Raw genomic sequence first — 538,221 nt, 5'->3', positions numbered from 1 at the left:
GAAGAAAATGAGTATATTCATTTTTGTTCTTGGTAAGGGGTGTAAATGAAAGAATTACTTTGACAACCAATGAAATAATTATCTGTGGATAGAAATATTATGGCACCATATATGAGAAAATTTAATTCAAAGACCAGGTACATGCTTTTATGTGTGTGTGTGTCATTATGTGTCTATTGCTGCACATGTCTGTTTGGAGTTATTGTCATGGTGACATTGTAATATCACTAACTTGTAGAAAGGTAGAGCTGAACAATACCACCTATGACTGGAGGCTGCCTGATTGTAGAACTAAGGTTTCTCTCTCTCTTTGTGTCTGTGTTTGTGCGACTTGGAGACTTGAGCCAAAGTGGAAGGAGTTATCAAGTGTTCCCAATGGTATGAATATTTGAACACTTTCTGGGGTTCCTTGTAAACTAAAACCTGCTAGTTGTGGCAGTGCTGGTGTACACAAAGCATCAATCTTGATGTCTTGTAACTCTCTGGCTGTGAACCTGACAGTTGCTAGGAGCTCCCCTCAGTTTTATTTGGGAGAAACAGTCACAGGTCACGTGTAAACACAACAAAAACAGCACATCCCCACTCTGGGTGTTTTGAGAACATCTGAATCTCCAGATAACTTTGTTTACACCTTCTCATTATGGCGATAACCTCTGGCTCCTTGTGTCATGGGATACAAATTAACATGTCAAGTGTAAACAAAAGACCCTGATGCAAACTATAGGGGAAAAAAAAGAGTTCACAGTACACAGGCTGCCATGAGAAAATGCAGTGCTTGCCATGAAGGATGAGGAGAGTCAAGTAGGTAAAGAAAAGGAAGGGAAAACTAAATAAATCAAAGAAAGTAAGGAAGAAGCAGAGGGAAAGAAATGGTGAGGAAAGGAGGGAGAATCAGGAGTATCCTAGCATGAGTACGGGTGTGCAGACAATGGGTGACACAGGCATTGTGTCTCAACATCCTGGAAAAAAGAAAGTGGGTGGGGGTGTCCAGTTACAAGGCATAAACATACTGTAGTTACCTATGGCCAGGCCCTTTACTGGAGCCAAATTTCCCCAGCATCCATCACACCTACTGATATCGTCGAGCAAGTTTCATTCTGGCACCATATTTCACAACATTATACTATCGAGCCTCTAACGAGTTCAGCTTATCGTCCAATTTCACTGATTGGCTCCAGTGAAGAGGTCATTTTTAGTTTTTTCAGTGGATTAGTGTCAGTGGATTAACTGAACCAATCTCAATGAAGGGCGTGAGGAAGAACTGATAATGATGAATCTGATTTTTCTTTTTAACTTTATCCGTAACACCTCAAGAGTTTTCACTAATTTCATAAATTTGCACGTACAATTTGGTGGAATTGTTTTCTCTTATTGTACACATCTGCTACACTGTGTGTCATTCTAGCTTTAATTGTGTCTTTTCCAACAAAATATGTGGACATGGTATAGGCCTGAGGATCGACATCTACAGGTTAGCCGGTCTCTCCAGGAGGGAACACTATGCCCCTGGACATTCATTCCTGAACTGCCAACAGAGAACTGGTTTGGTGGCTTTGCTCTATTGTGTGAATTCACTTTATGTCGTACAGTCTATTGTGTCAGGAATGGCCTGCCCATAAGCTTTTGCTTTGCTTCTTTTCCATTTCAGAGTGACCACTGTGCTTGATTAAAATGCAGAACTGATATATGTGCAGCACGAATACATATTACAAACTACAGTAGCTGTGCACGCACTTTCAGAAAACTGAGGACGAAATAGCACAGCTGTGTTTTCAGATGTCTTTATTTTCCGAATATTGCAGCGATGTGAGGTTATCATGTATCAATGAAGCATTCATTTGGTGAATGGTGATAAAGGCCTCATAGGAGCACACGTCATTCTTATCCAGGAAATATATGGAATCACTGAAAATGTTTAAAAAAAATGTGAAATGAAATTACATGAACTGGGAACAATATAAAAGCACTTTCAGGAGGAAAGTCAAAGTACTAGCTTGTGTAATTTATGGCCACAAAAGAACACAGTTATAAATAATCAACAAAAAGGTTTGGTAATTGACATTGTAACCAGCCAAGCATTTACCAGTTTGTATAAATATATAATTCCATATAAATAAATTTAACTTAGATACCAGGTTCAGACTGTAATCAGCAACCCCTTGACCCAAAGCACATAATAATAATGAAAAAATGATCTTGAACACATAACTAAATGCAGTGCTCATCACCACTACCAGATACACAACTCATTCTCTCTCTGGTTCAGTCTCTATAGATCAACTATAGGCAAGGAAGACTGTTTTTTTTTTGTCCACCAGGCAGGCTTTTTCTTTTCATACTGGCCAATTTGACTGAATATTGGATCCGACAGTAAACTGTTCTTCTTTGAGTTGAAAGGCTGTTGAATGACTGAACTACGTTATTAACAAAGCCAAGCCTAAAACACAAAGGTTTGCTGTACAAATATTTGCTCATGCTCAGTGCGGAACACACCTTTCCGACGTACCAACAGTTAAAAACAAGATAAAAAGAGGGTTTGGTACACATCCATGCTATTATTTTGTCACAGTACACATTTTGACCAGTAAAGTGGCAATGGGAGGCCTGGTGCAAACATTCTACAGTTGTTAAACAAATCCCTGATAGTTACACTTTTAGTCTCATTGCATAGCAAAGCTGTTCCTCTCGGGTTTCTCTCTCTTTGAAGCTCATCTGCACAATGAAACATGCAATGTAGCCTGCCAGCTGGCATGACACTGAATAAAGGCAACTAGAATCTAGAATCAGAATCACTATCACTAAAGGTGATAGTGATTCTGATACAAAACCATAGAGCATTCAGTAAGTTTAAGTGCAATGGAAAAAGGGAAAAGGGAAATGTTGGGGTGAGTGAGGGTGAGCTGAAATCAGCGTTACCATGGCGACATAGATGCAGTAGATGGACAGACATAGCAGTTGTTTATCATCTTTTGTGACTCAGTTGCCTCATTCACCACTTTCTGCAAAATAGATGCTCAATATTTGACTCTGTAGTGAGCAGCCAATAGAAGGTAAGACGGTTGTTATTCTCAATTCCAAGAGTTGATGAATTCACTAATTGTTGTCAAGTTGTCAGCGTTGAGTAAATGCCACTGTTAGCTACTGTTTGTCTCATTGTTCATGTGGTTTCCACTCAGAAATCAGACAATGTAAATGGCAAAAGTAAAGTTCACTGCAGTGATTTCAGTACCAAAAAGTCATATCCATCCATGTAGCACTTAATCATTCAGCGAGGATCCATCAAAAGAGCCTTCTTAGTTGTATTATGGGAAGTTTAGAATCTTACTTATGCTTAAAATCAGCCTTGACACTCCAATTGTGACCGCTCAGCTTTTAGTCTGTATCTAACAAATCCCCTCAATGTTATGGAGGTGAAAAGCTGAATTGCTGAAAATGGTGCTTTAAAAGTCTTGAAGAGGAGAAAAGAGTCTAGTAGCATTCTGTAGTGAGACAAGCATGCAAATCTACTACTAATGTATGATCCTTTCATGCAAAACCAAGAAGTGGTATGCACTCACACAGGACACACGGTGGGGGGAAAAAACCCAAAAACAAATCTGACAAGCAAAACATTTCACAAGACGTTTCACAGCAAGGGTGTGAAAGTATTGTACAGCCGTGCGTAATACCATGGGGTAAGGCCAGAGGGTTTGGGATGTAAAGAAGAAGGTAAGGCTCTGCTTTCCATTTCTACTAAGGGTGTCATGTGTTCAGTCTCATCTGGCTGAGCTGGCTGACTGTGGTGGTTTAGGTCACACACGACGAAAAGACAAACTCAAGGCTAACAAGCTGATATATAAGAAATTATTTGGAAACTCATGCTGATCCACCAAGCTGCTGCCCTTTTTCTCCATATTCTCTCCTTTTAGTTCATGAGTGCCATGGTACTCTCAGGCTGACCACCAAGGATCCCGGAGAAGAACTCCAGTGCAAGGCGCACATGGATGGGCACAAAGACATATGAGGTGTAGATCACCATGGCGATGGCCGAGAAAAGGATGGAGTTAAAAATGGACTTTTCCCAAGGCTCCAGGACATAGATGCCAGTGATGAGCAGGTACTGGTAGTACAACCAGGCCAGGTACTCCCTGAAGTTTTTGAAGTTCATCCTGTTGGCTGGACGGAGACGGAGAAATGTGAGATTCAAGAAAGAGATGAAGGGCGATTATATATGTATATACACAGAGGACTGGAAGGCTGTGAGTCCATGGATATTAAATGGGTTTTAAAAAAGAGTTAGAGAATACAAAATCCTATCAGCATTGGCACACAAATGCAAATATATACAGGTATCTGTTTGCAAATGTATCATCTATGAATTAATTGGTGATAAATTTTACAAAAAAAAATACAGAGTAAGTACAAAACAGTATTTGGGGAAATCTGCATGGCTATCTGCATAATCACAGTAATAATTTGCCTCTCTAGTGCAAATTATAATGAATCGCTGTTATTATAACATTATTCATATTTAATAATTTTATTAAAGTAATATTAATCACGATTGCTAAACCACCTCAGACACACAAAACATGCTCTGTCCTGTAGTAACAATTATCTTTGGGTAAATGTTGCAACCACAATGGCAAATAATCTCCAGGTAAAAAAATCCTTGTGGTTGCCTGTTTATTAATAAGGAAGTGGAAATGGGAGCACAGCTCAACCACCTCTGAGGGCACAGCATCATCCTGAGGGGGCAATCAGGCAAGCCTCATGTGTTCCCAGGGTCTTATAGGATTTAGTTGCACAGAAAGACCAAAGCCAAGGGTCCCATGTGGACATTAAACCGTCCTCACTTATTCCCACACATGACACACATGTTCACACATGGGACAAAGGACTTTAAGCTGTGTAATGAGCAGCAGGTTTCCACCCCTGCAGAGCATAAATCACAGACCACAAGGTGCACGTCAACATATACATACGTACAAAACACTCATTTGTATTAAAAGGTCTGAACTCATTTGTTCCTAAATTATTACTTTGTAGTTTGTCAAGTATATGATAAAAAAAAAAAAAAGAAGAAGCTGGAGCTGATTTGAATTAAGGTTTTTGGTAGCCGCAGGCATTAACAGAACCTGCTGCACCGGTGGGGGCGGGGCCAACAGGTGCGCTACCTGCCACAATGCAGGTGGGCTCACCTGGCTTTCTAGAATATACTTTAATTTGATAGAAGAGCTGAAGTAACAAGGTTCGGTGCGCAGGAGATAATTTGGCAGGATGCACTGAGGTCACAACCACCGAAGCACATTCAGGTATTTTACTGATCTTAATAACAGGAAATGTCTTGACCAACACTAACAAGAAGACGTTTAACCACAAAAACTGGAAAAGGAAAAAAAAAACAACTGTTAAATGAAAAGTTATTGGGCAACTTCCAACCCAGATGGTAAAAGCACGCCATAATAAATGAGGTGCACATCGCAATGATACACTTCTCCCCTATATGTCTGTCCACTGTGATTTGTCTTTGACTGCTCCTGGACGCTGACTGTGGGCTGTGTGGTGTCTAAGGGAATCCCTCCGTACTCACCTCAGCAGCCGCCGTCGGATCGCCGGTTTGTGTGTGCTGATGGAGGCGGTTGGATCAGGATGATCCCGGTCCCGCCGCCGCTGCTTTGTGTAGACCAAAGAAAGCTGCCTCTCCAGTTTGCCCCTGGCCTATATGTGCACGGCCGGTCATACGGAGCGGGACTCACACCACACCCACCACTCACTGCCACGCGCGCGCGCGCGCACACACACACTCACCTGGATCCCAGATCAGATCATGCAGGTGAAGCGAAGCAGCCGATGGCTCTTAGGCCGGCGTGTGTAAACGAAGCCACAAGGAGCCGGACCACGCATCGGAGGGCCAGGAGGGGTTGGATGTTTTGTTTTTTTGCTGCAGTCCCCTGAACTCCGTCGCTTGGTGCAGCATCTTTAAACTTTCCTCCTGCGCATCCGTCGCTCCATCCTGCGGCCCGGCCTGCGCCGCAGTCCCGGCTCTGACGTCGGCAGCGCGGTTGTGCTGCACCGGAGCCAGCAGGTATAACCCGGCGGTGAGCTGCTCCACTTTACCGGCTCACTTCGTGACGCATAAAGCAATAAGGTCCAGAAAGTAAAGCATATATATCAGATATATTATTATCTTCATATTTTGTCATCGAGCTACTTTATCATAATCAATTTTCTTCCGCATCCATCCAGACCTCATGGACAAGTCGCACAGAATTTTAGAAGCTTTAGCACATTCATTAAAGGGAAAGCATCAGAATTCAGACCGGGAACGAAATGGGCTACTATTTTATCTTGCTCATCTACTAGAGGTTTCTGTGGTTAATTTAGCAATTAAAACACTTTTTTGGAAAGGTACCAAGCCCTCAATCTCCACAAAGGGTTGAACTGATTTGGTCACATCTCTTCCAATGGCTCACTCAGTTTGGCTGAGCAGCTGGAGGCCATTGTGTTCACAAGAACCTTAAATGCACACGATTTCCATTTTTAAGTCTTCCCCAAGAAATTTGCCCTCAAATAATGGTGTTTTCTCTGATACCAGAAAGATGGGATTTCAGCATAAAGTTGCAACTTGTGATAAACAGAAGGGATGGAAATATTACTCTGAATGTACTGTATGACCGAAACGTACATACAAATGTAGAACAGTTTGATTTCCAAACGACAAGGCCCATTATTCTCATCTGGATACAAAAACATATACTTACTATACTAAAAAGTACTAACTTGATGCCCTTTTGATTTAAACAGACTGAGAAAAACATTTTTCCTATCCTGAAGGACAATCCAGAGAATAAACTCACAACCTAACCACCCAAGGAAAGGAAATTTAAGTACAAACTGAGAAGGTGCCTCTTTGTTTTGGAGCAATCAGACATACAGTTAGGAAACCTTATCTCCTCTTCCAAGGGTTTGCTGACATGCTCAATTCTAACACTTCGCATTGTGCATTATTGATGTATAAACAGAGGCAGTGCCGCTTTGGTTCACCGGTTATGCTTGGATAAACTCTGCAATTTTGCCAGCATCACAAAGGTAAGCGCTTGTTCAAAATAGGAAGAAGTAGTTTAGACACTGCAGTCTTTACATGAACTGCCCCAACCTGCTTCACTGCTGGTACTTTGGAAATTAATTCCAAACCAGAGGAACAGCGTCATCATCCCTTACACAACATAACATTTGTCTTTGGATACCTCAAATACCTCAAAAGTGAGTTATCAGTTTCCGTGCATGCAAACATGGTGAGAAAAATGAAATCAGCAGGGTGATGGGGGGGGGACCCCCTACTCTGCATTTTTGTTTCCCCCACCACACCCACGCCCACTAAAACACCTCATTCACTTTCCCAAGTAGATCTGATTACTGTTCACAACCAAGACACAGTCTTCCTCCTCCCCCTCACAATCAAATATGACCTATGTTACAAAGACCAATCAACTCTTATACATACATTAATATACTGTCTCAGAAAACATAAAGCTTCATATGATGAAGTCTGGACAGTAATGAAACAAACCTTCTGGCAAACAAAAATCAAACTATCTCAAAGTTAGTTATGGTTTGGATTAGTGTTGGAGTGAAGGCTGTGCGTAAGCTTATGTTATAGTTTCACACAGCAAAAGAAAAAAATATATAATAAATATAAAGCTATTAACTGTTCAAGTCATTTTAAACTGCTCCTGCTGGGATTTTTTAGGCTCATCGTCACCCCTGTGTTTTGGCAGACAGCTAGCACTGGTGGGTGTGTTTTGGAATATTTCCTATGGTAGTCAGATCACAGTATAAACAGACTTGGCTCACTTAAAATGTGGCTTTTTGTGGGCCTTAATTCCGTTTTTCTCAGAGGCCCAATGCTACCTCTAGTGGATTAGAACAGTAAAGAATTTAACAACAAATGTCTAATCCTCAAGCAGAAAGTATCCATAAGAGTAAATATTTATTTTAATATAGTGGATAAGGATTCCACTTTACTTCAAAAACTCTCTGTGACAAAGGTGAATAGAATATATGTTAATGTTGCAGGCCCAGTCAATGACCAGTTCAGTTTCATGACAGCACAGTCAGAAGAATAAATTCATTTCCAAATTAAAACATCATGTTTCAATGGTTTTATCAGTCTTAAAAATTACAGTTCAAACTTGGCGATGTATAATTTCATCACTGTATCGTGAGAAGACCTGTGTTTTCAAGGGTGAGATGTCAGTGCCACATAGGCAAGACGGCAACTGGTTAGTCTGTCATCATGTCAGCACCTTCTCCCCCGGTGGCATCTGAAAGGCTGAGTTCCTCCAGCATCTCCATCAAGGAGATACGTGGTGCACCATCATCATCAGTGTCACTCTCCACTGGGATCTTTGATGCGTCTGAAATACAAAAATTACTTTCTCATTCACTATACAACACATCAGCTATAACTAACTGCTTTGATTTCTATCAGGAACCTAAGCAGGCATTCACAGTAAACTAACCATAGTATGACACAGGAAATACAAATAAAACAGAAAGGCTGAAATCTCTTGAGATACTGATGTAGAATAAAAATTCTGCAGTGTCCAGCTGTTCACCTCTGTAGATGTTGACATTCTTCCTAAGAGACTCATCCTCTTCCAGGTCCTCCAGGAAGTCCTGGTATTGTCTGAGGACAGAGAAGCAGATTAAAAACCAAGCCCATTTGGCCAAGCATTATAAAAACACACACAGACCCCAAAAACCTACAGGATACATGGCATTCTTGGCACTCACATCAAACTATTCACCAATGAACTAAAAACAATGGCAGGTCTTTAGTCACCATTTCAGCTAAGTGTTTTCACATCTTGCCATCTTGCGGTTTTAATTCAGTCACTAGTGAATTGCATGAGTTGGACTTCTTACCTCTCATCATCTGTGTCCATACCATCACGGTCTTTGGACATCTCTTGCAGTTTCCAGTTCCTGCGCTTCACTCTTCTGGTGCGGTCATAGCTCTTCTTGATCAGCACCTATGAAAATTGACATTTTGCAAACTAAAACCACCATCTTCTTCATCATTTTCTGATGTGATTCAATGTGTGAATGAAGTATTTCATGCTGCCACTAGAGGTCAGTGTTAATCCAGTCAGCAACAAGCACTGGCAGTATTATATGAAGCCCAGGTCTGTGCACTGAAGATGTGAAGCAGTGCAGTTGAGTCTTACCACATCAGGAACATGATGAGGGTTCATCTTATTCAGGTACTCGTCATTGACGTTAGAATTGGCAAAGTCAAACCTGGACAGTTAAAAAAGGTAAAAGTGCCATAAAGTGTCAACATCGAAACTGTGCAGTCAATGAACAAACATCTTGTCAATGCTTCCCACTAACCCCAAAACCAGGTCTCCAATGTTCAGCAGGTGACCCAGGAATGTACGACAGTGATACTGCTGACTGGTATCCATCTCTGAAGTTTTCTGAACCCACACCTCAGCCAGTGTGTGCTGTAACCCACAACCAAACACACAGAGGAGGGAATATAAATTAAGTTTCAAGCCATTGGAAGAACATTATTCTTGTTCTCTTCCTCCAATTAGTTCCGACAGTTGCATCAATAATAATGGAAAACTGAGACAGATGAAAGAGAGAATGCCAACTCTGTTCCAACAAAGCATATTGCCTCCCTGTCACTGAAACAAACGCTGCTGTAGAATCCAGCGTACAGGTTCGGGGATAATTTAATGGTTCGCTATTGATTTTGCTTCCTAGAGAAGAACAATGTTCCTGCATAATGCAATCTGTTCTGCAACAACACACACATAGACGTTCACCTTATTGGACCTCAAGCCTGCTCCGGCACCGAGCTTCTGATCCCTGATGATGTCAATGTCCATGACAATGAACTCCTCCAGTTGCCGTGGGTTACAGAGGCTGTTGAAAGGATTACGCCAGTATGTGTTTCCATCCACCTCAGCAACTAAGAGGATGCAACGTAATCATGTATTTATTACTGCCCTTCAGGTGATGCATTTAGGCAGTCAGTCAAGAAGTGGGAGCACTAATTAAAAAGTGCCTCCTAAGTTTTCCTTGACAGTTAAAGCACTTGAAAAGTTAGGTAAGGAACCCTTTGATCCCTTGAAATGTGATACTAAGGTAAGTAAAAATCTGATTTTGCCGACTAATGTTTTTTCTTCTATTCAAATTCCAAACAATTCAGACAGGAATGATAGTTTTCCATCCACTGCAAATAAAGTGAATAAGATCCAACACGTTTTTTTAATACTTGAGTTACTTGCCTACTACGGCCTAAATCTGCTGAACAGAGCTCTACCTGCAGGCTGTTTCTGCTATTCTGTCTGCTCAAAAAAGCCTTCTATAACAAAAATAGCCTACTCTTTGAAGAGTAATTAAAAACGTGTGCGCTGTTTCCCAAATGTCAGAAATCTGTCGAGAAGTGCCTCAGCCTCTCATATCATGAGTGATTACACCGGATAGAGAGGAAACACATCATCACTAATTGTCACCACATTTGCATAGATTATAAAGCCCCCTGAATATGCTGACTTGGCTATGTCAGCAGGCATAATGCAAACTGGAAATGTTCTTTAATTTTTGTTGTGTCTCGCTTTATGCCGTGACTGGGAACAGAGGGGAGCTGTTAAACAACTATGAAAAACATGTGGTACACAGACAGAGGTCAATTTAGTGCAGCATTGAAGGGTTTCATTGAAGCAATGACGCTCAGTTACTCACAATGAGCACTTTTTTTTATAGGAACATTGTATTAATGCTGGACAGAGACTCATTTTCCTCTCAGACCAGCCCCAGTCCTTCATGGAATGGTTTCAGTAGGATGCTGGAAGATTTAGCTTGAGATCCTTCTCCATGCTCACGCTCTATTTGGGCCGATATTCTATCCTTTATATCATATAGTGCAATACATGCAATGCAATATATCTGTGCTGGACTATATCAACATATAACATTTTGGATATTGCCCAAGCAAAAAAAAAAAAAAAAAAAAAGAACACGACATAATATAGGTGAATTTCTCCTCCGCCCAGAATACTGTATGGAAAAAAACTAAAGTGCTACAAGTGCTGAAAACTAGATGAGACATGCATCCACTATTGCCATGAAAATCTGCCTGATGAAAACATCTGGCTAAGTAATTATCTTCTTTGAGAATCACATTTATGTAGGAGGAGAACCTATCCTGATTTTAGATGATCTCCCTTTTAGTGTCTTTACTAACTACGATATCCTGGAGTTTGTTTTATTTATTTTACCCTGATCCACTTCAGGTTGAGAAATTTGAGTTGATTTGATTTCAAATTTGCTTTGTGAAGGATCATTTGTCATAGATTTTTGAAATATGCATTTTAAATCAGAGTAATCATCAGCAACAATCAAACAGTGTGTACCAACTTCACAAGACCATAGTTATATTCAATTACAATTGGTTCAGCTGCCACTGAAGTTGTGAGAACTCAGCAGACAGTTGTCCTACTCACTTTGCAGGGTGTTTGGATCAATGAGGTGGATGGTGCTGGTGACACGGATGCATACACACACCTGACCCATATTCCCCAGGCTTTGAGCCAGACGTGGGGAAAGACACACAACGTTGTCCTGGAAAGAAGACAGCAGGGTGAAATGGAGGTCATAAGGACAGTAAGACTTTTGTCTATGCATTCAAATGTATGTATTTTCAGTTCTTTGTTTTCATACTTTGTCCTGTATGATCCCTGTCTTTCATGTACAGCTGTTTAAATCACAGAACTAAAGCCACACATCAAATTAGACTAAGCTTAGGTTTAATCATCAGTACATCAAGTTTCTTAAATGATTCATTTCACTTGCTGTTATCAAAAATAAACATTACAAGAAAGATTCTTGGCAAGCCTCACAATCCCATCTGCAAATCAATAGAAAATTTGACAGCTTTCTGACAACTATTTCACAAAACTAAGAATGTGGACAGTATGGGTGTGTATTGGCTTCAACAGTCAATCAACAGTTGATTTTTTTTTTTTTTGAGAGCAAAAAAAAAAAGCAAAGCTCTATGACAGAGTATTAGGAAGACAGATAGTTGCATACCTTGCAGACAGGTACAATCTCCACAGAGAAGGTACTCTTGTAGTTGTACGTGTTTGAATGGATGTCATGAGAGATGAGGCGCTGGGATGTCTTTGACCTTTAAAATGAAAACAAGATTCAGTCATCATTGTCCTCACAGGCGCCATTTAGAGATGCAGCAAAGTCCCTGTCCCAGTTAGACAAATCCTAAGAAAAAGGCTTGAATGCAACAGGATTATTGCTCGCATGAAAAAGACTTGGATATATTGCAGTTTAACTGAGCTGCTGGAGGCCATGTCGATTATAAAGCCACAAACACATTAATTACAAAAACTTTTAATCATCCAGAAATAGCATTTACAGCTTTTTCTTTACTGATGAAAACATGTGGAAAACAAATACTTTCACACATTCTTTGTTGATGTTTATTAGGAGATCAATCATTGAAAGCATATTTTCATAGCAACCATTTTTCCTCCACTATTTGCACAACATAAAACACAGGAGCTGACTCTAGATGGTCAAGATCAGTTTTACTACTGTAGGGGTTGTGTTCAGAATTTAAACATATGGAAATTAAAAAGGCAATACGAGTTAAGACTAGGCATCACAGGCACAGAGTGGAGCATCACCCACCTGCAGGGCACAGTGCATTGGAGGAAATCCACCATCTTCTGGGCATGTTGCTTGGAGCCATAGTAGAAATCAATCCCCTCTAAGAAAGGGGAGCAATAACATGAAACCCTCCACTATTCAATTCATCAAAGGAACACTTCACGGGTCATCACTGTTGCGGAATTCATATGCATCAGCACAACACACACAAGGGAGCAGACAATAACCAGAGAAAATATGGCAGCCACATGTTGTAACCTTTGTAAAGCTTATAAGTCCTGCCAAGAAGTGGACATGATTTAAAATATACTGTCAGGCTAAAACCCCAGAGCTGAGCTGTCATTCAGTGTAAAGCATGTGTGTCTGCGTGTGCACACAGTATGGGCTTTAGCATCTCTAAACAGGGTGCATTACAGCAATCTTGGATGGAATGCCTGCTCTGATTACAGGACACTGATTAGACGCACAATGCTTGCCCCTCTGAGGCCCATGTGGGGACAGCTGTATGAAGTGATTGGCGCCTGCGATATGCATGCATGGGCTGCTGTATGGTAGGGGAGGCAGTAATTAACACTCGACACATTATTATGTTCTGCTTAGTTCTAATCCACATTAGTGACGTTGGTGACAAAAGACAAGTTTCCTATTTTTCAGTGTAATTTCAGTTGGATTCACTGAGGAAAATATATGAATTCATATACTAACACACAAGAGAAAAAAAATAAAATAAAAAAATAAATGATAAATATATTAAATATGATGCCTTTGACCTACCATGGATTTCTTTGATGTTGAGGGCATTCTGGTGAAGCTTGTGCTTGAGGATGAGCTGTTCCAGATAGTAGAATGTCTTTTTATGAGCAGTCTGTAAAAAAAAAAAAAAGAAAAAACAAACAAACAAAAAACAACTCATTATTATCATATATAGATTCTTGCTGATCGCTCCAGCCCAAAGCCTCAATTATTTAAACTTTTACTAGTGCAATAACTGCAGAGTTTCTGCCATGACCAGTTTCCTTCTTTGACCTTTCAAAAATGCCCCGGGTAAAATCCTCTTTACCTGCAGCTATCACCATGCTCTGTTTTGTTTTTTGGCACAAATTGAAACTGGTAAAACTACATCCCTGGGACAGAGGGCTGCTGAGAAACAAGTAAGAACATGTAAACACTGGTGATCTTTCTACGCTGTTAAGTCAAACATGCAATTCAGCTGTTTCACAGTAAAGGTCTGTTAGTGAAGAGATATTACTTTGGCACTTAATGTGGCAGTGTTCAGTAATATGATCAGCATGATATCTTGGCTTAATTTAGAAAGGTCGCAACAGAGGATAGATGGTCTAAATCTAGACTTGGGCTGATTTCAGGTGTTTTAGGAGAGTTAAAATAATCAAGACAAACACCTTAGTATGAGCAAAGTATAGGCTCACATTTGGACTCAGATTTGAGGGTGCAGGAGTAAAAATATACTTGGCAAATTTTTTTTGTCATACAGGTTTTATATTTTTGTAGCCCTTTGCTAATTCTATTTACTTGCATGTACAATTTTGGCCCATTCTATGGACCATTCCCCCACCTGATAACTAAATATTCTGATTTTCTGAAAGTACTCACATTGAGAAGCAGAAATGGCATCAGTGAAACAAAAGAAGAAATAAACAAAAAGTTCAAATCAAACTCACCTTCTGTCTCACTTGCACCACAGCCTTCCAGAAGTCCTTGGCTTCCACACGATGGCAATCATCACACATCTGGGACTGGACGACAAACTCCACCACAAACACCTGTTGGAGAATGGCGCCATTCATCACCTGGAGAGGGAAAGGCAGCAAGCAGTTATACCATATGCTTTAACTGAATGCTGAACAGTCATATCTTTTGAGTGGAGAGTGTTTGCTTTTCATGTTTCTATCTCTGAGCCATTTCAAAAATACCTGACCACTATTATCTGAAGACTTTATTATAGAGACCTTCCAACAGCATTAACAAAGGATTTGTTTCCAGAAAGCACAGAGCTCAGATTCTCATGAAAGGTCAAGGAGATGAGATGACAGCCTCTGGCAACATTTCACCTTGCTTAAACACACATTCAACAACAGCCATCTCCGCTTTCAGTTTGTTCATACAAGTCTGGTGCATTTTTGATTCACAATGTCACAAACCTTACCGTGGATGGATGTACCCATTACACCGTGACATTAATATTTTCACATTTAAAAAAAGTTTTAATTCAAAAACACACTCCTTAGTACCAATTGCCCCTTGGAAAATATTCCACATGACCTTTAGTTAAAAAACATGTCTATCTCAGGTCACTTATCTGTTTAATTGTCATTTTCCCACACTTATCCCTTCCACTCTTCCTTTCTTACCTCTTTCTGTATAGTCAGTTTCATCTTAATCCTCTTGGAGTGTGGTTCTGTCCACAGGAAACCAGCATCAATAAGACGCACCTGCAAGAAAAGGAAAAATGTAAAATCCATAAAGCAGCATGACCTGTGATTAAATATTTAACTGTACTGTGATGGCCATGGGGCACAAAAGGGCTGAATGATGTAAAAGGAAAAAAATAATGAGGGGATTATATATAGCTGATATTGAAAAGGTGATAGGAGTCAAGATTTCAGTTGGAATAGTAATTTTTTCAAAGAAATACTGAAATAAAGGCATCAATAATAATAATAGTGGGTTTTTTGTAAAACAAGCATAATGTACAGATTATAATTCCTAGGATGGAGAATCCCTGTGGCACCACTATACTTCATTTATATTATGATGTGAAACAGTTTGTCTTTGCCAAAATAAATTACAGGCCCTGCAATGTGGATATTGCTCTTCATCTTATATTTTTTAGCTTTGGTGGAAATCCCAGCTATAACGACAACAAAGTATTATCACAATCTAATCCATGACAAAACCCCTGCAAAGAATACTGTACATAAAAAAATTATTTTCATTTTTTGTGTAAATATTGCTATAGGTGTTGACTCAACTTAAATTGTAAATAATGTCTAAATAAGAAAATTAATCCTTTGTATCGCAAGATACTCATTAATTTGTCACTGAAACTTTTTTTAAAGAAAACAATGTAAGAAGAATTACATAAATGAGTATACCTAATAAAAAAACTGTTTTGTATCAACATATGAATACCAAAGATTAGGAAAGAATGGCAAAACCTGGAATTTATACCCTCAATGATCATGAACACGTTTGGTTTGTCTACTCACTTTGTTCATAGAGCTCTTGAGTTTCTTAAGGCATAGTGCCAGCAGCTCCCTGGACTCCAGGGCACACTGCACCCAGGTGCCTGGAGGCTGTAAGTATCTGTATCAAAGCATAAGATGTAATTTCAAGCCTGAAAATCCTATTCTTCAGGACCATAGTTTCAGGAAACAATGATGCCATACATGTACATCTCACTTTAAAAAAATGCAGGAAACAAACCTTTCACACTGCTTGCAGAAGTGCACTGTGACTTGTTTGGGGATTCCTTCTGAGATGTCTACCTGAGTACGCAGGCAGGCAACACACATGTTCGCTGGGTTAGGAGGAATAGGTACGCCACAGGTACAGCACAGGCTGGAGACGAGCAAAGCAACATTAGTGAGACTTAGTGAAATTAATAAATTATCTGGCATTCCATACCACTGATTGAACAAAAGGTTTGCGCTCATTATTTTAGACAGTTCCAATAAAGACAACAGGCACAGCAAATTACTGCACATTAACTTACAAGAGATCATGGAAATGCCAAGAATATTTATACCTTTATTTTGTAAATATTATATCAATATTGACCTGTTGATGAGTTAAATTCAACCAATATTGAATGGTTTAGGAAATTAAAGAATTCAGACCTAGAATGCAAACAGCAATTGCCCCCCCCTCCTAAAAATAAAAGCAAAAAACAAAACAGAACAACCAAACTCATGTAACCTTTTCTCTCCCAGGAACTGTTATCAGTGCACCTTAATTAACTCTGGTTTCCTTTGTGCTAGCTTACTGTCTTACAATGCTAATATAAAGATGGCTTAAAACAGTTTCACATGAGTGAAATTCGTACTCTATTTGTGAAAACGCATTAATTTTCTTTCCTTAAACTGGGAGTCTGGAAAAGCTGTTCAAAACATAGATAAACTGACTTCTGTAAACTCAATAAAATATATAGTATTCAGGTTTACAAATTGAACTGAACTTAACTTTAGCTTTGGCAGCAACTACAAATGTGTGTTCCCTCTCGATAAACGCTTATGCGGCAGCACTTTCACAGAATACTGCAGGTTTCACGACATGAAAATATGTTTTTCACTTACATATTCCCCTGGCTGCTCGTGGCAGGAGCTTGCATATACTCCATTCTTCTAAAGTCGCCGTGTCAGTGCTTGTCGGTGGATTTTTGTGCAACTCTGTGGACCAAAAAAAGGCAGATTTAACTGGCTGAGCCAGCAGATTTGACAGGAGCAAATCTGGTTAGCCACTGTTAGCCTTCACAGACACGCTGGTTACTGCTAAGTGTTTATCAAACGGGAGATAAATAATATCACTTGCGTATACGTGCCCACTTGATAAGATAGAGGCACATGCATAAAAATTACATGATGAAATTGTGTTGCCTGGTGCTTCCAATGCTGTAGCAACAGTTAGCATTGGGGGCTAAATTACTACTACTGGTGAGTAATTCTTCAAGAAACAAGCACGCAGCATCAAACAAAACTTCTTATATCGTTTCGATGGGTAAAAGAGAGTCTGACAAAACTTACAGAAGCAATTTTTGTCCCACACTGTGAAATGTGGATCCCCCACGTTTTTCCCGACCAAGGAACGATACGAGGCACGGCGATGACGTCAACCGGACCCCAAGCCCCCGAGGCTTTCTTTGTGTGCCTGAATAAAAATATATATTTTTATCACATTTTAATAATAATAATAATAATAATAATAATAATAATAATAATAATAAAACAAAGACGATATTTATAATAAATGAAAAGAAAGTGCATCATAGTATACAAAAGACGGGGGTCTAAGATTATGTAGTCCAGGCTAAGGCAGCCAAGTCAATTAGGAAAATTTAAGGAAAATGGTTTTAGAGAATTTGGTCTCACAGGTATCAGGCCAGAACTTGGACAGTTAATATTAGGCAGAATTGCATATACCAGGAGACTTGTTTTTTGTTAAACACAAGATGTAGACCCTTACATCAAATGTTAACATTATATTGAAACAGTCTTGAATTTATTTGAATTAAATACATTAGATCAAGACTGTGTCTCTGTTACATCAAGAGGTCTGTAGTGTCAATACCAATTAATATTTAAGAACATTATTGTCAATGCATATTAATTTTTTATACATTTATTGTATTTATTGCTTTGGTATGAAATTCAAAGTCCACTTTTACTTGGTTTTGAAACTTTTTGAGACCTTTGATTTAACATTTGTTGTAATTCAATTCGTGTTATTTGTGAGCACCTGCTTTTTAGCACTTCTTTGGATGCATTCAGGTGCCACTGGAGCATCTCCAGTGAAACAGCATCCATTTGATAACTTCACTGAACTGTGGACTTGTGAACTGTGTGTGAAGTAGTTATGTTCTCGTTTTAAAACGAAATAGAGAGACGATTCAGAAACGATAATTCACACAACACTGGATGCACGAATCTCTGTAAACAGTACGGTGGCCGAGAAGTGCAAACCAACGTTACAACTCAGATTTTGTAATGTTGGTTTGCACCTCTCGGCCACCGTAAAACAGGACTCAGTTGTGCAACAGGTGACACTTGTGGTGTTGGCATGTTGAAGCTCTCTGACTCGATGTTTCTACTGTGTGTGAGCTTTTTGTTTGTTTGCTTGTTTTTAAAGCGAAACTCTTGCTAATTTGGGACTACCCTAATCATTAAATTAATAACTCAGTAGCAGCAGGCTACTCAAGCATGTGGTCTGACCAGAAAACGCTGGAAATAACCCGTCTATATTTGTTTGACTGAAGTCTAGTGTAAAGAGGACAAAAAAAAAAAAAAACCTTGAGGAGGTGTCTACGAAAGGCTAAAACGTTGCAAAGCAGATGCATTTTATACCGAACCCGTGGTAAAGTGAACGTAGCATCGCACTACATCGCACATCACGTACATTTCACTGATTCCTAATTTTGCTTTTATTATATCACTACATTGTGTGATCATGCTTTTCTTTTCCTTTACATTGCTGTACTTAGATGGGAGCAGCCGTCGGTGTGATGTGAGTCTGTGGTTTGTAGGACATGACGGACTGCACCTGAAGGCAGCACCACTGTGCGGAGTGGCAGCGGCGGAGAGTCGCAGTCAGTGTGGCAGCTGGGAATGTGAGGGCTCCGGCTCACACCGCTATTTTAGGGACTGTGAACGGTAACGGGGCCGCCCGGGAAGAGGCTCCGTTCATAGCCCAACGCGTTAGCTGGCTTCATTTGGCAACAAACGGGCTTCCTGTGTTTTCCGTCTGGGGCTGTCGGTGTTTTCGGACCGCATCATATGGTCAGCGGGCAGCGGCCGTCGGCGGCTCACTGCGGGGCTGCGTGAGAGAGGAACCGGCCGGAGCCCCGTTTGTTTGTTCAACAGCCCCTCACTTCCTGCATTTGAGTCCGGTTAAAGAAACAAAACACACTGAAGTATCAACGTTTTTTTTTTTCAGTCAACATATCCCGAATGTGAAAGGTTTGGTTAAATGTGCCCGTTTCTTCGCCGCCGAGCCGCTCACGTCAACGACGATGGACTGAAATCTGCGGCGGGGGCGACCGACACACAACCTGCCGCGATCTCCTGCATGTAAATAAATAAATGATAGAGGATACAATGACCCTGCTGTCGCTCTTAGGTCGGATAATGCGTTATTTTTTGCTCAGACCGGAGACCTTGTTCCTGCTGTGTATCAGCCTGGCTCTGTGGAGTTACTTCTTCCACACGGACGAAGTGAAGACCATCGTCAAGTCCAGCCGGGATGCGGTCAAGATGGTGAAGGGGAAAGTGGTGGAGATGATGCAGAACGAGCGCTTCGGCGGGCTGGACGTCCTGGACGCGGAGTTCTCCAAGACCTGGGAGTTCAAGAGCCACAACGTGGCCGTGTACTCCATCCAAGGCCGGCGAGACCACATGGAGGACAGGTTCCAGGTGCTCACCGACATGGTCAACAAGAGTCACCCGTCTATATTTGGGATTTTTGATGGCCACGGAGGAGAGGTGAGCAATAACATTGTGTGTGGAGGGTAAGGGGAGGTTACGGGCGATGTGTCCCCTGTGTGTCTTCCCCACAGACAGTCCGATTTACTCTTTGGATGTGAAATACATACAGAGGATTGAAGGTATCTAGGGGCCCAGAAAGTATGGCATTGGCATTTGGTCCAGGGGAAAGTGGGGGAGATTTTGCCAATACCTTTTCATTTCTAGTTTGGTTTTGTTTGCAAAACTACCCTCAAATTGTCACTACAGCCATGAGTCCAAAAAAGTGGAACAAGCCGGAACAGCAGTTGACAGCTGATATTTACTTAGTCTTGATCAAATCCCTTGTTTCCTTTTTTTGAGGGGGGGTTAAATTAGTAGTTAAATGTCAAATGTCACTTATTCCATAGAATGATTGATGTGATTTTTGAGTTATGAATATTGCAGGGCCACAAGCATCCCCCATTGATTATTCCACCTGCTAATTGAACATTGTGTTGTTGGGTTGTTGTTGTTTTTTTTTTCTCACCTGGTGTACAACCTGAACCCAATGTTGTTGAATAGAAATATAATTAAACACAAAGTCATGCATGAATGTGAGACATGTCACAGCAAAAATTAACAGAGATGTACTTAAACAGTAGGCTGAAGCAGCAGTTGGACCCACTTTAAGGTCCTTATCTTTTCATTTGATATTTTGCTTGAGTAGCCTGTATTACCTGACAAATCAGTAAAATTTCCACAAACCACATCAGGAAGAGTAAGGCCATGTAGGCAACTAAAAATCCACACTTGAGTATTTATTACTGAGAATTAATAGATGAGTGGAGAAATGGTCCACATAGCCGTCCTCTGCATTGGAGCTTTGCACACATAGTCACCCACACTTATGGTTTACTTCCAAATGGCAAGGGAACTGGATCTATTTACAACTTAATGCCATGCCAAAAAATATCCATCTCTCATGTTCTTTGGACAAAACAACATTTTTTAGGATGCAGACAGCATTGGTCTCATGGTCTAACAGGATTATAGCTGGAAGGAAACGGATGAATTTAAATCTGTGTGATTCAGAGGCATACACGCTGCCAGATGAGTACAATAATATGGAGTGGAGCATTTTTGAAGTGGGTCATTGATCACTGATCTACTGGTCACTTTCCACTCAAGCTGACTCATTGACAGCTTAGAAATCTCCTTTCTGTCAGCTTCCCTGGTGCAAACGCTGTGTTCACACAACACAAAGTGTGAACGCAGCGTTGAGCTGCGTGCAAACAAGGAAACTGCTTGACAAAGAAAGTCATGATGAGATTCTTTATAAAAAGTTGTCAGTTAAAGGGACAAAGAGCATTGAGATGATGCCACTGCTAGATGTGAGCATGAAAACAATGATTTACCATGAAGTCATGGCATGCTTAAACACTGGCATTGTGTCTTTGGACCGTGAGCTCGACTCATAGGATATAATTGATCTGACAGAGCAACATAGAAAGAAAGGCATTCAAACTGTAAGTGACAGGGTATCCCATTTTCTTCCTTCTCTTCTTGTACCTTAGCTATTGCACACTTTTTGATCAGGCAGTTGTGCTTTCGGTAGAGCTGCATGTTGTTTTTAGTCTGACAGTGACTGTCTTCACCATGAGTTAGATGGCTGTCGTCCAATAGCGGCTGAACGATAACATGCTAAAAATAGAGAGCCAAAGGCATAGAGGATAGCTGTTCTTTTAGGGGAAATTAAATTTTAGGCTGTGGTACTGACTGCTGTAGCTTTTTACCAAAAGTGGTCATTGGATTGTTTTCCCAAGCAGCCTTTTCCCCTATTCTTTTTTTTTTCTCTCAGTGGAGTCCCTTTTTAGAGACCAGTGCCCTAACCTGTTACCACACCTAAAGACTTTACGTCAAAAAGACTTGGATAAAATAAATAGTGCATAGGAGATATCTCTTTATAAATGTGATGGGAGAAGGGCAAAATGAGTGGGAGAGCAGCAATGGTTGGAGTAAGAAGAAGAGAAGGTTCAGATTTTCTCATGTAGGCGAGAGGCTGTTTTATCACTGCATGACCATAGGCAAGAGTTTGGTCTGTTTTTATGCCTACACCCTCTTTTGAAGTTTGTGAAATGGTTGCCAGACAGCAGCCTCCAGAGACAATGTTCTCTGTTTAGTGAATTTAGATTTTATTTAATTATTTATGTAGCCAGAGGGCATTGAATAAAGCAGAGGGAGCTGTACGGCTCAGGGCAACACCAAGAATACAACCGCCTCAGCTGGCTAGTTAGAAATCTGTCACTCACGTCCATGTTATACACTCACACACAAAACCCCATGTCAGAATTAAGTCAACAACTATCTAGCCTTTGAGAGTTTGCACTAGCATCAACAGTTGTCGTTTACAAACGTTGTAATGGACAGAAATTTCAAATACTGATGTATGAGTGTGTTAGCTAATTAGAGCAGTCATTCATTAAACCCACAAGGGAACAAGTAGTAGATCCACATGCAATTAGAGCTTCAATGGAATATTCTTCTGATTATCAATAAATCCGCCGATCATTTTCTCAGTTATTCCATCAAATGTTTTTTTCCTGCTTTCAAAAAACCAACTTGGTTACAGCCAATTTCCAAACTGGAGGCTTCAAAATGGCCGCTCTGAAAAGAAAAAAAGAAAAAAAGGGTGATATCATAGTGGGTTGACCCTTGTTCAGTACATGTTTATGTTTATGGAGCTAAGAGGTGATTAGCATAGCCTCAGCCATGTATGGTGTAGAGAGAGGTACATGGTGCAACTATTTCTTCATTAAATAAAATTAAATAAAATCCATACAAAAACAATGTCTGTTTTTGTATGGATTAAACAGACATGTATTTATTTATATATATATATATATATATATATATATATATATATGCACACACACACACACACACATATATGTAATTAGCAGTGTCTGGGTATTATGCTAACATAGGCAAACAGGAGGTTAGAAGGTTGAGAAAGAAAGTTAAATCCCCGACCCTATCACTGTTTTACTGCCTCACTGGAACCAATAACTTTACTGGCGATAAATCATTAGTCAGTGCCAGATAGCATCTGGGAGTCTCTTCTTGTTTCTCTATCTCTCAGCACCAGACACCCATCAATGCAAATTCAAATTTCAGAGTGTTTAAAATCAGTGTTTAATGTGAACATATCCATCAGCAGCCCCAGTCATATCAAATGTTGCCTCAGTGAGGGAATTTATCTGTTAAATGGAGATTGATTTTTAGCTGACGCATTGGCATAACCTGCATGAAAGTGATAACTTTGGGCTCTCCGTCCATATTACAGCAACATGAGCCATTTTTTTCCTTAGTGACATGTAGAAACTCTGTTGTACCCAACTCCCCCCGCCTCACTGATGGGCTTTGGCCTCAGGTGTTGAACAATTACTGTAACTTTATAGGACAGAAAAGAGATTTACTGTGGGCCTATTCAACTCGAGTGCAGAGGCTGCTTTTCTCTCTGTTATCGCTCTTTTTGGTTTTTGTTCAGGTTGTCTTTTCTTCCCTCCTTCATGTCGTTTTGAGCAGTGGTGATTGTGACTGGTTAGTGATTGATTAACTGTCACAAAAGTAATGGGAGATTGCAGAGTAAAAGAGAAAAAAAGTGACCATCTACAGAAGGAGCATCTCTGTCTATATTTAGCTCCACATTTTTTCTTATGTGACCTTTTCTTCATATTGAGGCTGAATCAACTTTCCATTTTCACCATCATTATACATTTCTTGAATTGCAAAGTAGACAGGGCTTTAGAGTGATTGAAGAAGCTCTTCCTCTTTTCAAAATGAAAGACGTTTTATCGTCAGAAAGGTCAGTGTTTGAAACTGAAGTATTTTAATACGTTCATGTGCATGTTTTGAATTACTACAGAAGGGGTTGTTGGGTTATGTAGTTTCGATACAAAGCAGTCTGAATTCCTCCTGAGCTCCCTCTCAGTAGAGCGATGAAAGAAAGAGCTGGCATGTGACTAATTGCACTGTTGGCATTACAGGATTAGAGAGAGAGCAAATGAAGAGGGAGGGGTGTGGGAAGACCAAGGACAGCAATATCTGCCTGACTCTATGAATATTTATATGTGTGAGAGAAAAGATGACTCTTATTTTGGACATTGAGGGTCCACACAAAGTTGAGGGGCAGTATTGTTTTATCTGCTTGAAAGATAACTTCATTGTGAGATTGCAATGCCAAAGGACTGCTGAGACCAGACACCTACGTCGCATCTTCAAACACTGCCATCAGCATCTTTGTGTAACAGATTTAACAGGCACTCATGATATTTGCCATTTACTCAGTAAATTAAATTGTGAAACCCTTAAAGTTTTAACAATCAATCATTTATTATTGACAATAAATAGTGTGATTGTGACTTTTTCTCTGCTCTGTGGGACAGTGAACATGATTTTGAACATAGCAGAGTATTCAGCAGTAAAAGAGCAACATTTTCCCGTTACTGTGGAGCGACACAGATCTAAAAGAGGAGCTCATAATGGACCTACATTCAGCCAGTGGGCAAAAACAAGAGTCTAGAGAAAAGCTAATACTGCCCCTTAACTGCTGGAATTGTGTTTACCAACAGGTTTGCCTTATCAATATTTGAAATAACTGTCTCTGCCAAATTCAATCTGCATAATGGTACATCGGGGAGCCTGTATATTCTCCATCAGGCTCAGACTGAGGCGACAACAGCAGACGTGTCCTAGAATAGGACACTTTTAAACTGGAAACTGCTGGTGCTAGGAGGAATTCCTCCTAGCACCAGCAGTTTACTCTGCACTTTGACTATACTAGGCAAAAACACTGACTCTGAGTAAAATTATTTTAGAAAAATCTGTAAAAATGCTCATTACCACAGATTCACTCCTTTACCTACTTCGGTCACCTTGGTATGAGCTGGCGGCCAGCATTTCAGCCTTTCTTTGATGTTACGTGAAGCAAGAAGTGGAAAACACACCAGAGGTCATGTTCTGCTGGAAAACACTTGTGCAGTAGAGAGGAGACCAGAGAGCTTGAGGGTTCTGCCAAAACGTCTTCTGACCTTTTGGTAATTTATCCCCAGTTGGGGGGGGGGGCGGGTTTATTTCTCTTGTAGTGAGGGGGCTGTCAGGGAAAGACTGAGGAGTGAAGTCACAGAGTGAAACACAGCAAATAAATGGATGAATGAGGGCTGTTGCCCGTCAAGAAACCTAAATGTTTAGCCCTAGAGTAAACATTTGTAATCTCTTCTTCTCCACTGTCATCCTGCCTTCCATAAAATAAATGTGAGTCTCATTCAGAAATCTCTTGACTGTAATGTTATTTTTTTGCCTCTATAGGTCTTATATTTAAATATTCTGCTTGCGGTCAAAGATAACAATATTCAGTTGGTTAATAAGAACATGCACCTTACTAGTTGGATAGGTGTGCGTGTATGTTTTTGAGATGGGCTTGTATGTGTGTTTGCCAACAGCATGTAGCACTAGATAAGAGTACCTTCTTCAGCCTCAGTGTCAGTGAGCTGTCCTTCCCTGTTGGCAGTAGCTGCTCAATAATTTAACACCCTCTCTGTTAAACACTTTCTGCTAAAACCCCCTGACTAAATATATACCCACCTTCGATCAGAAGGAAGCCACAAGGTTATTGTTCACGCGTACACACACACACTGGTGTCACATCACAACACATCACACCACTTCTCATCACATCGCATCACATATCTCTGTGAATGTGGATTTTTGTGAGGGGAGCTCCTGACTTAAAAGCTCCTCTCTCAGCAGGGCTGGTAACGGAGCAGTTTTGTTTGCATACAACCCCCCACCCCCCCCACCCCCGTCACCCGCCATTACTTAGCTTTCTCCCATTTCCCCCTCCTCTCCCTGTTTGTGTCCTGCCCTCTCTGTGGTGGTTGGCACTTTATAAATGGACGACAAAAGCTCAATCTCCAAAGCCATGTCAAATTTCTGCCCCCACCCCACTTCAAGCAACCCATCCGACATAGATGCAAAGTGGTGCAATGTACTAAGCCCTGTGTTGTCTATTTTTAATGCCAAGCATGATTTCGTATGTTGGAAACTTAGGTTTAAAATCCAATTGGAGATCTTGAAAAGCTGCAAGTGTGGTTCTGAATGCATAATGTTCACCTACAGCAGTGATATATTTGTCCATACAAAGCAACACTATAAGATTGTCAGTCTTTTTTTTTTTCCCCTGTATATTTTTTAGCACGTAGCTGATTATTCATTCTTTCAAATTCTGCTTACCCATTTCCAGGTCCCAGGGGGTGCTAGAGCAAATCCCAGCTCACATTGGGTGAGAGTGGGGTACACTCTGGGCAGGTCACCAGTCCATCACAGGGCCAACACACAGAGACAGACAGAGACAAACAACCACTCACTCACACTCAGATCTACGGACAATTTAGAGTCACCAATCAACCCAAACATGATATCTGTGGGCAGTGGGAGGAAACCCATGCAGGCTTGGAGAGAACATTCAAACTCTGCACAGGAACGCCCCAGGCCTGGGAATAGAACCCATGATCTTCTTTTTGTGGGGCAACAGCGCCAACCAGTTATCTACTGCACAACCCTGTAGCCCAGTCTAAATCTAATCCCGTGGTTGGACATGACTGGGTTTGTCTTTATAATTTACACTGTGTTTTGAAAGGAGGACAGACTTCACAAAAACTGCATTATATAAGATGCTGATAGGAAAGAATGCTTGTACAGTAACTTCTACGATTCTGAATCCAACTAGCAGTATACATCTATTTACAAGTGCCACGATTGCTTTGGCTGTATGTGATTGAGAAAATAGATGAGTCAGTTGCAGTTTGCCTGATCGCTGTCTTGGCAGTGGAGAGCAGCAGGAGAAGAATGTTGGCTTGGAGAAGGTGGCAAGTCGCAGCTGCTCAGAGTTAGCAACATTGGTGTGATTGTGTGTGCAAATAGACTACACTTTGATTTTTCAAGCACTCACAGTTGTGGCTCTTCCTCTCTCCACACTGGCCAGATGGGCCTGTGGGTAGGGCAGGTGCATCCTAATAAATGGAAACAAGCCTCCTGGTTGTATTTGTATGCCACTGCCTTTTATCAGTTTATATGCCTGGAAGTTAGATGTACCCACTGAGATCGTTTTGAAATTTCTAAATCCTCTCATAAAATATATTTCATGGTTTACTTTTCAGTTGGAGAAGGAGCTTTCTATTCAAACATTCTTGAATGTTTGCTTCTGCCCACATTTGTGAATATGTTTATAGTTAAAATGCTAGAGCTGGTCTGCTGCACACGTGTGCTGCACAGTCTTCCAGACATCAATCCATCCACACAGAAAGAATGCAGCCAATGAGTGTTATATATCTGGACATGGTTTTTATTCACTGAAAGAGCTATGAGCTACATGTCTTGAAATACACTCTGTGGTGAACAGATCCTGAGCTAGGTTGTCTTTAATTTACATTGCAATGAAAGCTCACAGGATAAGAAAAAGGAATGGGCTCCATGCTATGTCATTAATTTGTGCTTGTGATTAAAATTGGGAGGAAGAGGCATCTCATGTGCACGTTAACATGTGTTTGATATGGACATTCTCAGGAAGTGTGATTGTTTGCATTCCAGGCTCTTGATGGATCTGTGCCATCTATTGGAGATTATGGCTATTTGAGATTTATGATCATAATTTTTTTATATATATAATTTTCATAAGAGTTTTGTTTTCCCATGTTGTTAACCCTTTTTTATTGGGAGTAGTTAGTTTAGGGGTTGTTTGGTTGAGGTTTTTGGTGAACCATCAGTGAATGAAAGGAAAAAGCTAAGATACGAAGAATCAGATTTAGAGTTATTTGCAGGCAGACCAAAGATGAGAACAATGTTTTACAGCAACCACAATAAATAAATGTAATCTTTCAACAGGATTTCAAGTTGACTCCAATCTGTATTTGTCTGACCTTTTTATTACTGTCAAAAATATCAACAGCGGCTAAAGGCCACAAGCACCAAGCAGTGTAAACGCTTCAATAATCTCAAGCACAGATAGAATATCTACTGGCAGCCAGAGTTTAATGATTGAGACCCCCACAGGTACTGCTGGCCCTACTCGGGAAAGAAATGAGTTGTTCACCTGGTCACCTGGTCAGACCCAAGCGTCATATGCTGTCATATGCATTCTTCTGCTTGCGTCAATTGTTTTAGTTATCACGTTAAAAATTATACCATGTAATTAAAAATGAAATTCACATGTAAGTAATACAGATGCAATACCATATAAATGGTGAGTGCTTATGAATATAAATGACACCGTTTAAAATCTTCTTTTTTTTTACACTCCAAAGTAATAGTGAACAATTTGGCCATTTCCTAAAAAAACAAAAACAAAAAAGTCCTCATTTTAAGCAGGTTTTCTCGTAATATATATAGCCTATTATTATGTGGTCTGAAATAATTTTACATACATATTTCATTGGCATATATATATATATACACTTGATACAGACTTGGTCTGCTCGATCTATATTTTTCTCATATTGCTGCAACAGGTTATTGCAATATAGGGTGTCATGGTGGCTTCCTTAAAACCGTAGTCCTAAACACAGTAGCCTGGCTTTGAGTCCAACCTTTGACCCTTTGCTGTATATCATCCCCCACTCACTCTCTCTCTCTCTCTCTGACTTTACCTTTGGAGCAAATGACTCAAAAAACAAATAACTTAAGATTTTTGCAGGCATATAAGTGCAACTGTAGACATCCACAGACATTGATGCTCTACGAAGACAACAGAAACCTATCTCAAATCCAGCATGTGTTTGGTAAATGAGTCTTGGTTTAAGGAGCTTTGCAGCCTGTGTCTGTGTCTGTGCTGAGGGTTATGTGCTGGTGATGGCTCAGGGTGGATAGGAAGTTGAGAGGCAGATAAGCAGGGATGTTAATTGATTACTGTGCTGCAGTGGAAGCTTACAGTGATATGAGCTAATGCTAACAGCTCAAGGCTCTTAGAGTCCTTGCTCACTTCCTGAGAGCATCTCTATGCCAAAGCTAAAAGGAGTAGGAAAGGCAGAAGGGCAGATTAGATTTACACTAATCCCACTGGGGAGATTGGGACTTTGTTTTCTCCATGGATTCAGTATCTTTTTTTCCATTCTCCTTATCCCCTCCAATGAAGTCTTCTTTCACTTCCTGTTGGACTTGTCATTATATATTTAGATTCACCTTCTTTGTAGTAGGTGTGTTTAGACATCCAGCACCAGCAAGTGCTGGTCATCCAGAGAAGCCTGCATGCAAGCCCCTGTTCCTGAGTTGATTTGCTGGTCTTATCCAGCATCAGAACTGGCAGCCATAATTAGAGCTGTGCAGTGAAGTAGAGATGCTTTATTGAGGGTGAGAGAGGAGGAAAGTGGTGGCATGGGAGGACAGAGCCCTCAGTCGGGGCAGGACAGAGGGGGAGAGATGCTGAGGGTGTAATAGAGGAATTGACAAGACAGTGGAGGAATAAAAACAAGAATGGAAGAGGGATCTATAAGTTGCTGGTAGGATGACAGGAAAAAATGTGCTTTTTTTCTATGAAGATTGGGCTAAAAACACGGATGCTGAGAAGTGATGCCTTGCCCATGGCCTCAAATTTTCCCAGGCCTGCAGCATAAATCTGGCCTTGAGGACACTAGAGTGAAGATTGTGTGGATTCAGAGGCAAATAGAGCCTGTGTGGAGCAAACAGTTGACAGAAAGAGCCTGAACATACTGTACTGTAACTGTTATTCAACCTTTGAATTACATTCTTCCTGAAATGCCAGTGGAGCTTTTTGGTCTTTTGATCATAAGTCTATCAGAGTGAGGTCCATGACACCATGGGGTAGTTCCTCCCCCAAGAAAGCATGACATACTTTTCCACCTCTTTTCTTCAGTTTTTCAGCTTCTCTTTCACACTTGCTCTCTGTCTCCCCTGACCTTTACCCACAGTAACTGTCTCTGTTTTTTCTCCTCTTCTCCTACCTCCTCATCCACTCCCTCCCTTCCATCCTGCCTACTCACATCTTCTCTCATTTTGCTCATTCTGATCCTTTTGTTCTCAGAAATTAAAATCTGCCATTCACCCTGAGCATGTGAGGTCAGTGCTGGTGTGTGTGTAAGTGAAAGAAAGATTATCTTGATTATTCCTTTGAATCACTGCTGATTAAACCTGCTGCTGAAAATACATTATGGTAAAATGTGATACTAATATATTACTGTCGGTGTATACTCTGCTCATTCGTATCAGCTGTCACTAATTAATGTTAATTCTGACAGACTTAAATTTAACTTGACCAAGATTGGTTCTTCAGCCACTGTTAACAGATGCTCGGTTACACTTCTCTCAAATCAGAAATGAAATTTTTCCTTAGTTTGTGCAGAAAAAGAGGTCTTCCAGATTGTTTGTATACCATGAATGTAAATTTAATCTGGTAAATGTCTTCTCTCATCCATTTACCAAGGAAAAACATAAAAACCCTGTTTGTGTTTGTACGAGTCCTTTATGCCAATGGGGTAAAACCATCTTGGAGCAAACACAGTTATAAGGAGTCTTTTCTGCTTTTCTTCATATTTTCTCTGACCTTTCACTCTGTTACCTCATATATACAGCTCTCTTTGTTTCGGTGTATCCATTTTTCAATTCTCCTTTGCTTCTTCTGTCTCTCTCCTGTTCCTCCTTCCTCCAACCCCTCATCCCTCACTGCAGAGTCACCTTATCACTCTGCAGTCTGTCTGACTTATTTATCACTGCTCTGAAATATTAAAGAGTCTGCTGCCTCTAGTCCTGAGGGAAGTCCACGACAACACCTTCATTCACACAAACACATACACACACACACACAACCTAAATCAAAAGTCTTTTGAAGATGGCAGACCCTCTGAAGCACTACACTGTGCACAAACCACCTGTTGTCTTGTCGGTTTAGAGTCCTCCTCCTTTCTGAGAGACTGACAGACTGAACACAGACCCTCATCAAATTCTGCTCTTTTCACAATTTCAGCTCCCATGCCCTGTCAGAAAGGCCATGGGCACATATGAACATTTCACTGCCAGTCTGTTGGTACACATGCTAAATCCATGACCCCAGTTATCAGCTGAATGAGAACAATGTCTTGATTCATATAAGCTGTTATCAAAACTTCATGTAATGGCTTTGTGGAAGTCTTAATTGAAACGGAAAAGGTCCAGCTTCTGTCAGTCAGTATGTCATTCTGAAAGAGGTCAACGTGTTCACTAGCTGAAGTGTTTGATAGATACTCAAACAGTGGATCTTCTGCAACCCTTCCCTCCAGCATCGCTTTAAAGCCGGATTTGGTTCAGCTGATGGGGGGGGGGGGACCCACTACATCTTATACTCACATCTCTCACATTTTTGAGATTCTGTGCATTGAGCCTGTAAAGCGCCTCCCAAGTCAACTGAACCTGGCTCAAGGCTTCAAAATTTTCAATGCCTTGGAAATCCTCAAATGGTACTACAGTTGCTAAATCCACATTTTTCTGCAGTTAATATGACACAATGCATAGACAGCCTGATGGGCATTGCCCACACACCCACACAAACATATATAGAGAGAAGCACACAGGTTCATGCTAGCTTCCTCTCTTACTAGGCAGTCCTTTGGGGGACAGTGGTGTCTAAGGCTGGAAATACTGAGCAGGCCAAAGTGGAGTGGGTCTGCTCCATGATGGTACTGCACCTGCTGTGGAAACTGGGCTGCTTTGGAGACCCATGGCCTGAAGCCTGCTGGCTTTGCCACTTGCCTGCAGCCCTCTCTCACCAGGCGGACACAACAAATGTACAAGCTGTCAAGAGCTAGCAACCAAACAGTGAACAAAAATGTTTAAAAATATTTTAATCTAAAATTATTCCCTACATGGGTCAGCTTGTTCAGCATATATGCGTTGATTAAATTTATTAGCTGGACAATATGAATGCTGAGTTGTTGGAAAATTTTCACTATCATATTGAACATAGCCAGCTTGAAAGGCCAAAGTGTTGTTTTGAGCTGGAATGGGCACCATTTTGGATTATTTTGGAAAGTGGGAACTGGATTTGGTTGTTGGCTCCAAATCCTGCCCTCATTATTTTGTATGGAACTTGGCTGTGTCATAGTTTTGAGCCATCATGGAATGGCATGTGTCATCATCACCACCTAATCATCTGTCATTATACCGTTTACCACTATCTGAATCTGAGGGAAGTTGAAGCCATAAAGGAAAAAGAACATCAGAGGTGTAAATTGATGATTAGTTGGTTGTGTTGCTTCCAAAGACCACCTGATTCAGGTTCAGTTCAAAGAATAACACAACAGGACACAGTGATGCAGGATCAGATATTTGTTTCTGAGAGATATTTGTTACTCTCAACCAGTATCCTCTGTGCCAGAGTCTGTGAATAGATGGCTCAGTCTCCCACAAGCCTGTCACACAGACTGATGTGGTGCAGGATCTACCGCTGTCTCTGTCCTTGTATCTGGCATGACTCACATATTGAAAGTAGCTACTTTGCTTTAGTATTCTTTTGCTCGTTTTTCTCAGCCCTATTCCTCTGTATCATTCATATATTCATCAGGTTCTTCCATATGGTTTTTCTCCTTGACATGCACACAACAAGGCAATGCACTGATCAGGGTGGGCTTTTTTCTTTCTGATGAACAGCCTGTTATTTGACCCCTCTTTTTGTGTTGCCAATGAGTGGTCAGCAGGAGAGTGGGCAGATTTGGTGTTGCACAATCTTGTGATGAACTGTATGTGTGTGTCATGCACACATCCATGTGGGCTTTGTTGAAGCAATTCTATTTTTGTGTCAATCTTTGGCTTTGTTTTTTTTATTTCCTATGTCTAATCAGGCTGCCAGAGGAAGCACTTTGTAATTAACAGAATAAATGTAACATCTGTCTCCTGAGTGAGACTGTGACAGTGAGAGTGAGTGGGTGAGGTAAAGAGAGCGAGGAGGATATAGATGCACCAGAATAGTATAAATAGGCGGAGGGGCTCTGAAAGACGGTATAGTTGGGAGCTGGTACAGGAGGATAATGTAAAGGTGTGAGAAGGAAGGCGCCATTCCGCTGACACCAGTGGCTGCTGTGTTATTAAAATTAAAAGTCATACGTTTATTCACACATGCATCTCCTGCAAAGTAAATCAGCAGGTGTCAAGGTGTCGCTCTGTTACTTATTTATGCGTGCCCCAATTACAGGCCCCACGCCTGCTGCTGCTCAACATGCTGTATGTGTGTATGGAAATTAGGCGCATGTGAAATATGGGATGCTTATTTTGTGCCATATGTCCACTGTTGGCTCATATTTTATTGTGCAGTGTTGTTTAATTGAAAGACTTTTTGTACCAAGGGAGCCAGCTGTATGGAGATGAGAGCGATCATGAATGGATGGACGCAGTAAGGGATGAATGGAGTCCAGGAAGCTGTTGACTCAGGATGGCGGAAGCAGCTCTTGGCAATTGTGTGACTGTGCTGCAGTGTCTTGTGGTGACAAGAGTCTTTCAGAATGAAAACTACTGTGCACATCAAGTGTCCTAACTGAAAGAATAAACTCATGAAACAAATAGCTGATATAAAGAAAATGATATGGCAACTATGGTGATAAGCAGATAATTATTTTTACAAGAGAAATAGCTATCAAGATGTAATGAGTCAATGTTTTTTTTTTGGAGGGGGGGTATCATATTTGATATTGAACTGGTTGTACTGGGCAAATTAAAAATTTAACTGAAAATGGACATATTGTTTATTAAAAATAATTCAATAGTGTAGCAGAGGTAAAATGTAATATAGGTCAAATGAATTAAGCATTGCCATGGGAAAAATTTCTCATGATTTTGGTTTACTCTAAGAATATGGGTCATTTTTTATATAAGATATATAATTTTCTTGTATTCCATTTGAAGTAGAATTTCACAAAGTAATGACAGTCAAGTTGTTTTTGAAAATGTGGTCACCTTGTGTGACTTTTTGTAAAATGATCGATAGGCGTGAGTGTTTACATTCATTCTCAAGAAACTTGTTATGCAGCTCGATTTGCAGTTCAGAAAAGGTGAGGATAGTCCTCAAAAACATTAATAAAGCAACGTTCCATCTTGTCCTGAAGATATAATCAGATATAATGAAAAAGAAAGAGTGTGTGTGTGTGTGTGTGTGTGTGCGTGCGTGCGCGTGCGTGTGTGAGATAGCCTGTGTGTGTTTTCTTCAGTGTGTAAACAGCCCCTCATTCCTGTATCACTGTTTCCCTCTGGCCCTCAGTGAAGGCATCATACTGTGATAAAGCACTTGGACAACAGGGATGGTAATATGAAAACAGAATACTTGGTTTACTTTGCTCTTAAACTACAGATTTGGAAATTCTCTTATTACACATTTGCTCCTTTCATCTGTAAATCTTTATTTTCTCTGTCTTCTGTTGATCTAACCAGGAGGGCAAGCTTTGTGTTTCATCTCTGTTCATTTCTCTTTCATTTTTGTGTCATGCTTACATCCTGCAACATTTTTGTCTGATAAGAGTAGAGATCGTATCCACCTGAGGAGTTTTAAGTTCACTTTCGACTTTATGAAGGCCACATACATAATCACCCCCTTCAACCAAAGCTGGAAAGACTAAAATTTAAAAGAACAAGGACAAGGTTTCACTGAGAGTGATTGATATAGCACCGCTATGTTGATGGGCATTGTGCTTGCAGTAAAGTGGAGAGCAATGAAAGAGTATATTTCAGATCAGAGTGGCTGTATGAGCGTATGGCCGTAACATATGTGTGTGTATGTGAGAAGGAGACGAAGCACAAGAGCAATGAGCCGTGAAGATGTAGTGGAGAGAGCTGGTAAGCGGAGATGACAGATGAACAATGACTGAGTTTTTGAATTATCTTCCCACCACCAGCGCCTAAATAGCTTCCTACGCACAAAAAAGGGCGAGGAAGATTCATACTCTCACTTGAATGAAGTTGACAACATCAGCATCCAACTGAAAGTTCAATAATAGTGAGGTTTTGTGGCAGAAGGTATTTTCCAACTGGATATTTTAAATTATTTACCATTTTTGTGAAGACTTTTTTTTTTTTTTTTTTAGGTGTGACTGAGACTGAAAAGAGGCCAATAGTGTATTCCATATTCAGCATTAGTGTGTGTTTATGCACATTTACAAGTTTCATTGCCTCCAGTGAAGCAACTGCAACCCTTTCAGACAGTTGTGATTAATCTACCAAGAAATCCACTATATCAATTAATCGAAAAAGGAAATGATTGATAAGTTGCTTCAATCACAACAGGAAAGAGACACACTTGTTAGACATTTTTTGTGTGTGGCGAGGCTGTGACAGACACACGCTGACATGGCTCGTTAGCTTATGATGAAAGATCCTGCAGTGGCAGCTCTCAGCAGTACAGTGTTCACATAATACATGTGCATGTGGATAACATCATTTAGCAATGCATCACCATAATGTGAAGTGTTTTTGTGCATGTGTGTGTTTGTGCAGTCATATATACAAGAAGGGAGAGCTTACCACCCTGACTAGTGTATGAATATTCATATAATTGATATATCAGTGCCTGCCAGAGAATGCAGGCTCCAGATTGCAGGAATACAAATAAGAACACTTTCCAAGTGTTTATGTATGTGTGTTTGGGATCTGTGTGGGGGCGCAGGAGAAGATTATGGGCCCTGGAGTGCATCAACAACTGGGAGGGTGTAAGATTGAGATAGGTGTTTGTGTGTGTGCGTGTGTGGCATAGCTGACATTTACTTAGCTCTTCTCCTCTAGGCTTTTTGTGCCCCACATTCAAAAGAGGGAGAGGAACTTTTTTTTTTACCTCAGTCTGCTGTCTTCACAACTCAATTGTATTACATCCTGCTGTTTGTTCCAAGCCCATGGATAAAATAAGCTCAGTGGGTGATGCTGCCTTTTTAATCAACCAGCTGCTGAAACAATCATGTGAACGAAAGGAAAAATTCACATTCTTAAAAAAGGACACATATACACAAGAAATGTGGTCAGCTATAATTGTTCAGTCCTCTCTTTCTTACAGACTGTGCAGTCCTGGTTAATTTTAAAAAATTAATATTAGTCCACTTCAGGCTAATATCAATCACTTTGTAAACCTTTGAAGCGTGTTGTATATAAAATTGTAAAAATAGGATTTTCTAGAAAATACACTCAGGGTTGCAGTGACACTAGTATCTGCAAATGTTGGTAAGTGTACAAAATAAGTAAAGTAAACATTAAATCAGTGAGTCTCATTATCAGGCATCCAGATATTGGCTCAAAGGTCCCATATTATACAAAGTGAGATTTCTATCTTTTTCGGTCACCATGCCAGCAGTACCAGTGGCCGGAGACATGTTCAGGTTGCCCAAATGGACATTGGCCTGCTTACCTGCCCAACCTTCATGTGATCTCTCAGTAGCAACTAGAGGGAATTTTTCCATATTCAGGATCAAGGTTCTCATGGACTCAGGTCAAAGGTGTAGGTCAGGGTGAATTCGTTGAGGAAATTACATAACATATGGTACATACAAGATTTCAAAGTTCAAGTTCAGTGTGACCTCACAAAAGCTGTTTGTGACCATAACTGAAGAAATCATATACTTCAGGTAGTCTTTGACCTTTTTGTAACAATCTGTAAACATTAAAATATGTAGCATAATGAACAACAGAAAACAAAGCCAATGAGGTGATAAAAGAGAGAGGCTGGCATTTAACTTTGAATGTAAAGAATATCAGAGCTGATGAGGGCAGGAAATTAAACTCCACCAGGTTTTTATTTTATATTAAAGCAAAGGTGAGTTGAAGACAAAAAATGTCAGCAGTGTCATCCACACGCAGAGAGGCGCTGTGCAGGGCTGTGTATATAAATAGCGCTGAGGTAGGTGGGGTCTGAAGGACAATGCAATTCTAATAGATGCCAAAGGACAGCCCTGTAGAGATACTAAACATGTATATTTTATTAGCTTCTCTTCTCTACTCTTTCCTTCTTTTCTTTCCTCCTCTGTTCTGCGTTCACATTTTGTTTTATCCTGATTCAAATGAATATTTACAACCCTCAGGAGTCTATATGAACCTTTGTTATCTCCAAATGTATTTCAGAAACATGCATTTAGTAGTGCTCTGTCTTTGTCCTCAACACAAGGACATCTGTGAGCTGATGGATATCTAAGAAATGCTTAGCCAAGCCCACTGGGCCCTGAAAACAAAGAGTCATCATATTATCCTTACATCTGTTCAAATGTGCAATAATTTAGTCTGGTTCCTGATATAAATCATCAAATGCAACTGCATTTTTTCACCAGGCCTTGGCAATAATCCGATTTAATCAATTTACTATCTATCCATCAATGTGAGTCCATATCTTTATTACCTCTGAAGGAGGACTTTTATACAGAAATTCTCAGGAGGTATTGAAATGTTTTTTTTTTTTTTTGGTTTTTTTTTGTCACACGACAGGCCAAGATCTCAAAGTTTGAATAATCCAGAGAAATGCAGTAAAATAAATACTCTGACTACCGTTAAAGGATAATCTGGTGATTCTTTTCTCAATATCAAACTATTTTGATTGACATATGTAAAAATTATGAAAACCCCCATAACTTATATATCATCATCCACTTATAATTTGTTTTCAGTCAAAACAATATCAGTGTCATATCTACTTGTGGCGAAGACAGCATTAATAAACTGTTTCATACATTCACCACCAAAGTTCAAAATAAGTTCAGACAACACATTTATTCACATTTAACTGGAATCATAAACTTTCTTGAACTTTCCTGTTTGCTGTGACAGCCATTTGCTTTGCACAACCACCATTCAGCCAACCTTGGCGCCTCCACAGTAAATAAAGTGGATCCAGTGAAAAAATATATTGCCTTTGAACATGATCCAGCCAGTGAATGTTTCCACAAACCACATTTGTTCTTGCAGTTGTATATAGAAAGAAACAGGATTTGGCTTTTTTTTTTTTTTTTTTAAAGCTCAGAAAATGCCATGAACGATTACAACAACAAAGGTTGTCAATTAATTAACAATTTTTTTCTGCTCTACACTCATGAATAAACATATCTGACATGAAATAATCAGAACTATGCAGTTGTATTAATAAATCACATGGCTCTATCCTTTTTCATGAACAAACTTTAAGAGACAAAGGCTCATCTGTACACTGGAACTGTTAAGCCCTCAACCTTGTCATGCTGTTCCATTTATTTCCAGTCCACTCCTCCTAACCTTTCCAGAGAGACTGTAGTTTTCAAAGGGACGTTTTGCAAGTGGGGATTCGTTGGAAGGAATCTATTCTCTTTAATATTCTATCAGTGTTTTAGATTTATTCCGAATTATCATTTGTCTTCATGCAGCAGTAGTAAGGACACAGGATTATGGGCTGTTGTTGGTAGATGTCAGTAATAATAGATTTACTGGAGGCGGAAGACGAGAGAGTATTCAGTGCAGTGCTGTTGGTGCTGAGATCACAACACAAAAACACCACCTTCTCACAGTAATGGCATGTTCCAGCCTATATACCCCTAATCATAGCTGAAGTGTTACTTTGCAGGAATCCTCTTTGATTCATTCCAGATAAAGAGAGAGAAAGCTACCAAGTTAGAGTCCCACTTGGAAAATAATTTCTGTTGTGGTCCTCTCGATGTGCTTGGACATGCTCTTGCTGGTTATATTCATGTGTTGTCAATTTGATTCCCACAAGATGGAAGTGGTGAAAGTACTCTTGTCTTGTTTTAAAAAATAAATAAATAAATAAATATTCTGTTTGAGGCAATCATTTGAGTCTATGCACGATGCTTGAAATGTTCAATAAGCACAGCTTGTGTGTGTGTGTTTTTTTTTTTTTTAAACACTATTTCTAAGACTATGTCTAAGATCCCATACGTAGAGGGTCTTAGAGCTTTGTGGAGACTGAAATGCTGGAGCCCACAAGTTTAAAAGGTTGAGTGTTGAGTTTTGGGTTAAGGCTCAGGGTAGGTCTTAGGCATTTATTTGTATTATCAGTAAGTATTGGAGCTAAGGAATGAGGGTTAGGGTTAACATATTATGCTAACGATGGGTCTTCATGAATATAGTAGAACAAGGATGTGTGTGTTTCTTGTCATGTTTTTTGATCAGTCACACCTCCAAGACATTTGGAAACAGACCTGAGTTGGAAGTGATTCTCCGTTCGTGTTCCTCCTTTCCCCAGCCTTATTCCTCTCATTCCACTCGTTTCTCACTTTAGGGTACATCTAAAATAGTTTTATCACTTTTTTCAACCACCCCCTTATTTAAATATTTTTACCTTCATCATCTTCTTTTCCTTCGCTGTTGTGTTTATGGCCTCTGCTGATTTATGCCAGATGGAGTTATTTTAATTGCTAGCCCTCTGCCCCATGAGGCTGGCATGTGACATATGGAGCACCTCGGCCAAATGTAATAACAGTTTCTGTATTTGTCTGTAAGACACACATACACACATGCAACAATGTGCACATAAAGAGGCCTCGCTTCTTCAATTCTGCTGCTTAGCACTCAAATATATGTCAATTATTATCCAAGAAATTGCAGGATTGATGTGCTAATCACTTCATTTCATGGGGACCACATGGAAACTGGGGTAGCTTGTCATGTGTGTGCTGTGTAGTCAGTCTTTTATATTTATATATAATATATAATATATATTTTCAAAGGGGCAGCAAGGTGGAGATTTGAATGATATTTACTGCCAAGCTGGTGTAGTGTGAGCATCAGTGCAACTGTGCCTTTCCATGTAGCATTTTTTTGTTGTAGAAATAGCAGCAGTTCCCTTGCTGTTATAAAGTAAAGTGTTCTTAAAAACCAGACACTGATACACTGGTCCAGTGAGATTATTGATCACGTCTGTGTATTTGAGTACATTTCACTTGATAAGTAACAGGGAAATAGAAATGAACAAATATATCACCTCAAAGCACTGCTGCTATTGTCTGCACCACATTTCATGACATGAGCTTTCAGACGTCATCGAAGCCAGACAGACTAGAGACAGGGTCTAGTTTGTGGCTCTTTTAAGTGTTTTAAATGTTGATGAGTGCTTATTTACTTGTGAGACATATTACTTAAAATGTAATGGTGCCATTAAATTGTTTTGCATCACAGAGATGGTGGTCTGATGTTAACCTTACCATAATGGTTTAAAATTAGTTACACAAACACAGAAACACGTTACACCTGTCAGTACCAGTGATAACCAGTGATTACCCTTTAAAAACTCAACAAAACACACATTATATACATCATGAATGAATTAACTACAGGACTGTGGAATTACAATCCAAAATGACATGCAACAAGGCTCTTCAGGTACAGTCAAACCTGTTTGCTTTTAAATTATTATTTTGGTTACATGTTTGTAAAGCAATTCAATAAAAGACAGAGATGGAGAGTAAATAATTACTGGTAACAATTACTCTCCCATGTCTTTACTGGCTGCAGGTTATTTGCTAAATTTGCAGTCTAGTTAAGCATTGAGCTATAACAATGCCATGGGCGCTTGGTAAAGTTGAATGTAGCTAATAGGATCATAATGTTTAGTGTTATACTCATGCTGCCCAAGACCCATAACAGCTAATTTAATATAACTCACATTTCAAAACAAAACTTGAAAACTTAGTCTTTTCAGTTGATGCATTAGTGAAACAAAAACTCAACTATTGAATTACAGCTAAAGAGTTCAAGCTGTTGGAAGGACAGCCCAACATTTAGTCAAATACATGTGTAGTAGTGATACATTAATAAAAGAAATAATAAAATAATCTTATAAAAAACATTTAAAATGTTAATGATATATTATCATGTTCTGATTGTGGGATTTTGTTTTATTTTATTTTATTTTATTTTATTTTTTTTGTTCTTTTTTCCCTGAACCCTCAAATATGCATATTAGTATATGTCAAATATCTGATATTGGTCAGGTGTAATCCAAGCAGCTCAAATCTTTGTCTACTTCATCAGCTACATGAATCATGGCCTGGAATCGCAGAGCCTTAAAAATGATGCTGAGCATCCTTCTATAAACTAAACGTCACTCTATTAATTAGTCGATGCCCAGACCATAGACGCTGATGGCATGCCTTTATAATGAAGGGAGCTATGGATCAACTCGACAGCCTCATTCTAATAGACTGTTAACGTTTAATATGAGTTTTCACCTCCTTTAATGGGCCTGGCTGTCACAGGAAGGGCACACAGTGAGCTCCTACTTCCAGTTGTGTGTGAGTAGAGATGCAGACTCATGGCTGCAAGTCTGCCCACTGCCTGAATGCGCATCTCCTCTATAATAGTTCCTTTCACTTTATTAGTAAAGAGTCACGAGATCCATCTCTGTTTGTATGAGTGTGTACCTATCTATGTGTTAGTGTTCACTGTGGTGGATTTGGAGTCACCAGACGGTCACCTTTCCTGTAAATATACTTTATAGGCAACTGAATAAGCCAACAATCTGCGGTCTGTTGTCCTCAGGGGCAGGCAAGTTTGAAAGGGCTTGGAATGAGATGTCAGCTGAGGTGGGATAGATGTTCAGCCAGTTGGAGGCTTTGGCAGTCGTAACCACGGTTACCAGATGTTCTTATCAAACCAGTCTTACAACTCTCATTTTTTCACAGTCGGAGATAGTAAGGAATTTGGGCTAACTCTGTTTTGCCGAGAGGCAGTATTTCACGTCAAGCTCTCTCTCTCTCATAAAGCTGAAGGCACCAAAGCATTTCCTGCCACTTTTCAGGGACTTCTATTCAACTTTCCAGCCTTGATCCACTTTTATAGCTCTGCCTTTCACTCCGGAAATCCTCATTCACTTTACAGAAGTCATTTCTGTCCTTTTTACACTTTCAGCCATGCAGCACAGTTTTGGGCACCACATATACCCTCTGAGACATGACTGCTGTGTGAATAGGAATGCCACTCCAAGTGGTTAATTTCTGAACATTTCTTGAGCTGATGTGTTTTTCTGCATGTGGTCATGTGAGTTTGAGTTTGGTTGGCAGCTGAAGGAAAATTGAAGTTTACAGTAACCTCGCCTCACCCGTCCATCCCTTAGCCCATCTGTGCTCACAGTGTTTGTTGTAGTTTTGGATGAGATTTGAAGGCTGGGGGAGTGAAATAGTTTTGGGAATCTTGTGTAAGGCCAGTTTGTTTGTGTGGCCTTGAAAACTCCCACTTGTGCCCAAACACTTCCAGTCTGGCTACAGGCTGGTACTGCACAGAAGGCAAGTTATTAAGTCACAATAATTAGCCTTTTCTAAAAGCAAAAGATGTGGATCATCAAATCCCAATTTAAAACCAGCTAACATAAATGGCATGGCCCCACCACTGTCATTTCTACTATCCCAACTACACTACAACTACTTTTTTTTTTTAAATAATATCCATCATAAGGTCCATTGATTATCTAGAGCTAACCCTAATTGAGCTTGTCCATTTCTTTGAATGTGAACTGACATGAGTATGCTCAGTACTTCATTTCTGTTTACATGAAAGATGAACTCCACAACAGCTGCTAAACATTGGACATTGGTCACAGACATTGGTATAAAATTGTCTTGCTTTTAGTCTCAACATTTCAGAGCATGTTCTTTGTTGTGTTTATGTCCTTATCCCCAGTGTTGTTTGTCTGCATTCACATTCTTCTAAAGTATAAGTGAGAAGGACTTTCTTGTGATGTAATGACAGTGTCATGCCGAACACAATTGCACCCTGCCACCCACAACCTCTAACTGGCACAGCCTTGACACATACGAAGTTCAGGTGTGAGATAATGAAATCAAGACTCAGTGCTGATGCTGTCCTCGGCCTTGTGGACAGATTGAACTGCAAAGTCACCCGAGTGAAACTGCACCTCTACAGTGAACAAATGTTTATATGGGACATCCACTCCTTCCCCTGTTTAAATGTGAATGTCATGTGTTTACTTGTTACAGACAATGGTGTCTGTACTGTGGGTGGCATTAAGTGTGTAGCATTTCCCAGTGAATGGATATGATAATGGGACTGGAAAATCCTTGCTGATGGATTTAGTGATTGTCGTTAAAGACTTGGAATTGGAAATGAAAACAACAAATGGAAATATTTTTGAAATGCTCTTCATTTAGATTTAGTATCCACTGTCTTCTCTGCATTTCATTGCTTTGATGGTTTTCTGTTACTTCTCTCAGGCTCTGTCTTTAAACTTGAGTCTCTTAGTCCCCCCCCCTCTCTTTTTAATGATGTGCTCGAGTGATGCTAATGAATGGTACTTGCACTCCTCAGTCTCTCCCCTCCATTCCCTTTTCTCTCCATCTGTCTGCTTGATCTGTCAGAAAGACTGCAGAAAGAGATTTTTCTACTTCGGTTATGAAGCTCCCTGAGGGTGATTCTAAAGGAAAACTCAGATGACTTTCCTCATTTCTGTCGGCCTAGCGATGTGATGGATGGAAATGTTTAAAAGGCCTGTCTGTTTCTGCTGGACTGTGCTTCTGATTGGCTCACAGTTAGCAGTCAAGAGGCAATGTTTGTGTAATGAAGGGAGATGAAAGTGTGCAGGTGGTCCTTTTGAGATTGGAAGGTGTGCGTTTGTATGGCTGAGTTTAAGTTCTTATTTTATGTGCAACAGAAGCCTTAATGTTGATATATCAAGGTTCACAGACGAGTTACTCTTATTTGCATGGTTGCACTTGAAATGAAGTGTGCGCACAATATAATTAGTGAAGTCCACTGATGCACTGAATGCAGCCAACTTGAATGTGTTGATTGTTAAATCAATTTATTTATCCAGGTATATCCTGTAACATCCTATATAGTTGGTATATTCGTACATAACTAAAAATCAAAGAATCATTTTATCTCCACAAATTAAAATTTTTTTTAAACCTCAAAGTTTTGAATTATACTTAATAAACTAGTATGTAATTTTCATTGTCACATTTTTCACAATTTCCTTCCATTTTTATAATCTAAACAGTTAACTGGCTACTCTAAAAATGTGTAGATAAGTCAATAGTAAAATTATTATTTGCAGGAAATCAAGTCATATTAATTATGACTTAAAGCTTCAGCTGTTAATAGTTGAAATATAATAAAATAATTGTATGAACAATAGCTCAAGGCAGGAAACAAAATTACTGCTAACAAACATGGCGAACAATCAATCATCTTCGAATGGTTTCTGAAGTCTTTGTTAATGACTAGCATCTTAAAAATAATTTTTTGTGTTGGCAAGAAAACTCGATAGTGTTTAAACTAAAACTCCTCTCATTATGCTGTTTTTTCCACTCATCTTTTTCTTACTTTGGCCATACAAACATTAACATTTTCACTTTGCATTTTCAGTTTTAGCACATTTTCTATGCTAACCACTAAACTCATCCTCCATTTTTTCCTCCCCTGTTTAACTATCCTTGATCCTTGTTATCTTGTCTTTATTTTGCCTATCCCACAGTCTCTATACTTGTCCATCCCTGCTAACCCTCCCTCATCTGTCTTTCCCTTCTTACATCGTCTAAGCCAGCGCAGATGTAGCCAGGTGTTTGATTGGGTGCATCTGGTTGCCAAGCAAGTTAGATGGTTGGGTAAAGCTTAGCCTCCACTACATACATGTGCAGTCAAATAATGAAAGGAATGTGGCAAAAAAAAAAGTTCATGCTTTGTTAAGGACTGACAGCCAGCCAGTTAAATTGCTTGGTAATTGGTACAGCTGACAAAAGACTTCCTGCACTATTTATGTCCTTTGAACTGAGTTTATGACTCCTGGTCTGTGCATAGTAACTGCCTGATGAAGGTATGCCATTGTGTTTGCCTTCAGACAAGAACAAGCAGAGTAAGAAAAGGAGTATAAAAGATCCATGGTAGTTTTGGATGAAAATCACAAAGGGAGCAAGAGAGAAGAGAACGTGGAAAATGGACAGAGAGAGACCAGCTCCAACACATCTACAAAGCAAAAGATTAAGGGTGTTTGGGTGTCATTGGAGAAGAAATGGGAAGAGTGACAAAGCTTGCAGAGGAAAGCTTTAACAACACTGATGAGACATAACAAGCGAGGGGTGGACGAGTTGTTTTTTGTGTATGTGGAGGAAAAGCAGGGGTGACAGGGTTATCTGAGTCCTTGAAAGCAGTTTCCATCAGCAGAATGAGATAGTGATGGCAAGAGAATGAAGACTGGCACTCATGGAGTTCAGACATGAGTCTTATGATCTCAAGTCATTATTTCCAACACTAGAAATGTGTAACCTTAACTGCTGAATCTTTGAATTGCTTATTTTGGTTGTTCATTTGCTTATTATACAATAATAATTACTATAGATGTTTGACTTTGTGCAAGTGAAAGTTATGTATGAAATAGGAGCGATGTAATTCCGGGATGCTGCAGCTCAGTTGTGTGTCAGCAGAACATTATCTGACGTTTATATTTGGAACTTTTAGAACTTGGCGACCTTGAACTGGCTTGTTTTGCCTGTTTGGCAGTAAGCCAGCAGAAGGAGCCATTATTTGCCCTGAAACAGCAGTAGTGCATGTTGCTGTTATCCTATGTATCGAGGTGGTGGGTGCAGTTTCTCCGGCTCAGCTGTATCCAACAGCGAGGCGAGAGTGAACTTGTGTGCATTTGATTGCTGATGCATTTTCTTTTCCTTTACCTGTGTTTATCTGTGATTTATCTGCTTCAGCAAGACAAAGCAGGCAGGTTGCAGCCTCCGCAGGACTCTGTGGAGACCATTTGCCTTTCTAAATTAGCACTTCAGAAGTCAAAATAATTACATTTTGTGAAATAATCTCATTCCCTTTCTTCCTGCTATTTCAAGAATCTGGCCCAGACAAGAAATAGTCCCTGAACTGAGCTATCCATGAAACCACATATTCTAATTTTTACATCCTGAGTGGTGTATAGATTAAACCAACAAAATATAACAATTTTACATAGCAACATTTAAAGGTTCATGCTTTTGTTGTTGTTGTTATTGTTGTCGGTTGTTTATTATTTGTTTTTGTTTTTTTGCCTTCAAATAGAGCCAGGCTAGATCTTCTTACCTCTCCTCATTTCACCACAAGAATGCACTATAAATTTCCCTATTTGCATATTCATATGAATATAAAACGTAAGATGTTATTGATATGAGAAATGAAAGGAATGGAAGGAATATGGTATCTGGTCAATGTAAAATATATATGGATGTGCCTTTTACTAGCATTTTTGACCATACACGTTATTTTAACTGCATCTAATTTATCCTCTGTGTCCCTTTGCTCTTCATTATCAGGCTGCTGCTGACTTTGCCAAAGCCCACCTGCCTGAAGCTCTCCGCCAGCAACTATTGACTTATGAACGAGAAAGAGAGCGAGGCCGAGAAAAAGACAAGGAAAAAGACGAAAAGAAGGAGAGGGGTGGCCTCTCTTATCCTTCCATCCTGGAGCAGCAGATCCTAATGTTGGACAGAGAAATGCTGGATAAGTTGTCTGCCACTTACAATGAAGCAGGTACCCACACACACACACACACACACACACACACACACACACACACACCACTACCACTATCACCATGTAGACATACCATAACACATGAAATGAAATGATACGGCAATGCCCTGCTATTGTTTTGTCTGTGTAGATGCGACAATGGTTCAATAATTAGTAATAATTTACATATAGGACAAACAGTACATCAAATTAAATGTTTCAATACAAAACCCCATTGCAGTTGGATTTTGCCCGCTGATGTTACTCAGTATTGGAAGTACAATAAGAAACAATTGCTTGTGTGCAGCAGTACTTTGAACTGTTGCCTGAATGCAGCATGTAAACTATTATTTTCTCCTCCACTGTTTCATTTGACTGTTGTTGAATAGTGACTGTCAGAAGCCCCAGGCCTTGCTTATTCAGCTGTTTAAATACATGCTGATCTTCTTGAGGTTTGTAGTAATTATCTCTTGAGGGAAGGAGGGACGGAGGGAGGTGTGACACGAGAGAAAGGGATAGATTGAAAGAGTTACGAAAAGGGTCAGAGGGGAAGATGTGTGGATGGAGGACATTTTGCTGGTTAGAGCTATACAGTAGAGAGGATCAGGAGCCCTGTACGACAAGCAAAATGAAAGGTGAGCGATAAATTAGAAGTGCTGAGACAAAGGATAAGTAGAGACAGGAAAGAGACAAATGGGGAGTGGTATATTGAAAGGGTGAGGAGAATAAGAGCATGGATACAAAGAATGATGAAATAGACTGGTCTGCAAGAACCCCAGAAAAGGGTGACAAAGAGCAAAGAAACAAAGCTTGGAAAAGAAGAAGGAGAACAAAAAGTCCCACAGCTGAAACATGCAGTACAGACACATGCAAACTGCATTAACAAACGTGTTGGACTTACCTCTAACCCTTAACCCTTCCATCACAGCATCATCCTATTAATTTAACAGTATAGGGACAAAATGCAGGAGCATAGTGAATTCAAAGCTGCTAAGACAATATGTTAACAATGGACGTTATGGATGGCAGAAATATTATTGGCATATTGAACATGAACAGGTTACAGTTGAAATATAGATTATAAGATGATTGATGAGATGCTGCAACCTCAAGCATTCAATGTTCCTGCAAACAGTCCAATTTCCTTCCTGTACGTCTGATTACACAAACTAAGAGTAAAGGCAAGGGAAATGCAGACACGATGAAAAGGTTTGAGTCTATGTAATAACTGATGACAGCGACATTACTCAATTCATTTCTGAAAGGGGAACGCTTGTTTCTTGCCCTGGTAGCTTTTCTTGAAGCAATCGCTTCACTCAGAGGACACTCTTATTACAGTATAGATGGATAAAGGAGAAATGTTGGCCAAAACTACACAAAATAAGTCAATTGGAATCATCCTTAACAAATTAAAACGGGGGGGGGGGACACAACTGCTTCATATGATTCATGTGTGATTCATATGTAAGTTGTTGAGGTAGTCACTGGTATGAAATGGTATGGCCATTGAGGGGTTCCTCGTAAGAATGATTGTCAAAAAGGACAATTCAGCTCCCAAGAGCTGGAGCACACAGTCAGCAGGCAACAGCTGTTAATTACCTCTCAGAAAAGGTTGTTGTGCTGCAGCTGCATCACCTTTCATTGTACTGCTCTTGACCTCCTTTATCCTTATCCTTATCCTCCTCGCCCCTACTGGCTCCCCAGGTAGGCATCATCTTTCTGATCTCTGTTGCTCTCAAAACAGCCCAGAAGTAAATCTTCCCCCTGACCCCTCTACCTACTTCTCTTCTAGGCCATGAGAACTGTTGCATCCAGGGTCCAAAGATTCTTACCACTCCCTATCTGTTCAGAGCTTTTCTTATCCCTCTGTATTTCAGTCATCCTTTTTGGACAGCACAGCAAAAAGGACTTTTGAGCTTATAGATAAACTGACAGTCAAGCGCCATTACAGCTGAAACGCTTCAGTGTCGCCTAGTCCTCAGCATTAGACGGGCTCGGATTGAATTTGCTTTCTTGTCAGCATCTCGGTGGTGGTGGTGGTGTGGAGTCTCTGCTGATCAGGTGATTGGTGTGCATTCTTATCCCTTTATCTGATTTACAATTGCATCATTTAGGCTGCACAGTTCCCTGCTTTCTGTTGTAATCTGGGCCTAAATGAAGATGGCAGGGAAGGAAGAGAGAGGGGAAAATTGGAAAGATACACTCTCAATTTAGCCTGCAGTCCCCAGGAAAAGAGCAAATCAGATTTAACCCCCACCCCCTGGCCCTCCGTTTGTTCCTGCCTTCATTGTTTATCAGCAAACAAAAGCACTCCAAAGACAGATAAGGCAGATGGGACTTTGATTGAATGCTTGGAGTCACAAGTCCATTATGGAAACTGTTTTTAATGTGAAGTGGTATTCCTCTGCTAGTAACCTTTATGTTACTGTGCGATATGTTTTTCAGCACAAAAGAGAGAAAGATGTACCTATATACCAAACATGCAGGGTTTTTTTTTTTTTTTTTTTTTTTTAAAGTAGGAATTCAACACACTGTATAGTATATTTATTTGTTTAATAACTTATTAGCATTATTGCTTCCAGACTATTATAATTGTAAGCAAGAACATTTTTCAATAATACATTACATCACTAAGGGAACTATAAACCTCTTCCCTGCTTAAAAATGCTCATTAGGATTTTTCTTCAACAGCTGAAGACAAATATGTCTTCTTGAAACTCATCTATTATATTTCTTTTCTTTATTGTTTGACTCTCTGAAGTGGAGCTCCACTTTAAGGACTGCTCAATTTGGTTTTGCTTTTCTAAGCTTTCCATATGAACGTTTTAGCTTAAAGTGGATGTGAATCTTTGTGGTCACTTTAATTGCTATGAATCATTAGATTTTTGTGTTCTGACTCTAGTAATGTTGAGCTTTGTTTACATTGCTTTGTTTCTCTTTGAGTTAAAAGCAATATACATTTCCTTTCCCTCTTACCAAATCTTTGCTCACTGCAAGTATTTCTGCAGCAGTTTCTGCTGTGTCCTCCATTAGATCGTTTTGTTCAGTGACCCAAGAACAGCAACATGCAGCAATTAATACTGCTGTATGTAAGACATACGGAGGATACTGTGTTTTTAAAAGCCCTGGTTTGTCAGTCAAAGGTCAGTACAATTCCTAAGAAATTTTGATTGATTTTTGATGATAATAATATAGTAATGATTAGATCTGAATAGAACCCTTTAATTCGCCTATGGAAATGCATCCTGAGCGGCAGTGTGGTACAGCGGTTAGCAGGGTTCCTCACACTAAATAGGTTCTTGATTCAAACCCTGGCTTTGGGCCTTTCTGTTCCACAAAGATGTGATAAAGTGTTGTGCAGGTGAATGTCAGCCCAGTGTCAGCTGGGTTTGGGCCCATAAAGTACCACATACAGTACCTTGTATGTGGTAAGGTATAGTCTTTGGAGTACATATATTTAATTACTTTCCACCACTGATAATACAATTACTGAGCCCTCTTTGAACAGAGATTCTGTACCATTCAATTACCCAAAAAAGTAGGACTGACATTATATGGGAATACAATATATTGATAATGAAATGCCAAGCTAGTTTTGGTAATGTAATGCCAAGCTACTAGCTAGTTAGCATTATTTAATTAGAAACATAAGTTCAAGTCGGAAATGTACTCACATTAGCATTAGTTCATCTGCAGGTACCTGACACAATCAAATCCAAAAGCACTGAAGGTAACACAATGCTGATTGTGCATTAGACAAAAAGCAAATATGTTATATAATATGTAAATTTAAAGATGCCTATGTGTTTAAGGTGATAAGCTTTTGATTTTTCTGCACTCACTTTTCACAGTAAAGGAACTGAGAGGGTGATTATCTTAAAAGGGAGTAATGAAGGTTTTTCATATATTTTCAATTCAATAAGTGCAGTGATAGTTGGGATAGGGAGACTTACTGGGCTGACATGTTAGTCTCACTGGAAAGTTAAGGCAATAATTAGCATGAGCAGAAGCAGCAATCAGGCCATGGGGCCATTTTAATAGGGAACACTGAACGTGTGCTTGGCATGACTGGGCTAATTGGGGAAGGGTGTGCTAGCATGGCACCTCAGTCCATTATCTCTATCACCATGGGAGCTGGATAAGGATAATTAGCTGGACCGCATGACACAGTACAGGGGCAGCTATAGGCACACGCAGCAGGATTAGGGATGCATATAATGATGAAACTAATAGAAATGGTTGGGGTTTTTTTTTCATACTGTGTGAAATATTTTAAGTAATTTAGTTGGTTCTCTTTCACTTTTTTTATCTTGTGCCCCCCCCACTGCCCTGCTGCGAAGTAACCTCTTTTCTCTTTCCTTCCTCATACCCCCATATTTTCATCAACACCAACAGGGTAATGGCACATAGGAAAATGATAACATCCTGAACTTTACTCATTTTTTTCTCCTCTACTGTTCCCCTCTTTCTCCAGTTTTGCTCGGCTTTTCTCTGTGTGAGCAGATGGCCAAACAGCAGATCTGCTCATTCTCTATAAGTCTTTGGATCTCACACAATAGGCCTTAGACTCTGAGGCCTTACCCTGTTTTGCCTGGCTGGAAGGCTAAACAAAGAAAGGAAGGAGGAGAAGAAATTAAAGCAGTTTGGTACAAGGAATGGCGCAAGGAAAAGAAGTTGCTTCAAAGAGTTTTAGCAAAACATGTGGATTAGTAGTTATTAGTATTAGTTTTTAGTAGTGTGCCTTTAATATCTCTTTCCTTACATTACTTCTGATAGTTTCTATGACTTGGGGTTTAAATATATAGCAATACATAATAATGGGTTTATCAATTTGATCTTAAAATTGACTATTTTACAGCAATATTATTTATATTTTTTTTCCAAAGTAGCACAAAAGATCTGTCGATTTGACCTCAATCTGTCATTTGTTCTGCACCTTTTGTTCAATCTGAAACACTTTTTGATGTTAGCGTGCTAACAGGCTGAACTAAGCTATAGCACAACCTCACAGATGTCCAAACAGGCTGTAGTCATTTACTCTTGCCTTGTTGCACAGTTAATACATAAATGTAATATTGAGATGTTTGTGTGATTATTTTATTCATAAATAGCTTTTAAGTTGGTTTTCCAGGAAATTTGCAATACTACAATCAATAGGATAACCCCTCCTGTTCCCTTTGGCCCCCTCTCCTCCCCTGTTTCAGGAACCACATGTCTGGTGGCCCTGCTCTCTGACAAGGAACTGACAGTTGCCAACGTTGGAGACTCACGCGGAGTTCTTTGTGATAAAGATGGCAATGCCATTCCTCTATCACGTGACCACAAACCTTACCAACTCAAAGAACGCAAGAGGATCAAGAAAGCAGGTGAGAAATTTTCTCAGCTGTTTCTGAGCAGCAGAGCACAATTTCTGTTAAAATCAAAACTAAGTTGTTGCCATAACTGATTTAAAAAAAAAAAAAAAAAAGTCTTCTTATGATCAAAGCACCATTATCCTTTCTTTTCTTGTGTCTCTGTGCTCAGGCTGACATCAAAACCTAGAGCCTGATAACACAATCTGTTTCCAGAACAGCATGTTATCAAATGCAGTCAGGCGGTGCACAGTATTTAAGGTGTATCTGTAGGCATTATTCTCCATCCAACCTCCCTACATACTCTGTGCTGAGGAGAGTTTGATGGTGAGTTGCCAGATTAGTCAGCATGCCCTCTCTAAGGGTAGCTCTCCATCTCCATCTAATGTTCTGATTTGGTACTGGGGATAAAAAACAAAACAAAATTTGGTTTTACATTATCCTGGTGCCTGCTTATTCATGTAATATGTTTGCAAATATGATACCGCTGACTTCTCTTCCTCTCTGTTACTGTAGAGTAATTGAGAATAGAAATGTTATACCTACACCACAGGTTCCCTAGAACTGATGATCTAATTCGATTTTGGAGCAACACGCTGAATATATTTGCATATTAACAAGGATTAACAAGATTTTCTTGATAGTTTTGTGATAGTATCAAGTATTGTCTGTGCATTGCCGTGATATAGAAAAGCTGGAAAACATTTTTTAACTATGCATAAGAATGTTTAAATTCACATAATCTCTTTGCACTAAATTTATAAACAATCTTGGTCTAAGACTCAAATACATTGACCTTAATATCAGAGTAAAAAGAGTGTCACAAACACTTAAATTTTCTCCATCATTAATTCATCTTTCCAAAAATCTCTTACATGGAACTAACGAAATAATAAGAATTACACAATAGATAATAACAAAATAATATTAAACAATTTCCGGCACTTTATTTAATATTTCCTGAATAGAATTTTTTAGTATTTTTGACAAATTGTCCTAATTTGAATTTTCCCATGATTTTCTTCTTTTTGATTTTTAAATCCCTTGTTTATGGTGTAATTTTCCTGGGTATGATGCCAGCCCTTTGTTGGGTTGCCCCTGCCTGTGGGTCTAGTACACATAGTGTTGTTCACATTGTGAGTTTGATACCTGAGGATGTTTTGTCATTTCTATTTCAGATTATACATTTCATCTCCCAACATTTATATTGCCGTAGCCAGCTAATGAGGTGGTCGTTACCCAAGTAACTGTTGAGAGGACACAAGGGTTATGTCCTCTGCATTTGCTGGGAACTTGCCGTTTTTTAATTACTTAAGTGCATTTTTTAATAGAACATCACCCGTAATGGGATTTTCTGGAAGGTTGACACCAATATTTTATAGCCCACAGTGGCCTGAACTCTCAACCTCAGTATTTTTAAACCTTGGCTTTGGCCTTGTTCAGTAGGACTGAGAGAGGCACTCTGGCCTAGTAAGGAAATCTTCATCTCATCCAGTCATTTCCATACAATTCCCTGCTTGCAAATATGTTTGAGCTGTAGATAGAGGACACACAGCTGTGCATGCAGGATGCGACATGAATAGAAAGTCATCCAACATAAACAGTTTTTCCAAAGAGCATTTCCAGTGAGTACTGGGTGGGTGAAAACATGTCAGTGGCACTGATCCATGTTATTACTTGCATCTTGATGTAATGCCTCAGACTGGAGAGAAATGGGAGACACGTTGCCTGCTGGTTCAGAGGATAAAAAAAACAACCCAAAAAACATTGTCTTTGTGTTATAGTAGCAGTAACACAGAAAGCATCTGTTTCTTCCCTCTATTTTTTATAATACTTCCACCTTCCTTGTCTTCCATTGTCTTTTTTTGTTGTTGTTTTATTAACTTCCTTGGGTTCTCATTTCCTAACCATTTTTTCCTCTGGCCTCCATCCCAGGCGGTTTCATCAGTTTCAATGGCTCGTGGCGTGTGCAGGGCATCTTGGCTATGTCTCGTTCTCTGGGTGATTATCCTCTGAAGAATCTCAACGTGGTCATCCCTGATCCCGATATCATGTCCTTCGACCTGAATAAGCTAGATCCAGAATTCATGATCCTGGCATCTGATGGCCTGTGGGACACCTTCAGCAATGAGGAGGCAGTTCGCTTCATCAGGGAACGACTGGACGAACCTCACTTTGGTGCCAAGAGCATTGTTCTGCAGTCCTTTTATCGTGGTTGTCCTGATAACATCACAGTCATGGTTGTCAAGTTTAAAGGAAAACCCAGCAAGCAATAGATCATCTACAACATGCAGTATGCATATAGTGTTTGAATATCAGTAGGAATAGGCTTAAGATGAGAGATGCTTGCAATTTTTTTTTTCTGAGCAAGAACCATTTCTATCAATGATATTTACAAAAGCATCAAACAGTGCCCCCTCCTTTAATTTTTCTGTTGTAAAAGAGACACTCTTCTTTCATTTAGGCCGTATCATTTAGACACCATAATGTGAGCTGAGTTGCTGGTATGAAAATAAACAGGTTTAGCTTTGTTCAGCTATGGGGTATGCCCATGAGTCTGCACGCTTGTGTGAGTGTGTGTGTGAGTGTGTGTGCGTGTGTGTGTGTGTGTGTGTGTGTGTGTGTGTGTGTGTGTTTGTCTTAGAGGAAAAACAGTGCAGATGTCTGTCCCTGTGTGATAAACCAAGTTATTGTGTAGACAATAATGGCAGATCAAAAGACCACACCTGACAGCATCATGTTCCACTTCCATATTATTTCACACATGTTGGCTTTCTCTCAATGTCTGTGTGACCACTAATCTTACTTTCCTAACTCTTGTTTTCATATTTTGTAATTCTACTGACATGTACCAAGTGACTTCACTGAATATTTTGTCCTTTAATATTTTTTTCTTTTCCTCAGTCAAACACGAAATTGGTGCAAATCATGAATTTATTCCCTTTATACATGAACAGCTAAGATGATAAATGCCTATGCCTGTTCAATTATCACCATTCATGTTGTACAGCAATAGACTTGGTGCCATTGTTATAACACACTTGCTGAACGTGCGTATTTTTGAAATGACAATGAATGAAGTGTGAATGAAGGCTGAAGTGAGTTTCCCTGTTTTCTAAGTTTAGTTTCTTGAATGTCATCGTCCGCTTAAAATATTGCTGTTAGTTTCTGTGCTGGTTAAGTTTCATGTCTGTTTTGATTATTGATAACTTTTTAAGACTTTAAAGCTGAGACTAGTTTTGGTCTGTTTCTCTACAGCCCCAATTTATCAGGATCCATGAAACTGGTAAGGTAGTAAGAGTTTGATAATATTCTTGCTTGTTAAAGCTTAATGAAGAGTCAATTTAAGTTTGTATAATCTTAAAGTTCCAGATTACATGGTGATATTGTTTGAATGTCACATTATGTTATTGTTCAAATGTGTGAGAAAGTAATGACACGGCTACAAATATAATTTATGTAAGAACTATTTGGAGTTAAAACTTGATTTTAAAAAATGATTTTATCCATGAATTTACAGCAATATGTTAGTCCTGATAAATTACATATTGACATGCTGGTCTGTTATCTGACTTTTCTGCTCTATCATGTACCACAATCCATGAGATATAAATATATGGAGAAGTTAGTGTTTAACTGTCTTGTATTAATTTCACGCTCATCAAGAGAAAGCTCTTTCGCCCTGATCGGTTACTATTTGATCTCAGTTTCTCTGAACTGCAACACAAAAATGTAACAAGCCTTTGAATGAAATGCGTTATTGTTGCCTTATTTTTTTAACAGTCCATTTCTTGTTATGAAGTCTGCTGCCAAAACTACTTCTTGGTTTGTAATGTAACGCAGTCAATCATACCTTGCACACTGCACGACCACAGTGTCACACCTTGTTAGTTCACTTGTAGAATAGCATTGTTAAAAGAATGTCTCTGAGAGACATGAAATTGTTAGATGAATGTACATATTGTCCTTATGTTAGTATCACCCCTCCACTGTTTAGACAGCAGTGAAGAAAGCGATGCGTCTGCTCTTGGATTGTTTAACTTCAGAGATGTATACCAGATAAAACTGTCTGTGCTATTTCATTTCACATTCTTCCTTAATGACATATGTTACAGAATGTTTTTGTGCCATTTGTACTTGTTTTTGTTGGTTTTAATAAATAAGAAGATTATTAAAAAATGTAAATCTAAAAGATAACATTAAAATTATGAATGATCATATCATTTTCTGTGTGTGTGAGTAAGTGTGTGTGTGTGTGTGTGTGTGTGCACGTTTTTTTTTTTATCCGTAAATAGTAATTTAAACAGACAAAAAAAAAAAAAAGAATAAAAGTGCCACACATTTACCACAAACAAAAAAACAACCAGACGTCCATGCATTACCTTGGTGATTTAACATTGTCATCTATGTGCTATATGTATTTTCACTTTGGCTGAATCCAAATCAAAACAAAAGCGTTCTTTCTGAGAGCTCGTCCTATCCGGGTTTGTCTGACTTGTACGAAGAGGAAAAATTCAGCGAAGTCCTCTTGACCTGACAAGCTCGATTTTAGTCAAACGCTGCCACCTGCTGGGTGACTGGAAGTGCTATGTGTACTACTGGAGGACTGGGCAACGAACTCAGTTTATTTTCGCTGCTGATAGCTACGTGATTCGTTGCCAGTCTGTGTTTAGCTATATCTTACTGGTTAATGCAATTGTTCTAGCCAAGTCCAAATCTCATGTCACAGCTAGAACAGCTTGCGATGCATTGAGATATTTTAACCAACAGACAAGCCACCAGTCCAGTCAAGCAGCCCAATGTAAGTTTAGGACTGTATACAGAATGAACTGGTGTAAAGAAATGAAGAAAGAGAAATAAAATATGATACCCAGGTGTATAATATAAAACAAATGTTACATTTCCACTGTATTGATTACTACAATTTAGTATTTTACGGGACACAGAAACTCACAGAGATCCAGCCCACTTAATACAAATCAAAATATGGGACCTCCAGTCAGAAACAGTCCTCCAAACATGGACTTCCTGGCTGCTGGTGCGTATGATGATCTGGGGCAGGTGTGATGTGACTAAGGGCCCGTGGTAACCAGAGAACTGCATATCCCCCCACTTAGTTGCACCGTCACTTCAGATATAAATAGTTTTACTGAAAGTTACGCAGGGGGGACTCAAGGAATCACACCATGACAAAGGGGAGGGACCACTGGGCCTCCGTATAAAGTATACTAATACTCTAGGCACCCTCCAGAGGAAAACAGACAGGCTAAGCCCGCAGCCTAGTTCACACAACAAAGACAAGGAAGAGGAAATTCTTTTTGAATTTGTGATTTGAAGACATGGGGATATTTGGATCCAAGTGTCAGAAACAAGCACAGGTCCTGATGCTAGGTCTGGATGGATCAGGGAAGACAACTCTCCTTTACAAACTAATCTACAATGAGAGCGTCGTGACCGTGCCAACTGTGGGCTTCAATGTGGAGACCATGGAGACAGACAGGAGCAGCCCGAGCCTGACGGTGTGGGACGTGGGAGGCCAGAAGAAAATGAGGGCCCACTGGAAGCATCACTTTTCTGATACAGCTGGACTGATATTTGTGGTGGACAGCTGGGATAAGACACGGCTGCAAGAGGCAAGCAAGGAACTTCATCGGGTAATCAAATCAAAGAATATCTAAATATTTTTAGGAATAACACTTGCTTGCTGTTGACACTTTGACTGAAGCATTAATATCTATGTGAAGATTTCACAACTTCTGACGTCTAATCTTTGCATATAAAATTATATATCATTATTGTACATTTGTATTGTTTATAAATGCAACATACAGGAAGGGTAAAAATAAAATCCCCACCTGATTAAATGTGTTGCAAACACATTAACTACATACAATAGATGGATGGTCTAATTACATTTTGCCCTGTAGTAATAAAATTTTTCTTCACTTTGTTTTATTTACCTACCAGGTCCTGAGATATGAGAACCTCAGAGGAGTTCCTCTTGTGGTCCTTGCCAACAAGCAAGACCTTCAAGGAGCAATTAGTCCAGAAGCACTTTGCCAGAAACTGGACTTGAAGAGAGTGTGTGAGGGCAGAGCCTGGTTCATCCAACCCTGTTCAGCCACCACCAGCATGGGACTTGAAGAAGGTTTCAGGAGGATAGTCTATCTAATGAAGACCCCACTGAAACAGACCCAAGAGGACATTAAAATTAAAATGAGGTCAAAGGGCATCAGTATCACAGCTCTAAAACAGGCCTTACTCTGCAGCAGATGATGACTGATGAAAATCTTTTTTGAAGTTTCACTCACGTGTTGGAGCCTTTCATCGCTGCCTCTGTAAGATGCTGCCAAATGGCCCCACTGTGGAATCTGCAAGATCAAATGAGAGGAGGCGGTAATAAGAAGGATGACATTAACATGGTGATTACTCTCAATCTCTAGAAGATAAAACTTTAACTGGATCATGGTGAAGAGAAAATGTCTTTGAAGATAACCCACAGGGATTACACACAATACAACTTCATTGATTGATTCTGACCATTGTCCAGTGACCAGTGTCCATGCTCAATCTTTACAAACATTTTCTTCTGAATCAGACATATGATCCTGAGGAGAGGAATAGTGTACATGTGAAGTACAGTGTACAAATAGGGCATGTAAACTAAATAAGATCAAATGATATGTGTTTATTTCTATGCTGAGTTTGTTTTAGTATTGTTTTTTTCTTTTTTGCACTAAAATAAGGTTGCTCAAAAAAAAAAACTAAGAGCCAAGTAGTAAAGATTCTTTTAGACTTTGGGTGATAAAATTAATAGTACAATAGTTGTGGTATTTCATAAAAAAAATCCATCATACATAAATTGGGCCAACGTACAAAATAAGGCCCTGTTTTCAAGTCTCTCTTAAAAAAATGCACATGAAGAGTTAGTGATTCAAGTGTAATATATATTGTTCTGGGCGAACAATATATATATTATATATTGTCTGATAAAGGGGGTGTCATTCAAAAATTCTTCGGATTAATCTTTTCAGCACAATATAATCTCTTTGTTACTTGAACATTGTAAAATAATAAAGTCCTCCATATCCCCATCCTTATACTACTGATGATGAAATTACTAAAAATCTACAGTGAAGCAATTCAAAACAATTTTAAGAGATTAGTGTAATATACAGGTACATGTATAATAGTAACAGTAGCATGAAATAGAAATGCTTAAGTAAAGTGAGTGATGTCAATTTTGTGACTACAGTGAGTGCAGGACTTGCCTTATTTTTATTAGTGTATAAAGCAACTTTTATCTGCGCGTTTTTTTTTTGTTTTTTTTTTTTTTACACAAATAAACTGCACCAAGAAAAGAGTTACTGGATGAACTGTTAATCATGATGAAGCCCTTTTCCTCTCTTCCCCACAGACTTCTCCAGGTAGCTGGCTGATTGAAATATTATATGTGTGAACAACTCTTTGGACCGATATTTATTTCTAATCTTACTGAACCAACGCAACAATAGAAAGCAAACCGGAAGTCTTTTTGTCCACGTTAATGAACAAACCCAGAGAGGTCGAATTTACTCCAGGACTGCAAGACTGTGGCAGCTTCAGCTTGGTGTCCCCGATACACTGACATCTCGGGTCGGGCGCCCAAAATATTAAGAACACCTCTCATTACAGTGCTGCGAGTCCGAGCGGCAGATGACAAATCCAGAGCGAAGTTAAAGCCGCTCGATGGAGACGATCGTTGGCGCGCCCTGCGGATGGATGTGAGACCAATGAGAGCGCAGGGGATTTCCCCACCCTTCCTCCACGCCACAGCGAGGCTGCCCTCCACCACCGGCATTCCCAGTATGCACCGCGGGCAGAGCAGTGAAAAATACTCCGCTAGCGAAAGGCTCAGAAAGGGGAACTAGAAAAAAAAGGGGGTAGCTCAGCAGCTGAACACACCAGTTAAACTCTATTTACCGCAACCACAACTGCTAACATGGCTGACAGCGAGAAACTGGACAACCAGCGGCTGAAGAATTTCAAGAATAAGGGCCGTGATTTGGAGGTAAATGTTTTTTCCCCCACTCACGGTGGCGGCGATGATGTCCTCTTTTCGCCGCCGCCGCCGCTCTCTCCTCGGCCAGCTTCGCCTCCTGGCTTCCCTGTGACGTCGTTACTAATTTCTACCGTCGGGAACTTTGAGCCCGGAGCCTCGGCCGGGCCTTCGCCGGCCGCACGGTTTAACTGAACGGCCTTTCGCGGGGCGGACTCCCCGGCGGGTTTCATCGATGTTCACCGCCTCGAAGGACCGCGCTGGCTGTAAGACATGTCAGAAAAGCTGGCCGGACTTCCTCGCCTCCGCTGGATGTGCGTTGCTAGCCAGCTGCTAGCCGGGCCCGCGGGGAACATGCTAACTTGACTGAAGCGTTTCATCCACCGGGTCGATGTAGCTGGGCGTGTTAGCTCTGCAAAAATATTTGATATATACTCAACAATACATAAAGCAACGTTTTGGACTCTCTTGTGGGGATATTTGCTTGATTGATCCACGGTATCATGGCGCTATTTTGATACTGCAGTTAGCTAAACTGCGTGCTAGCATGCTAACGGTAAGCTCAGAGGTGCTTGTGGCTGCAGCACCACCCCTCCCCCGTCTTATCACCAAAAACAATGGCGGAATCCAGTCAGTCTCTTTGCAGGGCAGTTACCTGGGTCTTTTCCATCGTGGCGTAATTTAATTTTTTTCCCAATAATTTTTGCTTTAGCAGCGGTTACACGTGCTCAGAAATCAAGGTTATCGCAACCAGATAGTTAACGCGATCACATGACTGGCCGATCAACAATACGCGCCGGATCCATAAGTTAGCAGTAAATTCAGAGTTGTGCTTAATTAACATCAGCAGACTGGGTTGTTGTTGTTTTCATGCAGGCTCACTCAAGATGCATATGAGCAGGATATACTCACACATCCCGTTTGACAAGTAGCTTGTATGAACACACGCAAGCGGTGCAGAAAATATTTGATATGCGCTCATAACAGTATCGTGCTCTCCGTCAATTATAAAATACTGTCGACTTTCAATCGACAGTCAATTGAATATTTCCACTAACATTTCCACCTAAATAATCTAGTTTAATATAACGCACCTGCAACAAATGCTTCCATTACAAAGGGCACGATGCCCAGTCACCGTAGAGTTGGTTCAACTAGATGGTCAAAGGATGGAGTTAGAGCCTTTTGTACTGAGTTGTGTATATTACAATTTGTCCAGTTCATGTGTCCGGTGCGGAATATATTAGACATATTAGAAAACATATTAGAAAAACTCTAACTCTAATAACTCTAACCACTAGACAGTAGGAACTAAGCTCGGTATCTATAGAAACTACAAACTAGAACCAATACCACTTTGTAACCTTTATCTAGATGAGTATAATTAAACATTTCCAACTGAGTGTATTACATTAACATTTTTTGAAAGTGAGATTTTAAAATTGGTATCTATACAAAAGATTTGTAGTCTTCCTTGAGCACATATGGTTTTGCAGTATCATGAGTCACTGTTGACTTAATACACCAGGTATTATCTAACTGCTGATAAGCAGTGGCCACAAAAACTGGGTTTTGATATTAAGACTGTACCCAGCTTAAATGTTGAAGCTGATGTTAACCCTCTTGGGCAATGGTGGGGTGAGGGTAAAGTTCGACTATGCTTATATGTCTTCTCTCCCTCAGACTATGAGAAGACAGAGGACTGAAGTAGTTGTGGAACTCAGAAAGGTAATCACAACTGTGTTACATGCTTGTATGCACTTGATGTATGTCAAAGAAAGTACTGAAAGATCCTGACCCTTTATTCTGAATTTCTGCATGAAATTATGTTTTCTGTTCCCTGCACCACAGAACAAAAGAGATGAACACCTTCTGAAGAGGAGAAACGTGCCCCATGAAGACTTCTGTGAGGACTCTGATGTTGACGGAGATTTCAGATCAGTACGGTTGTTTCTCTTTAATAACACGTCTGTTGCCACCAGTTATTTGGTGTTTAGGCCCCGTTTTCCAAGGACAGAGTAGGGTACAGCTCCTCCAAGGTACTGCTCGAGTTGTAAGATTGGCATCTTGGGTTTGCTCTCACTGTCCAACCATGGGGTTTTTCATATTAGGTTCATCTCACTGGTTAAACACTTGAGATTTAGCTTGTGCTGAAGTTTTCTCCATGTGATGCTGCCTCTGTAGTGTCCAATGCTCAGTACCAGTTAGGTGGGTATGAGTGTGAACGAACATGCAGTTTGTCTTCCTGTGTATTGGTTTGGGACAATGCAGCAAGTAAATTTTGCTGTTCTGTTTCCATTTAGATTTGTAACCACTGTTTATTATTAATGCTTGACAAGGTGTCTCTCTTAGAATATTGTCTTGTCTGCTTGGGTATTGCCCTTCAAAGCAAGTGTGGTTCTGGTGACATGTCTGATATATACAGACATGATACTCACACAGTTTGAGTCACACATTCATCAGGAAAAAGAAGTGGGGTGGGTTGCATTTTTGGATAGTTGCGGTGTATTTGTTTTGCGGGGGTCCTGGATATTTCAGTTGTGCTCCTGGGTACATCAGAGGCTTGAAGCTCAAAAGTAATTATTGTCATCTTTTAACCTAGGTAGTGTTGTCACATATCATTGCTTCATGTTTTAGAGCAATAATGCCACAAACGCGATCAGTCAATAATCACATCATCTTTTAAGAACTGAGTTTGGTGGCATTGTTGGATTGAAATGGCCTCTCAGCTGTTCAGAAATTCAATCACAGTAACTGCTTTGTGGTGGTGAGAGGGTTTCCTTGAAATGGGCTGCTTAGCAATATATCAACAATGACATGTTGCTCTGAGTCACTGCAAGACATTTGAGGGGCTTTTGTGGGAAAGTGTGCAGGGCAATCTAGTTTAAATACTTTACAAAACCAATTGGTACTGTGAGACTGTTTTCAGCCAGCCTAAAATAACACATTGATTGTGTTGCCTTGAGGACGTTAGTGTTTTCATTGTTTTGCCCACTTTGCGGTTAGCGCTTTCAAAATGAATAATTTGGGCCTCTGAGCTTGTTAGATTATAAATGCCCTTTCTGATACATCAGGTATTTTCTACATCTGCACTCTCTCGTTTTAATTTGTTCATTTTCTGTTTTGAATTTTGGTCACTACTGTTTCTAATTTCCCAAGTTTACGGTTATCTCTCTAATCTTCCCTCCGCAAACATGGAGTGTAAATAGACAACATAAATCTGCTTCAAGTATACACGTAATTGCAATCAAGGTTATGTTTATATGGTTCCCCCCCCGGTGTAGCCGTGCCACATCACACAGTACAGTAGCTGTGGCCAACTTTGTTTAATGGGGCTGAAAACAGCCAATTGTTGATTAGAAATTATACTCAGTGTTTCTAAGCGAGAGAGCCTACACTGGGCTCTGAACTCTTTTTTTGAGGACACCAGGTGAGGTTGCAAGTTGTACATTTATTATGTCGAATGACATCATGCACCTCCAGCCCGCTGGCTGTATAAATACACCACCACATTGGTTCAAATGAGAATGCAAGTCCCTAATTTGTCCTGATGGCTTTTCTCAATCCTCAGCCACCCCTAATGTTTCTATTCCTGTTTCATCCACCTCACGTACAAGAAAAGAACACATTTAGGAAATTTTTTTTTAATGTAAATCCAAAAGTGAACAGATGTCTGTTCGATCTCCTTTTATTCTTGCCAAAGTTCAAAGGGTTAAAATGATTTTTATTTAGCGGGTACATTGTTGACTTTTTGGTCACATGGCTAATTTAAAATGTAGAAGTTACTGATCTTGTACCTCTTCACATTGCATAATGTATATATTACAAATGTGCGGCAAAGAAAGATTATAGACTAATAGCGTTTCTTTTGCTTCTTTTCAGCAAAACACCTCCCTTGAAGCAATAGTACAAGTGAGTTGATTTTTATTATGTAGTGATTATTATGCATAACCATTAACTCGTACTACACCAAGTGTGTTATGACTATTTTAATGCCATACAAATATGAAGCTGGATAATATTTGTGTGCTTGTTTACATGTTATACGTATGACGTTTGCTTATGTGCTGTTGTAGAATGCCACCAGTGATAACCAGGGTGTCCAGCTGAGTGCTGTTCAGGCAGCTAGGTGGGTCCTTGCTCCCTCACACTTATCTGCTCTACTGATGTTGGTCTCTGCATAACCTTTCACTCATTGATCTCTTATCTTGTCAAATTGTTGAAAAAAGGAGAGCAGCTTCAAAAACTGAGTGTAACATTTGAGGTGGAGAGAATTTTAAAGAGTTCAATGATTTATTTATTTATCTCTACTTATTTATGACAAAACAAAAGCAACCTATTACTTTAAAAACAGGTATATACATTTGAATTTGTTTATATGTAATAATAAAATAAATGTTTAAATATTGTTACATATCAATATCAAGAAAGTTAAACTTGCCACTCAAACATAACTCAGTATGAGTAAACTCTTGTAGCTGTATTGTATGAAAGTTTTGTCTCATGGCAGACAGTCATAGTTTGAATGTATCAAGATTGACATTTGGTTCGCACGTGTATTTGTTCACCTGTGATTATGCACCAATACTCTCAGCAGAGGTTCCTTGAATAAAATGTATGGTTCTTTTGCAAAATACAGCGTCAGTGTTGCAAATCAAGAGGCTGAGAGCTTTGCCAGCCTTGTTGGACAGCAGGGATTTATAGAAGGTCAGACCCTTGTGATTAATTGACCCTGCACCTCAGCTTTTCAGCCCTAAAGAGGTTGGGTTAGGTGCTGCTTGAGGTAGTGGTGAATCATGTTAAAGGACTTTTATGTTTACCCTACGGTTTCATCTTGACACACTGTAAAGATGCCATTAGGCTGTGCCCGTAGGTGCTGGGTCATAAGTAGAGTGATTTGAGTATAGAAAGACTTCCCATTCTTTAGCTGGTTTTGTGTAGTTGCCTCTTGATTGTGATGTGTCTGGTAAGCTGTGTGAGTTCATGAGTAATGGTCTTGTCTTTCCTCTTGTTTTTGTAGGAAGTTGTTATCCAGTGACCGTAACCCTCCCATAGATGACCTGATAAAGTCGGGGATCCTTCCTATACTGGTCCACTGCCTGGACAGAGATGACAAGTAAGCAAGCTGTTTGTCCACATGGAACAGTGACTTATCCTGTATCATGTGCAATAATTTTAGTTCAAGTTAGCCCCTTCCTCTAATCATGTTGAGTTGTTATAACCTTCAAAGTTATGTAAATGCGACATTTGGCTTTAGCTCAGCCTGCATTGAATGGAGTTGCACTTATGTAAATGTGTCCTAGTTTCACTTTTTAGGAATGGTATAACATAAAAAACACACACACACTTTTACCATATCATCTGTCATCTCTCCTGTCCCATATTGCTACAGCCCATCTCTCCAGTTTGAGGCAGCCTGGGCTTTAACTAACATAGCATCTGGAACCTCAGAGCAGACCCAGGCTGTGGTCCAATCCAGTAAGTACCATTGTATCAGAACACAGCTTTTTATTGTTTTTATTCCCTGATTTTATTTGTCAGTTTTTTATGTATCTCTCCTATCGCTGCAATGTGTCCTGTAAAATTTAAATGCTCTGAGATTTTATGTTGGTGTGTGCAGTTTAGTTGGGAAATAGTAACAATCAGTATATTGTTGTTGTATCATTGTCTCGCAGCTTGTTATAAATTGTCAAATTCGCAACCATAAATTGTACTTTGATGACTTACTAAAATAGTTGAAACGACAAGCAATTGAAAAACAACTGTTTACCCCCAGTCTTCTTATATTTAGCATGCCATGGCATTTTGCTTCACAGATGCCACCATGAAGGATTCAAATGTTTTTCTAGGGTATATTTTCAAATTGCAGAAGTTGTATAGGTTTTTATATGAAATTGAGATAGTTGATTATTTTACCTCTATCTTGTGTTTCTCACAAAAATTGTCTTTCAGATAATGCGATTCACACTAACAGCCTGTGAGATCATGAAGTATCTCTTTAAATGGTCAGCACTTATCTGTTTCCTTGTGTAGGTGCTGTGCCACTGTTCCTGAGACTGCTTCACTCTCCTCACCAGAACGTGTGTGAACAGGCCGTCTGGGCCCTCGGCAACATTATTGGTGCGTTGTGGTTGTTGAACAAGGGTTTTTTTTTTTTTTTTTTTTTTTTTTTTTTTTTTTTTGGACAAATACAATCAAACCCACAATGACATGTTCCTTCTGTGCTTGTATGTGGTCTCTCCAGGTGATGGCCCTCAGTGCAGAGACTATGTGATCAGCATGGGTGTGGTGAAACCCCTGCTCTCTTTCATCAGTCCCTCCATCCCTATCACCTTCCTTCGCAATGTCACCTGGGTCATGGTCAACCTGTGCCGCCATAAGGACCCTCCACCACCCATGGAGACAATCCAGGAGGTGATTACATTACGCTTATGGAGAAAATGAATCATCAATGTCTGAAGTTTATGGGTGTTATTAAATTGGAGAGTGTGTTAGTGTTACTGGGCTGGAAGACGGTGAAGAATCACATAACTTGTTAACTACAGTTAAAACCTTATATTTTTCCTTCAGTGAGAGTCAAATCACTTGAACTGCTTCAGTTAGTTGAGATTAATTTGTTATTGAGTTCCAAGTGACTTTGCATCAAAGAAACTGCTCTGTCAGTTACATGTAAACTTAAATATTGCTTATTAATTTTATTATTGGAAACTTAATTCAAACTCAATTTGTTGAACTGTATATATTTGTTTGTAGACACACATTTTGCATCCCAAATGTTATTTAAACGTCTTCTCTGTTTTAGAAAAACCTTGAAGTGAATCTATCTACTGCTATTGTAACCAGTATTGATGGGTAAATGTTCTTGAATCTAAAGGCGATTACAGAAACTGCCCTAAGAAATATTTTTTCGGGGGCTGTGGCGAAAGCCTCATGCCTCTCCTGAAATCCAAGAGAAAGGTGTGTATGAAATGAAAGGAAAGAAGGAGGATTCAAGCTTCACTAATGGTCTGCATTGGAAAAATTAGGGTACATTTATTGCATTGCTTTATGGTATTATAGAATCTGTCACTGCAGCCATCATAGCTATGAGCAAACCTTTATAGACTCATGCACTCCACTTGGGTTTTTTTTTTTTTTTTTTTAAACTGTTATTTTCTCTGTGCCAAATGACTTCATAATTCTTTTCTCAGATACTGCCAGCTCTCTGTGTGCTGATCCACCATACTGATGTCAGTGTAAGTATATAAAATTCAAGCTGCCCGTGGTGCCTTGGCCATGTGCTGTATTTCTAGACAAAAGTGTCTGCTACATCATCACTGTCTAATAAAGGCTGTGAAGCAGCAGAATGTATTTATTTTTGTTTGTCTTCTTTAGATCTTGGTAGACACAGTGTGGGCCCTTTCCTACCTGACAGACGCTGGGAATGAACAGATTCAGATGGTAATTGACTCTGGCATTGTCCCTCACCTGGTTCCTCTGCTCAGTCACCAAGAGGTCAAAGTTCAGGTATGAAGAGAATATTGTTGGTTATTTAAGTACTTCAGATTTGAGAACTATATATTCTCTATAAATCTTTACATTACAGAATAATTGACCAGCAACATGTAGTAATTTTAACTTGTACATTAACCATTTGTTGTAAAAATTAATCAAATTGCAACCACTGCCATCACACTGGCAATATGATTTATACTTATTTTTTTTATTCAGTTTTTGTGTATTGTGCAGCTCATATATTCATGTTGTATGACAACATTCTTCTTCTTAAAGCATCGAGCATTTATAGATCAAATGATATTCAAATCTGTTTTTTTTTTTTTTTTTTTTGAGTATATTGACAGTCCTGTATGAATGAATAAGTTTTATTATCTAAACATTTTCACACTTCCACTCCACATTCAGACTGCAGCCCTTAGGGCTGTTGGGAATATAGTGACTGGCACAGACGAACAGACCCAGGTTGTGCTCAACTGTGATGCCCTCAGTCATTTCCCTGCCCTGCTCACTCACCCAAAGGAGAAAATCAACAAGGTAATTCACTCTGTAGTTCCTCCCGTCGAACACACACTCACTCATCCTTGATTTTAAATTGTCACACCAGTTGTCTGGAAGTGATGAAATCAGAGACTCGGTGCAAGTGTGAATGTTGTGTGAGCGATAATAGATGGGACAGTTAGCTAAGTAGGACTTAATGATATGGAGAGTTGTGAAGATGAAGACAATGAAGAGGATCTCAGCAGTTTTACTAGTTGTACTTATTGAAACCATTGGGGGGTGGGGGTTGGGGTACCGGTGTGCATGTGATTTGAATGTGTCATATTGTGGGTTGGTGGCCAAAGGGTGCTAAGACCATGTGTCCCTGCTGATATTGGAGTGCATCTGAGTCTGGTCACACAAAACGAGGCCCCTTTTCTGACCTGGACAATGATTAGAGCCTCAAAATTGCCCTGCCACAACCCACAGCACTCTGTCTCGACCAGAGGTCAAACTCCCTGAGCAAACCTCTGGATTCTGATCCAAAATGGACACAAAAGCCATGTGTGACAAATGTTTTCAACCTTTTATCAAGAGGAACGGGCAGTTATTTCATTCTGTATGATAATGTAACATTTTAAATCTGGAGTTTTGGTTAAAATAAAATTTGTGTACAGTTTAAATAATGTTTTGATTAACAAAACAAGAAAAACTGCTCCTCATCTTGACAGAAAAACATCTTGTATTTTCTCTCCTGTAGGAGGCAGTGTGGTTCCTGTCCAACATCACAGCAGGCAATCAGCAGCAGGTGCAGGCTGTCATTGATGCCAAACTAGTCCCCATGATCATTCATCTGCTTGATAAGGTTTGTGTCCAACCCCACTTTCTGCATTGTGATGTTGTGTTTACGTGTTTAAATGGACAATGCCGACTCTTTATAGAGGGAAGCAAACATAAAATTGCTTACTTAAATGCTCTTATTTTTAGGGTGACTTTGGGACTCAGAAGGAAGCTGCCTGGGCCATCAGCAACCTGACAATAAGTGGAAGGAAAGATCAGGTAGAGCCTTTTTTTTTTTTTTAATAGAATAATCTCTCTTTTTTCTATCTTGTGTGCACTTTAACCCCTATTTTTTACACACCTGTTGTTGTTGTTGTTGTTGTAAAGCGGTGGCGGGGTTTCTCATTCGTGAACAAGTGACAGACTTTTATACTGGGACATCAAACTACATTTGTATCATAACCTTTAGTTTGATTTAAAATAATTGCTGTGTTGAGGTTGATGTTCTTAATTTCCAAGCAACCATTGGCCACAAACAGCCCTATTTATTATTGACTGAAGTTGTTGAATCCAAACAAGAAAGTGACATCAACCAAAACTACATATTTGAGGTTTTGCTTGTCTATGTATGTATGTATGTATGTAACGTTATTGATACACAGTATTAATTGCCATATTTACTGTCCTGTAGGTGGCCCACCTCATTGAAAAGCAGGTGATCCCCCCATTCTGCAACCTGCTGACTGTGAAGGATGCTCAAGTCGTACAGGTTGTCCTCGATGGCCTTAGCAATATCCTTAAGATGGCCGATGATGAAGCTGAAACTATTGCTAACCTTATTGAAGAATGCGGAGGTGAGATCCACTTTGTATCAAGATTTTGTTTTTACCCATGAAAATCCTCTTTTAAAGTGTTTTATGTGATTGTTGATCAAATGCACTACAAATTGGTCTTTGTCCCATAGGTTTGGAAAAGGTGGAGCAACTGCAGAATCATGAAAATGAAGATATCTACAAATTGGCTTACGAAATTATTGATCAGTTCTTCTCATCCGATGATGTAAGTTATCACTTTCAATAGTATCACTAAGCACAATCAATACAGCTTTTCATATTGTGGCTCCCCAGAGAAGTTTTCTGCCACTAACTGGTATTTTTACCTGCTTAATTCAAAAGTTGCCAACGTGAGGCTCTGGGATCTTGCTGCTCTTTGAACTTCAAACGGTGTTTCATCCGATGTCATTGAACCTGTTTAATTGTTCATGCTGTGTTGTATTGTCTGTCATTCAGATTGATGAGGACACCAGCCTAGTCCCAGAGGCCATCCAGGGCGGAACTTACGGCTTTAACTCAGCCAACGTGCCAGCTGAGGGATTCCAGTTCTAGACGGCATCTGTGGTATTCTGGAGTTTTGTTCACGATGCAGCACTCTGTTCAACATAAAAAAATTAGGAGAGAAAGAGCGAGAGAGAGCGAGAGTGTGAGAAATTTGATCCATTGTGCTTGGCTCGTGGGATCCATGGCTGCATCTTATCTGAGAGAAAAATGTGTGGATTTCATTTGGCATTCCAGGGGAACCAGCCCAAATGAAGTTTGAGATGGCGAGTGGGTGCGAGTGAGAATGAGTGGCTACATGTTGCAAACAAGCAAAACATCTACATCGAATGCGTTGAGAGACATGCTGACATAACTTCTGTGTTATTGGAGCTGTCGTCTTCAGAAAACTACTTCAAACGACAACACAAAACTCGATGTCTGCCTGGGGAGATCCAAGGACATCCAAAAAATAAGAAATCAAGAGATCTTGAAATATTACGAGAAATATACAACAAAATGCAGAAACAAATAACTATAATTATGAACTGAGATGAACCACAAACCAACACAATTCTGCGGTCCTCCGACTAGAGAGGGCGCCACCCTCAATGTGCCCCTCCCCCAATCGGCCACGCTATCAGACATGTGTGTGAATGGACCCATTGTGTATGAATGTCTGGACTCAGTGCTGAGGAGCCAGGTTCATCTCCTCCAACAAGACGCCCTGATGGGGCACCATCCTCTCCCCCTGGTGGGTGGGGCCAGGAGTCCAGCTGCGCATGTCGCATGTGCGAGAGAATGGACGGATGAGTTGTGTGTGCTTGGCTGCGTGCGTGACTGGGAGTATGCAAGGCTGGGTGAAAACGCATGCAGAGATGGGAAAAAGATACAAATGCAACATCTGAAGAGAAACAAAATTGAGAAACGCAACAATGAGGTTATCAAAGGTTTCAGGAAAGAAATTCTGCCTTTGAAAGAGGCTGATCCTCTAGATCCCTAAAAGGAAGAACTTTGGATATGGAAAAAAAAATCATTGTCATCATAAGGAGTTTTTTTTTTGTTTGTTTGTTGTTTTTTTTTTTTTTTTTTTTTTTTGGGTTCTGAATTATTAAGTTAGTATTAATTGACACTGGACAATGCTATTGGCAGGTGTGGAGCAGCAGTGCATTGTATTAAGATGCATTTGGTGGCTTTTGGGCTTTTCTTTTTGCCTCCAGTGTGTTTCTTTTTATATTTTTTTTTATTTTAAGCTTTTAGTTTATTGCTTCTATAAAAGTGATTGACGATGATCATATTCCACCCTCAGATCCCTAACCTACACACCAGACATGGGCTTGATGCTGTGAAATTCTTACACCATCACTATAATCAACCAAATGACCTGTTCCCCTTGTGACACTTAATTATTTGTGCTTCAACTTACAGCAAAATCACTGCTTTGCAGTATTGTTGCCATAGCTTTGACTTATCACTAGGGGAGAAGAGAACAATGGCCATTTCACGTAGGATTGTGAATCATAACCTTTGCATGTACTAAACTATAGCACAGTTATTTTTAGGGTATTTTAGTTTCCTTAGGCTGTGGATACAGTGTAATTTTCATTTTAAGTAAAACTGTGCTTAAATGTTACATGTTTTCCCTTTCCCTCCCCCTCACTAGTGTCCAATTTGCTGAATAATCTGTATGGTTTTGCACATGTACTGCAAAGTGAGGCCTGAAGTCTTTCTGAGGGTGACTTGGTCGGTTTCATAGGTTTTGACTGGCCAACAACCTTTACAATATGCATCACTCAACCACAATCTTTGTTGTATTTCTAGGGTAATCCAATGATACTTTTTAGTGATACTTGAGAAAATAATGACTTTATTTCAGGAGCAGCAGTAATGAATCTGCTAATGTATCTCAGCTAGACTAAGAGGAGATTTAACCTCCCTTTTCTCAAGGTGGGAGGGGAACTGGGGAGTTGTCCTAAGTGGGTTCTCCTGAATAATAAATAAACCCATGAACAAGTTTGCTGTACCTTTAGTACCCTCAAATCTTTAGCCCCACACTCCTCTTTCCTCTTATACCAGCTTAGGTGTACAAGCTTACCCTTTTCCATTTTTTGTGTTAACTTCAAACACTGTAGTAAATGATTCACATTGTGCTCATAAACCTTCTGTTGAACATAGGGTTGTTTTTTTTTTTTGTTTGTTTTTTGTTTTTTGTTTTTTTTTTTTTTTTTGTTTTGTTTTTTGGCAGCATTCCTTGTTAGCAAACATGTGGTTTCAAATCTAAAACTTCAAACGGAAGAGAAAGAAGTGGATTGCCCAAAAACCTTTTTGGGGAGATAGGCTACAGGATAGGTTGTGTTCGAGAAAATAAATAGTGAAACCAAACTCGAGAGACTGAGTGTGTGTGTGGTCTGTTGTGAAGAAGTGCTGTGGAGATGCTTAAGCGTTGTTGTTCTGTTTGTTTGTCTCCTTGAAAAATGTGTAAACATCCAAACACTTCGGCTTCTGTAGGCGGAGCTTTTCATTCAAACCGAGAGAAGCGGAACCTGATTGGCCAGGCGTGCCGTTAACTCGCATGCGCACTACGTGTCCTAAAAAATGATGCATTCGCTGCAGCTGTCAGAAATGGCGAAGGGCGGGGAAAGGTACGTGATGTATGTGAGCGCACTTCTCTTTAAGAGGCGAAGAGAATAGTAGCTTCACTTAAACCATCATTGGGGAAAAATGAATTAAGTTCACGTTTCCTCTTTTTCTACACAACTCGAGTGTGCTCCAAAATGATACGCCCTCCTCCCGCTCCAATAAGGGGTAGGAATTCACTGAGCGCTCTTGAAGGTACCACAAGAAGGAACAGGAAGTGAAAGCTCTGTTTTGGAGAGACGCTTTGCTCCGAGCAGACGGTGAGTTTTCTCCACGCTTTCTCGCCTACATCCTTTTTTTTCTGGTACAGTTTTGCCAGCAACACTGAAAACGGACAATGATCAAAGACTCGGTAACGCTGAACAGGTTTCCGAGAAGCTGTGTGGGGGTGCGTTGTTTTAAATAAAAGAAAGCCATTCATAATTTTGCTGGTTAAAGTGAAGCAAAGCTTATTTTATATGAAGTCCTCAAAGAGAGTTTATCTGGAAGAAACAATGAAGTTAAAAAAAAGATAAACATAATAAAAATGTTATATTGGGTGAGGTTAATATTGGAGGAGACCTGTCTGTCGAAATATCTGACGAAGTAGGAAAACCATTACACATGTGGATGGATGTGAATAAACGTGGGCTGGTTGATGGAGATCAGCTCACCTGTTACCTGTTTAAATCGGGGCGCCAGTTCGGGTCCGTCCACAGCTGCTCAGCCTGTATCCGACAGCTGGGTGTGTGTCCGGGGAGGCCTCCTATTGTCACTGCCTGTAACAAGAGTAGACAAAACACACACAAACCCCACAACAGATCCGGTAACAGGAGATGCTCTGTGTTTTTAGCTCTTTAGTTGTTTTTCAGTTCAAGGTCTGCAGACTGATCAGACTTACTGTCATGTAATCTTGTTTTTCCGATCCAATACAAACTGTGTGTCTGTGTGCATGTTGTTTTCAGTAGTTTTTTGGGGGGGAGGGCTCACATAGATGTGCTAATTAAATTCATTCTGCACTGAGGTCTACATCAGCAGGGGGAAAAAAACACTTCAGTTTAATGTGCACCTGTACATCACTATAACAGACACATGCGAGAACAAAAATGGGACACTATAAACTTTGATGCAGGAATAATATTAAATATTAATAATAATAATACTAGTGCACTGACAGTTGCTGGAGATTAGTTGTAAAAATGCCCCACACGAGTGACTGATGTGATTCATCTTCTGCATTTTGTCTCGAGAATGTCAGAAAACAGTGAGATACTTTAGTTTAAATCCAATAAAAAGTCCAAACAAAGATTTGTTACTTGGAAGCAGGTTTTTTTTTTTTTTTTTTTTTAAGATATATATTCTTCAGTTTATTGAACGTTTCTGTTTTGATGACAAATATGACGCAGCTTCTCACCCACCCTACTGTCCCACCAGATCTCCCTAAACCCCCAGTACTGAACTTGGCCCCTTGTGTCCGCTATGGAAAACCTTGAGGAGGACCTGACGTGCTCTGTGTGCTACTCTTTGTTCTCTGACCCGCGGGTCCTGCCGTGCTCACACACCTTCTGTAAGGCCTGCCTGGACAACTTGCTTCAGGTGTCTACCAACTATTCCATCTGGCGGCCGCTCCGCATGCCACTGAAATGCCCCAACTGTCGCAACGTAATGGAGCTGCCCCCAACGGGCATAGGTGCTCTGCCCACCAACGTATCTCTGCGGGCCATCATCGAGAAAGTAGGAGAGAATCATTTTGCTCGGCTGAAACCTTTGCCCTCTGACTACCTGACAGTCTCAAATCGTCTTGCTGGCTGTTGCTGTGTTGCCTCAGGTTGTGCTCATCTGTCTCGTATGTCTCTTCACTCATGTGCTTTCCCAGTACCAGAGGGACAATGAGCCACGACCCCCCTCCTGTCCGGAGCACAGCAGGCAGCCTCTGAACATGTACTGCATCCAGGATCGGCAGCTGATCTGTGGCCTGTGTCTGACTGTTGGGCAGCATCAGGGCCATCCCATAGATGACCTGCAGGCAGCTTTTATCAGAGAGAAACAGACCCCGTCCCGACTGCTGGCCAGACTGTCTGATCAGAGATGGGCTCAGGTGGGATGTCCTCTCTATGGAGGGTTTCTGTCATTGTTTAACTGAATGTATTGGCATAAAAGCATTTTCCTCGAAAAAAAAAAAAAAAAAAAATCCTGCTTTTATACCGACTGTCCTCTTGCTTTGTGTGTCTGTCAGGTGTGTGAGCTCGGGGAGCAGCTGGAGCAGGAAAAGGCCCGCTGTGAGAGTCTGGTGAGGCAGGACCGACAGGAAGTCAATCAGTTTTTTCAGAGCCTGGAGGCGATACTGGCCAGGAAGCGACAGGCCTATCTGGAGGTGCTGGACAGAGCCGGTGCAGATGTGTCCCGGGCCTACGACCCGCTCATCCACAGAGTGAAGGAGCTGCAGGTCTGTTTCACACCCCATCTACAGGATTCAAAGCAAACAAGGTTTTGATAATATCGATTGACTATAAATTATTTAGCAACTGTGAGATTTATTTATTTTTTTTTTAATCCCCCAGTCAACATCCATTTTTTTAATAAATAGAATAAAGCAGGTCCTCTTGGCTGCCTTCATGCGCTACATTTCATCACTTGGGTTTTTCTGGTGGTTTACCTGCTCCGTCTTTGGCTCCGCATGTCATTTCCACTGCTAGTTAGACTCTTTGTTTATGTTTCGGGTCAGTTGCAGAGTGGAGCCGGTCTGTGAAAAGTATTTTGAGTTCATAGCTGTGAAGTGTCCTCATTATGATTGGACCTATAAACCAATCAGACTGCTTGATTTGAGCTACCCATATTATAAAAGCGTGTCATGTATCATAAAAAGTGTACAGCCAACTTTCAAATTTTTATTCTTTAAATATTTCATTATATAACATGACCAGCATTTAAAGAGCAAACCATATAGTTGCAGAATTATCTGACTGATGAATGGACTAATAAGTGGATCCCTGCTTCTCTGCAGGAGGAGCAGCTGGACCTGGTGTCGTTGGGTTCCTCAGTAGAGGAGGAGGACTCGCCGCTGGTTTTCCTGGAGAAGGTGCATTTGTTGAGAGAGCGGGTGGAGGAGTTCCTGAAAAGCCCGTTGCCCTCTGTGATCAACCTGTCGGTCAGCCCGCGGGCTGCAGAGTTCCTCCAGCAGCGCTGGCCGGCCGTTACCATCAGGAGCCTGGAGGAAGCGCCTGTTCCTAAGGTGAGCTGCTGCACCCGATGCGGTGGAGTGGAGGCAGGTTCTGAGGGTGAGGCTGGAGGAGGCCAGTCCCACAACTGTGTGCAGGACTTTTGGTGTGAGACGTTTTCTGTGATGCTGCTGGGGCTGCTGCTGCTGCTGGGGGTGCTGTGGGTGAACCCAGTGGGAGGAGCCTCACTCGGCTTCTCTGTGCTCTCTCAGTTGAGTCAGTTTGTCCACAGCCTGAGCAGTGAACTCCTCACCTCTGTCAGGGACACGGCGGGGACGGCGTACACACTGATGGATGGCTTTGTGGAGAGATGGAGCATCCAGCTCTCCTCAGTGGGACAAAAGGCTTTCCAGCAGCTGACTGCCCTGTTTCAAACTCTGACTTCCCTCTGAGAGACGTTTAACACTTCGACGTTGCTGCAATAAAGGAAAATCCACTGCAAATCTCTTCCCTAAAAGCTGCCACTTCACAGCCAAAACCGTGGACATCTGATTTTGCGATCAGCTTCAGTGAGTCAGATGAAAACGGTCGGGATTAGAGCAAATGGACACACGACACCGCAGGCCTCATTTATTTTAGTCAACTCAGCACTTCTTGAATTGTTACAGTAAACACGTTTTAATGTTGATCATTCACGAAAACCAAACCGAGCAGAAATAACCTCACCACAAAATGACCTTTTATAAAAGTACATCAATTATTGATGTGATCATGTGACGACGGATCCTTCTCTCTGGTCTCACTTCAGACCTTTTTATATACTGCACTGTGTGACTTTTCAGTGATGGTCATACCGCTGAAGTAATGAGCATTTTTCAAACACTAACAGAAACATTAGATGACTGTTTAGACAAAGTGCCTACAAACTGAAGTCAACTTTTCCCATCATGCAGTGGGACAGAAGCTTTCCTGTTCAGAGCTTAGAACTGCAGCAGCTAATTGTGTATGTTTCCAGTGACAGAAGGTGGATGTGAAATTTAGAGCCTCCACAGATCATGTTGCAGTGATGCTCTGAGCAGCTTCACTGTTTCTAGATGCCTTTATTTTAAAACAATGTACCAATAAATTTGTTCAAATGTTCCAGAGAGTTGAGCTCAGCTCAGACATTTGAAATTCAACAGTGTGCTGAAAAACATGTTAGTTTTTATTGAAATGTCAGCAGTTGAGGGGGATAACCTTGAATCAATGGTTAATGTGTCAAAAGCTTGTAAATGCCATCAAACGGATTAGGATGTGAATCCATATGTACAAACTTCAGTCCGATGATGTGGGAACATAATGTGTTGTCAGAGCACTGAGGAACAAGGTAAGATGATGGAGGAGCAGCAGTCTCCAGACTTGAAGCTCAGGGTGCTGGTTTGGAATAAACTCAACAAAATTTGGTTTCCATTGCAAAAAGAACCACTAATGTGTTCAGCTGCTGCATAAGTAAAAAGAAACCCATTAAATTTAGTTCAGGAGACGATTCCATTCTTCCCTGACTGCCAAATGTGTATTTTTAGAATCAGTGAATTATATAGATTTAACCATTAGAGGTGCTTTGGACCAGCAGGGGTATATTTTTTATAAGGGCATAATGTTTTCTGGAAGTGAGTAGTTAAGAGTGCATTAAGGACAAACTCTTACCAGAAAAGATTTATTGGGTTAGATAGTAAAAATAGCAGCATTTCCTTGTAAAAGACAAGATAAAAAATATTTACATGTGTGAAAACAGAAAATAAAAAGCAAAGACAATGATTATTCAGGTTCAGGAGGTGACAGCACAGTGATCTTTGAACACGATGGTTTTGGGGTTGATTCCCACACTCTTGGTGGTATTGTGAGTTTTGTAGATGCCAATGAGTCGATCAGCGATCTCAAACATGTTGTTCCTCAGAGAGATGATGATGAACTGAGCATTCTTAGTTTGCTCCTGAACACAGATGAGGGAAGGAGGAGGGAGAGAGGGAAAAAAAAGAAAAAGAGTTGGTGATTATTATTTAGTGAAAAGCTGCAGCAGAACTGCTGTCACCTTATCTAAAGAATCCAGGGAACATTTATCAAAAGCGTCTAAACATTGGACAAGTTCTTAAAATTAACTGGGAAATATCATTTAGTGGAATCGTATTGCAGAAACAGGCTGTTCATGACACACATTCATCACCTTGGTACAAAAATAGAGCTTCAAAACTTGTCATGTAACACAATCCATACTCACATAAATGTAACATGCAACAATGGAGACATTTTTGAAATCAAGCGCAGCATCGATCTCATCCATGAAGTAGAGAGGTGTGGGTTTATAGTGATGCAGAGCAAACACCAGAGCCAAAGAGCTGAGGGTCTTTTCTCCTCCTGACAGGTTGAAGATCTTTTTCCAGCTCTTCTTTGGAGGACGAACACTAGAAAAGTGAGAAAAACAAATGTGTCATGTCCAGAATGAAAACTAATCAGCAGGAATCAGCAGACTGCCAGTGATTTTGTCTACCTGAACATGATGCCCTCAGAGAAAGGGTCCAAACTGTCCACCAGCTCCAGCTCTGCATCACCACCCAGCGTGAGCATCTGGTAGTTTTCTTTCAACTTGTTCGTGATCATGTTGAATCCAGTCATGAACTCATTCAGCCGCTGTTTGCGCAAGTCTTCATAACCGCGCTTGAATTTGTCCCTCTCTGTTGTGATCTCGTCCAGCTGAGCCACACGTTGCAGGTACTGCTCTTCCTGGAAACACAGTGACACATGAACTGACGGCTCGTGTTGCCTTTTTCAGATCTGTTTTAATTTAGGAGGCTTTCCATCACAAGTGGACACATTGCTGTTTATTTGCTTTATTTGAAACAATAGATAATTATTAGAGAATTACTAGATCTCTAAATCAGAAAATGTAAATATTCCTACATACCTTCTTCTTGTACTCAGCAATAGCTCCAAGGTTGGGTTTCATCTGAGCACACTGCGTCTCTAATGTGATCATTTTATTGATTATGATGTTGGGGTCAGAGATTTCTTCAAGTTCAGCAGGAGTGAGAACAGGAAGTTCCTCTGCTGGCTTATCTTCAACGGTATGAAGGGACAGTTTTCTGGCCTAAAGAACATAAATAGCAATAACACAGCATTCAAAAATATAATTCATATTCTTACACACACTGATTGTGATAAAAACATCTGTAACTTGCAATAGTTCAGCTCAGAAAAACAAAAGCATGGATTTAAAATCTTAAGTATTCTACAATAAGGAGCAATAATTATGCAGAAAAGTTAACAAAAGGTAAACACAGAGCATTGACAAATTAAAGAACTAGAACTAAAATAAAATACCTTAATTCGTGTTATCATACAGACACCACCCACCTCTTTCTGCCAGTGTTTGATCTTGTTGTTGTGTTCAGTGATGCTGGTCTCAATCTGCTCAATGCGGAGTCGGACACTCAGTGATTCCTCCTGCAGTGCATGTTCCTGCTGCTGCAGGACCTTGATCTCCTTCAGCACCGCCTGGTACTGCTCCTGCACCTCAGGAAGGGCCGCCTAGGGGACAAGCAAAAATAGGAGTACTCCACTTGAGATTCATTTAGATCTGATGATTCTACACAGCTACAGCATGAGGGGGGGAATTCACATACACACTTCTAACATACTGTTCAACTGATGTTCTTTAACTTTTAGGAAGTTGCTCAACTCAGGAATGGTCCAGAATGATTGATTATCCCAATATGAACAGAAATCCTACAGAGTTTGACTATTTAAATATTTATGACAGAGCGTGACAGGATAGTACAGTGACAACTTTGAAATACTTTAGTAAAACTGAAATGGGTTATTTGGGGGTGAATGAAAGTGTTTATATTTCCTCAGTCTAGTAATGTTTTTCATTCTTTTAAAAGATATACAGTTCTAATTCATCTACACCACAGACGTATGGAAAACTGAGGTGAAAATATTTTGTTGAAGCAGAAACCTAACACTTTTGGATATATTGGTATAAAATGTCTGAGAATTACTCTGTAAAAATTTATAAAAACAGAAAACCAATGATTTTAAACATAATGTGGGCCAACCTCAGCCTCCTGACAGGCATTCATGACACCTCCAGCTTCATCTTCCAGTTTCTTCAGTTGTTCTGTGAGCTCAGCCATCGACTTCTCATTCTCCTCCAGCTCACGCTGCACTCGATTAACACTCTCCTCACACTTCTTCAGGTTACTGCAGAAGGGACACAGACAGCAAAGGACCTGGATATTAGCTTCTGTCAGAGTGGTGTTACTTTCAGTTTTACATTACAAACAAAACTGCTTGAGTGAAAAAATGTCCAGTTCAGTGATGGGCTCATCTTCTGTTCTTTATTAACACGTGCTGTATTTCACCATAGCTAAGTCAGACCCCAGATGTTCTGACGTATTTTTATGTTTCTGCATGAGAATGTGACATGGCTCGTAAATACTACACATTAAACAAAGTCAACACTAATGTCTAGACTGCTGCCATGAGTCTGCCGAGTCACCCAACAAACTGAAACACACACTAGTGGAAACACTTGAAGGCCCTGGGATTTCATTTAATGGAGCAAAAGTTAAATTGTAAGTTTTAGTGATAAAAATAAAGTAAGGTGCAATATCCCATTGGGAAAATGTATTTAATATTCTGGTACTGATAACTAATAATATGCTATCTTAAAACAGCTTCAGGTAAGGTCATGAATAAATAGCTTGAATATGTCATCCATCTGGAGGGCTCCTCACTAAAGCTGAGGGGATTTCAAAACAATGTTTGTTTCAGATTTTTGGTTAGGAAAATCTTTTCTGGGTCCAGAGTAGAAGAAGGATTTAAACTGTAAATTTTTTTTAATTTACTTTATTTTTATCTGTTTATTTTATTTTTACAAACTGGCAACAGTAGGATTTCTGCGTCACTGAAAATTACTGTTTGAGCTCTCCAAGCTTAGCTTTCTCTTTTAGTTTTAGACAAGACAGTTATGGACAGAGCACAAATGTTCTTGTGAAAGAGCACACCTTTCAGTTTCTCAGTTCATATGCCTCACTGTTCTTAATCAGATGGACAGCTCATCAAGCCAAACAGACCACACCACATCACGCCACCGGTGTTGTTTTGCTATTGCAGACATCCGGTCTAACCTGCCCACACAGTAAATCTTTTTGTTCCAGCTAAAGATACTAGTGACTAAATACCCTTTTTTGTTACATGTGCCAAAACAATGTCAAACATTTTGCAGCTCCTGTGATTTGGATATTGCACTTGGATATAATATGATTTTAATTATACTGCAATTCATTTTGCAGCCCTTATAATTTCCTCACCGGTCAGCTGTCTTTATGGCTACTTGTGCCTTAGTGATGGTGGAGGAGCAGTTGTCTAGCTCTTTGTTGACCTCGTCAAGCTTATCCTGTTGAGCCTTTAGCTTGTGGCTATTGATGTCTACAATCAGGTTGTGGAGCCTTTTCACTTCATTTTCCACCTTCCCAGCCTTACTGGACGCAGATTCAAAGTCTGAGAGAATAACGAAGGATATGAAAAAACATGAATAAAAGAAGAGCGAATAAAACTACTCCTGTGATATATTCTGTCTGTTTGCTATATATATTTTTATTAAACAGCTTTTTGTTAACTGTCAAGTTAACACAATAAACTTTTAAAATATATATATATTTTTATTTTGACAGAAGTTGAAAATTATATTTGAAATGATTATTTCTCTGTACAGTTCACAGAGGGATCCCACCTCTCTTGAAGACCTCCAGGCTCTTCTCCATCTGCTTCTGTTTGGCCTTATCTGGGGCAGCTGCCAACACATTAGCCTCAAGTTCCTTGATCTGAAGCTTTAAGTGAGCTTCCTGATCAGCTAGACTCTGAAAGAAAAAAATAGAAATGTGGATGTGTCAAGACCAAAAGGTTTTCAAACACTAACATTTTGTGGCTGACTATGATTTGTAAAGGTTGATCACTGAAGAGTAAGACAAACAAACAAACAAAAAAAATCGATTTAATAAGTGTATTTGATATACATTCATGCTGTTGGCATATTTCTCCATGGTGTTTTTCATGTCTCGAAGCTGTGGCCGCAGGCGCTGGATGTTCTCCTCTAGCTGCAGCTTTTTCTCTTGGCAGCCCTGGAGTGTCGATATTTTCTCGTTCAACTTGCTCTCCATGCGGTCAAGCTGCAGAAAATGTGTGAAAATCATCATGTCTCTATGCGAAGAACCTGCTGTCGTGATCATCTGACAGCAGGCCTCATAGTAATGGGTTAGGGTTAACCCTAACCCTGAAATCTCACAACCACTTCTGGTTAAAAGGGTCAAAGTAAACTTTAAATACTTATGATTACTTAAAGATGGTCTCAGGGTTAAGATCCATATTTCTAATTTATAAAATGTTCATAGATTGACAGTAGACTGATACAGTAAAATTTAAACACAGAAGAGTGTGCCACTTCTGCTTAATATATGTATGTATATGAACTAATATATTAAATTTGATCTGCTTTTAAAATTCTCATGCTGGTAGGTAGAGTAGCTATTTGTTTTGCTGTTGTATGAAAATATTGAATATGAGCATGTCTTGGCAAATTATGTTGATATGCCATTTGGCTAAAATATAAATATGTATTAATTTATATAATTTATTATGAATTTTATATCTTAGATCTATGTATATAGTGACAAAAATAGAAACATTGAATTTAAATCTAATACATTTCTAGCAAAGGGTTTCTGTATTTTCAATTAAAGTTAAGTGATTTTACCAAAACGTTTTGTTAACATTAGCCCCTCTTTTTGTATTTTGTACTCACCTCCTCTTGGGAGACCTCTGTGCCAATAGAGGAGCCCATCCTGCCCTTTAAAATTCTCCCACCTCCAGTCATGGTTCCTATGAAATACACAGTAGACGGCAGATTAAAAATGTGACTTGTGAAAATAGAATCCATCTATATATATATACTATCATCACTGGGACAGCCCTAAGTATATAGGGTACCAGAGAAAAAAACGAAACAAAAAACAAACACCAGAGTTACGACAGAAATAGAAGGCCACCCACCAGCCATCTCAATTATCTGTCCCTTCAGGGTGACCACTCTCCAACGCTTGTCTTTCTGGAAGGCCATTCTTGTGGCCTGTTCCATGTCCTGGGCCACCAGTGTGTCCCTGAGTGCAAAGTAGAAAGCTGGTCGCACACTCTCATCCTTCACTCGAACCATGTCAAAGAGACGAGGGCTGTTCTCTGGCGTACGAATTGGAGCCATGTTCTTTTCCCACACTTTCATCTGAAAAGTATATTTCTTATAAATGTACTTAAGAGACTAGCTCAGTCAAGCTTTAAGACACACACACAAACAATTGAATGGATTAAAAATTTTTTTTTTTTTTTTACCTTGTCAAGACCAATGAAAGTGGCAACCCCAATATTCTGTTCTTTGAGGAATGTGACACATTTCTGAGCTGTGTCAATGGTATCCACCACAATATTATCCAGGGCACCACAACTCGAGGAAATAGCCACATCATATTTCTCATCTATGGCTCCAAGGTCTCCCTACAAGCACAAAGGCAAATTAATAATACATCCTATATATACACCTGTGTTCTTTATTAAAAGAGATTAATACTTAAAATTAAATAAAAACAAATATGTAATCTTGTTTTGATAATAATCTAGCAACAACAAAAGATACAGTGGCTCATGAATAATTACTGAGTACTGCTGTATATGAATATATCCTTTTACCAATCTTCCAAAGATGCCAGGAATTCCTCCACTCTTCTTCTGCTGCATGAGAGCATCCAGAACCTTTCCTCGACTGCGGTTGGAGGACAAAGAGCTCTTTGCTTCATCCACCTTTTGCCTCATTTCCCTCACCACTTGTTTAGTCTCATTATCAATTTTCATCAGCTGCTCCAGGTCTCCCTCATCCTGCAGAGAAGGAAAAGTTCACACAAATGATGCCACCCACTGGGCAGATACACTAAACAGCTATGTTACAGAACATAAATGCAGAAACACTTTACCTTCTTTAACTCCTTTTCTTTTAGAGGTATTTTGACTTCCAAATCTTTGATGGCAGTCTTGCGCTCTCGCAATGTGTCAGATGTTGTCTGACATGTTTGCTTTGCCGTGTTGAGGTGTGTCAAAGCTGTGTTGTGGCGGCTAAGGTAGATGTCTAGCTCTGACTGAGCCAAGTCCATACGTGAACGAGTCTCATTTACGGCCTTACTGAGCTCCATAAGCTCTTTCTCTCTGGTCTGTAGAACACAAAAGGAGAGTTAGAATTCTATTAGAATTAGTTTAGAATGAGTTAGAATTCAATTAAACAAAGCCAAGACACACCTCTTTGTCCTGCTGAAGGCCGCTGGTCTCTTCTTTCAGACTCTCCATCACCTCTTTAAGTTTTTCCTCTTCCTTTACCTTCTGCTTCTCCAGCTCCTCTTTGCGTGCTGTTGCCTCAGAGATAGCCTTCTCACTGCTGGCTGGTACACTGCGCACTTCCTCTAGCTGAAGGGAGAGTTAGACAGGAGATGGTTAAAAAAAAAAAAAAAAAGGCAGACAATGTGTGTCTGAATGGATTCTAAGCAACAGTGGGTACACCTAAGTTCCAGACACATTTCTTTAATTCACACTGCTGCCAACCCCAGAACAATAGAAGTTTGTGTAGATTGAATGATGGGATAATAGACGTCAGTGACTGGGGGGGGGGTTGACAGTTACAAGCAATAGTTGACTCTGACCAAAACCATTCAGAACACTGCCATTGTAGATGGAGCAATTGGTGTAAGAGTCAAGTAGGAGATGAGAAGATATACCTACAGTTATGAGGAAACTTATACATCTAAGGTTATGTAAAATCGTTTTTAGTCAGTTGTCGAGTTTGTGATTGTTGGTGTGCACACCAAAGGTCAACTTGTGTTTTACTTTATAGCCCCCTAGTGGCTAGTTTAGGGCAGATACACTTTCCTGTCATGCAATTTGCTTTACAATTTTATGTATTTATACTTTATACTGTCAATTGAATTTTTAGGAAAAAATAATAATAATAAAAAAATAAATAAAATTAATAAAATTAGTTTTGCTTTACCTGAGGTATGAAAAATATAAGAAACTAAAGCTCAAAGCATTACAGTATTATTTTTTTAATAACACTGGGTATCATGTCCATCAAGCCAGTCCCAATGTGCATGGTTTTTATTAATGCCATTTCAATGATTTGGTCTTTGCTATTATACAGTAAGATTTTTTTTCTTTTCAGAAACAATAAGTACCAGAAGTGAAGCCTTTTTTCTGAAAACATTAACTTTTTAAAAATGTTTTAAATTAAATGCATAATTTGTTTCGTAAATAAAAGGAACAATATTCATAGGAATGGGCAAAGATTTTTTGTTTCTTTATTGAGAAAATATCTCAATGTTGAATCAGTGTTTATTATTGCACATAACTATTACATATACATAAATATTCCAGTTTATGGGGGACAAGAACAAGACTAAACTTTTGTGTGTGTGTATATATATATTTCATATGTAACCCTTCTACACACACTTAACCTCTTATGTGATGGCTGATTACAACAGAAAAAGTCAACCTAAAAACATATACAGCACCAATGCAAGTTACACTGTAGTTGCAGCCATTTGTTTATCACAATGTAGGTTTTTGTAAGGTGTCCAGGCTTCAAAACAAGTGCCTTGTGTTAAACTATATTTTTAGTGCCCAAGTTTCTTTCTCGGACTTGTGACAAAATAAACACAGTAGCACTGGAGTGTCATACCAATGGTGATAGCTTGTCTTGACTTGGTGCGAGCTTGTATTTGTTAACAGATGCATACTATAAATTATGACAAAGGGCTGGAGATATGCTCTCCTGACAAAATGTGTATGCCTTCAACATTTGGAAATGCCCACTGTGACACAAGTGAAGATGTTGCACTGTGCAATATTGGACCAGAATTGAAAGGCCAACACACCTTTTCTTTGTCCTTTTCCAGCTGCTTCTGTAATTTTTTGTTCTTGCTCTTGGAGTGTTTAATCTTCTCACGCACTTCAACATCCTGCAGGTCCAGCTGGGTGAACTTCTCCTTCTGGGTCTCAATATACTTGTTGATCTTATTTTGTTCCCTAGTGGAGGAACAGCATTTTTATAAAATATATTCAAGTCTATCACATAAAAATCAAATGAAATAGGTGATTAGGAATTGGAAAACAATACAATTTAATCCACACATATAAAAGACTAACATGGCCAGCTTCTATAACACAGCAAGCCCTACATAATGTAACTCAGACGATTTTCAAGTAATACATTATTATAATTTTTTTTTTTATTTTCATTTAAAAATAATCCAGCTAAATAATATACAAGCCAAATATTAGTGACATTATGACAACTGGATGTTCATATGTTTTTTTTTTTTTGGGTGCATGGAAACAGCAATTTTCTGTACTTTTTTTTTTATACAAATGACTACCATTCCCCCAAACTGAACTGAGATTTTGTTTAACCATAAAATTACTGAATTAGGAAAATTAGTAGCCTTCTAAGCATTTTGTGTTGGTAAATCGCAAGGGAAAGAACAAAAATGCATTACTTCTCCACATTTTTGAGCTCTTCATTCATTTTCTCCATCTCCTGTGATATCTTTGCATTTTTCTCAGTGAGTTCCTTTGTGTCTTCCAAGATCTTCTGCTTTTCCTGCTCTTTATCCATGGCACGCTTTTGTAGATCATGACTAATGTTAAAGAAAGAAAAATAAATAAATAAAACAAAGGTGAGTGATAATTTTATATATTAAAATTATTTCCATATAAAAGAAATGGCCATGGGTCAGATGAAAGGCATGTGCTCCCCGTGAGCTCAATTTAAAATAAACAAATATATATATATATATACACACACACTTCTTAGTATTTTTCTTTTGTATGCTACTGTTCTTTCTACAGCGAAAGTTAACACATAGTTTATATTTGTATGCACAGGAAAGAGAGTCTACTAGTGTACTCACACATAATATTGGCAAAGCTGACTCTTGTGTTTGAAGATGTCATTCTCCAGGGTGAGGAACTCCACCGCTTTGTTTCTTTCTCCTTCCAATGCATTCTTCTCCTTTTCCACTAGCTTCACTCGGTTTAGCTGCAACAGTAAACAAAGTACAACACTAAATATTAGGAGACTAAAGTTTAATGAAACTTGCAGTAATAATTTATGTGCATTACTTGCATCCTAAAAAAATAAATGAAAATAAAAATTGATTTTATTTTGTTAAAAGCTATGATAGAATTCTTTTTTTTTCTTTTTTTTCTTTTTTTTTTATAAATTCTATTTTTGTATCTTACTTACATTCAACCTTCTACATACCAAGGTATGACGTAAGGTGAGGTATAGAAGTACATTTGCTTACACTATGGATGTACTATTAAAATTACTGGCTCGTGTCAAGGTTAGTCAGCCCACATACCAGTTTATTTTGCATGCCACTCTATTAAACAACTGTATGAAATTATTTAATCTCAGATTATGTGCCTCAAAAGTATTCACATGCTCAGATTAAAGGACATTTTTTCAAACTCTAAACTTTGTTGTACAGATGCAAAACATCAGCATACAGGATGAAAAGTTATTTAGGTTTAGGCTATGTGAGCAAATCCTGTATGAGTGTATGTCACCTTCTCTCCCCTCTGCTCATTGAGTAGTTCAATACGACGAGCCAGGGTTTGGATGGGCTCCTTAAGGCGGCAGGAGCCAATAATGTCCTCAAGGTACTCCAGCATGCCCTCATCATGCTCTGTCTGACCTTTAGGCTTCATCATGGCAATCTGTTCCACCTCGCCCTATATATAGTCCAGAGCACCACATTGACAGACAGGGAGGCAATCATTTACAGAAAACATAGACCCCCCCCCCCCCATAAAAAAACTATAAATCATAAAATGTGCAGTAATACAAAAATGCCCACAACAGTTATTAAGATAAGTGACCAATTGAATTAATAACTTTAAACACACACCTTCGCAGACAGTTACATTGTACCAAAATTAATTCCCATAGGCTCCCCTTGAGAACACAGATTTTCAACTCAGAGAAAAAAGATGACAAAATAATGAATTTCAACTAAAATACTGGGCAACTACACTTTCAAAAAAATGTACATGATTTAATCTGAGGAATGAGTGAACGGTGTAATCACATAAGTTTCAGAGCACTTGAAAATTATTAATGCTTCAACACATGATCACCTCACCACCCTGAACAACCAACAGAACTTGTTGAAGTTATATTTGCTAAATAAAAAGTAGTTTAAAATAAAGTATTTGTTAACAGGCCATTGGCTTCTTGTGCCTATGCCTAGGTTGTATTACCCAATACTTTCCATGTATACTAATTTATGCCAATTTGGGGACATGACTATCTGAACTTGTGTTTATTTTTAATCGATTGAGCTAGAATGTCTTAGAATAACAATCATCTTACAACAAGTTTCTAACTAAAGTAAAATAAAATCAAGACATGCAAAATTGTCTCAAAATCTTTCATTAATGTGTGTGGATTACAAAATAGCCTCCATATTACTTTTATGTATGAAAGAGAGGAGAAGCCAGTAGAGGAAGAGGGGGAGGGGAACCCACGTCATCCACTGCTCTGACCAGTGCACAAAATAGACAGCTTCCCCTTAGCCAGAGGCCTGGAAAAGTGACCTTGGAGAAGAAACTAAAACCTCTTCCCATAGTCATGCAGCCATGTCATAAACAGGGAGCTGAAAATCTTACTTTTAAGGAGAGTGAGGATGGACATGCACACACGCATACAGAAAAAGTCAAGCAGGGCACATGTAATCAACCAGCTAACCACAAATCCACAGAAAGGAGTCCTGTGAGTTTACCTGAAACTATTGCATACTGCACATATAATTTAATTAAATCAAAAAATTCCGACAAAGATTTAATCAGCTATTTTGTCCTGCTCTGATGGTCATCTTTTTATCAGCCCTAGGTGAATCAGTCATAATGGATAGGTAACACATGTAATCAGGAGTAGGTATGCAATTTTTGAAAACTGGTTCAAACTCAGTGCAACAGAATGCTAAAAAAAGAATAAACTTATTTAGCAAGAGAGATAAAAAGAAAGATACAGAAATGCATTACAGTCACAAAGGCGGGAAGAGGGGGAGAGAGAGAGAGAAGGAGAGGAGAAAAAAAATAATAGTAATAAAAAATTTAAATTAAATAAACCAATATTAAAGCTATGGTAATGGAGGGTGTCAGATCCAGTCGCACTGAAGCAGCACTGCTAATATTGGGGTTGGGGTTTATTCTCACACGCCAATATTTACGTGCTGCTAAAGCGTGGCAGGTACATGGGAAGGGAGGGGAAGGGATCCAACCTGTCTTTACTGGTAGCTCAACCCCAACAAAGATCCTCTCACCAAAAAATAAATAAATAAATAAAATAAAAAATCTGAGTTAATGTCCATCTTTAAATATTCATATCCATGTACAAGTAAAACTGCCTTTTTTCCTTAAAATTCTAGAGCAGCAAATTATGGTTCGCACTTTTTTCACATTGTTTCAAACCATGATGCGCTGCTATAGCAGTCTAAGGGCTGGCAGAAGGCAAATCCTCTCACTTCCAATTCCAGTGCAACAGGTTATTCCCATAGAGAAGCATGGCTTTAATGTAGCCATGAAACATTTGACTAAGGGAAAACTGGGAAATGGGCAGAGGGTGAAGAGCAGGAAATCTCTGACAGAATGGGATGGTCACAGCAGGGATAAAAAAGGGGAGTTAGAAGAAGAAGAGGAGGAAATTACATACAAAAATTACAATTACCTGTAAGATCAGAAATCTGTTGTGGTCTAAGTCAATACCATGGCTTCGAAGTAAAGCCCCCACTTCTCTAAATGTGGCTTTCTTGCCATTGATATGGTAGGCTGAGGAATTGTCTTTGTTGGCAGTCCTGGAAACATAGAACTTGCTGTTGGGAATAACTTCGTAGTCATCTCCTTCCTGGCTCAAAGGGGGGAGGGGTAGAAGACACATAGAAGCTTAGAGCAGAGCAGTTCAGGAGAAACTCAAATAGCTGTGCACATAAAATAATAATACTCATAAACTTGACTAATCGCAGAGAAAGACACCCCACATTTAAACAATTAAGGAAAGGGCTTGTTTAATCAACACACTACTCAGGTGGTAAGCATAATATGAAAACAACCCATATCAATATTTGCGTTTTTTCTATACATTGCATTTACAAAATTTAAACAGCATGTTAGATTAGTTAATGACATTACGACTACAATACAAAAAGGCAGGCCATTTGCCAAAAGATGTGCTTATTTGAAGCATAAAAAAAATAAAAAATAAAAAAAATAAAAAAAAAATAAAAAATAGTTTAAGTTGCTTACACCATTTCTTAAAATACATTTATAAGTTTTAGAAATGACAGATTGTAAAGCCAATAGACTTAAAGGAATTATGCCAATAGTATAACAACTAGATTTCAATTTTTTGCAAACTGGTGCATTAACCAGAAGATAAGTGGAGGCAGTCAACAGTGAAAACCTTAGCACACCCTTTGTGGCCAATCAAATATAGATACACATTTAACTCAAATTCTTTAAATCTGAGTCAGTTCTCAAAATGTTTTATCTATTTCAATTTGTCCCTTTTTGTATATACTCATTTGACTTTTCACATTGCAATCAAATGGAGAGCATAGTTACTCAATGACACATTTATAAATAATAAAAAAATAAAGGGACCAATTCTATCACATTATGAATATATTATGGCATGTATTGGTCTTAGTAGTCACTTTCATGACTGATTTGAATCAAATTTTTGTCACTGAGGTAATAATTGAGGATCAATATTATCTCATGGCCGCAGAGGGGAAAAAAAAAATATTTAAAATTCTAGAAAGATATCTGCACACAAAAAACTATTCTAGTGACCTCTTTCGATTAGGACAGTGTATTGATTAATTTAGGAGAGGCCAGAGCAAATGTAGTGTGTATCTGTGTGACATAAATACATAAATAAATAAATACAAATAAATATATTTATACCTTATCAATAATCTTTTGAAAATGCACCTCCACAGTGCAGCTTTGCACATCTTTGTGTTTATCAGAGCTGTGAATCAGCACTGAGAGCTTTTTCGATCTGATCTTTTGAGCTCTGTATCCAAACACAAAGAGCATTGAATCTATCACATTGGACTTCCCACTTCCATTTGGACCAATGATGCAGGAAAAGCGCTAAGAAAGACAAACAAAAGAGAAAATTAAAAAAAAAATGTATGTCAATTATATAAAACTATATTCTCATCACATTAGAAACTATATATTCACATTTCAGCATAGCAGCCATGCAGTAGTGAATGGATTCTGAGGGAGTGTAGTTAAGCTTTAATACACCTATGTGTGCAGAGCAATTAAGGAAGTAGAAAAAGGAAAAAGACAAAGTTTTAAAGAAAGTCACAATTTAAAGGAATATCAGTGTACCATTAGATCACTACTCCTTGTAAGATACACTCACTAAATCAAAATGGAGGAGTGTGATTTTTTCCCCCACTTTTTTTGTTGGATAAATGTATTAGCATGCAACCATTAATCATTTTTTTGCTCTTTGTATGTGCACCATCACTCAAGGTAACATGTTTACAATTGCATCAAATGGCATTTGAGACAAGAAAAACTGATAAAAACTCTAGAAATGACGGCCCATCTGTGAGCTCCACATGTTCAACTATTTTTAAGCAGGATTTACATTTATATCCAACTTAGGTCGTACCTTGTGGAAAGGCCCCAGAATCTGCTCGCCTGCGTACGATTTAAAGTTGCGATTTACTAAATGCGTTATCATCAGGCGAGGAGCGCCCGGTTCATTGGTCATTGCTGGGGGCGGGGGTGGAGGGATGCTACCGAGAATCTCCTCCAAACTTCGATTATCAACCGCCTCGGCAGCTTCCCCATGAGACGGATCTGTGGTACACAAAAGTACAACTTTTATTCCTTGCTGCGAGTCGTCTCAGGTGGGGGACACTGGTGCATGGGGGAGGGGTAATGAGCAAAAAACAAACAAACAAAACACAGACGGCAAGTTGAAAGAGCAGTAACACAACGACTCCCGACAAAGTTGACAGGCGTTATTTTCTTTGTTCTGAAAACACGAGCCAACCCAAAAGCAGAAAGCGACCATGGCCGCTTATGACGGAAACCACATTATTATCCAAACGCTATCCAAGAGAAGCGTTGATACATGAGTGGATGCGCCACATTCATTTCGTCGATAGTAAATAACTTAAGTGTGAATTTCGATGATCAACGCCGTATTTTCAGTCATGGTTAACTGTACTCAAAACACTGAGATGAGAAACTCTTGCTTTGTGTTAACATATAACGTAAAACCGATTATGCTGCCATCACACCAAGCCACAACGACCTGTCCAACATCTATTGTGCTCACATAAGCATAAACAAGCTATGGGCTCGATGGTTGTGAATTAAATTCTAGCAGGCAGACATCCAAGTGAAGCATTTCAACGTATTCTAACAGAATACAAACACCACTTAATGCCAGTGTGTATCTTAAGCTTCGCTTTCAAATCGTTTAATATCAAGTTGTAAGAATGAAGTCAGAAATTCTTTTAATCTACTCCATAAAACACTTCACTTTCCGAAATAAATTACCTCGGTTGCTGAAAATATCCGCTGAAGACGTGTACTCGACGATATCAAAATCATCTCAAAAAAATCATCTCACATTTATTGGAGACTGGCACTTTAGAAAAAAATAGAAGCCATTATAAGTACGTGTTGAGATTTAAGTACGAGAGAAAAAAGAGAAAAGCTTCACAACTGTGCCAATTGGCCAGCACCAATGGAGCAATACACGAAACGCCATTGAGTGAACACAACTTATTTAGATTCACAGACACCAAAACACCCTTTGTTACTTGCCAGTTGTCGGCGGTGCCTCCTCTTGGCCATTAGAGTTGGTTTCTTGAGGGGGTACATCCAACTCGTCTTCGGAGTCATCCCGAGGCTGCGACCCCTTCCCTCTTGGCTTGGCGGAGGCAGTTGAGCTCTTTGCAGTTTTAGATGGCATGATTTGAAATCTGAGGGGGGTCACTGGTAAAAAGTAATATCCATGAGTGGTTTTTGTGCCTGTCAATCTCCCAACTCCACTTTTACTCGGTCACACGCAACTACCCTGTTGTCAGGCTTTAATCATTACCACAGTCAGATCTCACTGCCGCCCATCTACCGGTTACTCAGTTTATTTTTTATAAGGTAAAGAGGTTGTTACAACACTAAGGTGACAGTATGGATTACGGTGAATATATCTGTCATCTAAGTATAGTGAGCTATTAAAAAGGTTATCGATCTGAAAACGGAAGATGCTGTGGCTGCAAATCTGATGATTGTAGAGGATTAGATGCCAATCTAATACTAAACCTACATAACTTTGATATTAATGTCCTCGTTTTTGCAAATGTATCACTTAAGTCACATCTTCTATCTAAAGCAAGCATTTATTTACGCGACTGAAAGTTGAAGGGTTAATAACCCTCTCGGTGATGGGAAATCATGAATTTCTACCCAACATCAACTAAAAAACAAACTTGGTCAATATGCAAATATCAAATCTCTCTGTACATCTCTTAGCCTAGCTTAACGTTATGTTAGATGGCCATTACGGAATCTACGCAGCTGAGCAGTATCTCTGGTCGGTGCTAAAGACACAACATCCTAAACAGATCGAGGTCTCCAACTGACACAACTAGTAACTTTCATCCCCTCAACTTATGTTGGGGGCGGAGGTGTAGACGAGGCAACCTAACTCGCTAGCTAATTGGAAAGCACATTCAAATTACGAACTGTAACGCTGGACTAATAGAAACGTTGTAAAGACGAATATGATCGTCCCTTCTTTGAACGCAGTTTAAAAAAAAACAAACAAACAAACACGAAGCCTCAGCTTTGCCACGTTACTACGTATTTTTGGATTTTTTTTTACTTTGCTAATGTTACCGTCAAGTTAGCTGCTGTGGCTAAGAGTCTGATGTTAACTATACGAGCGATGCTAAAGCTAACATAATGGCTAACTTGACTAGCAAGGTTATCTGCGTTGTGGATCTATAACGCTAACGCATCACTGTAACGTTACCTGCACCCAAAGTTAGATTTATCAGAATTAAAGTGGACACACCACCCAGCATTTTTTCATATGGCAGTAATTAAAGCTACAGTAGTTGACGTTAACTGCAGACAACTATTGCAAAATCAAACTTCTAGCAACCATCGCCAGCATTAACGTTAGCTTACACGATCCAAAAAGCTGCATGTCAGTCAAGAGTGCGTCTGTCTACGAAAAGACAAATGAATATAAAATACTCCAAAAAGTGATATCCGTTACATTCAGCAGTATTGTTAACGTTTTACAGTACTTTTACCCTTTGTGACGACGCGTGTTAAAACTGAAGTTAACGTGTTGTTAATACTGGGTCTGGTTTGAAACTAACGTGATGCGACTCAGCAAATAGACGGAACCCAGCCATTAATCTCAGCTAAATTGTTTCTATATACCTTCCACAATGTGCGCACGGTCTGTCAAGAGTCTTCCTTTCTGAGCGAAATCACAATTTCGGAAAAAAAAAGGTGTTCGTAAATCCAAAATGTGGCCGAAATAATCCTCAAAATTTAGCCCCGTGTCATTCCGAGCTGCTCTCCCACTTGAAAACTCTAACTTGTAAATGGCGCCTAAACTGTGCTGTCGAACCAAATTCGTTACAAACTGACGCAAGGCACCATGGAACGTTCAAAGGGCAGGGGAAAAAAACCACGAAATTCAAAAAAGGGGACGAAGCCAACTCCGCCTCGCTGCAAACACACGGCATCCACATGACAAAAATAACCAAAGGAAAAACGTTTCAACCCAAATACTTCTCCTTTACAATGTTATGCATTAATTTGGATTTTTTTTTTTTTTTTTTTTTTTTTTGCAGATTCAAAGCCTAATGTTGTTTCTACGTGTTCAAACGGTTGCCTGGTGACAGTAGAACGAAGTCCCGCCCCGATTAATTGTTTACATTACAGGGAATATTGTTTGATAGACTCACCGGTAATGCTAATATATCGTGAATTTAACGAGTCACAATAAATATATTAACGGAACAGATGTTATTTGTAAATGTGAATAAATCATAATTTGAAATAGACGTTAAAGAAGCGAGACGTACAACTCTCGCGATAATTCGAATTTCAAGATGCCTATGGCCTAGATTAAATGGCTACCAGGTTAGCGTCAACAACTGTGGCGATCATCATCGGTTGTTAAACAGCGGTGGAAAGACTTGCTCTGTTCTCTAATGACTACCTAAGCGTCTTATGCTGGAGTAAACGGTACGCATATATTACTGCTAGACCCACAGAAAGTCGGTACTGGCAGAACAATGTTTGTCTTTACCCGAAAGCAAAGTTAACGTTAGCAGTCAATACTGAGGGATAATTGAGGATTCACGTTAGCAACAGCGGCGGGTACCGTGGCAACTGCAGACGCTCGTGTTCGTCTTCTCCGTTACAGCAACTGGAGCATGCCAACGACAGCCTCCGTTAAGCTTCGTGGTACGATTTGGTCACTTTATAATGCTATACTGCATGTTTATGTGTGTTTGTTTGATATTAGTGTGACACAAGGAGCTTCACTGTCACTAAATTGTTATGTCTCGCTTGTTTAGGCATCGACAAAGCAAAGATCCAATATGAGACTGAAAACATCGCTGCTGAAGGAACCCAAACATATCCTTCCTATGGTGCCGTTGGTAGCCTAGCGTTGTATTTGTGTTTCTGTCATATATGTGTTACCCTGTAACTGCATAGATCTCGTTCAAAGTCCGTCATTACTGAAATATCACCTGCACCACATCTATAGAATCAGTTAGGTCGTGACATTTCATGTGATCTATTAAAAAAACATGTCCTGATGACTCACTTTGATCACTTTCTTTAACAGCATGTTACATAAGGAACTTGTCAGTTGTGTAGGCTGGATCACAGCAGATGAGCTGTACTCATGCAGTGAGGACCACCAGATACTCAAGTGGAACCTGCTGACCAGTGAGACCAGTCTGATTGTCAAATTGACAGAGGACATTTATCCAATTGATCTACACTGGTTCCCCAAAACTGTTGGTGGCAAGAAGCAGACCCAGGCTGACATCTTTGTCCTTACCAGCACTGATGGCAAGTTTCATAAATCCTGTCTCTGGTGTTATCCATAGAATCAGCAGTTAACAGCAGTTAACTGTTCATTCAGTGAGTAGCCACGTGACTAAGACATTTTTCAATCATATTTATCCAGGGGAATCTAATTTGTTCAACAAAATTATGTTTGTGTGGTATAATACTTGTAATGATAATTGACAGAAAAACTCAAATAGGTAACCACAACCATTGATAGTAGTAAACTTTACTACACTATCGTGTGCCAGCGATTTTTTTTTTTTTCCTTCAGTGTGGTTTTTCTATTGAGTTGGATTTCAGACTTTTTTTTTTTTTTTTTTTTTTTTTTTTATTTTATTTTTTTTTAGCAAACATAAGGAAACAACAAAAGACTTGCTCTCAATAGTTGGGGGACGTTATCCCCACAAGTTTTGTTCTTGTGCAGTAAAAATAATAACACCATGAGTATAATTTTCCTCTCTCACTCAAGGAAAGTATTTTATTATCACAGTAAAGAGTCAATTTCTACTCAAGGTTTGGGTACACCTTCAATGACTAAATATTGATTTTTGTATATCGCCTTTGTAGTACTTAACTCTGCAACACAGTCTGTGTGTGCGACATGCATTTATAGGGCCTTGCATGTCTCTTCTTCAGCTTATATTAGATATAAACACATAGAATATGGATGTAATGTTATGGCAGGCAATGTGTGGTCACCACACTAATGGCAGTGTAGGGTTACATAAACATACCCACAAACTGAAGCAGCAGTTTTCTCTGGCAAACCAGAATATAGTGAAAACTCTGTTAAGATTCACTTTATAACTTTCTTCTGCTTTTAACCTTGTAACACTATCAGTATTTCTGTAGTTATTGGTTGAAATTAGAACTTGTTTTTATTGATAAGAAACATAACAAGACAGCAGATGAACACACAGGTTGTCATTGTTTGGGAGGATTTCATATTAACTTTGCATTTGTCCATTCGATTTATCTGAATTCTTTTCCCTTGCCAACATAATTAATACTTTTTTTTTGTGTATCCCATATACAGTTTGAATTGTGAGAAGGATTTTTGGTGTAATTATTTTTATAGCACCAAATGTTCTGCTCTTAAACAAAATACAAAAAAATAAGTATGTGTCACTATTTTGGGATGTGGAGTATTTTTACATCTCTGAGGCACATGTTTGCATAGCTTAGATGCATTATTTGCCACTCGTGAGGGGATATTATATGGAATGGAAGTTGACGTAACCCAAAGAGAACCAAATTAGGCATGAAGAATATCGCAGGGCACTCTGGAATAGTAGTCTGTCTCTCTCATTCTCTCTTACCCTGTTCAATTACAATGTAGTGCCATAGTAATTTCACACATATATATCATCAGGAATGTCTGAAAAGAAAATTATATAAATCAAGCAAAACAACAAAGAGTTAATGTATTAATATTATTACCAGAGATATACAAAACACCTGCTGGAAAAAGCACACAGACAAATCAGAAAACAAAAGCATTGTACTCCCACTGTACAGCACAGACGATGTCTCTTGAATAAGATTTTTTTTTTTGTTGTTGTTGTTTTTTTTTTTTTTATTTTTTTATTTTTTTTTGGAAACAGTCCTTCAATACAGCTATACATGCCAGCTATGCACTCTACCTGCTGGACCACTAGCATTCACTTTTGTTGGGATCTCCAAATTTAGAAGTGGGAGAGAGCAGCAGCGCCAGTGTGCTGATTTGCAGTTTTAGGCCACCAGAAATTACATAGAACATTCAGAATTTTTTAATACACACCACCACAAAGTATACGTTAGGCTAGTGTTTTCAATAACTGTCTCCATGCCTGATCACACTTCATGTCTAGCAAATACAAAATAATTCAACTAATTCAACCAGCAAAAACCCTTTGCTTTCACTTATCCACTTTGGGCTATAAACTTAGGTTTGTTGCTAATTGTGTGTTAGGGGATGGATAGTTATGCGTTTATTTATAGTTCTGGATTATATCGTTTTCCAAGCTCAGCCAACACTTTCTATTCATTGGTACTTTGGATTAGTCATAGAAACTTATTTGGCTCAATTGTATCATACAACAGTCCTATACTCTGACTTGTTCTCTGTATAAGATGTGAGTTGCAGCAGACACTAGCATTACAGTGTTACAGAGTCTAAACACTCAAAACAACCCAAGCCCAGAATGAGGAATGTCAATGCATTAAGTTTCTCTTTTACTCTGTACAGGAAAGTTTCATCTGGTTTCCAAGATAGGGCGAATTGAGAAGAGTGTGGAAGCACACAAAGGAGCAGTTTTGGCTGGAAGATGGAACTATGATGGGACTGCTCTTATCACAGGTAAATATTTTGTTTTAATTGTTACTTAAACACTTAGTTGATGAGCCTGTTATCAAATGCTCAAATACTGTTTGTGTTTATCCTGTTATTGCTTAGCTGGAGAAGATGGGCAGATCAAGATCTGGTCAAAAAGTGGCATGTTGCGCTCTACACTAGCCAGTCAAGGTAAGGTTAAAGTTCTTTGCTTTTCTTCACTTCATTTGAGTTACATATATCTATTAATAATTGTTTGTTTGGTAGGTTCTCACTCATCCAGGTAATAGATTTCGAAGGCAACTAGGCAACTTCTTTTTTTTAGCTTTTGGAAGATGGTTCAGCTGAAGTAGCCTTTCGGATGAGTGTCCAAATGTCTTCCAGAACCTAAAAAAGAAGTCCAGTTGCCTTCGACTCAAGCACTGAGGTTTGTAAGTAAGCACTCAACTAAAACTTTGAGGTTTGATTACTGAACAAGCTTAGAACATGTATTTGTTATGCATGCAGCAGCTACACTGTGTCTGCTTTTTGGCAGTAACAGCTACTGATGCCTACTTTTTTTTGGAATACTTGATCAAGCAAATGGTAAAAGCAGATAAAAAAAAATCATTAATCATGAATCATTATTGCCCTGAAAAATAGTAATAAGAAAGGCTTGGTATTAGTAGATGTGATGATGGAGGTGAAGGTTGAGCAAATACATTCAGTTTGTCCGTTTACAAAATCAAACTTTTGTGACTGTAAGAAGTAGAGATATGATCAAATGTAATTTTTATTTGTGTGAATCACAACTAAAAATTATTTTAATGCCATGACACACAACCTTGCCTCTTCATCTGACTTGTGTTTGACACTTGACTTAAAATAACCATCCCTGTAGATAGGTCTTGCATGTACACTCTTAGACAAGCTCCTCACAGAACAAATAACTGCTTACATATTGTTTGATTTTAAATAAACGTTTTGAGTTTTGCTTTCATTATAAAAATGTGAGTGTATACAAACAGTTTTTCCATTCATGAGGATATACCTCAAGTCTGCACTGGCACCCACAGAATGATCTGCAAGATTTGTTATTTGTGTTGAAGCTGCCTTTCTTCTCAAGCCAGATCATTTAAAATGACAATGGAGGAGGAAATATTTTTTCTCACCTTGGCTGTGTGATTGTGCGAACATGTGTTTGGTGTGTATGTGTTAGGTCTATTCGAATGTAATTGTGCTTAGTGCAACGAAAAGCAGAATTGCTCTTCCAGTTCTGTGTTTTTTTAGAGTAATAAAGTTTCAAAGCTTTATAGGAGTGGAGTTTTATTAAAAGCCATAAAAGAGACCCCTAATGATACATTTCTCTATCCAGCAATCTTATTACATATGGCTTACTTATTAATTGATTCATTATGCAGTTTGACTTATTAAATGTTTCTTCTCAGTTGTGGGACAGAAAAACAGATGGAGGGGGGTTGGATGAAGGTTGGCTTCTGGGGAAATGGATGGCACACTCCAGCTGCATGACGAGTGCTGTGGAAAATCTGGCAGGGGAACAGTAATTCAGTTCTAGTAGTATGTAGAACAATTTTTCCTTAGCTGGCTGTTTAGAGAATGAGCTGCTGGGTGATGGGCTGGTCAGCAAGACTTATGGATTTGTATACCACCTGGCTTTAGTAGCATTGCCTCCGCCACACACCATCCTCCACATGGCCCTAAGATCAATGCTGGTGTTGCTTCTCCACAGACCCTTCATACCTTGGAGTGGGTTGCTTTTATAGGGTTCTTTGACCCATATTTGAAAATGAGAGGGCTCAAGGAACAGGTTGGAAGTGAGTGAGGGAGGAGAGGAAGTCGTCTCAACCCCTCTCATCTTTTGTCTCAGATTAGGGTCTTGTGACCAGTTGGCATTTAGGAGAACATGCGCCACATGCGCCAATAGTAAGGATGACTGCCCCCCTATACTTAGAGAGAAAGAATTGGCACAGCACTCTTAGTTCGTCAAAGAAAGAGGCAGAAATTAACATTCAAACAAAATCGCAATACCAAGAAAGTCCTATCAATTGCTCTTGACATGTGATTAATACGTGGAGTTTTTGTCTGCCTGTGTTTCTTCATGCATTCAAGGGTCTCCAGTGTATTCTGTGGCCTGGGGTCCAGATTCAGACAGAATCTTGTACACATCTGGAAGACAGCTAGTCATCAAGCCTTTGCAACCAAGTGGAAAAGTCATACAGGTACACTAACTCTATGTACTCTTGCAAGAGTTTAACCTTTCTTTTTTTTCATCTCCATCTCCCCATCCCTTCCCTCCACTCTGGGAAACACAATGCCAAGTAAAGCAAGAGGAAGTAATGCTGGTATATATGTATATCATCACAGTATCCTTAAATTTTACCTGAATTTATTTTATTTTTTTTACATTTTTATGTAACTAATTAGTAATTTCCATATCTCATGGGTCACCTAGTAGCATCACAAACAACAAAATTTTTTTAGCATGTTTTTTCTTGTGAATTGCCCCTTTGTGTACGATTCACGAAGGGCAAACCCAAACCCTAACCCTAATCACCCATCTTTGAAGCGCATTCCCTTTTTTAAAAAAATTATTGCGCACTATATATAAACAAATATTTATGTGAGTTTCAGGCCATGTAACACATGTAATAGTCAACAAGCAGGAAGACGGATGAATATAACACGAATATAACGAATTTGCAGAAACAAATACAGAATTTTTAAGTTGAGCTTTAAATGGCCACATGTGTTCTGCATGTGGCATTTCACATTTAATTTATTTAATTTTTTTATTTTTTTATTTATTTACTATTGTTGAGTCCCGGGGTCACATGACCAGTAGTATATGAAAGGAGGTGAAATACTCCTTTCATATACTACTGGTCATGTCATGTGACTTGGTTAGATCTAAAATATACAATATATACAAGATAAACCATGGCTTAAACTCAGAATAAAAGTTCCATTAATGACCTCAAATTGAAGTCCCATCTTTTACAATATACTGTATGCTATACAAAAGTTGTAGTTCAACTGTGAAGTTGACTTTTATTGGCATGTATTTTACTTATTATTTCACCTTTGCATTACATTATAAAGGCTAAATTAGGGTGCTGTATTCTAGATGTTTCTAAATGCTTCGGTTTAAAGGACGGGTGCAGCACTAAGGACCTTGCACACTAGTCATTTTTCCTGTTTAGGTATTGATTTGTTTATTACACTTCTTGAAACTGAATAGCAACTGGGGCCTTAGATAAACACTGGAGGTTTTAATGTGCACTTTCTCAACCCCTCTCTGTCTATCTGCTGAAACCATGTACATATGTGTAGGCACAACCACAGACTCAAACGCACACAAACACACATGCCTCCAACTTCATCCACTCTTGTCAAAGAGCACCTGGAGAACAACACAGTGATGTGTGTAAAACCTGTGTTAGTCTGAAAGGTTCTATGTGCATCAGGCAGCTATGGTTAAACATGGGCTGGCTAGCATGGGAATATGATATGAAAGGGGTGTGACAAACAACTGTGAGTGAAGAGTCAAAATCCGCCTTGACCTCTGGAATCCCTTTTACCACCCACAACACACGTGCATGTGCCTTGTGTGTTTCCCTTTGGCCCGTAGAGTGAAAAAGTAGTGGAAAACAGCAAGATCAGGTTGGGGGCTCTTTCTGATAATAAGTGAACTCTCTTTGAGGCTGAAATAAAACAATTCATAGACTCACAACTGTGTACAAGACCAAGAAAAAATGACATTTGGGCTCATTAAACATGGAGGGATTTGAGATCTCCTCAACTCCTATGGATAGCATCACTGTGTTGTGTTGATATAAAGTTTGCTCATCCTCTCACTTTGTCTTTGTCTAGTGGAAGGGTCATGATGGGATTGTTCTGAAAGTGGACTGGAATTCAGTCAATGACCTCTTACTGTCAGGTGGAGAAGACTGCAAATATAAGGTGAGCTGTATTAGAGGATACCTTTAGACATCTTTGGGTCTGTTGTTTTTGATATCTTTCAAAACATGTACCCCTTCAACAGGTTTGGGACAGCTTTGGTCGTCTGCTTTACTCCTCATCAATTCATGACTACCCGGTGACCTCTTTATCCTGGGCTCCAGATGGAGAGGTGTTTGCTGTGGGCTCTTTCAACACCCTGCGGCTCTGTGACAAGACTGGAGTAAGAAAAAACTATTTTACTCTGCATCAGTTGTTAAAGCCTATTTTTCTTTCTTAATTGAATGTGCGTAGTCTATTCCTATGATGGGATGTCAGCAAAGAGCAGCAGGTAAAACTCAAATGCTCATATTTGAGAAGTTGCTGTTATGTTCAGTTCGTGAGATTTTAAATATCTTCCACAACTTGATTGATTAATTTGCTTTGCTGGTTCGTTTACATTGTAATTTTGCTTTAGTACTAACAAAGTCATGTGCCAAATTAATTGATGATTTGATAATGAAATTGCCAATGTTACTTTTTGGTTACAGAGTCAGTTCACCAATACAACTATATTCTGTATTGCTCCTGAATTAAAAATGCTATTAGTTTTCTTCAGTCTAATACCTCTTTCACATATGGCCAAGTTAGGTAGCAATCACAGTATAGTCGTAGTAGTAGTAGTAGTAGTAGTAATCACAGTATGCCACAGTGTGAGAAGGTGTCTATTTATAAAAAGCTTGCATCATGTAATTTTGGTGGTACATGTCTCTCTTGTTGAAGTTTTGGTTTCCAGTTGATAAAATGATGCCAATACAGGGTTACTGAATTTTTAAGGTCATTTGTAAAGTCACATACTATAATATAATATAATATAATATAATACATATAACTACATAATATGATAGCGTAGTGGCGTTAACCTATGTTATAACCTATGTTATAAAACATAGGTTATAAATCTCCATATGTGTACACTATGGCCTGTCATGAGTTACTGCTTAATTCTAGATTACACAAATGGTAAAAAAATTAATGATATACATTTTGAACCTAAACAAATCCCAAATATAAGGCTAGATATAGTACGAGTGTATTTTTGACCCAAACTTCATTTTTGGTGTGTTTTATTTGTTTATTTTCTCATACAAATATAACACTTCTGCTTTGTGGTCAATTAAGTCCTTTCCTACACCACCTGTGGCACATGCTACTACACTATGGTTTTTATGATGTAGCTCACTGTTATCTCTCATATGCTTTCTATACGTTGTTCATCTCCATAAACCACGTTAAGCAGAAAGCCATGAGTTCTTATTACCTGGTGCTGATTGTGACTGGAATTGTAATGAGAATGATGAATGGTAATTGTTGTTTTATTATTGGTGAAAGTTTGGCCTGGAACAATAATTCTACTTCCCCACTCTGCCCTTATGTGACATTTAAGGCTTCATTAGAGTTTACGTGGAGATGTCAGTGTATCGCTGGATCGGACCTGTTGTAATGAAAACAAACAGCCGGGGCTGTTTTTTTTTTTTTTTTCTGTGCTGATCACCAGGCATTTCATGCTCCATTTTGATTTAATTAGGATCAAGTGGCTTTTTTTCTGGAGCACTAAGACAAGCGAGCTGGAAAAAGGTCTGAGCCAACACATATGTCTTCTCCAGAGGGCAAGGTGCGTGTTTGTATGTATTTTGCAGAGGATACATTAATGTATTCTGTAATCATTTAATCGTTACCATTACTTTCAGTTTTCTGAACAAGGGATTTCAGTAGTTTTTGGGAAATTTGCCAGAATATAGACTGCAAGCTGATGAAATCATCCAAAGACAGAAGATGAAGACAGCTTGTATCAATTAGCTCTGTGTCAAAAAAAAAAAAAGTGCTATTAAAACTGTGACAGAATTTAATACAACTTGTTCTTTTACTTTTTGTAATGACCTGATTCACCTTACGCCCACCCATCCTGGGTTTGTTGACGTGGTAAGTTTGTTCCATTGTTTTGTCATTGCACCACTTATTTTGGTGTGGTTAAGTCAGTGTGATGATGATGATAATTATGATGATTATGGTTCTGCCCTGCTTTAACTGGAGGAAGGGTATGCTTGCCTTCTCCTCCCTAAGCCCCTCAGAAACAGTGTGTACTGTAGCATGGCGTGGGAGGCTTGCTCAAGAAGGGGGGGGGTAAAAAAAAAAAACAACTGAAATCTCCCTCATAGGTCACTCCATCTCAATTTTGTTTTCTATGTGTAAAATCAGACATACATTCCGCATACATTAGGATGGAAAAAGTTTGCAAATATATTTGCACAGATGTGACTGTACTATAATCTTATGTGTGTGTGTGAGTTAACAGATAGACAGAAGCCATTAACCAATTACAATTACCTGTGTTGTTGTGGTTTGTTTGTGGTGCAGTAAGGGTTAAGCAGTGCAAAGAGTCTTTTCAGTTACTAGCGTGACTAATGGCAAGGAGTTTCATTCTGTATCTGCTACAATGAAACCTTGCACTTTAACATATTGCTGCTGGCTCAGCAGGATTAGTCCCGCGCATTTAACCCCTTCACCTCCCGTCCAGCTCAGCTCCCCTCTCGCCCCAAACTTTCAACTCTCGTACTTTTCCTTTTTCTCCTTCACATTTTCTCCCCCCATGCACCACGGGGAAGATGTAGAGTGTTACCCCCCCCTCTCATTATCGCCTTAGAAGGGAGGGGGATTGAACACTCACACATAGAGACACACAAAGTTTACATCGAGGCGAAAGCACTGGGAAAGACTAGTCTTGGAGTTTCACTGAGTCCTCCATGGACTTCATTTGTTTGTTCTTTCTTTTTCTGTAAAGCCTTAACTTATTATTAAAAACCATATTGCATAGATAATACATATTTCATTATTTTGGTGGTGACTTTGTTGAATTTGGAGTTCCTGTACATGAACTACTTTTTTTTAAAGGAGCTTTAACAGGACCAGAGACACAAAGAGGTTCACTGTCCCTTTTACAAGATTTGGGAGAGACAAAAAGTCAGTGTCTGTCTGTGTGCCTGCCATAGTATATGCATGTGCCCACATGCCTGTGTGTGTGCGTGTGTGCAACCATTGCCGTGCAAATGTGCCTGCGAGACAGCAGTCTATTTACGAGGCGCTGCAGCTGGTGTCTAGCGTCTGGACCCTGTCACGATCCCTGACACTGTCACTGGCTAACAAGTAGGACTCATTGTGCCAGGCAAGCACCCTCTCGCGTCCCCCCCCCACCACCCCCACAAACCCTCTTCCCTCATCCCTCCCCCTTCTTTTCCTTGCACTTGTTTTTTCTCTCTTCCCTGCACACCCATGCTCTCATATATGAGTAGCTGCTTGCTTTTGCTTCTCTAATTCCTGTATAGTAATATATTTTTTTCTTTTTTTAGGACTTTGATGGGGAAATCATGGTATTTGTATGGCTTAATTTCTGTTGATTTATAGTGTTAAACAAATATTACCGTCCACTATTCTGCTCAAATTCATATCAGCAAAATCTTGAAAATGGGAGGGATTGAACATAGCTTCAAGGCCAGATTTCATAATTATTTTACCACTCTTCCACCACGCTTGATTTGATGCTCATTTCAAACTTTGCAGGCATTCAGACTGAAAACTAAACATTAAATTATTGCAGGCCTGCCAGTGTCTTGCTGGACAATGCCACTTTGCATTGTGACAGAGGTTGAGCTGGATTCGGCTTTTTCTGCTTGATGGGCCTAAATTTGTGACACTGGCCTTGTTTAAATGAATGAGCTGCCTGCATTTTTTTCACCCTGGGTTAGTGTTAATCTAAACGTGACCTCAGAACTGGGCCTCATTGAACTCAGTGATTACAGCTCGCCTCCCTATCTTGGTCTTTAAATTAGTTCTTGCTGATGATGTGGCTGAGCTTAAACCTTCTGCCATCCAGATTCCAGGAACACTCCGATTGATAAGTCAATGTACATCTCAATTCCCCTCTTTTCTCTGCTGCTTCTCTTTCTACTCACCCCATTTTTATGCTATACCCAACCACAGGCAATTTAGTTAGGATCATCAGATGGTTTTGATGGTGGCCTCAGGCTGAGCCTTATTTCTTGCTGACATCCCTGCAGTTTTCCTTCCACAATATGAAAACAGCTGTTACACTCAAAGGTCTGGGAGATGACTAGTCATTAATTATCTATCAAATTTATTGTTCATAATGGCTGCATTGTTTCCAAGAGTAGGGTTATAATAAAAGTGTAAAACCACTGGTATCTACTTGTGGACACTGTCTGTTATTTCATAAAGTGGCCAACAGGCTTTCAGTCATCACAAATTAAATAAAGATTTATTATCTCTAGCTGTGATTTTCTGCCAGCAACAATGTCTTTGAAAAAAACAAATGTCCAGCCACCTGATTACTTTGTGCCACCATGTAGGTCATTTCCCTCATAATTGGCCCTTTGTGCTTGGCATGCAACCATAATATTCTTTTTTTTTTTCCAAAGGGATTCTCCCATTTTGAGGATTAGTGTGTTACCCTCTTTATCTTTCCTTTTTTTGCTGCTATTGCCTTGCTCCTCCCTCCCTGTGTCAGTGTTGGACTACCTTGTGCTTCTCACTGCAGTGCTGTCCCTCTTGGCTCTCCCTCTCTCTAGTCTTCCCCGAGGCCCTCTTTACCTCTTTTTTTTTTTTTTTTTTCCCTCTGGGTGAGTCCAGAGGGTGCCCTCAGGGTCTATGAGCTTTCCTCATCATCAACACTCTGGGAACAAGTCCATGTCCAACTGGAGTCACCACCTCTCCTGTTGCTCTCTGTTTCTTTCTCCTCCCTTTTTAAACGTGCAGGCTCACACTCTATAGGATCTTTGTCTGCCATCCTTATAGCTGCCAACCATTATTCTCTCTGACAGTCTATTGCTTTTGACTGGCTTTTAAACTGCCTGTCTTCTTGTGTTCTCTTTAATACTTTTCCCAGTTGTAGACTCTCATCCTCTAGGACGTACCAACATCTCCCTAATTGCCAGATGACAGGCTCCCTCATCTTCCTCAATCAGTTTTTCCCCCTTTATTATTGTAGAGCATATACCTGAGCCTGTCTTGGCAGTTTGCTGCCAACTGCTGTCAGGCCAACATCTGGAAATTGCAGCTGCTGGAAGAGAATAAAACAACCCCAGAGTTCTGGTCCTGATCGTGAAACACTATTAGTGGAGCATGAAAAGGCAAACGAAACCAATGTAGATTTATTAGACTGTGAGTCTTTATCAGTTCTCATCACATGAGAATAGGGTGTTAAGTACAGTGTAGTTCAGATGAAGAAAAATGTCACTGCGAATGAAAAGAAAGGCAGCAGATGGAGACACACACAGGTATATATGTATATACTGTATATTATCCACAAATTTGATGGGGTTGAAATACATAGGACTTAAAGGTATAAGGCAGGTATAAGCATATTTGCACATCAGAAAAGATGGTGACTGTAAAAAAGAAAAAAAAAGGTAAGTTAAATTTTGAGAGTGAGTCTGTGTGTGTGTGTGAGAGAGAGAGAGAGCAAAAGCAAGAATGAGGGAGCATTGTCAAACAAAGAGAGTCCTGAGTCAGCAGCAAAGCAGTTTTCTCCCCAGGCAACTGGGCAGGGCTACTCTCTCTCTCTTTTCCCACTTGCTTTACCCCTCCCTCCCTCATTACGAATCTGTGCTTTTGCGTGCTATTTCTTGCTCTCTGCACTCTTCCCTTCTGTTCTCTCGCTGTAGTAAGGGTGATTCCTCTGAACATTAAGAACTGGTAGAAAGACCACAAGTTTTGGGAAGGCCAGTTAGGCTCTGTCTCACCCTTCAGAGCTCTCATCTTCCTCTGTTTTCTGTCTTTCTTTTATGGGAATAGTTTTACTGATTCCTTTTAACACATTTTGATGTGCTTGCCAGGCCTGCCCAGTTTAGAGTGTGTGAACAGCATAAGACTGTAATTTGCAGTACTTACATGTAGACTTAATCTATCATCCCAAGGAGCTCATTAGTTCCCCTACCAAAATGTGAGAATAATGGTTTCTCCTTTGTATTCTAGGCCCTTTGTGTGGAACAGGCTTTGGTTTTCTGTGTTGCTGAACTTATTCTGGCACACTCTGTGGAACAGTGTATACTCAGGTCCTTCTTGCAGATGATTGACCACAGTTTTCTTGTGTGAGCCGGAGCCTGTGTACGTAAAATGGGTTATAGTAAAAGGCACTTGTTGACATGGTATTACTTTTACACCTTTTTTGAGTTCAGCTTGCCTTGTTGGAAACCAAAAAGGAGGAGAGCATGAAAAAGAGCTGAGAAAAGAGAGCAGTTGAAGGGGTTGGGAGCGGGGTAATGTGGAACTGTCCAATATATCCTGTAAAGTTGGCCTAGACAGTGAGGCTTAGAGTATTGGTCTCCATAAAAGATGGTGGTTTCTCTTTTCCTTAAGTCTCTAGGTCTCTCACTCTCCCTCTCACTCTCTCTTTTCCCCCATCCCTCCCTCCCCATGGCGGGAGTAAGCGTATGACAGTAAGACAGTGCCCTGCCAGCCCCTCTGGCAGAGTCATCATTCTTAGCAGCACTAAATCACTACCTCCACTAGCTCGACAAACATGTCACACTAACAGAGAGAGAAAAGAGGAAAGAGGGATAAAATGGTATAAAGAGTGAGTGTGATACGGGATGATGAAGGCAAAGAGTAAATATAGGGCTTTGGTTGTGCATGCAATTATGCAAAAGCGGAGCATTTGGGTTATCACTTGAAGCTTTACTGCCAACTCAGAGTTCATTAAGGGTTGTTACTGATGACAACGGCTAGGCTGAGGGCAAATCCAGAAAAAGATGATTTGAAAGGGTTCAATTTTGACTGCAGTACAGGGTTCTCCCCCTTTCTATTGGCTTAAACACAGATTAGAATACTGCTACGCATTGACATTGCCAAATTTGTTGACGGGCTCCTTCATTTATTATGCTACATGGTATACATATGTGACTTTACAGAGAAGTAATGGTCTTGTCATCACACATGCAGGCAAAATGTGTGTTTGTAATACGGAGTGGATATATGTGTTCATTTTGAGCTATAAAACCCCAGTTTTGGAGCATGTGTGATTTTCAAACTGTAGAAGACTAGCCAAGGTTAAGTAAATGAAATTAACACTGCCTGATATCAACAGGTATTACATCACTTATTGAGGAATATTTTAGTGTTATCACATCAGTGTTGTAAAAACCAACAATTTTATGCATCCAGGGATCCCATAGAAAGTTGTTTCAGGTTTTTGATAAAAATTTTCAGAACCTCCAAGTATTTAGATAAACTAAGTGATCTGGAGTATTTGAGACCTGATATTAGTGGTATAGTAGTTCTTTTGGAGGGTAAAGGGTCTGATGTGTAGTGCAGTTTGAAAACAGAGTCAACTACCCAAATTACCTGTGTGTGTGTGTGTGTGTGTGTGTGTGTGTGTGTGTGTGTGTGTGTGTGTGTGTGTGTGTGTGTGTGTGTGTGTGTGTGTGTGTGTGTGTGTGTGTGTGTGTGTGTGTGCTTGCAAGCACATGTGTGCATAGTTGGTGCTAATAGAATTCTGCTGTCCAGCTCACAGCTGTGTCCCACTGATGAGTCCCAGGAGGCCCCAGCATGTGTCTATGGTTACTATGTTGAGGCTCCAGCATGAAACCATGTGTAGATCATTACTCTCTCTCTCTCTCTCTCCCTCTCGCTATCTTTTAGTTTGTCTTGCTCCCTCTTGCTCCCCTCTCCCCACCATTTCCCCTTGTGCTGCCAATTCTCTGACTTGTGCCACTCCACACTCATCCCAGGCTCAGCCTCTGTATCTCTTTAGCTGAGCCAAGTGGGTATTTCAATACCAGAGATTTGCAGCCCTCCTTTTACTGGCCTATATTTAGAAATGGGCTTATACAATACTTATTGTGTGTTATTGCAAAGTCAGGGAATGCAAATGGTTTATAGTGCATCAGGCAAGGAAAACTCTGTAAGTGCTAGCACATTCTCTTAGTGTATATTGGGTACTTTAACTGTTGGAAATTTACAGTGCTGTGTTACAAAGAGATAATGCTAAAATTAAGTAAGATTCCATTTCTGTTCTTCTGGTCTTCTATTTTAATCTTTCTTATTTTGTGCTCCACATTCGTTTTATTTTTACACTCTCACACTTGCACATTTGATTGCAGTTCATTTGCAAGACTAGTTTGAAGAAGAAACTGAATTAGGAAAAAGAAAGCAACTGGCCTAGATAGACAACCTCTGAAGAAATTAAGCACAGTACATTGACATGCACTTTACTTTGCAGCACTGCAATCATTTAGATGTGTGATTGGTTGTGTCTGTTAAAACAATCCAATGCTGGTAGTATTTGTTGTAATTTATGCAATCACAACACATTTAATCCCTCAAAGGACTGTTTTTTTAAACTTTTTAAAATTCTAAATGCAGTGCATCAGAGTTTAAAGTTACATGTTTTATCACTTTACATTTCTTCTATGGAAGGTGAAGAACATCCCAGCACAAACAGTAAAATAGTTTAATTATAAATACTTTAATTATTTAATATCAATCCCCTTCTGTTCAACCGTTATTCCCATCATCTTATTTAACTTGTTGACTTCACTAAGACACTCAATGCACTTGATGTAGTACTGAGGACATGAAACTGTGTGCTGCCATTGTGTGTGTCTAAGTGTACATTAATAGGTGAATAAGAGCACAGTCTTGTTACATAAACACAATGATTACTTTCATAGAAATATAGAATTAACTGTCTTTCTATTGTGACACTTATTAAAGTGTGCACATGACATGAACACTTTCACTGGTAGTTCAGGAGTTTACATTAAGAGCATTACCTCTACAAAAGATGAACCACACAGTTCATAACAAAAGCCAATTATCAGCCAGAGTAGTTCCCTCATATCGTTTAGATTAGTCCTGGACATCAGCCCAGCATGACCCACCTTATTTTTATAGTCAACCCCATCCCCCAATGGAGGGGGGGGGGGGTCCAATGCAAACTGACATTTACAAGGCCTCCTAATCTGCTGAGAGATTGATGAACCCTCATCCAAAACCTCCTCCTCTGTCTCCTCTTAGAACAAATGGCTTTACTTTTAGCTTGACTCTCAAACTATTTTTCATCTTTTAAAATTAGTTTAGGAATGGGATATGTTTTGGAAGAGTAGATTTACGTCAGTATTTTGGTACATGAACACCCTATGTCTGTTTATGGCTACATACTGACCTGTATATGTCTAGTGTCCATTGCACTCAGACACGTGTGTTATGTTTATTATATGCAGGGAGTTAAACTCTGTACCTGCACTGCCAGGTCCTGTCCTGCACACAGACACACAGGCAAACTGAAGCCAGCTGGCTTTGCAAGTGAGTCTGCCATCTGTTCTGATTTATGTAAGACTGTTAACCCTGACTAGGTTGGCTCCCACTAGCTCCCACTATCAAAGTAACAAACAGAGAAAGTAAACCTCCTCATACTAGTGTACAACCTAAACACACTAATTTAGATTCAAACACTGAGAGGCCTTTTGAAGCAGTATAGGTTATGTAATGATGAGATAAAAACGAACTTTCACCACTCAGAGAAAAATAATTTAATACAAGCCAAATCTTTCTCTCCGTGTAAGTTATGGATTGATGGTCAAAGTAGGGCTGAGTGATATTGCAAAAAATATGAATTCACTGCTTTGTTTGACAAATTTGAAATTATCACATGAAATCCTTTCCAAACTTTACCAGATACATGCCGTTGAATTGTCAGTGACACTTTTGGCCAGAAGTACAAATGCTGTTGGTCACACTGTTGTCATGTTATTAGAAGTAGATGCAAACTATTTTATTTTTACATTTGAGTTTCAGATGGCAGAATTCTATTGTAGTGTTGATTTCTTTATACCATATTGTCATGTAAAAAAATGTGTTTCTTACAACAAGTTAGTTAGCATTTAGAAGGAGTGGTATTTGAGCTACAGCTGGCTGTCAAGTTTTAGTGCACTAAAAAGACTACTACATGAATAATACTAGTGATATAGTGCTGTACTCTATATTTGGGACTATTTACTACATATGTCTATTGTAATGTCTTTATCCCAAGGCCCCAGCAGGGTTGCTCTGACAGCAGCAGCATAACATGCAGCTTTATAGAAGGGTCATGGACTCAGGTTGACCCATCCATCCATCCATCCATCCATCCATCCATCCATACATCCATCCATACATCTTCTACTGCTTTTCTGTTTGTGTGTTACGCCCTTGCCTCGTTCCAGGCGGGGGCGGGGTACACCCTGGACAGGTCTCCAGTCCATCACGGGGCCAACACACAAAGACAAGCAGAGATGAACAACCACTCACACTTACACTCAGACCTACGGACAGTTAAGAGTCACCAGTTAACCTAAACATGCATGTCTTTGGATCGTGGGAGGAAACTGGAGTACCCAGAGGAAACTAACGCAGGCATGGGGAGAACATGCAAACTCCGCACAGAAAGGCCCCAGGCCAGGCAGTGACAGCGCTAACCACTACACCGCCATGCTGCCTCGGGTTGACCCATCAATGCTAATGGCATTTACATGTTTTTGCTATATGCTTCCTTCAGTGTGACAGGAGTGTCAGGGATGAAGGACTTTGAAAAGAACAGAAAGTCTGCAAATCTTATGCCCCCCTTCTGATTAGTATGTTGTTGACTTGCTGGGGTGTGGGGAGTAGGGGGCGCAGAGAGTGGTCAGGGCAGACATATTTAATGCTCGTGAAGTAATGGGGCTGAATCAGCAGATAGCTCCACTGGGAGCCATTAGTCCAGACATGTGTCATTAACCCTTTCCCTGGCCCGAGCTCCAACCCCCACTCCCTTCAGTCTTGGTGTGTAAGACCAGAGCACTGTTTCAGGTGGTGCAGATAGAGGGAGGGGGGAGGGGAAAGCCAATGGCATGGACACACATTTTGATTTTCTCGTTTGACTTCATATCTAATATTTCCCCTGTTCCCCACTCTGTCAGTGGGATTCTCTCTGCTTTATGTGTGCTTTTTCAGTCAGTTGTTCTTTTCACCAGGCAAGTCTTCCGTATAACTTTCTCCAAATCAAGATAAGGGTGTTTTGATAGAGTTCAAGTTGTGTGCGAGTAAATATTTACTTTGTAGACTTTACAGGTGTATGTAAAAGACGGTACAAATGGGCTGTGCTTTCCATCATGTAAGCTACAGTGGGGAAAAAAACACTACCAAAATGTCAAGACTCATATCACCCCTGCAGCATAATCCACATCTATGCTGTCCTGCAACATGTTCAGTGTGTTCCAAACACTGCAAAAGTTGTCACTGTTACAATGCACGATAACCAATATAACTCAATCTCAACATAGACACTGTCCTTTGGAAACAACAAAGCACTTTGTAAACCTACAGGGAATTAGTATACCAAATAAATGGGTAGCGTATGACTTCAATTGTGGGAGGATGTTTTTGTTGTGTTTTTTTTTTTTTGTTTTTTTTTTTTTTTTTTATAAAATTATCAAGGAACAACTAGAGAGTTGTTTAGTAACAAATGTGGGTAGCAATTTTGGAGCTTCTCGAAGTCAGAACCTCTTTTCCTTTAAGCTATTTTATTTTTTTATTTTTTTTACCTTTTTGCATGCCTCCCCATGTTGGCTCTGGCTGCAGGGCAGCAATAGAGAGAAGGGCAGGCCCATAACACCTGCCAGTCTTAATGGTAAACATATGTTGGGAAATGCAGAGAGAGGAGTGAGGAGGAGGAAAAGAAGAGAGGGCATGCACACTCCTTAAAGAGGCTCTAAAGAGGTTGTGTATTCATAGATAGAGAGAGACAGAGCAAGAGAGATTTTGTGTGTGTGTGTGTGTGTGTGTGTGTGTGTGTGTGTGTGTGTGTGTGTGTGTGTGTGTGTGTGTGTGTGTGTGTGTGTGTGTGTGTGTGTGTGTGTGTGTGTGTGTGTGTGTGTGTGTGTGTGTGTTCAGGTTAGGACAGATTAGGACAGTGATGTAAGTGTATCATCTCTTCCTCATTAAACATAAACAGATCAATATAGTAACCATTCATCCATGATAAATGGTGGTCACATGATTGTTTTGTGTGGGATAGGGTCACTTTAGTTAGCCTGTTGGGTAGTCAGTCATTTTAATTATGTAGGTTTGTCACCTACATGCTACTAACATGCAACACACAAAGTCTGTGTGTTTGAGTCACACTGACATACACATGTTGGGCTGTCAGCACATACAGGATTCATGTATGGTTGCTTGGCTTGGTGCTTTGACTGGCTTTGGTCTCCTGCCATGCTTTTGACATGTGTGGATATGTAGATTTCTGTCTGCAACACAGTGTCTACTAGATTTGTATGCACATTTCTAGTTGCTATATGTATGTGGTCTATATTTATAAACTCAATCTACACTTAAGAAGTGACTACACGTCATGTCGGCCACCTTCTCTCTGAAATATTAAGCTGCTCCCTCATATTGAAAGACAAAGTTGAGTAATCAGACACTGGGCTTTAGCAAGGTGATGGCCCAAAGCCACCTTCAGCTCACCATTTTCCCCTCCTCCTTCCAGCATTGATTAGTAGAGCTACTTTTGGCTGCGACAAAACCAATCATCAAATCTTTTGCCACTGTTTGATTTATCTTCCCTTACTGCTGTTTCCTCCACCCAATCTCTGCCGTCGTCTTTACAGCCCAACATCGCCCCTACAGCCTCTTCCTCAGCTGTTTAAGGTGCTTGCTGGCTTCAGAGGAACGTGACAATTGGACTTCTCACTCTCATTGTGATTTTTAATAATTTGTTAGGCAGTATCACTTCCATAAATTAATTATTTGTAACACCACCAAATTAGTGGCCTTGATGAACTTTTTTTGCTGTAGCAGATAACTACGAAGAAGATATAGTTGTTGTTGTTCCATTATTTTGACAGTTCAACCTTAGCGTGCACATGCCCTACGTCAGCTGTTTTTAAATTCTCCTATCCTCGATTTTCATTCATGAACTTCCTGTTTCTGTTTTGATGTTTGAAAATCTATTTACCTGTAAGGGCACAGTGAAAGATGCATATATCTTGTATCTGAATGCTGCTGATGAAGAAGTTTTCATATCCTTGGTTTCTACTCTGCTGCCCCAGTCTGTTCATGTCAATAGATCAATAGGAGACACCTTGTGTCCCATAGTCAGACACTGGCTGACAAGTCTGAAAAGCTAGATTTTTCACCTCTTACACACGTACATACTCACCTTCAGAACAGACACTGGGAATGTAGTCAGATTTATTTCTCCATTTATGCAGAACTATACTATGCTATAGTATGCTTATTGTTACTTTAGCAACTACTACTATCTTAATGTGTTTTGGTTTATGTCGGTCCATTCGCACACTTGATTACATTTGCAATTTATTCATCTCATATTTGTTTTCTGTCATATTGACAAACTTACATAGACATATATCTATGTTCAAAAGAACTGCACAAAGACAATCCCCCTTTCGCGCACGCACACACATTCTCACTTGCTGGCTGGGTCTAGAAGGAGTCAAATGCCTCAATGTGTTAAAAGCATTAGGTAAGCATGGATCCAGCAGTGTTCCTCAGGCCAATATCATATGTCCTGCTTCATTACAGTCTGGTGTATACATCCAGCTGCATCGCTGACCCTCCATCTATCCATCCTTCTCTCTTCCATCCCTCCCTTTCCTTTTCCCCCGGGGTGCTTTAACATGGAGCGGGCCATCTCAAGATGTTAGCTGAGGAGTAGATGAGATCTCTGATTGTTAATGCTGGCCTGAGTTCCTTGGCTACGGAGCATATGCAAGCACATCCTCACTCAGTTTTGGAAAAGCGAAAGTAAGCGTCAAATAAAGAATATATTTCTATTAATAAATCACTTTTGCTGTTGAAGGATTCTTGAGAAATAAAGTTTGGAGCTTCTGAAATCAAGGGGGAAACAGAGGGAAAATAAGTTAACTCGCAATTAATTTGATACTAACAACCTATCCTTTGTCCACATGGCTGTACAGGTCTTGTTTTCTCCCACAACTATTTTTGGTCCTGATATGAATTGAACTACGGGGAGGGTGCTGAAAAACCAAAACCAGCTGAGCAGTGTGTGCATAAGGCTGACAGAAAGGCCAGGAGAGAGAGAGAGCGAGATCAAAGCTGTGGGCCTATAACCTGTAGCCTGCCGACTGTTACCTCTAGCCCTGTCCAAGGCAATGGAGAGGAAATAACGCCACACCTCACATCCTGCAGCTGCATGTGTATGAGGCAGTGAACACACTGAAGTCTTTTCTCCAAGCTTCACTGCAGCACTTGGCCTCTTGCACCACACTTGTCTCTCCATCTCAGGCAAGCAGGTAGTGCTAGGCTAACATTCGCAATTTTCTACCTTCATAAGCAACTTAGAGTGTGAACGGATGTATTTGTTTAGAAGATAACAGCAGAGAAACCCTTAGGCCAGCACATATCAGTTACAGCCACTTACACCCAAGGCAAAAGGGAGCCCGAGGGGAGGATGAGTACGTTTGAATTTTATGATGGATGGGGTTGTTGTGTGAGAAAGTTGGGTCTTGTCATAACAAACAGATGCAAGGTGTTCAGTGTCCACTGAAAATAATATTTGCATGAGACAGAAATTAGATTTTGTAAGTTCACTTACAACTGCCTGACCTTATGAGAGATTGTGCTAGCAATGAACTAACTGGAAAACATTCATACGCTGGCAGATCCAGACTGTCTCAACTGATTCATACTGGATCAAAGCACAAAAAGTGCTCTTTTTTTTAGTTGTTATACTCCACTGATGACTTCAGGGACAGGAGTGTGGAAAGATGATAGCAGTAAAGGGAAAAGAGCAAAAAATGGGGGAGGTAGGGGAGGGGTGTATATGGAAGATATACTCCTACTGTCTTTAATGCAGTTTAATATCTGTGTAGTTCTTAGTTGTGTCTTTCATCATTGCTGGCTTATTGGAGTGTGGCTCATGCAGCACAGTGGACCAGGGAAAAGACATTCTTTCTATCACATTGTGATCATCTCTCTTTGCCTCTGTATCTTTCTCCCCCTCTTTCTCAAACCTAAACCTCCCTTAAAGCTTTTCATTTAAAAAGGAAGGGAGGGATATTGTTAATCAGCTTCTGGCTTCAGCTTGGGGTTCATGTGTAAAACCTCCCTTTTTCCTCCCTGTACCCCTGCTCCCTGTGTATGTAATAGATGAGGATAGCAGAGTGTATGTTTATGAGCACGAGTGCTGGACTTGGCAGGGCTGAGCACTCCTTCAGTGTCTCACAGTTCTCACAGGTCATCACAGCTCAGTGACTGACTGACTATGTCTTTCTAGCACAGTTTAGATTACGTGCATGCACACATATATATACACACTCAATCATACGCTCTCACTCCTTCCTCTCACTAAACCTTTCATTGTTTTTAGGTCTTAAGCTTGCCCTCAGGTAATTGTTGAAGGTTGTAGATAAAAGATCTGCCATTAGAATCAGAATAAGATTGTTGTCATTTTACCGTGAACAATGAAATAATGTTTGGCTTTTTGTTCCAAATAAATGCAAGTAATTTTAATATTAATTGAAAAAAATTTAGTAATAATAACAAGTCACAGTAAAAAAACAGAAGCATAACTTCTATTATAAAAATAACCATACCATTAATCATATTGTTCTCTCCCTCCCTTGTCGCCTCCCTCCAGTGGTCCTATGCATTGGAGAAACCTAACACAGGCAGTATGTTCACCTTGGCCTGGTCTGCAGACGGAACCCAGCTGGCTGGGGCCTGTGGCAATGGGCATGTCATCTTTGCCCATGTGGTGGAGCAGCACTGGGAATGGAAGAACTTTGTTATCACCCTTACCAAGAGGAGAACCATGCAGGTAGAAAAAAAGAAAGACACACACACTCATAGGTGTCTGACTGCTTTCAGCCCTAATTCTGCAATTCAATTTAGTCTTGTCTCATTTGGTGTCCCAATTCAATGTTTACATTTTATTTTACCAAATAAAATAAGCAATAAAAAGCTGATTGAAGCTGTAGTGGGAAATAGTGAAACAACATTTTACTCTCATAAGAGCAGATACAAAGTTAAATGCATAAACAAAGTGGTAATCCTGGAAGCCCATCTTAATTACACATTCTAAAAGGGTCTCTGTGAGATTTTCAGACAATGTCAGGTAAAGTAATAGATTTTCCCCAGACAAACCTGACCATGAGCCAAACTTTCATAAATCAACATTACAAGGAAATTGATAGTGCAATGCTAAAAGCAGACTGTAAAGAGATGAGTGAGTATGCTATGTAGAGAAGCAAATGCTTTCCAGGCCTTGGCTTGTTGTATAGTAGGACCCTCCCAATGTGCCAGTATGCAGCCCTACAATGACAATGACCAGCCTGTTTAGCTGCCTTGCTTGCTTCACCATCCTCTACTGTTTACACTCATGCAAACCACAAAGTAGTATTTAAATGCGGTTAACACACCCTAATGTACATACACACATTTTCAGGATACACACACACACACATTTACAGAAGCAAGGTCATGCACATGCATGTGTATGGACACTCCTGCATTCATTTGCCGTAAAGATCATTACCAAGTGCAGTTTGTGTAAACCAAACAAAGTTGGGTCATCAACTATTTATTTTCAGCCTTCCAGGCACTTTTCTGTCTCACTCCTCCCCCTCTCCTTCTCGCAGTCTGTTTTAAAAGTGCACATCTGCCAGTGGTTTGTGAATCAGCCAGCTAAATTTACCACCTTGCGGTTAAATGTTTTTTATTCCTGGTTGTGTTGCATGTAAATTTGGCATGCTGGACGGAGCAGAGGAGAAAGATTTGTAAAGCTGTAAAAATAACCCCACCTTTCACCTGGACCTGGAAAAGGCCCTTTCATTCATTTACAAAGAGAGCTGGAAGGAAGTATTTATCTATGCAGGTGAAAAAATGTGTATGAATCACTGCTTGCAAACACTTCAACCAGTAAAAATGTCTTTTTCTAACCACAGTTGCCCTACGTATACTTGGACCTACTGTAGACTATTTCCTGTGTATATTAAGAATTAATACACTCCCATCTGTAAATGACTATGTTCAAGCCTCTGTTTGTGTAGCCAGTGTCTCTCCTTAAGTTCAGTAAGCTTTGTAATTTCTCAGGTTTGTCCTCATCCCAATCATATTTTTTCTTTCATGTCAGTCTCCTTTTTTCATCTTAGTTTTCTCTCTATTTTTCCGAGGTGAGGAATGTGTTGAATGATGCAGTGGACGTATTGGAGTTTAGAGATCGAGTCATCAAAGCCTCACTGGCATACGGTCACCTGGTGGTTGCTACTTCACTTCAGTGCTATGTCTACAAGTCAGTAACCCACTCCTTCTTGTTTCCTCTGGCTCCTCTCATGCCCCATTCACACAGGACCGAAATGTCTTATATAATGTTCTTAACAACATCTTCATGTCATCTTTTGCATTTACTGAGAAAATCCTATTGATGGCGTTTGCAACCAAGTGAAATATAGTAAGAGTATATTGCTGGGGAGTTAGAAAAGCTTGAGTCTTTGTTGCCTAAAACAGAAAAACGTAATAGTCCTAGTAAAAGAAAAAGGGCAACAAACACATCTTGTTTTAATGTTAATGATTTCTAAGCTATTACTATCAAATTACTTACATGTTTGTTTTGAATTTGATTGGTAAAATCAAATGTGAATTCTACTTTTACACATTGTTGACAAGCCAAAAACACAGACATCTACAATGTGCCTGTTTTTCTTTTGTTTTGTTTTGTTTTTTTTACTGTTTAGAAAATTTTCTGTGTCACACTCTTTTGTTCTATCTGCAGATATCCAGCTCTGTGCTACTCCAAATGTAGAACTTTGTTTTTTTGAAGTGCATGTTTTTAACAATGTGTTTGTGGCAGCTCAAGGAACTGGAATACCCCCCTCATCTTTGAGTTGAAGGAAGGAACAGTTAGCCTCATCCTGCAGGCAGAGAAGTGAGTGAGTTTTTTGTACCACGAGCAGTGAAACAAGTGAGGATCAGCGATTAGCTTCTCTGCCTCATTTTTCTGCAGTGACCACTCATCAAGTAGCCAGCTAAATGTGCACACGCACACACACACACACACACACACAGGCACAGTGCTGTAGCTTAACCTGTCCTGTCATCCAATAAGACTGAAAGTAAATTCACTTGGGAAAATTAGATTAATATGGAGAAGCTCATGTGCAATACTTGAGTGCAGTGTTGCTGACACTCAGCATAGAGCTAAATAGATTACTGGCCATTCTGTTGGGTTCATTGAGTCTTGCTGATTAAGTTAATGCAGTGTTTATGTACTATATGTGTTTAACTTATCTGCTCGAGCCACTTTATTTAATGTCATCACCTCATTCTTTTATATTTTAACATTTCATCTATTTCATCTCCTTCCTTGCTCCCTCTCCTCCCACCTGCCTCCCCCAGACACTTTTTACTTGTGGATGGAGCTGGGTTGACTACATTCTCCTATGAGGGTCGAATGATATCATCCCCAAAGTTTCCTGGTATGAGAGCCGATATCCTAAATGCCCAAAGTGTCTCACTTAGTAATGACACCATTGCCATTCAAGACAAGAGCGATGAAAAAGGTGAGGGAAGTACTGTTACTATAAAAATGATATAAAAAGGGTGCTTTTGTGCTTTTGTTAAACTCAATTTTTTTTCCTCACCAGTAATCCTTCTCTTTGATGCCCTGACTGGGAAAGCCCTTGGTGATGGGAAGCCTTTGACCCACAAAGTGAGCTGCATGTCATTATTTTTGGTATTATTTATGTAATATTTAATGTTTTGCATTTAATCACAAATTCCTATTTTAAAGTGCCAGGGCTTAGGTCTTAATTGATACCAATCTCCATTGCCATTTTATATATGTATATATATATATATATATTTTCTCTCAGGTATGGTACTCTAATGCTTCAGTTAATGAGACACTATCTGCACTTACTGAGTGTACTCCTTATTTCCCAAATCCGCATGAATCAGTCACTGAAGATGCCAAATTCTTTTCCTGCAACCTTAAAGTTTCAACTAAGTGGGCAGTGGCTATTTTCCCCCTTGATGATTCAACATGTTTCATTTAAATTGACCTGGTATAGGGAGACAGTCTTTTCAGAGCATGTCTGTGCTAAAAATATACTAAAACATATTCAGAATGCCGATAGACAATAGAGACACAGAAGAGAAAGGGGGAAGGCCTTTGAGGTCAAACTAAGAGGGATAGAGGGGAAAAAAAAGAAAGAACTACAGAAGAACGAAAAGGAGTAGAGGTAGGAGTAGTTTGTCACCACTGCTTTGTATGCCAGTTATCCATAGCTCCAAGACACTGCAACTAGGCCAGCTGACTCTGGCCAAACACAAACAGGCACATGAACACAGACATGCACACACACGACATTCACCCACACATTTACATATACACACCCAATTGGCAAAAAGGCTGTTGGGTCTAAAAACTGCTAAAAAAAACCACTCTCCCCCTTGCTTTCTTTTCCTGATCTTTTGTCCTCCTTCCATCATTCACTCACTGTGCTTCTGTGTCTCCCTGTACTATGTATTTGTATGTAGCTGGAGGTGGTGGAGATAGCTCTGGACCATTTTGGCCCAGCCACTGAAAGGAAGATTGCCCTGATAGACAAGAACCGTGACCTGTATTTGACTTCTGTTCGTCATCTTGGGCGAGAGCCCAAAATCTGCAAAATTGGTGAGAGACTGAGGAAGGAACTCACTTTTCAAGAAATGTAGTAGCTCATTGTTTTTTTTTACAGAGCTACAACTAACATTGGATGAAGGAATGAAGGAAATTGTTTTTTGTTTGTTTGCTTGTTTGTGTGTGTGTGTACATGCACGTGCATATTCTTTGCAATAGGAAGCATGGTTCACAGTATGGCATGGAATGATGCTGCCAACATCCTGTGCGGAATCCAGGACAACCAGTTCACAGTGTGGTACTACCCAAGTGCTGTCTTCACTGACAAGGAGCTCCTTCCAAAAACAATGTACATAAAGGATGGCAGGTAGATATTCAGTACTTACATACTGTGTTTTAGCAGAAATGCAAGACTGTTCACAAGAACCTTTAAGTTTCATGTGAGTGTAAAACAGTCATGAAAGAGCGGTAGTAGGAAAAGATGTAGAACGATAGAAGCAGCTTTTTCAGACCTTCCAGCTCATTCCCTAAGGTGCGACACATAACTGCTCTAGGCACTGCTTTTAGCCAGTAGCTGTCAGACAGTGTAGTGTTTCCTGCCCAATAGTTGTCAGCTTTATCCAACGCTGGAGATGCTTGGACTGCCTGCAAGTAAATACAAACCTGAACTACTTTTGCAAGACTCTACTCAACTAATCAGAGAATTTGGTTTCACAAATTTGCGCTCACAATGTACTTTCAATATGACATTTTTTCTTCACTGTGTTTTTAGCTCACTGTTGTTACCTTTTTCACTTTTAATGCAAAGTAATATTACATTTGCTCTCATTAGCACCAAGATTGGGAACTATGTTTGAACAATCTAATGTTATATTGCAATGTATTTGGTTTTTCTGTTGTTTTGATTGTAACAAATTTGCACTCCTGTAGCCAGTTTCCTTCATGACAGTCTTAAGAATTTGTTGTCATGTAAGGGTCAAACGGGGAGATCTGATACCATGTGACTAGACCTAAAAAAATGTGCAAAGGTACACTATAACAAATGTGTCTTAAGTTTTTAGGATATCTGTGATGAAGGGAAGGTTGGACCAAATACAGTATAAATGACAAACCCAGCACTGTCAGTATGTTATTTCATAAATTCTGCCAAATTGTATATGTGGTGAGATCCCAAAAATTGCTCTTTGTATTGCAAATTCTGGCACAGGCATACACACATATATGCTAACTGGCATAAACTGCAAGGTCAACAAGCTTACTGGTTTGTTCCTCATTAGCACAATCCATCATCCTGTGTTTGTTATCATGTTAAATAAAGTTACTATAAATTAATTAACTTAACTTATATACTACAACCTTATATACTACAAATGTATTTTCGAATTGTCTTCTTTTCCTACTACTTGCTACTACTATCACTACTTGCAAATACACAAATGAATTAGAGTTTTCCTTATTAGATTGTCTGTGAAGACGTAATTACATGAATCTGTCTTACTCTGTTGTGTACTTATCTGTCCTCTTTAAAGTGAGTTTAGCCGTTCACCCCACATTCTGAGCTACGTTGGCACGAAAGTGACATTACGCCAAGGAGACGGTTCACTGGTCTTCAGCAGTGTACCTCCCTACCCAGCCCTTCTTCATGAATACAGTGCTTCTGCACGCTGGGAGGATGCATTGCACCTATGCCGCTTTGCCAAGGCAAGTTTTGAGAATATCATTATTGAGCCACCATTACTACACCTTTGCAGACCCATTTGATGTGTTTCTTTAGAGTTTAGATCATGAAAAAAAAATCACATTACATTTGGAATCAAACCCGTGGCCTTCTTGCATAACAGACAGTCTGAAATGGTAGTGGTGGACAGGTTTATGGGACCAGACCAGCAGGCTTTGATTAGCCCCCAATTAGCCTGGTGACACCATTTACCGGATTTAGCCCCCCTAGACATCACTCATAAATACACACACCACGATATGCATGTGTGAACTCTCCGCATGTATATGCGTGTGCACACACACACTGAATGTAGAGTGAGACTCTCTCTTTGCTTGGGCAATGATGCAATAACCACAACTCAGAAAAAAATGGACGCAAGAGGTGGGTGGGACAAGAGTGATGGAGAGAGAGGCACTGGTTTTCCAGAGCTTTTCCCTCGATCCCTCCCACCCCCTACTTCTGGTAAAGGATCAGTGGCAGTGTGGCTTTTCCCAGAATCACATTTGATGTTGTCAGTAAACCCTCAGCTGATTTGAGCCAGTACATATAGCCTGGAGTCAAACACATACAGGAATTTATAACAAGAGATTCTATTAATCCAACTATGAAAGGAAGAATATGGGGTAAAGCTTTTATATCAAGTTTGAAGTGTTATTTATTGTTTCTAGATGTGGTTTCCAATTAGAGCTGTTGGTGATGGACATTTACTAAAGGGGGAATTATAGACTGGTGACTCTCATTTAATGCGTGCTTAAATGTTGGCCAATTGGCCAGTTAAATGAATGCAGCTGTGTAGAGTAAAGTGATGACACCCTTGTTTACGTTCATAGATACTGTGGACTGCCAATGTCAATGTTTATGTGTCATGCATGTTTTCTAAATGGCCTGGAGCATGACCATAATGAAGCCTCCCAGGATAGGAACAGGATGTAATTTGGGACTACAAAGACACCATCATATCCTGTCCCTACAGTCATTCACACACGTGTACATACAAACACAAACAACCACATACACTTCATACTACTTTGGTAGTCTGAGCTTTGATTTGCTATCAAATTTGCTTTGCTCTACTTTTAATCACCCACACCTAGAACTGTTTTGCATTAGAATTAAATTAAACAGAAAAGTTAGATTATATTCAAAGTTGCTCACTGACAAATTCCTTTTCACTTTTTTCTGTGATCGTGTCACTGACCCAGCTGTAATGATGTGTTAAGGGAATGATGCTGAATAATATAAAGTAAATGGTATATACTTGTGTAGATGCACTATATGGTAAACGCATGTAAAGAAAGGAAGAAAAACAAAATAAATATTTTTGGATTTATTGTGTCATGGGGTATTTACTCTTTGTGGTTCCAATCTTTACAGGACCAGTCTCTGTGGGCCTGTCTTGCTGGTATGGCAATGGCAAACAGGGAGCTGACCACAGCAGAGGTGGCCTATGCTGCCATAGGAGAGGTGAGAAAATTCATTAGTGAATACGCTGTTTTTTAACCTTGAATTCTCCCTATGGTTTCAATACACAACTGAATGCACTGAGACAAATTACAATTGATCTCATCCACAATCACTTTCTTCATCTCTGCCATTCCTCTCTGTCTCTTTTTAGTTACCAAGGGTACAGTACATAAACTTTATAAAAGAGCAGCCATCTAAGGAGTCATCTCTGGCTCACATGCTAATGTTCAGTGGCCACAGTCAAGAGGCCGAAGCCACTCTGTTACAAGCAGGTCTCATCTACCAGGCTATACAAATCAATATTGACCTTTTCAACTGGGAGAGGTAAGATACAGCTGGAAGAGGAGGGGCAGCATGAGTCATTTAGTTTGATATATTAGATTTGAGCAACAGTTAGGTTCAGGCTTTTTTGTCCATTCAAGATGGATGTGTATCTACATCTTGTTATCTTGTGTCCAGGGCACTGGAGCTGGCAGTCAAACACAAGACCCACGTGGACACTGTGCTGGCATACAAGGAGAAGTTCCTACAGAAATTTGGCAGGAAAGAGACCAATAAGAGATTCCTGCAGTATGCTGAAGGGGTATGTAGGGACAAACCTTCTACTGCACTGCACTGCATTGCATTAATTGACTTGGACTGCTGTCTTTTTTTTTTTTTTTTTTTTTTTTTTTAAGTGAATGGTGTCCTTTTTAAAGCTGTGGATCTTTTTATGCACTGCTTATACTTTCTTAGCACCTCCACAAGAAAACTGTTCAAATCTTCAAATACAAGGCACACTTTTTCCATTGTTCACTACAATCCCTCTTCAACTGACTAATTTGGCTGCTTTACATTGTGAATCTCGTGCTGATAAACTATAGTGGCTTGTTAAAACTTATTTAATCCCATCTTTATGTGTCACGGCCAGGTTGAGGTGGACTGGGAGAAAATTCAGGCGAAGATTGAGATGGAGTTGTCTAAAGAAAGAGAGAGAGCAGCTAATGCCTCTGTAAGGAGCAGCGTGGCCCCTCGACGTTAATGCTCAAGAGACCTTTCTCCAAAACATCAGCTTTTGCAGAAATCAATACCCATGTGTTTTTGACTTTTGGTGAATATTAGTTCAATTGAAATAAACACAAAAGGGGACAGTTGAGCGATGTGAAGATCAGTAGGCCTTAAGAACATGACACTTGACTTTCACTCAGTGTGCAATCTTGTTGCAAATTAGTGCTATATAAGATCACTCATGTATGACTTTCTGTCACTCTGGAAGGATGATTAGACTTTTCATAAGAATATGCATCAGCAATATTATTGGCTCCCTGTCTTATCAGTTTCTCAGGGTTTTCAGTGTGTCACCTTGAGAGTAGAGTTTTATCTTTTTCATATCTGTCAAATTTAACTCGGTCTGTTCAATCTTGCCTGAATGTACTGTTTTCCATTGATGTTTTGTTTTTATATGGATAGATATTTTTACAGTTTATACATTCAGAATTTTTCCCACTGTAAAGAGTTTAACGTGTCAGGCAATAAACAAATGGAAATACAATACATACATTATACACAAAAAAAAAAATTCTCTTTTTCTTTTTTCAATGTTTCATATCCCTTTCAATATCTTGACACTTCTTTGCACATCAACCCAAAAGGTATTTCCATGTATATATACATTTTACAGTCAGTGAGTTATTCTTATGTTTCCCTTTCTGCTGAGGTGTGAAACCAACTGCTTGCCATGCAGCTCCACCCCATGGTTGGCGGAAGGCCAGTGCATCAGCAGACCATTATAGCCTATCCATCTCCTGTAGTGGCCCAGGAGGGATGTCTCACGGTTTTCCAAAAACAGCTGCTAGACCGTATCACGATGATGTGGACAGATATGGTAGAAAGTGATCGGCGTAATCCCTGAAATCGTGAGTGGCCGCAGATGGTGAAGCATCAGAGAAAACGGTAGATGTAGGAAAATCTGTCAATGGGTTCACTGTCTCTCACTGTTGCTCTTTTTCCAGAACTCCCTGCATTTTTAGCCACTTTCAGCACAAGTCTTTCTCTGACTCACTGTTCATCTCTTCTTTTACTCATTCCACCCACTGCCATCTGAGCCTCTTCATTGCGTGATAAACTATACTCATCCAGACCAAACACCAATCATCTATGAAAAGATTTATCAGTGAGGAGTCAGGTTTCACATGCATTACTGCTGAGAACAACCACACACATTGAATATGAGAATTGAAATGAATTTATCTTGTACTCATGCTCCCTCTTAAATGGATGCTAACCCAATCTTTGTGATGTGACTAGATTTTCTTTTTTATTAGTCGTGAAAAAAATATTTGACATTATGACTGTTAAACCTTCATCCATTGGTGTATTCTTTTCCCCACATCTGCTTTCCCCTGCAACACGGTATATGTGTGCATTTGCCATATCTACATATTGGTGTTCTCCTCTCTGCCAGGGGACGTCCCAGCTTAATATTGTCTGATTAAAGTTTCATGCTAGGTAGCAGACTGCAGACTGGTTTTGCCCTCTCCTACTGAACTCCCTGTTGCAGCTAAGATAATGGGAGCTGGGTCACAATGAACTACAAGGGCCGTGAGTGTGACACACAACATTCACACTTCTAATGGTTTGAGTAGCTTTCATACATGGCTCCATGCATTTAGAGGTCACGTACACCATCTCTTCTACCCATCAGTGGGTTTTAAGCATGGATTTAATGCTGATAAGTGCAAACTTCACCCTCCCAGCCACAAATATCCCCCTAGAAAGGAAAGCCATCAGTGCTGACTGTTTGCTCTGCCATTATGGATAGACGGTATTGGATAAAACAAGTCACCACAGTCACATTCAGACTTTTAGTGTCAGGAGCATTAGAGCTTGAGGTCTGTAATTGTAAAGTCTAATTTTGCAGTTACGGATGTTTTGGCAAGAACTTCTTCCATAATTTAATGGCTAAGCATTCAAACAAAATTGAACTTTTGTTTATTGTGGCGAATAAGAATGCTTTGATATACTTCCTGCTATTATATCATCATAATGAATATGTTTTGGGCTATCTGATGGCTGCTAAGCACCCTGAAGCATCTTTAATAAAAGTATGTATTGTGAATACAAAAAGAGTGGTAAAATTTGATTTCTAAGATAAATTAATCAAACATCAATTCAGTTTCCCTAATGAACTGTGTGATAGTAAATTAAATCATTGGGTTTTTTAACTGCTGCTTAGACAAAAAAAGTGCCTGCTTTTTTCCCCACTCTATAGCCTTTCGGTAGCCAAAGGATTAGGCATTGAATCGTGATTATAATTAGCATGTTGCTCAATAATGAAATTAACTGTCTTGCAGCACAGAAGGAGGTTCTGGTGCCAGCATCTCTAGCTGGAGAGAGGATTTGCAAAGTGTAACTGTTTGTCACTCACCCTGTTACCTTGTCAGTAAAGGGATATCTAATGACCACTGAGACTTTACAATATTGTAATGACATATTTTAATGGACAGTTCATTGTAAATATACTTTATATGCTTTAATCCAAGTGAACCGGCCTGATGTAACGACGTGTGTGCAGTCTCTGCTCTGTTTTCAGTTTATAGCAGCAAAAAAGATTCCCCTTCCCTCATTATTTGAAGATGCAAATTATGACAATCTCTGTCTCATCCTCGTTTCCTGATAGATGTCCCTCTTCCTTTGCTTGGTCTGAGCTGGTCTGTGTTAGTTCAGCTTGGGGCAGCAGTTGTGATCTCGTCTGACATGCTATCATCAAAATACAATTTTTTTCCTTGGCAGTTTGCACCATATCAATATGCCAGCTGTAATCTCTGTCATTGTTTTTCCTGAATTCAGAACCTGGGAGACACTCATACATGGAGCTTCAGGCAGCAGGGCTCCGGGTATCACAGCATTTTCTCTCTTTTCTTCTTCTTTTTAATTGCAGGCATTTGCTGTAGCCCCATCTTTTGCGGTAGACACATCAGACATGGCTCTCTGATAAAATGCTCATCTGTCAGCTCCCGCTGTGTGTATGTGCATGAGAATATTGCTTTCATGCTGATAAGACATAAATTAACTGGCTCTAAAGTTGGCTGATAAAAATCTGTGCCCCAGCCCGCATTTCAGGTTTCTGGGAGGAAGGAAAAAAAAGTCTAAATATTCTTTCTTTTGGATGCAAATTCAATAAAGGATAAATAAAAGAACAGGAGGTCCCTCAGGTCCAGCAGAATAGTTGGGATTATTGGGAAGAAAGGACGAAAATTTGACAGGAGAAAAACTGTTTCACGGTGCCAATAAAAATTGAGGTGCTGAAGTAAAACTTAATGCGATTGTACCGGAGCCAAATGAGCTATTCCCCAACACAAAGAGCGTCCATTTCAGCCGCCTTCGTTTACTTTATAATCTCCTTCACTTCACCCAAGCGCGTATTTGCATACAAAAGGCGAGTAATCCTCCATAAGCTTACAAAACACGTTACATTTTCTCAGCCTCCTCCTTTTATTCGTAACATTCAGGATTATAATTGCACTTGAGATTGCTCCTCTGCAAGATAATTACCCTGGCGGCATTAAAATAAGAATACTATATTGTCTCTGGAGCTTTGCCTGTTTTGTTTGGGGCTTTTTTTCCCCGTCAGACAGAGTTTCGAGATGTCCTTGGGCTGTGCTGCGGCCCTGACACCTCCAGGACATCCCGCCTCTGGTCTGCAGCCCTCGGTCCTGCCGCCCTGGCTCTGCCCTGACCGCCCCTCTCTATGTCCGACAGCAGGTTATCATCGGATCGGTCTCTGTGCATCTCCTGCATGCTCTCCTCGTAAGTGGGCAGATATTTGACCTCGTCGTAGGCCGGCAGGTTGGGGGAGGTGAAGTCCCCCAGGCTGTACTCGGGGTACCGGTCCAGCAGGGAGTCCTGGGACGCCGACGCGTGGCCGTGGAAGAGGGAGGGCTCCTCGCTGCGGTCGTGGTGCGGGTGCCGGCGGGGCCGCGGGCAAATGATCCGCTGGATGAAGTAGCCCATCGCGAAGAGCAGCAGGAGGATGAGGATGCCCGACAGCTTCCGCGTAAACCAGCCGACGTTGTCGAAGAAGATGTGGATGGGGAGCTTGCAGCAGCGCACCGCGGAGCTGGTGCTGCCGTTGCCGGTGACGATGGGCGGGCAGCACTGTTGGCCGTCGCCGCACTGGACCTCCCCGCAGCTCCGGAGGGCTTGACAGGCGGAGACCAGACACGCAGACAGGAGGGTTCCGGTGGTGCCGCCGCCTGGCAGACCCGGCATCATGTCTGGGTGTCCCGGGGTCGGACTGTGATTTGCGTTGCCGTTTTTGTGAGATCGAAGTCCGTCAGGTGTTACAGGTCTGCCTCCCCCCTCCAGCTGTGCTCGGATCGGACTCTGGCAGCCTCTGCGGCGCGGAGCGGGACAGCAGGTGCCCCCCAGCTGAGGACGACCTGCCTCCTGTAGATGGGCGATAGGAGTGGAGCAGCATCAGTATCCGGAGGGGGCAATGATGACAATCATGAATAATCTTACATCATTATTAGGTGGATCATTTTAGTTAGTTTCCCCAGCACAACACATTTATGGTCCCCATTTGTTGTCATTGGCCCGTCCATCCTGTCCTACACTGTCCGGGCCAGGACGCCAAATATTTCATATCAGCAACCTTTTAGACAACGTTTCTGCATCCAACCAAACCCCTTATAGGATTTGTTTGATCTTGAATTGATTCAATCACAGCTAAGGGCAGGGGTGGCAGTCACTGATGTGAAAATGACCAGAGAAATACTCAGGCTATATGTAAGCCACCTGCAGGGGAAGTGGCATTACTTTAGCTGTAACAACAAAAGTGCAAAGCTGTTTATTTTTCTGTTGTAATCAGTTGAGTTTGAGCTGATTAACTCAGTGACTAGTTTGTCTGCTAATTGGTGGCTAAATCTGTAACACTGCCTCATCTTTTCATGGCTATCAATAATGTCAAATGTTAATCTGTCAGGAATTCTACAGCTGAAAAATGCATTGACGCGAAAGGTAAAAATGGCAGAAAATGAACATACCCAAGTTCAAATATGTCAAAGTTATATTCAAGCACAGTACAATTAATTTCAATTTGCTGCTGGGAATCTGTAACCTCCCTCCCTCAAACTCCCTTAAAAGATTTCTGAAAGTCCTCAGACCCCACTTCATGATCCACTGTCCACAAATAGCTAAGCCCTTCCCTAAACTTACACACTCAGTGGATCCTGCAGTGAATACCCCTAATATAAGGCACCAATAGATCTACCCCCTCATAAAAAATGAATATTTCTTGAAGCATTGGTTGTAATGGGTCCCATTAGATGAGTGTCTGGATTCCCATTAGTCCAGCTACATCCTAGAGAACCAGCACTGAAGAACATAACCATAAAATTAAATCTCCAGTTTAAATGATAGTGTCCTCGCCCACCATGTTAATTTACTCTTAAGATGTTGTGTTGGAAGACGTCCAAGAATGACAGGCAGCTCACTAAGCTGCTCCACAAGTACCGAATACTAACTGTTTTAATTAAACCGATCTTTATCATCTCGTGCAAAGCATTAACCAGTGACTGCATAAATCCTTTTCTGTGGTACCTGTGCTTGACAAAGGTCATCTCTCAAAGTCGTACATCCTTGGATCTGAAATGATTATGAGCTATTTTCCTCTCTGAATATTATTTATGAATTTAGACTGAAATGGATGTTAGTGATGAGATACAACATTTTAACGGTCTTTGTCAAGTCTTCATGGTGTAAGTCATGTTGTGAATACTTTTAAATTGCAGGGACAACCCCTCCCCCCAATCATGTTACTCTTTGTCGCTAATAGCCAGTCTGTATTCCTTTCTTTCCTAAAGAAGCCCTAATGCACAATACACCGAATCTAATTACTGGGACATTATGATGTGAAATTCAGTAGAAGGGTAGGGTCACGCAGCCTGATTTATGTAGCATCATATTTCTTTTCTGTTATCTGCCTCAATTAGGGAAACTTGATCGCAGGGCACCCTCCTAACGAAATAAACAAATACACAATCAATAGCCTGTGGACCTTGTTTGTAACAGTTCAGTTCAGAAGCCTTTTTTCACTCCATTGTTTTGAGGGCTTTTCCAGTACTTCTGCTTTTCGGCAGCTTAGCTGGCTTTTATTGACACATATAAGCAACAACTGCTATTTCTGAGCACAGCTTTTAATCTTATGTGTGTAGTGCCTGGAAGGCCAAAAAATACTCCAATCTAGACTTGCGGTGTAGACGAAACGTTGGGACCATTTTGGCCTTTTAAATACCTTCATGTTTGTAATTATGAAGATAAGATATTAATTTACATTGAAGGGAAAAAATTTAAGTTCATAATATTCTATCATTTCTACTTCACCAATCACAAGGATTAATTGAGAATGAATTGAAAAATAATCCATTCATTGGTCTCTTCTGTTTATTTTAGTATTTCTCTTTGTCAAGTCTGTTTCTAACCCACTGCCTCCTGCCTTTTCCCTGCTTTCCCTGAACTACACCACAAAGTGCTGTTCTTTTGTGGATAAGATTGAGTCTATAAATTCTCTCTCTCTTTACCTCTCTTGCCCTCTCTTTCGTGTTCTCTGTCCATCTAGGAGCAGCTTTCAGAAAACACATCAAGCTAATTGGAGACCTACTACATATTGAAGGAAACAATTCAGGACAAGTGCCCCCCCGCCTCCCTTTTATAATGCACACCGTATTTACAGAAAGGGGTGTTTCTGTGCTCTGTCAGATGTAATGGCATCAAGTGTCTGATGTGCTCTTGAAAAAAAAAACACCAAGATACATGGCCTCAGATTTCCAATGAGAGAGAGGATTCAGAAAGAGTTTACTCACAACAAATTTCTTAACACCAGCAACACAAAGGAAGCTTTATTCACTTAATGCAATAATTTGGAGATGTAGCCTCCTGTATGGCTGACAATTAGTGATAACACGCTGACTGTATATCACTGTAATAAATGTGGTGTGCTGTACGGTTCCATTAATGTGGCACAAAGGTCTCTTGTGTTGTGCTTAATAATTCAGTCTTATGGGGTCCATTAGCCCTGTGTAATGATGAATGGCAGCGTTCATTTTCATCTGTCACCGAAACTGATGTACAGACCGCCCAAATGGTCAATGTCATGGTTATTACGTTTGCATTAATTATGAAACAAAGAAAGCCTTGTCAGGCCGCAGCCTTTGTTAATGGACCCTCTGATGGTCCTGGGTTTCGCTTTGTTTGCACCAGAGCAGAAGTCACAACCTCAGGATTACTGCCTCAAGACAAACCTCAGCTTCTCCAGCGTCTTCACTTGTTGTATTTAAGCGAACAGCTCAATCTCAACATGTTTTGATATATTGTGAATATGAGCACATGTAGCTCTCTGGGGTCTGTCATACAAACACATGTTACATGAGGAATCTCTTGGCGTGTTGGCATGTCTACAAATAGTTATGTCTGAGTTTGCAGACTGTTTAGGGCGGGTCCTTGTTTAATCTGTGGGTAAATACTTTATCTTTGCAGTTTTAGACCATGTATTGCAGGATACATGTGTGGGTGTCATCAGCCCCAGTGTATTCCCATCAGCTAAAACTCTAATAAAAAGCAGGGCCTGCAGTCAGTGTAGATTGTATGAATCCAGAAAGTCCCACACCACAGCTATTTCACACCCACGTACTTCCTCTAATCTTATCGCTCTGCTGGCTCAGAGGTCTTTATGTTAGCGGGATAGTGTGTGTGTGTTTGTGTGTGTGTGTGTGTGTGTGTGTGTGTTTGTTGAGTGTGAGGAGACTATATTTATCTTTTCGTCTGTTTGTGTGGGTGTCTTTGTGAAGATTCAAGCATTCCCATTTTTGCATTCCATGGACAAAATGTGGTAAAGAGGGACTTGACAGATGCAGGCAAGAAAAATGACACGTGACACAGGTCATGGGACTGACTTCCTTTAAAACACCATATAGCGTTGTGCTGGTCTTCAGAACACTACCAAACAAGCGAGCCGATGCGGTCACTTATAGCAAATAGTTTTGAATGAAAGTCTGTGCCTGTTACCTTTATGTGGCTTGTTCTTCCAGCGTTGTGTAGTTTTTAGATTGGACATGAATCAGAATGTAGACTTCATTTGAGAACATTTAAAACATGCTCTTGAAGGGTCCGCCAAAAATCCTCCACAGAAGAGAAAAAGGTAAAATCCCTTTTCTGTCTGAGGGGCAAGACTTTCAGTGCACTTGATAAAATCTGATGAGTTGGGAGGTTTGTGCTGAGCTGGGCTTTTTGACTCTACAGTGAATAACTGTATGAGGTTGCCCGTACGACGATGCTAGACCATAATACACTGCCATCATTTAGACAGCTTTGATGGATAACAGCACTAAGTGACTTGACTCAGCATTGTTGCTTTCTGTTCAAATGGGACCACGATGTTGCCAGGAAAAATTTATGTAGATATTTATCAACCACTGTCTCTTAACCTTTTGGAAATGCTGTCCTTCCACACTGCCACAGACATAACCACAGGACACTACTCTCCCTCCTTAAGAAACGGCGTATTAATTACACATTCATTTAGGACCGTTGTATTCTTCAAAAGAGAGAGGCTTTTTTCTGTTGCATTACTTTGTGTGCTATTATTTAGCTGAGAGAATGATGAATATTCGTTTCCCTACTGTAATTATACAATTAGAGACAAGATTAATTGTCTTTCCTCCTTTTCTCAATTTAGTATTTTCTGCATTTCATGCAGATCTGATTGACACACACCTAACTTCAGACATATATGATGAGTTCTCATATGAGGGAAGTGAGTGTGTAGCATTAGGGGACAGTCACATAGCTTTTCCCAAACTAATATGGCCCCCCAACAAACCCAAATAACAATGGCAATCTAATTTCCCCCTATTAGACAGGTAGCCCTTCTCCCAGCACCCAGCTGCAGATGACTCAGTTCCCGGGTCTTATACACATACGCACCCACACCAGACAGACACCTGGAGGTTAAATATAGGATAAAGCTTTCCAATTCCCACACGTTTTTAGTGGAGGCGGGAGGACAGGGGATTTTTGACCCCCCTGCCTCCGCACCACTACGCTGAGTCACTCTAAAATGAGGGGGGGGGGGGTCGGGGAGGTCTGCATCTAAGAAGGTGACTAGTCTGTAGCTTTCAGTTGCGTTACGCCCACATTACATCCCACGGCTGGTCCCCCTGAGGCCCCTGAATGCACAGAGTTTGCTGAGGGCTCTGAAATAAAGACTCAACAAAACAGAGAGAAAGCTGCAGCTATAAAAGAGGTCATGACACATTTCACAGAAATGCTGATAGGCTCTGTATGATACATTGCGATAAGTGTAAGATTATAGCGGTGTAAACTAATGTGAAGCAGAAGGTGTTGTCAACTCAAGGACTTGCATCCAACTCTGCAGCCACTAAACTTTCTTTGTCCTCCTTATTGCCAAAATTATTGCCTCCATCCCTGCGTTACACCCCACCATCCAGTTTTATGGATGTCCAGGGACAGGAAATCAGTTAACATGAAAAAATCTAAAGCAATTAAGGCCAGTCCCCCCTGGCGGAAGAGCAACAATGAAAAGAGTCCCAAGACCTTCTTGGTAAGACTGTGTAGGTGTCAAATCCAAACACTCACAACATCAAGGACAGATGTGCCTAAAGCACACAGTTTTCAGTCCATACCAATGTTTTCAGAACAAACTCTGAAAGATTTTGCCAAAAAACCATTTCACAATCTCTGAACACAATTTGACCACTATATTGTGTGGTTTTAGCTCTTTGACTCTTGACCCTTTGGTAGGTCCATCATTACAAACATGTGTTGTGCAAAAAAGAAATTGCTCAAACCCACAAAGCTCTACTTTACATTGTCCTGAGGGTGCCAAAAATACCAAATATTGAACAGTTTTTCTCTTGGTATAGAAAATAGCAGCTTGTATTTGAACATTCACCTCAGTAAGTGGATACTTGGAACACTGATTTATACACATGAACAGCATTTCTCTCAGTTGCTCAACTAGTCCACTATTTTGGTCAAATTGTGATTATTTAAAAAAAAACAAAAAAACAAAAAACCCAAACGTATTTATCTTTCCTTATTTACATCATACTCTAAAAACAGAAGTGTGAACAAGATGGAAAAAAGCAAGACAAGGAACCAAGTGAATCATAAAATATCTCAACATATAAGATGTATTCTAAAAAAACAAACTACATGATTAAATAAAAATATAAATAAAATAGACAAATAAAAACAGGCCTCAGATAATGAGAATTAAACCAAAGAGGGGATTAGAGCACCAGTAAAAAGTCACGTCACAAGTTCATTTGTGCGTTTGAATGCACAAGAGTGGTCTGCTATCAAATTAAAAGCTTTACAAAACTTTATTTCTCTTTCCAATCCAAAAACCTGTCTGACAGCAAGAACACTGCTGTGCTTTTGCATTTTTGTCTTTCATAAAGAGAGGTCATCCCACTCAACTATACAGGCCTATACATTCAAGATTCAAGATCTTTATTTGTCACATGCAGTGCACCCACGGTGAAATGTAAATATTATGCTGTTTCATAGGGTTGGTGAGATTGTCACTGCAATCTCCCATAGCTGGACAATCTCCAGAACCTCTGTCCCATTTTCTCTATACAAAGGCAAAGGTGTTGCTCTTTCATTGTTCACGTCTCTCAAGCTCCTTTATGCAGGGCTGCTGCAGCCACTGCTCTTTCATTACAATTAATCATTCCAATGATAACACAGCCTGGATTGGGAAAATGGCCCAGCGAAATTGAAAGGATGTGACGTTTATCTGCAGAGTAAGAGGACACCTTTTACTTATTTCTGTGTGCGAGAATACATACATGTTTTAATAGGAACGTTTGAGCACAGAGGTATGGGTTTTCTTCCCCCTTCAATGAGTGTGGTTATATGTGGTGTGTGTGTGTGCTATTTTGAGTGTGTGTCAGTGTCTGTGGTGGATAATGAGTCTGCACAATGAGGGCTCATATTAACCCTCTAGGGTGTGTGACATCATCCTTTCCAAACAGGTTTGTCGATCTGTGAAAGACTTTTAACTGAGCTAGGACAGAGCCAGTTATTCCTTCTTTTCTCAGTTTGTGTCCTTAGGAAATATGTGTCATTCAATCTTTTTAATGATTATGACTGAAGGGAGATGTGTACAATTTCCTGAGTCCAGCTCAAGACAGAAGACTGTGATAGCAGACCTACAAGTTAAAGAGCAGGTTTTTCTATAGTGACTTAGATGATCACCTGACTTTTCCTCTGGCACCAAAACTAAGTTGAAGTTTCCACTTACTCAGTGAAATATCTGAACATTTGTTTAATGGGAACTTGTTTCAAACATTTATGGTTCTCAGCGGACGGTCTTGATGACGATTTTGATGCTCTTCTGGTGCTATAATGATGCTGATGTTTGCAGTTGCAAGTAAGATTTCTCAGCAACGCTTAGATTCATTACTGTGATATTTCACTGAAATATCCTTCTCAGGGTGAATATGTGTCATGATATTGGTGCCTTGTCTTTTGTGTCAGCATTTGTTAAGTCTAACTAGACAAAGCTGCTTTTGTGGCTGTAACTCGTCTTGTTGAGGCTTCATTGATCTAAAGTCAAGTCTAGAGTTTAATCTTTTGGCAGGTAAGGCTAAACTGACCTTCATATCTTCATTTTTACAATTCGACCCCATATTGAGTCAAGGTTTAATATGATATATGGCATTTTCATATCCGAAATACATTGAAAGACTCTTTCACTGCTTTTTTCTCACTTCTCTTGCCGGTCCACCTTTGCCTCTCTTCTGTCCTTCCCTGTCTTCTCCTTTTTCCTGTCATCCACTGCTCCCACTTCATCTCCTCTTATTTCCTGAGGTATTGGGGGTATTGTCTTGCCACGGGGTCTAATGTTGTCCTGTCTCATCTTGCACAGAGGTCTGAGCTTGAGCTCTCCCTTTAGACTTTAGGACTTGGATGCCATCCATGTTAGCCTGAGACATCTCTCCCTCCTCTCTCTTCTCTCTAAACCACATATCAGTCTCTGAAGGTTGGTCAGGTGGGTGGAGATAGGGGGGAAAGGGAACTGATCAATGAGTGGAAGATCAATAGGAAAGCCCTTGATCCTTCACTCATTCGTCCCACTGGACATTTCAGACACAGACAGCCCTCGTTCCCTCCCTCATCTGCCTTTCTCAGTGATCTCACTGAGATACTTGCTGGTCTGCTCTGGTTCCTTACATTTTTTCTTTTAACAATGTGGGACATCCACACTTTGATCAGTCCTAATCCCAAATACACGAATCTAGACGGAATGTGTCTCCTGTCTGTGAGAGCAGATTTTTCAGAAGCAGGGTTTTTCCTGTCCTGTTTTTGTTGTCTGATGTGACATCTGGTGGTACCTTTCCATAATGCAGTTGCACTGTGGAGTCCTGGCAGCTCCTTTCCTGTGTGGGAGAGAAGTGCGCAACCAACAAAAACCTCTCTGCACCACGCAGACATCTTATTTTGAAAGAGTATATTAAACATCGAGTGTTCCTGTTATTTCTCACCCCCCTTATAACTTCACTAAAGATGACATTAAATACAATATAGCCTACACGTCAGTATATACTCCATCTATTTTAGTCAGAATAAGATGAAACATAAACACATGAATGTGACTTTGTTATCCACAGCCCCATGCAGACCATGCTCTTTATAATACCTCATAGCAAATATCCCCTTATGGCGGCCTGGTGTGTGATTAGTGTCTGTCCGTATTGAAGCGGGATACTATAACTCCGCCCACATACTGCTCGTTGACGACGCTTCCCGAGCTGCGCCGCACCTGCGCAACGCGCGGTTCTCGAAAGGAGAGTGTCTCCCAAATAACTGCGCAGTATCGAGCCGCATAGTGTTAAGATCTCCGATGTTTCTTTGTTGTTGTTTTTTTTTTTTTTTGCACTCGCACACCCCAGCTCAGTGTTGGCGAAAGGATACGAAACATCATCTGCACTGCACAACATCTGGCCGATTTTTTCCCCTCACATTGTGAAAACTATTGTTGCTTCACTAGATGTTTTGTTTTGCTGTCGAGAGGGCCCCAAGAGTTGTTTCGCGACGAGGACTCCGATAGCCATCGTTTTTTTTTTGACAGTAAAACTCTTTAAAGAAACGGCGGCGGCCCATGAGACTGTCGCGTCGCCCTCCAGGTGCTTTTACGCGCAGCCGCTCCACTTTGTGCCACTGCAGGAAGAATAACGGCGTGAGCGCGCAGGAGGGAGGATGGTGGCGGAGATGGCGAGCTGCGGAGCGGCCTGTCACCTGGAGGACGGGTAAGGAGACTTTCTTACATTTTACATTTTTGTCATGTCACCGCGATGCAGAGGGAACCACCAGCCCTGAATTCACGCCAGCTCTTGTTCGTGTCTTTGTGTTTTTGCGCGCACATTCGGATGAAGTATTAAGAAAGGTCTTTTGTGACAACACAGGAAGTGGTGTCCTCGGTTGCAGCGGCTCAGGGCTCGCGTTATGGTGCATTTTCAGGAAGGGGAATACGTTTCTACTCATGGTTATTTCCTGGTTATTATCAAAATGGATAAATAGCTCAGCTTTAACCGGAGACGGCGTTGATCTCTCTGTTGTTGCTCTGCACGCTTCTCTGTTGTGACATTGTGATGACTCAGTCAATGTGTTATCCTGCAGGCGGTTGTAAATGAGAAGTCGCTTTTTAGGTTAATAAATACACATAATAAGAGTAACATTTAAGGATAAACACAGTCATTCTATATACTAATGTGGAGCCAACCTAAACGTCCTGCTTTTCGCTGAAACTCAGTAGGTTACATTTAAATAAAACATGTAGTGAGGTATTATTGTTAATAAGTTAATAAATATCTGATTTCAGTTTGTTTTGTAGAGATAATTCTAGCTCTTTGTAATAGATGCAGGTTAACTTGTGCAGTTTTTTTTTTTTTTTTTTTGGTTATCTGCACACACGTCCCCTCACTACCATTGTGTCTGTTGGAGGTTGTAGAGGGCATGTAAATGTTGCCGCCTTTATCTTTGGACCAGAGACAAACCAAGGCCATTACAGTGCTGTTGGAGGAAGACAGATGGATGTAAGATAGGGAAAGTCATGGTAGGTGTTTATTTCATTGTCTGAAAAAACACCAGAGCCGTAAACGCAAACTATGAATGTGATTGAGAGATTAATACCATGAGAGCTTCAGTGTTGTGAAGCTGTGAAGAAAACACTGTTTCCTGAACAGATGTTTGGAAACAAAGGAAACTGCAGCACTTTAAACAGAAGACAAACAGAAGGCTGCTTTTTGGCAGGCTGAATAATCCTAATTTCCTGATAGATAATTTTGCAATCCATTTCTGTATAAGAACAATGGACGAAGTGAAACAGGAACATACATATAAGGTGTGATGTGACCTATTTTTTTCATGCCTTGTAGTGGTGAACTTGCTGTTTTCTGTTGTTTTTTCCCCCCTGATGATTCTCAGGCGTGTTGGTTCCTGCTCAAGCCCAGACTGTGTCAGTGGGTTGCTGAACTATAAGTCTTGGACCTCCTTGTTTTTTCAATAAACTACATCCAGGATGAGTCAAGCAGATGTAAAACTTCAGAGAGCTTGATGGACAGGAAGAACTGGTATTGTTTATTGCCGTGCAGAGCTGGATCACGTGATGGAAACTGATATCACGAAATAATAAGAGTGGCATTTCATGATGATGTCATTGTGGCAAAACCATAATGATGCAGCACCGTGTGTACCTATGCCACGCTTTACATTCAGCAAAGCCTTTCATATGTGTAAAGTCATACACCATTTGATCATATTATTACAATATGATACCACTGAGGATCTGTAATTTAATAATTGTCCAGCCCAAATCCTGTTACACTGACATGTGGAAACATTAAAGGAGTTTAACCAGTTTTGCAATTCTGTCTTACCGGTATATTCAAATGGTAGGTTCATCAACAATACTTACAAAGTGGAACAGAGAGAGTTTAGTATTTGACAAGACTGGCTGTTGTCATAATTGTGAGAAAGTGAGATACAAACAGCTTGTTCACATTTCCTGTTTTTGTAATTCATTCAGAAGCACAAGTGGTAAACTAAAAGAGTCTGCAGCTGCACACTTTTAAGAGCTGAGCCTTTTAACTGCTAAATTCTTCTATGAATTTCAACACATAAAGCAGACATCCCCCAAAGGGCTCTGCATTGTAATTTATAGTTGTGTGAATGTTATTTCTTCTGCCCTACAGAGACGGAGATATCCCTGCACTGGAAAACAAAGGTAAACATGGACCCATTCCCTCCTCCACCACCCACTACTGGCTTCTCCTTTCCCTTTCAGTTTCTCACAGAAAGTATTTGTTTTCCACACAGAAGCTGTTCTTCTTTTGCCACTTCTTGTTTAAATTGTGTGTATTTTTATCTTTCATTTGTACGTACTTTCAACTTGCTCTTCTACTTTCCTCTTGTAGTTTGCCCTTCTTGATTTCCATAGCATTTACCTTAAAGGGCAGCAGCATTTATGCAATGTCATGATTACCTGTGTCTCCGTATTCGCGGTTGATATTTTCAACACTGCACACCAGCACACACAATTCGATTTGGGTTATTTTCAGTCTAACATGTACTTTATCTTCCCTGGCAGCTAGCAGTTACCAATTTAAGAAATCAGGACTCAGAAAATTATCTACAAGTGCCAAAGGAAAACTTGGCAACAATAGATGGGGATAGGAAAGGACATGAGAAGTGTAAATATATAATTTCTCTCCTGATACCAATTAAAATGTATCAATTGAATGTATTATCATTTAAAATTACAAGGCTATTTAATGCCCACTGTTTGTTTTTCTTTTTTATTTGTATACCCACTGTGAAGTGGGTATACAAGTTGGGATTATATGTATGTGCTTATTCACAGTTCATCCATAATGTTGATTTAAAATTTCAGTGAGATCCTTTGCAGTTTAATTAATTATTCACATTTTCAAATCTCCTTTCAATAGAAATGTGCAACCATAAAATCATAGAGTCAGAGCGCATGGTTGCAGCACATGCCACGTATCTCACCTCTACATTGGTGATCGAGTTCCCATCTCAAAAAAAAAAAAAAAAAAAATTCTTGGGCTCAAGAACAAACCAATACAATATACAGCTAATACAATTTGATATTGTGCAGTTACATGACAAGGGGGGAAAGTGTGATCAGCAAGAGGAATAAAGAGTGGAAGAAATTAGACCCCCTACTACACAACCCAACTTTTGCCATTATTTTAGACCAGCAGATGGCAGGCAACACTCATTGACGGCCGTAAACTAGTTTGTGTGTGTGTGTCTGTGTGTATTTGTGTATCTTTGCTGGTGTTTGCCTTCCACCTTGTTTGTCTGTCTGATGAAACGAAGTGGCAGTGGCAAAGTGAAGAGAGGTGCCTGCTGGCTCAGCTGTGAGGCAGCAGCAGCTGAGGAAGGCATTGGCCATAGCAGACAGAAATGGGGGATAGCGAGTGCATAGAGAGGCGAGGCAGACAGATTGAACTAAGTGGGGGAGAGAGATTGATGAGGGAGGTGCTGTGCGGCGAGCAGCGATGGCAGCATCTGCTTGTTAGTCTAAGATATAACTCTGTGGGCCGGGGAGGATGGGCTCCATCCTTTAGCCGGGCCAGGCAGTTAGCCAGATGGCTGGGCCCGCAGACACTGGCTGCTGGGAAGTGATGAGCGGCAGCAGCAGCTCCTCCGGCCCTAACTATATGAATACGTTTGATGTTAATGCATGGCACTCATAACAAGCTCCTCCACAGGGTGCCACAGTTCAGCTTTTAAGGAATAATGGATATGTTAAAGCTGATGGGGGCTTTTTTAATGACTAATATGGACAAACACTTAAAATCACAAAGCACACAAACATAGGAGTAAACTAAAAGCAGAGGTCTCTCTCTGGGGCTGCACCTACTAAAAGGAAGAACCCTGGTGAGAAAAGTTCACAAAAAAACATGTTTTCAGACTCTTCTCTCTACAAGTCCGTCTCCTATTACTTTCCGTATGTAAGGAAAGTTTTAAACACTGCCTGTGGAGATGGTTTTAACAAGAGAGCGTGTGGCTACATCTGAGGATTTCTCTGCTTTAAATAGGCTCTAGGTGTCTATGTGAAAGTAAGGAAGCAGAGTCTGAATGTTATCAGCACAAAGGCTTTCCCTCTTTACGTGTTATCAGATGCTGTTTGCTTTTGATTTTACTTTATATATGCAGAAATTCAGTGAAAATTGGTAGGCTGTAATCATGTCTTTGATCCAATCATCCAATGATGTTTCGATAGTAGTGACTAATGCTGTGGGAATATACCAGGTTTTGTCACAATTTGGTTTGATTGTGTCAGTTTTTACAGACTAACAACACTAACCTCAAAACTAATTTGTTGCAGATAATCTAACAGAAAGTGAGAGCAGTGGTTCAGGTAAGCAGAAATATCTCACCAAATATCAGTTTGTGCACTTAACTCATAAGCTGATTTGAGCGTCTGAGCCAGTGTGACATCAACCACTTTTGCTCGCTATTAAGGGTTCAAAGTAAAGCTCAATGCTTTCTCACGTCCCTTGTGGATTTATTTATCTTACAGAGAATGCAGGGTCATCCACTGATGAGAACTCAGAGGATGAAGAGGAGGACGAGGACTCTGGTGAGACACAGTTCAGCTAAGACATGTCATACCTTAAAAGAATAGGCTCTAATTTCTATAGATATGCTAATTTCCTTTCGTACGGGTTGGTAGAGTGGTAATGATATTCTCTAACTCTTGGCAAGAAAACAAACAAACCACTCTTTTGATGAATCTCTTCATCACCCTTATTTCTTTCTTGTTTCTCTTCACTTGAAGCCTGCGCTGAGAAGGATGGAAGGGAGGAAGGTAAAACGAAAAAAGGAAAAACAACTTCCTATGATCATTTCCTTGATAATCTGCATAACGCTAAACGCTATGTTTTAATGTGACAAAGAATGAAAGTTTGTATCTGCTGTCTGTGCAGAAAGAGAAGAAGCTGATGAAGGGGAGTCTACAAATGGTGAGACAATGAAACAAAATATCGAAATCTTTCAGATGAAGCAGTCGGACTGCTTTTAAACGGCTAATTATTTAAAAGTAGACCATGTTTGGCTAAAGTAAAGCCACAACTGCAATGACAGCCATACTTTGAACAAAGAATTTTATTCAATTTGAGCGTTTGCTGTCCTCACTCACAATGCTTCACATTGCACAGCAATTCTCATGTGATAATAAGCGATAATTATTTTTTCCTTAAGGGTTGGCCACTGAATCTGAAGCAGCAGTTTCCAATGGGAAAGGTAAGTAGCTCTCAAGTGATGCTAATACTAAGTGTTCCTTTGATATTTGCATCAGTCTTGTGAGGAACGAATCTGTTGTCATACTTTTTGACAGATGAGTTGCAGTTCAGATTTTGCTGTGATAAATGCAAGGCCATCCATCAGGTGAGCTCAGAAACAGAACCTGGTGATTTCAAATGTCTGCGTGATGGTGCGATCGTCTTATAAAACTAATAAATAAGCTGCGCTTGTGGGTTTGACAGAGTCATGGCAACGAGCTTGTGACCCCCCGGAGGATCTCCAAAGGACAACTACAGTAAGTGTGATACTACATCTGTGTAGTGCCCTCAGATTGGTTGTGTACGCTGTCACTCATGCTGTGTGTTTCAGGCTGCAGTTGGAGGCAGAGGGAACATACGAATGCTCTGTCACCGGCCTGGTGTTTGAAGCATCGGAGCGGGTTCTCGTAAGGTACTCAGTCTTGTCCTGGTCCAAGTTTGGCGCGTTTCTCCAGCCTCCCTGGAAGTTTGCGGGACCCATCTTTAATGTGGACACAGTCAACAAGGACGCATCCGTCCTCAAGTCCATCCAGTTCCCTCATTCTATCTGCCTCGCTGGTGAGAACATTAGAGCGGTCATATTTTTCTCCTTCTAGAAACAAGAAATCTTTTCTTTGTGTAAAATAAATATATAATCCACTTATTTTCCAAATTCTTTTCCGCAAAAAAATCTTCAATTTTTTTTTTTTTTACGGTATGACGCATCTTGGAACTTTTTTACAAAAAATAATACATTTCAATATGACTATATTGACAAATGATCTCAAATATGTATCTAGTTCTTCTAAATGAAACATAAAACCTTCTTTTCACACAGACCCAAATAAAGAGATGACATTCAGTGTCCTACACATGAAGCACAACCGTCCACTCATCGAGCCAACATTCGACCACTCAGGTAGCCATGTTAAGTGGAACGTGACCTCGCTGTCGCCTGTGGGTCCCATCATACAGACGGACCAGTCTGTAGAGCGCCATGGGGTGGTACTGGTTTATAAGCAGCTGGGCAGCAACAATCACAACTATAGCTTCCATATCTACCTGGCCACCAACAGCTCGTCTGACATCAAGGTGAGCCTCTCCAACAACTTTTAGCCCAACACAATGATTCATCCTGCTTTGATTTGGTGTTTCCAACTCCTGCTCAACCAGCTGAATGACGATCACCTGTGTTGGCTGGTGGGCTGAGTTCACGTGATCAGATCATCTGCTCAGCTTTGTCTCTCTCTCCATCCTACTGCAGCAGCAACTTTGGATGTTGGCATATATTTCCGTAATTTTTGTCAACGAACCTTCCTGCATTGAACATCTACCTCGGTGTTGTGTGCTGTTGGAGTTTAAGCCAGTGAGAACAAATCTCTTCAAGGAACAAAACCCAGTCTGTTACCTTGATATTAAAAGGTGTTTATGTGAAGCTATATGAGGTAGTTTTTAATTCTGGAGAGACCTCTCCTTATTATTTTTGTGTAGGAAACCCATTTTGACTGATTCATTCATATCAGTTATTTCTAAAGTAAGTACACTTTAAGTAAGTACACAAAATTGTGCTTCGTGTTGTTGACCCCGAGCAGGAGCTTTGCTGCTCACAGGAGTGAATCCACTGGCTCTGAATTATTTGTTATTGGTGCTCTTGTAGCTATGTCAGTCTGGCCCTCCTTCAACCTTCAACCATTAATATTTTTTATAGATTTATTTCGGGACAATGCACATTAATCAACATCACTGTAAAAATGTAAGATGCAGTGCTGAGATGTTTCAACAAACATCAACTCAATTAAATCAAGTTATTTTATCATTCAGAAGCTTTGGGAATTTGGGATCACAATTTGATTCACAAGTTGTAATAATAATAATAATAAAAAAAAAACAACTCAGCAACATGTACCAGTAATAGATTCCAACAATAACCGTAGGGACATTTTTCGACAGAAAGCCCTATGGTGTCCATGGCTCATAAACACAGTTCACCATATCTGTTGATATCATACAATACATACATTATGATATAGACATGATTAAAGTGTGGCACGGAGGCACCTGTCCCGGTTGAACCCCGTCCTTGCCCAATGCGAGCTCAGTTTGGTTGCAGCCCCCTGGCAGCCCTGATGGATAGGTGAATACAAAATGGATGCATGGCTTCCAGACACTGCTTTGTCTAAGGCTGTTGTTGCAATACTGTGTAACCCCAGTCTCTGCTGAAACTCCACTGAGGCTGGGTAGGAAGGAGCTGCTGGTGTCTCATGGGGTTGATTCTTCCTTAACTACAGTTTTTGCAGCTGTTCTGCCAAAAGAGGAACTGACATCTACTGATGTTAGTTTTTGCCTGCACGTTGATGCTCTTATTGAAATGTAGACTTTTATTCCTGTTTAGATCACCTGACAGGGAAAATCACAGATATTCTCCAGGATATGTTGCAATATTTTAAAAAGGCCTCATTGACATTGAACCTGAGCAGCTGCGAGATTGCCACAATTACCTTTCATATTTTGCCCTGGAGAGATCAGGGACAGATTCGGATCAGTTGCAGCTGGTTACTAGAGGGCATCCCATCTTAACTTTGTTAACATTGTTTCTTTCTAATAGGTTTTCACAGTCACTGAGACACTACAGCGCTTTTGAGAAAGAAGGCCTGGCTCTGCTTTTGAAACTTCGCTGCTTCTAAGTGTTTGTCAGTTACTCTCAGTGGTTGTTTACCCAACCAGAAGTTAATCTGTTGGTGTTGACTGACAGTCTGTCAATAACATCATCGTCATTTAAATAAACGTTAGATGGACATTCCTTGTCGCTCCTGCTTGATCAGCTGACCTCTGGCTTGTGGGCTGAGCTGAGGGAGTCAGTTGTTCAACTTCCTCTGTCCTTTGTTCTAGGAGCAGCCTTGAGGTAGTCCTGCTGTGCTTTCCTTTACTGTAATCATCTATTCCTATTTTTATCATCTGTTTATTTGTGTGAATAAACCTTTGCCCTGGTGGTTTGCCAGACAACTGTTTTGGAGACATGGCCACATTTCTCCTAAACTTCAAAGACTGAAACAGTGTCTTATAATGCAGGATCCTTTTTCATGTCAGGTTTCTAGCACCTAGTTAGTGTCTTTTAAAACAAGAGCTCAAAGCTATAATTGTTATATCAGTTCGGTGACTGAAAACAAAAATATGTTCTTGAAGTTACAGCATTTGCTATTTAAATTGATTAATATTATGATATGTTCCTGTGTGGCAGCAGTTAAATAACATTGAAAAATTCAATAGAAAGCACAAATACACACATCCTTTTCACATATACTTGAGACACTGTGACTTCCATTCGCCCCCACCGTTTCTTAAAATAATTCTACTGAGCCAGTAAAGATAGATATGGATCTTTACTTTAAATTACATCTTATGGTCTTTGTGATGGTGGAAATTCTCCTTTGAGGTGAGATCAAAAACAAAGCAAAAAGAAAAACTTTCACCACGTGTACAAAGCAAAAGAACTATCCTATGCATGAGGCCTGAATGAGGCATGAGTCTCACAAAATTTTCCAATCATGACTCTGACACCTGCTTACTGGATAAAACTCCATCAAAATGCCTTACTCAGAAGAAAGGCTACACAGAACATTTATGTGTCTCTTCTTGTTCTATTTTGTAACCCGATTGGCATTGTTGCTGGCCGGCTGTGAGGAAAAGACACCAGGTCTTCAGGTTTATGCAATACACCGATTGATAGATGTAAAGTCAATTTGTTCTTATGATGTTATGGAGTGTATCAAAATGCAAAAATACTAACTCCTCATATTTATAATTTGCTATCACTCAACTATCAAACCCTCTAAATTAGACGTCAGAGTAATGTTTTGCAGTAAGATGGTAAATCCATTTCTAGGAATTTTGTGGGCGAGAAAGAAAGTTCAGCTGTCTGCTGGTCTCTGTGTGTGATGGTATTAAATGACGGTAAATGCACTTCTTATTTGTGACTAAAATGACAATTAGGTTTTTTTTTTTTTTACACTGTAGTGAGAAGGTCATTTGTGGTTGTGTGACAAGCGTGTTTGGGAGGATCAGAAGTGGTGAATAATTACTCTACATTTATCTTGACCCAGAGCACTTCCTGATAAATGGAAATAATAATTTGTATTTTCCAGTCTGATGTGTTTTTGAATCACTATCTGTCTTGTCCTGCTCTGTCCTACGCTCTGATCAGAGCTAAACTCTGAGTGGCATGAGCTTATGAGACGCCTTCAGTTTTTCCATTCACACCCTTAAACATTAATCAGCATTCAGCCTGCTCATGACCATCAAGAAAGTGACGTATCTCCTGTTTCTTGTTGTCTTCCTGCTGTCCTTATGTAAATTAGGATATACGCAAACAAGTGCAAGGCTACAAGAATCGTTACAGCCGGATCGAAAAGCCTCCCACGTGTAAACTGGATGAAGGGACGTATCGTCTCCTGAGCGAGCCAGAGGGAGACATCAAACCTCAGGTTCGTGTTGTATACTCGCGTGTGTCTGCTCACAGTAAAATCATTTAAACGCCACTATGGCACTTTAAAATAAAGAAATATATAAGTCGCTGACCGCTCAGTTTCATTTTATTTATGTTTCTCTTCACAGGATTTGAAATTCACCCTTGCAGTGACCAAGATGAAAGGCTACTTTGAAGCTTTCTTTGAAGAGGCCCCACCATTTAAATTGTCCCTTATTGAGATAAACTCTGAGAAGACTGTATGGTCTGCTACTATCAGAGAAGGTACTAGTGCATTTAGTGTCAAGCTGAACACGTTTCATGTCACTGAAGCAAAGATTCAGCCTGTATTCGTGTGAAGCAAGAATGGTTTTTAAAAGCATCTTGTGTTACTGACAAATGACAACAGCAGTAAACAAGCATCTGCTTCTCAACAAATTAACCAAAATGGTGCTTTTCCAATTTGTACTCTTAGGTGACTGTGTGGATAACGGAGAAAAGCAAGGAAGAGGAAGGAAGAGGACACACAGTAAGCTTCCTTCTGGTTTTTTTCATCATATTCGATTTTTCCATCACAGCATGTTTTTCAGCTGCTACGGGAGAACTCACATCCCGCCTGTCTCTTATAGGTCGACAGCGGAGCAGGAGCCCATCAGAGGATGAAAACTTTAAAAAACCTCGATGGCAGGATGAGTCAGGTAACTTTCCGCGTTATTTATTAACTACTGACCAGACCTCAACTGCACAAGCAGTTCTGTTTTAGGCTGGTTCGAACAGGAACCAATCTGACCTTTCTCGAAGCACCTATCTATAAAATTGTACTGAAAAAGAAGGACCGCGGCGTGTTGTTTTTCCTTTATCCAGACGGAATGAAGACTCGGGTCCAGGACATGTCGGAGAAGCAACTACTGCAGGTGGCCAAGCAGCTCGGGAAGGAGTGGAAGCAGGTGGCTATCTATCTAGGCCTGACCTACAAGGACCTGGATGATATCCAGGCAGCGGAGAGTGATGTGACCATGCAGAAGCTGAAGATGTTTTTGGAGTGGAAGAATCAAAGGGTGCCGGGAGAGGCCACGGCGTTGGATCTGTTGAACAGTCTAGAAGAACTGGATGATTTGTCCAATGAGGTCCGTCAGACTCTCAAAGGTAATACACTGTATGTGTGGCTATTTCCTGGAAATTCTGGACATCAAATTCAGTGATCAAATTTTTTCAAGGAAGAATGTTGAAATTCACCAGAAAAAAAAAAAAAAAATCGCCAATGAAACAGCATCAGGCGAGTGTGTGGTCTCATTGACTGAAGGGGTAGTCCAGAAATCGCTCAAACGCTCAAATGAAACTCACTTAAAAAAAAAAAGACAAACAAAAAAAAACAAAACAAAACTTGATCCTTTACTTCCCATATTGCAGCTCAATACTCTCTTTGATTAGTCCCTCACAACATTATGAGAGTAGTTTTTTAACTTTAAATTGTTCCAACATCCTGTAACAAGAGATGATGTTTGACTGGAATGCTTTCCCAGACAAATGTAGACACATATGATATAGCTGCATTGTACATTTAATCAGTAAGACAATTCTTTATTGATATATTATTTAATTATTTGTGTTGTCTGTTTTCAGATATGATAAACAATGAAGCAGCTAAACAAAAGGGATTTGATACAAAGGATCATTGAACATCTGTTCCTCCTGCAACAGGAAGAATAAGGTCTCAGGTATATTACAGAACTGAGCCAACATGTGGACCAAAATCAGCTTCTCCTGAAGTTTGTTTCTCTTTTCAGTCTTTTCTGCACATGAAACCATTTGATGAGTTTTTGCTTTTGTTTTGTGTAGATCTGCATTTCATGAACAGGGCTAGCATCCTATTTTTGTACAGGCATTATCCCTAATTGTGTTCAAATGTGGTCCTTAGATTCTGTAATGAATACAGAATAGATTTTTGTACCCGAAGGTACCATTGTGTAGCTAAATTTTGATGCTCTGCATCGTCAGGTTCTGAAACGACCAGCAAAGGTAGAGGTGTAGAGGTCGTTGGGATGTATGAGGTAGCTAATTTTGTAGCCAGTAACACACCTAAATGTAGGTGCTGCAGCATTGCAAATGCAAGAATCAGGAAAAATCCAATCTCTGTTTTCTGTTTCACTTTTAACTGCAACTTTTTTTTAGGAATTTAGGAACATTTAGGAATTAGACAACATGATTATGACTGTCCATTGATCACTGTTATTTTTGTTATTCTTATTTATGCACACCCCATCCTGAAGATATCAGTTTTTTTACTTTCCATACTTCCATTTTTTTAAGTGCCGTTTTTTTTCCTGAGAGGGGAAAATGAATATACTGAATTATGGATCCTTTCTTGCCGTCCTGGGACTGGAACACACGTCTTGTGTTCGTACAATCCAAGTTTTGTTTGTGTTTAATACAGAATTTGATAATGTTGGAAACGAGAACTGCACTCATGCCCATTTGGGACTGAATCCATGCTTTCTTACTGCATGAGTGTAACTGCTGCTGGAAAACATTCCTCGATTTTTCTAATTTCACTTTGCCCCTTTTTCAAGATTTGTTTCACAGACATTAGAACAAAGGTTTAGATAAAACTTTTAGTTAAATATTTTCAACCTTCATACAATTCCAACATTAGGCAGATTATTATTGATTTTTCTGATTAAAATTTCCAGACATGTCAACACTACTGCTATCTGTAATGGTGAATATTTTAATGTCTTCCATGGCAATATAATGCAGTGTTTACATTCAGGAACAACGTCCTGAACAATTTACCAATAGAAATCCAGTCTGTACTTTTTTGCACTAAATGTGGTTTGTGAGGTTTCTGTCCATCCAAAAATTTCTTGAATAAAGAGGCAAAAGTTGACTGAAAAAAAAAAAACAAAAAACCCCAGAAGGTCTCTTGGATTTTTATCTGAACTTAAGTGACATTGATCTCAGTTCCATTTAAAAAATCATCTCCACCTCAAGCTCTTGATACCAAAAATTGTATATTATAAATAACAATAAATAACATCACATGCCATCGAATAAATAAATGTAATAAATAGATCTTAAATAAAAATATAACATTCCCCCAAATTTTGGAATACATTCATATATGTAGACAGGCCAACATGGCCTCCACTGCTAACTTTAGCAATAGTTTGACTGTCATTCAGCTCACATTCAGTGATAAGGCTGGAATCAAATCAATTAGCTTATGCCTGCGCAGTAATCATACAGACAGTTGTACAGCATGCACAGTGTAAACTGCTAGGTCAGTAGTTGTGAGTACAAGTGATGGTAGTGAATGATTGAGAAGAGAGTATCGTTGATTGGAGTGATGGTGATGATGTTGATGTTGCAGGACGATTACTTCCTGTGCTCTCTGGAGCTGATGTAGCCCATGGCCCGGTTGATGGTGATGGTTCGGATGTGGAAACCTCTCATCATCTTACACACCTTCTGTCTGTTGGAGTAGGTGTTATTCCCCCACATGCTAGCAGCAGCCTCCTAAACGACAACACACAAGTACACAACATGAATACCTGGTAGTTTTGTTTTTTCCTGTGTGAAAGGAATTAAAAATGTTGCGATGTAAAATTTTCCCCTTAAACACTGAAAGATGAAAAGTACAGAGGGATTAATAAAAAAAAGAAGGAATAGAAAAATACCTCTGAAGAATTGTTGTCTTCATTCGGCATCAGGGAGCAGTTCTGTATAAACCAAGGAGATTTCGTCATGCAACTTTGAAACGTTATTTCCCAGGAGATTCTCTATTTCTGTCTTTAAATTACGATTCTGTCCATCTGTCTGGTTTTTTTTTTTTTGGTCACAGTAAACACACCTTCAGGCTCTTTATTATTTCCAGAGTTGGGTTCAGAAGAGCAACTTCTTCTTCAAAACTTCTGAGTGGGGACCTTAGGTAGGATTTAATAGCAGCCTCGTAGGAAAGCAAGTCCTTCATGATATTCCTCAAACATTCACTCTGTGGAGCAAAACTTCCAGTCATCCATTGGCTTTATTCAGTAAATGTGTAAAATATACACGTTTACGCTAACATAAACAATAGTAACAAAAGCAACAGTTACCTCATTGAAGGATGAATTTCTTGGCATCATGCAGCCTGAGTTCTGTGGGTGGAAAAAATGTGTTCTTCAGTTGGCATTTCTTCCAAATAATTTGAGAAAAAAAAAAAAAAAAAAAATATATATATATATATATATAATCACCAAATCCACCAACCTGCGCCAAAGTGGGAGAGCAAGTCTGCAGCGTCTCCGATGAGCTGACCTCCACCTGATCAGAGGTGATGCCATAACACAAAACATCCTGTGGAACACAGCATGAACACCGTCATTAACGAAACAACAGCAGCAGTAAAAGCCCATCTCCGACCAGCCCTCACCCCACTGAGGAGCTCCGCCGTGTTGAGCAGCAGCCTCCTGTACAGCTGGGCGCACTGGGCGCACGGCGGCCCGGCCGCGGTGGGCAGCGGGTGGCCGGTGGCAGCGCGCCAGCTCAGAGTCAGCAGCAGCGCGCAGCCGGCGAGGACTGCAGGGCAGAAAGAAGAGCCACAATCAACACAGTGTTCACTTTTGCAGGACGAAACACGATGGAAGTATGTGTAAAAAAAAAAAAAAAAAAAAAAAAAATCAGTGCAGTCCGCGCTCCAACTTACAGAAATAAGAGTTTGCCATGTTTTCTTATCAACAGAGATCTCGGGTAGAGTCCGGTGAAGCAGATGGACTGTGGTGCTGCTGCTCTCTTATCGCACGGATTTATATGCATTCTTGGGGGATTCCCTTCCCATGCAGGCGCAAAAAGAAAACTAACGCGTCATACGTAATTTCCTCGTTGGTTCTTTCAGCTGCCCATTGGCTGAACCGAGAAAAAAGAAGAAAAAAAAAATGGAAGTCACCCTGTTTCATATTTTGACGAGAGAGAGGGAGAGAAAACAACAACAAAGTAGTTTACTACTGGGATGTAAACATAAAGAAGAGGATGCAAACGTGGCCCTTGCAGCCGGTGCTGGGATCAGCATCAGCAGCAACAGGTGGGGTCTACCACACAAACACAGCCTCTAAAGCTGTGTGCAGCGTGCGTCTGTGAGGAATTAGACATTCAGGTTATCAGTTGGACTGAGCAGATTTTGGACAGAGAAGCACCCGTGTCAGCGCACAGGAGGGTTGGTTTGTTTCTGCCACGCTGCCAAGCACGAGTGGGCGGTGTCTTGCGTGACTGCTCTGTTCGCACGCAAAAGTGGGACGCATTGGGACGAAATCCCAAAATTTCCGAGTGAAAAGCGTGACATAGGTGGAAACTAACTCATCCCTCCCCGCTGTCATCATGATCGCGTCCTTGCATTGGCAACCTATTATTTACTTTGGTTTTACTATTATGTAATTATTTAAATTATATACATACACATATATATATATATATACGTACTAATGATTCATTTTGTGTGACATAATCGATTTGTGGCTCACATCTTGTTTGTGGAAGAAAAAGATAAAGCCAATATATAATCACTTTGTGTGTGTAAACTTTTATTAGAAATATAAAATGTAATATAGCATCTAATATTTATATTATATAATCTGCATATTTAAAGAATGTTACTTTTGGAGAAGAGTAAGTCAATATAAAAAAAAATTGAAATTGAAAAGTGAAAAAGGAAACTTGATAATCTCCTCCTTGACTCAATGCTCCAGAGCAGAAATGGTGGTAAAATTCAGTTTCCACAGTCATGAATGAACTTCCTAGCAAAATGCACAAAATTTTTTGTTTAGTGTATGTGAGAAATTCACAAGGCTCATGATGAGAATTGTGTGAAATTGTCATTGATAAATAAGAGCATGAGGTCATCATTTATTTACATCCTCCAGTTCCAGCGTTAGTGATCTGCAATCCAGTCACATGCTCTGAAACTGCATGCAGTGATTGGCGTGCAGCTGAGGAGTTTCCTGGCCTTTCTCTGTTTCACAGCACGGCCGTCAGCCACTGAAACTTACCATCACTCAACATACAGTCTATATTAATACCAATGACCCAGTTGGTTGAGGGGTGTATGCAAAGTGGGGACTTCCTCACAGAGACCATTACTATACCTTACATAAAAAATAGCATTGTATTCATTGATGAACCCTGTCATATAGAATCGATTATGCAGTTATATTTTAAAGTACAAGTCACCACAGTGTGTTGGTTTTTCTTTTGGATGTGAAGGAAGACTTTCTTATTGTGACCTTAAAGGGGATGCCCAACTCAATATTGTGTCCCTGTAGGTGTAGTGAAACAACCACAGGCCAATGGGTAAAAAACAAACAGTGTTGTGATGAGGCAAGACTGAATGTGTGTTGAGTCATACTACGTGTAATGTGATGATGTCTTAATCCCTCGCTGCAGTTGGGACCAGTGACTGCACTTCCTAAGTTCATTAGAAAGAGGAAGCTCATTCGAATGGACAAATTCATCCAGCGGACAAGCAGCAAAATGCAGCTCTAAAAGGTTCAGAACATACTGCACAGCAAGCCAACATATATGAAACAAAGTTTATTCTTTATTTTACATATCTGTACATAAACATTTCTTTCCTCAAATAAAGATTCTGAATACAATAGGATGAAAACGATATTAACACACTTATTCATTTAAAATGACTTGTGTCAGAAAATCAACATTCACAAAATGTTGAAGAGCAATTAGAGTGAACGTATTACCAAAAGCTACGACTCCACTACAAGGCAGGCATGTTTCCTTTACACTCTTTTAGCACCTTCAAATAAACATTTCTCAGTTGAAAACTACCATTTGTGCAGAATAAAAACAGGTCAACTTTGAAATACTTTAAAATTACTGTCCAACTTAAAATGGTCTGAAGAAGTTAGTTTTCCATCATTTTTTATACAATGTTGTTTCTTTTTTCTCATGAATGACTTTCTACTAAGGTTTTCACTATTATTTGATTTTTTTTTTTCTCCACGATTTTTGCATTTGAACAGTTATAATTTAGTGGCGAATGTAGAAAGTTAAAAAGAAACAATAGCAAAGCAAGGCCGATCACTGCACAGGAAGCTGGGGACAGAATCCATGACAACACACGATCCTCTTCTCCCACGCAGCAGGAAGTGCTCCTCTGTCCTTAGTGTTGGGGGAAAACCACAGAAGCGAATGACAGAGAGAGGCCTTCGTCTGTGCTGCTGCTGCTACTGGAGTCAGTGGTGGGGTAGTGGTGGTGGTGGGGCAGGAAGATGGACAGGGACAGATGGGAAAGCAGCGAGGAGAGGAATCCTTGGCCTGGGCCTGGGACCAGCTTGGGGCTGAGGTGGAATGGCCGGAGGGGAAAAGTCTGGTTTGAACAGGTGCTAAGCTTGGCAGAGGGGAGAGCAGGGAGGAGCAGGGAGGAGCAGGGAGGAACAGCGAGGAACAGCGAGGAACAGGGAGGAACAGCGAGGAACAGGGAGGAACAGGGAGGAACAGGGAGGAGCAGGGAGGAACAGCGAGGAACAGGAAGGAGCAGGGAGGAACAGCGAGGAACAGCGAGGAACAGGGAGGAACAGGGAGGAGCAGGGAGGAGCAGCGAGGAACAGGGAGGAACAGGGAGGAACAGGGAGGAACAGCGAGGAACAGCGAGGAACAGGGAGGAGCAGGGAGGAGCAGGGAGGAGCAGCGAGGAACAGGGAGGAGCAGGGAGGAACAGGGAGGAACAGGGAGGAGCAGGGAGGAGCAGGGAGGAGCAGCGAGGAACAGGGAGGAGCAGGGAGGAGCAGCGAGGAACAGGGAGGAGCAGGGAGGAACAGGGAGGAACAGGAAGGAACAGGGAGGAACAGGGAGGAACAGGGAGGAGCAGGGTGTCTTATTTGGATAGGGTCCTCTCAGCCAAATGTTTCTGCTGGCTTTCAGCATGCCTGAAAAAGGACATGATGATACCGTGAAATTAAAATTTTTTTCTGATTGTCAGCAAATCTCAGGAGAAGAACCAAACCCACACAGGATCGATCCTCCCGTGTTTGTTGTAGTTTATTCCTTGGTGCCGTATAGAGAAAACTTTGTGTCACACTGCTGTGCTGAACGATACTTTGCTTTATCATCGTCGGCATGGGCATTGCACATTATTTTGAGTCATTTCCAAAATAATGTCATGCACATTAACTGCAGTTGAATAATGCTTCATTTACAATTTGACTAATAAATGTTAAAGGGGACTGTCCCGTATTTTACATTTCAAAGGCTGTTTACAGGCCTCGAGGGATGCTGCACTATGGTGCATTAGGTTAGTTCAGTTGTTACGCGTTTGAGGATGCTCCGTGAAATCTCGAAAGCTCATCAAACAATGCCACATTTGTCAGCTGGGAGGGGGAAACTATATGTTTTACAATGGAAAAATTATTGGTTGTGGAGAGAACCCACCAGAATCTCTGAGTGAACTTTTTGTGGCAGAGTTACGTTCAACTTTTCTTTTTTTTAAATTAGAAATTAGGAGTGCAATCCTAAATCTGCAAAAACTACAGCTGTTTTAAGGATAATTTAACCTCAAAGCTATACATATATTTTATATGTGGCACAAAATATCAAAATGCTTCCATCTCAAGTAGGAATTAATGGACTTGTGGTTGATGGCTGAATCGAGAAGAGCAAAACCTCCTATCTGAAAAATGCACTTTTTTATAGGCAGATAGATATGAAATATGAAAAGCCTTCCTTGCTGTCATCATCCATAGTGAAATCCACCAATCAGAAAATTCTACAGATAGGAGGTTTTGCATTTCAGCCAGAAATGGATGAATGCAATGCTGATGTCAGCCATTTTACATTAGATTTCCTAATGATAACAGAAGTAATTGATAAAATACTGTAAATAATTGCCTCATCACCTGGTGAGGTCCTCTATGTCAACCAGCATGGCATCTTGCTCCATGTGTAGTTCATCTCGGATCAGCAGCAACTGTACAAGTTCCTCATTCAGACCTTGGGGGAGAAAACACATCAGGAATTGTACCAAAATCACATCAAGCCACTAATATATCATTGTGACAGTCCAGGAATTTGTTTCCATCACATTTACAAAACCTGAACACATATTCTTTTGTGAGGTCATCAGCAGATCAACATTAAATCCACAAGAGATACTGTACATGACAAATTAAAATCTCCCTCTAAGGGCTCAAAAAAATGACCTCACAAAACCATTGAAAGCATTATGAGCACTGAAAGTCAGACCACACATCAGTTGTTGTTTTCACATCACATGTTTCATCTATTGTTTGCTCATCCTTGACAGAAAATATCACCAACAAAAGAGATTTTGTGGGGAAAGTCTGTTTTGCAAGTAAAAGCTAACTCATCATTTTGGACTTAAGGGGATTTCTGCGGCGGTTTTATGTAAGATGACAGATTATTCATCACAGGATACCAGGATCAATGTTCTGCATACAGGACAGTAACAGTAAATGCTCAGGGGAAGCTGTTAGCTGGTACACTTCTTTGAACTGACTAGAATATATAAAAGTACTTTCACATCCCCTTGAAATGCTAGGGGTCAGTATGCATGTACATGTTTTTTCCCCATTTGCTGTATTGCTCATTTCTACAAAAGAGGTCAGTAACAGTGTGTGTTTGTGTGCGATGAACTCACTTTCAATCTGGGAGTGCAAGTCGTTGACTATGACCTGGAGCTGACCCAGAGTCATGTCTCTCAAATCGGTGGGCTTCAGGCTTCTTTTCATTAGACACTCGCTGATGTGTGGCATGTGTGGAAGCTGCCGGAGAAAAGACAAGGGTAGGTGCAAAAATATGGTGAGGCCTCATCAGATGGATGATAAGACAGTGCAGAACCCTAACACACCCCCCCCCCCCCCCCAAGAGGTGATACACTTGAAGGCATTTTTGTCAGACAACTTAAAACATTATTGCAACAAAGACATACGATACAACTGTAATCCCACTCATACTCATATTATCATCCAAAATCCATGGATATACTTGAAAAGGAATATAAATTGAAATGAATTCAGAAATTACTTCATTATTTTTGCATAATGCCAGTGACTTTAGTCATTTGAGTAGAGTTATTTGTCCTTCAAAAAACTACACAGCTTACCTTTCAAATAATTCATTAAACTATAAGTAAGAAATATTCACTGGCGCACAATACTTTCTGTCCATTTTTACCCAGTAAAATAGAATATTGAGCAAGTTACGTGGTGATGAATAAAAGCAAATTTAGTTCTAAATCTGCTCAGACATGGTCAAAAGATCTGGCCAAAAGAGAAGATGTCTTTTTAGTCTCTTGGTTCCTTCATACAATGCTCAAGATGAAACAAAAGGGAGTATCAGTTTTTATTTTTGAGGAGGTCATCGTGCTACAGAGAGACTGTAAAGTTTGGGGATTTCAAAAGTAGTTGCTGCGACAGTCACAAACATGTGTTTTACACAAACAGCTGAAAAAAGCAGAGAGCAGAGGCCGACAGCGATACTGACTTTATTCCTCGATTTTACTCCTGTATGTATGCTCCAGTGTACCAACGGGGTCAACTGAACTTTGTATCTCTTCTTTTATTTGAAATATATTCCCTCCTTTCACAGGAAGTTTTTAAATTCCCTTGAATCTTACCACTTATGACAAAATCCCATTCATCCACAGTTGTAAAAACATCTGTTATGCAATCACAGACAAAGGTGAAGTGACAGTAAAGGGTGAGAAATAAATTATTCCCCTGTGAGTGAAAATGAAATGCTTCCATGTGATTGCCGTCTCTTCGAAGTTTCTGGAGTTGCATTTATGCCAATTGTTGTATCAAGCACTACCTGAAAAATTTACCCGACTTCTTCAATATTGTCTTAAACATCGAGGGCTTCTAATCCACTTTTCCAAATTCTTCTGGGTTTGTTATTATAAATGTAGCCACCAGCAGTCACACTATGTCAAACACATTCAAAGCGATGTGCAGTAACATGCCTGTGTTTGCCCGAGAAACTACATACAGACAGGCCACTTTTTGTACACAAGACTCTCCCTGTGCAAACATGCCAACATACCGCACGACATTCTTTCTCTTTCCGTCCTACTTTCATTTAAAGACCTGCCAGTAAAAAAATGGCCGTCTCGTCTTCCTTGTTGGTCACAGTTCTTTCACTTTCGTAATGGCACTGATGCAACTAAATGTGGGGCTGCCATGTGTCAGTTTTAGTTTCATGTGTCTAGATGGACACAAGCCAGTGACATAGTGAGAAATGTGATGTCAAAGGCAACGTGAGTAGTTTGATGGGAAAGCATGTTGAATTGTGTTACTCCTGACTCATCATGCTAGTCTGCTAACCACAGTTTTAGTTTCTGTGGTGGCCTGACCACACAACTAAATACCACCATTTAGTCCTCACAGGACGACGTCCTGCTATGACATGCTACCAGACTGAGGAACTACACTTCACTCTGAATGAGTGAGATTTTTCCTCAGAATCTAAAGCTTTCCCCAAATTTCTTTTTCTCTCTTTATGAGTTTCTCGCTTTCTCTCAGTGATTTTGTTTTTACGTATTTAGAAAAACCCACACCATCACCCACACACACTGGAAAACAGGCTAACTGTTCTGGCCCTTCACGACTAGAAACCAGTTTAGTCCAAATTGAGTTAAACTAACTGACACCAGCTGAAAAGGAGTATTATTGGGTCACGTCCTTTTTTTGCCTTAACTGACAGGTTCCTAATCAATGGAGATATTAAAGTGGATATTCAGTTCATGACATTTTCCTTGAACATTGTTTTATCACAAGGTGCCTTTAAACAAAGCTATCCATAAAGGATTTTACCTGCTTATCCGTTACTTTCTGTTTCAATTGTGCTGTTAAATACATTAGTTTCAGTTAATTATTTCAACTGATGATTATCTCACTTATCCATTATTAGGTACTTGTTAATCCATAGTTTTAGGTCATTAATTATTTATCTCATTCATCCATTTATTTAAGTTAATCATTTTGACTTTCCCAGTTATGTGTGGTTTTACTATACTCTACCTTGTGAGTTTAAGTCAGTTTTTATGGCAGATGTTATTTTTTAATAATACTTGGAAAACAGTATTTTTTTCTAATTTGTCCAACTATCCCCACGGCAACTGAAGATGTGGTTCTGGTTTTGAATTAACTGTCCCAAGAAAGTGTTTAACACATGTAACTCTGCAGATTAATAGATCACATTGCAGGTGACTGTAACTTTAATTCATCCTAATATTCAGCTGTGTGCTTGGCCCGGATGCAACAGTGATGTCTCGTGGCGGCTGAGCACAGCTACATCCCTAAACACTGAAGTCAATGCTTTCCGGTGTATGAATTATTGATGGATCCGGTCGAGCTGCCCTTCTCCTCTCTGAATAAGTAAAGCGATTCTGCCTGCGACTCTGGGTGGAAATAGAGTGTGTGTAAATCTGATGGTGTGTGTTCTCCAGAAGAGCCAGTGAAGCAGATGAAAATTGATTAAATAATGATGAGCAGGGTCATCATCACCTTCCTCTTAACAGGGGCAGAGGAAGACAGCGAACAGAGGAGGGGTGGGGGAGGCCTCTTACACCATCATAATATATATAACCTGTCAAACTCATCAACAGTCATATGACAATGAAAGTCCAACCACATATCTGTTCTGACCTGTGTTGACTAATGGACCACATGATGGACACAATTGTCTTGATTACAGTGTTGCATCATTGGCTTCTTAAGTTACTAATTTCAAAATAAAAACTATTAGCATTAGTGATTAAAACTATCATCAGGTGCAGTCAAAGGAAATAGCCATTAAAAATATCAGCTGAGCTGAGAAAAAAAAAAGGTATGTTGGATATTTGAGTGAAGATGACGTCCCCTATTAGCAGAAACACCATCTCTGAACAAGGGTTTCACAGCAGAAAGGAACTAACTGAGAACACTGACAGTAACAACATATTAGAGTCTGTAACACTGAATGATACTGCCGATGATGGTTTTAAGTCTGATCTTTTCACCATTTGTGGGCAGGTGAAACAAACTGTAAACACAACACTGGGTCTGTCATCTTTTAATTAAAATGGAAAAATGGATTTGGAAAGCTGTTGCTTTTAAACACACAGCAGATCAGGAGCAACATATGTCACGTCATGTTTCTGGCAACTGGGTGAACGCCAGGCCTCTAATCTCACTCCTGAGAAAAATCCCATTGCTTTTTGGTTTCTTGATGTTCCACTTCTTTCATCAGCTAATCACTTTGTCTGCAGGCTGCTCAGAGCTGGACAAACAGCAAGAGGCAGCTTGTTATGGAGCCTTTTCTCTCCAAACAAGATGATGTTATTGACAGAGTCTGGAAATATTTTTCTCTTTGTTCATCACATAGAGCTGCCCTTTTCAAGTGTTAATCTATGATAATATCGCACTTCTGATAAAAAGATTAATCAGGGATAAAAAAAACAAAACAAAAAAACAACTGAACAGTAGGTAACAATGAAACTTGACACAGTAAATAGCCTCTTCTCCTCTGACTCATTTTAAATAATCAATATGTGTAAAACTGCTTATGTCAAAACTAATTTGGCCCAGGTCATTTGAGTCCAACAGACCCCGACAATCATGGCATTGATCCCAAATTGGTCAAATGGTTCCTGTTTTTTGTGAAGTTGCTTTGAATAGTCAATGGTAGGATCAGCTTTTTGGTACTGACCAGGTCAGCTACTGGTGACTTTTTACGATTTTGTTTCTCCACCTCCACTTGCATCTTGGCCATGGGTTTGGCCATCGCCAGGGCCAGCTTTGCCTCCGCCTGCAGCTTCTTCTGTCGACTCAGGAAGTCCATGTCTTCCAGAGACTCCGAGTCGTCCTCTGTGGTGTCCCTGTCCGAGTAGGACGAACTCTGCTTGGACTGCAGGGAGGAAGTAGAAAAGTGAGGGGGGGGGGGGCAGTTTTTACACACAGTTTTTACACTCTAACAGGAACTTCATTGTACATCAGCTGGGACCTGAACGTTAGCAACGTTGAACATGTAAAGAGATGATAATTCGCTCTTTCTTCCTCTGTTTGACCAGCCACCCATGGCCTCAGGGAGCGTACTCCAGTTCTCCTCTAATTTGCTGCCCATGAATTGGTTAACAGGCCAGAAAACTTATGAAAAGACCACCAAAAAGCAGTGAAACCACCAGTTATCATTCTGATTCAAACTGAGTATCGCACTCTTTTCACTGCTTTTATTCTTAGCCTTTTTCGCACTTATACAGTCAGATCTTGATACTTCTAAACTGCAAATCCTGGAAATCATAAAACATATTTAGTCACGATTTCTCTAAGATTTAAGTGCATTTTTTTTCCCCATCTGTGAGAAATACTATAATAACCCTGCACAGGCTTCAGATGTCCCACATCAGTGCGTACCATGGGGGACAGAGGTGTGTCCAGACTGGTCTCTGTCTTGCTGTCATCTGCATCACTGTCTTTGTCACTGCCACTGTCATTGACAAAACAGATTTGTAGGTTCATCCCACTCTGCAGCCTGCAGAAAGAAACAGACAAATTCAGAAGTCAGTTTACGGTGAGCTGCTTCTGCAGTGATTGACTCGAACCAGGGCCAGAACAGACAAGGCTGTCAACTGTTAATACACATGACTTGAAGTGAATTCAACAAAATGCTTTTCCCAAATGAAGGATTCACAGTGGTGTAGATATACGTGCTTCAATGTAATGTAGTTAGGGGTAGAAAATCCTAACAGGCACAAGGAGCTCTAATCATCAGAGCAAAGGGCCAGCTGAAGGTAGAATTAAGAAGGGCTTGTGTTTTTAATCATCTCCCCTCTCGTCTCCAGTATGGATCGATCCCAGCTGTCTCCGGTAGGTCTGCTCCAATCTGCCTTGGACCGATGGGGGCCAACCCACTGTGAATCAATAATCTGCTTATTCTATGCAGTAATTACAAACAGGGCTGATTGATTACACACTATAGATCCAATCAGTTCCAATTAAAATGCCACAGGAGTAATCAATAATTTGCATTTTTTTCCCCTCAAGGGGGGCAGCAGCAAAAAGCTCCAAGTAACTCTGTATTTGATAGTGGGTGAATAATGAGTCCACTAACAAGACTCAGAGAATTGCAAGAAAATTAAATAAAGTTCTGCTGAGTAAGAAGCAGATATATTTGTATTAGTCAATAGGTCTTTAATTCCTCCAATAGAGACTACCTTTTCTCTTAAAAAATAGGTTTGTCACAATTCTTACAAAAAATAATTTAATGATGAATGTTAAAATCAATCGGAGATTAAAGTTCTAATATTATCAATAACAGTATTTGACATATCTGCCTCTAAAAATGGTGTCTTTATGATTTTTCATCTGAGTAAAATACATTTTCATATTTTCACACATATGTTTTCCTGGTAATCATCAGTGAGCCATTAAGACCACAATCAGTCATCCATTGAATGCAACAAAATTCTGAAAGTCACGTGGACTAAATCACAAGAACACAAAGAGAGTGTGTTTTAGAGAACATCTAGTTCCAGTAAGGTACAGTGTAGGAGGTGGCAGCAGCATGCACACACATTTGGGAAGTCACAAGGGCTGATTACGTCTGGCTCATTCATGCTGCACAAATCCTTTCTGCTTCCTCTCATTCTTTCTTCCTCCCTCTATGCCCTTTCTCCAAAAGTAGCCATGACAGTAAATCAGTAGAGATTTTAGAGTCATACCCTTTGCCCTGTTTGCCTTTCTTTAACCTTTTGGATTTACAGACATGTACAGTATTTTGACATTTCACTGTTGGTGTAGGATCGTTAGTCAGTAAACAGGCCTCAGAGAATTACGGGAATCCAAAAATTACAAGAAAACCAACATCTTGTGTTTACAAGTAGTGGTGACGTGATTAAAGAAGTAATGTGACAGAAATTAAAGGTCTTACCGTGAGGACAGGCTGGGTTTGCCACTCTTGCTGCAACTGGTGTAGATGCCTGGTCCATCATCAAAGAAACTGCCCAAGGCTAACTTCTGCCTAATAGACTCCCTCTCATTCTTTTGGGCCTAAAACAGGAGATCAACAAGATTGGGTTACTTTTTTTATGATGTGTTTGGTGATACATGTTGCAAATTCACAGCGTGGTTGCAGGTCAGGGTCCAGCTGGTAGAGATTAGGTATGGTCTTCCAAGATACTGCCTTAAACCCAGGTACTTATTTATGGTTTCACTTCTTTGCAAGATGCTCTGACCAAATCACGTGCGTGTGCGCGTATATTAACAGGAGCAACGAACTCTCAACTCGAAGTCAGAGGTTCGTCGTTATCTCAACAAGGTCTGATTTGTGGAAAGATGAGTAGGGATCAATACTTGCCAGACAATACCAGTATTAACCAGCAGGTGTTGCTGCTTTAACACACATTCGGTCCTCTCACACAGGAGTCATAGCATTAAGTTTACAGTCGGGAAACTCCAGAGAAAGAATAGCAATAGCCATTTCATAGACAAGCTGTAATACACACATTCATTACATCCATGTGGTTTGTGAGACACATTAGGAAAAAAGCTTTTGGTCTTTTCCGCACAGTCAGAAGGACACTTTGGTTACCCTGAAGACTCATCATCAGTTTCACGTGGTAAGAGGTGGAAGAAAGTTACATACATGCATGCAGACACCACACTGTCATTGTTGTGTGTACATGGCAAAGTTGTCAGTATCTGTGTTGGCACATACATGAAGACAATTAGATAGTGACTGTGGAGTTGGTCACTGGAGGTTAAAAATACTGTGTTGAAAACACATTACATCCATGACATTTGTGTTAAATTACCTTGATGATTGTTTGGCACATCTCTTATTTAACCCCAAGCCAAGAAATAACCGTCAATATACAAATCTAAATATTTTTTCTTCTTCTTTTGTTAGCCATCATTTCAAAGAGGGAGGAATCACTGACTTGATTTGGTTATGAGGGTTTAAAAATCATAAAAGATGCATGTGATGGTTTAAAGTTTTCTTTTAAGCCATCGGGCGCTTATTTCCAGCCTGGGACTTTGTTTCCCTCTGCCCCATATTTCCAAACTGTGTCTATGAATTCACAGTGAAATAAAATAAAATAAAAAAAATCCCCTCCTGTCTAGATCTCTATATTTCCAGTTGTACCACTTATTCTTTCACATTTCTCATCCATCAATGTTCTTCCTGTCTGTACAGCCTGATTTAGTCTCACCTAGTCATTTGTCTTCCTCTCCTTTTTTCACTACTGACAATTCTGTTAATCGCCTTCCTTCAGCTTCGGGACTCTGTGACTCCTTCCATCAAGCTATCTTCCCCCTCAAGTCACTCACACCTTTACCTCTCTCCAACTCATCTTCTCAACTCTCTCCTTTCTTGTATTTCTGTCAGTGTCTCTTGACAATTGTGTGCAGGCACTGGTGAGAGTGACAACACCAAGGACAAATTAACATAATCCCTCTCCACACAAGAGCTCGCAAGACGCACTTGGCACTGCCAGCAAACACACTGGCATGTAGGAAAGTAAACCTGGCACTGTTCCTCTGAGTGTGTGTCTGAGTATGTGTGTGTGTATGGGTCTGTATGGCTGTGCTTGAAAGAGCCTGAGGAGTCAAGTTGGACACACTTGAGAATTTGAATTCGCTGCTTCAAAGGCGCAACAACAGCCTGTGCGGCCCGGTGCAGACACATTTATACACACGTATCTCGCTCATACAAGCCTGACGAAACAGCTGACATACTGTCAGTCAAACCACAGCTCTGAACAGCTGCTTCAAGTGAAAGCCAAGACCAGAAGCGTCTTTATCAACTGTTTCCTGCTCTGGTGTTGACATGGGGCGCTGAGGTGCAGGTGGGAAGGAGTTGTGGTGCACACGGGTCATAATAATCACAGTAATCAAACAGCATCCACACAATCATGATGGCTGAGACCACACACACTCACTGCTTGTGTGTGTTGATGTGTGACCATAAAGTGTCTTTACCAGTTTGAAAGACCCCGATCATTGTTTTTTTTTTTTTTTTTTCAAAGCAAAGGGCACAAACAGTGGGAGATGCATTTTGTAACTGAATGTTAGTGATGAGTTATTTACATATTTGAGCCAGGACATAAAACAATATGATGTCAACCATATCAAATAAACTGCCACTGATAAACTCATCAGCCCTCAAGGATGACCTCACAGTTATCATTGGATAGTGTTTGTGATTTGTGAAAGTACATACCGAGCATAAAGTTTTGGCAGATTGCTAAACATCAATTTGATGCTTCTGGTTTGTCACATCTTCAAGGAAAGGTCTGAAATGTTTTGTCTTGAGAAATGACCAACAGCCATAGTTGGCAGCTGAATCTGCATGCAGGACACCATATCTGCATGTCACACCTGCCTGATAACACAACTGATATACAGCATGTTTGTCTTGTGTGTTTGTGTGTGTGTTTGGGCTGAACAATGCGGGACCTTAAACTATTCACCAAGGTGTGGAATATGCCACTGTGACATGGAGGTGCTAAACTCACAATCTCTCCACTCTTTCATTTTCTATACACATAATCCATCCAGCAGCTCATCTCATATTAAATCTTCCTTTCTCTTACATTTTACTGGCTGTCCCTCAAATCTCAAAATTTTCTCAAAACTTCCTCTATTGAAAGTAAAGGGGATCCATCTTCAGATCCTCTTTAATAGAGGAAGGAGACAATCATGTTCATAGTTTCAGTTTTAGTCTGGGGCAAATGAATGGTAATCCTGGCGTGTCATTGGCTGGAAAAAACACAGGCTCGCTGCTCTTTTGATTGGCTGATTCACTCAAATCATCATGAGTAAGACCTAATGGTAACTTTTTGTGTTCTTTACTGGATAATTTTCCTATTGGAGCTTCTTAGAAATTTCTGAAATGGCACATTATTTGAACGCCTGTTTCAACATGATGATGACATGGAAAATTGTCAGTTCAATGATATAAACATTCTGGGAAAGGGAGGAGAAAGAACAGAGAGGTGGAGAGAAAGAGTTGCAAAAGAGACTGTTTAAATTAAACAACACAACTGGGCTAATTTGTGTTTTTTCTTAGATTCACCAAGCAATTTCTTCAAAAAACCCTCATTGACAAAGACATCTCCTTTGCTCTGCAGTACAACCATTCTTCTCCACAGGCAGAGAGGGTGAGTTAGCCTTGTCTCTGGAAAACAAGGTGCCTCTTCTGAACCATCAAATATTCCTTGAAAATCGATATTAGAGGAAGGAGAACTTAATTATCTGTGCTAACCAACAGCACCCTCCCTCTCCTTTCCTCAATTTGCTGGCTCTTGTGGCCTGATATAATTAAGAGGTTGAACTAAGATGCGTAAAACTGTCTGTGTATTCATGTGTGCCAAGAGTTTTGTGTCCTTTTTCGGAAAAATATTCTAAAAGGAGAGGTCCTTTAAAAACATATCACACATTCCTTTATTCGTTATTTCTCCATTCTTACCCTTCATTTTTCACAAAGTGATCTCCCTTGTTCTACACAATGGAGGCTTTTCACCGGCCAAGACCTCAGCCCCTAGTGGGAAACAAGAACTCACTGTTCAGACAGCATGCCCACACACACACAAAAATACTGCGAGCACAGGTTATGTTTCTTTTGAAGCACAGTGAAAGCCTGGTCTTACGGTGTCCCTGGATTAGACTAAATGTTCCTGAAAAACTGCAATTCAGAGCTCTTTCATAGAGGTATGTGTGTTTGTGTGGGTTATATATGTACGTGTGTGTGTGCTGACAATTTTTGGTAATCTTTGTGTTGTGTTGAGAATCCAGACAGAGACAGCTTCATGTTTTCAAGGCCTGACAGTGAGCTGCTGCTGAGCTCACAGCTCTACAAACAGACCCAAGGTCACTGTGTCTTCTTCTGTGTGTCTGTCTGTGTGTGTATGTTTTGACTGTACTGTGCTTTACAGTTCAAACAGATGGTCTGGATTTTCCTAAAACAGCACCTCCAAGTTAGACCGTAGAGTCAGTTTATGTCCCATTTAAAAGAATAGATCAACATTTTGGAGAATAGATGCATATTTTTCGTGCACATAACAAATATAACAGTTGTTTGTCTGCATTCTTGACAGCTACATCCTGCAGCAGGTGAATTTGAATTTGCTGTTCTGCAGAACGATTTCTTGGCTCATTAAGTGACTCATCAAGCTGCTTTGCTACTTCACAGTGAAGACAAGACTCCAGGGAGGTGGTTGTAGGTTGTGTGAACAGGGCCACGCTAGTTGTTTACAACTAGCTCATTCCATTCTGATGTGGACCAGAGTTGTGAGTGGTGTCCATCTTGTCATCTAACTGTTGGGAAGAGAAGGGGTTGGTTTGTGTATTTCCTGTCCTGTTTGTCCTGTCTGCCATATCTATCCGGACAGTAAGGCATTCCATCCCAGATAAGGGCCGTGACCCCTGACCCTTCACACAGTTCAGCTGCAGGTCAGTGCAAGTCTGTGCCTGCCACTCAAATTGGACAACAGAGAACAACTCAGCAAGTGGTGGAGAGCTAGATATAAGTGTTTGTGGTGGCAAAAGAAGTGGGGGAGGGTTGTGGCGGGATAAAAGGAAAAAAAAAAAAAAAGAAAGGGGGAGGGGAGATGACAAAGGGAGGAAGGGGAGATGGGGAGCATGAAGTGGTATTAGACAGCACATTAGATCTCCAAGTGACATTTGAGCTGCTCTACAACAGGGCCGGACTGTGGATTTGTAGGGAGAGATTCAGAAGAAGAATCTGCTTTTTCTCCCAACGAATGTGGCAGATTTAAGGCGCAAAGCCTAGTTACTCATACTATTATGTCATAGCCTTGCCCCAAATATCTAAGCACTGTAACACCCACATTTCTAGCATAAACATCAACCTCGATCTTTCGCCTGTATCACATAGCTGCACACAATACACCAAGGTCTAGGAGTTTGGAAAAATAAGTTTATCTACTTTCTCACAGAGAGTTTGATTTGTTCGCTATCTATTGATTGTGAAGCTGGAGCCAGCAGCAGGTTAGTCTCAAGTGAACCCAAATCTGCCCACCAGTTCCTTTAAAAGCCACTAATTAACAAGTTATACCCCTCATGTTAAAAACAAGAACTGAAAGTGTGAAAATGGCATTTTGCTGAGTTTAGATGGATATTTAAACATTTCTTGGCAGGGAGCAATCACTGCTTGATGGCTGGTATTGCTGTCTCTGGTCAGCAGACACACTGCAACTTGTCGTTTTTGAAACACACCTTAAACAAACAAGATAACTGAGATTTCGATATTAATTTTGCTCTCTCTGGACAGGCCCAGAAGTCAATGGTTTAAATTCATTCAGCCAGCCTGAATGTACTAATAGACATTTACAGAATAAGACATTTACAAACATGTGTTCCTTTACCTCTTTGTAGTCGTCATTGAGGCAGAGGCTGGCCGCTTGCTGGATGACATCATTCACTCCACTACATCCATCCATATTATTCGGTGTCTCCCTCACCCCTCCCTTCCTCACTGTCTTCCTGTCTTTTCCTTTCTACTCCCCAGTCAGTAGGTTAGTCCAGGCTGACTCTTGAGGTTGGGTCCAGTCAGTGCACATCATATTCCCAGCCAACTCAACCCTTCCACAAAAACAAAACAAAACAGGAAAAAAAAAAATCTACTCTTCTGGCTTGTCGTTCCTAATGTGATGTGACACTGTTTAAACTTCACTTCTCTTCACTCTTTCCCTTCTATAGGTCTCCTACCTCTCCTGCAGGACTGTGGAAACATAATGGTCAGAGGTAAGGCCCCTTTAGACCCTCCCTACCTTCTACCCTCTGGACAGGGCGGCCTCTCATAGCCAGAGACCGCAAAAGAGAGGAGGGAGAGGGAGAAACTCACACTGGTGTTTTTTCCAGTTTTAACACCCTGACGCGAGGACAGCAGCTGCTCACCACTAGTTTCAAAAGACACACCTCAGCAATGGGATAGCAACAGTGTGTATTTGTGTGTGTGTGTTTATGGCAGTGCACTAGTGTGGGGTGTGTGTTTAGATGACTCCCTAAGTGTCCAAAGCCTCTCCTGGACACCATCTCTCACTGTCTATATTTACTCTCTCTCTGTTACCCCCTGGACTCCTTTCTGAGTTTTCCTTTTTAATCTCACTAACCCTCTTAGCTAGAATAGCTTTTGAATATGTGTGTGTTGGTGAAAAGAGAGATTAACTTAAAAAAAGGATTTTAAGAAGGAGAAATGAATGTAAAAATTCCCAGTGTAACAGAGGAGGCAGTGTGCTGCCTTCCTGCCAAGGTAAAAATAGTGCCCTGTCTGGACTCCAAAGCCAGCAGACCTACGGCCTCAGCCAGCTGAATAAACCCTGACAGAGCACAATGGGCCACTAGTCTGGCACACAAACACACAGTGTCTCACTCACATACATACGAGATTGCTTTTACCCTGTATCAGTGACTTACATTTCCAATCTGAGCTCTCCACGGTGTGTAATGATCTCATATGAAACATTATCGACCCATGACTCATATATTTGTCATAGCTGCCCAGACAGAAAATTATATCCACATATGGCTGTAGGATCACACTGCAGGGAGCATGACTTCACATCAACACACACACACACACAGAAAAATGAAGGGCATGACAAGGATCCAGAAAGCCATTATTATCTTCAGGTGGAAATAAACTCATAATTCATCTACTGAGTAAAGATGACATTCTCCTGATTTATTAATCTGGTTATCTTTTTTTTTTTTTTTGATTGATTGATGATTGATTGTTTAACTGTGAAATGTCAAAAAATACCACACAGTCTCATTTCCTAGAGCATTTCCTGAAATCTTCAAACTGCTAGTCAAATAAAATAAATAATTTCAACATTACATTAGTTTGTGTTTCTTGTGCACAACTATAAAAGGAGTAAGAACCAGTCTTGGGTATTAAGTTTCACTCTTTTCTGCCTATGTCTCAGGGCACAAAGAACTGAAAACGTCTGAATAGCTTATGCAGAATCTCAATTTTACTTATTTATGCTATGAGCTGATTTTTCCTGTTCTGAAGGCAAATAGCTTTTATTTCTAGCATGTGTTATACAGACAGTTAATGTTAAGATAATTTTACACCCTACTCAGTTTGAGAAGTTTGGTTTATTTTGTTAAGTGGAGGAAAGATTATTTTAGGCATCGAGATTCAGCCAGTATAGTGCCAGTTGCACTGAGAGGTTTCAAACAGCACTCGTGGTTGGAAATGTTCAGTCTTGTCATCCAACATTTGCTTATTTATTAAATGCTAGTTTTTATATGCCTTGCATATTTATCCTAGGTATTTAGGCAATGAACTTTACTCTAACCTTTTACTGAGAGAACACTTGTTAAAAGTGCAGTGAATCTTTGAAGAAACATCCACAATGAGCGGATGAATAATAAAAATAGTAAAAATAATAAAAAATAGCCAGGGATCTAATGGAGGAACGGGGATATCAGATAAAAAATATAACAGGCAGCCAAGGACAAAGAGGTACAAGTGAGATGAAAGGAGCACGATGAGAGGGAAAGGAATGCCAAGTGATACTGATAAAGATGATTCACAATCATCTGTTACTCTGCTGAGGGAGAGAGCGAGGACCAGAATAACATGAGGAAAAAAGAACCGCAGATGAACACTCTTGGGGAATAATACATTTGCATGATAACATCAAAGAACATTTGGACACACACACACACACACACAGATAGGAAGTGAGTTTGATCCAGTGTTGATCCTGGGGTATAAAGTGGAGAGTACAGTGAATAGTATGGGTGCCTTCTGAAGTCACCCACACTGGACTGCCGCTGCTGAGGACATTATAGAAAACACACACACACACACACACATAAACACACATAAACACACTGAGTGGGAGAAGCCTGCTTGGGGCTAAAGGGTGGGCCAGAGCCGGCTCTCTGCTGCTTCTCTGCTTCATTACTGAGGCTGACTTCATTGTGAAGGTGAAGTCACTGCTGATTCAAATGGGACAGGAGGGTGGGAGAGGACAGTTACCTGGGTCACCTGTGCGTATGAAGCATCGATGGACACACAAACGCACAAATATGCACACGGACATCACAGATCAAGGGCATGCGGATTCTTTCATCTGCGTATCTGTGACCCACACTCATACACACATCAAGGTTGATTCATTGGTTGTAGCTAATGGCTCGACTGTTGGGTCAGCTGAGAGAGCAAGTGTGAGAGAAAGACGCACACACAGACAGAAAGGCTTATTGTTCCAAGTGAACAGAGGATGACTGTGGTAGAGAGGGTTCCTGGCACCTCCTGTAGGCCTGCGATCCAAGGCCAACGGCACTGTGGCTGTGGCTCCTTCTTTTTATCAGGTCCAACTCTGTGTTTGTTTGGGAGCTGTGTATCGGTAAACAGCCACGTTGCTCCCTAATGTCATTGTGTATGCTTGTGTAAAGCAAGACTGAATCTACTGACACACATGAAAGAAACATCTGAGACTCAGATCTGATCTTATTTTGGAAAGAGGGGGAAGAGAGGGGTCTGCTTCCATAGCAACATGGTGAGAATTTCTCCATGGCGATGCTCTGTGTTCAAAACAAATTGGGCTGCTAAAGAAGCATGGGCCGCCCATCAGGAAGTCCCCTACCTCACACAGAGGCCTGTGTTTGAGAGAGCAAGAGCTTCTGACAAATTGTATGGTATTAAGGCAAAGTGCACATTTGTCTCAAATGAAAAAGAGGCCTGTGTAATACAGAGGAGCTGAATCAAATTTCACATCCACGAAGCTGCAGTGACACAAGGTGAAAATTACATGTGCAATCTTGCGAATTTGACAAATTGCAGTTAATATACAAACATCTAAATTGTATTTGTGTCCAGGTAAAACAGCATTCCTGTGTAATCAGACTAATTAGGCTGGCTGAAAATATGACCGAAAATCTATATTATATTAGGTTATCACATTCGACTAAATAAAAAGAGATGTATCAATGAAGTTTTTGTAATATGTTAGTTCATGAAATATTCCTTTTTGGTTTGGCTCTGGTGGGCTAAATTCAACTTGACTGAAATATAGCGAGTTAAAGAAGTACACAGGAATTAAATGAGAAAATTAACACCTGGTGTCTCGGCTTTTGTAATTTCAGAAGTGGACATGTGGAGATGTTGAGCTTGTTTTGTGATTTTCCTTTGCAAACAAGAGTTTATGATTGATCAATTCTGTCATTCTTGCATGATCCCTCAGTGATCTACTGTACTGCTTGTCCTCATTAATAATTCATCAGGCCACACCTCATATTCTGTTACACCGAAACTGGAGATCTCCAGTTAGTCAAGTCTGAAAAACTCCATGAGCCTTAAATCCCACACACATAATAAATACACATATGTCCTCATTCACACAAACGCGGCACATGACAGGACTCAATATTCAATCAGACTTTGAAGGCCCTCAGCAGACCAAGAAAACCAAAGGCCGAATGATGAACTCACTGACACAAGCTGATAAATCTCCTCATCACCCCTCCCCCCGTTCTGTTTAACATGAGAATCTTAAAGCCGACATATCACAGTGAGATCCCAGTGTCCAGTAAACAGCCTGGCTTCTGTTCACTTCAGCACACAATGAAAGTGCAGTGTCAGGATGACGGAGGTGGCTTCAGGACATCATTGGTTATTCTTCTAAGCTCCTTTTGGCATCATGGTTTATTTCCAAAATTGATGGAGGTTGAATCGATAGATGGTTTTAGTCGACTATGGGTCAAGTGGCTGATTCATTGGTTCTCTCAGGGTCAGCCTAATGATTTCTGACAGTAAGTGGAGGCCTGCCTTGGAGATTATGGGACGAACAAACAAAGATGGACAGAGGCTTTCCCTTCTTCCTTTATCTGTCTTCTCATTCACCTTGAATCATTAATAACCAAGGGCAGGCGGACCACACCTTAACTAGACCAGGAGAAAATAACGATGTCAAGGACCAAAACAGAGACATGGACTGCTCCAGGAGACAGACAGAGATGCAGGGACAACACCCTGCCATCCTTCCTTTTTGCTTTTTCCTCTTTATGTTTTTACTGCTCACCCATTTTATCCCCTCACTTAATCTGTCACTTGTTCTTTTACCTCAGTTCTTTCCTCAGTTGCATTTTGCTTCTTTCCATCTCTTAGTGTGTGTGTGTGTGTGTGTGTGTGTGTGCGAGGTGCACTGTCTGCCTGCTGGTTGCCAGGTTACGGGTCTAATTGAGGGGCCTCTGGTGAGTTGCTGTTATCAGAGCCTGAACCCTCTGTTCCGCTTACCAATCTCATTCTCTCTCTTATTTGCTTCATCTCTCTTTTCTGGCAAACCCTTTGAGTCACATTTTAACACGACAATTTCATTAACAGGCTTTTTCAACACCCTCCTGAATTTTCTGCTGAGCAGAGGTCAGTTGTTTCCTCCACTCGCCTGACCACATCATCTCATCTGCGTCAGAAAACTGAACATTGTTCTAATTGCTGTGTTTCTAATCAACTCTCCCTCTGCCCTGTTTAGCTTGTGTTGTCGATACTTCTCTCCCCGTCTCATCTCTCTCTTTCACGCACTGTCTCTCCGCTGGCCCTTTGGTGTCTGCTTATTGGCGCCGGCTTTGCTTCATTCCTGCCATTTCTGAGTTGCTCCATCTACTTTTTATCTACCAGAAAACATGTCAGGAAATCCTTATCAGATTACATAACTGCTTCCACCCTTTTGCTGGCACAACAAACATCACCCCTCCTGACATTGAAATACAAATATGAGGAAAATGATTATAGCTGTTCAAGTATATGAGCTGAGTCTTCTTCGATAAAAAGAAATCAGCTTTGATAAATGTTATTAATGCCAGAAATGCGAGCATTTACAATTGCTGGCACCCAGCTGAAAAAAACAAAACACATGAGTCCATACAAGATCAAACACAATTTCCACTTTAACCCAAAAGGAAGTATCCTGGTTAGAGGACACAATCTGGACTCCGAAGTCTAATGTTGCATGTTGAAAAAACATGTTAAGTTGACCCACAAGGCTGTTTAATCTTTCTAGAACTCCTTCGTGCAGCTTCTCATGCATTACTCCCACTGCTTTAACACTTTCTTCAACCCATCAAAGGCATTCCATCTTCCTCCCTCAATGCCTCCTCCGGCACATTCAGCTCATCTCCTTTGCCTTTCATCTGCCACTCTGCTCTCTCCCACCCTCCATCCCCACTGCACTGCAGACTTTCTTTCCAAGCAGAGCCGGTTATAGCAAAGCTGATGTACATCTGTGATGTGCTTGCTTTCCTTTAATCATGACTGCTTCTTTCCTCTCAGTTCCTTGTTAGATAAAGTGGGACACTGCTGTCACATGTCCCACAAGAACCAAGCACACACACACACACACACACACACACACACACACACACACACACACACACACAACTGTGCCCATGCATTTACATGCAACCCTCCAATCAAAATTCACATTTAAATAGTTTTCATTGCTCGTCTGCACCACACACTGAAAAACTTGCATCCTCCACATGAAATTCACAGTCCCCAAATGCATTTGCACATAGCTGTAACACTTAAAAACTTGCAGTTACATGCGCACCTAATGCCTCGTTGACATGGATTGATGAAGTTGGATGATGAAGAGGAGGTAGGACATTATTCCTTTGAGTCAAATGCTCTCTTAGCAACCAGCCAGACATCGGTTTCAGTGCGCAATCCCATTACCACTAAAGATAGAACAATGCTCCTACACAGGTCTGCAGTGACACATTCACAGCAATATCCTAGTTTTAACTATTGACATACAAGGATTCATGATAAACTGAACGAACAGTCCCGTTAACAGTAACGCTTACATCAGGAAGATCAACATCAGCTTCAGTGTCTGTCAAAATGCCAAAGAAATAATTGAATTCCAGCAATGTGAGTTGTGTCCTGTGCTGTTGAGAACTACCTGGTAAGAACAGTTTTCCTGGTGGACCATCCTTCACAGCATCGTAGAACGGAGCTGGCAGAGCTTGGGGAACAGGAGCGGGACTGGGATAAGATTCCCAGCCCTGCGGAGGTATTCCAGAGGGGAGGAGAGGAGTGAAGAGGAGAAGAGAATCCCACCAGGTCCTTAATCCAAACCAAAAATCAATTCTCCCTCTTGCCTCTACAGTCTGTTCTGCCCTCTCCTTCTGCTTTTTATCTCTTTTCTGCTTGTTTTCTGGTCTGTCTGTTGGTCAAGAGAGAAGGGTAAGGTTTGATCGCTGCTTCCCCAACGCTGAAGAGGGAGGGGAGTGATAGACTGGAGGAGGGGTGTGAGAATGCGAGAGAGAAACAGAGAGGGAGGGGAACAGTGAAAAGCAGAGTGATTATGCTCCTGGTCGCCTTTCTCTGTCTGGTTTGGATTGAAAAGGGGGAGGAGCTGCTGCACTGAGTACGAGCAGACCCGGCCAGTGGGAAGAGGGGAGGGTGGAAAATGGGGGGAGGGAGGCCGAGGGCGGTGTGGGTCAGGGTTGGGATGTCACTCTCCTCTTTCATATGGAGTCATGCCAGAGAGAGAAGCAGAGAGGAATGGGAGAAAAGCTGAGGAATGTCTTTCATAGTTTAATCTTAATCCCTATCAGTGCTGCATGAATGGTCATCAGAGCCAACGCTGACATGCTTTAAAGCTAAAACATGGCTGGACAGCAAAGTCTGTGTTTTTAGCGCCGGTTTCAACTGTTTGTATAAAAAGACATTATTTGCCGTTGTGTGTAAAGTTGTGACATTGCCTGCTACACAAAGTTTCTTCTCAGTTTCTCAGCCGCTTTGTCAGATTATAATCCTATGGTGGCAGATGGCTGGACTATAATCCAAATGCAGGACAACCTGCTCTGTTAATCGCTCCCTTTTCCATCTCTCTGTTCATTACCCTTTCCTGACATCTACTCCTTAATGTGATAAATCTTTTTTTTTTCTAGTTTGTGCATTCTTTGTGACCTTACTGTTTTGTAAATGTGAACACTTCTTTTTCTGGATGGAGGATGAAACTAACTGTAACTGATGAATCTGATGATTACTGGCAGCTAACAACTCCAATAAACAAATCCACTTTACATGTCAGAAAATACTCTCCTTGAAGATTCTTGAGAAGGTTTGATATTTCATCTTAAATCCATCGTCTTTTTTTCCATTCTATAGAAACAGTCTGATTCATTGAAAAATTGTTTTACATGTCAGCATTTTTTTTTGTTTGTTTTGTTTTGTACATGTTATGCTGAATGCTGTTTCTCCTCAATCAACACTCCCATTAAAGCTGTGAAGCATCTTAGCGAAAGAATTTGGAGAATTTGACATCCACTTATCTAGTACATCTGTTTAAGCTTACACTTTTTGTCTTTTTTTGGCAATGTACTGAGCTGCACACACCTCCCGGTGTGTCAACCCTCCTCCTGGGTTAGATCTCTCTATTCGATATTGATCTCTTTTGGGTGACGCTGCTTTTCCCGATAAGACCACTCCTGGGTTTAATGAGCTGGAAGCGGATCGATGAACTCCCTGCTCTGATCTCTCAGCTTGAGCCTGCACATCACAGGATCGGGGTTGGCCCTATGTGTGGTGCCAAGCTGGTGCAGGCTGGAACATCGCCCATCCTGTCACACTAACCTCGGATGTAATTATCTGTGCATGACATTGACTTGTTTAAAAAGTTTCTTTCAGCAGGAGCTACCAACTAAGATGCTGAAGCTTGTGTTTACAGGCGTGCTGTAAAAAGGTTAAAAACTGTAAAGCTCAGAGAGAACTTGGGGATTTCATTCACATATAACATGTGGCATCCTGCATTTTATGTTGCTGAAGCACTGGCATCTAGACGGATAAAAATCTGTATTGTTTCTATGACTTTCTGCCCTCTTGTCAGCAAGTCACTTTAAGAAAATTAAGATTTCAGTTCAATTTTAACAACTCATTCCTTACAGGGGACGTTTGTTGGATTACACAGCCTGAACATATGCAACAGCAATCTAATATGGACACATATAAAATTGATGGCAGGCATAGAGTCAAACAGAGATTTGAGATCTGAGGCAGAGCGCCCACATGAACACACACACCTCACTTTTAACTTTCCAAAATTGATAATCCCAAAAGGTGCAACTTCATACAGTGACTGGTCAGGTGTTTTCCTGTCTCTCCGAGGCTGTTAATGGACTCCATGAGTGAAGAAGATTAAAATGGAAGCCAATACCCTGAGTTGGTGAGTCAATGAGCTGATGTACTTGCTCCAGTACTAGGATCTTTACAGCCTCAGGCTCATTAGGCCTGTTTCTCCTTTTTGAATACAAATGCATCGTGCTGATGATACTCTTTCATGTACATATGCACACGTACAGAGGAGCAGAAAATAGCTTTGATGTCCAACATCTGTGAACCACGCTTTGATCCAAGAAGCCACAGAAATCCCCCCCTTTCTCCGCTTTATCACCACGGCAGGAGTCAGTCTGAAGACACCTCCTGCTGACCTTCACACGGTTGTCAAGGTTACATTCTGAGTCACAGGATGGGTGGAGACGGAGACAGCGCCTGTTTAGTCACATTTGAAGAGCAGACAGCATCCAACCAGCCTGTTACTTGCATATCAACCCCCTTTAACTGCAAAAAATAAGCCCCTAACACAGACGCAGCAAACAAACGGTGATTACACAAGAAACCTAAATCTACATAATGAAGACTCAAAGATTATTTACCAGAGACAGACAGGCAGACAGGCAGACAGACTGCAGCTCAGCCTCCCACACACACTGGCTACATTATGAGCTGGGAGGTTTTAAATCCATGAACAAAAGGACAAGTGGATTTCTGCAAATAGTGGCTTTCTGCTAAATTATAGCTGTATGCTAAATTTAATACCAAATTCCAACAGTTGTAAGGAAATGATACATGCATGGAGTAGCAGGGGTGCTTTTTCTGTCATTCTCACTGTGTGTTATGGTGTTCACTGTGCACTGGAGCAGCTCCTCTCATCCTGCACATCAAAACAAAAGTCATGTGGGGTTCTGTCTATTTAGCTCTACTCTGTGGGCATATTTACGGCTGCAAACTAGTATAATGAGTACCTCAGTCACTCGTAAAAACATGGATGCTCACTGTAGTAAAGCTGGGTGGGAAACAGATATGAGGACATGATACTGTGGGTGGTAAATAATGCTGCAGAACACTGTCCACAGCTGATGGAAAATACATGGATCCCAGTCACGCTGTGACGCCTCCTCCCTTCTGCTGACAAAACAGTTGCCCTCTCTTCAGTCTGTGTGTGCCATCTACCCCTCCTTCCTCTGTGTCTGGCCTTTCAGTAACTACACTTACTTTCTTTTCACCACTTTTCTTCACCCCCACCCCCCACTCTGTCCTTTTCTCTTTTTCTGCCTCGCTCTGTCTCAGCAGGAAGGGGGGAGCACAGATGCTTTTAGCGGCCTGACATTTTGTGCCAGTGTAAAAACACTGCATAGCAAAGCAGGTTGGCTCAGTGTGAGGACCAGATTCTGGCGGTAATGAGCTCGCTCTGACAGGGAGGAACTGATGCGGAAGGCCAAGGAGTGCATGTGGGTGTATGTGTGTGTGCGTCTGCTGACGATTCCGCCGCCAGAGGTTTGCTCTAACGAGAACTACAGTTGTTGGTGGATAGACTGAACATGCTGTGATCACCAGTCTGTATTAATCTTTGTCTCACATTTTTAAATGGGCCACAACAATTTTTTAGACCAACTAAGCAAACAACAAACTGACCACCTATACTCGTGTAGTGGCACAGTCCATTATGAAACAAGATTTGTGAATCATCTTGAATATTTAACAATTCTAGATGCACAAGATTTTTAAAAAATATATTTAATGCCTTGACCACAGATAAAAATTGGGTAAAGTAAAAGTGAAACCATTTTTAACCAGATTTTTAAAATGATATGGCCAGTAGGTTGGTCAGTAGGTTGATAGACAGAAACCAATCAATTCTTTCCCATCCTCTCAAATTATTATTATTACATTTTGTCCTCATATTTTAAAACCACATTTGGTTTAAATTTTGTATGATATTGATGCAATTTCTGATAGATTCTTGATCCAGTGGGGCTGGAACCTATTCCAGCTGACACTGGATGAGGGAGGGTACCCCTGAGACAGGCCGTCGGTCTATTACAGGGCCGACAGATATAGATACACAGCCATCAATGCAAACTCAACACAGAAGGGCCTGAGGCCTGGAGTTCAAACCCAGAACCTTCTTGCTGTGTGTTGACAGTGCTTAACACTGCACCACCATGCCACCCTTGGTTACAGTCCTATATTAATCATTTATAAGAAAAAATGCCAAGTACTCCCCCTGTTCCAGGGCTCAAGTGTGATGATTTACAGCCTTTTCCAATTCAACACTAAACTTTATATTTCTGGGACCAGGACAAAACAAGCGAAAACAAAAATGTCATCTCTTGCTTGAGGAAATTGTAATAAGCATTTTTTCTTGTATTTTACGATGTTTTAAAGACGAAACGATTGCCTACTTTATGAAAATAACCATTAGTTTCAAGGAACACTGATGAAATGCTTATTCTTACATTGTGGGTATGCAAAGAGATAAATGTGTTGTGTGTTCTGTTCTCTACAGCAACAGATGAAGCTCTCTGCATGATCTGGCACAAAGTCTGTCTCTCATACACACGCATGAATACACAAACAGACTAACAGCTTAGATAACACAGAGACAAAAACACAGTTGATTTGTCGAGGTCTGCGTAGCAGTGTTCAACTGTGGCTTATATTTTTAGCCTGTTATATACAGACTGAGTTCATAACCCACTTCCCTGCTTTCATATATACATACACAGTATGCACACACAGACACACACATGCTCAAACGCACACTTTATAATTAGGTGTTTCATGTTTCAACTCCACCAAAATAAATGCACATTCGCCGGTAAGCAGACAAATATGCTCAACACAAACGTTGAGGTGATGGATAGGAGTTTGAAATCCGTCACCATTTAGAAAACGCGACCCCCCCCCCCCCCCCAAGTCTAATTTTCTCTCGAAAGTCTCTCTCTCTCTTTTTGTTGCAATAAATATCCTTCAGCACCGTTGCTTCCAAAGCTGGCCTGTGTTTGACTATGTGTTTGTATGTGTGCATTTGGCTCTTGTCTGTAGTGACTTTGCAGTATGAGGACTGACATGAAGTTATAACATTAGAGGCTGTCTCCTCACTGCTACATAAATCCCCATTTCCTCCACAGCACGCTCTGCCACTCACAGCCTGTGCCCCCACTTTGATAGTTTTCATAGGGTGGAGAAATGGAGCTAGGCAGAGGGAGGAGGAGAAATGATCTCCTGCTGTATTCTGGCGATGTGAGGACATTGAGCTATAATGCATCCTGACAGCTTAAGGAAACAGGCAATTACGAGGGAACAGGACTGCGAATGGTGGCGAAGAACAGGGGATGTCTGGGAAGAGAGAAGAGAAGGAGAAGCCCTATAGGACGACTTACTGGCCTTACTCAGACATTGGTGAATCAGAGTTGGGTGAATCAGAGGAGGGGTGTGCTGGAGGGCGTTTGTGTGTGCCTATCAGGATGATGACTCGGATAAAAAGTGGAGGAGTTTGTAGCTGTGGGTTATGTGTTTCCACTTAAAACATTACCATTTCATCACCAATCACAACAGTGCCTCAATGTGGTTTACAGTGGCTTCCATGGGTGACAGTCTGGATCATCAAACCCACTGGTTTAGGTGAAATCCCAAGTAAATATCTACACTGATAGTCTTTGTGTATTTTTGTTCTATTATCAGCTCAGGCAAGGGAAGGTTATCAAGCAGCAGTTCAGACGGTACCACTCCCGTTGAGGATGTGATGAACGTAATAGGCCATAAAAATTTCTTGAACCCTTTTTTACTATATCCACGAGCCAACAGGTCAATGTATGTAAGAGATGTTTTGATTTTACACGTGTACAGGTGCATCCAGATAAAACACGGTATCGTGGATCATCTCCCTGAGTTACTGAGCTGACTCTTATCAACTGAAAGTAAAGGAGCCAATGCTAGATTAATTAATGAATAAAAACAGCAAACACTTCACTTCTCTAAATCCTGACATACCGAGCTGACAGTCAACAGCCGGGCGCATTTGGCCCAATGAGCGTTTTGAAAAGGCAACAGTGAGCAGTTTGACTCACTTTTCTGTCCTGTGAGTCACTGACTTTACCCATTTATGGTAATTTGCTCTGATGTTTTGCATATACTTTCCTTTAGTTCCACAAGAAAGCTTGACAGCACAAGACCACAGCAAGGCTTTAGTGTCAGCTGTGCCTTTTGATCAGACCTATGCATCACTTTTTTGATTTTACAATCTCCCCATTCCCTCCACGCAGGTGAATATAAATTTCAGTGCCCAGTCACACATTTTTAGGCTGTGTACAGAGTCCCCATTTTAACAGAAACCTAGAGGTTTCCAAAGTTCTCAATCACCTGGGCTTTATTGTTACTAGTTCTTATGAACTCAGCTTTGTGCGTCACCCAAACTTTGTTTGCTCCACCAAAAGAAAGGGAACTTTCAAAACAGGTGGACCGCAAAAGATTTTTTTTTTTTTTTTTTGAGGAAGCAAATGCAGTAAATATTCCATTATTTTCTTTTCAATAGTGGATGACCAAGCAGCAATCAACATACGGTCAGAGTTCTGTCAGCATGAGCCTGCTCTTTGTTAAAGAGCCCCACTGAAGGTAGTTCAGAGGAGACTGGGGTGAATGGACAGACGCACAGCTGGCTCTACTTTCTTCACAAAGTTAGCCTTTCTTTTACACACAAATTCAGGAACACATGTCACAGCAGAGGAATGCACTGCCCTGGGCCGAAATTACATTTTGAGCCTTTTGCTAAACAACTAAATGAAGCTGAGCTGTCCGAAGTTTTAACCACATCCACATCACATGCACATTTAACGTAAAAAGATAAAAAGTTTCAGACAATGTGGACAGAGAGATCATATTTCACATTCATATTCATTCTCAGGTTGTATTCGGCTTTACCTGAGTTAAGTGCCCAACTTGCTGTGAGGACTCCAAGGTTAAGCTGAGATGAAAAATACTCCACTGATTAAAAAAAAAAAAAAAAAGGAGAAAAAGGAATCTACCAAGACTGGCAGACTGTCAGGATACCATGAGAACAAAAAGATATCCTTTGATTTAGTGAGGTGAATGTGCGCATGTGTGTGTGCGTATGTGTGTGTGCGGACTAAAAAGAGGTAGAACTCAACTCTGAGACAGTGCAGTCAGTAGTGAGTGTGTTAGGTGTGTGTATGAGCTTTAGCATGCGGAGGGCCGGGTGTGTTTCAACTGGTATTGGCACATATATGCACCAAAGCCTCAGCAGGCGCTCCCCACACCTGGTTCAAGATCTGCCCCCCTCTCCAAAGCCTCCTCCCACTTCCTACCCCTATACACTTCTTCTCCTGCAGCCTCCCACCCTTCCCACTTGCCAGCCTCTTTATTCAAAACATACTATGACCTCACATTCCTCTTCTTACCTTCCTCCTGCTTCTGCTCCACAGGTTCTTTTTCTTCTCTGTCTCTTCAGCTATCTCCCTTTTACAATGCTTCCTGTTCTGTCTTGTCCCATTCAGCGCTTAACTCTGGTGTAACTGCTTTGCATTCATTCTTTGTGCCTATTTATAGCCACTATAACAGCATTCAGACCCTGTAATTTCTTCCTTCTCCTGCCCTCTACGTGGCACCGTCTGAGTACTGCGAGGTAGTGGTTAGGTTGTTAGTGGAGGGTGGCGAGCACAGTTCAATGACAGGACTTGGACATAATCACAGAGCACAGAGAGGAAACTGCTCTCTGCACTTATCTCTAACCTCTCTGTGTCGTTATGCCTCTTTCTCTGTTTTCCACAGCCCTTGAGTGCTTTTCTAGGGGAGTGTGCTCCACACTTTGTTTTAGCCAGTTTTCCTTTTACTGTTTATACGGTGTGCTTAAGCAGAACCTTCATATTAGGTAGATGTTCACCGACATGTTACTTCCTCTCACTGGTGGAAACACATCCGCAGATAATACTTTCGGAAGAACTTCTTAATAGTTGAACTTTTGATTATTTGTAGTTTCACAGGGAACTTAAACTCTGTATCATATGCCATCTCCACTAATATGTCAGACCAATGCACATAAAAAAATAGTACACTTCTATTGATTCTACGCTTTCCACAAAGCAACTCAACTGAATGTTTTGTGAGATGGATCTCAGATGTCAGTGGGTCTTTCAGGAGCAGCACGGTTATTCTTTAGACTGTAGCCACAAACATGTCAGAAACCCATAAATGAACCCAATAGATGTGCTTGTATAATAATAATAATTTAAATATGTTCAGTGGGAGTATGTCATTATAGAGAAATTGATAAATAGATAGAACGAAAAAGGAAAGAAAGAGAGGGCAAGAGATAGAGATCCTCCCTGTTCTATTAAAGCAGGAATGATACTGCAGGTCTCAACACAGCTCCTGATTTTGTAACCACAATTTGCCTATGGGAAATTTTTATATAGAAAGAGTTTTTCAGGTTGTGTTTGCTCTGAAAGTGAAAAAGTTGCAGCCTGTGGGCACTGATTTAAGGCTTTTGCAGTATGCACATAACCACAGAGGTGAACTTTCCAGTCCAGACGGCATTATTTTTGTAGACAGGCCCATCTCTGGCTTTCACCTCCACCCTGGCTCAGAAAAACAATATTATTGTTTACCTTTCTAGGGCGTGCGGCTAAATGGAGGGTCAGAGTAGATTTGCCCCTGGTGTACTTGAGGTCCCTGTGGGCCCTTCACTGCCACGTGCCTCCTGAGTTTATTAGAAACAAATTAAGCGCAAGTATGACCCCCATCCTCATGAATTCTCCTGACCCCACACCCTCAGCCTCCAGGCAGATGCTAAGATTACAGCAGCCTGAAACCACACTCTGATTAAACACACCTGTAATAACACAACTCATTCATTAATACAAAACGTGGCTGGGGATAAAACAACAAATAGGAGAAAGAAGCCAAAGCTTAATTTATCCTACGTATCTCCTGAGCCCACGGGCAGAGATTAAAAATCAATACTTCTCTGAAGTCTGTTTTGAACTATTTAATGGAATAAATGGAGCCAATCGCTCTTTTCAAAACCTTTCAAAAACCTGCATACCGCTGTCTACCAGAGTCCAAAGGAGATATTACCATTCAGATGTGAATAGGACAAACAGAAGACTGTTGGTCTTCGCTCATGCACTGAGAGTCAGTGTCTGGTGAACACTGATTTGACTTGCCCAAACCTTTCTTTATATTTTCAGATAGGAGAAAAGTATGGTCTCCAGGCACTCAGTGACCGCAACACATTATTAACTTTGAGTTTCTCCATGTCCCATCTTTCTGAAAGCACAGATGCTTTTGAAGCTCTACTGAAGCATGAATATCTCTGTCCCACCGGACCCCGGCAACATCCCAGACAGACAGACCCCTCCATACATGCACACACGCACACTCACTGGCGGGTCCCGCCTGAGAGGATGTCTAAATATTTAACAACATCTTAAAAGCACCGGCCCTCTCTTTCCTCCAGGGTGTCTGCTAAATCCTGCAAATTTGAGAATTAAGAAATCCAGATGCCGCGAGACATAGACAGACACACAGAGTGTCTAATGGGATTATCCTAAATTGCCACTCGGCTGCCTTTATGCTTGTATTAACAGGGCACCATTTGTCCTCTCTTACAATATGCAGAAGGTCAGAGATACTAAACACAATGAAAAGTCAAATAACTTTTTCCATGATGCGGGGACTGATTCTCCTGATATGATCCATACGAGGGCTATTCATTCATCCACAGCTCTGGCAACAGCACTTGTTTTCAAGAGCGGGCTTGCCCAAGTTGGTGTCTACCTTCTCTGGTTTATCTCTTCTGCTCTCTGCTCAGGTGGGATTACAAGGCTAATTCCAATTTCTTATCTTTACCTGACCATCGAATTCTGAGGTCCATTTCTCCTGATGGTTTCGCTTATAATAACAGACACAGCTGGAAACTGAGGCGCTATCAACAAGGCTGGGCTACTCCAACTACCACCCCAGGCTTGGTCTACCTTCATGTACACACATGTGAGCAATGAGTATGTGTGTGCATGCAGAAGATTGTGGCTGCATGTGGAGACAGAGGTTCTCTTTTATGAGATTTTATTCCACACTGGTCAATTATATCACATCTCACTGCCTGAGGGGAAGAAAAGGGAAAGGGGGAGAGAGAGAGCGAAAGGCAGAGAGCAGAGACTAAAGCAAACCAGGGGGTGACCTACCATTTAAGGTGGACAGCAGGTAATAAACATTGACACAAGCATGAGCCACGTGGCCCTGAACTGCCTGGCCCTAAAGGTATCTTCATGCCCATTTCTCCATCTTTCCTTTCCTTTCATCCCACACTTCTTCTGGTGCACTCCTCACATGCTTCAGGGAGACAGAGGAGGCCTCCAGGACAGACAATCAAACACACAGAGCACACACAACACACTCACAATAGCAGTGGCTGCAGCCATTGTCTGGGTGCACTGAGGAAAAGGTCTTGGTTTTTGCATTCTAAAAGGGAACTTCAGCCTCTCGCAAGCACAACATTTACCCCGACTTAGTTTGACTCAGTGACATTAGAGCCAAATATTTTGTCTGCACTGAAACTGTAGCTTTTGTAAACAATGCTCTGCTGCTTCTTCCAAACATTTTTAAATCTTCATTCTTTTGGAGCAACTGACTAAGCATAAAAAATGAAACTGGCTCTGATTCTGATTTAAACTGAGTGATATCATGAGATTGCAAGTGAACCATGATATTGTACTAGGGGTGCTAGTGTGGCATTAGAGGCCTGCAGCTCTCTGGAAAGTCAATGCAACACTGACCTCTTCTGGTAGAAGCCCCATATGGTAAACAACACAGATTTTTACAAATCTGGTTACCCTGGTTTCTTTGTAGGTCAACTAAAAATAAACTTTACCGTAAATGCTCTGTCGACTGTCATTATACAACTATTCTGACATTTGACATTTCGGCAACTCAGGGAATCAAAATGTGTATTTGATGATTTTTTTTTTTTTTTTTCAACTGTTGGACTTCAAGATTGTCTCTGAGCAAGTGTACTTCCCGTCTGTCTATTTCAATCCGCATTAACACATGTTGAATGCCTGCTTCCTTGCTGACCTCTGTAGCCTCCATTTCCCTCCAGCTGTGAATCCCAGACTCCTGTAATCGTCAGGTTGATAGCCTGACTACATAGCTTAGCGCTACATTAGCAGACTAATCCCTCTTTCTTATTGCAGCTAACCTAACCCATGTTTCGAGGGTCCATCTGGCATGGGTAAATGCTGGATTATAACACAACACCAGATTGTAGGAAATCTTAAAATACCCACAGGAAAACATAGAAATAAAATGTAAAATCCTTGCACACTCACTGAGGTGTAGTTGGTCTTGCCCATGTTGTGGTTCTGGTTTTGGTTGAGGTTCTGGTTCTCCTGCTCTTTGCACTGCAGCCCAGCCAGATGCCTCTCCAGGGCCGCCCAGTCCATGGTGGGTAAAGGTTCTTCCTCGACACCCTCATCCTCTCTATATCCTCCCATCCGTACTCCAGTCCCTCCACTTCCTCCTCCTCCGCCTTCTCCACTACCACCCCCTCCACTGACACGGCTCCCTCTGCCTTTACTGGAGCTGCGGTGGCTGGGCTTGGGAGTCCCTGTTCCCCCCTGCGGTGTACCGGGGGAGTGGAGCTGGTTGCTCCGGGGTAAAATCAGATTTCCATTCTGTTTCAGTTCCTCTGGGACAGCTGCAACTGAGGTGGCAGTGTGTCCACTGGTGGCCAGGAGGGGAGGGATGGTCTTCACATCCTGGAATTCTTCGGCGAGGCTGCGACTGTTCACTGTCTTCCTGTAGCCTTTGGCAAGGCTGCCAACCCCCACAACGCCTTCTCGACCCTCCTCCTGACCAGGAGGCGGAGGAGAGGTGTAGTCCTCTCCGTACTCACTCTCCCACTCCTCTATCACCTTCTTCTTATACTCTTGGTAGTCCTCATCCTCCTCATAGTCCTCTAAGGTGACCAGGTCCAGAGACGGGGAGGATTTGTAGTCCTCCAAAGTGGCGAGGTCAAGAGAAGGGGAACAAGGTGTAACCTTGTTGGAGTTGGACTCTGAGCTGGAGCGACTGGATGCATCGCTCCCCAGGTCCATGCCATCCTCCCTGTAATCCTGCAATGACAAAGGATTGGAGAGAAAGGATAAGCTGGAGGACAGGACACAGGAGCATACAAAGAGAACAGTGGTACACTGAACAAGGACTTGAAAGATAAATATAAACATTGGACAGAGTGAACAATAAGGGAGGAAAGGAGGAAGGAAAAGTGGAAAACAAAAAGAGAATTTAGGGAAGTGTGTAGACTTAGATTAGTCATACCAGTGTTGTGGTTTTAGACAGCCAACCACAAAGCACTTCCTGTCCCACAGGCACTTCCTTTCTGCTCTGAATTTTGTATTCACTGTCTCCCTTGGATGTGTTCTCTGGTCTTTCATGATACAGCTACTGCTCTGAGTCTATGCAGACTCACCATTAATCTCATTCCTTTTGCATTCCTCTGTATTGGTAAATGTGCGTGAGTGTGTCTTTGTTCAAAACTTGACACACAATGGGAGGCTGAGCCTGTGTGGCTGGATGTGTCAGAATAATATCCCACCACCTATTGCTACGTCCGCTCAGCACCATGGGCACGAAACCGGGTGTTACGGAGGAGAGCCCCATTCACTGCCTCGCTGACTAGCTTACAGCTAATGAAAAACATTTATGTTGTTTACAAATCTCCTTAAATCTTAACCTGACCCGGGCCTTCTCTTGTAGAGCTATCAGTCTTTTCTCCATGGGACCACATTATCATGGTGTCTCACACCTCTTTTAAAAGTTAATGAAAAGCAAGGAGCGGCAAAATTTCTCTCAGGGCAAAGAAAAATTAACGACTCCTTCCTGCACAATCTGCATTATGAGCTTCTCTGGAAAATAAATTAATTATGAAGATTGCTGATTACAGGTTTGGACCGTGAGGACTTCCAGTTGTTCTGTCTCTTATGGCGAATTCAAGAGGCAAAAATGTGAAATTCACAGCAATAACTTTCATGAAAATAATCTTTTTTTGAATTAGATCACACCTGTGAAGGCACTGGCTGCTGATGTCAAAGGACAACACCTAAGACGGGCAAAGCAACGTGACTCAGCATCTCTGAGACTAAGTACACAGACTGCTGATGCACTGTTGAGACATACACCACCATCTCTGTGAAATGCCAACAGGTGCCATGACGTGATGGTGAGTTGCCATTACACAGTTAAAATGATGTTATTAAAACACAGTGGTAACATGCTGCACTGCCACAGATCTGTTGGGACCTCCAGTGTGTCCAGAGGGAGAGTTAAATTTCAGTGGCCCATTATTTGACTGACTCATGCCCATGCCAGAGTGTAGGAGTGTTACCCCTCAGTCTAGACAGTGATACCACATAAACTGCCCTATTCAGCTGGGATCATTTTGAACAACTGCTGTGTTATTGACATAAAAACTCCAGGAGCCTCTGATGGTTTACAACTGAGGGGCAGGACACACACACACACACACACACACACACATTAGCACTACTAATGGTCTAACAACGTGTGTTTGCAGCACCACGTCTGGGGTCGGTTGTGTGTAAGAGGTGATATTTCTGAACATGTCACATCAGGAATCTTAATCTTACCGACGTGCTCATCAAACGGCTTGGATCTCTACTCCCTGACGTCCCTGACGTACGTGAACCAGCCCGTCATCGCGGCTTTGCCACCCATTATAACACCAAAGGAAAAACACCCGGATTCAGGAAATGGGTGGGTGTTTTCCTCTCCAAAGTAGGAAGCGGAGTGTCCGAGCTGCTATCGCGTTTCGGATCGCTGTCATCAATGTGTGTGTTTTTTTTTTTCTTTTTGTTTGCTTTTTAAGTGTTAAGTGTTATCCCGATTTGTGCTGCCTCCAAACAGCATCTGGTATCCACATCGGTACACGAAGGTCACACGACTGAGATTAATATAATGCAATCATTTAAAGTGTGTGAATGAGAGAAAGAGAGAGAGGGAGAGGGAGGAAGGCGCTGGAAGACGGCAGCCTGGAGCGGTAAAGCTGATCCGCTATGGGATTAACCGAAGCGCAGGCTGGATTTGGCCAACAAAATACATGCAAATTGACAGCTGCACCGATCCCCACCCCGCCGCCGGGTGGATGCTGGGGAGGGGGGGTTAATTCATGCCAAAGACCTGCCCTCACAACTCTACCCGTCGATCTCCGGATGGCTGCTGTGGGGCATCATCGCATACGCCCAGTCTTTGCGCCCATGGAGCGCACTCCAAGAGCCATTTGGTGAACGCGTGACAGTTCAGTGCTTACATCTGACTGCGCGGCCCGGCTGTAATCCGTGTGAACGGCCACCTTGGATTGGGAGTGACACATTATTCAGGCTTGGAAACATTTGCAAACTACACGTTGCCCCTCTCCTCAATTTGCAGAGTCATTCATGGGCTACTCAAATGATGTCATGCTCACCCAAAAAGTCCTAGGAGGGACCTGACACCCCCTCACCCACCCACCTACACACACAAACACACGAACGCACACGCACACGACAACAGCGGTGACAGAAACGCCCTGTATCAGAGCCCCACGGCGGATGACACCCAGTCCAGCTGTGACCAGACAGAGCCTGCTGCCAATACCCGATCTGCGGTCAAAATTAAAGTCACCGGCTCGGTGGATGGGAAGCTGCCCCGGGAGACGAGCTAAAAGTAGCCGGGGTGCAACATCAGATCCTTTCAGCCGAGGCTATTTATACTCACTGCCATCTTCTGTGTAGCTTCCCCCCCCCTGCGCGTCTCAAGACATGGCAAAGTGTAAATCCCAGCTGTTAGACAACGGTGGCGGCGCCGGCTCGTTTCACGGCAGCTTTATTCTAAGGACTGGGGGCGGAGGTGCTGCTGGTGGTGGGGCTGCCTTCGCCGGAGAAATGACAGAGAGCCGGTGGATAATTCAGTCCAGTCATCGCTCTGAGTGTACAGTCCGTCCACAGAGGAGCAAGCCGGAGTCTGGCGGGGGGGTCGGAGAGAGGCTAAATAACATGGATGGTTTTACAATCCCAGCCGCTCTCCTCTCTTCTCCTGGCCGGCACGCAGAGAGATGCCCAGCCGGCACTTCAGCCTGAGCTCCCGCTTCCCACGTCAGCTGGAAAAATGAACAGGCTCGGACTGGAAGTGCGTCTCCTCCTTTTATATTTGTGGGGCTTGCGCACGTTTCGGAGCTTCCACACAAACCGGGCGGTCTCTATTCCTCCAGCCGATCCTCACACACACAGACACACACACTTAAAACTGCTGCTCGGCGGGCCGGCCCACGTCTGAGTGCTGCCGGCGGATCTCATGTGAGCCGGCTCTTTGTCGCAGCCTGCAGCTCCGGGGAGAAAGTGACGACGGCAGAACAACTAAAGCCCAACCTTCTGCACCCACTGACCTTGCAAATAACAGGGAGAGAGAGAAGCAGAGAGAGAGAGAAAGAGAGAGGAAACTATCTGGGTAAATTATTAAGCATGCCGTTTTCTTCTTTTCCTAATTTTGACTGTTTCTCGACCAGTTTTCCATCTTTTTAATGTACATCTTCAAAACAAACTCAGGGATTTTATGCCCCCCTCTGTTGTGCAATGGCTATCATGTTCATCTTCCAGTGAGATGCCTATTTATTGGTAATGCAACAGCCCTGTACCTAATCCAACCTGTTAGTTGAAACGTTCAGGTTTTTCACACTGTGAATTCACCTGTTTTACACTAAAACAATGTTACTGGCCACTGGCACAGAGGGCAGCTTGCAAACACTGTTAAAAACCAGAAGGCCAAATTATATGACTTCTACAGTGTTAAAAACACAACAACAAAAGTTGTGTATTTCTATAAAATCAGCGACAGATGATCATCAAATCATCAAACACCTACACCTGAAGTATCACATATTGCTTGGAGACCTCTATATTAGATATCAGAGCAGTACCAATCCTCAACCGTGCAAAGGGAGCTCAGCATCTCTCTCACCAATCTATACACCATTAGAGGCTCTCAGCTCTACTGACATACTTCCTTTCTCACAGTCCCATACTTAGTATTTTTTTTTTTCCAACATTGCGCCCTACATTCAGGTATAAACCTCAGCCACTCCTGCAATCCGGTAGAAAACCACAACTAAACACAGATTTGCTCTCTTTTGAGATTACATTGTGCTATATGATTTTATTGATCCATTTGTCAGTTGGCAAGCAGATGACGATCCTTATGGTGGTACAAGTCAGACGTCAGTGATTTATACACAATAGTGAAACATAAGAAAACAAGCGTTTGATCAGGTGCTATATCTGCAGCTCTTGAGTTGTAAGCCAAACAAAGAGCCTTGTGCCCCAGCAATTATGTAGAGAATCTCTGATTGACTCACAGCTTTCTCTGCTGGGTGTAGCCTTTACTTGCAGTCTGAAAGATGGGAGCTGTCTTCAGGTATGGTGTGTTGAATGTATAATAGCAGTACAAAGGAGTTCATCCATAACAGAGCGGTGCTTTGAAGACATCTGGCTGAGCCTCTCCTCACACTAGAGTTGGGACAGAGCTCGTACGACTCTCCCCAAAGAGACAGCAGGAGTCCAACTTACTTCTACCACTCCAATCGCCATTGCTGCTTTCAACTCCTTTATCAGCCCTTACGTTGCCCCCTTCAGCTTTTCCTCAACAATACCCCAAACATTAATCAGTTATAGTGAATTAAAGGAAGGAAGCTGTAGAGTTAACCGGATGCCTTTAGGGAGGACAGGCTACCTTTGGCTGTTATATCTTGCAGAGAATGGAGGCGCTATAAGTTCATATGCTCACCAGGGAAATGACTTGTCATTAACTTGTCAACAAGAGGTGAGAATTGTTTAGGTCACTCTTGCACACAGGCAGGCACTTGCACAGTTGTTTGTCTTCTCTGATGTTAAGAAAGCAATAAAAGAAGAATACAATGTCTCACGGTCTACTTTTTGATTGAGGGGGTGGTCAAAGAAAGTTCACCATGCAACATTTAAGGCTTTTTGAATCAGTCACTCCTCCCTTTTTGCTGTTTTCTTCCATTTCATAATGAAGCAGAGTTGTGTCTGTCAAACTGCCACTCAAAGGGATTTACCAATCACTGAGGGGAAGGGACGTGGAAAACCAGCCCAGTCTAGATCGACAGTATCTAGGAAAGCTTTGGTCTATCGGGTTGCCTAACAGTCTATCTGCAGCAGCTATCAGGCAAGAATCACTGAAGACCCATTAATGACAGAGAGATAACACTGCAGAAAACAATGCTCCTCAGATAACACTGAAAAGTCAGGGAACATCTTCCTCTGCTTACATTTGTCTCACAGACATTTAAAAAACACAGAGCTCCTGACAGCCTGTGAGAAACTGAAACTCTGCCTTGTCAGGAAATCACCAACTCATAGGAATCAACCAAGGGAAAGAACAACCCATGAAATAAGAATCAGGTCAAACTCAAACAATAGAAAATGAAGGTTTCACAAAGTTGACTCTGGTACAAGACCAGACCTGTGGGCAATAGACTCAGCGACCAGGTATTTCATGTCAGAGCAATTTCAGGTAAAGGGAAGCCTACCTGAGTTTTCATGAAAGAACTATTCATCCTTATCTTTTTAATGCATCTGTCTAAACCCATGGATTACTGTTTGTAATCCAAACAGTACAGTTTGGTGAAAAGAGTAGAAATCCTGGCAGTTTCCCAACAGTCATGTTCTTCCAGGAGTAAATCTCCTGATTTGGACATGGCAGTGCCACAAGTTCAATAACCCAACTAGAAGATTAAATCTGGGCAATGTGTGCCACAAAATTAATTCTCTTTCAGAGTGACAATTGACAGTTTCTTCCTTTATCATTGGAGTGTGCCTACTTGAGGAAAACCAGAAAGAGGATTCTGTCTTTGTTTATTTTGTTTTCCCTACTACTTCCTACTCTGTCCACCTGCTTACAAAGAGGCTCAGGTCCTGAGCTCTCTGGGTACTGATTCTTTGTCAAAACAAGGACAAACATCCTTACCCTCACAGGGAGCCTCACTTTTTCAATATGCCATCTCCTTGAGTCCAGTTATGCACCGTTATGGCTTCTCATGTCCCCGCTATGCAGATGACTCCCCCATGTTGTTCTTGTCAGATTACGGCTTTACCCTACAGATGTCTGCTAAACCTTCAGACGTACCCACTGGGATAAAAGTATACTACCTTCAACTGAAGCGCTCGTTCTGGTGAACTTCCCTTCATGCACCGTGAAACCTTAATCATGGTTGAAAATGCAGCTGCATGCCGTGTCTTCAATTAGCCTCAAAGGGCACATGTCACTCTGTAACACATTGACCTACACAGGTTACACATCAGTGCCTGAGTCAAATTCAAGTCAATAACAAACCAGAAATATTTTGTCGGTGGTTCCCTGATGATGGAACAAGCTACAAGCTATTCTGTGGTGACATTTTAAGGCCAGTGTCCGCTCATTGTGGATCATGTGATCCATGTCAGCGATTCGATTACATGTTCTCTATGTGTGAGACATGAGATATGTAACCTGACACTTTCTGCTGCCACTCTCTCCGTCATGGCTATGCTGAATGATACAGGTGATTATGGCTCTGTCACATGCTCGCTCTCTCTCTCTGACCTTCCTAGAGTTGAATTTTATAAATCCTTGAAAATCAGCAGTGAGGAAACTGATCTATTGATTCGTATCCCATCCCCTTTTTAATGGCAAACCACCTACACACAATTAAAAGTCACATCAACCTGATATAATAAATAAAGGTCCTAAGTCACTGCATCAAAGGTTAATCAAAACAAATCCAATCTTGACATTGGCACAACCCAAATTAGCTAAAACAATGACCTAATGCATTCAAAGTTATGAAAAAGGAGAGATACCATAGTAAAAATGCTACGTGCTAAATATTCACCATGCAGCTTTTTTTTTTCTCACATTTGCTGAACACAAAGTGCCACACAATGAAATCTGTGCCTTGAGATGGCAGCAGCAGGGTACAGACTGTGTGATGATGAATAGATATGTCAGATGACCACAATAGAGGTCGGATCCTTAACTGGCAGACTGACCTGCTGTTCTAGATAGAATGGGTGGCCAAACCACTGAGACCGGCCATCAATCTCTTACCCAAACACAATGTTGATTTACTCCATTCAAATCACTGGGCGAGTGAAGAAGACGAACAACGAGGAGTGTGTGAATTTCTGTGTGTTCTTCATTTCCAAGGCAACTGCATGCATGTGTGTGTGTGTGTGTGTTGGAAGACATTCACATCTCTGTACAATAGTGTTCAAAATCTGCTTATGATGCAGAACAGTGCACCTTCGTATCGTGTTTTTTGTAATTGTGTTTTCACAGTTTGTTGAACCTCAGTGCATGTATTGATTGCACCACTAATACCTGGCCATAATATATTGATCTTCTCTTCCATACTGTATATTCAGCCAACAATTTCACTTCCTAACGAAGTGTGAAATGAATTGTGAGGGCAACATCTTGTCCAATGTATATACAAGCACTCCCAGCTCTTAGATTTATTTGAATGGGAAGCATGTTGGGTCACCAGCTGTATGGTGTGTGCAGTGTAAAGCATGTTGTCCTATGACGGACACAGACATATGAAATTTGCCAAGCTTTTTTTTATAGGGGCCAAATGGATCAGGCAGCTTTGTATTAATCATGAAGCTTTAAATCCAAACTAGCAATTACAGAAAAGACTGACTTTGTATATAGGGTCACAACCATAAAGGAGGCCTGTGTGGGTTTGTGTGTGTGCAGGGCAAATAGCAATAGCGGTGAAGGAGATGGCAACAGTATTACTGAAGGAGGACAAGGATTACAGAGACAAAGAAGGTGAGGAAGATGAAAATGTTGCTAATAATAATGTTGACAATCACCGGAGAAATTAGAATGATTACAGTCATGCTTGTGCTGATGAAAATGAGAGTAAAACTATGATTATGGTAACAGCCATGATCAATCAAATCCAATATGTTCTGTATACTTCTGAACAGTTGAATTGCACAAAAAGAAAAGCAGAAGCATTATTATAACAGTTTGGTGCTCAGAAATCTTTCGAAAAACAAGAAATCTAATCAAAGATCTTTGTGCTACATGGAAGCGAAATTCAGACTCAAATTCTCTTGGGTGACTGGAACCAACAGAATTGGAAAAAGTTAGCCAGGTCATTAATGAATTTATGACCAGACACACCGCCATGGCAGGGGATCATAATCTCCTGAAAGAGTGGAGGGCCCAGACCTACTCCAGACCACGGCACACTACTGCTAATTAGAGGGAAGAAGGGGAGCTTTATAATCTGTTCAATCAGACCAGTTTGGAGAGGCATCCTGTGGGGCTGAGGAGAGATTCAGGACCAGGACTGAAACCTGAGCGTTTATATAACGGCTATGTTGAGACTCTTCTCTATACATTTTTAAAAATTTGCACAACTCTCACATACTTTGGTAAGACAGCTTTTATCTTCTATGATATCACTTTATATTTCCCTGCACTCCCCTTTTGCCCTTTCTGCAATGTGAAAGAAAACATCCACAGCATTTGAAACATCAGATATAAAGATGGAGACTCAGAGTGTGTCAGGTCCCAATTCCCAGACTTTCTCCCTCTGCTGCTTGCCTGGCTCGCCTCCACGGCTGTTTCTGTGCCCTGTCAGCAGTACATCCAGGCAGAGATATGCATCCACCCTGCCCTGCGCTCAGCTCCACACCATGCAGTGCGCAGATGTCCACACAATTTACTGCCCACTCCAATTTGGATCACTTCTCTGGTGTTTTGTGCAGTCCTTGCACCTGCTGTTCTCCACCTTCTCTCATAAACGACTAAACATCCAGAGATTCTGGGGAAGCTAGGCAGCAGGAGCTGACTTAAGGAGCAAATTAAAAAAGGAAGGACGGAATGACATGGGGAAAGATAGTAAAAAGGCAGACATAGTTGACATAAAAAAAAAAGAAAGGCTTTTCTCCAATTTTGGATGCACACATCTGTGGAAAAGTTCTCCCTTGAGGCAAAAGGTTATAAGTGGTAAATAGGGCACAGAATTCATTCTGTAGTGTGCAGGTTCAGTGCAGGTCCAGCATCGGCCACTCAGAATCTACAGCTTGTACAGTTCTGACCTGAGAGACAGCCATCCAATGTGCCAGGTCACCCAAGAAGTATCAGGGTTAAACACATCTGCTCAGCTGTGCTGCGACTGAGTGACAATTAAATTTTATACCTGAGTTGATGGTATATAATTACAGCAAGAGGCGAAAAATACAGTGTGTCTGAGCTGTTTGGTAACAAGTATGTGAACCCTGAGAAATCTAAGGAGGAGGTACCGCAGTATCCAGATCATTTACTGATCCTTCCTGGGCTGCCAGGTGTGAGATACGACTGCATCACAATTAGACACAGCCTTGTAACTCAACAGAGATGGAAAAGAGGAGAACCAAGTGGCAACAACCCAGCAGCAAAAATGTTGTGCCATGAGGGTGGAATGTGAAAAACTGCATGATCACCCTACCATCAGACAGAATGCTGATACTTCTACTTTACAAAGACTGGATAATCTACAGAAACTGTCGAAAACAAAATGTTCTCCAGGAGCTACGGGAGAAGAACTTTTCTGAGGCAACTAAAAGAATGGGTTAACATAATGGAAAGAGTGTGGTTACATTGTATAAGATTGTATAGTTTATATGTGATGCGATGAATACTGTGGTTTCTGGCATGAAAAACATCAAACGTCAGACGGGCCAAAGGCTCAACCACCACTCTGACCTCCACACCCGTAGCTTTCTGCCTCACTACATACAGGAAAGACTAGTTCCCACTTACATTGGTCTACGCCCTGTGGAATCAAATATGAACATTATTTCCAGGGATACTGCTACCACAAATACATTATACTCACACACACACACAGATGTGCACATTTACATATAATACAAATTTGTAAACATGTTCACATTCATTGAGTTTCTGTAAATAAAGTTGGTTGTTGTTTTAAACCCAAATTGCAAAGGTCAAAGACAAAATGAAAGATTACGATTATCAATGTAAGTAAGTATCTCTTTTAGAGTATGAATCTTTTGCACAATCCTTTAATCCCTTAACTGATATAGACCTTATTTGGTTCTGTGTGACCATAAGCAGTTTGTTATTGGGTTGTACAGCTTAAAATCTGCAGCTCTTTTTCTGTCTTTGTTTATCACAGTAATTACAGAGTACCACCATGTGTTTTCAACTAACCCAGTTGTTCATTTAATAGCTGGTTAGAGCTCCACCATATGGATTTCATGAGCAACCTATGCTGCAGTGTTTGTATTTTTGCTGTATATCAGTAACTTGAGTCAATATAGGTTTTACATTCAGGGGGTTGTCACAACATCTGAAATAAGTCTCCAGTAACATTCCTGATTCTATTTCAAATGATGCACGTTTTAAACTGCAATAGTATCTGTCTTTGATAGAGGTTAGGTTTCATCTTTCTTTCATCTTTTCAAGTTCCATCTTGCTTTTTTTTTAAGTAGCTGTTATAACATTTTGTATGTCGAGTATCATTACTGTTTCTTTCCTTTCAGGGCACAGCCAATCAAATTGTTTCTTGGTTCTGAAGGAAAAGCAAATCAAAATTATTACGCCCGGCCTTATGTGTTTGCAAATTCATTTACTGTCTCCGCCGGCTCTTTCTCCATAAAACCAACAGAATACATAAAATAATTACCCCTTTCACAATTAGCTTTGCTACTTTAATCTGAAAATCCTTCATATAATAACTGCACCTCCTAGAGGTGATGGTTAAGCTTTTGCTTTTTATCTGACAATATCATCTTGTGTAAGTTGTTGCATGCTTGACATGGCTGTCTCTGTAATTGGGGCCATTGGCCATATGCGTTCGTGGCAGACGTATTCCTGTAAGCATTAAAAACCTAAGTGAAAATTTTAATGCAGCATGTTCGCATACTTCATTGTAGTGTGTAGAAAAAGACACGTTCAGAGATTAGCTAAGTGATGAAATAATTGAAGAGACAGTGTATGAAACGAGATCAGATTATACCAGTTTAAATCATAATAGCCTTCATTTTCAAATGGATTATATAATATAACAGTGATGATTAGTGCTAATCCATGACCACAGAGCATGGATAATGGAAGAATCAGTGAATAGACTGCCAGAGTTTGTATGAAATGATGGTTTGGTTTTCTGTAATTACATCTGTCATTTGTTAATAAAACCATTGTGAGGACACCACAGTAAGCATCAGACCCTCCGGCACTGGCTTGGACATTGCAGCTCTGTTTGGTATAATATCAGCAGGTGGATTGGCAGGGTAAATAAACACGGAGCCCCTTTTAATTAGCAAAATGAAATAATTGTTATTCTAATTATGCTGCTCCATAGCAGAGAGGATGGCTTTATTCTTCAGGAAAAATCTAAAATCTAAATCTTTAGCCATTCAGCAATTGAGCCTGAACCATGAAGAGACCCTTGATGGTAACCAGCCACTCCAGCAGAGACGCATGCCCTGTCAGAGGCAGTGCCAAGAGCTCCTGGAATTGAAGAGGGACAATGTCACCTAAGCCAGAATGCACCTTAAGGGCCTTATCACCTCCACAATGATGAACACCCCCTCTTCTCATCTCTGCTCATATGCTCCCTTTCACTTGTCACATTCCTCCTTCATTGGAACTGAACGCTGAAAAACTGACGAGTGTCTTTCTGCTCTTTTGTATTCTACTTTCATCGTTTCTCTTCATCTCTCTCCTCTAAGCAATCTTCTGAGGCTCCATGCAGCCCCAGAGATGACTGTTGAAGAGACTGAGAGGGTAAATAGGTATTGAGGGCTTCAAGCCCCCAGCCCCACTGCAGAGAGATTCAGCAAAAGAGCTGAGGGCATGAAGCAGCAGGGACCTGCCTACAGGTACTGATGCATCCTTGGCTGAAGAACTGAACCGCCTCTTTGCCCGGTTCGAGAAGGGATCGGACTACGCCAACACATCCAGGCCGGCCACAGCAGACTGCACGTTCACCCTGCGAACACAGGAGGCTGAATGTTGCCTGAGATCTTGAGATCTGTGAACATCAAGAAGGCAGCAGGACCTGATGGGATCCCAGGCAGGGATCTCAAAGACTGTTCCCACCAGCTCGCAGAGGTTTAAACTGACATCTTTAACCTCTCTCCCTGGTGCACACTATCCCGGTGCCCAAGAAATCCAACATCTGCTCCATCAACAACTACAGACTGGTGTGGAAGCCACAGGACCTGGGTCTCCAAGAACACCTGTGTTTGTGGATTAAAGACTTTTTGACCAAGTGCCCACAAACAGTGAGACTCAGCTACCCCCAGCCCTAACAGGAGCACCGCAAGGATGGGTGCTCAGCCCTGCTTTTTCTCCTTCTACACCTAGAGGGAGTCATTCCCCAAACGCCATAATCCAGTTTGAAGATGACACAACAGTTCGTTATTAAACAGCGATGAGGTCTGCAGACTGATGGGCTGGTGTGCAGAAAGCAGCCTTTCCTTGAACACCAAAAAGACAAAGGAGCTCATCCAGGATTTCAGGCGGAACCGGGATGTGCACCTGCCTCTCAGGATAGGAGATGAGAAGGTGGAGCAGGTGAAGAGCTTTAAGTTTCTGTTGACCCACATCAGCAGTGAACTAAAATGAACCACAAACACCAAAGCTGCAGTGAGGAAGCCCCAGCAAAGATTTCACTTCCTCAGAACAATGAAGAAGACGCACATCTCTCCCAGTCTGCTGAAGACTTTTTTAATCCCTGCTGTAGAGAGAGCGTACTGACTTACTGGTATGATTTGGGAATTGCTCTGAGGCGGACAGGGCAGCTCTCCAGAGGGTAGTGAACTCGGCACAAAATCATTAGGCCTGTAGAATCATCAAAGACACCACCCGGCCCGTCCATCGGGTCTCCTACCCTCTGGAAGGTTCTACAGGGCCCTGAAGTGCCACACATCAAGCAAGTTTTTATCCCTCAGCTGTTCAGGAACTACACTCTTGCCCCCTCAGTCCGACTGTCCCCCACTTTTTTTATTATTACTGAATGGGAGTGTGTGTATAAAAGATGATGATGGTGTTAGGAGAGATTTTTAAATCTCATTGTATTGCCTGCAATGCAATGACAATGAAGTCAATTCAATTCAAGAATGATCGGGGGGGCTCATCAGCAGAATATTGACGAACCCACCCTAACAAAAGGCATCAGTCAGCAAATGGACCTTGCAATAGAGTGTGTTGAATCATTCAAAAGCAAAACAACAGGAAAACACATCAATATAGCAGCAGATAGGTTACAGCATACCCCTGTGTTTGTGTGTTTGTGACTTTGTGCTACATTTAACACAACGCGCATAGAAAAATTGTAGCAAACAACGGAAAGGAGTTTCTCTTTTATGGCGCATAAATGGGCTGCAATTGCTCTAATTTATATATAAAAAAAATAAATAAATAAAAAAAGCATGCCATATTGATTTTATGAGATGGAGGTCTGCACAATGTCACCCAAGCAGTAGGGTACATAAGTACTGTAGCATTTGAAAGGATGGTTTCTACATGAGTAAATATACTGAAACTAGTTTATATTTGAGTGCGTGTTATGTAGGAGGCTGAGATGAGGTAGGAGGTAAAGCCTGAGCAAGGCTGTGTTCATTTTATGTAAACATGCTGCAATTTTAATGGACACTAACGTCCTTTGTATCACCCCCGCCCCAAGGAAGGAGAGGGGAGGGAGGATGTGGGAGGCTTTCAGACCACTTTACTCCTTCGAATCTGTCAACTTTGCTCTGCTTTTCCCATCCTCCTTCTCTCCTCATCTTCCCATCTTCTTTCACCCAAGGCCTACTCATGCATGTTATCACTAGGCTGGCAGCAGTGGGAGGTTACAGAGGAAGTCTAATGTCCAAAATGCTCTCCTGGTGCCATATAACCCTCCACCACCAAATCTCTCTCCTCGCCTCTCATCTCCTCTCCTCTCCCCTCCACTCCCCTCCGCATTGTGACAGGTTGGCTATGTTCTCTGAGCTGGAAAAACTCTGTGATAAGCAGACTGGACTTCAAACAGTGTGACAGGTTTGCATTTCTTCCACCACCAACTGACTCCGTCCCCTAAATCCACAATCCTGTGTCCTCACCTGCTGCTGGTGCTCCATTATATGACCCTGCAGTTACCGGGCCGCTACTGGATGTGTGCCAGTCTCCCAGTGATTCTGCAGTGAAGCTGGTGACAACCCTACACTGCAATTCAACAGCTAAGCTCTCTGGTATCAAGGTTCCTTGATTTGGTGTGAGTGGGCATGACATCAGAAGAAATGTAACTGAGTGAGCTTAGAAAAATGAGCGGCTGTGCGTGCAGAAACACACACAGAAGCTTATATTCGGGGGGGGGGGGGGCAGCCCTCGGTAGCCCCTGCTGGTTTCACCCAGTGCATTCATTCATTAATACTTAATGTGATGTGAGCAAAAATGTTATGGAAAATGGACTACACAGCTCAGTTCTTGGCAATCAATGATTATACTCTCAGCCAGATACATTACTCCTCTTAAAATGTTTTTAAGCAGCTGTGATAATTACACAAAATTTGATTCCATCAACTCATTTTCAGGGACTTGTGGATATCAAAATGGCAGAAAGTCAAAATTGAAATTTATGTAAAAAAATAAAAAGAAAAAAGAAGTAAATTTGGTTGACAGGAAAAGTTGGTTTTCAGTCAAAAAGCTACAGAAGCGAAAAGGAAACAAGTGACTAAATCACGACACACATTGAGCTACTTATCATTTCTCCTCTACAGATTTCAAAATTGCTGTAGATGAAAACATCATTGAAAAAACCCTGAAGCATTCCACAAATGAATAAATGAATGAATTGTGAATTTAATGTCTACTGCATTTTCATGATTGCTGGAAGTCATCTGAGGTCTGACTATTTCTCTTTTAATCACATCACCTTGCTGAGCCCTCCTCTTCGGCATTTGTTAAATTGCAACTCTTCTGTTGCACAAATGTTCACTTCTGTGCACTTAAGAGCTGGGTAATACATTGGAATTAGTTTTTTTTCCCCCTTTTTTCTGGAAATTCTGTTAAAATGTGGGGGAGAATCAGCATTTAACAATTTCTTTAAACAATTGGTATCTGATTTATGAAAAAAGAAAAAAAAAACATAAACAAAAACAAACAAACAAACCCAGAAAACAAAACTGTGAATTTTATTGTTACCCTAATTTGTGCTAAATTTGGATGGAAACAAACATGGCTCATAATAAGAATAGAGTGCAGATGAGCTCATTCAAACAATAAAGGGATTTTGTTTCTGCAGGTTCAGGGGGATGAGGTGCAAACAGATGGCAAAACAGTTATGCAGCCAAAAGCAGATGATTTGGCTTTAAAGGCTGAATTTATCATTGAAAATCTGGCAATTATGTTTTCATGCAGTACAGTGAGCCACACAATAACCACATGCTCAGTTACTTAATCTGTAATAAAATAAAATGCAAGATGCAAGAGCAAAGATAAATAATACGGAACACAGAAGTGTAGTTATTTTGTACCAGCCTGATGTTGGTTGTGCGTGATTTTAAAGTAACCATCATTGTGTGTGCTGCACTTTGCCTTGGCAGTTTTTCTGTCAAAAGCTGCAGAAACAACAAACTGAATAATAGTCTCTACACCCTAACAGTTTTTTTTCTATTGATTTTTTTTCTTACTGCCTTTTTTATTACACTGTAGCACTTTCAGGTTGTTTTAAATGCAAAGTGCACTCCAAATTAAATATATTATTATTATCATTATCATTATGACTATGTGGTAATTTCAGAGCAGTTGTAAATGACACAAATGATGTAGTACTTGTATGACTCATCCATTAACCTCGTTCTGAGTTCAAACGGCCTTATTGGCCATTTTTGTTTAGCTCATCTCTATTAAAGAAACATCACATACTTAAACTTTGGTATTAGACTATGCAGATAGCTTTGGTCTGGCTGGCGGATATCCAGGTATCAACTTAAATTTCTCCTGATAACAAATACAACAGCATAAAACATGACAAGAGAAACATGTGTATCCAGAGATATCGTCTCAGTTAATCAACAGCCCACAGATATTCCATTTTGGCTTTTCAGATCAATTCATGCAACACCATTCTCTGTCTTCCTCTTTAATCATTCCTTTTTACCTCCTTATCTTCTTCTTTACTTTCATCTGAGAGATATCATAGTCTAAGTGGTCTTTTATCACTGCTCCTCCAAGAAAGACATTGCGCCAAAGATATAGAAGGAAAGTAGAGAGAACAGAGAAACAGGCAACAGTTTCTGCAACATTTGTTTGTCGCCATGCGTCCTCCCTCTTTCTTTTTTTCTGCCTTTTCACACTTCCTCCCTATTTACAGCTCATATAGGACACTAAAAAATAAAAAAAATAGGAAGAAGAATGTGGTATATTTCTATTTGTCTCAATGCATGAGTTTGTATAATACAGTTATCGAGCAGTAAGAAAATTATGAAAGAAAGTGGGAAAAAAAAAGAAGTCCAAAAGCTGTCACGTATGTGGCTTTGCGACTTTGTAGTATTTGATAACCTAGTAAATGCCCACAAATTTGATATTTTTGAGAGGACTGGGTAGCAGAAGTAGCAAATACATAAGGTTTAATAACAGGCAAAGACGGGTGTGGAAATACTTAAAAAACCAAATGCGGCCATGTGTGTACAAACTAAGAAAAAGCTGAGAAATCTTTAAAAAGAAGAACATTAGAAAGTAAAAATTCCAGTGGACGATGTTTCAGAGTGTACAGTAGAGGTGAGGAGGAGGAATGCGTTGAAGGTGGGTAAGGAGAGAAACAAGTTTTGAACAACTTCCGCCATCCCGACGCAGTGTGAACGAGGTGAGGTCATCTCTTGGGGAGCTGGGGCTGAATTCTAATCACAACAATAAGGTCATCAGAGTAATTCCTGTCCACTGAAACGCTGCTGTTCCGCCGCTCTGACACGGCTCCCCATAGCATCGCAACAACCAGCTATCGATCACACGCTAATTAGGAATGGATGAGGCCTGCTGAATGCTGTACAGGACACAAGGGTTACACAAATGTGGACAAAATTGCACACGTGCACCACAGAGTTAAATTTATTGCTGTTCTACACACACATGCACACACATATGTGACTAAATTGTTGTTCTCACATACACTCTCCTGGGTAAGGAAAGTCAGGTGAGTAATCTCAACCTGAATTGTGTTCAGGCGGACAGAAGAGGGAAATAGGATTGCATGATAGAAATGAAGCATCTAACACAACACAATCATACAAAGTCACAACATTTTATTTGGATCAATGGTGCTCCTGGGAAAGATTATTATGACTAACTAACTTACAGCAGCGAGAAACTGGCATCAGACTGAGAACGCGACGGCAGTGAACTTCTGACCTCAGCTCGGTGTGTTTAATCTCCCTTCATTTTTGCTACCATAACTGAAATGTTTGTTTTTGTAAGTCTGTTTCCTGGGCTTCAAGGGATGACGGAGGACGTGCACCTGTATGTGCTTTCATCTCTGCAGCAGCAGTGTGGGAAGGCAGCATGGATAAAATCTCCTTTTATCATATAGAAATGTGCAGTGGGAGCACCTGGAGGAGAAAGGCGTTTTTCATTAATTTACCTTCACCTTTATGAACGCATGTTTGAGTCAAAGTGCATCAGCTTGGGCTGACACGTATATAAACCATGAACCTCAGCTGCCAAGGAGCCAAGGGGTGAGATTCAGAGCTGCACTGAATTTGAAATGCTTCATTGCAGCAGTTTCAGAATTTTAACTGTTCGATGTTGTCTGAAATACTAAAAGTGTAACTCCTTAGGTATGAACAGCAAGATAGTTGATGTATTTCGACTGTTTTGTGGGATACAGTGCATTTATGTTGACAATCCGTGACTGGGTTGGTTTTTATGGAATATTGCTGTATTGTTTGTAACGGTTTTACAGCATCTGGTGTCCAACTCTGCTTGAACCGTTGTAGGCTAGCTGTAAGAAAAGTGCCACTGGAAACACCAGACCAAGCAGCTGGTCTTCAGAATGGCCCTGAAAGCCTCGTGGACAAAAGAATGACTGTTCCTGTTTGTTTTGACCCTCAAGGATTCCTGTCTTAAGCCCTGGGACCATTTGGGGAATAAGATGGTGATGAGGGATTGACAGACCACCACCACCACAACAGGTTTTTATATTTTCTCTTAGAAGAAACTGTTTAACTTTTACTCTTTGTGTGCCTTTTAACTCTGCTCACCCCTGATTTAAGTAAGAACCTGTGTAGCTTTTAAACAGAGTTGGGTGTTATATACTTTTAATCTAAATTCTTTCAACCTTGCCAGAAGTACTTATGTAGTGTCTATCGCTTTTACATACACACAGAATACATACAAATATGGTCACTCGAAGCAGCTGCTAATAGGACCAGAGAGACGCTCTGCCATCTTGGTTCAACCCATCTAAACTAACATCTTGATGGGAGAGACGGCACTGTCACAGTTACAAAGACTGAGACTGTAGTGCTCCTTCTTGTCTGAGTGTGTGTCTGTGCATGCCTGTGTGTAGAAAAACATGTGAAACAGTCTGCACAGGAGGCCTTATCAGATAGATAAGAACTGAAAGAAGGAATGACAGCAAGATGCCGGGAAAAACTGAGGAGGTAATGCGAGAAAAAACACGTTCAAAAGAAGGACAGAGGGAGGAAGGCAGCACTAGAAGTTGAAAGAGAAGGGAAAATAGCGTCTAACAGTGAAGTATGGAAGGATAATATACTGTTCACGTAGAAATTTATGAACATGAAAAAGGCCAGTGTTTTCAAAGCCAGGGGACATAATACTTCATTCGCATTGCGTCTGCATTCGCATCAGCATTATGCTCTTTCATAAGAAGCTATGATTGATGAGCCCAGCTTTGGTGACATTATTAAACTGATCCAACTCATTAACATTTTAACTGCCTGAGTGCCTTTGGGCAGAAGGGCAATGTAAAGGAAAAAGACACCAATGTAATGTAAAGATTTGATACAGTTGGAAATTTTATTCACTTGGATGACAAATTTTCATTGTCTGGAATGTGTTAAAGTGAAAACTAACATTGATACATGGACACATGCATGATGTGCTAGATTTTTATGGTGTCATCAGTGTATCTGTTACTCCCAATGCAGCTTTATCTATCACCTCTATTCTTCTGTCTCCTCTCCTTCCAGTCAATTACCCCGAGCGCAGTTTTGTAATATAAAGACTACCAGTCTGCTGACTTAGAGGTTATTATCTATGCATCCGCAGAGGATCACAAACATCAGCTTATTGCTCATAAAATGAAGCCAGGCTTTAAACCCCACATACAGACACACACACCTACCTACGCAGGGCCTGTTATTCATTCAATTATCAGCATGTATGAGCAATCTAAAGCAGCTTAGAGATAGTCAAAGCACTGTGAAATCTGGCCTCCATAACCGTGAGAAACAAAAAGTGGTGGCAATGCTTATAACAAGGAGCACAATTACATCACTTCTGCCTGCCTTTGCAGCTCTGAGAAAAATGGACAGGTAGATTAGTTTTGCACTTGACTGGTTTTGTCTGGCAGCTCCAGCCAGTCAAGATGTCAAATTTCGACGACAAAGCCACCACTTTCCCAGTTGTGTTCGTAGCTAGACAGACTCATTCAGTCGGCTGCAGGGTCTCTAAACGTCATTGGCCTTCTACTGACACTTACTGCAAACTAGAGATACAAATACACCTACGTGGGTCTCCAGAGGAAAAATAGACAGCAGAAAGGCTTGATGAAGCTATGAGGAATACATTTGAAAGAATGGATGCAATGATGGATAACAAGAAGAATGTAAAGAAGGATGGATGATAAAAGGAAAGGCGTAGGGACATGGTATGGACTCAAATACTTGGACATCTGAAACAAAAAGACCTTGTCATTAAAATGGAGCAATCAATTCGGCAGCTCATTATTGCTATATCACCCTAACTTTTAAAGGCAATAACAATAACAACATACCAACAACGAAACAAGCAACAACAACAAAAAGTCAAATGTCTCTTTGTGTATGAGGGAATGAAATAATGTTGAAGCTGTTCTGGAAGCCTAAAGACTTATTGAGACATTTTATGTTGATGTTTTATAATTATAATATGATTCATATAATTTCCTGACCAACTTGACAGTATGATTAGCAGGAAGTCCCAGCCCGCTTTTAATCTTAAATCGCAGTATCGTATTGCCTGTGAGCGACAATGAGGATGACTAAACACACAAATAAATGAAGAGAAAAGCATTAATTTATGTAAAGATGAAATTGGAATGGACTGAATTAGGGGAAAATAACGTTGCACAAGAGGTGGATGAAAATAGATGACTAGAATAAAGTGAACCACATGGCCTAAAAACTATGCGGGTAAATGCATGAGTCAAGTCTTTCTTTCCCCTCGTGCGTCACTGCCACGGTCCCAGTGCAGACAGGTGTAGCTGCGGCCCAATAAACAGCGTGGCTAGTATTTCAATGTCTCATCTCCAAGCTAAGAATAGTCAACCATGTGTCTGAAGCAGCAGCTCACGGTGACGGCCCTTCAGCTCACACGCAGCAGGACATCATGGCTTTGCACATGTCTGAGCAGCATTGCTGTTTATCCACATGTGCATACACTTGCCCTGTCTTGAGCTCTATTTCAGCCATTCCGCTGTGAAATCCCCTCATATCTCCCGTTTCACACCTCCTGCCTATCTGTATCTCTCTCCTTGCTCCTGTAGCAACCTCAGCCTCCCCCGGGGGACAGCCGGCTGCTGGGCTGTCAGGCTGTGGAGCACTGAGAGGTGGGAGGATTGACAATGTATGTCCCCTCTGGAATCAGCAAGGGACACAAGGGGAGATAGGAGAGAAGAATGGAGGGATGGAGGAGTAGGAAAAAAGAAGCAAGAGAGTGCAGAAGTGAGGAGTTATTGTCTGTGATTGGATTTAACCCCACAAAGTAATACAGTATGGGAGTGAAGACTGAAAAGGAAAGTCCTAAACCATCTTCCCCAGCCTCAATTCTCTTTTCCTCAAAGTGATATATTCTCTGCCTGTCCCAGCGGATATGGAGCACATACACCCGATATTGTTCATTTTAATGCTATCTTCACTACAATTCCCTGATGAGAAAAAGGACAATGAAAGTTTATAGTGTGGAGAGAAAAGAGTTCAAGTCTGCTGTGCTGTCATAGACCTTATTCTGTTGGGCTAATGGCACCATTGATTATACAGAGACACGTAGGACAGGGAAGCACAGAGAGAAGGAGCTTAAGGCACATTCACACATAAGATAAATCAAATGATAAAAATGATTTTGCCTTGAGTAAGTTGAAAAAAAAAAACAAAAGAAAAACAAACGTGGGGTTGGCAGTCGCACATCCCAAGCCTTATTTGACATTAAAGATAATGGGTGACTACAAGAAGGAAAATATTTTGTGAAAGACATCAGTTCTGCTGATTGGAGAGATAGGTAACACTGTCCTGTAAATATATATGTAAATATGTGTTTTAGCCTATTTGTGTAACGTGTGTGTCATTTGCCTCCAGCTTAAGAGCTGGTTCGTCTCTCTTTGGGACCCAACTGTGTAACCATAGTGATTGAGCAGTCTCCATCGCTGTGTGTTAATCTAGTCTTCCCTATGGGCTGCAATATGTGTGTGTGTGTGTGTGTGCATGTGTATGTGTGTTTCTGTTGTTTTCCCCAAAGGCAGCACCACACAGGTTGGTGCTGCGCTCATTACAAGAGCTCATTAATTTCACTTAAACTGCTGCTGGCTAACACCCACTGTCCGGAGGATACTTTACAAAACATGTTATGTTGTGTGTGTGTGTGTGTGTGTCTGTGTGTGTAGATGGGGGTTTAAGTGACCTGCGTTATGAGTCAGGGGGGGCAGCTGCTAGTGAAACTGAGCCTTAACAATGTAACATGTAAACACATGCACACACACGTCTTCACGTTTACAACAGCTTTATTTTGGAACATGTGAGCTTCATAAGAGAGGAATGGTTAGCAGTCAGTCTCCCTCTAAATGCATGTGTGTGTGTGTACTGTGAAATTCTCAGAATTATTTGCCATTTCTTGGCTCATACCTCCCAATGGTGTACGAGGGTAATAGCTCGGATTCAGTCGGTTGGTGTGCAGGTTCTACGTATGCGGAGAACACGTGTGTGTGTGTGTGTGTGTGTGTGTGTGTGTGTGTGTGTGTGTGCTTTTTATTGCTGCCCTCTCTACCAACAAGACTCCTCTATCAGTCGACTGTTATTCCAGGCAGAATCCTCTTTGCAGCAGAACAGTTAGGATTCAACACAGAGTTTTGCTCTGTCCTACAGTGCAAGCGGAAGGAGGCATGTGTGTGAAAGCTGATGCTGATGTCGCTATCTGTGCAGGTTTTCATCGAGGATGAAAGTAAACATGGACACCCCGTGTTCCAGGTCATCCCTGCTATTTCTATGAACCTGCGGACCAACTCCCACCTTCCTCCTCCTTCACTTCATCTACAACTCTTCTCCAACACTTAATGTACTTCCCATTGGTGCCTTCAAAGTCCCTCAAGTCCTTCTCCTTAGAGGACTGCAAGTGGGGATTGATGGACAGATCTGTCAGTCTCAGGGTCCCATGCTGATATATATGTTGAAGTCATTCCGACTGTGTCTGATCCGCCCATCTCTTCCGCATTTATAACCAATGACACATGCATGTGAACGTATGAATATATATATATGCCGATCATACAGCATACTGATCAATATATTTGCACTCATTAGCACACAGCCCAATCATAATTTAGAAATAAGAACATGATTATGTGATTAGCTGCCCCACAACAAGAAGGACGCGGGTTCGGTTCCCGGCCTGGGGCCTTTCTGTCTGGAGTTTTCATGTTCTCCCTGTGCCTGTGTTGGTTTCCTCCCACCGTCCAAAGACATCATGTTTGGGTTAATTACTGTCTGTAGGTCTGAGTGTGAGTGTGAGTGGTTGTTGGTCTCTGTCTGTCTCTGTGTGTTGGCCCTGTGATGGACTGGTGACCTGTCCAGGGTGACCCCGCCCTCACCCAGAGTGAGCTGGCTCCAGCAGCCCCCACGCCTGGAAACAGATAAGCTGTAAAAGATGAATGAATGAATTAACACGATGTCTCTGTCTTTTGCACAAACGCATGCAGATCAAGTTTAAAAATTCCTGGAAGTGTTTATTTTTCTGGACAGGTTTCTTTTACAGGTTGCAGAACTAGCAGCTATGTCTGACTCAAATCATAAAACAGCATGTCAGTTCCTTTAGTGAAATACTAGAAGGAGATTCAGAGACTGAGATGGCGAGGGACTGAAAAAGAAAGAGAGAGAAGAGCCCAAGAAAATGATATATAAGAAAGAGAAAACAGAGTTTATCATATGTACTGTAAAAGTTGACATGCCGCCCTCCAAAAAATCTGTTGAACTCCTCACATGACTCCCAGCAGGATGTGAGAAAACTCTGACAACCCTGGACCACAGGGATGGAACCTCAATGGCAGCAAACTGCCTGCCATATCAATCATACCAGTCCTATGAGACACAAGCTATACAGGAAGACACAGGTGGCTGAAAGGCGCGAGCTGGCAGGTTCAGTGCACACAGAGGTCGTCAAAAAGGACTTGACCCATCAGTTAAACAAGACATGCGAAGATGAACACTTAATATTTCCACGCAGACTGACAGTCAGGGAAACCCAACACACAGGAAACACACAGACTCTGGCAAAGCCACCCACATGTACATATCCGCCTAGAAAATTAACAACACACTGAATCGCGTATACAGACACAAACAAATGCTCACTGGCCTACATGATCAGACTTGAAATGCAGCGGGCAGGAAGTCATATGCTTCTGGGCCCTTCCAGAACAATGGACCTGAGGGAAATTAAACAATATCAGTAATCTCTCTTCCTGTTCCCATCAAATTCCCACGACTTGATGCAAGAGTTTTAATATGGCTGCGCATTTAAGAGTATAAAAAAAGAAACCAAAGGACGACAGAGAGAAAGAATACAGAATATCTGAGGGAGCGTGTGCACAGTGTGTGAGTGTGTATGAATATGTATTGTACTAACAGATGGGCCCGCTGCAGTGTCGGGGGGTGCGCACCATGATTTGATGATAAGAAGCACATATTTAAATGAATATGAATTTGCATAGCACTGACATATCCAGACCAGTGTATTAGTGTATCTGTCCCAAGCTGACAAGCAGAGCATCTGCTTGAAAAGCTGAAGAGATAAAAAGAATCACAACCGCTTGAAATGTTTTTCACTTCTTTCATGGGTCACAAACTTGAACTGTTTGGAGAACAGTTGGGAGTTGTTATGTTGCGAAACACTATTTGTTTTTGTTTTTTTTTTTTTTGCTCAAAGGTACTACACAAGAAATAAAACCGACGAATAACAGTGGCTGAAGGATACAGACACATTATCTGATTTCAGGTGCACCTGTTGAAATTATGTTGTTCAGGAAAACGTGCGGCTTCATTAATTGATTTGGCTCTTCCCATTTTCATGTGGAAAATGGGAGGAAGGATAGTGCGAGGGATTACAGCTCAATGAAAGTCTGCCATTATGGTTCCGTGCCCTCCACCCATACAGGGATTAGCTAGGCAGGGAGAACCCACGTTAGCATTGTAACCTAATAAAATCGCCGTCATATCGAGAGTCATTTAGGAGCAATGAATAGCAATGAGTGACTGCAGAACACATTAAGCAAACTGTTAATGCCATGCATCACAGTGACAGAGTATAATCCATCTGTTGGTTGACTGTAGCTCAGCTGGAGCTCAACATGTTGGCTTCCTTGCAGTGAGACGTATCATACTGAGTGGCTTGGAGAGGAGAACCATTTTCTGATTGGCAATGAAAAAGGAGAATGTGGAAGAGGAATGGCTTGACAAGTGTAAACTTTGAATTTAAGATAATTATTTAAAAATAAATGTTTTTTGTTATTTAGCCTGCCGTTTGTTTTGAACTAAGGATAAGTAATAGAGAGTAAATAGAAGTGCAATTTCTTAGAGGAGGCGAATCCCTGATCTGCTTTTTTTTTTTTTTTTTAATTTAATTTGTTTTGGGGAGGGGAAGCAGAGTAACAACACAATAGTTGGGGATCTACATTGTTCTGTATGTGCCCAGTACTCTGAGATTTTAGTTCATGTTTAGGCGGTGAAAGATGATGGCAGCAGGCGAAATGTGACTGACAGTGAACAGACTGCAAATGGATCCTGGTGCCACAGGCACTGGCATGGATATGAGCGGCCGTGTGGCTGTGCCAGCCATAAATATAGGTTAATTAATACATTTAAACTGTATCGTTCTGTTCAACCTCTAAATATTTCAAAAGCCTCTTTTATGTCTTTTAAGGCCAATTAACATATTGGAAACAAATCGATCACAAGAGCCAATCTGTTACATGTTGCAGAAACTGATATTTTTACTAAATAGGTCCTCAGTAATGCTTGATTACAAGGACTGGTTGGTTTGTCTTAGTAACAGATTGGATCAGCTGTAACTCATTTGCATCAACTGAGCGTAAAAGGAAAAAAAAAAAAACAAACAAACCCTGAAATGAACACACAAAACCGGAACACGGTTGACAAATGAATGACAAATCAGTCCATTAATCTTAATAGCTGATGGCACCAATTAATGTATCAAGACTACATAGAATAATTTACACCTATCATACATGCTCAAGGGAGAAAATTAAGTGTTTGCTCTATTTAAGCTGCTATATTTATATATTTATTTATTCAGCTAATTTAGGAAGAAGAGAAGCTGAGATGAAAACTCAGACGAGTCAGAAGAAGAGGGGGTCTCCCCGCCATGGCAAGCCTCAATGATTTATGGGCTACTTTGAGATAGCTGGCCACTGAATGTGCACAATCCCTCACACACACACAGAGAGGGGGAGAGAGTCTCGGTATGCAGGAGATAGCTGGGCCATGGACACTCTCTCACACAGCCCATTAGAGGAGCAAGGGAAAAGAGAGAATTCAGAGTGACAAGAAGAGGGAGAGCTGAGGAGGAGAGGACAGTGAGTGGTAAGAATGCAGGAAGGGCAAGAGTCAGGATATGAGAAAAACCCAGGAAGAAAGTCAAAGTGAAGGAGGGGACAAAGAAAGAACAGAAGTGGATACAAACTAAGGGATAAGAAGTGGCCAGTGCTTTTATCTGGAGCACAAAGCATTGGTATTCACCTACACACTCAGACACTCCCCGTGTCTGAGCCCATCACTTTATTTCACCTGTTAAGTTTTCTGCAACAGCTTTGCACATGCTCTCTCCGTCCTTGTGTTATATGAATTGATAGGGCTATATAGTCACAATCATTTCCTCATGTCTTACCCCACTCCAATGATTGGACTGTATAACAATAAATGTTATAGCACATTATGACAAAAACCAAAGTGGACATTTGTTAGAGGAAGCTAAACATTTACTCCATTTAAAACGTGCACACGGTTTTAGTGAACTAAGACTTTAAATGTGGAGCAATATGTGTTTCTGTAATGCTTTAATGAAGATGTTTCAGCTTATTTGACAACAATGATTCAATAGATCAAACACCAGTAGCTTTGATCAATTGTATCATTCTTACTGGTTTTCAGGTAAAGTGGCATTTTTTTTAAAGAAATTAATTTACTTCCTTCGATCAATGGTTACCTAATCCATCAGTGTTGATGAGAGAAAGGGGAACAATGGACCTTGCCTCAACTTGAACCACGATCACTGCGCTTCAAGATGCTTCTCTCTTTTCCAGCTTAGCCAAGTGTAAAACCTCCCATAGGAGTAAGACATTTTAAATGCAGAAAAAAGATGAGCGTGTATAATGTCACATATACCATTCAGATCACTTGAGATTATTATCCTCTTAAAATCACTCTAATGGTTGGATCCTTTAGCAAACCACTGTTTGTCTGCCCCTCATTCTTTGTGTTGCTAATTTCTAAATATCTGCATACTGTCTCGGCCATGCTCACATCTGGAATGGCATTTCAATTGTGGTTTTTGCTGCCACTCTTTCATCCTCCATTTTCCATTTAGTAACACTTTTATCCCTGACTTTTTTTCTTCAGCCAGAATAACCTAAACAGCAACCTCAACAACAAACCTCCAGAACAGCAAAGAATATCTGACCACAGCACTGGGTGGAAAGGGACTGGCCACTGCATCTTTTGGACTAAATGAAGCAGGATTTCCTTTTCACGGCCCCCTGGCAGACTTCTGACGGCTTCCACTTCCTCTCTTGTGCTTTTACTGCCAGACAGCTCTCTGAACAACCACACAGTAATGGCACATAATGAGAGGGCCACTAACCCAGTTCCAGCCGTACATGGGGAGCTGCCAAGGTGGGACACCTGTCATTTATGTGTGTGTGTGGCTGAGCATGATTCAATGAGCATGTCTGGAAAAGCTCCCTGGCCACAAAATGCCTCGCTCCTTAGTCAGTAATGCAGTGTATACTACAATTCAAACACACATCCACATACAATACACACCACTGAACAGAGCAGAAAGGGAGTGTAGGGGGGATTTTACTCATCTGAGAAGGGCTAATGAAATGAAATAGATAGATAGATAGCTTTATTGTCATAGTGAAATTAGGACAGCTGCTCCACTTGTGCTTCATAGCAAAGCAATCACATAACAATAGACGTCTTTCGAGAATACATGTAAGAAGAAACTTGTTATAAATGTGCAACACTGGATGATTTTAAGGTTTTCTCACAGTAAAAGACAATATCGGTTTATGGGAAGTTGAAAGAGGAAATGTAATGTAGCCAGAGGGTGCCAGAAATAAAACAATGGACCTCTTGCTGCTGATAGAAAATTCCGCTCCTCAGCAATTTTTGTGAACGCTCAAGACTTATTGCTAACGATCAGACAAATAACGGCTAGATTTTCTTTCCTGCATGCTGCAGCTTGATTCACAGTTACTTGTCATTATGTTACTGGCATGACGTTGGCTTCTTCTTTTTCATTTAGTCCACTTTAAATGATTTTCGTAGTAATTTTGAACAGCACCATCACTCAGGAGCGCAAGCAGTCATGTAACAGAATTCTCAAAGCCCTCTTTATTACATTTTGAACAATTGTAAAGAATTAAATGTTTAAGCAATTTATATTTCACTTTTGCTGTGTATTGAAACTAATGCTACCGTCAAGCCAAGGCTCAGCTTTATTAAACTACAAGATTTGAATGTGTACAACCTATTAACTCAAGACCAGAAGGCTATGATAAAACCTGCACAAGAAACACGACAGGCAGGGCCAATCTGAAATCACTTCAGTTATTATTCAGAACGTCTTTGACAGCTGTATTGATTTTATCTACACTTTGCACCATATTTGTCCTATCTTGATCTGGGCCAGTGACAAGTTCTTAGACATAATCTTATCAATGTAGGTTGATTGCCCAAATTCAATAGTAGACACAAGTTAAATTGCTCAATAAAATTAGAGATGTGGGTGGCGATTTAGAAGCCTGGAAGCAGCCAAGCACAGCACACAAAAATATGCACAATCTGTCAGACAAGTAATTGACTGAATGAAACTTGCCGGCTTAGAGCTACTCCAGCAAATGAGCGCCTCGACTTAAAAACTGCGGAGGAGTGGGAGTGTGTGGAAAATGTCATGTCACGTCACATATATAATTTATGACAAAAACATATAAATTGATATTTACCAGCAGACAATTCCCTCAACTACTCTCTTCACATTCTGTAACAGTGTGCGTCATTGGTATTATGTGCTTTCTTATGTTTTATGTTACAAAGATTGATGGAGTTGAAAGCCAGTGGGCAGCACAGTTGTGTGTGGGGGTAAAGCCAGCAGCCCTCTGTCAGCCTGTCAGAAAACGGAGGCATGCCAGCAGTGTGTGTGTTTGTGTGTCACTTTTAGTGCGTGTGTGTTTATAAGGAAGTGTATATTTGTATGCCAGCGTAGTGTGTGAGTGTCAATGTATGGGTGTGGGTTTGACATGGGGACAGTCTGGTCAACAGCCAACAGCTCAGCATGAGCCAAGTCTCCTCTCATATGACACCTGCTGGCCGCGGGCAGGAGCGGGACACACTCGGGACGGCCCCGGTGGATGACAGTGACTGCGTATGTGTGCGCTATTTGTGTTGCGACAAATCTATCACACATGTACAGCTTCACACTGTGAATTAATGAATTACACAGACAACTGTGTGTGCATGCATGCAGAACAGTGATGAAAATACAGGATTCCAAAGAATTAACAGGCTCCTTTGGTGAGGGACTGAGAGAGGCTGACGGAGAGAGAGGAAAGTGAGAGGAAAGCCCTGGGCACTTTGACTGCTGCCTTACAGATAAGTGAGCACAAATATGCAGCCTTTTATGCTTTCATCCTTCCATCCATCTCCACACACACACTCCGGTCTCTAAACGTCTTTCCAAAGCTCACCTTGTATTCCTCATAAATATCATTGCTCCTTCAGTTACCTCATTCCAATTTCAAATCTCATCAAACTTTTCCTAACCTCATTTACTCCTTGCTGAGAGGTACCTCCTTTTCATTCCTCCGTTTCCCCTCTCTCCCTCATTCTTCATTTTATTCCGCTCTCCTTCTTGTCTCATGAGTTTTTCTTTTTTGCTCCTCTTGTCTCAAAGCTTGGCCATTGTTTTCATTCTCTGTGCTAATCTGCTACGAGCAGACACTGCTGCGCAGACACATTGGCATGCAGACACACATTTGCACATCCACACGCAAACCGTTTCGATATGCACAAAATCAGACACACAAAGAGCACAGAGTGCAGCAGTCCCAGACATAAAGGCTTAAACAGCGGTTAATCCTCTAGCTAGTGTTTCTGTCTTCCACAGGGCAATATTGGACCTTATGCTGTCCATCCAGAGCACTTTGTGCACTCACCTCACATCCACTCCCCTTAAATTCACACAAAATACATATCACATAAATACATATCACAGCACTGTTACACCACACCACAGTAGCACTCCAAACTAGAATTACAAAATGAAAGAGTAAGATCCCTAATATCAGCAGCCAGTAAAAAGGCAGTGAAATATACAAATGCACATGCTTCAGCATATGAATAAGGAAGATAATGTGTTAGCAGTACAGTTAGCGGGGAAGCAGATCTGATGATACAGTGTTGGTACAAATATGAAAATGGGCAACAACAATGTGACACTATGTGGTTGATGGGATTATAAGAAACCAGATGAAAACCCCGTGCCTACATTGAGCTTGAGGGGCTTTAAGTAGCTCTCGACAAGCCTCTGACTCACAGGGAGAGAGGAGCGGAGAACAGAAAACTAGAGAGAGAGAAAAGTGAGGGGAGTAAATATGGGTCTTTTGAGTTTCGGCCAGGCAGACGGATTGGCTTCGCATCAGAAAAACAGCACATGAAAAGAGGAAATCTGGGCAATTTCTCAATTTGCCACGGAGGAGGCCTGTACAAATGAAACTATCATCCACATGCACCCCTTACAACCCCTCTCTCTATCGCCTTCCAGGAATCCTCCATCCCTTTCTCTGTCTGGCTTTCATTCTAACTCTTCATGTCTCCGCTTGTCTTCTCCACCTTTAACTCTGTTATATCCCGGGGTGCCTGTCGCGACAGCACTTCCCTCTGTCACACCTTTTCCTGCTCTCCATATGTTTATCTGTTTCTCTGTGTCTCTCTATATCGTTACCACTATCTCTGAGTTTCTCTCTGTCTTTCTCTCTCGCACCGAGTCATTCCCTCGGCTCTACTGGTGAGAGAATGAGGTGCTTTAATGAGTCTGTTCTTTCACCCTCATTAGAGAGTGGACATTGATTTATGCAGTGAGGACATGAGAGCATGCAGACTGAGAGGATGTGCACATACAATCACACACAAGTGAACACAGTCAACACCTTAAACATATTTGTTGTGTGTGTTTATGTGTGTGTGGTAAATCTAAGATGTGGTCATTTGGCCAGGTCATGATAGGAAGAACAGTTGGCAATAAAAAATGGCTAAACATTTTTGACTTGTGTGAATGCGTGTGAACACATAAGGAAATAGCAGGGCAGGATAGCTGTGTCAGTCCTCCTTTTGGGCCCAGTTTTTTTTGACATGATTTGAGAAGGAAGTGTCCTTCCGTCCTCCATAACACAAAATCACAGACAGTAAACTCTACTATAAATCTGAAGTAGCACTAAAGTGAATGATCCCAGTAAAGACAAATTCTCATGTCAAACACATATTTTTGATGAGCCAATCAGCATCAAGCCTCTTTGAAATATGAAGGAATTACAAAGTGGTGATTAAATGTTATTAGCATTAACCTCAATGACTGTGAGACTGAGAAAGTAAGGAGAACGGAGGGCAAGACTGAAGACCTCAGCAGATTACAGTTCATGATAGAGAAGCATGAGTACATTAGCCACTGTGTCACAAAAGTCAAAGTGAAGGGAACTTCTATACTCTATATAGTCAGAGAAATATTTCTGAGTAGATTGTTAAATCACAGCAAAATCAAAAAACTAAAAAAAAGAGAGTGAATATAACACTGAGTAATTGTGCCAGGGTCAGGGAGGTGAGCAGAAAGCCAGCAGTCAGAATGAAGTCAGTCATCTGCAGAAATTGGAGTTCCTGCTGGAAAGCTGACCATCTCAGCAGCAGAAGTCTGTGTCTGTCCTTGAATGGCCCAGACGAGATCGGGACCCCCGACATTTGTGGAGAGGCCTGAAAATGGCAACTTATAACCACCCGCCATCTTATTTTATCCTGGATAAGCTTCAGAACTGAAAGTGCACAGGTTGTCATATCAAATAAGAGACTCCAGTTTGTGATTTGTAATAGGCCCTAAATAAATAAAATTAACATTTAGAATGCATGAATTTACTTTGTCTTTATGTATACTAAAAGTAGACTGTTGTGCCAAATGGCAGGTTTAAGCATTCAAAATGAAGCGCACAGCACATTGAAGTGAGAAATCAGGGGAGGGTTAGGGTTATGAATATTTTCTGAGGCATTTGTTGAAAAGAATAAAAAGAAGATATTATGCCACTGCGGTAAAGACATTTCTGGCCAAGACAGTTAGGAAACACAAACAGAATAATCTACCTTTTATCAGAGGAATGAACAAATCCTGAAGTCAGTGGCAGCCAAACAGTAATGAAAGAGTCAAAGAGAAACTAAGGCTTGAGTCCAACATCAATCACTAGGATGAGAGGAGGCATGAAAAGAAAAGACGACAGGGAGAGAAAGGTGAGGCGACATGCAGTTGTTTGATGAGTTCATATGAGTCAGGTCCTGGGTGGCCTGGAGTCAGGGATTCACTGTGGGGAAAAAAGGCTGAAAGGTCAATATTGATTGACATCTTGGCTTTATAGATGGATGATCCTCAATATGTATGTTTACAGGGCATCTCTTCTCACCTAAAATCTTTAACAAAAGCTTTAAATTAATTTGTTTTCTAATTTCATTTAAAACTTTCCTCTCTCCCTCGCTCTCTCTCTCAATAAAACAAATCAAACAAACAAAAACCTAACCTAAGCGTTAATTACTTGACAGGAAAATCCCAGAATTAGTCACTTTTTTCCCTCGTCTAATTATCCATGGGAGGCCATAAGGCTGCAACAGCACTACCCGCACAGGCACGGACACACTGAAAGAGACAGACCGCCATCGCCGTAGCATTATCAATGCACAGAGGCGGGCAGTTTTGTGCTGTCAGTAATCTCAAGCATGTTTGCAGCAAATTGTCACATCAACATTCATGGTCCCTGCTATATTCACCCACCCCTGCACTCTTTCCCCGTAAGCAGGAGCAAGTGGCATTTCATCTGTGTCTGGTGCTGATGTGCCCATGAACCTTTCAAGCTGGAGCCATGTCTCTTAGCCTGTGGGATGTTTTGCAATAAAAAGGAACAGAATGACAACACTCAGTGGAAAATCTGCAGCATTAATTTTGTATTGCTGATTTTTTTTTTTTTTTTTTCAGTGAGTCTTAATTTATAAAGTGTATTATCAATGTGTACCACTCTGCAAGTCATATAACGCATAATATGTTGCACTCTGCATAATACAAACAAAGTCTACACAGGAAAATTGAATCTGAGAGAGCTGCTTTTGCCACCCAAGAGCTTGTCTACACATTGTGTATTGCACCAAAATAATAAATAATACATTGTAGTACGAGTGTGTTTACATGTGCAATGATGCAGAAAAGTGTGATGATGTGCAAAAGTGTGTTTGTGTGAAGGTGAAAGAAAATTGACTGAAACCCATCAGCCACAGCAATCAGTCACTACAAAAGATCAATGGCATGTGGCTCAGCCCAACCAGCACTGCAGAAATGAGAGGTGTGGTAGGCATAAGCGCGCACCCGCGTGTGTGTGTGTGTGTGTGTACAAGATCTGCAGGTGGAGTTCGAAGGTGATGAAAAGCATTTGAATGAGAAAGTGAGCCAAAGAGGAAGGTTAAATGAGTCAGATTACTTCCATATTCAATGACGTGCTCTGCCTTTCCATTTCCACGTACCTGCAGCATGTTACACACACATGAGTACTGAAAAAAAGATGGTGTCATGGCCCGTGGTGGACAGAGTACACAACTTCACTGCTTGAGTAAAAGTACAGATACTCCTTGTCAAGTATTACTCCAATACGAGCAAAAGTATAGTTTTACTTAAGTAAAATTACTCCTCAGGAAAGGAGCTTTAATTCATTATACAATACACTGATGGGACATGCTTATAGCCAGTCTATCACTTGTCACCAACTAGCCAATTAACTTAGACGTGTTCAGGTGCCAGCACCGGGAATCGAACCGTGCCCACTGCGCTCAAGTCACCACATTCCTTTATTTATTTATCCATTCATTCATGGGTAGGGGGGCGTGCCTTATTAGTGACCCCTATAACAGACTTATGGCATGACATAGTACAGGTACGGCAAAACAGTTGAGACAAACCATTAGCAAATCAGCAGAAAGTTCATTTTCTCATAATTTTGTGAAAAAGAAAAAAAAAAAAATCATCAGCTGATGTAAGTGCAAAAGTAGTGAGTAACGACAATGTAGTGGAGTAAAATTTACAATTTTTGCCCTTCAAACATAGTAAAGTGAAAGTGTCCCACAAAAATAATACTCAAGTAAAGTACAGATAACTCGAAAACTGTCCTTAAGTAAATTTACTTGGTTACTGTCCCCCCCGGTCATGAGGTCGATGACGCAGATTCTCATCTCACTGTGAAAAGCATGTGAGGATAGCCATGTGTTTTTCACATCTCTTCATGCATTCTTGTCTTTCGTCAAACTAAACTTCCAACTTGGTTTTGCGCTTTTCTCACGCCCTGTCTCTCTGTTCCATCAAACAGTGTACTATAAAGTGGTTTACAGTGGTTCTGCTGACCAACACCCTGGACACAAGTGGTGGAGAGAAAAAGATCAGTTTTGTTACTGAAATCAGATCTCTCTTTTTCATCCTACTTAAACTGGAGAGAAAGTGTAGAATTAGAAATTCTTTAACTCTTAGGAGTCTACGACCACGCCGTGTGAACAGATCCCATGATGTCTTCAAAGCGCTGCCAAGAAAGAACTAGGTCACCAAGGGCGGCAGTGCAACTTCACCCGAAAGTGCAGATTTCAAACTCTCCCAGTTTTTGTTTGACATTGATAGATCATGTAAAACCAGAGATCCAGAGGGAGGGGCAGGTGTTTCTTATATTTGTCTTTTTTTTGTCACTTTACACAATGGAAAAAAAGTTTTTTTCCCCCCCAAATTGGATTGGATGATTTCTGTGTTTTAAAGCAAACGGCCACATAGGCTCAGACCTCTAACCCTAACCCTGAAGTGAATCCTTCACAGTTCACCCTTCAGGCTTTTCCGTTGAGCTGTCATCTTTTGAGGCATTAATGTGAAAACTGGCCTCTCAGGAATCCTTGTAGTGAATGCACAAAAGCCAATGACCAGAACATGGCAGAAGAAAATGATGGGAAATTACAATTTAGCAAATAACTTTGTAGAAAAGCCCCTAAACAAACCACTGCCACCAACAAAATCATTGGCTTTAAATATAGTTTCACATGTTGATATATAAATAATTTTTATTTTGAATATTAATAAATAGCAGGTTCCATGTGAGTTTGAAACTGATGTATAATATGGATTTGAGAAGTCATTTGCAACACAGGTCATTTTTCTTCTACTCTCAGTGCAGAGGACCTTGTTTAGAATAAACTCAGTTGACAACAGTGCCCTTTGCAGCACAAAGAGAATAAAAAGCCAGAGAAAACTGATTTAAATGTAACAAAGACATTGGAGAACAGAAATACTGTTACACCCAAATGATGGGTACACAGAAATCTTATCATTACCTTTGGCCAGACTGAAAGAGAAATTTACTTCTTTGAAAGAAAGAGAGTACAAGTTCTCAACAGTTTGTAGGATTTTCTTTTCATTTCTTAAATTCTAATATAAGAGCATCTAAAAACTGAAAAGAAAAAGAGTCTGATCAAAATTCATCACACAAACAAAAACTATCTTATAAAGCAGTGATGATTGAATAATAATAACAAAAAAAACCCCACAAGTCTGGACAAGAATTCCAAAGATGTTTTGTAAATCCATAACCCACAGATATGATGAAGGCAATAAACCACGAGTTAAATGTGAGAGGAAACACGGGGTCAGGGGTCTCAAGAGAGAGAGGTTCAGTGAAGTGCATGGATATGAAGCATTGTATGCAAAAATAGCTCCAGGCCTCCTGCCATTGCCTGGGCTCACCCTCGAAGAAAATGAAAGTCCACCCTTCAATACCATACAATACCCAGCAGAGGACACAAATCCATCTATACATTCCCCCGACACGCGTACACACACACACACACACACACACACACACACACACACACACACACACACTTAGGACATGAAGGACTTTGTTCAGCTGGTGAAGTGTCTGGTCGGTCAGAGGAATCACAAACTGGATGAACCAATGAGCAGCATTTTTTCAGGAAGTGATCTAGCACTGGGCTGGTCAGGCAGTCGCTGAGGTGCATTAGATGGCAGAGGGAAGGACTGACTAAATGAATTTTGTATTGATCTCTTCAGTGCAGTCAGCCAGGTTTGGAGGATATGAGAAAATATGAGACAGTAGTGTTAAAAGGCTACAGCAGAGGCACAAATGAGTGTGTTTAAATACACTGAATGCATTCTATTGGGACACAGGCTGCTGGACTGATAGGGCTGATTATGGTGTCGGCATTACAGCATCCATAAACCCCCCAAGACTTTTTGTTAAAATCCTATTAAAATATTCAATTTAGAAAACATAGAAAGGTAAAAATGAAACAAAAAAACATGTGAAAGTTACATTTATGACTTCCATCCAGACCAATTTCATGTTAGCGAGGGCAAAAAAATTATTTAGGCCATCTTATCCAGAAAATATTTCCATAGAAATTTATTGGATGTAAAAATTGTCCGATACTACTTGAGCTCATAAAATCCTTTCCAAATCAACTGGATTATGCAAAAACTGCCCCGTCTCTAAGCTCATTTTCTCAGTCACTCAAAAGCTGACATTTTCAAGAAACGCACACAAAACATTGTGGTTCTTGTTTGCATTTTCAGGATGGCTCCCCAGAGGAATGAGTCAATGATAATATTAGCAGTGAAGATAGAACACATTTTCAGTGCTGAACTTTCTCCTTTCCAACGGGTTTCTGGGCCTGCCATTCTATCTGTGGAAGCAACACTGAATATCGATCCAGCTCTGACGCATCACCAATGACTCAGTAAAAGAGAGTAGAGGGATGGGGGGTAAGAAGGATTGGGAAGAGGTTGGGGGCAAGAGGGTTGTGTGACAGGGGGTGAGTGCGTGTGACTGAGAGAAATCGGGTGAGGGACAGAAAAGGAGACGGTGATCCACTCAATCCTATAATGTCCTTCAAAGAGAAGTCAGTAGGGACAATGTCTCAAGCTCTTCGTCTTTCTTTTCTGGTGCAGTTCGATGTGAGCAGCTTGTTGAAAGCAGAAAACCACAGAGAATGACAAGCAGACTTGGAACTGGTTAACACGTGCGCATGCTGACGTTCTGTTGAGCCTGAACTTTGCCTCAACACCTTTCTTTCTGCACAAGATCACCTCCTGTCTCTGCTCGGTGTTAGAGGCTCTACCTCCCTCGCTCTGTAATTTTTCACTTCTACCACCGTGTTGCTGATCGCCTGGCTTTCTTCACTGCTAACTTGCTTTCTCTGCCTTTTGCGGCACTAATCCTGGTTTGAAAGAGATGGCTGGTTCTTGTGTACAGATCAGGTCTGATTGTGAGGCCAGTGGAAAAGTGGAAAGCTTGGCTTCAATACTTTAGACGAGTCATTACACCAGAGAGAGTGAAGGAGAGAGGGCAAAAGTAGGGGAGAAAGAAGAGAGGTAAAAATGGTGACTTCAAAACAAAATATTGCTGTATCACTAAGATGACTTCCTTGCCTTTTTGATAGTATAATAAGATGTTAAGAATAAAACACACAAATGTGTTTTTGGCAAAATCAAGTAATGAAAATTTATTTAAAAAATTATTTAATGTATATTATGTGGAAATGAAAAGCTTTCAGCGAGGAAAAAGAAACAGAAAGGATGGAGGAATTGAAAAGAAACAAAGCAAAGATATTGAAAAAAAAAAGGAATGAAAAAAGACTGCAGAAAAAAGGGAGAGGAGACGCTATTTGGACAGAGGGGACAGAGGGGGAGTCAAAGAAGGAGAAAATAACTGCGGCAGACACTTTACCCTCTCTCAGTTTAATGTAAGGTTGTGTTCCAGAGCACATCGCAGGCAGCCTGTGCATACGAACAGATTAGCACTCCAGCCATTACTGCTACAGTACTACCAGCACAATGGTGAATATTCCCGTAATTGCATATCACAGATAACACTACAGCTTTATGTATGTGCGTTTTTGTGTGGCTGCGTTTGTGTGTGAACGAGGTATGATTTTAATTGGCTGCCTCGGATAACAATGCGGCCTCACTTCCTCTTGCTTTGTTCTCTGGGCATTTTAAATCAAATTTTAGACAGTGAAAATTTCTGTTCTGAAATGATGAATTGCTCCATCAATTTGACAGCTAGCTGATTATTAATTGAGGTCACGTGGTTCTAATTACCATGATGGAGGGATTTACGTCTGTTTCATGATTATGAAATAAAAAAATAAATATTTAGGCGATGAATGATTGGCTAAGGTATTTTAAATGCTTATGGTAATTTGTTGGTTGGCTGATATACTTTTTCATAATTTTCAAACGTGTCAGAGTAAACAAGAATACAGTTAGTCAGCTCTGTGAGGCTGTGCTTCGAGGTAAACGCCAACATCAATGTGCAAACTCAAAGAATAATGCTGATGTTCAAAAGGTCTCATGTTTACTCTGTTTATCAGGCTATCAGACTAGAGGCACCGGAGCAGTGAGCACAATTACACAATTACACAATAACACAGCCCAGGCTGCTGGAGCCTGGGCTGTGTTAAAACTGATGGAGCTCTTAGTTTGGTAAATATTTAGTCATAAACCCGTGTTTTGGAAAGATCTTGACTAGTGGACTGATAGAATGAACCAAGTGTGGCTAATTAAAGCAGCAAAGTTGAATGAACTGTTCTTTAATAATAATAATTGATTGCAATTTAATTAGCTCTGGATTTTCTATTAACCTTGTGTAACTTCATATAAAATTGTAAAGGTAATATGAACTAAATCTTCCCCAAGATGAAGATCTCCTGCCTCATTTTTGTTTTTTCAAAAGAGCGTACTATTTGGGCTGATCCTCATTATATTTAAATGAACTGTCATTACAAGTCTATATTTGGATTTTGTCTTTTGTTATTAGTCCCTTTTGAAAGTCTTGCATAACTTTATTCAGCTGTGGATGGAGCCTACTTTCATTAAAGCATCTAAATTTTGGCTGCTCTTTTCAATGAGCACTCCTGAACTGTGGGCTGTGTTGACGCCGGGATGACAGCAACACACCAAAGACCATTAAAAGTGGGAACTCTACTGCGAATGTGAATAAATGAGAGAAACAAATATCATGTCTGGTCCCCTCACCAAACACTTAACTCAGCCATTCAGCCTTGTTTTCATTCATGAATATTACATTGCTTATGATTGGCTGCCAGATTATTACACTGATGAGTGAGAGCAGGCCATCTGGTGGCAGTGAGAGGGCTATCATGACTCACCACCACTAAGCAGCCCACACTTGTGAACAGGTTTGCTAAAAGTAATCTATGTTTGCAGCTCTGTGTATGTGTTGCTTGCAGATGTGTGCTACCAGCTGTGTATGAATATGTGTGCGACTGCAAAAAAGTCCCCATTTTCCTAAATACAGAGTGTGCAGAAACACCCCCGCCCCCGCTTTGAGAAACACAATCTCTACGGTGGCTCTGGCTCTCCAGAGGGGAGACAGCAGGTAGGCAGACTGTGTGAAGTAGTTACCCAGTGGGAGAGAACTGGTGACAGGCTGCTTATGACAGCATCCTGGCCTCCTTTCCTGGAACTCAGTGCTCACACAGGTGTTGGGCTCAGGTGGGCGAGAGTGGAGGAAACTTGGCAGGCAGTTAGAACAGAAGAAGTGAGGGCAGGATTGTGGGTGGGAGAAGGAAAGGAAGTAATGGAGGAAAATGGTATAGCTAGATTTCATTTAGTCAGCTGAAAACACAGAAACATTCAAGGATTCTATTTTTATGGGGATGCAATTCATTGAACACTGAGGGGTTTAAAAAAAAAACAAAAAAAACTTGCTTCTTCAGTTTTTTCTGTTGTTCATGCTTCTTTGTCTGCTCACTCTAATAAGCCCATATGCAGCTCTGGGGAATACATGCGAATCAGGAGAGCTAAGGGGCACTCAGTGTCTGTCCTGCTTTTACATCCACTACACACACAGGCATCCATAAAAACACAACACTCTCATTCACTATTGAAGAATACCGTCCGCTGTAGAACAGGCTACGAGAAAGGCTAAAGACTAAGCCCCTTACAATGCCTGTTCTGCTTTTTCACAGCATTTCACAGCTGCAGTCTTGTTTAATTTTATTTATATTCTGTGCCCTCCCCTACAGTCCATGATCATCTATGCTCGCTTGACCATTGCCCAGTCAATGTGTATCTAATTGAGCCTGAAATGGAAATGATGATAGTGCATGCGTTTATTGCAAGGAAAGCAAACCTGTGTGTAAAAAAAACAAACAAACCCAAAAAAAAAAAAAAACAAAAAAAAAACACCAAACAAACAGTGTTTGTTGACACAGCATCAATATTAGAAAACCCCTTTGGTGAAAGCCATATCACTAAGTAGGAAACACAATAATCATTTTCTTTCCCATGATAATTTACCCCATGGGCAGTTTTAGCACTATTAAATGAAGATTAATCAAGCCACACTTGTCAAGTGATCAGTGTTTATGTGCATTTACAACCACTGGAGACACTCTACAGTTAGCCAAATCGCACCACTACACAGAACTGGGCCTCAAAACAAAGCTAAGCATCTTCTTCCATAGTGTCAGTAACAGCCAAATGCATATTGGGCAGAGAAGCTACCCAGCACCATCTGGGAGCCACTGTTAATCATCCAGTATTTTGCTCGAATTTCCATTGTTTTAAAACCTTTGTTACTTGGGTTCATGATAGTGAAATTAAATCCCCCTCTAAGCGGAGACCAGTTAAGACAGCCTGATGTGAGAGTGTATCTTGCTGATTTCCACAGAGCCCCGAGGCAGGCCCCGTAATCTACAAAGCCTCAACACTCATCCACATGGATCACTGGATAACCAGGCAAATATCAGCCACATTTCCTCTCAGTCCGCCTGCCTTCCAGACTATCACTATGTCCGTCTGTACAGAGACATTTCTGCCCACAAACTTCGTGCATGTCCACGGTGCATTGTGTCAGTTGAGCCCAAAGCCCTAAAACTGAAATTTTTATGAGCACTGTCAACGTTTTTATGAGGACAATAACTGATGGAAAGCTATAAGAGATTAACCAGGTTTAACATAGACAATTAAACAAAAGTTCCACTGAGAACATTTGAATTTACAGTGAAACGTGGTGTTTATTATATTGTTTCTAGAAATGTCGCCATTTGTTGTGCGTCTCCAAACAACCTGTAATTTGTAATATCAGAACAAAGACATAACTTAATTAGTGGATGTAAGGTTTTGTCTTGCAAAATAGCGGCGCAATAAAACAAAAAATATTACACAGTATTTTGTGAGCTACAGGTGTGAGAAGGGGGCCTGATTTGTTACCTTGTTAGTGCAATGCACTCAGATGTTACAGGATCAAAAACATGCATAATAACGCAGATGGCCCCAATATTGTATGTCTCCACTACCCAGCTCTTTTGGTTCGGTAATTTTAACGTAGCTTGGGGAAAATGGTGTATGTGGCTTGAAATTTGAGCGTTTCAATATCTGTGGGATGTAGACTATAGAATTTGGACAGTATAATATTTCTTTGTTGTGTGTTTGTATATGTGTGATATGTTTTATAGGCTGCAGGGGGTGTAACAAAAATGGGGGAGGAAGACAAATGGGTTTACTTTGCGCTGATTGTTCAGTGCCATCTCTCCTCGCATCCCTTCATCTCGCTTGTTGCATTGTTAGAGTTGTTGTCTGGGTTTGTGAGGCCCTGCGGTGTGATATTGAACATGTTGTAAAAGACTCATGCCCTGCACATTAGAGCCACTAACACACACACAGACACAGAGAGGGGATGCCAGTATCATAAAAACAGTGCACGTGTCAAAGTTCTGAATTACTGCAGGGCTGTCAGGAGCGGCAGTGAAGAGAGGACAAGACGGAGAAACAGGGAGGAAGGGAGAAATAAGCTTTTGTGTCCTCTTTGAATTTTCCTGCGGGATATGAGGGGAGGGGAGACGTTTAGCAGATCAATAGCGAAGTTTGTCTCTGTCAGTACAGAATATTGCTGAAAAGCTGACATTACAAAAACAACTACCACCTGACATACACACACACGGTTAGCAAACTAACAAAGCGTGACATAATGGCTGCAAAAGAATTCCATCAGCAATTGATAAAACACAAAGATCATTTGGGGGAAATTTGATTTTTATGTCTGATTTAGGGAGCTGACAAAGAATGTGGCCATCTCTCTTTTTTCATTTCTTAGTCTTAACCTGTTTGTGAAGGAGATGCACAATGCCACTGTGGACCATTCTCTGTAAACTCTTCATTAGCACACAAATAAAAATTTGGCCACCCATCTCAAATAAGGTTTGTTTAGCATTATGGGACTAAATAAAGTCAAGCCTGGCACTCAGAGGCTGTAAGGTCATATGTCAACTGTATCCACCGTCATTACAGGTTTTTCTTCGTTGCAGCGAACATTAATATGTAATCCCAGTAACATTACATCTCAGGAGATGCTCCCTCTCGGTCAGCAACCAAGTGCAACTTGATGAAAAGAGTCTTAGTTGTGATTGGCTGGTTGGTTGCAGGAAAACAATGTCTACAATGTGTGAGACAATAATTTGACCGAGCATCTTAGGCTCACTCAAAAGGTCATGTTTGGTGATGAAACAGCAAATAAGACACGCTCCAAAGAACTGCAGCAACAACTGCTTTTCAGTAATATAGCTGTCTCGTGGCACAATAACTCCTGCCTTCCCACAGCATCATGGCACCTCCGTGGGGACACACACAACTCAAATAGCCAAACAATTTTAACGATTCAGCAATTTCAAAAGTATACAATTATTTCAAGAGGTTAAGGCATGACCTTGGGCTGAAAAGCAAACTCTACATCCAAACGTTACTCCCTTTTGGTTCTTCAAGGCATTCAGAATCATTGCTGTTACAGGCCACAAGTTTTGTGCTCGTGCTTGTAAAATCAATATTCAAAGGCTCATCCTCTATATTTTACTGTAATGCGGCACAATGTTAACACTCTCTCACTCATTTTATACCTCTTATCTGTATTGCTGAAGCCAATCCCAGCCAACGTTACAGGCGAGGGCGGGGTACACCCTGGACAGGTCACCAGTCCATCACAGGGCCAACACACAGAGACACCCAGAGACCGACAACCACTCACATACACACTCAGACCTACAGACAGTTTAGAGTCACCAGTTAACCCGAACATGATGACTTTGGACGGTGGGAGGAAACCCACGCAGGCAGAGGGAAAACATGCAAACTCCAGACAGAAAGGCCCCAGGCCGGGAATCGATCCCATGACCTTCTTGCTGTGAAGCAACAGTGCTTACTGCTACGCCAGGATGCCCAGAATTTTAACAATGTTACTTAATAAAATTTTTTTCTCAGTCCTGGAAACCATTTCAGACTCATCCATTTATCGATCATATTAATGGATGCGTGCTTGCTGGTGGACTGGAGCCAGTCTCAGCTGACTGGAGGCTTGGGTGGGGTACACCCTTGATACGGTGCCAGTCTATCACAGGGCACCATGAAATACATGTAGTTAACAAAATAAATGAACAATTAATAACTAGATGAACCCATCAACAGGAGATCTTGTGCAGGCCTTTGAAAGAGCAAAATGGGGGCACAGAGGTCAGTAGAGAAATACAGCAGTGTGTTATCAAGATAAAATAAAGAAAAGAGTGGATTCAGAGGAAACTGCCACCAATTACACACCAGGTGACCTGCTTAATCGGTGCTGACAGTTTCATACAAGTCATGGACCCACAGTTTTCATATTGCCAATTCAATTCAACTCAATTCTGATTTATTTGATGTGAGCATACAGGGCTGAATCAGGGCACTTTTGATATAGACTAGGTCCAGGCCGTTTCTCTTGATAATGTTGTTTACGGAGACCAAACAATTCCCTTGTGAGCAAGCGCTTGGTGACAACGGTGATGCAATTTTTCTTACATAATAAGTGTTTGTGTGTGTGTAGTGACTTAGGAGTCTGTCATTCAGTCCAAGGATATAAATTCAAACCTCTGTGAAGTGCTTTCAACATTCACTTGAAAACATTCTACACTGAGCAGTTCCTTTGAAAAATCTGTAATAAAAAAATAATTCTTCATGCTTTTTCTTTCTATAAATATCCTCCTGTTGTGTCTTTATGAGTGTGAAGTCAAGCTGCTTATGTTCTGCCAGAAAGAGGAGCATGAACTCCGCTGCTTTCCTGGTTTCGAAGAACTGCCTCTCTTTTTTGACTAAGTTCCTCTCTTTTCCTCTCGCTCAGCGTGTTCCACCTCCCACCTAACAGCCTGAAGACTTAGTTTGAACCATGGCACGAGTGGCACTCATCATTGCAATGTCACAGAGGAAGTGGGAAGAATCAGATGACATAAAATTCAATTTACATAAAGCAACCTTGGGGTGATACGGAGCAGCTGATGGTATTAGTGAATTAAAATGAAACCCTCTGCGTCCTTTTATTGATGTCTTTCTTAATCTTTTGAAGTCGAAGTTTTAGCAGAGAGACACTGATTATCAAAAGCTCTCTGGCATGAAGTGATTGGCTTCCTCCGTTTTTTCCTCTCCTCTCTGCGAACCAGGGGAAATCGATATATTCAGCATCAAATTTATAAAGACATTGCATCGGTTCTGTCATTGCAAAAGCGGATCAGTTGTTACAGCAGAGATGGATGCTTGCTGGATCGGTCTGGAGCTGAAGCATCCTTCTGATTGGCAGCAAGAGTGGCATTGATTTAACTATTACTGAGAGGAGATAGCATTAGTGTTTATAACACAGACTTGATGTCCTGCCAGAATGAAGTTCGGGACACAATTGGGGTTGTTGTGAGAGTGTGTACAGGAGGTACACATGTATGTATATCCCTTTTATTATATAAATCTACTGCAGATGAAAATATAGGGTTGTGTGCATGCATTTCAGAAATTAGCATTTTTGTGAAGTGAAAGTCACTGCCAAGCAGAAAGAAACTAGCTGCCCACAAATTCAGAAATATAACCATGAAATAAAAGTCACATTGAATAAATGAAGGTAAATGAACCTTAACTTTTGATATGTACTTGAAAACTTTACTAAACCTGGAAGTACATTATCAACGAGCAAAACCAAAAAGAGGCATCGCTTTGAGATAGTTGCTGAGAAACAGTTTCCAAACGGTCCTGTTGCCCCTGTTGACAAGCACTTGTCCTGTTTACAAAAAAGGCCTGAACCATTTGCCCTTGTCATAGAATCTCCTGCCAAGTCGAATAAGAGTGCTGCTGTCATACTGATTCACTCTTTCTGACGTGTTGAAACAAGTCAAATTGAGTGTGGGGGGGTGGGGGGCAGGTAAGCCCTTAGCTGTCAGAATCACAGAGGAGCCCACAGGACAATACTGGTACAGATACAAACAAACCTGAAACCCCATCACAGACTGGAGGTATAAAAACAAACAGGAGGAAACGGGAGGTGAAGTTAAGGCTCAATGGACACTTGAGAGCATGAAAGGAGCAAACAGGCTTTTCTGGCAAAATCTTTCTCTGCTCTCTCCACAAGCAAAATCTTGTTTGCTTCATCTCCAAATCAAAAACAACCCCATGAATGTTACCCCAAACAACAGCTCACATGGAGCAGTATCAGGCAAGCCGGCTACGCATAGTCATTAGGAGGAAGGTAGCCTATAATTATTGAAAACAAGTTCTTTCATTCATTCATCCTCTACCGCTTTGTGGATTTGTAGATACATTGAGCGAGGAAAACAAGTCCTTATTTAATCATATTTATATTTGCAATTTTCATGTTGTCAAATCAAAAACAGGATCCATTGAACCTCTAAATATTTCAATATGACAAACCACTATATTACTTTAGGCCAAAACCTATTGTTGACATTGTTATGCTTACCACTTATTCAGAAACATCCAACTCCATCTCATGAGTCTGGCCCAATCCAGTTGCTCAAAGCTTTATGTGAACTGCAGTAAGTGCCCCTCCATGAAAAGTTGAGAGGGAAAATCCAATCTGTTAAAAGCTACCACTCATCTCCAAAGTCATATGGCCACTGTCCAGTGCTTGACCCTAATCTGATTGTATTGTTTGTTGTTTTTTTTTTTTTAATATTTAATTTTTATTTTTTTTTGGGGGGGGGGTTAAAAAATGTGGGGAACAAATTTTTTCTTGTGCTTGAATGTCTCTTTTCAGTGTGAATGTGTATGAAAATACTCTCAGGGTCATTTTGGTCGGCATGTGCCAAGGTGGTAATGAATAAGCTCCCGTTCCCTGCTATTAAATTAGCCTATTATGTGCTCTGTCTTCAAAGTAAAGATATTGTGTCCCTCTGCATTCACTTGAGTCAGTGCTTAGCTCAGACCTTTGCAACAGTAGAGCACCACGTCAATAAGCCACTAGATTACGGAGGCATAATTATGGTGTCATGGAGCAATGAGCATCATTGCCCCCTATTTACAGCTCGGACTAAATAATTTGGATTTACTGGTGGCAAACAGCAGATGTTGACACTTAGAAAACACTAAAATGAGGAGTAACAACATGGGAACCACATTAGAAATAGTGAAATATTAACACTTTAGCTAAGTCATATAGCATTCAGATGTGTGATGATGGAAATCTGCCCGTCGGCCGGTTAGTGACGATGCTGCTGCAGTGAGGTTTTCAGAGTGGATGCTATACATAAAAATACATAAAATAGAATGGATGCAAAGAAAATATATGATGATGAGAATTTGTGTATGGTGAAGGTGGAAAGTAATCCACCATTCCTCGCTGTCAACATTTAATGACAAATTATACTCCCATGCAGCTTTATAAAATATCTGCCGTCCTGCTGCATCTCCATTCCGTCAATGCTCCATCTGACTAAAGTTATCCTCCTGGTCCTGGCATAAACACGGTTTTGTTTCCACATCTCTCCCTGTCTCTCCAACACCCTTTTGCCTATCTTTTTTTTTTTTTTGAAAAAGATAAAAGTGCTGTCGCTCTGCTTCCTTCTCGGAGAGGGAGAGAGAGTGTGTGAGATGAAACTGGATAGACAGAGAAGGGGAAGTGATATATGCAGGTACAGAAGTTCAGTGCATTTATGCAGCCTTTGATCAGGTGAGCAGCTGTCTCCAGCCTTCAGGGCCACCAAAGTTCACAAGGTCAGCCACGCGGTGATCTGCCACTCATTTCTAATATTTTTGAAATACTAAAACAAGTTCCCAACAGAACAACTGTGGCTATGTGCCCACAGCAAGACTTTCATCCTAAATGCAGAGAATCACCTTTTGCCACACACTAAAAAACAATCTGTAAGAACTAAATGTCAGTGGGAAAGAGATACTGTAGGATTTTAATAATCCTCTAATGACTCCATATCCATAATCTACATATTCTAGAAGGTGACCTTACTCCCCACAAGAATATACATATGCAGGTTATCAAAGGTAGCAGCCAGAGAACAGCTGGCAGATTGAATAGTCGTGTTGCATTATGAGGTGAAACACTCATGCAACAGAGCCAGAGAGACACAACAGCGCAGAGGAGATGCCTCCTCTTTCCTGAGCAGAGACTGCAAGATGAAGGTGGGTGGAGGTGGACGAGGGGTGGCTGACAGGAGCTGAGGGAGTGGCATCCCTGACATAGAACTGCAGTCTGCTTGGATTACATCACATACATCTTTCAGACCCATTAAAGAGGGAAGAGGTGGGAGCACAGACAGGGTATCGACGGATGGAGCCTAAGAACCAGAGGTTGAACAAATTAAACTGTGTGGGTGAGAGCAGAGAGAGGTATCGCTGGAGACGGAGGAATGCAGAGAAGAGAAGGAAGTAGGGCGATGTGGCAGAGTACAATTTAAAATGGTTCCCTTTTCTCTCGGAGAGAGCCCAGGAGCAGTGGCAGTGCGAAGTAGTCAGAGAGGAACCAGGAACAGAAACACCAGCTCATGGTGACGTAACACAGCTGCAATGCTGGAACGACGCCCACAGAACTCATTTAAACCTTCTTTGTGTGGCCAGCTTTCATATTCTCTCTCAAAGTTACGAAACAATGAGAAAAATCTTTGTTGTAAACAGAAACGTTCTCTGCGGTACAAATTCCAAAAAGGTCTTATTCACTTCATCTCATTTGTGATGCAAGTTCATATTCATAAAATCATACTTTAATGGTTGTTTCAAACAAAGAGTGAAAATTAATATCCATAGAATTTACTCCAACAGAAATAGGTATGTTTCTCTGTAGAAGTCCAAATGTGCTAACTTGTAGTAATCACCTCTTCAGACTTTACCTCATGGACCTTTTCAGAATGTGTCTTCTTCAGTCTCTTCTTGCTCCTGAAGGAGTTTTGCTAGTACCCTTGTATCCCCTTGCCACTCCTCCTGCTGAACCCAACCTTGTCCAACACTCACTGGAACGTTTAATCACAATCTCCCTGTCTGCCTCTTGTCTCCGTTTCCATTCCAAGGTCACTCATTCAATCATTTGATCTCAGTCAAATTTACCTCTTTACATCACAGCCCCAACAGGTTCTGCTTCCAGCATGCCACGGTGCAAAGGGAGGAGAATGTGTGTCTCCATGTGCATTTGTGAGCTGTGTGTCTGTGTAGGTATGAAAGGACTGTGGCATTATGGATGACTTCATTTAGGGGGGCTATTAACAGAGCATGTCCCTGGGCTGTGGACCTTTCATATGAGCTCTCCCAAGAGAAAGGGAGAAAACGGAGAAAATAAAACGGAAAGCAACCAAGGTTACATCGAGTAAAGGATATGTCACTGAATGTGTGATGTCTGTTTGTGTACAATTTAAAAGTCAGATTTGATAACCACACCCTGAATAATGGCCATAATTTCCCAGCTCTAAAAAAAATGTGATGCTAAAAGTCCCAGGACTCTGGACTGCAGTGGTGTTGTAGAATACATGATCAGGTCCAGGGCTAATATATGTATGCTCCACGCTCCCCATATAACCTTGTAGGTGCAAGCACCCACACAAGCAAACACAAACAGTGTACGGCTAATACACACACTTTAGTGTTTGCGTGTATGAAGGGTATTGCTAATATTGCTACATTATTCTGGGTAGATAGAAACCCCGGCAGCCTCCTGTTCACGGCCAGTTTGCCTGCATGACTGATGATGCTACTAATATCAAACTGATGTTGTGTGACCATCAATCATAAGATCAAGAGGAAAAAAATACGTACAAACAAAAATGCACAGAGCGCATCACCAAACTTGGTGTCTCCATCTAAAGCAAGAGAATTTGTAGTGCTTCAGCTTTATTCACATAAAACTCTGCTTTTATTGATTGTTGTAATAATATAATGGAGTATATTGCAATGACTAAATATCTAAACATGCTCAGTTTGGAGGCGTCATTGCTTCCTGTGGCGTTAGGTTATTACTAGTTGAAAATAAACTTCTTTAAAAAATAACACGCCTAGAGACAAGTTAAAGGTTCTGGGGCCTGCCCACTATCTTAATTGCTGCACCTTGCAGGATATTAAACCGACACCTGCAAAATAGTAAGTGACAGCATGAGAGTGATGAGAGAACGTGTGATTTGTGAGACGGCGTGATGTGCATTTGAAAAATGACAAGAGAAAATGAGCGCAAGAAGGAAAGTTGTTGTCACTGTTTATATGGTAAACGGCAGATGCAGAAGACATCGGGCAGAGTGGTAGAGGAGCTGGGAGAGGAGCAAACACAGAGCACAGGTTCGATCATGAGAAGGGCTGGAGGCAAAGCACAGTGTGCAGTTTCACATGCTGCTTCCTTACCTCCAGCTGTATATACTCAGAGAGTAAATACATTGTGAAGCGAGGCAGGTGATGAGTTTAGGAAAAATATTACTGCTGGGGCGTCATTAAGAAAGAAGAATCACGTATATTTTTTTTCCATGATCACATATGGAAGGAGAATTTAAATTAGGACTGTGAGATGGAAAAAAAAAAAAAAAAATCCAATCACAATTAATCACAGTGCAGCTGTGGATTAATCACGATTAATTACCATTCCTAGATATGGCCGAAAAATTTACATTTTCTCCATATATGGTCGGAACAGAAAGATTAATGACCATGAGGCAGATATACAATATATGTTTAATATTAGTTTTTTTTTTTATTCATGACCAATCTAAAGGTCATAAATAAAAAAAACTAAGTAAATATATGATTTGTGGATTGATGAAACTGCATTAACAATGTAAAGCTGTTCTCACCAATGAATCTTGATTCAAAATCCAAAAAAATTACTTCATGAATTTGCCTTCTAGATTTATTTGAAAAATTAAAATAAGTGTACTGTAATAGGCCTGAGGGAACACAATGTCTACGTCAGTAATGTAGCTAGCCTTTAATATGAATTATATAATATTTTAATTCTGCTTTACACAAGCTACTAATTACATTTGACTTGTGTAATAATTGAAATGAACATACAGGATGGTAACTGAAGATAAATGCACGTTGATAAGTGGGAGGGGTGAATCACTGGTTTCACTCTCATCAGAAAGAAGCCTCTGCTCTTTCCGCTTACATGAGATGCTGTTGTGCATTGATGACTTTTGAGTCTGGTAATTTCTGAAAATGTATTAATTTTTTTTTTTTTGCATATGTGCAAGATCTGTGCAAAAAGTAGTTACATACTGATTGAATTGAGTCCAAACAGCTGACCTTTGACCCTGCCAACAGCGTTTAACATTCACTTATTATCAAAGAGGATTTATTAGGCATGGGAAGACACCAAGACAGAAACTGCCCAGTGTTATCAGCCATAAGTGAAAAATGGGAGAGGAAATTTGGAGAATTTAGCTGCTGAAAACCTGTGACCTCTGATAATACCCACACACCCCCATAAACACCTACCCACATGCACAAAGTAGATTCCACTGCTCCTATTGGCTGGCTCATCTAATGGCAGTTTCTCTTTTGGTCAAAGGCAGCAAATGTCAAACCAATTAACAATACAACAGCAGGAAAGGGAATATGCGGCTATAGAACGATGGTAGACAATGAGGAAGGAGATGAGCTGTAAATGTCACATTCTCAGCTGGAGTATATATACATATGGATAATATTTGAGTGCACTGCAAGTTAATAATTTGTTTTTCAGCAGGGGAAAAAAAAAAAAAAAACTTTCCATGAATTGTGTGATATCTTCCATTTGTCCAAATGTAAAATCAGAGCTCACAGCTGCAGAGAGAGGAATGAGTAACATTGAACAGAAGCATAAAAGAACACAAACTAATGCTGATGCTGGGGTGTAATGATTCAAATTGTCTCCCCCTCTGTTGTTTCAAACACTTTCTCTCGCAAATGGATCAAATGGATAAAATGAGGGGCAATAAAAAGATGAGAATAACTCATTTTCATATGCACTACACATTCATTTTAATCTATATCTCATCTTCCTTGTTAAATGCTTTGGTGTGTTGATGATTGGAAACATGCAAAACACAAGCATACGGGCACATGCTGTCGATAGAAAGAAGGCATAAATGTAAGAGAAACAAGCAACAAACCTCCACAAACACAAAGATGTGTCGAGACATAAACTGCTCAACAGCATCATAGCACAAAGACTCACACTGCAACTGCAGAAAATCCTCTCCCTTTAACCACAGACAGAGATGCCAGACTCTTAATGGTCTCCCTACAGGTGATTAGAGGGATGTGGAGCATTGACATTTTGACTCATGCTTGGCAGTGCTGGTAATGTTAAACAGCACTGGGCCCCTCTGACCCGGCCCTTCCTGCAAATAGACCCATTTACATACGAACCTTTCCCAGGAGCATTTAACCCAGGGCCACTCAAGGCGTCAGAGCAGCTCTGCCTATTAGCTGAGGAGTGCTATGTTCAATCAGTGTGTTTTTTTTTTGCTCCTATGTGTTTGGTATGATTCCACCAACAGCCCAGGCAGACACTAGCCTGTGTATAGGATGTCATCATCGTGACCTTTGAACCTCATGGAGGAGAGAGGACAGTTAATGAGACACTTTGTCCTTGCGTGTCTCCACCTCTTATGCTCCTGTTATAATACAATGATCTCACAGTGGCTGCGCGATAAAAAGGTGAAAACATATAAAATGTTTAAAGGTTAAACTAACATTGCATACATAGTTTTCAGGGTCCAATCCAAAAACAAATGAAAAAAAAAAAAAAGTAATTTGTTTACATTGGAGTTGGTGTTTTGCCACTTGCAATTTTATGAAAGATGACCCCCCCCACCACCACCACAAAAATACAGAATCATGATGAATTGATTGTCAAAAGTGTTTGTGTCAGGGGGAGGAGGTAGTCTGACTGGTTTATGGAGACAAATCCAAAAAGCCAAACTCTGAAAGTGAGAGACCCGTGTCACTGATGATACTGTCATTTGGGCACAGAAAGGAAGTCTGCCGTGTGGGTATGTATGTGTGCGTTTAATGTTTACAAGTGTCTGAAAAAAATGGACCCATGTGTTCATTTTACAGTGTGGATGTGTGCAAACAAAAGGGACTAAAAGGACAGTCCTGGAATTTGGCTGTCATAGTTTTCCAGTGTAATCTGTAAAGTTGCTACATTTGTTAGTTATTAACCCCCTTAAATATCATCTTGAGGTTTAGCAGAAACAAATAATCAACTCTCACTCCTTGAGTCATTGTCACTATAATTAGTTGTTAATTAGTTTTTAATTGAAAGGAGAAAAACGCTCTGTTATTGCTGCGCATAAGAACGAGCTCTCAGCAATGTGAAAGCCCCTTTCCAGGTGGAAACGTTCAAGGTCCCTTGATTTTATGGGGATTACAATAACACTATCCTCGACAGTAAAACCTCTGGTGCAAATAACATACAATGTCACCCTACTGAAGTGCCCACTTAACAAAAATGACAAGAGCAAAGGCTCAAAAACTGCACAGGCTAAGTGCTTAATTAGTTTAGCATGCCATGAATTCAGGGAGGGCTACTGAGCATGACAACTGGTCAATGAAGACAAATGTTGTTGTGTCACTCCAAGGTGGAGTAAAGATAAAAGACACTGGTAAAGGTGTAGATCGATCACATTAAATAACAGCCAGTGTGATTACAGCAGTGAAACGCAAAGAAAAATGACAAACTATAAATACACCAAAAATATCAAACTGGATAATAAAATTGTTTCTTCGACCCAAAAGTCATGGATTTGCGCTGATCGCAAAATTAAAAACTGAAATTACTGCTCCCAGGGAGTCACTAGTAAGTATTATTGTTAACTTTTAAAATGAGTAGCAATTGTCTCTTTTGTGTAATGATCCAAATGTTGTGTCCACTGGGCTCTGAAATGAGACTGAGTGTAAAGGAAGCCTGGAGGATCAGGTGTGTGTGTGGGGGGGGGTGACAAGTGTTTGCATAAATTACAGCACAAATCCCATCAGCCCTTTCCCCCCACCTCCTAATTCATTTCCTCCACCCCTTCGTTCTCACACACCAGTGCCCTCTCGCTCCCACACACACAGACACACACCACTATTTTATTAGTTTGCACCGTAATTAGCAGTGGAGGAGGAAATTATCTCAGAGTTTACTTTCTATTTGAACCAAAATGTCAGAGGGGGCAGCAGCAACACCCCTGTCATCACAGTTCACAGACACACACAAACACACAAACTTCCACTCGCCCATAAAGAGGCAAGGCACGCTGATCGAGTGCACTCATTACCTCTCACCTCATTTTTTACATAAATGTGTTTGATATCTAAGCTTTTACCAATAAAAGCACTATATGTTATAATCATTTCACACTTGACATCATGCCCACTATGCTAAATTGGAGTTGTATTGCTGGTCAATACTTCTCAAGTGCAGCAGTCTCAGCTTAAAAAGGAGCATCTGCTGGAGGCTTTAATGAGATCATTGATGTCAATGGGTTATATTTTGTTTCTTCAGACTTTAATAGCTTTATTGTTTTGGTTTGGGTTTTTGTTGTCTCTTTTGCTCTTCTTTCAGCTTCGCTCTTTTCAAAGCCATCCTCTTCTCTTTCTTTTCTCATTTTTTAACAAGCATTTTCTTTAACTATACAAAACAGTGCTTTGTGTTATGTTAAGGATCCTGCTTTCTCCTCTCCTCTCCTAATTAAAGCCACGCAAATTAGTTGGCCCAAGCTCTCGTCCATTACACTCACCTTCCAGGATCCTACTCTTTTAAGTGATACTTTCTTGCTCTTTCTTCTGCTCACAGTGTCTTACAACATTCAGCTTTCTCAAAAGCCCTGAGGTCTCTGTGGGGCAATTAACTTTGTCTGTCATGTGTTGAGATGCAAGAATGTGCTCCCATGCACTCACATTTAACTACCGTATATACTCATGTACAAATGGTGGAACAAATATCTGTTTAGCCTGCAGATAATGTTATTATAAATTGACTGAATGTATGCAGGACGTACTGTCATATATCAATGTGACAACAGCCATGCAGAAGGTAGGAAAAGCACGCCGTGGATCTTTGCGCCCGTGTCTGTGTTATTGGCACAAGCGCTGAAATGCGGAAATCACCCTCCACGAACCCGTTAACCTGAACTTCCTCTCTGTTTGACTTGGTTTGCTGTGAGTTGATAGAACATTAGTCATTCAGTGCTGTTGCTGACCATAATGACTTCCCTTTCTCCTTCCCTTCCTCTTACCCTATTCCTTTACCAGTCTTAACTGTCTTGTCTCCACAGATAGCAAAGTGGGTGCATTACATGACGGAAGCGTTTTTCACCTGCTGAACCGGACCAGGGTTGGTGTGTTCTGGAGTAAACTCAGCAGAGCCTAGAGCTTTTGCTTCATGAGAAATTAAGATAGGATGAAAGTTTAATGATCCCCCTGGAGAAAGTGGGTCATTGCAGCAACAAATACTATGAAATATATAACATTATGGCCAATAGAACAAACTGAATAATGAGATACTGCAACAGCATTCTTTGTCATGCGAATGCCCTGATCCACTTCAAATAATTCTTACTTTGTGTACCACTGACGGATTACTCATCTAATGCTTACAAACCAATAGATTTACTCAACATATTTCCAAGATGAATGCAAGCTTGTCAGTGAAATTCAGCTAATTTAGACAGACACACTTGCAGAAAGTTTTCCAATCAAAATTAACTGTCACCAGCTCAACATGAAAACAAATTTTTCAAGATTTGTTTTCAAAGTGTGAATACATTTCTTAAATAATAAATCTATTGTTTGATGCTGAGTTTAAACTGCATTAGGGAAATTCTGTCAGTGCTACAAATGTTTGCAGAAAAGCTAATTAAAACTCAAAATGATGATTGTCGGCTGTTTAAGTGGGAATTAGAAATGTAATTGTGGATGCACAGCTGAAAATATTGGCAAAGACCATTTGTTTAAAAGAAAAAAACAAATAACATAACAGGTGGGAGACAGGTCCGGCTGGTGGACGAACATTTGCTAGCATGACATGATAGGAGGCTCAGTACAGTAGCTCTTAAGTGGAGTCTGATTGTTTTGTCCACAGCTATTTCCAAGTTTAGGACTCATCTCTCTCTCTCAAAGACAATGTGGATGAAGTTGCAGTGCAATATCACATTGAGACACAATGAGGAAACCAATGAGCACAACAGGAGAGCGAAGGGAACTATAAAGTCAGTTTATGAAGCATAAAGAGAGTAAAATGGATGGATGGGCCAAGAAAACACCTTTCACACAGGACCCAGCTGTTCGTCTCTTGAGTGAAACTCATTTGATAAACCTAAACATGTATTTATTATTGTATCCGTAACGACAAAAGTCCTCCAATCTTTAAAAAGTCTGTATTTTAAGCAAAATTGAGGAAAATGTTTCTATACCTTTCTATAAGGTTAAACAGCCTGTTTATCTTTTCTGTATAAAATCTGAACATTTTTCAACGTCATTTCCAAATCGAGTATTGATTTTATTTATTATTTTATTGTTTTTATTTTGACTGTGAAAAAAAGAAGAAGACTTTAAGGGCTAAAGAACAAGGCGGACATACTGTATAACTCTCTCCACCCGTCAGGGTACTAAAGTGGATGAAGTAGGAGAATGAGACAGTAGGTATATGGGGGTGGGTGGGGGATCGGAGGGGGGGATCGGAGATGACAGGACATTGATGAAGCGAGACAGCAGTCATGTGTTAAATCACTGCTTCAATCCCCTCCACTCTCTGCAGTCAGTATTGAGTAACCAGAAAACAAGACAGGCAGGTATGGGCAGACAATTCCCTTCATCTCTTCAGCAGCTAAAAATGAAACAACCCCCCCCCCACACACACACGCACACCTCCCCCAGGGGAAAGTATCTGACACATGGGATGGTTTGGTGGAATCCTTGTAAAAGAAAAGAAAAGAAAAAAGGTTTCTTACATCTCTCTCTCCTTCTCCCTCTGAATGACTGCCAAGCTCATTTCACTGCCACAAAGCCAAGTCTGATTTGAATATTTAGCCAGATTTTTTTTTTTCCATCACAGAAAAAAGAAAAAAAAGAAAACTTTCCTGCTCATTAATTTCCATTTGCTAACACAATCACACACCTGCCTCACACTGACTGGTGTGTAACCGGATGGATGTCGGACGAATGAGAACTGGTGACAAAGTAACAGGGGAGAGGAAGAGGAGAGTTACTTACTGAGAGTAAGAAAATAGAAAAGAGAAGAAACAAGTGGGGCAAAGTTAGAAATAGGCCACGTGCAGGAGAAGCAGGCAATTACTCTGGGACAATACTCAACTATATAAAGTTGGACAGGCATGCAGACGTGAGACCTGCTCCCTCCTTTCCTGTTTCTCTATTGTTGCCATTGCTTGTCCATTAGTATATTCTTTTATAACCCAACCCTTCATCATTTTAATGACCTGTAAACCCAAATGGGCTTCATGGGCCACTAACAAGGGGGCTCACATTAATTAATTGATTACATGATCAATTATGTGCATCTGTGGGCAAATGTAATTAAGGCCTGCCATATGCGCCTCGCTGATGTAACCAAATCCTTCACTGAGATGGCCTGTCACCACTGTACACGTCGCCATTTGTTTCCAAGAGAAAATGGAGAAAATGTGTATGTGTGAGCTCATTTGGGAGAGACTTGCGTTTGTGTGTCATTATTGTTTGTTTGGCACTATGAGTGCAATGGTATGTTTATCTCAGCTGCATGCTAGGCAGTATTTGTGTATGATGTGAGGGTGCGTATGTGTGTGTTTGTGTTTGTGCTGTCCCCTACAGGCCTTTGGGCTGATAAAGACTTAAAGGTCAGGTGTTCCCTCTCATTTCTCTGCCTCTCCAGGTAATTACTCCAAAAGCACAGTTCAAGGCACAGAGACAGAGAGACAGGAAGCAGCCACACACACACACACACACACACACACACACACACACACACGCCATGGGGATCAGACAGAGAAAGAGAGCGCAAGAGAGAGAGAGATAAACTTGCTTCTGCTCTTGGAGTCTAACCAGAGAATTACACAAAGACACCCAGAAAAAGGATAAAAGCCAAGCCAAAAAAAAAAAAAAACAACAACAACCAAAAACACACACACACACACACACACAAAAAGCTTGAATGAAAGATGATTTGTGAAAGTTATTCATACAGTTATGTATACTCATCACATCGGTAGTGTTTATGTGGACAGCTTTGGTTAAGGCTCAAGGTGATAACAAATGACTCAAGTCAGCGCACATCTATAGCCCGTGCACTGAGACGCATAAGGGGACTCCAGGGGACCACAATGCAAAGAGCTTAATGCTTTCTTGATCAATACGTCTGACAGCAGGGCGAGGCAGGGCACTGCAGTGATGGCACCCACACATGGTTCACAGTGGGTGTTAACATGAAGACACAGATGGTTAAGGATTGGGGTCAGCTAAAAATAAAATAAAATAAAATAAAAAAATAACTGGACTAGAATTGCAAGTAAAAATCTCACACTTTTGCATCAAAGTGTTACAATGTTACAGTGTATCTCGTCGGAGGATGTGTAGGAGCAGGGTAGCCAAAAAAGTAAGGACAATTCTCATTACCCTACCTTTTCTTTTTGTGTGTGTGCTGTTTTGTGATGAATGCTGTAATGTTTCTCTACAGAATTTCTTAAATAGGTGCCTGTAACCCACACTAATAATCCTTCTAATATTCTCTGAATAGCAGCAGTGACAGCAGCATTACCGATTAGAGTCTCATAAAAAATGCATGTGGAGAAATCCTCTTAAGGCCAAAACATGCTGATCTAATTCAATCAAGGATCTGATATGGGGGATGAGGACGAAACCATGATTTGCCATTAGAAATATGTAAAACTCTGTGTTTGTGTGTGTGTGTGTGCATGTGTGTGTGGGTTGATCTAATATATGCCGGCATCAGAGACCGACCATGTGTGATCCAAGTATCAGCTCTGAACGTGGAAACATACACATACATTTTCAAACACATGCAGCTGTATCACTGTGACATGCTTAATGTTGCTGTCAGCATGCATAAGAGAAGAAACCTCAGAACACCCCATATTACCAGAGAGAGGAAAATCTCATTCCCACCACTCTCCTCCCCTCCTTTATCCCTTCTCTTATATCACCAAGGCTCTCTCCAGCTTCAAAGTGTTCAGCGACGAAAGATGAATTCCAAATTCAAATAGGTCTCTCTTTCTCTTTTTCTTTCTCTTTACCCTTGTGTTTATCATTTGTTGCCGACACAGGGCTTTGGTTGATCTGGCAAACAGTCAAGACATCACAGAGATCCGATTACAAAGGCAAAGGACACGAGTATGACACCAACAAGCAAACACACACTCGCAAACAGCAGTCAAAGGAAGCATGCCTTCTGCCTTTCTATTGTAGGCGTGCCTTCTGTGAGTGTCATCCTTGTGCTTTTGTGTGGCGCAAACTAAATAACATCAGACTTATGCATGAATCCCGCATCCAAGACATTGGCTAGATGGATTTCAAAGGAAGCTTTCTACTGGAGTTTCTTGGGGATACCAGTCAAATCCCTTGTTATGTAGCTGAGGATACCTGAAGATGACAAAGGAATTCGCATGACATCAGGAATATATGATTGGGTTGTAATTTGTTTTGTGTGTCCTTGGCAAGACCACCTATTTGTTCATGATGCCGATACCTGCAAGGCCACCGGTTGCATGCATAAGCTTCCCGTGGGATACATGAAAAAGTTCATCATCTCAGACCTGACAGTCCATAAATGAGGTGCTACTGAAAGTCGTTCAACCTAATGAGCACATGGAGAAAAGTGCACACAAATAAGCTGTGTCTGAAGACCTGTGTGCCTCCCTGACTTGCTCTGCTGGGATTTGCAAGGACAGAAGTCGGACGTGATGTCTAGGTGGAGCGCGACACACCGACAGCACTCTGACAGCTTTCCAGCAGCTCCTTGTCATCCTGCAGCATAATCAGAATCTCACTGTGCCAAATTAAGCCTGTTAATCATTGTTACGGCTGACGAATGCGCAAACATGACACACACCTCGCACCGGCCTCAGGATATCAGCGTGTCAGTACCAGCTGTCAGTGCTATAATGTGACTGGAGAGAAGTGACCATCCATGAAAGGAGTCTGTTGTCACGTGCAAGCTCATATGTGCCTCTGTGTTTATAAGAAGCCTTACCAGCTCGCACAAAATGACAACTTTTGACTGCTATGGCACACTAGTTACCGGCAACGGTCTTTCAGCACTCCAGTTTTATCGTCTGGCAGAAGCGAAAGCCTGAGTCTCCTGGGAAGCTCAAGTGGGACCATGCTGATGAACATGGACTGTAATCTATCAGTTTACGGCCTGTGCATTAGTGTTGTGTCCACAGCAGAGCGGACCAATAGACCATTAGCTCTGTAATTAGCTGGGCACTAGTGCAGAGAAGTAGGCACCACACAGAAACACTATCTCAGCCACAATTAGCCAGTAAACTTTAATTAGCATTGCGATTAAAGACAGGGAGGCAGACTATCCTTAAGCAAATTCCTCAGCCTCCCACTCTTGACCAACTCTGACAAGAGTGCCCAAGTTGAGCTGTGTCTGCGTTTTTCTAAACAAAGTGTGTGCCAGCCTGTGGTCGATCTGGGCTTAAACTAATGCAATTCAGCACTTAACGTACACTGAGGGTGAGGACACAGCCGCTGACAACACAGCAAATGGGAAGCAGAGACTGCTGTGCTGTGAAGCAAAAGCCTGAATATGGTACGCTAAGAATCTATGAGTATGAACACTACAACATACTAAAAGCTAGAAACACGTGCCCTGCATGCTTTATTTAGCTAAGAAGAGCAGTCTCTCAACAGATACTCTCATTACATTCCAGTCGGGCATTCAGTAATACAGATTATGTCCTGAGTCAAAATGAAAATGGAAAATTACTTTGATATTGTCATGGCTGCTTTGAGTTTCAATCTTTTCATTCGTGTTTTCATTCATTCAACACAATTATTTGCGCAAAAATGTTCTAAATCTGCTGTCGTTTCAGACCCTTTCACTCCCACCTGTCAGTCTTTGCCCACTTACCCGTTAGCCCCCCAAGTCTATCCTCTGGTCTTTTTCCAATTTTTCTCTGCTAACTTGTGTTTGTGCCATGTGCCTTGGCTTTCCAGTGCTTGGTTTTCTTGCCTCCCTGTTTTGATCCTGATTGTGTAGCTTTTCGGGGGGGACCTTGCCTTAGCCTGATCCATTATACTTTGCGTACCTGATAGGATTTGTGTGCAAATCCTTGCTGAGGTAAAGAAAACTATGCTTTTGGTTATACTACATAAGGTAACTGCATACGTGGATGGTTTTTGTGATGTTTGTCAGCCCGTACATTTCGCTGGTGGTACATTCTGAACTACAGACCTTTCATGTGTAATTTTAATCTCGCACAAGTCGGCCATTGGTCTGTTATACACGCCTTGGAGATATCTGAAAGAAAAAAATATCCATGGAATGTAAAAATAACTGGACAATGGACAGTGAGGAAACAAAAAGATTCCTTTTAAACAAAGTCATAGAGGGACAAACAAAAGGAGCAACCGGTGACACGGCCCTCTCCACTGACACCACTGCAGGTGCAATGATTCATTGGAGAATTCATCTCGGGATGAGCTGGCGGCTTTAAATCACCTTTACTGCAAGACATCTCCACGTGCCAACACTCAGCCTTCTCTGGGTATTTGCTGAAGTTTGATCCTGCTGCTGTGCACATGGAAGGGCGTGGCTGTGTGGCTGTGTGGGAATGATGTGGATGATTATTTACGCGACGATGGCGTAGCCCATTGATTTGTGGCTGGTATGTTTAAAACATGTCAGGCATATTTAAAACATGAACTGACACAATGCCATTTCCCTTTCCTCCTCTCTCTGCCGCTCTCTCATTTCCAACTTGTCTGTCATGCTTCGCGGCCAGTATGCCCCACTGGAGCGGAGCTTCGTCAAAACTAAGTTGTTCTGTCTTTCTCACATTATTTCATTCTGCCAAACCTCTCTTTGTCTCCCTCCTCTACCGCTCCGCACTGCGGACTGTCCCTCAGCTCTGAGCGGGTCTTTAAAGCAACATATTTATCTCTGCATCAGTGACATCACCAGTGAACAGAGCCACGGAGAGAAAAGAGGGAGAGAGAGATTGAGGGAATAGGAAAAGAAATAAAAAAAGATATAGCATCCAGGCTGCCATTTGTCTGGCAAAGGAAACTCAGGAGATAGGAGAGGGGATGAGAGGAGAGGAGAGGAGTTTGTTTACATGTAAGAAAATGGTTTAACCCTGTGGATTATGCCCCGTCATGGAAAAGCCTGTGTCCTACTGCAAAACTTTGTCCTTTATTGCCCCATTTCTGCTACTTGGCCTGAGGGGAATACAGATGGACCAGCCCCAAACCAAAGGCCTCTTGGTGTATAGGAAGGATTGGAGAGCACAAGGAAACTATGCAAGGAAACAAAAAACCTTGAAGCTGTGAACAAGGTGGGCACAAGCTGAGGCTGTGGTGCAAGAACAGAAAGGCTGACCTTTTCACTTTTTAGTTCCAAAAGAATGGCTTTTGTATTAGTCACACACACAGCTCAGTGTCACTGTATGCGTCTGGCTCTCACTATGTGTCTTTTTATCACCTACGCCTCTCTTCTCTTTCTGTCAGTATTTTCTTCTTTTGGAATCTCCTTTCAATGCCTCTTTTGGTACTGTGGTAATGAAACTAACGGAAAAAGGGCACAGATCTCCACTGATGACCACCAAAGATGCACACAGAGCTCAAGAGTCGCACAGTGAACATGCTTAATAAAGTCATTATCTATGATAACACACAAAAACATCCCTCCTCCAGCCCACACAAAAACAGTGTATACCTACAGGTTAATAAGTGAAGATTGAAGCTAAATCCACAGATACAAAAGCATATAAAATGCAGTTATGATGAGCTGCTGTGAAAAGGCGAATGGTGAGGATGAGTCAGAAGCTGATTTAAGGTAGCAAAACTCGCCACAAACAACAACAATGCCTTATTCAGCGGCGCAACAAGACAATGAAGACTTGACAAATGGTTGTTATGCAATAAGGGAATGTGAATAGGTTTGTGCTGCGTCTTATCATAGAACAAAAAGGAAAACATTTTTTGTCCTGTTATTCCAAGTACAGGTTCTTGGCTTTTCAGGGATCGCAAATAAAGAGTAATGATTGACTTTTGTTGAAGACAGTGCGCCCTGTTTCACAGATGCCTCTCAGACTGTGGTGGTCTTTGGGTTTTTGATGCAGGTGATGTTTTAATTGCAGTGGCAGCGTTAGTCATATCCAGCTCTTTTTATATATTCCATGATAAAGGATGAAGATTGGCAGCCTGTCACCGCTAAAGAAAAGACCTCAAAGGTTGTGGGGGCATGCAGCTTATGACTACCAACAAAAATGTTTTTGTTAAGAAACCTTTACCAGCCGCACTGATTAAAAAAGTGTTAGTTCTCAGTCCATTCTCTTGTGGGATCATTTAAACTTAGTCACTAAATCTGTCACCTTCCATCACATCAATGTCTAAAGCCCACCCAGGCAGCTACTGTTGAGACCCATGATGTTAGTAGGCCAACAAAACCTTCTTTTAACCCAGCTAAACCTGCACTTTCAGCCAACATGAACTCAGAAACAAACTCTCTCTCCTGCCCAACATAACATGTCATCACAATTGCCATTTTTGAGTCCCCCATTTGTGTAGTTTCCTTATTTTGCTGCCATCTTTTTGATGGGATCCTTTGTTTAGTCCCAGCAGTGATTTTGAATCAGAAATGTGTCCATCTCAAACTAGATGCCATTCATTTCCTTGCAGTAGAAACCTTTGCTTCATTCTTTCATGGCCAGAAGAACATTGTTAATATTTGTTGGGGTGGACTTCCACTTACAGATCCTATACAGTAATTACTCCAATCGTGGGATCAGAACAAGAGAATCTGTGCATGTTACACCTCCCTGTTTGAGCTCTTTAATGGCAGATGGGGAAAAAAAGACAGTGTGGTAACACCACATGAATCAGAGGAGACCATAGGCTTTTCACATCCTCCAACTTTAGCAAAAGCATGAAGAGTTGCACAGGGTAGTGGAACAAAAACTGAGGAGAGGGAGAAAAGACTAAATAATGGCCTGTAGTCAAATAGTCAAATAGAGCACACACAGTGGAGGGTTGAATATCTGAACAACAATCATTCCCTTGGTTGTTATGGTTACAGTACACGAGGAAAGCAGCTCAGAGAATACAGTATGTTCGCCTTCCTTAATATGATTGCTCTCGTAAAAGGAGGAAGGTGAAGAGGAGAGAGTGGACATGGAAGCGAGGTGTGAAATGAAGAGATTTAGTCTGACTTCATACAAGCTGCAGCAGTTGTGACCCCTTGTTCTCCACCACTGCTTTCTAATTTTCATACACTCTTATTCTGTCCTTTTCCAAAATGCAGTCAGGGACATATTGACTACTTTTCTATTTATGGAAACATCTGTGACCCTCCTCTCTTTTGTCCTCTATTTCATCTCCATATCAGCTCTTCCTTCCACTGCTTCTGTTCCTTCTACTCACCCGCTGAACCAGATCCAGTCAGTACCAGCTTGATCCGATGGGTCTTATCAGCCTGACTGGTTATCTGTTTGCATTTTTCTGTCTTATCTGCTGAAGTGTTGTCCATCTGTCCTATGTGACAAAACATTACACACCTCACTTACACAGTTGTATATATTCACAGTCAGGCCTACAACCATTGTCTACTGGTGGCCAATGTGCAGACCAGAGGGAGTTTAATGTACTGCAGAATATCTGAACCAACGGCATTAAAGAGCAACAAAATTTGCAACCTGGTGATTGGTGATATTTTTGGTATTATGTTACGCTATTATTCGAGAAAGGGAAAACAATGTATATGTGCATATGCACATGCATATACTTGTGCTATTGCACTGCTGCAACCATTATTTTTGGTGTGTAACAAACTCATATTGTTTGGCACTCTGTGCAATGAAATGTAAATAAATAAATGAAATGATATAGTTTGCCTTCTCTACTTTTCATGTGCATGTCTGTCTCTATACATTGCTGCTGACTGCAGAGGAGCAAATATACAAGCCAGAAACACACACACACACACACACACACACACACACACACACACACACACACACACAGAAAAAGGTGACAAATTGTGTGAATCTGTGCGAATTGTGTGAGAATTGGAATGGGCACTATCTGGAATCCCTAGACTGTGACATTTTTCTGAAGGGAAGGAAAAGACTCCTGATGTGAAAAATAAAGCGAACAGCATTCTTATCAACACCGATTGCTGTTGTCAAACAAGCGCAAAAGATTATGATAAACAACATGTTTGCTTGTCTTCAATACTATACATTCTGGATAAACATGCAACTATTTCTAAATTACTGTATCATGCACTGTTAGGATTTTGTGGCACGATGTCGCATTGCATCAAAGTAAACTTCAGTTTAGGGTAGTTCAGGTATCAAAGGAACTGGTGCAATTTGGTTCAATTATATATTTTTAAATGACAGCACAGATGAGGCTCACTCTGTCTAGACCGCAGTATTGATTCGATTTTAAAACTGAATCAACATACTGTACCTCTGCAGGGTTTCTGAGTGCCTTGTTTTACGACAACTTAATGCTACTTTGCTGAACATTTTCTCACCCAGTGTTGTCCACAAGGAATTAAAATGGCTCCTTGCCCACCTGTTTTCATTTTTTTTTTTTTTTTTTTTTTCAATTTATCTGTCTGCTGAGGTGCTCTCTATCAGTCCTCTCCATAAATATACAGGCTTTTAGTAGCATGTAGAGCGCTGGGGCTACCGTGTTTAGACTTTATCATGGAGCGCAGACACAAGCACAGCACATCTCTAATAGGCACCTACAGTCTAGATACAAAGGCATATGTGGGCTAAGTAGAAAACACAACACATCTGCAGGGCATCATCCATTCAGTCTCCATTACCCCATAGATAGGCTTTCTTGGTCCCTCACTAGCCATCATCATCAGTCAGTCGCCAGCCTAAGCACCCATATAGACCCAGTGTTCTGTCTCCTAGCCAATTAAGTAGCAGTTATGAGTCCAGCAACACAGCTCTGATGGGACAAATGACAAATAATCAGACATGCTCAGTCCAAAATGAGACTGAGCCTAATTGGTGGACATTAAGCACTCTGAGGGTGACTTAGACCAGGCGGAACAGTTAAGAGCCTGTAACAGTGTGAGTGTGCTGCAATAAGACTGGATGAGAGGATGATGCCAGGCATTTACAATTAACTAAGACGCCATATTGCTCTCCATTTCCCTCTGTCATTACTTTTATCTCTTTCTACTGTCCTCTTTTCCCACATCTCTGCTTGCTCTGCCATACACAAACTGGAATCCTGAAGCACATCCAATCCTGAGCTGAGATCTTGAACTGCAAAGACAGATGCCAGACTTGAGAGAAAGAGCACTGGTAAAAGACTCAACACCAAAGGGAGGAGCTGAGAACTACAGAGCATGAGGGATTGAACAGACTGCAACATTTCATCATCAAAACCCCAACGAGCAGCTATTCAGGAAAAAAGAAACAAAAAACAAAAACAAACCAAAAAACCCTGAACTGTGTTCATTTTGTTTCGGAGGGTGAAACTCCAGCAGAGAGATCAAACAGGCCTTTGATATTTCTGTCATGTATAACGGGAACTATACACTTGGGAGGACATGGTGGTGAACAGCCCGGTCTTATATGCATGATTATCTTATGCCACTGCATAGTGTATACACACCTCAGTGGAGAAAGTCCCAAAAGCCATCTCCTGTTCCCCACTGCGTAAGGATACAAAGCTTTGTGCCGTTGTGTCTGTCTGTGCTTGTCAGAGAAATTACAGCGTCTTATTTCTTTGACAGGACTACTCTGACTGTCATAAATCTCCAAAGCAACCAGTGGTTAAACAAAGTGCCTCTAAAACTACTTTTGCATCTATCTGTTTCCTTTTTCTGTCTCTGGGTCAGATCAATTGCTTGATTTAAATCTCATGAGGACAAAAGGTATCGAGAGCGAAACTACTGAAGAAGAAGAATAGCTGCAGAGTTGTTGCAATAGACTGTGGACAAGGGATTAAGTGGGATCGAGCTGAGATGAACAAGTAAAGCCTACAAAGGACTGTGTCATCAAATAATTCGCTATGAAAATAATTACTGCCTCTGTCACATTTTATGTTTATGTCAGGGATTATCATCCGGCCATCTCTCCACCTTGGGAATTAATTCATAAATAAAGAAAAAGTATACTCCAACGGAAAGTATGCAATGATAAATCCAATTACATAGCTGAGAAATCATTATTCACAAGACATTAGAACTATATGGCTTTTAGATGAATTCTGTTTTGTGGTTCATTGAGGCCGATATCTTACAGCATAAACTGAGCACTAATTGTGATACTGTGTGGGGGTTCTCTCCTGCAGTTTTTCTAACTTGACGGTGATCGTAGCTGCAGCTGTAGGCCAAACTCACGTCAATTATTTTCTCCCTCTCAGTCTGCACTCAATACCCAATAATGACAAAGTGAAAAGGGAACACTGAAAATGCAGGCAAATGCATAAAAAAAGAAAAAACATTACATAAGTATTCAGACCAGTTGCTGTGAAACTTTTTCTTTATCATATTTCAGGTGTTTCTACTTTAGTTGGAGTCAAAATAACTAATTGGACATGATTTAAAAAGGCTCATACTTTTCACTGCTGGCAGTGCTTATCAGAGCAGCACACAGATTCACAAACTTTCACTAGCAAAGGTCAGCGGTATTAATAGAAACAGTAGAATGTTTCACTCTCAGCTACTGTATCTACAGTACACTGAGGACAGTTTCAAAAAGTACAGTTATCGCTCAATTTACCTGTAAGTGCAAGTGTGTGTGTGTGTGTGCGTGCAACTCTGTCATAGCTTCATTGAGGATTAATTGATAGCTGCTGTGTCGTCATCCAGTTTTCATTTCCTTCAGAAAAAGATGTGCATCCTAGCAACAAACTCACCGTCTCCACACACACTGTAGCTTTGCTCGGAATGAGCACCTTCTCCACCTGTCTCCCACGCACACACACAAACACATCCATCATTTGTCAGCCAGAAGATCGCAAATGATGAAAACGTAAATGAGCTGCATCAAATCTGTCTGCATCTGAATTCATTTTGAGGCTTTGGGGCAATGAAAAACTAGACAATGATTAGGATATGACTTAACTGAGGACCAATTAATTCATGAAAAAAAAAATATATATATTATGACGAGTCATTAACAAAGTGTGAAGTCCTAGCTGATTTTCTGTGCACACTCTGATTGTGATGATAGACAAGAAAGTGCGTGATGCTCCTGCTGGCATGCCGGTGTGTGTTTGTGAAATTTGTATTGTATCATTTTACACTTTATTGACATATACATTTCTGTATATAAAGGAGGACATGCATTGTTTAATTGGAGAAAATAGTTGATGAAAATAAGCCGAGAGATCTGTATTTATACCTTCAGAATGTGGAGCTGAGGTCTCGGTGGATATATTTATGTGTACTGCATGTCACAGACAAAAGGCATAAAGGAGCTGTGCTTCTTCTGAGGGTAGGCCTGATTATATCACAGGACCATTTGGCTTGTGCTGAAAGTACCTGCTATAAATCTACAAACTCTTGTTCTCTCCGAGCAGGCTCATTTTATTCTGGTAAAGGATGCACTCGCGTTCCTTACAGCAGTGGTTTCCAAATTGGGGGCACAGAACCATTGCAAGGGGGGGGGGGCATGGCACGGGTTAGGGCGATACACCGTGAAGCGCTGGCTGTTTAGACGCTGTGAGGAGCTGGCATCTAAACAGCTGAGTCCTGAGCTGAACGATGTAATGACCGACATCACTGACAATCAACTACGTGAAAGCACGACCCTAATCCTTACCTAATCTTTTTATTCCAAAAGACAAATTTATTGCAAATTCTATTTATTTGTTCAATAAAAGTTGAAGTTTGTATTAATTACAATGTGTTACTGTAAGGCCGCTGCCTTATAGTAACAGAACAGCTGGGGCTTCCTCATCTTGACAAAGCAAGTTGTAGTCTTAAACACATCAGCACTACGGTTGCACTGATCCACTGCCTATCCAGGGAAACTGGTCCAGTGGGAGCTATAGAGGGTCTTAGCCGAGTGCCTCCATCAGGTCTGCAGGGATCTGTTTTTGGAGGGCATAATTGGAAGCAGGCGACTGATGTCCGAGGAAGGTACTGTGTTGAAACATGAGCCTCTTCTCCACGCCGCTTCTGTTCTTTCTTAAAATACTTTGCTGTCTTAATGCTCCTTTTACTTTCCTCTATTCTGCACTCCCCAGCCATTGTGTTGTCTTTAGTATTTACAGGCTTCTTTTCTTTAAGAAAATAACAACAGAGTGGTTGAAATGCTCAATAACTGCTTTAGATTGGGAAGCCATTTCATTCAATGCATGCCCACTTCCCCTTGCGTTGCTTAAATCCAATTTTAGACAGTACAATATGTCATTAGGGGTGAATGCACTGTCCTGAAATGATGAACTGATTAATCGATTTGACAGCTAACTCTATATTAATTGCGGTTATTCATTCATTCACGGGGGGGCAGAGACAGACAGAGACAAAAAAAACACTCACACTCAGACCTACAGACAATTTAGAGTCACCAATTAACCCAAACATGTGTCTTAGGACTGTGGGAGGAAACCGGAGTACACGGAGGAAAACATGCAAACTGAGGACAGAGAGGGCCCAGGCCAGGAACCAAACCTGGAAACTTCTTGCTGTGAGGCAACACTGCTAACCACTGTGTCGCTGCGCTGCCTGCGGGAAGGTCAAATTCCAAGAAAATCCACGTGAGCATATAATGTTAAAAAAGAAAATGTAATAACAATACACGATGGTGTTTATAATGTGCGACCAACACTTGGCTGTATGTGTTGATAAACAGATGCTTGAGGATCGGTGGCAACAATAATGCCTCTATGTAGAAAAGACACTGAAATGTGAAGCTTTACCAATTGCCATATCATTTACATAAGTCTGATGGCTTTTTGCCATGAAGTGGAATAAAATAGTTGAAATATTCCTAAATGCATGATGTCTTCCACCACAGCCACTCAGCAGCTGTGACAAAGTAAATGAATGGATATGGTGTCATTACAAATGGAAATGAACAAAAGGAGTAATTACCTGTGGATTATCTCTTTCTTTCTACTAATTAAACAGCATTTGCATACGCCTGCCACTGATTATGAATCATGCTGATGTCAGATCAGCACGGTTATTGTTTTGCTTTGTGCTGACGTGGACAGGACAACACACTGAGAAAGACTCAACTGATTCAGGCTTTCAGATGAGTTAGTCCAGGACGGTTAGCAGTTAGTAGACAGCAATGACCCCTTTTCTCCATAAGATCTTAGAGGCATAGAGCAACTGTTATTATAGTTGCTCTTCTTCTTCTTCTTCAAGACTTTGATGCCGAGGCAGATACCACTCTCACTGACTTCTTATCCTCACTATTTAAGATTACATCTCTTTCTTTGCATCCAGTCTTTATGCTAAGACTGCTTTATATTAAGTTTTGGAAGTGTCTTTTTCTCATCATCAGTAACTTCTCTTCAACAAGAAAGTGAATAATTACATAAAAAAAAAAACAACAACAACAAAAAAAAAAACGTTAACCTGTTCCATTAAGGGTCTTCTTATGCTTGCAGAAAGTTTCCTTAGAGGAGCAAATTCATGCTAATGTGCTTGATGAAGCTACATAATAAACAGGTGATTTCCATTAAAATTTGAAAGCCAACTGTGGGCTGAAATTTAAAAATGATCCCATTCTAGTGTGTTGCTACAGCTGTTAACTATCAGGCTTAAAGCCGGGTAAATTTTGACTGTGGTTCGGTGGTGGTGCTTACCTAAGCTGCTTTATAATCACTGCCAGTCCACAAGATGTACAGCCGACCTATTCTTTTTCTAATGGTTTTTGTTTAATTACGCCCACAGCTCATTATACATTGTCCCACCGAGTCATGCAGTATGGGCAGAGTGGTATAGGCAAAGCAGGCAGTAATTACGCTCCAAGCTACCAACCAGAAATACTTCTTTTTGTTCACATTAGAGATTCATGGCCAGCACCTTAACACTGACTGTTGATATTTTCATCTTCAACTGCTTATTTGTTTCCGGGTGGCGGGTCTGTTGATATTTCATATTTTATTTATTTGAATACATTCGGCGTCCTTGAGCCATTCAGGGACAGGCACGTACAGTCATGCATGCTTAAACAAACAGAGAGAGTGAGTGAGAAGGACAATCAGAGCGGGACATGTCTCCCCCTCTGTGGTTCCCTGAGCGGGTGTCCATCAGGCTAAATGAGAGATGAGTGGTTCAGCTTGGTGCGACTTGGAGCCAATCCTAATGACTGAAACCTGGCTGACAGATGGACCAACCGCATTCAAGCATATGGAAGGGCACAGCCAGACGTGCATGCAAAACACACACATAGGACTGTGTAAAAATGCACACAAGCACTCAGGAAAAGGGGGGAAGCCCATGACTATTGGCAGCTGTTACCTGCCAATAAACGACAGTATTTTTCTCCAGGTCTGTAGGAACGTTCATCAGACAGATGAAGCAAGGACAGCTATGGGTCAAAGCCTTAACAACAGCCTTCATGTCTATTTCACAGCGAAGGAGCGAAGAGGAAGAAGAAAAGACAGACGTAGAGGACCAAAGGACCAGCTTTTTTTGCTTGATTACGACCATGCACCCTTACAAAGGAGAAATTCCTCTTTTATATTTGATATTTATAGGGGCTGCTCAAAGATTAATGACCACATATCAGGTAGCTGTGTGTAGTACTCAAACTACACAGCCATCATACGAGCGTGCACACACGCGCGCACACACACACACACACACACTTACACTTGTGTGCAAATATGGATGTACACATTTGCCTCTGCAGACATGACAGCAGGAGTCAGACAAGCAGGGCTGATCTACCTGTACTTTAGCTAATGGAAAGGAAAGGTCCCTGCTGGATGCCGTTCAGCTTGATTTCCCCCAGCACCTCAGTCAGCTGAGGCTGCCTCTGTTTGATTATTCACATCTGCACACACATAATACTATGCAAAGCCATAGCAGCGTTGATGTCTCCTACAGTGAGCATGTCAGTGCCCTGGTACTCTCTCTGCTCTGAACAATGAAGCGTTTTCTTCTTTATAACTTGCGGCTTACGCAGCTGTTTGTTTGTGTATATAATTACTAGTTACTATTGTAACTGCAGTAACTGTTACTTACTGTAAACAGCTTCTTTTAGCCATTTTATACCGCTGACTGTTCAGTCTATTTTTGTTGATGGGAAACTGTGGTGGGTATTCTAGTGATGTTTGCAGCATGAGTATAGGGATAGCAGTTTTTGTCAGCCAGCAATTTCAACACTTTTACCCAGACTAAGATGACTAAACAACTGCTGAGATAAGACCTACTACTACGGTCACTGAACCATAAAGACTTTGGGAATATACAGCTTTTCTTCTAGTGCCACCAACAGACACTTAAATATAAAACATAAAAACTAAAAATTAAAAAATAAATAAAAATAACATTCTTCATGAACTCTAAAACGTTGGTGTTCCTCCAACTTGTAGCCTCGTCATCAGGGTGAACTTCGGTTCGCTTGAAACTTTGGGTGATAAAAAAATAACACAAAAACAAAGTAAATTCCCATGAGCCCCAGTTGTGCTGCGTTTAGTTACAATTTGGATTTATCAGCATGCTAATATACCAAACTTATTTTATTATATTCAACTTGATAACATTAACATTAGTTTGTCAGCATGCCAATGCTAGCTTAAAACAGTCTTACAGATCTGCATGGATGCAGAGTCTAGTCCTGTCTACTATTTTCTGAAATTCTGAATAAATAATGAATTAAAAAATAAACAATGGATGATTCACTATACAAAAACTATTCACTTTGGTGTATGTATAGGTCAAAAAGGAAAGAAGCATTTGTGTATATTTATGGGTTGAGAGTGCAAAAATTAATACACACTATATACATAGACCTCCCTCTGACTCAATTATGTTTCTGCCTGTAGCAATAAGGATTAGAAGTTTTTACAGCTACCAAAAAAAAAAAAACTAAATTCATTTACTGGAAATATCACAATTAAAAACTAAATTGGTTTTCTTTCTTTCTGGCTGAAGTGATAAAAAAAAATCTGAAAATAATTTTATGCTCTTAGTTGACATTTTTGGGTTAAGAAAAGCTTTACACTTTTATTTTCTTTTTTCTTCTTTTCTTTTTTTTGTCTGAATTTGTCCTCAGTTTAAAACCGCAGGGTGTGCCAATGCTTTGAGACTGATGCACTTACAGTCTTGCATTTAAATATTTTTATAATTTCAGTGTGTGTGTATGTGCGACAATCACCTGCCCTCCCTGGAAGCTAGTTTGTTGATCTTATTTTAGTGAAATGATATTTGTGTGGCAGAGAGGGCAGTGCTACACCTCAGTGGATACAGGGGGGGAATCATGGACAGAGAAGATGCAGGAGGAAGGACAGGGGAAGGGAAGCAGGTGGTGCTGATCAGAACTAGTGGAGTGAAGGATGCTGTGCTTTTCAGTTCACTCAGGATTATGAGAGTCCAGAGGGTTTCTCTGTAGATCTCTGGAGAGATGGAAGTCTAGATAGGTGAAGGAGTCCCAACAGAGGAGCCGAGTTAAAGACAGGGTACATAGTGATGGAATGAAAGAAGACCTCACCCCATTTTTGGCAGGATTCATCAATTCTTCATGATGTGACCCAACAAGAGCTAGCAAGTGACACCACACATGCATGTGGGAATTCCTGAAATATGAGTGAGACCATCACCAGTATATCTTTTTTTTATTGGATATATTACTTCACATAAGGGGAAAGGAAGTTAAATAAAGCCTTTGTCTATATTACTGTCAACAAGACCAACATATTGAAGGCAGAAGACTACAACAATGCTGATTATTAGGCTCCATGTGGACTTGAAATGCTGACATAATTTCAACACCACTGTCCAACTTGGGGCACGTAAAAAGACAGCTGTTAGGCTTTGACTCCTGGAAAAATGTATACAGGTGACCTACCCTGTATTCCATCGTGCATTTTTTGCCCAACTGACACAAAAGAGCTACAAGTGCTTGATGATTGGAGTCACATTTGTGACTGGAAAAGGGGAGAAATACCTTCCCATCAGGCCGGGAGAGTAACTGGCTTGTGAGTGTATGCTGGAGTTAAGAAATAAATGGAGGAGTTGTACATGCAAAGAACACCACAGACTAGACAGCACGAGAATATTAAAATGAAAGCATTGCTTCAAGATTCATTGTGTGTGTTTATTGCACATTGCATATTAGAAGTATGGCACCACTGGAAAAACACCACAAGAAATACATTGGCTTTGATTGTAAAATGTTTCCAAAAGGATATGTAATTATGTGGATGTTTAAAGGCAAAGTAAAGCAATAATCTGTAAACAATCCGTAAAACAGATTATGTGTCTCCTTGTAGCAGGAACAGACATTCTTTCATCTATTCATAAATATCACACCATCTCTTCTTCTCTTTTGTGTGCATAAAGCATCACCTTCTAACCCAGCTCGCTCTCTCTCTCTCTCCCTCAAAGTCCATTCATTTACTGTACGGTGGATTTTCCACGTCAGTTTTTTTCTTTGTGTGAATGCATTTGAGTTAATGTGATGTTGACCTCTGTATAACAGAGAAGTTGAGGCCCTTGGTTTGGTAGCAAGTTGCATTTTTCAGGAGCTTGAAGCTAACTGAAATAACACAGATGTATTAATACTCGAAAAGAGTTCAGCATCACAACTATAACATCTCATGACATCAAAAGGCAGTTAAGTAAAAAGCTTTAGACTGTTGCGCAAACCAGCCCAACACCTGTAGTGCAACAGAAGCCTGAGACTATTCAGCGTATGACTGGAAAGTTACAAATCCTGGTAAGTGAAGTGTTGTTTTAACGTTTTGTTGTAGTATTTTAAGTAAATATGAACAACCAGCATTTTTTTCAGAAATCGGTCTTTTAACTTTTGAAAATCGTTTTTTTTTTTTTTATTTATTTTTGAAAATGCATAAGCAAATAAAAACTGAAAAGAAGAAGCAGTGAGACCAGCGCTGAACTGTCCTCGCTGCCTGAGGGGAAAATGTCATGCTGATTTCTCTGTGATATTAAGACCAAACTGGCATTAAAAGTCACCCTAACTTAGAACAAGGAGCAGCAGCGTCAAGTTAACTGGAGACCTTACATCTCAGATCTAAGGACAGTTTTTGCTTCTTTTGTTTTCATGACTTTACAGCAAAATCCACCCAGGCTCTATGATTGATGCTCCTTAACAGTCTCTTTCTCTGCCTTTCCGTGAATAATTATGCTCTCTTGTATTTCAGGAAGGGGACCTCAGGGCATCATCACTTTGCCTTCTCCTCTCAGATATAGTGCAATTATGGTTCTTCTTCTTTTTTTTTTTAACAACACTGAGCCATTCTAAACACATTTAAACAGGAGATATGAACACACACACACACACAAAGTACAGCACGTCACATGGCTGTAACGTGAGTGACTCGTCTCACAGACTGTACGACACGACAGGTCCCATGCTACACTGATCAGTGTCTGGCAACAATCGGTCTGACAGAAAACCAAGCAGAAGAACAGATAAGGAAGATATAACTAGATTAAAAAGAAACTATCCAAAAATGCAGAAATACTAATAATAAGCAAATTAACTGACTATAAGATTGTTGAAGGATATAAAATTGAATTGAACTGAAAAACTAAATTGTGTAAGTGACAGGATAGAGAAGCCAAAGACGAGTGGAGAAGTGGGAAAGAGTAAATGGAAGTTCCAGCCAGTCTCCAAGTCTGGGATCTGCCTAATAACCCTTAGCTGCTGATCGAGCTGTTTCTGGGCATTGACACTAAATGTTCTGTTCAGTTGTCCCCAGTTCCATAATCCTCTTATCCGAGCTGATTTCAACAATGTGAAGTCACAAGCCAGTGTTTTATGCAAAACTCTCTATAGCAGAGCTGTGATGGTCGTCTATCTTCAGCTCAAGAACCCCAAACCCCAAAGAATCAGAGGAGGCAAAAGAGCAGAAAGAGGGGGACGTAAGGCGATACGCTGTGAGCTGAAATGGTAAGAAACTCAAGCTAAATAAAATATTTGACATGAGATGATAACATACTGTATTCCTGGGAGTGTTACCACTGTGAATCTCACTGCACTTAAAATCATATTACCTATCTAGAAAAACTCATAAATCTCCCGTCCCTCCATTCCCCACAAGGTCATCCACAGAGGGTCCTGTTAAATCAATGAAGGGGTGTTGGAGCAGTGACCTGAGGTCAAGGACTCTTTGGTTTGACTCTTCGTCTCACCCTGGAGGTCATGTGATGTGTTATACTAACTGGGTGTAAATTTCAGGTCAGATTTAACGGCAGTATACACAAACTGACCTTTGCTCTGAGTACACGCAGAATGCGATGCATATGACAGGAGGAAACACAGAAAGAGGAATGTGCATCAGCGGTATCGTTGTTATTATTTTATTATTATCTTTTTTTTTTTATTGAATACAAGGAAAACCTTGCAGGGCAGTAGGCGGCATAGTTGTTAGCGCTGTTGCTGCACAACGAAAGGGTCTTAGGTTCGGTTCCCGGCCTGGGGCCTTTCTGTGTGCAGTTTGCATGTTCTACCCGTGCCTGCGTGGGTTTTGTCCGGGGACTCCAGTTTCCTCCCACCGTCCAAAGACATCATGTTTGGCTTAATTAGTGACTCTAAAAAGTATGAGTGTGAGTGGTTGTTGGTCTCTGTCTGTCTCTGTGTGTTGGCCCTGTGGTGGACTGGTGACCTGTCCAGGAGGATGAATGAATAAATGAATGAAAACAACGAAGGCAACACACCTTCCTCTACACCTGGTCTCCCCTAAAGAAACCCTACAGCTCTTCAGGTTGTTCTGGGGGAAAAGCAAAGCAGTGAGTGTTTCTGACTGATGTATATGCGTGAAAGTGTCCCACTGTGACAAAGACGGCTTCCTGTGTGATCGGCACCACATGATGCTCCATTTGGAAGAAATGGGACCTCTTTCTGCTTACAAGGGCCAGCAATGCATGCACACACCCCCGCAGACAGATGCCAAACGGGGTGGGGTGCCAGTTGGGGGAGGAAGATTAGAGCCGGACACAGATTCTTGAAAATGGCAGAGATAATAGAAATTTACTTTCTGAGACCACAAGTGAGCTGCAGGAATTTCCAGCAACAATAGAGCTGTCTTCTCTCTCTCTCTCTCTCTCTCTCTCTCGCTCATACACACACACACACACATGCGCAGAGTCGTTTTACTGTCTCTGAGGGTGTGTCATAGCCTCCACTACTAGTGGCAAAACAGTGTGAGTAAATTTCTGATCTTGTAAATTTGATGTCAGTCTGAAACACGTTTGCTCAGTGCAATCCTGGATCAAAGCATTTGCTGTATTTGACCATTCACACTAATTTAAAGTCACCTTGTTTGGTTAATAATAAGGGAAAGCGAATTTGTGGAGCATCTAATTTCTTTCTGAAAAGTAAAGTGAGATAAGCAAAATGCAGACGCATCACTCCCAAAACATGCAGAAAGTCTTTGCTGTGTTTATTCAAGAGCATACACAGAGCATTTTGCTTTCCTGAATAATGAAAGGTGGAAAGATAAATAATCTGTCTATGTGCACCCTATAATGTCATTGGAAACATAAAAAGTTGGTATATTTCATTTCTAATTACCATACAAGCACATGCAAACATCTCAATTGTGCTTAGTTCTATTCTATTGTTAACCATCTTATGTAACAGCTGCGTGACTTCACATCTCAGCAGTTCATAAACCCGGTGACAGCTAATTGTAGACATTAGTCCACCCGGCTCGTAGTGCCAACGCTGAAGCTGTAATCTCTCTGCCTCTCTCTCTTTCTTATTCAATTAGAATGGGCTCATCTCTCTCAGCTTATATTGAGTGATGATCAGACCTGAATGAGACGGCAGATACCAGAGGAGATACCACGTAATTAAGGTCATGGTGAGATAGGGGCCGGTGAATTGATGGCGTGAGTATGAAAACTGGACAGAGTAGCTGTGAGTCTCATGTTTCTGCTTTGGGTAAAGAGACAGAAATGTGCCTTTGGTGATGGATTGAGCTAAACTATGCAATCTGGCAGGTTGTGGTGTCATCGAGAGTATTCATTACAGTTTCCATAACTCAAAGTTTCCTTCTCACTTATACTCTAGCTATAATGCACACTGATCTTGGGATGGGTGGGAGCGCTCTGCCCCCACCCATCCACCCTATCCCCCACAATTTGTTTTCATTTCTGTCAGCTGATTCAAACACTGTGCAGTAATTTATCAAAAGCTCTATGACTTAGTTCTCTTTATCGTCGCCTTCGCCTGTGTGTCTGTCACATTAACATCTATTCATAATGGAGTAACACAGACATGGCTGCCCCACATAACAGTCACAGCTGATGGACTGGGCTGAATTTTAGATAAGCATTGTAGTCTCAGCCTCTCCAAAGAGGCACACGATGAGAACAAACAGCTATGATAGAAAGCCGTTTTGGATAAGACATTATTCTTCCTTCTGATAAACTCTGCTGCTCTTTAGAGGATAGAAGACAATGCTGAGTGAGTAATTAAACATCAGGGCTGATCAAAGGGACACGTGTTTGACTGGGACCAAGTGCTCAAGGGGCTGTGATGCCATCAAATGCTCTAAAGCTCGATGACTTAAGCAGTGGCATGATAGCACCAGTGCTCAGTCCATTCACTGGAAGGTAACCCCACCATCACTACTCCTTTATTTGCAGAAAACAGATTTCTCTGCATCCTTAGCTGATCTCCCCCTGCCAAAGTCAACAGTCTCGCACATGCAGTCTGTTTCTTGAAATGGGTCCAAATAACCACGGTCATACTCTCTGCTCTAGCTGCGCAGAGATGAACACTGGCTCACAGATATGACAGTGGTTTATGGAAAGTCCCCTGCAGGTATGGTTTCAAACTGTTATGGACAACTGTTTTGGATGCTGATTAGGACAGATCATGAAATAACACAATGCGTAGATTTATTCTGTTGTTTCTAACAGTTTTCCACAAAGCTTGTCAATGATTGGACACCCCAGCAGAGGTTTGTTGTGCATCCAATCAAAGAAACCTTTTTGGCCCTTCGTGAAAAGTGAATTAACTCCTCGTATTGTGTCAAAGACATTGGCTGCACAGTGGCCAGACAAGCCGGCATCGTTCGCTGAGTTCAAATAAATAGCACATACAGGCATGCAAGCACTCCCGTGAAGTCATCATGAGACTCTAACAGCCAAGAAGAAATATGTGCCCACATCATATATGTCCTATAGTCTTATAGTTGCCAAATTCTTTTAATCTGCTTCCAAGCTGGTATTTGTCTCTGATTTCAGAAGTCTTCGATCTGAAATGAACCACAGCCACAAATATGTATGATGGCAATCCTGACTCTCTGTGTCATATACAGGTAATAGTAAGAAGTCAGATTTTACCCACAAATCAATCTTCACGAATCAATCAATCTGAGAATGAGAGAAAGGTGTGGGAGGTGGGGGGCAGTGTCAAGTCAAGAACAGGACACGATTTAAAAAAAAAAAAAATCACTTGACTACCTGTGCAGGGATTTTTAGATAAATATTTCAGGTAAGCACTCATTGTTAATGTGAATGTCTGCATCCTGAAAATGGGATGCTAAACTCAAAAGATAGTCCTGGCTGACCCTATGAAATAAAATTGCTAATCTATATTTATGTCCCGTGACGTGTTTGGACTGCAGAATTGGGATAGCTTTTCTTGCCTTACGAGACATCGATCTAACACAAAACTAAATCCATTCTGATTTGAATGCAACTGACAAGAGGAGGATATTGTTAATGATGTCATTTCATCAATTTGAGGTATTTATGGTTCCCAGCAGAGGCTCCTTTTGCACTTCTTTGTACCAGCAAAATCCTCTTCTGCCCTTGACTGCAGTAATACATCAAATCAGTTGTTGCTCAACAAATTAGTGTCTGCTTAGTCATTTCTCATTTAATTAGGGCCGTTGACTGAAATATGCTGGCTGTGCTTACTGCGCTGTCATCCACTAAACAGTGTGGAATTGTACTGTAAATCCCAACAGAGCTGCTTTGAACAGGGATCTTCGCAGGCAGTGTTCCTCCATTCAGAATGGTACAATATTTCATTTGTGAACGTCTCTGAAGCATACTCAGATAGGGGGTACTGGTGTTGAAGTGTATTAGATAAATACTGTGATTGAGGTGTGATATGATTACGTTTACTGTGCCAGACAGGTTTAGGTCGTTTCCATATTCCAGCCTTTATGGCAAAAACAAAGCTGCCTACTGCAGAATGGAAATCATTCAATGAAATTTTGATCCAATTAATATTTATGCAAGATGTAGAGCAAAACAGCCGGTGAGCACACAGAGAGAGAGATAATACATTGATAACACAAATTTAAGATGGAGAGGAACCTATAGCGGTGATGTCTGGCAAGACGTTCATTTTCAGATTGGTAATTAATAAAACATGACCGGAACTGGAGAACTTCCCCATTACAAAACTCTGCCGTGTCTCATTGCTCGTGCTGAACTTTCTACCTCTGCTATTCCCAGGTGAAATCTGCTCACTACTAAGCAGTTTCGATGCTTTTGTCTTAATAGCGACGTGATCTCCTTTCTCAGCAAAATCTGTTTTGCACATCGGAGTGTGAAGCCACTGAAGAGTTGCATTGAATGATAGAGTTCATAGGAAGACTGCCCTTCATTTTTCCTCACACTGGGCTGTCTCCTTTTCATTGTCTCTCCTCCACATACCTCATCTCTCTTGTATTGTTTTGTTTTGTCTTTTTTCACGCTCCTGCTTTCTAGTTTTCTCAGAGTTCGTGAACTTAGCGAATGACTGATTTTGATGCTGTGGAGCTGTGCACAAGGGGAAAAGTGTTGTCATATCAAAGCTGTCAGGCATTCTCTGTTTGTTCTGTGAATCCTGCATGAATTGTTTCCTGTTGACGCGACCGTGTAGATATTGTAGTCTGGCAAAGTATGTCTGCTGTCATTCACCATCGAATGAGGGTACACATCTGCCTGTGTTTGAGGGAGCATCCACTAAACTACTGAAAACACAAACAAACACATCCTGCATACTGAACAAACTTCAAAAAAGCTGATACCTAACTCAACACTCGCAAACTATAGGCCTCCCCAGCACCTAGATGGTGAAACTGGGAGATAGACAGATAATGCTTAAAAAAAAGAGAGGAGGTCGTTCTACAGATAAAATCTTTGTCCCGATCTCCATCACTAGTCACAAACTCTGGCTTTACTTAACGAGAGATCTGAAAAATGTGATAGAATGAAAAACATGAAAAAGCAGGAAGGTCTTTGTGTCCATCCTGTTAAATATGTTGAGCTTGGCAGCCATTAAAAATGGAAGTCTACCCATTAAGATATTCTGGGCATGACTGCCTGGCAGCGGATCCATGGAAAACTAAATGGATCTCTTTGCAGGGAATGAAGCGCTGTTGTTTCCACTGGGAGAAGCTGGTGGAAAAGAAAAAGGCGTTTCGACTACTGTGTGTCAAACTCTCACAACAAGCCCACTCACTGTGACTGGCCCAAAGAATGCATTGATGCACCTTCCCATTATCCTTGAATGCCTCATTTGATATTCTGGACTTAGCCTCTTAGCAAGTGTTTCCTTTCCCATATCCTTACATGACTCTGATGCCACCGCCTCACCCCTGCATGACTCTTCCTTTCACGCAAACTCCTTGACAGCCTGCCTTTGTGACATCTTGCATTTCAAGAGAAATGCTGTTTTTCCTCCTAATTACCACCTTTCCCTTCATGCCATTGCCCCGTCCTCACTCGTGACACACTAAAAACACTTTGCTCTCTTGCCGTAATGCCGTGTGAATGGCTGGCTGTTCTCCGGCTGTTGTTAAATCTCCCTTTTGATAGGCAGGTGTGATGCCGTGTTGTGGCTTCTGATCTTCCAGGGGGCTCTGCGATGGTACTTTCGCTCACCTCTATTCCATCTGTACACACCCAACAATTCCTTTCACTTGACACTCGTTTTCCTGTGAGTAAGTATGAAGAATAGACTTCTCTCTGTGTTTACCATATCCCTTAACTCACCTTGCCCTTTCTGTGTGTCACTGGCTGAATAAGGAAGCCTTGTAGTATCAGTGGGTGCATGTGCAGGAGTGCAGGGATTAGTGTTGTGCTGTGGAACACAGTGGTGGAGGTGGACAGCACAGTTGCTATTAGTTTACCGGGCTAATGAGGCATGAAGGAGCTCTAAAGCTTAGGCTCTACCTCATTTCCTCCATCTGTAGGTCGCCTTTAAACCCTATTTTAATTTTTCTCTATATGCAGCATCAAGGCTCCAGGGTTTGTTTTCACTTTGTTACCACTTTGTGCTAAATTGATGCAGGAAATTATACAGTACTTTCATGATATGAGTGAGGAAGTTATACAGGAGAAGGCTATGACTTTGTGTTTTGTAAGGGGTCAGCTGTTTATTTCATGATAACACGTTATCTCCATTTGCCCACAGAGCACTTGTGAGATGATAATACTATTGAATGTTTCGGTCTTCCCTTTATTGGCTGATTCCTCTCTTTATCTGCTTCCTAATCATTCCCTACACACAGGCATCATTACTGAGAAAGATTTTCTGGGTGAGATAGTTAGGTTAGCGGAGGAAAGGCGTGAGGAGAGAAAGGAAGCTGAGAGGGGGAGGAAAGCCTCTTCTCCATCTTTTCATTAATAACAAATCAGTTTGTTTCTCTCTGGAGACCAGACCACTCAGTGGGAAGGAGAATAGTCCCCCCCCACCCCCACCACTTCTTCTTCTTTCTTTTTTTTTTTTTTTTTTTTTTTGTTATCTCCCGTCTGTTCAATACATTTTCCTGCAATCTTCTTCCCGGAATTTCTCCAGTCTCTAAATGCCAAACCAATAAACCGAGAAACAAAATCCCCCTCCTCAGTCTCTCTCCTTCTCAACCAGACTGCATGTTCAGTATTTTAATAAAAACCATAGCTTAAATGGTCACATCTGAGAGAGCAGACGCACACTCAAGCATGCACTCACATGCACAACAATCGGCAGCCAGCACGAGTGCTGTCTTTTATATTTCCAGAGTCAGTTTAGTGTAACCTACTGTTCCACACCTCAGTAGTCACTGTGACTATTAGAGGGATCTCACAGGGCTGAATAAGCAGTGGTCTTGTTAAAGTTGAATAACAATATGGTGATCTTCTCAGAAATACAGACAAACAGGGAAGATCAAAGAAAAAGACTGGGAGAAGACTCCTTCTGACAAGAAAGAGGAAAAATGCGGCGCTATACACCAGCGAAGAGGGAAATACTTTATAAATAGAAAAACTGCAGGGCAGTAGTGAAATCATTTGGGTTTTTCTATCTCCTCTCACTGTTCAAAGTAATTATTATAGTTGTGGGAGAGCGAGTTGGGGAGTGGTCAATGCTCCATTTTTACGTGCAGCTATGAACATTGACTAATGTGTCATTTCAAAAACCTGTATATAACCTTTCTGTGTCACAACAAAACAGCACTGTGTTATGCTCGGCGGTGCAGTGTAAAGGTGGATGAAAGAGGACAACGAGCGAGTGATATTTCCGCAGGTAGCAGGAGTGAAACCTTGTTCTCGTCTTTGATATCTATCGCTTCGTCTCCAGACCCTTCCGCATGGATGAAAATGTGTAAGCTGAAAAAGACAGAGGCATGCACACCAACCTCATTTTGTCACTTTTTACACACCACACAGGAATACTGTGGCAGTAAATAACAAAACTTTGCACGTTTGTGGATATACACACACTCAGCAAGGGTTTTTTTTTTTTTTTTTTTTAGGTTCATGAGTACAAGTAGGGTAGGATAATAAGCATTCTGGGTGAGTGTGAGTGGGATGTGCATGTTTATATTTTTGTGTGCCATCCTAAGTTCTGGTAGAAGTGAAGGAGCGAGGGCAGAGGATAATGATCATGCAGATAACGGAAGAGTGGAATCTGGTGAAAGAGGCTGGATATGCACAGGCCTGCAGGCCATTCCTTTGCACCCAGTGTCACACACAAACACACACGCACACACACACACACACACACACATCTCTGCAGTATGTGTTTGTACAAACAGATTAATGGGAATACACTTTCCCTTAGCCCTTTTCCTCTCATGCACCTGTATGAACGTGGGTTTATATACATAGTGTGTGTGTGTGTGTGAATACCTGAATGCAGTGTGTGACTCTGGGAGCATGAGCATTCTCCTTTTCATAAAACATTTTCACCATTAGCACTAGAATGAAGCCAGTGCTCGTTTCACAGGAACAAGAGCTTTTTCATCTCTGCTCAGGTGAGATATTTGGATGTTCTTTTAATACACAAATACAAATACAGCAGCACAGTCAGTGAGCTACAGCACAGAGTTGTGTGGTTGAATGTTGGAATCAGGTAACACCTGCTAAAACATTATTTGGTTTCAAAATGAGATTTCTACTGTTTTATAATGTATCCAACCAACCCCTACAATCTAAATGATTTCATAAACTAACTGATTAAATGGATTGAAAGATACATTTAAAAATTACTTTAATCGTTCAAATGACCTATTCACTTTATAACTTTCATTACAAAGTATTGTGGAAAAACTTTTCAAACGGCCGGTGGCTGTCATTAATGAGTCAATCATCAGAATAATTCTCTTCTAGTTCCGAAATTTTACGCGGCTGTATGTGCAGAATGAAATATGACACTTTACAGGATGTGTCTAATCTGGTCTTGATTACTTCTGCAAAGCCCCAATCAATAGATTCCGCAGCAAAGATGATTCATAATTATATCCAGTCTGCTACTTTTCATATCTGCTGTCCCCAATCAGACATTAATGATCAATTATGACTAAGTTGCTGCACAAGATTGGATCCATGAGATAATGTGCTGGTGGTTGTGGGATCAAAGAACAGAGAAAGGCTCTCTTGGTATGAATAAAAGGGAGAGTTAGAGGGAAGAAAAAAAGAAAAGAAAAAGAAAGAGAGAAAGCGGAAGCATTTGATTAACCGGCTTTCAATAGTATGATTTAGTACTTTGGTTTTCCAAATAAATTATGCTTCCTTACAGGTTCTGTAAGCAATCATCATTGCCACTAGATGTCAGACTCAACCACCTGCATTTCAAAAGAAAACAAATGTTTCAACGGCCACGCCTCTGGACTTTGTTCGTCTGCGGTATGCTCTGCAGAAACGCTGATTGTTTGCCAGCTAGCGATAGCAACACGTGCTGCATTGTTGCATTTATTGCACTGAACAGCAAGACTGCTAACATTATCACGCTGCCCATAGCATTCACTAACGAAAAGCCAGACAGACAGAACAGGGCCTTAAAGGCCAACACCCCCAAAACATACCAGTGTTGGCACAACAAGTAGATTGGGACAGAAATTCAGATGAATTAATCCACTCTGAGCTGGTCGGAGCTTCTGGGATCACAGAAATGGCACCTTGCAGATGCTAGAGATGCTGCTGGCAATGCAAAAACTTCATGCATTTTTTTGAAGTGGTAGACCGAGTACATCTGATCTTCTCTGTTTCTTTGTTGGAGACCTTTCCAAGTCGCCTGAACCTGCCATCTAACCTGTGATTGGCCCCCACACCCCCCACACACAGGGGGTGCCATAAATGGTTGTTCATTACTATGTTATAGGGACATTTTTCATTTCCAGAGCCCTTGAAGTAAAATGTCATCAGATGATCAGGTGGAAAAGAAGCAGGCCTTTTATATAGATATAGTATAAATACAGTAAGCAGATCACATAATATCACTTTTCTGCCGACTGTCTTGATTCATGCATACATTTTTTCCATAGGACACATGTATTTGCATGCCATGTCAGCAAGTCAAGTTGAAACTGAAAATGAGGAAGAAAGAAAGAAAGAAAGAAAGAAAGAAAAAAAAAACAGGGGAGAGGAGTAGCAAATTTATATATAGCACTGGAAAAACCCAGTTACTCTTTCACAAGTCTGACGTAATACTGAAACACTTTAATATTTAATTGAAGTGTCATGAAATTAAAAGGCTCAAGTAGAAGAGGCGAATGGCAAAGATAGAACAAAGAGGCAGCAAGAGAGCGCACGATAGAAAAGCCACTAAAACACAAAACATCAGCTCACCTCTGTTTTTAATTACAAATATATTGATCTTAAGATTATTATCTCTGACAGAGCAGCACCTTGACAACAGAAATGGCAACGTCCTTTATACAACAACATCAAGACCTCCTGCAGTTCAGATGATCTGGGTCATATTTATGAAATTGGCTATAGCATCCACAAAGATACTGTAGTTTATGTTCAGTCAAAAGGGTAGAGTTAAACCCTGCGGATAAGAGCTGGGATTTCTGACCCAGGATGTAACTAGATCTGGACTACACCCAGTTACTTGGCTCGTCTGTCCCGACAAAGCAGAACAGTGACCCCCTGTGGATTTCAGGAGATGATACAAAAGAAACATGACGTCACTTTTGAGCTATCGTTTGTAAACAACTGTCCTTCGAACATCTGGAGAGCAAAAATGAACTATCCAAAGCAAAATCATGCATATTTGGGAACAGATGTACACTTTGTTTTCATTGCTTTTTGCAGGAACTTTATGTACGAAAGAGCAAGCAGCTCCAGACTAATTCAAAGTCAAATTCAGGGTGCATTATTTTCACATCCGTCCTCTCCATCCAAATCACACAAACACACACACACTCACACACACACTGTCCAGGGTGTCACATGGCTGTAACTTGTGTGACACACCCCGCAGATTGTAAGACACGACATGTCCCGGGTGTGAAAGGCCCCATGTTCAGCTTGTCATGGTGTGGCAGATGATTAGCAGAGAGTCAGACTTCACTGCCCCCATCAGACAACATTACAGCTCCCTAATACATGATTACAAAAGTCAGATCAATGTCCTTCACGTGTCCGCAGACTGGTTAAAGCAATTATAAAGAAGCTAACTCCAGAAATAGAGTGCATAGTTCCAAATCTGTTTGGTTGGTCATAGCCACATCTCTAGCTTCTAGCTCTAGAGCCAGACCCTCTCCACGTTAGGCATTGACAAAGTGGCGCGAGGTCACTAATGATTTTGTCGATCAATACTTTGGCTGGTGTGTCACAGCAGTCGTCTTACATCCTGCCAGGACTGTCACTCTGCCCAGCCCACCTGAGACACACACACACCTGCACTGCAGCCATACACTACTTATCTTGGGTGAGAAATAGTGACAAGAGGGATTATGCCTATTAAATCTGCAATCCAGAGAGGCAGACCCAGCATCACATCTGAGGGATAAGAAATAGAATAACCCCATATGTAAGATGTCTTTCCAATCAATTTGCACCTAATAAATGAAGAAAAATGATTAAACACATGAAACTCAAGCATGAGGCTTCAATAAACCCAAGCTAATTCAAGGGAATCCTTAATCGCCTGACCTAGGCATTTGTATCTCGCTTGGTATTACAGTAACAGGATTGTAAAAGCATTGGCTCCAGTTCCACCCATCCTCTGCTGAGGAAGAGACAGGGGAATAGCATTAATTTCCAAAGCCTTATGTTACATTAGCATAATTACCATAAATCATCAGAGGGATGTTCTGGTCCACAGTAGAGGAGAAATGGAAAAGGTTATTGGGAAATGCTATTTCTTAGAAGGGGGACAGCCGGCAATACAAGACTTAATAACTGGCATTGTAATGATTAAGGATAATAATGTGGTCCTTGATGCAACATTAAGTACATAGCAAAGGCTCGTTCTTGGATCTATGAAGGTTTTCACTGAAGGTCTGTACAAAATCTATGCTTCAGATAACCTGCAGCACAAAATGACACTCGCTAAGTGTTTGCAACATTTTATATTACTCTGACTCGACATGTTTAAACCTTCATTGATAATGGTGATCAGCACACTGCTACTGCTTGACTAGGATGTTTACTTCACTTACAAATATTAGATTTGCCTTGCGCTTTCTTTTTATTGTCAATGAATGCATTTTTTTATGAGTGCCTCATTTTCCAAATTGAGGGTCTAAGCATAGATTGGATGCTGTGCAGACTGATATTTTTGGGCAACATATGCAAAACTGACCTGGCATTGTTTCAACAGAGAAAATGCTTCCGGTGCTTTTTTCATAAAATATAAATTATAACTTAAAAAAGAAAAGCTCAGTGTTATGAAACTGCACTATGAACAGACTTAAAAACTGTTTTATTTTCTATTGGTTTTCAGTGTATTTGATGATGAGTGAGCTGCCTTTGTCTCTCAGCTATGCTGTGAGGCAAAAGTACAGTAAAAACTACTGAATGAGGGCAAGGGGGCATGGTGAGCCTGAGGGAGAGCCATTTATACAATAACAATGCCGAGGTCTTAGTGTAATCACCATTCTAATGGCATGGCACAATATGTGACCTTTCCTACTTTCGTCCATCTATAGTAATGAAAGGTTGGCTAACGCATCGAATAGAAAAGATTGTGGGGACTAAAATTATGTGAGTTCAGTGACAGGGCAACAATCTTTACTCCGCCTTAGATTAAATGGGTGAAAAAGATGGAGGGAGGTCAACTGTTTTACAGGAGAGAAGCTGTGTAGCCTTGGTAATCTGCTGAAGCTCAGAAGCGTTATGCATGGAGACATTTGAGTCATTCATAGAAAAGTCAGAGGGTTCTATCAGGACAGCTCTGGGAATACTGAGGTTAACCCAGAGACCCAAAGAGCTGGTCCAACACCACAGGGCTTTTATCTCTGGGGACATAACTAATGCTTTATATGCTAATATAGATAAAAAATAGACTTAGAGGAACATGAAAAGTCCCCAAACTCTGTCTAACCACTTTTTTGTCTCTAGCGCTAGGCCTCCAAAACTGTTGCTGCGACTGCATGATCTGATAAATCCAAGAGAACAGGAGGTGGGTAAGTAAATGATGAAGAGCTGGAGACAAAGAGCGAGGCTGAGACTCTGAAAGAGAAGTATAAAGGAGGAAATGAGAAATACAAAAAGGCGTTAAATATGAAAAGGATGAAGATGGCAAAAATAAACTCTGAGGTTGCACGGAGGAGGTGGATGGATGTTAAGAGACCACGGGTGGAAAGAGCACAGAAGGAACCTCTGACAGCTGGAGCAATGCTGCTCTGCCTGTCCCAGTCTCCCTGCACCTTAGCAGGCCAGATGGACTACCCTGCCCCTGTGTGCCCTTCACCAGCCAGCCCACTCACATACACATAACTAATGCATGTTTTGCAGAAAGCAAATATATACACTATTCCTTTATTAAATTGACATAGCACCATGAGAAAAAAAACTTCAAGATGGATGTTCATCCACACACACTTCAGAGGAAATAAATACAGAACAAGAACCTAGAAACAAATTAAAAAAAAAAAAAAAAAAAAAAAAGCTTCCTTTTCACCATAATCATGTAATTATGGATGTTTATAGTACTTTTCAGTTTTTGAGATTTTTACTTTACTTGTGACTTACTGTCACAAAAAAAAAAAAATGTCAACATGTGGGATTGCCACAACAGGTTTTATCACTCACAAAGGAAAAAAAAAATCCCACTGTGATGCCAGGTCGCCCTCTAGTGTCAAAACCCAGAAACTCCATGTGAGATCATCAGCACCGCCGATGGACAGCTCCCAAACCCCAAAGGTAGGCTGCCGGTAAGCCGTGAGGCTAGACAGGAAATCCAGCTTCAAAACTCTTCCAAGACAGAAGAAATTAAAAAATAAACACCTTCTGTGCATCTGAACCCTCTGGAGGTTTGCGTGTGTCCCCATTTAGAAAAAAAAAAAAAAAAAAAAAAAAAAAAAACAAACACCAACAAAACCATTCAGCCAGTTTCCAAACAGTATTGATTGATGTCTGGTTATAAAAAGACATCTATCATCTGGACAGTCTGAAATTGAAGTTGTAGGGGCCTTTTTTTATTTGTGCATGTGTGTGTACTTGTTGGTGGTCTGGAGGCGGTGGGGGGATTGACACGGTACAGTATTATGAAATAATAAAATTTAGACAACTGATTCATATCTAGGCATAAAAAGCAGAGTTTTGTTAGGTTCCTCTTTAATGAAACTATAATTTCTGCCTCTCTCTATGGTGTTGCTATGGAGCAGAGGGATCAATCATAAAGAGAGATGTATCCAGAGCTGCTCTGTTTTGCAGGATTACCATGGTAAAGAGTGAGCTAAATAACAGTGTGAAAGATCGATTACACTGGAAAGAGATGCATGTCTCAGTCATATGCTGCTGAGAACACTGAAGTCATTTCTCTTGAAAAACACATGATGAAAAAAAACATTACTTTAGAGTAGCAACACACAAAGAGCCATTCTGACATAAACGACACATGCAAAAGGATGGTCTGCACACACGTGCAGTGTTAAAGACTGATGTTATAGGCACAAAGGTTGCAAATTCAATCACTTCTGAGATGACTTCCACATCCGCGTGTCTCAAGAAAATGTGACTCCATCCTCTGTGGGTGCATATATCCATGAATGTAGGAACCCTGGTACAGATTGGCAATGTTTTGCTGGGTCGACAGAAATGAAAGTGTTTGAGATTCATACAGGGTGGAGCTGTCACATCCAGCAAAGAAAGGAAAGTCAAACAAAGAGAAAGAAAGGAGCGAAAACGGTAAGCGTGTGAAATGAGACAGAGTGAAAACATTCAAACAGATTTCACGTGGACTGTTGTTACGTATCAGTATAAAAATAAAGGCTGTGAAACCATAAGAGGAGAAGGTGAGCCTCTCTTTCTTAACATCCACGGTATCAGCACATTCAACCAGTGAACCAGCATCTGCTCTTCATCTTCTTCCATTCCCCTCTTCTCCCATGACCTCAAGGTCTCAATGCAAGCACGCGCGTGCATGCAGACGAGCACAACACACACACACACACACACACTTCTCTCTCTCAGTGATGATCATCTGCCCTTGTCAGCAGGTCTGAGTCACTGAGCTAAGCATTTCCTGACCATCCCAAAGGATATCAAACACAACCAATGTTTACAGTATGCGTGTGTGTGTGTGTACTTGATGACTATATCCACAACACTTCTTGGCCTGAATACTAACCAATATTGTCAGCTGTTCTCATCATGTACCACTCAAACTTCCTGAGTGCCACCACCCTGAATTCTAATAATCCATTTTCCTCCCCCATTTATCCACAGGAGTCCAAATCAAACATTGAAGCTTCTTCAATCTAAAAGCTTTTCTCAGAAGTGATTGAGTGGGCAAGTACCACCTAAGGGTGCTCATAAGCACAGCTCTCCCAGCTGTCTCTGAGATTTAACCTTCCTATTGACTTCTCGCTCAGAAATTAGCAGAGAAGTGTACACATACTTGCTGTTCAGCTACAAGGCTGCAGTCAATGTGAGCATAGAATTACAATGACCAGAACAGGCGCAGCAGAGAAAATCCCGGGGATTTACTGCGGTCTGGTTAAATGAAGGGAAGATGTGTTAAATGAGAGCTGCTTTTCCACTCATTTCAATTCAAAGTGTGCTGTTGCTGTGAGAGAGTGTGCATGTCAGAGCAAATCCTTGGATGTTTACTTTCTGCTTGCAAAGAGGAGACCGGTGGTGAGTCTGCATACTGAAGAAATTAGCTGTGAGACACTGCTCTCTTCTGGACAGGAATGAGACTATAAGCACTGTCCAATTTCCACCACAGACGGCAGCACAAAGCCCCTTGAAACCACAACAGTAACTCCATATACAGCATGCACTTGTAACATAAGTCTGCCCAGCTTTTGATAAAATCTAAATCACTGGAATAGTCAACATGTTTCCATGTGTCATCAATTCAAGGAGCTGGGCAATAATGTACATCCTGGAACACACAGGTCCTTACGACACCGTCTGTCACGCTTTGACTTTGTAATGGAGCGTACGTTTCACATAGGTGTGACTTACTGGGGTGCTGCCATCCGACAGGGTTGTCATGCTGATTGACATGCTCATCTTGTCGGAGGAGGAGAGGGAGGGCGGGGAGGGGCTCCGCTTCTCTGCTTCCTGTCTCTGGAGGAAATCCCGCCAGGCTCGCTGAATACTACGGTGAATGTACAGAAGAAGGCGCAGCAACAGATATGATGCATAGCATTAACATTCAGGCAGATCGCTTCTGTTGAGAGTCAGTCAGTGAGTTAGTCACTTTTTAGAAGGGGAGAGAAGAACGTTAATGTTATTTGTTATCTGACATTCTGTTAATTATCTTGTGACCTTATGATCTTGAATCTCAAATGGGGAATAAGTAAATTTGACGAATGCATAAAAAATGCAGAAATTAAGCATTCAGGCAGGCAGAGTTCTCTATGTGATCATAATTATAGTCTACCATTGCTTTTTTTGGACTTGGAGTAAAAATATACTCACATCAACACCTTGTTCTCTGGTGGCATGTTGATATTGATGTGGTTATCCAGGTCCATGGTCAGATGATTACTGAGCCAGGGGAGAAAGGGAAGGGATGTAAGGGACATTCAGAGGACACACATGCACACACACACAGACACACAGACACACAGACACACACAGACACACACAGACACACAGACAGACACACACACACACACACAGACACACACACACACACACACACACACACACACACACACACACACACACACACACACACACACACACACACACACACACACACACACACACACACAATCCAATCTCAGTTGGGGTTATCAGTAATTAAACAGCAATAACTTGGTCCCATCTGCAGGGAAATGTGTTTTTACATTCTGTGTTGTGTGTGTTTGTGTGCCCACCTCTGCAGATGGAAACCTCCGTCATGAACGTGCTTGAAGCCACTCTGGAGGTTCTTCAGCTGCTCCTATGTGAGATACAGAAAGAGGGATAAACAGAGAGACAAGGAACACATGTTCACACCCTGCTACAGAAATACAATCACTATAACTAAGTTAGACGGAGTCAGGCCCTGGCAAGATGTTGACGGTGGAGTAACCCAATGGAAGCGTCCAAACTGCCATGTGTCTGTGGTGCTGAGGGGAGGGTTTTGGCGGGTTTTGGAGGGTTTTGGAGGATAAATCCCTATAGTGTGGGAATGTTTGTCAGAGGTCTGATCACCATGCTGAGCTCAGGGACCCCTAGAGCAAGTGGTTCGACAGCATTTTGGCTCAGTTAGATGTTTTCCTGTGAAGCTGGTAAAGTAAGTTTTGGAAAAACTCAGCCGAATTGCTGCCTCAGCCTTTTATAGGCATTTGGCGCAGAAGCGCAGAGAGAGTCAAAGCGAGAAGTCAAACGGAGAGAGACAGAGGAGGCAGACAAGATGCAGCATGGCAGATTGCATGAACTGTGTTGTGTGCAGTGAAACTTTACATGGTGACTTAAAAGACTTTTCCACTCCTCGTCTGCTGCTCTCCACACCTCAGCTCCATCCTTGTGCTTTAATAGTGCTGTGTAATCAGGACAGGCCCACCACTACATAATTGAGAAGATTCATTCAATTACAAGGGAGCAACAAAGTTTAAGTCGGGCAGTTCTTCCTGATGAGCCAACGTGATCATATCAGGGTGTTGAGCTGCTAACGGCTCCACATGTAAAAATATGTTTATGCGTTTGTTTGCTCATTTATTTGTAGTGAAACCAGCAAAACAAAATCAATTTGACTGTTTGTTTGACCCATTACCACATAATGAAGTATATACTGCATCTGGAAAATTGGCCTATAACGAAATTCACACGAAGAAATATATGAGGTGGTTAATATTCATTATGCAGCAATGTATATGTGTTCACCTTAATAACTCTGGAAGGGTTTAAGAGGAAAAGCTAAGCACATTTAATAAATGTGCATAATGGGCACAGCGTCTTGCTGAATTTTCAGCTAAATGCAAAGTAATGGCAGCATTGTTTCCTTTCTATTTTTTTTTTTTTTCTAATGAAAAGGTCTATCTTGTTTGCTTTTTTGTCCAATTTCTCTGTGTCAGGCAGCGCTGCTTTTCTCATTACTCGGCCTCCAAGAAGAAACAAGCAGCTCATTAGATGGAATCAAGGACTTTGACTAGTGATCAATGATTGCTTCAAGGAGCTGTTTTTCATCTCTGACTGTCTGTTTGTCCTTCCCTCACAATTTTTCTCTGATGAAAATGAAATCCGTGAGAGCGTACACTGTGACTCAGCTGTGAATTCTGGTCGACCAGCACCTCCACAAATTTTCCTCGACTTTGAGTGTCAGTGTCATCTCAGCTTTTCCAAATCCGCCCTAATGCTATCTGAGACAGAGAACTGTCTCTCATTTATGCACTGCTCTCACTCTTACACATACACAGTCAGTCAGACACTTTAAAACTGACTTTAAAGGGTGCCATTGCAGAATTTTCAGACAGACAAGAGGAAGGCAGAAGTAGAAGAACAACAGAGAGAAGCATGGATTTGAAAGACACTAAAATAACTTGGAAGTCAGAGAGCTGGAGACAAAAGGCTTGGGAAGTGAGTGACAAGAGACAGAGGAAGGTGTGAGTAACAGTGATGGAGAGATAAGTATAAAGGAAGAGAGGGTGTGTGTGTGTGTGTGTGAGAGAGAGAGAGGCTCTGGGTAAGAGAGTTCGCTGGGAGACAGAATGAGGCGATCATTTCAATTTCCTCTCAGAGTTACTGATGACCCTGTCACAGGTCTGGCCAGACAGACAACCCACAACCACGCTTTTTCAAGTCGACTCACACATACAAAAAGTACATATTTGCACATGGACAAACATCTACACTACCGTGCTTTCTCGTTTTAATGAATAGGAAAGTGTGTCCAAACTTCTGACTGGTAGTATACAGTGCTATGTATGAGCACTGAGCATGACCTAACAGCGGGAGGCGGTGACATTCATCACACATCTAGGCCTCCACAGTAACTTTGAGCAAAAACAGTGTCTATAATAGCAGTGACGCAGAGAATAGATGTTTAAACTGAATAATCTGCGCTGTAATTACGCGTATTTAAGTGTTTAGGATTAAACTGATAGCAATTTCTTTTGATGCAATCTCCACGCAAATAAAAAAGGCGCATGATAAAACATGGACCAGTGTTACAAAAAGAGGCGGAGCTAAGCGTACTGCGTTCTGTTCTCTGATTGGTCTATCTTTGCCATCAACAGCAAACACCTGAAGTTAGTGTGACGTTGGAACAACGTTGTAAAACATTTGATCATAATTGGATCATGATATGGATTTGAAAATTGGTTTTACGTTAAAAACCTAACGTTGGCTTGACATCTGATTATAGTAAGGTAACACTGACTAAATGTTGGATGGTGGTTGGTTGTCAGCACTACACAATTAGTTATCTAACGTTGTCTGACGTTGCAGCCCATACCCAACCAAGGACCAACGTTAACACAACTCCCTGTGTCAGCTGGGAATGAAGCGGAGCGGCTTCATGGCACTAAAACATTTTGACAGATTTTTGAGCGCAGTGTGCCACATAAAACTGGTTCGAGGTCAGTAAGAACAACAAGAATTCATACATAAGGCGCACTGCCGATTTTTGAGAAAATGTAAGGATTTTAAGTGCGACTTATAGTGTGAAAAATACGGTAAATTTAATATGCGTCAGATCTGTGCCACAGGTAACTTATGTTCTGACCCCCATAACATAATATCCTCCGTAGTATCTCCAATAATTCACTACAAATAGGTGCTTTTCACACTTAAAGTCACAACATGTACAAAACAGAGGTTCTGACACTGACACTCAGAGCCCATTATCCACCACTTAAAGCAAAATCTTGACTTCAGCAACACATTTACAATGGTAATATTAGGAGGTATTGAAAATCTATTGCAGCATAAATTTTTTTATTATTGAATATCGAACCAAAGGCAGCAAGTTTGTTGTCAGGAAAACTGTCAAAAAGCTTTTATCTTCTTCAGCTTTCTACATCCCTGCCTCAGTGGAAAACCCCATCCCATGCCTGGAGTAGGAATGCCAAAAAAGTACAACATAAACCAGCGGTTTGCATAATTTAGTGGCAGAGTTGACAGAAAATCTATTGTCATTTTGGGCTTTGGCAGTGCCAAGCAGCTTCTATTGATTGGTTATATATATATATATATATAGATATATATATATAGGAGTGTGACAGTGAGAGAGAGAGAGAAATAAAAATAGATAGATAGATAATCAGGTAGATAGATAGATACGTTGGTGTGACTATGTATGAACACACATTTGAGTTTTGGTTGCTTTATAGAAGAGTCAGGTAGATCAGAGGGCTGGAGTTAGAGAGATTCAGATGGAGAAGGGACGTTGAACCCACAGGACAGCATACAACAACAGGGATGAAAGCTACTGACATCCAGATACAGACCACGAGCGTTCCCTCCTGACTCATCCCTTATTCAGCCCCAAGCTACCGCTACCCTTTTTTTTTCTCTCAACATAGCGTCTCTCAAGCCACCCCCTAATTCACAGGGAATCCATGGAAATGTTTTCCACTGCTGTTTACATTGAGAAGCTGATCAAAATTATTTCATGAATTTTAACTGTTGGCTGAACCCAGGGGCATTACATGGATTGAATCCAGCGCAATTCGGGATATTGACAAAAAGCTGTTCTTTTTGTGGGGGTAAGACAAAGCCATCCCGTGCTGGGTAGTAAAGAAAAGAATTGGTGCTCTTGCCTTTCGGCAGCAGCTATAGTTCACATACTCTGGGGACAATATTATATTACTATTGATACGCCGAAAATGGAAAAGCTCAAGCACATTAGCAGCTGCCCCGCCTGCCTTTTATTTGCACTGTGTGTTGCCCCACTTCTGATATAATATCATGTGTTTTTTTTTTATACTGCTTATTGTTTTTAGATTGTTTTTAACAGTGTTATTGCTCCAACATTTTTACTGTCCTGGATTTGTATGTGGTGTCCCTACTGTCTTATTGTCTTGTTAATATAATGCTTTAAAACAGGGCTGCATTCTCCATTATGGGACCATAAAGAATGACCTAACCTGACTTGAGTCGCAAGAAGAAAAGGACTATAAAAGGAAAGAAGGAAAGACTCAGTTTCTTATATGAGATGGTATTTTTTCTGTCTTTTTCTTGCTGCAAACAGCATCTTGGTCCAGCATAAGCTCAGTAAGTGTTTAAGAGAAACTGAAGGATATACGTGTATTTTTTTTAACAGGAAACAAAGTTGTAGCATTTAGAACACTCATTCCTAAATTTAGTCATTAATAGATGCTTAGACGTTTGTATAAAAGTGGCTTTTGATGATGTTCAGGGTACATAAGGGTCTTTGCCACATCTCCCTTTGAGTAGATTACTGATTCAGGGTGGTGAGTTGATGCAAGCCGTTTGTCAAAGGATGATCAAGTTCATAGTCATCTGGCTTGTGAAGGAAGATTACAGGTTCAAACAACAAGGAAAAAAAACAACAAGCCTGTGTTTCAGGGGAGAGACAACACAGGAGACAGATGAGGGAGGGGCTGAGTGATTGACGCCATGTGAGGTTAGATACCTCAGCTGCAAGGGGCAAAGGGCAGGTGGAAGATAGAGACAGCAGTTTGCAGAACAAGGAAGTAACCCAGCTGAGAGTCAGCGAGGGAGTTAAAAAAAAAACTAAACAAAACAAAACAATAAACAAAACGAATACTAAGGTATGTTCTTTGCTGCTAGTGAGAGGAAGGGATATGGAGGTGAAAGAACAAGCCTGTGGGCTCTGGAGAAATTAAACTGGACCAATGCCAGCCAGCAAGAGAAACACAGAAGAGAGAGAAATGGCCTGCCTGGGAAATGGCCTTCATCTCTCACATACATGGGGTGTAAATCTGTCCTGCACCCCCAACTGATTCACACACACGTATTAACACTCACACACATGATTTAAATAGCTCCCTTGCTCCTTTAAATGCCCCCTTAACTCAGTTCAGGGGACAGAGTGACAGTCAAAGAGAGAAGACAAATGCACACGGACATACACACAAGTAAAGAGCTTACAAAAACAAAGAGTCATCATCTATTTACCTTATTGATACACAATATTTTAATCATTGATCCTCCTTTAAGGTCTTTTGCTTCTCTTCCCTCACTAAAAGACTTAGTCTTTGTGTCTTCTACTTTAGCGTATTTCTTCTTGTTTGTCTTGCACAGTCTCAAAGTCTGCATTGGTTTGCTTCTTCAATACTTGATGAGTTTCCTGAGGTGAACTGCTGGCAACAGCTTCCTGGCCATCACTTGTCTTCCAGCGCTGTAGAACATTGACCAGCTGTGTTTGTTTTCCTGATGAACTCAATTACCTCGGGTACACAGTCTCAAGAAAGCTACATACACACACTGATATGCTGTACACACACACACACACACGCACACACACACACACACACACACAGTATGCCTTTAAAACCTAAAGAAACCCAAATAACTGGCTAATGTAAATTGGGAAGACCAACAACATACAAAAATTTCCAAAGTCATAAAATACAATCTTGTTAGATTTCCTTACATTATCCCAAACTGGGAAATTTCTAAGAAGACAACTACAGCATATGCAAAATAAAACATAATCAGCTTTGAGTATATGGTGTCTGAAATCCAATAACGCAGTGAAAAACCAACAGTTTTAGAAACCTCCTTGCTGCTAAAGTGAAATATAAACACAGCACTATTTTAAGCCTTTATCATGCTTGTTTTTTAATTGCCTAAAATCACACTGAGCAAATATTGCACGTTTAAATCAGCTTACAGTGTACACCATAATTGGTGACCATGTTTATACATTACACTTAAACACACCCATGCATGATAATGGGAACGCTGCATATTTGCATTTCTTCTGTGCGACTATGAAGATGATAATATCTTATCTATGAAGATATATAGTATATTTTCGCAGTGGTGGAGGAAGTATTCAAATCTTTCACTGAGAGTGACAATTTTAAATCGTAAAACTTGTGAAAGTCCTGCACTGAAAATCTGCTTTAAAGTTTGTAAGCGTTATAAAAATTTACTTTCAGGGCATTCATTTTACTGCCATAACTGGTGGAGCTATTATCTATTTTACACCGGGGACCCCAATCTATAAAACTTTAATTTTCACTGCAAATAACTGTTAACTATACAGTATGTCTCCTCCACTGAACAGTAGTAAAGGGAGAGTATACTGTATGTGATAGAAAATAAATAATATATTGTGGTATAATAAAGTAAACCAAAGTACTTGAGGGAACACATTTAGAACAACAAGGCATTGGTGAGCTATAACAGTATCCAGAGCTGACAATGATCAAATACTCCTAACCTAATGCTGACATCAGCTTGAGGGCAGCAGTGATTCTGCTAAAATCTGCTAAGGCCTGGTCCTCCACTGATGGTAACTTAATTGTTTTAAACACCATCACACCATCTGCCGCACTAAAGAGACGCCCTCCCCTTCTCTCTCTCATGCACACATACTGTCCAGAGGACTTGGAGACAGGCTCCATCAGTCAAGCCTCCCTGGGGTCCTTTAGCCCAGCCAGCCACCCGCCGCCATCTCTGCCATCACACTCACATCCTCATCGCTCTCCTCTGCCACAGGGACAGAGAAGCTGTCAGTGCACGTGTGTGTGTGGCGCCGTTATCGCTACCCATTTCTGTCTAGACTCTGTATCTCCTGGCACCTGTGTGAGATAGATTTGGCAGTTTCCAGGGTCGTCGCTGGGTGACCCTGCAATCAGAGCAGGCTGGCACACTGTCTCTTAATCTAAGCTGATGCAGAGCCACAACATGAGACGCAATAACACCTCACAATGCCATACAAATAATGATAAGTTGTAGGCAACAACGATGGAACTGGACAGGATGGGTTATGGGTACTGAGCATTTCAGGAACAATTTCATTTGTTTTTGTTAGTGGCCACAACGGTATACTGTTTGTCTTAGTGTGGGCATTTATTGCCGAACAGTGAAGCCCCACTGTAGCTTAACACGTTCAGGCAAAGGATTGAGATTAGTGGAGAAAGGCCAGTCTGTGTGTAATGCCAACCGTGAGAGATGAGAGGAGACGCCGGGTATAAACACATATACATACAGAGAGACACACACAGGGTGGTTGTCAGGGCAACAGGATGAGCATCTGTGTGATGTCAGGCTGGAGCAGAAACTGGTCCACCATGGAGAAATAACAAAAATCCTGGACATAATGTTTAATAATGCATATGTGTATGTCTTCATATTACTGCAAAGTTTCCTGAATGGATGTATATTAATACATATACATAACCTGTCACTCATTTTTGACCACTGTCAAAAAAAAAAGTTGATTATTTGTATCAACAATTTTGTCATAGGAATTTGTGTTACTGACAACAGCCATAAAACAACTAATGACAGAACTTCATTGCACGGTAGTGCAGCAACGAAGAGATCAGAATCAGAATCATTTTAATGGCCAAGTTTTTTTGCACAGAAACAAGGAATTTGACTCCTGTTGACTTCACTCTAAGCATGCAAGCACTTTTAAACAGGAAGCATCACTGCTGAAAAAATGAAAAAGATGTGGTTATTACCAAGCTGAAATCCAGAGGACACTGCATTTCTCCTCTCCGTCATTCGAGAAGGTACTCATGAAGGAGGACCTTCTTGATTTTCGCTGTGAAGCTATACACACCCTGAGGAAATGTATATTACCACATCTTCTTGTCCTTTTCGCCCGCAGCGTTTTCAGTGCGTAGTTAGCACTCCCCTCCTCCCGTGGGGGGCATAATCAGAGCTGTAAAGCCAACCGTTAACATGCCAGAACAAACACACAGTAAAGCAGCTCCTTTTACAACACCATTCAGTACTACCTGTCCTCCACAGCAGTCAAGCAGAACATCACTGTACTAACAACTGTACTGCTGGGTGGAGAGCAATATATATGCAAAAACTGAAGGTAAATGTATGCGACTATAAAGTCTCTTTTATTGGGCATTATGGTCAAATAGAGGGATCGGTATTGTTGCTTAATAAGATTGTAAAGGCAGTTGTGGAAAGAGTAGTAAAAGATGCAGCATAAGGAAAACAAGCTCCCCAGGGCCTTTTCAGTTCAGGTGATATGGAACATTATTTTCTATCTGAAGAAGTTTTGTTAAAGAGCTGTAAAGTGTATTTAAGTATATTCACGCTTCCCCAAGTTCTTCTAATGAATATTCTCTGTGAAGGAACTCAGAGAAAAATCCTCAAAGAAGTTAAAACTTGACCTGGATTGAAAGTCCAACACTGATGTATTTCTAATGACATTTCTGGAGACTTATCAGACCAATAACAAACAAATCAATAAAATGAAACCATTGTTGATTGAAACAGTTCCAAAAAAGAATCGAATGGTTCTTTCAATTCAACTACTCCTCTTAAAATATAGTTTATAATGCTGACTTTCTTTTAAAATGTGTAATGCTGAGATACCCAGGAATCCTCTAAGACTATTACATTCATTTTAATATGTTAATTTGTCCAATAAAATTTTAAAGGGTCAACATGGTATAACGGTTGTCTCTTCACACAGATTTGTTGCTTTCAGGCACATCTGAATCAAATACGAGTGAAAACCAAACACAAAATCTGTTCTCTGATTCACGGGCAGCACTCACAAACACTGATTTCATCCCACACATACAAACAATTACAGCCCAGCTTGAGCTGTGAGTTAGAGCTAAGACTGTCCATTAGCAGCGGTCCATCGCTGTTTCAGGCTTAATGAAGTAGAAAGCCATAGGAAAGAGAAAGCCTGCAGACCTGATTAATGAGAGGGGAAGAGAGGGGAGGTGAAACAGAGGAAGAGAAAAATAGTGATGAAGAGAAAAGAGGGAACATGGGTTGAAAAGAGAGAGAGAGACCTGCAATGCATAATTACAGGTGATGGAGTAAGAAAGGAAGGGAAGGGAACTGTAGAGGAAAAGATGGTACAAGATTTTTAATTGATCCGTGTAAAGCCGCCATGTGAATAGTGCTTATTTAGTCTTAATTCCTTCAACCTCTCTATTAAACGCTCCTCTCAAAGCTATCACTCTCTTTCCTTCTTTGAAGAGGTCTTTTGAAGCTTCTTTGCATCTATGACTGTAGCTTAACACTCCAGAAATTGTAGCTCTCATCCCCTCAAGTCAGCAGGAAATGATTAAAGTCACGGTCCAGTTAACTGCTGGCTGCCCTCAGCGCTGTGGGCCTTGTGTGGAACCACCCGCCTGTGCCGGGCTTCTTAGAAAGGCTCAGCGCACGCACACTGACACATTCACGCACGCATAAACCAATGAAATTAGTCACCTGTACAAGGGTACGCAGTGAGCGTTAGGCATTTGCTGTGGCAGGCTCTAGCTAAAGCTTGGCCATGCTCTAAAAAGCAGCAGCAGGAATGGCACGGCAGGCTGAAGAGGCTGGCGGGTGGGCAGGCAGGCAGGCAGGCAGGCAGCATGGGTGTTCATTAAAACACCCAACACCATTCACACTGAGAAACAAGGCCATAAAAGCAATTAATCTGCTCATAAACAAGTCATTCTGCCCGCTCAACGCACCCACCAACACACGGACCTGTGACTGTGGAGCAGGCAGGAGGGTGAGCTGTGACCGTCTCTCATTATCTCTTTCTGTGTGATTCTGTTACTTTGAAGTACACAGATAAATCCAAAGATCCTAAAGTTTTTAATCTAAGAAGTGTCACTATCTAAATAGCAGAGATAGCAGAGGGTGGGGAAAAAGCAATGCCATGTCACAGGTCTGGACACACCACGGTTTTTATTATTTGTTTCTCTGCTTTGATTTGTATCCTTATTTATGGCTGTGTACCAATTACAATACATTACAATATGAATCCTTTATAAGGCGGTTAAAGATTATGATTCAAGTTACTATTTTCAACATGCGTATGCAATATCATGTCTACATTCGTTGTTAGTGGCGGATAGAAAACTATTCTGTACTATTGTACAGGCGACTTGTTTGCATAGAAATAATTGCTAATTTGGGATCACCCAAAAGTAATTCAATTCATTCCGAATTCAGCACAATATCCACTACACAGAGCCTCGAGGTTCAAACCGGAACCCTGTTGCTCTCAGGAGACAGTGATAACTGTAATCCAAAAGAAAATTTGATAAATTGTAATTTATTATTTAACATTTTTGACAAATTGTGGCAGTTTGCTCAGTTGGTAACCTCAGCTGGTTTCCATTTTTGCTTCAGTTCTTCATAGAACCCAACACATATCAATAGTTTCTGAGTCCCCCTCGCTAATTCCCAGACCTTTTCCCTCACAGCAGATGATTATTACAGCACAATATGGATATCGGTTCAAGTATCCAAACCTAAAATCATTTTCCAGCGGCAGAGCCTTATCAGCATTGATACTGGTGTTAGAGTTAGTGTAGAAAAACCTCTCTTCTCCTTCACTTTTTTTCATTTCTGTAACAATACAAAGACATATCAGATACAATAGAAGGTAATAGGCAATTCAGCGTGTGTGTGTGTGTGTGTGCACTCACGTTCATGTGAAAAATCTTTGCGTGTGCATTTATTGCCAGGGGCAGTACAGATGATGAGAGATGATGAGTTGCATACCTCCACCCTATTGAGTAATAATGAGAGTGGTGTGATTGCCTAAGCTAAGAATAGTATGCTGCTAGCAGCTTTAATAGTGGGATTGTCTCTGCTATCCGACCCCTGAGCTAGATTTATCCCTACAGAAGAAGCTGTAACAATGCTGGAAAAAGGAGCACGCACTCAAAAACAACTGAGCGTGCAAAGACACTCCTGTGCGAACACACAAACATGAAACATGCCTCAGCTGCAAGAACTGGCAGTAGAGGACATATGGAAAACAGTGAGAAAATGTTCAAACATGCTGAAGGACAGATGGACCCAAAACTAGGTTGCTATATGTGCAAAAAGTGTTGTTCCTGCAACAGGAAGGTCACATCCTATGATATTTTCTCTGCAGCCTCTCCTCAACCACCCAGCTTATTCACTTTCTCCCAATTATTCCGCAGAACCATCATAGGCTGGTTTTTTTAAATCAAATTCAGTAGCTCGGAGATGTTTTGTGAGTCCATGAAAAGATGAGGCAAACCAGGTAATGCACATTAATAAGTACATTATCATGCTCTAGGAACTAGACATACGGTCATTCCTCTTGTAAACCATTTGCTTATTCTGTATCACAATGACAGACTGGGAAATGGGAATTATACCAACAAACCCATATTCTGTTCCCTGCGCAGCTCCCCTAATTTTATATTTTCCTGTTTCCCTGTCTCTTCTTATAGCGAGTGGCCATTGCCCAAAGCCAATCTCCTGGAAGACGAAAACTATCTGAATATTCTCGGGGAGCTTGGGGAGAGTTGTGTGCTCTCCAAGCATCATTTCACATGCTGTGTTTACGGCTCCACTCTGAGCTATTGCCTGACTTGTCTTTGCACTCTAAATCGCAGAGGGAGAATGAAGTTGAAATTAGTTCTGGGGATATAAGTGCGTGAAAGTGCACAGACGACCTCGCACAATACACAAACAGACATGAACGCGACGTTCAATTAGCATCCTACCGTGGTCGTGCTCAGGTGAAGGATAAGTCAAGTTTAGCGCACCTGTCTCTCCAGCAGGACTGTGCTGGAATTAAAGCAGAGATTTGGGGAGCTCGTCCACAAGACCATCAATTGGAGGTCATAACACACAGCGGAGACAGGCCGGAGTCTATCCTGCTTAGATGATGACTCTTAGGGACAGATGCAATAAATAAATCAGGACTCCCTCCGCTTCCCACATGCTAAATGCATACGGTGGATTAAAAACAAACAAATGTACAACCACCTCAGTGCACAGGCATCACAGCATCTTTCCAAAGTGTGCGTGCACGTGCTCAAGCCGCTTGAGGCAGGATGACAGGTGCATGGCTAACATTCACCAGTACAAAGCTAATGAATATTCACACAGTTATTCCCACTGCATTATTCACACCAGAATGAATTCTCTGCCTTTGTCTCTCACACACACACTCCACGTGCATGTTACTATATACATATCTGCAAGCTTGCATTTTAACTTCTTTGAAGGAACACGTTTATAAAATACAAACGAATGAGAGACAGACACAGAGACAGTTCCAGAAATTTCCATTTCTGCTGTTTACAAGTTTTGGCATAGCCGTCAGCATGCGAGCTGCGTCAGGGAGAGAAATGCAGCCCACTGGGGTGACCTTGAATTTAAACAAACTACAACAGACATAATAGTAAACTTCACAGTTACAACAGAAGTTGTCATTATTCTTCCTTCCGTGTTCAACCCTGTCACTTGCATGCGTGGCTGTCATTTTTGTCTGTCCCTGTCAGTCAGCATGTCTTTGTCTAACTGATGCTCTTCAAATGTGAGGAGAAGTTTCAGTAGCAGGATGCAAATTTGTCTTTAAACTGTGTGTGCAAACCTGTGTATGTGCTTGTATTATGTGGTTTAATGAAAGGTTCACAGAGAATGGAAGGAAGGGAAGTGGCTTCCTCCCACTACTGAATAAAACATCCCATCCCAACAGCCATACACCATAAACCATAAATCCCCTTTTCACCACCGCTGGGCCACTACTCAAAGAGAGGGAGAGTTAGAGGCAGGCGAGCGGAGAGACAGGAAGCGAGGCGAGGCAAAAGACAAGCAAGGGATCATAATGAGGAACTGTGACATGAAGTAGTCAAACCAGAGGTACTTGATGAGTGTGAAAAGAATTTAATGCAGAAGAAAAAGAAAGCTGAAGTTAAATCAGTTTAGCCACATGATGGTACGCAAAGCGTCCAAATAAAAATAAGGTGAAAAGAGCTGTCAGGCTGGAAATGCAATCCAAAGTGGGAAGTACGCTTTGTTTGCTTTGATACTTTTACATAGGAAGAACAGTAGAACTCTCCTATCAGTATGGTTTATATGACGCCAGCTAACTTGGCGTAGAATTAAAAAAGCTTGCTATCGAGCTTTCCTTCTAAGTTCCCCTGTGAGGAAATATCACGTTCAACCAATTGTGTATGGCTTTGACAGTGGTGATAACATTGGCATTTGAAATATTGTTACTTTTTTCGGTATCAGGTATTGAAATAGATCAGTTTCCTTTTATTACAATGCTGTTACCGACAATTACTGTGCATGGGGTTCTTTACTTTATTATACAGTTATCAGTAAATATTGTCACCACTGGCTCTCTCAGCTGTGGAAGAGCTGCAAAGTTTCTTTCTTTTTCTTTTTGAGTGGGCAACCACATGATAACTGATGATGATTGCCTAAGGTAAGATAAATCTTCAAAAATACAACATATTCATTCATGAGCAGGAACAGATTTAATGTACTCCGCACCTTTTTACCCATCATTTTCAAAAGTGAAGTTAAATGGACTCTCCTGCAGATGATCGCAAAGACTAACCAACTTGTCAGTAAGCGGTGGCAGATCTTAGAAATGAATGTATTTGCTAGTATGAAAATAAGACTCAACAAGACAAAAGATGAATAAAATACACCCAGGGATGTCGCTAGACACGGTTTATAACTAGTAACAGTGAAAAATCTCAACACATCACGTCTCAAATCACTGGGAAATATGATGTTATTATAAAACTTTACCACTGAACATAGTTTGTAGTTGTTAAAAGTATATAACTTGTGATATGATGTTTCTAAATGTATTTTTTTCTCTGGATTGTTCCTAGCGTGTGCATGCATTCTATAATTTCTGCACATCCGTGAATTTGTGCAGGTGAAGGTCAACTTTAATTCCCCCACACAGAATGAGTAGGGTTGAAATGAATGATAAAAACAGAATGAGGTGGGAGGCAGCATTAAACTGGGTGAGTCTGCTCTTTTCCTTCAACATTGCTGTTTCGGGGAGGAGGGATTTTAATAGAATACTGGGAAGAGGTAATCACATCAGAGTACCAATCATTTCTGCATTAGGGGCAAAAAGTGGGTTCCCGCAATAGGCTGACTGTTAGGGGAGGGTATCGGACTCCAAGTGGCCATCAAAGCACATTCACTGAGGGAGAGAACGGGGTGGGGGGTGTTTAACGGCTTTTGTCTGTTCATCTGACCATCTGTCCGTGTACCTGTGTGGATGAATGCACAAAACCAAGGTGGTGTATGTCTGCACAGGCGCCTGAGTCCGCAGTGTGTTTTTGCCACCTACATTTGTCCACCCTACTCTCATGGCTTGGCAATTATTTACAGCCAAGACACGCTGCTGCATTTAGCCTGTGCGCTGTATATCAAGCTGTGTATGTCAAGAATGAGCACATGACCACTCATAGACACACACACAGACACAGACACAGACACACACACACACACACACACACACACACACACACACACACACACACACACACACACACACACACACACACACACACACACACACACACACACACACACGCGCTGAAGTAATGTTCTGGACAAGGATGCAGGAAAGCAACAATTTCATAGTTTGTTTGTTTTTTTTTTTCCCCCCTCCCTATAACTTGGATATTCTGGTTTCCTCCATTGTCCTTGCATTTAGATTAAGCAGACATCTGTTTATGGCAAAAGATCAGATAGAATGCATAGTAGCTGCATAGCGTGAACACAGTGGAGCATATAGCAGCTTAAAACACAAATATTTCCACAGATAGCCCAAAGCAGAGCTGAGTTAAGAATGGAATTATGCATTATGCTTGGTGGGAAACACAGCTCTCCACATGCATCGCATTAAATGAAAGCAAACGTTAAATCAAAAACCTACATCCAGACATTAATGCAATTTGAACAATCAGATTTTACCAAATATCAAATATTTCTTGAATGTGCAATAGCTAAGTGATACACCACATAAGCAAAAAGCTTTTGTTGAGAAAAAGGGATCAACCAGAAAGAAGAAATGAAGGGTTGTTTGTGGCTTGATTGTTCAATGTGGCTTTATATTTATGTGCACATGCACACACACACACACACACACACACACACACACACATGTGCTGTAGGCAACAGCGCGCACAAAAAAACAAAACAAAAAAAAAAAACAGACAAGATGCAGGGGTAATGGACTTGGTAATTGCTTAGCAACAGGCAATGGCACCACCACCTGTCTACCAAGGTACCCACTGAAGGTCAGTGTATGTGTGTGTGTGTGTGTGTCGCTGCTGTCATGTCTAGGAGGGCACCTTATCACAGGACACAAACAACTACAACCACTGCAGCTTTACAGTCTCATTGTTATTGCTATAATAAATATATCTGTGAGACATCACTGATTAATATCTATTACAATACATGATATCATCAACAACGGTAATGTCGGAGAGCCTGATAAAAACCCCACGTGTGACACACTGCTGATGACTGTGATATCTGTTGGCCCATGTGTGCGGGTGTGAAGCAGTGGGTGGTCCTTGTGTGTTTTTTTTTTTTTTTTAAGCTTTCGTGTGTGATTATTAGGAAACACATCAATGTGTGTCTGTGCGCTTAGTTTGAGTGTGTGTTTGTGTGTGTGGGGAACATGCCAGATAGTTGTGTTCTCTGTCTTTCAAGTGCCATGAAGGAAGACGGAGTGATGTTTTGGCAAAGGAGAAGTGCGTAGCAATGCTTGGCTTTTATCTCCTGCGTTTCAGTCCCTCCTCTCTTTATCTTACCCTTTCATCACCCACCTTCAAGCCCCTTTCTCGCTCTCCTCCTCACTGTCACTAACCTGAGCTACCTGAATTACGTCACATGACACACTCAGGCTCCCTCTATATCATACACTCACCTACCTTTCCCTATGAGGAGTGAGGTGTGTGTGTGTGTGTGTGTGTGTGTGCCAGACAGGGGGAGACCTTGAGTGCATGCTCGATTTTCGGAGTTGGACAACAAAGAGAGAGGTTGCTGACTGCTGCATGTGCTATGAGTGTCTGGGTGTGAGTGTGTGTGTGTTTTAGTATGATGTATATATGTCAGAGTCTACAAGCAAAGCAGGAGGAAAAAAAAGGGGGAAGGGGCTCTCTCCAGCCATGCACAAACTATATTTCTCCAGCAAATGAAAAAGGAGTGGGCCTGCCAGCAGTGTTTTACTGTAGAGAGACAGACATGAGGTTCAAGTCAAATACAGGACTAGATCATACTCGCAGTGAATAATACATGTATTTCATATTCATAGCTTCTTGTGCATTTCATGAATGCGCTGTGAGATGACAGGACTGTTCAGGGTTATAACTGCCAGCTATTATTTAGCAGAAAGAAAAGGAACATTGAGGAAAATGCTCACCATTAGAACATCTGTTCATCAGGGCTTTTATAATGAGAAAACTGGGCCTGACAGCGCGCTGCACAACGGCATGTACACAAGCGGTTAGTGTTGAGAAGCAGGGCAGATCCAGGCATGTACTGGGCAGTAAACCTATAGCATAGCCTTTATTTAGTATTTCCCCATAAAACTAAGTGAAAAAAAAAGGAAAGTAAAACACGATTCTCACACAAGCTTGTGCAGCTACACAGATGCTCAGATACAATCACAGCAAACCTCAGTGGGTTTGATTTTTATGGGGAGCTCTTCAGTCAGCATGTTCCAGGTCAGTCTGTCAGTCTGTCTGCCTGTCTGTCTGCCGCTCTCTACCATCTAGGAATGACCAAACATGTCTGCCCTTCTCCAATGCAAAGCCTTGTTGTTTTGTCAGCTTCAATCATGCATCGCTTTTCTTCAAGTCTCTTTCAACTCACATGCAGCAACACAACTGGGTTTCTCCAGAAATCCTGTTTTGTATTGTTTGCTTTTTGGTGAGGTGACACATGACACATTGCTGAGTCTAACCACTGCAGGGGAATACTAATAGCGGAGAACCAATAGACAAGAGTTAGCAATTCGTGGAAAGAGATAGAAACCACAGGGGCACACAGAGACAGCGACAGGGTGAGACAAAGCTGGGGGAAGAGAAAAACAGAGATTGTCATCAAAAGGCATAAAACGAGAGGGAGTCTGAGTGCCACCGAGTACGAGTGAAACTCAGATTTAAAAAGTAATGGAGAAAAAGTATAGGGAGCAGTGGACACAAGAAAGAGGAGGGAAAAGGGGGAACTCAGAGGAACAAATAGAGGAAGCAGATATGGATGGAGGGAGGGAAAAAAAAAAAGAATGTGAAAACAGGAAAGCGTGAAGATGGGAGTTAGAAGTGAACATGAAAGTGTTGCATTTAGTCGAACTGAGAGAGTGGAGGAGATGGAGAGGAGGAGAAATTGGGCAGAGAAGGACGAAAGAGTTGCTGTTCAAATGAATAATTCAACTGTAAAAACACAGGTATCAGCAGAATAAATCATTCCTTCTGCATCCACCAAGACATGGTCCTGGTCATACAGCACCACAAACAGACGTGCAAATACAGCACAATGCACGCTATATATTAGGGGTGTGCCAAAAAAATCGATTTGTATAAGAATCGCGATTCTCATTTACTACGATCGAGAATCTATTTAAAATTTCCCAAAATCGCAAAAAAAAAAAAACAACAAAAAAAAGAAACATAAATGAAACTAATCCACAGGCTGTCTGCCTCCATTTTGTATGTGGGACTTCCTGATGTCACCGCAGAGCCGGTTCTGGAACATACACAGTAAGCACTAAAGCAAGGAGGGAACTACAATAATGGAGGAAAGAGAGATTCAACCGGCCCTGTCCTCGTTGAAGCCAACAAGTTGGACTCATTTTGGTTTTTAACTAGAGCCCTTTAAAATCTGTTAAATTTTTTCCAACATTTTCCAAAATTCCATTTTAATTTTTCCCATGTTCGTGTTTTTAGCATTTTACACAAACTCAACCCTGAGACGGTGTTTTAATAATAAATTCTAAACAATTTCTTCAGTTATAACTGAAAACTTTAATGCTTCCACACATTTAAGCAAAACCATAACAATAACACAATGAAACATACGTACCACAACGTTGGTGGAAATATCAAAGCCACTATAAACTTCTATCCCCAAGCTCTTTGGTTTTCCACCGATTACTGACATCTCCACTGAAGTACATGATAGTCAACCTCTTTGTGTTGAGCTCAGTGAGTGACTCTCGTTTGACTTACAGTAGCACTTAGCACTCAGACGGCTGCTTCACTGGTTGGAGGCGTGCATTATTAGTGACCCCTTCTGAGAATTTTCCTGACAGATATGTTCCTTTTTATCTCATCTAGTCTCTACTCTCTGCAAGGGTCCAGTCTCTGGTCTGGTCCAGCCTAGTCTCTGGAGGGGTCCGGTCTCTGGTCTGGACTCTGGTCTGGTCTCTGGTCTGGTCTCTGGTCTGGTCTCTGGTCTGGTCTCTGGTCTGGTCCAGCCTAGTCTCTGGAGGGGTCCCATCTCTGGCCTGGTCGCCATTCCATTCGTTTCCAATTAACATGTTCAGGTGTCCCCACCACAACAGTTGAAACTATTCCATCTCAGTATGGATAAATGTTTAAAACTTAATAAATGTGAAAAAGACACTTTAATGTCTCCATTTGTTATTCTGTCTTGCAAACAGACTGGAGTAGATCACAAGGATCCTTTGCACACCTATAGACTGAAGCAGAAATCATTATGAATCAAATCATTTTGAAACGAAAATCGATTTTGAATTGACTCGCACCCCCAAAAATCTGAATCGAATCGAATCATGAGAAAGTAAAAGTTTCCCACCACTACTATATACATAAAAGGATGATGCATGCTGTGTTTGTTTCATGTTCCCAAACAGTGGAGAACTTCTTTGGATGTCCTTGGATTTCTTTGGATTGGACTCTTTCTCTTTTTCATTTCTAAATGTTTATTTGTTTTCCATCTGTGCATTATGCTTGCTGGGAAACACATGTGGCACTCCAGCAGGTCCCAACCTGACATTCATTAAAATCTCTCAGTAGCACGGCCCCCTGCTGCATCACTTCAGTAATCCTTTTCTTCTCGATCAGTAACTATAGCAACTCTCAAAAGTAGAGCAACTCAATAGAGTGACAAAGAGAGACATATGAAGGGATCAGGGGCTGGGATGATGTAGCGTTAAAATAAAAGCTGGAAAAAAGTCTAAAGGTGAAGGAGGCCCTCAGTTTTAAGGCTGGTTGGTACCATTTTCCCATTGAAATTAAAGATGTTTGGCCCCTTTTCCACATCTATCCATCTGTTCAGGCTGAGGACACACACAGCTATATAAGGCAATGTCATCACATGCACAGAGAGCACACGCACGCGCACACACACACACACACACACACACACACACACAAATACAGACATGCAGCAAAGAAAGGGTGTGCTGCTAGCTACTGTGGAAACTGGTAAAAAGGAATTTGCTGCATTTCATCTCTGGATTGTTGCACCTTTAAGTGTCGGAGATGATCTCGGGGCTGCAGCTCACTGTCATCACACAGCAAAGTGTAGCTGTGGTTTAACAGCATCATCGGGGGACAGGTGACAGCTCTGTTTATAGTTTCTGTGTACTGAGTGATGTCACCGTCATGAAAAGGATGAAAACACACTACTCAGGTTCACCTGAATGTGTGCGTTTACATCAATGCAGATCAGAGCCAGAGCGAACAAATACCTGCATCTATGGCTGAGTTATATGACCAGGGTGTAAATATTTGTACCTTGTTCACTGCCAACAACAGCAATGACATGTGGGCTGGTCTTTGTGATTTTTCACTAGTGCAAAAGTGTTTAATGTTCAACTAAAGGGTTTAATTCTGTAATGCAGCTGAATCCTATTAACAGATTAAAAAAAAAAATAGAAAAAAAAAAGAAAAAGATTTGAGGCAGAGCAGTGGTAGTAAAATTGATTTCTCTGCTGATGTATTTATTTCTGTCAGAATAAGTGTATCGAAAAGCTGGCACAGTTTGGAATCTACATTTGTTTATACTCAGCTGTATTTATGTCAGGCAGTCAGTAAACACAGTAAATATCGAGTTTTGGTAATGTTTGAAAGTGTGCTGCAGCATGATTAGTGACTGCCTCTTTCTACTGCTTCGTCTCTTCAGCCATCTCTCCCTCACCTACCTCATCCTCATTCCTGTTGGCTTTTCATTTATCCCTTAATATAAATCCTGTGTTATGGGCCCTCATAAACGGGTCAGGTTCCATCCAAGTGGAACTCCAACATGCACCTGTGCACGTACACCATAATTAAAGGAAAAAACCCTCATAAGAAGGTTTTACCTGTAGTCAGAAAACTCATTTGGATCATTTTTTTTTTATGATATAATAATAGGTAAGTATAGTTTTACAGTGCATGTTAGGGTTTTTTCTTTAGGGGTGATTCTCAGTATATCAGGACTCTACACTGTGGACATTAGAGCCAGCGAAGAGCCTCATCAATCAGTCAGGGCTAAAGCGAACCCTGGAAGCATTTGCAGTGTCTTCAGACCACTTGCATTTTCTCCTTTCCCGCCTTGACAGCCGTAACATCTCTCTCCCTCCCGGTGCTTTCTGTCTCACACACTCGCTCTCAGAGCTAATAACCTTAAAACACCATTTTCTTTCTTTCTTCCTCTTCCCCTTGTCTCTATGTTTCTTCCCACAAATTGTCCTCTGTCCATCAGCAGATCTGTCTCTCTTCCCACCTGCCCGCCTGCCCTCCTTCCCTCATTTTTCTTTCTTCACGTCTCCACCCATCATTTATTTCACTCCAAGCAAGTCTACTTCTGTCCCACCACATCTTGATGGATAGGTCTTTTGGCTCTCTGCACCAGTGCTACTCTCCGCATGCCATCAGCCTAAGCAGGGGCAAATTCATGTTGTGAAATTGATAATGTTTTGCTGTTGCAGCTTATTCGTACTACTACTATTAATAATAATTAAAATATATAAGCAGTCAACAAGCAAATACTCACCTCTATGCTGAATGTTGATCTTTTCACAAATCATATAGCTCGATACATAGGTCTATGTAAAGGTCAAAGTAATTACAACAAAACAAATAAACTACTTAGAGTCCAAAGACCCCACCCCCACCCCACGCACGCACGCACGCATGCACACGCACACACACACACCTGACATTTTCATTAAGAGAAGAGATAAAAAAGATTAAAATTAGAAAAAGGAAACAAAGTGGGAAAAGACAGGAGAGCATAGAGTGACGGAAGAGATGGGAGAAGGGATGAGAGACCAGCTGAAGACAAAGACACGGGGACACAGTGGAGTGAAGGAAATGGAGACAGGTTGCCGGTTGGGCTGCTGCTTCAGTGAGGATAGATTAAAGCAGAGCCGCCAAGTCACCATAGATGGCTCACAGAGAGACAAGCAAGAGGGGCTAGAAATTAAACAAAGCACAAAAGAGAAACTTAAAAAGAGAAGCAAAAGAGAGTAGGAGGTGATGGTCTAATAATAATCACTCACATAGAAAGTCATAAAGTTATGTATTTTCTAGCAGAGACATTATTTGTCATTTAATGGATACACTTGAAAGAGAATAAGTCAGCTAAATCATTAATTAAATGTTACATTTTTCATTAGTTACGTTTTTCATTTTTCATTAGTGTTACAGTTTTCATTAGTGTTGCATCCACTCACTATTTGTATTCTCTTAATGCCACACTGTGTGCCAACCTTATTTTATTCTCTTATGGAACAAGATAAAAATCAGAAATACTTCATTTCATAGTACTTTAAAATGGCCACAGTGTCATTTTAACAGAAGCTGTAATTGTATCAAACATGTGACAAGTGTCAGGATTTTGGAGTTAGAACACCTCACATCCTGTCCACTTCTACAGATTTGTGATCTGGTTGTATGAGGTTTAAATTGTTATTTTAACGTGCTCATTGTACTTAAATCAGATTATTCTAAACTCCCTCTTTCTCACTCAGCATGAGTAAAACTTTTAAAACTTCTCAAAAGAGAGTACAGGGAATATGTTTTCCCTACATTTGAAAACTCTTTTTCCTGTGATGGGCCCCGATTATTGCCAGAAATATTTTAGTCAGCTGGGTTCATGTCAAAGATTTAACCACACAAGTGAGGATGGAGGAAGGACAAGTGGACAGTTGATAAGTGGTTAGAGAAGAGAGACAAAACCTTAGAAGGAGGAGTGAATGACACGAAACTTACAGCACAAGAATAAGAGATTGGGAGGAAATACACTAGAGAGCAGCTCCAAGAAATAAACTCAGCTAATGAAAAAAGGTAGGTCTTGGGGACACGATATTATAATAATACTGTACTCTCATACTATCAGAAAGACAGAAAAATGGATACAGAGAGATATCATACAGGTGAGATTGGCTTAGATAAAGATAGGCAAAAGTGGAGACGGAAAAAGGCGGCAGAGTGGTCAAGAAGGGAGAGAAAAAGGAAGAAAAGGACAAAAAAGGTGGATGGAGAGGGAAGAGATGAGCTGGGTGGTGAGAAGGGGATGTGCAATGGGCCACAACGCAGCTGCTAAAAAGCCCATCTCACTCCCAGTATGACATCTTTCCACACAACAACTCACAGGTGTAGACAGAAACACACACACACATGCACACGCACACACAGTCACGGACTAACAGAGCTGGGCCTTAATGCCAGTCTTCCAAGTGTGCACTGCTGTCGTAGCTGAACTGAGAGATCAGTGCTCTGGATAACAACCCTCTGTGAGACTACAAGCTCATTGTGATGTTGAGCCTAGCTTGGGTGTGTGTCTGTGTCGTATGCAACAACAATGGACCTGACTTGTTCACTACTGCAAAGTCTTCGTGTCTTGCATCCGATTACTTGCCCTCAATGAATAGTGAATGTCTTGTGTTGATTTGTCCGCACACCCATCAGAGGGATTATGAGCTCATTGTGCTGCAGATGTTGAATTCAGTCATTTCTTTCAAGGCTACCCTGGTGGTGCTAATATTCGAGGTAATTGATCCATGTTTTGTACTAACTATGCACCTATGCGACATAATTAATATGAACGTGAACTAAAGAGGCATATTTATTAACAGAGAAAAAGTACGTAGTTTGACTGGAGCTGGAATTTAGACAAATAATGAGAAAAAAATGTTGCCTCATTTTCTAATTTAGAGGCAAGACAAGTGTGTGTTGTTTGAGCAGGACAGGATAACCACCACTGTGGTCAGGAATCTGGGGGAATTTATATGCTTAGCTGTATTACATATGTATCATGATCAGCCATCCGTTTTTATGCCTACTCTATTTCTGCATGAGGCCACGATGAATGATAATTCATGCACCATAACTTCTGATAATCATTCATATGCTTACCTCCTTTAGTAAATAGGATCATCGTGTGTACAGTGAGTGAGACGAATATGAAGTTGAATATGTCGCCTGTATTTAGAAGTGTTGCCTGTAGCATCAAGATTTATGCAGCTTTACGGGAAGAAGCTGTGCACCTACAGAATCTTTACAATTTATTACTGAGGACAGAAACAGGGTTGGGAGGGAGTGCAACAGGAGGGGATGTATGCAAAAACCTGCAAGAGCCCTTTAATTCTGAACTCAGTGTAACCCGGCTCACCTTCACAAACTCTCTTCATTATGATTGTGGGCACTTTGCCAGCACCACCTGCAATGTACAAGAGGCTCATACCCAGCTGCCTCTTGGTAAAGAATATAATCTCGGGTGTCATTGCTGAATCGGTGAATATTTTAACATTCTTCTGAGCACCAGGAGCTGAGGATGGCAACATATCCGAGCACAAAAGCCAATAGAGGGGAATAATTTGGATAAATCCTTAGGAGGAAAATGAAGCTGGATTTTAGATGGATATTTGGCGGTGTTGGCAGATGGGTCATTACTCAGATGCAGTAGACATGTCTGTCCACATTGTCTGCTTCATTGTGCTTGCAGTGAATGCCATGCACTACCGTGGGTCTGTGTGTGCTCTGTGAATCTCATTATTATCATTGCCTTGGACGGAGCAGCCAGGTTACTTGGCTGCTGTGTCTCAGCCTGTGTTCCTTAATGATAAGCCCCATTGCTTATCTCCATGAATGATTGAGCAGCATATATGAATGAGTACGTGTGAGTGGGATTGTATTTAGCGCACCACAACTACACAGTACCAATTGTGCACAATTTGGATTCAGTATTTACTATTCAGGTGTGTGTGTCATGTGTAACAGCATGTGCTTGAATGTAGTGGGGCGTCTTCAATATAACACCCAAACTGCTCCCAAAGTCCCTCCCAGCTCAACGGGTAATTTTTAATACTGCTCACTTAATAGTTTTGTTTTTATGGCTGTACATATTGCAAGTAAAGACACTAACTCCTCTGCAGCATTTTAAAGTAGACAATGAGTCATCTGAAAACACATTATAAAATATAAAAAAGCACATAGAAGCACATATTTGGGCATAATACTGTGTCAATTTTAATATTCTTTCCATTTTCCAAAAACTGATTCTGAGACATAATATATTTTGTTGCCAGCTGCTGGACACATCGGATTTACACACATTTCTGACATCTCCTGGGAGTGACAACCATGAAACTTGATATTTGTTGATCTAATGAATAATTCCAGCCTGTTAATGGGGCATTTTCCCTGCTTCTTATCATTTCTTGAGAGATGGACTAATACTGATGGAAAATGCCTCATACAATTACCACCACAAACAGGATTGCTATCAGTGTAATATTAGTCTATTAGTCATGCAGTTTGATAATAGAGTTAATGAGGCAGTGGCTGTGACAGCGCACTAATGGACGGCGAGAGAGTGGGTCCAACTCAGCAGTATAGGTCAGTAATCGTGCTGCGAGGAAAGACTACAGCTGCTATAATGAGAAGGGTTTTGGACAGTTGACCAGTTGGATAAAAAATGTCATCTGTCAATTTTGCCTTTAAAGATCTTTGAATAAAATTGTGTTGAAATTCATTTATGAATATGTAAGTTAATGCAAAAATGTGTTTTGAGCCTGAGTCCAAGTGGAAATTTCTGCTAAATCTGAAGAAAAACATAATTGGGGTTACAAAGATAACAAGCTGGCCTGGCTGAAAGTGTATTTTGTGAGGTCATCGTGACATTAAGCTGTGACTACCAAAATCTAATTGGTTCATTCTTGAGTTCAAATGAATATTTATGCCAAATTTGAAGGTCTCTCAAGAAGTGCTTAAGATGCGGTGTTCACGAGAATGGAATGAAAATTCAAATGTTACACAGACTATACCACAGTGTAATGCCACCAGCTCCGGGTGTCACCACAGCAGAGGCAGAAAATTATTTACTGGGCCCATGCCAGAAAGAATCATAGAAACCATTCATAAGGGAAAAGCCTTGTGACAGGACTGTTGGATAGAGAAAGCTTGCCTACAGCAATGCCTCAGCTTTCGGACACACTTCACTGGTAGAAAAATCACACAGCTACACGCACACACGCTCACAGACACACCAAATCTTTGGGGCTTTGATATTCTCTGCATGCCGACCCACCGGGGTGTTCACGCAGCCTGAGGAGCATAGAAAAGAAAGCCAGTGAGCGGTGAAAAGTGCTTCACCTCACTGTGGGAGCAGGTGACAGGACTCAGTTAGCACACACTGGGGCGAAAAACCTGTCTCACTGAATAGTCAAGCATGAGATCATGTAAAAATTAAATAAAAGCAAAAGGAGGAGGAAACACAGGCTGTTCTCTTTGGGGGTTTTTAATTGCTGACAGGTGGCAGTTTGATGACAGTTAAGTTCCTCCAAACCTTTAAACTGTCACACACTTTTTACATCTAACCAGAATGTGCTACATGCATCTTTTCTTACTTCTTTACTACCATCTAAAAAACAAAAAGGAGCACAAAAAAAAATGCAGATTCTTCTTTTGAAGTCTGAGGTCTGGAACAAGAGAAAGCAAGCTGTGCTTTTCAAGTTTCCAGTTCTGCCAAAGGCCACACCGGAAAGTCAAATCGGACTTTGAAGCTATCAAGTAACACCAGCACCAGGCTAACAGGAGGTACATACATTTTACCACCAGCTGCTTCCAAAACTTTCAATCTTATATCACGTCTCGGCAGTGTGTGGATCGTGCATGATCATGCACTCGCAGTTCATATATCGAGCAGTCAGACAGCAAGTGCCCGAATCTTAAGCAACACTTGTCTATAAACTCATCTTTTATCGGTTTTGTGGTAACTGATGTGTGCTGCAGTAAAAGTTGGAAAGGATAACATTTTGTTCCCTCTACAATTTCATCAATATAAAAAATGGTCAGTCAGTTCTCTAGAAGCACTGAAAAGTTCAGAGCATTTTTTTTTTTTTTTTTGTCAATTATAAAACAAAAATGAAACGTCATTGACTGGTCACAGCTCCACAGGTACGTCTTTGTGACGCCTTCCTCTCAGCTTAACTTAGATCAGCCCTGTTGCTGAGCTTATACAAACTCCCCAAAATCTAAAGATGTCTGATACAAGTCTTCCACTGTGCTTAAGCTTTAATAGAAAAAAAGCACTCCGTGTCAAATCAACTATGAGCGAGGAAGGTGTGATAGAGAATATGTTGTAATCTGACAAAACCAATGTTAGTTTAAAAAAAAAAAAAAAGCATTGACTAGAGAATAGTCAAAACAAGCAAATAAAGAAATAATATAATTACAAACAGTGTTCAACAGTCACAACAATTTTGGACACACTGGAGTGCCTGTTTTGTTTTGTTTTGTTCTCATCAACCCCAAAGGAACAAAAAGTTAATGAAAACTTGGCTCGTTCTGTCTCTGCTAAGGAAAAGTTAACAAAACAGTTTCCCAGGTAACCACAAGGGGAGTAAGAAAATGAAAAGCCATGAGCACAAGCAGGAAGAAAGGAAGACAGATACGAAGAAAAGGCAATACCTCAACAGGAAATATTCGACAAACACAAAGGAAAACCGAGATAATTGAAGTTAATTCTACAGAGTAACCCAAAGAGAAAGTCATTCTAACCTTGTGTAGTTTTTTTGAATCGTTGGGTCAGTCTTTTGATGGTAAAGAATTATTGAACTGGAGAAAGGACAAAGTCAGTCTGTTCTTTCTATCAATGGGTGATGAATCACGTCCCTATTTGAAGCCTCAAGGTGTTCAGCTTTTACTCTCTTAGTCCTTCACAGTCGCACTATTTCCCACTGTCAATATCGCCTTCCATTTCAGGCTAAAACAGATGAAATGGGGCGGGACGCTTTAAGAGGGAAGTGAAGTGTTCTTCGTATTATTTCATCCCATTTATTCTCTGAACTTGTCCTAAATGGATCTCTGAATGGATTTTGGAGAAACCCCCTTCACAGCTATTCACATAGTAGTCGAGCGTGTGTGTGTGTGTGTGTGTGTGTGTGTGTGTGTGTGTGTGTGTGTGTGTCTTATATATTTGAACTTGCAAGATCATATTTCATGATAGAAACAGATGTGTTGAGGTTCCACATGATAAAAGTGACGATTATGGGATACTGAGTGTAGCTTGGTGAAAGGAATGACTACCTGATCAATCATCATATTACAGTCTATTGTGAACCCTCCTTCCAATCTCCATTTGAAATCTGTTTGTGGTCCCCATCTGCCTCCTTCCCTTATCTTCCAGCCGACTCACCTTGCATCCCTTCCTAAAGCCCATCTCCCCCCATGTCTTGCATCATTACAGCCAATAAAAATGGCCATGATGCTGGCCAAATTAAGAGAACAATGTTATTCATGACGGATCTGTGGCTTGATATGATTTTAACAGGCTCATTAATGTTGGCATAAATACATTCCAGGAGAACAGCACGGCTTCTCTATGGGGCTGTCGGATAGATCCATCTCAAGGAAAAATCTGTTTCCCGAACACTTGAATGGACAACATTAAAACTGGCCCATTAATGTTATTAAGTGCGTATTTCACTCATATGCAATAGCGCACCTCCAATTTCCACATATTAAATACATGTCATGTGGGCATGTGATTAATCGTTGTGAGAGCTCATGAGCTTAGAAGGGCATGCATATCATTTCATTTTGCAGCAAATAGGTTGCAATGGGAATAAAATATTTACATTAAAGCAGCATCATATACTGTATGTGTTTGTATAATTGTATATATGTTTTATAATACAAACTGTATAATCCTGAACATTATTATTATATGCAATAATATATACAAAACAGCGTATGGGGTGGTCGACACAGCAGAGACCAACAGTGGGTCGAATCCCCAGAATAGTAGATCCTGCACTTCCCATTCTGTAATGTGATTACATTATTATACACTCCCTGTCTGATGAGTCTGCTGAAGTTCATACACAGCTTTCTTTTTTTTTTTTTATTAGTTCGCTGCATAAACTCTGTATAAACTATATAAAATGTTACGATTCACAGCCACCTCTATTTTTCAAAATTGCATGTTTGTTTGGCGTGAAACAAAAATGAAAACCATCTAAATTACTGTATAAATTAAAAGTTTTTCTTCAGTGCAATATGTCATGAGGAAGGTACGTGTGATGTGAATTTTACTTGAAGCAGTAATGAGCCAAACTCCAAATTAAAGAGGGAATTCATTATCTTTACAACAAATCTGTCACTTTTTTATAGGCGGCGTTGTCATCTTTCGCAACGGAGCCAACAAATCAAGGGCTGTGGGCTTGATTATGCGGTGCATTCCCACATAGGCCCGACGTGCTATCTGCTGAATGTGTATGCTGCTGTATCACACTGCTTTGAAGCCATCCACGGTACCTTTCAGACAGGAGCAGAGGGCACGGTAACACCTGCGGCGTGTTTGGCTCTTTAACAGCCAAAGAACATCTACATAAAACTCCAATTACACACCCTCATAAAAACTCACACAAGCGCCAATATATCACTGCCTCTAAACGAGATTGATGAGGAATGGAAAGGTGGGCATATTTCAAAAGAGCAAGCAGGACCCTGAAATAGAATGCATCAAACTTTGCCCACGAGCAATTCTTGGCTTCTTGTAATTAGGAGGCAACCTTAATGCCATATTAATGAACATCAGTGCGCGCACTCACACACATCGAGCGAGAGGGAGAGTAGGGAGACCCAGAGAGAGAGAGTTAGAGAGGAAGACAGACAGAGAGAGAGTGGAATTAAATCATGACGTCAAATTTATGTCCCAGCCATATTTACTGCTTTAATAAGAGTTGGCTAAGCAAAGAGAAGAGCTAGAGGGCACAAAGCCTATGTCAGCAAATATTTGAACACGCACACACACACACACACGCACACGCACACACACACACACACACACACACACACACACACACACACACACACACACACGCACACACGCACGCACGCACGCACACGCGCACTTTCACTGACACGCACATATCCTTGTTGACGTGACCTGTTTTACATATTAGTCCTTTTAAGAGCAGCCTGTAAATGGCCTACCTTTAAGCAGCTGCCATATTTACATATTACAGGCAACTGAATATGCGTAAATATACCAAATGTGCTTCAGCTTCACTCCTAACCTACCAGAAAGGTCATCCCTAAAAGGCAACTGCTAAAAATGATGTCATCCATGGCACCTTATTACGAATGAGTGCGAGAGCGATGAGCGATGGAGAGATGCACAAGGATGGAAAATGCAGTGGGGGACAGATATAATTAGACGCCCCTCAGATATGAGCTGCCTGCAGAACATCCCTTTGAAAAACCCATCCTGACTAAAGCTGTTGTAAACAAAGACACCATTACATCCATGTTCATACCTGCCTGCATTCAAGGAAAAGAATCAGCATCAACTCATACTCCCACCTTGTGTACCAAACCGTCATAAATACCACAGAAATAATCCCCATTTCTGAAATGGTTCATTAGAAGGTATTGGCGAGAGTGGAGTGGGACACCCCGAGTGAGCAGCTGGCCACCCTGGCAGCTCGCATGGCTTAGGTTGAGTGCCGTGATATCTGACTCCTGGGTTGAATTGGGAGGCTGGAGGTCGTGGAGCAGGGAGGGAGGGGATAAAAGTCCACTGATAAAAGCAATGAGTGCAGAGATGGGACCTGAATCTCAATCAGCACATAACACAACCTCCCCAGAAAAAGGGCAGCAACAGTAGTGCGTTTGCATGTGTGTTGCAACAGCTAAATGTGCGATCTGCAGTAGATGGGGGGCTCTACCATCTGCTGGTCTGTGGGTAACCTTTGAAAAGATGAAAAGTCATTGCGTTATCACAGCATGGCCAAGTGCTGCCAGACATCGTGGAACATACTTTTGTGCAACCAATTTGATATTTTTCCTACGTTCATACAAGGAAGGATACAGATAGCGATCAACTATGAAATTGTTACAATAAAACAAATGTAATCACACCTAAAGGAAACCCAGATATTATTTTTTTTTATTTTTAATCCCAGAGAGGGTGAGGTTGAATATTAAGAGTCCGGCAGACCCCTCTTACCGCCCCACTGTGAGAAGGTCTGCTCCCCCACTGCTGACAAAATGTGTGACCTTTAAGATGCTTAGATGAAGATGTTAGCATTTAGCAAGAAATCTGTGAAGGCCATAATATGTTAATCAGTTTTTTTTAATTACTACTTAAGGATTAAACAAGGACCCAATAAAGGGAGATTTATGTCTCTGTTTAGTTTCATTTTCATACTGACCAAGTCTCTCTTACTCTCGGCATAAAATAGAGGTTGGATAATTGGGTGAATCATTATCTTACAAGTGACAATTTGCTCTTTTGCTCTGGTGAAATAAACATCTATGTTTGGGGTGTTGGTGGGAAACCAAACAAGAGGACGGGGAGAAAATCATGACCTGTTATTTTTTTTTAATAAAGCTTTCTAATAGAAAATGGAATCGTTATTTATAAGGCAAAGATTTATTACTCTACAGTATGAAAACAGAATTAGTTTTGACAGGGATGTGAAAAAACCGCACTTTCTTCAGTCATTTGACAAAAATGCAGGTCCATTCATCAGCTTTCTCATATATCGTACAATTTGACTCGAAAATGCCAGGAATAAAATCTACAGCTTTTTACTAACCCAAAAACTTCACCCGGCTGATATTTGTCCGAGCAAAACAGTCTTATGCTCCATCACCTTAAAACTAATCTGTGAAAATTATTATTTACATCCTGTGACAGATTTGAGTTTCAGGTATCACAATCCATTTGTTCCAAACAACCAAAAAGTGACTAGAGAAGGGTTGGTTCTCCCAAACTGCCAAAAGTGTTTGTGCTTGTTTATATTACAAAATGATCTCATAGTTCAAATTGTTGTGATATCCACCGCATTCAGATTTTTAAGCACTAAACGTGTAACTAATCTTTGTTCCTCATGCACCTGTATTTTCCTGGTCGCATTTTAGTAGCAGTCCAGGGGGTCAATTTATGTCAATAAGAACAAGGTGCAAAAATGATTCTATTCAGTGCCAAAGGATACATTAAAACAGAGACACACTCCATGAATAAAAAGCCTTTTCCCAGTCTGAAGGCATACTCAATTCCTGGGAAGATAAATGTCAGTCAGTGCTCCCCTGTCCCGCTGTGTGGCGGGGACAGAAAGCCAGATAGAAAGCGAGAAGCAGCTCTGACCTCTTGGCTAGCTGCCCTCTTGGGGGACCATGGTGACGGACAGCACATGAACAAGAGAATGAGGGCGAGAGAGGCAAACAAAACGATGGATGGGTTAGACTAAGTCATTTCTCCTTGACATTCAGGGTAGTCAGGGTGCCTGATGTGGGAATTGGCTTTCTAGGACAAGAGAGTCCTCCAAGAGAGAGACATCACACACAATAATAATGTTCTCTTGGTGCTGTAGACCATATTATGTCCGTATGTGTGTGTTCTCAGAGGGTGAGCATGTGAGCAGTGAAGGTTAAAGATCAAGCCAGCCAAAGACAGAGATAAGGCCAGAGCACAATCCCTGCCACCCAGCTGGGAAGACAGGCAATGTTATTAATTGTGCTTATTTTTATTGTCTATATCCAACACGTCTACGTTATACAGTGGTAGACAAAGTTTTGTAGTCAGTTAGTGACATATGCAACAGGTTCTGTAGGAAATCAGATAAGATGGCTAATTAACTTTTCACTGTGCACAATTGTAAAATAACTCTCATTGAGCTTATGCAGTTTAGATTTACTTCAAACAAGAATGTTGTTGTTTTCTGCAGAATGACTTCATAGAATGCAGTTCTTTTTTCCAAAATAAACTAAATCACGACCATAGAAGGAAAGATGCACATTGTCTTTGATTATTGATTCTGACAAAAGAACAGGAACAGCAACAAGAAAAGGAAATTGTCGTTTTCTCTGTCTTTGTGTGCCATCTTGTGTTTTATGGGGAAGAAATGGACAGAGAGACAAATCAGTGGAGCAGCATAGCTCAGTGTGAAAGCTTGTCAAAGTGTCCTCATGTCTCTGTAACTGCTGATTTGAGCACAATGATAGCGCAGTATAAAGGTGCAGGCTCACACAGCAGAGTCATATAGGAATTTTATTAACGTTTGCTCAGCGACTAGCTACAATCTGCTTGAGGCTAACCAGCAGGAAAACCTCTAGATTAGCGGGCGTTGCCTCTATAGCCTGTGAGCAAGACCAAATACCGCCAGAGGAACTCTCATTCATGGACATGTGTAAATTTGCAGAAAAACACAAACACACCCTGGTATGCACAGTCTTTGGCTCATCTTCTGGCGCACAGAACCATCGTACAACAACTCCAACATAAATATTCATCCAGGAGGAGGAAGAGGGAGGAAACATGATTTAGAAAGCAAACAAACTTTTTGCAGGTTCCTCATATATAATGCATTGGAGAAAGCCCCTTTATTTTAGTAGTAGTAGAGTATAGCAACATCCTCTTGAGAACTGCATTTACGCATTCATGGATGGAATTTTTGTGCAATTGTGTGGCTATAGATATATGTGAGGAAAAACTCCAACTGTGTGCTTGTGTGAAATTTTCAATATCTACTCAGCTTTAGCTCTCCACTGTTATCCCTCACACACACACACACACACACACACACACACACACAGAGGCTACACAATTACGGACAGGCTTTGGAGGCAGTTTGGAGAGTCTGATGTAATGCAGCTTCAAACACTCATAGGGATCTGTAAGAACATCACACACTGTCACCAAAAAAATAAATAAAAAAATAAATGAAACTCTTACCCTGTCAGACAGATTGCTGAGGGAAACGAGCACTGGGAGAGGATGAAAGAAGGTGAAGAGACAATACAGGTGATGAGAAAGCACACGAATAGAAAAGAGGATGGATGAGGAGGAATGAAAAGAGAGAAAAGTGGGTGAATCTGTATTTTTTTATGCTCCCAGTGTGGCTTGCGTCAAGTCAAACCAGGGTAAAAAGACAACTGTTATAAAAACGCAGTGCGGTTTTTTTGTGTGTTTTTTTTTTTTTTTTCTTTTTCCGTTTTCGTCTGAACACTAGATTTTTATTAAGGCTATAGTTTAGCCTGGGTCAGAGTCGCATTAAGTGCTCACAGTTTCACAGCTCTCACCAGAATAGGCTGGTGTGTCAGGCGACTGTGTGTTCAGCGAGGCATCTGGGAGATAAAGAGCTAAAAATAACCATTACAGAGCCTCTACACATGCTTCTACAGCCAAAAGCCCTCCTGTCACTGATACAGACACGAGGCTTCCAACAAGCTGCTGGATTATCTTGATTTACCTCAAGTGTGTTTGGTGACCGACAGGAGGATTCCATTTTTCAATTGGTTTTATTCCAAACGAGCTCATCTGAAGCAAGTAATAATTTTACATTTTGTGATTCTACTTTTGGAGTTAAACTAGAAGCATCAATCCGGATTGGGGTTTGATTGCCGCCGGGGATAAAGTGGCAAAAGTAGAGATGGCATTAGATTTCCTGTCCAGACATGATTCCTGGGATCAGGGCCTTTGCCCCACCCACCACCACCGCTCCTGCTAGATCACGTGTGACAAATGGAGATGGTTAGCCAAGGAAACTTCAGAGAGCGTGAACGCATCAACTAGAATGTGTGCCAGAAGGGTAAATTTAGCTACTGTTTGTGTTCGTTAGCTTTAAAGCATTAGAGGCAAATAACAGGCAGTCATCTCTTCAACTTTAACAGTTCTCTGTGATGGGATTGGAAATATTCTAGCGGCTCACACAACTCACCATAGGCAACTAGAAAGTGGCTTGGGCATTTTTTTTTTTTTTCCCCCCAGACATGGCAGCATTGAAGTCCAGATTCCATTTCAACTCATTTATTCACAACTGCTCTGGAACACACAAAACTCTTTTCATGACTGATGAATTTCGTATCAGTATTATTATATCAGTATTATCACCTAGTCCTGCAGTTTCCATTTTAAATAAATGATCTACGAGAACTTATTTTTATGTGGTCGAAATGTCGACAGATAAAAGAAAAATTTGAGAATAAATTGGAAAGTGGGTCGGGCGGGCGGTTTTATAGTAAATTGACATTTCTTTAAAAGACACTTCATGCTCTACAATAATATCTCTGTTTGCATCAGACTAATAATATATATATATATATATATATATATATATATATATATATATATAAACCAATGTATAGTTTTTGTGATTTTATTTAAGATGAACAAGGAAGAAAGAAAAATGAGAAAGGCTAAAAGAAAGTGGTTATTTTTATGCCTCACATACACCAAAGAAAGAATTATTTTTGGGCTGTCAGACAAGCCAATTAACAGTCAACACACAGAGTGTGAGAAAATAGAGAGGAAGAGATATAAAAAGACGCAGAGATTGTGAAGTAAGAGATAATTAAAACTGTACTTAGTAGCTGAATAGTTCTCCCTCTGACTTCTTGGATTTAGCATGAACTCTGTGCAACCACCAGTAAATACAGCTAACCACTGCACCAATTAAAAAGGAATAAGAAAACGTTGGTCTAGAAACACTGCTAACAGCCTTTCCTGCAAAGTAAATAAAACTTTGCCAGAGTGATTAGCTGCTACGCTGTAAGGTTGCTGCAGACCTACAGTTCTGTATTTAATAAGGTTAACATACTCTCATTGTTGCTGCATTATAGAGCTTCCATTTGGCCGTAAATTGAATACAGTGAAATTATTTCATGAGCCATTTTTTGTGCTGAAAGCTATATATTACACTTTTAAAGATTCATATCCTCATTCTTCACCCAAGAGTTTTATCTCTTCCCTCTGCCAACAAAGTCTCATGGCTTGGAGCCAACCTTTCGTCGAATGCATGTAATGATATATCATGCTCATTTTTGTGCTTAAATGATAAAGATGATTTAGGAAAAGGGGTGAACTTGAATAATATCCCTCCTTTTTCTCTGTCTGTGCAACACACACCTCTGCTTACTGTACAATACAGCACAGCAGTGCACCATAGAGGTGAGTACCCACGGTGGGAATGGCTAGACTGGGGTCAGCGTTGGGTGAGATGGTGACACACAGCAGCAATGCATGGGCGTTAAAAGGCAAAGGTATTATGCATTCTGTATACGGTAATGCTGAATCAGCAAATCAATGAATCCATTAGTAACTCCTTCGACAATGTATGCCCTGTGTAAGAACCCCAAGTATTAGTTGGTCAGAGTTTCTCATACATTGGAGGGAGGATTTGCTTTCTTTCGGTTTCACCCAGAAAAGCTGTGATAGAGATTTTCATCTTATGCTGGCATGTCAACAAAAATAATTAGTTACAAAACTCACTGCCAGAATGAAGCAGGAAGACCCAAATGTCGCTGAATGGTTCAAGACTTAAGGATTCTTGAATGATTTGATTTTTAAAGTAAGGTTTCCATGAAAGCAGGTGTAGGTGCATTATCGGTATTTTGGAAATATCAAACCATTCGGTCCACAGAGAAATGCTCCCAGCTAATATTCAGAAATACTTTCTGCCTTAAAATGAGCCATCAGGACTTCAGCAATTCTGTGATGTAGCTACTACATGGACTGCTACACCATCAGCCTCCTCAGGCATGTCTCTAGAATGGCCTAACCATAATTCTTTTTTTAGAATTACTTTATTAGGGGCATAACACCAAGAAGTCACTTCACTACTGAGCTAGAAAGCCACATCACAGAGAAAAAGTCAGTGTTTAACTCACGCTGCACAGCCTCTGGATGGCAGGAGCCAATATAACACTGGACTGCCTTCTTACTGATTACAAAAAAAAAAAGAATGTTTTCCAAAATAGTGGAGCATTTCAATGTAAAACAGGCTGCGTTTGGCCTCTTTCGTGGTGAATGATAACGTTCAATCAGTGTCACGTTTACTGAACAGTTCCTCCATTCTGTATTCAAGGCCATGCTGTCATGCTTTCTGAGGACTGGGTAACCATCCACTTTTCTCCTGCCCACGGCTGATCCTCTGATTTCCTAATACCAGCAGTCCTGCCAAACATTGTAGAAGGACTTGCTTTGTCTGTCCTCTCTCAAGCTTCTTCTTTCATCTCCAGTGGATCTTTCCCTACCTGACCTACTTTAACCGTCTGTTTTTTTGCGCAGCTCAGCCTGGTTGGTTGCAGGGCCACTGTAGCATTTTTTAATCTTCAGCACTCAGCTTTTAACCTGTTGTATGTTACAAAGACAAACTTTTTCCTACTTCTGGTTTTGAGAGCCTCCTCAGTCAGGGTTAGGGTTAGTGAATGTATCCTGCAGGTTACAAGTCTTTCTTTTGTTGGGTTCCAATGTTTCTCCTCTTTCTTCTTTCCAATCATCACTCTAATACAAAATATAAAGCTTGATACAATGACATATCACGTTAGCCCTTGTATTGATATTGTTCTCAGTGAAGTTGTTGGCAATGTCCACAACATCACAATAGCATTAAGTGGTGAATGAGCCTATTGTGATCACTTTGGGAGCGATTCAATAAAAGATGAATGAACGCTGCCAGCAACTTAAAATATTCAGCATTTCCAGGGCATCAAGTTCAACATCTCACATTCAGGAAGGAAAGAAATGAACTCATGTATGAACCATGGCACTCTCGAAACTGTAGTTTTTCCACACAGGAAGGTGGATTAGCGAAATGGACTTGGAGCATATTTTTATAATGAAGCAATGAAGTGTGGCCAACTTAAAATTAAATGAAAATGAACCTCCTCTCTCTCTCTCTCTCTCTCTAATTAAAATACCATAAAAATGTTAAATACAAGACCTTTAAAGTTTTCATATTGTTATGATGTATGTACTGTATAATTGGTTTCTTAATGAAAAAAAAAATGGAAAACTGTCGTTTCCATGGTTTTCATTGTGTATCTTTCTTTAGCTGTCACTGCAGAGACCGCTCACAATGTCCAGATTAGAACTGTCAGCCTACTGACCACATTTAACCCTCCAGGATCATTCCCACCAGTCTCACACCTCTGAAGCAAAGGGTAGATAAATCACGAGTTAGAGCCTCTTAGACCCCCCCCTCCACTTCAACGAGTGTTTTTTTTCCCCTCTCTCCGTGTTTCTAGCCCTCCCAAAACGTCCTGTGTTTTGACTTTGACGCTAATTCTGTTCCCTCGATCTCTGTTCATGGCATCTGCTGTGTGAGTATGGGGGAGGAGCATTAAGAATTAGTGCATGATATCATCCTTCAAACTAAATGTTTTACTGTAAACAGTGTCGTAAACCTCTCCCCCTCGCACACACACCATTATGCTTGCCATGATAGAACAGTAGCTCATGAGCAGTTATTAACAATAAATAGTGGCTACAGACAATCAGTGTTTCCTGTTCGCCATTACCTCTCCAAATTAGTCTCACTGTTATTTGTGTTGCACTTGGGACATCGGGAAAATATTGCCAAGCCAAGCAGTGACAATTACCTGGTTCGGGAATCAGTTGCTACACTCCGGTCATACGAAGTAATTAAGAGGCACTTGGGTGGGAAGAAAGTAGCGAGGACAAACTTCTCCTTAGTTTCCACCTCCAGCTGCCTCTGAGGGATTCCCACATACTCTCAGACCAATATACAATCCCTCCGGTATGTCTGAGTCTCTGCTCCCCAAAACATTGACAACAGTGTGCAGAAATACTATCCTGCTGTTTTTTTTTTTTGCCTAAATCTAACTGAAACCAAAGACTTCCTTTGGGAATGCCTTTAGCATCCTAAATTTTGTGCAGACTGATGAGTTAGAGGTTAAACATCACTTGTTGGATACCATCCTGAGTTTAGGGAGCTCTTGAAGGGAGGATGAAGAGCGTCCGTGCTACATAACAGTATTTGTGTTCTGTCCCTGCTGCTCTCTCTTCAGGTTCCTCCTGATTTCCTTGTACCTTCCCCATGAAGGATTGGATTAAACTGTTGAGCGCTTATCAAGATGTTTCCTTTTCTCTCCCTCCCTTCTGGGAGGCTGGTGCCATCCAATTATTATCTTTTGGTGAGGGCTTTGTTTACATTTTAAGCACTATAGATATTATTTGTGAATTTGTATTTGCTAGTGTTTATGTTGAGTCATCCTGAACGACAGAAACAAAAATTTGAGTAGACATATTTTCCCTTATCTCACACCAGAGAGCAGGAAATGATCTCCTTATATATATATATATATATATATATATATATATATATATATATATATATATATATACACATACACACACACATTTGCATTCTGTAAACAAACTAAATAAATAAGACTTCTAATTCTGGCGAGGCTGCTTCAAGTTTGAAACTGAAGGAGTTTTGAGAATCAGTTACAAACCAGGAGAAAATAAACATAACAAAGAAGACGGATGAATTAGAAGATTATAAATAGATAAAAGACAGAAAATGTTTTAATTTAATACTCAGCACATGGTGGTGAGGCGATGTGAGATGTTCAAAACCTTTAGAAACTTCAGACACACTAATTTCTACACTTTGTACTCTGCAGCGCTTTGAACAAGCTGGTGTTCAGCAAAGGTTACATAACTGATGCCTCCCACCTTTCCGGCTGCATTTTTACAATATGCTTAGCATTATGATTGACAGGTCGGAGAGCTGCAGGACGTCATTTGCATTAGTAAATAAGGACATCTTAAGCAAGATCACTGTTACCATGGTGATGGTAGAAGACTTAGGGGCCAGTATTTAAATTGCCAGAGGGGCAACTAGACAGGTGTCTATACGTCAGTGCACTTGACATACAGACACACAAATATTTTAGAACACATTGTGCATTCTTGTATGGCTCCCTCTAGCTGTTAAAAGATATGCAAATGCAAGTTCTCTCACAGTAGCTTCAAAGATTTAACAATCTATTATAGACAAAGGCACAACTTCAAAGGAAAGGCTCTTGGCTGAGGAGATCCTCCAGCACACTCACATCTGACACAACTCACACACTTCTTACTCACTAACACCTGCACACATGGACTGCAGTAGAAAAAGGCCTGGCTCACAGCCCAATTTCTTTTTTCTTCTCTTTCTATGTGCCGTTTAGTTTTTTTCTTTCTGATAGAGTAAAGAATACTTTCCCATTCCATGCATCAAAACAGAGAGCACCTTGTCCCTTCCTTCCTGGCTCACTGATCAAAAAAGCATGAGAAAGGGCAGACAGAGATCAAATGTGCCTGTGAGAAATACACCCACAGGACAACTCCAGAGCCTCCACTGACGTATGCAGTGCTGGTATCCAATCTTACCGTTCACACTTCAATACGACAACATAAGAGTTCATGCACACACTTAAACAAGCATGGATGACTGGTTAAAGGTCAGCTTTGAAGAGGCCAGCCTAATTCTCACAAGGTCAATTTTCAATATACGATCTTGGTTTGGAAAACATTGAGTGAGAATCAACTAAGCCCTGCAGCTGCCAGCCTAACCAAACAGCAAACTTCTCAAATCCACTGCTGTAACCTGTAACTATTTAGCTTTATAGAAATAAAATGATCCATGACTTTGCAGCTGCATGGTCTCATTCCAGTCCCAAATGTATTTAGAAACCAATCTGGGCGATGACAGCTTTGATATTATCTACAAGAAGAAAAAAATCAAAACAAATCACACACACACACACACACAAAGCAACAGCCAAGCTAGATAAAAGGACAGAAGGCTGCTATAGTAAGGAATCCTCCAGCACTGGCAAATAAAACACTCCTTTGCATGTGCATTTAGTAAAATCACTTCCAGGATCTTAAATGTACCATTATGACAGATTGAGATAGATGAACAGAAGTGTAACTTCTTTGATAGATTGAGAAAATGTTGTGAACATGTACACATCTGTATAAGTAACAAACAGCACATGCTGCACATGTTATTAATATGTGCCTCTATCTCGTTTAGAATTCATGGCTGAAAGATTGACTAATCTGCTGCGGTGCTTTACTGAATATGAAAACTGCAGTGTTCAAAAGATTATTATAGAGATTGGACAATCCAGGTTGAACTCTCAGGAAAAGCTGATGTGGAAAATATGTTCAAGCTTCCTTTCTCTAAGTGTTGTGGTTAAATGACAACTTGGACTTGTTTTCTTCCATCCTCCATTGCTGCCCCCTGCCTCCCCTAACATATGCATGCTTTTGATTTTATGCTACAGCACTGATCTCTGAGCATAGCTACCAATTCCTGTTTCAACCACAACCAAGTTTCCTGTACACACAGCAGGGATGTTGTCAGAGGAAGAGTACAATGCCTTTGATCTGGTTAATGGGCATTAATAGTAAATGGTTAATGAACAAGAAGCAGGGAGAAGGGGTTAGTGAGCAGTGAACTATTCCAGAGGTTTCCTATCTGAGGCCCGTCAGGAAGGATATCAACCCGCAGCTCTTCTCCTCTGCTCTTCCCTCTTTACGCTACTCCTCTCTCCTCCAGGGATCTCATTATGGCAGACTGGCCATGAGGACTGAGCCAATCTGTGTATGGCGATGGGCTAAACACAGGGACGAGCCCTCTGTGTGAGAGGAAAAGGGTAAGTGGGGGGTGACAGTGCAGGAGTCTGAGCCAGATAGTGGAAGGAAGGATGTGGAGACAAAAACTGAGGGATACAAAATATAGGGAGGGGGGGGGGACTGAAAGGAAAGTGGGTGTGTGCAGAGAGGAGTCTACTGTGATACAGTCGAGCATATAGCCTTAGGTACCAGATTGTTATTACTGCTGCAGATGGTGAGGAGATGCTTCCAGCAGATTGATGTATTGTTGTAGAGGGGTATGTGGATATACATGTCACATACATGTCTGCATGTGGCTATTTGCTTGTCTAGTTTAAATAATGTCAGCTAAACGTCATGTTTTTCTGGATAAATAATCAATTAGGAGCACAGAAGGAAGCTTAGTGAGCTACGGCATCCAATCAAATCCCCAAACACCAGCTGTAAAGTGTCTCTCTTACAAAATGCAGCCTGCTATAAATATCCAATCAAGTGACTCCTGTGTTTTGTTTTTTTTTTTTAAACAAAAAAGAACAGTAAATGACAAAGTGAAAAACTAAGATGAGCTGAATTGCTCAATCCGTATCTCTCATGTCTTCCTCCGGTATCTGGATCAAGATCCATCTTGGCCTCTGCTCTTTTTCACTTGTCAGCTCTTCTCCATTTGTCTAACAGCTTTTATTGATTTTTTTTTTCCGAGGAGTCATGAAGATGCTCTTAATGTGCCTCTGAAGACTGTTAGTGTGTTTATATAAGTGTGTGCATCTTTGCAGAGCCACATATAATAGTCGATATCCATCTATGGATGGTTTGGACAGGGACAGTGATGAAGGGAGGAGAAACCAACACACGTGCCAGTACCTGTGCATACTCACGGCCACAGACGCACTGTTGCACTGTCTAATATTCAAATTTTCTTTCTATTCTCTGGCCTCCCTCCTTCTGGAGACATTAGTGCTCTCCCCCCAATTTCCCTCTCAATCATATAGCCATGAGTAAATCTTTAAGATATCTTCCTGATGGCTTCCACAAAATCAATGGCTATTTTGGAGTATTATTTTATAGGCTTCAACTGGGCTACGGACAGTATATCTATGTAGATTGAAAAATCTCTAACAAAGACGTTATTTAAAGTAATTACTCAGAACGGCAGAGTAAAAAAAACATTTTGTGTGGTGGTGGTGGGGAGGGGGAGTCAATTATTGTCTCAATGGCTCAGATGTACAATGAACGTTTCCGCAGCAGTAATTCCTGCGACGCAACAATCCTGCTTTACTCATCAATATATTCCATCTTTTCATTTAACAGAAATCAATAACAATTTAAAATACCTGTGTAGGAACTACTGAGATTCAATGATGACTTGTTGAAAAACGGCTTGTAATATCTACCTCAATACACAATATCTTTTTCCACTTTTTCATGTCCCAAGCAGTCTCCAGACTAATACACTGTATGCTGAGCATCTACAGTAAATTTAAGAACGCAAGAGGAAAGATTTTGGTCTGTGCTAGTTTCAAGTTCATAACCCCACTAAATGAAAATGGAATCAAAAGTACTAAACAAACCAGCTTGTCATGCAAAGAACTGCTGCTCATTTTCCACCTAAGGTATGACCGGAGAGTCACTGTTTGGGACTGTGGTTCAGTAAAGAGCAAGCGTAAAAAACTGGTGCTGTAAAAATGTACAATGCATTTACAAAGAGAGCAAGGAGACATCGAAGAGCCTGACAGTTTACACTATCTAATAAATGTGTGTTAAATCCTGAATCTTTGTATATACTTCTGCTTCTGTATATTTTGCGCTGTATCATATTTTCCACTTGGAAAATGGATAGAAATATGAGAGTCACTGTTTCTCTGGATGCTAGCTGATCCTGGGTCTGCTTTTGACAGTAAATAAGCTAATAGGCAAATGTCATGGCTATTAAATGAGTTAAGCCCAATCGATGTCAACTCCAGGGCAGAGGTATATAAATTCATTTCAAATGAGACACCCACTGACACCAATAAAACAAGTAATCTGTTAGCATCTGTCTGCAGAAACGAAGCATTGATGTGTGTTTTGCAAAGCATATGTGTATATGCCTGTGTGCATCAAGAGGCAGTGGGAGGGAAAGTGAGAAATGACAGAGTGAGGGTTGGGAAAAGGATTTAATGGGGGTAGAGGTGGAGGCATGGATGAAGCCGTCACTTTGCTTTGTGAGATTCTTGGTTGTGAGAGATGAGAGAATTATCTTCCACGCACGCTCCAGAAATGCTTACGCTAACACTTTCTCTCTGCACGGGCCCCAGGAAGGAAGGGGAGGAATGTGCAAACATGTCACCGCGATAAGAACAGATCAATGTTCACAAACATCGTATTAGTACAAGCCAGGCAAAGATGATGTAATGTATTTTTATCTAAACTTCACGTTCAACTCTCTCTTTCCTTTCTTCTCTCCTACTGACAGTTCTTTCCATTACTATCCATCACTGAAATCATCCCATTTGTGATCAGGCAGCCCAGCAGCAGTGTTGGTTTTGTTGTAATGACAAGCTCAGCACTGAACCATTTCATCGTCATTCTCATCTCCTTTAGCTTTGATCGCTGGTTTGTTGCGTTGCTGAATGAAACTCACTAAACCATCACCGCTATCCCAGAGGGCCACACTCAGCTGTGAATCATGAGGATCCACTGAAGCAGCAAAGTCAGCACATACTATACGGAGTCTCATGCCAACGCACATTTATGGGCAGATGCACGTATTCTCGTCATACTATGAACCTAAATACACAGCAAAATGCGCAGACAATGAACTACGTTCACGCTAATAAAAAGCACCATTAAATCCAGCCTCTGTCCATAACAACTCGCAAGTCTTCATCTGTTAGAGCTCACTGGTTCAGGTCTTAGACCTTATCTGCATTCAGAACAGCAGCCAGCTAGTTATTGGTTATCTTCCTCAAATTCACATAGATAAGTGCAGGAGGTTAAGTTTGCCCTGAGGGAAAGTAAGCTATACGGCTGGCACTAATGTGAGTACTGACATAAGCCTTTTGGTTTAGACATCTTCAGAACTTTAGAGAAAAGCACTATTTTAAGTTGCATAGAGGAATGTGGATGGAGCATTAAATTAGAAGACAGATGCCATGCTCATATCAGTATTCAGAGTGTGAACTAACAACCCTGAAAAACCAAGTTTTCAGGCTTAGTTTAAAATAAGCAGCTGATCAATTTGTGAACTATAGAGGTTCTGTCATTGCCAGGCTTTCATTTTCCCACTTCTTCCAGTGTCGATGCTCAGCTAAGCTAACATATACTTGGCTGTAGCCTCATTTTAAAAACTAATCTTCTCTGCAAGACACCAGGTAAGTAGATGTGGGTACAAAATATATCAGAAAATGGTCAGCTCATTTTTTACCATTATCGATCATGACTTTGTCAGAGGTTAAAATATTGACCAGTACTAGCATGCTGTTCGTGTTCTTATTCTACATTTTAGTACAACACCACGTCCAAAGTTTTCCATAGGCATCTACACAACAACCCCAGCAGAACAGCCTACACACAGCAGTCAGACCTATTGATTTACTATCAATGCACCAGAAATGACCAGTGCCTGGCCCCTTAATGTATAAATAATACATCCAGGTCTAAGGTTACAGTGGGCCTGAGCAAACCACATCAAGGGATACAACCATGTTTTATGGAAGATGCACACAAACAGACACAGGAGACAACCTGACATTGATACGGACAGAGTTGAATTCTATGAGGTGCTATGAGATGGAGAGTTGAGGATAAGGGTGTGTGTGTGTATGTATGTATGTATGAATGTGTTGAATATCCAAGTTCCATGAAATATAAATGAAGTATGTTTGAACCACCCACCCTCGCCAGGCCGTTGCAAGGTCCTTCTCATGAGCTTCCATGAACCTCCACACACACACACACACACACACACACACACACACACACACACACACACACACACACACACACACACACACACACACACACACACACACACACACACACACACAATGTGGCACCCTGACCTTACACTGATAAATGTCTGTCCTTCAGAGAGCACAATGGGTGCAGAAGAGTGATACAGCATGAATGAGGACAGACGATGAGAGCAAGACAGAGAAGGAAGAAAGAGAAACGGAAAAACAGAGCCTGGGAGACAGAGAGGATGATCTATATGTATGTTAAAGGAAGGTTTTGATGGAAGACATGGAGGCGAAAGGTGTGATGCACTGGAGTGGAGAGGGTAAAGGAGATGAAAACGGCAGTGGCTGTAGAGATTTATACTTGAAGAAGACTATTAAAAAAAATCTTGCATATGGATGGATGGAGTGGATGAAATAATACATAATACATGAGGAGAGTATTAATTCCATTCACTAAAAATGGTAATATGGTTTAAGCTTCATTTTTGTGTCAAGCATGCATTAGATTCGGTGTTTGGATGGCTGAACTTGTTATGCTTTAGTATTTAATTTGGATATGTTTGTGAGGCAGTGCTCACCTGCAGAATCTTTCGATGAATTTATTAAAAATCTCACACTGCGTTCAGGTTACTGTGGAAATACTTGTTGCCACTTTCACTTTAGGAAAAATTAACAACTTTCAGTTTTGACAAATGTTGGTTGATTTCAAACAAGTCTGCTTCACTGCAATATTTTACCGTATCGTCACACATAAAATCCTGCTGAGAAATAATGGCGACGTGTGTTCGAGTGCAGGGCTCTAAAGCGGGGGAAATAATTTGCTCTGGTGGGTGGCAGTAGTGGATTATTTATGCATACATGCAGATTCAGATGGCATCAGAGGTGATTTGCACATCACTAATGTACACACTTTGCAGCCAGTCATGTTAAGATGTAACATCTGTGGTGCTTACTGCAAACAGGACACTTCTATTTACAATTGGAACTTGCAAGCTGATGGTAGAAAACAGCAGCAAGCATTCAGAGATGTGCTGTCATAAGGAGATATGAATTCGCAGATGAGAAAAATGAGATGATTGCGCAAACTATACATCAACAACATTAAGGTGCTGGCTATGACAGCGCCTGTTTTGTGTGTTGATCCAGGAAAAACTATTATGATCAATCACTAAAAAGGCTAAATTGCTGCAGTATAAAAATACAGCACGGAAAAGTCATGCATTTGAAATGTTCAAGAAAAGCGTTTAAAGATCATTAGCAACGTTTACTGAATGTATCAAAAGTGAAAGAACTGGATTCAATAACATTTTATATTATTATTTTATAAATATCATGTGGCTGATTTTGCTGGTGAGGGTGGAAATTATATGCAACTATGATATAGAGTGTTTAATATATAAGGATGCCTCATATTTAGAAGTTGATCTTGTAAAATCTTGCAAAAATTAACTTTAGCTGTCAGATAAATGTAGTGTTGTAAAAAGTAAAATATTTCCCTGTGAAGCCTGGTGGATGGTAATGTAAATGAAGCAGAGCACATTAAATGCATACTTTGGAACCCCGATCATGTATATGCCACTGTATTAGCGGGGTTGGATGGAATGGAGGAAAACAAACTATTGAGTTCATCACATTGTATTAATATTGCTAACTCACATTTTCAATAACTTTGAGAAAATGAAGGTGGTGGGGGGGTTCTTTGTCAGCTTGGTTTTTAAGTTACACTAACTTTCTAATTAGGAAGACATTTGCTGCTGTGCTAATGAACAACAAACTCCTTCAAGCAGAACAAACAACCTAAAAACAACACACATACACACACACACGCACGCACGCACGCACACATCAGCACAAAGAGTCTCACCAGGACACCGGCCCATCTGTTTGCAAAGGGATTTTTGCTTTGCTGTCGCACTCCTTAAAAAGAGGGGAATAGATGCATCCCACACACACACAAGTCAGCCTGCAGACATGACATCATTTCTTTCTGTGCCGAGTTTCTGCAAAGAGCGTGGGCAGGCTTGCGCGGGTGTGATTACTACACTGTGAGAGGCACAGACTCTATCCATCCATGAAAACCCAGCAGAGCAGACTGTCTGTGTGTATGTTTGTGTTTTGTCTGTCACTTAAAACTTGAGGCAGTCTAAAAGCATCATTTTCGTATCTCTGCATTAGTCCCCCCAGCCCCAGCACTTTTTTTTTGACTCGGCCTCCCGCCCTTCTCCTTCTCCTCACTGTCTATATGCTGCTCATACAGTGGTTTGCTTTTTCTCAGGCTTTTGTTTGCATGCCATGCCCTGTGAGCACTGTTTAATTCTCTCCTGCACTCCCTCGGGAGAGGGGGCTAGAGGAGGAGGGGACAAGGGCAGAGGCACTTCATTAATCAATCAACCAGCTTTGAAAATGTACCTAATTAATGGCTAATTACAGGCCTGGGCACAGTGCCAGTTGGCATCCCATCCACCTTCACCAACAAGACCCCCTAAGTTCCCCAGATGACATTAGAAGTAAACACCCCTCCCCATCCCCTCCTTTTCGCTCTTCTTTATTACTTTATCCATCCATGCATAAACTCCCCCATTCTTTTCATTCCCAGCTGAAACAACAGATAGCAGCAGATCACCTAAAGATGTCTAGATCTCTGGCAACCTCTCTCATGACGCACCAGTCAGTTTGATTTCAGTCACACAGGTTTTGGTCTTACCGTGGAAATGCTGGTTGTCATCGTAGGGTCCTGGAGGCTCTCTGAAGACACCGTCTCACCCAGATGGTGGCTGGGACAATTCTTGCCTTGCCCCTGCCATCTCCCTCTGTGGGACATGGTTGCACGCCAGGCACGCTGGATCCTGGGATCATAAAGGAATAAGACAGTGATATCAGTATCTAATATTAAAAGTTATCATCCTGGCTGAAATGTGTAAGAAAACATGAGTGGTAAAAGTCGTAACATTTCCGTAACAGAAGTCTAATAATCTGACCTTCAAATTCTACCGCACGCACAGCTAAGGGTGAATTGCCGTCAATAAGTGGGCTATGCTTTGTAGAAACCTGAGATTCATTCAGCCGCTCAGTCAGTTTAATTTGGACCCTAAGATGACCCTAAATTGAATTGAGCTAACTAAGTATTCTGAATGTTTTAATTTGGATGGTATTTAACATTGAAATCCATTTGCTTAATTTGGAGAGTTCAAATTCCTTCTGGCAGCTTACAAATGGACAGGCTTCATCATGACATCCTTCTAGCTTGGCTTTTCTCAACTTCTGCCCACCTACCTCACCCCTCACCCCCTCCACAGGCTGCTTCCCCTGTCTCTCACTTTCCTCCCTCTTTCATCCCTGTGGTCACCCCAAAGTCAAGGTCCAGGATGGAGTGTAGGATCAATTACCCGATGGAGAAAGGCATTCACCTCCAGTGAAGCAGAGAGACAACTGAGCCAAATTGAACAAATTGAATTAGGCCATAACTCCTAGCTCCAAAACCACTACCTTTCCTCCCATCCCTCCCGCGGTCCCAATTTTTTCCACTTCTCTGCTCTTTCTGCTTCTTGTATCTCTCCATCCACCTCTATTCTCTCTTTAACTTCCTGTTCCTCTGCATTTTCTGTCAATTTTATCCGGGATTTTTTTTTTCTCTACCCATCACAGCGGCACACACCCCAATCATGTCACCTCCATTTATAAAGATTGGCTTTCTCTTCGCTATCCTCAACCTACAACGAAGTGAAAGCCTCAGGCAAGAGATGTCCTTCCCTCTTATACGAGGAAACCTTTGGCCAGTGTTTGTGTAAATGGGTGTTGGATAGAAGTCCACAAAGGTTCATGCACTCAAAAGTGCACTTTGACACAGACTCTGAAACCTAATCAGAAGCTAAAAATAATTAAAGCTACACATAAATTGCTCTACCCAACAGAACAAATAGAAATCAATATTAAAGGAAAAGGTAACATGGGGAACTCTCTTTATAAAACTGATTAAAAGTAAACACAGACTAAAAAAAACAAACAAAAGAGAAAACAATTACACAAAAAAAGCCACAGGTGATGCTCACAAAATAGCCTTAATCTCCAGTTGCTGTTGTTGCTCACGGCGATTAGGGCTATTGTCATCCTCTTCCTCACTCCTGCAAGGACGGCTTCTGTGAAGACACGTAAACAGAAATATTGAAAACATATAGCGCTTTCTGCTACGCATCCTGCATGTCACAAATTCATGAATTACATCAACATCAATATTTTTGTACCACAATCAGAGCACAATGTGAAGCATTGATATTCAAGGAGGAGTCTAGAATGGCAGCATCTCCATGCAGATTGAGTGCTGTGTATAAAAGGCAAGCTGTTTATTGAAGAGTAGGGACACTGTGGTGGTTTACCTCTCCACTTTGGGAATTGCTTGCCCTCCGCTGTGGTTGCAGTAGCGATGATACCGCTTCACCTCCTCCTGTGCAGTGAACAGCACCGATAAGTCAACAATGCTTTCAAACCCTTTGTGCAAAAGATTAGACAAAGGAGGATCGGAGCTATAGTACGATACAATAATAACTGCAGTATTTTGTGCATGTGTAACTGCTTCTCTGCCCACGGATGCTGTCTGTCTGGTGTAGCTGCGTAACTTTATCATTTGTTTCTGTTATCTGTTTATTAACCTCAAGAGTGGTAGCCTGTGTGTGTCTGTTAACAAATGTATGAATAATGATCAACACAGAGGCAGGAGAAAAGAAAAAGTGGTATACTATTGCTGATACGTAACAGCATATACGTGCTCCTTGGAAGTTTTTACCGACTCAGGTCTTTTAATCTCGTTCAGTAAAATGAACAAATCTTTTTTCAAGTCATTCCTTCATTTCGTTCATCGGAACCAGTTTGGTATTATAGCTGTCATTTGAGTAATGACTGAAAAAGCACGGCTTTCAAACACTGAAGAGCAACATGGTCTGATTCACTTGGCATATAATACACAAGTTTGCTTTTGTTAAACTGTTGAGCACCCTTTTGCCTTTTAGCCTACTGAAGTGGAAATTACTGATTACTTCATTTGCCGCTAAGAGAGCGCTCCACCTATCATAAAAAAAAAAAAAAATTCACATTCTGTGATGGCTGTTCACTTTAGCCTGCCTGGTCACTGAGGACCTGTAGTGTATGAATTTCTTCCAATGGAAAGGCAAGAAAGGACATTGCTAATGGTTTAGTTAGATTAGCGGGGCAAGTGAATCGTCTGAACAGTTTAGGGAAAGAGAGAAGAGGTTGAATTCTTAGCTAAGTATAAGTTTGACATATATATATATATATATATATATAAATATATATATAAGTTTACTGTCTATTAATCAACACGAGGACACAGCCCAACCACCAGAGGCCGGAGGTGAGGCAGCATGTCTCTGTATGTCTTATTGTGTGAATGATGCATGGAAATGAATTTCCCTGAGGATAAATTGCTATCTATCATATTTATAATATTGAAATATTGCCATATAATATTGCACCTGGCAGCACGGCGGTTAGCACTGTGGCCCCACAATAAGAACGGTCGCAGGTTCGGTTCCCGGACTGGGCAGCCGAACATGTCCAGGTTGATCGATGACTCTAAATTGTCCGTAGTGTGAGTGGACTGGGCATAGATGGATTATGATCTATCTGATGACACACCGATCTCTGTGACCCCTCCACAGAGACTAGACCAGACGACCCCCCCCCCCCCCCAACGAGACTAGACCACTGAGATGACTTGGTAAACAGTGGCTGCAGTGGCTGCTGCCATGACGCTCAATGCCACTAGGCAGATGGATGTGCTGCTAGCACAGCCCCATCTCTCCTTCAGCCAGCAGGGTGCAAGCTGTAAGTGTTTGTTCGTGTTTGTGTGCTTGCGAGATGGTCGACAGTGTGAGGACTCATTCAGCTCACAGATCAGTGTGATACCGATGCCAGTGACTGTAGTTACAAGTAATGAGAAAAGCAAGTGATGAGGAGACACAATTTTCTTCTGACACTGCAGGTCCTTCCCACTCTGTAGAGCATGTTGGTGCTTTTCAGAGTATTATTTTTGTTTTATGCCAAAAAAAAAAAAACAACAAAACACATCACTGTTGTCTTTCTCTGACCTTCCTCACATCCAGCTGCAGCAAACAGCTGTTTCGAAGAAAAACACTGCTATGGACCCGCTGTACACATTGAAGAGTGTGCATTGTGTTCCGAAAAATTTTATGAACAGCTGTTGCGCATAGCGGCGTATTCAGCAGCTGCAAAGCAGCATATTTCCCACAAGAGTTAGAGAAGTCCAGGGCTAAATAAAGTGTGAATATTTATATTTGTCAGGCAGACAGACAGGTAACTCTAAATACGTGTTAGAGATGCTTCATGGCTGCTGGATGGGGAAATAAGTTAGCCATGGCTTAAGCATAAAATGTGAGACTTGTGTTTTCAAGTGCCGTAATTCCCTGCAGATATGACTGACCCCATAAACATGGGGAGCACATGGTTGAACGTTCCTTCTCCCATCAGCCAGAAACTCCGATTACAACATCATCTCAAGTAGTAATTCCATTGTTTTGTTATTGCCAACATTTTCCATTGATGGAGTACCTCTGAGAGTCCAAAGTGTGAAAGATGGTCATTTCATTTTTAACATATAAAGTTTCTCACCTGATATAACTTTGTATTTGTGTGAAATCAAACCTTCCTGAACTTTTGTAATGGATTTTTAGCTACATGTTCTCAAATTGTATTAATAAACCGTTCCCAACGTTCTCTGTGCTCCTCTTAGCGAAGCCAATAGGACTTAAGTAATCAGGATGCCAGGCAAAAGGCCAATAGGGCTTTAAAATATAACTGTATCAAGTGTGTAAGCTGCAGACTCAATCAATTTCAGTCGAATGTTCAATTGAACATTCGGACATTGAGACTGTGATTACAACACTGATGACACTACGTACAGTTTCATGGGGGAAATTATGTAGCTCTGAGTTCTCAAAGACATCAGCATTTGCTTGACACTCAGTAGCTTGTGTTGGTCGTTTTTTACGGCTGCTATCTCCTGTGTTTACAACCAGCTGCAATGTCTTGGGTTTCAGGATAAAATGTGCTGAAGTTATATGAGACCAATAGAAATACCAATGTAGCGAAACATTTGTAGCTGATGACAGCAGAAAAGCATTATGTGCTGGCCATAGGTCACAGGACAAGCTCTTAAATCATGAGCTGAGTAGATGATTGCATAAGGACGGGGATATTAACAGAACCCTCACGTAAACAGATTAAGCGCATTATTTTCAATATCAAAATCAGGGCAATCAATAAGCTGAAAGGCTAGGGAGGGTGAGGGCAGACAGTAATAAGAATTATGTCACTGAAAAATGAGAGAAGGGAGGGAAAGAACAAGGATGGGGCAAGAAACACCAGCACATTGCAGAATGTCTGCTTCCCTTTAATTGATGAGTTATTAAAATCATAATTTCTCAGAGACCTAGTTCTATCAGAGAGATCGATGGCGGGCATAGCTGAGTGTCCACGCTAAAACACACACACACACACACACACACACAAAGATGCAAGCTTATTCCATCCAGCGTGTGAAGGATGGTCAGTTCTTTGTGGCCTTCAGATTAGCATGGTCTCAGTGAGGTAAACTCCGACACACACATACATGAACACAGATACACAAACGCGCCTGCATGCAAACGTGCGGACACACACAATGCGATCTCAGGAGGGGTTTGATTGCAGCTGAAACATCTGCATCAGACTATTGGCTTTTCGGCTGCAGCTCGACGTGCCGATCAACCTGGGGAAATGTCCAAGCAGAAAAAGGGCAGTATCACCAAATATGTTCGTTAATCGCAACATTGGAAATCAATTTGCATGCATGCTGCATGCAGGGAATAACATGGAAGTCAACATTTACACTTTCGCCTGAGTCTCTGAGTGAATAAAGAGCCCACGGAGGAATGTAGATGTCATTGATGTGTTATTGGATTACATGATTTAAAATGTTATTTTCTCTAATGGCTATGGGGTGAAACAAGTACTTTCCACTGAGGGAAATGGATTGAGGATATAGTTTATGTTATTTCACTTGAGCTTTTTTTAAATCCTATTTTCAGAGAGACGAAGGCAACAAAAGCAAGAGAGTGAAAGAAAAAGACATCAAGGTTTGGAGGCATAAAACGACGGAGAATCGGAATGGCAAACTTACATTGACTGAAACTGTGGTGAGAGTGAGAGAGCCATTTCATGGGGATCAGATAAATGTGAGTGAGGACTTTATACATTCACACAGCCCTCAAGACTCTGCAGTTACACAGCCATTGATTCCAGACTGGAGTAACCACTGTAATCTGATCCATAAAGCACAGATAAAGGAACAGTAACACTGAGGAGGCTTACATCACTTACAGGTTAATTTCATATCTATAATTAAGCAGTTCATCAAATACATGAACTGAACTCATTTTTCGGTGACAGATCCATTTGGTTAAAAAGGTTTTATGACCAAAGCAAGTCATTAACAGCTTTTATTGTTAATTAATCTTTTTATTTTTCCAGAAAATCTGAAGAAAACAGATTTTACATTTCTTTTGTCCAGCCAACTATTTGAAATAACAATGCTACAAAATAGAAAAGAAGGATTATTATTACCAAGAAGCGAGAACAAGGCCATGCTTAATGCTTCTGCTTGATAAATATTGACTGACCATATTTATTATCCATTCATTTTATGTCGATTTACACTGATCTGATTATTCAGCATTAATGGATCTAGAATAGTTTACGACATTAGTCTGTAAACTTGCATTATGTTGAGCGCAAGTGACTGCAGAGAGGGGCTGTTGAACATTTAAAGAAGTTGGGTATACGGGCTCTGCCACGCACAATGAGGAGGGCAAATGGTTAGTCTTACACAGAATAAGAAAACGAGATATCGCAAGAGGTGTGGAGATGTATGCGGTTTTACAACCAGACATGAAGGAGGTGCACGACAGAGAAAATGATAAAGTCCATCAAAATGCAAAATGGAGCAGCTGGGACTAGTCCCCTGCTACCATTAACCAGCAGAGAGCTGCTCTGGTTAACATATGGTTAGGGAGGGGACGGGGGCATGTTCTGACACTCACACACTTTCAGTGATCAAAGACTGGGTTCACTCATAGAGACCACACCAGCCTTCTAAGACACGATAATAGGAATGGATGGAAATGACTAAAAAAGTGAAAGGGGAATGTGGGCAGGTGGAGCCGTGCATGTGTGCGCCCATCTATGGCCGTACGTTTTGTAAGAGTTATGATGTAGTTTAATAGAAAAAGAAAATAGACACATTGAATTCTTATATTGTAATGCAGACACACACACACACACAAACAAACAGAGCATTCAGCTGAGCTAGGCCCCATATTTCTTTGTCACATGGCCTGGGCAGGCAAAGGGACAGCTATCTGTCAGTGTGCAGGCTCATCTTGCTCCTGCGCAGGTTATTACGACTCAATCGTGGAGAATTTAAGTGAGCTGGCACGAACAGCACTCAGCACAGCTCTGTCCCGCTGCGGGGGAGAGGCGATAATGCACTTCTGAAATATGACACTCCTCCCTGGCACCACACTCCCACAATGTACATCCTTCTACATACTAGAGAGGGCTGATTCCAGGCTCCCACAGCCCGTTGAGGAAAACTGATGCTGCCCTGTCGGAATGACACACACGCATGTCTGCCCCTGTTGAGCACAAACATAAGTTCATTCAGGTGGTGCCATCCTGGCACATATTTTTCCTACGTGTCCATTTAATTAGGAGCAACAAGAGGTGTCATGCATGATGCTGAGGAACAATTTCAAGATTCCAGCTGCAAGTGCTGTGTCAACGGTGTCATTCGTACTGTATATTTCATGCGTGACCCCATTAAATTCACCACCCCCTTCGGCATGCTGTTTAAATAAACTCTGTGTGAAATGGTTAACAACATGAGCCCATGGCTGTAAAATCCCACTGTCCCATTGATTACAGGGTAATAGCTGGATAGATTAATGTGCTTCTCAGGGGGTTCATGCCTTGGCAATGAATCTGAATCACTCACAGACACAGCAAGTGGAGCAGCCTGCGTATCCAATCACCAGCATTTCTATTCTCACTCAAATTCCACCCACCATTTACTGGATGAACCTTAAACAACATTTTTTGGTGTCTTCTGCCGAAGTCCGAAGCCTTCTTCGGAGGCTTCTCTGATCTGACGTGATGCCTCACTGATTGATCAGTTTGGAAGTGTAATCTTTGGAAAGTGGTGTTGAAATTAAAATGAGTGGCACTGGAAAAAATGTGGTGTCAGAGCGAAAAAGGTTTAGGGGAACATGCAGAGGACCAGAGTGAGTGGTGCCACTGTACGGTCATGTGTTTGGGAGAGGAGCAGCATTATAATATATTGCAGAGTCAGTTGAAGGCTGTGACGGAACATAGCTTTCAGAGCTCTTGCGCTAAATATTCCCCTGCTGACAATAGTGCACGATTCTGCATCTCCGGCATTAAATATTCAGAAGTTCAACAGAACCAGGTGAACCTGTGCGCCAGCATAAAGGGAAAACTGCAGCCTTCTGTGAACGACACGCAAAACTGATTTGCATAATTCAATCAATTACAAACACTGACTGCCAGAGTTTATTTGTTTTCCCCAGCTATAAGCTACATAAGCTCTGCTCTCAACTTGAAGAGGCGAGGACACACCTCTTCAGTGCAGCCAGGTCTTAACTATTCGCTGCTGGAAAGCAAGTCATTTACAGCGGGAGGCCTGATATTGATGAGACCGTTTCACAAAAATCCTGAAGTGGCCTCAAGCTAAAATGAAAAAGCAATTTCACAAACCCAACTGAAGTGAAATAATTGCACCATTTGAATGGGTGATTAAGGGAGGCCAAATTCAAAGCAGTTAAGTTGAATCCGTGAAGGGAGGGGAACAGATTTACTGGAGATTTACAAGTTCTAACAGCAGCTGTCACTGTCCAAGGTGCTGATACTTCTCCGCGATCAGAGGAGGAGGAGTTGCCTAAAAAGTCAGATATTGCCTTCAGAACAGGTCCTTGGATGGATTTCTTCTTGGGAGAGTCTTTGTGACCGAGCAGCATGAGCGTTAACTCCATGCTTCCAAAAAAAATAAATAAAAAAATAAATAAAAAATAAATAAATAAATAAAAAAAAGTGAATTACATCATTTCTGAATGTGCGCCTTCAGTACTAACTGAAAATATATCTAGCAGCAAGAACAACGTAAGCAATGCTGTTCGCACTTATGACATACACACTCTGCAGCCGTGTCCTCTTACCTGGTTATTAATGCACAGAGCAAGGTGTTTCCTCTCCCGAGCCACAGCCGGACTCCCGCTGCGCAGCCTCGCCTCCTCTCCCTGGTACATGCTCCTGGAAGGACACCGCTCAAGTTTAGACACACACAGACACACACAAAACAGACAAGAAGCCTCGCCGAAATCTGAAATCTGCCGTAAACTGTGGATGCATGAGCAGCTTATACTCCCCTCTGTCCTGCTGCAGAGAGCACCGTTATGCAGGCTTTTTTCTCTCTCTCTACTCACCAGTGCGTGTCGAAGCAGACACTGTGTCTGGACCTTATCATGCGTCCCCCAAATGAAGCTGCGTTTTGTCGCCTGCATGGCTGATGGGGGTGAGTCGCTGGATGTGACACTAACCTGTATGAGCGGTTCCTCAGCATGACGAGCTCTCTCTCCGCGGCCAGACAGAGATGAAGTGAACACTTGGAGTCGGGAGCAGCCGGAGAGAGACCAGACTTGGGAAATTCTCGCAGCCAATGGGATGCTGAGCGTGTGCGCGTGAAATGTTTTTTTTTTTTTTTTTCCCCCTTCCGTTTTTATACATATATCATTTAAACTGGCGCTCGGCTTCAATTACAGTTTTAATTATCTGCACACCTCCTATCTGCCTATCCATCCCTTCCATCCTTTCTTCCTGCAGTGGGATATCTCAGCCCATTATATCAGGATGTTGAAATGCCTCACTGCGTGTTAATCTATTTACTCAGAGCCTAGATATGGTTTTGTAAAGGTTTGCATTGCATAGCAGGGCTGGGGACGGGAGGCACGCACATGTTGAACAAACACTTGCAGTAGGTTTTGTTTTGTTTTTGTTTTTTTTTTTAAAGCAGAACACGTCATGCTCACACATCAGTTAAAGGTGAGCTCCAGGCAGGTATCCCCTATCAGGTTATAAAGCTTTGGATTATTGTGTTTAGTCCAAATTATTCTACTGTAGCAGCTGCTGTTGTGAAGGGAGGACTTCCATATCTGTCCAGTTACTGACTACTATGAAAGGATCTTCCTGCCGGTGCCCTGCGGCCTGGTGTTTGTGCTGGGCCTGACTTTAAACGGCACCCTGCTGTGGTGCGTTTGCTGCCGGACACGCAGCTGGAGCAGCTCAGTGATCTACATGGCCAATCTGGCCGTGGCGGACCTCCTCTCCGTGTTGGCCTTGCCCCCCCTGGTCATCAACAACGCCATGGGAGCCCTGTGGCCCTTCGGCAACATCATCTGCAAAACCGTCCGCTTCTTCACTCCACTGCAGCATGGTGTTCCTCACGTGCGTCGGCGTGCGCTTCCCCGTCACCGCCATGCGCCTGCGGACCAAGACGCTCTCCATCTTCGCTTCGGGCTCGGTTTGGGTCCTGGCCGCCGCAGAGATCTTACCCACGCTGGCTTTTGCGCACACGGGCGAGATCAACAACATGACGGTCTGCTTTGAAACGGCTAACCCCGAGCAGTTTAACATGAACTTCCCCTACGGGCTGTTTTTGGCCACGGTGCCCTTCCTGGTCGTGGTCACCTGTTACTGCTCCATGATGAAGGTGCTTTACTGCGGTGTCAACATCTCCAAAGTACACTCTCCTGGTTGTGTGTCTAATGTTTGTGGTGTGTTTTGTGCCTTATCACATTGCTCGCACCGTCTACTTGTTTGTGCGGGTCTATATACCCGGAGACTGTGATCTGCTCAACGTGCTCATGATCTCCTATAAAGTCTGGAAACCTGTAGTCAGTTTCAACTGCTGCGCAAATCCACTCCTCTACTTTCTGGGCTCCTCGCAGCAACACCGGGAGCTCCGGGCCTGGCTGCTGAGGAGGAAGAAGCGAGTGCACCCCGGTGTGTGTGCGTTAGATGTCCCAAGGGCAGACCTCGACCTGAGCCATCAGTCTGTACAGTGACTTTCATCATGAGTCAGTGGATAATGGGTATTAATAAAAACTAAGGACTGCGCCGACGCCGTCTCCGAGCTGCGTTTAATAATCTTTTTATTGTTCTAAATATAAATGAAGCATTTGGCAGCGTTCAACACGTTATCAACGTCCCTGACTTGTGATGCATTTTTTTATTCTAATAAATTTGTATAAAATTTGGAGGGGCAGCAAAAGTAAGACACAAACTCATTCTGCAAAAACCTGAGATTGCTAGAGGAAGTTGTTTAAAAGCGGTGATACCAGTCCAGAAGTGACATTTTAACATTTGTGTAAATTACCGCCCCCTGGCGTTCAGAGAAAGGTGTGTCCATAAAATAGAAAAAAAAAAAAAAAAAGCCATGAGTGACAGTGATGTGCCCTCTCTTATATATACATACATCTTCTCACAGTGGCATGAATAGAATATAACTTATTTAGGTTCAAAAATATTCTCTGTGTTGATAGTAAATAGAGTGAAAAAAAACAAACAGAAAAAATAAACATCCAGCCCAACAATCAGTCGTGTGAAGGTTAAGGTAAAATGTGTAACATTTTACACAAGAGGGCAGTTTGTACACATCTTATCTTTTAAGCAGACAGTAGAATGAGGGGCATCACTTTAGAACGCTCCTGTGAGCAAGTGATGACAGATGGGTCGAGCAATGGTCTGGGAGCTGGGAGGAGAGACAAGACAGACTGAATCAAAAGGAAACTGAAACCACAGTTTTAGCACAAGAGTTACTTGTGTTTAACTGGTGGGGTTGCTGGAGAACCAGCTCTCCTGGCCTTTGGTAAAAAAAAATAAATAAAAAAAGTATTGCTGCATCAAAGTCAGAGGCTGAACTCATTCATAAATTGATTTTTTTTATCATTAAGGGGTGTATGTGTGTGTGTCTACGTATTTGTGTGCACATACCTGTGCGCCCAGCCTGGAGAGGTATCTGTTCCGTAGGCCAAAAGCGGACATGGGTGCTAATCTAGCAAGCTCCCCCTCTGTTAGTTTACTGGGCCTCCTTTTAATCCTGCAGGAATAATAATGTGGCCATTTTTATCGTCCATAGACCCTGAAATTAATATGTGACACCACCACCAAAAGGATTAGCCACCAACAGCCTGATGCTGAAGGATGAGTTCATCACGTTGTTGGGTATAAAATCTATTAAAAAAACAAAGTTCTACAATGACAGAGAGTAAAAATGTCTTTAAAAATGTGTATTTAATTAAATGTACTTATTCCAGGAACAGTCTGGTAACAAATTTGAGTCGGTTGCTGAAAAAGACTGAAGATGATGTTTTTTAAAACACTTTCCTTAAAAAGTCTGAGACATTTGATTATAAATTGGATCTTCTAGCTCAGTAACAGTCCACATAATCTTTTCCCATTAAACAAAGACTGCACTGCTGTTATGTCAGTGCAAATGAGTACCAGTGAAGAGAGCAGCTGTGCCACACTCATCATTTCAATGTGCACATCACACATCATAACATTTCAGTTTTATGTTACTGACCATTGTCTCACATGTGTTGCTGCTATTAAACATTTCATTGGGGCCTCAACTGAGGTAGTGAATGTTAATCATCCACTGTGTGAAACCTTAACAAAACACAGAAACAAATCTCTTCCATATTCTGGTGAGATTTAAGTAGAGTGCATGAGTGCTTTTGTTGCACTGCTCAGATGAAGCAAGCAGCAACTTGGGTAAGTGCTTACTGACAAAGTTAATTACCTGAGTGTGATAAAAGAAGAAAACATAATCTAAACAGCATCATTCTTAAGTGGAACTGATTCTTAAAGGTCACATTAATAAAACAGTTCATAAAAAGTTTAAACTGTGCATATCATTACAAGAGTGCCTCTTTTTTTCATTATCTTTCTTATCATTATAATAATGGACCGTTTGATGTTGAAACAGAAAATGAATTTTAAGAACTTCTGAAACTAGAGAAGAGCATATCAAGGAATTAAGAAATACAAGAACTAAGCAATAAAAAACTAACAACTAAAGAGCTGTGCTCTTTTCTGACCTTTTATTCACCATAAAAGGTCAGCGACACGTATGATTAAAACTGAATAGGAAGTTAGCCTGCCTAAGGATACTTTAGTAAGGAAGGTTTTGGTTGGCAATTATTGTGAATGCTGACAAACGATATGTACATAAATTAACTGCTGAGGCGTTTAAAATAAGGCAAGTAAGATTTGTATAAAAAGAAACACAAAAAAAATATTCTCAAATTTTCTCCTATTTACACATAAAATAAGTGACTTAATATTGGGAGCTTAGATTGGGAGTTGCACTAGCATGGAGATTTGAGTATGAGAAGTCATTATGTCCAACGTGGGATTTGTACTTTGTTAGTGCCCTGAATAGCTGATAATGCAGGATTATTAAATGGGTAGAGCCAGACAGTCAGTTCTGGTGGGAGGAGCCACAGATGACAGCACTGGGCGGAGTCAGTGGCACAGTCCTGCCCCATGGCAGTAGACTGACAGCTTTTGGGGTGGACATTGCAGCCTGCTGGCTCTGAAGCCCAGAACTATGTGTGTTCCCATCATCATCATCATCATCTGGAAAATATCAATTACAGCACGGACCAGAGAATTAGTCAGTTAGCCATATATACACATGTAGCCACAAAGAGAAGAACACAAACAGACAGAGATACGGAGATGTAAAGATAAACAAAGACACAGAGACAGACGTGTGGTTTGCTTCCATGATGAAAACACGAGATAAACCGCTAAGTGTCATGTATGGGCACAAGCCAGCTGGTGCACATGAACTGAAAGCTGTGACCTAAATCAATGTGCCCATTTCTAACCCTAACCCTAACACAGATAACACTTCATGTTTGTCTAAATATATTATGTTCTTATGAAAATTGTTCTACATGAATGCATTCACCAAGTAGTTAAGTGTCGTCCCCACAACATAATAGATGAATTAATGCTAAATTTGAGTTCTATACCTATACCTACCTACCTACCTCCTCATCCTTGTAAATGCTCAAAACTAGGAGTTGCAGATTTACAGTCACATGACCCACTGTTAGCATGCAGGTCATGTGACTGGAGTGGTGAAATATTGGAGCAAAGACCAAGTCCATTAAAACTAAATGAATTAGTAGGTCACATAAAGAAAACAACAGCATTCCCTGAAACTGTTGCATTTTAAATGTGCTCATATTTAATAATATAATAATAATTAATAATAATAAAACCAAAAATATTTGTGCAAAACTAAATTGCAGCAGGTTCACCTCAGCACATGGACAGGAAATTAACATGAGGGCTTCTGCTAGTGTCTCTATCCAAAACACGCCTGTGCCTCTTGACTATATGAGTGGGCTGTTCATCGCGTATGTGAGATTGTCTAATTGTTGGGTAAGTGGGTGGAAAAGCAGCGATGGTGGCTGAAGGGTCAATGCTACTCACTCTGCATCTGAAGCAGCTTCTTTCTGGAGTTTTGCTCTGACTGCCGCTGACTGGTTCAAATCTCCTCCTAGTACAAGAGATAGAGATGGAGAGATGATTAATATAAAGTGTGTGTGTGTCTGGTGTAAAGCAGAGGGATATGCCTAACTGTGACAGAAAGGGAGTGAAGGGTGCCACATGAGGAAAAAAGACGGATGGGCTGAGGAAAGATCCTAAGACAATGTGACAAGGTAAAGAAAAAGAGTGGGAGAAGTGAAGCAGTGGAAGAGTTGTCAGGCTTCCCTTACCTTTGAGATAATCCACAAAGTACAACATCACCACTGCAATGAGTGCGACTATAACACAAAGAGGAGAGAAGAATGAGGGAAGTCCACAATAATGCCAATCAACATGATGTTTGAAATACTAGAATCCTATAAACACACAAAACAGATGGAAAATACTGACGGCAAATGCAGGCGCAGAAAAACACTTCTAAAACTAAGTATCCTCGGGTGTCTAGGATGGCTCCAGCTGCTATGGCAATGAGAGCAAGACCCAGGTTTTGGATGGACTGCATGCTGTTGGCCAAAAGTAGAAGATAAACATGAGTTTTAATGTGGAAATAAAAATTAAACAAAACAGAAGCAGTCCAATATTTATAGTAACGTTATTCTACTCAATCAGAACAGCAATGTCATAGCAAGTACATACAAGCCGTATGCTGTCCCCAGCTGATGCTCAGGCACAACAAACGCCACCATGGGCCACAGTGCACATGCCAGTAAGGAGTAGGAGATGCCCAGCAGAGACTGGAAAACAAGCAAGCAAACACATTTATATGATATGTTCCCAGGCTCTCCCAAGAGTTCCTTGCTAAAATGTAACTTAGTTATGTGAGAAAACTGTATGAGAATATGTGCTTAACTTCTTACTATGGAGAGTAAGGGGTGGTGCTATTGGAGTATTTGGCAATCTATGACAAAGCTGGTAGTATATTTCGAATGAACAGAAATACATCATTCATTCATTCATCTTCTACCACTTATCCATTTCCAGGTCGCGGGGGTTGCTGGAGCCAACCGCAGCTCACACTGGGTGAGGGCGGGGTCACCCTGGACAGGTCCCCAGTCCATCACAGGGCCAACACACAGAGACACACAGAGACCAACAACCACTCACACTCACACTCAGACCTACAAACAATTCAGTCACCAGTTAACCCAAACATGTCGTCTTTGGACGGTGGGAGGAAATTAGAGTACCTGGAGGAAACCCACACAGGCACGGGGAGAACATGCAAACTCTGCACAGAAAGGCCCCAGATCATTAAACCTTCTTATTGTGGGGCAACAGCACTACCCACTATGCTGCAGTGCTACCCAGAAATACAACAGTAACTGAGAAATGTCACATTGAGTATTCACATGCCAACATCACAACTAAATTCATCCAAATCAAACACTGGATTTCTATCATTTCTATCAAATAATTATAAATATTTCTAGATTTCTCTATATCTATTTCTGTAAATACGCAAGGCAAATTTTTAGTGGAGTATAGTATAAAAGGTTGCCATGGGCATTACCATGGCAATCCACGGGTTCCAGAAGGTGAAGGCCAGCATCATGTGAGCTGTAAGTGTTGTCACCACGGCAATTATTACCCAAACTACATTCCTTCCCGTCTTATCAACCATAAAGCCCAGGACTGGAGATGCGGGGGCAGAGATGATGTACACAATACTGGAAAAGAAAGCGTGACATGAAGGATGTGTAGCAAACATATGTACTGAAGAAACTAAATGAAAATATGACAGGAGATTCAGTTCTATGAGTCTGCGCTTTGCCTTTAATGACACTAAGCTGAACGGAGACCAGCTCCAGCTTTTACATGTGTGCTACCAAGTTATTTGTTTTTTTGTTGTTCCCTGCTTCAGGTGGTTTAACATTTATCAGATGTTAAATTCCACTGTGGCTTAACAAGAAATGTAATTTAGCCAATGATCCACTGGAATAAGAAAAATGTTGCCCACAAAGGAATTGCAAGATACATCAGTAACAGTAGATTGTAACAGCGTTAGGGCCTCAAGGTACATTGGTCTGAATGGCCTATTAGACCTGATTTGATTTACCTGTTGACAGCTCTGGCTTCAGCTGGGGAAAAGTTGAATTTTTCAATGAAGAACACCCTGTAAACACAAAGACAAGCTGATGGGCTCACAGCACGGCTGTTTAGTCTTTATGCTGGTTTGGTCTCAAGGCAAAGAGGAAACCGAGGGGACACCTGCAGCAGGTACCTCTCTTACATTGTTTTCTGCCACATCTGCATAACAGCTATTTGCTCTGTAAGCACAGACCCTCTGTGGAAATAACATGTCAGTTGCTAAGTGATTTGGGAGTGCCTTTCAGTGAGAGAAATACAGGTTGTGATAGCTTCAATTAGCTTCTTTCACAGCAAACACATTTGTCAACCCTCTTTCCATTTGTGGCCCCCCTCTTTGTGGTTTGATGATAGCATACCAGGTTGCACTGCTGATTCTTTCTTCAGACATGCATTGTGTTAAATGGCGGCTCTGTATTTGACGCATATCACAAAACCTGACTATAATAATATCTTATTGAGAAGGAGGCCATCATTTATTAACAGGTACGGAACAAAATGTGTAATTGTAAGTATTAAAACTCTAATATCTATCAGTGCATTTTCCTGTTTACTCAGAATTATTATGGTTCTGTTTGTACAGAATGAGATAATCCTGCTAGAAATGTGTGTCACTGCCAAAAATAGAAATGATTCTATATTTATTATATATGCGTACAAACCATGGTTAATTCTAAAATCAGTCCCTCAAACATCGCACAGCCCTATACACTCAAATGATCATGCTGGGTTTTTTAATCTGCAGCTGACAATAATCCCCAAAATTTGTTAATCCTGTTTGAGATTATTGCTGAACTCTATATAATAAATGTAGGTGATTTCACAATCTCTTATCACATTTGGGAATATTCTCTCTTATTAAGAGAAATGCACCAACACCTCACAAACCTCTTAATTTAAAACAATAAACAAAGTGTAAAAGTAAACTACATACTTAAAATAAAAAAAGGAATATGTTAGAACTGAACAATTTATCCAAAATGTTTCTGAAAACAAAAATATCCAAATTGCGGGGGCAGTAATTTCATGGTATCATGCCATCCTACAAATCCTATAAATGAAGTGTTGTGGAGCTACAGAGATCTCCCAGGCTGCAAATTATATTCTATTATATTCTCCAGATGTAAGGAACACACACTTTTGGTAAAGTCCAGAAAATATCACATTATTATTATTATTTTTGATAGAAGGTGATGATCTACATGGACTGTATGGTGTTAGAAGAACATGCCAAAGACACATGGAGAGGTGTGTTTCTTTTTTTTTTTTTTTTTTTTTTTTGCATGTCCGTGTACGTTTGAGTGTATGTAAGAGTGTATGTAAGAAAGAGATGGGGGGAACTGATGCAGTACTCACTGTCCCAGTCCAATAAAGGGGAAAATAGCAACATAGTAGCCCACACAAATGATGAAGATGAGCCACAGGGAGAAGGGGAAGTCTTTCACATCAGTCAACTTGATCACCTCACCTAATAAGCAAAATTATCAGCATGAGAAACGCTAAAAAATAAATATATAAATAAATGCAAAATATGCTGTCAGCTCTGAGGGGACAACTCACTGATGTGCAATAAAATGAACTTTTCCCGTATTGGAAACAAAAAAAAAAAAACACCACCGCCACACGATAGCAGCGGGAGTGTTAACCCAATGAACTGTCAAGCCAGCACATCAATTTTCGGTAGATAACAACAAAAGCAATGCATGGCCCTTCACCCTGACCTGAGTTAGGACAAGGAACAAAACAAAAAACAAAAGATAAAAAAAAAGACACAATCTTAAGGTATATTACCAGTTTTTCCTTGCTCTTTGTGGAGAATCCTCTCTGCTCTTTTGTCAAGGAATGCCAAAACCAAGGCGCACATGAATGAAAACAGGCAGGTTACAGCAGCTAAAGAGAGAACAAATGTAATTCAAAGCTAAACTCCAAATGGAAAAGTCCAAGAAAAGATTAACAGAAATACAGAAATGTAAGAATCTGTGAGATGTTCGACACAAGATTACATAGAAGTGCAATTTAGGATATCCAATTGATTCTAGTGTTGATATGAAATGACCTCAGATGGTCAGATTACAGTTTGATTGTCCGTGGAAGTGGAGACAGATTGTAAAAGAAACTGCAAGGTGCACAAAAACAAAAGCACATTTACTTTAAACTCTTCTGTAGAAAAATACAAGAACTGACACTTCTCCTAACTTGCGTGATTCATCTCCACCATTCAGCAGCACTTTTAGTTCTGCAAAGCACTTCTCTATGTCTGTGGGTCTGCTATCTGAGCGCATTAGTTTCAGAGATAGGATCTAGCATCTCTAGCACCGACAGAGATCGAGTGCATGTAACCAGAGTCTTAATGTTTAACTCTTGCCAGTTTCAAGTCTCCCCATTGAGTGAAGCATGAAACCCCAGTGAAAGAAGTATATATTATTTACCTATCATTAGAGAAATGCCTAGAGCTGTGTGTCCAGTGCCAACAAGGTCTGCGATTTTGCTGTACACCCAGCCCATAATGTTCATGTTCACTGTGCTGCCCTTGAGATGAGCAGAAAGGAAAGGGGATGGATTTAAATTTACTGCTCTGATGAAGTGTATTGTTTTACAGAAAGATTATTCAACATGTTTGCAGTAAAAAATTATGAACAGGTTATATGAATGCCTGTATTCATGATCTGCTGTCAGTGCCCTCACCAGGCGAGCCATACTCAGCTGAAGGCCGAACACCAGATTAAGCTCCTTTCCTTTGAACCAGTTGACTGCATATGTATTCTGGGCCACGGCCAAGGACTCCCCTCCAATACTACCCAGGGAAAGAAGACAGGGACCCGGAAATTGGAAATTAAGTGACGGTAAAGGTCCAACATGAGCCTTAGATCATAATGTGCTTTGGCGATCAAAAGTGTGTGAGCGGACTTATTTGATACAGGTTCAGGTTTACTACAGTGAACATTGGATAAGAGAAATTTACAGTCTGTGTGGCAAGTCAGCAAAATTATTTTGCTTTTACCCGAATACTAAACGTCCAAATTCCATGAGCCAAAAGCGATTTACAATAGCTCCAGTAGCAAATATTACCTAGGTAGAGATGGAAAGATAAAACACACAAAAGAACAGTGTTACTGCCATCCACTTTGTGTCTAATTGTATTGTTTAAATACAAGTTTTTCAATTTGAACTGTGTTATTTAAATAGAAAATGTAAATAACATGATCAGTTTTGATGTTATGATGCGTTTCTCAACTAACTGCAGAGTAAAACTACCTGTCCGACACAGACAAAGAGGGAAAAGATGATGGTTCCAAGCCTATAAAAACAATGAAAGATGACACTCATCAAGTTCAAACTCTTTCACTTTCACTTGGAGAATCTTCACAAACATGAACTGGACTAAAACGGAGGCGACCTTTTGGTCTTTGTACCTGATGCCAAAGACCCTGTCGAGCAGGAAGCCTCCAAAGAAGCAGAGAACTACATTGGGCCAAGAGTACCAGGCATAGAGCTGCATGAACTTGGCAGTGTTCAGGTTCAGATCCTGGTCAGGGAGGAAACGCCACAGATCACTTCAGCAAGCTTTGTCATGAAAATCTACATGTGGAATCCATGTTGGAACTGAAATAATATTAATTTAGGAGTAAGGCAATACGACCATTCTGGTTGGATGACTATATAAAAATCCAATATGTCTTTCTTTCTTTTTTGTCTTTGGTGAGTTGCTGCATTGTGAGTAAAATGCTTGGTGTATAACTTTGGCTGAATTACCTGGAGAACCTGAGTTTGAAGGGCGGCCGGACTGTCATAACAGAAGTAACTTCCTGAAACAAAACAATACGATTAAAAGGTTCAAGACAAACGGACGCTGCATTTGTTCACTGTCAAATGACTCACGAAGCCCAAAGCAACTCCTGACTTTTTTTTTTTTATCCTTATTCGATTGTATGAAAGACACACACCGCTTGCTTTTTATTTAAAAAAAAAAAAAAAAAGACACCGGGTTGTTTATTGTTCTCGTGTTTTTCGCTCCTCACCGAATCCCAGGAAGCACATGAAAGCCAGGACCACCACCCGGTGCAGGAGCCGGCTCGGGTCGCAGATGGCCGGCAGCGGTCTGCCGGCTCCCCTGGCTGCCGGTCTGCCGCTGAACGAGCCCTCATCTCCCTGCAGGCGTCGCCGCTCCTCGTAGTCCGCCATGTTGGTTTGTTTTGGAGCTGCGATGGGAAAAGTTCACAGAAACAAGGGAAGACGTGGGCGGTAGGTCACATGACCCACCGGCGGGTCATGTGACGCTGTGCTGCATTCAAACCCTGACGGCACAGTGGGATGTTTGTGAAACGCCCCTATTTCCGGTATGGTGTCGTTCGTACATTTATCCCAACGTGCCTTCTTTCAAACGTTTAATCACGCCTCACAAATGAACAGTTTTGTGTCTGTAACAGTTAGTTTGTTTGGTAAAACCAGGTGATTTCAGCCTTCACTTGAGATGCCACGTTGCCGACAGATCCGGAATATGATGTAAACCTAAATGAAAGAGCAGCGGACAGCTGACACAGTGTTGGTGGTCATACCAATGGAAACTTGCTGCTGATGGTTTGAGGTTTTTCTGGCATCCTTTTGCTCATTCTGCAGCATTGGTTTCTTGGCTGTGTTTTTCAGTTTTTATGAAACTGTCTCTTCACTACAGTTCCAAAGTGATAATGTGTAGCAATGGAAGTGGCTGATGTTTCAATGTATGTCGTGTATTGGGGTATATAAGAACCCATAATAAATATATGAATCTAAAAAAAAAAAAAAATTCACGAAAATTAATTATATGTTTCAGTCATCATTATTTTTTAACACAAAGTTTTTTGATGTTTTTTGTTCTCACTCAGCTGCTCGGTATTACAGTTTAACTATCAGGTGGACGAATTACGGTTCTTTGATTTTGATCTTATTTTTGATTGTCAATAGTCAATTTGTTTGAGGTTTTAGGTAGTTTTTTATATTTTCATTAACTTAATTTCATTTATAATTTTTGGTCTGGCACCAATTGCAGTTATATTTTGGATCCATACAGAAAATTATCTTCCATATATGAAGTTTTAGTGAACGTTTGATTCTTTTTTTTAGCCGTTTCGTTTACTATTTGTTTGCATAAAGTTTACTTTAAGTCAAGTAGTATTTTTATTTTTTTTTTAAGAAAGCCTGTTGTATAATGCTGCATTTAAGTATGTGAGTGCTGTTATAACTAGCACCTTGGTTAAATTTGGATTTGTCCTGTGGACATAAAGATGATTCACCGGGGATGGAAATGTCGCTCTGTGTTCTCACAGAGCAACAACTCTTTCAGTCCCAAACTCTGGCAGTATTTTCGGGAGTGTCTATTCACCCCCTGGTGGCCAATATTGATTACTGCACATTTCAAGGACTTTATTTGAACCATTATTTTTCCACACGTGTTGTTAAAATCCAACTCTGTTTGTGGATTAAGTGAACATTAAAGTGGTGTATGTGAAAATGTCAGAAGTCTGCTCTTCTTCTTTCTCAGCAAAGAGTTGTGTCAGCCTGCTCACTTTCATGCTTCTTTATTCAGAGAACGCTTGAACAATAGTGCAGTGTGTCAACATGACTTTTTTTTTTGCCTACAGCTTAAGTCTAAAGCCCTAATAAGCTGCAGAAAGCCCTCTCTCTGGGGCATCTTGACATGAAACAGTTTATTAACCTCTGCTGATTGGCGTCACGGGTGTGCAGACTTGACAGGTTTCTCTGACATGTAAACTCTACCACTGTGTTTCATCAAGTCCCTCACACGCATGCAGTAACAGCAAACTGTCAGTCCTACCTCTACCCACCTCTTTTCTATGTCCCTGGCATGTCTCTGTGCACACTGCTAAGCAACACTATCTCAGGGGTTTATTTAATTTCCATGAATGTCATTTAGAATTTCTCATAATTCACTACAGCGGGGTCATCTGCCAGAGGATTTAATCTGAGGGTGACGAACGGTCCTTCCCCCAGCTGCAGTCACCGCTCAGACCCCTCTGTAGCTCATTAATTTCCTGCCCAAATATCAGCCTCTGTCGTAGCCGACAGAAAGTGGGATGGAGGAAGATCATATTTCATTATTACATTAATCAAACCCACATGCAGACATGAACGTAAATCAGGTGGGAGGTGACATTAATCCTGTTAAACCACTTTGTGCATACTCTGAAACCTGTCTTTGGGCATTTCAGTCCATTTATTCTGTTTGTATACACAGTTTGGTCCAGAAGTCTGAGATCACTTTTTCATTCGATTTTATGGTAACTTGGTTTTACCTTTGACTCCAAAAATGAACATGACACAATACTACAATGCTTGCGAAATCTTGCAGCCATTTTTAGATTTGGCCTCAAAACAGTGTTATAAAAAACTTGATCTCTCAGCGCTTTAGGTACCTTTGGTTCATTGCCAAGTTGTCAGTTACTGATCACATCTAGCGATATAATCCATATTTATTAGTGATCAGTGAACCAACCAAAAATAGTTCTTTATATCAAGAAAAAAATACATGTAATATCCTCCTATGTGATATCTTATCATCACCCAAAACAGGGATGATAATCCTCATGAGCAGTGTATTTTTGTGTGAGAAAATGGTTTTGTTCGACCTTCCTACTGTCTGCCTTCCTGGCAAAGCCACTTAATCTCTGCTCTACTTGCACGCTATAATTTGTCTTCGAGAGTTAATTGAAAATGCTATTACACAACATGTTTGAAATCCATCTTCTACACGCTTCTATCCAATGCTGACCCATTTGTAAATACTGTAATATATGCTAATGAAACAGAAAAAGCATTTGGTTCAGATGCATGAGTATGATTTCCATTGCAAGTCTAATGAACCCACCATAGTTGTATGAAAAATATTGATTTTATTATTATTATTATTGTTATTTATATTGCACAGAGGTTACAGTGGAAGGAAGTGGATAATGCTGTCTTTTGTTCCCTGCTCTTTTTGTTATCACTCAGTTCCTGGTCACATTTTGTTTGCGCAATCAAATATGAATATGTGCTGTCAAGAAGTTTACATTTTGGCCAAAGATGTGTGAGGGGAAAGTGCAGCTTGGGCAAGATTAGAGAGTAGGAAGTACAAAATAACAGTAAGCACAATTAAGGAAACGTGTTAGATGAGTAAGCAAACAAGGGGCAGAAGTGCTTGGTTAGTACTGGAAGAAAAACAGTTGTCACTTACAGGAAAGTTCATTTTCTGTCACACAGGATAACCTTTTTAAAAGATTTTCCTCACATATTAATTTCAAAATAAGTACATAGAAATTTTACAGCCATTGTGATCAAGATAGAATGATATTTACAAATAAAATAACACTTTGAGGCGGTGTCTCATCTTTCCTTAACTCTTACCATTATTAATCGTGTCCTATGTTGCTCTGGTTTCCAATTATTTGACAGTTTGGGCCATGTGTGACATCTCCAGCTGAGTTGAAGTTGCTGAAGGTGAATCCATGGTGCCTTTGTGGATTGACTTATGACAGAGTCCTGTCAGTCTTTTCCTGAACGTTTTACACAGGAACACGTAGATAAGTGGATCCAAACATATATTCGTGGCTGATAGCCACAAGGTGGTTTCTTTAGCAACGTACAGTGCCTGGCAGTAACTGGCCACATTTCGTGTTTGGGTCAGGGTGTAGGGAACACGGGCGAAGTGGAATGGGGCGAAGCAGATGAAAAACACCCCCACCACAACGAAGACTTTTGCCTTGGTTTTACGACTGGCAGCCTGAGATCTGCTCTTTGAAGCTTTGTATGACTCATAAACCTTCTTGCTGATGAAAGTGTAGCAAACCATCATCAAAGCCAGAGTGCCCCAAAAAACCACCTGCAGATACCAACAGCAAAACACGACATTAAGCACAAGAAAGATGTCTCAGAAGTTCCTCACGACTTATTTGTTCTCGGGCTGAAGGTTAGATGAGACTGACGCCACTCTGGTGTGTACAGTAAAAAATGAAGCTGTTAGCCTATAAACTGACAGCCTATACTCTGGTCCATCCGTCAAACAAATTCACTTCACTAATAACTAACATGTTAAAATATATCTCATTTGCTTAATCTCTGTATTAATATAAATGTTTTTTATCGATGATCTCCGTCAAAAAATAGGCCGTACTTAACTGCAATCAAAACCATGTTGTTCTTCCAGAACTTAGCCTCTAGTCTGTACCTGAGTCTATAACAGACTGGATGTGGATGGTGAGACTGAAAATTGTTGGTAAGCTTTAGAAAAAAGCCTTGATTCCCTGCTCCTTTTATCTGACCAGCTCAGACCAGCTCCAACTTCATATTTTAGTGTACTAGCATGACAATGGTATTAACCTTCTCATATGACTCCTGTCAGTGTGGTGGCCAAAAGAAATGAATCGTTACCTGACAGAAGTAGTTGAATCCTTCATGCCATATCAGGCCGGCTTTGCTCTTCATAGAGGTGCACTTCATTTTTCCTCCTGAGACCCGCGGGGGCTGGTCACTTAAAATAACGTTGGGTAATGCTAAAGATAGCATTACCACCCAGACAATTGCGCTCACCACCTGGCCAACGCGTACCCGCTGCAGGGCGCACTTCCCAAAAGGTCTGACTATTTTAAGGTAGCGGTCCAGACTGATCAGGCCCAACAAGATGATGCTGATGTACATGGTGATGTAAAAGAGAACTGCTGAGTATCGGCAGTGGAAGGCACGTAAAGGCCAGGAACCCACGCCTGCATCACTTAAGACTCTCAGAGGGATCGTCAAGGTCATCAGCAAGTCAGCCACCACCTGTTGTTGGAGGACCGCAATGTACAGGGGGTACTTTATTTTACTGGCTTTGAAATAGCTGTAAAATATTTGATAATGTCTTCATTCCTTACCACATTTTTTAGAAAGACCACAAATGTTGAGGTGCTGGGGATGTTGAAGAAGATCCATGCAGCGAGGGAGTTCAGTATCAGGGCGACTATAAAGAGGATGCTGTACAGAATGGGGAAAACCACAGCTGTAACGCTGGTATCCCGAACACATTTGATGGACGAGTTGGACAGGGTGGTGTTCATCTTCTGACCTTTTGGTGGACCTTTGGAACTGGAAAGACAGGAAAAATCAGTCACGATATTAATACATCATGCAAAGAAAGAATACTATTTTCAGAACATGACAGATAATAACTTTGTGGCTGATGTGATGATTTTCTGGCTCTACCGCATAAAGACTCTTGTATCATTTTGGTTTATTTGACTAAATCAGATAAATGTTAAATTACAGGAAGGAGCAGGAAGGAACCGATATCATTCTCTTTCAATCAAGCATGCACATGCCACACCATGCCAGTTTTTCTCTGTCTATACTAACTTGTAGGCTTGCAAATTATAATGTAACCAGCACATCTTACAACGCCTAGTAACATGGTCTTTTGGTAGAATTGAATTCTCATCAGTCCACACTTGATATATACAGCAATGACGACAACCAAAAACTCACTGCTGCATCTGTTCATTCTGAGGTCTCCTCCTGTTTGAGAGTAAATCTGTCTGTTTGGTGCCTTTACATTGAGAACAGTTCAGAATAGCGCTGTGGCAGAGAGCAGGTGCTATGGAAACCAAGTTATACACAACTCTGAGGCTTTTGTCTGTTTCACTGTGAATGCCGGTGTTAATGAAGACTTCTACTATTATTGCTACACATAATCCGACTGTGCCCAACTTGGAATAGTGACGTATTTACGAAAAGCCAATATTTGAATCTTACCTTGTTGTTACTTCCTTCTTGCCTCAAAGAGTGCAGCATGTGAAGAATGAAAGGTGAGGCAAAAAACTTCTCAATTTAAAAACAAAAGGAAGAAGTGAGATGTCCAATGGTCTCTTCCTCTTTCTTAACCACAGAAAAATAAAGAAACAAGAGAAAACCAAGCATGAACAAACCAACTGGTGTGTTAAGGTTTTGATCAATCAAGGAATACTACTGCTGACTCAAAGGAGGTTTCTCTCTGTGTCAATCTTTCTCTTTTTCCCTCTTTAAGTGTGTGTGTGTGTGTTTGTGTGTGCGTGTGTCTTTGATGCTCTTACAATGGGTGGTCTCTGGAGCTACTGTGTGGCTGTCTTGTCACAATCCCAATGAGGTTGCCAGTCTTCCTCCGGGTGAAAGACCCGTTCCTTCCTTGCTTCCTGTTCCAATTGTCTGCTGAGAGGCTTGTTCTGCTCCGTGCCAGTCTTCCTGCCTCCGCTGGCTTGCGTCAGTCTCAGTAGCTGTTGACAGGCAAGCACTAAAGCCGAAGAGTCATATGTTGACCCACATCTAGAGACCTCCTGCACCCCACTGCTCCTCCCTAAAACCAACAGTCTATTCACGACCTTTATCTTCCTGTCTCTTGTCATCAACACACGCAATTGTTCTTAACCACAATAACCTGTCCAAAAAAGGACAGCAGTTTTGGTGGTTGAGCACAACAGGCAATGTACAGTTTCTCCTTCACTTTTAACACAACTGAACTGTTCTATGACAGAAGGGCAACTTTGTGGAAGACTGTGATATATTAATGGGTCATGTACTCCTTTTTCTCCTCTTTAATTCCACTTTGTATGCTCTTGCTAAAAATAGGGCTTTCTGAGAAAACTGCGTGATTTCCTGTGTGATATCAGTTGGCTCCATGCCAGGAATATGACAGATGGGGAAAAATTTGTTGAAGAGGAACGTGCAAGTGTTTCTCCAAGTCCAGGGAGGAACTTGTTGAAATTGCAGTTGAGAAAATGTCTTGTAAAGGGTACCTGTTCTTCATTTCTTGACTCACGTGGACTGTAAATACTCTTTTCAAAAGTGGCAATTTGTGCTGCAAACTCAGTTTTGGTTTTATACACCACATTGTACCACAGTGTAGACCCCAGATACCCTTTGTCAGCAGTCATATGGAAAACTGAGTCATGGGGAGTTTTTTTTTTTTTGAAATATTTAATGTTTATTTAATGTAATGTATTTATTTTAATTTTGATGACTCCAGGTAGATGCTTTATTTGTTTTACAGTTTTGCACATTCTTAAAGAAATACAGGAAAATCAATGCCATTAAAAATATATCAATACAATAAACCTGACTGAGGTCTTTTTGCACTCATCTTTTATTGTTTGCTGTAAATTATCCATGTTGAGCGCTGGTTAGCGTGCTACAAACTGCTTACGGAAGCAGATACATTGCACATCAGCAGAACCTCATTAAGGGCATAAGCTATTTTGCTGTAACCACACACATTAAAAAACCTCAGGGTGAGATGTAAATATAACAATCGATACTTAACTTGTTTTGCATAGTAGGTACAGTCATATAGGCTCACTACTAGATTTGTGTTTGCCTCCTGATTTTCAAGTTCCAGAGCCACTCTAAAAATGTGTTTTGTTAACAAATAAACAGCATGCCCTCTTTTTTCATTCTGTTTATCCAGACAATTCTCAGTCTATTCCTGTATTCAATACAAAATAATACAATGCAATAACCTGAAAGTAAAAAAAATATAGTGACAACATAATAACCTCAGTCAAACTCTACTCTGTGTTGATGCCACCTCTTCTTTGGCAGCTGAATCTACTTTAAATGAGGGAAAAATATTTTTCATCAAAGACACCAGTTTTTCCTTGAACTCTCGACACAAAAACACATAGAGAAGAGGATCCATGCAGATGTTTGTGCTGCAAAGCCAGAGGCTAAGCTCCTTGCACAATTTAGGTATTGAGTAAGGGCAGGTCTTGGAGGACTGATTGATTTGCAGAATTGTGTATGGGATCCTGTAAATGTGGTATGGTGTGAACGATACAAAAAAAACAATGACGATCAGGAACACACGCAGTTTGACCTTCTGCTTTCCTTGGTTGTTGTTGCTGCCGGAATTTCTAAAAGACTGGATGACCCTGTTTGCGATGCTAATGTAACAAACTGTAATGACCACACTGACGAACCAAAAGAAAATATTCAAGGACATCACAATCGTACCATGGACTTTAAGTCCATTCTTTCCTTTAAACTTCATACAACTTGTGTATGTCCTGTTATTGGATATTTGTCCATTGCTTAGTATGTTTGGCAAAGCTGTGCCTCCAAACAATATTATCCAAACTGAGCCCGATAACACTTTGCTAAAAGTCACATTCTGAGTAAACTTGAGCTGGGGTATCATGATCTTGAAGAAACGGTCCAGACTGATAAACCCCAAAAGAGCGATGCATGTGTACTGTGTACTGTAGTAAATGGCTCTGAAATAATTGCATGAAAGTTCAAATAGTGTACTAGATGCACCTGGCAGGTCACTTGCAGCTTTGATTGGGATTATCAAGGTCATAATGAAATCAGCTGCTACTAGATTTTTCAAGTACACAAGAAAGGTGGAGGTGGACTTGAGGTGCACAGATACCCAGCTTGCAACAGTGTTCAGCATCAAAGCTAGGGGAAACATCAAGAAGTAGAGAATTGGGACAATGATTTGCAGATAAAGGTGTCTCTTGCACTCTAAGTCTCCACCAGATGTCTGAGTTGATGGCATCACGGTACCTGAGAAAAACAGAAGAGTTTAAGAACACAACCCACAGTTCAATCCAAGGAAAGGGTTATATAGTGTATATATTAAAAATGTATCCATATGCATTTCCAACCTTACTGTGCTTTTTATTACCTGAGCAGTGACCCAGTGGTCACAGAGAAATCATTCAACAGATAATCAATTTATCTGCTTTAACTTCCAGATTTAAAAAAAAAAAAAAAAAAAAAGTGTCTCCTTTTAGTTGTGACTCACTTTGTTGATTTTTGTCAAAGGGAGGATCCCTCCATCCCTCCATCATTGCCTGTCACAATGAGAGCGCAGACCAAGTGAAGCAAAGGGGAATTTTTTTTTTGTGTGTGTGCTCCCTCCTAGAAGGAAATGTCAGCCAAGAAGAACTTCATAGAAATGTGTCCATCATAAATACAATTGTCCCACAATTCTTATTATCAGTGTTACAGTATAGACACAATAGGCTATACTCCCCGTCCCCCGAAAAGCTGAAGCTCATAAACTCTAAATATATTTTGATAAACATTCAGAATTAGTAAGGTACAGCCTAGGCGTCTTTCTTGTGGCAGAGCTACTTTTTTAAAATTAACTTTGCTCAACTCATGGCACACGTGGAAAACTTAGGATCACAACAGGTGTAATGTACCCTCAAGGTAAAACTACATCTCTTGTGGAGGATACTCTTTAAAACCACTGGATAAAACACACCTCTCACAAGCTTTTACAAAACTAGAATCAAGCATTTTTGTTGCCGAACTACACTTTGTTTTAAAAATAGAACAAATAAACAAACAAATAGTAATACAATATTGACTGTGTGACACTATGGAAACACGCTCCCTTTGGAAAATGTCTTCAGACAACATTAAAATAATTTACTGGCTGACTATGCGCGCTATGAACTGATCATAGATGAAATGATAGATAATGAAGTCATTATGAGATGAAGATACATTCTGATAATTACTTACAGTTGGTGAAAGGATTCACTCTTCTCAACCACAAAGCTGCAAAGTGGCTCATAGAACTGACATGGTACAGTAGGTGTTTAAGAAACACTGTTCATTTTCCTAGCAAGCAAATGTACATTTCAGGTGTCATTAGAATTGTAATTTATCGAGACATATGCAAAAATAGGTAAAACAACTTTAGCCAAAACAAAACAAGACCTCACACCCTAAGGGCGCATCGTAAACATGTTGTAGAGTTCAATTTGGATGTTTGGATCTGACCGTCACATTTATCTCAGACATCATAATAAGCATGCCTCATCAAAGGAGTGTTTGCCTCTGCATCATTATTATGGCGATAAAATGGCGATAAAAGTAAAAGCTCCTAGTAAAGTGACAGCTTAAGGGAATTTAAAGGACATTTTGTAGCAGCAACTGATAATTCAAGAAAGCATTTAAGCAGACCCAGTGTCTCTCTTTGCGTTCCTTTAATTTTTTGGTGTTGTTAAGGTTGTCATTATTACTTTGCTCAAGAGCTCTACAGGAAGTGGTTCAATGGCATCAGCCTACTCAAGGCTCAGCTGCTGAAACCAAATCTTGCAACCCATTTGGAACCTGTTGGTCTCTTAAGCAGAAGAGGGTCTGCAAATCTGCAAAGTTTTTCCTCTGATATGGTTTCAGTTCTGTAATTTATAAACCAATGAAAAATATTAGAGAACTGGTGACAGTGGTTGGAATGATTATTGCAGTGTAGCTGGAAATGCTGTGGTGCATTCATACTTAACGTAAGATTTCATTTACAGCAAGATATTGTTGAGAATACTGTTTAGAACGCAATTAAAGTTAATGAAATAATTTCATGAAGCCATGAAAAGCAGAATATCAAAAAATCATCCAAATAAAGGAAATTCACTTTTGGAAAATGCAGCGTGGTAGGGAAGTGAATGAATTTAGATGGAGGACTTAGCAGGACTGTTGTGGAAAAAATTCAATTAAACTGGCATTTAATTAAGCGCTTGAAATCATCCACCAAAGTTATATCAGATGAAATGACTGTTTATTGTTCTTTTGCGTTCTTTTCATGTGTTGAGCTGAGCCCAGTTTTAAGTAATGTTTCACAGACAATAGCAATAATAATGATGAAGGATATAACATGCAGATACAATTCTTAAAAAATTGAAATGTTTTTTGTTTTTTTTAATGCTACTGTTCGATGAAATCCTCCCCTTAAAGACTAATGGAAAGGCTGATTAACATCAGGACTAATAAAAATAAGACAATATGGGAGATATCACATAAACCACAAAAGATGACCTCAAACTAAAATGTATTGGCCCCATGTGAACATATCATTACTACCCTAAAATATAGTGTTGCATCATGAATATCTGAAAGAAGGAGTATACTTAATAATTATTATATGGGATCTTATTTACTCTCAGTGGATATTCATGCTCGGTGGCTGCTAATCTTCTCATCAGGTCACTAGAGGGCAACAGTACAGCACAATATCTCCAGACCTGTGTCTCTCTTGCTACCTGGGTTTTCATTACTTATGTTATGATGGAAAACATCTCATCTTTATGTCTAACATTAGAGGCATTCACTAATAGTCTTTCCTCTGGTAAAACAATCTAATTTTCACCTGAATGTAACCCCACACAGATCCTGACAGCTTTCATCATTTCATCCAGCTTGTCTTTGTACTCCCGGCACAGATAGATGTAGAGAAGAGGATCCAGGCAGGAAGCTGTGGTAGAGAGCCACAGGACCACATCATGAACCCTCACCACCCACATTTCAGTGCACATCTTGATCCCAAGGATTTCATACAGTTGAAAAGGAATGCGCATCAAATGGAGAGGCACAAAGCACACAAAAAACACAAAGAGGACCAAGAAGACTCGTAGTTTGGTTTTCTTCTTTCCTTGGCTGTTGTTGCTCCCAGAGTTTCTGAAGGACTGCAGGACTTTCACGGTGATGCAGATGTAGCAAAACACAATCAGTATGGCGGCGAACCAGAAAAACACCTCCATACATAAAATTACAGTTTTGTGAAATTGAACACCACTTGGGCTTTTGAAAGACAAACAGGAAATTTCTGTCATATTAACAGGATACTGATTAGTTAGAATAATGGTTGGGATCCCTGTGCCACCAAACATGATCACCCAAACCAAGGTGGACATTACAAGACTGAACAGAACATTTTGTCCCAGCAACTTTCCAAATGGTCTAACAATTTTGAAGAATCGGTCGAGGCTGATGAGACCCATTAAAGCAATGCTGGTGTACATACAGCAGTAGAAAATGACACTAGAGTAACGGCAGGTAAAAGCCTTCAGCTCAAACGGCGCTCTGTAAAGCATGCTGGCTGCCATGAATGGGAGTGTCAGAGCCAGGAGCAGGTCAGCAGCCACCAGGTTTTTAAGATACACAATGAAGGTTGAGGTGGAGTGCAGGTGCAAGGACACCCATGCTGCTATGACATTGAATGTCAATGCAAAAGGGAGCAAGAGAAAGAAAAAGCATGCGAGAGCAACATCCGTAGTCTGGCTCAAAGTGGAACAATCAGAAAGGAGGTGTGATGTGTTGTTGGCCACCATCTTAATACCTGGAAAAAAAAAAAAAAAAAAGAAAAGGTTCCCTGTTTTAATGCAAGGTTGCACTGATAAGACATTTAATGTGAGAAAATAACGTCTCATGTCACGTAACACTATTGTTCTAATTGTATCTAATATTTTCCAGCGTGCACAGATGGACTGAATTTGCATGTGTCATTTGGTTGAACACACTTGTAACTAATATTTGTCAGCTCTCAACCAAAGCATTTGAATACACTTCAGATGTTGAGCTTGACACTGCCACTTTTGATGCTCAGTGGAAGATATTGGAAGATTTGGATTTGTTTTCACCACTGTGAAAGAGCGCACTGTGTTGTTTTTCTTGATTCACATTGAATAGACCTACAAGAACCTACTAAATTTGGCAAACATTACTCCGATGATCACTGGCAATCCCCACAACAGAACCCAGTTACTTTCACATATAAACTTAGTATAGTAATTATATTTTTGCAGGTAAAATTAGAGGCAAATCAATTATCAGTGAATATAAAGAGACTGGTCACAGGAACAGACAATACTTGTTTGATGTAAATGAATCAAAGCAATAAAAAGTTTTTAACAATTCAATAAATCTTAATTTTAGCACTTAAGCAAGGAGTCTTAAAAACATTTATTCTACATTGTGAGAAATTGTGGTGACTGGACCTAAATCTTTTCCCAGTAATGCACATGGACAGCATGTCTAACGGAATAACCAACAAAATATTATGTTCGATTCTTCCAATCACATGCCATTGTTCTGTTAAGATTTTTATTTATTTATTTTTTTTAAAGCTGTTTTTCAGACACGCCAAAAGTGGTTGTTTCCTTAACCCTACATTATGCAGCCTGGGAGAAGACCTTCACAAGAGAAATTACAAATGTTTCAGTTCCTGAACCAGACTCATGCAAATCTGTGCAAGTGAGCAACTTTGCGTGTGTGTTTCAGGGGTGGACAGTAACAAAGTAAATGTACGTGAGTACTATACTTAAGTACAGTTTTTGAGTATCTGTACTTTACTTGAGTATTATTTTCGGGGGGTACTTTTACTTTCACTTCACTACATTTGAAGGACAAATACTGTACTTTGTACTCCAATACATTTCTATTGATGCTCTCGTTACTTGATACTTTTGTGCTCATCTAACATTACTGTTCATTGTTTTTGTGACACGCACAGCTTTGTTCCAGGTAAGAATATGGCCACAATGTATAATACTCATCCTACCTGGATTATTTCTTCATAACAATTGGCTCATTCTACATTAGATACATTATATATATATATATATATATGTATCATTACCTGGAACACACATTAGCTTGTAGCCGGTGTTTGGGTGTCTTCTGTGGACACAACACGGTCCAACTCCTCATCACTCACAGCTGAATACAGGTCTGTCTTTCTGCACACACACACACAAAAAAACATTAACAACTAGTAATGTCCTGGTCCTTGTGTGGGTTGTTGTGTCTAAAGCGGTCGAGTACTTCTACAAAATTTGCGGTCAATATCTTTGTCAGAAAGTGTGGAATTAACACCAACAACCTAAGTAAATCCCCTCCCATGTCACTCTGTGTTACCTGACTGCAGCTGCAGCCCTCTCCTCTCTGTCTCCTCCTTTCTGATGGAGCTACCGAACTGTTTCTGTCAAAGATAACGTTCTGTTACGTTAAAATTAGAGCTGGCCAGTTAGCTTATGTTACAAGCTAACGGCCCTGTTTCTTACCTTGCTCTACGTTTTTCGTCCCAGCTTCACCGTCACCACCTTTTCAAAAATATTTGTTTAGAAAATTTCTTAACCCTTTATTTTCTTATTCTTCTTTCTTTTCCTTTCCGATCACCGGACTGATGCTGACTGGACATTTTCCAACTGAACTTCAGACAACAGAAAACTGCCAGGCATAGCAACAGTAACCAAGGGGGGCGGGGCTTAGTGAAGGATCGGTGGGCAAACCATTTGTTGGGGGGGGGGGTAGAAAATAAGGAAGAAAACAAATAAGAAGCTTACCATGAAATTAATTAAATAGTGAAATAATGATATATATTTTTACATTTAAAGAAATGGTATATTAAATTCTGTCCCTTTTTCCTCCATAAATAAGTCACCTCAGTGGGTGATTCTGTTCGGTTTTTTTCCTGGCCTAATCTTGTCTGGTGTGGTCTAGAGCCTGCATTAGCCTGGTCCTTTACTCATAACCAATTAACCTAGCCTTGTTCGGCTGCCCACACCGGAAATCGAACCTTGATGGTCTGGCATGGTCTCTTTTTCCTGGCTGTAGTCCAGCCACTCTTCACCAGCTGACCAGCTGCTCCTACCCCAACCCGCGAGTCCTTATTGCCGGTAGGCAGCGCTAACCACTATCCCACCGGGACCACACACATTTACATCACTGAACCATGTTCAGGTGCCCATGTAACCCAGGCGGATTCGCAGTAGAAGAATGGAGGAGAAACTGGTGATGTTCCTACATACATTCATTTTGGTTCAAAGACACCCGTGGGTGACAATTTGCAGTCACACACATCACATGTCGTCTGTCTCTTATTTGACATAACACTCAGCCTCTGTGAACATCACTGTCGGACTTATTATCTTTATATACAGTTAACAGGTAGCGAGCTTCACAGTTGTAATAAACACTTTCTGTTCTGTTGTATTTCTAAGATAAAAGCCTATCTGTCCTGAACAGAGGTAAATCGCTGGAAGACAGGATGTTGGATATACAGAAAGCGCCACCTTGTGGTCAACAATAAACATGCAGCATTTTCTACCTCTAAAATGTCTAAAAACAAAATTACAAACAGTCACACACATCGCTTGTCATCCGTCTCTTATTTGATATAACCTAAACACACAGAGCAACACACATTTCGCGAAGAAAAGAGAACCACAGCCCCTGCACGGACTTCTGAAAAGTTTTAGTTTATAAAACTAATTTCAGTCATAAAAACTTACCGAAAACAACTGGTGAGCATGTTAGCATTCTCTGCAAACATTTTAAATTGCACATTATACCAGATAAAACTTTAACACTGAGAGGGGCTACAGAGGTCTGGAGGACTACGGAGGCTCAGGAGGAGCAAAAAGAAAGCAAAGTGCAACAAAAAGCCCTCTCACGGGTAAAAGGAAAATAAAATTATTTAACTGAGATAAAATTCACAAATCCAGGTAAATACAGGTACATTTTAACTTCTGTTACACTCAGACCGGGAACCGAAGCCGCTGTAAGCTTTATAGTCGGTGTGATGAAACTCCTAGAAGTCCTGTGTTGTGATGTTTGAATAAAGCCGGTCCATGTGTTCAGCTACTCCGTCTGTACTCTTCTGTGTGCGCGAAATTAGCCCGGACTGCTAGTTACCATGGTTACCAGTGTCAACGTGCCAAGCTAAGGTGAAACGAGACTTAGCTTTATAGCTAGCTACACTAGCATAAGCTGAGCTAGCTAAAGTGCGGAGCCGCGACTCTAACTCACACATTCTCGCCGTCATCCTGAATCTATGTCAAGAAGTACTATCATAAAAGGAGACAGAGGAGGAACTACACATGGAGCACACAGCACAGTCTATTAATCAAGGTGAATAGTAGAGACAGCAACACGAGGTAACATACAACACAACCAGCGGATCGGACCTCCACGGACTGGACCCCCAGACCCCCCCTGTGTTTATTGTTTCCATATAAAATGTGTTTTGTACAGACGACAGACTAGACCAGAGGTCTCCAAAGCCGGTCCTGTTTCCTGATTCAGATCAGTGACTCCTGATCAGACTTCAGCAGAGGTTGATGACGACCTGATCATTTGAATTGGGTGTGTTTAACCACACAGTGTTGACCTCCGGACTGGACCACCCCAGAGACTGGTTAAAGTAGGGCCTCTTTAGCTGAAGGTATTTTTGAGCTAGAAACACGTCTCTAGCAGAATCACATCAGTGTGTTGTATAATGACAATAAAGCGGCTTTCCTAGGTATTTGTTTTATACTTTTTACTCAATACTTTTGTACTTTTACTGAAGCAATAATTTGACAAAGCTACTTTTGCTTGTATTGGAGTAATATTTGACAAGGAGTATCTGTACTTTTACTCAAGTAGTGAAGTTGTGTACTCTGTCCACCTCTGGTGTGTTTTCAACTTGTTAAATGCTGCTGCGTCTATGATGTAGTCACTACGTAGGAACTCAGAATTGTTGCTTACTTTTGGCTCAAACTGGTAACACAATGTTGTGTTGTATGTTTATTATCATAATTGTTGTTAGCTTTAAGGGAATTGTGTATTTTGTCATTTTGAAACTAGTAGACACAATTCTTTTGGTTAATGCGGTTTGTAGCACTGGGCAGGAAAGTGCCCTTTTTGTAAACAGTTCCCTAATTGCAGACACTGGTGTATTCTCTCTGTTATAGCTATGGACGTGACAAAGGAACAAGAAAAACTAAATCAGATGATTTATTCTGGCACATTACCCTGCTATCTGATTTTAGTATCCTTATGAAACCATAAATTCTGTATCAGACACCACGTTTCATGCACATGCAGCAATAAGACAAGTTACTGACAAGTGTTTATTTGTAGCCCAAGGCCTGAGGTTTAGTCAACAACTCAGCTGTGTTAGAGGAATGCAATGGTTATATAATGAAATGAGATCAAGTTTCAGTTTGTAAGTTGAAAATGGTAAAATGAACTGAGCACTAGAGCAAAGGAGAAGTTAGTTGCATAATTTCAATCAAAGGCATTGTGTTATAATAATATATTTGTGATGATCATGAGAAGGAATATGTGCTGCTGAAAACACATCACTGTCCCTCTCCAGTCTCTAATGCTGAATATGGATTTGAAATAATGCTCAACATCATCATCATCATCAAATACCACTGCTGCACTGCATAAGTCTGTCATGTCCAGCGGTTTATGTACCGACAGAGGAGTCTCTCAGTGGGGTGCTGCCTGTATCTGGGTCTGACCCTCTCCCTGTCAGCCAGCTACATGACCCAGGAGGCATGTGCAGGGTCTTGAACAGAGTGGTCCTAAAGGACTTACAGAGGAAGAAGTAGATCAGCGGGTCCAGCACAGAGTTAAGGGAAGAGAGGAAAAGTGTACTCTCCTTCAACTGAAAGAAGAAGAGCTTGAGTTTACAGTCAAAGAGAACGTTTCGGGTCTGGCTCAAAGTGTAAGGAACCCGGGCAAAGTGAAATGGCACAAAGCACACAAAAAACACTGCCAGGACCAGAAACACATTTGCGTTCATTTTTCTTGTGGCCTGCTGGGGCGTGCGAGCTGTTCTCCCGCTCGGTGCTCGACATATTGTCCCTCCATCATTGTGGGACTTTGTGCGGGAATAGGATCTGTACAGCTCTTTGGTGATTAGAGTGTAGCATACTATTACAGTCACCAGGTTGCCCCAGAAAATAACTTGGCAGACATGATTTACCACCTCGTGCCAAAGCAGCCCAGCCTCTGTCTTCAGGTCGCTGCACTTGAAATATTTCGAAGGTGGAGTTTTAGATGTCAGGATCATGTTGGGCAGACAGAGGATGAGTAGAAAGGTCCAGATGGCCCCTGAAAGTAGCTTCCGACGGGCCAACCGGGCCGCGTTAGTCCCCCTAAATGGCTTGAGGGTCTTCCTGCAGCGATCAATACTAATGAGGCCAAAGAAGAGGATGCTGATATACATGGTGAGATAGAAAAGCACAGAGGAAACTCGACAGACATATATACGCAGTCCAGTGGATGCCAAGTTGGAGTCTGACAGCACCTGGAGAAACAGCAGTTTACTGTTAATAATGCATTTCAAATTCAAGACACATTTTATTTGGAAGTAAATGGTGGCTCACGCAAGTCAGTCAGTTCTTTAAGGATATAAGTTGCAACCAACTACTTAATAAATGGTCATTAAATAATTTACCAGCTTTATTACTTAATTGTAAGCCAGTCATAAAACAATTTGATGTGCCAAGTTGGGAAAACTCAAATTATTTTCAACCAGGTCACTATTTATTAAGAATTTAACTCTGACTGTTTTATTAACATTCATGACTGCAAAGTATTTATAAATAGTTTCTCGTGGCAACAAAAATGTTATAAATGACATTTGATTAATCTTTTGCTGATAAAAAGCAATATTGTTATAATATTATTAAAAGTGTTCCTCAGGCCAAACCTTGAATGGGAATGTGAAGGTCATGATAACATCTGCAACCACAATATTCTTCAGGTATATGATGAAATGAGACCGCGAGGGGATGCGAAAAAACACCCACACTGCCACGCCATTGAGTACAATCCCCACCAAGAGCAGGACGGAGTAGAGGAGAGGAAAAACCACCGTCTTCAAAATGTTGTCACGGGAACAATTGGTAATGCTGTGATTGCCAGAAAACTGGGGGAAAGTGATGTTTGTCTCCATGAGTGTCTGAAAAAAATACAGAGGAAAATTGTCATGCTTTGAACTTGACGTTACATCTGTCACTGTCAAAGAATCAAAGAATTATCTTTTCTTTTGTGAATCATTTTATCACCACGTACAGTCAAGTACCAACGTTTCTAAATGACACTTATCTCCTTAGTTAGGCTAAAATATTTTTGGCTCCTGTGTCTGGAAATCAGAAAACGTTTTGGCTTGAGCAGAGGCACGGTAGCACCAGAAAGAAGAGAAGAGTTTGAGGGAGGTAAGAAAACAAAGTAGCTTCCACTTCATAGCAGGGCATCGTCAGCTGTCACTCAGCTCCTAATTTGGTTTGAGGCCATTTTGTCTGTTACTCATATTAATATATCATGTAAAAGAACGCAATGTGCAACAAGGGTTTTCTCAGTTTTTGTCATTTGCATATACACTGTATGCCTTTCATCCTGTAAGGGGTGAGAATGTCCATGTATGTTTGGTCAAGTTAATGGAAATAAATATTTTCATAAAGATGAATATCTCTCCATGCGTCCCTTTCCCAGCATTTGCTACACCACAGGAATGGTGGAGTTACCACGTGAAGCTTGGATGGCGCCTTGTGTCTCACACGCAACAGACTAGATGAACATTGTCACCACTGCTCTGAGCACTTTCAATTTAAAACACATTCTTAATTTTTAATTCATGATTGAAAAGATTCTGTCAAAATTAAAATCTAAATGCAGCACTCTTTACATTTAGGGAACCACGAACAATTTTCTTTGTATTATTTCATATTTATTTAGAAATGTTCCAGATGCTCCCTGCTGAAGCTCTTCCTGCAGCCGCCCTCAGCTCCTGCTTGTTGTGAGCTTTATCGGCCTTTAGTTTGGTCTTTGGTCTGAGCAAGTCAACAATGGCCGTCCTCTTTGGTTGGTGTTGCTGAATGTTATAGGATCATTGTTGTCCTAAATCATGAAATGTTATGCAAGGTGATTTTGACATATTTGGCTGAAAGCATTTGATGCCTGTACGCTGCATTCACTGAAAACATCAGTATTCACTATTGCTTTCCTCTTTTTATCCGCTCCCTAAACCGCAATATTTGGTGTCTTTTTAGAAGAAGTTTTTTGGTTTTTTTTTGTCTACAGTCCAGCATTTCTGTTTTTGAGGTTTACCACAGCTTTATATCTTATGGTGAATCTGCTGAATTGTCATCCTATCTTGGTTTTTGACAAAGAGCAAAAGTTTTTTTTCACAAAGTTGCTCAAATCTACGAGCAAAGGGTTGTTACTTTTGACCACTAGAAATTTTAATGTTCCACATGCATTTTTTCATTACTGATGTAAACTTAATCAATTTAACATGGAAACTAAGCAGTTTGATGTAGTATCTGTTATTTTATTCCAAACTGATTGCTTAGAATCTGAAAAATGAAAAATGTTCTAGATGAACTGTCTCCACTAAGGATGGGAAAATAATGAAACTGTGAATAATGTAATATCCTTGCAATCTTGCAGACATTGTAATGCAATTCGTGCTAAGATGTGTCAACCATAAACATCAAACAACAGCGAGCAGCTGCTCAAATATAACAACTGTAAATTTCAATGTTTGCAAATTTGCCTTATCTACTGCAGTAGAAATTAAATGAGAGAAAAGTTAATGTTTTGTTACTGACCTGTTAATTTTACTGACGGATTGGTGAAATCCCAGCGCAGTCCTCAATGCGGTTCACCCTTTTGTATTCTGAAAGACTGTGATCAGATACTAACCATTTGCCTGTGTTCATGGTATCAAGATTAATGGCCACCAGGAAGACTTTCTCTTTGCCTTCTCCTTTCTGTTTCCTGTCAGCTGGAAAGTCAACAGACTACATTATATATATATATATGATTAGTTAAAGTTAAGCACAAACCATAAATTAATACAATCAATCTAACATTTGCATGTCAATGTCATATTTAAGGTGGAATCTGATATTAAGAAGTAACTTAGTAAGCTAGTGTTAAGAAACTCTGAATGCAGTATGATCTTCATGCTCTTAAAATATGTGCAGATGCAAACTAATGCGCTTTTTCCTATTGTCTTTGTTTTGCAATCTTTATTGTGAAATTTCTACTACTTTTCACCACTGCATGTTAATGTGTGTATGACTAAACAAAACATTAGTCATCAAACACATCCTTCTCTTTATTGTCTATAAACAGCTTCTTCCTGAATCCCTATATTCACTTGGTAAAAACCCCAAATTTGGTGCAATTGGCTTTCTGGCAATATAATTCAGTTCCTTTAGAATCAAACAGCTTGAAAATACATGGCAGTAATACCTTTTGTGTAATAGAGGAAAAAAATCTGAAACATTTTTTGGCAGATGCTTCACTGATATTAAACTTTCTCTCAGTGTCAGAGCTCACTGTCACTGTCCTCGAGCCATTGACACATATAGAGTTGTGAAATAAACAACCAAAATGTGTCACCTGACCCTCCAACGCTCCAATCTCCCCTTATGGAGACAGAGAATGAAGAAGCTTCACTTCCTTTTCCTTGCAAGTCATCTGCAATAATATATTGAATAAAGTGACCATTCCAAAGCAAAATATATTTATGGGAGAATTTATCGCTCTAAAATTATCTTAACCAACCACTTATCTGTGATAAAATAACTCAAACGGTCACAAAGTTTTTCTTAAGGCACTCTCAAATTCAACTTGATATTTATTAAGGTAAATTAATACATAATAATGAATTAGTCCGAGTTTCAATGTTGAATAATGGCAAAAATCGAATCTTAGCTGGCATCGCATTCACGCAAATTATGAGGAAGTGAAAGTTAATTGATATGAGGTTGAGGTTATAAAGGCCATTGAATCTAATCTAATCTAATAATTGACTCTTACCCAATAAAAGATCATGACGGTATCGTGTTGATTACAGTTTATGCAAGATTAACGTTTCTTGGTCCCAAAACATGAGCATCATGACCCGCTGCCTTTCATTCTCTTGAGTTAGCATGGCTGTGCTGCAACTTCCTGTGTCTGGAGCAAGGTTGTCTTTGTCAGCAGCATCTGTTTCCTAAATGCACCATTCCTCTAAGGTCAGTGTCTGTGTGCATGACTTGTAACGTGTATAGTTTAACCATATACTGTACATGAGGCCAGTTTTTCAACCCTCAGTATTAAATATAGTTTGCTTTCCAACAGCTGTATTCTCTGCACATCTGGATCTGATCAGGACATCAAACGTCCTGGTGATGACCCACAGCTGTACTTACTGATTTCCAGTTTAACACTCTGCTCTGTTTTCATTTTGGTAATCCAGCTCCAAAATGACGTTCCAGTAAAAGAGCGTTTCTCCAGGTCCTCCTCTTTGTGTTGATTTTTAAAATTTACATGAATCATTCACACAGCAGCATAATCAAATGGTGTGTAAATATACAGCTGCAGACACACAGGCGAAGCTGCGCTATATGCACACTTCACACACATTAATCCTCTCAGACAGACAGGAAGAAGGGAGTGGGGAGAGGAGAAAAAAAAAGAGTGTAACCCAAGATTTGAATGAATTTCCATTTAAAGCCCTCTGAGCCTCCAAAGCCCCATTCCGCAGACCAAAACCTGTACGTACTCATGCACACACTTTTCCACTCTGGGCGTGCTGTTTTCCTCACCTCACATGTCACCCCTTAACTACGAAGTCACTGCTGCTACTTCCCTTTCTTGCTTTCATGCCCAGACCAAAAATGTACTGGTTAGCAGCTATTGTTTTGCCAACGCAATTAAGATGAGAACAGTAGTTTTGAAGCTGGAAAAGCTGAATGAAGCTGGAAAGCAGAAGAAATAAAACATCCACCTCCTCTCTGTACATGTGTTCATGACTTCGAGCGAAAATAGCCTTTCTTTGCATTGGCTGTTGAAAGGCTTCGCTCACAAGCGTGAGTGTGAGGTTTGGGAGAAGGTGATCGAAACAAACCTCGGTGTCCGAGAGCAAACATCAAGCTAATAACAGACTCAGAGCTGCAACAGCTGTGGTCCAAGGAGCCTGGCTGATCCGAGGGCAGGATGAGGCTGAACTGTGACCCTTGACCTCAACAAACAGTCAACAGTTGATCATCCTGTCAGCCTGATGGGTAAAAATGTAACGAAGGCACGTCCTACCAAACTGTGGTTTGTTTGTGACGGTCTTTGTCCTTTTGTGTGCATGTTGATGTGTATATAGATTTCCTTCGGCAGGCTTTCAGATTCGTTTCTCCTCGCGTAGCAAAAATGTCAGGGCCGCACTTTGTTTTGAAAGTGTAAGGTTTCTTTAGCTACTGTGGGCGCTGGTTGCTGTTCAGTGAAGGTTCCCCTGTGTCTGCCTGCCACATGTTAATCCTCACTGACAAATCCATAGCAGCACACGAGGAGGTGCAGAGGGCAACTGAAAAACATATCTTGATCCAGTTTCAAACTTTTATTGAGGATGAAACCACATTTGCTGTCATGCACTATTAGAATATAGAGCACCAATTTCATGTACAGAGCATCTACAGAAATCTACTTCTTCTTTAGTTGATCATTTTACTTCTTTCAGCAGGATCTTCAATGGTAACTGCTGACCTATGCACTTTCTTTAATTTCGTTCGAGCCCCATGTGTCCAATGTGGATGTGTTGACTGTCAGCGTGAAAATTGCACACACACATGAACATCAGTGGGTCCAGCTGGCTCCCAGCTTTAGTTGCTACCAGTGAATGATGTTGCTGATTTCATCCTCAGCTCACATAGAAGTATTTCCTAGCAACTGCTTTTATTTGGGTGTTTTTGTAAATCATTGCTCACCTCTTGGATCTGGTGTATGCATCAGTGAATGACCTACAAAGCTCGACCTGGCTCACACATGAGATGAATTCACAAGTACATCACTTTCATTTCCCAATTCACTGAGGGTTTTGTCAACTTGAGAGTGAAGAAAAGGTGAGAGATTCTGAAACCTCCAACATGTGTTGTCTGTGCTTGTGGCATGACTATATAACACACCGCATTAACTAAAGAGTCACCATCAGATGTATATCCATGTATATATATATATATGTATGTGTGTGTATATATAAAGATGATGGAAAGCCTCAGCTGGTGTAGTCCCTCCATCCATCCATTATCTAGCCCAGTTCCAGTTTACATTTGCCAGGGTACATCCTGGACCGCTCTGCCAGTCTATTTCTGGTCTTACACATAGAAACATACAACCATTCACACTAACATATGAAAACAAAACAAAAAGCTTAGTAGATAAAACAGTCCATGTCCCACAGGCTACACTGAAGCTTTTTTTCTTAAACAGAACCCCAAACCTTTGTGTTGTGAAGCAACAGCGCTCGCTCTTTGTATTGTGCAGAAACATCGAAAGAGCATCAACTCGAGTCCAGACAGGACATACCACACCTTACACAGCCACACAAGGCAAGAAGCCATATGTCTATTTGCAAATGCAATAAAACTGAAGTTGCAACAATAAAAAAAAAAAAAAAAAAAATGCCCCAGGCACCCACTGAAAGTGACATTCTTGCTTCAAATTCTGAGCCAGTGCTTTTCGAATACATCCACTCATGACTGAGAAAGAAAGTTGGAAAGCTGAAACTGGAAAAAAGAGGAACAACAGATTCCTTTGAGAGTCTAGCCGCTCTGAGATACCAGGCATATTTGACAAAGTATCTCTGTGTGCTCAGCAGAGATCTGTGCGCACACAGAGAACATCAGATAGGCCGAGGGGATGGGTGGTCCCTCAATGGTGGGGGATACATGTGCGAAAAGGTCAGTGTCATGTATCGACTTGGTCAGGAAAAATTACACACGAATCGATGAAAGCTGGAATGCACTCTTTGTGAGAAAAGTCTACAGAGCTTAAAAAATATGTCAAGACTTACAGAGAATCAAATACAAGGCAGACAGACATACAGAAGCCCCCCCCCCCCCCCCCCCCCCCACACACACACACACACACACACAAAAAAAAAAAATCATCCCAACAGATGTCATGTCTGCTCTCACTCAATATGAAGCAATATGTGAGAAAATTGTTTAGGGAATGTCTAAAGTAACTTTTATGATCCAAATAGCAACCATTGCTTCAGAAGTAAGCACTGACCTCAAACTAGAATGAGAGTCTGTTTTCCATGTGATGTCATGCTGGTATCTGATGGTGCCATAAGGTGGACAGGCGGCTGCAGGTGGTCTGAACGATGTCACGTAAAATGACTTAACTGCAGCATTTGGTGTAAAACTAAACATGTTGGACTGTCTCAAGGTTAAAACAATTTATGCCTGAATTTATTCCTAAGCCTTATTGTGCACTTATATCAGATGTCTATTTGGATTTGGAGAATAAATGCACAAATTTGAGGATCAGATGTCATCAAAAAGGTTTTAGGAATAACACGGTTAAAATACAGGAGTGCCTCTTGGACTGGATCTTTGGCCCGAGGTGCTTTTCCTCCTAAAAAAAAAATCAAAGGTTGCGTGAACCAGCATGAATGCATTTTATTATACAGAAGAACTGATAATGAGATCGACTGAAGAAAACACACAAATTAAAATGGAGCTGTTCAAAGTTTTCTGCTCCTGTCCTCCTCGGTTTCTATTTCGGAGAGTTCTGTGTTTCTTCAGCTGTGTTACAGCTCCTGCAGATTACATCTAAACTGCTCGTTGGCCTTACGACTGAGCGGTAAATTGAACTTTGTCAAAAAGCACAGAAGCACGGGGGAAATGCTGACTGTGGACCTGACCTAAGTAGAGAAATGTAATTTGGAACACATCACGCAGCTTCACAACAACCTGGCAACTTGAAATCTGTCTGGAAAAAATTAGATTTTAAAAGACTTAGGGGGCCCAGTGAATCAGGAGAAAAAGAGGGGAACTCATTCAGACTCACAGGGACACTGAATGAAGTGTTAAATATCATCTCTAAAGACATGCAGGCCGCATTGACATTAAAAGCATGGCCAGATCTTTTGATGGTAATGGCATAACAACACGGATCCTGAACAACTCAAGGATGAGTTAATGGAGGTGATACGCTTTCTATGTCCTTATTGCCGAGGACTTATTGAAGTTGGAATCACTGGATGTTTCTTTGCCCTTTTCCTTATGCCCCCACTCGGCTCAACTTTACGGCCTCATCACTGAAATTAAAAAGTTTTCAGGAGCTGCTAAACCTGTCAGGCAGAAACATTGACCGCTGCAGTAAAGCCACTTTGTTGATGCCGCCTAATTGGATGAGTTGGTTTATTTCAAAGCCCCCCTTCCCTTTAAGACTTAATGACTATGAAGTACTTTGATGTTTTTAGTTTGATTTTCTGTGAGTGAAACGAGAAAGGTTTGGTGTCCAGGTCACTTGGTTTGGGGACATCTGCACCCAATCAGACTGGAGAACCCCTGCTAAGTACTTCCACTGCCCCAGGACCGAGACTGAGGGGTTATAGATCAATTAAAATCTGTGTACAGTTTGTTACGGTATACACAAGCTCTCTGTATGTGTGTCAAATGTATTCAAATCCACTTGCATTTAATAGTTTCAATATTTTCTCTATGAAAGTTTTGGCAAATTTATGGTTGAAGTTTCCTGATCTGTGGTTGCACTTTTTGCCCTTAAACTTGGCCTCTAAACCTGGTTTATAGTGCTTAAAGGCTCATTTTTAACACTTACAGATGACAAATCAGCTTAAGAAGAAGAGCTGTCAAAGTCCTACTGGAATTCAGCTATTTATTTATTTTTTTTTATTTAATGGCAGGAGCAAGGCATTAACTGATACCTGCATACTTTGCTGTCCAGCCAACAGATAAGCTCCAAGAAGATAGGAGAGAACATTAGAAATATTTTGAGGAGAAATAGCTTGAGAAAGGTTGGATGACCATCACAGCATGACAACCAGATCCTGCCTGGGAGGGAAGTGCAAAGATGAATCTGTCTTACTCGTGGTTGGAAGGTGGAGGTGTGGATTTTGTGGAGCTGGTGCGAAATTCCAGCGTCCCCACAGGTACAGCTGGAATCACCCATCTTCTGCATGAGTGAACCCGAGTGTGTGCCTCCACAAATCTTACCTTTAGGCTTGGACTGCGGCAAAATGGAAGCAAGCAATTCGCTTTACTCTGACAGGAACTATAATTGTTGCCAAGTTTACAGCTTCAAAGAAGCAGGACAGACTTTCTGAGCTAACAGAGAGGTTCTGTCTGAGACTTTTCATGGTCAGCTCCCAGGCATCCTCTCCTGAGATCTCACTTTCTATGTTCAGGCTGCTCGCAAGCATGGAATTCATACGGCAGACCTAAAATGAGTCTCAGCCTGGTTTTCCATCTCAATCCATTTCAACTTTATCACTCCTTTCCACTACCCCCCCCCCGACCCCCTTTTATTATTATTGTCATAATTCTTCCCTGTTGTTCCACACAGAGATTCACAATCTATAATGTACATTGAATTTCTAAAATATATACTACCTATTAAATACATGATGAGTATTTGGAAGGCAGACGTTATATTTTTGATGCCATCACAGAAAAAGCAAAGGCGTAAAAAATATATTAAAAAAGTATTTCCCCTAAATGCTGATACGAGTGTTAGTCTTCAAAACATTGCATCAGTCACATTGGAAGCTGAGAGAAAATGAGAGGTCTTTGCCGTAAAGAGTTCATTCAAGATAAAAACTCTGGCTAACACAGCACATTTGGTGCTAAAAAGAAAAACATACAAGTAGGTGAGAGAACGGAACAGATCCGACCCGGTGCTGGTTCCTGGTATAGAAAAAGCAGCCCTGCTGACAGACGGAGACATGGAGAATACTGAATTCCTGCCTGAACAAAGCATCTATTGTTATATGTCCCCCTGCAGGCTGGACAGTGTAGAAGCTAAACTGTGGTAAACACAGAGTGGCCAAATGTGAGCAACCTGGCAGCTGAACGCTGATAAAACAGTACTGCTTGGGGAATTGTGAAAAAAATCAATGATGTGTTTCCAGGAAACATTAGTTGTGTGTTCTGAAAGTCCTGTGTTGAGGACGGACTGTTAGCGTAATGATTTTGCACAGGGTAGCCTCCGTTTTTCCACAGTCTTCAAGGCGGCCAATGAGTGGGCTTTGTTTATTCATCTTGGTGGTGCAACTCTTCATGTTGACACATTTTACTTCAACAGCTGCGACAAGAAACTGGGTTCAGAGGTACAGTATATTCGACCGGAGAGAGCAGAAAGAAACACACTGCTCCTTTCAGTAGCTTCTAAAAAAACATATTTTCAATTGTACGTGTTAGACCTTTAGTCTTTTCCTTTAAACACCCGAGAGAAAAGGAGCAGATGGGAAAAGCAAATGTTTTAAAACCTTAAATGGCCAAGTCATTCTAAGGTAAACCTCATCATTCCCCAAACACAAACCATTAACCCAGAACTGAACAAATAAACTGGCCATCCACAGAAAGCACATTGCGTCTGAAGACATAAAGATGTGCTGCTTTCTAACTACTTTGATTTTCACCTTGACCACATATGAAAAAGCTTTTCTCTCAAATCACGGAGCAAGTTGCCTGCATTCCAAGGTTTATAGAAGACAATTCCCTCTTTCCCCATGTCTGCCCGGGATCATATCACACTGGCTGTAGACTGGCTCTAAACTTTGGAATGTTATTTATTATTTCTTAAAGATCGCAAAAGCTAATTTTTTTTTTGAAGCAAAAAAAAAAAAAAAAAAGGAATAACCTTTTTTTAGTCTCCATTGAAATGCTCTTTAAAGGATATTTTATAGTATAACTAAAAAAACAATACTGGGGGAATCAATTTACAAATGTAGGTCCCTACTCCCCTTTGAGACTTTGTAGAAAGGAGATTTTCGTTGTTATATTTGATTTACAATTGGTGCAAATTGTTCCAGAATAATTGCTATTAAAATAGATACTAGTTTGGATAAATACCTTGTAAATTACATCTATGAGCCGTCATCAAAGATAAGTGGAAAAGTCTATTTAGTGGATCATATGATTCTCACAACTATAAGCTTACATAATCATGTGGTGTTATATCCAAATTCTTCTCTGAAAATTTACATTTGGAAATAGGAGATTTTAATAACTTAAATAAGGACACAGATATTCCAGGTATCCTTTTTCCCCCTCTTAACATCCTCCCTAATCTCCTAATATAATTTGCAGGAGGGCAGTAAAATCAGCGCACTATCACAAACCAAAATCAAAAGCTCTCTTGTGGGTAAGCACACTCAAGAGCTGGACGAGGAACTATTTTCACAGCTGGAGTTAAAACTCAGTGTGTCTGGAAGATTTCTTTTGCTGCCACTGGCAGTACCTCCCTCTGTAGGCTGAGCCGTCACTGGATAATTCTAGTGACCTTTGTTTAGACAGCATTACACTAAAATAGCCTCCTGCTATCAACATTCAATATGCAATATATTTCATATATACACACACACAATGAATATCTGATGTTGGTGTATCAAATAGCACAGTAAAATATTAAAACACCACGAACCATTATTACTTTTAAAATTTAATTTCATCCCATACCTTGATAAAGTAGATACTACAAACAGATATACATATACTGTATTATTATTACAGATTAATATAATGTATAACATTACTACAATTTCTTGTGTACAACACAATAGACTAACTGTGAATTTGTTCTGATATGAAAGCTCTGTACATGCAAATATGTATCCAGTGTAAACCAAGCTACATATATTCTTGAAAACATTTATTTTTCATAGTGAAATTGAATAAATTGTCACTGAAAGCTATTCCACTATATGCCTGTTGTCTTTTTTGTTTGCTCTTGAAACAACTATAAACATGCCAAGGAAGTAACGCCCTCTGGCCACTGTTTAAAGGGGATTAAAATCCTCTTGGGAACAATTTCTTCCTCTTTTTCAGTTTGCTACATAAACTTTTTCCCTTTCTACATGCGCTGTAATAGTATGCCTATGTGAGGTCAAAGAAATCAAAGGTTAGTCCCCATGCACTAGCCCCACTGTCCCCATGACAAATGCCCTCAATGAGAAACACTCACAAAATTGCAACTTAAAATAATAGCTCTCTACCCCAGGCTGGGTTTGCAGTTAAGGAAAAAAAAAAAAGTTTTTTCTTTTAAAATGTCTCTTTCCAACACATCTGACATCTGACTGTGTGTCTGTTGATGTTTCACTGTCCCTCCACAAGGGTGTCTTTTCTCACAGGACATGTACATATGTGACCTTTGAGTCCATACCTAGGGGATTCTTGGCCAGGCACTTGTATGTGCCCGAGTCTGAGATTGTGGGCCTCTGGATGATAAGTGTACCCTGAGGGTGGAGCAGTTCACTACCCATAGGCCGGCCCTGTACTGCTGTTGAAAGAACTGAATGATTGGGCAACTCCCAGTTTATCTCTGGTTTGGGGATTCCCATGGCGGCACAGTTGAGGTGGATAGGTGCCCCAGTCACTGCCTGCACACTGGGAGGTGGCCCCGTTGTGATCCGTGGAGGATAGGCGATGATAACAACAGGGACGGTGACTACAGCCACCCCAGCATTGTTTCTAGCTCTGCAGATGTAGTTCCCTCGATCATGGAGAGTGGTATCTTGAACAACCAAAGTGCCATTCTCAAACAACTGGTAGCGCCCGAGGACTTGAGGCCGAGTAAAAGTGTGACCACCAGGAATGGTCCAGTATATCATGGGTCTGGGACTCCCATCAGATAGACAGTGAAGGAAGAGCGGATCTCCAGACGCGCTGCGTATGACGCCTTTAGGCCTTGTCAGGATGTAAGGCTTCTGCCCAATGTCCAAAATAATCAGCTTTTCTATATATCCCATTAAATTCTTGGCACCACAACGGTACTTCCCAGAATCCTCTTTTTGAGGATTGTAGATGATCAGTGTCCCATCACTGCCTAGGTGGTGGCGAGAGCTGTGGTCAGACTCAGCAGTAATTCGTGTTCCATTCGGTAAAGCCCAGATGATCTCTGGCATTGGGTGGCCATCGGCAGAGCAGTTCAGGATTGTGGTTTTTCCAATTCGAGACACAATACGCTCGTTGTAGGGATTCCTGAAAATTGGTCTTCGAAGCATACTGGTCACCTCGAGTTGTACCACCATTACTGCCTCGCCGCCATCATTTCTTGCCATGCAAATGAATTCTGCTGTATCAGATGGCCTCACATTACGGATCTCTAAAGTCCCATTATGATGGACGTTGACTCGACTGCCAAAGTATGGGGCTCGCAGAAAAATGTTGTCTGGCATAATCCAAGTGATACTAGGAGTGGGATCACCCTCAGCCTTACAGTCTATTAATTTCCGAGAATATTTGGCAGCTACATCTTTGATTACAGTCCTGTTCTGTCGGTAGCCATTGATTACTGGTGGACTCCCGTCGATATCAAGCTTGTAGACTTTTCTATTTTCTCCAGCAGGGTTACGAGCCATACAAACATACTCCCCACTATCGATAAGTTTTACATCCCTGATATCCAGAGAACCATTAACATGCATTAAGTAGCGATCATTAGATGCAGCAATTACATCATTGGTGGGCAGTATCCAAAAGATTTTAGGCTTTGGTTCCCCAAGTGCTTCGCAGTCAAAGCGGATGTTCCCTCCTGGCCTCACCCTGGCATAGGGCTGACTGTGGGGACGTATCCTGGGGGCAGCGGTCACCACGGTGATATGCACATGCATCTCATCTTTGCCAACCTGGTTCTCGGCATAACAAGTGTAGTCCCCTTCCTCTGACATACTCACCTGGACAAACATGATATTGTTGCAACATTGATGGGATTGATGTGTTTGCGGAATTTTTGTAGGTGAAAAAGCGTACCTGATTTAGGTAAAGAGTTCCATTTTCAAACAGAGTGTAGCGCCGTGCTCGTCCGCCTCCACTGCTGGCGTCTGACTGCAAAGCGCTGTTGACCACTGTACCATCTGGTAGACCCCAGGAGATTTCTGGCTTCGGGGCTCCTGAGGCTTTGCAGTCGACCTTCAGATCATTGCCATATGGTACCTGCTTCTTGCCGTGGAGTTTTGGCTCAATCTTGGCTGGTTTCATTGACACACTGACCCTCATGAGTTGGAGATCCTCACCAATCTTGTTTCGTGCCACACACAGATAGTCTCCAGTATCTTTATCACTAACATAGTTAATGATAAGAGTACCGTTATCCAGGAGCTGGATTCTGCTGCCCATCCTGGAGAAATATGTGATGGAGAATTAGAGTATCTTTGCACAGAGAATTAAGCTATAGCGCATGACACATAATACAAGTTATCATAATTTCTGGACTATAAGCAGCTAAATTTTTCACACGCTTTGAACCCTGCGGCTTAAGCAACTATGTAGCTAAGTTATGGATCTTTACAGGTAACGAGCTTCATGCCACAAATACATTTAGCGCCACATCAGACGGCTTATATTCAGGTGTGTGTCATATGTGGCAAATACTAATAATGAAAGAAATTTAAAATTTAGTGAATGGAATTGAAATCTCCATCATTAAAAAAAAAAAAAAAAAGTTACACATTCAACATTAACAATTTAACAAAAAAAACAAACATGTATAATATATGCCATGTGCTTCTTCAGAGTACTACTTATTGTTTCCTTCCTCTGTCCTTTTCCTTGTTAAATTCTTTGAAGCAGTTCAAATATATTATTGATAGATTTATTATTTTAAATATAGCAAATTTTTTCTTGCGCTTTTTCAGTAAAATTTAGTTTTAGTGGATACTATGACCTCATAATCCTAACAAATCAAAACAGTGACTCGTTTCTTCTGTCCTTTACATACATAATCCAGAGGGTCAAAGTAGGGAACTAGAAATGAAAAGAAACATGACTCTTGAGATTAAGATGTTAAAACAACAGTTGAAATATCTCACTTATCTAGATACAACCTTCCCCTGCAATGCTACTTTCCTTAGTATTCCAGTCGATCAATGATCTATACAATTGTGTTTAAGAGACAAGTCAAATCAAGGAAGGTTTATTCTTGACTTAAGCTTTGCTGTTCCTCAAAAACATTGCTAAACATTGCTTGTTTCTAATTTCAGTTAGATTTTCATAATTATGCACCTTAAACTTCTAACTAAACACCACCTTTGGGATATCATGAAATCTTTTGGGAGAAATTACTGTTTTTCCTGGCTTTCACATTTCAAGGAATCTTTACCTGTGCCATTGGTCGACCACAGCTTTAGAGGGCAGCCTCCACATGATCCTGGGTTCAGGGTCTCCTTTTGCTGAACAGTTTAATCTCAACTGATCCCCAAAGGACAATTCTGTCACTCTAGTGGATGTCTCCAATATATGCGGGGCAGCTTCCTGTTTCTGGACAGTCAATGTCACCACCCTACGCTCTGAACCAGTAGAGCTTGTAGCAATACATTCGTACTTCCCACTGTCTGCTGGAGTCACATCCTGAATGTGGAGCGTCCCATTCTCATACATTGATATCTTTGACTCTCTGGCAGGTCTGTTAGATCTCACCATTGTCCCATCTTGGAGGACCCAGTGAATAGCAGGCTGAGGACTGCCCTGGCCAGTGCAGGGGAGCCACAGGTTCTGTCTTGCACTAGCTTTGAGCTGCTGCCGTTTCTCCTCCATGATGCCTGGTGGAGCTGCCACCACCTGCAGCCGCACTACAGCAGTATCAGCTCCAGCTGGATTACTGGCGATGCATTTGTAATGACCGCGATCATAAACAGACACCCACTCAATGACCAGTGTCCCTTCAGCAGTCACTGACACCCTCCCCTTCTCTTTAGCTTGACCCCTGACCTGGGTTCGATTGGCCAGGATCCAAGATATTGTGGGCGTGGGTCGACCCTCAGCTTTACATTTCATTTCCACTGTGTTTCCTACATGGGATTTTAATTCACGCACTTTTGGTTCCAGGATGCGTGAGGGGTAGGCCACCACAGAAAGGGTGACAAGCAGTTTATCTGAACCATGATCATTCTCAGCTAGACAGATGTACTGGCCACGGTCCTTAATGTTGGCATTCTGGATGAACAGCGTGCCGTTGCTCAACACCTCAAACTTGCCCATCCTCCCCTTAATGGTAATTGTGCTTCCTGTATGACAAGAAACAAAAATTCAAAGGTAAATTCAATTAAAAACATCCAAAAATATGCTGTTTAGAGTAAAATAGCAGCAACAAATATGATATCCAAGATACATTCACAGATATACTGTATGTAAAAATAAACAATATAGTTTTCATGTGACTTTAAATATATTTACCTGACACCTGAAATTTGTCTTGTTTTTCTCTCTATATATTAACTTCATATAACAAGTTTAACTGTTTTTGTACCTGTGCTCGTGGAAAAGCGTTTCCAGGTTGTGACTGGAAGAGGGTTTCCAACAGCCTCACATGGCAAGAAAGCATCTGAGTTGGACAAAACAGTAAAGCTGGCTATATTGCCGCCAATAATTTTTGGTCTGCTCATCATGGTCTGTGTTGTGGGTTTAAAGTAAGCATTATCGGCATTTGTAGCTTCATTGCCAGACAAATGATTCACACTCGAGATGACTTTGTCTGTGCCTTGGTTGCTGTATGGTTCAGGGGCGTTGATGTATCCTTGCTCAGCTGTGAGGACAGTAACTGTATCAGAGCTGGTTTGCACGGTTGGTCTGACCGTCCTCATTGGTGGCCTGTGAGTCATGTGACCATTGTTTCTCTGTGTTGGTGGTCTGATGCTGCTGTGGATTCTAGTCTGAGTTGATGTGTAAGACCTTTTTGTGGTGGCTGGGGTATATTCTGAGATGATGAGAGGTTTCCTGGTTGTAATATAGACTGGTATACTGCTGAATGTGCTCCAGAAAAGCTCCTCATACGTGTCAGTTTCCTTTGATGTTTGGTCAGTAGAAACTGCGTCTGTATTTTTGTCCTCTTTCTTGGATGGCTTGTAGATTGAGACACTCTCTGAAGCTAACTGTGTCGTCTCCATTGCAGATTCCATAGTCGATGCCTCTGTAGATGAAGCCACAGTTGTGGTAGGATTTACTTTAGTGATTCTTGGTTTCTTGAAGGGTTTCCTTCCCCTAAAGGGCCTCCTTCTCCGCCCCTGATGCCCTCTTGTTCCATGAGGCCTCGGCCTGATTGCTAACCAATTGTCAGGGAGTCCACCAGACCCAGATGAAGTTTCATCGAGGTGGTTGACTGAAGGCGGTTTGACAGTAGGTGGAGAGGGTAGAGTCTGGGATACTGTTGGCATTTCAGCAGTGGTGGAGAAAAAGGGAGCAACGGTAGTAGTCACATGTTGCAAGTTAGGTCTGAGTGTTGTGAACTCTGCAGAGGATAATTCTCCGTAATCATCTTCTAATGAGCTCTCTCTGCTATCAGTGGGTCTATGTGGGGATAGAGTCTCAGGCTCAGCTAGTGAGCTTGCAGTGGTAGTGGGCATAGCACCGGGAGTTGTGGTTGGAGTCATTGTTGTGGTTTGAGCTGCAGCAGAGGCTCTAGGAGTGATTAATGGTTTCCTTAGCCTGCCAAGTATCCTTTCTTTCTCTCTGCCTCCAAACAGCCTCTCCCAGGGAATTCTTCCATGAATGACTTTAGAGGCCATAGTAGTTGTCGTCGTCATCGTGGATGACACAAATGGTTCTTTATTTGTGATCAAAAGTGGATTCTTCGTAGGAGCAGGCTCTGGGGCGTTGGCAGAGGTTGCATAGTCACTGGAGTCATCTGGTTTAGTGGCAGGTCTCTCTGTTCTATGTGAATATGCATTGGTGGTAGCTGCTGGTGCCCCCAAATGGATATCAGTGGCTGCTGTCCTCTTTTTGTCTTCATCACAGTCACAGTCTGAGAGACAAAAAAAAAAAAAAACAATTAAAGAACATTAGCATAAAACACAAGCTGAAGAATAATATGTTGAAACAATGCAAATATGTAACAACCTGTTATCAAATAAAAAAAAAAGAAAAAAGGATGCTTACTAGTAGACAGTTCAATTTGATATGGCACTGAAGCATTCCCCTCTTTCCTCACTGTGGGCTGTTTAAGTTTATTGATGAAGGACTGTATGTTGGTGATCCTGCTGGGTTTTATGATCCTCCTGCGGCCTTGGAAGGTCCTCTTACGACCCCCTCCTCTGCCATTCTTGTGTGGGATGATATGGATCTGCTGCCGGGAGATGATGGTGGATCCTGCAGGCAGACGTGGGGATTTAATTCTTTGGGTGGTGTGGAAGGTGATCTCGTCTTGTTGTCTCTCTGTGGTGGTGACAGCTGTGTATGTGGTCTGACCCTCTGGGTCTGTGTGGACAACTTGCTCCATCGGGCCTGTTCCATCCTTCATTGGAGTAATGTTAGAGTGAGTAAATGAAAGTACAGCCCCTGTGGATGTTTCTGGCTCTGCAGGTTGATGTCCTGAGAACTGGAGCTGTGTTTCCTGTGAAGTGTCTGTCACAGTAAGTTGAAGAGTGACTGGGTGTATGTCCGAGGGTGGCTTGCTGGTTTTTTCACGACCATTCAAGTCTGTTTTTTCAACAAAACTCGGGTTGTCTGTGAATGTGGATCTAATCAGTGTAGAGTCTGACTGCATATATGACTCTGTTGGTGAATTTGTAATTTCTGTTGTTTTACTTAGATTAATCTGATTGCTAACTGTGGTTTCCATAACAGCAGTTTCTTGAGCCTCAATTACTTCTGAAATATGACCTCGCCCCATCTGTGATACTGTTGTAGCTTCAGCGTGATTATCTTGCCTAAACCTTTCATTTTCTTCTGAATCATGTATAGTTGGTTTCTTTGGCACATTAATAAGGAGATTCTCATTCTGACTCTCACCGGAGCCAATTTCACCCTCACTAGAAAGATCAGGATTTACGTCTTTATGTTTAACTTTCTGTTTCTCAGTGTCACTCTTTATATTTGATCCATCTTGAGCCTTCTTCATTAATTCAGCAAATTTCTGTGGGTCTACTTTCCTTGAAGCTTTATCAAAGATCCGACTACTCCAGATGCCTCTGTGGCCAACTGACCCCCTCCTTCTCTGTCCAAGTCTACCTCCTCTGCCGTGTGATCTGAGTCTGGGGTAAGGTCGATCTGAGGTGATGGTCCGGGATTCAGATGGACTGGATGAGGGGATCTCGGTGAGAGTGACAGTCTTTTCTGTTAGGCTTGGGTCTGCCTTGCTCTCCATTTCCATCCCTGACCCCTCCTTGTCTAAATCTGTGACCTTTGCAGACGTCTCTCTCGTCACCGTCACCTGAGACACGAGCAGGTCAACTCCTAGTTGGTTTGCAGCCAAACACCTATAAAACCCTCTGCTCCTCTCTGTGAGCCCTTGAATCAGCAGAGTCCCATTTTTATATATCTTTCTGTTCCCATGAGACTTATCCAGCACTGTGTGATCAGGGAGGATCCAGTGTACCGAGGCCTCAGGATTGCCTGAGGAGCTACAGTCAAATACCAGATTTCCACCCAGTGGTCTTGAAAGTTGCACTCCGTTCACCTCAGTTTCTTCCACATCAGGGGACAGAACTGTGACCCGAAACACGAGGATATCGGCATCAAGGTAGTTTGTGGCAATACACCGGTACAGGCCTGTGTCTGAGGTGTCTGCCCCCCGAAGAGTGAGCTTCCCCTCATCAGTGATTATGATCCTCCTGTCCTCACTTGAATAAGGGGCTCTGACTTTACTTCCATCAGGTAAAATCCACTCCAACAAAGGCTTTGGCTCGCCCTGGATTTGGCAACTCAATTCTGCCACGCCACCTATTTTACCAAAAATAAAATCAGTATTTTTTCACAGACATTTTGTTTTCATAAATACTACACATTGTTCTTGTAGGCAAAAGGCCATGTCAGAAAGAGTGCATCACTCTCACCTGTAAGTACAGTGTGCTCGGTCTGGGTTTGATTATCCCTCTTGATCATGGTCCAGGAATAGCGGTCCCGCTCTGATAACGTTTTTTCCAAACGCAAGTTGACCACAGACTGGTACTTAATGTGCAGAGTTGAGAAAGTGGTCGTAGTTCGGTCGAGCTGGAAACTCACCTCTCCCTGCATCAACCATGCAGGGGAAGCTTTCAACTCAGCTTGAATGTCTGTGTAAATTCCTTCCTCTCCCTCTTTTGTTCTGATCTGACTGTATCTGTACACCATTTCTGGGCTTCTGGATAGCATTAAACCTCTCTCAAGCCTCATGGGAGAGTCACTGTAGGTAGCCAGGATCTGCCACAGTTGCTGGATGTGTTCGTAGTCAATGTTACATACCAAATATGTTGTTATGCCAGCAGTAAGCACAGTGGCATTGTTACCCTCCTCCTCCTCTAAGCTTTGTGTCAGGTTCTCTAAAGCAGAGGGCCTTTGGACTGTGCATGATAGACTGGAATCACTGTGAAAGTGGTCAGTCAAGTTCATTTGTATGGAGCCTAATGGGGCAATGAAGTCCTTGGGGGATACTGGAGTGAAGTCCCCCTCATCAACGCTGATGTTTCGCTGCTTTAGATGGAGTTGGATCCAGGGTTTGGTACAGGTGAAATCCTCACCACGGAGAAGGGAGAGAGGCCTGTTGTGGTGACGAGCAGGATTTTCACAAACAGGACACAGCTGTTCTTGTGGATATCTCCTGTCTCGCCTGCACTTCAGCACACCTGGAAACATTTAAATCAAGTGCTGTAGTATTTAACTGGCTGCATCCAAGAAAAGAACATTATGGGCCGTCAGACCAAAGCTAGTAAAATCAGTACAACCTATGAACCCCAAAAAAATTATCATTAGTGTACATAATCAAAATTTACGCGACTTTTGCATCTGTCAAGTTATGAATAAAAGATATAACTTCCTCTGTGTCTTTTGTGTCCTCTGTAGCTCTGATGATAAGAAGACCACATGATTTCTGCCTCCTGTGGTGTTTTTTCATGGATTTATAGTTTTCCCTTGGATATGCCCTTCTTCCTAGTAGTGTCCCAAGTGTATCCGTGAGAAAACATACTACAAAAAGAATAACCTATTAACGTTCTAATGCACTTGGAGCAACCTTTTCAGATGTCTTATGAACAAATGTTGCTTATTAAAGGTGCTAGTAAATGTGTCTATTTGTATTTGCGGGAGGAAAAATGTTAAAGACAAAAAAAGATTTGTTTATGAAGAAGGATTTTCCATGTGAACGTTACAGACTTACACATCTCTTATGCTTTTAGACATTTCCAAAGCAAACACAAACTCCTCACCTGTGTTTCTTTGTATCCACATGGGAAACCACTTCATACGGCAATCACATGCCCAAGGGTTACCATGGAGGAAGACATTCTCTAACTGGCTGCAGCCCAAGAAAATATCTGTAGGCAACGTGGTGAGCAGGTTGTCCGACAGGTGGATGTTTCTAACTGAGGAAATTTTGAACACTTGGCTGTGTCTCAGTGTGACAAATGTGTCTGGGTGAAGCTGCTGGAGGCGGTTACCCTCCAAATGAACCAACTGCAGATTGTTTAGGCCATAGAAAGCTTCTGGACTGATGAAGTCAATGTGATTGTGGTCCATGTGGAGTCTCAACAGACTGTCCAGGCCTTTGAATGTCTTTTTGTTGATTTTTTTTACTTTATTATAGGACATCTTTAGGACCTGTGGGAACAGGAATGCAACACTCAAAACAACAGCATAGTTTGAAAATAAATAGCAGTCTGGAATTATCTAAGTAAACAGTTGATGGTAGAAATCCATATCAAATAAATAGAAGTGGGATATAATAATGTTCTCTTTCTGAAGATCTTGGAACATCAAAGGTCATTGAAATTAAAAATCACATATTATCGCCAAAAATCCCATTCCTTAACAGGTCGTCAGTCCATCACAGGGCCAACTTACAGAGACAGACAAAGACGAACAATGACTCACACCCAGACCTATGGACAATTTAGAAACACCATTTGGGAGGCTCCAGGCTCTGGAACTGAAACCGCAACCTTCTTGTTGTGCCCATATATCACATACTATTTTTCATATTTGTGTCATCATTTGCATAGGTTTTCAATTAAACAGTATAAAAATAATAGGTTTTTAACATTCCTAAATGTTTTTGATCTAGTTCTATGAACTTGTATCCCAATATCACAGGAGGTGTATAATCTGTTCACAAGAGACTATTAAATGTTATTACCTGTAAGGATTTGAGGTCTTGGAAGGCTCGGTCTTCAATAGTATGTATAGTGTTGCTGTGCAGCATCAGCAGCTCTAAGTTTTCAAGTCTTGAAAGATCATGCTCCCCCAAGGCAGTTATACTGTTGTACCTAAAGGCAGAGAAGTGAAAAACAAAAAAGAAAAAGTCTTAAGCTAAGCAGTTCAAAATGGTCACACGTTACATAAGAAAGTAAATGACATTCTGTACATCCATTATGAATCTTTTCAGTTACTCTCCCATTGACTTTTGCTCAGGTTGAAGGTGGCCTGGCCATGCTGTTCATTGATATCATTGTAATCATTGGTAATACATTCTTTGACAAGAAACAGAAGTTGTCACTATAATAAGAATAAAAATGAAATAATTGCATGCATACTTGTTACTCACTGAAGCTGGTTGAATTGATGTTAGGTCTTCAGAAATATTTCAAGGTGAGGTTCACGAGTTCATAGTGATCCCAACCTCTGTTGACCAAAACCTAAATTTACTCTGTTCATCTCTGGGTCCATGTAAAAATTTATTTGCCTCAAATTTCTAAACATTACTCTTTGGGATGGATAGGCAATCCAAAAACATAATGCCTTCACCTGGTTGGCCATTGGCACAAAGAAACAGTAGAAGTCTAACAGTGTCTACAGACTGTAGATATCCACAATACCTTGTTCAGTTTGTCATGGCAGACAATTAGACTTATCACTGGTGGAACATTACAGGTGTTACTAAGAACAATAAAAATTGCTCTGCGCTGTTGAATGTAGCGCAGTGATCTGTGCACAATAAAAACTGAAAGCGGACACTGTTTCTGATTTTGGCCACGTGTACTTCTCCTGCTCTTCGATCTGCGTGAACATTGTCGACAACTGAAAGTTCTCACTAATTAGCTACCGTTTCCGGTCACGGGGGGTGCTGGAGCCAATCCCAGTTCATAATGGGTGAGGGCGGGGTCATCGTGGACAGGTGGCCAACATACAGACAGAGGAGACCAACAGCCCCTCACACTGAGACCTACGGGCGGCTTAGAGCTACCATTAACCTAGACACGTAGTCTTTGGACGGGGGGCGGAAACCCACGCAGGCACCGGGTGAACATGAAAACTCCACACGGAAGAGCCTAGGCCTGAGAATCGAACCGCAACTTTCTTTCTTTTTGGGTCATTCCCAACTTTGGACAAGGGGGAATTTTCAAGCCCCACCTGCCGCAACAAAATGCTAATGCTAATGCTAGTAAAATACTCCAAGCTTGACATTTTCACATCTAACGAATTAACATCAGGTAACGTCGTTACCAGATTTTGTGGTCCATGTCACACATGAAACCATTTCTGTAGGGTAAATTTCACACTAACCTGCCGCCCCTCTGCGTCAAAGTTTTTTTTATTGGTCCTCTTCCATTAACCTGCCGATGTTAATCATTATTTTGGCATTTTAGTTCCGGGTCACATTTTCCACCCGGCCTGAGGGGACCAACATTTTGCTGCTCTGTCCTCAGTTGGTGTTGCAACTGGAATTATCCCAGTTTGAAATTATGAATCAAAAATAGAGTCTACAAGAAAGAAGAACTCACCCGAGGTTAATTCTTTCCACAGCTGGCTGGATGTGGTCAGGTATTGCGGTCAGGTATCTGAAGGTGCAGTGCACCTCGGTGGGGACATAACAGGCGCATGATGTGGGGCAGTCACAGCTCGCCGGCAGCACAGCAGCCAAAACCAACAGACTCTTCAGCAGCCACCCCCACAGGTAAGGAGCGCTGCAAGCGCGCACACGCATCGCGCACGGGGAGGGGGTTTCAGCTGCACGGGGTAATGGGCTAAAGCATTAATAAAACCCACCTGGAGAAAGAGATGGATAGATAGATAGAAAGATAGAAAAACAAACATGCGCATTTTTTTCAGTCCAACTTTTTCTCAATCTGACGATTTAATCACCCCAATTCAATTTATTTTTATATTTGCCTTTGTCTATTTCCTTATTTATGAAATCGGCGATTATTCACTCATAACTGAAATAATACCAATACAAAATCTAGTACAGTTCTAATAGAGTAAGTAAAACTGATAAATGAGCTGGGGAAAAAAGTATTTCTGACTCACCGCGCTCCGACAGCTGGAGGTGACAGAACTGCAGCGCCTTTAGGACTGTAAAAATCCCGAAAGGAGAGTTCACATTGAGTTTCAGTAGTTCCCCACTTTGATTCCTCAGATAAATCCACTGTGTCTGACTGTGAGGGACGGGAGTCATTTCTGTGGCAGAGCCTGCAGCGGAGCGCACACTAGTCTCCTCCGCCCCCCCGGTAATCTGTTGTAATGTAATCCAAGAGTTCCTGTGACTGCTAATGCAAGTGAGTGGTCTGCTTCAAATGCCAATGAATCTGACATACCGTCAAACGGCAGTTTAAACGCAAAAATCTTCCTCATCTTGACTTGCCAAAGACACAAATATAATGGTTAATTTCTGGCCAAACACTAATATAGTTGTTATGTGATTAACTAGGTCATAAGATGAACAAGGTTTCCCTGATGTGAGCTGTTGGACATGGCTCTTAAATCATTTTCGAATTTTTGCTTTTGTTGGCTCTTTATTATAGTTCTAAATAAGTGATTAAATGTGGGCGTGGTATGACAACTGTCCCAAGTTCCCCTACATCAGAAACGCTTGACAATCACAACATTTAAAGAAAAATATGTTTTTCAGATGAGCTCATTTGGAATTTTACTTTCTTCTCTCCCATCAAGTGGGCCATTTCAATCTTTGTTATTATTTGGGTTTTTTGCTTATGATGAAAGTCATAAGCATGCAGTCAACCATGCTTCCAGGCATGTGGGGGTCATTTTCTTTTCCAAAGTACAGTTTTTGAGTGGTTTGTTGAAATCCAAGCGTCCCCCTGTGCCCTTGAATCAGCATATTTAGAAGCTCTGTCTTTTTCTGTTTTCTGCTGCTGGCAGCTGAGTCTATATGTCTATCTTTCTGTGAATTGTAGGGGAATAAGTGTTGATAGGATTAAAGGTTGGAACCTAAAACAAAAAAAGACTATCTCCCCAGTGTCAGTTGCAGGCTTTTTGAAACCGGCTGAGTTTAACATCTGAATTGTGCTGAAATTATATGACTTTGGACAAAATTCGACCAGTGCTGTCACTAGAAGGCAAAATGTGTACACTGACTGATTTCCAAGTTGGTTTGTATTCCCTCTGATTTTTGGTGACTCATTGTGCTTGTTGCTAGTATTTACGAGTCATTCACTTGCAAACAGTATTTATGGACGTCTTTCCATCAAACCACAGCTCAAGTCATCTTTAAATCATGCCATGTGTGCTTTGTTCTCTCTAATACCATATTCCCTCTCATATGACTACTAATTCACCGCATCCCATATCCATGCCGTACAACATCCCCAAACATGCACACACTTTGGACACTTGCAAATACACACTGATATACCACAGTTGTCTTTTATTGATGCTTGCCTTTAGTAAGAAAGAAGAGTGTTGATGACTAGTGTGTAATTTCTCAGTAATATTAAAACCACAGAATTTTAAACCAAGAGATCAGATGACTCCATAATATGTTTGATTAGTTGGCTGGCAAGTGAGGATGAAGTGAGGAATCATGGTGATCCCTGTCATCAATTACTTCAGGTCATACATCTTAATTAGCTTGTGTCAGCAGTGTTGCTTACTCTTGAACATCTGGATAACACACCAACAAAGACATGAACAACAGTCCTATCTCTTCTGTTGACTAAAAATGATTTTCTTGCTGGTTTATGACGCATGTTTCCCACCCACATGTGTGTTACAGTTGATTTACCAACAGGTTGGGACTATTTATCTTACTATACATTGTCATGGTTTTTTTCACAGCCACTGTGTCTTAATGCGAGCATTGGTCATTTCTCATCTCTTACACATAATCTCACTGGAACCAAGACTTAATTCAATTAGACAGGATTTCATGCCTTTTTCTAAACCTCAATCAAAGCAGATTTGTTCTGCTAAAAGAGCATAATTTCTCCTCCCAGGAAAGCACAAAGAGTTAATTATGTCTTGATCCAACTCATCGTTGTAATTGAAGAGTCAAGCTTCTTCTTAGGGATGGCAAATTGCAGTGATAAGACGCTTAAAGGGTGAAAAGAGAGGATGATGGGACGAGCATACTAACAGGTTTTCTATGTGGTGTTTACATTTTCATCACTATGTGGCTATTACGACATGATTTTCTTCTTGGCAGTTTTGCCTTCACAAAGCTGAACCTGGTCTATTGTTTTTCCCAGCGAAACTGTTTTTCATTGCTTGAATTTACTACAGATGATACAAATACTGTATGATTCTTCAAGCATTATACACAAAACATGCTTGATCTTAAATTGGGCTTACTGGTGGATTTTTGAATGACTTTTATCTATCTGTATTTAAATCTCTTGTGTTTTCATATGCAATGTAACCCTCCTTCCCCCCACAGACTGGCTAACAGTGTGAAATGCTTCACCAATATTTCACTTTACGTCGCTCTACACAGCAGCCTGAAAGAACTGTAGTGGTGTTGGGGCGGCGGCGGCATTCGGGGGGGGGTTCAACTGTTAAAAGTCACAGCTAGCTGGTAGGCTCTAAGGGATTTGTTGACGCATACAACATTCAGCTCAGCCCCCTACACTCACTGTTTGGGAATGGACAGGGGCCCAGTCGAATCTCTCTGTGGGAGGTGAATGGCAGGAATAGTGCGGTTTGCAAAAAAATATCACCTTACATGAGACTCTCTACCAACATTCTTGACAACTTTTTCCTTGTGTGGAATTCGACCCTGTTAATTCTGCATATTTTATTTTCCTCTCTTTTTTGTTTTTCAGTAAGATTTACATTTCTCAGTTTTACACTACACACATACAAATAACTGGACTCAACAGACTAATTTTGGAGCATGTCAGCAGGAATGTAGTGGTATAATAGTGGATTTAATTGTTAAACATCTGTTTGCAGGTGTGACGGTTATGGCAGAATGTTTTATAGTGGGGCAAACTGACACGTAGAGTGGAATAAGCAACAAAGTGATTCTGCATAAAGTTCTGAAACATTTGTTGTTGCATGAACCCACCTTCGGATTGGTTTAGAAAGAGAGGATTTACAGAATGTAAGCCAAGCAGAAATAAGTCAGTATAATGTGGAAGCAGGAATTTTATTTGATGTAAAAAAGCCGAAAAGAGTGGGATCATTTGAATTCTGCCATTCCAAAAAAAAAACAAACAAACAAACAAAAAAAACACCTGTTTTTGTTTGAGCTTTGCAAAAATTCAGCTTTGTATGATTTCAGGAGTTGATTGGTAAGCTTAATGTTAACATAGTAAAAAAAAAAAAATCATGGTGTTTTCTCTATTTATTGCGTTATTTACATGTGTTTTATTTGTGTTATAGATAGTTTTTTTTTAAGTGTTTTTACTATGGTTGTCTCTTGATTTTGACATGAAGATTTCTGTTCTTAACAAAGCGTAATGGACTTAGAACTAGACTTTATCAACCAAATGGACCTAATGAATCTTTATCACAGAGAATTCACAAAAAAAGTACTCATTGTATTGAAGTTTGAAAGGGGATTAAACATAATTTGTAGAAATGGCACATGGAGCTGTAGCCTTTGTGTCTTTTTATGTCATGTTTTTCCTGGAAGGCAGCTTTGTAACTTCACACCTGCTCTGGCTTGGACTCAAGTTTCATAGACTATCAGCAATATGATGAGAAGGAGCCCAATTTGACATTAGTCACGGATGTCAGCAGCTGTCTGTCATTAGTCTGCTGATCTTTTGTCCTTTAGGGTCAAGCTATAGCATGTCAGAATATATCTGGCAAAGTCAAAGAACTGTTGGGTGCTACTTTTTCTTTTTTTTTTTTTTTTTTAATCAGTTCGGTTTTGTGATTAATTCTTCCAACTTTGAACAAGGCCATTGGTATTTCCGGAACACTTTATGTTGAGTGATTTGATGAAAGAACACTTAGCCCTTATTTAAAAAAAAATACGTGAAAAATTATTTATTGAAAACCAAAATTAATTGCCCTTTACAGATGCCTCACTGTTCATTGCATAGCTGATTAAAACTTAGCTCACAACAGTTGCTGCTAAAAATATTAGTAATTTTAAAAACACATGGCACATTTTTAAGCTGTTGTTACCCTTCTGGATTAAAACAAGCTTTTGATTTTCATCTTGCACATCTGACAATTTCCAGATTCAGCTAAACTACAACAGCAAATGTCTTGTGATTATTTGCAAGCATCTTTAACTTGTGGACAGTCTGTCACGCAAAGCTCTATCTCTTGGACTGCTCTGCACTGACTTCAGACGCCATGATCAGAACCATGTGTGGTAGTTAACGTGGATAAGGCATTCTGTTGGTGTTTGAGTAGATCTAGTTAATGCCTCATTTGTTTTCGTTGAAGAAGGTTCATTGCTATTACAGACTGAGTGCCGACCAGTTTCTCCTAACAGGCCTCTCAAAAACATCTTTCTCAAGGATGTATTCATTTAGAATTGACTGCCTAGTTAGGTGTAAAATTGTTGATAAATGAAGTGCTAAAATATAAATGCCTTAATAGTATTTGAAATTCCAGGTAGCCATGTATATATAATTGCAGTTCATAGGAGTCAGTGTCCAATGGAGGTGGTACAATATTAAAAAAAAAAAAATTGAACCGAAGATTGTGCCTTAAGGAAATCACATTGAATTTTAACTTGACATTTCACAATTTACTGCCACCCTGAATACCAACACCCAAAGGTGGAGCTGTCAGAAAGGTGACCTATACTGCCCTCATAGTCTCTCAGTTAACACGTTCTTCTTTCTCTGTTTAATGCGAGTGTGCATTCGTGTGTGTGTACACGTATGTCAGGAGTGGTGACTGTGAGCAGAAATGTAGGCCAGAGTTGTTTAAATAAAGTCATCTTTGAATAAATTTATGTGATTCAGATAGCTGCTCAATTCATTTGTATTTAATTTGAGAGCAAGATGGGTCTCAAGGATGTTTCACTCAAAAACCTTGATTGATTGGCAGACTAAATGGTCTGAGCCAGTAGTTTTTAGGGGTGTGCCCAAAAATCAATTCATATAAGAATCGTGATTCTCATTTATTATGATTCAGAATCGGTTTAAATAAAATAAAACAAATCCACAGGCTGTCTGCCTCCATTTTATATGTGGGACGTCCTGACGCCACCACAGAGCCCATTCTGGAACATACACATGCGCAGTAAGCACCAAAACAAGGAGGAAACCAAAATGTTGGAGGAAAGAGAGATTCAACCGGCCCCGTCCTCATTGAAGGGACTCATTTTGGTTTTTACCAAGAGCCCTATAAAATGTTTTCTTTTTTCCAAAATTCCATTTTAACTTTTTTTTTTCCAGTTTCTCTATGGAGGGGTCCAGTCTATAGTCTTGTGTAGTCGCTAGTCTCTGGAGGGGTCCATTCAAGTCTTTGGTGGTGGTGGGGGTTTCTCGTGTAGTTTGGCCCGATCTGGTCTAGTCTCTATTCTCTGTAGGGGTCCGGTCTCTGGTCTAGTCTGGTCCTTGCTGTAGCCCAGTGCAATACTCTTCACCAATTAACCTAGACATGTTCAAGTGCCCCCACTGTGAATCGACCCCCGCGCCCTTCTCATTGCAGGGCGGCAACACTAACCACTGCACCACCGTGCTGCTCAGGTCGCCACATACACTTCAAAGACATCAAGTCACAAATTAACTTAAACTTGTTCAGGTGCCCCCTATGGGAATCGAACTGCGCCTACTACACTCAAGTCACCACATTCATTCATTCATTCATTTATTGATTTGATTTATTTATTCATTTATTCATTCATGGGTAGGAGGGCATGCATTATAAGTGATCCCCTCGGAGCATTTTCCCAGCAGATACGTTTGCTTTTATTCCGAGGTAAAATAAAAATGATGCAAAATGTCGGCCAGTTCCATCTTATTCCGTGTTTTCTAATGAATTCCATGATTCTGTGATTGCAGATTTTATAGGGCCCTATTTACCGAATGCCCGGGAAGACCAAGCTTGACAAGAGCTTCACAGTGTGCAAGGTTTGCAAAGAACCTGTGTTTAACTGCACATTTTATTATTATTTTTTTTTTAATAAAGAGACACTTTTATTTTTGTTACTTAAGCAATATGTGATATTGCTTTTATGCAACAAGTCCATCTCAGCATGGATAAATGTTCAAAACTTAAGAGATGTGAAAAAGACACTTTAATGTCTTCATTTGTTATTCTGTCTTGCAAAGCAGACAGGAGCAGATCATGAGGATCCTTTGCACACCTATAGACTAAAGCAGAAATCATTATGAATTGAATCATTTTGAAGCGAAAATCGGTTTTGAATCAAATTATAGCCCCAAAAGTTTGAATCAAATCGTGAGATAGTAAAAGATTCCCAGCCCTTGTAGTTTCAGTCACAGACATTCCTTCATGAATAAATACATCACTGTATCATCACTGTGTATGTTTAAGACATAACTTTCATGAACTGAAGGTTGTATTTTTCTTTACGGACTCACAAATCATGGATTTGTGGCAGCAGCACAGCAGTAAATCAGAATGTATGAATAGACTTTTAGGTTGGTGTCTAAGTCAGGGCTTTCTGCCCAGGCATAGTTAGTTTGGGCTTTAGTGATATTTTTAACAAGATATGCTGTTGGGCTTTCAAAACCCAGTTGTCTGTTTGGCATTGACCTAGTCGGTTTTGATTTATGAATGCCACCAACTGTCATATCAGTCAGTGAGCTTGTAAATCACGGCCTACTGTTTTGGGTACGGGGGCGATGCCCATGGTACTGCACAGTCTACTCGATGAGTCTGTGATGGATTACTGTTTCCCAATCCTTTGTTTTCCCAGCTCTAACACTAACCCATCGCTGCTCATCCTGGTGATCAAAGTGTCATCACTCTGATGGCAGTGTTTCCGGGCCAGTGAGCACTGAGTGTTTTACTCTGGGAAAACAAACACAAAATACAACCAGATGGTTGGACAGTGTGCTTTTATTAAGATAAGGTTAAAAAGAAGATTGTGTGAACAACAAAAGTAATTTAATTTCCTCTCGTGTTCCATCATCTCCCTCAGAACTCTGCGTGGCTCCATTTGACTTTCTCGCTGGCTTCAGCTGTTAGTGTGTTTTTGGTTTCTGATCTGCAGACGTCTCCGGGCTCTTGGTTGGTAAATTAAAGCATTTGTTCTCTGAGGAAAGTATATTTTTTTTAACTTTGATACATTTTTCATATCCATGGTCCCTCCTCACTCTGGTTGCTGTGGAGACAGCAGTCAGCTGACATAATTGTGCCCTTATGTGTTGATCTGTCCAGATGTGTTATATGTGCTTTGATGGACAATAGTATTGATGTGGGGAGGAAAAAATGAAAATGTAGAATAAATTATGAAAAAAAGCATTGTTTGAGGACATGGTCTTCTTATATTGTTTGTGCCAATGTTAGCCGTGGTGACCTGAAATATGTATAGAAGCTGTGATGTAGCTGTTTTTATCAGCCAGGCTGGCCACTTTTACTGAATTGCTGTCTGTGAACAACTATTTGCTCCTCAAGATTATGAGTTCCCGTTTTCGTGTCAAGCAGGAGGTCATTTGCGGTTTCTTGTGGAGAAAAAGGTGTTACAGTAACACAGTTACTGTTGTCAGTAACTGTGTTACTGTAACACTGTAACAAGAGCAAAGTTTATGTATGTGTGTGCACCTTTGGTTGATATGCAGTTGCAATACACGTTCCAGTGCATGTGTCTGACCTCACTGTGGTATGAATAAATGTGCCATAAATACAGTGTCAATTAAAGAGAGTTGTAAACACGGGTGTACTGTGTACTGCTCTGTTTATCCTTCTGATTGCAGTGATCAGGTTACTATGGTTAATCTAAACATACCTAACCCAAAGAGTCCATGAAACTTCATGTCATGATTAACTGCTGTAACTCCCATTGACTCCAGAGGAGTGGACAATAGTTCTCAAAGTGGTGTCTCAAGAAAAGGGAGGAATAATTTATTTCACAATATTTTCACAAATTTAGTTTCCTAATAATTCCGTCCATATGTACAGTAACACATTGGCAGAATGTTTGGTCACTATAGGTGACCAAACACAGTGACCGATAGGTCACTAAAAAGAAAATAATCTAATCAAATCTTATATGTGGTCTAATTTGTGTGACCTACTCTGTCGTTCATGTTAAGTCTAAAAAAACTGAAAAAGTAAGGATGTACTTGGTTGAACATGAAGAAAACACAACATCACATGTTTCTGGTGTAATGCTGCAGAACATGGGATAGATGACCCAGAACCCCCTGCTACCCGTTTCATCGTCTAGTGGGCTTTTGGGTCCTAATGACCCCAGTAAAAGCAGTGTGTTAAGTTACAGCCATTAGTAGACGGTCCTGCTGGTAGTCTTGTACATCACGCTGGATATTAATTATCGTTCTCTTTCATCTGCGCATACATAGAAGTGCCACGTATGAGTTAATCAATCAAAGCAGAATATTGTTAATGAAAAACAGAACTCTTTCTCTCTCAGGTACATCAAATTAAAACCATGACTAAAATGTGTAAGAATTTTACAAGTCCAGAATGCAAAAGCATGCGCACTAAATTAAAAACATGCTTGGGAACAATTTTATCACTGTAGTTATTTTTATATCTCCTAGAAGAATGAGAAAGGAATGCACTTCCTGATCAGAATACTTTTGCAGCTTTTTATTGTCAGAAGTTAAGTGATATTCTATGTCATTAATTTAATTTCCTAATTTATTCCTTTTTTCTTTGTGGGTAGATGTCATTTTTCTTTCATGATTTCTTAGACCATCCATCTGACAGTAATGTACTTCCCGTTGCTGTTATTTATATGTTACCCTACCCTGATTCACCCAGTCATTTCACTGGTTGCTTTTTGTTTGAATACACACTCAGTCTGTCTTGCCTCCTCTGATCTCGTTCCCTGCTTTCAAACAAACAGATGAAACACACAAACCATTCCCTGATTGTATGACAATGCTCTTCAAAAAAAAACAAACAAAATTTTTAAGCTCATCCAAAATTGACAGTGAAACAATTGGCAAGATCGCAGAAAAAATAAAAATATGCATAATTCAAGGCTGAACGCTGTATTAGTGAAGCAAATTCAGTCTTTATAAAGCAGGAACAGCAACTTTATATTTGCAGTGATGGTCCTTGCAAGATCTGGCTTGCTTTAAACTTTGCTGATAGACTCTCTGGGTGTGCCAATTTACCCATCAAAACTGATCCAGTTGTCTTTTCCAAGACATAGGGCTAAATGACTCTTTTTTTTTTTTTTTTTTTTTTTGTCAGGAAGACGAAATGCAATGGTATTTTACATTCAAGTGATTTATGATTTATTGCGAGATGGAAAAATCTTTCCCAGAAATACTCCTGCCAATTTTTCCCTTTAAAAACAAAGTAAATAAATAACAGCAAGCCCTACAACATAAGAGCCATGACAAAATCTGGTCAAAAATTGTGGGCAAGATAGTAATACTGTTCGTAGTTTTTCCAAAATAGAGCTGTGATGTTTATACATTGCTGGAGTAGCTGCAAAATGACCAAAGCTTGCTCCCACTGCTCTGTAAATGAGGGACCTGTAAATAAAATCATCTCCCCACGGCGAATTTAATGATCTCATGATGCTAGAACACCATCACAATCAAACATGTGATCTCTGTGATCTCACCCTGACCCAGTAGGTCTTCCAGTTTTTCCTTTGTCCTCTGGGCTGGCCAAGTTTTCTGTCACAGGCACAAATCTGAGTGCTTTACAAGTCTTATTGTCATCTGTCCAAAAAAACTCCTAAATTTAAAAGACACAGAAGTCTGGATCAGGAAGAGATGAGTCATCCTGTTATAATCTATGACCTTATTTCACATTGAATGTTAAAACAGTGTTCAGAGTTTCAGTTGGGTTAATTTAAGTCACAGTGCTTCATTGTTAGTCAGGAACTCATACAAAAGACATCAGTAAGCAACAGCCATCTTATGACAGCATATGAGGACTACTTAAACCATTCTGTCTGGTCTTTGGAAAACTGGAAAGGAAGTTATATAATCTTTATATTGAAATACTGAAGTTCCTTAACCTCTCTGGTTTCACATGCAAGAAAACTATTGCAGTGTGATAGCTTTGGTTTTGTCAGTTTTGGACTTGAAGGCAGACACAGAGGTGAGAGACAGTGGCTTTACCTCTGGCAGAGAGGGCTGCAGAAAGTGGTGTGCTTTGAATGGAGGTGGAGGTTTTTCTGGGGAAGTGGTGTGGCGGGCAAAGACCCACTGGAGGCTGGCATGAGAGCACTGAGCACAATTGATGGTAATTACAACATTATGATCAAATCGTCACAAGCCTGAGAGCTGGCTTACCACGTTTTGGACTGAGCAATCTGTTGATAAGTGAAGAGCGAGAGGGGGCTTGATGAAGTGGTGATCAACTTCAAGCATACTTTTTTTATTTTTAGTCTGATCCAGCCAGACAAATGGTATTAACTTGTAGTTTAGTCTTAAGTGCATTTCAATGGTACACCTGCATGTATAAAATTACATTAGGTTTTTGTTTTTTTTTTTTTTTTAATGGCAAAAAATGAGCAAGCTGAGGAGATGACTTCACTTTTAGTAGCTCCATTCATGCTACACATGTGGGTGTGTTTGATCCAATTCGTCTCAGCTCTCCAGTATCATTTCTCTGGTTTTCCAATCTGCTCCATTCAGACAGAGAACCTGAGTGTTGAAGTCTAGCTACTGAATTGGAAGCAACATCTAAATGGAGCATTTAAAGGTGATTCTCGTGAGTTGAGGGAAAAACAACATGTTACATGGTATGGTATAGTCATTAATGGTGATCAGTCTGTGTGTCCTTCCTAAAACACACCACGGGTCATCTGTTGAGTTGAAACAGAAAAAGCATGTAAATTATACATTTGGTTATGGTATGGGGAAACAGATGAATTTAATTATAACAGGAAAAAAAATCTGACCTTTGTGTGCATCTGACTACCACCATACTTCTGACATAACTTCTGAAAACCTTTATATTTAGAAATGTTTGACCTTTCACCTCCAGAGGTCAGCAAAGCAACACGACACCCAACCTTAGGGGTGTTCAGAGATCCCAGAGGTTGCTTGATGGTCACTGTAACTAATGGAAACTACAGAACAGGAAGTTTGAAAGAGTTGGGATTGTAAGGGAGGACAGGCAGAGTAACTAATGGACAACAAGCAAGACTAAGACATTTGGTGGAGTGTGTGTGTGTGTGTATATACATATGTACACACATATTGGTTATTACTGAAATGTATCGGGCCCAAATTTCTGGGTTTTTCATTTAGTCAAAATGTGAGTAAATAATTTTGGGAAGTAGATATTGGAAATGTTCAATAATAACACACACATGCTGCCGAGTGGTCTCATATACCCAGCATGGACAGAACAGCAACTGTGATAAATCTATACTGCATGTGTACATCATTTCTGCAGGTGTTTCGTTCAAACATGGGTTTTAAATTTTAAATGAAGAGCTCCTTGCATGCTGTGGGCAACAACAGTGAACATTATCCATCTAAATGTGGCTAACTACTTCTTCATCTCTTTTGATCAGTGGACCAGGACAGAACAAGAAAACATGAGCATAAATTTAAGAACACAGTAATGCAGCTCTGAAACCTCATTGTTGTTTTGATTATTAATGTTTTTAGGTCTTAGATAGTTGACATTTTTGAGATACAGGCTTTTTACCTGTCAATTGATGATGTAAAGGCAAGACAGTGTTGTGTTGCTGGTTGGTTTAGGTCATAGCACCATCTGCTGGAGATCATACTGGATGGTGCGTTTTATCTCACCAAGCTGGATGTTTCAAATGAATTGTGCACGAGAACGATAAAAAAATTATTCTGTCCAGTAACTTGGATCCATTATTTTGCAATTATTGGACTCCTTGAGGAATGGCATTACAAACAGCAATTAGATTTTACAATAATAAAGTTACTTATTTGTATAGCTCTTTTGAAGCACTTTTCAGCTTGATCTCCTGAGTTTGCTGATTAAAAAGATTTAAAGGAAATAAAAACATTTCAGACAAACATTTGGGCAACAATTTTATAAACTATAAATGCTCGTGGTATCTCCATAGGAAATCTTTTAAAATTGTGTTTTGACCATATCTTTGAATTGTATAACACTTATGCTGGTGAGCTTGAGAGCCGCTCTTGTGCACATAGATGTTGTACTATTGCATTGGTAATTTATAAAGGTCTCAGAATTAGTGGAAGACAAAATGGCTTAGCCACGCAAGTGCTGTGGCTCTATGGATGGTAGTGTGGGGTCGTCTGCTGCTTTGGTCAGCACTGAAACAAGATCTTTCCTTGAGTTGCACCATAAGATTAAAATTCAAAGACTGTGAAAGATTAAGCTATTGTCATATGTAGTACCACATATTCTTGGCAACAGACATCGTTCGTGTTAAGTTATAACAACACATAAAATTGAGGAAGCTGTCAACATGTAACCAATTGCAAATACCCTCTAGTATCCTTATATCTGGAGATGACTTAGAGGAAATTAACAAGGAATGGGGTGAGAGGCCAACATTCCTTTTGAAAGAAGTGTTGCATTAGGCATCTACTGATAAAGAGCTTATCTGCTGCGGTTTCCTACACCCAGTCTCATGATCCTGAGGCAGACTGGAGAAATAATAAATCTCAAAATCCTTATAGATGCTTTGGCTACTAGTCGCATTTAGAAGAGCTGGTGAAGAAGGGTGATGACATTAAAGTTGGACATTGACTTGTTCTCAGTGAAATCCCCAAGATACATAGAAGTAGAAGACAGGTCTTTAATCCTCCAGATATATTTGTTCATCACTCAGCAGGTAAGAAAGCTACAGACCAAAATCAGATGAAAATTGCACAGATTTCCAACTATGTTTGACCCCAAAGTTGAAATGTTCTTTCAAGAACACCAATCATTGTTATTTTACATGCTCTTAACTGCTGATGCGTTATAGCAAATTTAGTCTTTTTGGACATCTTTTTCTAAAAAACACTTTGCTTTAGCTACTTTGTGTTTAGATTATTCATAATTTGGATTAGTTAAACACACTACCTCCACTGTCATTTGACATAAATGACAGTGGGGGGAGTTGCATCACTAGTTGGTTCTTAAAAGGCTAATGATTGCATGAGCCTACATTTTTCCTATCACATTGCACAAAAAGACCAAAACATAAAATTATGTTACTCTTTCAGTTCCTCGTGTTCTCCTTCACTATGGCACTCAGCCCCAAGTGCTCTGAAGACATAAATATTTTAAAAACGAGTGACATATATATTTTTTCAAGAATGGTTCAGCATTGTAGTGAGGACTGTTTTCAGCCCAACATTAATATACATCTAATGTGCAGCAGACTGGTTTATAATTATCTCAAAATAATCTACAGGGCCCAGACTAGCTGTAATGAACAGACATTTCATTCTTAGTAACTTTTTACATTACAATGAACAGCTGTTTACTTAGGAGCCTACAGCCACTTTTGTTTTTCAATACAAGAGTTCACAATGTATCATCTGAGCAGCAATACTCCTTCAGGGTGGACTGGAGGCTGCAGTGACTGGAATGATGTCATGGCCTGGCAAGAGCTAGCTGGCTAGATTGTTACCTTCAGTAGAAGAAAACTAGGGTTGCTTTTCAACTCGAGAGCTTTCTCAGCTAAGGACTGAAGATTATAACAGCATGTTTGTGTGTTAGCTATAACTGCTAACACTGTCTGTTAAGCAATAGCAAAACTTATAATTATAAATAGTCATGCCTCCTCTAATTATTGTGTGTTGCCACTAGTTTTGGGGTCAGTCATTGTTGGTTTCAATCTTTTCATTTGTACACTTTCCAGTACAAAAAAATATATCGAAAGATTTATTAATCTAATTTTACTTCAAATTTAAATGGGCATGATAACTAGAGATTATACATAAAACAGATAAATATGTTTGTTTTGAAAAACACGCCAGTTTGGCTTGGAAGTAATATTTTACCCTTTCTACCTCTAATGGGAAAAACCAGAGAGTCATCTTGGCTTCTCCCTGTCATTGATAGAATGTGCTGTCCATGTAACCACCCCTGATTTATTCGCTTAAAAGGTTGGTTATAGATTAAATATCTTATGCCATGCCTCTGCCAAATAACTGTCCTAAATCCCACTTGGCAAATCATACAGACTTGCTGGCAGCCTGATGGTTATTGGGATATTGTCTTAAATAATTGATTGCTCATCTTTCAGTTCTGTACATAATGAAATCAATGGCCCACAAGGGAAAACTATGTAACGGGGTGCTTTGGGGATAAACAAGGTTCTGTGGAGCACACATTTTAAAATATTTCACTGGGTGGAGTGGCTGATATCCCTTTCATGCAATATATGAAACAAAATACAACTTACTGATGAAGGTCGAAGTCGAAGCATGCAAAAACTCTATTTTAGAATGAGTAATCACTTGACGCAGAACACTGCACTTAAAAACTCTCATAACAATCTTATTCTGTGCTGAGATGATGTTTGTCTCCAATCTTCTTTTCCATGACTCATGGATGTAGCTGTATAATGATCTTGACTATTTCACCATGGTATGAAATATGTATATCTCCACTAATAGCTAGGAGGGCAAAAGAACTGAAATTGTGAAAAACAATCATACGCAATGTGTGTACTGAGATGCACCATTGTGCAGTATTTAGTTTGGAGAAGCGACAGGAGGACGGACCAACAGCATGAGGCATCCTGCCAAGCTCATAATTACAAATGGACAGGTTGTGGCTCTGTTTCTGGCCTACAGCTTGAAATCAAAGCCAGTTAATTTTCCCTGTGCAACAGAGGACTTCTGTAAGCAAATACAATGCACAAAACCTTCATATGTGCGCATTGCGATGTGTTTTGCTGAAGAGATGTCATGGAAAATAGTGTGTCTGTTCCATTCCCTTATTCTGGCTTGCAAAATCTGGCAAAAACACTGTAACAGATATTCAGAGTAATTGAGCTGTATCTTCTCTACTGAAACCTTTGTCCAGCACATCCCTTTGCAGACCCAGCCAGACACAATATCTTGATCGTATAACTATGTCAAGGACAAAACGGTGATTTTGGCAAGGTGATATTTTTGCCATAGTTTTTCCATTCCCACAACGATGCTTAGTAAAAGCTGAGCCCAATATGGGGTTACACACGGCACACATATTAATTTCAGGTCTGAATGTGGCCATTAGTTTGCATTCTGTCTGATACTGTATTTAAGCATAACACACATATTTGCTTCCTAGCCTGCATTCCCATTGTTTACCACATGCAAATAACAATATGGCTGGATGATGGGCTGCGAAATAAGGCTTTGTGATTTGCATATTTAAAGTTTCAACTTTTATCATTCATTTACAACAAACAAACATGGTTGTCATTGCCACTTAGCAGGAATGAAGCCTTTGCTTCCTTGACATCTCTAATGCAAGCTGTTAACACAGTGACTCAAACATGTGAAAGGGAAAGAAAGTAATTTGCGTAAAACAAGATGACAAAGAGCTTGGCCTTGTGTATTTGTATTGTGTAAATTAGGTAGTTTGGACAATTAGCAGAGATTCTAAATTCTTTTAATAAACTGTGTAAATGAATCTCATGACCACCATTGACTCGTTAGCCATAATTCCGAACTCATTTGTTGGTTGTTTTATCAAATGTTCCTTCCACCCATCTAAGCTTGAACACAGCATGTAGCGCCTTTAGATACTTCTTATCATGCAGCCCATTTCTTCCTCACCAGGGGTTCTGTGAATTAACGTTGCAGCTAATACTTATCAGCAATGGAAGTCTGGATCGAGTTCCCTAATTACTGGAATTTGATATGCCTCTGTAGATGTGTTAAACATAAGAATGTGCATGCACAAAGGATTGGAACGTGGTTGACCTGTTACTCAGACATATGTTCACATGTAGGCTTTCACTGGCTGACAGGCAACCACACGATGCATCAACACATGTGCACCCTTCAGTTTTCAAATTCTTTGAGTTAGGCACACAGGACACATCAGCTTGAGCTCCCCCCACATGCAGCAGGATGCTAGGTAGCCACGCGGCACAAGACTGCACAGCATGGCCCTAGGTCAATGAAGATAGCATCCTCACCCACACATCATCTGACACCCATCCTCCCCACTTACAACATGCAAAGAGTGAAGAGAGCTCCATGAAAGATTTATACCGACCAACTGAGGTGGTCTCCCTTAGAAGTGGAGTGGAGGCCGGCAGTTGGCGGTGAAAAAGGAGGGAGGGAATTCCAGGGAGAGTCCCTGAGTATCTGAAGTGTGATTTTGTATTCAGAGAGGAGATTAAGTATTCTGCTGCTCAGCAGTGATCAGTCTCACAGAGGCTTTCACTGAGCCTCCGTCACACGCTGGATCCTGCAGATTGCATCTTAACAGAGTTGAATGACAGATAGAAGGAGACACTTGTTCCTTAACACTAATTCCAAAATCCAACTTGACTGAGAAAAAAACTTTGAAAGGGTCATAGCATAGACTCACGTGGACACATGTGGTTCAGGTTTCTAAGAAGAGAACTCTTACTGTAAAATGTACACAGCTAAGATCCTTTCAAAGCAGACAATGTGCCTTTTTTCACCCTTCTGTCTTGTTTAAGATATGTTTTTCTCAAGGGTAACGTTATACTTTTCATTCTACTTTTTGACCATGTGGATTGGCTCAGAGGGAACGTTCAGAACAAAATGTGCTGCACAGTAAATCCCTGTGAATACACTTATGTCATCATCCTGTCACTTTAACAGGCGCCGTCTTTGAATGTTTTTGTAAGAAGCTTTTACTTCAGTAAATCTTGGTATCTGATTTGCCTGCATGAGCTGGTCGAAACTTTTCCCAGAGGGACTTTAATATGACTTGAAACAGATTCACACCTGTGTAGACCAATTTCACTGCCTGACACCACATATCACCAGTGCTCTGCCTCCTGCATGACGAAGTGGGTAAAAGGACCCGCACTGAAGTAAAAAAAAAAAAAAAAAAGCGCTGTAATGAGAGGTAAACAGCTCTCATAAACAACTTATTTGTGAAACTCCTGCAGCGCTAAATCAGTTAGTCATGCATCAACCTCTCAAAACGTGAGTGCAGGGGAGTCAAATTACTTTGGGAGCCAAGCCTGCCAGCAAAGGAGACATATCTGGCTCTGTCACATAATATAATTAGCTTAGGCTGCCTTGCGACTGCATCTCCTCTGCAGCACTTCAGTTTCTTCTTCACTTTGTAACAGCTCACAAGGTTCACGAATCGGAGATACTCCGGCTTCCTGTCCTTATGATACAGAAATGATATTTTTCCCCATGCTGTGGGAGCTCACAGCTGGCACTTGTGCACAAAAAAAAAAAAAAAATCTTGAGTGGATTTTTTTCTACAAGGCCCAAATACATCGGAAACTCCGCAGAGGTTACACGCATACGCGCATCAATACCTGTTTGTATTGCTGTTTACCCGTGCACCTTGTGTGTGTCCCTGAGGCACCTGAGGAATGTGCGCTGCGGGGCCCAACGCGGGAGCTTCCCTGCCTCGTGAGTTACTCGGCGTGCGCGCGCTCCCGCCCGCCCAGATCACCGACACTTCAATTAACTACGCTCGCTCGATAGGGCACGCGCACGAGCGGGAGCGCCGGACAAGCTCCCAACATGCACGCCGGTAACCATCAAATGACACCGGACACGTGTTGTCATATTTAGCTGGTCTGGATCCAAAATTAATCCCGAGCCCGAGCTCCGGTGGAGTGAGTTGTGGAGAAGCGCAGCTCGCAGCCTCGGTCCTGTTCGATCCCCGCAGTCAGCGGCCGTACAATGAGGTTGGGAAGCATCATTCTATTCGTGGCTCTCTGCTCTTTTAGCGCTTATTATATTTACGAGCCCATTCCCGAGGAGATAGAGCAGAGATGGAAACTCATGCTGACCAACTGCTTCTTCAGAAGTCTCAGCCACCTGGTAAGGAAAAAAAGAAAACAAGCAAACAAACAAAACTACATTCCCGCAGACTGTACTTGAGGCACTGACAGTTACTTTGGAATTAAAATGATAATATACCTAAACTAAAAGGCTGTCCAGCACCGTGGGGCTCATGTTTTACTTTAACACACATTTAAGGAGTTTAGCGTCAGAATAACTGGAAAACTTGTGTTGCTGTTTAATTTGGTCTGTCTTGGTAAATTAGGTGGCAGGTTAAACGTTTAATGCATTTTGCTGATGTCGATATACATGGTGGTTACACCAGATTATGTCAGATGCTAATCCGTGTGTTGTATAGTCCTGCTCACCTGTTCTAATAATAGAGCCTATTAGGGAAACTGGACTGTTTATGAGCGCTGGACGTCTGCGGTTCACTGGAGCCCACCGTGGTGCGTCTTCACCGTTACAATAAGGTCGTGTATATGCGCTTATGACGTCAGTGTGGGAATGAATAGGGTCTTTATTATTATTATTATTATTGCCACACTGTTACTCCACGACGTATTAAATAAATGCATCAATAAATATTTCAGATTCACTGGGAAAAGCGCAAAGTGCAAATCTCCTCTTACACAACAGGACAGTGTCATCTGTGCTGAGTGCAAAGTTTGGAAAATGTCAGTTCTTTATAAACTGGATTTGTATTTTCGAGAGAGTAAATATTATTAGAAATCCCATAAAGAGATCCTGTTTGTATTTTTTTTTCTTGTAATATCAAATTCATCAGACTATTATCATTTTAAGACTGGTGGTACATAGCTGCCATACCCTCCAGGCAGACTGCCCATTATTTTAAATGACAGTTTACCTGCTGAATGTCTTTTAGTGAAATGATGGTTTGGATAGTGTAGACACTGAGTTTAAGTGTCATATGTGTCCTCAAAGTAAATATTCAACATTTTTACTTAAAGATGAATTAACTGTATTTTTATGGAGATTTAAGTTACTAAACTATTTTCTTTTTCTTTTTCTTTTTTTTTTTTAAGCAAATAGCCATTTTTTGTTTTTGAGACTGATGAGCATGTGATAGTACATAGAGATTGGAGTGGATGACTCCTTGCTGACTTTGTTATGGTCACAGTAAAAGTGCATCAGCTGATAAACCTCATGCAAGCTGCTGAAAGTCTGCCTCCTTTGACATAATGTACTATGAGTCACACATTTATAAGTTATTCTTTACTTCATAATTTTGTGAAAGATTTATGACCTCTGCAGGGAGTTTTTAACATTTTACGAAGCCTGTCTCTTTCACTCTGTTGTATTGTCACATAGTTTATCAGCTTAGCTAATTCTCCTTTGAATATTATGACTGTTTATATGGACCAAATGGCTTGCAATAGATTTTCATATATGTAAAAGAGAAACACTGGTGGATAATGTTTGAACAATAATAACATTAGTTTTATCTGTGTCTTTATCCTATATCTTTATTTTATATCTCATTCTGTCTTGCTTACCTTTCCAGGCAGACCTCAGTGAATTACTAGGGCTGAAGGACTACATGGGGGTAATGTACTTCATTACCCTGGTTGAAAAGGTAGTGCCTGTGTCTGACAAGCATGTCAAGGTGACAGAAGAGAAGTTTGATGGAGTGGAGGTTGTGCTTTACCAGCCCAAGCAGCCGGGCAGTGTCACTGAACTAAGGAGGGCTGTCATATACCTGCACGGTGGAGGATGGTGCCTGGGGAGTTCCCGTAAGTTGATGGGTTCGCCTGTCCTCTCCTTAATCACAAGAAATTATTGCTGGTTTTTAAAGAACAGATAGATGATGAATGAATAGGTAATATATGCTCTTTTGGCACATTCATCACGCTGAAATCCCATAATTCTATATTGTCAAAGATAAGCCAGAAAGCTTTCACAATTTGTTTAACAAATAGCATGCTGTCTGCAGGAGTGGTGGGAAACTAATCCAAACCCAAAAGACATGGTATGCAGAGTGAGATGTCACGCTATTCTTGCAATCTGTTAAACACCTGTAACCGTTAGAGTAACACAATTCTTGCCAAGACTGTTTCACCTCTTACTCAGTTCGATCTGCATGACTGGTGATTTAAGGAATGGCAGGATGTGATGATTGATTTTTCTCCTCTGTCTTTGCAGGAATGAGTCCATATGATCTCCTGGCCAGGAAAATTGTCACTGAGCTAGACGCAGTGGTTCTCTCTGTGGAGTAAGTATTTAATATATTCTAGATGGCTGTATGCAGACAATACAGAGCAGAAACTGCCGTGATAAAAGGCCCATTAAAATCGGATGGGTATATTAAAATTTTGTCAAGTTTTATATTTATTGTTATTGCACATGCCCGTGATGGCGCAATAGAGTGCAAATATCCGGTGTTCAGTTCTATATTCACTGTTGTAACTTTCCTTTGCCTGAACTTGTTGATAATACTGTATGTGACTGTGGGATGTAGAGTCTGTGTGTGTGTGTGTGTGTGTGTGTGTGTGTAAGGGCTTTGTCTTATCTGTCTCGTCTGAATTCCTGTCTGCAATTTGTTAAGGGTTCAATGAGTAATTCCAGCGTTGCACATTCATCTCAGAATCAGCCATGTGAAACAGTTTATTGATCGAAACTTTCATAGAGATAACACGAACAATGAGTGAAATTCAGAACATGCAACTTCAAATGATTATGTTTAATAAACCTTATTTTGGTAGTGGAGGTGAGATATTAAACAGTTGCTGTAACAACTAAACAAAGAAATTGAGGTATTTATTTAAAATAAATCCAAAATATGAATGTGTAATTACATTTCTTTAACTTCAGTGGATAATTATTACATTACCTTGAAAAAAAGGTTTAAAAACTCCTGATGCTCGGTTGAATGTGTTTTACAAACCATTGCAGATATGTCATTGAAAATTAATTCATCAATGGAGAGTGATTTCAGATTTACATAAGCACAACTTTTTTTCCCCAAAAGTAATTGCTCTTATTTCACCACGTTATTAGATTTTGTATTAATGCCAGAAGACAATTTGTCTGAAGAGATCACTTTTTTAAACAAAACCTCTAGTTGATTCATCAATTTTTCTCCAAAATATTCTGAGTTAATGTGCATTATAATGCAAGTTTCCAAATACATTTAACATCTGACAATTGCAGTGTGAAAATACTGACCACCATTGGGCAATTTACAGCCTGGTTGAACAGCTTAGGAAGAAATATGCATCTTGCAAATATAAGAATTGTATTTTCCACAGCTCAAAGTGTTAATGGTCCTACCAAACCCTTAATCTGCACTTCTCTGTTTTCCAGGTACCGTCTTGCCCCAGCTCATCACTTCCCTGTCCCATATGAGGATGTATACCATGTGGTCAAACATTTTTTCCAGAAAGGGGTCCTAGCCAAATATTCTGTAGATCCAGAGCGCATTGCTGTGTCTGGGGATAGTGCTGGGGGGAACCTGGCAGCTGCAGTCTCTCAACAGGTACTGAGTCAGTTTTTTTTTTTTTTTCTTTCTGTTATAGAAAATATAATATATATATAATATAAGCATTGGTCTATTTTCATAGCCTGTTGTGTATCATTCACTCCTATGAGTGACATACATTCAGCAGGTAAACATATCCATTTACACAATATATCCCAAACACATGCAAAACCCAACAAGCTGCTTGGAAAAATATTCAATGATTCCTGAAGCTAAAGAAAGAGGAAAAGCTGTATTTGCTCTGTCGTGTCATGAGTCACAGCTACCTGAGCAGGAAGAAAAAGGGCGGAGGCTTCCAAACTTAGCAAGGGAAGGAGTTCAGGTCTTTTTTTTTCTTTAATGATGATAACTTAGGTTAGGGGTGTTGGTGAGTCCTCTCACACTATCAATACATTTTCACAAATGACCAGAACACCAAGGTTGAATTTAATGGAAGCACAATGGTAGTAAAGTTGAGTTGAAAAAAACTAGCCACTGCACACAGACAAAAGAATGGTTTTACAACGAAGCACAATGAAGTTTGCAGGCATGCACAGTTCAACAGCAGGCGAGCTGGGATTGTAAACACATCACTCTTCCAATTTTCCAATGGTTTTCTTCAGCAACTGTGCTATAAGCCTTAAAGCCAGGAATGGCTTTACAGAACTCCACATGATATTCCTCCCCATAGCTGTGTATCATCCAATCATTGGCATTGCAGCAGATGCCCATTGCTGCTGGCATGGAAGACCAATAAGACCAATGGTGAGGATCCTGAGTCCTCTGTTTCCTCTTCGCTTATATAAAGAAGAATCAGAGCTGTCGTGGGAAAACCAGAAATGCTGGAGCCATGCTGTCATGGTTGAACATTGCACAAACTTACAAACCTGCAAGCATACCATTTCGCAATACAGAAGAAGTTATTTGTCCATTCCATTTCAATGTAAAGGGATGGGAAAGAAATGTATGTATCTGAAAATCAGAAAATCATTTGCAGCTGCACTCTTGTAAAATCTATACCAATGGAAGGTTCCTTTGTGGAGATTTCAACTCTCTTGATGTCCAAGTCCACTTCTCTGAGAGCCTCACCACTCTACAACTGCCCATAATGCACTTCTCTACACAGACATAGACAAATGTTTTCATATATCTCCACAGAAGCTAAATTACAGCTTTAGTGGATCTACATGACCTCAACCTGAGATCCAGTTTTTTGGTCTCTTTTTTTTTTTTTTGTACATGGCCTGAGCAGGTTTTGGCTGCTCTAGCAGACTGACCCAGTTCATGTATATTCATTAGGTCAGCCTGTTGTTGATCATCATCAAAAGGCTTTGGCTAAGTTTTACTGAAGAAATTTGAAGTGGTAATTGGAGACATAGATAAACACTGGAGCTGATGCAATACGTCCTGTAAACAATAGTGGCGGTAACTTTAGGTCAGATAATACTGATTTATTAACCCTTTGTGGACTAACAGTGAGCATCCTCCAGAGCACATCCTTACATTTTTATAGGCTGTACTGCCATTTATTTTTTATTTTATTTTTTTTTTTTTGGGGGGGGGGTTAATTTGATATACATCAATCCACCTCATATCCCAAATTCTAATGATATTTATAGTCCAATAAATAATTAGAGAGCAATAAACCATAACAAATGAAAAGAGGTTTGTTTGTTTGTTTTTTTTCACACATATTTTTCTAAATGCAGAAATGTCAAAGCTGTACCAGTTCATGTTCACAACCTGATGACAAGTATTCGAACGCACAGCAGGGGACTCTGTGAACACCTGCGGTCTGGATTATGTTTTTGTCTTGTGTGCACCGCTCTGTCATGTTGAATTTGTGATATGAAGTGTGACTCCCCAGATTTTATATGCTCTGTTTTATTTGGTTGCAGTTCAACCTGGACTGACAAATATATAAGCAAGTGGCTTTGCAGATGCTCCCGCTGGCAATAAAAGATTAACAAACAACAAAATTTTACTCAAATTTCATCTGTGTTTTTTTTTTTTTTTTAAATTATTATTATTTATTTTATTTTGTCTGTCTATTTTGTCCTCACAGCTACAAAAAGAGTCTGGACAGCAGATTCAGTTGAAGGCCCAAGCACTCCTGTACCCAGTGATGCAGGCTCTGGATCTCAACACTCCCTCATATCAGCAGAATCAGGACATGCCCATTCTGCCCCGTACCCTCATGGTACGTTTCTGGAGTGAGTATTTCACCAGTGACAAAGCCCTTTTCAGAGCCATGATGGCTAACACCCACAACAATCCTGAGTCTTCCAGCTTGCTGAAGTTTGTCAACTGGAGCGCCTTTCTGCCAGAAACATTTCACAGACATTACAACTACAGTGCTCCCGCTGTGGTGCAGGGATTCGGAGGGAAGGCAGCTGGTATCGGTGGACCATCTCAGGCTTTTGCTGACCCGAGGGCATCACCCCTGCTCGTTCCAGACGCGGCCTTACACTCTCTGCCTAAGGCCTACATAATGACGTGTGAGTATGACGTGCTCCGAGATGATGGCATCATGTACGTCACTCGACTCCGTGCTGCCGGCGTTGAGGTGACACACGAACATTATGACACAGGATTTCATGGAGCGCTGATGTTCACCGTTTGGCCAACTGACTTCCTGATTGCACGTCGCATGACAGACAACTATGTCAAGTGGCTCAAAGAAAATTTATAGAAACTCTTGACTCTCAGTATTCATTCCATTTTTTTTTCCACACAACGCACCAATCTTTGTTTTATTTCCAGACTAGTGTTCAAATTTTTGTTGTTTATTTCTTTATCTTTGTTTATGCTATTTTTCTGTAAATATATTGACTCGTGTATTTTAATGCATTAGATTGCATTAGAACAGGAAACAGCACTTAACATAGTATAGTTCCAATAAACTTACATAAAATGGTACAAGTACAAGCCCATAGATAGGTATCATCCCTCATCTAGTCTTATATCGCTCATAGTGGTCTTATTGTCAAACCAACACGATATTTCACTACCATCAAATTTGTTGTATTGTGGCTATCCCATTAGGGGATGTAAGAACTTTGTAAATGTCCTGGTAAAGCAGAATAAGAAATAAATATGTATTCTATGTAGGCAAAATGAACATTTATCAACTGGGGCAGCTGACACTGGAAAAATCAGGGGTTGCTTTGATGCATTTGTGAAAGCAAAACAAATGATGGAAAGTTGCCAAAATTGCATCAAAGATTGGCAAGAGGTATTCCTTAAAATACAGCAACACCGAGACAGAACCAACCTTTGTTTGTGACTGTACAGTAAATGTTAACAATACAAGGTGCATTATAACGTTGTTAGTCTGGCATCACAGTTCCACCATTGCCATTCAGAAGAATAAAAGTGTGTCTGCTTGGCTGCACATCGGAGCCACATTCCATAGTATGGAGTTCTATTTATTTATTGAGTTAAATCCGCCAAACTTTCTTCACATCATGCGCGTACATTTTTGAGCTAAGCTGAATGTGATGCACTAATATGGCAAAAAAGGATAATGTCATAGAGGGACATTATATAACATTTATTTGGGGCCTTGATCTTTGCAGTGGATATCTGTGAATTTCAAGAGCTCCTTGTAATAACATTTATAGGTCTAACTCTGAAGGTACCAACCCCTTCTTTTTTCACCGCAAGTTCAAATTAACTGGTTTGCAACTGATAAGCGCAGTCATCAAAGAAAACAAATAAGAACGAGGCCAAGAGTAGAGCTAAGAAAAAGAACAAATTAAATAATTTATTTACCCTTCTTCATATTAACAATAACATTTAGGGTTTGATTCTTTTAAAGGATACTGTAAGATCAACCACCAGTATCGTGGTTATATTTGTGTGAATATGGCTACAAAGACTGTATGTATGGGGTTAGGGTTAGTTTGTTTTCCTGGTCAGCTTTTAGTTGCTGAGGTCCCCTAATCATGTCAGGTAGCTTATTTGGATGCCTGTTCTCCGTATATGTCTTTTATCCCTCTGTTTGGTTTGATGTCAGCTTCTGACTTCTGCGCACGTGGGACAGCTTACGAAAAGATCACAGAGGTAAAGGTTATTCAAATGTCATCCTCTATACGACTGTTAATGCTGTTTTAAGCTTTACTGTTCAAAAGGACTTCCTTATGAAGCAGATGGAAGTCTCATTTTCTCATTTTTCAGACTATACATACACAATATCAAACACATTACACCTTTACAGAGATACCTGGTTCTTGGTCTATTTTGTTTTGGATACCCTGTTGGAGTGTGTATGTTTTGCAACATTTTTCATTTTAATATGATCAATAATTTGACTTGACCTTTCACTCCTGTAAAATCACAGCCAAACTAAAACAGAACAAGAAAAAGAAAGAAGTACAGAAGCGCTTTGCCCAGTGGACGTGAATGTGAGCAAGATGATATTCTGAGAAGTTTATTCTGTGACACATAAAACCCACTTGGCGCCACTTAGGTGAAGCATTCCTCATTGGATCTGTGGAGCGTTCTTATAGCTGAGTGAGAGAGTACAGTTGATCTTGTTTTTCTCTGGATAGCAGAGAGGATGATGCACAAGTACGAATGGACCATTTGTACAGAAGCATGATTCAAATAGGTCAGCCTAGTTCATCATGACACATTAAACAAAGCATCCTACACCTCCTCAGTGCAGAGACTATTTATGTGCCACACTATGCTGGTCATTTTCTATTGTACACTGGCCCTGTGCGCAGGTGTACATGAAGGCCCCCCCACCCCCACCCCCCCCAAGTATGTGAAATGGTGTGACTGTTCCCAAATTCCCTCAAAGCTATTGAGAGCTAATAACAGTAACGTGAAATGGATTATAACAGAGGAGTCCTTGGGACTGTTCATAATATACAGTAGTTTTGCAGATTATACCTACATTCATATAGAATTTTCTCTGTTCGCATGGAGGAATGTGAGCAGCATGCACACGCAGAGCTCATGCAAACACTTACATATTTGCACCTCTGTGACTATAGACTATTTATAAAGATTGGTATTAAATCCTAATTTTAAATGATAGTTCTCAAAGCCAAAGACTTAAAGTATTTTGAGATTCATTTTGATAGCTCATTTCATATCAGCACATTACAAACAGCAACCTTCCTCAAAGTCTTTATAAAGACTTTATGACCTTGAAAAATTAGTACTTCAGTGGCCTCAGTTGTCTGAATTGCAAAACTGAATCATCTTTCAAAAGTATTGTTACGTTAGAAATATCACATTAAATGTAACTGAGAAGTTTGTGTTTTGAATTTGTCCTCAGATGTCCTTTTGTGCTGCTTTTTTCTCATTGGCTCTGTCTCAGTACCACTCCTCCAGCTTTTATTATGAAATTTGAAACCCGGACACAGAACATTGTCCAATATTTCAACCTTGCTTCTTTTAGTTTTTTGTTCGAGGAAAGATGCCAATGTAAATGATAGCTCAAGTGTGTTGTGATAAGTAATGACAAGAAGGCAACTGAACCTGTCGGTGGTTAGAAGTAAGGTTTGCTTGTGTCTTTAATGGGGATTTAGGGCTTTAGAGCATTATGGGTTACTGATAGTTCAAGACGAAGGAGCCTTTTATGAGAACTCAGACAGAAAAATGTGTCAGAAGATGTCTAGAAAATATCAGGTGATTTCAGTAAATCTAAGATAAGTTAACTGATAAGTTTGAGGAATAAAAAAAAAAATTATTTATTTATTTATTTTTTTTAAATTTGTATTTATTGGAAAGACAGAAAGGCGCAGAGGAAATGATGTATTCCTCTTGTGTAGGGGTGTGGGGGTTTGCATTTTGTGTGTGGGAACTGAAGGAAGCAGCTGTTTGCTTACACCATTACACATGAATACATACATTGACACAAATGAAACAAACATTGCACAGTGACAGTGATGTACTGCTTACACATTAGTCAAATCCAAACTCTTTAGCTGTCACACACATGAAAAACGTTTTTGAAACCCAGACTCTTCTCACAACATTTTACAATAACACTTTTGAAAACAAGGGGCTTCTTGAAAATAAAACTCCTGCCTATGACTCAGTTGTGAGGGTCAGAGTTTAAGGTGCTGCATAACTCTGCCGGGTGGGATCAGCTAAATCCAGGACAAACAAAGACAACAGAGATAAAGTCATGCATCTGTTTTTCTTGACCGAGTCAAGGGGACAACTGCTTTTAGTCTGTAAGAGTTAAGAAAGGTCTGTTTTGCTGTGTTTCACAACATGCAGATAAAAGTTCTGCAAAATAAAGCGTCATATTATGAAGTAACAGGAAATAACTGAGAAAATGTTGGTCATTAGTGGATTATTTTTAAAACCAATGTACCATGTCGTTGACAGAGCTCTAGTTTCAATTCAAGTTCAATATTGCTGATAACATACTAATGGCATTGGCATTCATACTCTCACCTTGTCAATATCCATCATTCGCACGATTTATATTATTTTATATCAAAACTGTTACATTAACATGTTGACTTTACCCCATGAACGTGCCCAAAGTAGCAGTAACAAGAACAAAAAATGGCTTCACCTTATTACAGGGTAACAGTTTTTGTTTTTTTATTAATTTTTTTTTTTTTCAGCAAATACACATAAAATTCAAAATGAATATATAGATTTGTTTGCATAATTAAACTGAGAATTAATAAACACACAAAAAAAACCCAATAAACTCTGGCCTTTGAATTTATTAAGTCAATATGAAATGTAACTTCTAAATGTTCGTAGATATCTTGACACTTATAACTTATAAAACATTAGAATCTGTCACTACAGCAATATATCCATATTAATATACAAAACAAATATGTTCAACAATGTAATACACTGTTAATAATCCCAGTGTGTTTGAGAAAAGCCAAATGGATGACAACTGTATCAAATGAAATAGGTGAATAAACAGCGTTATAATGGAAAACAGCTTTTTCCCAAATGTAATATGTAAAGGCATCACTATGTGGATGTGATATTTGACTCTCTTTGCTGCTCTGTCTTCCTGAGCAGCTTCCTGAGTTTAGTGAACAGAAGATCTCTGAACTTGTCACCCATGAAAAAGTAGAAAATGGGGTTGATGACACTGTGCAAGAAAGCCACAGGTCGGCTCAAGATGTACATGACCTTTATGTACATCTTTGTACACACTTTAAATTCTACCCCATCCTGCCAAGATGCTATGGCAATGTTTCTCATCACGTGGTAGGGCGTGTATAAAATCATAAATATTGCTGCAGCTGACAAAACGACTCTGAGGGGCCGCTTGTATGATGCTGTCCTGCGCTGTAGACTTCTGTCTTGGAGTTGGAGCAAATGTGCAATATGGTAGGAGAAAGCACAGAGCGCAAGCAAAGGAAGAATGTAACCCGTCAAGGTTAGCCCCAGGCTGTAACCTAATTCATGAATATTTCCTTTGAGGCTGGCAAAGTCTTTGCAGTGACTCTGGTTTCCACTCCACATGTCGTGAACCAGCAGTGATATCATTGGGCCCACCTGCAAGTTGACGGCTAACCAGGTCAGCCCTGTCACAATCATGGCTGTCTGTTTCTGTAGCAGGTAGTGGTTCCGTGTTGGATGTTTTATGAGCAGGAAGCGATCCATGGAAAGCCAAACCATAAAGAGGATAGATGAGTAAAGATTTACATGCAGAACGTAGCGGTTGATAACACAAACAATGGAATTCGTTTGTAAATGCTGCTTTGCGTAGAGGTAGGAGAGACGGGGCAGAGTACAGAGAAAAATGAGGTCAGACACTGCCAGGTTAAACAGATAAATGTGGCAGCTCTGCCAACTTTGTAAACAAAATATGTAAGCGAGTACGACCAAAAGGTTGCCAGGGAAACCAAGGAAGAACTCGATGGCGTAAAATGGCGACAGATAGTATCTCTCCAGCACATTGCATATTGTTGTACAATTGCAATCCTACAGAGAATAGGAAGAAAAAGAGAGACATCAGAGGAGGTGAAAATGGAGGAAAACACAAGGAAGTAAATAAGAAACAAACTTGTGAATAATGATGCCAACAGCTTTCGACTGTGAACTTAAAGGACAGTTTCCAGTAACAGATACAGTAGAAACTAGCTTTAGTATGAGACCTAATAACACTGGGCACGGCATTAATATTGTACACGACACAATATTGTTAACACTCACCATCGTGTTGTTCTACAAGCTGGTAGCATGAATGCAGAGTGAGACGGGGAACAGGTGCAGCCACTATCTGAACACTGGAAACAGTAAACATAAAAATGCTGAGGGTAGTGCCTTAAAGAAAAGATCACATGCAGCTACAATAGCTGATGGTTCGATCATATGCCTGGGATGAATGACACTGTGCCGTTTGCATATGAAAATGAAGACAGATATCAATTCTCAAAAAACACACCTCCCCCCCCCGGTGAAGCAAATTAAAATAGAGAAGGCTGCTAAAAGTTCATGCAGCCATCTAGAGCATCTATTCCTCTTTTGCTTGTTTGTAACAATTAAAGTGATGTGTCCTATGCTAAATTGTGACCACTTGTCTAAATGTTTGGGTCTTTCTACACTCTCTTTATGTTCCCTTTTAGAATCTCACAGAAAACTTGTCCATCTGTCATTTAATTGGCAAGAACTGGCAACATTTTTTATCTTTCCTTACACTTTCATTTGGCACAGCACATTTCCTGACTTGCTTTAATGGACAGTACAACATCAGAGTTTAATCAGTATCTGATGAGTACTTTTCCCTCATCAAATGAAATTTAAATTGATTTGGATAGCTGCCCTTTTCCCATTTAGAATAATTGATTTAGCCTTTTTTCCAAAATATTGATTTTCAAACTGTTCCAACCTCTGAGTAAGAGTAAAGTAGAAGCACAAAAAATGATCATCTTTTATGTTGAGATAGATGGGAACACAGTGCAGTGCAACTATCAGCATACAAAGTAGCGCAAAGTGGTGATTCTTCATATCACATCTCCATATGTTCAATTAGTTGGACGGGTTTCCTTGAGTTTGCCCAAAACTTTCTTGAAGCAATGACCAAAATCTGAATGACTGACTAACCTAAGCCTCAACCCCCCCAACCTCACGCTCACATTAACCACTGTTGAGATTTCTCTATTATTGAAGGTCAGAACCACAATTCAGATGCCACACTGAGGTAAACTTCAAATTGTACATGTAACAGGAAATACTGAGAGGGGCTTGAAATGCAATAAAGGGATGTCAAATGTGTGGTAGCGAGGATTCGGAGGCACCGGATGAATACCAAAGCTTGAGGTGTAAGCCCAGGCCGACACACACAGACAGAATCAGGGGACAACTGAGGACGAAAGAAATGGGAGGGAAAATAAACAAGGCAAAATATCACAACCATTTCAGTACATAAAAGTCAATAGTCGTTTTTTCTTTAATTATTATTTTGTTCCATTGTTTCATTATTGTGATGCACAGAAAACCTCATCTCTGCGCAGTGTAGTAATGTAATAAAACTATGTTGAAAACTGAGATGAGAATAATAATTTGAGTTGTTTTGGAACTTGGCCTGGAAAATAACGTTTGCTTATTTACATAAAACGTGAAGAAAATCGCTCATAAAAAAACAATGCCAACTTTTACCAGTGATGAGAAAATTCCATCTTTACCTTCGTCAAACATCGTGTTATCCATTGAAAATGCCCTAAAGCAGGTTATAACGGAAGCATCAAGTCTAAGTGACTGCACTGTGTAATGTACAGCATCATCTGCAGCTGCTGTGCTTCAACCTGATCTGCGTGCAGCTTTTGAAACCAAAGTTTTCCATCTGGGTGAGGTGATAAAAGATAAGTGAAATGCGGTTATTTGTTTTTTGTATTTTGTTTTGCTGTTTGTTTGTTTGTTTGTTTTTGTGTTAAGTTCATGGGCCCCAGGGAAAGAAGGGCTAAGAGGAAGATTTTCATGAGAAATGTGAAGTGATGACATTCTTGTGCAACTTCAGGATATAGTTTGGTTTTTTGTTCACTCATAGTTCAGCAGATCTTTATTGCTTTATGAGATGAAACTGGAATGCGTTAGCACAGCGGCATAGTGGTTAGTGGTGTTGCCTCACAGCGAGAAGGTTGTGGGTTTGGTTCCCAGCCTGGGGCCTTTCTTTGTGAAGCTTGCATGCTCTCCCCATGTCTGCATGGCTTTCTTCCAGGTACTCCGGTTTCCTCCGACCGTCCGAAGACATGCATGTTTAGGTTAACTGGCGGCCTGTCCAGGGTGTACCCCTCCTTCACCTGGAACGTTGGCTGATGACCTGAAGATGGAGAAGCAGTAGAAAACAAGTGAGCCAGAGGGTTTTTGCATTAATTGCAATTAAGTATGTGGCTTTCTTAACTAATCACATGCAATTGCTCTCCTCAGATCAAGCGGAAACCCACTTTGATGTCACCCATCGGTGTGTGATCTTAAGCTTTAAATTTATAATGAAGAAACTGAAGCTGGGGAGGAGCAGGGGTGGATTGGATCTGCTCTACGCTTTCTCAGGCAGGTCACCTTGTGTGCTACAGTCTGTCAATCATGAGCTAACCATGCCCTTAAGCACACCCTGCTTTTGCTGTTGCTATCTATTTTTAAATGGGAGCATAATTTAAAAGATGAATATCATGTAATGTGGGCAAAGCCATTTGGTAAGGTTCAGCAATGTCAAAGCGATCATATGCAGATACCAGTGATAACATTTGAATTATCCAACTGTCACATCAAGTGCCTTTCCTGTGGTTGCACAACACGCCCTGATCCTGATGCTGTTGATCTTGATTGGGAGCCTACAGTATATTTTGGCAACAAAGCTTACAATGTTGGCCGGCCTTTACAGCGCACATGACCTACTGCTGAGAAACATGTGAGACAAGCTTGGCCTGCAGAGAAAGAAAGCTAGGTGTAATGAAACAAGTATGTCCTTAAGAAACCTGGCCTGGACTGACAGTGATTTGTGTTTGTTACATGACAATGGGTTCAAGAGTAATCCCCTCAGCATTCTTGTGCATTTGTGGAGGCCAAAAGTGGGGGGATGACCTTCCTCAATACTGGCATTAGATCATATTATATTCTGTTTCTAGAAGATGTCTGATCAGTTGTAAATTCAAATTAAGTGGCCCTCGCTCAAAATGACACAAAACATATGCTCATCTGATCAATGATGAAATTTTGAAAAGCTATGAAAAGTGCTTTCTTGGCTCTATTGTCGAGTGACTCATACAGCAGAAGTTGTATTGTTTATACAGGCAATGTCGAGGAGCTGGTTTTGTCTTGGAACTGGGATAATCGGTAAAGATATGCTTTATTGTTAATGTTTTATATACATTCTTCATGTTGCTTTTCTTCAGCTTCCTTTGTTCCGTTGTTTCTGTCGGGATTAGGAAGAAAATATGCCTGGTTGAATAAGATCATCACAACAAATTGAATAGTACATCCAGAAAGCTTCTAATATGTTATTAGCTTCCATTCTACATAATGGGAGGGCCCTCTGCTGGGAGACTTCAGCAAACAGCATGTCGGAGTATTCACTGAAGCAAGTGCAGCTAAAAGGCTGCTGTCGTGTCTATAGATGTAGGATTAGGTGTTATCAGATATAATAGATGCTGTTGCTGTTAGGGAAACATGGACTGCATATTTTGATCCTCATCACCAAAGATTATTCTTCTCCTCTTGCATTCTTTTTTTATGCCACTACACTTGTGCTTTCTGGCATATAAAGATTCTGTTCTGGCTAATACATAAGCTCATGTAGCACAGTCTGGTTCTTTATTTTAACATTTCTCTGTTGCCAATACTTCAGCCGGATTCACTGTAGTGCATGTTGGGTAAATATGTGGGTTTTAAATGTAAACGGCATCAGTTTCATATCTGCCTGTGACCAGCACATGGATTTTTTCTTAGTTTAAAAAAAAAAACAAAAAAAAAAAAACTCACTACTTTGCTGTAATCATCAAGTACTTAGAATAAATAACCTTTCCTAGTGAAAAACAGGAAGATGTCAGGATCTGTATGTTAATTTGGATGTATTTCCTGTTTTATTTTGGTAGTCTGTGTTCTGTTATGTTGCTGTTAGTTTTGCTTCCTGTTTTCCCTCCTCTGTGTGATAACCTCCCAGCCCTAATGCTTTGCACTTGTGTGCCGTTGTCTCCCCTTCCCTCTGAAGCCAGGTTGTCTTGGTTACTGCCGTGTACAAGCTCTCGTGCCTTCTGATCTCTGTTTGCCTCCTGTGTATGAGCAGTTTTGGGTTTTTGTTTGTTTGTTTTTTTGGGGGGAATTTTAGCTTGTTCCCTGTCCAGTGTTTCTGCCTGATTCTGCATGCTTTTTTGGGGTTGGGGGGTTTGACCATTTGATACTTCCTGGGTTTGTTTTGTGGACTTCTGCCTTGCTTCTCTTTTTGCACATGGGTCCACACACACCGGGCTTTCACAGTCCAATCTGACTATGACGGATCCAGCTCTGGCAGCTCAGGGGAGCCGTCTCACTGAGCTGCAGAAGAACCTTTCCAGCCTGGGCTCTGGTGTTCAGTCAGTGAGCAGCTACAAACTCTGGCCACCCAGACTTGCCAGGTCACGCCTCGGCTCCATGACTTCTGTGGTGGCTGAGTCAGCAGTCCCTGCACCACATCCAGCTCTCCTGGCTTCTCCAGTTCATCATCCAGAGGCAAATACACCGCCACCGAGAGGAATGGTGGCAATCCTGAAACATACCACTCCTTTGACTCTTTGCTCACCAACTGCAGCCTGCAGCCTGTTACATTAGCCACTGAGCGTTCTTGGGTGGTATTTATGATTACTAATGTCATGGGAATAGCATATGGGTCTCTGCTCAGTGCAAAACACATTCTTCAATTTCTGTGGCTGCTTTTTCTGTAGCTTTAGGCTGCATTTTTGGTCAACCTGTCTCAGGCCGTGAAGCGGCCCGCGCGTGTGTAAATCTCAGGCAAGGCACAAACTGCGCACAGTAACTGCTAAAAACAGGTGGAATGATGAGGCACTTGCAGACATTGTCATTTTTGTTTCCTGAGTCTCTCAGACAGGCTCAGCATGGGTGATTTATTTTTTTATTTATTTATTTTTTCCTCCCTAAGACTTTTGAAGCCCTTGGGTAATTCGCCATTAGAATCGACAACTGGCTGCAGGAGTGTAGGCAGCTGCGCGACGGAGCATGGGGTTCACCAGCACTGGAGGCAGCACCATGCCATGACACTCCCTGTGGATGGCACCTCATCAACTCCACACCCGTCCAGTCAGGGCCCTGTGCCTTCATGTCCCCAGGAGGAGCCCATGTAGCTTAGTCAGACCCACTTGAGCCAAGAGGAATGGCAGCGCCGCCAACGGGAGGGACTCTGCCTCTGCTGTGGGGGTACAGGCCACTTTCTTGCTCGTGTCCAGTAAAAGGCCAGGCTCGCCAGTAACTGGAGGCTCAATAGTGAGCCACACCTCGTCTGTCTCCACACACGCTCCTCGACCCCTGTTCCCCGAGAGTTCTCCGGCCGTGTCCGGCCTCATCGACTCTGGTTCCAATGAAGGTTCCATTGACTGGAACCTGGGTCACCTATCAGACTCCACCTGTTTCTTTTTTTTAATTATTATACAGGGTTATCCCTGGCTGTGTACACACAACCCTCTGATTGACTGGGTCACAGACAAGGTTACAGGGGTGGAGTCAAGCCTGTCAGTCATCCTGCCTGCTCACTGTCTGTGAGGCTCATCCGCCTTTCCTCCTCTCTGGCTGGTGCTGTGTTTGTTTTGCTTTGTTTTTTCTTTGTAAAAAAAGAAGGACAAGACCAACTGAACAACGTCATGGTGCAAAACTGTTACCCCCTACCGCTTCTCTCGTCCACCTTTGAACTTGAGGGGGCCCACGTTTTCACCAAGCTCGACATTCGCAATGCCAACCATGTTGTTCGGATCGGTGAGGGAGACAAGTGCGAAATGCTGTTTAACAAACCCAGAGGCCACTATAAGTATCTTGTTATGCCATTTGGACTCACCAACACCACTGCCATCTTCCAATTCCTGGTCAGCGATGTCCTCCGAGACATATTGGATTTCTTTGTGTTTGTCTACCTTGACGGCATTCTGATCTTTTCCCCGACTGAAGAGGGGCAACTTCCGTCAGGTTCATTATTTCACTGGGACAGATTAAGATGGATCCTGAAACAGTCAACGCTGTGCTAAACTAGCCTTTGTCCAAGAGCTCATTTTGTGGACTTTGTACTTCTGCCTTGCTTTTTTTTTTGCACTTGTGTCCGCACACCACACTTTCACAGTAGACATGAGGAAAAACATGACAAAATATTTCAGTTTTGCTGTTGATCTCATGGCTGCTGCACTTTATTCCCCCAGTTTGCATCTATTTCTTTTTTTCTTTTTTTTTTGTGAGAGCCAAATAAAAACTGTATAGAAATTCTATTCATTGTGGTGTATGTCAGCAACAAGAAATGAAATTATAACCATGAAATCTAGGCAAACTGTGTATAAATACTCCTAGAATGTTTATACTTCAGCAGCACATATTGTGCAACAAGACAAGAAGCATTACATGATATGGTTTTTAACCAGCAGAGGGAAGTATTTGCCCAACGCTTGAGCAGAGAGCCAAAAAGCCCTTGAGGTTATGTCCTGATGTTTGTGGAAAATTCCAACATTGGCATAATGTTGGAATAACTAGAAAAATAATAATTAAAAAAGATAGAAATGAACTTCACGAATCAGTTGGATTAAAGGTGGTCATAGATTTGAGTAGGTCTTTACAGTGAAGAGATGTCCTCATCACATCACAGTTTCAAGGTGAGCTAACCATAGACAGACATTCACACGCAAGAGAAAGGAAAAACAAATCATTGACCTAGAACAAACACCAAAACTTGTTGGTAAAATGAGAACACATCCTTTGGCCTGACCACAGCTCATTGGTATGATTTATATCGACTCTTATGTTAACACATGCGTGAGGTTTGAATGTGTCTCATGCAGGCCCATTGAGTGTTCCCATTAGCCCCTGTAGCTCCCAATGTCCCAGTTCTGGAAGGTGACACACTTAGAGCTTTATCACCACAACTCTGCACTAATTATCAACATGCTTCCTATCGCACAGACAGTTAATTAGATCAAATCCTGATGTGGAACGTGGGCTTGTGAGTGTCATATATGTGACATGAGAAGGAAGCAGAGAGGAGTTTTGATGGGAACCAAAGCTTCTCTGTAACACACGTGTGTTAAGTTGCGAGTGCAGCATGAAGTCCCTGAGCTCTCCGTGCTCTTTCTATGACCTCTCTCCTCGTCCTTACTTCTGTCATTGTAGAATTTTCCCTCCCCCACGCTTCCCTATCTTTTGCTGTCATCTATTCAGCCTTCTCTTTCTCTCTTTCACTCTTTCTCCTGTCTCATCCATTATTTCTCCAAACATCCAATTCCAACATGGAGTCAGAGAGTGTTTCAATAATTCATCCAGTGTTTGTCTGAAAGGCCACATGCTCAGGCAGGGGTGAGACAGAGGGCTTCACCTTCTTTCATACTTTTTTTCTGGTCATAGACAGGACTAGCTATGCAAACTAGTTTAAAAAAGCCCCTTAAAAGCCCCCAATAACACCCAAGTTTCATGTTTTGTTTTTTTTTTTAGCATTTGATAATTCTTACTCAGTGAAATATAATCATTAGTTCTGAAAATCCATCCAAAAAAGAGAAAACTATTGCTTTTTGGCCAATTTGCAGTTTCTCTCCAGTGAGAGAAGCAGTTAAGCTGATGCTATTTTATCAGTGTCATGGATACTGTCAAATTAAAGGCCCCCCTTCTTTCCGTCCTTCCCTCCTGACTGCTGCAGTAAGAAACTCAGTGCTAACAAAGAACCTAACTGTCAGACTTTGGCACAAAGAAAGATTTCTTTTGGATATTGCTTGATTCAGAATTCCACAGACTGTTCCCATGAACCACAAACTGTCATTCAGATACATCATAAATTACAGCGTCTGAGATTATTTGTAATTCAATCATGAACCAAAACATTTGCTTCTTCTCCATCATCATGCTACACTTACAGTAGATGTGTTTAAATCCTTCATGATCGGAGGAAATCCCTTATGAAGACTGATAGGGTGACAAGGTGATGGACACATGGCCATATCAGGGCGTCCATATTGACAGTAAATGTAATCAAATAGCCAGGGCGCCCCCCAGTGCCCCAGTATGCAGAGTCTAACAGGACTGCTACCCTGGGACCTGCAGCCTTTCTCAGGTCAGACCCCTGGTGCTGCAGCGAATTGTTATGTATTATTTTCCCTGTTCTAGATCTGTTTCATTTTCAGCCACCGCAGCTCCAGAGGCTTGTTTTACACACGCTGGTGTTGTATGCTGTGTCAGGCTTCCTCAGCGTTATTGATATGATTGCTTCTGCTGTCCACTGGGACGTATAAATTCTAAACCACCATCAGGTCAGCTAACCGTCAGCTAATCACTACTCCAGTCACAGGGCACGTTGCAGAGCTACGGCCCCCTGGCCTCAGCAGGGGCTAATATCTAACCTTGCCATGTTTTCACTCGTCGCAGTCTCTGTTTGCCAGCTCTCAGGGTCAGTCAAGCACAGCTAATGTAGTGCCGTGGTTATATCCAGATAGTTTGAATCTGTATGTGAAGCTTTTTTTTTTTTTTTTTTTTCTGCGCTGGGTCTTTGTCCCAAAGCTTGAAGATAAATCTCTGTGAGCGGATGCATGCGTTTCTGCATCCACTAACAGACAACTAATGCCACTTTAAAAAATAAATATACATATAATGAGAAAGTCAAAGATGGAGCAGCTGCCTGCTTTTTAATACTCCTGAATAAGAGCAATTAACCTGTTTGGATTTTTCACAAGCTATGACACGTATTAAACTGGCAGCTGCTGTGATAAGCGAGTGCGCTCCGAAAAGCAACATCTGCGTGTGATTTGCTTGTTGCATCTTTGTTAGACTCGGTTCACCTGAATTGCTATCATTCATTCCGGCAGGTGTGAATGGTTTTCTATGGAGAAATTGTTTTTTGAGCACACAAGCACACACACACACACACACACAAACACCTACTACAGATTACACACACCTCAGGGTCCTTTCAAATTCTTTCCTTGTTTCATTACCGGCATCACCAGGTTTTACAGATGTGAACGTTACTAGACGGAGAAAATAATGGCCCTCCTGTTTTGTGCCTTGACTTGATGCCATCATACTGCCGCTGGGAGCTCTAAAACAGGTTATATCATGTAAAACACATTGTAATGGTTAAGCAGTTAGTAGAGGCAGTCAGAGTTGTTTAAACCTTTGTGGTGATTGTAAGACACTCCGTATTTCTCTGAACAGCATGAGGGAAAGTACTACAAATTTCTTTGTTTTTTTTTGTTTTTTTTGTGTAATCAGCACGTCAGCGCTCTTTTCACTCCTCTTCCGTGAGGTCTGAGTCGGCAGCTCTGCCAGCTGACAGTCAACTGAGGGCTGATGGCAGGAAACCTTCCTTTGCAACCCCCGACATCAGCCATTCTTTGCCCCTTTCAGCTTCAGCTCAGTTCCATCTCTTTCTCTTTTCTGTTTCAGTGCCTTCCTGTCGGAGTTCTTCCGCTCTCCTCGTCATCATTGTAATTCTCTCGGCTTGTCTCGGTTCTACTCCCTGACTTCTCACTTTAATATCACACACACAGAAACACAGCCAGGGAAAGGCTTTTTTGTCAGTTACAGTGTGTGGACCAATGATTTGTCATCTCCACAACCTCCTAATTGGTGTCACACAGCGTCAGGGGGACTGGAAAATCTCATGGGACAACCAAGGACATCACTGAAATCTGTCTCCTCACATAACAAAAGAGGCACACGAAGGAATACAATGCACTGAGCAGCGACACAATCTGGATGTGTTTCACTGTGAATCTGGTGACCTAAAATCTCAGATTTTGAACTAAGAGTGACCCCTGACTTCACAGACTACCCGTCTATATTCGACCCTCAGTGTCAGAATTGGGGAATGATGACTTTTCTCTGTGGGGTCTTTGACTTCCTGACTTGTATGTGTTGGAATCAAACGGCAGGAGTCTCTCTGCCAGCCATTGTCAAATTGGTCAACAGTTCTCCTAAATAACACACCCACAGGAATTTGTCTCAGTCTGCTTGGTTTAAAGAAAATAAAGAGAGGAAATACTGAGAGACCATGTTTGGAGGTGCTCACCAGACAAGAAAAATGGAACCACTAAAAGTTTAAATGTTTGTCCTTTATCCCATTTGTTTTCTCATATTGAAGTATCAGTAACATAATTAAACACATCTCTAAATTATACATCATTCTTTGTATGTTTCTATGTTTGTGCATACGGGGGATCTTAAAGTCATTTCCAGCACCTGACCCAGAATTTGCATCCTTAAAAAGACTCTGTTTTTCCAACTTTGCCTTGGTCTTTGTTCCTCTGCTCCTTTTCTCCCCCCTTCACTACTCCACATGTGTCAGTTATGAGAATGCTCTCCAGTCGAACGCAGCCTCCCTCTCTTGTTGCCTCTCAGCAGGTAGACGGTGCAGAGGCCTTGCCTCGTGACATCACAGCTCTCATGCTCTCTGTCTCATGGTGGCTCTGATTTCGGCACATCAGATTAGATCAGGCTCACATTGGCTCTCTGATTTACTGTCCTCTGTTGCGCTTTGAAGGGGAGTCTGTATGGGTATGTGGTCAAGGAGGGGTGGTTCTTAAATGGATTGATGCTCAAATGGAGATAAATCTAAAATGAACCCGAGTAGATTCGTTACTCTCGCAGTTTCTCATTTGCTTTGTAAATCGAGGCAACAACTTTTCTCTCTTGAACTCTCTCTCTCTTCGCCAACTTAATGCCTTCCTTTATATTGTCATATCTCCACAGTTTTAGCTGCATGCTAATAGTATGGCTGTGGGGATGAAATTGTCAGCCCGCCTGCTACTCAAACCAGGCTGAAATATCGTCATTATTGGATGTATTGCCCTGAAATGTGCCCTCAGGATGACTTCTAATAACTTTGATCACTCCAGGGCTTTTTGTCTCGCTCAACCATCATCTGACTACATAGCATTACCATCGGTCTCAGCTGTTGTGTTTTTAGCTAACGTTAGCGTGCCCTTAACGTGCTGAACTAAGATGGTGAATATGGAAAGCATTATAAAGGGAACTCCAGCGCGGTACCACTGCCGCTTTAAACACGGTAGCACAGTAATAGTGTATCACCATTGCCTCTATTACACCCCAGAAATTCTTTAAATGATCTTATTCATTCGCATCCGCTGTCCAATTACCTGATACCTGTTTTTTTTTTTGTTTTTTTTGTTTTTTTTTTTTGTATCAACAGCTTGATGCCACCATCATGATGATATTACACCTCTTTTCTGACACTGAATTAACCTCTATGACCTAAATTCCATATATTTCTGGGTGAGGAACAGCTCATATTTTCAGAGACGTTTCTGAGACAGTGAAGCTTTAAATATCAGCAGAGTAAGAATAGTATGAATTGATCTGAAAAGTAAAACTCTTACTGAATCCTTTTGTCCTTTTTGTGTATAACGCTGTGTATAATTGAAGTTTATCACAGTGTTATTGGCCACAGTTATTTCATGCTATCTGGCAGTCATACTAAGGATTTGGATAAGGTACACCTACCGGTACACATATATCTATATATACGTATCCTTGGCCTGAACACAAGGGTATAGAAATCTGCTCAGGAAGCACAGCAATGTGTGAAACAGATGTGCTGCTGATAGGAAACATGACACAAACAGGATGAATGCCTTGCGCAGTGAAGATGAGAACTGGTGCAAATGGCAGCCTGGTGAGGAGGGCTTTGATCTAATGAGAGCTTCCCAGATTCAATGAGCTGCATTCTTACAGTGAGTAAAAGTGTCCTCAATGGAGAGCTCTTTTTATGACTACCGTACTCTTCTTTTATTCCCTTTTCTATTCTCCAATTTTCCAATCAGTGCTTTGGCTGAACTCCAACACCTAAGCTTTTTCATTGGGCTTGATTGACTCTGCAAGGAGCTTTACAGCCCCCCCCCCCACCACCATCAACATCACCACCTTTGTGTATATGCTACACTTTGCCCTTCCAAATCGCTGATAGCCTTCACAAAGACCTCCTCGGAACATCCTTGCCCTTGCGTTGTTTCATTCCTCTTTCCTCTTCTGTATTCAACCACCAGCCCAAAGGATTGCAGCCCTCCCTCCTGTTCCAGTTATATTTCTTTATCTGTCCTGTGTAAACACTGAGTACACATACAAGTGTGCACATGGTCAGCCCCATTCTGTGTTTATACGAGCAGGGTTAGAAGCATGCCGGTGGTTTAAGCACTGTAAACATGTCTTAAACGGATGTCTGCTGCAGAGGGTGGGTGATGTCATTCTGTGTGCAACCCGGGCCAAGTTCAGCATTCTACACATGCAAGTGAGGGAGCGGGGTCGTCGCACGCAGGAAAACATATGACCAAAAAAAGGCAATCCAGCACTGGCTGTGGCATTGGTTGTCTGGAGCAAACATCATTAAGCTAAGAACTGTGACTAGCAGAGCAAAGAATTGAGTTTGCTCAGACAGTCAGCTTTCATCTACACTCATTATGTTACAGCTCATTCTTAGGCCTGACACACAGCTGCCTGTTTTTTTTTTTTCCCTGGTCCTTTCCCTTTGATTCCTTTGTAACGTCCTCCCATTCTCTCCTGGTGTCTTACATGGTTTCTTACACTTTCCCAAGAAGCTGAGAAAAAACACAATATTGACTCTGCATAGTACAATGATTACTGATAAGCTGATGCTGTGGCAGGCTGCAGTCTGTTTTCAAGTCAGTGACTCACTGTGAGCAATGGGTAATGGCTGGGAGATGGAGCCGGAGAAGCAGAGTGGTTGGCAGGCTGGCTAAAAGGGTCTGGCTGTCCCTGTGTGGTTGTCTTGGTGCTCTGCCTTAGAAGGCTGTTTTGTTTTTGTTTTTGTTTGGTTGTTTTTTTGTTTCCGCTGTAATTTAGCAAGAACATACGACATATGTATAGCCAGACATATGCATCAGTACGAAAGAACACCCACTCGAAAACATGTACATCAATCGCTTTTATATAAGTAAACAACAAATGCCCATCTGCGCTCTCTGTAAATGAATAATTCAGGGACAATGCAGCAAACTCCAAATAAACAAGGATGCTGCTGTGAATCCTAATCCGAAATATTATGTTACAGTTTTTCTCATTTGCTTTGGCTCATTTCTTGAAACAGTGTTGACATTCTAAAAGCTCTTGGTGCATTTGTCAAAACAGCTTATGTGGTAAAGCACAACACAGTAGCCAACCAGCAAAAGGTCATAAGTCACCCACAACATTTAGCTCATGCTTCAAAACAAAAATTTTTTTGCATGTAAATGAATGCAGTGTCATCAAAATGAAAAGTCTCTTTGGTGTTGAGGTTGACCCTCTTCTACATATTCATTTAAGTCTTGTCCGATCATTTATTGCAAAAAAAAAAAAAAAGGCTCATTGTGTTCATGTAACTGAATGCCATTGTGTATGGAATTGAACAATGCATTTCAGTGTTTAACTGATTTGTATGAAGTATGTATGGAGCCTTTGATGGTAAAATTAGGAATTGACTAAAACTATAACACTGAGTATATATATTTATTTTCTTTCTTTATCTGCAATTTTCTGCTGTGAGGGCATCACAGAAGCATCAGTTGCATCAAAACATTTGGTTTTGAGACCAAAGATTGTTTACGTCCCATCAGTTGGATTCAGGAGGACAATTAAGGCTCCCTCAGTCTCAGTGATGGGGTCTTCGTAATGTGACTGCAGTATGTTTCCTCACACCATTCTCAGATACTGCAGCACACGTAGTGCACATTGTGCTGTTTTGGCCTGACACACCCACTCTGACTCAGTGGCCTGTAAAATGTTGGACAATTTCCTGTCCTTAAACTTTGACCTCATCCACAAACACAAACGTGTTAGGAATCTCACATCCCGTCTCCCCCATTATTTTATGCAATACAAAGTAAAACCAAACTACTTTGAGTCCACAGGCCATAATGGAGAACTTGTGACTTACTTGTATCGTAAGCTTATAACTCCCTCACTTGGAAGGGAAAGTTGATGTTTTGAGGAACACGATTGTTACACCTTAATAGTTCGAGTAGAAACATAATTTGTTACCACCCTGTTTGTATTGTCTTCTGCCACCAGCACAACATAGTTGACTAGTCCTCCACATTGGAACTCATAAGTAGAATATATATATTTAAAAGAAAATCAAGTAGAGTATATTGCTGCAGTGCTGCACTGTCAGCCTCATATATTTCTTAGAGCAAGAGTATCAGGCATGGACTGACTTTTATTCTTACTTTTATGAAATTTATGTGATTCTACAGTATTTTTTCTGCCTTTTCCTCTCTTCTGCTGTTCTCCCCTCCCTACACCACCTTGAATACTCATCTTCCTCTTCCTTAGGCAGGCAGCTCCCTCTGCTCATTGTCTACCTATCCAGGCTCCTTAATGTTCAGACATTACTCTGTTGTGGTCAAGCTCCATAAATGTTAATTTGCAAAGTCCACACTCATTTATGGAAAGAGTAGCTCCACATTCACACTTACAATGCCAGGAGACTGACGGTGATTAGTCTTAATCCTCTGGGAACCATGAACAGTACCTGTAGCCAAACAGAAAATCTAAATTTCACTGCTCTCTCTATAGCCATATTAAAAACTTAAGCAAAACGCACACGTCGAGTAGCATAGAACTGTGTTTTAAATTTACCTCCTAACCTCCATGCTCTTCAGTCAGTCTGTCTTTTCACACTGTGCTCTCAACAAGTCGCCGCCAGAAAGCACTGTAACGATGTCAGGGCTTCTTTTATGCTATGGATAATGCACTGCTTTCTTTTCTCTTTATCAAATCTTTACTCCGGTTCACTTTAATCAGTAATGACCATGTGTGGCTTTCCCAAAGCAGTATGGGTAGTGTAGTCCTTCAGAGTGTCTGTCTCAGTGTAGGTCTGAGCTCTGTGCTCCCTGTCAGGGTACTGAGGGGATTGGATATGCTCTGCTAATGCTATTAGTGATGCATCTGGGGATTACTGTCTCAAAAGGAAAGGGGAAAAGGGCGTGAAAGTGAAAAATCATTGCGTCGGGGAGTATGTGTGCGACAGAGATTTGCATGGTGTAAATGTATTAGGGGGAAAAAAGAGAGATTAAAAACGGGATACTAATGCAAAGTATTGCACACGAACAAAAATATTAAGTCTCTTGCTCTAATGCGAGGTGTTTTGTGAGGTTTTTTTTTTTTTTTTTTCCCCGTGAATTTCATTTGATTGTCTTAGCACACTTGGGATTTGCCTTAATTAGTCTATTAAGCTGGCCAACAGCTTGAAGAGACTGAGTTATTTTTAGCTGAAGGAGAGATAGATGTCATGATTGCCATTGTTTGATAAGAACCAAAGTTTAAATTGATACAGTACAGCAGAGGGGTGATCTGTTTGACACAAGAAAGCTCCATCAAACAACTGTGTGGCATTTGGGGGAAAAAAAAAAAAACTTTTTTGTGCAAACAAGGAAAAAAAAATCCCAGAGAGACAGAATTGAGGATAAATAAGGTACGATCTATTTTTCACATTTCATCTGGTCAGTGTAAAAGGATATTACCGGGGCCCAGAAGAGATCTTTCCAGGCGCACTGTACAGCATGCCCATTGCTTGAGATCAATACAGAAGGAAAATGTGAGTCATCCTCACCTAAAATAAGCTACATTGTCCATAACTCAGGCTGCCATCCTGACAGTAAGGCAGACTTTCAGAAGGTCAGCATCTTATTTCCATGCAGGAATTATATAGTGCTGGATGCGTCGCTGAATATCACCACTGGAAAAGAAGACATAAAAGACAAGTAGAGTATTGGACGTGATCTGCTCAGCCTACCAGGACTTCCTCATGGCCTGCCTTCTGGGTTGATCTGCTCTGTGAGTCGTGCATCCGTGAGCAGCTGCTTATGAAAAAGTAAATCTCCGTAGGGAAAGATATTCCCTATGATATAAGATATAAGACTTTTGAATTATAAATGCAGTCCTCTATATTATTGAATAACATCCGCTTATATTGGTGGATAACACATCCTGATGAATATATGAAGCGTGTCGAGGACTCAACATTGACCAAGTATTTGTTTTACCAGTGTAACAGAAAATAGTGATTTCCAAACTGTTGACAGATATGGACACACACGGTTGTGTTACATAACCTCCCCTCACAATTTTGTTCGCGTAACTCTAATCAGCTATTAATCTCCATATAAGCAAACAACTGTTTAGGCTTGTTTATGCATTTGTGTGCTGCCATAATTGCCAATTAGTTTCAGAAAGTATTTGCATGTTTTAGACCTAAAAAAAAAAAAAAAAAAAAAAATGGTTTCAAAGCCACAATAACTAATAATGAAACCAGTATTTTTCCTCTTCTATCCTTCACCCTTCTGTCTCTGTCTTAGCATCTGTTCTTTTTCTCAATGTGCTCGCCAATATTCATTATCCCCCTGTATATTTCCTCTCCATCTCCCACATTTTCACGTCCCTCTGCTAGCTGCAATGAGTCTAGAGTTTGCCTTTATGAATATTTACCAACAGCAAGTTACCAAGGGTTATCTGCGGAGATTTGTTCACTCCCACCCTGTTTCATGTGTATGCATGTGGATGTCTGCAGGGTTCAGTCTGTGTATGTAAGTGTATGTGCGCGCGTGTTATTATTTTTCACTGGCCTCTTTCTCTTGGTAGGGTCAGGTATTTCATCGCGCCCCAGAGAAACCTATGTTATCAGAGATGTCAGCATTTTTTCCACATATAGAGCTTAACCTGCACTTTTAGCATCCGTCTCTTATCGCATTTTTTTGAAAGGGAAATTCATTTTCTGTGGTAAACCACACATCCACATTTTAATGCAGTGCAAATGTTCCGTATCTACAATATCTAAATGTATTGCATGTTGCACTGGCCTATCCGTAAGCACCATGCAGTGTGTGTTGTATTCTGCATCCCTGCCAGGAAAGGGACAAAAACAGAGTAGGTTGCAGCTCCATTGCACCATTCTGCCTGACTTGTGTTAACAAGGAATTTTCTTCAATCCAGCACTTTTCAACAAATCACATCATTGTCCCAACAATAGAGTGGCATTCATCTGGCACACAGTCAGGGGTAGCAGTGCTGAACTGGTTGTCAAGGTGACAGCCAGACGACGATCAAACTTGATAGCAGATTTGTTGAGTGCCATGTTAATTGGAATGAATAGGGGATATGGATAATGTATGCTGACTTCGTAACTTTGTGACTGTGTATTTTATACACTGTTTCCAAGCAGCTGGGAACTCAAAATGTTGCTTATTTACATCTCATATCTTACAAAGAAGGAAAGATAAAGGGGAGAATAAAGCTGAACACTGTGCTAATTATTTATTGATTTGTTCAACTCATTGGTCTCAAGTAAGTTTAATGTAACTGTGAGCCTCTGCATTTCAAAGTAAAAACTTACAGAATCAGAATACACTACCATGATTTTAATACTTCTGAGGTTGAGACACATGAATGTGTTGTTCATATGGGAGGCGTTACTAGGCTCCTGATTGCTGAGTATATTTTCAGTCTTGCCAACTCTTTAGGAAGTGTTGATTTTTGCTTGTGTGACTTTGCTGGTCATCACAGAAGCTGCACTTGGCCTTTTATTGGTTTGGTGACTGTTTCTCAGCCTCAGTCACTAACAACTGTTAATTTCAGGCTGACGACAACATTTTGGCATTCTCTTTTAGGGTATTTCTGGTTTACAGATTAGTGCTTGCTGTTTGTCTTGTCCATCTGAGAAGTTATAGCATTTTTTTGCTGCAGATATTCAACGAAATTACAATTTTTATTTTTTTTTTATTTATTTATTTTTTTTTTTGGGGGGGGGCGTCAGTGTTGTTCTGTGGCCAAATACTAAAGTGATCAAATTCTGTTGAGAAGAATGCGCTTACCATTCTGGCATGACTAATATTTCTCTCAGTGTCCGTTGCAAAGGGCCTGCATTGTTGGGGTGGTACTGGAGGCACTGTTGATAGCCTACAATTGAAGGAATATTAAAAAGAATTCAGCACTTTGACGTTTGCTCATTCTGTTTGGCGTGACTCTCTCTGAGGCAACAGACTGATTATAACCGAGGCAGACATCATACCCCTCACACATCCACACACATTTGGGAGAAGGGAAGAGATGTGTGTAAAAAATACATGGGAAGATATTATTTTGCTGTCGGACCATTTGAAAAGCCTGTTCAACCTGACATCACTCGGTGGAACTCAAGCCTTTAATGCTGAGCTCCTGATTACATACAGAAACTGTGTTTTTAAATTGAGTCAATTCGGGCTGTTTAGATGCTCAGTGGTCTTCAGAAATATTTCTGCCTCCAGCCATTGCAGGTAATATTGAATTAGCTGCAATGCTGTTTAAATTTCTGTGTATTGCATATGCATATGTGATGCTCACTGCAGAGATGATTTTTTTTCACTGTGAGTGGAATAAAATACAAAAGCGTATATTTCATATTTGTGAAACTCATTCTAGAAACCCGCAATACCTCAACTAAAGCATTTATTCATTCATCTATCTTCTAGCATTTATCTGTTTCCAGGCACACCCTGGACAGGTCACCAGCCCATCACAGGGCCACACAGAGACACATGGAGACCAACAGCCACTCACACTCAGAACAATTTAGTCACCAGTGAACCTAAACATGTCGTCTTTGGACAGTGGGAGGAAATTGGAGAACCTGGAAGAAACCCACACAGACACGTGGAAAATATGCATACTCAGCACAGAAGGGCCTCAGGCCCAGGGGTTAAAACTCGCGACTTTCTTGGTATGGGGCAACAGCGCTAACCACTATGCTGCTGTGCTGCCGTTGATAAATTACGAAAGCCATGACAGAAAAAATTATCTTTCTGTGTAACATACAGGACAGAAAGAACAGGATGTTGAAAGTAAAGACCCTTTATTTTTACCAGGTTAAATAATATGTGACACTGCAAAACACAACTCGCGTATTTTCACTCCTTTACAGAGGATTAGCTAATTTGATTGAAACGAATTGCTTAAAAAAAATCCCAAACAAAAAACTAAATCTAAAGCCGTGCTGTGTGTGGGCTTCTTTTTTTCTCCTCTCTTTCTGGGAATACTCACATGTTGATATATTCAGCTAAAACTTCAGTCTACTTAAACTTTGACCCCAAACTGGCCTTTGCAAGCTCAGGCAGTTGCTGAAAACCAGCTGTAATGTGGAGAATAAAAATGGAGAAAAACATAACAAGGAATGGTTCTCAAAGTCATCGCTGTATTGTGATTATGCAAAACAAATAACACTCTGCACAAAATAACAACCTCGTGACTAACTACCGTTCGCAATGTTCATATTTTAGCCTCTCAGCCTTTGACAGTGACACCCAAGTATTACAATGGATTGTGATAAGTGGTGCATAAAATTTGCGGGAAGCTGAAAACTAATGCTATTTCATCTCCGAATTAACATCAAGTTCGCCCTTCGATTTACCATTCCACGCCCACAAATCCTGCACTGAGCAATGCTGCACGTGTATCTTAGGAGCCAGTGCTTTTTCTGCTGTGATGTGTATATAATTCCAGGGTTTGTCTGCTATAATGCAGCATTAAGACACTGATACTCTTTACAGGACCGCTAACTTAGTGCAATGCCTACAAAAAAAAAATAAATAAATAAAAATAAAAATTTACATTGAGATGAAAAAGGGTTCTAAGGAGAGTAATAATTGCGCCAGCAGTTCCACCACCATAATTATGCATAAGCTTAATCAATGGTCAATGTGCTTAAGGGAGCTGCAGCGTTGCTAATGAATGGTTCCAGTGATCAGTGAGAATTGTGTGTTTGCGTGTCACCATGTGCACGAGTGGTTAGTGTTAACGTTTCCAATGAATAGAGGAGGCACAAGCAGCCTGTGGACACCTGCTGCTGTCAGTAGTTCCAAAGAGCAGCCTAATCACCCTGCCTTTCAAATCTGAGAAGGTTATTAAGTGTTCCTCAAATCCAAGGACACTTCATTACTCTGACCATGAGCGTTCAGTGATTATCCCAGCCTCTTCAGATATACGCTTCCTCCGCATGCCACAAATAAGAAAGCCCCTGTCATTGATGTAATGCAAATTATTTTTTTTTTCCTCCTGCAGAGCTCTTAATGCCTAGAGAAATACGTTTTTAACGTAGCAGCACATTCTTGACTGACCTAAGCAATAAACTAAAGCAGAGGGTGAAAATTTGTTGCTGTACGTATCCCGGCACATTCACTCTCACTGCCACCTGTTGCTGCTTCCCACTTTACTGTCTTTACATTTTCCTGCCCCCTCACTGAATGAATTTCAACAATCGATGCATGGTGAATCCCCGTTTCTACCTGTTCCCATGGCTACTGGACAGACTGAAAAAAGGTCTGTGGGAGATGTAGTTTTTTTTTTTTTTTGTTGTTGTTGTGTTATTGTTGTTGTAACTGGTCTCTATATAGATTCTTTCTAGCTCCAGTGGCGTTCATTCATCATCGGTCATTCTTCAGATACAGCACATTCACGAGCATGAATGTGAACGTGTTTAGAGAATCTCGGATTGGAAGCATGATAGGACAGCGCGAGACAGACAGCGATGACAACTGCGAGCAGGAGGGAAAAAGAAAAAACAAAAAAGCAGCAGGGATTGCCAGTGCGATGGCTGCTGATTTACAGGCCCTGAAGGATGACCATGGCCTTCCACCCACTCTGTCGCCATGGGAGACACTGGAGAGGAGGTCTGGTCTCCTTTACATCCTCACCGTCGTTTCTTCTCCTTTTTAGTGCTTATCCCTTTCTCTTTCTCTTAGTCTTTGTTTCTGTCTGTCAATGCTCCCTTTTTTGATAACGCAACAAGCTCCCATAATCTTTTGAATCAGCCCACTAAATAACAGCTCGAGCCTACCCGTAGGTGAATAATGACGAGGACTGAAATAATTACACCAGTGGGCGCCAGTTAGTCTTCCTGTGTCTCTTTCTGCCTCCGTGGCTGTGTGCTTGTGACCCATTAATTTTACTGGTCAGTGCAGCAGTACTTTTCTTGTTGGTAATGGGACTCAAATGTGTGTTATCAAAGGACTGCAGGCCTCAGTGGGAAAGAGACCACAAACAGGAACTACAGCCCCCCCACACACACACATTCCCCTCCCTTTATCTCAGAAGGCGGAAGCAACAGTTATCGAACATGTAACCTCGAGAGTCTTTCCTTATTTCTGTGTTACCAGCCAGTTAGCTTAAAGGCTTCAGTATTAGAAGAAGTAGATGCAAATGGAATGAGTGCAGTTTGTGAAACATTGTTTTTCGTTGCACTCTATTTCACTGTTTAAACAGAATTCACTGAGGGGGAGCCAGGAGAGCTGCAAGAGCAAGGAAGGGGTGGAGAGAGAAAGAGGGAGAGGGAGGCTGTTGCTATGGCAACCCCAGCGGCGGCAGTCGTCATCATGAGGCTTCTTCTGCATTTTGTGTGTTTGTGGACACAGCGCATGAGTTCACCCTCCTCTCTTCAGACAGGAGGCGAGGACATCCCCCTCTAACATTGTGCCAACAGAGAGAGGGAGCGAGAGAGAGACACACACACACACAGAAAAGAGAGAAAAAGAGAGGGAGCGATCGAGAGACTGAAACCCCATAATGCACTGCACGCTGCAGGGCTGAAGTCGTGCAGATTCATCAGTTCCTGTTCGTGGGGATTGTGTGTGAGAGCACACACACTCATACACCCAGACCGATTTTAAAAGAAACACACTGACAACAAGGCAGGTAAGACAGCTTTTGTCCGACCGAGTGGATAGCTACTGGCTTCACAAATGGTCTGTTCATCTGTCTTCTTCCAGCTGCCTTTTGAAACGAGGAGAGGGAAGAGTTTCTCGGTACAGACGACATGGTGTCATTAATATTTGACATGTTAGGATTCCGGCAACTTCCCTGCCTGTTGCTGGTGATTGCTGCCATATTTTTTTCTCACTTGGAGACGTTGTTTGGGATTTTCCCAAAGAGATGAAAGATCTTAGAAGGCAGATTTGAAGTCGCTAATGGGTTCGTGGAATGCCTTTCAGGTTTTATCTCTTACTATGTTTGGTTTTGCATATTTTCCTTTAGCTCACAGATATGCTTCAACTGTAACTGATTTGAATATGCTGGAAGGTTTTGCATAAATTGATATTACAGATATTACAGTGCTGGTGAACCTTTAGGAAAGGGTAGCTTCACTTTTTTAAACAATCTTCACATTCTGAAGATTGTTTAACATTTCATGTAAAGTATGCACAGTTTAATAAATGTATGTACACGTATGACTTTTACAGACTAACACACACACACAGACACATATATATATATATATATATATATATATCATTCTGTCAAAGTAACAATCAGACAATCAGCAATACATTAAGTTTAGATTGAAATGCATAACTGCGCATATAATATTAAAGTAATATTCCATGTAATATGTCATATAAAAGGTTTTTTTATTGTGCCTTGCCACACTTAAAGCTCATCATAGTTCATCATGAGGACAGTCACTTATCTGGCTTTTTTTTTTTTTTTGAGTAAACTCTAAAGGTCTTGAATGAGAATTGGTTCTTCAACAAATAGAATAGAAATTAAAAAAAAAAAAAGAAAAAGAAAAAATCCTAAGCATGTCTTAAAGTATCCTCATATCATATATCAAATGACAGCAGGGCAACCTGAAAGTGGGTAGAAATGTGGCTCCTCCATTACCGGTCATTTTGTGGTTTAACGGCCACTGAGGCTTGTGGCCATATCTGTTGTGCCAGAAGCTCAGACAGACTGAAAAGTGCGGCTGCAGAAGCTCAGGGAGGGGACTGTTAAACTTTATTACCGCAGGTCTCAAATGGGAAATTTCAGTTCTCCACCCTGGTACCCCCGTTGTGAAATCATGTCTCAACACTGTCATGTGGAAACACAGTGGAAGGTCAAACTGAGGGGCCAGAGTGAGAAATGGCTTTGAAACAAGACTGATGATTTCTAAATCTTAAAAGAAGATCTTAAAAGAACATAATTAAAATTTCCCAAGTGAACAAAAAAGAAAACATACCGTGAATTGTATTCACTCCAAAGCTTTTTAAATAAAGTACTGCTCAAGGTAATTTCTTTTATGTTATCCTGTATCACATGAAAGTCTCTAAGGAGCTTGGAGACAATTTAACATATGTCTTGTGTCTTTTGACAGCGTCTATTATGTGGATACTGGAGGCTGTATATGCCAATGTAACTGACTATGCATGTGGATGAGGAAAATGAAATGCAAAAAAGCCATAATGTAGATCTGAAGAAAAAAAAGGCTTTTGAATATTCATTGTGTCTCCATTTAGCAGACATCTGTTCTCTCCCTGCAGAAATCCACCTGTCAGAACTCAAAATGGAGAGGCACCTCTTTTTGATGTCATTTCATTATGACCCCCCCCCCCCCCCAAATCCCCCAATCCCCCACGTGAATCACTATCTATCTGTGTTGCCACATGACATAATTATCCACCAGACATGCTTTTGACAGTAGTATCTATATCTCCTCTCTGTTATAATTCAGCTGTGCTGATTAGGAGACACAAACAGCCTGACTGGCTGCTGTGTACATGTATCTGTCTGTAGGCTGTAGCTTTGGGCAATATAATATGCTCTTCCAAGTGTGTGCATTTTAGTCAGCCCGAGATAAGAATGTGAGAGCTATCGTAAGTGGCTAGTTTTTAATGTTGGCTGAAGCAGATCACAAGTGTAAATCCATCTGAGTGAATCCAGTGTGGGACCCTGTGCAGCAGTCGTCATTGTACATCTCCTTCCACAGGGAGTGTCAGAGTTCGGGGGGGGTTTGAACCACAGTACAGTTCGTTTATTCCACTGCTGGTGTTTTATAGCACACTATGCTGACATATTGCCCACTATTTCCATTGAAGTCATATCTTGGGGGCCCCAGAATATGTCGGTACCTGAAGAGAGCTGTGTTCAGAGTGAGCAGCAAGGCGCAGAGGCCCTGCAAGGCCGTGGGGGTTTCAGCGGATTGATATAGCTGCTGTTGTTTGAAGATGATCCATTTAATGATTTGACCTTAGATATTCAACAACAGAGGAGAGGTCTGCTCCGAATGTTGGAAACTTCTCAGACACACACTGGGTTGCCCTGCTGGATTTTCCATTCTATCATAAGAGCCTTGAGGTTCTCCAGTCGTTATTCTTTTGCTCTACCTCCAGATTTGTCTGTGCTTCGCAGCAAGCATCAGGATCAAGGATTTCATTTACACTTTACTAGTCTTGTGCAAAATAAGCAATTTGCCTGCTGCATTATTTAATTGAACTACAACAGTATCTCAATCAGTATAAATAAGCCAGAGCATTAGAGTGCTGCTTCAATGTTAATGCACAAATACCAAAAGTTAAATAATTTGAGATAAAATAGTGTTGGTCACTGGCCTGATTCCAAAGACGTTTCAAAACATGACTGCAATTAATCTTGTTGTAAATTTCTGCTTTTCACATTAAAAAACCCAGACAGACTGTACTCTTCCCATCTAGTACCAAACAAACGTACAAAGTTAGCGAATAGCTGGTGAAAACAGGGGAGCATTTAACAGCTAGAGAGCTAATTTATCCTTGGAGTTGCAGGAGCTCAAATTAAAGGTTTAAAAAAAAAAATCAATGAAATAATAATTTCCAAGCAGATTTACCACGACAGCTTTATAATGTGGTAACAAAGTGATATTGCAGTGTCTCAGTGTTGTTTTTCCAGCTTGTTCTGTCTGCCCAAATAAAATTTGAAATACTTTTTAGTGTCCACGAGTCAACAGGAAATCTGTATCTGCTGTCTGCTTTTAACTGAGTAAATGATTTCATTATAGAGTATAATTCATGCAAGCAGTACAAGCTTCTTTTTTTTCACATGACTCTTGTATTCGAGACAATCAAAACAGAACATGTACACGTCCTGAGACGTAATTCTGAAGGAAGACTGCAAGGCCTTTTTTGGGCACAGTGACTTACTCTAAAATCAAAGTTCCACATCACGAGTGTCTGTCGTGTGTTGCATTGTCTCGATGAACAAATTGCTAAATATTTATAGAAGCTGAAGCTAAACATTAACACATAAGGAGCACAGAGATCAATTGTGCTTTTGAGAGCAGGCTGCTGTTCAATCAACCCCTTTCCTTAACGCTCACACACACACACACACACACACACACGTGGATGCACAAGCCAATACAGTGATGAATTCCAAACACTCTGATATATTGCAGCCACAAGTCAGTGATGTGGCTCTGAGTCACTTGGTAACACACACACACACACACACACACACCACACACACCACGCACATGTTCACATAGACACACCTGATGTAGTGTTTGATGGAGTCAGATGCCATGGCAACAGAGCTGTGACTCTTGCTGTCCTGTGAGTGGACTGGAGCTGTGGAGGAGGGTGGAGAAAGCTAACAGCTAGCACTGCTACTCCACTGAAGCTATTATTATTCCCAGCTCCTCTTTCTCCCTCTTCTCTGCTGTTTCTTCTTCTTTTTCTTCTCCGCCGTCACTATCTGCATGTGTTATGTCTGTTTTTGTTTTTTTGTTTTTTGTTTTTTGTGGGTTTTTTTGCCTGTCAACTGCAATATTAAAGCTGTGGATTGAAAAACAACAATAACAAAAAAAAAAAAAACAAAACTCAACGGGAACCAGGGGAAACAGAGGAGGCAGAGGAGAGGTTAGCAGTCACGTGTTTTTAAAGGCAGCAACCGCACAAAGCCTGACACATGATCAGAGGAAATTGCATTGATTCTTCCGACTGCTTCCAGATGAACACGCACACAAACTTCACCTCACTGCATCTCTTTTCTTGTAACTAAAGAGAAGATATAACCCCTTTTATTATTTATTATTAGATATAACCCCTCCTTTTTAAAAAAAAAATAAAAAATATCCACTCAGTTTTTCTCCTCTCTTCATTCTCTCCTTCTTGCTACTGTCAGTCATGTTTTATAGAGGTAGGAGCACAGATAGGGAGAGCAGTGGGAGGTATAGAGAAAAGGGCCATGCAGGTGGATAGGTCTCACAGACAGCATCTGTATGAGATTTATTGTCTGCAGGTACAGATGGTGGAGAGGGGTGCACAGGGAGGAGGATAAAAAAAAGGGGAAGGGAGGAGTTGGAACAGTGCAGGTGAATTGCATTTGGGGCTCTGGTAGTGTTTTCACAGTCTGATTGTCAGCGTTAGTGAACGTACACACATGCATGCAGCCACGCACACGCTCTCATGCAGTGTGAAATTGTGGGAACGTGGCTGTTGACAGTAGAAGTTTGTCCGAGTTAGGTTCCCCTGCGTCGTCCCTCTCTCCTTCCTCTCCTCCCCTTTTTGCATATGATCCAAGCGCGAGCTGTGGAAGGTGAACTTGCTGCCTGCTGTGGATAAATTATGTGTGACATGTTTAGCTGTGCTGCCTTTTATGGAGACTGGTGTATCTGAATACAGTATGGCTCTGCCAAGAGGGAAGGAGGGAGAGAGAGAGAGAGGTAGCAAGGGAGGGAAGGAGGAAGAGGAGGAGGAAGAGAAGGAGGAGGAAGGAAAAGAGGCGGAGGGAGGGAGGGAGAAAGCAAGGGGAAAAGGAGGGAGGGAGGGAGGGGGCCGTGACGGAGGGAGTGTAAGAGAGGAGTGCCGCGAAGCAAGCATGAGGTTTTCACTTCCATTCTCCCCTCAGCAGCAGTCAGATGAGTCCTTGCAGAGATACAGTAAGTCTTTGCTGTTTACTCTGTGTATCTGTGTGTTTGTGTGTGTTGCTTGTTGTTTGTTTAGACGCAAAACAGAGTTGTGTCTGCTTATATTTTCTGCCTTGTTCTACCACATCGCTTCAGGAATTTTTATTTGCCATCTGGATGTTGAGTGTTTTGTGTTGATGTGTGTTTTAGTGAGTTATGTGTCTGTCTGTAAATGTGTGTGTGTGTGTATACACATGCAGATGGCCACCGTGCCTGACTGCTAATGTGTGGTAGTTTGAGGCGGGACAGTTTTAATGTGGAAAAGAGCTGAGCAGACAAAAGAATGGGTAACGTTAGTGTTTTATGTTCCGCAGAGTAGTTAACACACGAGCAGACACACACAGACACGCATTCCCTTTTCCAGACTACACTGTCTTTCTCTCTTGGACTTCATGAAAATCTCTGTTATGTGACTCTGACTATTTACATGAAGCCAAATTTATGGATGAATGAGTGAAAATAAAAACACACACACTGACTCACCCAGACACACTCACACTACGACCCATGAACAGCCCCACACTCCTCCTGTGTAATAACAGCACTGCTGGTGTTTACACTACAGCTGCCCTCAGGAAATGATTAAACTTCAGCTTCACCCTGGCTGTCTGTGCCACCTTGACAGACAGACATGTTAACAGATGTACATATGCACCATCAACAAAATCAATAGTGAAATCTGTATTTTATGGAAATGCTATAAAAAAATGATCATAAATATGATTTGAATAAAATGGATGAACATTTCTTTCAGCATGTTTATGTACACATTAAGAAATGCTGAATTAATAAAGCTATTGTTTATAGATGGAATTATGCCATGTTACCACACATGACATTGGTTTGTAATTGGACTATACATATAAATGCATGCGCACAATGCATGTGTGCCATTTTTCATCGCATCATTTGTCACTTTCCCATACAGTCTGGACACCCGCTCAGTGCTGCATAGCTCAATGTGGCTTCATCTTCTGTCAACATCCAAATCAACTGACTGTCAAAAGATAAAAATACATCCATTACTTAATGAGGATCATAAGGTCGACACGACTTGGCACGCTGAACAAAATTTTTATAACCAAGGCTGCATACTTCACAATAAAAGTCCTGCACTGGTTTGCATGCTAATTTGAAACTGTGCGGAGTGACAGCGTAAACTAAAAGAAGTCAAAGGAAAACATGAATCTGGAAGAAGACATTGTATTGCCTGAATGCTGATTTTTCTAGGTGGCCCCCCTGGTGAGATATAAATAGGAAACACATTTATTTTTTTGTCAAAAATTTAATTACCTTGAATTGACCTCCGATTTGTTATTTCAATTTTCATCAGACTGGTGCTTTGATACACCCTGTATCTATCTATGCAATCCCTGTTATTTTGAGTACACGCCCTCCTCTCCACTCCATTAATCTCAACACCTCTCAACACACTTTCACTTCCTGACTCCTCTCTTTCTTTGTGTCTCTTTCGCTGCAGTTCTGTCTCATCCTCTCATCCTCCTGTCTTTTTGCTATTTTAATGGCTCACTCTGTGTTTCTCTTTCAGTGTCTGACTCTCACTAGGTGGAAAAGCTGCTCTGCAGATCAGAGCAGGCAGATCTACAAGGTCATTAGAGTATAGACAGTGAGAGCGTAGAGGCACTCTGGTACATACTGAATTTCAGAGCACACCCAGACTAACCAACTCAGTGTGAGAGAAGAAAGCGATTCTAACGCAGAGAGAGTGAGGGTGAGAGGATGCGTGGTTACCCGAATTTGACTTAGTTCATAAAAAGAATCTATAAATTGGTGCTTTTCTTTTCCTCCCCCACCTTCTCCTTTCATCCTTCGACTAATCTGTCCTTTAGAAGTGATGTCATCTCTGCTGTCCTCAGCAGGCACAGGACAGTCTGTTGAATGCAGATGAGCAGTGTGTTTGTATGAGGAAATTTGTGTGTATGTGCACAATGATACAAACAACACTCTGACCCTGATTTAAATGATTCAATTATGAAGATAAAAATAAAAAGAGAGAAATGGGGCGGTTGTTCTGACCAAGGTGACTGCGGGACAACGTGAGTGGAAAGGACCCTGTGTCCTGGGCCTCACAGGGCATCCAACTGGTAGATTGACAGTCACTTGCTCGGACAAATGGTTGGGGGAGTCCTGCGAGGCCATTTGGCGAGTGGCAACGTACCAGTGAGTCAGTCAATGGTGTATGATTGCTGTTTTCCCTGCAGTCTGCAAAGCTGTCACTGGACTAATGCACACTAGTGGAAGATGTAATCTGTAGTAAATACAGTTGGCTCCACGGAGGAGCCCTCTGTGATTTCCACAGATTAAGGTGTCAAACTGAATCACTGGTCATAGACAGCTGAAGAGTACAGATTATCCCAGGTTTGGCCAAGTGCTGTGCTGATGACAACTCACAAATTCTGCACTTCAGCATGTGTGTGTGGCTGCAATTTGGAAAAGTGATATCTTCTTTTGGGGAGCATCCCTTCTTTTGGTATTTCCTGATTTGAACATAAAAAAAAACCAGACTGAGGAATGTGAAAAATTTACATCGGGCCAAATCATTAGCATTAATCATCTTCATCTAGTGCAACTCACAGTCCTTGTAACAATTTCACTGTAAAGCTTTTCACCCATTTAGCGTCAAATCACTGATCATCTTGCTATTACTGAGCTGTCTCATGTCAAGGATTTTCCCCTGGCCAGATTTGTCGTAAATTATTCTTATCTCGCTGTACTTATTGTATCTCTCTGTCTGAAACATGTCTCTCACTCTGCTCCCATCTCATTATATGCTGCATATCTTTGCTCTCGCCATCCGAGGCCACCCCACCTTCACCTGTCTGTCTATTTTCTTTTTATTCCCTAATTCACGTCAAGCACCATTTATGCCGCTTGACATGTGTCTGCATGAAAGAGCATGGGAGAGTCAGTGAAAGTAGAAATTTGTGTACGTATGTTGATGTATATGTGCGTCTTTTTTCCTTTTTTTTTGTTGCCATAGCTGATAAAGGCTCTTGTGCTTGAAATGCCACATGCGGAGGTGGTAAATTTACACAAGGAGCTTTTTTTTTTTTTCTTATAGTGGGCAGACTACTTTTTCAGACTACTGCCTGCCTTTTGCATATTACATCTATATCTCTTGGATGTCTCCTTTGTATCATTCCCTGTCTTGTCTGTCTGTCTGTCGGTCTGTCTCTTTGACTGTCTGTCTGTATCTCACCCATTCCGTCTCTGTGATTCTTCCTCTCATTCTTCCTGTTTCCAATCTCTTTCAATCTATCCTTCCACCCACTCTCTTCTTCTCCCCGTCTCTCTCTCTCTCTCCCTCACGCACGTATTCTCATAGACGTACTCAACCTCTATTGCTATTCCTGAGAGGAGCAGACTGGTCTGGCAGTGGGTTGGTTTATGTCTGTGAACTCAGTGACACCATCTCTGCCACTGCATTACACCAAACTGGCACAACCACAGCCAGGTGGCCACGCTGCAGTGAAGATATGAGAGCAAAATATTTGTACCAACAATATGTGTTCATATTTATACCATTCATGTATAAATTTGACACAGACAAAAACATAACAATGTATTTGTTTTGTGTTTTACGCATTATCTCAGTTCACGTGGGTGTCTACCATAACTGCCTCACACCCTGCCTCTGGGCACGTCAGGCTGTTTAAACACTTGCGCTGATATCGCTGTGCAGACAACAGCTTGCACACGTGCCACTTGACTGCCCTCATCGTCTCCCCTCCCCTCTGTTTGTCTTACAGCTGAAGGAAGGATGTGTGGATTGTGCACGTTAGTGTGCGCGTGTGAGACGGAGAGAACACATGAGCGAGATAGTTGATGGTGTGCATATGAGTTCATATGAATCATAAAACTGTGTCCTGCATATCAGTGCACTGACTGACCTTCCGTTCATCTCAGTATGTGTGTATCCTTTATAGATGATACAGATCTGCTGTCTCATGGTTTGTGGTCAATACTAATGTGTGTGTGTGTGTGTGTGTTTCACAAGCTAGGAAATGGACTGAAATCTAAGATTACCCTGATGGTCCAATCTGTGGAAATAGCAGAATAATGGAGTATAATTTCGAAATGACCAGCACTCAGCTGAAGTCAGTTGGATTAAATCTCTAGCTAATTTTAGGACGTAGCATATTTTCAACAGGGTTCTTGTTTGTGAACCATTAATTCTTTTATCCCCTCAGCAGTGTTTTTGAGCCCGTTAGTGTCGAAAGAATGTCTATCACTCAGTGTTCCTGAAGCTGTTTGAGAACCAGCTTTTACTTTGATACACATATGCATAGATTTGCATTGACCAAATGTTATATCTCAGGGAAAGTAAAAGCGGAGATTTATTTACCACGATTCATAATTCACAGTCATGTGACTTATTAAGAACGAGTCACGTCTCCATCATTAATCAGTATTTAGTAAATGTATGTGTAATCCATTTCAGTCTTCCACATCCTAAATTTTTGCTATGTGTTATTATAGCCTTCGAGGATGCCAGCTAGCTGTCGAGCTAAAAGTTGCGAGTACACAGGAAACATGCTTACGCATTTCCCCAACATTTACGTTGGAGTCACGTCTGCCCAAACATGGCAGTGGATGCTCTCCTCAGGGATATAACGAACATAATGACATAAAGAAAACCTTTGTGAACATTTGGCTCTCTGTGGATAAGGTGTCAAACATTACCTGAGCTAAAAAGCTGCTATTAGAACGAGCTTTTACAATATTGGCATGGCAAATAAATACATTTCAAGTCGTCAATAAGCTACATGTGTATGCAGCTGTTTTCTATTTCTGCCAGCAATACAATGAAAAATGCTACCCACACTTACTGAGATGAGCTGAAATAATTCCCATTAAAGCAAGAATTTACATTTTCAGAGAATGACAGCCCCAACTCCTTCTGCCGGCTATCTGTAGTTACCCTGACAATTATATCCAATAACGTGTCCGTTCTAAACCTTACGGCACACAGGTAATACATGTGTATATTAATACACGTGATCCACAGCAAGATGTAGTAACTATGAACATGTAATGAAAATAAGAACCAGATCTCTTTGGAGGTTTGTGGATCAGAATGAACGGCGGGGAGCTGAGAATTTTGGACTGATCTGGATGACTCAACCACTCGTCTATCTCCTTTCATTCGTTTAGCCTTTACTGTGATATATTTATAATTGTCAGAGCACTGGTCCGTGGTTAGTTGCAGCTGCCTTGCTGGTGTTTTTTCTATTCCAAATTTCATTGGGACTGCAAAGAAATGTAGTCCATAAATCAGTTACTTTTTCTGTCCAAGAATCGATGACATCAGCTATACTTATTGGCAGAAATTTCTCTTTGTGGAACATGTCAAGCGGCTAAAACAACTTAAAGATATAAAAGTTAAATTTCATGGTTCGGCAACAGAAACCAATTCCTTTTTTCATAGTTTTCTATTTGGTTTTCTAGGTATTTAGCTTTCGTCCTTTTTATCATGGGAAAGGGAAAATTAATTTCTCTTGACAAATGTAACTGCTCTGGGCCAATGCAGCACCGTGACACAACTTGTACTGATTTGTAAAAATATTGTTCAAATGTGAAGTTGGAAAAAATGGGTCAGGGATATTGTTGAGCCAGGAAAATGACGAGGTCAAGCTCTGTTTTCAGAGCACTGTGATAAATTCTTATGTCAGAGTCAGTCATCCTTGGTACAGTTGGGTATACGTTGGATTGCAGACCAGAGGCTGTATTTATCTTTTATGGCCTTACCTGCTTATAAATGCTGAAGTAGAAGCACACTTGTAAATCTGTAAATTTGTTACATTTGTAAATTTGTTTGCATTCAGTGACATAAAAAAAGGGAATTTGTAGTATTTTATTTCAGGGTTTGTTCATTTCGGTTGATAAAGGGCTCATTCATCACCAATTTTGGAGTCGGTAAAACGGTAAAAGGCATTTTGTTAAATGTTTGGTTCATACAGAAAGAAGTTGCATCTAATGTGTTTCATTATGAAATGAATTGGTGTCTCCTGTTCAGTCACTTTAGCAAGACATTAGTGGGGCATTGTGGGTCATAATGTCATATAAGGCATTTCAAACATACTGCTATAACATCAACCCTGAAACCCTCATCCAGTTTAGCCTCGCTTTAGGGTAGTTTCTCCAGTTGCCGTGGGGATAACGACCTTGCACCACATTACTGTGGTACTGCAGCATAAGGTGTTGTGTGAACAAGGAATGGGCGGGGAGACAGCGAGAAAGGAGAGCTGGAGGGAGCCGAGACAGTGGGCGATTAAAATGAGGACAGCTACTATTAAAAGATGAGCTATGCTCACAAAGTTGTTTATGCCACATGATACTTGTAGTTCAACTAAGCTGCAGGCGGGCAGATTTCAAAGAAGATGACAGATTTAAGGGGAGAAAAAGCAGAAAACGCTATGGAACCTGTGTGGAGAGGAAAAGAAAAGTAGAACAGTTTGGACTCAGTGAAAGATAAATGAGAGAGATGACGAATGTTAAGATGGTATCACAGCGGTGGGCCAATAGTGCTTTGAAATGGAACAAAAATCTACTTTTCCTCAGCCTCTTCCTTTTGATTCCTCCTCTTTTGTACCAGCCAGTGCCTGTCTTGTTCCTCCAATTTCACAACCAGACACCAACCTCCGTCTCTTACCAACTTGTACTAAATGCTCCCATCACTCTTCCTCTAGTCTTCATCCTTACCCTTTCTTCACTTCCAGTCTCCTTTGCTCTATTTGTCTTTCGATGCCCCCCCCCCCCCCCTCCCCCCTTCTCCCCGATGCTCCTATCAGTGTAAAGGGCAGCTCAGGTCATATATACATGATATCCTGGTCAGCCAGTGATGCAGTGTAATATGAAGAGCCCAGCATCTGCTTTTCGCTGCAGCAGTTGGAGGTCTTTAGCCTCTCGGATTACTGAATTTCCTCTTCCTTCCTCTTTTTTTACATTTTATTTTGGAAGGTACACCGTTTAAATCAGTGAGTTGTATGAACTCCCTGATGCTCTTCCAAATCAACTATGTTTCCCAACCCTGTTTCCTAAAACCTGAGTGCTTCACTGTATTTCACAGCAAGGAACACTTGAGGAATGTCTTATCTGTAAACTTGCAATGTGAACAAACTTTTTGATTGCCAGACAGCTGCTCCAAATGCACTTTACCAAATCAGACTCTGATGTGACCCTCTTAGGAGACGGTATTTTGAAACAAATACTTTCCTCTCGCTGTCCACGAATTTGCTGCTTCTCTGCCTATTATGTTTCAAAGGTCAGCCGTTGTAAATTAAACATGGAGTAGCCTGCTTTCTTTCTTTCTTCTCCTCACCTGTACTCATTTTTTCCTCGCTGAATGACATTCAAGCTGGAAAAAATAGCTCCTATCTCTGGCGCCTGTTCACTCAATTTTTCTTTATTTTTTCTAAATGTGATTTGTGTTAACACCGGCTCTCCATGGGGCTTACACTAAACACCAACCTGTCAAGACCCACGGCTGCATAAAGCAAAGAGAAAAAACAAACAGGAATAAAAAATTTGCGCTGGCTTGGCATCGTAAGCCATATAGTTATTATTTTTACTGTGATATAGATGCCAGTTTGGTCTTTCAGTTGTTGGAATATCTAATGAATTCTTACATTTTTAACTCTTGGACATTTTATATGAAAATCCCACCCACAGGATGAATCCTGAAAAAACTTCAGGTTTTAGTAGAAAAATAAAGTAAAATGTCTCAGCAATTATAGGTTTGAATGAATTTTATGCCCTATTTAAGGTGAATTTCAATTTCCCTGATTTGGTTTATGATTGATTATCTGTAAACCAAACAACATTTTCATCACTTTTTGACTGTTGTTCTAGCAAACAATAGTACTGTTGTACTATTGTACTATTGTACATTCTTAAAATCAGCACACGATAATGTCAGCATTAAATTCAAAGTGTGCGATTCAGTGTACCTTAATACGGCATATCAAAGCAGTGAGCTTAGCTACATTTATTAATGTTATATATTATTTAATATATTGTTATTTAACATTTATTTATGTTCACTGAAGGCCTTTGTTGTTGTGTTTTTTTGTTGTTTTTTATGGACATGAATGAATCCACAGTTTGACTGTGGGACTGGCACCATTTTAACTGCTGGATTAACACGGGATCAGGTGGCTTTCTTTATACAACGAGGCACATGGACCCGAGTGACGCTTCATAATAGAGTCTGTTTAGTGTTGTGTTGACCAAATGTCAAAAGCTGAAGTTGGTGAAGAGTAAAATGTTTAGCCAATATGTTATTCTTCATGTTTTTTTTATGGTCTGTGTGTCTGCTCTCCTTGTGTGCTGAGGGAGTTGGGGTGTTAGGCGATTGGGGGCTGTAATATCCCCAGCCTTCTCTACCCCCACCCCCGCCCTCTCCTCCCAAACTTATTACCTTGATCTGATGGTGTAATAATATCTCCTGCCTCTGGCTACGGGAAATGGCCACATGCATTATTCACACATGCTAAGATACTTATTGATGACTCCTTTATTTATATATTTCCTCAACGCCAGTCATTTCTCACATTTTCTACCCCTTAGTTTCATTCCTGTTTTGATGTGAACCTATTTTTTTTTTTACCTCACCAACTCTCCTTTTCGAATACTTCTTTGATATTGATTTGGTTTTTCAGATTTTGGCACGAGAGACACTGATCTGACACATCTAAGTGAGCCCCACTTATTTGATAATAAAGATCACGGCCACTCATTTTGTCATAGCCGTTTCCACCAGGGTATTACGCAAGAGCTGAATGAAAATCCACAGAAAATAGAAATCCTTTGAGAAACCTCCCATGACATTGTTTGAGGACTGTAGGGCAAGTTTGTCTAATCTAATTTGTGTTCATTCTACAGCTGTTTGCTTTCTTTTCATTCATGCAGTCATTTGAAATGGAGCATATTCTCTTTTATGTTAATACATGCCAAAGTTTGGTGCTACTTGGTATTTAGTGGGTTTTTCCTCTCTGAATTCACATTTCCTCTTTGCTTAGGCCCAGAGTCTCTGACTCAGCAGTGTCAGGACTGTGTTGGACCATATTTCTGACCAAAAGAAAACTGAACTTCCACTTTGTGAGTGCTTTAGTTATATTCTCACATCAAGAGCAATTTTGTCATTGAAAAAGATTCTTATGCTATTCTGTTAATTTTTTTTTTACTCTCTGCCTCAAATCCAAACAACGTCTACAAACCTTTTATGTGTCTTTAATGTTTTTTTTTGTTCAGTTAAATTATTGCTGTCATCTGTAGAAATACCAAGACAGACTCAGAACAACAATACAACTTGGTAAAAGTTTCAGCTATAGATGATTTTTAGGTCTGTTTTTCTTTTTACCAGAGCAGTGTTTACAAGATGTCTACAACAGAGATGATAAGTTATATTATGTTTGCAGAGCAGCAGCACCAACTTTAGTCTGCAGGCGGCTGTTTGATGAATGAATTTGCTGATTCCAAGAACTCCAGAACTTCTGGGTGACCCAATATAATCGGTATTCCCTTCTTTATTGGAAAGCGTAGCTAATCTGCTGTAGGTTAACCAATTGAGTGGATTTCATACTGAAATTGACAAAAAATGCTGTACTTACACCCCTTTAGGTATTCACAGTTATTCCTGGTTTTACTTGCATGCAGGAAATGCCAAGGACCATATGATATTTAGCAAAGCAATAGAGAGGGTCATGAAGTTAACAGGGAGAGGAGATGCAGAGGACTGTATTTAATGTACGGGTAATGGTCTGTCTGTATTCTTGCCCTCACCACAGTCTGCTTGCCAGATACAGTGGGCTGCCCTAGCCTGTTGCTCTTTTCCACACATACACACTGCCCGAAATATCTGCTTTGGGCAGAAAAAGCACTTTGGGCCAGCAACTGGCCTGAATAGGAGACCAGAGCATGACACATAAGCAATCAATGTTTAACCAAGGGAGTATTTTTAATTCTTTCTTCCATTCTCACGTTCCTCTTTATTTGAGCTTGCTTTTCTTCAAGCCGTTGCTTTTGGTTGTAGTAGAAATTTCACATTAGAAGACCAAAATCAGTCCTTTGAAGCTCTATTAGTGATAAACATTCTCAGTCTGTGATGTTTAGTTTGTTTCAGGTTTATTTTACGACACATAGCTGTGAATCACTTATGCGGTAACGTTAACCCCAAATATGACTAATCTTCTGTTTCAGTTTGTGATTACTTCACATTCCCAGAAGGGGCTGTGACTGTCCAAAGAGAAAAACCTCCTCCACACATAGCACTACTAAGCTAGGGCTAATAATAACAAGCAAGAGTGAGGGTTTTTTCCAGTCAAATACAGAACTTGAGGTATATCATAAACATGGAACACTAAAACTTGCACTACTCGGTAGGAAACTCTCGGATCAAGGCTGTCAAATAGACACCATGTAATACAAGATGCCCCCACACACAAGTATTTCTTGTCATTCGTCAGTGTTGCTGTTTGTTGTCTTGGCTTTATTTTCCAGTGAAGTAACATCTCAGAATGCGGACTCTGAGATGTTGGTGTATCCCACCGGCAGCCCAAAACACCAAGAAACTCAACATGCAGCGTCAGCCCTGCTTGCTCTGTTTTTGACTCAAACCACAATCCTGACATCTGACCCAAACAGTAGTCAGCTCGGGAGTGAAGAGGAGTTACATATCCCAAAGGCTGTGTATTTAGGAGCAGGACTATTGTGTGAATAACAAAGAGGTTACTCTAAATAAAGTCCTTTGAAAGTTACCCTCAATCTTCTGTTTGGATGCTTGCCTTATATAAAGATAATGTCGGCGCTGCACGGTAGCATATTCACAAAAATCTGTTCGAGTGTGAGGCACCTCGATGTGATTTTTCCACATAGGGGATAAAGGTTTGAGGGCACTTACAGTAGCTGAAGCGGCTGTAGGAGTCCGTTCTTTCATCCAGATATGAGCAAAGAGGTCAGACAGTGTTTGGATGAGAGGATTTGAGGAGCATGGAGGAGTGAAAGAATGTGGAAGGATTTGTCTCATTCCTTCCTTTTTTCAATCTTTTTCTTTCTTTCGTCTTTACTTCATCTCGTCATAATCTCGCTTGAGCCATCAAACCAGCAGATTCGCCATTTCTAGTATCAAAAAGGTAGGGAAGATAGATCAGCAGTGCAATACTAACGTTTAATCATAACGTTTAATCATTTATTTAATGTTCTACTTACACACTTTCACAATACAGGCTCCCCTGCTTCTTCTTTTTTTTTTTTTTTACATGGAGAGTGGATTTGTACAATTTTGTTACATTTTTTATGCATGAAAGAAATCAAGAATTTCCCGAGTGTAAAAAAAAAAAATGCCTTTATTTTGTTTCTTTTTGTGCACTTCATTGTTATCTTTTTTAAATATGCATTGTGCATTAACATTTTCAAAGCTGATCGTTGAAAAGCATAGTGTTTTAAAAAAGTCGTTGCTTCATCAATCATTGCATAAAATACACACAGACACGTCTGCCAAATTTCTGTATTTATATTCCTGTTTTCCTCTGTTTCTTGATCTCTCTTGCTTACTTCTTCTCTGTCATCCTTTGAAATAAATTGTCTGCGCCTCAGTGCGTGAGCTCTACTGTTAGCGATATGGTATTTGATTTGATTTTCCATCTGAGAGTCTGGCGGTCTCTGTGAGGGCTTCTCTGAGAGAGGATGAGCGAGGGAATGAATGGGGAAACGTCCTAATGAAGCTGTGTGTGTGCAGGTATGCGTGCTATCCCTTCCACTGACGCTCTCCCCTCCTTCTCCACAGAGAGAAGTGCCTTCTTTTGCTGACCCCTGTAGCTGTTTGGCTGCACTGAAGCCACCTCTGCCTCTGTGCCTGTCCATGTCTGCTGGAGCTGCCAGCCAAACTAGGAGTCCCCAAACCGCCAGGACCGACAACTCCATCTGCTGAACCAGTCTCCACGCCACTGACACCTCCCTCCTTCCCTCCCTCTCCCGCTCTCCTGTCCGCCAGTCAGACCTATCTACATCCATGCCATTTAGCCCACCTCTGAGGAAGGCAACCACTCCCCTCCTCTCTGCAGGCAAAGTCTGATACCGAAGACAGACAGCATTTGTCGGCTCCTGCGAAAGGAAGGAGATCGTCTCTTTGCCGTCTCCTCCGCCACAGCCCACTCCACCTCATCCTTCTCCGTCTCTTTCTCTTTCTCCTCCCACCTCAACTTCTTTCAGCCCTGCATCTTTTCATCATGGGCCAACTCAATCGATAATGTGTTTTGCCATTCATCTCATCTGACAGTTCAGCCGTGGAGTGAGGCCACTCCAGAGAACTGGAGTGTGTGTGTGTGTGTGTGGGGGGGGCGTTCGAGAGAGAGATTGCAAAGTGAACCTCAGTGGCAGACACCAAGCCCAGGCCTTGGGTGACACACGTTGAAGGATTCCTGTTACAGCCACAAACAGACTCTTAAGATGGGCTGCAGGTGGTAGGCAAACAGCGGCCCTCACAGGCTTCACCTCAAAATCAGAGCCCCAGGACAGACCCTCCTTAAAACTGGCTTTTCCCCCATGTCATTTACTTATTCATCCTTCTCATTTGTCCCAGTCTCATTAGAAACATACAGACTCACACCTAACTGCATTTGGTGGATACCTGCTCCTCTTTATCGCCTCTTCTGCCCGATTCAAAATGGCGGTAAATGTGACACCGATCCGGGACACAAAGTGGCTGACGTTGGAGGTTTGTCGGGAATTCCAGAGAGGAACATGTTCACGGCCGGACAGCGAGTGCAAGTTTGCCCATCCTGCCAAGAGCTGTCAAGTGGAAAATGGCAGAGTCATTGCCTGTTTTGACTCACTCAAGGTGAGTATGATACCTGTGATATCCATTTAGCTCTCTTTTTTTGTTTTCTTTTTCAAGCTTGCAGCGTTCATGAACATTACCTCAAAATGTTGTAAGGTTTACTTTGGGCATTTACCAGTTTCAGCAAAGATGAACAAAAAATCTGAAAAACCTGTGTCAATTGCAGCGATCATATTCCCGAGAGAACACGCTCTCAGGTTGCAAGCAAACAGCATTGATTTTACGACTGAGTGAGTCAGAATTTCTCAAAAGTTTCTGAAGTGAAGCAGTGGCAAGGGGATAAATACATATCTGCAATAGTACTTTTTTACTCTGTGTGTGCGTGTGTGTTGGTAAGCTGAGACGTGGCTGTAATCGCATTAACATCTGTGAATCGCACTCAGAATTTCCTTCACCAGCAGCACAACCTTTAGCGCACGAGTGTCCATTGGCAAATTACAGTAGAAAAGTTTCTGGGTGATCGTCACGTCAACAGGCTGGGAAGTATAGAAGTAGGACAGCGGGCATTCATTTCATGTTTGTATGTGAGTGTGTGAGCATATGTCTGTGTGTTATTTTGAGGTCATGCAGCGCAGTGGGGTGTTCTCAGAAGGCTCTGTAATTTACTGTCTATTTTTGCCCTGGCTGTAAGACAACACACTCCCACTATGCAGCTCCTCTCTTTCCCTCGGTGGGTGGTGGTGGCGGCTGGCGTGGGGCAACAGGAGGGGGGGGGGGATCAAACAGAAGAAATTATGGAAAAAGGAAGGAAATAGAAAGAATCTGGCCTGGAAGTGATGACAGTAAATGCAAATGTTGCATTACGGGATTTTTTACTGAACCCTATATGGCGGTAAAAACTGTTAACATAATGCTTTAAAGCGCAGCTGATTAGATTAGCTATAGTGTGAATAGACCTTAAGCAAGCTGTTTGACTTTTGTTTGGGACAAAAGTAAGTAAAGGGTCGCACACAGTTTGAATTTTATTGGAGCAATCACTTTTGAAACATGATTGCTGTTTAGATTGGCTTCACTGATTATGTTTTTGCATTTTAGTACATCTTGTGTACTAAAGTCAGTGGGATGTGTAGTGGCGGATGGTCAGTGGACACTTCACACTGGGTTTATGTCTGGAGTTCCAGGTGTTTTTAGGTTGGAGGAAGAAAAGCAAATAAAAGCTTTGTGATGATATTCTTAATATAAGTCGTCATGGTTACCATTGCCACCATTTTAGGCTCATGCGTTAGCATTAAAGAACTGCTTGAACGGAAATGATAATAGTTATCCAAAAGATTCCGTTTTAAACTTAAGCATTCAACAAACTCAGAATTTAAGAAAGGTGTCTTGACAGAAAGAGCTGATTTAAGCCAAGGCTAATGAATACTTCCCTTGTGATATGTCTCGTTTTTGTTTAAAAGGAAAGGTCAGAAATGAAAAAAAAAAAAAAAAAGGCCATGGTGCATAGCAGGGTCAGGAATGGTCTAAAGAAGTCAATTCCTGTCAGTTTAACCTTAATCCAGTGAGTTGATCAGCAAAAATGTGTTTGCTAGAATGTACACATATGAGACAAAGTCAGGAGTCTTCTTAAGCCAACTAAACCTCAGAGGCGGAGAGGATAAGACAATAAAGAAGAGAATGAAACGGGCTATAGCTAACACATGTCTTTGTCTTTTCAGTCAAAAAGGTGCCTCGCACAGTCGCGGATGCTCATACACCGAGTACACATGAGATCACCCATGTAATCCACCAATGACAGAGATACAACATAGGCCAGACGGGGAGGAAGAGTAAGCCTCACGCTGCAGCATTTCTGCCTGCTATCTCATTATCCCAGACACTGTAAATGTGTTGGATACAGATGTATCAGTTAAGTCAATCTGGGTAATTTGGCTCAAGTGAGAACAATGATTCTGGATCCCGCTCTTCTTCCGACCGTGTTGTGTATATGCCCTGTAATTTGTCTCCTATCTGATTGGCAAGCAGGGTTTTATCCAGTGTAACTGGAGACCAGAGCTGGAAGTCAGTCAAGCCAGTCCAGGCCACAGCTTACCTTACTGGTAAACTGTGGCTTTAAAACCGAGGGCGGTGGTTGGGATTTCTCATTAAGCCGTGCTCTGTGTCATTACAGTTATGTGCCACTAGGTGTGGATGGCCTGGGTGGGTTTGGCTGTTACAGGTAAGACAGGAATGGATATAAGGGGCTGCTGGGGCATCGCATGGTTCATGAAAACAGACAAGCAGACTGAGCCGGAGAGGGTGCAGCAGGGAATGTGCGAGGAAGCGTAGCGCCGTGCTTAGAGCCCTTCCCTGCTCTCAGTGCCAGGGCATTCCACAGTCTACCTCCCTCCCCTGCCTCCATGACAGAATGATAGATCTACTTTATCTGCAGATAAATTCATAACACAGAGCTAGGCATGGAGAGAGAGGCAAGGGGATAGGAAAGGACAGGGTGGAGGATTTTTTTAGAGAAAAAAAAAAGGGAAGTAAACGGATAGATTGTGGTACACGTGGCTTCGCACTCCCGGACAATTTATCATACCACCCGGCCTTCACTGCTCTTGAATGCAGACTGTCAGAGGAAAGGAGAGCCTGGAGGTGGAGAAATTGAAAAGTGTTTGGGTAGATGAAATAACGGGAGACATTCAAACAGCGTTTCATAGATATAATAATGCACTTTCTTCTTTAACCATTAAGTGTTCTCGCCAATTAATCTTAATATGTGAATGTCTTTATTGTTCCATTTCTCTCATACACTTCATTCAGTCATTCAGTGTTATCTCAAAAGAAGGCATTCGTCAAGGTTGAATGTCGCGGAAAGTTCAATTTGAAGGGTGGCGTAACAGAGGCAACCAGGAAATGAGTCAGAGGCAGACTGACTGTAGAATCGGCAGATAATACAGAGAAGCTGACCCTTTTGGCCTTGGAGCCACAGTTATAGTTCCAACCAAGCATGCACACAAACGCGATGTCACTATAAAGGTACACAGAAAACCTTTAAAATTACATCGTACAGAGTTCATCTACTACCAGGAGTGCTGCTCTGATAATTCCACATCATTTATTTCATGCTCAAATCCTTAAAGCCAGCTTACCACATTTTGTTTTCCTAGCAAGTGACTTTTAGCTGTCTAAAGGCCAGTTTGGAGAAACCTTAAACTGTAACTAGCTGATTTTTAGACTGCTGAACTTTAGCTTGGTGGTTATTCCCTTCAGACAATACACATAAATGTTCGCTTGTTTCAGAGATGGCTACGTTCCTGCCAAGCCTGGTGTGAAGTGAGTTTCTGCCAGAACTGATCTTTTTTGTGCTCCAGCACATCTATTTTCCAAGATTGTATCACTCTTTTTTTAGCTTTATACATTAATTATAAGTGGATTCACAAATTCATTTTCAGTGTTTCTAAGAGAGGTAAGCAGAAGATGTCTTCAGCACCTTCCAGGACACTGGATGCACATTGTCTTAGTTTCTCTTCAGGCTTTGTCCGATTTCACCTTAAGAATAATCCTTTCTCAGTAGCACAGTGATAAAATTCAGATCGGGTGTATAACCCATATGAGTTCTTCTGGACCACTGAATGTGGAAATCACAAGCAAACAACAGTTTCTCGTTCTTTTGGCTCATTGTAATGGAATTCAGATGGTTGTTGCTATTAGCAGCTGAAAACAAAGTGAGTTTCATCGTTTGTGAATAAAAAGAAAATCTGGAGGGGGGTGGGGGGATTTAGGTCAAAGCTCAAAATAAGCCCAAAACATTTTGGCTGTGATGAGAAACAGGTGAGAGGAAGCCAAAAAGCCACAGGGCCTCCACTACAGCATGATGGAGCATGCTGAACTCGTCTGACAGTGGGCTGACTATCTCATTAAGCTTAACATCCCTTTTTTGAGGACATTCTGAAATTTTTTCTCTCTGACACTTCTTGACATTATTGAAATCCATTATAACTGTCCAAAGCTACTGTTCTCTTTGAAAGAATACAACTGATAAGTCTTCAGTGCCATAATTCAACCCTACAGGGGCTTCATACTTTTTACTGACACAACTCTGGGTGGGCTATTAGCTGTGTGAAAAACCTGCTACAGTTATAGTGTTGTGTTAAGGTTGACACATTTTACAAATTCTTATTCATTTTGTCTTTAGGGAATGTGTTTTCTGATGAATAGGTTGTAGAAGATTTGACATATACTTTGTGTAACCTTGTATTTTCTACCTACAAAGGTTTTCTGTCTTGTGCTGGTTATATTTAAGCCCTGAATGAAGATTGTTACTTAGCTTACTTACATGCAGTGTAACGAACCCACTGAGGGTTTTCCAATTTATTCATTTCCAGGAGAGCGACATTACATGAAACACTTCAAAGTGGATATAGATTACTGATGATTGCTTTATTTGTGGATGGGAAAATGCTTTGTTTGTGACATGCCTGACTTTCAAGGCATTGTGTTTAGTCCTCTATGGTTTTAATTTCACAATTCTGCAGTGTGATATGAAGGATGGATCAGAATATTGGATGAAGTGCAGTTGACCGGGCAGGTGCTATTTCAGGCTTCTTGGCCATTTAAGAAAACCTAGTTGTTCCATCTGCTGGTCAGGTCCAGTTTGTTGGACAGTCTTAACCATGTCTTTAACTGAAAGGCTGGCCTATGATGGTGCTGTTATTCCCTGATCTTAATGGAGATGCGCTGCTATGCATGCATATCAAAGTTACTACCCTGTTTTTGTGTTTCATTATGCATAACATTATCCCAAAGGTGATTGCAATAATGATGACACGTGTATTGATGCTGCTTCTTTATTAGCCACCTGTAATCAAGCAAAAACAGCCTGTTCAAGTGTTTAATACGTTTCATGAACTGCATCCAGTGACAAGTTATGAATTTTATAGTTCTTTGAAGTTGTTTCTGACCCATAAGAAAGGCGCAAGCATTTAGAATTTAGAATTTCTGACTCATCGTACACACTCACACACACAAACAGGTCATTAGGACATCATTAGGGTGTACATTGCACTTGAAATAAAGATATTTTTACATTAGGGCAGCATGGCGACCTAGTGGCTAGCGTTGTTGCCTCACAACTGGAAGAATGCAGATTCGATTCCTAGCCTGGGCCCTTTCTGTGTGGAGTTAGCATGTTCTCCCACCATCCAAAGACATCACGTTTGGGTTAAGTGGTGACTCTAAATTGTCCGTAGGTCTGAGTGTGAGTGTGAGTGGTTGTTGGTCTCTGTCTGTCTCTGTGTGTTGGCCATGTTAGGAAAGATGTTATTGTTTCTTTCTGTGTAAGTGGTCAACAAACATAGACTACATTTTAGAGAGCATAGCTCTTACACATACATGAGAGCATGTGACATACAGTAACACATTGGACCACCACAGTCACTGAAGCGTGGGCTAAACAACCTTGGCAATGTATGGTGACCTACATGTTTGCGTTTCAGAGACCTTGAAACGAAGCAGAAAGTGTATTTGTGTATGTGGGTGTGTGTGTGAGAGTGTGAGTGGAAAGCAAAGCAAAGAGAACAGATAAAGGAGAATAGGTAAGGCAATATGTATTGAGATGAGAGCCGAGTAGAAAACAGACGTAGAGCTTTGTCTGTGTGTGTGTGTGTGTGTGTGTGTGTGTGTGCAAAGCGGGATGCAGTATATTGGATAAGACCTCTTTGAAAGGGAAACGTACTTCAACAGTGTTAATCTGCTGTGTATCTGTATTCTACTGTCATGCTCTTCACTCTCATCCTCTCCTCTCATTACCTCTGTTAATCTGTCTCCACTCGACCCATCCCAGCTCCCCCTCCCCTTTTTGTTTGTATCTCCCAGGCATCCCAGACACTTTTCATTTCCATTTTACATTAAATGATTTTAATCAGTTCATTTATTTTTTGTTATTATCACATTTCATAGCATTTTTGGGAGACATTTGTTTGTCTTTTTTTTTTTTTTTCGACTGTGGCCAGCCGTCACGAAGAGATTCATACGTTCACATGATCTACGGTGGGCAGTGTGTACTTGTGTGATCAGACTTAGGAAAAATCAAAGCGTGCGTGAAAGGGATGGGCATTCACATTGGGGGTTTAAAGTGTTGTGTCTAAACGTTGTCGCTCTCATTGTTCTCCAAAACCTCAGTTTCCCCGTCAACACGATGATGTCTGATCTTTTTTTTTTTTTGCATTTATCCACTTTGTGGTCTGTTGACCATGGACTTGGGTTTTGGGCATGAACAACACTGGCTTAGGGATGAAAGATGACCCAAACAAAGAAAAAAAAAAAAAAAACTATTTTCCATATTACGATGTGAATGTACTAAATCAGTAATTTGTCTATGCTTAACAATTTCAATGCCTCTCCCAGTTACTGATCTGAGCAAGGCTTCCTTTTACCCAAATTTAAATCTAATGAAATATAAGAAATAAAATTGAGCCCAGCTTGTCATTCACTACTTTGGTCCAGATTGAAGTGTTTTATCAGGCAGACAACAATGCAGTGAACTGGCATGGAAATTTGTATTCATGGTCCCCAGGGGATGAAACATACTGGCTTTGGTGATCGGCTCTTTTATTATGCCTTTATTAGGTTTACATTTACGGTTTTAGGAGAAATATGTGAAATCCAACTGGATGGATTTAAACGATGTTCATGTTTCCTGGGGGATGAATAATAGTAACAGTGATTTTTATCTAGCTATATCAACAGGCCAAAAGTTCAACTTGTCAAATACTTTAGTTTATGAGTTGGTATTTGATCAGTCAACCTCATGCTGACATTGGATTTCAATTAAATTCTTGTTCCCCAGATGGTAAATCATAGTGTGAACTGTGATATATATATATATATTTTGTTTTTTTTTTGTTGTTCAGGTCAAATGTTCCAAATAGTATAATGTTTAGACAGACATTGTGTTCAAATGTGACAGTAATTTTAGCTAAAGAAAAATCGATGTATAGACAAATAACTGTCATTCAAATCATGAAAGGACAATACTGATGTGTTACTCCAAATGTAACCATTAAAACATGGCCAAAATTGGTCAGCGTTCAAAGAAACACTAAATAGCACGCAATCACATTGTCAGCTGAAGTCATTCTTCTGTTCCTAAAGCTGATGCTTCCAACGTCACCGTGCACTATTAACTGGGGAACTATCACTAACTCATGAGTGCTGACTTAAGATTTAGTTATCCCCACTTTGTAAACAAGCCGTCAATTACAGCATGCAACATTTGCGAACCCTCATTGTGCTGCTATTTTCTATTCCTCACGGAACCTAAATGCTAGTTAGCCTAGCATGCTAACATCAATAATGACCTCACGCTCCCTGCAGAATGGGCTACTGTCACTCCACCAAAACAAATGAACATTAATCACCAGTTATTATTTTCAGCAAATGAGTGTATTAAAAACTAAAGTATAATAATGTCCCAGCATCAACTGAGTTTAATTTCACTTAAACCTGCCCACAAATTAGTGAGTAGCAGCAGCTGGAGTGCTTGTGATTATTATTGGCTTTTGTCTCTTTTGTATTTTTAATTTTGTCTTGAAATTAGTGTCCATGTGTTGACACGTTGCTGTCTGGATTAAATATTGTGTGCGAGATTGTCAAAAATATGAATGTTTCTGTGTGTGCACTAAAAGAGTATATTTTGGGGCCTGACTAAACAGGCTAAAGTATCCTATATCTGATCTCTCACGTAGCTCGGACTATCCAGGACATTATGAAAAGGGGATTTTATTAGCACATTGCCATGAAGTAATCTGTGAACACACAGCCAGCAGCTATTAACTTTGTCTGGCTCTTCATGCTCAAGTCCTCCCTTGAAAAGTCTCCTCTAAATGTCGCTCTGTCCTCAGAGAGTCCACCATTTCTTCATCCATATGTGGATACGCTGTCTCAGCATAGACGCACAAACACAAACAGACACATGCATCCATCTTTAAACTTGCTGCATCAGCATGGAGACGTGACACAACAGCATCAGAGCCAAAATATGTACAAGGGCGTTCAGGAATAGCCTCAGACCACTTGCAATGCTCTCTCTTTCACCTTTTGGCATCCCTCATTCTTTTCCTTTTAATCTTAATGTTATCTCAGACTGCAGCGTTCTTCTGAGCTAATTTCTCTCCCCGTATGACGGAGTCAGTCTTCTCGCAGCGTGTATGTGTGTCACTGCATTTGCTTTTGTACAAGGCTGGAGGGCTCTGGACATTTAGACAGTCTGAAGGTAATATCAGCATCTCTGCGTGCTGAGTCGTGATGTCCCAGTGCTATTGCTGCTCCTGCTGTTGTGCACAGAATATCTAATCAGTTATGGCCTGATCCGTTCCCGTTAGTCTGTCTCATCCCCCCTCCCCACCTTACTAAACTATCTCCCTGTCTTTCTCCAAGTATATCAAGTACCCCTTTCTCCTCTTCCCCCTCCCCTCGCTTATTTTACCTCACCGTCTTCAGACTGCATTTGTAATTCTTTGAGAGCGATGTGGTAAACCGAACATTTAAATAAGATGGTGGACAAGTAAGGTGTAAGGGGGTGGAGGGAGCAGTATATGGAGAGTGGGAGTAACAGAACATTAATTCAATCCAGGACAGCGAGCTGCCTGCCAACTTGTTCGCCTGCTTTTGTCGTTTGGCAGGACTGTACGTCTGTCTGTTCGTGTCTTGCCTTCTTGCCACCTCCTTCCCTCTGTCCGTAATTGACCCTCTGCTCTCTACCTGATTTGAAGAGTTCAGGTGCTGCGCAGTTGCACTTGTGAATGTAATCCTTCACTTTCAATCCGGAACACAATCAGAAAACAAACATTTACTCTTTACCACAGCCACCCACGCGCAGTGACACGCTCCGGTCTCGGTAAAGCAGGAGGAGTCCTCTGAAATCACGAGCATTCACGTCAGGTAGACAATCATGTTAGAGTTGCTTTCGTGCCTGGTTAATACTATTAAAGGCCGAGAAAGGCAGGAAGTCGGAGACCAGCTAGTCTTGAACTACTCTGTTATTGGACATTTTGAATCGATTATGTATTCTGGTGTCATTATGGAAGCCACTGCGGGATAGCTCTAAACCATGAAGTAATGGAAGAGAGAGATTGAAATGTGACTGGACTTAACTATCAAATTGGAAACAAAGCACCAGTCTGATTATATTTTGTCTAAACATATTTATACTTTAGGGCGACACGATGATGCATTGGACACTGACTCTTTGCAGTGTTTTAATCCAAAACTGACTGTGCGTGATCTGCATGCCCTTCCCAGTCCACCATATGTTTCTTCTGGGTGTTCTGGTATCCCATTTAATTAGCAACTTCGAAGGCATAGAAGTGATTTGTGAGTGTGAATTGTTCTCTGTCCTTTGTGTGCTACTGCTGATTGTTCACCACTCTAATGTGTAACCTTCTTTGAAAAACGCGATCAGACTGGGCCACCCACACACAGGAAAAGCAAGTATAGATCAACTATTTATTTCATACATAACATACTGTGCTGCATGTCCCTGAGGAAACCTGCCTTCTCGTGTTTATATGTTAGGAGATAGAAATAGGGTTTAAAATTCAAATTGCTACAGGCCGAATGTTTTGAGGCGAATGGGTTTCCAGTTGAATCACATTTTTAGCCATGCCAATAATGTGTTTCTTGACATGGTGGCAAGGCAATTCAGTTTTTTATATGCTACTTTTGTCCTGATTGAAGTTCTCTATAAGACAGACAACCACGGGATGAATCAATGTGAAATTCGCTCATGATAAGGTTTAGTGACATGGATGGTTGGATTTACCAATAATCAGGTTTGGTTATTGGAAAAATAACCATTCAACCAAAACTGTGAATGGACAAAAAACAAAATCAACACTTCTAAAACCTAACATCTACCAGCTGGCCCTAAACTCAATCTAGCTATATGTGGGAATTTCAACTGGCACTGAAATGCACTAATTTGCCAAAACAAATCTGAACCAAATTTCCAGAGGACAGTGTATTTTTGTTGAATTTCTCACTTTGACTTCTTTCCCAAACCTGATGAAAAATACGCTCAAAGATAAATCATTAACATGCACTTCCGGTTACAACTAATGCGACTAAAAAGATTTGATAAAATTGACAATTTTTTTGTATTTTTTTTCCCAGATTTTCAATTTGCTTCAGCACTGTAAATATTTCTCGCTGGCAAACAACCGCTGTTCCTGAGGAAGCGTAGTAAACAATGCTTGACTGCGTATGATTTCTGTCTCTCTGTATCTGCGTGTTTGTTCTTTTATTTATTTTTTTTTTCCCCGGCAGTTATAAACATGCATTCATGAATTTACTCATTGCCCCCATCACTCACTCCTTTAATTAGAAAATAATCAGAGTTGGATGAGAGGTTCATTAAATCTCATCCTTGAGAGCCATCAGCCACAAACACAGGAGTGGGATATTTATCATGCTTATGAAAAGAGCTCAGATACCTCCCCTCCCTTTGTTTTCTCTGCTGAGAGAACATTGGTTGGGAGGACAGAATCAACAGACTTAGATGGAGGAATGAACAAGTGATGAAGCCATAGAAGGAAAAGGTTATAATGGAAGGGAGCAACAAAGTGAGAGTGGGAGGGAAGTGCAGAAAGTGACAGAGTGGCAAAAAGGAGAAAAAAAGAGAGAAATATCATTATAGAAGTCCTAATTAAGAAAAACCACACTGTTTAGCAGCACTTAGTCTTCATGCAGTATTGATTCTCCATGAGCATTATGAAGCAGTTATTTTCTTGTTGTTGCTTTCAATGCGGGCTTTCTCTTTCCCTCTTTCTTTCCACAGAAGTTAATACATCAGCTGCGAATCACAGCCTTTACAGCAACCTGTGAAATCCAATTGTTTTATTTTCCACCCTGAACTCATGCAAGTCTGCAGCAAAAAACAAAAATAGCTGTGAAATGACCCAAGAAGCCAATTGTGTTGCGGAAATGCTTGGATCTGTAATTGCATCATCATGACAGTAAATACGAGGCGAAGAATGTGATCCCTGCAGAGACAGACAGAGGGGAGGGTGGTGTCAATGAGCAGATCATACCCAGAGAGGAAAAGACACTGTGCAGCAATGAAATGGAGTGAAATAAAGTGAAAGAATGATGGATGGGCGCAGAGACATCAAATGGTGTTTCATGGACAGTGATGGACAGATGGAGAGGAATGAACACCCGATAGATGGTGTACGGATGGAGAGAAAGTAATAAAAGAGGAGGAGAGCACAGAATTGAACAAGAGCCGTGTCAGTTGTGTGTTCAGCTCGCACACGATTGAAGAATGTCTGTAATATCCCTGTATTGTTATAGTGCATGTTGCAGGGCTTGCTGTTGGACAATGTGATTCTTCAAAAGGCTTTAACTGGATTACAGCGGTATCAGGATCAGCCATCAGAGAGAGATAGAGCAGCTGTGTTTTGTTGGGTCTGCCGACAGGATGCTGTCTGTCACAGTGCCGTCTCACTGCACCTTTCCTGCTGATTTGAAGTCAACGCTGGCCAGCGTGCAAATAAAATGTGGCCTAATTGACGTGGAAATGGCAATCACATATTCACATCCAACAGGAAAAGCTCAAGATCAATTTAAAGCCTAGATACCTCAACATTTTCCTCTGAATCTTTTCGGTGAGATTTTCACATGTGCTAGACAATGCTACTTTTGTGACTGTTGTATGTGGGAGCAGGACGTCTGACGGTGGGTGAGTCCATCGTGAGAGGAGGTTGAGGAGAAGGTAATCACTCGGCTCAATCTTCCCCTGCTCTTTGCTGAAGTGGTACAAGCCGACTTTGATCAATGTGGATCGATGTGGATGAGTGTGCAGCCGGAAGGCGGTTCGTGGGGAGGGAGGGGGTGATGGCCCTATGCTATGTCGCACAGAGTGTGTGCGCGTGTGTGTGTATGTGTGTGTGGGAGGGAATTAAGACACACCGTGTCTTGCTTTTCTATGTGATGCATTGTGCCAACAAAATATAACTTTAACCTCCAAACAGCTCTGTCTGCTTTTATTCTACCTGCCTCCATCTCAGTCCCATATTTTCACTCTTTTGTGTGTTTCTTTTATTTTACTTTTCTTTTAACTTTTGCTTTTTGAAGCAGAGGCTGAGGGTTCTTGGAAGAACAATTAATAATTTAGCAAAAACATCAGTAGCTTTATCTTACATCAAACTGTGAAATGTAAATTTTTATTTATTTATTTGTTTTTTGGTTTGTTTGTTTTTACATTGTTGCACTTCTTTTGGTTTTTCTCCAGCACTGTCTGAATTTATTATGAATTCTCAAGGCTTCAGTCTGGGGATTTCTCAGCTCTGCAGTTGTCACTGATACAAAGGATTACATGCTGTTGCTCTGTATTACTCTTATTTCCCATTGCACTTCCCTTTGATTGTTAATGTAGTCTTCCAAATGAGAAGCTGTTTGGTCGCTATGGAGAAAAACTGTGGCCATTTCCCTGTTGTCCTTATTTTTTGTGTGTGTACGTCTTTGTTATGTCTGGATGTCTATGTGTGTGTGTATGTATGTTTGTGTGTGCTTGCAATGGGTATCATCACTTTGTGGAGTAATGAATTCTAATCCTCTCTTATCTGCTTTAACCTCAAGGCAATGACACTAGCTACTGTCGTCAGTGCAGTGGCACTCTTTGTTGGAGGGTGTGTGCATGTGTGTGTGTGTTTGTTAGTCAGGACGTGCGCCACATGTGCACGTAAGAAGAAATATCCCCAGTCGAATTTGACAACTTTCTCTGTTTTTTTTTTCCCTTCCTCTGACTCTGTTAGCTTGAAGCTTCAGGGTGTGGTCTTGTGATTATCTGCCACGTCCTCCATGATTCATCAGAGGTAGAATAGAAAAGAACATTCCAGCCCTCTGACTCTGCTGCATCTGATCCCAATTCGTTTTTTAACAGGAGTGCAAAGAAAAAAGTAGTGTCATTTGATACTAAATCTCCTCCTTGAGTTATCACGCACCGAGGACGCATGAACAATTTTTAGTCTCTCATGCTTGTTTGTGTCCATTAATGGAGTTTACGCTTGCTGAATGCGGCACCCTGCATGTTGCCAGCAGCGTCTTTTGCTTTCACTTTGAGGCAACTTTGTGCTGCTACTGAAGGTCACAGCACAAACCAAAGGAAGCTGCCAGTCTTTGGCGGCACACATATTTTGTTCATTCATAAGGACAACTTCAGGATCTTTTTTTTTTCTTTTTCTTTCGGTCTCGGATTTTTTATTTTATGGACACTTATTTTATTTATTTCATTTATTTATTTTGGGAATGTCTGACTGTCTGACTTCATATGAAGATAGAAGCAAACAGCTTAATATTTGGATGTGGAAAATGGGGGATTGACAGAAATTTAGATTTAGATTGACCAAAAAAAAACAGGAATATAATCCCAGCATCTGGCGAGGCCAATCTATCTGCAGTATGAGCGTTACATTGATGGGCAGAAAATAAAAAGGCCTAAAAGCTGTTGAATCCTGTTCACCGGTCTTTCATTAAGGCTGTTTTAATGGCTCTGCTCTCTCCCTGCCTCCTTGGTACAGTCAATAGGAAATAAAACTGAATCAGTGTGAACTTTAGAGATTGTGAGTAGCAAACACTTGAAGGAGCGTTGAAGGAAGACAGAAGGAAAAGAGATGAACAGATAGAGGATGGATGAAGAGGGTTAATTGAAAGAGAAATAGAGAAGAAGGGCCAGATCTCAGGGGCTGCAGGGTGGCCCGTCCCTCCTCTCTCTTCATCACTATCTATGTGTGTGCGTGTGTGTGTGTGTGTGTGTTTGTCTGTCAGAGGGGAGATAGTGTAGCAGACCTAATGAGAACAAAGCTAATTAGAGACTTTGCCTACAATGAAGTTCCTGCAGGAGCCAGAACAACACTCGTCACCTATACGGCAGCCTCCAGAGAGGTACAGACACTATAGACTTTCTCATTTTAACCACTTTCAAGCAGATTTCACAAACCGTGAACATGTCTCTTACTGTAAGTAGGGCCAGAGAAAGGAGCAAAGTGAGGCTGATTGTGCGTTCATTTCTATATTTAATCCCTTTTCTGATTATAGAAATATATCAAGTCAGTCACAACGATCTGTGACTGATCCCAATTGGTCCGACAGGAAGAGGGCCTGATCATCACATTCTGCACAGACCTACATTTTGCAGCCCAGTTTTATTGTCTACCAAAGGCTCCAGGATGTCCCACTGTGATATCAGCTATTGAACTCTTCGATCAGCTTCTAAGCCCTTGATGCTCACTTGTAATTTAAAGTAAAATTCTTGATCCATAAAAACAAAATGGAAAAGAAACAAGGAAACGGATGAGGTCAACTTGATCAATTTTCACTGGAACTATAAATACACATCAGCCTCATCTGATTTGTCCAATTGTGGGCAATCAGGGAAAAGAAAACAGAAATGGGTAGAAATTCCCATTGCAATTAATTGCAATAAAATTGCATTTTAAATATGTATCAAAAGCTCAGTCCAAAGACAAAGACATACAGCCCATACTGACACATTGTACCTTAAAATGAGCTGTATGAGTTTTTATTCGACAAACTGGTCATGTCTCTGCCCAAAGCCTTGCCTACTGAGCCAACTTTGAAGGATTTGATTTCTCTTGATGATTTTATTTTTACTCAGTGTCTTTTTAATAAGGGTTTGTTTTGTTTTTTATTCATCTACTCCACTGTTTTAACCTTTTTTTCCCTTTTGTTTCATAACTTATACTTACTTGAGCTGAAACTACTGTTATTATGTTGGTGTGTGTGACTGCATTTACTTTGAACTGTGAGTCAGCCAGATGGGAAGAGTGGGAAATAATTGTATTTCTTCTTGAAAAAGTTGTTCTTTGAAACTTTATTGTCAGCCATCGCTTGTATTGTAAATTCTCTGACTTGTGCTGATAACTGCAGAAATTTTACATTAAGTTTTTGGGGTTTTCTTTCCCGGAGTAAATTGGAACGTATCTGTCGGGAAAATGCTCTGAGGGGTCACTAATAATGCACACCCTCCTACCCATGAATGAATGTGGTCACTTGAGTGTAGCTGGCGCGGTTGGCACCTGAACATGTCCAGGTTAATTGGTTAACTGGAAATGAGTGGAACGGCGACCAGACCAGAGACCCCTGCAGAGAGCCGAGACTAGACCAGATCAGTCTGGACGAGGCGAGGGGCTCTAGGTAAACACCAAAATGAGTCCAAATTGTTGCCGTCATATAGACGAGGCCGGTCGAATCTCTCCCTCCTCCATTACTTTAGTTTCCTCCTTGTTTTGGTGCTTACTGCGCAAGTGTACGTTCCAGAATCGGCTCCGTGGTGATGTCAGAACGCCCCACATACAAAATGGAGGCAGACAGCCTGTGGATTTGTTTTATTTTATTTTATTGTTTTGAAATCAAATTTTGGGACATTTTAATGAGAATGAGAATCGCGATTCTTATATTAATCGATTTTTTTGGCACCCCTACTGGACATGAAGCAGTGTTACAAAAAGATGGACTACTCACTTACTACTCACTGCGTTATCATGTACTGACACACAAATACAGATTATTCTAATTATAATAAATTAACTGTTGAAGTGTTTTCTCCAATACAAATGCTTAATTTTGATGTATTTCACTTCTGTCTTTGAGCCATTGTAAATCCACATATTGTAAACTAATGAGATTTCTAAACAACGCATCTTATTTTCCACCACATCGGACGTTGATAAACTGTTAAACATCAGTTCAACATGGAGCACTTCAGCCAGACATTTCAGCTGTGTACCACCGAGGACAACAAACACGGAACAAGCTCAGCCAGACAGTGGCAGAGTGCTTTCATTACCCATGATGCCTAATGATTTAGGCCCATCATTAGTTTCCTCTGCTACAGTAACGATTTGGTACCCACACCCACCCAAAACATGCTAACACACTGCCAGCCTAAGTAGCACTTTTGGGGGCTGTAATAGGTTTTTTGTCTAATTGAGCTCTGTGACTAAAAGCTTTCAGCAGACTCTGAATCATTTGTGACGTAGAGGATTTTTTTCACTTTCAGGAGCCCCATTTCTCTGTGATCACAGCAGCTGTATTCCAGTTTCAGTTCCAACTAGCTGTGTTGTGTCACCTCTGCCTGTCATTGCTTGTGAGTTCTCTGTTCACTTATCGATGTTGTGTCAAAGATTAATCCCTCAGCCCAGTTAAATGAGATTTTATGGTCGTTAACTTATCCGGGCTATTATACTAATGCATCAGGGTGGTTCCAGATTTGATGAATGCTTAGAACAAGCTAATGAGATTTACATAGACATCTGGTTTTAGTGCAGGCACACCAAAAGACAAAGGAAATGAAGACGGCACAACAACCCCACTGAGTCCCATTTGCACTAGAAGCATCCCTCTGAGCACTTTTTAGTCTAACTTTGGGTGTCGCAAAACGGCAGTCCTCTGACATCACAACCTACTTGTTGAGATAATTTACAAATGTTTTCACCATATTTTTTGAATATTTTCGTTCTTGACTTGAAAACTGACCACAGATCCTGAGGCTCAAACCAAAGACCTCAAGAGACCAGAGTATTCTTTGCACTCCCTGAGCTTATTCTAGAAAAACATCTGAGCACCATTTCCCTAACCCTAACCCTAACCTCCTGAATGGCCCTGCTATTCCAGTGACTTTCCTCTTGGCCACCCTGAGCTTCCAAAGGTGGTCACTGCTTTTCTTTTGGACAACACCCAAAGGAAACAGTCAAAAACTCAAAAAGAAAAACATTGAAACCAGCCCTGACTATGTAGTACAGCAATTTAGAGCACTGTTTGGAAGTTCAGATGTTGGTTTGTGAATTCAAAGTGAAGACTTCAAGTCTCTAAGAGACAAGAGACTATCGAAGTGGTTCATGGTAAAAGAGCAGTGCTTTGAAATTTTGAGACTGTGGGTCCAATCCTCAGTTACTTCATAGAATTTTTATTGTCTGACTTCCAAAGGAGTGACACTGAAGTCCATTAGAAATGCTGCACAAGTTGTCCTGACCATGTGTTTCAAGGAGCAAGTAGGGTACTGAGCCCAACTTGGCCCACAGCCAAAGGAAAGAGTGAGAAGCTCCAAGATATTAATCTCGATTGTGTCTTTTGAGACAACCACTAAAGTCTTAGGTTCATGTCTCAGATTTTGTAATGAATTTCAAAATCAAACCCCTGAAGCGATGACTCATACAAAACAAACACTGGCCAATTGTCCTTTCCCAACCAGCTCAAGATGCTAGATGAATGGTAGAGAGTATGGTAGAGAATTGTATTGACTGAATTTTGACTCCCATGGACTCAAATGCTCTGAGAAATTCAGGTCTAGTCTGACCAAATGGGTCAATGTGTTAGAAGACTGATGTTAAATTTTCATCTTGTGAGTTCAATCCTTAGGGATTTTCTGTTAAATCTAACACCCACATGAAAGATTTAAGGTGGGTTACAGGACCTCTTGGAATTTCTGAAACTGTGGTTTTGATCCATACAAGTCTCAATATTACACTCAAAGAGACTGAAGCCTGAATTTACACTCAGAAAGAAGATTTGTGCCACTGTAATAAAACATTAAAACGAGAGTAGCCACTACCACAATGCATTTAATTCCGCTTTGTTTGTTTGTTTGTTTGTTTTTTTCATTTAGCTAGCTGTGCATTTTCGCCTTCCCCCTGCTAATTCAGTCCAGCACTACTCAATTCATTTCAGAATATTAGCGAAAAAAAGATGTTTCTAAGCAAAAAAAAAAAAAAAAAACATAGTTAAGTGGGTTCTGTTCTGATAAAAATATCAAGAAGGCTTTTTATATATTCATGTCCCAGTCTGTTTTTGCCAAGCACAGTTCCACTGCAGGCTGTGGAGGTCACCTTTGATAAAGTAGACATCGGCAAGGATTGAAAGTAAGATCTTACAAATATGAAAGAAAAGTGAATTGCACAAGCAGTTATTTTATGGAAAAAGGTTAGTATTTTTTTTCTTGTTTTTCTTTCAAAATGATCAAAAATAGTGCTTTCTCTCTTTCTATGTGTGTGTGTGTGTGTGTGTGTGTGTGTGTGTGTGTGTTACTGGCAAGTCTGGCAGCACTTTCAGTCTTCAGACAGGCAGTTCTTTGTGCTGTGTCTGATGTCATAATTTGTCTGACGTATGCTTGCCAGCAGGGACCTTTGGTCAAGAAAGTACATGCCCGTGCGTGTGTAAAGATATTCTCATCACGGACCCCCATCCAGACGGTGCTTTCTTGATTGACGGTTGTCTTTGGGAGCAGGATGGAGAGGCGGTGCCACTGGGAGAGAATTGATAATCCACAGGAGTTTGGGACGGTTGCTGTCCAGGCCCGAGCTCTACAGTTGTCGCACTTGTGTTGAACACAAGGTGTTCACCGCACAGCAGCAGCGGCAACAGCAGCCTCAGTCTGTGGAGAGCACAGACGCTGTGATTGCAAAGGGAGAGAGAATGCGGAAAAGATCAGAGGCTGTTGGATTAAATATGGTTTAGTTGGAATGAGTCATTGTGGAAGGGGAGATTAAAAGATCATTTTGAATCAATGGGTGATTAAAGGAGTGAATGTGTAGATGGCCCTGCTGGTAAGCAGTAGACTATTCAGGCCATTGGAGGATGTATGATATCTGCCTGCAAAGACACTGCTGAAATCATTTGCACAGACTGCTTTGATTAATATTAATAGGAAAAAGCGTGCTCTGCATATCTCTCTCTCTCCCCCTATTCGCCTTTCTTCTTTTTTTGTTTTCATTCTCCACCCTGACTGTCTACTACCCTCCTCTTCTGTTCTTGTTTTTGTCTCTGTTGCTAGTCTGTGAGAGGAATTCTGCCACTGGTTTTATTCTCTGGGATTCCACAGCTTCATCCTTCAGAGAGCTGCCAAAGTACCACAGGCAACAAATGAGACTTTGCTGTTTTCATCATACTGCCCTAAATCACACGCACTCGCACACGAAACAGTGCTGTGATCGTCTCTTTCATTTAATGATTATTGACAGGACTTCCAAAAACATCGCTTTACAATCCTTCAATTCAAAGCCCCTTATTTCAAAGACTTGGAACAAACCGATGAAAACATGCATGGGGAGAAAAGGGGGACGTGGTACATGACGATAAAGTAGGGCAGAATGAAAATAACTGAGGTCACGGAGAAAATGAGTGATAGGACAGCAGCAACAGGAGAGATCTCTGCGGTGACTGCAGTAAAGGGATGTTGCTGGCGAACATACAGTAACAAATAAAGGCTGAAAAATATCCTGTTTGATTCCTTAATGATTTTTAATCATTTTAATGTCCATGTCTCACAGCACAGCAGGGGCTAGTTATCATTTACCTTTAGCACACTTTAATAGTTGTGAAAATAACTCCTGCCATAAGTATGGCATATGGTAAAATGTGTTTAACCACCTGGGGAGTATAAAGCTGAGCAGAAACATCAACAAACTATTAACACTGATATATTAGCACCCTGTGAATGTGATGCAGTTAACATGTTATCAGACAGATTTACACGTCCAGATGAGACAGAGCAGCATTGCTGTTTAACGGGAGTCATGTTTCTGGTCAATTAAATGAGTGTAAGTCTCAGTATCCTCCAACTCTAGCTGTAAATAATCCACAGTGCCCACCTGCTAGTTGCTAAATTCGTCTGTGCCATGTTCAGTACTCGGGAGGTAGCAGTCCAGTTAGTTTATCTTTTTTACTTTTTGTTTGAAGCAACTGCTGTCTCCAGCAGCTGGCTGTGCAGATGATGAAACTGTGCTTCAGGAGGCCAAAACAGAGAGCTGAGAGATGTGAATTACAGCGTAAACCGCGACTATTTCAAAACAAGTGACTTCACTCGCATTATGCATCGATCACTCAATCAGTTAATTATATCAACATTTGATTAGAGCAGCAGCTCTAAAAGGGAATTGGGAATTGAAGAATAATAAGAATAATAATAAAAAGAACCAATTTTCTACCATCCTGACTTTCTGTTTCTGTGGATGGCTTCATTGATGTAACCGTTTTCCTTTTTCAATTACATGACACAGATTAAAATATGAATGAAATTTAAGTTCAACTTTTATCTCTCAAAGTTAGGATATATATGCAGTATGTATGTTTGTCCGCATGTCTGAGTGTGTATGGATTTATTCATCATTCGCTCTGGAGTCCAGCAGCAAGTTATGTGATGCGCTGAGGCCAAGGTGATTTATAAAAGCAGAATGCTCCATTACTCTGCATCTACGTGCACACACATACATATGCCTAAGAGGCACTGTGAGAGCTGGTTCGCTTTCTTTTAATCGGCATCATGCATTACAGCCAGATTTTGGCATATTGTTTCTCATGTCTCAGAATCTCCGTTTGGTGACGAGACATGGAGGCATATTTACCCAAAACCTCAAACTGACACGTTCAAAGGTGTTTGCCAAGCTTGAATTGGGAAAGAATATGATTAGTTTGCTGTGAAGGCTCAGTGAAAAACAGACAAGTTCAGACAACCACCTGAAAGGTAATGCGAGGGGGAGAGAAGCAGCCAAGAGACACGGAGGAGGATGGAGCAATCAAGAACGCATGAGATACAAATGCAGGTAGTCTGTTAGCATATTAGACTTTCAGTGGAAGACAATGTGTAGTAGTGAAGGCGGAACTGAGTCAACCTGAGTGAAGTCTGGTAGTCACACCGTTCAAGCCACGGGGAGAGGTGCTTTGGCTCTGACATGCTCGCCATTAGCCCGTACTGACGTTGTTTAGACAGCACATTAGCATCACAGGCAATGATCACCGGGTGCTTCAGACTCACGTAACATTCAACTGATCAGAAAACAGAAATCAGAAATAGTTTTATTGCCAGGTATGTGTAAACACGTTAGCAATTTCACTCCGGTGTTTCTATCTTAGACAAGGGAAAAACAAAAAATAAAAAATTAAAAGGGAAATATATATATATATATATACGTTGAAATTGGAAATATTTGTAGTGGAATATGGTACAAAACAGAAACATAGTAACAGATGATGGGGCAGACACTGACCTTTGGAAATGAAACTGGTAAAATGCACAGACCTAAATTCACTTTTTCTGTCTATTTTTGTTTCTGCAGGACAGACAATGTTTCTCTCAATAACATCACAAGAGTGATAATGGATGTAAAGTTGTCCCGATCAGATTGCACTGCATTATTCTGGAGCTAAATTTTATACTGCCTTATTCTACAACTACTACAGATTAAACAGCCAGATAATCACATTAGCTACTGATCGTGCCCCTTTTAGAGATTAGACAACCATCATAGAAAAAATTGTCTCCAACAAAACTCTTTTGATCCATCATAATATTTTCTTTTCCTCGTTAGTTTCCCTCTAGCTGTGCTTTAAGTAAATGTCAAGGCAAAAAAAAAAAAATTCTTTGTATTGAGACCTTCTGCTCAATGCATACAGTGCTTTTGTGAGCAAATGTTCAAATGATGGGAAGAAACGGTACTAGAAAAAGTGATATTAGCTCAAAACTTTTCAACTTGAACCACCTGAACCATGTTTTATTAAGTGACATTGTGTGTTAAGAAATGTTAGAGGCACCAAAGATTGAAGAAGTTTGAGAGTAAAATCTGAATTTTATTAGAGATAAGACTACTGGCTTACTGGCAAAATAGGAAAAAGTCCCTGTTTGCTGTAGAAAGGCTCAGAAACTAAATTAGCTAACTTTATCATGCCCTTATTTTTCATAAGGCATGAAGACTATTTTTATTTAATTTTCTTTACATTACATTACATTTCTTTACATTTTCTTTAAATTCTTTACAATATCACAGCTTTTTTTCGTACCAATTCTTTGAATTTATTCTAAAAACGTGTTTCGGTTTTAATCATTATTAATACCATTCTACGAGCTTGATATTTTAAAATGGCAAAGTGTTGAAATTCTATTTAAATCAATAGAGCGCATGCCTTCAAACAGTGTTGAGAGGATCTGAGGCTGTATTGGTTCTGTTAATCACACACACATATGCACACACACACATTGAGGGCTGTTTGGCTTGACATGCTCGTGTGTAGTCACCCAGAGGGAATATGCCCTGAAAATCAAAAGACATTAACCAATTAGTGTTGATCAATAGTCAGAGCGACACAGGGATGAGCCAGACTGGGAGCACTGTTAACGTCGGCCTCTAGGCTAATCAGCCGACTGGGAAACTATTCCTCTCAGGTCTCAGCCAATGAAAATGCTGGAAGAACTCTTGGCATTATGCTGCTGTCCAATGCAGGTGCCTCTCCTGCTGTAGCTAGGCAGAACAGCCTCCACGAGGAAATAAAAGGGAGAGATGGAGAGATAGAGCGAAACAAGGACATGAGGGGAGACAAGAAGAGAGATGGGCGGAGTAGAGGACGAGTGAAAGAGTGAATTTGTCAGGTTGTGAAAGCAGGTGTCGTACTGGGCCGCAGTGGGCAGCATGTAATCTCAATGTGATAAGCAGTAGCATGACAGCCAACCTTTAATTCCCCGTGGGAGGGGGCACTGTGGAGTTGTTGCAGGGTTGATCCCTTGATAGTAGATTTATATAGAGGAGTAATGGAAAAAGACGGTTAGAGGATGCATTTTGATGGGGAAGGATCAAAGCGAGAGAAGAACAAAAGAATGAAGCCGACGAGAGAGAGAGAGAGAGAGAGAGAGAGAGAGAGAGAGAGAGAGAGAGAGAGAGAGAGAGAGAGAGAGAGAGAGAGATTTCTGCAGAGTCTTTACGTGCACATGGTCATTTTCATGTACACAGATCACAGCAACACCACAGCGTCTCCACTGCTCTGTATTCATGATAAGGAGAGCAAATATCAGCATGGGGCTTAAGATGCATGTGGGATAGAGGTGAAAGGAAGGGAATGAAGGAGAAAGGGGGAGTAAAAATCTAAGATATTACACCTATTCGGAGGGGTGTTCAGTGGAGCAGGCGTTATGAGAGTGTAAATTACATTCCCTCCTTCTCCCCTTGGGCTGCTGGCTGCTGGATTAATATAATCACCCAGAGCACCAAGCGCCCAGACGCATGCCTCACTGTCTATACACACAAGCAGAATATTAGATAGAGTGCCATGATGTGTGTATGTTTATTGTCACAGTGGTCTGCAGTGGGGTATTGATTCTAGATCAGTTCTCCAGCCAGTTCTTTTCTGAAATGATGTAAAATATTGACACGTAACTCATTCATCTCAATTGGTAGAGATCAATATCGATTCAGCAGGCCTTGTAAAACATCCGGCATCAAGTGCCATAACTGCTAAGATGGTAGGAAAGAGGAGACTGTGGCAGGAAAAAACGCTGAGCATTGCTCCTCTTTCTCTTTCCTTTTAATGTCCTGTCTTTGTTTCGACTTAACGACCGCGACACAAAGACATTTACTGTAAATTCATCTCAACACAGGACGATATTTTAAATGTAAGGCCAGCAGTTCCTTCAAATGATGAAGAATAAACCTGAAATCAAATGGTTATATTAATCAGTTAATTGAAATGTTAAAAAAAAAAAAAAAAAAGGAATTTTAAGATTTGTGTTTCACAAAATTATGATGAATTGATATTCTTCTGCTATCAGTGATCAGAAAAATGAATTATACTTAAACGGAGGTACAGTTGTGTAAAAATGCACGTGAGACAATCTAAATGCTGTATTGAGTTACAGGAGGGGGTGAATACAGCTGTATGGTGATAATAATGATATGAGATAAACTATTATGTTTGCAAGCTTCTTTAGGCTAATGGGTGCATGTGCGTTGCTTTTCAGTGCTTGAACACCACTCCCAGGTGAGAACCACAAAGAGAGCAACCAATAAATTCCTGTCAGCTACTTTGCAGCCCGTGCATGCAACTGATAATTACTGGAGCACGCTGGGTGTCAATAGGCTTCATGTAGCAACATTAAGTGACGAATAGCTGCCATTAAGTGCTGACTTGACCTGGTGAAGCAGCAGAAAGTACAGAGTTGTGCAAACAACAGCTCCACAACACACAACGAAATTCTCTGTACGGTGAGTTAGAACAATCAGTTAATTGTCGCACCCACCTGTCTGAATGTCACTCTGTAAGTCTGCTCTACCGCCCTCCACAATGTGATCTACGTTCAGCTTCTCTGCTCGCTCACTGGCAACGCAGACTGTGACCGGTCCACTCAGTCTCTCCACTCTCCACTCCACAGCATTCATTCATTTATCCTCTACTGCTTATCTGTTTCCGGGTCGTGGACGTTGGTGGAGCCAATCCCAGCTCACACTGGGTGAGGGCGGGGTCACCCTGGACAGATCGCCAGTCCATCACAGGGCCAACACACGGAGACAGACAGAGACCAACAACCACTCACACTCAGACCTACAGACAATTTAATCACCAGTTAACCCAAACATGATGTCTTTGGACGGTGGGAGGAAACCCATGCAGTCAGGGGAAGAACACGAAAACTCCACACAGAAAGGGCCCAGGCCGGGAACCGACCCGGTGACCTTCTTATTGTGGGGCCGTGCTGAATGATGAAAGTGAATAAGCACTTCATAGATTGAAGGATTAACCAAACAACAAATCCACTGATTAATGTATTATAAAAAATATCATCAGGGGCAGATATAGTTGACACTCAAAAGTTCAGACAAAAAAAAAAAAAAAAAAAAAATGAGCCAGCAGACTATCCCTGTCAGCACTGGAACAGTGATATGTCTCTCTCTATTACACTGAGTTATTGCAGCCTGTTAGCAGAGGCAGATAGACAACTAATCCTCTTTATCTTTGCTTTTGAAGCTAATTTGTCTCTTGACGGGAACTCCAGAAAACAGGGGAAGGTAGTGAGCGAGCAGCTTAGGTCACAAATGGTGGGAAAAGCAAGCATAACTGATCTGTCTTCTTTACAAGGAGCCCAGATGTTGCAGATGTTAGGTCAGCGCCTGCTAAATGAGAGGGCAGCATCTTGGGTTAAGGCTCATTACTTCTCTACACAAGGAAATGGTATTCTAAATTGCCTTTTTCCATGTTTCAACTCGCCTTCATCCCTCCTTTTTTTTTTTTTTCTTCTTCCTCTTGTCTTCCTCACCTCCTCCTGCTCTTCCTCTCTCACCCCAAAAGGGCCGCTGTTCCAGGGAGAACTGTAAGTACCTGCATCCTCCTCCTCACCTAAAGACCCAGCTGGAGATCAATGGAAGAAACAACCTCATCCAGCAGAAAAACATGGCGATGCTGGCCCAGCAGATGCAGCTCGCTAACGCCATGATGCCTGGCACGCAGCTACAGCCAGTGGTGAGAGCCTGCATTCAGAAATATCCATCTGACGCTGAACACTCCTTTCCCCCACGCTCTGTTGTAAATTTCTGGATATACCTGATTTAGATTGCTGATAATTTCACACCAGCCTGGATTTGTTTGGTCCTCTGAAGATGCCTTAACATGTTTCTGTAGCTCCAGATGCACTTATAAACTGACAATACTGATGACAAACTGCAGTTTTCTTTTAAAATGAGAGCTGCAGTAATTGATTTAGATTATTTGGCGAAATTAAATTTTAACATACAACAAATAATGATGAAACATACAGGACAATCAAACAAAATCAACACACCTCACGAAATTTTATTCTGATTTCTCATATCTAATTTGTAACTTTTTCACTTTTTATCATTTTCATTTTATGTTAGATTAATTTCTGATCTTTTGAACTTGGAAAGCTTGCCAGCTTTCCCTCTCAGTGGAGCAAACTAAAAGTGGGCTAGTAGCCCTTGGCTTATTTGTTTTAGTTCTTCATGTAAGCCTGTTTTAAATAAGCACTAAGAGGGCTCAGAATTGAATCACTACTATTGGTGGGAGTTATTTTATACCACAATCAATAAAGCATCTTATTACCACTACACACTCGGGAACACGCTTTCAGATCCATGCATGTGCAGCCACATGCATGTGCAGTAAATTACCCCTGGAAGTGCTCTGTAACTCTGTAGCTCCAAGGATCTTCAAGGTGATGACTGCATGAGCCCCGTTCAGCCAGGTCCAGCAAATCTTTCTCTGGACTATCCATGAGACCTGTCATATTTTAGATAATTCCTCTTTCTTCCTCCATTTTCCTTCAGATTGAAGTGGGAGAGTAGGATTGGCATGCATTTGTCTTGGACTAATCAAAAGAGCTTCAGATGCTCCATGCTTGGATGAGCGCACGTGCACGCTTAACCGCACAGTTTTATCACCCTTATCTGTTGCGTTGAGAGGCCCATTGAGAGGAACAGAGAAAACCATGAAAGGTTTTAAAGGAGCAATAGATCTCCCTGGGAGTGGAAAGCCCTGCCTTTCTGTGCATGTCATGGCGACAGAGAGGAAGACAGGCTGACAGAGAAGGAGAAAGGGAAGACTGAGTAGGGGAGGATGAGACCTAGGATGTAGGATGAGGATGAGGATTTTAAATATTTGTTTCATGATGTTTGTTTGTTTGTTATTTTTTAATTTGCCAGGTTTCATTTGTTTTACATCAGAAAAAAGCAAACAAAAAAAAACCCATTAGGCTTCTCGACCTAGTACGTCTGCTGAACACTGCTGGAAATCATTACATTGCTTTTGATCTCAAAACAACTTCAGTGCTTTTCTATCAATACACTAATGGAAACTTTATTTGATTGCTTTATAAAATTGTGGCAGTTTTCTTTGATCTGGAATCAATCTTTAAATGGAGCTCCATTTTAAATACATATAATACACCCATCTAACGGCTGATTCAGACAAGGTAAAACAAGAGTCTTTGTAACTTAAAGATTGTCTAAGAAAGGACCGCAGCACACACATCCGCAATGACTGACAAACTCATATTAGGCATGCGGTGGGACTTTTTTCTGTTCATACTGTGTAAATATTCTCAATCTTGTGTAATTGTTTTAAATTTGTTGCAACAGCAAGAATCTGCATGCTCTCCTCGTGGTTGGAGGCAATTCAGTACTAAGGAAAGAGACTTGGCAGAAAACATTCTTAACAAGGTCGCAAACTTTTTGCCGGATGATATCACTGCATACTTGAAACTTCACAACCACGAGCCTTTGCAATGACATCAGACCATCCTTTGTCTGCGAATATTCCAAACTTACATCTGAGGACCTTGAGAGAGCAAATCTAATTTTGGAGCATCTTTTGATGGCACATAAGTCTTCAACAATTCCAGAAAGCAGCAGTTGAAAAAGAAAAAAAAAAAAAAAAAAAAGGAAAAAAATATCTGCATCATTATTCTTGATTCGAGACCTCCCAAAGCAGCTGTGAGGTTTTGGGAGGAATGTTGATGTCCAGCTTTAGCTGCTGCTGTTCTATTACCCGCTGTGCCATGTTGGCCGGGGCCCAAGAGACAATCCTCAGACTGGGGCTGAGGTCAGGAACGTGCACGGGAAATTTGCCGTGTGCTATGTCAGATAGCATCCTCTTAAGGCTTTTTTTTGGAGGGGGGGGGGTGTTGAGAGGAGCTGTTGTGAAATGTCTTTTTACTTCCAAATAACAGCACAACACATACATTGTTGTTGTTGTGTAGTATAGCTGTTTGTCCCTTTCACACACAGCTTGATGTCCAACATCTTTATTACTCCTGTCCTTGTGATCTCTGTAGTATGAAGCATGTTTCCATTTTGTCCATGTAGGGGGTAGGCCACCTCTTTGTGTTCAAGCCAATGAAAGATGAACAGCCATCTTACAAGCACACTGTGCTTCTTCAGATATAGATTAATCTTCTGTCTCCTCACATCCATCGCCATACTTCCCATCCCCTGCTTGGCTTTTGCTAAATGTGTGCATCTCCTATTTCACCTACTTCCTAACATCATACAACTGCAAGTGCAGTAGGAGTGAGGAAGGATGGTATTACACTTATTGGCAGGTGTAATAAAATGGTCAACTTTTTTATACTTGGATTTCAACCAGCTCTTATTTCCCATGTGCCCGCAGCCCATGTTTTCAGTCACGCCCAGCCTTGCAACCAATGCCAATGCTGCTGCAGCAGCGGCCGCTGCGTTTAACCCCTACCTTGGCCCAGTGTCGCCCGGCCTGATGCCTGCTGACATCTTGCCCAGCGCCCCTGTACTGGTCACCAGCAACCCCAGTGTCCCCGTACCTGCTGCTGCTGCTGCTGCTGCACAGAAACTCATGAGGACAGACAGACTGGAGGTGAGAAACACATTCATTTACGCTCAACAGTCGCGGGGATTAGTGGCGGAAAATACAACAACAAAAGCACATGCACGCCACCGATCGCACAGAGAGGACAAGATTTGCATAATTATTTTGTCACTTTCATATCAGTCACTGATTAAAAGATACAAACAGATTGGTCTTTGAAATGTGGGCTGTACTTACTTGATTATTAAAGCACGGTCTTGCCTCAACAGTTTCTCTTTGTAGGCTTTAATTATGTATCTGGTACACAGTTTCTTTTACAGTAACTATATCCCATTACCATACAGTCATTACCCAGTCTTAAGCAAAGAGAAAGAGATGTTAATGAGAATCTCTCTCTACAAACATTACCGTTGTCGATGCTGCTTCAACAGGCAGGAGACAACATTGTTTGGCACAACCCCAAGTTAGTGTGTAATTTTCTAAAAAATCTTTAATTCTTCAATGAAAGCAATCCATCATGAAACCTGATGAGTGCTATTCCTCCAACTGTGGTCAGATAATCTTGAATTGGACAGTAAGTCGATCCCATCCATTACATAGCCCCACCCAGTGAACACTCGCACTGGAATAATGGGGAAATCGTTGGAGGTAGGCAGGAGGCGTGCAAGAACGTTAGGAAGGTTACATTTAAAATGTAACGCTGGGCGGCTGGATAATTGATGGAGGTGAAGCCAAGGAAGTCTCTTGGGCCGATTAACAAGTGAGTGACATGCAGAGTGAGGGAAAGGGTCAGTGACAGGAAATATATATAGGAAATCAATTTGTAGACCTCATATGATTATCAGGGGAGAGCAAGAAGGGACAGAAACAAGAGAGACAAAGAACAGACGAGTGACTGAATTTCACAGAGGTGCTGTGACTGGCGAAAAATTGTGGTTTATTGTCAGAAATCGGTTGCAAGAACTTGTCAATAAAAGAAAATGCAGGTCTTGATCCAAATTTAACACTGAGAAATTAGTCTGGCATAGCATTGATAATATTTTGCAACAAAGTTCAGAAAAAATAAAGCATAGTAAAGCAAATTCAATAATTGACAGTTTTGAAATCGTCTAGCTGTATGAGCCCAGTGGTCAGCACTGCTCAGTATGTGTGCTGGTGAAGCATCGATTGGGAGAATTCATATCCTAGCCTATTAATCAGGAACCAGGTCTGCTAAAAATATCTTCGAGAAAAGGGCCAGCCATATTTTAGTTTCTGGTGTGTAGTTCAAAATAAACAAAGCTGGAATCCTGTGGACTGACACACATAGCGGGCAGAAGATATGTTACAGACCGTGTCCTTGAGGCCAAGAGAAATTCCTATTTTAGAAGACAATCCTCCAGACTGTTTTCCTGAGAAATATTTTCCAGCAGTTTCTGTCTGCATCATGCATGAAGCTGTACTGCAGCAGTTCAGCATGCATAAAATTATATGTCTCTTACCTGAAACCATAGTGATGTATATATGGTCCAGAGAGACAGTTACCACGGGAATGGAAATATGATTTACAGGCCATTTATTTGTTTGTCAGAACTTTTGCTGGGTCATATTTCTCTGATGATTAACTGTTGTCTAAAGAAGCACACATGGTTGAGATAACATCATGTTTCTTCTCCCTTGCCAAGCTTTCCAACATCTAGCTGACAACGAAGCTGTCTGTTTCGTTTTTCTTTTTAATGAAACCAGTAACATCAGTTGGGATCATAGTTGTGTTGGTGAATCATTGTGTGGAAGTGGGTGTGTGTGTGTGTGTGCCGCTGTTGGACATTTGTATGTGGATGTGTGTGAGAAAGGTACAAAAGAGAAAGAAAGAGTGGACACAGAGAGAGAGAACCACACGCAGATCGGTGATTGTGGATGATGAGCTGTCATGACCAGAGACAGAGCAGGGTTGCTTTGTAGATAACAGTGCTGGTGGCCTTTTGCCTGCCAGTCGGTCCAAAACAAATCAAATCTTTCGTGCACGCTGACAGGAAGACTGGTAAACAGACATTTTGTGTTTTTATTTTTTTCTATTACAATAACTGATTGATTGATAGGCCATAACATGACATTATATTTCCTTTGGTGTAGGGTAGGGCAGACACAACAGTGATTTTAAGTTATGGCTCAGCTCGGCTTGTCAGAAAAAAAGAAATGTGGCTGCATAATTTATATGTGCACCTACCCTTTGGTGTGTGTTTGTGAGTTGTTTTGTGTGGGCTGCTGATTACGTCAGCTCCAGCCTCCCTTGAGGGTAACCAGCTTCATATTTCCCATGAGCCTCATTGAGCTCCTATAGTTGGGCTGAGGTAATCACTTTCCCTGACTGTCCAGGCTGGTGCTGCCCCCTTCTGTCTTTGAGAAGAAAGAGCACCAGCACAGCTCATTTGAATAATGGATAAAGTTTGAGTGATTGATGAGTCTGTAAACGCTGGTTACGGTCTGTTCTGCTTATCAATCAACAGTAATGGCCAAATCTGCCATTAAGATTGGTTGGCTCTGTCTAGTGAAGTGATTGTCAAGTTCTGGTATGACTGCACAGATTGATTACTTCATCAAGTGTGAAGTAAAAGTGAACACTAACTTCATAATGTGCGTATGGGCCTGGTGTTTTTTGTGTGCGTGTTTTTATGAGTGGGTGTATGTATGAAAGAATTCTGATGCAATCTTTTAATGTCATGAAAATGTGTGTTTGTGTGCCAGGTGTGTCGGGAATACCAGCGGGGCAACTGTACCCGTGGAGAGAACGACTGTCGCTTTGCCCATCCTGCAGATAGCACTATGATTGACACCAACGACAACACAGTCACTGTGTGTATGGACTACATTAAGGGCCGCTGCTCGAGGGAGAAGTGCAAGTACTTTCACCCTCCAGCTCACCTGCAGGCCAAGATCAAAGCTGCCCAACACCAAGTGAACCAGGCTGCGGCTGCTGCAGCCATGGTAGGTATCTGTCCACAGATCACAGCATGAAAAAGGACTGAAGCAAAGGAGGATCTAAAGCATCATGGCGTCCTCAGCCTCAGCCAGAGCAATTACTGTTAATTAAAAAGAACCTAACGCAACCTGCAGTAGTTATTCCAAAACTCAAGGACAAGTCAGACTAGATTTTGAGCGATGACCTAAAATAAATCGCCACGCCTCTTCTGATGCTGATACAGGCCAAATAAACAAGACCTGAGTGCATACATGGGACTGTGTGGGCTAACATATCCCACCCAGTCTTAACGTAAACATTACAGTCTACTGCCCCCTTCAGCTCTGGCTCAGTACGCACTGAGGCTGTAGTACGTGACTGAGCCTCCAGCTCCCCTCCTCCTGCTCTCCCCTGTTTCGCTGCTTTGTTAGTTCTATATTATCCTCCGTTACTGTTCAAGGTCAGTAGGTATGTATACTTATTAACTATAGTTCATTCTGATTTTGTTACTGCAATGCAGTGATGATTTATATATATACATATATATAAAACAGCACAGTTTTGCTGAGCCAAGTATAATAGATGGCAATTATGAAGCAGGTCATCCAGAAAGGAGGGTAAGCTTGATTCAAGTTAACCCTTCACCTTCAGATTATTGCATAAAGTCATATTAGCTAAAATATGATGGGGTCTGCCTGCCCCTCTTTTCTTTTCATGATGTTAACTCTTTTAATTATCGTAATGGCGTTTAAAAGAGCAATTGGTGGGAAAGTCAATTTTACAGCGTGGCCAAACACTTGGATTAAATTATCTTCATTATCTTTTTCAGGACCTTAATTTATGAGCATACATAAATAATGTAATGACTTTTTTTTATAGTACATTTAAAAACACCTTATATGGATGTGATTCAAATTAAAGTTAACAATAGTTCTGGAGAGGCTGATCTGCCTCCTTCAGCCTCTCCCTTATTGTTGAGCACTTTTCTTCAGCATATTTACAAAGTGCTTGAACAAATGATATGAAAAACATCAATAAAATTATACTGCAAAAGAAAATAAATAGAACAATATAGTGTTATGTAGAGCATGAGCTACAGAGTTCTACAAATCAACCAAAAGATGCCATAATGCCACAAATGCCATGTTTGTTTTTTTATACAGATGAAAATATAAAGTATAATCTTTGTTAAAAAATTTAGTGGAACTAGCGGAACACAGCAGGTTTTCATGTCACAGCAGATTGTAAGTATACTTAGTACAGATAAGTCTATGTCTTACCAGTAATATATATTTTTTTGTTATTGTTATTATTTTAATTTAACAAATCTGGTTAATCCTCCTCTCTGGACCAGAACACTGTTTCACTCAAAGTCGTAGCTGTAAATGAATTTAATAAATAATATCAAGGGCCATAATTCTCTTCTGTAACCCTACAGCCATTAATGTGCATGCCCTAGTCTTGTTATTGTTGTATATTGCATTTCAATGATTTGTTTTTTTATTTGTTTGTTTGTTTGTTTTGTTTGTTTTTTTTCTCACCAACCCACACTGCACTGCTGCCCCCATGATGCACCTCCGCTTGCTGGTTTATGTTAATACGCTTGAACCCCATTGGCCCATTGCCATCATGTGCTCGCTGCCTGCTAATTAAGACTCAGTCGGCTGTCAAATCACTGAAGCGACCCCTCGACGCAACTTTTGACCTGGTACTTTGACCTTTCACCTTTTAGCTTGGCATGTAGCTGTGAGTAGATACTTTCGTAGTAAGTACTTAGTAGATACTTTCATAGTTTTAAAATACAATTGATATTTAATGATCTGAGCTGGAAAAAAAAGTGCATGGTGATGAACTGATTGTCGCCATTAGTTGTGTTACATAAAAAAAATGTTTATAATTCCAAATATTAAATATGCATTAAAGTATTATTTTGAATAAAGAAAAGGGTTCATATAAAACCCTATGCAATTTTCCCTGTCAATAATCAGTTCATCACCTAAAGTGAATATCGACAGCATTTAATTGGTGGCATGAGAATGTAGTATTTTGGTGTCTAATAGAGGTATGATAGTCTTTGCATGGTTTTGTCACTTCCCATATTGCATGTATAATTGTTTAAGAGGTGTCATGACAGTCTTAACATGGCTTATAGTGTACTATTGTCATGGAGTTGGCAGTGCAGCTTTCCCTAACTACATCATTTCTGTTGATGGTCCAACAATCAATACAATAACTTTTATTGAAGTTGTCAATACAGTCCTGTTTACACAAATACCTAGTTATGCTTTAGCCAGCAAATGATTAGATTTTGTGTTTCTAAAATCCAATCGTGAGGTTGATGACATCGTGCTGAAGGTTGTGTTTTTGTTCTCACTAGCAAGATAAATGTCACAGTTTGTCAGCTAGCACCACTGTCCTGTCTTGCTCTGACAGAGGAAGTGTAGTCCACTGCTTGCTTGCCAGTGTTTGTAATAGCTGTTTGGAGGGGCAACTTTTGTCTTCTAATGAAATTCTTTCTTCTCTCTGTCCTGAATGTCACTGCTATCATTCTTTTATTTCCCTCACTCCCCGTCCCTTTATTTTGGTGTTGTCCCCTCATCAGGGGCTCCCTCCCGTTTTGCCTCCTTTACCAAAGAGACCTGCACTTGAAAAAGCCAATGGTGCCACCACAATGTTCAATGCTGGTGTATTCCAGTACCAACAGGCCCTGGCCAACATGCAGTTTCAACAGCAGGCTGCCTTCATACCATCAGGTAAGCCCTGAGCTGTCTTTAGCCCACCTTTGTGGCAGATAGCTCATCACTAATGGCTGCCAAATCACACGGGGTTCCTCAAGAAATGCACAGATTTTGTTTTTAGCATGAGCTGTTTATGGCTGAATGATTGTTTGATTTCATAGTTGGTGACAAGATGGGAACACTTGCATGGACTTAATTAGATAATACATAAAACATGTGTACAGCATGGGCCCCAAGTTTTTACATGTTTCTTTCTTTCTTTCTTTGTTTTTAAGATACTGCAATTGCTACTCTCTGGCAATACATTTAGCATGGTTTCATTAATGTTAATACATTTGGTCTCTGCCATCGGGCTGTGAACTCTGTTCATGTCAGAGTGATTCATGATACACTGTATTTTTGATTGATCATTGCCCAAAAAACAATGAATGTAATGTTTGTAATTCTATTTTGGTAATCAAAAGATGTCCTAAAAACATTGCAGAGGGTATTTTTACTTTGGTATAGAATAACCAGGTGAACCAGCTGATTGATCAACATTTTTATCACTTTTTTTTTTTTTTTCACTTGACTTCTTGTTGACTTTGGTAACTTGACAGTGCGATAACACAATTTTGAAAGTGAGAGAGATTTTGTTGAGTAAATCAAAGTCTAGGTAACTGGTGGGGCAACAAAATACAGAATATGGCTCCTTCTTTTCCAGTAAAATTCATGTCCTTAATCTACGGCATGTGCAACACACGCACACACACACAGCTTATTTAAACCCCTCTGGCCGCTGCATAGTCATCTTACACTGTGTCCCATATTCTCATCTGACAGCCTAAGAATAGCTCGCCATCAATTCCCCTCTGTGAGAGATTCAAATACTCAGATCCTCATATGTCCCACACTGTTGGACTGTCGGGTTACTGCAACACACTCTGAGGACTTTGAGTGCCCCATTAAATACAAGGGAAAATTAAACACGACCGCTGGTCCCATTTTCCTTTCAGCTGCCTAGCAGCTGTTTGCACAGTGGCTGTTCTGAATGACCTGCTTTCAAACAGTGAATTGGGACTATACAACCCCCGAGTATCACTCACAGCTTTAATGCGTATGCTTCCTTTGCTGTTCTATATGGATGTTTGCAGCAGCAATGATGTGTAAGAAGCAGTGGTTCATTTGTGTAATAATCAATAATCAATTTTGTCACTTGTTCAGTGCGTTAGGACCAAAGGGTTAAAATAATCTGAGCACTGTTTTGATCCAATATTGTTTGACTTTATAACACTTGTAATGGTTTTTCTTCATTTCTTCTCCTCCCTATTCAATCCACTCCCTGTTGCAATGCATGATGGGCAGGCTCGATATTGTGCATGACACCTGCAACAAGTGTTGGTAGGTGCCAGCTTTCCTTACTGATTATCCCTGAGCCCATTCTAGTCACTCGCACATCATTCAACTCACCACATAATGCAAGCACATTTTGTGAATCCAGACTTTGACATTACCCTAAAAGGTCATAATGTAAATTTGTTTCAGTGCTGATGAAATTTGAATTGCAAATTTCGATTTTTTTTTTCTCCTTCATTTCGTATTTTCAATTGGCAGCAATGTGTTTTATTAGACTCTGCAATGCAGTCCATCTTTGTGGTATGGAATGAACCTCTTCCTGCTCTGCCACAGGTCTGCCTGTCACCTAATGCTTGTTGCAGTTCAAACACCCCTCAACTTTGCTTTATTATACTTCCATTCTAAGCTCTCTAACCACTAGAACACCTCATTATATTGTTCGGCTAAGTGTGCCTTATAAACATGAGGAGTTGTTATTGGTGGTATAAGTAAAAGTAGTATTATTTTTTGAATTGGAGAGAAAGTGCCATTTTTTTATGGAGGTGAAAAATTTGCCAGGTAACTGGAATGTATCTGTTCAGTAGAAGCCCCTCTAAAAAAAAAACACAGTGTTGCCATCTGAATGTATATTTTGCTTTTCAGAGTTTCTGTGATGTTTTTTCTTGTTACACACTGATTCATATTTTTGGTGTTAGAAAGATCAAGAACATTTTCAACCCTCGATTTTCTCATGTTTATTAGCATACTATAGACAGACATGAAAATGAAGTGTCAGCATAAAAAAACAACAACAAAAAACAAAACAAATCATAAAAAAAAAAACACTCTCAAATATGCTCTGGTTCAACTGCCTGTGTGATCTTTCCCTCCAAGTACCCATGATGCACGGTGCTACTCCAGCCACTGTGTCTGCAGCCACCACATCTGCCACAAGTGTTCCCTTTGCAACCGCAACAGCCAATCAGGTTAGCTTCTCTCCTGTCTCATGTCACACCCTTTTACTTCTGACCTCAGCCCTCACCTTTCAGCATCTGTTAGTTTGATTAATTTGATAAATGAATCAATGGGCTCTTTCTGAGAAAAATGCATGTATGCATGAGGCCCATCTCTGGTCTTGCTATTCAAAGCGCCCAGTACTGTGATTATTCAGATCATTACTATGCTTATCCATATTATCTATCAAGGTTGAAGTGATGTTGGCTCCCATTTCAACTGACGCCTCTGTCTCCCTTCTTCTTTCTTCTTCTTCTGTTTACTGCTCTTTTCCCCTCTCAATCAGATTCCAATAATATCTGCAGACCATCTGACTAGTCACAAGTATGTGACCCAGATGTAGGAGTCTAAATCAGAACAGTATGTACTGCACCTCTTTTCCACATCTCACACACTCCTTTTGGACCAGAAACGGTTGCTCTCAAACTGCGTCTGTCACATGAGGAGTTTTACAGATGGCAGCTGTTTGTGTAGACAGCCACCAGTTTGATATGTTTAAGTTTGATCATTTGAAAATTGTGCTTATTCATTATAGTGATATAGTGATGAGAGCTGGTACTTCTCTTCTCTTTAAAAGTAAAGAAGCTGGTTTGCTTAGCATAGCATGGGGCTAGAGCAGAGGTTTGGTGGAGGAGCACATCAGATTTTTTTGGTTTGATACATACACAACTGAAACTGTAAAAATTGCAATTGCACGGAAATGTGCAATATTTCCTAAATTAGGAACTATTCCCCCGTTACAACCCATTACAAGATATGTTACCCAGAACATCCCAGACATCCTTTTATTTCCTGTTTGCTAAATGTAACTTAAATGTTCCTAACTTTAGCTGTTGTATCAGAGATCTTGATTTAGACAGGCATGATGTTAATTATAGCCACTTATTCTGAAGTTACAGTAAATGACTTATAAATGGTTGAAGTCAAGCCCAGTTTTCCAGCACTCATGATTTATTTCTGTGTGTTAATGGCAACGGTCATTTCCAATGCAGGAATAAATGAATCCTGAACTTGCCCTTAAATTGTCAATCATTCCATTGTTTGCCTTTTGAATGACTGTAGCTATGATATTTTCCTAGCTACAAGCATATCACTTGTTTTAGAAAGCAAGAATTTTAAAGAGTGTTATTAGTTAACATAAAATAATGTTGTCATAGTTTGGGCTTTTGCTGAATTTTCCAGAGCTGATGTGGTCTAGTAAAGGGCTTGAAGCTCTCGGGGCAGATTTCACAACAATAAGACACTCAAACAATATGAAGTCAGCTCTTTGATACAAATTGTCCAGTATGTTCTGTTTGTAATTTGTTGTTTCCTGTGAACTAATTTCCAGAAGGAACTGGAGTGAAGTTGGTGTCGAGTCCAAGATTAGCGGTCACCCTTCAAGCCTGTAACATCAAGAGCAAAACGGAGAACCAAATCAAACCCGGTTTGGACTAAATCTGCATGTTAACATAGGAGGCACAGTTTGTTAGGATTGTTTTCATGTGTACTTCATGCACACCATTACACAAAAATAGAAAAGAAAATCATTTACATCAAAGACTGCCTTTCTCTCTGTAGGGGCAACTTACCTTTATTCACCGGACACACTTTGAATGTTAAAATGAGGTTAATGTGTGGAGCAGTAAGAATATTGACTGCTAGATTGGTACGTCCATTGACCAAGAATCATGACTTATGTTGTTTGTTTGTTCATTGATTGTTGGGCTTTGACCTTAATGTGTTCATTTGTTTACACAAAGGCGCACCTTGTATTTCAGTTGAGGTGAAAGATACAAATAATCTGACTGAATCACATATGCATGCACAATGATTTTCTTTACAATTTTATTTTGTTCGAACCAGTGATAAGGGAAAATTACATCAGTGCACTCAGAGGCAAAATAGCAACTGAATGTCTGTGAGGTGTCTTTCAAACCTTTGTAGCCTACCTTTCTATCTCTTAAGCACATGTCCTTAACCTTGCAGGCATCCCTGTAAAGTGCCATACATCTCAAAATACATGAATGGTCTTCAAGCAGTGTTAAACAGTATTAAACTCAACACTTCCCTTTAATATGTCTGTTTTCTCTCTTGGACAGCATGCAGTGTCCAGCGTTGTGACCTGTCATTACCTGTGATTCCAACTCGCACCACTGCTGATTAGACTACCCTCCCCAGATTGTCTGCTTTACTGAAACCTTCTACTGAATGAATAGATCTCAAATTCTTTATTTCTTAGAATTATCGTTGATGTCAGTTGTTCACATGCGTATGAAACAGCTAGATCTGTGCAAACACAGATCTCTCCATGTTCATTAAGTCTACAGACTCTAAAGGTCAGATGGGTTGTCGTTTGTGGGGGTCTTGGTCAGTGTGAGATACCAAAAGGCTCTCCCATTGATGAAGATGTATCAGTGAATACCTTTGAGACAACAGGGCTGTCAGTTGGTATCCAAAGTGCTGTGATACAGAAGTCAAAATCTATAGTGCAACTGATGATCGAGATGTTATTTGTATGACCTGATCTGTTTTTCATTTGTATGGTTATGCATATTTTAAGGCAGGTTGTAAAAGTAGATTTAATGTAGTGTATATATAGTCTGACATATTTAAGAATATTTGTTGAATACGTCTACCAGAGAACTGTTTTCAGATAGTCAGCCAAAGTCTTTTTTGTGTCACTTTTACTAGATATTGTAGGTAGACTAGTGTGGGGCGAGCCCAAAGAAGGATCGGATGTTTAGAGTAGATCTCTAGAACTCTTTGTTTTTGTTGTGTTCTGGGTGCTCTTCAGGCATATTTAATTGGTGGATAGTACAGGGAAAGTGGCAAGAAAATAAACGATTGTATTACTCATCCAAAGCCTTAGAATGTACCATCGGGTCAGCACAATGCAACATGCCATTTTGAAACATCCAGATGCCTAACCCACGCCATATTAATTAACACACATACACACAGAGCACTATGTAATTGTCACTTTTTTGTCAGTGTTTTCTTAACTTTCTTGCAGTTTTTCTTTAGACGAGGAGTGTTGTACTTTATTTTGTTTGGATGATATTTTGATATTAGTTCGGATTTTTAGTTTTGCTTATTATATTTATCTTTCTTATAATGAATATAAGGTAAAAGTGTGTTTTTGCGTGTTCCTCATGCACAGTTTCCTGAAATTCCATGTAATGTTGATTTTAGTATGATTATGATTGTAAACTCAATATTTTCTACGTTATGCATATTGTTGAACTGTATGCATATTGTTCATTTCTCTAGTCTTTTTGTGTTCTTTGAACAAAGATGTTTTATATGAGTATCTAACAGTGATGAAATAATAGAACAGAGAGGCTGAGTTGTCACTGTGGCAACCGTTGCCAATAAACTGAGTAATATTTTAATGATTGTAAGGTTTGTAACTAGTCATATAAGAAAAAAAGACTATTATAAAAATCTAGTTCTTAGATGTTTAGAGTAAAGATGTTATTTTCTACTGTATCCATTTCAAATAGTAACTATTGTTTTAATATTTTTACTCTCCCTGGAAATTGGGCCATGTTGGAAAACAAGCTGCATATTTGATCACTTTTTCAGGGGCGTTGCTGGCGGGGTCAGGTGAACGTGGTGAGTAGGGAACTGAGTCTGCACACTCATCTCTTCCTCAGCCAACTGCAAACAACAAGGGTAGGGTGGGGAATCTCGAGGCGATAAAGGTGATAAAGGTTGACTTTTTTGCACTTCTGTACATAGTCAAAAAAGAGAGAATCATGTATATTGAGATCTTATTTTGAATAAAAAAATAATGTCTATAACGACAAGGAATTTTGCTAGGATAACAAAAAAAAAAAATCGTATGAAAGGCTGAACAAAATTGCTTGCATCAAAAAGGCACTGAGTTCTCACTCTCCTACCCGTTTCAGAAAAGGCCAAGTGTTGCTCTTCTTTTTTGTCAGCAGCTTGTAGTTTGCCAGGTAACCTTCCGGAGGAGGCGTCCACTACCCTCCAGTGTAAGGGCCTGACTGGGTTTGTCTGGTCCCCTAACCTGCCTGTACTGACAGGTCTGAGTGTCATGGCCACGCCCTCCCAGGCCCAACCAATCACAACACGTCCTGTCTCTTTACTTTTACTCAGAGAGGAATGCATGTTAAAGGAAATACATATACCGTTATAAAAAAAAATCATGACAGTAATATTGAATAAGAAAACATGTTACACAGAAAGATGTATTTACAGTATACAATATTCTATCAATGTAATGGAATAAAATATATATAAAAATACAAAAATAGAATAGTGGTTTATTAAAAAAAAAAAGATTTCTGAGAATATACTCACTAAAGTTTAACCACTTGGAGAGTCAAAATACATGCAACACAGACACCATAGTTATAAGTATGTTCTTTATGTTAATGTAAGCTGTGCTTCTAGTAGATGAAACTGACCGAACGAGAATGTAATTCAACATCAGGCAGAATTTAAGAATAATTTCAGATTGAAATATTTTTTAGTGGTTTGGTCTTAAACTTGTTTGTTTGAAAATTTTGTCCTGAACATCTTTGTCATCTCTCATCTTCTACAAGCACGCATGCTTACATTTATGATATAATGTAAACTGATTTTTTTTTTTTCATTTGTTGTTCATTTGTCAGTTTTTTCTGCTTGTAGTGCTAATATGATGTATTCTGTCTTCTGCTGCAGTTTGTTTCTGCTTGTTTTACAGTTTCCAGGCCCCCTGAAAGGATGTGTCATTTCTGAATACCGGCCGCCTGTAGAGAAAGAGAGAAAACCATTGATTCCCACAGTCTAAAGCCATAAAATATAATCTCACCAGAATGAAATGTGTGAGAGGAAACCAGACATGACACAGAGGAGGGAAATGCTACTCTCTAATCCTTCTATGAATTTGCTGAGGTTTTATTAACTACAGCATCAAGTAATAATTAAAGTGATGGATGTAATTAATAAAACCTGGGGTGTGCCAACTTTGATGGATAGGAAAGAAGAAGTAGGTTCTTGACACATTTTTTCACGTGGCCTGTATTGCTATATTGATTCTTGCTGTTATGAATAAAAAACGTAATAAAAATTTACAAATGAACTAAAGTAACAAAGGACTTTCCTTAAGTGACATTTCATCTATGCCATGAGCAGCACTAAACGTCAGTATGAGCAATTAAAGGAATTTCAGAATTTCTAGACAAACTTTCTTGTGGAGGTGAAAGTGAAGGTTGATGCTACTTATCAGTATATAGCCAGTAGTGATGGCAAGTTTTTACTGACTCGGGTATTTTAGTATCGTTCAGGAAAATTAACAAATCTTTTTTCAAGTCATTGGTTCGTTCGTTGTTTTTAGCATTTTACACAAATTTAACAACAAGACAGTGTTTTAAGTAATGAAATATAGACAATTTCTTCAGTTATAACTGAAAACGTTAATGCTTCCACACATTTAAGCAAAAACATAAAAAAACAAGGAAACATACGTACCACAACTTTGGTGGAAATATCAAATCCACTTTTTAATTTCTTCTATCCTCATGCTCTTTGGTTTTCCACCGATTACTGACATCTCTATTGAAGTACATGATAGGGGTCCAGTCTCTGGTCTGGTCTGGTCTAGTCTCTGGGCTGTCTGCACTCTTGACTAGTCTTGTCTACTCTCCAGTCTTTGCAGGGGTCCGTCTCTGGTCTAGTCTCTATGGGGTGCGGGCTCTGGAGGGGGGTTAGGGTTAGTGTCTTGTATAGTCTGGTCTGATCTGGTCTAGGCTCTACTCTTTGCAGGGGTCTGGTCTCTGGTCTGGTCCAGTCTCTGGGGGATCTAATGTTTCCTCTAGTTTCTGCAGGGGTCTGGTCTCTGGTCTGGACTAGCCTCTGGGAAGATCTTGCCTCTGGTCTAGTCTGGTGACCCCAATGGGTGACCCCATTGGGAATCGAACCACGCCCTTCTTATTGCATGGCGACATCACTAACCACTAACCACTAACTAACCACAGCATTACCAGTGACCTTCCACGGAGCATTTTCCCGACAAATACGTTCCTTTTTAGTTCTGTGTTTATGAACTGGGATGTAAATGAAAAACACAGATGTCAGGTTGCTGATCTACCTGCCCGTACATGTCTAGGTTACCTGGTTAATTGGTGAGTCAACGCACTTGCTAATTCATGTGTTCACATTAACAAATATGGCAACATGCAGTGCACAGTAAATACCCCCAAAGCAAAATGAAACATCATGCAGCTTTTTCAAGCATGTGATGCCCCATGTGACCACCAGAGGGCACCACCTCTACGTCAAATGAAACTCACAGTTCACTACTGAAAGCACATTGTATGAAACTGCTATGTCACACACATATTTGTGTGTATACATATCAATATATGTGTGAGGTTTTTTTTTTTTCCTAAAATTTCAAGAAGCTGCGATTATTGTTCATGATGATTTACATTCTTGTGATTCCGTCACAAATTTAGCAAATTAATTAACTTTGACAATTATCAGGGAAATGAGTCAGACAGGTGGTCGGAGGGAAATGACGCTCTGAGATATGAGAGGAATTGCCAACACACTGGCAATCGAGTCATAAAATGTTGATAAAGAAAAACGCATTAACAGCAAGGTGCTGGCAAATTTCCTGATGCATTGTTTCTGTAGCCTATTCTTCGATTTCCATGTCAGATTATCTTGCTCAAAAAATGATGAAGTTAAAGAAAATTAACAAAATTTGTGGATAGCCGTGGATTTTTTCCAATCCATTTGTCTCTTTTTCTTGTCTCTCTATGTAAATCTTTGCCCCTCTTTCAGTCTGCCATCAGCTTCCTTTGCTTTGTCTCTTTCCCTTCATTTCCACATCTGTCCCTCCCAGCTTTTGTCTGTCCCTTCCTTCTCATATCTCTCCTTCCTGCCCCCCCCTCCATCTCCCTGTCCACAGGCATTAGTAGCAGATTGTGTCATGTGGCGACTTAATGAAGCAGTGCTGATCCAATAATGGCAGCTTTTGTTGTCCACCTCACAAAGTATGATGTACAACCTCATGTCTGCAACGCGTCGTGAATTTCGCTTACCACTGCCCCCTCAACAGGCCTATAGTTTCAATTAGGCTCCCTTTATAACAACAAAGGCGGCTGAATAATGTGCAAGCGTGTGGGGGATTCTGGGTCTCTGAGTGTGAAGCAAGTGAAACCCCGGCCAACTTATTAAGTGTGAGTGTGTCGGGGGGGGGGTTAGAAATAAAAAGTTAAACTGTAAGGAGCATAAATGTGACTTCATGAATTACCTCACAAGGGACGCAAATACTAAGAAATGCAATTCAATCCAAAGAAAATGTAAACACTCCTTTTGCTGCATTTTCAATACAGACAAAACGGTTATGGTGGTCAGCTTTTCAACTAAAGGGTTAGATAAGCCATTTGAATTTGATGCTTTCTTTTTTTTTTTTTTTTTTTAAACTGACCCCTCAATGGACTATTGCTCTGACCTTGTTATGGACGCAATAATGAGAAGAGGCGAGTGGGAGAGGAAGAGCGTGTGAAACACAAACAGAAAGAGAAGAGAGGGAGAAACAAGAAGCTGGCATGGAGCTAAAGAGAAGCTGTGGCTGAAGTGAGACTTTAAATGAATGAGCAGTTGATGTGGCAGGAAGAGTAACAATAATGTCACTAAATGTGTTTTGAAATCAGAGACAAGGAACAGATTAAAAAGACAAAACACCTATCATCCATTTGATGTACAAACAGGAGGCAGGAGTTTATTCCCAGGTTGATGGAAGAGGATCCAAAGAGACATCTTAGGTTATCCTCTTCTTCACTCTTTGACTTCTTTATTTTGAGGTAATAATAACTTTTTTTTTTTTTTTATACTCCCCACCTTGACTTAAAACCTGCTGCTGTCTCCCTCTCTGATTTTTTATCTGCTGAGTCACCACTCAACTTTCACTGAGTGCCTGCACATCCCAAAATCCAGTTTTCTCCGAGGTGCAGGGGGGATTGTGTGTCTGCATGCAAAAATGTATACATGATGACAGTAAGTTTTGGGTGTATGTGTTTACAGTAAGTGTGTAGGAGAGTTTTCCTGTGCTGATGGAAAAAGAGAGGGGGAGAGCTTCGTCTGATCACATCGCAGCCTGGAAGAGGAGCAAAATCGATCTGACTGATTGAAGTTCATCAGAATTTAACGCCAACCATCTGACGCACTGCCAGTAACTGGCCTGCCATTTTGGTTGTGTTCTGATGGAGTCATGTAAGTGAATCCTGTTCCAAGAATCTTTCCTATATCTAAACTTAAAACTGTACCAGTCTGACATTTCTGCAAACGTGGATATATGACTTATATCACTGTTGCTCAGGGTGTTCAGGACAATTCCCTGAAGCTATTTTTGGTAGCAGATTTTTTTGTTGTTGTTGTTGTTGTTTTGGCATCGTTCAGGGAAGATGTTTTTGATCTTCATCAACTTTTGCATTTCCACAGCTATTCTTCTTGGGGTCTATCCGGTTTTGATACTGACAATATATCGATAGTGATGTCAGGGGGCACATGGCAACTGCCAGGGCAATTTGATGACTGAATATGGTTCTGACAAAGAGGGTACTGAAGGCACAGCTGTAGCAAGAGAAGAACAGCCACCATTGACTTGATGACAGGATGTCCCTTGGTGTTACGTGTAAGACACAGAGAGAAGAATAAAGGAAAGAAAGGAACGTTCGGGGAAGGCAGGGTGTAGGTCTTTTTAACGATCTGCCAGATAGTCATTAGATCTGTAACTAAGAGTCAAAAAGCCAGTTGTTTCTGTTTGAAAGACTGCAGTACTATAAGAGGACAAATGAAAATCACAGGAACATGGCAGACACTTAGAACAAAACTGAGACAGAGAGAAAGACATGAAGCATGAAGAAAGATCCCACTGTGATACCAGAGCCCACAGGAAGAAACAAAGAGAAAAAAATCTGTTGCAACAGCTGGGGTGTAGGCTAAAACTCAGTTTTTGTGACAGGGCTGTTGGGATAGCTAGGACCATAAAACGAGGAGTTACATGAGCGAGGAGCCAAAATGGATTCAACTCAGCCGTGTCACAGTATTACCCCCCAGCTTATTAAGGTAGAGAGGGAAGAGAGGGAGTTTTAATAATAATCTGCACTGCACAGGGTCACCTGAGTGTAAATCTGTATTCCCCTCATGTTGTGTGCTTGTGTGCGTGTGTGTAACACCTTTAATTCAACCATCTCATTAATGAGTTTCTTCTAGCTCCTTCGCACATCTCTCCCATCACGCCTCCTTATCTTGTCCATTTCTGCCAGTGATGTTTAGCTCATAAAGTAGCCTGTATACTCAGCGTATCGGTGCAGAGTCAGTTGGCACCAAACTCGCCGGTGGCATAATTAATTCCCTGTGATTTAAGAAGAGTGAGGGGGGTCTCTTGCTGAGACTGGCAGTTTTGTGAATAGGATCTACAGTATATGCCGCTCTAACCCTCTCGTCATCTCTTGGATCAGATCTATTTTTATCTCAGCAGTTTCGATCTCATTGCTAATGGCTAATTTTGACATGTCCAGAATGAAATTAATATATGTTGTCCTAGTTCAGTAGGGCCACAGTTTCCAGCAAGAGAGACAGAAAAGACTTTGAAATGTGTTCGACATGCTCAGTGGATTGTGTACCTTTAGACTCCGTTGGGCTGTTTCCTTCTCTATCCAGTTTTATGCTGTAACCTAAGCTAATCTCTTAAACTATTATTTTCATAAAATGACCATGTACAAGCTACTATTCATTCTTGAAAACCTGCAGAGTAAAATCTGGGTTCCACTTTAGCTGAAGGCATGTTTACCACCCGTTCCAGTTCATGCTTTTTGCTGTCCCCAATAGAGCATTTTGACATGCATCTTGGAAGATGTGGAGACCAAAAACCAGGCTAAAACTGCACTTTATGAGCGAAGATGTTAACAAATAATAAAAATATATACGTAATAATGGATACGTTTTCTTGAGTGGGCAGATTTTTATATATATATTTTTTTACTGCGGTTTTAAAGAACTTTCAGACTGCTGCCAACGCAAATATAACTATTGATGGCATTGGTGTTGGTCTGGGAGAAAGAGAGAGGATGGCTTTTATGAATGCAGACTATTTTCTGCAGCCACATGAGCCATTTGTTCTATTTTAAGATACAAATTCCTTTCTTTGAACATACATAAAATTTGCGTCATCAAGCAACAGCCTGAAACCCACTGACCTTATAGTAAGCGGGCATATTGTTATTTTCTTCTCATGACAGTAACAATAACAATAAATGTATTGTTTATGGTGACTGCTCTCTGCATTCTCATGCCCACAACACATGTTAAATGTGTTCCCCAGCGTGCCCCAAGTACTTTGTTTTTATATTTCAAGTATTTGATTCCAGACAGGAAACAGGAAATGCTGTGCAATTTATGCAAAAGATAGCAATCAGCATAGAGGACATTTTACAGCCACACTCTCCTGTGTTTTGGTTTTGTTTTGTTTTTGGGTTTTTTTCTCCCATGGCCTTACACAGCACAGTGTAATTTCCCCCTGAAATTAGCCCTTATCCTTAGGTTGGAGCAATAAAAGTGTTTAAAATGTGCTGGGGAGTCCAAACGAGGGAAGGAGAAACCATGAACTGCTCATCCAGGGTCAGTAAGACTCACATCCAAATCCGCCGTCGCCCTGCTCAGTGTGACCTTCAGCTCGAGTGTATTCATGTAGGCAGCTAACCTGAGGCAGTCAGTTTCACAGTTTCACGAGTCCGTGTGTGAATAATTCCTGATAGCACTGTGACTCAGACAGACTCTTTATCACACTCCAGCGAACAGCTGCTGCGGATGCGCTATTTTTATTACAGCCACTGCTGGATGGAGGTGGTACCTTCACCAGTTTTGAAATGAATCATGTAATATATGTATTTGCAAACCTAAAATGATTTAACTCTTAAAATCAAGCCAGTGGCTAAAAGTGGGGAAGCAAAGTGTTTGAAGTTGCACTGACTTCTTGTAATCCTCTCTGCTGCCTTATTAGGCCTGGAAAAAGGGTGCTCAGCGGACCAAACAGCTATCTGATATGAAGTTATAAAGTAGTATCTGGTCTTCGGTTGAATGGGTGTGAAAAAGTGGGATAAGGTGAAGACTGGAGAATGTTGGAAGGAGGCAGAATCACAATGGATAATAATCTCCTTACAGAGTTACAGGAGAAAGTTAAGCAGCTTTTTCAGAAACAGCGTACGGTAAAGTTCATTTTGGAACATGAGAGTAATTACTGAAAATTCATACTTAGAAGTACACATTTTAGCCAGTGAATTAGCTGTTTATACAGTTACTTAAATGAAGCTCTCACAAAGGGTGCATGGATATATGAGGGGGATTTTATGGATCTGCCCCCATATTTGTCAGGATCCGGTTCGCCTCCGCTCAATCTGTGTCCGTGTTTTCCTTCTTTCCCAGGGCAGGGCGGTGTCCACCCTGCTCTGTGCACCTGCTTCAAATCACCTGACTGCCTTCCACACTCAGCTGTAGCAGTTATAAGCCGGTCTCATGTTGCACTTGCTTCCAGTTGGTTGTTCCATCTGTAGTGTTAATAATGGGCTCAGCCCCATCGGTAAGTTGTTGTTTTTTTTTTTTTCTCCTCGCCATAAGGTTCTGTATCTTTGCCTTGCACTCGCCCTTTTTTTTTTATCTGCCCAACCTCTGTCACCATCTACTGCCCACGTTACCAGCCAGGCTTGCCGGTGTTAAGTACAAGTACACAAGATACAACAAACACCTTTTTGTCAAAGTAAATAGTCACTAGTATCTGACCTGCATTACAGGTTGCGTCTCCTTTCTGTTCAGCTAAAGTTAATTCCTGGCACCTACAGCTTGTACAAAGAGGGCTGGTAACAAGTATAATGCTACAATGTGAGTGGCCATGAAGTTCAAATGTCTCTCCATCCTTCCATTAGTTACATTTCCTCAGACCATAAAGTTGCACTGATCAAAGTCCATAAATGTTGTGAATGCTGTCATTGGAAATCTGTTGTAGTTTGCAGTTTAGCAACTTCTTTCTCTCCTACCATGAAGATTATTTTCTCAATTTTCACCTCAGTGGCTTTGGCTATAATTGTTTTTGTCACATTGCTGCGTAGAAATTGCTGAGTGAAGTGTTCACTGAGGTGGATCAAATACAGAAAGCACATTTATTCAAAAAGCCAGCGAAGGTTCCACCTATGATAGCTCTGGCATTGAGCCTGAATGGTAAAGGCCAGGACAGCAATTTTGGTCCCAACCTCTACAAATGAAGTGCAATTGGATGATACACCTCCCCTTTTAAGCAAACCTGTGTGGCTGTGGGAGTTTCAGGCTCTGTCCCCTTGAATTCCTCTTCAATGAGTGAGCTAGCTAATGATTAAAATTTCTATTTTGGCCAAAACCCAAGTATTGGACAAATTGAACCTGCTAATGGGTTTAGATTCATTGTATCCTAAGGGGGGAATGTCTTAATTAAATTTCCTGGCAATCAAGACCTTTCACTCAAAACAACAAATGCCAATGTCATGGTGGAGCTTGAGGAAAGGCAAGAGATCATTTAATCCTTAGGGATTCAGTTTCTGCGAGCTCTAAATGACCATCATTATGAGAACTAATGACGTGAACCATACAATGTGCTGTACACAGGGGTGGATTTAATTATACACTTTTCTTCATTAACCTTGTATGTAGGAGGTTTTATTTCATGGCGTGGGACTTGAGTGGTCATGTTTCATGCTGCAAGTTAAGACTGCTTTATGGTTAAGAGTTCATCCTCAACATCAAAGTATTGTACTGCTTGGTTTGAATCAGCTTCTCCTCCCCTCCACTTAAATGCCTCAACTCCCATAGTGCACTGCTGCTTTCCTGTTCTTTTCTTTGCCTCCAACAACAAGAAAGGGTAGATTGTTTCATTCTTGGCACTCTCTTCTCTTGCAGATGCAACACTGTTGCTTCCTCTCTCTTTTCATATCTTTTTTTCTTTCCTTTTTTGAGCTCTGTAGTCACCCCTCCTCTCTGCTCCTCTTTCATGCGTTCACCCTTTGGTGCCGCTCTCTCTGTTACCATTGCTTCCCGTTGTCACATCTCTCTTCTCTCTATGTGCTGTCCCTTCATGTGCCTTTTAAGTCTCCCTTCCTCCTGCGCTTCATCTACCTCTCATCCGCTCCTGTCATGGTGCAGAATATTAACAAACCAACTGTCTGACAAGGAGAGACCCTTAACTTCAGTGTCTGGGAAACCTATGCTTCCTTTATCGCTGAGGAATTGACCCAAGGCTGGTTTGATTTGGCGACCAACATTGTCGCGTGGAGACGCATCATATTTTGCTTTATTCATTTATTGTTTGTGTGTCTAAACCACAATTGTGTCGTGGCAGTGTTTTGCTATTAAACACTTGTTTGCGAAACTGAAAGTGTGAAAATTTTGGAATGTGGTTCAACTACTCACTTCTTTGGAACAGATTATGTCTATGCACACATTAGTGTGTGTGCGTGCGCAAACTGCAACAGTTTCATAACAGTGTTTTTGTAATTAAACGCTTGCTTGGCAAACTGAAAGTAGTCAAAATTTTGAAATGTGGTTCATCTACTCACTTCTTTGGAAAGGATTATGTCTATGCACACATTACTGTGTGTGATGAGTGAGGCGAGGAAGCCTGTAAACCTCTAACATCTCACCTTTTTCTCCTTTCCTTTCTTCCTGTTCTTCATACAACAGTCGTGCTAAATTTAGTAACACTCCTCAGCATGTTTGAACATGTTAATTTACATATCATGTAGAAGGTATCTATAGTAAGAAATGTGATTTGTCTCAAATACACTAAGTATCTTTTTTTTTTTTTTTTTCCACGAAATGCCCAATCTCATTTGCTTTCTACTCTGAATGTTCAGTAATTTTACGGTGCCTTGGTTGGCTAATGGGAAAAGTTTGACAGTCATTTCCTTCTCTTCTTTCTTTAGTACCGTCTTTCATCGTTGGACTTTAATCCATTAAGGGTTTAGTGAATCAGAGCCATTTTGAAGATGGCTCACAAACAGGATCACAAAAGTAATACTACAAAGGTACTGTACATTCAGATGGCGCTGCCTATTTATGCATTTATCTTCTTCCACACGAAACAGGATGTTTTTGCCAAAGCATTTGCGCACACAAATATATATCACCAGCAATAAAACACAGCATCATATTTGATTATAGTGTTATTTAGATCTGTTGGGATTCTGGCAGAGTGTAGATCGATGTGAAGCTCTCCTCAAAACATGGTAATGTACATCCTGTGTATCTCACCAAGCTCCTGTGTCTCTGACTCAGCATCAACGCTGCTATATGGCTACACAAAGAGCTTTACTCTAATGCGCACCATTAGCCCTCGCTCTTTCACCCCCACTTTACTTTTAGCATCTCAGTATGTCAGCAACCTTTCTCCAGCTGGGAGGCGGGGCAACGAATGATTGACTCAGACAACATGCTGTCTAACAAATAATCTCTACCTTCTGATTTTTCCCTCATCCATCTCTCAACATGGCTCACGTTTCAAGTTTAGAAAAAGTAAAAACAAAAAGTGCTTGTGCTGTCATCTACGTGGAACCTCCTGTGTCTCTGGGTATACAGGCTGGAGCTAAAACAATTATCCTTTTCCAGTGTTTCTCAGTTAATGGAAACTTTACAGCACATCCATAAAAGAGTTTGAATATGGTGGAATGATGGTTGAACAAGGTTTGTTGACATCAATCAATTTTTTTTTTTTTTTGGCATCTTTCTTGCAAATCCATATTTACCTACTCCTTCATTTTGAAAATGGGTTAGCTTAACTGCACTGCTATTATGTGTCCCGATGTGCATCCACAATGTTGCTTAAACTTGCTTTTGTGTCAGCAGAATAGAACTGAATATATATGGATTTTTTTTCTTGTTACAAAACAAGCCACTCTTTCTTGGTGAAGAATCGTTGCATGCTGTTCCCCACTGCAGAACCACCCAGACGAGACAATCTCTGGAGACGGTGCATCCTCTGTGAAGCGAAACTGCCTCCGTCCTACAGCTCAAGATTTTGAGCTGTTTTCGCTGTCACTGCTGCAGATGCCCATGGATAGTTAACAGCCCTAAATGACAAATTTGTTGTTTCATGTAGGTCGCCCTTAGTGGTCGTGCACTGGATTGTCGCATATAACTTATATAAAAATGTATGTGTGTTTTGTTAGCTTATACATAACTTTAAACATTTTATATGTTTGCATGCATATTGCATGATTTGGGACGTTTAACAGTTACTGATCAGTGGCAGCTGCATTCATCCTCACACATACAGGAGTCATGCTTTTCATATTTAATCATGTATAAATGTGCTTCTTGAGAAATTGCTCTGTATAAAGACCAATCATCCCATTTACTACCATCCAGTGTATTTTGCTCCATTTTTTTAAGCCTTTGCATTGATGTTATACTTTTCCTCAAACCCATTTGTGCCTTCATTGAATCACTGCAGCAACTGGCTCCATTAGAGCATTCACCTTCTTAATTGCCAGAAGGCTTACTCTCATCTCATGAAGGCAACTCTCACAAATGGCTGGAGAAAATACAGACCAAGTGGGAGAGAAAAGTGTTCTTCCCCTGTTAATTATTTTTTGATTTCTTCATTTAATGTTTATAAGATATCTTAATTGTTGCATGTCACACTATTCATTGGATCTGTTGAAGGATAGTCGACAGTGTGATTGATGCGGCCAGGAAGGGCGGGTCAGTGGGATCAATTATCATTTGTTTCACATCACTTTGTAAATTCCGACAGAACTGATGTAAAAATAAATATATCAAGGAACTGAAGTGTGCGTGTATGTGAGTGTTTGCGATTCAGCATTTGTGTTCACTCAAAAGCAACTGCGGATTTGTCTAATGACCTCATTTGGTTTCTACGTATGGATGAGTAGAGGGAAGAAGAATGGCATGAGAAAATAAACAAGTGAAAAAGGCAAAGAGTTTAATGTTGTCCTCGAGATTGATGAGCACATTCCTGTTACACGAGGGTGCATGTTAAAAATAAAGGTCAGTTAAGAGATTGCTATATTGCTCTTTGTAAATTCTCATCTGATTGTTTCTAGCAAACAAATGCTTCTCTTGAGGTAACAGTGATCCCAGAGGAGCCTGTAAGAAACTGCTGAGGATATGGGAAATATGATTAAACCAAAACTTGCTTTTAAATCCTCAGATTAGATGGTAAATTGATAGATAAATAAATGAATAAAAATCTGGCCGATTGCTCAGCTTGGCAAAATTCCCCAAACATCATTCATTCAGGTCAGATTTCATCTCATTTTCATAGTATTTTCAATATCTTCTACTTGCATCCCATCACTCAGAAAAACACAAGCATATCAGCCACACATTGACTGGATCTGCTGTACAGGGGCTACATTAGTGTGGCATTAACACCAAACAGACACTGACCTTCTCTTTGCTTGATAGAAAGCCTCTGTGACATCCAGCCTCATTGACCAATTTTTTAGAAAGGTTTTGCCATTTGGTTAAGGTAGACAGATCTCAGATGTTAGAAATACCTTTTCGGTCATTCAGAGTTGGATAAACATCTTTTATCAATTTAAAAGGTTATATTCAATATGTTTATTTCAGCAATTGCCAGAGCATATGCATATGTGGCATATGCCACAGCTGTATGCATCTGTTTAGCTAAAGTGAATTAATCAAATTTCGGAGGAAAATGATCACCCTAGATAAGTCCACTGGTCTAAGCTCACAGATCCAAAAGTTTAGTCAGATAGGCAGAATCAGAGATTCATCAGGAATAAATCAGTTTAAGGAAGTCAGCACCATTTTGTCTTGGTGATGCCAGTAAATGGATCTTTCACATCTCGCCCCTTTGTGTCTGACTGAGGGTGCTTGGAGAACAGATCACTCAGTGAAGAGATACAGGTCTGTCTCTGGAAGATTGCACTTGTCTGTGTATCTAAAAGGTGAACATTATTCACTCGGCTGTCATGTTTACGTCACTATAATGTGGAGCTAGAACTGAATATCCGTGACTACCGCAGGGTAGTTTGACCCGGCTGGGTAGAGTGATGGGATGGCAGAGAGGAGGAGGGCAGAAAAGAGAAAATGGAGGAAAGGCCGAATGTGGGATTGGACACAAGGTTTAGCCTGTTGATCGCAGTTGCAGTCAGAGAAGCCCAAGGGAGCGGATGACCTTTGTGTGTGTGTGTGTGTGTGTGTGTGTGTGTGTGTGTGTGTGTGTGGGAACACTCCTGAGCTGTTTACTGAAAACTAAAAAATGCACCTGACTTCACTGACCTTTCTTTTAAGGCCCATCCAGTGTGACTGTTGTTTCCCAGTCATATCAGTAGTTCATGGCAGTTTAGATGAGTCATGAATATCTTCGCAGGCTTTTCAAAGTATCATCGGAGTCCTTTTAGAAATCAGTCCAGTTTCTGTAGAATGCACAGATTTCATGCATCTTGGGCCAGTAGGAGCAAGCTGTAAGCACAGCACTGACATGTCATCACATTTTGAGTCAATATGCTGTCAACAGTTGGACACAGAGAACGGTTACAATTCATTCTGTGAAATGTTTCTGACCACCTGCCAAGAGTCCAATGTTCCCTCTCCTTATCTGTTTGGATCTTGTCTTACTCTTTAGGGAAATATCTTACTCTTCAGCAGGTAAATACTACACTGCGTTTGTGGGCTTGTGGATTATTTGTTTGGGGTCTGTGTAGGCGTCCAGTCATCCAGGCTATAGGAAGCTGATGCTGGGGCAGCTGCACTCAGTTGATTCAATTCTTGAAGACATTTCACCTCATCTGGCTTCATAACAGGCTTCATCACTTCTGATCTAAGAGATGTTCTGCTGGAAATCACTGTCTGCTGCCGTAGATTTATGGACTACCATAAGAAGGCACCCTCCTAGTGAGGGTGGGCTGCACCCTGGACAGGTCGCCAACACACAGAGACAAAGACAAATAACCACCCCCACTCAGACCTATGGGCAAATTAGAGTCACCAATCAGCCTGGACTTTAACTGTTGGAGGAAATCCAAACAGAGAACATGCAAACTCCAAAGGCCCGGGAATCGAACCTACGACCTTCTTGCTGTGAGCCAACAGCGCTAAATGCTTATCTGCCACGCTGCCCCTGTAGTGTGTACTCTTTCAAATGCCATGGGTTCTTTTTGGAAGACAAATTTTTACCTCAAAAGGTCTGATTTCAAACTGTGATGCGATAAATATTATCTTTTGATTCCAAATACGTTAGCTTCAAAAATGTCACTGTGAACACGTGTCCTGTTCCAAACATAACACCGACATTTTTAAAAGCTGACGCATGCTGATCCCACTGTGTTTGGTACCAAGTTTGTTGGCCAGTGAGCCATGCAGCATCATTACAGCCAGCGTCGCACTGGGAGTCACTCAGGCTATCAGACATGCTATTACTGGAAATGTGGCAGAATATTTCGCTGCTCGCAGCCCCTCAGTGTGGAACGAGTGTCGCACTTGATGGGTGTTTTGGTTGAAAACACAGAACAAACATGACACAATATGGGTTCCCTATGTGGGTAAAGCCCACTGTGCAGGCGCTAATTCAAAGAAAAGGGTATAGAATATAAAGAGAGGGCGAGAGAAACATGTGAGACAAGTTGGAAAGGGTAACAGAATGGTGAAGTCATGCAGAGTGACAGAGGCAGAAGAAAATTTCATTATTCTCCAGTCTAGTCTGTTGGAGAACTGATAAAAGAGATTAATAGCAGTGGAGATATTTATCAGAAACATGGTTGTGTTGTTTCTGATGGTCCTAAGGGTGTGCGATAAGCCTGGAATTGAATGATGGGAAAAAAAAAAAAATTCAATATAAAAACCGAGCACATATAAACTGAGCACAAATGCAGACAGAAAATAATAAGATGAATGGAAGGGCAGAAAATAGAGGAAAACAGAGAAGGTCGAGTTATAGAGATACGGAGGATTAGTGACAGTAAAGGAAAAAAATGAATTTGGCACAATTAGACTAATTTGCACAACTAGGTTTTCCTAATGAGTCAGGTGCACGCTGGTCTGAGTGTAATGAGGCGGCTTCGGGGGCCGATTTTCCTCACTCCCAGAATCCCACTTTAACAGTTAGTGAGGAGAATGACACAAGCAGGAAGCGCCATTAGCCACCCCGGCCCTAATGGTGACTGGGGTGTCAGAGCAGCCGGCAGAGCAGGAAGTAAAGAGATACAGGTCAGAGACTCTCCCGTCTGTATTGCACAGTTGTTCTTATGATTACATCAGGGACACGAGAGATGGTGATTACACTCAATCAGCTTCGAGACTGCTGGCAGAGGGGTGAAACTCGTGCGCTGGTGGAGTTGAGAAAGGACTCGATGGGCTTGTTAAGGATGTGTTCTTAAGTATCTCAGCTGTACTGCTGAAGTAATGACCTGTTTTAAAGCATCTGTAATAATGTCACATCTGTGCATTCCCTTTTGCTTCTTTTCCGCAGTTGGGGCCTAATGATGCGGTGGTTTTGGACTGAAAGGCACTGATCCGGAGCGTACACCGAGGAGATAGGAGCTGCAGAAGGTAATTTCAACTTTGTCCTTATCTAACTTCACACATGGAAGCGCGTGCAGGGCAACACTGCTCCCTCAGATACGGAATGGTTCTGACTGGGAACACCTGACTCACTGAAACCTGTGACACTGTGAGCAGAATAAGTTCACCTCAGGCCAACTTTATCCACCAATAACTTTCAACATAGTTGCAGTTTCCTACTCTATTTAAATTTTAATAGAGACAATGCTGATACATTTTTTCATTTTGCTTGGACATTTTGTTTAATTTTTGCTTATTTAAAATTTTTAAAGGTTCTGGGTTCGAGTCCCAGGCCTGGGACCTTTCTGTGTGGAGTTTGTATGCTCTTCCTGTGCCTGCGTTGTTTTCCTGCTAGGCACTGGAGCTTCTTACAGTCTGTGGACATACATTTTTAGGTTAATTAGTGACACCAAAATTTCCCATGGGCCTGAATGACAGCGTGGGAGGTTGTTGTCTCTGTAAGTCTCCTGTGATGGATTGGGCCCCAGCGTCAGCTGGGATTGGTTCCAACCCTGACAGATAAGCGATTTAGATAATGGGTGAAACCTTTGTCTGTTTATTTGTCAGCAGACTTTGAGGAATGGGGCGCAGGCCATGGAAGAACATGTTCCACTTTTTTATGGTGGTGCATCCAACTTAATGTGTAGGAATGTTTGGAACACATCTTTATTTTACTCTGCGTGGTGCTTTATTGTGTTGTTCTTTCCTATTGTGATCCATATTTTGAAATTTATGGATTTTTGAGATAATTTTATTTGAAGTCTTGAGTCATGAAGTTGAGTGGGGTTTTATCAGCTAGTGAAGTAAATCTCAAATGGTGAAATTCATCAGAAGTCACACCTTTGCTCAGATTTCTGATTTATTCTCTTTGTCTGCTCATTGCAACAAGCAACTGCATGCTCTCAGTAAGCTGTTGGAAGTCTACTGAAGGTGACAAAGTTTTGTTTTTTTGCTTTCCCAGATTTTTTACTCACCTTTCTACCAGGTGTGCATGACACAACATTGGCTTAATGACAAGACGAACAGTAAGGAATTGCAAATAAAGGTAACAGGAAGAACTTTCAAATTAGAAATCATATCTAATTATCACTGTAATATGTTGTTGTTAGTCGGTATCAGCTCGATTGTGCCACACAGCAACTCCAAAAGATAATTCCCTTTCATTTTGGAGGAATCACTCGAAGAAAGGTTCAAATACCTTTTAGGAATGTAGCGGAAACATGTAACACCACCGACAGGTTCAGCCACACTGACCTTGCAAAAGTTTGTGCGTAATACATTTAAATTAACCTTAGTGTGCCCAATATGTCTCTGCTCCTGTCAGCCTCTGAGGCAGAAAGTGGAGATCAGTGCCAAACAGGATAAGGTCCGTGACACATCATGATAAACTGCATCTTTGCTTTTTCATTTAGCATCTGTCTTCAGAGACCAAACGGAGGGTGCTTTGTTGACGTGTATAGGAGAAGACACTATAATCAGGTACTCTCAAACTGTCACGAGCCAAACCTGCAGAAATCTCTTTTGAAGTCCACCTCATTGCTAACTGCTGCACGGTTGCTGTGTTTAGTGTTCACTGAGAGGATAAACCACAAGGGGCTATTCCATCATCCTCCGTGTTTTGGCAGCTGCACTTACACTGTTGGATATCTTAAACTCACTAAAGTAAAACTGAAGTGATTTGTCCTCTCATTTTGTAGTTTTTCAATGCACTACTATTGTTTATTTTGAATAAGATGTGTCACATTTATACTGCATTAGCATGTTGACTAAATATAATATATGGACAGATTTTTTTCAAGAGAATTTAGCCTGCTCCAGCAATATTTAAATGTCAGTGTATTTTGCAGTTTGCTGAGTTTTTTGACATTCGATCCGGGAAAATACAGAGAAGACTAAACAACTGCTCATAGTCTCTGTTGTGCTGCAATTTACAGTTTTCAGTTTCTCATGCCTTTCCTAAGTAGTTGTTGTTTCACAATAATTTCGTGCTGTTTCTTTTTCACTATGACCATACTGAAAATACAAATACATATGATTCATGCTGAGTTTCAATGTCTTCTTTTCTTTTTGCTTTTGCAAAATAGATGGAAGAAAATTCGAAGCAGCCTCATAGCTACGCCTAATACACTCTGGTGGACCATAATGTACATCTCCCAGGTTTATGGTGGCCGTTTATGCTCTACTTCATCAGCAACCTCCATTAGATTATTGCTAAAGTCTTGGCTTGCTCCACTTTTTCAGATGTTTGGCACGGTGGCATAATTAATTTAACCTTTGGCTCTCTCAGTCCCCGGCCATTCTCCTCCATCCTCTGCAGGCAGCTCCTGCCAGTGTCTGCTTTGTCCTTGGCTGCTCTCTCCCACACAGCCAGTGTTCTGCCTCAGCCTTTTAGTTGTCACACAATATTCCCATGTAGCATACAGAAATATGTGGTTTTTATGTTTCTACCCTGTTTAACGTTCTCATTTCCATTTTAATCAGCGTCCTGATTGGACACTGACTCTTTGGAATTGACAGTAATTGTGTAAGTATATCTTAAATTGCAAAATGTGAGTCGCAGTGAGGAAATCCATAACCATCTATTTATGACTATGTTCCATAATAGCGAAATCCAATTTAAATGATAATGCCCCGGCCTATTTACGGCCTAATTATCCAAATTTACTTCCACCGTTCATATTGGAAGAGCAGTTATGCTCCACGGAGTAAATCCTGAATGTTCCTCTGGTCAAACAGGGGGATGCTGAGTAAGCCTGCTGTGAATCTGAAATGATCTCTAATCCTGGGGAGGGTTAAGCATTCAGCCCCCCTCCGTTACCCCGCCCTGTGGTGGTGGGTCCCATCTGATCGGGGTCCGGCAGTAGGCGGGAGGAGGAGACTGGAAGCTGCTCGGTGGTTTGGTGCGGATCGGATCGGAGCGGAGCGCAGCGCGCCTCCCCTCTCCAAACCCGGAGAGCTTCCTTTCTGCTTTACGGAGTCTGTTTGCAATTCCTGCTCTTCGTGCCAGAGCCTGCAGCTGTCTGTCTCTCCCTCGCTCTCTCTCTCTCTCTCTCTTGTGGGGAAACCGTCTCCTCTCAGGAGGAACCGAAGCCAGACTTTTTTCTCTCTTTAAAAAAAAAAAAAAACCGTCAACAAGACTAAACGGATCTCGCAACTTTTAGACGATTTCCAATGAAGACACCTGACAGCGCGTAAACGCGCCATCCGCGAGTTGAGCTGAGCTCTCTGTGACCGCGAAGGCTACAGGAATGTGGGATACAAGTCTATCTGAAGGGTGAGTGTTTCTGATCCGTCTGTCAATGCTTTCCCAGTGTGCGTGTGCGTCTGTGTGTGTCTGTTTTTGTGTATTGCACAGCACATTGTCGCTCAGCAAATTGAAGTTTCGAGAGTCGAGGTTCGTTTCCAACGCAAATCCCGTTTTAAATGACCGTTCTGCTATTTCTCTGTTCGTGGTTACAATTGCATGCTAATTATGAAACGCAACGTCAATTACTCTCTCCTGTGTCCATCCCTGGCCAGCAGTGAAACGACCTGGATCTACCCCTGACACCATGACCACAGACTTGAACTTGACCTCCCTGCTGAATGTCACCGATCTCCACAATCACTCCAGAGGATGTTCTCTCACCAAGACGGGCTTCCAGTTCTACTACCTGCCCACCGTCTACATCATGGTCTTCATCACGGGGCTGGTGGGCAACAGCCTGGCCATCTGGATGTTTGTGTGCCACATGAGACCCTGGAGCAGCATCTCCGTCTACATGTTCAACCTGGCTCTGGCTGATTTCTGCTACGTGCTGTCTCTGCCATTCCTCATCTTCTACTACTTCAACAAAACGGACTGGATATTCGGGGACGTGCTGTGCCGACTGCAGCGCTTCATATTCCATGTGAATCTGTATGGAAGTATTCTGTTTCTGACCTGCATCAGTGTTCACCGGTACACCGGCGTGGTGCACCCACTCAAGTCTCTGGGTCGACTGAAGAAGAAAAGCGCAGTCATTACCAGTGTCTTGGTGTGGATGGTGGTAGTTATAAGTATCTCACCCATCCTTTATTATTCCAGGACCGGCTTGAAACGTAATGCCACCACTTGTTATGACACAACCACCGAGGACGAGCTGCCGGGTTATTTCATCTACAGCATGACGCTGACTGTATTCGGGTTCTGCATCCCTTTTATTATCATTTTTTGTTGCTATGGCATGATTGTGAAAGCATTGATCTGCAACGACATGAACAACGCCCATCTGCGGCAGAAATCGATCCACCTGGTTATCATTGTGCTGGCAGTCTTCGCCGTTTCCTACCTGCCTTTCCACGTGATGAAGAACCTCAACATGAGGGCCCGGCTGTACTTCCAGAGCCCCGACATGTGCGAGTTTAACAACCGTGTCTACGCCACCTACCAGGTGACCCGGGGGCTGGCCAGCCTGAATAGCTGCGTGGATCCTATTCTTTACTTCCTGGCTGGAGATACCTTCAGGAGGAAGCTGTCGCGGGCCACTAAAAAGCCCTCCAAGAAGGGGGACGCCATTCTCCAGTCCAAGAGCGAGGAGACGGCGCTCAACAGCCTGGCTGAGTATGTCGAGAATGGGGACCGGAGGCCGTGACAGGGCATCTCTGTGTGCCTACTACTGGGTCTGGATTCCTGTTAGCTTTAGAAACCGCAATGGACTTGGTACTAAGTGAACATGTGCACAATTTGCACTGAAGGTTGTATGTAGAATCTAGAAATGTAGGAAAAATACTCATTTAACCTTATGTTCACAAATGTGTGTTTGTAGTCGATGTTAAGCTATCGCACTGTATCGTCCTGTACGCCTATTGTACTCTTTATGTTCGAGCCATCACTCTTCAATCTCATGAAATAGCTGGCTTTACTACACTTAAACAAAATGAACATTGTGATCGGACAAGCTGTTGGAAAATAGATTTCCCGACAGCTTGGTAATGCCCTGTTCATCAATTTGATCAGGAAAAATTGGACTGAGGATCAATAGCACCTTTTTCGAACCACTGAGCTCATGCTTAATCTATAGCTATTAAGCATCTGGGAACTGTGGTTAAGTGTAACTGTGATGGCTGTTCGAGAAAAAAGTAAATGCACTGAACATGACATTGCTGCATGGGTGTCCCATGCAGACACTGTAATGCACTATGTCGGGGGGGGGGCTTCTCTGTACAGAGGGCCACCCATCACTCATTTCTTTCTCCATCGATTACTGACTGTGCGAGGAATGTGGCAGGCCAGTTTTTCTTTTTGACAGCTCTGAGGTTTAGGTCTACTACCACTCTGTTACCACAACCATACCCTCTCCTTGTTAACCTATTTCCTCCGGGGGAAAAAAAGAGAGAAAGTAATACTCACAGTATTTTTGTGTATATGATACTACAGTGAATGTTTTTTTTTTTTTTTTTTAATTTAGATGTGCTTTACAGGATGTTGTGATGTTCTAGATGGATTTGTGCTAACCGTTTCGTTTAAGTCAGTGTCACTAACCCAGACTTTAGTGCATGAGTACAGTATCAAATCCCATCAGTGAAACTCTCAGCAGGTTCAAACTGCTCCACTCTTACCTGAAACGTAGGGAATAATAGCTTATCAGAGACCTGGACAGACACGCATACTCACCTGCTTTGTGTCTCTATCAATATTGAAGACTTTTTGTATGAGATACCTCAGAGTCAATACTGCACTGTTTGTGTTTTGACAAATAATCATTGTTCAGCTCATATTGTTCTGTTTTGTGTCTGTTGTAGTCATTCTGGAAAAGAAATTGTGGCGCTCTCTCAGTATATATTTTACTCTGGACTGCATGGATGTTTCTACTAATACATTTGTACATCTGTGATGCCGTCGGCTATTGTCAGGAAAGGAAGTGAATCACCTGTAGAGAATATTTGGGGCCATGTGTATCTTTGTCAATAAATTTTTATATTTAAAACTTGCCAGACATTGTATTAATACTCACATAAATCTGCTGGGACGGTGGGGTAATTGTGAGTCACTGATTTATGGTATTTTGTTACTGTGTTTGCACCAGCGGCACTGTTGGTTTTGGAGAAATTTCATGCAGAGTTGAGTCCTTGCTGCTCCTCCTCTTTCTCTGTGCTACTGTTGACTTTTGTTTTTCAGCAGAGCCGGGAGGAAGCACGGGGACGAGGGAGGAATAAAGAGTGGCACCTTTTTTCCTGTGTTACCCTAAGACAGCTTTTGTGTCCTTCACAATGGTGTGGGGGGGTTATTGATGCAGACAGGGGTGCTGAGGCTGTGGCCAGGAGCCTGGGGCCACACTGTGTTGTGGGCACAGGAAACCAACCAACCGTCTTCTTTCAAGCAGGGCCCATGAATACAAACTGCTTTTGATTTCCCAGCTTTGAGGAGTGAACAGCATAGCTGGTTTTGGCAAATGTGAGCGCTTTAAGGCAATGAAGACCTGATTCAACTTGGTCGCTAGTTTGAGCTCTTATTTCTGCATGTTGGTTATTGCTCGTTGTTTCTGCAACAAAAGCAGTTACTGTAATATGCTCATTGGCCGCAGGTATCCTAAGAGACGAGTATTTCTTTGTACATGTGGGGCATATACGTCCCTGTCTCTGTGTGCACATGATCAGGTAAAATGACCGTTGGATTCAGTGCTTTTGAATCTGAGTGTCAAATCTCAACTTGCAGAAAGTTGGGACGTTTGCCAGCGTCTCTTCCCTCCCTTCCCAACCACCATTCACCATTTTTCCTCTCTCATCATTCTTCTAAGTTTAGAATTTAAAGAAAGGATCTTCTTCATAGCATTCCCTCCCCTTCAGGGAAATACTACTACAGTCAATGTTGATGGGGTTGAGCAGGACAACAAAGGAAAGAAAGAAGAGTCGAGTGTTAAAAGTAATGGCATTTGTGGACAGCGAAGTTTGTGTGCTTCTCCAGAGTGGCGTGGGGGGGCTGCAGTGTAATCACAGTCTGGACAGCTAAAACTGAAATACAGAGCTTTTGTTCTAGGAGATTTACAGTGAGCACTGGGACAAGCACATCCATCACATGGGGCACTGTCTGTTTGAGACAAAACCTACTGCCAACCACACAAAAACCAAATGTAATCAGTGTGTCAATGTGTGGTCTTTGGTGAGCAACATGATACATGCTGATGTGGTTAAGCTACAAGTTCCTTCCTTACCACGCGACATGATCCAAAGTGCCAAATGAATACATTTTGTTATTGTTGTTGTGCCATATGTGAATTGTGCAGTAACCTGTAGCTGTATGATATTTAGTCATGATAAACAGTGTTTTGATATTAAAGTGTTCGTTCGCTCCCCTCAGGCCTCAGCTCTCCACCAAACACAGAATAAGAGTCCTCAGGAAGTGCTGCGGCGTATGTATGGTGATATCATATCATAACTTTGACTTCCTGTACAATAATTATGTTTTAATGTATTAAGGCAATAGCTTGCACATGAGCAAGGACTCAGAGTCAACTCTTTGCTGATCAGGTAAGGAGCCTTCACACTTCACTGACAGTCAATACACTTGGGGGCGGCTTCAGGCTGTTGATGGATAATGCAAACACAAAGAGTGCAGATCAAACAAGACTCTGCAGGGCCAACGTGCTGTAAGTAAGGCAGCATATGTAGGTTCCCCAACAAAGATTTACAGTGAAATTCATTAAAACCCCTTTTTACATCTGCGATGAAAGAAACTACCGAGGAATAATGTGTTTCTGCCGAGCTTGACTGCCCATTTATGGCGAAAGTTGGATGAGTACTATGTTTCAATAGAAACATACTGATTATGTATCTCTCAAACCTGTTTTGCTGGTGTTTGCACCTTGGCAAGCCAAAGGTGTGTAAAAACATGCAACTGTATACTTGTAGGTTTGCCAGATTTTCGCCTTTGCTATTGCTACATATTCAGCATTAGCAGCTGCTTACACGCCAGTCATGCATGAATTTTTGCCACTGTTGCATTTATCATAGAAAACATAAAACGCACTGGGACTTGGTTCTGGAAAATGGCAGCAGGACTTGAGGTCGCTGAGTAAAGGAAAAGACTTGATATAAATAGATGCAAAACAAAAGGGTTGCTTTCTACTCCCAGAGATAGCTCTTGATGAGCAAGAACGTAAAGTTTGATGATGAGTTTGCAGTGTTTCCTCTAGACTGCATAAACAAGAGCAGAAATTGAAGTTTCTATGTCCACGCTGCCCTGACTTGCTATGAAGTATGACGTGCACTTGTTATTTACTGATGTTTTTTAATCATATGCTACTTTTTCTTCTTACTCCACCACATAAAAGTCATGTCTATCACAAATTACAGTCACTGGTTATAAACAAAGCATCATAAAGCACATTAAACTAATTAAACCATAATTTTACAGCAAATTCATTTAGCCTTAACTGTATAAAACTGCTGAAATTAGCTCCATCTATCATTTTTAGATGATAGATGGTCACAACAACAACATTAAAATACAGGCAAGATATATGCAAAGCAGTATTTCAGCATAAAATAAAAATAACGTCAAGTAGAAAAACATAGCATTGTTAAAGAAACCAAAAATAATTATGACTTTGGGAAAAAATCTTTCCATTTAACTGGATTGGCATATGAAATAGTAACAATTTGCTTCGGTTTGAATGTTGACGTCCATTACAGACAAGATTGCAAAAAAAGAAAGGAGAAAAAAAAGAAAGGAAATTTACTGCCATACGTTATGAACGAAGTACAATAAAAAGTAGCAACTGTTTAAAGTGAGGTTGCTCTCAGCAATAAAAGCTATTTGAGACTCTAATGCAATATGTTTGCTGTCTCCTCTGGCGCCAACCTCCTGTGACACCATGAAATGATTTTACATTCATCATATTGTCATACATTCATGTCTAGGTGCTCAAGGTAAATATATTTTTCCGTACAAGAGTTCGAACAAGGACTATAACACAACATTCACTGTCATTATTTTGAACTGTATTGTTTATTGTAATGCCATTCTTATGTCTTGGCCTACGACAAATAAAAAAATGTGATATGCATAGATTAGAGTGGAAGAGGGAGCGGGAGGGGGGAGTCTGAGGCAGAGCATGGGCTGTCATATTTTGGTTGTCATAAGTTTGTAATCAATATCTCTGCAGCCACTTGTGCCTGGCTTCTTGATTTCCTGCCACATCCTGGCGTAGTCATTGAGCATATGAATAATTGTCTTACTGGCTGACATTTCCAAACTTACGTCTTTGATTGCACACAATGGGGTCAAAGACCAGATTAACTTTGTCGAGGAGGAAGCTATTCGAGTGTGTAAAAAAAAAAAATTCAGTTTGTATTCAGCGTTAGGCCAAAATTTCAAGTCATTGTAATATCTCTCTTATAGGTTTCATGCATACATTTTGTGAAGTAAATATTGTTTCTCACAGGATGAAGCTCTCCAAACAGACAGACACATCTGGGAGATAGGAGCATTGTAGTAAGACAGCGCAAACGGGGCCGGGCTGTGTGATAAGAGTTATGAGATATGAAGGGTAGCTCTGAAATGAACTGAGGCTAAGTAAAAGGGTGCCTGCCGCTTCAAAGGATAGGGAGGAGAACTGATAAGGCAAGGTGTGAGAACAAATAAAGTGAGAGTGAGGGTGATACCAAATCTGCAGGAGAAAAAAAATTTAAAACATAGTAAAAGGAGATTCAACACAATCATATAGACAGACAGGTAGGTAGGTAGATAAATACACACACACACACACATATGTGTATATATATATATATATATATACATATAAGGACTAAATAATATTCATGAAGCCAAAAAGAACAAAGTTCAGAGAGTTTTGAAGAACACTTAATAGTATCATTAAACAAAAGTCACCCACAGCTATCCTCACATTAAATCACTGTGCAGGGCCTTACTGGAAGGCCTTGCTCTGAAGACAATCAAACCCCAACTAGAGGAAATAGACTTTTTTTTTTTAGAAGTGTGAAACAGGCTCCTCTTTGCCTGAAGCTTGTCTGTAAGTTGTGAAACTACCGGGGGTGACAATCTATGTACTCTACCGAGAGTCCAATGCTTTTATTAGCTGGCAACCTGTCGGTCTGCCCACTGCCCAGCTGCGTGGTAGATGATAAATCTCCTAAGACTGAAGTTTATGCCCTGACAGATTACATCCACAGTTCTGTATTCACACTGTGTTTGTGTGTGTGTTACAGACGGTGGGAGTAAACTTTTGTTTTAAGAAACGAAAGGTCTTTGCAGGAAATGGTGTGTAGGCATATCTATATATACAACACTTAAGTAATGGAAAGAAGAAATGGGTCATCATTCGCCTTTACAGGTGCACGCCTCCTCAACAGTTTTTGTTTCGCTCTTCGAGCAGGTCCTGAGCTGTATATGTCGGGAAGACATGCTTCTGTTTTTGGAAGGGATTACAACCTTCTGCAAAGACAGATTCTTTGTTAGAGCCAGCTTGAGTGGCATTTAAGAAACTGTTCCTCAGATTGTTATCATCTTAATATGTTTCCACAAGTTTGTTTACCATAAAGCTAGGATACTATCTGACCTTCCAGAGCCTCTGTGGACCTATTAGGCATGAGAAGCTACTGTGTTCAAACATGGCATCTCATTCTTTCTTGTGAAAGCTGTTCACAGGAGAAGTATTAGGCCATCAATTTGAGTGTTTCCTAGCACTTTTTGGGCACATAGAGAAATGCACACTAGCGTCCTCCTCATCCTTCTTCTTCAACAGCTAAGAGCATTCATGTCCAAAACTCCTGCTGACATATCACTTTAACAGCTCACTTCTGTTCCTCAGACCATGAGGGGAATCAAATATTAATGAATGTTCCAAGATGGCCTTCCAAACACTGTGCTTAGTCAAAACATTAGAGCCCTTTAAAGGACCGCCCTTAGTCATTTTGATGTTGGAGTAAATCTCAAGTATTTTATTTTTTCTTTTTTATTTATTTTTTTTTTTTTTATGCTGTAGCAAAAGGGCCTGATACCTCGTATCTTGTTAGTGTTTACTATGCACCTGCAGACAAATCCAAACAGAAACTATTCTTTCTTTCTGGGTCTTCCTCTCGAACAGAATCAAATGAATGAATGAATTTGTTCACAACATGTGTTTTTTTTCTGCGTCTTCATGTACGACAAGCGTGACAGGTCAGGTCAGAAATTTCATTGGCATTGAATTATTTCCTGATACTTCAAGATCACAGCCTGAGTTTATGTGGAAGGGTGGCATGTTTGTTTCCTAAAAAACAAAGCTATAAAAATAGTTCAACCCTTCCCTTTGCATAGCTTTACTGTACAAGTGACCTACCTCAAATCATTTTGAAAGGAGTGTAACCTTTAATGAAATACTTGAGAAGTTGACTGCTGAAAAAAAAAAAAAGTCTAAATGTCAGCACTACATAGAATGATAAAATAATGTCATTCAATATATTACATAGCTGATAAGGTCTCAAAATGAAGGGAGGTGCTTGAAATCTAATTAAAAAATGAAGCTTTGAGAATTCATATGAAAAGCAGTGATAGCAGATCTCTTCTAAAGGTGCCACAGGGCACTAATTGGCATTAAACTGCCATTGTATTTTTGCTTTAGCTCCTTGAAACTTAATGCAAATTTGTAGCCTTTTTTTTTTTTTTAAGTCTATGTCACTTTTATCTTGTTGTCTCCTCACAGCTCATGTGCCTGTGCTGTAAATTCTTGCACATGCGTGCAGTCATAGTATGTATGTATGCACACACGCTGTTCATATTCTGGCCCAGGACTGCCCACGGCCCAGGATAATCCCCCCCCCCCCCCAAATAAAGCTGTCATTAACAACTTCTATAGCCTCTTGTGAGAAGTGTTCGATTGAAACGCACTTCACGTGATTAGCAGGTGACCTTTGTGTATTTAGTGCTTTTATTACTGTTGCTGTTTGCATACAATATACTACAGGAATTCTGGAAATGTCTTGCCTTTCCCCACTAAAACCAACTCAAGGTATCCTCAACACCTTCATGCAGAAATGAAAAAAAAGAGAGAAAATTAGCATTTAAACAAGAAACAAACAGATTAGACCAAAAGGTTTTTTTTCCTCTGTTTAAGTTGATGAATTGATGCCTTTTCTTCCATAGCTTCTTTGGTAAGCCGTGTTTTCTTTGAATTGCACTCAACCACAAAAGCATTCTTAATACGAATGTGCTCACAAGTGCTTCAACTCACACTTCTCCGCTCTCCATTAGCGAAGACAATCAGCCAGGGAGTGCATTCTCCTGTCAAGAAATTAGCTGACGAAGCATATTCCCTTTAGAAACCGCTGCACTGACGCCTACAGACTAATCTAAAGAGCGAGAGAGCTAATCACAGAAGGGCACAAAATGAAATGAAATTTGTATTATATTACAGCCGACACATGCTTTGAGCTACCAAATTCACGTGAACTCTCCCTCATGACCATAAATTTACCTCTTCTTCGCAGACCTTCTGTTGGTTGCTCTCTATCTGCAGATGCCTCCCTTCCTATTTCTCTCTTCCTCCTTTCTCTTCCCTTCTAGCCTTGTTGTTTAGATTCGATTTTCCTGTGCTGCTTGGCTGCCTCACCCTGTTAATCCTAACAGTTCACATTGTGTGTGTTTGTCTGTGTTTATGTTTGTTTATGGATTTCGAAACGGAGTGTTTCCAGTGTAAGAGTGCAAGGGCCACTAAATGTCTGCAGATGATTAATAGTCTGGGTTAGGTGGGATGAAAAATGGCAGCATTCAAAAACACAAATAGACACACAGCTTTACCTCGTGCAGGTGTCCGGCTAATATCTTGTCTGGAGGCGTTTGTCTATCTAGACAGAAACAGACTCTTACCGGCTTCACGAGGGAAGTGAAATGGGGATGTAATGAAGTGCAGTGGAAGTGATGCACTGGAAAAAAAAAAAGAATAAGCTGTGTTTTTTTTTTTTTTTTTTTTTTTAAACGAATATGATAATGAAACTGCCCTTGTTCACCTTAACAGTTTAAACTTAGGTGGAAGCTCCTTTTTACTTATCACACTAAAGGAAAACTGCAAAAGAAGTGTTAAACAGCTGAACTGTGGTACGGTTGATCTTGCACATAACCTTTGTTTTCTCTGTTTGTGAGTCCTCTCTGGGCTAATATGTGTATATTCTTGCGTCTGTGTCTGTAAGATGATCCACTTGTCCTGGATTCCCTGCTAAACTTAGCCAAGTGGCTGTAGTTGTGATTGAGCAGTTATCAGCATGGTTCAGTGAGAGGGCTCTGGCTGTGGCTGAACTTGCCTGGGTAAAGGGGGTGAAGCTGGCCTGAATACCTGCTCATAAACGCATGAACCTACCATTCGAATGAATATCGATCCAGGAAGTGAGGAAGGTGACTACACTGTGAGTCACGCTGGCTGGACTCCAAGCCTTTGCAGGCGCAGAAGGATTTTAAGGCCACATCCACATTAATACTAAATAAAGTTCTAGAGTTGTGCATATTTTCAGGCTGTTATGTTTCACACTTGCTGGGATAGTGGAAAAGAACAGCACCATTGTTAATTGTGGTAGTAACGCAAACACGACATTTTTCTTATCATGCCAAATCACATATTTTCTGGTAAAAGACCTGTTGTGTAATAACTAAAAATTGCGCAAGCAATTCGATCAGTTAGTGAATGTTACAGCCAGCAAACGCAGGTGGTTATCATCATTACCAGATCTCCCAGTATAAATAACCTTGTCTGTTACCTGTTGGTGCCTTCACATCTATAAGGGCCGTAGGGGTATACCAGCACCGGGTGTGTTTTTGTTTTTGTTGTGGTAACAGTGATATATAAAGGGTTTTTAATCGTGGAATTGTAATGGTTTGGTCAGATTTGGGGTTAGGGTTAGGACAGACTAGTCCATCAACCCCGAATTGTCTTTGTTGATCTTTATTGTACCTCATTTGAGTTCTTCCTTTATTTGTCCCAGTTTCCCCAAGTAACCCAAAAGCCAGCCTGCATTTTTGCATAAGGAGTTTTTATTTCGAAGGGCAGTCTTTGCATGGGAAACCAAGCACATTTTCCACAAGTCAAAATAACTGCAGAGATGTGCAACATTATGGCATTAACCGAAACTTATTCTACAGAAAATTACATTCCCATCCAGAGTGTCAACCTGTGCCTGGTGACAGATCTACTTTACCATTTTCCATGACAGCTTCAACGATTTTGGCGAAAAAAACTGAATTCAGATAAGTCAAACAGACAGACATATTAACCTCGAAAAAAAAAAAAGTGAGAACACATCCTTCAGGAACCAAATGTCTTTTTCTTATTTGTGTGTATTGCCTTGAATGTCATCCAAGCACTGGCAGTCGACAGAATCATATAAGGTGAAATGCCAGTGACTTTATTTTTGTCAATTTGAAGTCTTCCCTGGATGCCCAGGGGAGCTCAGAAGCTTTCCAATTCCCATTCCAATTTAACAGATTGTGTGTGTGTGTGGGTGGAATGCTTTTGAAATAGACTATACAGATGCACACTTATACTCACACCTCCTTTTTAATAGATGAATTGTTCCTATTGTGTTAACAGCAGCAGTAATTATGGTGAAGCTGAGACTCTGGCTTTTTTTTTTTTTTCTTTTTTTCTTTTTTCCGGCCATAACACTAAACTGTGGATGTTACGTTCCTCAGCATGTCATCTGGTCATGACAAGCATATTCACATCTACCTGAGGACTTTACCAAACCGGTATAGACTCTCTGGAGCTCCAAACCATGAAAAGAACACACTCACTCACAGCACTGCTCATTATTAACAGCTTCCCCCATCAGCTTCAGTGAGGAAGTGAAAATGTCAGACCCTTCTCTGTGATGATGATGGCCGCTGTGACTCTCAACCCTAAACTTTAACCCCCAGTGGCCAACTGTGGTGGACTGGGCAGAACTGTATGTATTATTAATGATTGCCAAATTCCACACATGAAAGGCTGGCATTGTGGGCCGGATGAAAGACCCTGTGTCTACTCCCTCCCAGCACTCTGTTTCTATCTATTTAGTACTTCTTCTTTTCTGTTTTCTGCTCTATAACTTGCCTTGCATCATGAATTCTCTGGCTCCCCTTTTTTATTCATCTTGTAATTAGTTCAGTTGAAAAGTTACATGTCAGTGTAAAAAACTGTCGGTTTCTCTCCAGACTGTTCTAGCTTTGTTGGGGAACATAATGGCGTTTTGTCTTTTGTTTTCAGTCTTTCTGCAGTTTGAACAATACTGAATTCTCATCTAGCGAGATGCCAACAGAAAAGTCTCTCTGTGCTGTGTTTGCACAATTGCATTTATGTCTCCTTCAGAATTGTGTGGCCATGTTGAAAACGTATCAATAAAACATCGTAATAACAAATCAAAATGTACAACGTATATTAATGTTTACTTCATAGATAAACCCAAAAAGCTTTCGATAGAATTTAACTTCCTTTGTAAAATATTGCATGCTCCATATATTTCACATCTCTATCTCCTTAGTGTTAAATGTCTCACCTGAGCTTTTAACACCTTTTGCACAGGAAAGCAGGAAAAGGCTGCAGTTACATGATTAAATGCAAGTCTGCTGCCCTCCACTGGACAAGGTCCCTCATTGCAGAAAGGAGAACCGACAGAAATGTAGTTTCCTGAAATTTTAGCTCAAAGTTACGTTTTTGCCTGTTGAGTGATGTTTCTCCTACAGAGTGGACTGTTTCGTTTTATGTTATTGCTATAGGTTTTGTCCCCCCCAGCAGCTTGGCAGAGACACAGTTAGCTTGTCCCTAGTTCAAGACAACCATCACTCACCTCTTTCTCTCTCTTCTTTTTATAGACTGTAAGCACAAAGTAATATCTAGATAACACAAATGAAGTTTAACAAAGCTTAATATTCCTTCCTTCCTTCCTTTATATTGTTGAATGAGTAGTGAAAGAACACATTTATCTTGAAGGCCAAAATTATTCACAGCCAAAGCAAAAATAAAAAGCATGTTAATGCCAGAGCAGTCTAACTCTTGCTGAATAACACAAATAAATTTGATGCATTTGGGAAGTTGGAAAGTGTTGCATTAAAAGTCTGTTGATGTATTGATGTAGAGTTAATGGAAGTCCATTGTATTTGTTTTAGAGCTGTGTCTTTTGAGACACCAAACTGAAGTAATTTGTCATTTCATGTCTGAAATATTGGACTTGTTCAGACTTGTGTTTGGAAAAAATTTTCATGAAATTAGATAAAGTTATGAACTATCAATCTGATCTTTCTGAAAGAAAGTTAAATGATTTTCCTTTTTTCAGTTTTGTCAAAATAGTATTTCTGAGTTAAGATTGAACTTTTACTCCCCTTTCATAACAATGGACATATTGTCCCGAAAAGTGAAGACAACATGCGGAACAACTCAAGCACCACTGATAAATGGTGATCAGCTATGAGGAAGAGATAAAAAAGAGGCTGCGATTTAGACATAACAACCCTTCATAGTCTGTATTTGGGTTATCATACGTAATGAGTCACACAAGAGTATAAAAGCATTTTGTCCACATTGCTCTCTGATGGTATTAAAATGATGACTAGACAACTTCAACCATCTGAATAATTCATAAATAACGACTTACAGTGCCACTGAGGATGAGTTGACATAAAAGCGATGAAAATGAAGTAATTAGTTCAAGGTCAGGAGGCTATAATAAGTCCAAACAATGCAGGCAATCCAAATTTGAGGCCACCAGTCTTATTGCTTTGCTTCTTCACTAACAGCCTTAAACTTGTTTGAGAGCCCTCTGAGTCCCAGTGGGATGAAAATATTGGAGAGGACGTATCTCTGTCATTAATTAGCTCAGTGATCTCAGACATTTTAATCAGTCTGCTGTCACTCTCACAGGTCCAGGAGTGAGGATTTGAGGCCCTGCCATTGTGTATCTCATTGTGTTGTTGGAGGTCTTCACCTTTTACTGAATGGATCACACAGGGCCAGTCTACAGCCTATTTCAGGCTATTTCAATTACAGCATGCTGGGAATGATATGAGATTAAAGTGGTGCAATGAGCCCAGGCCCCTTGATAGAGGTTATAATGAGCCGTAACAAAGAAAGCTAAAATCTGTGAAAGAAAGTTTTAGGAATGCAAACAAAGCAGAATGGGTTTATGTAAAGACCTGTTTTTTTGCTATTGTTGCTTAAAGTGGAGGGAAAAAAAGTATTTCTATAGTCTCCTAAACAGGCACTAATGCCCCCATATAATATCTTTAAAGCTGCTATAATCATCATTTTCCATCAATTAAATGAACTCTTAAAGTAAAGTAGATGTTGCTTATCAGATAAGCCAACTCTGCGATTCCCACCCACTCCTTCGTTTAACTCGCTGGTTTTAGCTGCTTTTTTGGTAAATGAATGCTACTTGAATGAATGATATAATACATCAGGTTAGTCTTGTTTCCACTGCCCTAAAATGGCAAAATGTCACTTAAAGCAGATTTAGTTAGTGTTATCTTTGATTAAATATTTACATCATATGTTCATTCAGTGCATTGAACACATCTTCATTGTTGTTGTTATTCCCATCTGAGTCCTTAAAGTGAAATCAATTTGATATGAAATCCATGACGCTCTTAATGGGCTGAAGGCTTCAGCAGTCTGAATTAGTCAAATCAAAAGAGTCTTCTTCAGAATTATTATCTCAAAGTTAAAAACTAGCCAGAAATTTTTAGATTCAGACCCGCTTGAGCTGCATCTTCTGGTGCGGTAACATAAAGTAAATGAAGAAATTTTTATTCAACCTGAATGTTTCTCCAAGAGATTTGTTTTTCAATTACTTTCTATCAAAGAGTAGCGTGCACACAGCTGAGTGACAGGCCACACCAGCTAACTTTTTGTGAGCTTATTGAGAATTCACCTGGGCTTTTTGGCATACCGTCATTAACTGATACAGTGACTACATTTATCTAATTATCAGTGGTGTGTGAAAAAAAAAAATCCTTTTTACACAACAGCCTGTTCCTTATATCCAGGGTGGTCACACTCGTTAATGTGACAATCCACATCACAAGGCTTCAGATCACGTTACCCCCCCCCCCCCGCTCCCCATGGGGCTGAGTGATGATTGTCCTCATGAAGGCCTTGGCCTGTTGTTTCTTAATGGAATCTAAGGATGGGCTGCCTGCAGGGCATTTGGAAAGCCCACATGACGATCCAATTCACATAGAGTATTTCACCTAATGTCACTGGAAACCTAATCGTGGCAACAGCTGGAGTGTGTTTTGGGTTTTTTTCCTCCTCTCACGCTTCAATCTGGGAGTCAATATATAAAAGGAAAATATGTCTTCATCATTAAGCTTCAGTAATTCAGGTGTAACATGCTGACTCAGAGATGTAGCACATGTATCCATTCACAAGTCTGCCCGCACAGCATGAGTGCATCTTGTATCACCAGTGATGATTTGTGGCTGAATTAAAACTCTATCGATCCAGCAGTGCTTTCACAGCTGCCCCTCAGGGTGACAAAGTCTGGGGTGTTGTCATTGCTGCATTGTACCAATGGCCTTTGTTGGAAAACATAAAAAAATAAAAAAATATGATGACGCGACTGATTGTCTGATATGTTCACATGATGACCATTTCACACAATCATAGGTTAGTTTTGCTTAAAGATTACACAACAAGATGTGAATCATAGATAACCTCGAGATACAGAACCTATTTCTGAAAGAGCCATGTAAACAAAGGGCTTTCCTTCCTGGTAGGGCTGAGTGTGGTTCAGATATGGAGCTGTCTTACTTCATAAAATTGGTTTGGTGCTACATTAAGAAGTTGGCAATTACTCTGATGCAAGGTTTCATCCAGAAAACAAAATTAGCCCTGACCATGCATGTTTTAACATGCAAGAGAAAAGCACAAGGTGTCACATGTGGGGTCATGAATCACATAAATGCTGATGTTAGTCACTTCTTCATTTCTGTGCTTGTTATGCAATTTAGTTTACTGATATATTTTTTCAACATATTGGGCTATTCCAATAGAAAATAAAAACCTTACATATTTCCACGCGTGTTTGCATCTGTTTTTTGTTTTTATTTTTATGAATACATCTTTATTGCTTCAAAGCTTATTAAAGAAAAAAAAAAACACCGCAACTATTGTGAGTTTTAAATCACAGAGCCACAACGATCAGGGGTTAAGCAATAAAATTATTCCACAAATTGCAGTAGATAGGATTTCCAGTAAGTTGTGTGAGAATGAGTCAAGTAGCGGTAAGCTTCAGGATCACTGATGTCGAAATCAAGGTGTGGCAGGTCTGCGTGGGTACTGAGAGCAGCGGTGGCGCTCATCTTGCAATAAGAGCCGCACTGCGCCTTTAAGTTCAACGCGAGCGCATCGGTCGAGTGACGTGTGACGCAGAGAGCGTGCTGAGTGTGGGCAGGAAGCGCAGACATCCCAGCGTCAAGGCAGCTGTAGTTACCACGACCGACACTGAAAGTCAGATCCGGTGTCTTTGAAGAGGCTGTACGCAGTGCACCAAAATCGCAAGTATCGTGAAGTGTGCGCATATCGACGACCTTTTGTCGGTGAAACATCTTTGAAACGAGCCGCGAAACCGGAGGTCGATTGGCCTTTCGAGGCGCGTTGCCCCTGCCGCGCTTTTATTGTGAAGGCTCGAACAGGAAGCGGCTGCCGCCCGTCGAGGCTGACTTGACTCCCCAGGCGGAGACGACGGGCACACGGAGGCTACTTGAACGAAAACGGGGGGAAGCTCGCCGAAGAACCGGCTAGGCTGTCGTCGGGAGCAGCTCAGCATGCCACAGCACGGATGCTGAGCGCCGGGTAGAGACCACCGTACTGACCTCCGGAGCGGCAGCGGCACCAGCAGCAGTTGACGGGCCACGCCCCGTGCCGGCCGACCGGAGCCCGGACTGAAAAACAGCCGGCGGAGGCGCAGCGGCGAGCGGTTGGAAACCCAGCAGGGCGGCTAGCGGGGGGCTCACGGCGGAGAGGAAGCAGGGCTGTCGGTGAGGAGGGGGCAGAGAGAACCATGAGAGAGTACAAAGTGGTGGTTCTCGGCTCCGGCGGGGTCGGAAAATCCGCATTAACCGTCCAGTTCGTGACGGGTTCCTTCATAGAGAAATACGACCCCACGATAGAGGACTTCTACAGGAAGGAGATCGAGGTGGACTCCTCGCCCTCCGTGCTGGAGATCCTGGACACGGCGGGCACCGAGCAGTTCGCCTCCATGCGAGACCTGTACATCAAAAACGGCCAGGGCTTCATCCTGGTCTACAGCCTGGTGAACCAGCAGAGTTTCCAAGACATCAAGCCGATGAGGGACCAGATCATCCGGGTGAAAAGGTACGAGAGGGTGCCGATGATCCTGGTCGGAAACAAAGTGGACCTAGAGGGGGAAAGGGAGGTGTCGTCCGGGGAGGGAAAGGCTCTGGCGGACGAATGGAACTGCCCGTTCATGGAAACTTCAGCCAAAAATAAAAGCTCGGTGGACGAACTGTTTGCAGAGATAGTCCGACAAATGAACTATGCCTCAACACCAAATGGCGACGACCAGTGCTGCTCTTCTTGTGTCATTCTTTAAGAAAACAAGGACAACCATAAAGTTTTATTCTTTGCTCGGTTTTAAGTTTGCAATGGTAAGTTAAGAAAGCTTCCTTCCACTGAACACTTAAAGCTGACATTAGTGGTAGTTTGAGTAAGTGAAACTGTAGGCAGCAGATCTGCTTTAAACTTATTTCCAGCCCGTTTTCAGCATAAAAGAGTGAAATGTAAAATACAGGATGTATGCTGACGTTGGCTGTAGATGTTTAGCCTTTATGTTTGTTTGTTTTTTACTTTATTGCCTGTTATTCTTTCTACAATGTAACATCAACATTAGTTTTTACTGCTAACCTCTGCTAGACGCTCAGTCTATTGTTTTACAAAGCATATATAGGAAGTGTCTGACTCACTTGAAGAACTGGAGGCTCAGTCTGATCTATGGCCGACTTCAATACACTAAGTTGTTGAGTTGAAGTGGTTGAATGTGTACACCTGCAGTGTGATCTTGCTAAACTCTACTCTAATGGTATTTCCCTGAGTAGGGCTGGCAGGAATTGCAAGGTTGCTATATTCATCTGTGGCCTACATTCAGGGTTCAAGCAAGTAGTTTTTTTGTTTAGCGGAAGACAATATCAGTCTCAAAAGCACAATGTTGTTGTTTTTTAGTTTTTCTATTTCTCAGACGTTGTTCACTTGACTCATTTTATCTCTTGTGTTCTTTGTTGTTTTTTGGCAGTATGTTGCACCAAGCGTGTACTGTTGAACTCTTCTTCGTGTCTCACCCTGATCTTGGAGGAAAATGAAGGGAGGAATGCTGCAGGGGGACCAGAGGAGGAGGAGGAGGGGAGCAACTGAGACAGAGGGAGTGTCCACTCTTCAGGAATTCTGTTGGGTTGGAGTATCTTTTGCTGCACGACCAGTGTCCACCATTGATGTCAACACAGTGTCAGATCCAGAGTTTGAGCCACAACCTCTTCGCCAGTTCCAACTGTACTCCCAACAGGAATGAAACCCCAATGGAAAAGTTATGGAGGGCAACACTTAGAGACACTCATAAATGGATATTTCTGTATAAGAGGTTGAAAGAGAGCTAGAGTATATTTTAATAAGTAACTGCACAGCCTGAGGCAGGTAAAGATTTGGGGGATGTCTTGCCTAATCCATTTTGGAGCAATGCTCCATAACACTCCAAACCCAGTTTTTGTTTTTTGTTTTTTTTTTTCCTCCCAAAAGTCAAAAGAAATTGACACCGCTTATCTGCTGGTGGAATAAATGTGATGAGTGCCACTTTTTTCCCCTTCATCTTCTCTTAATTGTGTGAGAGGACCTTAACTGAACTGACATGGGGAGGGTGACCCGATCACCCCTGTGTCGAGTGCCTTTCCAAAACAAATCAGCTGTTCAGATTTAGTGCCAACCTACTTGTATCACCAAAAGAACTCTTCGACATGGCAATCTACAAACTAGTGAACAGTTCACCTGGATAATATCGAAGGGTGGGAGGCTGAAAAAAAGAAAAAAAACTACAATAGGCTTTTTCTTAATAGACAGGTGGTTTTCTGTATATTTTATGTTGGCCTTTTTTTTTTTTTTGTTTGTTTTTTGTTTTGTTTTTTTAAGTCTACGGTGGTAATTTTGCAATGTCTACTTGGTCTGGTGAAACCTATATCTTGAAATGCACAGGTACTGGAACCCCCCTAGGTGGATGTGATAACACCAAACGCTTACCTGCCAGACCACTTAAATCAAAAGATTTCTGTTTATTTTCACTGTTCATTTTGTTGTTTTTAACAGGAAATGTGATGATGTACCGTTGACAAACCTAACCTGATTGTAAGTTTAATTTCAGACCAGCCTTTTAACAAGGGGCTGTTGGTTTAAAATGAAAAAAAAAAACAAGACTTTTAATACAAATTGCATTTTTTTAAAAAGAAACCAGGCTTTGTTTTCTCTTTGTCAACACCAGAATGTTTCAATTTTACCATATTGGCTAAATTGCTAGTTAGTTGGGCTTAAATTAATTGTCACAAGCGATTTAAGCAATGAGTGTATCATTGCTTAAGGGTTTAGTATGTTTGAACAAAGAAAAATAATCTAAACACCCAAAGTAACATCATAGTCCAAAAAGTAAGTTGCATACATATTTTGCACTGACCTAATTTTTAAAACCCAACTTAAATGAGGTGCAATGAGGTGACAACAGGAAGTAAAAGTACAACGCGGAGGTGCGTGTGTATGGCTTTCTTTTTCTTTTTCTTTTTTTTATTTATTTATTTTTTAAGATTTACTGAACACCTTAAAGGAAGCTTTATTTTATTTAGTTAAAAATTGGTATTGAGTTTAATTTTG

At 40.8% G+C, this 538,221-nt stretch overlaps 22 protein-coding genes and 1 long non-coding RNA gene across 44 annotated transcripts; 10 read left to right on the top strand and 13 right to left on the bottom strand.

The window, feature by feature from the left end:
• Positions 1-1,771: 1,771 nt before the first annotated feature.
• sptssb (serine palmitoyltransferase, small subunit B) lies at positions 1,772-5,705 on the bottom strand. Its single transcript, XM_029517776.1, has 2 exons — positions 5,573-5,705; positions 1,772-4,155 (listed from the first exon to the last, which is right to left on the bottom strand). The coding sequence occupies exon 2, from the start codon at positions 4,145-4,147 to the stop codon at positions 3,905-3,907; it is 243 nt and encodes an 80-aa protein (XP_029373636.1). The 5' UTR covers positions 4,148-4,155; positions 5,573-5,705; the 3' UTR covers positions 1,772-3,904.
• A 2,233-nt stretch (positions 5,706-7,938) lies between these two features.
• nmd3 (NMD3 ribosome export adaptor) lies at positions 7,939-17,544 on the bottom strand. Its single transcript, XM_029517869.1, has 16 exons — positions 17,442-17,544; positions 16,995-17,087; positions 16,126-16,260; positions 15,909-16,005; positions 15,051-15,131; positions 14,361-14,489; positions 13,456-13,546; positions 12,703-12,781; positions 12,088-12,184; positions 11,502-11,619; positions 9,819-9,964; positions 9,379-9,491; positions 9,213-9,285; positions 8,911-9,017; positions 8,601-8,671; positions 7,939-8,399 (listed from the first exon to the last, which is right to left on the bottom strand). Exons 2-16 carry the CDS (start codon positions 17,036-17,038, stop codon positions 8,266-8,268), a joined length of 1,515 nt encoding a protein of 504 aa, XP_029373729.1. The 5' UTR covers positions 17,039-17,087; positions 17,442-17,544; the 3' UTR covers positions 7,939-8,265.
• A 912-nt stretch (positions 17,545-18,456) lies between these two features.
• Positions 18,457-55,900, top strand: ppm1lb (protein phosphatase, Mg2+/Mn2+ dependent, 1Lb). 3 transcript variants are annotated; one of them, XM_029517337.1, is made up of 5 exons: positions 18,457-18,506; positions 18,896-19,892; positions 46,139-46,355; positions 51,542-51,703; positions 53,624-55,900. In XM_029517337.1, the coding sequence occupies exons 2-5, from the start codon at positions 19,494-19,496 to the stop codon at positions 53,962-53,964; spliced, it is 1,119 nt and encodes a 372-aa protein (XP_029373197.1). In that variant the 5' UTR covers positions 18,457-18,506; positions 18,896-19,493; the 3' UTR covers positions 53,965-55,900. The 3 variants fall into 3 exon arrangements, with proteins under 3 accessions (XP_029373197.1, XP_029373196.1, XP_029373198.1); XM_029517336.1 differs by having other exon boundaries at positions 18,472-18,768; XM_029517338.1 differs by lacking the exon at positions 18,457-18,506 and having other exon boundaries at positions 18,793-19,892.
• Positions 55,901-56,980: 1,080 nt separating this feature from the next.
• Positions 56,981-58,010, top strand: LOC115053190 (ADP-ribosylation factor-like protein 14). Its single transcript, XM_029517758.1, has 2 exons — positions 56,981-57,342; positions 57,656-58,010. The coding sequence occupies exons 1-2, from the start codon at positions 57,028-57,030 to the stop codon at positions 57,962-57,964; spliced, it is 624 nt and encodes a 207-aa protein (XP_029373618.1). The 5' UTR covers positions 56,981-57,027; the 3' UTR covers positions 57,965-58,010.
• Positions 58,011-59,516: 1,506 nt separating this feature from the next.
• On the top strand, positions 59,517-70,853 carry kpna4 (karyopherin alpha 4 (importin alpha 3)). The gene is made up of 17 exons (XM_029517755.1): positions 59,517-59,738; positions 61,410-61,454; positions 61,578-61,667; positions 63,609-63,638; positions 63,803-63,855; positions 64,747-64,842; positions 65,119-65,204; positions 65,760-65,846; positions 65,971-66,140; positions 66,917-66,961; positions 67,101-67,232; positions 67,629-67,757; positions 68,461-68,565; positions 68,688-68,759; positions 69,172-69,334; positions 69,445-69,539; positions 69,770-70,853. Exons 1-17 carry the CDS (start codon positions 59,670-59,672, stop codon positions 69,863-69,865), a joined length of 1,563 nt encoding a protein of 520 aa, XP_029373615.1. The 5' UTR covers positions 59,517-59,669; the 3' UTR covers positions 69,866-70,853.
• A 1,724-nt stretch (positions 70,854-72,577) lies between these two features.
• On the top strand, positions 72,578-77,087 carry trim59 (tripartite motif containing 59). Of its 2 annotated transcripts, none has more exons than XM_029517756.1 (5): positions 72,578-72,690; positions 73,844-74,143; positions 74,286-74,507; positions 74,646-74,855; positions 75,414-77,087. In XM_029517756.1, exons 2-5 carry the CDS (start codon positions 73,889-73,891, stop codon positions 76,017-76,019), a joined length of 1,293 nt encoding a protein of 430 aa, XP_029373616.1. In that variant the 5' UTR covers positions 72,578-72,690; positions 73,844-73,888; the 3' UTR covers positions 76,020-77,087. The 2 variants fall into 2 exon arrangements, with proteins under 2 accessions (XP_029373616.1, XP_029373617.1); XM_029517757.1 differs by having other exon boundaries at positions 72,683-72,818.
• Positions 77,088-77,249: 162 nt separating this feature from the next.
• smc4 (structural maintenance of chromosomes 4) lies at positions 77,250-94,343 on the bottom strand. Of its 4 annotated transcripts, XM_029517751.1 has the most exons (24): positions 94,195-94,343; positions 92,566-92,736; positions 91,397-91,587; positions 90,670-90,861; positions 89,432-89,608; positions 87,271-87,435; positions 86,610-86,737; positions 86,196-86,336; positions 85,575-85,725; positions 83,944-84,108; positions 83,625-83,858; positions 83,344-83,529; positions 82,990-83,151; positions 82,657-82,882; positions 82,409-82,485; positions 81,624-81,776; positions 81,341-81,467; positions 80,919-81,108; positions 79,662-79,806; positions 78,958-79,131; positions 78,509-78,691; positions 78,095-78,327; positions 77,825-78,008; positions 77,375-77,539 (listed from the first exon to the last, which is right to left on the bottom strand). In XM_029517751.1, exons 2-24 carry the CDS (start codon positions 92,711-92,713, stop codon positions 77,375-77,377), a joined length of 3,897 nt encoding a protein of 1,298 aa, XP_029373611.1. In that variant the 5' UTR covers positions 92,714-92,736; positions 94,195-94,343. The 4 variants fall into 4 exon arrangements, with proteins under 4 accessions (XP_029373612.1, XP_029373613.1, XP_029373614.1 ...); XM_029517752.1 differs by lacking the exon at positions 94,195-94,343 and having other exon boundaries at positions 77,250-77,539; positions 92,566-92,713; XM_029517753.1 differs by lacking the exon at positions 94,195-94,343 and having other exon boundaries at positions 77,250-77,539; positions 91,397-91,596; positions 92,605-92,713.
• A 434-nt stretch (positions 94,344-94,777) lies between these two features.
• On the top strand, positions 94,778-126,520 carry ift80 (intraflagellar transport 80 homolog (Chlamydomonas)). Its single transcript, XM_029517172.1, has 20 exons — positions 94,778-95,232; positions 95,346-95,406; positions 95,629-95,850; positions 98,078-98,188; positions 98,285-98,353; positions 100,271-100,380; positions 102,032-102,121; positions 102,204-102,341; positions 117,810-117,989; positions 119,344-119,462; positions 120,021-120,095; positions 120,566-120,729; positions 120,814-120,878; positions 121,709-121,844; positions 122,010-122,157; positions 123,320-123,491; positions 124,885-124,974; positions 125,126-125,298; positions 125,434-125,557; positions 125,885-126,520. Exons 2-20 carry the CDS (start codon positions 95,370-95,372, stop codon positions 125,993-125,995), a joined length of 2,334 nt encoding a protein of 777 aa, XP_029373032.1. The 5' UTR covers positions 94,778-95,232; positions 95,346-95,369; the 3' UTR covers positions 125,996-126,520.
• Positions 126,521-129,168: 2,648 nt separating this feature from the next.
• c15h3orf80 (chromosome 15 C3orf80 homolog) lies at positions 129,169-130,227 on the bottom strand. Its single transcript, XM_029518295.1, has one exon. The coding sequence runs from the start codon at positions 130,225-130,227 to the stop codon at positions 129,583-129,585; it is 645 nt and encodes a 214-aa protein (XP_029374155.1). The 3' UTR covers positions 129,169-129,582.
• Positions 130,228-138,905: 8,678 nt separating this feature from the next.
• Positions 138,906-151,699, top strand: LOC115053494 (uncharacterized). The gene is made up of 17 exons (XM_029518242.1): positions 138,906-139,292; positions 141,237-141,268; positions 143,402-143,434; positions 143,597-143,656; positions 143,855-143,884; positions 144,003-144,038; positions 144,277-144,318; positions 144,413-144,462; positions 144,561-144,613; positions 144,688-144,914; positions 145,174-145,427; positions 148,691-148,816; positions 148,947-149,082; positions 149,273-149,326; positions 149,427-149,495; positions 149,662-149,943; positions 150,421-151,699. Exons 1-17 carry the CDS (start codon positions 139,243-139,245, stop codon positions 150,474-150,476), a joined length of 1,590 nt encoding a protein of 529 aa, XP_029374102.1. The 5' UTR covers positions 138,906-139,242; the 3' UTR covers positions 150,477-151,699.
• Positions 151,700-152,004: 305 nt separating this feature from the next.
• il12a (interleukin 12a) lies at positions 152,005-153,500 on the bottom strand. The gene is made up of 7 exons (XM_029517773.1): positions 153,482-153,500; positions 153,209-153,354; positions 153,046-153,132; positions 152,892-152,933; positions 152,648-152,788; positions 152,475-152,516; positions 152,005-152,313 (listed from the first exon to the last, which is right to left on the bottom strand). Exons 1-7 carry the CDS (start codon positions 153,498-153,500, stop codon positions 152,173-152,175), a joined length of 618 nt encoding a protein of 205 aa, XP_029373633.1. The 3' UTR covers positions 152,005-152,172.
• Positions 153,501-156,534: 3,034 nt separating this feature from the next.
• On the bottom strand, positions 156,535-342,831 carry schip1 (schwannomin interacting protein 1). 6 transcript variants are annotated; one of them, XM_029516759.1, is made up of 16 exons: positions 342,808-342,831; positions 340,291-340,396; positions 337,458-337,551; positions 330,531-330,598; positions 330,207-330,293; positions 328,862-329,003; positions 281,338-281,402; positions 280,934-281,002; positions 280,475-280,610; positions 188,232-189,017; positions 164,710-164,828; positions 163,194-163,311; positions 162,490-162,687; positions 158,441-158,564; positions 157,680-157,773; positions 156,535-156,713 (listed from the first exon to the last, which is right to left on the bottom strand). In XM_029516759.1, exons 3-16 carry the CDS (start codon positions 337,545-337,547, stop codon positions 156,662-156,664), a joined length of 2,148 nt encoding a protein of 715 aa, XP_029372619.1. In that variant the 5' UTR covers positions 337,548-337,551; positions 340,291-340,396; positions 342,808-342,831; the 3' UTR covers positions 156,535-156,661. The 6 variants fall into 6 exon arrangements, with proteins under 6 accessions (XP_029372619.1, XP_029372618.1, XP_029372617.1 ...); XM_029516758.1 differs by lacking the exons at positions 340,291-340,396; positions 342,808-342,831 and adding an exon at positions 337,839-339,707; XM_029516757.1 differs by lacking the exons at positions 340,291-340,396; positions 342,808-342,831 and having other exon boundaries at positions 337,458-339,707.
• On the bottom strand, positions 339,756-349,195 carry mfsd1 (major facilitator superfamily domain containing 1). 2 transcript variants are annotated; one of them, XM_029516764.1, is made up of 17 exons: positions 348,969-349,195; positions 348,703-348,755; positions 348,363-348,475; positions 348,205-348,247; positions 347,951-348,018; positions 347,635-347,743; positions 347,379-347,478; positions 346,741-346,839; positions 346,306-346,417; positions 344,921-344,977; positions 344,375-344,531; positions 343,501-343,598; positions 343,255-343,367; positions 343,095-343,142; positions 342,808-342,874; positions 340,291-340,396; positions 339,756-340,048 (listed from the first exon to the last, which is right to left on the bottom strand). In XM_029516764.1, exons 1-17 carry the CDS (start codon positions 349,129-349,131, stop codon positions 339,989-339,991), a joined length of 1,566 nt encoding a protein of 521 aa, XP_029372624.1. In that variant the 5' UTR covers positions 349,132-349,195; the 3' UTR covers positions 339,756-339,988. The 2 variants fall into 2 exon arrangements, with proteins under 2 accessions (XP_029372624.1, XP_029372625.1); XM_029516765.1 differs by lacking the exons at positions 339,756-340,048; positions 340,291-340,396 and adding an exon at positions 340,561-341,940 and having other exon boundaries at positions 348,969-349,192.
• Positions 349,196-351,479: 2,284 nt separating this feature from the next.
• LOC115052989 (P2Y purinoceptor 13-like) lies at positions 351,480-355,225 on the bottom strand. 3 transcript variants are annotated; one of them, XM_029517511.1, is made up of 5 exons: positions 355,026-355,225; positions 354,709-354,831; positions 353,835-354,045; positions 353,353-353,742; positions 351,483-352,804 (listed from the first exon to the last, which is right to left on the bottom strand). In XM_029517511.1, the coding sequence occupies exons 3-5, from the start codon at positions 354,015-354,017 to the stop codon at positions 352,367-352,369; spliced, it is 1,011 nt and encodes a 336-aa protein (XP_029373371.1). In that variant the 5' UTR covers positions 354,018-354,045; positions 354,709-354,831; positions 355,026-355,225; the 3' UTR covers positions 351,483-352,366. The 3 variants fall into 3 exon arrangements, with proteins under 3 accessions (XP_029373372.1, XP_029373370.1, XP_029373371.1); XM_029517512.1 differs by lacking the exons at positions 354,709-354,831; positions 355,026-355,225 and adding an exon at positions 354,442-354,481 and having other exon boundaries at positions 351,480-352,804; positions 353,835-354,037; XM_029517510.1 differs by lacking the exons at positions 354,709-354,831; positions 355,026-355,225 and adding an exon at positions 354,442-354,566 and having other exon boundaries at positions 351,482-352,804.
• Positions 355,226-356,065: 840 nt separating this feature from the next.
• Positions 356,066-360,251, bottom strand: LOC115053204 (P2Y purinoceptor 13-like). The gene is made up of 2 exons (XM_029517772.1): positions 360,086-360,251; positions 356,066-357,492 (listed from the first exon to the last, which is right to left on the bottom strand). The coding sequence occupies exons 1-2, from the start codon at positions 360,249-360,251 to the stop codon at positions 356,486-356,488; spliced, it is 1,173 nt and encodes a 390-aa protein (XP_029373632.1). The 3' UTR covers positions 356,066-356,485.
• On the bottom strand, positions 357,411-358,515 carry LOC115053523 (uncharacterized). The gene is made up of 3 exons (XR_003841453.1): positions 358,462-358,515; positions 357,734-357,849; positions 357,411-357,492 (listed from the first exon to the last, which is right to left on the bottom strand). It is a non-coding gene; the product is annotated as an uncharacterized LOC115053523 (long non-coding RNA).
• A 5,255-nt stretch (positions 360,252-365,506) lies between the features above and the next one.
• p2ry12 (purinergic receptor P2Y12) lies at positions 365,507-369,217 on the bottom strand. The gene is made up of 3 exons (XM_029517785.1): positions 369,108-369,217; positions 367,205-367,456; positions 365,507-366,799 (listed from the first exon to the last, which is right to left on the bottom strand). Exons 2-3 carry the CDS (start codon positions 367,448-367,450, stop codon positions 365,954-365,956), a joined length of 1,092 nt encoding a protein of 363 aa, XP_029373645.1. The 5' UTR covers positions 367,451-367,456; positions 369,108-369,217; the 3' UTR covers positions 365,507-365,953.
• An 8,748-nt stretch (positions 369,218-377,965) lies between these two features.
• Positions 377,966-390,763, bottom strand: igsf10 (immunoglobulin superfamily, member 10). Its single transcript, XM_029517771.1, has 11 exons — positions 390,657-390,763; positions 390,131-390,395; positions 388,546-388,675; positions 387,620-388,010; positions 386,273-387,040; positions 385,366-386,159; positions 384,378-384,732; positions 382,753-384,243; positions 381,607-382,510; positions 380,259-380,625; positions 377,966-380,182 (listed from the first exon to the last, which is right to left on the bottom strand). The coding sequence occupies exons 2-11, from the start codon at positions 390,331-390,333 to the stop codon at positions 378,632-378,634; spliced, it is 6,954 nt and encodes a 2,317-aa protein (XP_029373631.1). The 5' UTR covers positions 390,334-390,395; positions 390,657-390,763; the 3' UTR covers positions 377,966-378,631.
• A 17,274-nt stretch (positions 390,764-408,037) lies between these two features.
• aadac (arylacetamide deacetylase) lies at positions 408,038-415,456 on the top strand. Its single transcript, XM_029517844.1, has 5 exons — positions 408,038-408,610; positions 410,097-410,325; positions 410,735-410,804; positions 411,896-412,067; positions 414,115-415,456. The coding sequence occupies exons 1-5, from the start codon at positions 408,470-408,472 to the stop codon at positions 414,739-414,741; spliced, it is 1,239 nt and encodes a 412-aa protein (XP_029373704.1). The 5' UTR covers positions 408,038-408,469; the 3' UTR covers positions 414,742-415,456.
• Positions 415,457-417,774: 2,318 nt separating this feature from the next.
• LOC115053263 (succinate receptor 1) lies at positions 417,775-420,378 on the bottom strand. Its single transcript, XM_029517845.1, has 2 exons — positions 420,210-420,378; positions 417,775-419,978 (listed from the first exon to the last, which is right to left on the bottom strand). The coding sequence occupies exons 1-2, from the start codon at positions 420,210-420,212 to the stop codon at positions 419,016-419,018; spliced, it is 966 nt and encodes a 321-aa protein (XP_029373705.1). The 5' UTR covers positions 420,213-420,378; the 3' UTR covers positions 417,775-419,015.
• A 26,373-nt stretch (positions 420,379-446,751) lies between these two features.
• LOC115052579 (muscleblind-like protein 1) lies at positions 446,752-500,116 on the top strand. Of its 6 annotated transcripts, none has more exons than XM_029516768.1 (11): positions 446,752-446,868; positions 458,702-459,754; positions 484,799-484,969; positions 487,634-487,852; positions 490,529-490,768; positions 492,397-492,450; positions 493,378-493,495; positions 494,825-494,860; positions 495,689-495,780; positions 496,095-496,168; positions 497,139-500,116. In XM_029516768.1, the coding sequence occupies exons 2-10, from the start codon at positions 459,581-459,583 to the stop codon at positions 496,149-496,151; spliced, it is 1,161 nt and encodes a 386-aa protein (XP_029372628.1). In that variant the 5' UTR covers positions 446,752-446,868; positions 458,702-459,580; the 3' UTR covers positions 496,152-496,168; positions 497,139-500,116. The 6 variants fall into 6 exon arrangements, with proteins under 6 accessions (XP_029372628.1, XP_029372627.1, XP_029372632.1 ...); XM_029516767.1 differs by having other exon boundaries at positions 493,345-493,495; XM_029516772.1 differs by lacking the exon at positions 492,397-492,450.
• An 18,174-nt stretch (positions 500,117-518,290) lies between these two features.
• Positions 518,291-521,330, top strand: p2ry1 (purinergic receptor P2Y1). Of its 2 annotated transcripts, none has more exons than XM_029517554.1 (2): positions 518,291-518,651; positions 518,897-521,330. In XM_029517554.1, exon 2 carries the CDS (start codon positions 518,929-518,931, stop codon positions 519,988-519,990), a length of 1,062 nt encoding a protein of 353 aa, XP_029373414.1. In that variant the 5' UTR covers positions 518,291-518,651; positions 518,897-518,928; the 3' UTR covers positions 519,991-521,330. The 2 variants fall into 2 exon arrangements, with proteins under 2 accessions (XP_029373414.1, XP_029373412.1); XM_029517552.1 differs by having other exon boundaries at positions 518,292-518,651; positions 518,900-521,330.
• Positions 521,331-535,012: 13,682 nt separating this feature from the next.
• Positions 535,013-537,978, top strand: LOC115053108 (ras-related protein Rap-2b). Of its 2 annotated transcripts, none has more exons than XM_029517675.1 (2): positions 535,013-535,674; positions 536,609-537,978. In XM_029517675.1, exons 1-2 carry the CDS (start codon positions 535,361-535,363, stop codon positions 536,673-536,675), a joined length of 381 nt encoding a protein of 126 aa, XP_029373535.1. In that variant the 5' UTR covers positions 535,013-535,360; the 3' UTR covers positions 536,676-537,978. The 2 variants fall into 2 exon arrangements, with proteins under 2 accessions (XP_029373535.1, XP_029373533.1); XM_029517673.1 differs by having other exon boundaries at positions 535,027-535,967; positions 536,609-537,826.
• The last annotated feature ends 243 nt before the right edge of the window (positions 537,979-538,221 follow it).

Source organism: Echeneis naucrates, chromosome 13, assembly GCF_900963305.1.
Source record: "Echeneis naucrates chromosome 13, fEcheNa1.1, whole genome shotgun sequence".
In the NCBI taxonomy this organism is placed as follows: domain Eukaryota; kingdom Metazoa; phylum Chordata; class Actinopteri; order Carangiformes; family Echeneidae; genus Echeneis; species Echeneis naucrates.
This window is presented reverse-complemented; position numbering and strand designations above follow the sequence as displayed.

What these genes read in the sequence shown, in the direction of transcription:
- LOC115053108 (XM_029517673.1), top strand. Translation starts at nt 535,361, where the DNA reads ATGAGAGAGTACAAAGTGGTGGTTCTCGGCTCCGGCGGGGTCGGAAAA.
- il12a (XM_029517773.1), bottom strand. An exon ending in GAAATTCATCCTTCAATGAG is followed by an intron (nt 152,789 to 152,891) that starts GTAACTGTTGCT and finishes TTTGCTCCACAG; the next exon opens with AGTGAATGTTTGAGGAATAT. An exon ending in AAGACAACAATTCTTCAGAG is followed by an intron (nt 152,314 to 152,474) that starts GTATTTTTCTAT and finishes GTTGTCGTTTAG; the next exon opens with GAGGCTGCTGCTAGCATGTG.
- aadac (XM_029517844.1), top strand. Translation starts at nt 408,470, where the DNA reads ATGAGGTTGGGAAGCATCATTCTATTCGTGGCTCTCTGCTCTTTTAGC. An exon ending in TCAGAAGTCTCAGCCACCTG is followed by an intron (nt 408,611 to 410,096) that starts GTAAGGAAAAAA and finishes TTACCTTTCCAG; the next exon opens with GCAGACCTCAGTGAATTACT. An exon ending in GCAGTGGTTCTCTCTGTGGA is followed by an intron (nt 410,805 to 411,895) that starts GTAAGTATTTAA and finishes TCTGTTTTCCAG; the next exon opens with GTACCGTCTTGCCCCAGCTC.
- ift80 (XM_029517172.1), top strand. Translation starts at nt 95,370, where the DNA reads ATGAGACTGAAAACATCGCTGCTGAAGGAACCCAAAC. An exon ending in GAGAAGACTGCAAATATAAG is followed by an intron (nt 102,122 to 102,203) that starts GTGAGCTGTATT and finishes CCCCTTCAACAG; the next exon opens with GTTTGGGACAGCTTTGGTCG. An exon ending in GGAAGCCTTTGACCCACAAA is followed by an intron (nt 120,879 to 121,708) that starts GTGAGCTGCATG and finishes ATTTGTATGTAG; the next exon opens with CTGGAGGTGGTGGAGATAGC.
- mfsd1 (XM_029516764.1), bottom strand. Translation starts at nt 349,131, where the DNA reads ATGGCGGACTACGAGGAGCGGCGACGCCTGCAGGGAGATGAGGGCTCG. An exon ending in GACAGGGTCTTTGGCATCAG is followed by an intron (nt 348,248 to 348,362) that starts GTACAAAGACCA and finishes TTGTTTTTATAG; the next exon opens with GCTTGGAACCATCATCTTTT. An exon ending in CTTTGTGGATTATCTCAAAG is followed by an intron (nt 342,875 to 343,094) that starts GTAAGGGAAGCC and finishes CTCTTGTACTAG; the next exon opens with GAGGAGATTTGAACCAGTCA.
- ppm1lb (XM_029517337.1), top strand. Translation starts at nt 19,494, where the DNA reads ATGATAGAGGATACAATGACCCTGCTGTCGCTCTTAGGTCGGATAATG. An exon ending in TTGATGGCCACGGAGGAGAG is followed by an intron (nt 19,893 to 46,138) that starts GTGAGCAATAAC and finishes CTTCATTATCAG; the next exon opens with GCTGCTGCTGACTTTGCCAA. An exon ending in CAAGAGGATCAAGAAAGCAG is followed by an intron (nt 51,704 to 53,623) that starts GTGAGAAATTTT and finishes CCTCCATCCCAG; the next exon opens with GCGGTTTCATCAGTTTCAAT.
- LOC115052579 (XM_029516767.1), top strand. Translation starts at nt 459,581, where the DNA reads ATGGCGGTAAATGTGACACCGATCCGGGACACAAAGTGGCTGACGTTG. An exon ending in GGCTGCCTTCATACCATCAG is followed by an intron (nt 493,496 to 494,824) that starts GTAAGCCCTGAG and finishes CATGATGGGCAG; the next exon opens with GCTCGATATTGTGCATGACA. An exon ending in CAACCGCAACAGCCAATCAG is followed by an intron (nt 495,781 to 496,094) that starts GTTAGCTTCTCT and finishes CCTCTCAATCAG; the next exon opens with ATTCCAATAATATCTGCAGA.
- p2ry1 (XM_029517554.1), top strand. Translation starts at nt 518,929, where the DNA reads ATGACCACAGACTTGAACTTGACCTCCCTGCTGAATGTCACCGATCTC.
- kpna4 (XM_029517755.1), top strand. Translation starts at nt 59,670, where the DNA reads ATGGCTGACAGCGAGAAACTGGACAACCAGCGGCTGAAGAATTTCAAG. An exon ending in CCCTTGAAGCAATAGTACAA is followed by an intron (nt 63,639 to 63,802) that starts GTGAGTTGATTT and finishes GTGCTGTTGTAG; the next exon opens with AATGCCACCAGTGATAACCA. An exon ending in AGTTCTTCTCATCCGATGAT is followed by an intron (nt 69,540 to 69,769) that starts GTAAGTTATCAC and finishes TCTGTCATTCAG; the next exon opens with ATTGATGAGGACACCAGCCT.
- smc4 (XM_029517751.1), bottom strand. Translation starts at nt 92,713, where the DNA reads ATGCCATCTAAAACTGCAAAGAGCTCAACTGCCTCCGCCAAGCCAAGA. An exon ending in ACAGATTTCTGATCTTACAG is followed by an intron (nt 87,436 to 89,431) that starts GTAATTGTAATT and finishes GACTATATATAG; the next exon opens with GGCGAGGTGGAACAGATTGC. An exon ending in AATATGCCAACAGCATGAAT is followed by an intron (nt 81,468 to 81,623) that starts GTATATCAAATA and finishes TTTTTCTTTCAG; the next exon opens with AGTCTAGCTGATCAGGAAGC.
- nmd3 (XM_029517869.1), bottom strand. Translation starts at nt 17,038, where the DNA reads ATGGAGTATATGCAAGCTCCTGCCACGAGCAGCCAGGGGAATAT. An exon ending in TCAAGAGCTCTATGAACAAA is followed by an intron (nt 15,132 to 15,908) that starts GTGAGTAGACAA and finishes CTTTTCTTGCAG; the next exon opens with GTGCGTCTTATTGATGCTGG. An exon ending in TGATCCAAACACCCTGCAAA is followed by an intron (nt 9,965 to 11,501) that starts GTGAGTAGGACA and finishes GCATCCTCTTAG; the next exon opens with TTGCTGAGGTGGATGGAAAC.
- c15h3orf80 (XM_029518295.1), bottom strand. Translation starts at nt 130,227, where the DNA reads ATGATGCCGGGTCTGCCAGGCGGCGGCACCACCGGAACCCTCCTGTCT.
- trim59 (XM_029517756.1), top strand. Translation starts at nt 73,889, where the DNA reads ATGGAAAACCTTGAGGAGGACCTGACGTGCTCTGTGTGCTACTCTTTG. An exon ending in CTGATCAGAGATGGGCTCAG is followed by an intron (nt 74,508 to 74,645) that starts GTGGGATGTCCT and finishes TGTGTCTGTCAG; the next exon opens with GTGTGTGAGCTCGGGGAGCA. An exon ending in ACAGAGTGAAGGAGCTGCAG is followed by an intron (nt 74,856 to 75,413) that starts GTCTGTTTCACA and finishes GCTTCTCTGCAG; the next exon opens with GAGGAGCAGCTGGACCTGGT.
- schip1 (XM_029516757.1), bottom strand. Translation starts at nt 337,802, where the DNA reads ATGCAGGCGACAAAACGCAGCTTCATTTGGGGGACGCATGATAAGGTC. An exon ending in CCAGAGAACAAGGTGTTGAT is followed by an intron (nt 280,611 to 280,933) that starts GTGAGTATATTT and finishes CATTCACCGTAG; the next exon opens with TATTCAGCGAGCCTGGCGGG. An exon ending in GACATAGAGGACCTCACCAG is followed by an intron (nt 156,714 to 157,679) that starts GTGATGAGGCAA and finishes GTCCTTTTTCAG; the next exon opens with GCATGCTGAAAGCCAGCAGA.
- igsf10 (XM_029517771.1), bottom strand. Translation starts at nt 390,333, where the DNA reads ATGCGTGTGCGCGCTTGCAGCGCTCCTTACCTGTGGGGGTGGCTGCTG. An exon ending in GTGGAAAGAATTAACCTCGG is followed by an intron (nt 388,676 to 390,130) that starts GTGAGTTCTTCT and finishes CTCTGCCTTTAG; the next exon opens with GTACAACAGTATAACTGCCT. An exon ending in AAGACCTCAAATCCTTACAG is followed by an intron (nt 388,011 to 388,545) that starts GTAATAACATTT and finishes CTGTTCCCACAG; the next exon opens with GTCCTAAAGATGTCCTATAA.
- LOC115052989 (XM_029517510.1), bottom strand. An exon ending in TGGTCTTTCTAAAAAATGTG is followed by an intron (nt 353,743 to 353,834) that starts GTAAGGAATGAA and finishes CTCCAACAACAG; the next exon opens with GTGGTGGCTGACTTGCTGAT. An exon ending in GATTCAACTACTTCTGTCAG is followed by an intron (nt 352,805 to 353,352) that starts GTAACGATTCAT and finishes TGGTATCTGCAG; the next exon opens with GTGGTTTTTTGGGGCACTCT.
- p2ry12 (XM_029517785.1), bottom strand. Translation starts at nt 367,450, where the DNA reads ATGGAGACAAACATCACTTTCCCCCAGTTTTCTGGCAATCACAGCATT. An exon ending in CCTTCACATTCCCATTCAAG is followed by an intron (nt 366,800 to 367,204) that starts GTTTGGCCTGAG and finishes CTGTTTCTCCAG; the next exon opens with GTGCTGTCAGACTCCAACTT.
- sptssb (XM_029517776.1), bottom strand. Translation starts at nt 4,147, where the DNA reads ATGAACTTCAAAAACTTCAGGGAGTACCTGGCCTGGTTGTACTACCAG.
- LOC115053204 (XM_029517772.1), bottom strand. Translation starts at nt 360,251, where the DNA reads ATGTGCACTGAAATGTGGGTGGTGAGGGTTCATGATGTGGTCCTGTGG. An exon ending in CTGTGTGGGGTTACATTCAG is followed by an intron (nt 357,493 to 360,085) that starts GTGAAAATTAGA and finishes TGTTTTTCTCAG; the next exon opens with GTACCGTGATGCCATCAACT.
- LOC115053190 (XM_029517758.1), top strand. Translation starts at nt 57,028, where the DNA reads ATGGGGATATTTGGATCCAAGTGTCAGAAACAAGCACAGGTCCTGATG. An exon ending in CAAGCAAGGAACTTCATCGG is followed by an intron (nt 57,343 to 57,655) that starts GTAATCAAATCA and finishes TTTACCTACCAG; the next exon opens with GTCCTGAGATATGAGAACCT.
- LOC115053494 (XM_029518242.1), top strand. Translation starts at nt 139,243, where the DNA reads ATGGTGGCGGAGATGGCGAGCTGCGGAGCGGCCTGTCACCTGGAGGAC. An exon ending in ATCTCCAAAGGACAACTACA is followed by an intron (nt 144,614 to 144,687) that starts GTAAGTGTGATA and finishes TGTGTGTTTCAG; the next exon opens with GCTGCAGTTGGAGGCAGAGG. An exon ending in GGTCCGTCAGACTCTCAAAG is followed by an intron (nt 149,944 to 150,420) that starts GTAATACACTGT and finishes GTCTGTTTTCAG; the next exon opens with ATATGATAAACAATGAAGCA.